Genomic DNA, 439,934 nt, shown 5'->3' on the forward strand with positions numbered 1-439,934 from the left:
TTACTGATGCACCAACATGTAAGCAGCATTTTAATGTTCTGTGTGGTGGTTGACATTTTTAACAATTTGAAATCTTTTGGTATTTTTTGGTATTTTAATCTACAGTAATGCATATTTTATGACCTGTTGGTATGCTTTGTATTTTAATCTTGATCTTCAAAGTAACTTGTAACTACATCTACTTAACAAAATGTAGAAAAGTAAAATGTACAATATTTTTTAGTGAAATGTTGTGATAGTATGAAATAGCAGAAAATGGAAATCCGCAAGTAAGGTACAAGTACCTCATAACTGTACTCAAACAAATGTACTTAGTTACTTTCTCTACTGGCTCCTCGTGATATAGATAATGATACTTGTAGTGTAGAAATATGAACCATACTTCATGTGACTCATGACTAAAATAGTGCAAAAGAGCACATAAATAGATTAGTCATAAAAGAAATTTGGAACTTGCACCATGAACTTTATTTAGCCGACTCAAATATCTCTTAAAGGGCCCACCCCAAGTTTCTCTACCCTAGATGACCTTTGTCAAGAATCTCTTGATCACATGATGTCCAGAAACACTGGCCGATAATTCCAGGCTATTCTCACCATGATGGATGAGGTCGCCCTTGTGCCCCCCTGTACCGTGTCTGCAGCCGTCTCAGAGAAAAAGAAAATGTGGCCCCTGTCCATTCTCTTCACTTCTTTCTCATGGAAATGACCGCTCCGTGCACAGACAAACACACACAGCCACACACACACTGTGAGGTGGGAACAGGTCAAGGCTGCAGTCCACAAAGGCAAAGGCTGACCAGTGAGAACTCTCTCAGCAAAGCTCTGGCCTCCTATACATCACTGGGAGAGACTGCTAATGAGAAAGCCAGGGGCCCCCGGCCAAAAGCTTTTTTTTTTCTCCTTTTCAAGGCAAGATGCCCAGAGCTATTAAAATAGCATGCTCCAACTGAATGGAGAAAGCAGATGTTCCATACTCAGGGTTAAGGGAGGTGAGAGCAGAGAGGAATGCCTTCAGAAACGCCTTAAGGGATATGTAGTTCATTGTTGATCACAGACTGTTAAACTGTTTTGCTGTTCATTAATGCCACCAAAATAAACTGTGTTCTATGTAAACATATTGTCACAGAGTTAATTGAAAGTGCCTACTTGAAGCATCAATCCAGTGATCTATTACACCATGCAAACTAAAGTGGCTACACTACTCGTAGTTTAAGTCTCCTTCATGTAGACTCACATGAGTTATCAAAGATGGAGATGGAAATCTATGCACCACAATGGATGACTGCGACTTGGAATAATGATAGTGGTTTGACATGATCTCAGCCATCAAAGGCAAGCACTACTAAGGTGTGTGTGTGTGTGTGTGAAGAAAAAGGGCAGAGCGAGCATAAGTGTGTCTATGTGTATATGAGCTTTCCTCGTGCACATCCACTCTCAGGCTCATCGAAGCTATTCCTCTTAGATGCCTCTGAGATGTTTCTTTGACTCCACCAATTTCCCCAATTGCTTTCACATTTGAGCAGACTGCTGACAGAAGCGAGCCAATGGGAAAGGTCCGTCTGACATCCTGATAAGAAGCAGCCCAGACACGAGCTGTAGGACTGCAGCAGAGGCGATCGCTCACTCCTTCCCCTCTCAGACAATACACCTCTCGTCTCCTCTCCGCTCCTCTCCATTTTTTCCAGTGTGGTCTTCTGCCTTTTGTTTTAATTCCAGTCCAATCATGAGCCGTGTTCCGCATAAGGTTTTAATTTCAAGCCTGCCGCCGGAGTCTGCCAGACTTACACGCACACATGCACAAATTCACACAAGAATGCACGTGCATACACCAAACCACTGATTTTTATGCCTGCCATACGCACACTCACTTTACAGTCACATCACAAATACACATAAACACACTTGCGTGTTACGTGGCTACATGCATATTTAATGCACGTGCTCCGTGGCTACATTTTATCATTTAAACATGTTTCCCATGAGAGAAAGTATCTCCATCCAGAATCATTAATAATCACACACATTCATAAAAGGCAGACACATCAGCAGACAAATTACATAAAAAGGATCCCAACAGGCTTTATTTTTGCTTTACTAGTCAAAACATATTCCATAGTTTATGACAGACCAGCTGAATTTATAGGATCATCAAATGAATTTTTAGCGCTCAAAATCTATTTTTTGCCTTCCTCTACGATACAAAGCCCCTCTTCAAATGCATCATCTTAACATTTAATCTTGTGGAATTAACCAAACAAACATGATCTGAGGCACAGCCAAACATCTCGTGACAGCACTGAGTACAAAAGCAGATCTCGGTTTTAAATCCTCATTCCCCAGACGCTGCATTCGAGAAAGAAGACATTTATAGTTGTGCTGTGTGATGCAGAATGACTGATGGGTTGGGGATGTCAGTATTTGAGTATTGATTATGAATACTCAATCCTCCTCCACAGTCTGGACTTTATGCATGTGAGTAATCAAAATGCAGACAGCGAGCTACTGCTGCTTCGCACAAAGTGACATTTCCAAAGGCATGACTTGACATATGCAAAAGGACCGTCATGATGATAATTCTGACAGAGGAAGGAGCCGAATGAAACCATCTCCTAACTGCACATAAAAGGAGACTGTTGCGCAGCAAGTCTCCCACTCCTGCTACTTCAAGGCAAAATTTGCAAGTGGTGGCTGTGCGCGATGGAGCTGAAACATTCATTGTGAGTTTTTCTCACTCTGATTAGCAATGTGATTGAAGTGCCTAACCATTAAATAATAGCGAAAGAGTGGCAAAACCCTGCCGAGTTGCTCATTGCTCATCTCCAAGGTCTGCAGCATTGCAATGGGAGATAAGACAGACTGCAAGTAGCTGAAGGCATCGAAGTCCAGAAGAGGAGGAGGGATCCTTTTCATTAACTTTCATTAAGACTAAAGAGTGAATTACCCTGAACAGAAGAGGTCTGACACATAAAAGCCGTTTCGTAGGGAAATATATGCACTCTTGCACTCCCCTGCACTAAAACACTTGCATACATGTACATACAAACATGGGTGCATTTTCTGTTATGCTGTTCATAAAAGCACATAGATTAGACTAGTCCTTGCATACAAATACAGTGCAGACCTTGACCACAAAATGCTCCTAATCCTCCATATACTGCTGTGCCTCTCTAGTACATAATATATTATGGGGGAAGGACAATAGCAAGAAGAAACAGTCTATGCAGCGGCTGGTAAAGGAGCATTTCTAGGGGTGGGGAAGGGGTTGTACAACCTCTGTGTTCATGTGGGGGTGTTTTTGTGTGTGCATGCATGCTTGTGTGTGAGTGCATGTGTGTGTGTATTTGCCTGTGTCCATATGTGTGTGCTGTATGGGTGGAGGGAGGCAGGGCAGAGCGGAGCGTTGCAGTGCAGTATGACAGCGTTTCTGAGCTGTGGTAATTTCCCCTGAGGCCAGCGAGCAGGTAAAGGCCAGCGAGAGAGAGAGGAGAGGGAGGGAGAGGAGAAGGCTGTAAGAGAGGGAGGAAAGCAGAGCGTGTGTGTCAGAGAATAATGAGGAATGATACAGCGGTGGCGGAAAAAGAGGCCGGCAGATGTCCAATCAAACACACACACACACATGGCATTAACAGCAATTCAAGGTTGAATCCAGTGGCTCTCATTGTCAACACATTAATGTGTCTATTTTCATTTCAAATACCTTATCTTGTTAATGAGTGTTTCTGAACTGAGTCATTGTTTTTGTAATGAATTCATCTATTAATTACAAGTGCGCCTTTTCCTGATGACCTTGCTTTATTTTGTTACAGGCTGCAGACCTTAATATTAGCATACATTAAGCCCTGCTTATCTTTCATCCCCAATAGCTAATACGTTAAATTATCACCCACCCTCCTCCTAAAAAAAAGGAAAAAAGCATCAACCACAACAGTGGTTTGTATTGCGGGGTGTGTGCATATGTGTGTGTGTTTGTGGGTGAGCACCCTCACTTATTAGCCCCTTCCCCCTCCCTACTTGCAAACTCATTACAAGGGTATAAGACCTGCGTGGATTTTATGGTGTTTTGGGAACTGACTGGTTAATCAGATTTATTGCACACTTAAGCTTAATTGATTGCCTTTATGGATTCAAATGAATAATTAAGTGCTAACAAGCCTAGTTTCTGTTTCATCATTCTGAAATGATGATAATGACCCACAGAGAGGAAAGGTGGTGGAGGTGTCAATCAAAAATTGCTAACATCACAGGATCCACTTTTCTGCCTCAGTCCTCTATTTACTATGGAAACTGATTATAATAATGCCACGTATGAGTTGTTCTACTTGCCTATCACTCAGAACATATTGTCAACCCCACCTCTAAACTCTTACTTGTAAAACCTGAAGCCAGGGATTAATTTTTCCATCTGCTGCTTTGCTCTTTATAGCCCTTCCGCTTTTATATTTGATGTTTCTATTAGAAATTAAGTCGCATCAGCTGTTATATACCTGCAGTGAAAGGACACACAGTGTATTAAGATCAAGGCGGTCCAAACAGAGACAACATATCCTGACCTTCACATGATCTTCACCAGATCAATACTATCATCAGCGCAGACGAGCGGTCACAGATTAACCCAGCCTCCTATAACCACCCCCAACCCAAACACACACACTCCCTTTCTCTCTCTCACATACACACCTGATACAGTAAGGGCCCTGGGTGTATTGATTGGATTGTACTGACTGACACATAGAACTACCACATGTGCAGACTTGCTTGTTGACTTTATTTTTCACTGGCTGGCTGTCTGGCATTGCCTAGTGGGCAGTTAAAGCCATATATTTGGGTCAGGGTAGTCCTGTTGTAGCTGTATGTGTCCCAAAACTGTAGGAACAGGACAGATGGATGCACTGCTGCTAAATATCAGCCTACCACAGCAAGAACTTTTATTAACATTTTTTTTTAAAAAAGGGACAAAATGATTTAAAGGATAACTTCAACACTTTTACACATTAAAGTATGCTTACAGGTCTTGGGGAGCACTACTGCATATGTGAAAAAGTAGAATAAAGCCATTTGTGGCTCCAGAGGAAGCTGCATGTAATCTGATAAACTGCCTCCAGTGGTGTCACTTAGTGGCTTACTTGCATTGTGGGTAATGAAGGTGCCAGGTTGTGAAAAGGAAGAAGAATGCATGGAATAAAAGAGGTGATATCTCTGGTTCCGCTGTGTCGACTTTGATCATTTGTTTTTAAACTGTCCATAATGAGTCCAACAGTGCTAGGAGTGCAATGCTAGACCAGTAGACTGCTTTTTAAAGCCTGGTGCCCTTTAAAATGAATTACTTCATACTTACACTTATAAAAACTGTGAAATGTTGTACAATAACGATGCGTCTGCATTTACATGCATGTTTGACATTAGAGAAAAGGCCACATGAATAGGCCAACATCAGAGGTTTGGCACTGCATGTCATTTTTTCACATACCTCCGCACATTCATTACATGCACACATACATTGAAACAAACCCCTGAATCTGCCTCCTCACCAGCACATTTCCACAGAATATGCACCAACGCAGAGAGCAAAACAAGCAAGTCGATATATACGTGTCTGCGAGTGGCCAGAAGGCAACTAACTCAATCCCACATCCAATGTAAATGTTGGTGGCATATCCACAGGCAAGGGCTGATATTTAGAAGTCCATTAACACAGGGTGGAGATGGGTTAATTCACTGTTTGTAGCAGGGGATCCGGAGAGGGTTTAGGGCATACAAAGAGGAGGAAGGAGGGAGATGGATGATGGGGAAAAAAGAGGAAAGAGATGGAAAGAAGGAGAGGAAAAAAGAGGGTGATATATGAGCAGAAAGAGAAAGAGAAAATATAGGAAGGCAGAGGAGGAATGCAAATAAATGTAGAGGGAGGTAGATGTGTATGTGAGGAAGGTTGGAGGGGCTGCTAGTGGTGGTGTTGATGGGTGGGGGTGGGAGGGTTGTTTTGAGCATTGCTGCCTGCTATCATCCGCCTCAGCCTGGGCGTCAGTTTGATTAATGCTGCTTTCCTCCAACTGACCTCCAAGGTCACTGGAATAGTGGGTACTCAGCCTCTCCCATTCGCTGCCGCACTGGAGGGGGGTAACGGCCGTATAATATGCGCCCCCAGAGGCTCTTTCTCTCCGTTTTTTTTCTGTTTCCTCTTTTCCTCTCTGTCTGTCCCTCATTTAAACTCCCTCTCTCATCCTCTGTCTGTCTGTCTGCCTGTCTTTTCGTCTCTCCCCTTCATCTGCCCTTCCTCTTCTCCTATGTTCCCTCTATCGCTCATCCTCATCCATCTCGTTCTCCCTCTGTCCCTGTCTACCTGACTCCCTTGCTCGCTTTCCTACCGGCGCTCTCTAATCTGAAATGCAATCAAAAGAGGCAATAATGGAATGTGTTTGAAGATGCTGGAGAGAGAAAGGGGGGGGGGGTGCAGGCCTGCAAGGGGCTATTAGAGCACCCAGTGAGGTTTAGATAAACACATACACATTACACACACACAAACACTCACACACACGCCACAAACCACAAACACCACCACTTTTTCTTCCCTCCCCTCTGTTCACAGACAGACTGCCAAGGTGAAGGCACATGAATAGAGTTGTCTTACACCAATAGACACTTGGCAGCGACACACTTCCTCTGGCTGAGAAGCCACTTATTGTGCCAGCCAGTCCTTCCTGGCAAGAAGGGAGTTACATACAGAGAGAGAGAGAGAGAGAGAGAGAGAGGTGGGGGGACTTAAGGACAGAGGGAGTTTTAAAGTGTTCCATCCTTCTTAAATATCATTTATTAGACTTGTGTATTGGTGATATACAGCCTTTCCGACTGTGAACCATTTAAAAAACTGTTATTTTTGCTGTATCATCATAGTGAGGATGTGACGGCACAAGAAACTAATTAACCTAGAGGGACAGCAAGCATGTGTGTTTTGTGTGTGTTAAGCTGTGTCGAGACCAACGTTACAGCCTCCTCATTTATGTCAGGCTCTGGCAGGTGTTTTCTGGTGGCTTAATAGTATTACAAACCAATGTGTTCTGAGAAGTGTTGAAACTGTGTATGTATCACTCCAACACAGGCTCTTATTCAGGCACTTAGTTCAATAATGAGTAGCTCAAGGTTGGATTTAAACAGGTCAGTTCATTGTGTGCATTTTCACAGAATGGCAGCTGCACTGTTGCTAATTTGTACTTTATAAAGGTATTAGAGTATCAGATACTAGCATGTTCTGAACTGAGAATAACAACTTCAGAGAGTCCCTCCATTTCAGTGCAACAGACTGAAGAATTCTTCGTTATTAGTCTATCCTGTTGCTAAAGCAAAATCAGTGTTCTGCTTACTAGATTTGAATTTGAGGTTTCTGTGTGATATATCACATAAAATATGGCCATGACCATGACCGTATGGTATCACATGGTATCACATGGTATCGTATCGTAGGTGTTCATCGGCCCACTCTTTTCTGTTGGACCAGGTCTAAATTATAGATTATAGATTTTTTGCTATTAGTACAATATTATGTCACTTTTTTACCTTAAAATATCAGCTTCAAAATAATTTTGATGGTACAGTGTCCCCCCCCCATCACTTGTTTCTGCACTATGTAACTTCAGTGAGAGGGTAGGATCACAGCGTTACATACATGTTTACATCAACATACAAGTTTTCAACACATAACATTGTTATGACCTAATGAGTTTTGTTTGTAGTCAGCACCTACATTACATCTGACAAATTGTTACAGACCTGGGATTTGTATCTATGACAGTGGTGTTGCACTCAGAAACTGTGGGGGGCACCAAATCGCACAAAAAGACAATTTCCACATAATGTTGCTTTACATGACAAGATTGTGATTCACAAAAAGACAGTTGTTATATTCTATCAATTGTGCAGATGGATATAAAATGTTTAATTGTTGGTGCAGGTTCTTGCAACAAAAAAAGTTTGGACTTATTATTATAATATTATTATTATTATTATTATATTTATGCTTTTTTGACTATTGCTGGGCTTTAATTGATGGCACATCATTCTGCTTCCAGTGTAGATGTTGCTTCTCTATTCAGGTCTGATCGGGTTGACAGCAATTGGGATTGTGTCTTCCTATTCTCAGGTCCTCTTTAGATTGAGTGTGTTTTTAAAAAAAGTTTATGCTTGTCAGGTGTTTTTCCACAATACCATTATGGTTTGGGCCGACAAGACCTATACAGTTTATCACCAAATCGTCATCTTTCTTTCAAATCGTCAACTTTCTAGGACGATATACACATTTCAGTTGCAAACTTTTGTCGTTGGTCATTTTTGTAAGGCAGGCCTAAACAAGATGGCGTCTGAAAATGTGTGCAAAGAAGCCAGTGGTGTAATCGCAGGCTGGAGAGTTAGCCCTACTGTGCTCTGTCAATTTGTCTCACACTCTGTACCCGCCATCCCCCCACCCTCTTTCCTTTTTTCTCCGTCTCTCCCTGTTCCCTTTTTCCAGTCAGCGCCTGAGCGGGAGGGACACACATACACACACACGCTCCCGAGCATCATGAATCTTTCATGCGAGCGGGCTGTATAATCCCTGAGGCGTGCTCTCCGAGACCCACACACACCCGCCTCCATCACCTTGCACCAGGAGAGGGGAAAAGAGAGAGAGAGAGAGAGAGAGAGGGAGAGACAAGCAGACAGGAGAGAGAGGGCGAGTGACAGAGAGAGACAGAAAGATAGATGGAGAGACGGGGACATGTAAAGGAAAGGAGTGGGGGGGGGGGGGGGGGTGATGGAGGAGGGGGGGCAGGGATGGGAGCAGCAAAAGACAAATTGAAGGTGTGAAGTAGGACCTGGCTGGAATTACCTTCCTTCTTTTGACCATCGAGGGAGGGATGAAAGAGGAGGAGGAAGAGATAACAATGGAGAGGTTTGCTCTCTTTCTTCTTGGCCGCTGAAGGCTGCAGTGGAAAGTCAATTGGCTTCTCATTACTAGTCCATGTCTGATAGAAGCACGCTTAACACTTTGTTCACCCCCCCCCTCAATACCAACCCACCCTGATTATTAATGGGGACAAAGTACAAATCAACCATTCAGGTTTTCAACCTTTTGAGATGGCATAAGGTTTCTTCGATCAGTCCAGATGGTAAATGGAAAACTTGCGGGGGACAATGTGATATGTTTTCATCCACCTGTTTTCTATGACACACACTGAATTTGCACATACGAAAACCTGAAAACACTTATAAGCTATGAAAAAAAGACCCTTGAGAATTTTCTTAAAAATTGCAGAAATGTTGGATGGAAATGTTGCTAAAAACTTTTCTATGACGATCTTTTTGGAGTTGGTCCAGTGTCATTTAATTAGCGAGTTCTATTTTTATACAAGGCTTAAGATGTGAAAAGATGAATGGCAAACTACATTTTTTAAAACAAACAAATATATTTTTTTAAAACAAAAAATCAATTTGCTTAAAATGACTTTCGCCTGCAGTTTATGTTGTTGTGTTTCCTGCTGCTACACACTTAAAAATAAAGGTTCAAGTTAGAACTGAAGGAACTGAATACTATACTTTACACCAATAATGTCCTCCTCACAAAATCTTCCAGTAATAAAAAGTCTATTTTTAAACCCAAATCTTGTAATCCTAAAAGGAACCAAGGAGGTGTTGCCTGAACCAAATTGCAACAGAAAACTGAAAATAATAAGTCAACTAAGTTTAAATGAAGAAGTTGACATTATATAATAGTAAGCAACCTCCTTCGTTTGTGGACTTCGTAGCAAACATTAATTATGATGTTGAAACAACACAATCGCTATACTATCCACTATTACATATGACATCACACCAAAACAATGAGCAAATAGAGGGTAAAAAGCTCCATATGATTGGGTTGGGTGCAAGCAGTTTACGATTTGTTTGCTTCAACAAACTGGATGATGGACAGTTCAAGTATTGTGTCCTTTGCACATCTGGTTTTGTACCATCCCTTTTCACCCTCCTGCCTCGGACGTGTTCAGATAAATACCACATAATAACTCCTTCAATAGACTCCCAACACAGTTGATTAGCGTCATACTGGCTTTCTTTGGTGTGTGTCTCCCCGAATGCAGGTTGCCCAGGTTAGTTGCTAATGGACTGACAATGGAGGACTCGCGGGGGATTGGACGGCACAGTTGTGGCTGCTGCTTTAATTACCTGGGACCAGTCAACACAGCAGCAGAGAAAACCTTCTCAATGGCCAGATGAGCTTATCATGTCCCCGCAACCTCACACCCCAGGCCTCTCATTTACTATGACACTGATTAACAGGGTTGTTCGGGATGAAAAGGCGGTCGTTTGAAAGTATGACTGTGAATATGTCTGAAATCATCTTGGCAGTATAAATGCATGTAAGGAGCAAACATTTTAATTATCATTTTTATTGTGTATAGAGTTCTATGTAGTCCAGACTGGGACATGTCAAGGTCTCCAACATACACACACACAATACACACACACACGCACACTGCTCATGAAGAGGCTGAATAAAGGAGAAGGGAAGCAATCACTAAACAACTTATAATTTGCGTACATGTATGTGCAGTGGGCACGTGTTTTTGACTTTTAGAGGTTGTATATTGTGCGTGTGCCATCTTAAATGCTCACGTGCCCACATTAGTGTTTTTTCACGCGTTTTTATACTTGCCCACGGTGAGCCTGTCTGTGTGCGTGTGTGAAGGTGTGTGTGTGCACCCTAAATGCATAATGTGTGTTTTCAGGGGCCAATAGGTCGACCGTTTCCCTCCTTCCAGCACCTTGCCCTCACTCCCATTACTGCTCTCTCACGGTCTCAGCCACATTTCACTATGCACTCTACGTCTGAGTGCCACCTACGAAATACAATTAAGGTGAGTTATGACCACTCCATAGGAGGGACGGGGAGGGTGGGGTGAAGTGTGCTCGTGTGTGGGTGGGTGGGTGGGTGTGTTAGGCATATATAAGGGGAGGGAGTGAGAGAATGCATCACTTTGGCAGGGCAAACAGAACCGCCAAGTGTCATATGTAGCTCAGACAGACACACAGACGCACACACAGTCAGTGCAGACATGGTCCCTTCCTCGGTGGAACGGAGCGGAGGGGGCAAGCGGGCGATGGGTTGAGATTGAGGTGGGGGCTGTGGGTGGTGGACGGTGCAGTGCCAATTTCACGCCTCCGCTCATCTCTGCCTCTTCCAGCTGCACGCTGCATGCTCTACTCTTCTCCCCGGCTCTCCTCCCCCAGCTAAGCTTTACCCCGCCAATACACACACACACAACCCCTTCTCCAATGACTGTACCTCCCCACCCCATCCAACCCTCCTCGCCCCTCCCAGCCTCCCTCCACATAGGTTGGAGTGTGACAGCACAGTGGCATGGGGGGATCTATCTCCAAATAACAACCCACAAACCACAATCGGAGCTGCCTCGGAAAGAAAAAAGAGAAACAAAGAGGCAAAACAGCAACGGTGCAAAGCAGCACGAGAGAAACCTTGTACCCCCTGTTCAATCCTTTAGCACCCACATCCAGCTCAAGATGGATGCCTCGGTGCGCTCACGCCTTACGCTTGGTGGCACAAGGACAAAAAGAGGGCACAGGAAAAAACACAACAGCTCAATTTGCATTCGTAAAGGTAACATTTGTTTATGGCGCGCGCGACACCCCTCTTAACGACCCCACCGCTGATTGAAGCAAGCGTCCTAATTAAGCATTAATTACTCAACAATAGAAGTGGCAATTTGGCGGTGGCGACGCAACGCTGACATATTCCCACCTGTGCTTATGTCAACACAGCATTATTACCATCACCGCCTGCTGTGGTTATGGCTATCTAAACAGTCATAAACGTCAGCTCGGGCATATTGTCCCACAGTTGCTATACGACTAAGCAATATGTTTTCCCTCTCTCCCTCTCTCTCTTTCTCTGATAGCTTCTTTCTTCTGGTAAACACCAGCAGACGGCACACAAGCGGTGAGTTTCTTCTCTGGTGTTAATTGGTGAAAGCAGTGGGATTTACACAGGCAGGCAGGCAGTGAGGGTTTTCCCTTTGTAGTGGCACAGTGTTTACAGTCCTGCTGCAGCGCAGGCTGGGGCCGCGTGGACGCCGCCTTTTGTTTGCAGCACATCACACAGAGACAGAAGATAAACCCTGCTGCGTTTCACATCTCACATAAATGCACATGTACACACAAATTCACACTGGCAGACACTCACAAACTCAAACACACCTGACAGAGCGAGAAGGGGGATTAGAGAGCTACTGGTGGACAGATGGGAAAGCAAATATGTGGTGTTGGGTGTTCCACCAGACATGAGGTGAACTCAGTCTTGTGTAGATACCTCATCTGGAGATATGGAGCATGTGAGTTTGTGACCACAACAGATTGGAGAGAGGAAGATTAACAAGGTGGAGAAGAAGGTGGTCAACTGGAGTGTTTCACTGGAGCATGTTTGACAGCAGCGAGCACATCAATTTGGAGATATGATGTATGTGGTTGCCCTGAGATTAGAGCTTGGAGACAGGAAAGTTGGTCACTGAGAAGGTGTGATGGTGGAAAAGTTGTGAAGCACATAAGCACGCAAGTGTAAGAGCAAAATAAAACAACATTCATTAGACACGGACATACACTGTTAACAAACACCATGTTTTAACAGTAAATTCTGACAGTAAACTACTGTTATTATACTTTTGCAATGCATGGGGGGTAATTATTTGAAATATTACAGTAAACTGCTATGAATTTGAATTCAAGCGGCATTCTGAAGCAATTGTAAAAAAAAAAAAAAAGTAAAAATGGTACATTGCAAGTTAAAACTGTTATTAGGGTAAGGCACCATACAGTAATTGAGCAGTACAGTACTGCAGTTTAACATCAAGGTACACATGCTAACATGCCAAAAGGCTAACAACATGCAAACAGGCTTACAAGTAGTCAAACAAGGTACAAATGCTAACAGGCTAACATGCAAACAAACAATATGGTCGGGTTAACATAAAAACACAGTACATTGTTGTAATATTATCATAAATGTACAATACATGTGTATAATTACAATAACTACAGATGCTTATTTACATTGAAATACTATATTCCTGTAGTAAAGCAGGTCTGGGTTGTGGTAGAAACTGTCTGATTTTCATCGATATTACTGTGTAATAATTACAGTATACTACAGGGAATTTACTGCAATTAATTATCCAGTAATTTACTGTAAAATTACAGTAACAATTTTTATAGTGTACATGCATACATCCTCTGCTACTTATATGAGTAGTATTTGCATGATACTAAAAGGTTTATTAAGTCAAATGTTACAATAGTTCCCACCTGCCCTCCTACACTGGATGTGTGAATATCAGTGAAGTCAGTAACAGGATCAACCACCTTATTCACAAAAAAGTGCACACAAGGGAAAGAAGATACCAGCAGTAAACCTAAAGGCTTACTGAACTCCCTAGAAAAAACCCAGAATTGGGATTTCACACATGAACAAACTTTGCTTTTTTCCTCCATCCCCAAAGGCATCCACTTGTGCCTGTGGGCTAACTAACCGATGGGAGAATCATCCCACTCCTGATCCGTCGTTCCCTTTGGCCCATTTCCCCCATCCCTAAATTAGTGAAATTTTCACAAAGCGGGAATGCATTAGGGAGGGATCAGGGCAAATGGCACATTATGAACACTGTCAGAAGTGGCCTATTAAAGAGGATTCAGACATTATCGACGCCTACGTATCTGGAGAACAATCTCAGTTAAGTTAATAACGTGCAATTAATCATAGGTCACTTAGTGCAAGATGGGGTATAACATGCTGCTGCGGAAGCAGGCCTAATCTGCTGTCCATCCGTCCAGAGGAAGAGAGAGATGGATGGAGGCAGGCTGGCGAACTGTAATCTAGATGGGGAGCTGGCTTCGGTTTTTGACAGCTAGCCAGATATGGAATGGCTGAGGCTAACCACTTGTCACTAGCTTACAGCTTTACTCAGCGGGCCTCTGGGACACTTCCCATTATATATTTTTTTATGATTACGATAAGCATTTTTCATGGCTTTTGAAGCAATATTGTTTTTATGTTGTTACCTTATACAGCCCTACTGGGCTACTGGATGGCATGACGTTGAGGCAGCACAGTGGTTCAGCACTGTCACCTCACAGCAAGAAGGTCTTAGGATTCATTAAAGAGGATCAAATGTGAAAACAGCCTGTCCTTGTGAAGTTTGCACACTCTCTCCAAGTTTCCTGTGGGTTTCCCAACATGTTGGGTATTAGCAACACTCCAGTCATTGCCTTTAACTGTTAGGGTTAGGTTTAAAAGCAGTGACCTTTCTTTCCTTGGTGCTGAGCTGTGACCTATGCTGCTCCTGCATTCACATGTGCCAAAAGCAGGAAAGTACTCTCCTCAAAGCTACTGTATAGCTTGAAGTAATTTACTGACATTTCTTTTTCACAGACTACTTCAACATTCAAAGAAAGACCTTGTTATTGTCGATCTTGTCTGAAGCACTCACTGTGGAGGTGGAGAGTTTTGAAGGGACTTTTATTACCCAGGCCGTGCTGTGTGTGTTCTAGTGAAGCTCTAGCAAAAGTTTATTTCTCATACTTTCCTCTCACTCATGCTCACTCATAATTGCCTGTCATTATCTGGGACCGTCAATGGATATCAGCCGGGCACATCTATCCAATAGCACAGCAACACACCTTCATTGATAGCCAATCATCTTTCTGCATTCTTTTTAAAATACGATAGTCTCCTGCCTTTAGTTAATTCATGCTGATGTTTTGCGTGTGCCCTCCACCTCCCCATCACCACCTTGTCTTCGTAGATTCACCAGCTTCATCAACTCAACATTCATCAGCCTCTGACTCAGAAGAGTCATCAACCACCACCACCAGTGTCTAGACTCTGTGGGGGGATTCTTCTTGCTGCTGCTCAGGGCAGATGCCCTTCGATCACGAAATCTCTCTATACAGTCTAAGAACCAATGACTTACTGACAAGACCCATTATCACATATCATCTGCGGTAATATCTCACATTTAATCTGCGGTAATAACATTTTTTTTAAACTTCATTCACCAGTCTCTCCTGATTGAACTAGAGCTTAGCTGATGGAATCTAAAATTGTCCATTCTGATGAAAAGACACTCAACAGGTCACTAGGCTACACACAGTGCTGGGCAGTAATGCATTACTCAGTAACAAGTTACTGTAATATGATCACTTCCCGAATTAATGAGAAGGGTAGGGATTACAATTTCCAAATCCGTAATTATATTAAAGTTACCATATTAGGTAACACTGCATTACTGCGTTGCCAGAACACTGTTTGTTTTTTATCCAAGCTAGGCTTCCCAGGTCAGGGCAGGTCGTATCGGCTAGCTTAAAAGCTGAACAATGGATGGAAGATGAGGGAGAGCGGTATACTTTCAACAGCTAGAAGTATTTGTTTATTTCATTATTTTGAGTTTGTCTCAAAGATGCAAAAAACAACTACAAAAAATACAACATGTAGGTAAAATAGCTGGAGGATCTGATAAAGCAGCACAGTAATATGAAACTTGTGAAAAAACACAGAGCTGGCATTGAGGCATCTACTGCCAGTGAAGCAGCATGCACTCTGACTGAACAACAGAAACTAGATTTCAGAGCAGGACACGGTTGTGGAGAGACGTAAAGTGGATGTAAGATGTAAAGAAGCTCCTTGCTGGGTATATCATGGAAGAGATGTTACCTACGTAAAAGTAAAATAGTAATAGAATGAGTAATTAGTGAAAAGAAACTTATTACACGTCCTAAGTAACTTACCCAACATTGGCTAAACATCACACAAGCAAAAAATCCTGAGTGTATAAAAGAAATGGAAGTAACCACTGTGATGGCACCTGTTGGTTTGTGGACTACTGTTTTTAAACTTTGGCAACCATAGAGGTAACCATATTTGCATGAAAGGGTGGAGCTAAGTTATCAGCTAACCTTGCAAGCGGTTCATCTGTAATTCACATTAACTGGGATGTTAATGGAAGCTAGTGTAAAACCCTGCTGGCCATCAGAAAAAATCCACTACGTCCACTTCTTTTCTAAAGTCTATGCAAAAAATGCATAAAAAACTCAATATAAACAAATTGCTTTTCCTACCATGATCAAACAATCTGGCCAGTAACTTCAAGATTTGAAGTTTTGTCTCAAAAATGTTGATGGACAGATGGATGCACCGGATGGATGTCTGAAGTGACCATCCACCTGACCCTCATGAGAGGTTAGGATCAGGGTTACATATTTTACAGCTGTATAAAATATCTGGTTATTCTGGCCTTCATGAATCTATCTAGCCTTAAGGGATGTTTTGATCTCAAAGAGGCTTTAACAATAAAAACAGGGAATATTGTGACAATGGAGAGGCATGTACTGTATAAGAAGGCAGACAGGTATCACAGACAGAGGATAAGGGACTTTAATCTGATATCACAACAGCACTGGAAAAGAAATAGGAATTTAATCCATCGCCCAGTGACAGGGAAGAGACAGGAGGGACAGAGAGGATGAGGGAGATGGAGAAAGTGCAAGAGAGAGGTGGAGGAAGAGAGAGGGAGCGAGGGGAGACAAGCAGTGGAAAAATTCACTTCCACAGTTGGCTGATCTAGGAAATCCTGCAATCTCGCGGCAGCCAGAAAGCAGGAGCAGATGAGCCATGTCTCTCCATCTCTCATCCTCTCTCTCTATCCATCTTCCTCCCTTCTTTTCCTCCCTCTCTCCCTCTCCAGTTGAGTTGGCTACTAGCTTTTTCTTTCTCTCTCCCTCACTCCTTTGTTCTCTCTCCTCTTGCTCGCAATCTTTTATATCGTCTTTTTCTTTCTTTCGCCTTCACTGAACTCACTCTGCCCCCCCGCCCCTTCTCTCTCTCTCTCTCTCTCTCTCTCTCTCTCTCTCTCTCTCTCTCTCTCCCTCTCTCATGATGTCCGGAGCTGTTTGACTAGTGCTCAAGCCAGACTATAGCCCCCAGTGGGCTCATCTCACACCTCCAGGCCTGGTGCCAGCCAGTCAGCCGGTGAGTGGTGTTTCAACTGACAGACAGACAGCACCCGGCGCTCTGCTGGCCCTGATCAGGATGCATACAGTTGACCGGGAGGGAGAATAGGAGGAAAGAGACACGCTGAAGTGCTGCAGGTTAATTTTCTCCCCCATTTAGATGAGCAGGGTGAGAGGAGTTTGGGTGGAAAGATAGAAGAAAAAAGTGTGTGTATAGTTTTGGTCTGCCTCATCTGCATTTAAATTGTGTGTATTGAGTCTTACAAGAAGTGTCTGCACATCGGGCTGAGTGTGTGCATGTGTGTGTGTGTGTGTTACGCCACAGAATACCAATTGCCAGTGATACAGCCAAAGCCTTTAGGCTGCCTCATTGTACTTCGCAGCAAACCACCCATCACCAGTGAAAGCCCACTTCTCTCCATAAAGACAATAAAGACAACTCTCCATGCTGGCAGAATAATAACTGAAGTGGGGGGTGTCACATATTACATAGCAGGTCAAGTATGGATGAGCGTGTGCATTGTATAATGGCAGGAGTAAACGGTGCACAACAAGGACAAATTGAGATGCTCTAACAAAGCAATTACATCTTCTAATAAAGCTGTAATTGTGTTTCATTATGGCGAGACGACATCTATTTGCATCATCTTTTATTCCCTTGCTCATCGAGTGGTGCCTGCTCGCTAACCTCTGACTGGCTCAAACAATGCTTATTATGCTTACGGTGGTGATCACACACAAACACCGGCAACACATAAATGCGCGCACACACACAGAACAAGACAATGAAGTGAGGGAAGCCTCTAGCGTCACGGCGTAGATCTCTCCATTGAGAACCTGTAATTATAGAGCCTGTCTCAAGATAAATCAATTAACGCCAACATATAGCTTTTAATTTAATCTGGAGCTAATTAAGGTGAGGAGACATGCAGGAGGGAGTGAGGGAGGGAGGGGGAGGGGGGAGGGGGGGATGGTGGTGGTGGCGGTGGAGGTAGGACGTACAGTACAGGAGGTGTGTGTATCTGCGGAGGCTGGGGGGATCGTGCCAGTCCCCGGGTTCAACCACGCACGGCAGAGATGATTGAAATGAATTCCACTGGCAATTCAGTTCGGGGATCTCCACTGTCAGCTCAGCATTACAAAACATCACCTGGAGCGGTCTGACTGACAGGTGACGCTTTAATTGAAATAATTTAGTTGCTCATTAACTTGGGCTTGAAGAGGAGAGATGAAAAAGTGTGAATGTGTGTGTGTGAAAACAGACAAAAGAGAGAAATGGAGCAATTTGGCTGGAAGGAGCTTTTTCTCAGTGGCCTGTAGATGCAAGTCAAAAGTGACACAGTCCCAAAGCTGCTGACTGAGCCTCTTATTCCACAGAAAGAAAGCAGAGAAAGCCATTCTTAGCTCTGCCAAGGCCATGCCAACAGCCTATTTCTGGGATCGCTTTATGGTAACCAAAAAGATGCATTTTTAACGACAAGACAGATTGGATGTGTGTATCTGATAAAGCTTGGACTGTGTGTGTCTGAGCGTGTGCATGTTTTATTGCAGAGAGGTCATATCTCATACATCCTCTCCCTTATCACGGCTAGAATCTCCATTGGTTGCGGTATGAAGCCCAGTGCTGACGGAAATCGCACCGGTCTTCAATTCAGCCACCATGAGACGTGGTTCCGGTCTTGCTGATTATCTGCTTTCTCCGTTCCGCCAACCCACACCGCTATCAGCTCCTACCTCTCCATCTGAGCACACTAACACTAATGCAGGCGAACCCAAAGCAGCTGTATCGAGATGGACAATCTGGACCTGTATGTGTTTGTCGGAGATGTTTAAAAGAAAAGAAAAAAAACGGAAATTCAAGTTAACACAAGATTTAAGTAAGTTTATTTAAGTCTTCTTCATGGTCCAGACTGTTATTGTTCAGGCAGTAGGGATATTTTTTTTAAAATTTCACTCCACATGAATTATTTCCTGAATAAGTACATACTTAAATGTGCAGTATGTAATTTCTGCCGCTCGGTCAAAAGCAAGTATCATGGGATCATGGGAGTTGCTGTCTTCATTGTTAAACAACCACCATTTCTAATGAGAATCTAGCTATATGAGTCAGGAAGAAATGGTAATGGACAAGGTGATGTATTAAAGCAACTCAATCACCAGAATAAATGTTGGAAAAGTATGTTTCTTCAAAACTTTACATTGTGCTCATGATCTGGTTAGGTTTAGGCACAAAAAACACTTGGTTAGGGTTTGGGACCGTGGACCATCTCAGGAGTCGGTCAAACACACTCCACATCAAATGAGCTCATTCAGTGACAATTGGTAGCTTTCTCCTCCTCTTTTTTAATCCATTTTGTAATCCCATCTCTGTTTCCAGAATTGTAAAAGCAGCCTGAAAATCCACGATGATTAGTAGCTGGCTACCAACAAAAAGACAGTGCTACTTTTAAATGTAATCAACTGGAGACAAGTGCAACATCAGTTGAAGACCCACCTTCAAGAAGGGAGCCCTGCTGTAATGGAGATGCAAATCCCTGCCGAGTCAAACTCTGTCAAACCCAGCCAGCACATGTGTACAGAAAAGGGCTACAGTGCTTCCATTGCGGTCACTGGCGGTGTGCAGTTAGCTTGGTAATGTAGAGAGTTCATGAGTAGGTGGGGGAAAGCAAGTAACCAGAATGAGCTTCTGTCTGACCCAGACTGGAAGGCATGCTTGCTGAAAGCAGCATATAGTGTGGCAGAGTTCAAAGTTGAGTTTGAAATGCATCACTACAGAAGAGTGTTTTGGCACCGTAACAGGGACTTTTCACTTTGGATCTGGATACAGCGAAGCAAGTCAGCCTTGCAGCAAATTTGTTTATCCATAGGTGACCATTACAAAAGACATCTTTTAACCTGATGGCAGGACTCAAATTGCACACAATGCAAGTTATTACTCTGTGTGTTATTGTGTATATATTTTAAACCAGGACCAAACCAGGAAGAGAGAAACGCTTTCTGGTGTATGCACTAGGTGAATAATATTTATGTGTGCGTGCCTTAATATGTCCAACATTCATCTGAAAACCTACAATTAATCTTGTGTAACCTTAAACTTGTGCACAATTAAAAATATCACCTCAGATTAATAATCGATTTGATAGAAGACATTTTGAAAGTGGCGACATAAATCAAAAATAACCGGAGAGAGAAAACAAAATAATGAGTAAAAGGAAAGAACAACTATTGAACGACAGAGAACAGTGACAGATCTCTCTACTCTCTCTCATTACTTGGCCTCAGGACACGCTGTGAGGTGACAGCACACACACACATATGCACACACACACACACACATATGCACACACACACGCACACATATGCACACACACACACACACATATGCACACACACACGCACACAGTCACACATTCACAAAAACATAAATGTACAATTGCACATTTAATCCCACACTGCTCACATTGATCTTCATCTTTCTCCTGGCTCGTCTGCCTTCACATTCAGTGAAACTTGAACTCTGGTTGGCATTAACCACTGGCAGATCATTAGGAGAGGAGACAGGAAGGGCAGGAGTTTTGAGGCGTGGTGAAAACGGACAATTTTGTCATCAATTAAGGCAAACTTTTGAGTTTTGTTCCTTTGTCACCCATGCTGTGGTTTAATTTTTTTTTTCATTTTATTTGCCAACATTTAACTCGGCAGATGATCATTTTGGGCAACGCCAGTGCCAGTAGCATACAAAGATTTGTCGACTATCTAAAATGCAACACAGAAACAGCAGAAGAATCCCATAAATAAAATACTTACAGAAAAAAAAAAAATTGTACGTGTACGCAAAGAGTTCTGACTTTTATTTTCTCGCAATTCTAACTTTTTTCTCAGAATATCGATTTTTCTCTCAGAGTTAAAGACAGAGAAAAAAGGTCAGAATTGTGGGGTAAAAAAAGGCAGAACTGCCCAAATTTTTCTAGTGGCCCTAATCCTCTTCTGTATACGAGAGTTGTTCATCCACATGTCTTAAAAAATCACTTTCTTTGGTTTAAAATGGCTGAAGTTTGGAGAGTGGCTGGAGGGAAGCAGAGTAAATCATTGCCTAGTTATTTGACTGCCAGAGCTTTCTTTCTTTTCAGGGTAATTAAAGTCATAAATGAACTCAATGGGGACATTAGTTACTTTACATATTTGGGAGAAAGAGAGAGACATGCGCATGAGAAAAGATAGATAGAGATACAGAGAGAAGGAGAAGAATTAAAACACAGAGGCAGAGTCAGATGAAAGATAAATAGAGCGATAAACCATCTGTCCATCTGAAAGTACTGCAGAGTATACATCAACCAGCTACACCGCTCTCATGTTTCCAACAAAGACATGAAACGCCTATTGTCTTTAATAGCTCTCTATATTATAATCCATATGGACACAACATATTGAAGGATTATATGTGTGTACATAGAGTACATGACCGTTCTCGCCAACGCTCTCTGCCCTGGGGGATCATAAAATGCTCATTAATTCCTTAAATTAGCTTAAACGCCCTTATTGAACGCCACCTTCATGATTATTTTTTTGCTTATTAACTATTCCCTAAGTGGGCTGCCTGGGTCCTGTCAGGTCAGAGGAGTTCTGTGTGAGAGTGTGTGTGTGTGTGTGTGTGTGTGTGTGTGTGTGTGTGTGTGTGTGTGCTGGGGGAGAGGAGAAGCCAGTGCAGAGGCAGACCTAACCCCCCCTGCCACCTCCCCTTCCCTGTCTCTCTCTCTCTCTCTCTCGCCAAGCACAGGGGCCTATCGCAGTTGCCTTGGTGACGCTGGCTGGCAGCCGATAGGAAAAAGAGGCTGGCGAATGGAAAATGTCAATTACTGCTGAAGATATGTAGATCTGAGTGAGAGACTGCAGCAGAGAGAGAGAGAGAGGGAGGGAGAGAGAGAGAGAGAGAAACAGAGTGGAAGAGGAGAAGAAGGAAAAGAGGAAGCAGGCGGGAAGAATACCAAATAAAAAAGAGGTGTGGTGGTGTCAGACTGCAGCGGGAGTGAGACAGACAGAGATAGAGAGAGACGTTGGGGGGGGAGGCTGACGGCCAAATATAGCAAGAGGTTATAGAGGAAAGTCGAGGGGAGTGGGGGGGGGGGTGAGAGAAGGGAGGGCACAAGGGTGTTAATGCAGGAGATGAGAGGCTGAATTGAACACCGGCTGCTGACAGAGAATGTCTGTCCACATCTATTATAACACCTTTCCCATTTCTGAGGAGCTGCACGCTTCTGTTCATTATTCCTCTCTTTCTCTCTGTCACTCTCTCTCTCTGTCTCTCTCCCATCCACAACTTCAGCACCTGCCTCTACCTCTAACTGGCAATTTGATTAAGCCTGGGAGATAAGGTCGCACAGGAGAGGAGAGCAGAGCGAGGGGGGTGGGGGGGTGGGACAGGACGGGGACGCTAGAGCCATTCTGGTGTAATCGCAGCATTGATCTCCTAAGCATGTGGCCAGTATAGATTATGGGACCAAGTTAGGTCCATCATGGGCTTTGGAGTCAAAGATAAATGCGCATGTGTGTGTCCGTGTGCGCCTGAATTCAGTACAGTTAATCATGCATGCATATCCTGCTTGGCGCACATGTGTCCACCCTATTTGTATGTGTGCATATTTAGCCTTTTTAGCTGGATATATGCATCTCCTCTAGATGTGTGTGCTCCTGGAATAAGCATATCCTATTTGAGTGTGTATCACTAGTGCTAAGTTGAATTAATGTGTCCCTACCCCCATTCCAATTTCCATCAGAGGTCTCTTGACCCTCCCACTCTGCAGGCATATAATGGTCCATTTGGGGTTTAGCAGCAGGCATTACCAGGGAGTATGGAGACAGTGAGCTAGACTGTATTTCCATAAGACTGGGACACAGAGGCCCTTCTATACATATATTACCCCCTTTGTGTCTGAGAGGTCTCATGTGGGGCTTGTCTACTACACCAATGCATGTGCAGAGGCAGGCGCACACCCCCCCACACACGTAAAGGCAAAAATACACAAGACAGGAAGCATATACAACCTGATGTGAAAACACACATAAATGTACCGTACACACAGGCGCTCCTATAGCAATGCTATCACACGTACATAAGCATATATATGCAAACACACATGCACACACAGATACGACAGTTATACCCACACAGCAGCCAGAGTGTGATTGACACTGATGAGCTCTGAAGGGAGTCATCCCACCTTTGCTGTCATAACACTGTCGCTGTACAGTCTTGAATGCATTTGCTTGACTTTGACGCATTAGAGGTCTGTAAAGTACTTTTATGTTTTGCTTTTAAATCCACCTTTCCCCCCAAAACACCTTGCAGGAAACTTTCCCCCATTTGTTTTTTAATTATGTTTCTCACTTTTCTAATAGAGCTTTGTTCATAGCAGACATTTCTTCTTGTCATAGCAGAAAAAGCACAGGTATAATTCATATCAATGTTGCCAGCACGTTAAATATTGCATTTGTACAATGACTTTGCCCTAAAATATGGATCCTACGTCTGCGGTACGTAGAGAGTAAGAACTTAATGGTTACTGTATGCTGAAATTCCAAGAAGGCCCGGATAATTAAGATTTTCTCATAGACAGATTTTCACAAAGTTCATAAAGTTTCTCCTTACTCAAGAACTCACAAAACTGAGCAATTTTATAAGGGAGTCTGGGGAATTTCTTTCCTGCTTCATCTTTTTGCTACACACACACACACACACAGACACAGAGACACACTATACACACACTGCACACCACACTTTCACTCTACAAATATCAGCAAACAGCTGACATTGCTCTCTGTTGACCCACTTCCGATGGTATCATCTTCAAAGGGAGAGAGGGGGAAAAAATCAAATGGAAAGGTAGGAGAAAAGGGGCGAGAAGAGATTAAATTGAGGAAAAGGGAGTAATTGACCAGTGTTTCTTTATCTGAGGGAGTGGGAGCTGCCGCTGTGTAGGTAGGTGTAGGCTGGATTGCCCCGAGGCAGAAATGCTCCCCGTTCATTTACAATTTACAGGCTGCTGCTGTTTGAAGCCAGCCACTCGTCTTCATTTGGGATTCACACACGCCTGCCTGTGGCAGATGGCTATTTCATCATCATCATCATCATCACACACACACACACACACACACACACACACACACACACACACACACACACACACACACACACATACACATACACATACACAAAAATACAGAGTAACTGGCATGCTGATGAAGTAAGGTGGCATCTGTGCATTTGTGTGTGTTTGTGTGTGTGTGCTGGTGGTTGAGGGATTCCCAAGTATCATTATTTCAGCATAATTGGCTGACAGGAGCATTTGGAGTTAATTGGTTGGCTGACAGTGTAAACCCTTGGGCCTATGGGTATTGTAGTACGGATAATGCAGACATTCTGCTTGGTCACACAGCCTGACTGAGACGATTATCTGAACGCTTGAACAAATTCATCGGTAGCTTTTTTTCTCCTTCGTGAGTTATAAGTTGTTTTGAGCTCTTCAAATATAGATCATATGCTGAATCAGAGTAAAATCAGCGTAAAAATGGAATGGAAGCTCCTGAACAAATGACAACTTTGGACGTATCTGTGGTTTGCAGAAACGTTAACTGCTTACATTAAATCCTGGCGACTGGGCTGATCTTGACTTAATTGTCTCAAAGTTTTAAGTGCTCACAACCTAGGAACCTTTTCACCTGTTTTCTGATGTGATTTCTTCGTCATGTTTCCACCTTTCCCAGTCTCTAAATATCTTTACAATCCAATCACCAGGAAATACACACAAAGGCCATAACCTGTGTTGAGGGAACACAAGGGCAACAAGGGCTGCAACTAACAATTATTTTTATTAATCTGCCAATTACTTTCACGATTGATTGATGAATCTTTTAGTCCATAAAAAGTCAAAACACTGTGAAAAATACTCATCACAATTCCCGAGAGCCCAAACTAACATCTTCAAATATGTTCATTTATCCAACCAACAGTTCAAAATCCAAAGACTTTATTTACTGTCATAAGTGACAAAGAAAAGCAGCAAATCCTTTGAATCATTAATCGCTGCACCTCTAGTGGACACTATTTTAAGGCATTACAAGCCCATAAAGGTTGAGAAACATGGTTTAAATCATTTTCTTAAATATGATTTAAGAGATTTCAGGACTGGTTTTGGCAGCCAGTTATTTGACAAATTAAAGTTTTGTAGTGCGCCTGCTCTTTGTGCAGTCCCTTGACAGAGGATTGATGTTTAAAGTGAGATATCTCAGATAGTGAGCACAGTATGTCCGGGTCAACAGCAGAGCAAATCTGCTCTCAGAAATCAAAGTAAAGAAAGTCTTGAACTGAACTGTGCCCCTGAGGCAAACTTCAACTTTGGCACAGCAGCTGCTTCTATATGAGAGATGCTGCCACCTACAGCAGAAATTTACCAAGCCTGCGCCTGGTAATGAATTCAGACCAACACAGAGCAGCAGAGAAAGAGCCTCCGGCAAATACGAACAGTGGTTCCCAAATCTGCTGCAATAAACCTCAATCATACGCTACTTAGGCTGACTGACAGACAGTCAAAACAGAGTCGTGAGTCACCAGATTAAAAGGTGAAAGAGAGTTGAAGAAGGTGAAATTGAAGAAGTCACTTATTTAGTGGGTCGTTCCACTTAAAATCCTAACAATTGTAAGAATTCCAATCACATAATATTTTCCAGCAGGTTTACGGCACTCCACAGAAGGAGCTGGACTTCCTTGGAGGCTATTACTGTGGAGAAATATGAATGTATGGAGCTGGAGCCCGTGCTTTTCTCTGAGTTTAGTCAAGAGAAACATTTTTACGACTGACCACACTCAAGTTTGTTCTGTTCACACTCCGAGAAGCGCGTGTTTATGTGCCTCGGAGACAAAAGCAATGAAAGAAAGATCGGCTGACGGAAAGGAGCAAAATTCACTTGTGATGGGTATATATGTGTGTGTGTATGTGTGCGCGCATGATTGTGCCCAGAAAAGACAGTAAATAAATCACCCTGCCCGAATGTGAGATATTACCTCAGGGCGAAACAAAAGGACAAAGCAGATGCGGCGACCAGCAAAAGGTCAAGGGGAAGCAAGGAGGAGAGGCGCTGGAAAAAAGGTCGGCTGGCACCAGTAAAAATGAGCTGAATGTGAACAAAATAAGGTGGTGGAGTCTGGAACAGCGTGTTCTCTAATCGCAGCGGAGGGACGAGGGAAGGAGGTTTACTGATGCTTGATGAGAAGAATGAATGGGTTGATGAAGGGGCTGCAATAAAAGTGTGAAGCCGTCATGTGGTTTCCATATATGTGTGTGTGTTTAATCCTTCTGAAAACCAGACTGAGCCTGAGCTTTGTGTTTCTGTGTCAGAGTTTAAAAAGAAGGTCGAGAGCTACACGGAAAAGGGCTCGTTCTTTATGACTATTACCAACGGTTAGCAACAGCCAGACAATGCCAAGACTGATAACAATAACTCCCACAACAAAGCAGTGTTACACAAATGATAATCCAGTGGACACACACAGGGCCCTAATGACATTAAATCATAAACACACCCACAAATTAATCTATCACCTTCATGTTATTCCTAACACACACACACACTCACACACACGCGACGATTAAAGTGCTAACTCGGAACATGATTTACATCATTATGATTATGACTGTCATAATTACGAACGCCGTTATCACTCTCATTATTAATAGCAATGACACTATTATTAGCCTGTCTGCTGGCGTGCTACTCAGTCTGCAGGCTAATTACTGTGTCTGACTGTCCAGGCATGGTGCCGGTCCACAGCTCCAAGGTCACAAACCTTCTCCTCCTCTCGTCAAGGGGCTCTCACACTTACTTAATTCTGCCACTCATAATCTCCTTTAATCTCGTAAATGATAGCGAAAGCGCTAATTCTCCCTCTCGCAATTTATTAGTGTGTGTTTGTGCTACCGAGACCCAGTAGTGCATTACTGTCATGGCTAATCCAATTAGTGTGGATGTATCTAGCCGGGCCTAAGGGGAAGAGGAGTGTGGAGGGATGGGGAGCAGGTAGGGGAGGCGGCGGAGGCACAGGAAGATGATGCACCCCGCTGTGGGGAGAGCGCATTAGGGAGACTCCCTTCCTGCGCCCGGTGTCTTTTTATCATCGCTGTGATGGCCTGAAAATTGGTGTGTGATCTCAGGAGAGAGAGATAGTGAAAATATGGAGCATTATTCTGTGTGTGTGTGTGTGTGTGTGTGTGTGTGTGTGTGTGTGTGTGTGTGTGTGTGTGTGTGTGTGTGTGTGTGTTATTGTTTTCACAGCTTAGGTGGTGTGATGATGAGGTCCTTATGGGGCATTTTGTTCTGGGCAATATCCTCACCTACATTGGGTGTTTTTTTGTCATTGCTGTAACAATCAGAAGACCTGAGCTGTGGTGTGAAGCTGTTTTTCAATGAACCTCGTCTGTTTGAGCATCAGACTCAGCATTTTACATGTCTGCAAACTACAGATACTTTAAATTGTGTACTTTACTAACATGGCGTCAAGTTCACCTTACAGTACATGTGCATGAGCTGACTTTCATGTTGGAAGGTGGAGGGCATGGTGGTGGCGCTGGTGCTTGGCAATACAAGTATTATTTCTTGGAGCCAACAACTTCAAACATCGCCGACAGTGCTGCCTGATTCAGTTTCATCCATGTCGCTGCCTTTGTCACTACAAACCTTTTCTCCCTATTCCAGTCTCCCCCTCTGCCTGTTTCCATCCATTGTCAGGTCTTTCACGTTAATTCGTCTTGTTACTGTATGTATTTACTGATTGTTGAAATCAGTCTTGTGATGTTGGGAAGGCAGTGTGCAATGACGCAAAATAAAAATAATTGATAATTCCCATCAAATGCATTAAAAGTAAAGTAACAAGCATGTTGTGAAAATGTAAACAGTAGAAAGGACAGATATAAGTGTTAAAATGTAGGGAGTAAATGTTCCCACGTCTGCCTAACACTAACTGATTGGTTTTTGTGCCTAAACCCAACCAACCTTGAAGTTCAAACACAAAAATTCAACAAATTTCAGCAACAAAGGACATCGCCAACATTTATCTGGTGTCATACTGGAGGATATAAATGTTTGGCGAAAAGAGACGACTTGCTCAGCAGCTTGCGTTCAGTGCATTGACAGTAACTTTCTGTATTTATTAAGGTGTAGCCTACTACAGCTGATTCCCAACGTCTTTAAAGTGTTGTAACAGGGAGATTAATTCTCCCTTTAATCCCAGTGAATACGTCCCTGAAAACTTTTTGGTATTTGACTACACCAATACAATAAGCACAAGCCTTTCCTATTATACATTTTAAAAGGAAGTTATCTGTTTGAATTAAGCAATGGTACATGAGAGGATGTACTTTACCATCATTAGCTGCACGTGCTGTCAAGCTGATTTGGGCACATTCCAAATATTTAGTTGATCAATCAAATTGCTTGGTTTGAACTACTTGTTGTATAATTGATTTTCAAATGGATTTCATGTCACCAAACATCTAAAAGTTGTTTTCTGCCGAAAGAATATAACAAGGTCCTCTTGCTGTGAGCGAAACTCAGAGCATGCTTCCAATGATGGAAGGTAAATGGAAAAAATCTAGAGAGCACAAATCAGCTGCTAAATATCCAACAGAGTCCCTCAGAAAATAATCAAATCAATAAACGTTTCAACTATGGTGTTCGTGCAGCATATAGTATTTTTTTTAATTGGATTTCCACCTGTAGATTTGTTTAATTTATTGTTTATTGTTTAATTCAAAACAAGCATTGATAAATTTGAAGATTTTGGAAAATGAATATGCAGCACTGTACAGTCAATCACAACAGGCTACAAGGCTATCACCCATAATCATCCGTTTTCAAATGCTCAGATCGTCATTAGTGAAAACTAGTGAAAAATGGCTCCCACATGCATTATAATGTTTGCAGAATGATTCACTGAATCCTGCAGTGGTTGAATAAAACTGCTTCCACTGATTACTCACATAAACACTGAGTGTTTGCAGCACTTGTGACACCAATTATAACCGAGGCTTTAATTAAAGAAGGCAGGAATCATCCGCAGGGGACAAAAAATAACAGGCTGCCTGACATCTCTCATTTCAGTAATTCTCATGTGACAGCAAATTGACAAAAAGGTGCAATATGCTGAGTCTTCATTTAGAAAATAAAGTATTGACATGTGTTTGTGTTATTAAATAGTTGTTGCACTTTTGGAACGATGCTGTAAATGAAAAGTTATAGTTTTTCTGAGGAAATGATTGTAGCAATTTACCTGTTGTTCTTTCAAAACTTTGTTCACTTCAATTTTCATTTTGTCTCGCGTACATTTTACCCGTAAAGACACACTGGGATTCAAGGGGTTCAAAACACGCACAAAACGCTTGAAAAGACATTACCACTCACTTGCCATCACTACCCATTTGTCCTCGTTACTGGTATTCTTGTCTTCCATCTTCCATGTAAAGAAGGAGGGTAAACACAGCTCTTGAGACAGTGACAAGGCAGACGAAGTGCTAAGTGAGGGAAGAATAGAACGCATTTAGTCAAGGATGTGGGATCCTTGGGAGCTCTTCACCGTCAGCGTCCAATTTTATTAATCAGTGCTATTGTCCCGGTCCCTTCACAAACATCAGGACGGGATGTTCCCTTTTGTGTTGGTGTGTGTGAGTGTGTAAGCGGGGAGCACGTATAGGCCATTGTGCATTTGTGTATTTAATAGTGCAGTTCTTCACAACTATACAGACCCATGAAAGGACGACGATACTGTCATCTTTTATTCTATGACACTTAAAATCTCGAGGGGGGGTTGGTGCCCCTGGCCACTTATATAGAGGCAAGAACAGATCTTTGAGATTATGTTATTTACACCCTTTTAAAAGCTGAAATGTCCACTGTAGCTGCTAAACTAAAAACGTTAGCAAGCACCCCGTCTGAAGCAGGTGGACAAGCTCAACCGTGCGTCAAGAGTGTGAATAACATCTTTTCGATTCAATTTGGGATCTTAGGGCTTCCAGAGACTTGGATAGCCGAAGCCGTATGGAGCCATCTATTATTTTTGTTATGCTTGTTTCTTTACATTCTAAAACAAGTCTCTAACTACTTCAGTTGTTTAGGAGAATGCTGCAAAACTGTTTTGCTGTGACGCTCCAGAAATGTTTTATGGACTATAAAACTTCACCCCTTTTTCCATCGGCATGAGGCCGAGTAGATAATGACTGAATTTTGATTTCTGGGTAAAATTATCTTGCTGTTGCAGTGATGGAACAACATTGTCTTTCATCTGGAGTTGTGTCCACCTAGTCAATGTAAGTCCAATATTCATACTCTTATTGGTCTATAACCCACTATGATCACCAGCTAGTTACTTAATCTGCCAGTCTGTGGATTGATGCTGATTGACACAGGTAGTGTACAGTGGGTTTATAGAGCTTTTTCACAATAAAAAGCAGCCTTCTGTTGCTGAAAACCACAAAAAACAAACCAAAACAGTTAAGTTGTTGGCTACAGAAATGAGCTGATGATCTCAAAACAAGTTTAATTGACACCACCTGCCTTACGGTTCCCCCTAATATAGTTTAATACCAGTACAAATGAGGGTTTAGTCAGGAATGGGACAAAAGATAAAATCTAACTTTTTACAGGATGACATCCCGGCGATGGTAGAGGAGATTGAAGCCAGGCAACATGTTTTATTCGGTGGACTAAATTGTGGGTTGACAAAGAAAGCAAAACGCAGCTTGGGAGTTGCCCTGTTTATGAAGCTCAAGCAAAGCCCACCACAGGCTTGGACATATATGCGTCCTACACTGCAATATCCCAACATAACCAGCAGACAATCACTTACATCCAGTCTAGACTTTGCTAAGAGATCAGATCATTTCCACATCAAAGTAAGGTTTTACAAATAAATACTTATATGTAAGTGCGTTTATAAATGAGAACTGAGATTTATGGACACATATCTGTAATGGACATCACAGATACTATGATCTATGTAAAGTGTACGATTTGCAGATTCTAGCAATATGTTTATCATATTTGTGTGTTTATACTTTATTGAGGGAAGAAGATGTGCGAGAGGAGTGCCATTCAAACTTTTGCTCAATAGGTAAGAATTTTGTCACCTATACAATAAATGCAACACATATTGAATGACGTAAATTCATTATTGAATATATATAAAATATAAGAGCTCCTGTCTGAACAAGAAAAAAAAAGTAATTTGTTAAGCAAACTCCATCTAAAAGGATCACAAAGTGTTTAAACTTAAGTACAGATGTCACTGTTTTCAAGAGGATTTTATCTCAAAATGTAACTTTTCAGTGTTCTCAAACTGAATTTAAAATTCCGACTTTTCTCTCCGAATTCTTGGCGTAATCATCCTAATGACACAGATAGAGTCTAGCCGCATTGAGGAAATGTGAAAGAATGCACCATGCTCTTATGCTGTTTCCTTCCTCTGATGATAAAAGGCACAGTTAGAGAGGGGTCAAGCTGTGTCTTGGCAGACAAGAGCTATTCTGAAAATCCATTAGTGACTCAATGCAGCATCATTATTGCCAGCTGCTTAAGCATACAATATCCTGACTGACTTTTTTTGTCTTCTTGGCATTTTCCTCTGAGGTGAGTCTCAAAATACCACATGAAATAGGAAAAGTAGTGAAGGAGAGCTTTCTTTAATGGAGAAAGCGGGGACATGGTATTTTAAAAGCCATTTTTATGCTTCAGCTGAAATGACATGAAGTCCTTCCATTAGCAATCATGTCCTCTTTGTGGCAGGACATTTTGGACCTTGTAGAGTATTAACCGGCACGCATACGTCTGTTTCTGGTATGCTGTAATCAGAGCCCCACAGAGAAAAATCAGATTTGACAAGTCTGAAATAGAGGGATACCAGGAGCTTGACTATTCAGTAACAGACAGAATCAGACATTTATACTGGTACACAGAATACAGAATAGGACTACGTTTCAAAATGTTTAAATGTGAAACCGCTGGATATTTTAAAGGATATCTCGGGACAGTTTCCAGCCATGTTTGTGGTGACCAAAGCAGGTTATTAAAGCCAAAATATGATCTTTTCCTAACCAAGTGTTTTTTGTAGAACTAGACCATAGCACAGAGTTGTCACAATATAAAATTGAACCCAAAGAAAAAAAAAATTGCAACATAAATAAATAACAAGTAAGAATAAAAAACAGCCCCGTTTGGGTCTCCACCACATGCTCAGGGGAAAAATTAGGCTGAATCCAAATGTCCACCCTCTAGACTTGGACTAGACTGGATGAAGCGGCGTTGGGCACTGAAGGTAAAGCTCTATAGAACTGATTGCAAGTGCAGAGTTTGGTGGGATTATCATTGTGATTAAGTGACCACTAACATCACACAATCATTCGATTAATTTTGTTAATTAAACAAACACTGAACAAGTTAAGTTCACTTTTCTCTGTCTGGAGCTGAAACACGTTGAGCAAGAGTTATTACGGACACTGAAAGAGGGAGTGAACTAGTAGAACTACTGCAACTGTTGCTGCGCACATACACAGACAGCCACATGAAGTCATTCATGACTGGTCGGAGAAGGCGCAGAGCCAGGCTGTGGGGGTCTAGACTGGTGTTCCTCTATAATGGCTCATGCTGGAGCTATTTGTTCTATGTGAGTAGAGGCTTATTAAAGGTGCACCCGGCTCCCTCAGGATCAAGTGAGATTGGTTGCGAGAGGCTAACACAAAAACACAGAAGATACAGGCTTCTGATTCTCACATACAAAGGCACCATATCAAACGCATGCACACACTAGTACACGCGGACACACAGAACCCTGTGGCACTGTCTAATCACACAGCCAGAACGTATTTCTGTGTAGTTGTCTCAAAGGAGTCTCCATGCTGGGCTTACAGTTCCCTGGTGAATGCCAACCCAGTGTGTGCATGTGTCTTGATCATGATTTGATCACAGCGGCGGGTTCTGTCACACAGAGGGAAAGTCAGTGATCAAGAAGGTACAGGACAGGTCAGGTGAGAAGAATGACTGTAGGGAGAAGAGAGATGGAGAAAGAAGAAGAAGGGGTATTAAAGCAAAGAGAAAGAAGAAGAGAATGAGAGAACAAAGGCTGGTACACTTTGTTGAGTGACAGAAAACCACCCACAGGTTAGCAGACATCTTGCTGTGAAAACTGCCAAAAAGTGGAAGTGGTCACTCACCTGCTTCAGATTCATTGTATTCATTAAGTTTGGAGAAGAATTACATAACATTTCATTAAAAATCAGAAGAACAATAGCACATATGCACATTCTCCCTGTGGAGTTGTCCACTCTCACACACAATCCCACACACACACACACACGCACACACACACACACACACACACACACACACACACACACACACACACACACACACACACACAGACACAACCTCATTTCACTGCCCTGTGACACAAAATGGGATTTTTGTATTTGAGCAGAGGGGGTCCGACGGCTACAGAGGGACACATCAAGAAGTGAGGGCTTTATAATCGCCAATGCCAGATTGGATGTCAGCTGCAGCGTAAGTGACCATCTATCACCAGCGCGCCTATCACAAGAGGCCTCTTTATAGACGGCTAGACTTCAGACGGCACAGAAAAAGCCTCCTCCCTCCGGCCCACTCCACTGCCCTGCAGGAGGGATCGCTCCACATGCACACAGAGGCCTGCATAAATGCAAACATGCACAACATACACACCTGAGATCCAGCCATAAACATTCATGCATATACAGTGGCAGAGAAGCGTCTACATACACACACACACACACAGGCGCTAATTTGCATTTCAACCCACACATGACTCCTTCTTCAGAAAACACATCACAGACAAAGCCTTGGGCCTCCTCTGAGCACTGACGCACACACAACCACACACACTGCATTTTTTGGTTTTCTACATGCAGCTCACCGTGTTGCTCTTATTCACAGCAGCAGCAGAACCACCAGTGGGCATCAGTTCAGGATGTGTGTTTAAAATTTCAGTGATAAGAAAAGTGAGTTTTACATCAAAAGCGAAAAGGTTATGTTCCATACTTTTGTTTTTCCTTTGATCCACCACTTTAGATACAGTTGAAACACTTGGAAAATTAACTTTCACTGACACTAAGAGGTGTTTTAGTTTTGACGGATGTGACAACGAAGAAAAAAGAAATGAGAAAGAGGGAACACGCTTCGATAGAAACAGTGTTTGTTTTCATCTCTGGTATCTGTTGCTAACCCATGCATGTAATTTGCTCTACAGCCTCCATTTGTACATTTGTTTCTCTCTCTCTTTCTCTCAGTTCATGTGTGATTATGTGCTAATGCATAGCCTCTGTCGGCAAGTGTCCACATGTACAATGCATGTGTGTGTGTGTGTGTTGTCTAGCAGCAGCAGCAGCAGCAGCAGCAGCGGTGGCAGTGGCAGATGCTAATCTGTGCTGAGAGTCATTATCCGTGTTTCCTGGGCCATTAGACTAATGCTAAGGGATAACACAGAGAAGTGGATGAGACCTGACGCTAACAGGGGCTAATCATCAGGACCACCTCTCACTGTGAGCCCGGCTATGACACTAAATATTCCTCAGAGGCAGGAACCTCAGGCGCCAGCAATCAGATAATTACAGGAGCCTGGAGCATTTTATTAATAAAATTTCAATAAATTGTCTCAAATATTTGAACTAGCTGAGGTGTGTGTGATTTGATTTGACACTTGAATGGCCTCAGAAGTGCTAACATCTCCTTTGTCACTGTTATTAATAATTAATAGTCTCAAATACTGATAATTTCATTGTAGATTGTCGTTTTCGGCTCTGCCAGAGTGAGTGTAGGGTTTATTGGATTTGGAAAGAAAAATCTTCAGGAATATCGAATCTTGACAAAATTGGCAAATGAGCGATCACACAAAGCCTGCCGACAGAGATACAGGTGTATTTCTTACAGCTCATCATTCCCCTAACCCCCCAAATTTCCCCTAGCAACAACCATCTCAGAATATTCCCAGCGTGTGGCGTTGGAGCGTTCTCTTTGCCAGGCATTGGCACAGCACGGCAGCTCTAATCTGCATATCACCTGATCTGACCAATGAATTGCTTCCTGTTTAATCATCTCTTTTGACCCAGCAACCAAAAGCACCCGGCGAGCTTTTGACTGCCAAACAGTAAAATAGAATACATCTGCGGGACCTCGCAAGATCAAATGTTGAAGAAAGCGCTAACGAGGCAGGTTTCAGAGCCTTTTTTACTTTTAATGAGCCCCTACCCGATGAGGGTGACCCCGCTGCTTCACAATGCAGCGGGGCTGCTGAACGCACCCCCACGGATTCATCAAGGCTACAACTCAATATTAAACAGTCACAGGTATGTATTTACCCGGGGTTAATTCACCGTCTTTCCCCCATGAGAAATAAACTAGATTGGATTGTAAAATAAAAAAAAATATGGAGAGGGAGAGGAGACAGGAGGGGTGTATCATGTAATTTACAACTGATAAAAAGAGCACTCATCCGTGCATCTACGGTATATGTGTTTATGTATGTGTGTGCGCCACCGCTGGCTTCAAACACAAACCTTAAAAACTCAAGAAATTGCTGCACCCCTGTCTTCTGTCGTCCCCCTGTCTGCATTTCAAAGCCTGGCTGGCTGACTGAGGCCCGGCCACAGAGAAAGCGAGGGGAGGGCTGCATATGATTGAACAGAGACTGAAGAAACACAGTGCACACAAATACATACATGCAGACGCACACACACTTCCCTACTGGAGGGAGCATTAGTAGGCTCCAGCACAGGGGCCCGGCTACAAAGAGACCCCACTGAGGCCGAGCAGACAAACAGAGGTGGCCCTGGGCCGAGGGAGATGATTGAACCATCCGGCGAGGGAGAGAAACTTCAAACAACCTCCAGGATGAAAAGATAAAGGGAAAAGGAAAGAAGGATGGGGAAGAGAAGGACGAGCAGGAGGCCGAAGCTCCTGTTTAGCATACGAGCCCCTTCATTAGACCTTGCACGACAGACTAGACTTATAGATGGAAGAAAGGAAGGAGGTTAGGAGAGGAGAGGAGAAAACAGGAAAGGAGACGAGATATAGGAGTGAAGGGCCCCTATTAGCGAGGTCTGTCACCTTTTGGCCTGCCTGGATCTCCTCATCTCCATAATAGGCTGACCCCCTGTGTTTCATGCTCATTAGAAAGGCAGACAGAGGGCGCCAAGCAGACACACGCCTGTCACCTCTCTGCTCCCACCGGAGACCTCGATGAGACGGAGATAAAAGAAAGATGAATGGAGAGATGGTTCGGAGTGAAAGAGAAGGTTGGGCCCCCAGGTTTGATCAGGAGAAATGAAGAAAGAAAGCTGAACTGCTTCTTTGGTGAAAAGACGAAGAGAAAAGAGGGAAAACAGAAAGAGTGGCTGTGTGGAAATAAATCTGCCTAGAAACAGTCATTTGATAGGAGTAGGGAGCGTGCAGGAGAAACAGTCTGGCTGTGTTTTGCCATTGTAAGCCAAGGATGCAGTTTCAGTCAGCAGGTGCATCCCTAAACACAATTCCATATCAACCCAGAATCAATCATGTCATCTGTCAGCTGCGCACAAGGGCATAGTTAACACTTTGTGTTTTCTCCTTCTGAATAAAATTCAAATGTATCCCTCCAGGGAAATATTAAGTGTGAATATAAACATCTAGTTCATCCTGACTTCAACTGGATCAGCTGATATACTTAAAACCTTCAGGAGGGAAAAAAAAGTTCATTGTTGTCACAAAATTGTTTCCCTCTGTTCAAATCCGCTCTCTGTCACAGCTCATGAAACCAAACAAGCTCGTAGAAAAGCGTGACGCTGTACACGAGCCAAAGTGGTTGATTGACAGGCAGCTTGGCCATTCAGCACACTAGTCGTTCGTTTGGGATCCTCCCCGGGGAGCCCTTGTTTTATTACATGCTGTCCCTGCTATTGATTTAATTCGGCGTCCGTACGCCAGACTCTCACCGGCCCAGACCCAGGGGTCAGAGGAGCAAGGTCAAGGGTGACGAGGTTGATGACCTCATCTGGCCTTTTCACTATTGGATGGTGATCAGTTACCTCACGGCTGATTGACCGCTGGGTTAAGTCGATGCTGCGTATCGCCCGCAGGGAAATCATGGCTGATGAAATCACAACTGTCCCAGAAGGAGCACAATTAAAGATGAGTGATCCTACAGGAGCTATATCAGGAATATGATAAAAGACTTTCCAAATATTTGAAATTAAAAAACAGAGCAGACGTTTCTTCTATCTGTTCAAATATTTATTAAGTACAAGACGAGGGAAAACCTTCAAGTGATCAATCCTCTGCTGCTTCTTTCCTGTCTGATGAGAAGCCTGATCTCACCTTAGATCTTTCCATCCCTCCATTATTTCTAAGTCTTTGGCTTCCATGCTTTTACTCTCTCCCTTTATTTTTTAATGTACTAATCTCCTGCCTTCTGTGCATCACTTCTCTACAGGCCTCGCTCATCCTTCAGTCTCCTCTTACGTCTTCTGACGCTCTCTTTTATACGCAAAATTGATTTTTTCTGTTCAGATTGTTAGTGTGTATTCAAATCAAACTAACACAGGAGCCTCAAGTTATCTAAAGTTTGGTAACCTTCAAATCTGTCTGAGAAAATCTTAATATGAAATCTATTGGTTTATAACCTAGAATGGCACTCAGTAGAGCGCATGCCTAGGCCAAGGCCCAACAGTCCCCTATAATTCAATTATATATAATATAATGGAGTATTTTTTACAGTGTGTTATTTCTACTTTTATGTAAGTGAACGATGTGAATACTTCCTCTACCACCAGTGACTCAGCACTGTAGGGATGCGAGGATGTAAGATGTTATTTTGGATGCTGATTTCTATTTGAATTAGAATTTGGATAATTACAAATATCCTCACATTGAAAAGCTGTCTAGCTTGATAACTTACAGTCCTATATTGATCCTGATTTATTTCGAATTGCCACAGGGGAGGTCCTGCATTTTTCTAGTAATTTCTTAGCCTGCCACCATGGCTGAAGGCACAATTTGCCCATGGTATCCCTGCAAAAAAGCATTTAAAAAAAGAAAATGTATTGATTTATTCATTTTATTTATCCTTTATTTATGCAGGGGGACCTTATGGTTTATGACAACCTTGTTTAAGATTGTTTATTTTCTCTAAAAAGGATGGTCACCAAAAGAAGATGCGTCCTATCAATGATGCAATAAAAGTGATTTCAGGATGTTAGTGTCATTTTAAGAGGTTTAAGCATATTTTGTTGATTGCTGGTTTAATATCTTTACTCGCAATTATTTTGGCCGGATAAATGTGACTTGAAACGTTTATATCGCCTCATGCCTACAGCACTGACAGATATCATGGTCCGATAAATTATGAAATAATAAGCACCTTTTCCAGAAACTTAAACTTCATCATCAGGAAATCCAACAGCAAGGATGTCACTTTAGTGAGCACGATTTCAAGTGGTAGAGATCAGAAATACCATAGCAATGAGCATTTACCAACAAATATGACAAAACAGAAAAAATACAAGTGTTGTGGACTGACACTTTAATCAAAACACAATGGGGAATCCCTCTTTCTTTCATTCCCAAGTGCAAACACATAGTGACAGGAGCCTTGTGTTTAATCAAACGTACATTTGGGGCACGCAGAAAATACACTCATAACAGGAACCAAATACAATATACTGTTGCCTTTAGGATAGAGAGAAACAGGCATTCATTATCTGCACACACATCAATTAAAATGCATCCTTGCTCTCTCTCTCTCTCTCTCACCCACACACACACACACGCACACACACTCGCGCAGTACTCAGCAATGCACACAGAGAACTAATTGAGTGGATTTCAGATTTCACTCCCTCACAACTGATACACTGGAGATCCCAAAACAAATTTATCCAGCTTTTACTCAAAGCTCTCCCTGGTGTCTCAGATGTATGCCCCCCTCCTTCACCTCTCCCTCCCTCTCTCTCTCCCTCTCTCTCACCCTCTCCATGTCTCTGTCTCTCTCTGTTGGTTAAAACCCTTTGACTCCTGGTGAGCTCGGCCATTTACACTAGCTGGCCTCACCTGTCACAGAGCCGCTGATGGAGATGGAGAGAGGAGAGGTGAAAAAAGGAAGAGTACGATAGACATATGAATGTATGTGTGTGTATGTCAACCACTGTTCTCTCTACTCATCCCCTCCGCCTCCTCCCACTCAGTCGGTTGTTTGCTTTAATTTGCCCTGCCGGCCGCGACCGTGAGCTCATAGTTTATTTTGATAAATTGAAGTGGAAGCCCTGCTAATAAATCAGGGCCTGTGATGAAGAAAAGCCTTAAATAGGATATTAAGATTTATATCAGAGACGCCGCTTGTACGCTGACAACTGCACAATTGCTCCCTCTTCTCCCTGTCTTTCTTTCTCTCAAACACACTCCCTCTGCTGCTCTCCCTCTCTCTCAAGTCAAATTGCCCATGCTTCTTTCATGGCACCAACAGGAAGATTTCTTATCAGGGCTTTGGAAGGCGAGAAAAAATGAAAAGTAAAGGAGGAAAGGGTGATTGGGGGGAGGATAAAAAGAGAGTTGGAGAGCAGAGGGGGTTCTCTGCTGCAGCTTTTGTGTTATTGGCTCAGTGGCCCGAGCGTGAATGCAACACACAGAGCTTCATTACTGGAGCGCAGGGGCTATCTGTGTGACAGGATGCAGGATGTGTGTGTGCGAGCATGTATTCGTGTGTGTTCTGCATTTGTAGCGAGATGCAAGATTGAATCTGTGTGCGTGTGCCCGCTCTTGGGAGTATGCGCATAAGTGTGTGTCTACATGTGTGTGGGTCTTCCCTTAGATCTGCGACGTGAGCACACACTCTCACAGTGACTTATTTACTCCAGAGGCGAGGCTCTAACCCCAGGTACAGAGCCCCGCACAGAGTAATTGCTTTTTTTTTCATCCCCCCGAATCACGTCTCCTCTTTGTTCCTAACCGCTCACATGCAAGAAGTGACATCTATTTGTGAGAGTGTGTCCGCATGCATATGAATAAATAAGTCTGTCCGTCTGACTGTGAGCATGTGCCTCTGCATGGATATGAGACCCAGGATGAGTTTGTGTTTGGAGGGATACTCCAACATTCTCAGATTTTCTTTGCTGTTCTGCTAAGAATTAGATTAAAAGACAATAATACTAATATTTGTGTGTTCAATACAGATATGTGATGTGCTTAGCTGAGCTTAGCACATTGACTGGAAGCAGAGGGAAACAGCTAGCCTACCTCTGAAGAAAGTTGATATTAATGCCATCCAACTCTCAGTGAGGCATTACAAGCTAATTTTCCAAAATGTTGGAATGCTCCTTTAAACTGTGTTTTCTGTGCGCTTACATCCTCTTTGAAACGATGCAGCCATTCAAATCAGCAACCACAACTATGAGTAATTACCAGTTCAGCGTCCGACCATCACTTCATTCAGTTTCAGAGAAAACGGCTCCAGTATCTGGTCTATTAGACTGTTGAGTAATGCTTTTAACTCCGTTCCCATAATTAAACCCAGTGTACAATTGAACACTCAAAGGCGGGTTACTTGCGTTGCGTAATGATTGCAATTAAGGGTCGCACACAAAGCTGGAGCTGCTTTCGGAGTCGCTACGCATGATGCTGGCAATTAATTGAAAATGCAAATACACAAGCTGATGAATGAGAAGAGTGCTGGGTCTACACTGCGTGAAAAGACTATCCGCCACACTTCAGAAGGCTGTGGGGAGGAGGGGAGACGAGGAGGAGGAGGATGCGACTTGTATTCCTTCAGAGAGGAAATCAAACCAATTGGATATGAGGCATAGCCGTGCCGCTGGGGAGAGCGTGCTGTTTGCAGAGACAGTGTGATACTGCAGACCCCAGGCACAGACACAATAAGACGCTGATTAGACAACAACAGGGTCACGGAAAAAATTGCTCTTTGAGTTCACATTTGCAAAAAAAAAAAGAATCTCATATACTTCATTTATATAAGGATCAGCGTAAGCCTCCAAATTTACCAGTTTATCAGGCAGACGCAGCCTTTCTGTGATCAGTCACACTGATGTGCTGCTGCCAAATTTTGCTCTCACTCTGCAAAGTACTTGGATATCTGAAAAGTAGCAGACAAATAAAAATAGACAGACAGTCTCAGGCACGCAGGCAGACAAACGGACGCACAAGCAGAGCCACTGTGTGCGGTTGTCTTGACAACAGAACAAGAGCAGCACCCTGGACTGTGGATGGAGAATGAGACATGAGAAGGGCTGAAGAGAAAAAAACAAAAACAAAAGCAGTGCAAACCCCATTAAATGCATCCAGCGCTCACCAAAATCAGTGCTACAACACCAAGCATTGTGGGACATTCACCTCTATTCATCTTTCCTACAGGCAAGGACACACTGGCAACATGAAGCAGTGGAGATAGCGGATTTTGCCTCAAAACTGTTCATACAGCCCATTACATTATCTACACAAATTTCACCCCAGCTGCTTTCTCCAAAATGAGCTCTGAGCAAACCAAAAAGTTGCTGTAATATCCTGATCATCAGACCACCAATAAGAACCTTCTCGAGTCTTATTAGTAACTTTTACTTCAAGCCTTGTTTTGCATCACATTGATTGTTGACAGTGTTTGTGTGTCCAATTAAACATAGACGCTAGTGAGCCGTGTTGTGACACAGCTGGCACAGGCTGGCAGGAAGAGCTGTTTTTTATAGAAGCAAAACATGGACAATTCCTAGCATACAATGGTGAACATACTAGATCAGAGATGACTATTAGTGACTTTCAGTTAGAGAAAATGTTGCTTCTCCTGGTATTAGCCAAATGGTGACCAAATGACGTTGACGGTAGACAACTGGAAGTTGATTTGCATTGAAGAGATATGCAAATCAGCAATCTTGTTTACTTCTGTTGTCATTGTAAGCCTTAACCGTAACAATGCAATATATATATAGTTAAACACAGTGGTCAGACCTATGTGACGTTTCGGCTTATTTTTATCTACTGTGTTGGTTTGCTAGCGTCTTTGACAAATCTACCAAACAGCGACATCTCACAGCTGGTCGGACTAACTGCTACATTTGGGTAAACTCAAGCTTTTACTTTCTTTAGTCTGTGGCCCAACAGTCCCCAACCTACAGTAAATAAAAGTGTTATAATTAGTTAGATATGAGAGCACCAAACATGCATCATAGAAGAATGAGATGTACACCTAGAAATAACATGATGAAAAAAGAAAATTAAAATGTATGCAAGCTTGTATGTCTCAGGCCCTAAACCTTCCACTTCTTCCACTTGTTTGCCTACTTGAATTTTTGGATGAAAACATTTCTTTTCTGCATCATCAACATGTTTACCAGTCAAATGATTTGTGATTTGAATTTAATTATCTTCTTCTTACAAATCAAGACTCGACTGGCCATGCTGTTATTTGCAAGTAATCAGATTGGATTTGTGTGTAGACATCACTGACATATCCGCAGGGGTCGCTTGGGTAACAATGGAGGCGTCAGTAACTAACCATCGCTCCTAACAATTGTGCAGTCAAGTCGTGGTGAAGAAATTCTCCATCATACCAGACCGCTGTTCAGCTGCTCTGATGTACTTACATCACTCTGGATTTGATGTTGTGGACCTTTGTAGAAATCTGATTGGAATCGCAAACCACCTTCAAATGTGGCATTTTTCTTTTAAATGTCCAGACTTAAATCACTCTGGATACAATCCAATAAACACATTCGGACTGGCAGCCTGTACGAGACTCAACTCCTAAACCACACAGCCACCACTGAGCATCTGGTGACACAATCAGATACCAGCAATCAAGTGAACACTGTCTTTGAAGCCAGCTGAACTTTCTATGGCACTTGGATGCAAGCTTTGTCAGTTTTGCTCTTCAGGGTCAGTTTTCGCTGTCTGCTCCCTCCTTTCTCTATTACAAAAAAAGAGAAAAACTGTCCCACACAATGACAAAGCTTTGTGTAAAGCTTTGCGGAATGCTTTGCAGTTTCTGTTCCCATTTTCAAAGTCATCCTTGTTATAACAAACTAATTTAACTGTGCAAAGCAAAGTGAGTTATGTTGTCCTCAGGTGCTACTGTATAGCCACAGCTTCATGAAAGCATTTACATTTCTTTTATGCTTTGGACCTGCCAGTCATAAAATAATTTCAGCGCTAGTGTTTCATGTGTTCTGAATGCAGTTTATTATTGAATATTTGAGAAAAACCTTCAAATAAAATGTAGTTGTGACATTATTTCCCCTTAAAATCTAATTTTGATCAAAACTAAACCACGGACGAACACTTTCAAAAAATGATCTGCCTCCCCTCCTGTCCTCAGCATGACATACCGCAGCATGGCTGGGCCTGGCACTGAGACCCAGACCACCTGGCTGATGCCAACTCTGATGTATGGCACTGCCTTTGCAGGAGCCCCCGGCACAGTGGCACACATGCATCGGGAGGGTACCACCAGTCTCACGAACAAAAGGTACTTAACTTTGCTGCCCCCCATCAACATCTCTATTCACCTCCTCTGTGCAGAAGGGGTGGACTCTGTCTAACGCTGGGAAGCACACATTCAAATGCATGCCCACACACACACACACACACACACACACACACACACACACACACACACACACACACAGGTGCACGTGTGTGTGTGTGTGTGTGTGCGCCTGGTGACAGATGGGGGATGAAGTTGTCAGACCGTCGCCTGGCGGTGCTGTAGGCCCTTGTCGGCTGGCTGCTGCTTGTTAACGTGTTAATTAGCCTACTTGTTCCTCCTGTTTGGTAATTACATTCAGCTTGGGCCAGGACGCTCATCAGGGGCCACTGATTGCAAGACAGCAGAGCAGGCAGGGTTAGGATGGGGACATATGGCTGAGGTGGTACATGGTGGATGCACCAAAGAGTGCAGAGTGTTAGAAACTGTCCAAGTAGAAATCCAAGATGAGAAATCACACCTGGAAGCTGACCAGTACAACCACAGGCTGATCTGTTGGCCACATGTGCAGTTGGGGGTTTAGGGACTTGCTCAAGGGCTCCTCACTGCTGGTAATGAATTTAGGACAAGTGATTACTCACCCTGCTTGGATTCATCCTGCATGTGAATCATACAGGTGACTTCCCGGTCAAATACATTACATCTTTAATGCATTTGTCCTGCAGTTGAGGAAAGCCATTGGCTTCCATTAGCGCCAACATCAACTGTGCATTAATGTATGTCAGTGTTACATTATTATTGGGTGGTAATGCAGTTTAAGCACAGATTACTTTCAAAAGTCTGCACTGCATGACATCATCGTCAATAATGTAATTAAGAGAGAAATTTATGCACACTTGATGTTCACTGTGATGGCGTCAGGAGTGTGCTGATATATTTTATGTGGAAATGAATGGATAGAATAGTGCAACAAGGAGTGTTTAACTGGTTATGAAACAGTCTCCATTAAAATGCCTCTACTGTATATGACCGACATTAGTTAACAAGACCATCACGGTATGGATGTCACACTTCCCATTAACTGTCTGTGTAATCCATTCTGGTAGCAGAGGATCACATGTCGAGAGATGGGCCATCACGTTGCCTGACCCTCATTTGCAGTTAAACTCTTGCAAACTTTAAGAAAGTCATGGGTGTTCGGTGCAATGCCTCGCCTCTGTAAACTCTTGAAAAACTATAAAACTATTTAAAATTAAGACTGCACAGCTTATTTCTCGCCTAAACCTCTTTAGAAACCCATTTTGCTGATTTGGCTGTTTTTGTAATATAAGAAAAAGTTTTGTGCCACAATGTTGTTCCAGTTAGAAATCCCGTGGCAGACGACCCAAGATTGGCATTTGTCCAATCAGATTGCACTCTCTTGCATCAAACAACGCCTCTGTGTACAAGTTCCATCAGCGAGAAGATTGATTGTTTCTGTATAATAATATTATTATCTGGGTTGGATAAATGGTAAAATTAAAACTAATTTTGATGGCGACCCTCAGAAGTGCTGATGATGAATTGAGGAGTCTCACAGTCTGAGGAAAGAACCTGCTCTGTAGTCTGGTGGTACGATGCGGCCCTAAAAATGTTTTGCCTTGTCTCACCATCATCATACTACAGTTATATATCTTACATAACCATAAATTCATTACCTCAACGTCATGCATCCTGCAAACAGCTGTGTTTAAAAAAGACAAATAGTATCAAAATGATATTTTATCTTTCTTTCAGTCGCTTTCAAAACAAATGCGCAAGGTAACCAGATTACCACATTTGTCCACAGGGGCCGCCAGAACCACAAGACATGAAAGTTCCTTGTAGCTGCTTTAAAATAGTCATATGGTTTTTAAAACAGTTAGCTGTGATGTATAGATGATTTTTTGATTGATTTTTATGGACTAAAACTTGCTTAACCACTAAGATGGTCCTTGGATGCGAATTGAATTGTGCCATTTGAGTGTAAAACAAGCAAAAGAGGTATAGAAACATACAATTTATACACTTACAATTACAACACATATAAGTTGACTATGAATATGTCTGAAGGAAGACAAAGACAAAAATAGTTTTGATTAAAGCATTAGTAGAATAGAAAAGAACACTGACATCCTCTCTTAACATTGAATGAGGTAGGCAGTGGAATAACTGAAGTGGCAGAGGGGAAAAAAATGATAGACATAATGTGTTAGAAAAAACAAGTAAAGTGTAGGAGAAGGTACATGAAATGAAGAGGCGAAAAAAGAATGGGTAGAACATGTTTTTTTAAGCACCTTGAACGGACGTCAGATAAGCGTTATGAGAGGTGGAGGTGGAGCAGTGGTAATGGGGTGTCTCCATCTTTTGCCGTTATCTCCCCCCCCCCGCCCCACAGGAAACGGCCAGTTCATTTGCGAATGAGTGTTTGACAGAGCCGATTAAGAGCAGTTTGTTTTATAGACGTGGGCTAATTGAGTTGGCTAGATTGCCGTCACTCGTTCTCTCTATATTGAAGATTACATATTTCCTTTTCATATCTTGGCGCTGCAGCCGCCCACCCATCCATCTCCATTCCTCCTTTTCTTCCGCTCCCCCTCTATCGCCATGTAAAGTGGGAAGGGGCTTTGGTCCTACGTCTAATTAGTGCTCCTCTCCATCACTCTCCCTCTGCCTTGTTCACTACTATATCCTTGCCCCAGAGACCTTGCTTCGCCTCTCCTCTCTCCGTCTCTGACCCCTCCTTCTCATTATCTCCTCCTCTTCCTCCTCCTCATCTTCCTCTTTGCACCACTCTATCTTTTCACCCTCTCCATCGCTCTGTCATTATTCACCCACCCCCTGCCTCTGTCCCTCTCTTTCTCTTCACCTCACCCTCCCCCCCACCTCCTCCACCTCTCCCTCCCTTGCTCTCCCCTTCTCAATGAGTTAATTAGGCTCATCTCTGGCACCCTCTTGCCAAAGCCTGTGCCCACAGGGCCAGCCGCAGCACTCCGCTGATGATTGGGGGGCTCTATTTTTAGAAGAAAACAGAAAGAGGAGAAGCGAAGAGCGGCAGAGAGAGACAGCTGAAGGTCATTTGGTACTTTCACTTTGAGCATATCTGTATCAGAACATGTGGAAATGCAAGACAGAGAAAAAGAGAGGGGGAGACCAAGCAAAAGCCTTACATGTTGATTTTAATCATTTAAGAAAATTCTGCTCTTGCTGTTCTCTCACTATAACAATCGACATTTAACAGAGGAAATGCATGAAAAAATGATGATTTAAGAGTTAACTTAGGTCTACAAAAACTGTTTTACACTAGATGACACATGTTGAAGCAACATCCCATTACGTGTCACCATAAATTCAACTCTCTAATGAGCCAAGCCCTTCGAGAGCTCTATATGCATACTGTAACTCCACAGACAATGTGGCACTGACGCCATGGCTCATTCCCAGGTGAGCCATCCATACTAAAAAGGCACATCTTCATGTGAGGTGCTTTGTTAAATTGCCTGAGCAACCCAGTGGAGCTACACTGTTGTAGTCGCTGTGAGGACAACAGAAGCATTCAGTGGTCTAAAAGGTGCAGTTTGCTGAAGACGTCTGTCAGCAGATGATTGTTTCTATTTATGAAATGCCCTGAATATGTTGGAAATTCACAGCAAGGATATATACCAATCCACACTCATGATCTTCCACGACTCAGTGCTGCAGGGACAGAGTGAGTCATTCCTCATACGTAGGCCATGGAGACTAGATGTATGGATGCTCTTCAATAAAGGAACAATTCTCCCTATCTGTAAAACACTTTGGGCAGAAAATATGAAGAAACTATGTTGGATGATAAAGGTATACACCATATTCTACTGCATTATTTTACATCTGCGCCAGCTGTTAAGCAAACCTCATTTGTAGGTAACGCTGCTTTCACATGCCCCCCATGGCCTTGGATATGCTCTATGCTCTAACCTCTTGAGCTGCCACTGAGCTGGAGAGCAATGTGTATGTGTGCACTGCTACAGGTGTAATCAATCATTCAATCAACCATGTGTATGTATGAAGGCTGAAAATAAGCTAAACATTTTTCTGAAAGTGAGGAGAGGAGGACTTGAACCCCTGGGATCATGAGCCCTGGGCTTTACCCACTCTGCCACAGAGCAGCAGTAATAGCAGTACTTGTAGCAACAGTAGTAGTAGCAGCACTAGTAATAATAGTAGCAGCAGTAGTAGCAGTAGAAGTACAAGTAGTAGTAGTATAAAGGTTCTAGTAGTAGTATTTTGTTTACCTCGAGCAGATGCTGAAGTTGTAGGTTGTAGAGGTACCTTTGTTTGATTGCACTGTTATTTTCATTTCCAAAACAGCTTAGCTCAATCCAACCAACAACTGGAGACATACCTTTATCAACTTGTTATGAGGCAAACCACAGAGTCACAAATGTCTCCTACTTTGCCACACACTGTCAAGCTGACTGAGGTCATACTTTCATACGACTTCACTAATACACCAGCCATCTACTGTACATTAACAAACAGGACCACTGGGCACACATGCATAATGACAAATACAGACACGAGGAATAGCAGAGACAGTGTGTGAGTCAAACCACCAGGAGTTCATTTACCCCTCTCCCTCTAATAAACAAAGCAATCACTGACAGTCAGAGACACAATTATGTGGCAATTACACAAAATAACAGATTTTCCCTCTCCACCTTCCACGCTTGTTTCACACGGGTACCCCCACAGATTACAACAACCCCCACCAGCCTCCTCCCTCTCCTGTTAACCCGCTGCGCTCCCTAAACACGCTCACATGTACTTACACAACATGTGAGCATACACGAGCACAAAAACTCACACAGATTTATGCAGGAGGTTATTCATGCAAGTGTGCGCTCACTCACACACAGGAGTCATCCCCCTTCCTCCCTCCCTCCTTCCCAGAGCTCGTCTTATTTAGCAGCCAAGTCGTCTCATGGCAACGCACTCGTCAATCTCCCCCTATGTAGCCTCGTACTAATTAACCGATTTAAATGGAAGTACGTAGTGAAGTGACACAGGGCGCTGGTTCTAGTCTCTGAATCGCCCCCTCCCTTTTGTAGAAACTCTCCAGTTACCTTATCAAACCAAGCTCTCATCTCACACTTCCTAACTTTTTTTTTTTTTTACTTATTCCTCACTCCATTTCTCCTTGTTCTCCTGTGTCCTCCAAAACGACCACTGACTTATTTGATTACAGTTATCGACCCAGACAGCCTCTTCACACAGCCAACTGGCAAGCCACCGCGCCCCCCGTGCCCACATGGCTTGTTGGCACCGCCGCTCATTTCACAACATGGTCATTATCATGGGCAGCTCCACGGGGAGGGATTACGCTAAACATGTAAATGAGAACAATGTTGAAAGTGTCATAGAGATAGAGGGAAAAGGGAGTGTCGCAGAAAGAGCTGCAGGCTGTGTCCTGATGTCAAAGCATCTGATGTTGGTAATAGTGCAAAATTACAAATTGAAGAGTCTGGGGGTGCATCTCAGGATCAAACTGAGCCAACAGCCACAGGATAATGAAGAACTGCAAAAATGAAAATTCATTTCCATAAAATGAAATAACAATATCTGTCTCAGTGACAATTTTTGTTTTATAGACGGTCCCGCCTCCAGCAGTTTCAGCCCAGGCAATATCTTTGCTTTTTGAAGAAAATGAATGAATCCCTTTTGGTTGCCATCTATTTTGAGGAAATGAAGTAGAAATCTCAACTTTTCCTATCCCACTCTAGCTCATGCAGTATGTTCCTGCAAACCATGGATATGTTGAATGTCACATCAACATTTCTATAATGCGATTTAAAGGGGCAATATGTAAGAATTGGCCACCTGTCACATTCATACTCCAAACAAATAGGGGGCAACATATAACCACGAGCTGCTGCTAATTGTAGGGATCGCTGGCTACTAAACACAGTTAGCCATGCCACTAGCGGCTGTATTAGCTGACTCTGCGCGGGTGGGAGCTCAGAGCACCAGAGAAGTGTTGGCGTTGTTCATTATCGAACTTAAGGTACAAAGTGGTTAGGGGCTAGCTGGTTAGCATGCTGACATCAACAGATATCTCTGCAACACAGTACACAGATGTCTTTGACATAATGTTAAAACTGTTAAATTTTTCACATTCTGTTGTGGTCTTAATTTTTGAATGTTTAACAAAAAATCTTAAATGATGAGCTCATATGTAGATTAACTGCAAGGATTCCACCTTGAGACCACCTTTTGCAGAGTTATTTTCTGGCCACAAAAGGGAGTGTCAGGACATTTAGCAACCATTTTTTCTTAAAACAAAAGTGGGTATTTATATCAATTGTTGGGACATTTTGCTGCTCTTTTTGTAGCAACAAATGTAGGTATTTTAACCCAAACTATGATCTTTTCCTATCCCTAACCAAGTTTTTTTTGTGCCTAAGCCTAACCAGACCTTAACCCAGGTTAGGTAAAGGTTATTACAACATGAAATCCAAGCTTAGAGATTCAACATACCTGCTGCTTGTAGAAACCAACTAACATTCATTCTGGCAACAGGGTTAACAAATCACCAGCCAAATTTAATAAGATTAATAATCTTATTAAATTATAATAATAATAAAAATAGAACAGTCTTCATGTGGAGGGTGGGGGCACAATCTGGACATGGTGCTACAATCAGTCCCAGCAGAGATGGAATTTGAGGGTTAAATGAGGTCTGATCAATGCAAGATGGGAAAGTAGATTCTCCACAATTCTCTTGTTTCAGTCTGTGAGGCATCACGGGAGGTCCACGGTTAGAGCAGGATTGTAGCTGCTGGCTCTCACAAACTGCCCTGAGGGCCTCTTTCTCTGTCCTGCTGCTCAATTACAGCCCAGAATGATAAAGCACCTCATAGTAGCCAGGCTACAGAGCTGCAGGCTCCGTGTCGGGCCCTCATCAATATTTCAGATCCTTTCCTTTATACTGTATTTACCCTTATCTGGACAATGATAGGCCACATCACACCCCCAGCCTCACTTCCCTCAGGCAGTGGGCTGTGTTAGGAAACGAGCTGTTTCACCTGAATGAGAGCAACAGCAAAACAGCACAGATGGGGTTTCACTGAAGTGTGTAAGTGTTTATGTGGTTTATGTGTTTAGGGGGAGGCAGGGTTCCAGTGTAAGCGTGAATTTAGCGACAGGTTTCAGTGTGTCCGATACGTGAGGATACAGTCCATCTCTGGGGACTTTGCTGCAGAGCCACAAACAAGTCCCTCAAGCTGTTGGGTTTGGGTTTCATTATCCTGGCTTTCGTTTTAACAATTCTTCTTCTTCTGGCTCTTTACACTCCTCTTCTTCTTCTTCTCCTGAGGCTTCTTCCTCTTCATCTTTCTTTTTTCTTCTTCTTCTTCTTTCTTCTTTTTTCCTTCTTCCTCTTCCTTCTAGTTCTTCTCCTTCTTCTTCTCTTCCTTCTTCATCTTCCTCCTTCTTCTTCCTTCTCCTTTCTTCCTCTTCTTCTTCGATGAAATCTGGAGTTCACTTCCACATCTTGGGCTCCTTGTCACATCTTCGGTCATCAAGATGATCAATGTTATTCACTTCACCTGTCAGGGGTTTTGATGTTTTTGTTGTATATACATAATATATACATAATAGGTTGTTGACAGGTATGCACTTAAATATGTATACTGTGATGAACTTATAAACAGGTAGTAAAATAAACACCATACCAATATTTGTAAGTTCATAAGTTCATTCATTCATTCATAAGTTGACAGGAAGTAACCACTGGGTCTTCCAAAACAAAATTCCTTTTATGATCCAGTAATGTTATAGTTAAGGTTTAGTTAATACTCAGGAAAAATCATTGTTTGAGTTAAAATTACAACTGTTTTTGCGTTAGGGGACTTTCTACATCCTAGCCAGAAAAATTACTTACAGCCACTTGAAACAGGTATATTTTACTATTTAGTTAACATACATGTATTTGGGGACATTTTTCAGAAATTACTAATTATGTAGTTTTTCCCGGGAAGACAGTCACTAAATAAAGAGAGTGAAAGGTTGGTAGAGGGCATTAGCCAACATAGACAAGCAAAAAATAAAAACAAAGGACCAATGAAATCGAATCAGAGTGCAGCAGTGAGGTTCAGTTTCTTAGAGTCGAAAGGAGGACCAGCTGAAGGGATGTTGTAAGGCCATTTTTCTCACAGCGATCCAATATTATCAGAACGGCCAGTCCCCCTTAGCACACACACAGACACAAACACACACACACACTTTTATACACCCTTTAAAGCCTTGTACTGTACCCCCCCTGCTGAAACCCCCTGGCTCTCCATCACGGCTCGCAGTGCCCGTTTTTCACAGCGGGTAACTAATTCCGCTTTTATCCCCAAGTAATATTGGCCTTATCGCTCGCGCCACTGCATCCATGCCGAGACTCAGCAAGCCACAGGGTGGGGGGGTGCTGATGGCGGAGGGGGTGAAGCGAGGCGAGGCAGGGCGAGGCAGGTGCTGGTGGAATGTCAGCTTGGTGGAACTGATTGCGCTTTGCAGCCACAGAGCTGTTGCTCCATTACACACACACACACACACACACACACATGCATACACACACACACACACACACACACAAATAGCGAGACAGAGAAAAAGAGAGAGTGAGGAGAAACAAACTCCCCCAGGTCCTGCTCACTCAAGCCCCTTCTTAGACCACCAATATTGCCGCTGATATTGCCTTGCCTTCAAGATTGTAACACACACACACACACACACACACACACACACACAAACAGCTCTGCATTTCCCTCAGTGCAGCCACTGCTATCGCCATCCAGCCATCTCAAGCCACCCACAACCTCTGCTCCCGCCACTGTATACACACACACACACACACACGGCAGGGAAAAGCCATTTCACATTTCGCCCACCCCTCTGCCTCTATGACTATTTTCACTTTTCCCGTCCACATTTTCTCATTCCACTCCTCAATTACAAGTGAGACCTGGAGCTCCCCTTGTGCCCCCTCCCTGTCCCGACCCACACTCCTCACCCCCTCTCACCCCCACCCAGAGGACAGGCTCCCTCTCTCGCAGTAAACAAGGTGCAGATGTCAAAGAATGGAGCCGCTTGGTAATGTGCTCCACTACTTTACCACACCATACATCACCATGTTAAGGTCTCTTGTTGTCACTTACAAACAATTGCAAGGACACACACACACACACGCACGTGAAGACAGGCTGACACACAACACTGGGGAGACTGAAAGCTAAATGTCACTAATACGTGGATTCTACACACACAATGAATTCAAATTGCCTGCTATGCTTTAACACACTACACTTCAGCATTCCCATCAAACTGGGGGCATTTCCCCTGATGCCTATCTATGCTGTTTTAATGAAGATATATAGCGCAGGTACAGTGATGACATTTTCATGGGCAGCAGACAGCTTCCATCTGTCCTGAGGCATCGCTTCATACCACGGCTGTCTGCTCAGTGATTTGGTAAGTCCATAGTTTCGGACACTACGGGACACAGGGAGTGAATAGCTTAGGGAAATGAGCTCTCTGTGCTGCCAAATGGAAAACTCTGCAAGTTGTGACCAGATGATAGTGACAAGATGATTTTAAGTTATTGTTTTCTGGCACTGAAGGATGGCATGGCCCTGGATGATTGCAAGGCAACTTAGCTCAAATAAAACCTCCGTCAGTAAGCTGTTAAAGGAGGATTCTGTTTATTACCGCTTGGGTCTTTTTTCGTAGTTTGAGAAACTAAACAGAAAGATCACTCTTGTAGAATCACATTATTTCTTGTTTAAACTTTTAAAGTGACTGTATGTCATTATTGTAGAGCAAGTGTGTTGTTTGCTACTAGCTTTCTCATTCTTCTGGCTTTTAAAAAGCCTGATTTATGGTAGAGCAATCACACTTTTGATAAATGTAGCTTGACCTTACCCTTACAATATCACTTGCACTCTCGCTCAACACTTTTCTTTCATGTTGCGCACCTGGAGAATATTGTTATGACACAGACACAGGCTTAAATATCTGATTATTGTTTCTTCAAGGAGATGGAACCATAGCTGGTGTGGGCACACATCCATGCACTGGCAGCAAAATGCAATTGTGGAGGTTTGTTGGTGCATTTGATGGTTGGTGGATGCTGGCACATGAACCATGCAATGGTAAAGGCTACTTGGATGTAAAACCAGAGAATGTTGCCAAAATGTTGTTAATAATCAATCATTGCACAGGAAAAACTAAAGCACTCTGAGTGGTCTGGAAAGCCAGAAAGACTAGGAAAGCGCTTTATAAATCCAATCCATTTCCCTTTCCATTTAACTAGGTTAAAGTTAAACCAAGATGTCTGACTGTCATCTGTGATGAGGTATTCATAATTTTGGATAAGATTTATTAAAAGCATTTTTTTGGGAAGTATATTAAAACCAAAGTTTGGGCAAGAATCCATATATTTTCTCTTAGATGTTATCCTTCCACACATCAACCCCAACCTCCTCCCTGCAGGGGGGGGGGGCATACTTGCTACAGTCTCAAGAGTTGGCCGCCAATGTTGTGTCATTTCAACCTATAGCTTCGGTTCCAAAATTGTGTTTCATCAATGAAACCAGAAGTCTGTTTCACCCTCTGCTATTCCTATGCCTTCTTATTTTTTCTTTCTCTCTGTCATACTATTCCCTCTCTCTCTCTCTAGGTGGTTGTAGCAGTGAGGGCTGGGGCTAATGGATGAGGCTGAGCACGTTGCCATGGTGCTACCTGGTGGGGAATGTTCTGCAATGGGAGGCCAAAGCCAGTAGCCGGCCAATGAAGGAACAGAGGGGAAGACGGGGGTGTTGTTTGTGGCATGTGTTTCTGTATGGAGGAGGGGTTCTCTAATTTCACAAACACATTCACACACAAGCTCAAACAAAACCTTGCAGGCATACATGCATCTAAGCAAATGCACTCACACACACGTAGACATTCACACACGCACACTTTCCATTCAGTAGAATTAAATCTCAGCGCTTCCAGAGATGGTGCAGTTGAATTATTTATGGCTGCCCGTCTGCAGGCCAGGCCGTAATAAAGTTACGGCCGAGACTAATTTGCAGTTTGATGAGGTTGGCTTTTAGTGGTGGATCCTGGGCCAACATTAAGTACATATTGTTTTTACAGATTTGATTACCTTTTTATTGTTATTGTTATTAATGCACTGGGTGTGTGCATAGGGTATAAGAGAGCACACCCCTCCTCATCTGCTCGAGACAATACGAAAACCTGACCAGAGGAGAGAGCTCAAACTGAATAAGCAGTGTGTGGGGAACCATTAAGACATATACTGGATGTAATCTCCTCACTTTAAAAATCCAATAAAAGTGGCAGCTCAACACCTTTTATAGCAACCTGGAGGCAATCTGCTTCTAAATACATAAGCCTCAGCTGTGAATCAGCTGTGAATTGGACCTGAGCCATCTGCCTGCTCGCACATATACAAACACAAACACACGCACAAGCATGCATGCACACACGCACACCTCCATAAGGGCCTACAGAAAAGTATCAGGGCTGGTACGCTGATGTTGGCACTCACAGATAGTACATTAAGGCTAGAGTGGAGAGCTTTACAGTAATGGGATGATGGTGTTGGGAATAACAGATTTGTATTCGTGATTTACCCAGGCTAAACAAAATTCAATTTTACTCAATTTTCAAAAGAACCCCACTTTGCCTGGCAAAGATGGCACACTGTAAAGCCTGTTGGTAATTTGATGGAGTGTTGTTGGGCTGTAAAATAAGGACTTTCACAAGCTATTAAAGGCTTAAAGCCTGTAAAAAATGTTATGGCAATTAAAATAGCAGAAAAGTGGGGTTATACAGCACCTTGCGGACACTCTATAACATCTAACACAGCTAAACCAGAACAAGACACAGTGCAGTCGCCCTCCCCTGGATACATGATAATCCTTTGATTAATGACACCCAGCATATTTAATGCTTAATACGTAGAACGGGAGCTGACAAGCCAAACAATTAGGTCAATTACCGGATGACATCTATGTTGTGTTGGGTTAATTACTGGAATCTTCTACGGCGGGACACATCCATTTGAGGGCCAACGGCACGTAACAGAGCACACATGCAAATGAGCTAACCTACAGTACAGGACACAGGAATATGTGATCTGTGTTTCGGATGAGGATCAGTATGTAGATGTGTATGGGTATGCTTTTGCATTTTTGTGCAGAGATAGATAAAGGGACTATTTCCTTCACAGTAATTTATCACTATTTCATAGGTTCACAGGTTGAGGTTGAATACGTATATCTGGCTCCATGCGGTCCACGTGTGACTATATTGGCCTAAACTTAATATTTATAGAGAGAAAAAGAGAGTCAGAGAGATAATTTATGAGTGCATGTATTTTCAGTATTAGTTATATCCGTCTATGGTGTGTAGTGCCGGTAGCTCCACCAGTAGGAGAGGAGAGGTCCTGGCCTTGCTCTCAGTCTGTCAGGGACTGCATTGGAAGCATATTAATTAATCAAAACCAGGACACTTGAGCCGGTCGCAACCACTTCTCGGGGCCCATCATGCTCTCTCCCTGTCCCCTCATTTCTCCCCCTCTTCCACACACACCTCCCTTGTGTGCTATATCTTAACTAGAAACACACACTCCTTTAATGCCTTGACTCATACACAGAAACAGGACACAGTCATCACGCTGCTCTGTGCGTATGAAGAGGTTGGCGTGGGAGCAAAAGACGATGGCGGGGGTCATTTCCATATTCACTTAGCAGAGTGTTGCCTTTCTCCTTTCTGCACTGTAGCGCTTTAATCAAAGCAGGCGGCGCTGCCACTGCTCCTAAATGGCCCTGGAGCGCCTTTGAAACACACTGACACCGGTGTCGCGCTGAAAAGGACATGCTTTTTATCCTCTTAAATAGCTTGTAAAAGGGCCCCATTGACTACACAAGCAGCCGACACTTTCATGCCTCCTCGCTTTTGCCTCTATTGTACTAGCAAGTGAATATGTCAACGATACTGGACTAACACGGGCACCCTGTATAACAATATCCTGTGGGTTTTTTTTTTCCAATAGACTTGGATTGTTAGTGCGTGGCAAATATTTATATTGACATCTGTGAGCTGGTCCTTTGTGCCACTTTGGGAAAAAAATGAGGCTGCTTTGATGCAACATAAAAAAATACAGTCGAAGGGTGAAACCTTATTATGGAGATGTGAAATTCAAGGACATCACTTACACAGTTTCCTTCTCAGAGTGGATACACAAACGTTGTCACAGACAGTAACGCAACACAGACATGCACCACATTCAAACCAGAATACACACTCAAACTTAATCACACACACTAACATGCACATGTGCACTGATGCTCCCCCCAGCACACACATCCCACAAGCACGGCAGTGCAGTATGAAGGCTGTCATCCATCAAGAGGTATTGCCTGTCCTCGTTAGAAAGTCCTAATCCACTTGTTTCTGCAGTCTATTCTCCTGGTAGCTGCCCGGCACTACCACTCTAATGGGCCCGGAGAGCTCACGGCACACACACACACACACACACACACACACACACACACACACACACACACACACACACACACACACACACACACACACACATATACATGACACTCTCTCTCTCTCTCTCTCTCTCTCTCTATTTTTCTTTCTTTCTCTCTCTCCTCCTCTAATGGTCTTGGAGTGCTGAAAGAAGTGGGAGAAATGTTGGGCCATTGCCTCCAAACTGTATGTGTATGTGTGTGCGTGTGTGTGTGTATGTGTGTGAGTGTGTGTGAGTGTGTGTGTGTGTGTGTGTGAGAGAGAGAGAGAGAGAGAGAGAGAGAGAGAGAGAGAGAGAGACAGACAGACAGGTACAGTACATATACCAGTTATTCTGTCACTTTTACCTGTGTTCTATTCAATTTTTTCATTTCAAAGGGGCTTTATTGGCATGAAAGTTTTACAACAATGTTGCCAAAGCATCAAAACACAACTTGTCCAAACATTCGGACAGAACATAACTGTTCTAACTGTATACGCCATGTGCCATACAGTGTACTCATTTTCATTATATGCATTTTTAGTTTATATTCAGGAAATTCATCCACTTTCTTGTCTTATACCAGTGTCAAGGTTTTGTTTTTTTGGTTTGTTGATTTCCTGTTTTATTTTGCCTCCCCAGTGTGATTTTCCCCCCACACACGTCTCACATCAGCCTCATTAGCACTGCCCTGTTCCCAGTGTCTCTCCATCTGCACCTCGTCCCCTCGTTAGTTCAGTTTGTATTTAAGCCTGTGTTGTTCCCTCACTGTTTGTTGGTTCCGTCCACGTGTCTCCTGTGCGTGTTCCCCGGTCCTCTTGTGTTCCTGATTTGTTCCTCATGGTTTTTTGGTTTGTCCTCAGTTTTGTATTTATCTGTAGTTTTTCCTTGTTTTTTTTCCCTTTCTTTTTTTACTTGCTTTTTAGATTTTTTTCACATTGGACATCAGCTCATTAAAGCTTGCTTTTTGCTTTCAACCTGCCTGCCTCTGTGTGTCTGCATTTGGGTCCTATTTTGAACTGTGACAATCAGCAGAAAATTATATACAGTTAGACTTGTGGCAAGGAACATCAATCAAATGTGCACTTTTGAATGCCAGTGCCAATTACTTCACTTCACAAACACAAAGCAAAAACTGCCTTTTTAAAGATTCAATACTTATTTTGTTTTGTCTTGTTCTATTATTCAAGATCTTTTTAAGAGCTGTCTGTCCACCAACTCATTTAAATGTTCTCCAACCAAAACAGCACCCCCCATTTTTTTTGTGCTGCGTAAAGCATCAACAGCAAAATCAAAAAATTAGACATTTGTTAAGTATGCATACCTGACCAACTGTGTGTCAGAACATTTTGCTGTGTGAACAAGCTACATACTCAAAACCTGCTGATCATTTGTATGTACAAAGAAAAAGGACCATCGCTCAAGTCCATTAAGAGGTCACATAACATATTCATACTACTGTACATTGTGATTTTATGCATCCACGTATATAAAAAAAATTCATGTCTATCTCTGAATCTACATACAGCATGCTAAAATCCTGCCTATACCATATTCAGAATTTATTACAGTGCATTTTGATGTTCTGATGCAATTATAATGCAACTTTAATTTGCCCATGATGCAGTGAATCCTTATATCTTGTAACCATCCATGGGATGTGTTATATGACTATATATATATATATATATATATATATATATATATATATATATATATATACATATAATGCCTTCCTGCAGCAGAGTGTCAGACATTTCAAGGCCTCACAGACACAACAGCACACAGTATCGACTATTTGGTTTACCCTTGTGCTGTGCTGAGAGACTTCTTAGTGCTGCTAGATTAAGTGCAGCTGTCTCTTCATCAGATGTGATTGGTGTATGAAGTACACAGTGTGTGTGTTGGTACATATAATAGGGCATGTACAGTGGCTCTGCAGGTGCTCTATAACCACAGTGTAATGCTTTATAGTTCTCCGTGCGGCTACGTGTGCGTGTCTGTTGATGTCTACGTGTGCGCGTGTGGAGGTGGTGAGCATGTTAGTGGATGTGTGTGTAATTGAGCTGGTGTAAACGCGGCCCTATCGCTTCTCTCTCTCTTTCTCTCTCTCTGTCTGTAGTCTCTCAATTAGGCGGAGAGCGGGCCCATGGGGAGCCATTGTTTGAGCAGCAGTGGAAGACAAACAAGACTGCCACTGCACGCAGCAGCTCCCTGGGCAACACTTGAGACTGCTGCAGTCATTCACTCACCAGCTCCTGAACACACACACACACACACACACACACACATATATGCAATCCTATCTCTAAAATTTGCATATACTTACGAATGCATATAGGCACAAATAAAATCACGTAAACAAACACGTACGTGCAGCAAAATTGTGATGCGCGCATGAAGGCTGCAACAAAAAAATACACACACTCACATTCATGTTAAATTCACACACAAAACATACGCACAGATACACACAAACATAGGCAGAGGATTATAACGCAGCCCTGCTCTTCTTGGTAAATGGACCAAAACCACAGATCCGTGGGGAAAAAACGAGGGCACACATGTTTACACACAAATTACACCCTGTGGGATAACTTAGCCCCGTTTCTACAACGAAAGGCCACACAGTGTTAGATGATAATGTGCACATGGATATTCCCTGATGCCAGTTTACTTATGCCTTTGTAAAGGCTGCTTTGTTGGGACAAGAGGCCGAAATGTCCAGAAAAATTGGGTTTGTCTACAAACCTGTGTCCATTTCTATGAGAACAGAAGCAACAGAAATGCTCATTGTTTCTTTTCATCGGTCTCCATTTCTCGCTCATCCTTTCATCCCTTAATCTCAGTGTTTCTCTCCAGAGAGAGAAATAGAGGATTTTCAAGTCATAAAAGTTTTATAGGAGCCGTAAAGGGTAAGCATGTACAGCCGGCCCTTCTGAACTCTCACTCCCTGCTCTTTATATCCATCTGAGATGAGAGGTGGGCAGTCAGGTAGAGAACTGCTCTGGAAATAATTTAAAAGCAAAGATTGGCCCGTTTCTTTTCAGCCTTCAGGTTGTTGTGCTGTTTTGCTGAGTGCTATTTCAAGGGTTTGGATTTTTTTCTTGCATTTTAATGCTGATTCTACCTGCCGAGAGTGTGTTTGGTGACTTGAAAGCATCCGCACTGTTAATAGAGACGAAAAGCTCATTGAAAGATAAAAACTAAATGTTTCGTTCAGCCTCAAGCCATAGACAGCACAGGTATTAGTTCATATTACAGTCTGGAGTGCAAGGATGTACTCCAGGCTTTCAGTGTCACATTAAAGCACAGGTATATTTATTGTTATGTACTATAGGGATACATGCCACGATTTCTATTGTGGGCATCTCTATCTGTCTTTCCACAAAATAAGGAAATGACTTCCACGTACAACATGGGCTCACAAATGGGAGATGACAGTTATTCAGCTGAATGGGGTGGCAGCCGGCTCTCTCCCCCTAACCTATGCGGCAAGCTGTAAAATAGCAAGCGAGTGAACAACAAGAGAAATAAATGACTTTCTGGACAAAGGCAGCAGCAAAGCAGAAAGCATTTCTCCTGAGGCTAAGAGGGAGAACGAGAAGAGAGATGGAGAGATGGAGAGATGGAGGAGGAGAGGGGAGGGAGCGGGGAGGGGATACATCACCTTGTGCAGCGCTCCATATCATTTGCATGGTTTATACTCTCCAAGGCCCCCACCATGCAAATGACTCATAAAGTAGAAATAGAGAGACTTTGGAGCTGGTGTCAGGAGTGAATTTATATATGATTGCCAGGCGGGCCCGGTGTCCTAAATCATTTTCAATTAGATGACACTTTCAATATCGAGCCGCTGATTTAGAGATATTAAAACTTCTTCTCCCTTATCCTCCACAGAGTTGAAAGCAAGCAAGCTTATCTGCCACCCTCCACTCCCCCCTCCTCCCCCCCTTTCTGCTCCCTCTTCTTCTTTTAATCCACGGTTTCTCATCTTCCTCTCCTTAAAGGTATATGTCAGGAGGATCTTTTACAGGATGGAGCCAGCTCTTCAAGGGAGGAGAGGCCCCCTCTGCATATAAAATCAGGGCAATTTGCAATTCATTTTAAATTTACCATGTCATTGTCTAGGATAGGCATATGGAGCGCTGAAACAAATAGGAAAATTTTTGCCATTTGTGAGCAATTGTCCTCAGAATTGTCAATTAGACTGCGGGGGATGTACTGTAAGTCAAGGTGGCATCCATTTACAGAAGGTGGGGGAGAAAAAGAATACATTTCGATTTATGATGACATTGCACTGAATTGCTTTTGCATTATTAACAGTAAAAGAAATACTGCTTTAAAGGGCCGCCTCTGAAAAGTTACCACACATTGTTTGTGAGCTAAAAACAACCAGCACATTTCTTGTTAAGCAGCTGAAACTTTCACTGCCTCACCCTCACAAACAACCTTTATGTGCTCCGTCTTTGCCTGCACATCATCAAGAAGAGCATCGATCCCGAATCTCTTTAAATAGTCCTCCCTCATTCTGCATTCTGCTCATGCGGCCCTCTCGACCTTTCTCCAGGCTGCCTTTCAAGCGCTCATTGTGCCGCGCTTAACGACTCCGTTGCATCTGCCTCGACTATATTGTAAACCTCACTTTGAAAGGCACCTACATTTAACCAAATGCATCAACGCGCCCCCTGCTTCATCCAACCTTTCTTCGAGGCAATAAAGCCGACTTAAATTGACAGATTGGGGTCCGTATCAAAAGCTTCACTCGCTCTCGCACTGCTGCCGTCACCTTATCGCGCCAACACTGAGCACACAGCAACCCCGACCCATTCGGAGGCAATAAAATCTATATCTTAATGGACATACACTAACAGAACGTCCCAAAGTAATGCAACCAAATGGCATCTCCACCCCTCATCGTTACAGTCTCGCATTTTGCCTAACTTATGTCTCCCTCCCCTCCTCCCTGAACCCCCTCCACCTCCACCTCCACCACCACCTCCTCCTCCACCCTTTCAGGAACAATAAAACCATGGATTAGATGGACATCTCCCATTTCTACACTTCGCTCAACATGCTGCCCTCTACCTCATCTTCCTCTTCCCTTCCTCCCCCCTCCCATCTCTGCCTGCCACTTCTCTATCTCCCTCTTCATCCCAGCACTCTTTCTCTCCCTCCCCTCCTCCTATCTGTTGTACCCCACCTCTTCGATCTCTCGCTCCATCCTATCAGCCCCCCTCCCTCCCTTCTCCTCTCACAGCTCGTGGTGTGATTGTGTGTGGGGCAGGTCGTGCTGACAGGCCTGGGCAGGGCCGATAACGCCGGGAGCTGAACAATGGGGGGAATATTGTAAAGCCTAATGGAAAGGAGCTGGAGGTGGAGGGGTTCAGGGACATAAATCAGCACGCCTGGCACTGATGGGGCTTTTCAGCAGCAATAAGGGAGGCAATACCTCTCAGAGCACCATGGCAGAGGATCGGAGAGGGTACTCACACACTCCTCCCCTTGTCTCAGATTGAGAGAAGACACATATGAAATGACCTGACGTGCTCACAAAGACGCGTTTTTATGCATACACAAACACTCATACATACACAAAAGTCTCTCTTGAAAACATATATACGTGGACATTTGGTGCAAAATGATGTATGTACAAACATCTCCTGCACACACACACACACACACACACACAGAGGAGAGAGAGACAGACACACAATCTAAAAGCACTTTCTGAAGAGCTATGTTAAGTGGGCGTTGTGTCAATCTGCGTGGGGTTGGATGGGGGTGGTTGCGAGGGGGGTCCTGGGTTGGGGGGGTGGGGGGAGGCAGCTCCCATAAGCCATTGAGAGTGATAACCGGTGGGGATGGATGAGTCACATTTTACCTTTATGGTGTTCTGCTATTCACTGTGTAAAGATAATGGACGGAGGCACTTAGTAATCAGAGGTAGAATTAAAGAGCTCCTCTCATCTCCATTCTGACTCACTACAAAGCCTTTCTTATTCCATCACTTCTTATTCTCTCCGTTTATTTTTTTTTTACCTGCCATCATTTCTAATTATCTAGAAATAAATGAATTGCTTCTGCGTTTGAAAAAAAGGTGCTGCGTGTGCTGTTTCATCCAGCCAAAATGTGAGCGAGGGCAACTACAGTGTGAAGAGCGACTATTTGTGGAGAGAAAATAGAGGTGAGTGAGTTTTTTCAAGAACACAGAGTGTGTTCAGTGTCGGTGTAGGGCGACAAAAACAGTATTTACACTTTTGGTTTCTTGGACCTGTTCGTCATATTTGTTGCAACATTTAACAAGCATACAGTACTTTACCTGTTAAACTGTCAAAGTGAGTTAAAGCAATTCAGTACTCCCAGACTTGCCTGCTCTGGCAGAAGCATTAGCTCATGGTGGCTGATGTTGACCAATTAAATCAGTTGCTTTATCCCAAAAGTAAAACGACTTAACCAAGAAATATGTGATTTCATTCGTCCTCAGTCATGTCGCCTAATTATAATCTCTTAAATAGTGACTGATTAAAGATAAACTTGAAAGAAGAGGGGAAATTAAATGTGTTATTTTCCTGTAATGGTAACAGTGATGGAAAGTTGAATAAGCTGTGCTTCCTTAATAGTCTCGCAAATTTAAAGTGAACTTTTAAAAAATGCAGCAAATAATGAAAAAAAAAGAAAAAAAGATGAAGACCACTTAAAGTATAGTTTCAACAGAAGTTGGTGGTATAGGCTACGTTATGCACGGCTGTGATAAACAGAGTAGACGACGTAAAGGTTGCAAACCGTAAAACAAAAACAGGAATATCCAGGAAGACACCAACAGCAGAAACAGTTTCTTCTTCTTCTCTTGGAGCAGAACCAGCCGATCAGTCCAATGAATTAAATGTTCCCCACATCAGAATGTGTTTGGAAAAGATGTTTGTATCTCCCATTAGGTGCATAAAAAGGTCCAATTGGTAAGAAAGTTGATTTTTGTGTCTCATTCTCAGCGTGTCAAATGCAGATGCTTTGGCATTATAGGCTGGGTTGGCCGCCATCCCAAAGCGTCAATATTTGAAGAGTTGGGAATTCTTACAGATTGGACCTTTAATTCTTTTTCAAAAATCACGTCATGTGTTGTAATTTGTAGCAAAGAGACACAGTTAGTGACACAGCACGTGATCATTCCTGCATTTGATCAATATTAAGAAAATGGAATACGCGAATCACTCATGTATAACTGTTAGCTGTTATCGCTAAGCCATTATTAGCATGTGTATTGAAATTTGAGGGGAAAGTATTTCTCACACACACACACATACACACACACATACACACACACTCATCTCACCTCTGATCTTACAATATAAAGTAAGTGTCATAAGCCATCTTTGAGCATTCATCACTGTAATTGGCTACATAACAGCAGCTGCCCAGTCTGAAACTCAGTCTACAGCAGTCAGTTTTGTTTAAGGAGCGAGTAAGAGAGAGCAAGAGAGAGAGAGAGGGAGAGAGAGAGAGAGAGAGAGAGAGAGAGAGAGAGAGTGATTAGACATCCTTCATAGGTCTTAAATCTCCATTAATCATTGCCCCACTATTCACATCCCCGACTCTGACACAGATAAGAGCTCAGTATGAAAGGGGAACTGGGAAAGACAGGAAGAGGGAGAAAAAGAGCAGTAAAGGAAAAAGGGGGAGATCACGGACTTGTTAAAAATAATAAGCTGCTACACAGCCACGTGGAGAGGCCCTGGTGAGATGGGAATTGCTGATTAAATTAGAGGCTCATTAATCAGCCCTTGACCATGACTCCCCCATTTCTCTTGTTCAGCTCGCGCCACTGACTTCCCCCATTTTTTTCTCTCTCTCGCTTTTTCTACCTCCCTCTTGCCAAGAGAGGGATCTCCTGCTGAAGGGTCAGGGTTAAGAGTCAGCAGGAGAGGGGGGATAAGAGGGGGGAAAGACCTGGCAACCCACTCTAATGATTAGCCTGGAAAAATAGCAATCTGGCATCCTGCCTCCTTGACTGCCCCCTGGTGAAAAGTGTGTACAGCCAGGGTGCGCAGTTTGGCAACACCAAAAGTCCACTACCTCACACACACACACACACGTTCTTTTTCCATCCAAACAAAGCTTTGTTGGCGGCTCGCTGAGTTTCTGCTGTGATCTGGCCGCAGATCTGGCAGCAGTGTTGGTTATCTATTTGGCTGACTTTGTTGCAGGAGGAGTGAGGAGTGAATGAGCGTTGGCTGTAGGCATGAGTAGGCAACACTGTGATGATGAAGTGGTTTTGAGAGCTGAGTGTCTGTTTCATAATGGTGGTGATTATGCTGAGGTCATTAGAACCTACGCATTACATCATGGCTGCCAGCAAAGGGGAATCCCCCCCAGGTTCACCTTAATGGAGAAAAATGTGTTTTCTGCTCATTACAAAACCAATCAATTAGTCAGTCAGCTAATCAATCAATCAGTAAATCCATCAGTTGGCGTTGTAGGAAAATGATCCCTGCTCCCCCTTAATATGGCACATGCATTATGGATGCTTTGTGTCCTCTGATGCTCTTAGTGGAGAAAACATCATGTCCTCATTATGACTCAATCAATTAGTCAGATCACAGAGCCAATCCATCAATCAGTATTTGGGTGTTTATACAGTACATGTACATTCCACAGTATGCTAATAATAACTGGCATGGCATCATTTTATAGGACATATATTTCCTCATAGTGGAATTTGTTTTTATGATGATCCAATCTCCATGTCAATGACATTCATTACAGTGAAAGAAGTATTGAGATTTTAGTAGTAATACCACCAGAATTTTACTGAAAGGCCCAATTGGTGTGAAAGTAGATTTTTGAGTCTCATCCCCAGCTAATCAAATACTGACGCTTTGGGTTTCCCAATTTGTCAAAATTGTGGTGGCAGCCGATCCTACAATGCCAAAGCGTCAGTATTTGATGAGTCGGGAATGAGACTCTAAAATCAACTCTCTTACAAATGGGACCTTTAGAAGTAAAAAAGGTAGAGAATTTTATGGGTTTATGAGTATTATGAAATCTACCATAATACTCAAGCACCCCATCATCCAAGATCACAAATATTGTATAATTATTTACATTTTCTGCTGCTTTGTATACATGTCCTTGTAAAGTTTTGTGTATTTATATAAAGGGATGGGAATTCCAAACCAACTTAGGATAAAACATGTGGTGCCACATACTTAAAACACATTGAATACATAAATAAACAAAATAAGTATCATCAACAAAATATGCTGATAGTATCTAAAATAAAAACACTAAATTAAACATTAAACAGATCAAATGGGCTTCATCAGTGATGTGTAGGCAGCATTTCAAAGTCATCGCAGTTTGAGGTGGAGGTAATTATGTAATTTAGCTTATATTTTGCCTCTAAAATCTTAATTTGTAGAGCAACTAGTAACTAAAACTATCAAATTAATGTTGTGGAGTAAAAAAGAATAATATTTGCGTCTGATATGTAGTAAAATAGGCGTATCAGAAATGAGAAATACTCATAAATGTATCATAAATGTAATCATTTCTCAAAGCTGTATTCTCCTTCACTTCGGTGCCAAAGAAACAATCTCTGAACACAACACTGACATATTCCACTATTTTTAGTTGAAATAGTGAACTTGTTTGCAAAAAGTTGCATATTTACATACTGTACATCCAGCCCATAAGGAAAATTTCGTTTACACCACTCATTTCAAGTCATGCTTCTGGCCACCGGACAAATCTAAGACTAATTAGATTGCTCTCCTAGCTCTCCTAACTCTCCTTTTTGGTCTGATCTCCCAACTTCTGAGAGAAACATCTGTCTTGATAGCTGCTAAAGGCTCCTATATGTTCACGAACTACTCGCCAACTTTGCCTATTTGCTGTGTGAGTAGGGAATGCACTGTGGGTTTTTCAGAGCCTTTAGCTAAAAAACTGCTGCCTGCTGTGTCCGGAAATGAGACAGTGATTTATTCTCAGACAGCCATTTATTCCTACTTTTCTAAGAAACAACACTAACAAAAAATGGCACATTGGAGACAACAGATATCTCTGCCAAATATAAATCTCCTTTCCATTATTGTCAGCCGGATGAGCCGTAAGACGGATGTAGCCATCCAAAAACACAAGTCTGCCTCCACTTTCCGCACCTCGCCCTGTGAGGTCCCCCCTCAGGATCACCAGATAAATTGAACAGGAGTCCTTGACATATCTGACAGCATCCTTTTCATTCCTCGGCTGCCCTATCCCTTGCTCTCCCCCACTGTCCCCTGCCCGCTCCATCCGCCACAGAGCAAGGAAGTAATAGGATCCCTGGGCTACCTGACCCCCACATATGAAAAGGGCTGCCACACAAAGCGAGGAGGGAGCGGCCACTTAAAAAGGAAATGGAACGAAGGCGCAGGAATAGAATAGGAAGGAGTGAAAGCGAGAGAAAAGCAAAGGAGGGTGATGAGGAAAGTGTGGAAAGAAAAAAAAAAACAAGTGCCCAGCCATGTGTGAAAGACATAATTGAAAATGTCAAAAGATGTAAGGAATGACAGCAATGAACTGGCTGAGCATGGCAGTGCAGTCTGTCAGTGAGCTACTACCTCGATCCTGAATAGATTCTGCCTCTCTTCTCTCCCACATATTTTCTCTCTGTGTGGCACACACACACACACACACACACACACACACACACACACACACACACACACACACACACACACAAGCACACACTTAAATAATTTGCGATACTCTCCTTTACTCATTTGATTTCATCCATCTGCTTTGTGTCTGTGTGTGACTTAACCTCTCTGGCAGGTTTCCCAGCAGCGCGTGTGGGTGTGCAGCTAAAGACCCTAATGTGTGCGTGCATGTGAGCATATGCATATAGATGGATTTGAAAGGGAAATGTGATGCCAGATCAGCACTTGACCCTGATGTCAGCTTTACTGCTTATCCTCACTTTCGCCCTTTATTCACTTCTTCGCGAGTTATCCCCCCCCCCCCCCCCATCTTTTTCATCTCTGAAGATGAAGACGAGATTTGTCGCCCACATTGGCCATAGATGATGAGCTGAACGCATGGCTTGTAATTCAGCAGATCTGCCCGCTGTCAGGTGTGTTTTATCTTATAACAGTGCAGGGTGGGGGGTCTTTGTAGGTTTTTAGATGTAGCTCACTGGAAAACACCTCTTAAAGATCTAAGCATCATCAGACAAGTGTAAAATATGCAAGAATCAGATATGAAAGGCAAAGCTTTCTTCCTAAAGAGACTTCATTTTGTTATGTTAGTCACAGTTGAAAGATTATGATAAATATATAAAAATATATAATGGCCGTAATAATATGCCAAGAAAATTGAATTTGAATCCAAAATTTCATGGAAAATGTGCAATGTAACAGTAACATTCATTAAGACAGCATGTGTCATACTGAGCAAGCCCTTTCCAAACGTGAAATATAGAGTATTGCGCCAGTAAACGTATTGCATGGAATAATATACCAAGTGTTTTGACTCTGTTAATGAAATGATGTTAATGTGCTAATACTACAAATGAGTAAAAGTCTATCCAATCACATTTAAGGTTTGGATTTCTATCACCTGCAGCGTAAAATTGGTAGTGAATTCACATCGTCAGAGTTACATAAAGAGATGTGACCATCTGATATGTAGTTCCTCAAGTCATCAAGTCAAAACAAATCCAGAATTATCGCTTCCCGTTAATATCTGCGTCGATTCTGTCTTGAAGGAGCTAATTTGCCTTGGAAGAAAAAACATTTTCTCAGCGTCATTAATTAAGGAGAAAGAGGGGGCTGCGTGGCTGTATGGAGATGTGAGGATGTAATTTGCATAGCTTGATGACACGGGTGGAAATCACTATGATACATATAGGCTTTCTGCACATTCATGAATATTCATTTATTCTGCGCGCCACCAACACAGCACATCAAAAATAGATGTGCAGGCTGGAAAATGATCTTATCAGAAAATCCATCCAGCATTCAGCTGCAGTCCTCCACCATGGAGAATGTGCTCAGTGATTTTAAGTTCATCGAGTTCAGAGTCTCGGTGTAAGCCGGTTTTACACAGGCATTTGATAAAAGAGCAAAACAGAAATGTCATGTAAGTCTTGTGTGAAAGATACCAGGACCCCCTGTTGTAAAAACATGAAACCCTGAAAGGCTCACTGCCGACCAACACGCTGTAACTCTCCCCGTCAGTGAAAAAGGCAAATACCACTGTGGCTCTGAGACAGGAGCGGACTATTTCCTGCAGCGATGTTGAAGGTGAACAAGGTAACTCATCCTTGAACACCTATAGGTGTTTCTTTTTTGTTGCCTGTGGGAATCAGTTTTACTTGTACTGTAATACTGCATTCTGAAAAGAAAGGGATTGAGGGGGAGGCAGGGAAGGGAGCAAGGGAGAGGAGGGAGAGGAGGGTAGGGAGGCAAAAATGGCTGCAGGGTCTTGGGAGTTTATTTAAGACTCAAATTAAACATCCAGAGCAAAGGCGCCAACAAAAATGAAACCTTAAATGACAAATTATTACCCCCATATTAGCAACACAGAGCACAGAGAGAAAGAGGGCAGCTTGGGAGATCTTATGCATGCCTGTATGCACTGGAGATAATGTGGTCTAATTAGCTTTATTGCTTAAATGCCTCACATTAATGGGAAACAAGAATAATATAGTACAAGTGATACATTTTTGAAGTGATGAGCTTTATGTGTCTGTGCTAAAATTAAAAATCACTTATTCCAGAAGTATCAAAATCAGGTGTCATGTGTGACGGTGCAAAGCCTGCAATGTAGTCAAAGTGTGAAGTCATTTTAAAGATATGGAAGCAACAATGAGATAAAACACAAAACATTATTCAACTAACTTGATACATTGAAAATTAATTTTACATCTTTAATAGATTCTGTATTTGGTCGTACTCACAGTATCCCCTATACTGTATAAACTGGAATGTACTGCAGAGGTTTGAACATGTGTGTATGTGGATTGATGGTATGTAAGAGACCTTTAACATAATTACCTATCACAAACTGAGAGCACGTTATTCTTACCTAACTGTGTACAATGTTCTACCTTTTAGTATAGTCTCTTCGGCTCTTGAGTTTGCACAACCCCATCCGCAGAATAAATGTTTGCCAAGTACATTTCTGCATAACCTTAAATAAGATGTTTAGGTTGATTTTTCTATTTCTCTTTTCTCACAGCACTGTGCTTAAGCTCTGTTTAGGTTTAGGCACAAAAACCACTTGGTGAGGGTGAGATAAACATCATGGTTTGGCTTTAAATATCTGTTTTGGTTTTGCTCATGGATGGAGATCCAGGTCCAACTTCCTTTGAAAAATAGCCAGTTTTAGTCGCCACAAATACGGATGGAAATGTCTCCATGCCTCCTTAAAAAAACACCCTGTCTTGTTGCCACAAACACTGCTGGAAATGTTCGCAGCTCTCCTTAAAAAAAAAAACACTTGGTTTTGTTGTCACTAAAACAAAATATCCAGTGGTGTGACTCAAACTGGGGTCACCCATTTGGCAGCCATATTGGCTTGTAATAATACACATAATGTGAATGTGATATGCCACGTTTGGTACGCATGTCAACCTTGGACGTTACTGTGGTTTGCAGAAACAATAACAGCTAACATAATATCCTGGCGACTGGGCTGGTTTGCAACATGGTCAGCAGATTCCAGCCACACTTCTAGTGAAACTATGATTCACTGAAGATGCTTGAGAAGGAAAAAAAACATTTCCAAAATCCAACTGTCAATTTGTGAATGAAAAATCAAAAGCCATTTTGATGGAGTTTCATGAATGTAGACGTGTACCACCTCTCACCTTCAATTAACTTGACAAATAGTACATTTTACTTCACATTTTTGTACAGCAGAGGATTTTAAATCTGTGCACAGACTGGATGTTTGTAAGTCTGCCAGTCTGTGCACATATTGCTTGTGAGCACAGTTGTGTCAAGTCCAGCTGCATCCAAACAACCTGTAAGTGCCTCAACACACAACACAGTGGGAAACGAGCTGGCCGGCCAGCAAGAAAGAGTGCCGACACAGCAAACAATGCCGCGACGGGGGACAGCCAGTAATGGGATAAGTGGCGGGTTGCAAATGTGTCAACTGGAGTGTGAACGCCATGTTAGGTATGCAAATGAAGAGGAGAACCTATTGGCTTGGCATGCATGGCCCATCTATTCCACAGCAGCCTGCCTCAGTGATACAGGACTTGTCAGAGGTGGCCTGTGGTGGTTATAGCCAGTTTGTGCTATAAATGATAGTTTATGGGTTATTGATTCCAACCGAAGGAAATTAATTCAGTATATCTCTCAATGTAAGTAAAGTGATAAAAATGCCCTGCTTTTTGAATGCAAGCTCTGCTGTTGCTCCGGAAGTTTTCAGAAATCTTTGCAGCATTGATGCCACTGACATGCAAGAAAATAACACACCAGCTACAGCTGTGCAATACAAAACATGACAAAATACTGTCCAAATGCACGGTTATGATGAGCAATATTGGCCTGTTTACACCACAAAGCTACACTAGTCTGCTCATTACCAGGGCAAATGACTGAATACTGTGCTTACAATTTTACACGAGAACTTATTATCTTTACTAATATATCTTATATTTTGACTTTTGTAACTTATGATGTAAGGTGTATGAACTGTGCTCCTTTGCCTGTAACCAGCTGTGTGATTTTTTATCTTTACTAATGACTGACTTGAACTTATATTTTGACCTTTTTAACCACACTACACCATGAGCAGCTTCCACGGTGAAATTGCCGTCAAGAACAGGATCTCAACACTTACAGTACACAATTCTAGTACCCAGAATATCCAGATTGTGTCATGATCCCATGTGCACATGTTGTGGGCTACTGCAGTCCACAGCTTCATCTAAATTCAGACTTACATAAAATTGGATCCCTGCTCACATCTTATTTTATTCTATTTTATGAAACTGCAGCTTCTCATAAACCACACAAAAGTGTTTGTGGATATCACAGACCTTTCCTGCTTTATTTAGAAGACACAAATGAAATAGATACAATAACATTTAGTTTATCAGGCCATATGCACATTGACTATGGCCTACACTACAATACATATGTTGATACACAGTATTTCACTTCCTCTAAATGTGACTTTAGTAACCAAATCAGTGTGTCCTCAGTGTGTTTCAGGCATATTCACACCTGTATTTACAGCTGTCCACCTATCAGAGCACCTACAGTAGGATGGACTCCAGACTGGCACCCCACATCTGCGCACTAAATTATACAGACAATTCTACAGACCATCTTGCAATGTAATCACACCAGCTGTGATGCTTGTCAACGTGTTGACATTCTGACCCATGAGAAGTACATAGTCATTACAACATTATAACATGAGTACTCAGTACTCACCCATCCTCAAGCTCTGCCTTCATTTTGATGTCAACTATGGTAAGTTTTGTGGCTGTATCATGCACGGTGGTGATGCTATCGTGCTGACATAATCTGTCCACAGACAGACAGAAAGACATATGTACACCTGACATAATACTCAAAGTTGCATCTATGTTAGTTCCCGCTATAAAAGGTGTCCAGGACCACATTAAGCCATGAAAGACACACACACACACTCACAAGGTGAAACATTACTAGCCGACACTGGCGCAGCTGGTAAATGTTACTTACTAAATTATATTAATTCAGGGTTTTTAACATTACATACTGCACCACAATCTAAAAACATGTTATCCTTACTTAACTGTTCACAATGTTCCACCTGTCAGTGCTGCATATTTGCCTCGGGGAGTTCTGCAAATATGGTCAGCAGATTTGAGCAACACTTCTAGTGCAGCAGTGATTCACTCAAGCTGCTTGAGGGGGAAAAACATTTCCAAAATCTAAATGTCAAGACTTGATTGAAAAATCAGAGGTGATATTCAAAAAGTTTCATGAATGCAGCAGTATACCATCTCCCCTTGAGTACACTTCAGCTTCTTTCAGGAGAGAAAAACTTTGTCAAAGTGAAGACTGAATCATTTACATAAAGACTCAGAGACAAGTGGTCTAACCTGTTAATCACACTGAATAATCATTCTTTTTTTTTAAATTAAAGATCACAGGTGTGGGTTGCAATTCAGAGGTCAGTAACCAGGTAATTCCTGGTTTAGACCTGCCTGTGATAGTTAATACAGGCACAGTGCTGCATGTTAGTATGTAGGAATGCCTTTCCCATGTGACATTGCTGCTGCTGTTGTTGTTGTGTGAAGCTGCTGGCTGGTATCACAGAGCAGATTAGTCAGTTGTTGGGCCAATTCAAACACATACACAAACCCTCCCTCTGCATCACTGCTCCCTCTCCTCCTCCTCTTCCTCCTCTTCCAGCACCCTTATTTATCTTTTTGATTTGGCGCCCTTACAGCCAGAGAGTTTGTTTTTCCTCTTTGTACATAAACAAACGAAAAAAGGCCGGTGGCGGTCTTAAGTGTGCAGAGGAGGGGCTGAATTTATGGTGAATGCAAAAGGCGAGAAACAAAAACACAAAAGAAAGTGAAAATGACCCGCGGCGGCGGCATGCCTTGAGCTCCTTTGAAGAAAAGTCAGGAGCTCTTAAGGTTCAGAGAGGAAGAAAAACCTGATTTCTGTTCTTCTGCATTTCTCTTTGTCCTTCCAGTCCTCCCTCCTCCTCCTCCTCCTCCTCCTCCTCCTTCTCCCCCCTCTTTTTCTAATTTTCCTGAGGACGGAGGTGCCTGCCTGCCTGGCACATGACATTGATTTCCATCAGCGCTTGGAAATAACCTCGGAGCCGTTGCCAGGGCAACCCGCATCTACCTTTTTGCATTTTTGCATATTGCCGCTGAGTTTTTCTCTCTTTTTTTTTTCTCCCTCCCCGTCTTTCTTTTTTCATCGCGTTGGCCGCGGCTCACAGAGCGACGGGATGACAAATGCTCTCAGGTAGAAAGGCGATGGCAGGGGATGGAGAGGAGAAGGAGGAGGAGGGGGTGATGGAAGAGGAGGAGAGAGCAGCGGTCGGGTGGGTGGTGTGTTGAGGAGGAGGATGGGGATGCACAGAGAGATGGATGGCTATGCCAGGCGGGAGCAGGCAGGGCCGTGGAAACTCTGGCACGTAGTATGTGTGTGTTGTGGGGGAGGGTTATTGATGTCTGCCCGTTGGGGGCCGGTGGGGGCAAGAGAGGGGGGGGGACAATAAAACACCAGAGCACTGACACCAATGGACTCCTGACTCCTAATTAACTACATAAGGACAGGCGTGGAGATTGAGAGAAAGAGGAAAGATGCACGCAGGGAGATAAAAAGAGATAGAAAAAGTAGAAACCAATCCCAGATTACATTTAGTGGGTCACAAGCATTGCAAGACGCTTCTTTCCTTCTGACACGAACCATCGTCTGTCTGTGCTGCAGGCCCATTCCAGCACTGCCACTCACAATGTAAGCCCATGGGGGGGACATCAAGTTTCTTCCTGACAGCGACAGCATGTGTGTGTCTGTCACGAGTGGCCTTCTCGCTTTGGTCATTTACAGTTCGCTGGTGTCGAGAGGGAGGCATCCTTGTTATTGTGTGGCTCCCTGCAAATTTGTATGTGCACAGGAGCATGGGGCGTGTGAATGGGTGCGTGGGGAAGGGTGGCTATCGAATCAGCGGAGTGTGTCATGAGAAATGTTGATGCACAGAGCGAGAAAGGGAGAGAGACAGAGAGAGAGAGACAGAGAGAGAGAGAGGCTACCTACCTACAACATTCCCTCAACATTTGCCTCGTGATTTCTCTTCCCCTGCCCAGTATCAACACCCCAGTCAAAGTGCAGCCAGGGGGAAAATTAATTTCTTATTACCTGATTATATTATTAGGTTTCGCTTGGAGTGTCACTTAAATATTCCACATCAGCATTTCATCAAGCAGGGGTATAGCATGGTATAGAGGAGTGTATTGTAAAGCAAGGCTGTGGGTTGAGCGGGGCAGGCCGGCAATGTGAGCCTGAATTGGGTGCTGTAATCGTCTGAGACGTGCCTCCCCATCCCAACGAATAAAGACTGGCGCTGGCAATATGCTGGCAGAAAGCAATTTGCTCGAGTGCAATTCCCTCTCTGGCGTCCACCAGACACACACACACACACACACACACACACACACACACACACACACACACACACACACACCAAAGCAGTGCAATGCCCGGCCATTCGATCCACAATGGGTTCAGGAGTGTCACTAGGGTAAAGCACTCACCTACATACACATTTTCTGTCTCTCACGTACACACACACAAACAAGACAGGGCTTTTTTCCCCCCTTCAAATAAACTCAAGCTGACTGCATTCATCCAGCCAGCCCTCAGATTTGCCTTTCATTCCCCCTCTGCTCCGACACACAGAGGATTGAAGACGTGACCAGTGCCTGAGCGCACCCTGGAAAAAAAAACGCCTCCATGCATCTCACAAACACACAAACAGATAGTGGAATTTACAGGCCATCAGATGAAGAAAATGGAAATGATATTCTGAGCATTGCAGGGGCAGCTAGCAAGGGCATATACACTGAAGAAAAAAAAGGGAAAACGAAAGAAAGATAGACATTCTGGTTGTAAATCAATCTCATGTTATATATCCCTAGCTTAGAATGTACTGATAAGTCTTGGAGGGGGTACGGTAAATAAAATTGATCATTACAAAATTCATGAGGTCCAGAAATCTTAACTTGGGTCTCTTTCCTCCTGGAGGGCAATGTTATTATTTTTTTTTCTCTCTATCCCTCGCAACAAATCTACACACTCGGTGGCTAAGACTCGAGAAAAGGGCAAATTTGCATACGTTCCATAAGGAAGAAAATCTGATCATATAAATGTAAATAAGGTGAGCTTAACTTATATTTTCCTTGAGAAAACAGTGAACTGATAACATGAGTGAGCAGAGGACGGAGGACGAGGGGTGGATGGAGTGGAGAGGGCTCCAAGGGGCTCGTGGATCAGTATATGCATTAATGTCAGGGGCTGACAGTGGGAAATTAGCTTTTCTGCACATGCTGGCGCAGGCTTGAAATGTTACTGCTGTGGACAAACAGCAGGAGGCAGTGGTGCAGCATCAGCAGCACAGATGCAAACACAGGCTTCATATGCACAATATCTATGAACCTACCACCACCTTTTTTAAAACAATAATTTGTCTAAAAAACATATTACGTGTGATGGTTTTTCATTAAGAATTACATACAGTAACCCAACAACAAAGTCAAACTGTCCTCTACAGCTGACTAAATAAACTCAGCAACTTCAACAGTACTTATTTACAAAAACCTCTTTTATGTGCAACCATACATTTCCCTACTGTGACATCCGTAATGGCACGAGTTGTCTCCGTCCTCCCTCTGTCTCTTCCTCTGTGTCCATCCTGTCCAAACAAGTACATTACATATACAATATAATGTCTCAGCCATTGCTCCTCTGTGATGTGTGTCTGGTCCATGTTCACTAACTGAGGCAGCAACATAAAACTCAATTTCATCTCGTGTTTGTGAAAAATTATAAAAATTCCAGCTGTGGACTGATCTATTTTTGTAGGTCAACCCGGAAGTTAGAATCCCGCTGGTTCTTGCGAAAAGCCTAAAGGATTTTTGAATTGGCTTTTGGGTTATCGTCAAAAATAAGCTCTGTGGCAAACACAAGGTTATGATACTTACACGTTGTGTTCAGCAAGATAATCTTCACAGATGAACACCACTTTTATAATTTTTGAAGTGTAAATTAAGGCTAGGCTATAAACAGACTACACTGCGGTCGCTTGACTTACACGTCATCATTTCTAAGCGTCTAACTACACAATTACTAGAAACGTTCTATAAATTAATCAATCTACAAGTTGTAAAGTTAAAGTACAAAATAGTTTGTAACTATAGTCCGCCTGTAAAGACAGACAAGTGAGTAGATGGGTTTCCATTTTTGGCATGATGACGTTTAATGTGCCTGAAAACGTCTGGAGTCTCATTTAGTCACTCGTTAACAACCACCGTTTTTAAGACACATAAGTGCTTCTTAATTGAATTGTGGGACATTTAATGATGTATTTTTACGAACAAAATGTGTAAATATTTTAAGCCTGTGGTAACCACAGACCTTATTTCAGGCACTGACTTTGAGACGACAGAACCAGAAGTGCAACATAAAAACTGATTTTCAGGTTTTAGGACTCATTACTACACCACTCTATTGCACTTGTAGCCTGGATTTAAAACATAAGTTGCACTAAACATTCACAGTCCAACTAAAATATCTGAATATTAAGAATTAAAAGTCAATTGCTCTTTGTAAGGGTGTACTAGCATTGTTATGTTTTTATATTATCATTAAATCAGTGGCATAAAATGGTCTTAAAATGACATATCTTTGCACACAGCGTTTGTAAAATCATGATTTTCATTTAATGTTTGTGCAAAAGCAGCAGAGAAAAGCTGCATTGTTGTCTGACCTACTGTTATTGTGTTCCAGCAACACACGATATACAGCTAACTCTGCACTTTTTGCAGGGAGCGAAACTACTTTAGCGGAATATGAATGAACGCCCTTGTCGAGTTCAACATAAGCATTTGACTGCTTTACTTTAGCTAATATACTGTATTTGGCTGCAGGGCACACAGGCTTCTCGACTGAATGTAATTGTGACAGATAAAAAGTTCATGGCTGAGAAGATACAAGACAAGCATTCTATTAGGCCGCTCCGGGACACGTTGCTCTACCTACAGAGAAAATGAAAGGACAATCTCTGTGGCTGTATGTGCTCTGCAGGCTCAGATCAGATTATTTTCCCCACCTATTGTGACTCAGAATTTGATCTTTTCATTCCTGTCCAAACAAACACTCAATCTGATTTTCCTCCTTGTATTGACATACAATACATCACATGTATGCCACAACTTGTAACAGAAACAGAGGGGCAAAAAAAGCAGGTTTGAGGGTGTCGTTTAATTCTTCCTCAGAGCAGCACAACCCACCGAGGAACAAAATGTGATTCACATTATCATGACCTCGAAGGGGGTTTCATCGCAGTGTGACTGTGAGGATGCCAACTCGGTCAATGGTGCATGAAACTGCCTCCTTTTATTGGCATGGCATTCAATCAGTTCCTCCTGGGTATATGTCCTTGGCTTTGCAGCGGGGGCCACCCATTACAGCACTCCCTGCACCTGCCCACATCTTACTACCCAATCCTTTTTAATGGTTTTCCCCCCTCGCTTCCATCCCTGCATAAATACAATCAGCCCTGTCAAGTAAGGCAGAACCACTTGCTCTCTTCCTCTATTGTTTCTGATTGATTATGCAGAGCAACCATCGCTCCATCCATCCCTCCCCATGTCTTTGAATTGCACTGGAGTTGGCTCGATGCCAGGAGATCCTCCCCCATCCTTCCTATTCCCGCCCTCTGACCTCATAGTGTGCCCACCCACCTATACATCACCCTCGTCCACCTCTGCCAGGGCGACTGTTGCCCTCAGCCATTAAACAAAGACAGAAGACATGGTGGGAAAAATATATACTTTTAACATTCAAAAAATCATACTAAAAAACAAACAAATAGAAGCGTAAATGATAAAATTGTACCATTTAGGGGTGGGAAGAATATCAAGATCAATTTAAATGCAATCACCATCCATAATCTAAATTGTGAATTTCCTAGTTTGCACCATTTAAAGCACAACATTGCATTGAGTTGTTTAAGCAAGCTCATCATCCGCCATGCCTCTGGCTACACTGCATTATTCACAATATGTCGAATTGATTGAAGAAATCTGTCTAATCAGTCATCATCACTCGTCCCAATTGTTTTGTTCATGGACGGCAGATCTGTTAGTCAATGAGGTTATAAGAAGTTTGAAAACAGAAGTAGGAGGACCTTAAATACTGCAACCTCAGTGATTCGCCTGAAAATAGATTGTGGACGCCTTCAAGATCGATCACAATCTAAAATCGTCAGATCCCCTACTAGCATTGCTCAGCCAGTCTTCAAACACTGAAGAACCAAAGCGCAACCTTGGTGAAAACTTTAAGACAAACTACTTATTTCACTAAAAAGCGGCGAAAACGTATCGTGGAAGCAATGTGTTTCCTTTCACCCTGCCCACAAGGGAACAGCCTATCTGCCATCGAGTAAAAGATGGCCACGAGAGGAACCATTTCTCATTTTATTATTCAGAAATAGGGGTTGTTGTTTTTTCCCCGCAGCCTGGCAGTGGTGGGTAGCAATACAACTGACTTGGCATGCTAAAGCACCTTGAAGGCTGATGGTGGTCTATATTTCATTGTCAATTGCTTCTGTTATCATGCAAGGCACATTCGCTCGCACTCTGCATCAGTGTGAGCTTTAACTGATGTGCCAGTCAGTCAGCCCCATTAAACCCCAAAGCAGTCCCTGGGCAGCCCTTTTGTCTTCGCTATTTGTTCCCCTCAGCAGCACTAAACAGCAGCTCGCACAACATTCACTCCAACTAAACAACCTCCGCCTCCCTGGAGAGGTATGCCTTCTCCTTTCCCACCTCCACTGGTGACTTTAATGAAATATGCAGCTGTCTTTTAATCAAAACAAGGCCAATTTGCATACGGACAGGAAGGGGGCGGCGGACCCTCCTCCCCCTCGTCTTGACCGTGCGAGAGCTGGCTGAGATCCAGGCAGACGAGCGCCCTGATGTCGCAGCGGCGGGAAGGAGATGGAGAGGAGGTAGGAGGAGGAGGAACAGGAGATGCAGGAGGTGTGGATGGGGGCGAGGGGAGGGGGCGGTGGGGTAGGAGGGGCGGGAACATGGCTAGAAACAAGCAAAATCCAAATTAAGCAAACGAACAGATGGATGTGGCACATTAGCATACATCAACAACAAAACAGGGGCGCCATGCCTGTGTCCAGGAGAGTGTTTATAGTTGGCAGGGCTCAAGGGTAAATCGGGCAGAGGATTAGAGAATTCTCGTCGTCTGTGTGTACACGTATTTGTGGTCGCTTACATAAGTTGACGATTTTAAAAGACGCTGATCATCCCAGAGAGAACAGGATGACACAAAACACAATCGTCAGCATGCACAGTTATAATAAATGCAAAGCCATTAACGAACGGCGATTAATTGCCAACAAATTACCTTGCGTCGATTACTTTGGAGGTGCTGTGCAGCGAGGCGGGGGGTGTGTGAGCTGGGCAACGGGTAGCGATCTTTTGTTTTGGGTTGTTCGCGCTGAGGACTGAGGAACAGGCAGATATAACAGAGTTCTCTCCTGTTCTGTGTGTGTCTAAGTAGCTCTAAAGGAGACTGAGGCTGACGAAAAATGTGTGTGTGCGTGTGTGTGTGTTTGGGACTGAGAGGAGCAAGACAACTAGCCACTGGTGCCACACCAGCACAGACAGGCGTTGGCTCACTCTATGATAGGCTTTCCAGCCAGATGGTGAACTGGCTGACTGGAAGTCTATCTGGTTGGCTTGTTGTCTGTCTGGCTGGCCTGGTAGCAAATTGGCTGTCTGGGTAGACGAACTCTGCCTGGTAACGACGTAGCCAGTGTAGGAACAAGGAAAGCTGTGTTTTTCAACACTGTGGGATTCTTTGTCTTCTCTCTCTCATTCCTTTTCTTAAAATCTGGCTCTGATTTTTACTTTTGCAATTTGGTATAAATTTATGCACAAAGGGATAGTACTGTATCAGCCATTACGGACTGAGACACTGTAAGACTACAATGGTGAAAAAGGAAGAATGGTGTTCTGGCATTATTCTTACATGAATGCAATACAACATGAATCACTGTTTTCCTGCCAGAAGAATCTCATAATGTGCAGCCATGGAGCAATATGGTGGAGGGTGAAGTGCAGTGATATATTAGACAGTATGATCCAGCTGAGACACATAATGTACCTGCTGTTAGATTTGGCATGGGTTTCTATATTTCTAAAGCAGCACTGTGGTGGAGGAAAGAGACGAGCCACCCTTTCCTTCCAGAAAATTAATCAGTAGAGTTACAGTGCAGCCATTCAAATTTTCTCTCATCCCATTCAAAGAGCTATAACCCTCTGTGAATTATCAGCAAGGCCCATTGTTATAAAAAACACACACACAGTCATACCTTGCCAATCTCCGACTGCCCTACCAGTGCTGTCAGTGCAGCAGACACATCATCACAGAGTCCAAAGCCCAGCCAGCCACCTGCAGACAGACCGCTCACCATCTGAGAGAAAGTGATGAAACACATTTCATCATGCTGTCAAATTTAAAGGCTCGTCAGATCTACCTCGCTTGAGCTGATATAACTTAAAATTATGCCATGTAGCCGGGTGTTGTTGAGTAGCTAATTGATTCAGACCTCCGACTGGTTCACAGTGTCCTCCTGCTGTACATTCAGCATCTGCTAATACTGCAAACTATGTTTAGAGCTTCCCAGGGGACATTTACTCTGTTCTTGGTCTTCTGTTTACATACAGTATATGTTAGAAATGAAGGCTTTGATGAGTGCTGCTGTTGATGAGTCAGTTTCCTCTTTTACTGAACTGCTGACCAGACCAATGTTGTTGCTGAAATGATTAGAAGTCATTCTGAACTACAGTCCGATGGATGCTGAGTTGCAGTTCTCAGGTGAGCTGAATGAAGGGACTGATGGATGACAGACTGACTGAACTGCTGACACCAGGTTTCAAAGAACGCTCTGGGGTGTCCAAAGGGCTCAACAAAGCCATGGTTCTCTCTTGATAATACTTTTTCCTAAATATAAAGACATAATAAATTTGACCACATGGAGGCTGCTGTGGACAATAAAAGGAAAATCTGGAACAGCAAATAGCAGCAGCCTAGACAGAGTTCTTGGTTGTGCATTTCATATGGACAGTTGAACCATCCAGTATTAAATACATTAAAAAAAATCTGCAATTAATTATGTAAATGTGATGCTCCCATGAATCTGGAGAAAGATATGGGTTCATGCAGTAGCCTATATTAAATTGGTTGGTACCTTGTAGGCAGCTAGCTAGTCGCTAAATAAGGAAGCTAGGTAACCTATAGGCAGCTAGCTACTAGTAAGGAAGGGGAGCTAAGTCAAATAGCTAATTAAGGAAGCCAGCAAGCCTTTAGGTAGCTGGCTAGAAGCTAAATAGGAAAGTTAGGTAGCATTTTGGTAGCCTAGCTGGCTAGAAGATAAATAAGAAAACTAACAAGCAGCTAGCTAGAAAATAAATGAAAAAGCTAGCTAGCTTCTAGGTAGCTGACCAGTAGCTACAAAGAGATAGCTGAACATTCAAACAGTTTAGCCTATTGCTATTTTGAAAATAAAGAGACAATAGTTTAACATGTCAATATCTATTTTAGTAATATATTTTTAAAGCCAGACTCACCTCAAATTTTCAAAACATACTACAGTATTTCACATTAACAAAACATGTGTTCATTATCTGTAAATGATACTTGAGACATCTAATGGTTGACAACTTAGCTATCAACAATTTGACAGTGTCAAAGTGTCAACTTAGTTTTCCACTTCTTACACACACTAAAAATAAAAATAACAAAACCCCAGAGCTTGGGCAGTTGCTAATTAACATCCTCTTTCATTTCATTACGTTTCTGTTTCTAAAAGCAAACTGACTTATTTATGTAGATACTAACAAAAATGTACTTTAAAAAGACTGCACCTGGGAGAACTGAAATAAGTACAGTAGGTACTGTTGCTAGTTCATAGAAACAAATGTGACTTACTGGAAGAGTTTGCACTTGACTGAACCAACATGTCAGCTCTCAGGTTTTTCATCAGGGAAAGAAAAAGCACAGGACACCAAAAACTGTCGATTCTTTATCCGATCAGGGCAGGACACAAACACAGGATGCTGCACCTTTAAGAGAAACCTTTCAAAATAAAAGTGGTCAGAAACTAGGGGAATGATGGGAATTTAAATATTTATTGTATAATCTTACAGTAGATCATTCACAATTACTTTTAATACTTTCCATGTCTGTAGTCTACTTTGCTTTTGTGGGAGGTTTTCCATTGGAGAACTCAGCTTTCCATGTCTATTCCTCATGAATAACTGATAACACTTCACCATCTGTGATGTTTATTCTCAGCTGTCACTTATTAGATATATCTAGCTAAAAGAGAGAGTTGTTGACAGGAATACATGATGTTGTGTGAGCGTATATTTCTTTTACGATCTTTTACCTAGTTTTTAATAAACCCAATGCAGGCCATGTGCTGAACTGGCTGAATAAAATACAAACTAATTCAGTTAGCGTTGCCAGGTTATCTCTCACATTTATAAACCAAAATCAAATCAAATCAAATTCAATCAAATTTTATTTATATAGCCCAAAATCACAATCACATTTCCTCAATGGGCTTTACAGTCTGTACAGTGAACGACATCCTTTGTCCTTAGACCCTCGATTCGAGTGAGGAAAAACTTGCCATGTTGATGGAAAAAAACAACCTTTTAACAGGGAAAAAAAAAGACGATGGAAGAAACCTCAGGAAGAGCCACAGAGGAGGGATCCCTCTCCCAGGACGGACAGACATGCAAAAGATGTCGTATGTACAGAAAAGAACAGCAAATCACAGTTTACAAGTTGCATTGACAGAATATCTCATACAAATTATAATATATGTAAAGTGTGTGGATCCAGGAGACGACTGAGCAGGACGAGGCATCGCCAAGTGGTGCCTGAGCCACACGACCTCCTGTCCACCATGGTGCCTTGGAAGAGGGCAGGCCACACGGGATAATTAGTAATAGACAGAGAGATAAGAGTGAAGAGGCATCAAAATGTACAGAAATACAGATAACAAATCAGTGTGTAGATGAGTTCATAGTGTCCAAAGCACCACAGAATATTGTTAGTGCCTGTCAAAATTAAGAACACATTTCCCGTAAGTCAAACATGATCGTTGTGTCTTTGATCAAAGGTTTTCTATTTGTCTTTTCTGAGGAGGTTGGAAATGCTTTTTTTCCTCCACAGTTATTTCAGTTTTTCCACAATCTGCCGTTTCGAGAAGAAGCTCTGAAAGCTGTTTGGCACTGACGGTCTCACTCTGTGCCATAAGGTAATCCATTTGGTTTCTGAACAAATCTGTGCTGGTGTCATACATTGTAAAATGCTGTGTAGAATTTGGCAGAAAATGGGGAATTCTTGGTCCCAGTAACGATACAGCTTACAAAAAAAGGCTTACAGAGAGGTTTAAATCTTTGTAGCAACTCTTACTGTCAGACTTACTGCACTATTTCATGAATTTCCATTGTAGACATTCATTGAATGAGTTGAAAATATGTTGTACCAGTGAGAAAGTACATGTCAGTTCATATGCACCACCAAATTGGTCTAGTACCTGTGCCAGCCAGTGGACCAGACGCTGTCATAGCAGTGTCACAGTTGTCATTATCACTCACCTTCATGCTTCACGATGGCTGCCTGGGAAACTGTTTAGATGGAGGTGTCAATGTTAGGTGAGTGTTCAATAGATACTGATTTTTCTCCAACTTTCATTGTCTCTCGCCTTCACATTTGTCATTTGTCTCCCCGGCGGCGGCGTCCTCAGCACAGAGGAGTTTCAAACTGATGAATCCAACACATAGAGATGGCAGGAAAAGCCACAGCAGGAGCCCCGACGTGTGAAAGGGTGACAATGACCTTCGACAAACAACACTGTCAACACATTACGATCAGCAGGATAGTTGAGAAGGAGGGTGACAGGAGGTGTAAATGAGAAGCCCTATTAGACCAGTGCTGTGTGAGCAGGGAGTGATGCCACCACAAAGCTGCAAATTGACATTTCCTCCGAGCTGGGCTTCTATTGTGAAAGTGGTGCAAAGATATATGAACGCAAACCATTTTAAGAAAAATGAGCTAATTTCTTCCTGTAGTTAAGGTGCAGGTGTCATTACATGTTCTCCACTAGGTTGTTCTTAACACAGTTGGCCATATGCAACGCATTCACTATAGTCTCTAGCAATATAATGGGATATTTTAATCCACCTATTTCTCAATCAGTAAGAACACGGTAACACTTTACAACAATCATTAATACATGGTACATTTATAGTCAATTAAACTTTCGTTAATAGTTATTTCATAGTTAACAATTAAATGCTTTATGAGCAATTCATTAAGCAATTGTGAAGGTTTACAAACATCAGTTGCAACTTTACAATAAACATTTGACACAACAAATGCCATTTCATTGTCTGTTAACAGTGAAATAACTATTAACTAAAGTTTAATTAACTGTAAATTAACCATTTATAAATGATGGCTTTTACAACGTGTTCCTGAACATTATTGAATGCCTCAACAATGTGTAAAAAACAGCCACTGTGTTACTTACCATCAAATTGTTTGATACTGTTAAAGAACTATATCCTCTGCCACCTATTTTTAAAAAGTATTACTTAAATGTCAAAGAGCTTAAGAAGTCAAACCCATTTAAGATGTTCTAAACTTACGTGTTTCGTGGCTTACTCCTTAATTAGACACACTATACCTCCATCAACATTTGAAGTAAGCACATTTGTTTCAGATGATTAAATGTTGACGAAAAAGATTTGGGTCCATCAATCATCAGAGGTGCGAGGGTCTGAGGCGACATCTAAAAGATTATATCTGAAAACACGACACACTCAAAATGCTCTGAACTAATTACTCACTGACGTGTTTTCATTTAACAACGTCAGAAGTGTTTTAAATTAATTAAGCCTCGGCTTTTTGTCGGGACTGAATTCACTTTCAACATTTCTGACGAATCAAGACAATCAACTTTAAACAATAAAAATATCAATCTTTATTCTTTGAGATAGCATATCAAAGATAAAACCTTAATCTATAATACCATAACAAATTACACAAGAACTATACAACAGTAAACAAAGTGTAACCCAATAACTTTCTCGAGACAAAATACAATAGTTCTCTTCTGGTCTTATCTCTTTTTTCTGCATGGAAAATAGTTCTGATGTGAATTAAAGAGGCAGAAAGTAATAATTTGGCTATTATTGTTAGGACTTTTAAATTTAGATGGAGATGCTATAAAATATCCCTTGAGTTTGTATGAATGCAGACATGCATCATGTTATTTGGTGGGTAGTATTTAATGTTATTGCATAAATTCTTCCTCTCAGTCAGTAACATCCCCCTATGATAAAATGCTTTCACTTGCAATATGAATGCCAACGTTCTCACCATTATCTATTGGCAGGATCAGCTGTATTAATTTATAATCACTATACAAATATAGACCACTTTTGTACTTTACCAGCAGGTAAAGTCATTTGGCACTATAGTTACAGTGCAGCCTTACCAACAGGGAACAACATACTGTATGAATGCAGGCAACAAAAAACAAGCACTGTCTACAGCTACAAGATCATCACTGTTTAAGACCTGCAACAAACCTCTGGAAGCCAACAGCTGGAATGAAAGAGTTAAACTGATTACACTTAACATACACATAAATACCTATTCATAAATCAACTCTATATACGGTATGTGCTTCTCTTTAGAACAGAAAAAAAAGACTTTTATTTGGTTTACAGTCAGAAAAGAAAATGACAAAACGGCTGCATGGGACAACATGATGCACAGATTCCTCCCATCTTACACAATAATATTAGAACATGAACAACAGCATTAAAAACACAGTAATAAATGAGCGATGTAAAATGCACGACTGTATTACACAATATTGGCATTATATGAGAAAGAGACAGGCTGGTTTGGCAAAAAAAGGGCTTCTTAAAAACATCATAACACGACGGAAAAATGACAAGAGGGCTCATTTATCCGCAAGCTGCTCCACACTGCTGCTGCTTTCTATTTCTTTTTATTATTTTGCAGTGCGGAGGTGTCGACAATATCTTGACTTCCTCCATAGTACTATAAACCTAATCTAGATATTCCTACTGAACCCTAGTTTCTATACACCACAACACAAAGCAGACCAGGCCAGTGGCACTAACAGTTATTCTTAGTTTAGAGCTAATCTAGTATCATCTGATATGCTGTTCTTCATTTTGAATTATGTCATTTCTCCTCATCTGGAACAGGTATTCTGCACACAAAAGGCTTTGTTTCCCATCATACTGATTAATTCAGATCAAAATCTTTTACAACGCTGCTGCAGTCCTGACAGTCAGCCAGTGCTCTAGAAATAAACCCAGCAGCCAGTATACATGGGGATGTACTGTATAGATTTACTTTCATGTATGCCCTGTGAACTGGTTTATTGTAAACAATCCTGAATGTAGATTGCACTGGGCAGTCAGGCAGATGGGAACAAAAACAAGGGATGTTCTGTACGGTACGAGGATCTGCATGCAGAGTTGCCGAACGAAAATAGCCCGTGGAAGGAAAATGTTTGGATCTACTCTGCATCCTGTGTCTTGTTACTTCCTGATAAATTAAAAGCTGTGGTTAGGAAGGTTTTTGGCAGCGAAAAAGTCCCTCTAGCTAACAAAAATTGGCTTCACAGCATGAGTGTGTGTTTGTGGACTCTTGTAAACAGAATACATGCGTTGTATGTATGTATGTTTTGTGCCTGGCTGTGTCCCGGTATCAGGACTCTCTACATCTCGTGGGACAGGGCTTCATGCTGAGGAGCCACTCCGTTGGGCTGCAGGGTGACGGGCTGCACCTCGGGCTGACCGTTGGCTTTTGGCTGAGCAGCAGGATGGTCAACAGGGTTTGAGTTGAAATGGATGTTGGACTCATTTAAGCGGCGGACACGATATGTCTCATAGTGGATGCTGCCTGTGATGTCTTTGATGTTCTGCATGTGTGTCCTGGAAGAAGGAAGACAATATTACTACAACAGTAACTACTGCCTATAGAAACACGTGTTCATGTGTTGTTTTGTGTTTTAGCCCAGTGGTGCCCAATGTGCATGCCATGGCATGGGCAGTATCTTTTTTAGTTTTTAATAATAATAATCATTATTTTTGTATTATTTGACAGTACATTTTTACACTTGGCTAATTAGTCAACTATGGCACTGGCTTTTTTTGATTAGGGTGAGCTAGCTGTCCGACACTGCTACGCCTCATCTGCAAGAAAAATTATTATACTCTGTGCAATTGGTGTTGAGCTCTTTAAGCATTTAAGATATATACATATTACATATATTATTTCATGTAATATTGATAGAAATTAATTCATAACATCAACATTATTTGTTTTGATAGTTTCAAATATCCTTGGTTATTTTGAGCTAAAAAGGCTGCATATGTATGCTCAAAGTTAGAGTGGGGGTGGCTCTATGAAGGAATAAAGTTTGAAAAAGCCTTTGAGAGCCATTGTTTTATCCCATAAATCAGGCATAGATTAAGACTCCTGTACTAACAAGCAACGAACAAGCTAAAATTCAATGGAAACTCCTTGTATTAAAGCCTCCAATAAAACCATCTAGCATCTAGGGAAGCACTCGACCCATCTAAAAGAATTTAATGAGGATTGATTTCAGTCGGGAAGTGAAGCTTCTTAAAGTCTCAGTGCTGTTTCACCTTTACAAAATGTGAAGTGATTCCTAATCCAGCAGTAATACCAGTTCATGCATCATAAAATCTATTAAATATACTCTGGAGTATGATTGAAGCTCACCTGATGAGGAGGTCTCGCAGGTAAGCAAACTCACAGTGTGCAATGTTCTCCACTGCAGAGAGAGAAAGGGGGAAATGTTAGTTGAATTACATAACTTGATAAACTCACACCAATGATCCCGACTTTTAAGCTTTCAAGATAAATGACATGCACAGGGAAAAGATGCCCATCACATGAAAGGGATGTTACGAGATAACTAAATATGAACCCTGTTCTATTCAGGCTCACCTGCCGTTCCTCAAAGCGCCACAGAAGGGCAGTGTTGCTCACAAGTCAACTGAAGGGCATCCTCTAACGACATCTCCAGCAATTTTCTTAAGCCAAGATAACACACTCCTCCACTTTGGAGTAATTTAATACATCTCGGCTCTCCTCTATATTGGAGAACTTTAAGTGAGACGTTTTAACAAACTCCCAGTGACAAGCTGCTGGTGCCTCCAGTCGGGCTAACACGTGTTTGAATTATAGATTATGTCAAGAATTTAAATGAAAAAAAAAAGAAGGAGGGTGCTATTTATGTAAAGCTTTGAAATCCAGAGGCAGGAAATTAAATTCTCTTTGAAAGGAGGAGACTGGAATAACTGCTGGTTGTGAGAGCGCTGATTAGTGGCGTCGAGGGAACATGTTACTAACTGGTAATAAGCTGAACTCTCTTCTCATGGAGAAGTCCCTATATACAGTACAGTATATAGATTTAAATGCATGCCTCCCCCCGCCGTGTCTAATTGTCCCCTCAACCCCTGAAAAATAAAGAGTTTCTTCTCCTCTTGTGATATAAGGAGGCTTGACTTATGGCTTCTTCTCTCCTGAGGCCGAAATCATGATTTCAGTGCCGACAGCCCAACAGCTTCCTCTCTCCTCCTTTTCCTTGTTCCCTCTCTACCACCGCTTGGCTTTACGAGAATGGGGCCATTGTTCTTTCAGCCAGACAAGACGGCATTTGTCCCACAGTCCGTGTACTTCACCTCCCTAACCCTGCCGCCGTCCTGTGGAGTTGACTTCATAATGCTTGCTGAGAGAGAGAGTAGTAGTAGTCACCTTTAAATTCTTAACACTAAAAGAAGGGCTCATGGCGCCTTATGAGAAATGTCATCTTTTCAGGGAGAACAAGCACCTTGTTTTAGCTTAGACTGTGTGTATTTCTGAGGTTGAAGTGGGACCAATATGCATCACTCGTTGTAAGTAAAATTATACAAATCTTTAGCCACCAACCCATAGCGTCGGTATACATCTTTTTACAGATTTGCTTACTGCACATTAAACTACAAGTCCCTCTGAAATGGGTGGAGTACAGATAGAAATACTGAAGTACCTCGAAATTGTTTTAAAGTACAGTACTTCAGTACATGTTTTCAGTTACTTTCCAAGAATCATTTTAAGAGTTGAACAATCCCTGACCTACTTGGAGCTACATGGATATACTGTATGTTGAGTTGCACATGTGTCTCAAATGTCTGTCAAGGTCATGTTCCTAATAAACCAACCGCACTGAATCACAGATGAAACAGGCAAGCAGTCTGGATTCTACAGTCTGACCCATTAACACATTAAAATGTTTTGCTTTTATTAAATGATTTATATTTTACAATGCATTTGTAGCACAGCCAATAAACTAGAGCTCAGTATGCACTGCAGAGGAGTGTGTTGAAGTGCATCCTGGAAAGGAGACTGTTTGTTTAACAGTGATAGTCCAGCCTGGCCCCGGCCTCCCTCAGCTGTCATTTCGTCCTCCAACGATACTTTCAATCCCCGTCCAGACAGATGTCCTGTATCACTCTCTTTTCCTTCTCTCTCTAACACATATACACACACTCACGGGTGAGGTGAGGACATTCACTTGCAAAGAACCTCCTTGGCAGTGTGAGCAGGCAGCAAAGGCCAACGAACGTAAACTGTATCAAAGTTACTATGCAAGTGTGTGTGAGGCAGTGTGTGTGTGTGTGTTTTATGTTTCTGACTGTTATCCCAGCGGACACAGAAAGTCCTTGTAAATCTCTTCATCCTGTCTCATATATCTCCCTAGTTACAGACTCAGAGAGACGTGTGTAAACAAACGCCTGGTAGTCAAACAACAGACGGTCAAACCAGCTGGCTGGATTTTAAAGCTGCAGTTTTGTAACTTTCCACATGTTACAAAAAAACCCCACCAAATTATTACAATCTGTCGTCTTGAGCTTTGCAAAGCTGTTTCACCTTGTTATTTTTGGTGCATTGTGTGAATGCCATCGACTGCAATACTGTAAATTAAAGAGTTTAGTGTGCGACCAAGCCTCACTGTGTAGATGGACATTATAATATATCCCTGTATATGAATAAAAAAACTAACTGATGCTGGCTCTGTCAGCTATATGTGAACATGGCTGATCCGTGTTTAAACCATCAGGAAACATGCATTATTCATCCTGGTGATTTATTTTATATTGTCTGCTTGGCTTGACATGTAACCAGCTGTGCTATTGTATGCACTTGTATGTATCTATGTATCTTAGGACTCGTGCATTACCCTCGATGGTGCCCCATTTTGTTTTCCTTCCCAGGATCCTCTTGCCATTCACCTGGTACTCCTGGTCACTGCCCACAACAGCAAAAGGGATCATCTCCTGTTGAGTGCACACATGCAAACACACGCACAAAGTCACTGGAGTGTAACCGGTGATTTTTTTTCCAGGTCATGCTTTGATTGTTTCCACTTGCTAGAACAAGATGCTGAAATTGACAAGCGTGGCTTTGATGATGCCCCAAATAAAAACAGAAAAGATTAGAAAAAAGTACACCTAACAAAGGCTTGAATTTAAAGCTGAAACCATTTACGATTGTTCTGTCAAGTACTGAAGCCACAGGATGATAGCCTCTATTGTTGCTGTGAACGTACCCTGATTTTGTCATTGATCATCCTGTCCTCTGCATCCTCGTCAAACTCCTTCTGAGGGTAAACATCGATTCCGTTGGCTCGCAGCTCTTCTCTAATCTGCACAAAGCCAAACAATCAAATTAGCCAAATGTACATAGTAACAGCACACACAGTTATTCTAAAAAAAAATTGGCCAACTTATTTAGTTCAATAATGGATAATTGGCCACACTAAAGAGGTCTTTTAAGTCCTGGTAATCAAATTTCAGGGAGGTTTTTCTCACAATTGCTGAATCGTTAACATCATTACACTTGGTCAAAGGTTTCCGTAATGAGAGCTGAAACAGACACTGAAGAAAAGGGAAGTCTGGTTGGCAAACAAAAACAATCAATCAGGTCCAGACACTTCATCCATCATCTCACCCTCCAGGCCGCTTGGCTCCGCAGCCAACATCGTAGCCCATCCGTCAGCTTAACACGCTAACACACTTGATGCTTGGACTGAATCCTGTTTATATCCAGGTATTTAAGTTGACTTGAATAAAGCTGCTCTGACCCACCAGTGACTTAAATAAACACTTGGTTTTGTTATATAGTCTGGTGTTGACACTTCATGGTTCCTAATATCCTTGACACAGAGGAGTTAACATAGAGGTTAACCACTCTTAGGAAAATAAAATACATCCAGACAGAGGTATGAGTTATAAAATGGCCACCCCTAAACTCTGCATGTCTTTATAATGACTGAAACTCAAACACGGCGCAGAAAAGTAGACAGACAAGCTTCTGGAAGAAATGTCCTTTTAATGAGTGAGTGTTCACTCCCACAATTACTACTCTGACAATTTCCACTTGGTCCTCGATCAAACATTTCATTGTTTATCCTTGGAAGCGCTCTCAGGCTTACATTATAGGACGCAAACCAAGTGAAATTCTGCAGAAAAGCCACATCAACTGCTGGTTCGAGGACTACACTCACAGCTGGACACACTGAGGGCAAGCATTTAATAGAAAAACCCCCTCTTATTCTGTTTGCATGAGAAGTTGCTGCAGGGAAAACGGGGGGGGGGAATGTTTGGCACAAGGTGCTTTTCGTCCATAATCTTCAGGGTCATGCAGAGCATGTGCGGCCAACCAAAACAATCCAGCTACAAGTCCCGCAGCTTCCAGTCTCTGCCAGGGACTGGTCCAATCCCTACTTTGTTCTTATTGGACCATGTTACAAGAATCAGGGGGGAAACGGTAGCCAACACACCCATTGTGCTTCTCTAGAATGAATAAAGCTGTTTGGGAAGTCTTGGAAGGAGGGATGGAGAGATAAAGGAAATGATGGAGGAAGGCAGGTGGCCGTCTGCCTCCTGTGGACTGAGAATTATCCAACAGAAACACACCCAGGACGGGACGCACGGGATGACCGTTTAAGACTCGAGCCGGGTGGAGCAGGAATCGGTTGGGGCAGGGAAAGGTGGAGGTGATGGCTGTGACATCACAGTCAAGCATTATCAGTGTAAGGAGGCTCATGTTATGTTAGGTGGCAGTGAATGAGACCACTGAGTAAAACGTAAAAGCAAAAAAAAAAAATTCTGTACATTTGCTGTCATGTAAAACTGTATTTTTGTTTACTGTAGCAGCTAAATTTTAAAGTTTAAAGGACCAGTGTGTGGGATTTAGTGGCATCTAGCCGTGAAGTTGCAAATTGCAACCAAATGAAATACCACTCCTCACCCTTCCCTACAGTGGAAAATGCACTAAGCCTGTGCTAAGTTTGTCTGTTCTGGGCTACTAGCAATATGGTGGTGCAACATGGCAGACTCTGTGGAAGAGGACCCTTGCCCTCTGTAGATTTAAAAGGCTCATTCTAAGGTAATGCAAACACTTGAAAACATAATTATGAATATTACACTCCGTTTCTGCCCTTAAATCCACCACAATGGACATACTAAAACAAGACAAAGAGTGTGGCCATGCTAACTGCTCTGTGAGAACTTTAACCTTCACAAACTTATCAAAAAGAGGGAAATTATTTGTAGAAACTGATGAATATTCATTGTTTACTAAAATGCTACTTTCTAGCTCCTTTAATTCTGGTCAAGTTTGAGAGAGGGTTTTTGGAGATCTCTCTGAACTTGGATCACTTGTACGATCACCCAGTGATTCACTGGTAATGAAGGGCCTGCCTGCTCGGCTGGCAACTGGGCAGAGCGTCGTGGAAGACCACTCAGTAAATAAATGCTTCAAATAAAGAGCTCTTAAATGTTTCCGTCTGGACTGAGCATGACTTTCGAAGTGTTACAGTTGTAGAGATCCCAGGATGGGTACAACATGGGTTTGCCCAGATGGCTTTTGTTTGTGGTGTTTGGCAGCTCTTCATATGTTAATGTTACCGACCTGTGGTTGTGGATATGCGTGCACGTGTGTTTGTGGGAGGAATCCGCTGACTGTTTGACCTACTGATGCACTCATACATTTATTTTGAGTTTTCTTTAAAGACCTGTTACAGGCTTTTGCAGGTGTGATGGGAGGGAAATGTGGCCAATTATATTAATGCCACAAGCAAAGGCAGCTCACACACAAAATATTTTCATGACATCTCTGCCATCCAAACACCCACGCACATCCACAAATACACTCTAACTCTCACCATCTGTTTAAAGTAGTCCCTCTCCTCCAGGGTGAGCGTGTCGGCCTTGGCGATGACGGGGACGATGTTGACCACCTTGCTGAGACGCCTCATGAACTCCACATCCAGAGGCCGCAGACTGGGGGAGGAAAGAGATGACAACTACAGTAAAATGTTTGAATATAACTATGTGTGTGTGTTTGGATGCACTCAGAAACCAGCAGGATGTAAACTTTATCCCACTTTATTTCTTAGTGACAGAACTGTGAACTGCTAGAGGGAGTCAGGCTTGGGGTTATCCTTTCTGTGCACCAAGGGGTCCACTATGGAAAGCTTAAGCATGTGAATCATGTAATGAAAAAGAGTAACCACTAGAGGGCAATCATTGCCTGTTCCATTACATTCAGTTCACCCTGGTTTCATGTTGACATGTTGGTTTCTTGCTGCTGTTTATTTCCTTTTCTCGCTGAAACCTATTTCTTGTTCAGTCTTGAGGTGTGATTTCACAGAACTTTGTAAGTGTTAATGCATAAAACAGTCTCATGCAGCCCAACATGTCCGAAATATTCTGCTTTCACTTAACTCCAAGCAAATTTGGAGAAAAGTCATACATTTTCAACATTTTTGTATTACATCAGTGATTTGTGACGCTGTCCTTAAATCACTCGCCACTGTTCCACACTTCTGTTCTGCTCCCGTAAGTTTCCCATTTCCCTCTGCCCTCCATGTTTTTTTTGTTTTTTTTCCCTGTCTCAACGTTGCCTCCAGTTGCTCCTCCAGACAGACACCCCTCATGCTGTCTGCTCTGCCCTCCAATTAGCCCCAGCCAAGCCTGGCCAGCCTGGTTCAAAGACCCAGGGGCAGCTGGGGGAGAGGCCTGGCTGTCTCTCCACAATGACTGACAAGCATGTCACCATGAACATATGATGAAACACAGGGGAGCGTGTGTTACATAGAGCGAGAGAGGAGAAACAGAGCTGCACAAAGGTAAAGAGAGATGACACAGTAAGCGATGCATTCAAGCAGAGACTGAAAGCACTATATTTTCATGCATTTTTCATACTGAGGGGACAACTTGCACGTGTCACATGCATGCAGAGCTGATGATCTATCTGTGTTAATATTGACTGAATATAAATTATAGAATTGCATCCATAAACTGTCTATGTACAGATACAAGAACATACAAAATGGCATGTGAGCTGTGTCACACGCAAGACTGAGCATACATGCACAGTTTCATGTGTACACATGAACATATGCTGCACAGACAGTAAATATGCATGCATGCACGCATGCACACATGTCCACGTAAATGCCAGCTTGCATTCACAAATCCTCCTCATGAGGGTGGAAAAAAGCAGTCGTGTTTACATAATTTTAGCAAGATAAGTGCTGCGGTCAAATGAGAGGTGGAGAAATGAGCCGACCACAGTGCAGATAGCTCTCCGCTCCTTCCTTATTTTCTGTAATAGAGTCAAAGTGCAGCCTGCTCTCTCTCTCATGAAGGCATGTTAAACGAGGTAACAACAAGGCTGCCTAGAGGGAAAGCAGCGTGGCGGACTCTACCATTATCAGAAATGGCTGCTGATGCCAAGACTGTGTTCTGCTTCGCTGAGCGCCGTTCATCTATCTGAAACCACAGAAGCAACTTAAAAGCAAATCGCTGACGTGCAAATTACATTAGAGCCTCGATAAATACAAGCTGCCGTTTCAAACGCTCCAGACGAAAAGACAAACGGAAGAGGAAAAAAACAGCCCATCTCCAGTGATAGAGGCCTGTAAGAGCTACTAGGGAGGTTCTGTCATAATTTTCCTGCCTGTCATTCCTGGCCTGTGGTCACATGGCAGAGGCGTCCAGAGGCTTTTGGCACTGTGTCTGTGTAATTGTTAGCAGGCCCTGATTTAAAACTTCAACAGCTTGAAATGAAAAAAAAGGGAAAATAAGCAAAAAGAGAATAACAAAGACCGGAATAAAACCCCTTTATTTTCACAACACAAATTAAAGTGTTATTATGTTGTTTATTTACGGTTGAGATCTGGTTATATGCACACACACATACTTGAAAATGTGTTTTAACATACAGTCTTCTCTATGCCAGGTCACAACAGTCAACCCCAACAGATGTCTCCTTTGTTCTCCTGCCTACAACTCTCTGGTTGGCTCTGAGGAAGACAACACTTCCTGACAGATGTTTGCTTCTTCGCTTTCAGAATGAAGTGTGTATTTTCATATATTCATGAACATGTTTGTAGGTGAGCTACTGGAGCATCCCGAGTGTTTTTATAACTTCAAGTTCTAGTGACACTGTTGTAGATTTCAGATCATCGGCCACTTGCAATAAGTTTCATCGGGTTTTGAAATAATTAATCTAATTATGATCAATAGGTCTTGAAGTAAGTGAGATGAGTCATTTTGACTAGAAATCCAACGAATATACTATAGTTTTTAAAATGTCCGGGATGACTGTGTGTGAATAAAGCCTGATTGTAGACAACGTGAGAGGATAAAGGAGCTGAGCGAGGGAAGCAACACAGATTCACAATGAAAGGGAGAGACGAGAGCAGTCTGGGTGTTGTTGAACTGGCTGGACTGAGCAGCTGTAAGCAAGAGGATACACATTCAGAGGATCCACATACGTGTAGTTATACAAGTGTTAGCATGCCCACTGCCCACTTGAGTCCATGACCCGCACTGCTTAAATGAACAGGGATGCACGCAAACACACGCATTCTCTCAAGCAGCAGCTGTGGCGACAAGAGCAGATGATGAGGGGGTCTGTCAAATAGCAGGACACACACACACATGCACTTCATCCCCCTCTCATAGAGAGAGCCTTTAAGTGGACAACTGTTGAGTTACTGGTGTGCAGAAATATGAAGCAGCAGTGGATGGAGCCGTCACAGAGATATGCGGTCAGATGGTGAGTGAATGAGTGTTTACAGTTGGTGCTTTCTGTGCTTTTATCATTATTATATTATTATCTGTACAATACTCCTATTGAGATGTGGGCATTGAGCCTTGAGCTGTGTGTCCACAGGTGTCGCTGTACCTCCTTCTTGACCCTCAGTGCACATGAGGACACTCCACTCATCACTTTTTAATAGAAACAAATGATGACTTTGAGAACCAGATTATTAACCAAACAGCGGGGGAAATGTGGTTTGTATTACGCTATTTAAATGAAGCAAACAGTCGCCACCTGGTTGTTTGAAAAGACACTTCGGTCATAACCCCAAGGCCTTTTCTTCTATTAATTTACTGTGACATATCTTGTGCCAAATGACAGCATCGTTATTGTTACAGTCCATGCAACATTGGCCTGTTGGCGTGACTTACACAGAGAACAATGTCAAACAAACAGTCTCTGACCATTGACATGTGAAATCTGTGAACCATTTGAATCCAGATTAATAATTAGGACATTTAATCAATAATCAAATCCAGAACTCTGATGCAAAGCGCAGTGACTAATCAGTAACCAGAGGACATTAAAGCCGTTATCTTCATTGCTACTTTTATCTATTATTCTATTATTTCTGCATTTCAGAGGCAGATGGCTGATGGTGCTGTTATCCTACCACAGCTGTGCCCCCACATGATTCTGTGCAAAACAGCACAAGAGGTGAGGCTACAAGAGGAAAATAAAGCAGTACTAATATGCCTGCTAGTAAGCAACTACTTTATGGTTAATATGGGTATCCTAATATGGAGAGTTAGCTATTTTATATATACGCAGGCCTATGTAAAATATTGCCAAAACTACAACGATTTCTCCCACTCAAGATAAGACCCTCTCTATGTCCTGGCAATTGTTTCCCTATCTCTCAACCTCTTTCAACTATGACAACTGCAGAGTCCAATTTCTTTGTGAAATCTGACCCTTTAAGTGATACTCTAGTGTCTCTGAGGAGAGAATGAGTTCCACATGTGGTCATTAAAGAGTGAGAGATGAAGAAGAAAAGCTGGAGGAGGACGTGGGTAAAGAGCTGTGGAGAGACAATGGGTCAGGGGAGATTCCCTGAAGGCCTGATTCGTCTCTGTAGCTGTGGGAAAAACTGTTGGAACCAGGAACAAAAAGTGTGGCACATAATACTGTTTGTGATCTTACCAGTGGCCAGTGGGAGGTATGAAATATATGCAGCAGTGCACCCTGGAGTCTGGGATCCTCTTCTTTCTGTTGATGTTGATTTCCTCCTGCAGGTAGGCTTCATACTGGTCATTGATGAACTTCATGATGGGCTGCCAGCTGACAAAGGAAACAGAGTCCAAGGTCAAAGCCTATAATTTACAGTTACTAACACCTACAGAGGCCTTCAGATAAAGTAACCTCGACTCACCAGTTTTCATTGTTGATATGATCCCCAAAGCCTGGAGTGTCGATTACTGTCAGCTTCATCCTCACTCCTTTCTCCTCAATATCTAGACAGAGGAAAGATATTCAATTACTATTTATTTTGGACACAAACAGAGAAAGAAACAAATCAGTCGTATGATAGAGAAGCAGAAAACACACGCTGAAAAATGGTAATAAAAAACATGAACATTGGCCAACCGTGACTGACGGACTTGATCTCTATGGTCTTGGGGATCCTCTCCTCCGGGTTGGGCAGCACCGACTTACGGCTCACCTTGGATTTGAACAGGGTGTTCATCAGAGTGGACTTCCCCAGGCCACTTTGCCCTGAACACGAAAACACACACACACACACACACACACACACACACACACACACACACACACACACACACACACACACACACACACACACACACACACACACACACACACACACACACACACACAGTTAGAGAAACTGGGAACACATTCACTCGTGGTTTTAGACAGTCACAAGGGCAAACTCGCTGAAGACAAGAGCCTCATTCAACTGAATCACAAAAGTTTCTTTTTTATGCCCATGACATCATTCATAATGTAGCTATGGGCTGTATAGTGAGCATGTGTGTGTGTGTATGTGCATATGTTCGTAGGACAGCTGCAGGGTCAGACAGGCAAGCTGTTGAGGCCAAGAGGCCAGATGTATAGACCACACACAACCACACACACACACACGTACGTCTAGTGTCTAAGTCTATCGTTTTAACTATTTTAAGATCCATCATTACACTCAAACCACCAGGGGATGAATTCCCTCATCTCTGGTCTGCAGTATATATAGTCTACTGTCTTTTTGATATACTGTAAAACAAACATGAAGTCAACATGGTGCTGAGGCATGCACTACAAGTCATGTCAGGCATTAGTACTTCTGTGACACATCCATTCCATATTTACATATTGTGTCACCTGAAAACTTACAGAAGAATGTGCTTTCAAAATAGATTTTGAATATTTTCCACTCAGGGACAGATCAAAGCAGTAAGACAAGTCTGCAGGGTGACAGAGAAAAATCCATTTTTTTCAACTATCACAGCCAATTTAAAAAAAAAAAAAAAAAAACGCTAACTGTGGCTAATTAGCTGCAGTTAAGTAGTTGGAAAATGTTGGTGTTACATCTCTAGCACAGGATTTTTGGACCAGAGTGCACCAGGGGCCAGCTGGTTAGCATGCTAACTTTGGTAGATATCTCTGCAACACAATACACATACGTCTTAACATTGTGAAAGTTGTTTTGTCACATTCTGTTGATAATTCTTTCTGACATATTGCACCTTTAATCTTAGTAGAAGGTTTTCAGTTTGACTTCCCTAAATTCCCTCTGCTTCAACAGCCTGGGTTAAAACGTTTGAATGAAATAAGAGTATTTTTGTGCTTAGCAACAGACATCACCAATGAGTGGGCTAATTAGCCCACTCACAAAATGACCAAAGGGCCAGAATTAGGTTGTTAAAAAGCCACAGTCAGCCCTCGATCTAAGTTAGAACGAAAGATGGATAGGGTCTCCTGAAGTAGACAACAATTAGATTGATTTTAGTGATTGTTTTGAAACGTTAAGAAACTTTCAGGAATGTTACTTTTAGTGACTGAATACCTCTTGCATCAAAGATATACACACATATACCCACACACATACACACACACACACACACACACACACACACACACACACACACACACACACACACACACACACACACACACACACACACACACACACACACACACACACACACACACACACACACACACACACACACACACACACACACACACACACACACACACGTCAGTTTAGCTCCCCTGCATATTTTTCTCCCTCTGTTGGTTCACAGCCCCTGTGGGCACCCGCTATGGCGTGTGGAGCGTTGCCAAGCTGCCAGGCCCTCTGCGACACCACGAGCGGCCTTTTCCACCACTTTCTGTCTCTGTCACACACTCACACACAGTGTACATTCAGTCTTCTCGGCCACATGCATTCATCCGCACTCCATTTTTCTTTTACACACATGCTGGGACACCCTTGCTGCCCTCTCTGCGTGGTGGAAATCAAAAGGTCAGCTGGCTGAGGGCAGGGATTACGCAAATGCATCTCATGGATGAAACCACAACAGACGGGGGCAAGACAACAGCTGCTGTAACCTTTCACGTCCTCACGAACCACTCAAGTGACAAAGGAAACTTTTTAAGCATCAACTAAGAAGTTTTAACATTTCATAAGCAGCTTGGAATCTGCATCTCACACACCTATATGATCTCATGAAACCCAGTGATTGTGAAGAGTGACATACGAGAGTCAAGAATGTAATTAACAAAAAGGATTGAGACATTTTTCTGAGAATTTTATGGACCAATCGCAAAAAGACAGGTCAATACTGGCCTCACAGTGAGTAACTCAAATGAGGTGTTAGGCAACGATCTGCAAACACATTACTTAGAGGAACTTGATACGTTGCTATGGCACTTTGAATCAAAGCTCCCTCTGGTAATCAAAAATCACTTTGTGCAGGTTTAAACGCATCATTGTTCTTTCCTGTTGTAAGCTTTTAATATATTCTACTCCAGTGTGAGAGTATTGTTTCACAAGATGGCGTTTTGTCATCTCACGACACAACTTTTATTTATCCTCCAATTGTCGGAGCACTACAAGTGGATACATGTCAGTGTTATGTGGAAATGTGCAGTTAGATTGAGTTGCTTCACTCAGGTACAAATAAACATTTACTGAGTCAAACTGTCTCACACTTTTACTGCCTTTCTGACATCTATGAATCAACATGCCCCCATGTTTGTCATGCCGTGATCGTCTCTCGTTGGAGTTGTGCTGACAACTACCATGATCCCAATATGGACAAAACATAAACACCAAGCTTCTCAACATATTCTTGTTGAGCAAACTGCATCTCAGTGTGTGATAAAACACACTTTGACATTCCTTTCTCTGTTGTTTTATATGTGCCTGCCAGCCTGCATGCATGTACCCAGGTGCATTCAAGGATAACTGTGTGTTCTCATGTGAGCGTACACAGACTTGATGGTGGCTCTCTGAGGAAGTGAGAGCTTCAGCCTGTCAGAGTAATTGCCATCATTGTGCCACTTTCTCAGGCTGACAGCCTCCTTTTATCCACTCAAGCTTGTGCGCGTCCATGTTTGTTTGTTACATCGTGGGCACGCAAAGATAAAGAGCTTGTTGAGGACGGCACCATGCTGGCTGACTCTTAACAGAACAACTGAAGTAGAACCACAAATACAAACAAATACAATTTCTTATTTCTTTGCTTTGCTCAAAGGACAGCCGAGGAGTAGTTTCATGATAAATGGAATAAAGAAAAAGGAAAAAATAAGGTGTCTTCCAGGTCAGAGAATGTGCAAAGCAAGCAGGCTGTGTATCACATTCTGTTTTCTGTGACAATGAGAATAAATCTACACTACGTTTGCACTGTAAGTTACTTATTTTGGCTTGAGGCTCATTGTAGCACTGTCAGAAAGAATTCAACTTGCTACTTGCTTTGTTCGGCATGTTGTGTTGCCGTTGCCTAAATTGAAAATGTTTTAAATTGTTAACATCTGATCTGTTTAGCTGAACTGAGTACTGAGCCAGTAACTCTTGTAAACATTTGGAAGCAATCAGAGCCTGAAGTCCTCTCGGATACATCTGTGTCAGTTTAGATTTCAGGAGTTTCTACCCAAATCTAACATGAAGGTGTAATTAAGCTCAATGTCAAGCTCAAGGTCAGGCCTACATCATAGCAACCTTTACGGTCATCTTCCAATAAAAAATATGATAAAATATCTTTCTAGATGCAATTATTTAGCATTAGCAACACATATTTACAACCTTTTACAGTCTCTTCACCCCCACATTACCTGCTCATGTCAACTTAGGTTTAATTAAGTTGTAATTAAGTTCAGGCGTGTAAAAGCACTTTGTTAAGGTAAGAGGAAGATGGTTGTTATGGTTAAGTTTGTACCTCCATCTTGAGGTCCCCACTTAGTTCTCACTGTGCTATTGTGATGCTGATTCTCGCATTGCCGCTAAACGTTGCCAGTGAAGGTCATTTGCTCTTGCAAAATAGCTGCACATGAATGTGATGTGTGGGGGACAAGGTTACGGTTAATAACATGAATAAGCCTGCACAAGCAGGAAAAGTCAAGGGGACTGAAAACGATAAAAAGGTGTAATACACAAGAATTTTAGTTGATATGTTAAAATCCTCAACAGAATGGAAAGTTATGACATCTATGTATTGTGTTACAGAGATAGCTACTGAAGATGGCATGCTAACCAGCTAGCCCTGGCCAGTCCCAGCCCAAAGCTCTCTTGCTAGCGATGTAAACACCAACATTTCCCTGTTGCTCCGAACTCACCGTCTTGACCGCTAGCTGGGTAAGAAAATGTCCCTTTAAAGAGCTGTTTTTTTTTCTTTCTTTTTAAAGTGTTGTTTCCTCTTGGTTGCAATACGTTGAATTAAATGCGTGACATCTGTGTCAGACTCACCTACAACCATGATGTTGAGTTCGAAGCCCTGTTTCATGGCCTTCCTCCTCATCTGCTCCAGGATGGCATCGATGCCCACATAGCCGAAGTCGCTGACATTGGTCTTCTCCCCCTTACCCTGTGGGGTGGGGTGCTGGGGTTTGGTGGACTCAGACATGTTGCTGTGGCTCAGATTGACCTCTGACCCTGAGAGAGAAAAGACAAGGAAATAAAAGGAGATAATAATTAAAGCTCTATGTTATGATTTCAGGGTCAATATCCGAGCATAAAGCGTACAAATTGGTAATAAAAATTTGTAGTAAGAGACTGCACGACTCAAGATATGGGTAAAATCATATTAACTGCATGTTCAGTGTGAAGACCAGAGAAGATAGTGATCTGAGCAGCTCATTTCCTGTGTGAAACAGGATACACCAGTCTTGAAATTTACATTTATGAGCAACCGCCTTCATACAAGGCAACACTAAAAGGTGATAATCTGTCAGTTACACTATCTGCCATAAACCAAACATGTGCAGATGTGCACGAACACATAAGAAGATCAACTTTCCACTCAACATTTGATAAAGAATCCTTGTTTCCCAGTGGTCCTTACCCCAGTGCACACACTCAACTGTAAAACTAACCAATAAATCATATGTGAGCAGCCGCACATCTGCTCCTTACTATTGAAGACATGTTTACTAGCAACAACCTCATGTCAGGAAAAAAATGAGATGGAAGTTGTAACCAAAGTGAATGAGCACAGCTCAGAAAGGAATTAGGAAGACAAAATGGACAGACATTGTTGGGAGAAAGCGCTGCCAACTACAAATCGTGGCTTACCTCACTTTAAGGAGGATCAGTTGCAAGAAGACGAAGGCTGTGTGCCAAGGCACCGCTGCAACGAGCGTACTAAAACACAGCTCAACTCTGCCAACACGCTAGTATGTGCTTGCAGCAGCAGAGACTCACACTCGGCTAAATGTAGGAGGAGACAACATTTCCTGTGCTATGACAGAAACCTGTGGTATCGTCTGTGTGAGGTAGTGCAGTCACAGACACTACAAACCACAGACACATATACCTGAAGCCAAATGGAGACAGCTGTCCTGAAGACTGGTATAGTATCTGGAAGTATAGTATCTATTTTTCTAAGATAGCGGAAAAAGTGACAGTTCGAATTATCAGAATCTGCAATCTTTTTGCTGGAGAACATAGAAGCTTTTGTGGTTTTCGACCTGCCTGTAACACGAGTTTGCAACATTGTTGCTGTTGGTGATGAAGCACAAACAACGGTGAAACATCTTCTGATATCTAACCTCCCTGCTCAGAGTTTTGTCTTCCTGCGCTCTTAGAGAAGACAGAAAATGTCAGATGGAGGCACAGGAGGCAGTAAGAGGTTGTAAAAGACATGTGATCTTGCTATGAGTATCAGTTTTCCGGTTTTTACTACAACTATGAGGTACAAGCACAAGAAAAAACAGCCGTTCTTTTGCTTTCTTTGACTTAGTCTTGGGGAAAGTGTTTCTAATAACCACCGTGGGCTCTTAAATTAAGGCCACAACTGAGACCTGTCTCACAGAAAAGTCAAATACACATGTACACATTCAGTGTATCCACCTCTTAATTAAACCATGTGAACGAATCAGCATGAACCCTGTGATCACGACCTTAAACACAATCTAATCCTCCTACACACTTGCACACCTTAAAGGAAACCATTACGCTTTTTATTTTTTCCCCTTGTCTTGTGTTTTATACAGGTTATTGTAATGAAAAGGATCTTGAAAGTTAAAAAGTTCTGCACCCACAGAAGCACCTCTCTCCCACAGAAAACACTGTTCCTGAAACGCCTCGTCAGTAGCCCCACCTTTGATTCTGTGACATCGCACTACATCACTCCTTTACATAATTTATGTCAAGCAGCTAGTTTGGTACATAAGAACTGGTTTAGCACAGCTGCTCGATTGTTGTTAGCAGTGCTGGGTCAGGCTTGTGTGAGCTGACCAATCAGAGCAGAGTGGGTATTCAGGAGGGGGGGCTTAAAGAGACAGGAGCTAAAATAAAGCGTTTCAGTCAGAGGGGGAATACAGTGCTGCTGCACTGGACAGAATGAGAAAACTAATGTGTTTTTTGAGCATTTAAGCATGTAAACCTATTCCAGTAGTAACCTGAAATACAATTTTTAACCTGAAAATGAGCATAATATTTCTCCTTTACACACCATAAAAAAACAAAGTCATTGTTGTGTTGATGTAACTCAAAGAGCTACAATTTTGGACCACAAGGAATGGTACTACACCTTCGAACGGCTCCACAGTATCCGTCAATCTTTCCAAACTCCAAGTCTCAGACAGTCTAATGGTTAGCTGATTAACTGTGCTGTGATTCAGCATGTGGCTTGGCTTAAACTCAACAAATCCATTGCTTAATTCTTGGGAAAATCAGAAAAATCCATCCCCCTGTGCCCATCATCAGTCAGTAAATGATCAGTATACAAGGTTTTGTTTTCGCACAGTAAGAGGCAATTTCCCTTTACCCTAGGACATTCATTTTATCCGTAAAAAAGCAGAGCAGTTGTATCCAAGCGGTAATGTGAACCTTCTGTTAATACCTCATCACGATAGGCTGGAGGTGATTTACTGCTGAATCCCTGTCCTCAAGAAACCCAGCACAGAAACACAGCGTCTTGCAAGTGATACAATAATCCTGAGACATTTCGATTGATTCATCTTCTGCCTGTGAGACGTGTTTGCAAATGTTTGCACGGTGTCACAAAGCGTCATTTGGCTAACCCTGCACTGAACTCCATTACACTTAGCCCAATTGCATCAGCAGCCTCCTGAGTGACAGGATGCAGATTAGCTCTAACGACATACTTCAGGTCTGCAGCCACAGTGCCTCCTGGGCACCATGACCGTGCCAGCCCTGGGCCATCTGCGGGCTGGCTGCTCTCTAAGAATAGACAAACAGTCAGACTCGAGCAGAAGGAAAACACACAGGCGTAGTAACAAGAACGAGCAAATGCGAGACACACACGAACAAAAAGGAAGAACAGACCGGGGGTGGCAGGAGAGCTGAAATGTTACCCAGCCTGACAACCAGCCTGCTGCTTTGATATTCACTTCTCTGTGTGTTTTCAGTGTCATCAGCACTGCTTCCCAATGATACCACTTTCATTCTCGGGGCGGAGGATGAGCTGGCCATTAGCAACTGCCTTTCACTTCTGTTTAAGATTATATTTTATGCGATGGAGTGACAGCGCTGCCATTTGCATCCACAGCAGCCTCTGAAGTGTCTCTTCATGAGTCAGATCTGCGTCTGATGCTCCACATAGAAAGCATTAATAACCTTTTCTTGATGAGTAACCTCGTTACAAATGAGCAGAGACAGCATGACTCAGATCACGACTCAGTGGCCTCAGCCGTTGAATCTCAAATGAGACAGACCCAACGGATGCATCAAAATAGAACAATGTATCAGATATGTGAGACCTCGCTGGGATAACATTTCTTGGAAGAGCTGTGTTTTACTTTACCGAAGCCAAAAAAAGCCACAGCGAGGCAGCGGGGTGCACAGTTCATTCAAATGAAAAATATGGGAATCAGACCAAGCAGGTGCATCAGCGATCCTAAGCTGACCCCTCAGTGAGAAAACAAATTAAAATATTTGGCCTGCTCTAATCTTGCTTCATCGACACAAAGTCTCCAAGCGATAACAGCTTTATTAAACTGCAAACAGATGTAATGTGCGAAGATCGCTTCCAATAAATACATTAGGCTGAGGATTTTTTTTTGCCTCGTGGCGTGCAAAAGCAGCACTTTAGGATTAGCTGATCCAAGAGCTTTGTTTAATGAACGGAGATGAGTTCAGGCTTTTGCTTTGCATGACTGGATAGATCCCATCAAAGAGATGACTCTGGTCCTTTATCGTCAAATAAGGGCACTTATGGTTGAATTTCAAGATTCCTCATTGGCATTTACATATGTATCCTCCCATTTCAGATGCTGTTTGCTCATGGTTTGCAGCGGTTAAGAACATTTGTGTTGACGTTTGTGGTGAAAAGGTCCTGTATTTCAAAGTGCCTGCATTTCACTCATGTAATACCCCCAAAAAAGGAGTTTCTGTCGTGTGCTTTATCTGCGTTATGATGGTGGTTTGATTTCCTGTTTGTTACTGAGGGCCTCACAGCAGACAAAACCACAGCATTTACATCTGCACTAGAACAATTTGTAGGCAGAGGGGCACTCCACCAAATTTAGGCATGAATGTCATTTACTCGTCACAAGGAGTACTACTGCCAGTTGTATGGTGTTTTCTGTGGCTCTGAAGGGATCTTTGCCAGATCTGAGGAATTAACCCTGACATCATCAGGGTAATCTTTTTTTTTTTTTTTTTTAAATAAAGCCTGTTTTACAAACTCGGGGCATGGAGTTTGAAAGATGTGGATATTTACCAGCTATGGAGGATTTACCTAAAAATATTACCAAGCTGCATTATGGGAATTATAGGATCCAGTGCTTTGCGACTGAAAGTCAAGATGTTTCTGCCTCTGTTGCTACAAGTTTAATACAATAATTCCTCATTCCTTATTTTAGTTTCCCTGGGGCAATTATTCATCGATGCATTGTAAAGCACCAGTTAACAGTATGCTAAAACATACCATTACTGTGTATCAGTCCCATTATTGTGTGTGGATAAGCTTTTAAATTGTTTAGACAGGACAAAAGTGATAAATGGTACAGTCTAGAAGTAAGAGAGTATTCAACAGATTTCTTGGAAAACATTACAGCAAAGTGCAGCAGAATTTATTTTTGTTAGTCCTGAATGCCAGCATAGCTCGGTGGAGACCAGAAAACACAGGCAGCCTTCTTGTCTGACCTCAACCTTCACAGGAAAGCAATACATCACGATAATATTTCAAAAACTACCTAGCATGTAAACATTTAGCTGACAGATATAGATAACCACTATCCTGAAGCATCAAACCCACTTTGTTCCTTCCTAAGACCGACCTGTAATCCAACCCTCCTGGAAAACTAACACAAAGCGATCACCCTCCATCAGATACATGTTTCTGTTTTGCTGTAACAGAGGATCCCCTTCCCACTCTAGACTCACACATAACTCAACACTCCCCTCTCAAGCCCTTCATTAAAATCCCATCAGGCACATCACATCCAACCCGAGATTTAATATTCACTGAGTGAAACTTGAATGTGCCAGAAACAAAGACTGCATTGTCTCGCAAGAAGCCTCCCAAAAACCAAAGAAACTCAGTATCCTTCCATCCAGAAACACCCTGCTTTAAATTATATGAGGAAGTACGTTTTGTATGTTATTGTTTAACTCCAGCCCTGACGGTATCAGTATGCTAAATATCCTGCAGAAGGGGAAAAAAAGCAGGAGGTGAAGGAGACAAGGAAACAGAGACTAATGGAAATCCATAAAATGATTCATGGCATGCAAAACATGCAATTAGTGCAGATGAGCCAAACTGTTTAAATGGTGTGGTTGATGACTGATGCTCTACACAAGGAACTGATCCATGTGGGAGGACTTTATAGTTGACCATAATTTCTTTTCAGTTCTGGATTCAAACAGTTAATCTCACAAGTTTCTCTATCAGTTTTATTGTGCATGCTGTACTCATTGTCTGGAAACTCCTGCTGCCCGCATGCAGGATACAGTTGCAGAAAAATGTGACCCTAACAAAAATTAACTATTGTGCAACTTCATGAAGTTCACTTTATGTCCAAGCCTTAATCATAAAGTGGGTCTGTACAAACGATCAAGACTCCTTTTGATTCGACACGTTCTGTTTGACTGTGAAATCTTGATTATTACTCTGAACAGCAAACATAAAGCACTTTGTATATCTTTATTTTTCACGTTAACAAGGTCTCTTTTGTAGTGATCCTTGTAGGTGAACAATGTACTTGTTTTTTCCCCCTGCCTTCAGTCTGTCTAAACACATGTTCGAAAGCTGTTCAGTCCCCTCCTTAGGGGGTTGTGCTCTGGGAAAAGAAGGTATCATGTCTGTTCTTCTACTAGCTCTTAAACACTGTCTTCTGCTTGAAAGCGCTGTTATTTTTTCTAAAAAACATGGTTCCCATGAGGTAAAACCCCTGAATCTCAGCTGCGGTGCAGTTCAGTTGCACACATCCCTTTCCTGAGTGTGTTTCTGTGTGTGTTTCTCCGTTACTTGTGTCTATTTTTCCTCTCTCTTTTTTAAAACCGGAGATGACATTTCCACTGGCCCTTCGATGGCTCCCCCCTAAAGAGGAAGAGACCATTAAGTTTTATGCCCGCTGCCGTCTGGATGAGATGGATGGATGGTCCAGAAAGTAGAAGGCAGCACAAGAGATGACTGACGGTCGTAAGTGTTTCATATGAATACAGGATTAACATATGCACAGTTTAACATCATCTAAAGATTTTATGGGGTAGTTTTACGAGTACGATCAGGTAAAGAATGAGAGTCTCAGATGAGAAATATACTGTGTCATCTTGGGACAAAAGCACATTATTATGTCACCACTCAATTTCAATTTAAACACATCACTACCATTCCCAGTGCTAATTGCTTATTTTCCTGATAATGAGTAATGGCACTAATACATTAAGTGGAGCACAGTGTGAGACAATGGTGGCTTACCCCCGACTGTGATACAATCTGTTATGCAGAGCAGAGTATATACTGTAGATGGCTAAAAACCACAATGCATTTCAGTGTAGGCGTGACCTGCTTTACTCAGACACAAAAGCGTTTGATGGTATAAAAGTTATATTTTACATTTTTTAAAAGGAGCAATATGTAAGAATTTTAGCTGAAAACATTCAAAAATTAACTAAAACTATCAACAGGATGTAAATAAATAGCAGTGTTGACATACAGAAGTTAGCATGCTAACCAGCTAGCCCCAGGCCATCCCAGTCTAAAGCTCCTGTGCTAGCGGTGTAAACACTAACAGCCCCCTGGTCCCGAGCTTCAAGTCCAAACTGCTAGCTGCCCAGCTAACTGAGCTAACTGAGCTAATGGCAGCTACAGTTGGCGGTCATTATCTTGAAATGCTGCCCCCTATTTGTTTTGAGAATTAATTTGAAAGGTGGCCAATTCTTCCATAGTGCACCTTTGAAAATGAGATACCAGCCTCAAAAAGCTGGCTGGTAAATAAACTCTTCTGTCATGTGAGTAAGTCATTTGACAGGATGTTTTTTTTCTATCTTCTAACATTATGGTCTGGCTTACAGACTAGAACGACATTTGCAAAAAAGACCCAACACTGAACATAAACTTGTGGACAGAGTAGGCAAATGTAATGTAACAGACATGTCATAGAAAGTGACTTGGAAGCAATCCTGCTACACTGGTGCACCATATGGGGTTGGACGCTAATTAGCAGCATTTTTCAGCTACAGTACAAACAGACCTGGTATGCTTGTCTTCAAAGAAAGACAAGACTTTGAATCATCGGTGTCCAAATCACAGGTGCACTGACGAATGAAGTATGAAAGTATTTACGTCAGCGAGTACAGTCAAAATAATGACAGCATAAGCCAAACACAGGAATAGCATCCACAAGTTTAAACCGACCAGAAGGATTTGCTACTTTGTTCTGGCAGTGCTATGAGTCACGATTTACTGTGCTCGCTAAAAATTTCATTTTCCCTTGAAAGACCTTTTCCCAGATGTACTTATAGTGTTCATGGTCTCATATTGGGGAAACCACAACTCTGGGATGTTTTTCAAAAAGCATTTCTTAAATCAGAAAGCATTTGTCAGTTTTTTCCTGGTGCGGTGACTTCAATGTCAAGTGTGCATGTTTTTTTTTAAAAGGAGCACAGGCTGCTGTCTTAAAGGGGACATATGATGCTCATTTTCTGATTCATAATTTTATTCTGGGTTATTACTAGAAAAGGTTTACATGCTTTAATGTTCAAAAAACCCATCAGTTATCTTATACTGTCCAGTGACGCAGCTCTGTTTTCCCCCTCTTTCTGAACTGCTATGTTTTGGCTCCTGTCTCTTTAAGCCCCCCCTCCCGAATACCCAGTCTGCCCTGATTGGTCAGCTCACACATGCCTGACCCAGCAACATTAACAATAAGAGAGCAGCTGTGCTAAATAATTTTTATGTGCCAAACTAGTCACTATTTTTTGAAAATGTGTGACATGGTGACGGAGTGTGATGTCACAATGTCACGGAATTGAAGGTGAGACTGACGAGGCATTTCAGGAGCAGTGTTTTCTGTGGGAGAGAGGAGTTTCTGAGGGTGCAGACTTTGACCTTTTCTAACTTTCAAGTTTACATGCACAAGAACATATATAAAACACTGAAGGAAAGGGGAAAAAACTCATTATAGGACTCCTTTAATTCTAAGCTGCGTTGTGTTTGAGGGAGATAACATGATGGTGTGTTTACAGTAGGTAGTGAGGTCAACAGAAGGGAGCTGGGAGGCTGGAGGGTGCTCCCACAGGGCTGTCATCTACATCCAAGAGGATGTCCCTCTCACTCAATCCCTCATCCGCACTTTGACACCAAACCATTAAAAATCCTGACACACTTCCCCACAACAACTCTCTGCTGTCTATAAGACATTGATGTTCAGGGAGGTCGATGACGGCTATGGCACAAACACACATCGGCACTTCAGAAAAGGTCTGAAGAATGCTACTGAACCACTTCATCTTTCCGCCTTGTCACTTGTGTCGGCCCACTGAGAACGTGACCCCTGGCCTTACGGGGAGCTAAGCAGATGGTGTTGCCTAGTGTTGAAATACAGCTCTCTACACGGGAACTTCTGCTAGGGCAGATAATGACCTGTCCCAAAACACCTTGAAAAGATTGAGAGAGTGAGAGAAAGAGCTGTGGATGGAGGGTCATTAAGGTAAAGGGCACGACCAGGGAGAGATGAGATGTGAGATAAATGCTACAATAACAGTGACGGGCTAAAAAAAACACAACATGAGTAAGCATGGTTTGGATCAATAGCTGTAAGCAGAGACTGAGAAAATGAGAAAGCAAAAGCCCAAAACAGCAGGGCGGTCATTGTGGTGCTGAGTGCAACTGTAAGAGCCTGCTGTTCTGGGCAGCTCTCAGTAAAGTGTAGGCAACTGACCACAACCCAAACATTTCTGAGAAACATGGAAGGAGGGTCCAGCTGCAGAGACATCAGCAGCTGCTGTAGGGGAACTGGTCCAGGGTAAAGGACAAACAGCATGCTGACGTAAATCACAGCCACCAAGTATGAAGTGGGGAAAGAGCTGACTGATTCAAATATTTCAGCACTGGATAGAGCGTAGCGGTTAATGAGTGGAAATGAGAAATATTGTACTGCTCTTCTCTTTTTTTCAGAGTTGCACCAGTAAGTTGTCCAGAAAACCTACCGCTAATTAGGGTTAGGGTTAGGGGTTAACCCTAACCCTAACCCTGGGAAGTAATAAAGACCAAATACTCTTAAACCAAATACGTTACTGTACTTAAGTGGATTTTTCAATATCTGTACTTTCTACTCCTTACACTTTCAAAACAGGCTTGTCACCTTCGTTTAAATGCCTTTAAGGGGAATTATTGATTATTTTTATTTTGCATACTTGAGTAAATATTGTCTGTACTTCTGCCACCTCTGCTTTACAACCAAGTGTTCAATCAAGACATATATGAATGAGCAGCCGAAAGAGTTGTATCAAGAGTTTATTCAAAGTGGGAGATACCTACGTTTCTAAACTTATTTGTAAAAAACAAAGAATTATTTGTATAATTTAGTCTGTAATCAAGTAAAGGGAATTTTATTTTTAAAGCCAAATACCACAAATCACAAGTGGCTTTACAGACTGTACAGCATATGAAATCCTCTACCTTTAGACCCTGGATACATATACATACATATATGACAAAAAAATCCCAGAAACTGGGGGAAAAAAATCAACATGAAAATTGATTCTAATGTACATAACTACGTGGGCTTTGTGCAAGCGAGATACCAAATTCTGTAAATTAAAATTTTCCTCCCAGAATAAAATAATCACTGTGAGGGATGACCCAAAATGCCATTAGGTATAATACACAGCCCACTACCCCTCCGGTGCTGGCACCTTTAACAGGAAATGGCATGTCTAACTTCCTCCCCTCTGTGGCATACATGTAGAACAGAAAACATCCTCCTACTACGAGAGTGATAGAGTACAAGATGTGTTTGTTTCCCTTTGACTAACTATCGTGGTGTAAAGACTACAAGTCAGTTTTTACTTCAATGTGCTGATGAGGGAATCCAAATCGTGTTACATTGCATAAGAACGTCATTTTTCACTTGCTGATAGAGCAAGAAAAGGAGATCTTATGAGATTATGCACACATGGAGACAATTAGCTAGAAGACAGACATACTGTACTGTAATGTGGGAAAGAATATTTTCAGACAAACAGTCTGGTTGTTTACTGTAAAACATGTGCACGCCTCTCTTCTTGGCTGCCTTCAGGGTGAATTCTTTGGTCAAAAACAAGGGCCAAAAGTGCACTCAGGAGGCCAACATGGTGGGAACAAGAGGTTAATTAACTTTCTGAAGGGAACCTGCTACCTCAGCACTTTATATCTATTTGTTTTACTGATTCAGTCCGAAACATCAAGTACCTGGTGCTGCTTTTTAAAGGAGACTTATGCTAATTTTCAGGTTCAAAATTTTATTTCAGGTTACTACTAGAACAGGTTTAGATGCTTAAGTGCTCAAAAACACATCAGTTTTTCATTCTGTCCAGTGCAGCAGCACTGTATTCCCCCTCTGTCTGAAACGCTTTGTTTTAGCTCCTGTCTCTTTAAGGCCCCCCTCCCGATTCTCATTCTCCTCTGATTGGTCAGTTAGCACATGCCTGACCATGCCCAGCACTACTGACAACAACAGAGCAGCTGTGCTAAATCAATTCTTGCCAAGCTAGCCGCTATTTTTTAAATATGTGTGATATGGTGACGTAGTGTGATGTCACAGAGGCACAGAATTAAATGTGAGACTACTGACGAGGCGTTTCAGGAGCAGTGTTTTCTGTGGGAGAGAGGAGCTTCTGTTGGAGCGGACTTTGACCTTTTTAATTTTTGAGATCTATATAACACTGAAAGAAAGGAAATAAACAAAAAAGCAGAACTGGTCTCTTTCAATATAGCTTTCATATTGTGTTTCATGTAAATGTGATATGTTGTGTTTTTAATGTACCATTTTCACATTCACAGAAAGACACATTTCTGCCTTTTAGACAGAAAAGACAATAAAAATAAAGTTTGTTTTATTTTCTATTCTAATTTTATACAGGGCTGGATCTGCCTTCGAGGAATCAGGTTTGAAACTTTCGCACCTGCAGCACAAAATGTCTAATTTCTTAAAAATTTTATATCTGACAGTACAGGACCCATAATGATATCAGTGATTCAGTCACAGCAAGACAAAATCCTTCAGTGTGAATTTATATTATGCCGCTGGTGCCAAACAATCCTAATGAAGTGTTTATCTGTGGTTGATTGAATTGCTTATTATCAGCCAGCTAATGTGATTAGCAACAAGCAAACAATGGCTGAGTGGCTTTAACTGGCGCCTTGTGTGAGGCATACTGTAATAATGCTTTATGTAAATCAGATATGAACCAGCAGTAGGAATTTGCTAAGCTCCAGCACACTGACACTGCAGGCTGACTACTGTGGGAAAATAAATCCAAATTAATTTCTTAATTCAATAAGGCTTTGTTTGTGTTGTGACGCTGTCGCAGTGACCTCGAGGGAAGCAACCAAGTGCATTTTATTCATGCAGTAGTCTGTGCAAGGTCAAATGTGTTGCTTTTCTTGTCAAATATGTGGATACGTGTGGCTGGTAGGTGAAAAGCAAGGATATCAGCAACATCTCTGATAATACCTCGACATGACTAGACTGCAAATGGAGCAGAAAGATCCAGTTGTGTTCTTTTTTTTATGTTACTTTAGTGAAGACTTGACTGGGATCTCTGGGTGCAGCATCCAACAAAGCAACTATTCAGCCACCGGGGTAGAAGTACACCATGTGATGCACTAAAAACATGGAAACAGGCAATATTTCAAAAGTTTTGCTGGCCTCCAGGGCACAAAATTATGACTAAGTGACTAAACACAACCTGATTTTCTTCCCACCAGAAGCAGCTGAGGAGAGGAGCTCTTCTAATTCCCTGTGGAAGAGCGAAACTCAAACTGAAAACATGGCCTGTTCGACTTTTCAACTCTTCCTGAACTTGGCAGCAAACTCTCTGGAGGGCAGACACAGGGGATTGTCAAAATTAAATCACGTCAAAACAGCTTGGCTGCATCAGTGCCTGGCTAATCCACTGCACTGGATCAAAGTCAGGCAGGAAACTCTTCTGTCTGATGTGACGAGAGCTGAGGCTAAAGGAGAAAACATGACTGGAGAGAGCCCTGGAGACTTTAAAAGAGTGATAGGGGCCAACCTGATTGGTCAACACTCTGTCCCATTATTGCAGATTGATTATCCATGCATGCTCCAGAGCTGAAGACACAATGAGAGGGGAGAGGGGGGAAGAAAAGGAGCAAGGAGGTGGAGTGAGGGGGGAGTGGTAGCGCTAACCCCCCAAACTTTCTCCAATGGCTGAACAATGGGAAAGCGTAGAGAGAAAAAATAGCAGAAATGAGAAAGCACAAGGCCTGCACGCTAAATTAAGGGTTTTCCACAGATCTCCTGCCAAAAAAACACTCTCCACCTCAAAACTTCATCTTTCACACAGCTCACATGAGACACCTGGCAAACTAACTTTGACACCAATCGCCTCAGAGCACCAATCCATCTCCGCCCCTTTTTTCCCCCTTTTCCCCCTTTCTACAAAATCATTCACAGCTCACAACAGTAAAGCACACGGCACAAACATAAAAAATCAACAACTCACCCAACCCTTTCCTCTCCTTCTCTCCTCTCTCTTCCTCTCCCACTCTCTCTTCCTCTCTCAATCACAGCTCCAGCTGGTGAGGCTGGACTGCTCCTGCTGCTGCTCCTGGCCACGCCCACTGCTCGGTCACATGACCGCCATCCCCAAGTGGCTGGGAAGGCATTCGGAGCAGCCACACCCCTCATTCAGAGAAACTGAATGGAGAACATTGTGGATGTAGCATGCTATCTCAAACCACGTGTGATTAAAGTAAACCCACTGGAGGAGAAGCTGTGTGTGTGTGTGTGTGTGTGTGTGTGTGTGAGTGTGTGAGTGAGAGTGTTAATGGGTTTATGGCAAAATACAGGAACATTTATTTTCATTATTATGTCAGTGTGTGAGGGGGTGAAAGTGTGTGTGCCTGTGTGTTCACACAAGACAAGAGGCAATATCCTTCTTATTTTCCTGTCCTTGTGTGTGTCCATCTGCTCTCTCCCTCCCACTGCTTTGTTTCACTTGGGAGGGTATTGGATTATGTGTGTGTGTGTGTGTGTGTGTGAGTGTGTGTGTGTGTGTGTGTGTGTGTGTGTGTGTGTGTGTGTTTGCTGAAAGCATTTGGTCATCTCCCTCTTTCAATCCTCCAGGGCTCTCTATATTTCTCTCAAACAAACACACATACAGAAAAATCAAAACTGTGGCTGACTCGTGACTAAAGGAATGACTAAAAATAAAAACATTTCTATGTTAAGACACGAAAAAAAACACTTAAAAAAACTAAAGGTGTAGTTTCATGTTTTTGAAAATATGCTCTCTTGCTGAGAGTTAGTTAAGAAGATTGATACCTTACTCTTATCTATGTGCTAAATATGAAGCTTAAGCCAGAAGGTGATTAGCTTAGCTTAGCATAAAGACTGGGAGCAGGGGGAAACAGCTAGCTTGGTCCTATCCAAAGTTTGAAGGGGCTCTGTGAAACTTCTGTGTCTCTACGCTAACGTTAGCTATTGTTGCTCTCTGTTAGCGGAGCGGAGAGGGACGCTCTTTGAGGTGAGGCACTGAAGAATGTGCATAAAGTTCCTACTTTTAAAACTCCCGGCTGCGGGTCGCACAGCAGTGCACGTCTTCGACACCTCCGCCTATGTCACGCAATTGCCGGCACATTGACGCCTTGGATTTACATAGCAATGGTGGCGGCAAAAAGTGTACCCTCCGAGGCGTCATATTGGCGGACCAAAACAGACCCCCAATTTGCCGTGGTCTGTCTAAATGCACGGACCTAGCCGCACAAAGGACAGCCAAATTGGCGGCTTGCTGTCCAGTATAAAAACGCCTATAGCCTTGTGTTGTGCTTTCTCTTTTGTTATTTTGCCCAGGAGACCTGCCACCACTCAACTCACAGATATATAAAAAATAAGCTCAAGCACCAACAACTTGAGTGGATCAAGCTGCACTGAAGTTAATATTGGCCACAAAACAGATGAGAGTGGTTCCAAAACCCAAATGTTCTCTGGAAATATGTCCTGCTCTGGTGCGCTTCCTGTTTCCCAGCTCACCCACAACAGAGAGATCTACTTCTATCACAGCCAACTCTGATTGCAAAACACTCATGTAGTCGCCAATGTGAAAAGTTTTCTAAGAATAGTTTTTATGATTAAAGAAATATTCTGGTTATAAAAGCGATTTGATTCAGACTGACTGGAAAGAGAGAGTGATTAATCTGTTCCTTTGTTGACAGGGCTAAACTTTTCTTTCCATCAGCGTGCAGACTGAAGGCCTGAGAGAGGTTTTCATAACATTCAGCAGAAAACGCTTCCTTCCTGTCAGAGATGGAGCTCACAGTTGACTGTGGTTTCACTGTGGCTATGCGGAAGTATGAATGCATCTATCTGTGTGTTCATCAGGTAATCTGTGCTGCACACTATTGGCAGAGTCATTATTGTTATCAGTTTTTCATTTACAAATCTTATGCGTCTAATGTGCGTGGAATAACTTTGCATTTAGATTGATTTTACACAATTGACATGTAAAATAGCCAGCTCTGTGAGACATGTTTTTTAATCATTTCTCTTGTGGATTGTATGAACAGTAAAAGGCGTTCACAACCTCTTGGCTTCATAATTCAAATATTTTTTACAGGTTCGGGTCAACTATCACTGATATATGGATATTGATAGATTCACTGAAGTCTAGCAGTAGACTTTCGGCAAATTCTTTTTTTCTTTAGATCATGAGTTTAAATCTCCAGTGTGGAAACAGGACAAAAAGCAAATGTTTATGCTTCCTTTTGGGCAAAAATTCGGACACATTCCCGCTGTATATCTCTTTTCAGCAAAAGAAAACATTTTCCATATATCTCTCACTAAACAATAAACAATGTTGCCAGTGAAACCCATGACCCACCAGTGTCTGAAGTTGCCATTTCCTCTTGTGGGAACCAGCGATCAAAAGAGAGGTCTGTTGTATGTTAGGATTGTTATTTTATTAGTCGTACTGAGAGCCTGAAAATCAGCTTAGAGCAAAAAATTATGGCAAATAAATTAAATGAGAGTCAGTGATTTACTGGGCACGGCAGGGGACACGCAATATGTGCCTGCTGAACATTATACCTAGTCACAACAGAACAGGCACTAATATTTAGCAGAAAACAGCCTAAAAAACCTGCTGTATCAGTGAGATATCCCACTGAAAAGTCCCTCCATGTTTTAATTACGAAAGTCAGTGTAGTCAGATCTTTTTGCAGTGAGGTCATGTGCTTACTGCTGATCTGAGAAGCTCAAATTAAGGCATCTTAGCTGTGTTTCATTATTTTCTTTCTTTTCAAACACTGGCCACATCAACGCAAACACTTGGTAGCATCAAATCATGCGGGCTGGAGAGGTAACCGAAGACTAACATGCGGTGATGACTGGCATGCCGTGGGAGCTCTGATTGGCCTCACAGGTCAGGGCTGATTGCTGAAGGCCACCAAATCAGGGCAGAGCACATATGGAGCTGATTTAAAGAGTCACCTCCATGACTCAGCGGGGCCGAGTGACTCAGTGACACAGCCTCCCTGAGAGCTAAAGGAAGGGCAGAAAGGAAGAAGAAGGATGGGGGGAGGGGGGTGGAGGAGGAGGAGGAGGAGGCAGTCGTTGGAAGAGTAAGGAGCAAGGGGGACAAGAGGAAAGAGGAAGAACATCTGGCCTGGCGTGGATATCTACTGGGAAGATAGCTGTGTCTGTTGGAGACTTCCTGTTATGTTTTATTTTGCTGTGGTTGCTCTGCTCCCCTGTGGTGCAAATGGAGACAGCATGTGTGTGACGAGTGAGGACGGTTTATCTCAACACCCCGAAGAGGCCTCCAAAATTCAACATCCCCCCTCTGGCTGAAATCACTGAACATACATTCACAGTACAGATGGATTAATCTGTGTGTATATCTTGAGCTACTTCACATGTTGACAGTAAAATACCCGACTCCTCTAGTTTTCTTCCTCAGACCTCAGCTCAGACAATTTACCTCATGGTTACAATAACTCAGGCTTGTGTTTGCTTTTTCATCAGCTCTTCACTGTTCTTACACAGTAAAAACTCTGCTGTTATTCTAATGAGGACCTCAAAGAAGATAAACTGGTCTGATTTTGTGGTCAGAGTGTTTGTTTATGGGGAAGTGTTTGCTTCACAGTGTCTTTTGGTCTGTTTTAAGCCAGCAAAGCTTTCCCAGCTGGACATTAATACTGCAACAAGGACTAAGAGAAATGAGAAAGAGAAAAAGTAGCCTTTACCACTTTCAATTCCCGAAAAAGAATTGTTTCTTTAAAGGTTTCCCACAAAATCAAAAATGTTCAGCCTTCTCTTGAACACACTGGTGTCCCACAATTGCCCGAAAAAACACTGTGAAAGTCCCCTCTTGGATGCCTCTATGGCTTGAATATAATGGAACTAGATGGCACTCGGTTTGTAGTGCTCAAAGCACCAAAACAATTCATTTTGCAAACCGAATAGCAATGTCTCTCCCCAGAAATCATGACCTGGTAACTCGAGATGGTCCACAGACCACCTTGCAGATGCCTGCATATACTCATGGAAGAGAGGCTTGTGAGCAATATATCTCAGCGGAGGAGTACGCCATCAATGTTAATGATGATAGAGTTGGTGGATGTAGTTGGGTCGAAAGAAAACAGCTCCTTCATGAAACTGCTCACAACAAGGTCTGCAGATTATCTTGGATAACTGGGTCATGATTTGTGGAAAGAGACATTGCTGTTGAGTTTTTCAAATGTATTTTCTTTAACGCTTTGAGCACCACAAGCTGAGTGCTATCCAGTTCCATCGTATTTGAGTAAAGGCAGAAAAACTCTGAAACTCACACCAAAACAATCCAGATGGATAAATAGCAGGATGGCTTAAAAGGAAAATATGCATTTTTTTTATTTTGGGGTGAACTGTCCCTTTAAAATCAAACCAAAGCAACACTCAGATGTGAAATTACTCCTTTAACTCAAGAGAACAAAACAAGGATTTTAAAAGTACAGAAAAGTATCCAGTAAGTGGATTTATTACAATAAAATGATGAGGTTTGCAATAAAGTAAAAAGAAACAATGCAGAGAAAATGTTCAACCAGCACTTTGGGATGTTTCTGTGCAGCTAAGAGAGGATACATCATGCCTCAGCCTGATTGGCCTTAATGGAAACCAGTTGTCCCTCTTGACTCTGCAGAATCTAAATCAGTCGAGCTCTCCCACAGACACAAAAGACAACCAAACAGATACTCACACTGGGTTTCCATGCCGTGGTTGTATATCTCACTGCAAATTGAAGTCATCTCTCCTGGCAGCCCTTTTCTGTCTTTTCCCACTCCCTCTTCCAGTAGATTTTCACAAGAAGAAAAAAAAGTGATAAAGCAAGAAAGCCTCTGAAGTTTTGCCTATGTGGCAGCTGCTGCTGAATTCTTTAGTTAAGCTAACTAACTACGCTTCCCGATGCACACACAGCCAACATGTACTCTCTATTTCTGATGTTCTGGCGTCAAAGCCTTCCCCAATGAACAATAAACACAGCGACTCCAAGGGATCGGCCTTCTGGGGAATCCCTGGCCCCTCGCTGCATCTGTGGGGGCGAGGGACAGGGATGACTCAACTCTGAAAACGAAGAGAAGACGGAAGGAGCTCTGTGATTAAACTCTCTGTGCGGTCGCTGCATGTCTTACAGAAAACATCTAGCCCAGTTATGATGCTAATTATCTATAATAGAAACCTTACATGTGGAGAGACAGGGAATTAGACAGCGACACAGAGAGAATCTCTGCTTTTAGAGATCATGAGCCAACATCTTTTTGAACTGCCAGGGCCTGAGAACACACTGGAGATACCTCAGTCCTCCGACAAATATTACACTTTGCTTTGCCAGTGTGCTCAAGAAGCAACTTGTCCTTTCCCCCAAATCTTCAGTTCTAAGTATGCTTCCTGTATCTGCCTCATCTTCTACTGAGTGATGTCGATGTCTGCCGTCTGCTGTTTAGCATCACAAAGCACTTCACGCCGTCAAGGCTGGAGGTGAAAGTTCACCCAAAGCTCCTCCAGGCTCCATTGCCAAGGCTTTTCTCAACAGATGATGGAATTCTGCGAAGAATCTAATTGCCCGTAAACCACAAAGCTGTAGTCAAATCCCCAAATTATCTCTGCAAACCTCAGTTATGGCATAAGATCCTGTCTCAGATCAGCTCTGTTATTGAGTGCTTTTGAATCCTGTGCCAATTATTGCAAAGTCAAGACTTGAGTATCCTTAAAAATTCAATAAAAGCTGCATGTACATTCCCAACTAAGGAACCAATCAGTCAGCCAAGCAGCACATCGGCACAAGCCTCACTTGGCTAATCTAAAACATTAATCCGCGAGGCGAGAAAGGTGTATAACAGGCAAAAGATTAGTCTCAAAAAAAGGTATGTGTTACTTCCTTTCTGCTTTGAACTGTTACCCAGTGCTATGTTAAACAGAAAATACCAAGTAGTGTTTTTCATTTTCCGTTTATCGTTACACTGTGCTGCCTGTGTGCTGAGAGCTTCCCAACTGAAATAGAGGGTTTGCACAATTAAGTTTCAAATCTACAGAGCTGACAGCCTGGAAACAGAGTAAATGGTACTGAAACTACTCTTCAGCATCACTATATCACAGCCCAGTGGAGCATGATGTTTTTGCACTTACTTGGTAACACGTCCTGCCAGAGTGAAATAGTGATTTTAATGTCACTTCAAAATGGAGGACGGTGGATTTTTAGCCTATATACTTGAATAATCTACAAAATCAGGGGAAACTCGCTGGTGCTTTTATTTCAGCTTTGCAAGATCAAATCTGAATATCTCTATTGTCTTAAGATCCATATGACAGAAAATCGTTACCTAATGGGGAACCCCACCGATTTCACACATCCGTGTCTGTTTACAGAACCTGGGGGGGGTACATGTTTGACAAAAGTTGTTTCAAGCCTTTTGTGGCTCCAGAGGGAGCATTGGCTCCCGTTGGGGCTGAAGACTGGGGTGTGGTGTTAGAAAGTAGTGAGCTCTGTAGCCCACTCCTCTGCTTAAGGCTAGCAGTTAGCAATCCCCCCCTCCTCTCTACATTACCACATGAATGTGCAGTCGTCATTGCCACACGTAGCAGCAATCAGGAGGATCCTGCTCTCTGCGCATTCACAAGCAGACAGGACCGCCTCTTTATGGAGTTCTCTGTCCTGATTGGATAAATTGGGCAGGGTTACCAGAAAATGTATGGGGAGAAGAGACATGGATTACTGACCAAACACTTTCACAGTGATTACTGCTGGAAAATAGAGCTATTTTAATATTTAATATTAATATTATTATAATTAACAATGTTACAGGAGCGCAGTGCTAGAATAGTGGCGTACCCTTTAAGCTAACAAAGGTGTAAGCAAAATAAAAGCTGCGTCTCAATTTAAGGCCTGGCCTTCCTGGACCGCGAAGGTCTATGGGGATTTTCATATATATGTCACCAGCTCCCCACATGCTTACTCTTGCGTAACGAAGCTCCGCTCCTACCACCTTGCAACCTTGACAGTATTGGGGTCCCTTGGCTTTTTTAATAATTAAATTGTTAGCTATTTGACTGACCTGAAACCCCATACTTCAATCCAAAAGTGTGTTCCTCTGCTGTTTTGCTCTGGGTGTCCACCACCATTGTCTTTTGGAAAAACTATTCCAACCTTCACCAGCCCACGGTGAATCTTGGGATATGGTGGGCTGAAAGGGATGCAACAAATGGATCCTTCACAGGAAAAGGAGGGCCGCATTTGAAGCAGCCTTCGAAATGGAACAGCCTTGTCACGCTGCTGTGGCACATTCTGTCTTCAAATGCAGCGTCTGAAAGATGTAGCCCCCGAATTGACACACAGCTAAAGTATTTATTGCTAGAATCTGCACATGTTTTGAAATTCATCTTTGTTGGATATTAGCATGGAGCATGGAGTAACAATCCTGTAACACATTTCCGATCTGCTGCAATGATCCATATGACCACAGATATTGGGAGAAAACACTTATACCAATTTAAATGAGGACAAACCTGAGACTATATCATGGTGAGTCAACAAACCAGCTTTAACCTGATGTAAAATGTTCTAAAGCTGCTACATATTGTAGAGCAGTACACACACATACAAGACTGCGCTGGTGTAACATAAGAGACAACACTGCACCCTCTTATTTTTCATTTCTCACACATGCTCACTTCAGATGGACACACACACCCTCGCACAAGAATCCCTCTGCCCACTCATCGACTCATTTCAGCAGATGGCAGGACAGTAGCGCAAATGGCCATCTGTCTGTCCACACACACCCACACACCCACACACACACACACACAAAACAATTATGTTTTTTCCAGTATGTCCTCCATTGGCCAGCAAGTGGGCCAAACATCATTAGCTGAGAATGGGGAGAAAAAACTGACCTCATATGAACCTTCTCCATTAAATCCACTAAGTGTAAATATAAACAGTTTGCAGATGATCCATCGAGAGGGACAGACTGACCAAATTCATGTATTTCACAGTGTGAATATGCCAAAATTCCAGCGTCATCACACTCAAAATTCAATTCAAAGATGAAAATGCATAAACATACAGTATATGTTTAATTTAGTTTTTACTTGAGTGAATAATTTGTGCTGCAGGTTTGTTAAATTAAGTCTTTCACAAAGTATTTAATCCTTCAATTTTCCAGGTCAGCCATATTTGATTAAGGACACTGAACAAAACACTTACTCACACTCATGCTGGCATGGTGAGTTTTTTCCATTTCAAGGCCCCACATTACTCTGGTTTCATTTCTTCATTTCCACGGCCAAGATAAGGGACATGATTTTCCCATCAGTTTCTTGGACAAAGGAGCCACGGCCGAGTCTCATATCTGGATAAACAGGAGGGAGGATTCACCCGGAGACGACCGGGTAAATGAAGATAACGTCGACTGAGACTAAACGTTATCTCCGTTCGCTTCATCAAGCTCTGATGGCCCATATCCTACTATTTGTCTTTTATCTTACGGTGATGAAAAAGGATGATAAAGGCGGTGTGTGGGTATGTGGGTGTGTGTGTGCGTGTTTGTGTGTGTGTGTCCAAAGTAAGGCTGTTGTCATGTTTCCAGTGCCATGAGAGAAAGTGTGGTGTGTGTAATTGAACATGTATGTGTGTGCTTTTTTTGTAAAAATCTAAATGAATGTGTTGCCTTCACAGCCTGCAGGAGAAAGTGAATGAAGAGGGCTGAGTTTACTGTAGTTGTGGGATTTGGCACGATGAGCACAGAGGACAAAGGTCTTTCTGCAGTGGTGGGAAACTTCTTTAACCCTCGACTTCCCCCAGATGCTCAATGTAAACTTCAACTTCCGAAAGCCTTATCTGAGGAAGAGGGGGGCTGTGGTTGTGTGTTTGTGTGTGTGTTTGAGTCTATTTATCTGGGGCAAAAGGGCTGATCCTTTCCCATTTTCTCAGCTCCTCCCTCCTCCTCCTCCTCCTCCTCCTCCTCCTCCACCGTAACATGTTCATAAAAGTAGAAAGTAGAAACCCTTTCATGTCTAATTCTTTTAATTCACACACTTCAAAGAGCTGCAAGACATTGTTTTGAACGAGTGTCCATCCCGGTGATGTATTGGAGTGTTAAAATCTTTAATAACATATGAGCGGAAAAAGGCTGACATCTGTGTGTTGGATATATTTCTGCAACAAATACGCCAGTGTGATCTCAGCTTCTGACCCCGGAGTTATTTGAATTTATAAAGCATGGTCAGAGTTTCCTTTGAAATGAAACTGCCTTTTAAAAGTAGAAAATACAGCTTTATTTCACCTGCAAGCCAAGTTCAGTGTCTGAGCAGATTTCACCTGTCCCACACTGCCTCCTGGTGGCTTGTTCAGGAAGCACACTAACAGTAAAAGTCATACTCAAGATAATTAAAAGTGACACTTGTCACTGTTATCACTGTGGGACATTTTTTAACTGAAGAGACAGACGTCTTTTAGACAGTCTGGAGGCTCTCAGACTTCAAGTGAGCAACACTGAACTCTATTTGGCAGCAAAAGTCAAAGACAGTCGGGGACAATGTGTGCCTAAGTTCTTTTGCTATGATGAGCCATGATTTTTTATGAAACATTTACATCTAGCTGAACAGAGTTGTGAATGATCTCATAGATAACAATTTTATCAATTTGATCTCATCTACAACTCTTTATGGGGCAGCAGGACATAAATGAGGGGATGTGTTGGAGGGTTAGGCGTTATACAATTTCAGGGTAACTTTTAGGTAGGGTTTTCTGTTCGGGGTTAGCATCAGCTCTCCACCGATCAAATACTCAGATTTTTTAAATTACAAATGTAGAAGTGATGCTGAAACAGTAATATTTTGGTTAACCATGTAGCTAGCGGTCGTATTAGCTGACTCCGCCCGGGCTGGGAGCTCGACACACAAGGGATTGTTGCTGTTTTTACTATTGGACCATCACCTCTTTAGGTACAATGTGTTGATGTAGATACTTTTAGTAAATTTTTAAATGTTTTAAACTAGATTTCTTACCTATTGCACCTTCAAATTAAAGACACAAAGCAAGGCGAAGCGATATGGTTAACTATTACGGGCTCATCTTTGGGGTAAGATGACTGGCTAGATAGTGACAGGCAGGCCATAATGTTATATGGTGCTTTTTCATCCTGTTTTGTTTATATGAAATGCTTTTATTATGTAATAATTGTGACGAAAAGGAACATACTTGTACAGGGATTTAAGTTTCATGCCTGTTTGGATCTTTGTTGTTTAAAATCATCTATAATTGTTATGAGTTAATGTCCGTCCTACTTTTTGACATCATGTTGGACACAAGTAGTATCCTCACTTTTATATCTCATCCCTTTTATTCATCGTCTTCTGTATCCATAAATAAAAATAATCAATCAATCAATCAGTCAATCAACTAACTGTTCACATGTGTAAAACAACAGCTTCAATAACTAGTTTTTAGTTAGTAACAAGGCTGTATCATCAGAGTATCGTTCCACCAAAGGTGATAAGAGAGATCTGCGAGTTTCAGCTCATTGCTCTAAATATTTAATATCCCTTAAAACATATGTGCTAATGTTTTTTTGTTGTTGCTGTCCTCTGACATTAATGATTGATGACATTTGATTGAATTGTTGAGGAGACGTTGTATGAGCCCTCTGGCTTCCAACCTCGCCAGCACATATCCACTGATCCTCAGTTGTTTTACCATTAATGCTTTAATTAAATGAACACATGAAGACAGAACTTCAAACTTCCTAAGACAACATCCAAATGGGATCGAGTTTTGCAGCCACATGTGCAACTAAACAATGACGTGATTCTCAGTCAGCAACAGTTCACTATCACAATCACGCAGGCAAAATCTCTCTTCCCTTTTCTTTTACCTCTCTCCCTTTTTTTTCCTGAGTAATTAGCCAACAGGTCACACTGAGTAATGGTCTGGGATCAGTCCAGAGTAATTATGCTGGGAGAGGATTGACCTCGGATATGCCTTCGCCTGAGGGTCCCTGGATGTGTGTGCATGCTTGTGTAGGTGTGTCGATGACAGACAACAAAAGTAAGAGAAAAAACATTTGAGATGAAGAAAGTGTGTTTGTGTGAGCCCTCTCCTGACCTATGGACAGGCAGAGACAAATCACCCACCGCCCTTCGCTGGGCCCTCCTCTCCACTTTCAGAAGGTCAATCCAAATAAAAGACAAATGGCTTCACTTGCTCTTACTTCCATAATGACTACAGCTCAATTAGGGAAACAAATGAACTACAAGATAATCTGTTTATTTAGGCAACGTAAGGACAAATTCCAGTTCAGCATGCAGAATCTGCTGGTTTGAATTAGGAGATCTCTTTTGTTCCTTAACATCACAACAGGAAGACAGAACACAATGGTACCACATGAAGTGATTCCTGCAGTAACACCCTTTAGACACACATGTCTTCCCCATAGCAGCAAACAGCAGTATTCATACTGTAGCCTTGATTTCCTGTCTAGTCTCTTCAGTGCTGTAAGATGGAAAGACAAATCCATCTCTGCTGTCTTAGCATCTTTGTCCTCCTCATAGCACAAGAAAACACAAAGGGAGTCGCTAATTGAGATTATCGGACGTGGCCCCAATGATAACCTCACAGTACATTCATCCCAGTGATTAATTGAGAAAATAATCAGATACATTAACCAACTAGAATTGCACTGAGTACACATACCTCTGTCAAGGCCCAACAGTCCCTTGTTGCACTCACTCATGATAGCAGCCACCTAAATGCGCCTAATTTTTCCATCATTCCCTGAAAAATGTATAAAAATGTTGAAAAACACCTCTTAACATCTCGCAATGTTAAAAAAAAGTGTGAAAAATTCCTCAATCCATCCATTTATCTGGCTCGCACCAAAAGTTAACAGGGTCTATTCTGGGCCGAGACCCATCCTCCATCCAAGATTCATGGAAATCTGTTTGTTAGTTTTTGTGTTATCCTGCACACAACTCAACCAATTAGTAAACCATGAATTAACAGTTCTTCAGTGACAAAGTTCATGAGAAGAACAAAACAAATCTGACTAATAAAGGATCTGCAGGTGAAGCAAAGTTTCTCAAATATGAAAGCTGTTCTGAAAAGCGATAAGAAATGTGTTATTTCTGACCCCAGGCGGTCTTCGCTCTTCTGTCTCGAGATGTTAGATAGAGCTCCCTCTGCAGTGTTTGATGGATTGATGAACAGCAGGCCTGCCTGTCAAGATAAGGCTCCCTGTCTGGCTGAACACGGAGGAGCAGACCAGATACCAATCAGAAAGAGTCTGGTGTCTTTAGCCCGAAGTGAACCTGATGGTCAGGCCCATTCTTTGTCATTTTCATTCAATCTAACGTCACTTATCACATCTATTTGAAGTTATAACATAAAGATTCAGCCGCTGCTTCTCCTAGCACTTAAAGCTATATCACAGTTAAACTGAGTGAGATATTACAATCTATTTTATGGCTTCACATTATACCAAATGGAAAATGGAAATATTACACATTTCTCTGCAATTGAATTGACAATTTTAGATATTTAGAGACCTCTGTGTTTGGCCTAAAATGTAAAGTTTCCAATGATGGATCAGACAAACCATCTATTAGACTAAAGTGGATACTCTACAACTGCAACCAACAATTAGTCTCATTATTGATTAATCTGATGGTTATTTTCAGTGATCCTCCAACAACTCTTTCATCTGTGTATGTGTGTCCACAGCCTTTTCCATCTGACCTTTTGCATAAACACCCCAGTGTATCTCCCTCTCTGTGATGATCAGATCAAAGTACGAAGGAAGCTGACTGACTCCGATCACATGACCCCGGAGAGAGGAAGTGCACTGCAGTGAGGTCACACAGCGAAGGGAAACAATCATGCTGACAGAACACGGAAGGAAGCGCAGGATACTCTACGCGCTTTTGTGTGTGATGTCATTTCCTCCAGGAAAAACTGAATGGGCAGGAAAGCAGCTTATCTAATAGACTCCAAAAACACAGCTGACAGCCATTTGGAAAAATATTGAAATAACATGAAATAATCTTTTATTATTTCATTTATTTACGTCACGGAATAAAATCTATTAAAATAACCTAGCATTGGACAAATCTGTGGCTGTGTTGTCAGGCTTGTTTTTTTCAGCTCTGTTGATAATGTGTTAGAACAGAGGCAGGGTGGGCCCACTCAGAGCCCCTGAGCCCTCCAGGCAGGTCACCCTTCATTTAGACCCCTATTAGGGCCTCTCTCTGTGGACAAATAAGTGGCTACCACCCCCATAACCTCAGAGAAAACCACGTAAAACCTTCAGCACTGACACAGACTAGAAATTTATAGCTGTATGAAGTAGAAACATTTTGGATACGGCATGACACACTGCAGCACAGACACACGGAGACAAAGGGACAGTGAATATACTGTGGGAACTCTGACTACAGAACATCTGCTAAATAAAGGCACGTATTTTAGCTGACAGCAAATATGAAATCTGGAATATATAAAATAAAATAGCCTAAATCAACAGAAAAAGCACAGCCATCATTACATTTCATCAAGAGGTAATTATGAAGTATTTGGCAGGGTGGTTAGTAGTGAGATGGGGACACTGATTTATCCGATCCAATCCAACACAGTTTCACCCTTTCACTGTAGTATTAAGATGATGCAAGCTAGCAGCCATTTAATTTGTGCACGTGACTAGAGGCACACATACTGTTTACAACACAAAGGTCAGCCGCAGCTACACCTACAGCGACTTAAAATAACTAATACGAAAACAATCTGACAATGTGCTTCTCTTAGCTCCTCTCTGTTTTAGAGATGCTTTATATCAAGTTTCAGTTCATTGTTGCTGTCTATTCTGCAACTTTATTCATTGGCTATTATCTGTATTACTTTTAATGTGTTGAAAAAATTAGATTATACTTCTACTTCCACTCACATTTAAATAAATGTAGTCAGGTAGTTGTGACATCCTGAGTACAGGGGTTTGTCCCATATGCTTAGCTTTACCACACCAGCCCTCAATGTGAAAAATTAACACACACATTGTACATTTAATATTTCATACTACGTATTCAAAATAAAAAAATACATAAAATCTTTCCTTCTCTGTTGAATACAGTTTTACTTCATCTGTGGTACTGATTACTATTTAACTACCATACTACTGTTCTGCTGCTGCCATGGTTAGGCTTCCCTCACATAACAAAAACCACGCCGGCTCCAGTACTGTATTATGAACAGACGTGGATTACCACAAATACAGACGTTCAGTCTGCTGTTTCTACCGACCGACAGGCCTCCAAGGACATGGTTACTTATATTACCGACAACAGACAAGCAGACATCAGGCTAATCAAACGAGCTGCTCCTGTTACTGACTTTCTTCCTTGTGAGAAATCTGATACTTGTGCTAGTCTGTTAGGAGAGGTGAAGGAGCATGAAGATGTGAAGTCAGAAGAAAAAGACCAAATTAAACTGAGTCCTGATGAAATGTAATCTGGAAAATGTGGCCTTTTTTGGTTTGAATGCAAACTAACTTACAGCCACAAGTGAAAAGTTGTCCTGACGTCCTCACATAAGAAAATGTAATTTGTTTTTATTTGAGTTTAAGATAGCCTATTACCCTCACTTTAATCTCTTTTTCCACAGATGAAACGGTCACACTAAACCGGTGTGTCTGTGCTAAAGCAATCACACAGGCTGGTGAACTTAATTGCAGCACCAAAGCACTGCTAAACTAATACAGTCAACAAGCCACCAACCTCATGATGAGATACAACGGATGTGATGGATGAACTCACAGAAAGGAGTCAAAGCACAGTAACAAATTGAGCGTGTGTCAGCTAAGCATAAGCTAATCAATTATCATCAACAACCAATACAAGAAAGCGCGCTTCTAAATAGCACCCACACCCGAGCTACACTATAGGAATACATGGCACAAACAAGAACTAACTATCCATGCACAGTAAGAAGTTACTTCTAGTTCTTGTATAGTTTATTGGAGCTAAACCACTAACAAAAATGGATGCCAAACACAACCACAAAGACAAAATGCATCATCTAATTTATCCTCTGACTAGTTAAGGTGCAACATGTAAGACTTCCTGTCGACATTCAAAACTTAAGCTGTGAACTCAATGTGAGAAAATAACAGTTTTGCTGTTATGACGTCTATGTGTTGTGTTGCAGAGGTATCTACTGAAGTTAACATGCTAACCAGCTAGCCCAAGCCCATCTCGGTCTGAAGGTCCCTGTCCAGCGGTGTAAACATCAACAGTCCCCTGGTGCTCATGACCACACGAAGATGACTGAGAAGTGAACATGTCACCAAAAGAAAGCTCGCTGATTTCAACTTTAAAGGGTTCCTCTGGAGGTTTTTTTCTTCACCTATAGTGTTTCTATTTAGCTTGTTTTCCATGAGTGGGTCCACATTTTGTTTATCTTGGTCATAAGGAACCAGTATGGACTTGAACGTGTGCATAATTTGAGACACTGCGAAGAAGAAGTTTGGTGAGTAACAGTGGATGAAAACATAACTTTTCTTTGTTTATAAGAAAGCCCCACAGGGCACCTTTCAGTTTCTTGAAGAGACAACATTTCAGATTTGTTTTCAATAATAGAGAGGAGAGGATGTAGCAGTTTGAGGTCATGACTGGGATGATTATGGGTCGAGGGGTGTATTATGATTAAACAGACTTACTGTCAGGGTTGGGGGATTTTCTTCCATGATTAGGCGAGGAGCAGCGGAAGGTGGTGACGATGGTGTTGTGGTGAGGGTTGGGGTGTTGTGGGTGGTGCACAGCTTGGTGGTGGCCGTTGTTTTCTGGAGGAGCTCTGGTGATGCTGATTTCTGGTTTACGGATGTCTCCGGGGCTGGGAGGCTCAAACTTGCGAGCGTGGTTCTGCTCAGGGGTACGGCTGAAGCCGTTGTTGTTATTGTTGCCCTCATTGCGACGAATCACTGGGGAATCAGTCGGCGTCTTGGCAAAAGTGACCTCCCTCTTATGGGCCATCTCGGGGGTCTTGGAGTGGCCTAGGACCTCAGGGCGTTTCAGGGAGCTGTTGGTGGCAAAGCGTGTGGAAGAAGGGCTGGTAGCATTATCCATCTGCTTGCTGGAAGACGAGATATCGATGGAGAGTTCCGAACGGCGCGACACAGGCTCGGGGGTCTTGGAGCCTCCTCCACCCATGATGGAGCGGGGTTGGGTATAGTTGAGGTTGTTGTTGTTGGTGGCTGGGGAAGCGGTGCCCAGGTCACGGTAGTAGATGCTGGTGGGAGACATGGCGTTACGGTGGGGGGAATTGGTCGTCCGACGGGAGCCGGGGGAAGAGTGAGATGAAGTGTCAACATCCTCCACCTCAAAGGACCTCTTCAGAGCTGCATGTAAGAGACAAACACAGAAACGTATCAGTCAGAGGGTCATCTGAATGTTGAAAAAATTAGTTGATTCACTGTATGGTCAGTGGAAAGAAAAGTAATACGCAACTATTTTATTGATTTATTTCTATCATGTGAGTCATTTTTAAAACAGAAATAACAATGATACTCTGGTTCCAGCATCTCAAGTGTTTTATGTTATTGTAAATTGAACAAAACCATGAATTGAAACAGGTAAGTACTAAGTTGGGTTATATATATATATATATATATATATATATATATATATATATATATATATATATATATATATATATATATTACTAAATCAAATAATGAAAATAATCCCCAAAAAAGTCAAAATATAGCTATGACTTAAAGTACTGTAGTGCAGGACTACTACATAAAACCAGTGGAATAAGAAGTATTAAGATACTTTACTTAAGTAAAAATGCCAATACAACAAAAAAACTACAGATTCTGCAGGAAAAATACTCTCTGCGACTGATTTATTATTATGAATAACATCATTAGGTTGTCAGCAGTTCTTGGGTGGAACCGCTAACAATTGGACAGTTGGACTTGTGAGACAATACAAGGGACCGCAACTGACGCTGCTGTTTTGTCATGTTTGGAGCCAATAATCCATAAAAATGCATTACATTTTATAAACTACTGAAAACGTGTTTTGTGTAAAATCTTAAAAGTGAAAAGCAACTAGTAACAACAGCTGTCAAATAAACGTAGCAGGGTAAAAAATACAAAGTAGCATAATATGGAAACACTCAAGCTATCTAGTACAAGTACCTCTAAATTGTACTAAAGTATTGCCCTTTAGCAAATATATGAAGTTACTTTCCACCAGTGAATAAAACAGAACGCAATATATTAAAAGCACATTGAACCACAACAAGCTCATCTTTCCCTTATTAACCATTTATTGCCCAAGATTGCTGTTTATAGAAAGTGGGGAACAATACAATAAATATTAATCAAAAAGGTCACACCAATTAACTGAGCAGTAAACAAACTGGATTGTTTTTAAAAAAACACACATTGTGAACAGGATCCAAGTAGTAAAGTGCCCGAGGTTTGAGGGTGGAGCAGCTGTAGAGCCAATTTTTGGTGTCAACACAAAGGAAACAGCATGAACAAGCAATTAAGCCAAACCTATCTAATTTCATTACATCTCTCATCACCAGCGTCAAGTTTTTCTTTCTTTAAGTTGATTCATGTGTTGCTGGATGCTACGTGTGTGGTTCACTACAAAATAAAATTCCAGGGTTTTACACGGAGCCATTTGAAGCGTTTCACGACATGTTATAATGCACGCAATCAGCCAAGAGTTGTACACTGCCAAGCGTTCAGGCAAAAAAAAAGTCCCAAGTCTCCCTGTTTGTGAGCAACATGAGCACAGAGATAGAGGCACATCCTTCCCTTCGGTTAGTTTGTGACGTGATAAAATAGCTGCACGGTCCAAGAGGAAGATACTGAGGGATGGAATCACCCCCTGGGAAAAGTGCACTGGCTCAAAGTCAGCTTGAATTTGACTCCCATCGTGGATTTGCCGTGCCAAGCCAAAGGCCAGGAGCTGGTATCATAATGACACACTAGTTGGACCAGTCCGCTCACGCATACACCCCAAAGAACATCTCCTGTTTCCTGCAATCTGAAAGGCAGTGCAGATTATTTGATATGTTTGTGGCTTGTGGTGTGTCCGCGTGTGCACGTGTCTTTATGTAACTATAGTTTTGTTCAAAGCGCTTGTAAAAGTGAGCGAGTGTGTGTTATGGGAATGTATACGTGTTTATTTTTAAGCGACTACACCCACAGGGAGGGGACCATGCCCCAGCCCCACTGCACTCCGTGTAAAGCTGAAACTCCGTCAGGGGATGCGGAGCTCAACACAATCACATCAAAGCTGTCTCCCCACACACATCGGCCAGCACCGCTAATCTAATGTACTGCTCTAAGCTGATTCATTCCAACATGGTGGACATTTGATACAATTTACCACCGACAACAATTCAGGCCGGAGCCAAAATATTATTCGTTTTTTTTGTGTGTTAGTCGGACACACCAAGGACGTTCTTGTGCTCCCCTGGAATAAATGGATCTGTGCTCACGTCTTGGAGTTTATGGTAATTTGTGTTACAAATCGCCTAAATCCCCCACCAGTCCCTGTAAACCTATTATCTAGACCTTAAATTTTGGGAAGCACAGCAGTGGGTTACAAGCAATGCACATGAGTACTTTTCATGTTCCTTTTTATAAACTGTACTTCTACACTTAGTATATAGATGGTAATCTACTTTTTACGTCTCGAGTGTAGGGAGGGAGAGCACATGTACCACTACAGCAAATGCCTTGAAGAAAAAGAAACACCACCTGTCTTTTGACCATGGTGTGCAGACGGAGAAAACCCAGAATATAAGGAAGCTTCCAGCGACAAAATGTCATGTTCATGTTACATGTTTATTAGCAGAGACATTATAAGAGAGGAGACAAACCCAGCATTTTGAATAGTCCGTATTGCCAGATATGCCGGTTGTATGACATATGTGCACGCTGTATCACAGCCAAACCTGGAAAGATATCAGCCAATCATGTTGTTGCATTGATGGGAGTGCACAGCTGAGAATCACAAGAGTTTCAACCAATTTGGTGTGGCTGCAGATGGACTTCTTTGGCAGAGGAGGCCACACTGGAAAATTTCACCATTTGTAGCCATGTTTGTGCTGACAGAAAAATGATCTTATCTTGCTCGTGGTCTGTGTTGTTTTTGAAAGCAGTTGACCTCATGTAACACCAACTTCAACATTAACATCACTTTGATATTTGCAATTAAAGGTGCAGTATGTAGGAACTTTAGTTTAAAACAATATTTTTTTAAAAATTATTAACAGAATGTGTAGAAATAACATCTGTGTGTTTTGTTGCAGAGATATTCTACTGAAGTTAGCATGCTAACGAGCTAGCCCCGAGCCGCTTTGTACCTCAAGAGGTGATAGTCTAATAGTAAACAACACTAACACTCCCTCTTTGCTCCCAGTCCATAGTAGGTCAATAGGAACATTAGCTGCACAGCTAGCAGAGCTAACTAGTGAATGGTAGCTACCGTTAGCAACAGTTAGCGGTTACTCCGGTAATATACTGCCCCCATATACTGCCATTTGTTTGGAGTATGAATTCGACACGTAAACAACTCTTACATACAGCACCTTTAATTAAAAATGTAAAAATATTAAAATGGAAAGCAACTTGTACTTTGAGTTATGTATTAATCAAGTACTTTTTCACTTTTACTTGAGTAGTAATTTTCACTTGGGTCATTTTTTATGGGAGCAACTGTACTCTATTTTCACCAATGGGAAAGTATTAAATGTCCCCTAATAAGCACAAGATGGTTTTAGTGTAACACAATAAACAGTCATTCATACCCACTTTCGCAGTCATTTTCTCACACTCCAGTTGCTCATTTTTGGAGTTCATTATCCAGTAAGGCACCATAAAACAGCTTTAAAATCCATCATTTGATTGATCTACACATAAAAAAGTATACACAATAAACTTGCAATTTGTAAGTGGGGTCCAAACCCATATTACCAGTGGACTGTATCCTTTCTACCCCTGCTTTCCTCTGTCTTGTGTTTTATGATTCCTAAGAAGTCATCCAAGGCTGTGGCTACTTTAAACTCTGGCCAGAGAGTCAGACGCTCTGCCAAAATCGGTCTGCAGATTTCACAAGGAGCCGAGAGGCTGCGATGCGCGCTTTAAGACAGTACTGTGTAGCGCTCGTTTTTAACCTCCTCTGAGAGCTCCGACACTTTAGGAAACCGTGCACACGCTTACGTCTCCTGACACTTGCTGTTGACTTTGGTTACATTTTGGGAGAGCTGTAAATGTGAGAACTAAAGCTGAACATGGCAGCGATATCAAGATGTATATTCACATGTTTCGTTTAAATAAGAGAGCTGAACCGAGACGTTGTTTTGTGATCTTAGATTAGTGTTTCTGTTCTTGGCTGCTTTGTGATTATGTCCTCAGGCGCGGTACTACAGCAGAGGACATGAGTGCTTTCCTCTCCAGCCATTTGTTTGTATTTAGAGAGAGTGCAGTCAAGGGTACATGATTTAAGAGCAGAAGTGAATTTGAATGTCTCTGTGCTTTTATGTTTTCTGGGAATATAGAGAGTGGAAAAAGGCATTCAGGGCATCGCTCACTCAGATGATCACTCAACTCCTATGTTTTTAAGGATCACGCTTCTTTCCACAGACCCGGGTATTTCTTGGTCAGCTGAAGCAAAAGGGGAAAGAGCTTTTACTTCCATCCAGGGTGTTCACTGCATGAATATCATAAGTCCGGTATAGGAACACAGAGTATTAGGAAGGGTTTTTGTGCACGAGTGTGGGACTGACAGATGGATGAAGGAGTATCGTTCCCAGTGAAACAGCATTCCCAGACTATGAGCTGGAAAACGAGAGGTCCAGTCTACCTCATTAACAGCAGCCAGGAGTCTCGTTTGTTACCTATCACCGCCCCAGTGTCTAGTATCTCACAGTGTCTCATGTGGGAAGATAATGAAGCACAGACAGTATAGTACAGGATTATTGGCGCAACAAAAACAAAGATGGAGGCAGCTGCATCCTCACTTTTGGTTCATGGTCACTTGTCCTAATACGGCCCAGGTGTTAGGACAAGCTGCTGCTTCATCATCAATGTCATCACTTTTCTCTCAAGGACATCCCGAACCAGTGAACACAAACATTTAGTATCATCTCGGAACAGATGCACTAATAGGAAATAGTTGAGAGTGAGAGGGAGGAAAAGAAACAGAGAGGAGGAGAAGGAGACTGAGAAGATAGGGAGGCAAGGAGGAGACAGTGTGAGAGGATGGAGGTTAAAACAGGTCAAGATTAGTGTACTGTGTTTACTATCGCTGATATCAGCTGGGACTGACAGTATAGACAGAGTGGGAATGCTAACGTCCAATCATGTTACAGATGAGTTGGGTGATGTGTACATACTGATGATCCTAATCATCATTTTAGGTAAATGAAATTTTAGCTACTTGTAGTTTACCTGAGTATTTCCATTTTATGTAACTTTAAGTAAATGTAGCTTATAACACTTAAATAGGAATACAGAACTTCTAGTTTATTTTTATTTTTTCATTTAATTAAAGTATCTGAATACTCCTTCCACCTCTGCTCTGTATCACTGTATGTCTCAATAGTGTGAGAATATTTTACTATATGTTTTTCATATTAAATATATGGGACGTTCAGATAAGCTCAGAAAAATTAAGACCAGGACAGCATAAAAATATACTGTACCATGATAGCATTACAATATTGAAATTCCTGAATTATTTCCAGAAAATCAATGTTAAATTGCATCTTTATAATCTCAAATAAAGGCCATGAAACCAATGTGAAGTCAATATAATCTAAATTTGCAGATAACAACATAGTAATGTCATACTCTCTGCTCCTGTACTGTATATATAACAGAAACCCTGTTTATTAATTCATTAATTCTGATAATTGATGTCAAGTTGCTGATAATGAATCTCTACACTTCCTACAGATGTGTCACAATAAAAGCCTTCCAGGAAAGTGACGCACCGCAGCCGGAGGGCTTCCAATGTGAAACAGATGTACAAAGTGATGACTTTGCGTTTACCGGCATGAACCTCAAATTAACACAGCAAACATGAGCAGATTTGAAAACATGAAGGTTTATCAGCCGAATCATGTAACACCAGCTAGCTTAAGATAAAGTAAGACATAAAGGCCTTTCTAAATAACACACCATAATCTGGGAGCTCTACTTTACAACTGTTTATCAAATCATTTGACTGATTCGACAACCTCATAAATTTGTAACTGCTTGAAGGAGAGCTCATGCACATAGAAATGCAGTTATGCAGCACAGCAACAAAAAACCCACGATACAAGTATTTTAATAAATTATCTGTACTGTACTGTACAGAGCCTTGAACTCCTAGTCCGTCTTGTAATTCTAGCCTCAGGCAATAAGTCAAGTGATCAAGACACTTACTCTCTGTCAAACACTGGTTATACAAAACCATTTTGTGCACAGTGGAGTTTATCTGATGTCAGTAGCCGCGGAATACAAGTCGATGTGGTCGAACCAGGAAAAACATCTTATTTGACAAGACAAGGCCAAACAACAGACGATTGAGTTTCACACTATGGTATTTTGCTTGGTCAGACCAAACCTTAATGCTACACTGTCAAATACACACTTCCTCTTGCTGCCCACTGATGGTGTTGGCTTTACTAATGCTGACCAGCAGCAGTGCAGCTCACTGTGTCAGATTTACCGTGTGGTTCCCTCCAGGTCTGGCCGACACCCCGTGTCCAGCACAAAGGAATTCTGGGAGTGTTTGGTAAAGATACGTGTGACAGGAAAGGTAAGTTGGTGCAGGTTTTGGGTCAAAACATTACATTTGTTTTAGTAATGTTGAAGTGGCAGATGTTTAAAAAGAGAATCTAATTCCTAATTGGAACCAAGAAGCAATTTCACCCCTGATTGGAGATTTTAAAGTGCAGACACACACGCAAAAATGCACACACACACACATGCAGAGTCATTCAGGCAGCTGTTGAATAGCTGGCCTGGTGCTAAGCTTCAGGGTTTTTAGGCCTCAACCTTTGACAGGTAAAGGCTCGTTCTGCTCCTTTGATCAAGCACTGGTTAACCATCTACTTCATGAGCCGATTGATTTACACCAGTGACGCTATGAAGACATCGGCTGCATTCCACTTAACACCTGTTAACGCAGAGCGCCTCAATAAAGTTCTGATAAAAAGCTAGCGTGGGGGAGAGAAAATTGGTCTGATTCGGAGAATATTAAACATGTGATTAATTAGAGCACGGTGACCTCAAAGCAGAAATTAAAAGTGATGTTTACTGTATGAATCACACACACTGACACATGTTTCAGCAAAAAACATTTTTCAAGGCTCTGAATCTGCCAGTGTGTGTCCATGTGCACTGATGTGTGTGATAATGAAAAAGGAGCAGGGACCAACCCTGACTGACTAAAATGTTCTGAAAACCACTGAAACGTTCATATTTGTTTCATGTCTATCAACATTTCTATAACACCCGTCACATCACATTCTGATTACATGTGTATGAGCTGGGAATCATGTCAGGAAGACGATGACAAGTGAGAGAGAAAGATTCAGTGAAATGGCTTTTACATATCAAAATCACACACATTACATATAGAAATCCAGTTCATGTAGAGCTAGTATTTAACACAGTCGCACTTACAATACCTTGCATGCTTTTTCTGCCACCTGTGGTTTCATATACTTCTTAGAACAAACAGGACCACTGAGAACTGTTAAGAAAGTGTTGTACTTATGCACGACCCACTGGAACCGACTTAATAACACACCGGCCTCCCTGCCAGCTTTAGAAACTGTACCACACACAGGCTTTCTCCCCATTTCAATGCTCATTTCCTCCCTGCGTCCATATGCCACACTGGAACGACAACATGGCACCTTTACGCAGATAATCAGTACAAAATACCTTGGATTGGACTCAAAGCTCAGTTTAGGTTGGCAAACATGAGCAGGAGCACAAAGTCTCTCTCTGTATACAAATATAAGCTCATTCTCGGCTTATTCTCTAATGACTCATACGTTCTTGTTGTTGTTATATATTGTTTTAGTGAGTAGTTGTTTTGGTGGTTTCTATCATTCACTCTCCATAATAGTCCCGCACAAGAGTCCATCCAAGAGGCATTATTACATCTTAAGTGTGTTCAACAGTTACATTGGTTTTCCCCCTCTGTGCCTGCTCCCTCCTCGGTGTGAGATACAACGCAGTGCAATGTACTGGAAAACATAATGATCGGGGATAAAACGGGGATTTACTCAGTCGACTGATGCTGTGCACCTCTCCGTTCAGCTTTTTCTGTAGATGGAAACACTATATAATGGCTCATACGGACCGGTACAATCTACGGGTGGCGTAGATTAGATCGACAATACATTACAAGAATAAACATAGGGAGGAACCTCATATTGACCTTACTCTAACTCTAACTTGCAACACTATGAGCACTGTGTATGATCTAATATTACAATCTTTAGTTAAAAAATGAAGCCCATGCCATGTCATCTGTTGATAAAATATAAATAAATGCCTGAGGATGCTTGTATGACCATGAGTTAAGGCACAATTGTTCACAGAGGGAGGGTTTTTCAGTCGATGATCCAACATGCACTTTGTTTGAAACATACTGACCCCTTAATCCTTCTCTCACTGGTGCCTAGTGAAAGCAGGAACTTGTTTCTATAGACAAAATGAGACATTTGAGGACGTCATCTAGAAAACAGTGACTGATTAATTGATTAAATGAACTAGAATGGCACTCAGTAGAGCACATACCTCCGCCAAGGCCCAACAGTCCCCTTTATCCACATCAAATTGTACTCACATTTATAGACAGCAGCCACCTACATACTAATGATTTTTTTCGTCAAGATCCATGTATTATTAACGAAAGTGTCAAAACCCTTGCAATGCTAAAAAAAGTGAAAAAAATGTCTTTATCTTTATCCGGCAAACATTAATGGGGTCAATTCTGGGCCAAGACCCATCCCTTGGTGGAGGTAATAAATGAAAACCAGCTTTGTGAACAGAAGTTGTGAGACCTGAACTAGTTGTGGTACCTGAACTAACTACCTGAAGTACATCCAGTATCCGGGATACTGTTGAGGGTTTATACTTTGTCTGGCTTCTGCTCTCAGCATCTCACAGCGAGCACCAGGCCAAAGACCAGCTGGAGCGGCCCGGTCTGACCGGAGGAGGAACAGGAAAGAAGTGTGGAAGGAAGAAACACAGAACGGCAGAGGAAGAGGAGGACAAAGGGAATTAATGCCAGCTCCACACTGGCTTAGCAAACAAAGGAGAGACACAGTTGTGAATGTTGTATGAGGGGTAAGACAGATGTTGGCTCTTAGTGCTGAGGTTTCCACTGTCTCCCTGTTAGTACTTTCAGCTGAAGGCTTTCCGGTGCTGGAACAGTGTGGTGTCAGTGCTGTGTTTGTTTCTATTATTGACGTAACTTGGGTATAATCAATAACAGACTAGAGGCTACAGGGACCTGGCTAGTGTATGTCCACCACCCTGTTTTTACCAAGTTAGAAGCGGACACACACATGCACAGTACAGTCAGAAAACATGCTGTGTAAGGTACTACACAGGCACAGATAAGGGTCAATACTGAACTTCTGACAGATGTTGCTGCTAATCATAAGCTGTCATCAAGAACATTATGAGTGAAAGAAAAGCAGAAAACAAAATTACAGACCTTCAAAATCAGAAATAATTCCCTCCAAGTGTGGATTGACTCCAGAATCTGACATTTTTTCAGCCAACTTCTTCTTCTTTCCAACTTTTAACCAGTTCCCTGTCCACAACTTTCTTAAAGCAGCAACTTATTTTCCCTGACTTCCCGCTAACTTCTCTATATCGCTGCGTTCAGATGTCAGACAGAGCGACGAGGCAAGCCTCCTCTCTTCTCCTCCCCTCCTAGAAACACACACCCCCTTCTCCCTCATGTCCTGTGTGAGTGTGTGTGTGTGTGTGTTTCCCCTTCCCCCCACACACTCATACGTGCACGCGCAAGCATTCACGCAGACAACAGACCCTGTCATTCCCCGAGACCCTTTTTTCCACCAAAGTGGCTCTCAGGTCTGATTTCCTCCCTGAGCCTCTGAGCAGCGCTGACAGTGAAAGTGGACGACATGTCACACAGTCGCTTTAACCGAGTTAACCTGCAATCAGACGAGATTCCCTTTTACAACTGCGGCTCTTCAAGTGGCCCACAGAAGGGCAGGCTGTGTTTCACTCTGTCACAGCTACAGAGGGAGAGTTTAAGTGAGAGTTTGAGGCTTCAGATTTGAGTAAACACCCTCTACAAACTGGCTGGCATGTTAATTAAAGTGCAGTTACTTCTGTAGTAGCTGCTTTCCTGTGATAGAAAAAAACGAAAGCCTTCCTGGGGAAAGTTGACATTAGGGATATACGACGGTGCCTCAGGGGAATCAGAGGGTGATTCGTGCACCAACCCGCCCTCTGTGACACAGCATTAGCAGGAAGAACATGAGAATTTGAGCCTGGTGGACACATCTGACCAGGTAATCGAGCTCTGCTGCATCTCTTCTGGGAGGGAGACCGACGACAAGTGAGCTTTTGATGTGCAGGGTTTGGTAACACTTGTCGTCCTTGAAGCTGCTGTGGCCAATTTAGAAACTGTTCTTTTTCAGGGCGATAGAGAAACACTGTTGAAAAGATGTTGATAGAATAATCTAAACTGATGAAATATCAAAGTTGGCCTCGCATTTACTCAACCACATCCAGTGTGTCCCTGTGGGATGTGCAACAGTCTGTCTTATCTGTGAATCTCCAACAGAAACAAGCAAATGGTGATGCTATCGCTGTGAGCTCTGATTGGCCGTGAGTGAGCGGCTTTTCACAGCTTCCTGTTCGGAGCCAGACATGACTGCAAATGAGATTTGTTGATGAACTGACCCTGATTCTGGGTCAGTTTCACCATTTCAACACATAAAACTAAAGCAAGGGTCACAGGAAGTTGACCATTTCCAGAAGAGATACTGTCACACATTAGATATCACAAATCACATGAAGTGAAGGCAAAAAGCTACAGCGCCCGAGCCTGGAGCTTTTATAGCTTGTAAGAATTCAGGAAAAACCCCATTTGAATGAAAAGCTCTATTCTGAGGGGCACTAATAGGATGCCGAGCCCACCCAGTGGCCCCTAACCCTAACACCTGAGAGGTCGATGGTAACACAGAACAACACTGTGAGTTTATGGTGCAGTCTGGTTGTTTCATACAATTCTTGAGAAGGTGTCTTAGGACAAAGAACAGAGTACGACCGTATACACACAGTATTGTGTACACAGTGTTTTATACTTGCCAACCTTGAGACCTCAACAATAGGGAGGAATTTTGAAAACCAATGTGAGTTTTAGGGACTTTGTTTCCTGCGTTCTGGTGACTTTTAATAGATGATAAGAACAAAATAATGATATCACTGCAAAAGCATTTTTTATGCTAAATAGTTTTAATGTTTTACTTTAAATTCTGCAGAAAATGCAGAATAACACACCCCTCTGAAACTAATATGCCCCTGTTCTTTAGAGAGTCTGTGTACGCAGCCTTGTTTATCAGCCGCCAATGGTGTTTGACATCGGCGTGACCCTCGTGATAGAAAAATAGATGCAGTAGATTTTACAAAAAGCAAACCCTTTCCTTACAAAACAGGGATTCTTCTTTTCAGGTTGTCTGAAATTTGAAAATGTTTCCTGTTTCTATGTCACTCACTGAGGAGGACGAGGAGACCCAGTAGGCTCCACTGGACTACATGCTGTATAAGAAACAAGTTGTGATAGCAAAAAGGGGGAAGAAAATGGGTGAGAACATTTTTTTTTTTAAATGGGAGAAATATAGGAGAATTGTGACCCCGGGAAAAAACTGGGAGAGGGCAATGAAAACTGGGAGTCTCCCCAGGAAAATCGGGAAGGTTGTATGCAGGTATGCAGTATTTACATTTACTGTATCCTAAAGCCATCAATCAAGAAGCTGTAGTTAGTAGGATATTTGTTCCCTTGAGACGCTTGTTGTCACATGTTGTGTAATTAAGCTTCCATCTTGCATATGCGTCACACATACTGACAGCTGTGTGCAGGCCTTTATAGTCAATGTGGTTGTTGGTTTGCATGCATGTTTATAGATACAATGCGCCTCAACAAGCATGCAATAATGCATCTGTATGTGTAATGTGCAATTTGTGTACTTTCACTTCCTGCACACATACTGTACATAACAAAGTGTGTGGCCCCTCAGTGGCCGTGCAGGCCCAAGTGGGCTGCACTGTAAGCCATATGCCGCAAGCCTCTATAGTACTCAATTAGACCGAAACACACGGTGTGTGAAATACACACCTCCCCGAGCCAGTGTGTATTTATCTAAACATGGACACACTCTGGGCAAAGCTGAGCGACAGAATGAGGGAAGGCTCCAAAACAACATCTGGAGAGGCATGTGTGTGTGTGTGTGTGTGTGTGTGTGTGTGTGTGTTTTACACTGTGACTAACATTATATGAATGTGTGTGTATATGCATGCGCTCGTGTGGTTAACTTGACTGTGGACACGGGTGTGTTTCTGTGTGTCGGTGCCCCTGAAATAGCACTGTAAACACAGGGGCCTTGGCACATTGTAGGATAAATCGGCCTAACCGAAGCCATTTAGCTCCGTATCTCTGTGGTGCTGAGGGAGCTGTGCTTGTTTTGTACCTTGTTAGCGACAATGATTACGGGTGTGAAAGTGGGTAATCTGCTTCTTACAAATACACACAATGCTGTTTAAGTGATTTCATGTTTTCATCAGTGAGGCTGTCAGATTTCATGATTCATGCTGAATTCATCTTTCTGGGATTTGTTGTTCACTTTGTAGCTTATTAAGTCCTTAAATTCACTATCTATAAATCCATAGCAATCATCTGTCTGATGATTAAGAAGTAATTTTTTCTCTGTCAATGCCGCTTTATTAGTTATACATATTCCTAACATGCAGAAAATGATTTGTTGCCCATGGTACCAAAGCAATAGTTTGTCAAATGTTACACCATTAAATACTGCACCAAGTAAACCCCTTAATTTTGTATATTCCTATGAAGTTTAAGCTTTGTTGCTCAGTCAGTTTAAGACAAGCAAGAATTCAGCACAACCACAACACCTTTTAAAGATGATCAGTTTGACCTACATATCCAGGAAATCCGACTGTTAGTGGAAGAAACTTGCTTAACGTAGCTAAATAATATGCTGCCATGGCATAAAAATAGTGTGATTAAACAGGGAAGTGAAACTGCTGCAGAAATCCAAAGAAAGAATAAAGAGAAAACATACAAACAACAGTTTCAGATCAGAAAGAACAGTGAAAGAGAGGGAAGTGTAAGAGTTCGTAGGGATCTGTAGCACATAAAGCCTTGCATTAACACAATTCAAACTATGCCACTGCTCACATACTATATGCATGTTTTCATTAATATGACAGTTCGTTGGAAAAACTATTATCCTTGACTCTTTCATGGTAGGCATTTTAAATTGGCCTAAAAGCTGTGTGGACAATTTATGCTGGCAGCAGAACGGCCGCAGTGGTTTTAAGACTTGGATGTTACTTACTGTGCAGGCAATTGAGCTCAAATGTAATTTTAAACCAGGGAACTATGATGTCTGTGATATCTTAGTCGAAGCAAACACCCAGATATCACACCAAAGTTCATCAGTAGGCATGTGGTTTCCTGTTTGTTTCTCTGACTGTGATAGATGATTCAGTTAAAGGTGAGGCTCTTCACACATCTCTATGTTTACCTATAGTGTGATTTAATGATAATACACAATACACAAAAAACATGCAGAAGGCCCTCTCTAGAGCCAGTCTTTGGTTTGTCTGTTCTGGACTTCTGTAGAAAGGTTAATTCTAAGGTAATTCACAGCAATTCTTAATTACAGGTGATTATATACTAATGAAAAACTAATGAAACCTTTAATATTTAGAATTTTTCATTAAATATTATTACTATTATTATTTAAAAAGTGCATCTTTTGCAATAAGTTCTGTAAATGTGCTACGAGATGCATTTATCAAGAGTTTACAAGGTAATAATATTATAGTATGGACAGAAATGTATCTTGTGGCCTGAACAGTAACGCTGTTCCCACACTTAGCGCCCTTCTATATTAACATTTTGACACTAGCTGATTTCCTGTTTGCACCTTGCTGAGCACAAGCACAGCTACTTGTAAACAGTCTCTTGACTGAGGAGTTCATCTGTCTCTGTTGTATCACCCCTGTCCTGACCTGTGTTTCCATCACGTTGAATAATGTCACCTGTCAGAAATCCTCCCTCAGGATTGACTGAAGGTGGGGCTTCCCAGTCAGTTTCCTGAACTCCCTGTTCTGGCTGTTTTCACGGCTCCCTCACTTATCATTACTAAATAATCATCTGAGAAACAATATGAGGTGATGCTGGGACGGGAGGTGGGAGGAGGAGAGCTGTGGGGCGTTCACTCATAGAGGATATCCTGTACACTTCTTTTATGGAACATGGTGAGCCGGGTGATTTCCTTGAGTTCCTTTGACTTCAGGATCATGTGTGTTTGTGGAAGTTTGGTTTTGTGCACGTGTGTTTTGGGGTGAGCGCATGCAGGGATTTGGGCGGATACATCAGCACTTCTAAAACTGTAGATTCACGTGTGACAAAAGGGACGGACGCTAAAGACTGTAAGATTGTGTACCTTTAAAGCTCACACACTATTAAATTAGGCTAATTTAAAAGTAATAGTTGACATTATGTGCTGCCCTTTATGCGCACAGCTTGTTCACTCACATGTGCACTGGACAGGGAGACCGAGAGGAAACAAAATGAGCTAAATGTTGGCCTTTAATAGAAAGGGTGATTCTTTATGAATTACATAAGAACATAAGCAAAAACTCAGAATGCATCCTGGCCTGGACCACTTCATGTTAAAAGACCGTGTCAAATTCAAATCAAATAGGGGACAGCATATTGCTAGAGTAACAGCTAACTGTTGTTAACTGTAGATGCCATTCGCTAGGTAGCTCAGTTAGCCGTGAAGCAAGCAGTTCTGGTGTTTATGCCACTAGAACAGGAGCTTTAGATCGGGATGGGTCAGGGTCAGCTGGTCAGCATGCTAACTTCAGTAAATGTCTTTAGACGTCATAACATCAGAACTGTTTTTCATATTCTGTTGATAATTTTTTTTTTGAATGTTTTCAACAAATAATCGTACATATTGCACCTTTAACAAATGCAAGCAGGTTTTTAATCGACTTGCTTCCCTAAGGAAGTGTACCAGTAGGCCCTTTCAAAAACTATTAAAAAGGGTTTTGACTGTCCCAGTTGTGATCCCCAAACCCAACTACTGAATTGTTGCTTTTATTGTTGTCAGTTTGATGCTCAACAGGCCACATGAATACAACAATTAATGTCATCCCAGCGGACAGAACACTGATTTTCTTCCTGTTTAACTGGCAGAACATCAAGCAACATGACACAACTTTCTTCTCTCATTTCCAGACTCCATCCTTTTGTTTTGCTTCCCCTTTGTTGTGTTTTAACGGCAGTGTGTCACCAGTTAGCCGCTACAACAAGTCAATGTGGTGACCATACGGGACCGTCGTGGCAGATGACATGTCATATTGAAGACATTATTGTAATCCCGAACAGGCTCGGGAAAAGGAAAGTAGGAGTCACTCCGAGTCAAGATGGAGGATCTATGCATCCCAACCTCAGCTACTATCATTAACAAAACACAGTCCGAAGGGATCAGGGGTGGGTGGAGTAGGGGGTGATGGTTGTAGTCAAGGGAACAGGTCCAAACAGAATGACACAGCGCAGGTTGAAAACCAGGAAGTAGCTCGGCCCATGCAGGACTTCCTCATTTGCAAGAGTTTTCTTGGTGGAAAAATAATGCTCCACCACCTCACCTCCATTCAACACATTCCCCCAGTCTTTACTAAACTCCTCCACTTCCAATGAAAGAAAAAAAAAATCCTCCGTCTGCAAAATATGAATCATCCATCCACATGGAACATTTCACAGAACTAAGGGGAAATGGTGGCAGCACTGAGGAGGACAAAATGACACTGCAACACTGCCACCAAGTGGTAATAAAAATGGCTGCACGGTGTGTCTGTATGCATCATGCAGTTCGCTGAACTCAGCCACCTTATTAACGGGCGAATTATAGGCTAATTTGCAGAGTGTTGCTCAGCTTGATGTCCAGCCTTAATCACTGTAAGATGCTAGATTAGTCTTATCCTCTCCTGCAGACTGGACACATATGGGCCTGAACAAAGGTTCCACTGAGTCTCCATCAGCACTGAACAAACCACACTTTAAAATCAATAAAGAATAAGTGATTTAAGGAAGTTTCTTTTGAGACATAGCCATGCCAAAAGCTACTGAGTATAACAGCACTGTATGCACGCTAAACATTCCTCAAAAGTGTCTGCTGTCCGTCGAAAACCAAATCATATTAGCTGACATATGAGCTGTGCCTCCGCTCCCCGCTAACTTAAAATAAACCATCTGTGTCAGTCAGAATTAATCTGACTCCTCAGCTTAAAGTCCAATCATGTGATGATGGCATGAAGGTTTAACTCCGTCCATCTATTGTCGGATCCTGGTTGTGTATGTGGGTCAGCTGTAAGTCAGCCCCCGACCCGAGACTGCCAATTACAGCACAGCGGCCACTTTGCTCTGGAAGATTATGTTTCCTGAATCTGGGGAGTCGTCTTTGACAGCCCATCACACGAGGTTGACTCTCTGTTGCTCTGCATATGGTAGCTATTCAGTAATAGTGTGCGCGCTTCACAGTGAGCTTAGCTGTGGCTGTCCAATCAATGAGAATGAGGGGAGGAATGTCTGAAAAGTCAGTTCAGACAAACACACAGACAGACAGAGGTCTCTTCCATCTGACCAAGTAAACCAAACACAGCCAGGGTGGCTTCTAGCTGCCACTGCTAAGAAGCTGCTTCCAGTCAAACAAAGAAAAGACAAAAAGAAAATCCCTCCCAAGTTTCAAAAGTAAGTTTGTAAAAAGCCAAAACTTACCGGCTATTCTGTCTCGCTCCATAACTGAACGGCTACCTCAAATAGCCACATGTAACCTCTCCTTTTTCTCTCCTCTCCCTCCTTCCCTTCCCCTTTTTTCTTCATGAAGACTTCCCCTTTCTCCTGACTCAGTCACCCTGTCCTCCTCTCTCAACCCTCCCTCTCTCCTCCCTCCTCCCTCCCTTTCCTCCCTCTGTCTCCCTCGCTCTTACTTCCTCCAACTTTTAATGTCTTCAGTCTGTCAGGATAACAAGTGAGCGAAGCCGACGTCCGCAGCCATGTGCTAGTCATATGGACTCTTTCTCTCCTATCTCTGCTTTCTCTCTCCTTCTCTCACACGTAAGATGCAGGCTTTTTCACACGGATTCATTTTTCTCCCCTTTCTTCTCTTTCTCCAATGTTTTCTATTATTCCCTCGATACCAATGCTAGTCTCCCTTTCTCTTCTCCCTCACGCACAAACACGCTCCTCAGACACTGAAGCTGTATTGTGTCTTTGATATGGATCCTAAGCCCTTTGACCACAGGTCCTAATCTGAAAATAACCTCGGACAATTATTACAGAAAAAAAAACTCAAGCAGTCCACCAGAACATCCTGCTCTATACCAGCAACACACACTCCTATCATGTTATCATAGAACTATCATGATGTAGAAACGTAAAGCCATCATCCAAACAACTGATGACTGGCTGTAAGTGGACTGAAGAGTATTCTCAACAATCCTCGTCTAAAGAAACTTCAGTTCAGGGCCCTCTTGTATAAAGTGCTTTTCAATGACCAGCTAATAATCAGTGTTACAAGATCTCGTTGACCTCCCGCACATCAGCTGAGTGTCTCTCATCCTCAGCTCTATAGAGGAAATGACTGGACATCTTGTTCATCATGTTGCTCACGGTCTGAATGCATCATTATTCAGAGAGAATTTATGTCTGCAGCAAAAACCTCAGTGTTACACACACGTCATGTTTAGACTCTGGCTCCTGACCCCCAGCTTGCTGCCCGACAAGGTCGAGGGCCCACTTAGAAACTCCCAAGAAAATACTACACACTGTCTCACACACACGCCCGTCTTTGTTTTTGTATCGAGGAGAGAAGGAGAAGCCAAAGCTCAAAAGATCACTTCCTCTTCCTTTTTCTCAGAGGGAACATCCCTCCTCAACTCACGTCTTCCAGATTTACGCTTAGCAACAACACTAGCGTTAGCAGGAAGCATAGATATGACCCAAAACGAACTGTTTGTCACAGCCACATGCATGTACAGTACTTCAGGGCTTCTGGTAGATGGGTGGAGCATCCTCAGTGATGCAGGCTTCTTCATATATATACACACACACATACAGTTTATAGAGCTCCCACTCCCCTGCAGTCCTGGGGCCTTTTCTGACATCCGTAACAGAGAAGTGAAGAGAAGCAGAGCAGAGGAGACAGATTAGGGATATTCAAGTGTAACTGCAATGGGAGCAGATTTAGCATAAAACATTGTTTATATAAACCAGTGTTTTATCTACCTCTTTTCATTTGAGGTGGAATTTGGCTATTTTAAGGTGCAGGTCAAGATCTAGTTGGTGCCTGATTATATTCATATATGTTTATAAAATCTAAGGTTTGAGTTGTGGCAATCCACCCAAGATTAGTGCATTTCAAAAGGCTAAGAGAGATAACAGCTACTCACGATGTTTTGCATTTTCGAAAAACAAAATCAGATGCCTCCTTTTATATTTGTGCAAAAATGTGGCTAAAGTACAACCATGTGCACACAGACTAAAATCTGGTGAATCAATTAAACCAGTAATGGGAGCAAAACCAGAGAAGGTCTAAAAGAGCCTTTTGGTGCTGAATCCATATGGAAAGCAGGAGATTGGTGCTGCAACAAAAGTGTGGTTATAAAAATAGAGGCCTGTCTCTTTTTGCCACTGGCTCTTTTCTGTCTCGTGATCATTTTCCGGACTTGAAAAGCTGCAGTTAATCACAGGGTCAGGGTCAGAAAAACACATGAAACACACAAATGTGCTTATGCATTTGTTGACTATGCAAAACACGCAAAACACATGTTCCCACACACACGTAAACACATGAATCCCAATGTGTTTTTGCACATATGTAGCACTGCTACTGTCTGCGATTTTTTCAAAGTTGTTGGTCAAGAAGTTTCCTTTCTCTTTCTGTGTTTTTGGTTTGAATCCAAATGGCAGCGCTGCCCCAGCACCGCCACACACGCATGGTCCCACGCATGGTCACACACACACATACACAAAACTGCACCCCAGGTCAGCCCTGCAGTGAGCTCCTCTGGCCTGAGAACAAGAGCAGTGACCCGGGCTGAAATGAAGGCCTGCTCTCACACACATACACACACACACACACACACACACACACGGTCCATATAGCCATACCAGTTTAGCACACACACACATATGTGCATTTGGATGTTGTTGATGACTTGGATGGAGGTTGGAGGACCTATACTTTCAGGGTATAGCATGGTTTATTTTATTTTATTTTCTTCTAACATTTTCTTATTTCATTCACTATTATTAATTAATTCATTTGTTATTCAAATATCCCATAACCTTCTTTGGGTAGATTATTTGCTCCAGTGCTCTGAAGCATTATCTAAAGTGACATTGACCTTTCAGTTTTATTTATTTAAATATTTTGGAATTATAACAAAAGTTTCATGAGAACCAAATAAATTTGCTCTGGCAGATGAGCCTGGTCCCCCTCCCATCAGATGTATTTCCATCTGCTCTGGTTGCATGGGGCCAGTCACAACCATTAATCTAAAATGAGGCAGGATTGATGTGATGACAGACAGGGTTGCGATGCTGATTTGAAAAGTCACACATCACATGTTTCGCTGCTCTGATTAGTTGTAGGTCTATCCAATTTTATCCAGTCTGCAGGTCCGCCCAGGCTCAAGAAACTCAGATCAAACTGTCAAACTTGGCAGTTCTGATCAAATATGAGTCATGATTCTTTTACTGTATTGCCTGTTACAATCTCAGTCAATCAATCTTCATTTGTATTGCGCCAATTCACAACAAAAGTTATCTCATGACACTTTAATTAATTTACTTAAAGAGACCCAACAGTTCCCCCAAGAGCGAGAACTTGGCGACAGTGGTGAGAAAAAACTGCCTTCCAACAGGCAGAAACCTCGAGCAGAACCTAACTCAATGGTGGGCAGCCATCTCTCTCCAAGGGTTGGGACTGGTTGGGTTGGGTTTATCATCTGTATTGTTATAACTATTCAGCTGTTGTACAAGATTGTTTGTGACCAGGTTGCATTTTTTTTTCTGCTTGCAATCAGACCAAAACAACCTCAGCTTGCATGCGTCATTTAATGCTATGTCACACATTTTGTTGCTCTGATCGGTTGTAGGTCCATCCAATTGCAGTCAACATTTTTGTCTGTATAATGGCCCTTGGGAATCATAAAATGAAATGACAGGGACCAGACTAACACACGTTATTAGCTCTGTTTTTATCAGTTTCTAAAAGTTATGTATTTTATACTGTATCTATTTAATCCTAAAATACACATATACTGTACACTATCTTTTTTACAGTCTACTTCACAAAGACTTTCCTTGTGTGTTCCTGGTGTTCACTGTTGTTTTACAGTAGATGAAGTGCTCTGAGCTTGTAAAGGACATAATTCAGACAAACACCGATGCAGAGAACAGACTAAGAGGGCCTCCCTCACTCATACCTTTCACCACCTCTGCTCTCCATCATCTCAACCTGCTGGCGAGATACAGCCTGACCCTCCCACCACACACAAACACACATACACGCTCAAACTTACACACATGCATGAACACTCGAACATCCACTTAAAACAAGACACACACAAACTCACAGGGTTATCCAAGCAGATTCCTCTCGCATGACCGTACACCCTGTAAACACACGCACACACTAAGACACACATAGCCTCTCTGTTTCTTTGACTCACGTACACATATACCAAACATGCAGCCTATATTTGCACCCGACAAGGCAGATGGTCATGAGGCACAGACGGGCACGTGCGCCTGTTCACTCATGCAAGACAAACTCAAACACAACCCAAATAAAAAGCTGTGTATCACACATTGACTAAGGGTGGATGGTGAGCCTTGGGGTGCACATTAATGTAAGCCGTCACTTCAGAGCGCGACCTATGGCTGGACGCGTGACTCAAACATGCTAAATTTAGTTATATAACAGTCGAGCAAAAAACTCACCAGCATGCCAGCCAACACTAAAGGGATGCCTGCAGGGCAGCGATGCACAATGAAGGAGAAAGAACAGTGGGGAGAAGATAAAAGATAAAAGGAGAGAAGGAGGAGCGAGCAGGGGAAGTGGTGAAAGAGGTAAATGGAGGGGAAGAAGAAAGGAAAGAAGGTGAGGAAGGAGATGAGGAAGACGAGCTGAAGCTGCTTGTGTCTTCACGGGTGAAAAACACTTACACACTACTACATACACAAAAACTAAGGTGGAATTATTAATGTGCACCGTAAGTGCCTTTGGTGTGAATAATAAAATGAATGATGACTGTATTCTATTTAGCTGCTCTAGTTTCAGTGCCCCGGCACTGTGCATGCCGGCTCAATAAACAGGTTTAAATCTAAATGGAGAGCAAATTATAACCTCACACTTGCAATTCACTTGCAAGGTTTCATTGAGAAATTCTGTAAGACGTGGCAACACTTAATTGATCATGTCATGGATTATTGCTGGGCAATAAATATCCTCTTAACTCTCCACTACAATAACTCGGTTATGTAAGATGTCAGTAATTACCATGTAAAGCAGCTCTGTTGGTTAATAATAATAATAATAATAATAATAATACATTTTATTTGTACAGCGCTTTTAAAAACTCTCAAAGACACTTTACAAGAATAGAATACATACAAGAATACATAAAATCAAGTGCATGGTGCATAAACTCAAGTGCATAGTGCGATAGAGGAGAAATATGTAGTAAAAAGAACAGTGTATGAGGATATACACTGTTCTGCTATACATACTTTTTAAGTACTGTACCTATTTCTATGTTGCTTGCAGTGCTTATACATATATATATATTACTCTTTACTGGTTTGTCTGTTCCCTGGTCCTCATGAGTTCCCTGTGTTCCTGATTTGTTCCTGGTGGGTTTCTTGTTTGTCCTCAGTTTTGTACTTCTCTTCAGTTTTTTCCATGGACTATCCCTTGCCTGTCTTTTGTTACTTGCTTTTTTGATTTTGGTATTTGGACTTTGGATTTTGGAAGCTCGCTGTTCGTTTTCATGTGGCACCACCATGTTTCTATAGTAGCCCAGAACGGACAAACTCACCACTAGATGTCCGTGAATCCTACACACTGGATCTTTAAGTCATTTGTTTCATGTGCATCAGTCTTTTTTTTTTTTACTGTGTTTGGTGTTTTCTTCCCCTTTTAATATTAACTGAACATATAGGTGAAAATAAAAGCAGCCCGAGCTGACCAATTAAAGTCCCTATCCTCTAATTTTACATTTTGAGGAGATGCTACATCGTAGCCTACTGTACAGCTGTGGGGTCTGAATGCAAAGGCTCTGTTGCTACATCATAAATCCATAAAAAAACAAATTCAAATCTGGGTTAGAGTATACAGACATGCAGCTATCAAAACACAGAAAACCATTGTAATTCACACTGGGATGGAAACACATAACCATATGTGACACACTTACAGGCATCCTTTACTACACACACACTTCACACTCTATTCCCTCAAGTCCCCAATAAAACTCCTTTTGTCCAAACATAACAGCAGAAGCTCAAGAATCCCGTGTGCAAACAGGAGATGGTGGAGGACGAAAAAGAGAAAACAGTGTGATGTGGTGCTGCTAGCCACAGTCTGATGACCTCACCAGAGCGCTACGCGGCACTCGTCTTCCCCCTGCCTCGTCTCCATCATCCCCACACACATGCAGAGAGAGTGAGACAGAGAGAGAGAAAGAGGAGCTGTCCTCCTCATTTGTGTCTGCCGCTCCTCCAGCCTACACATCCAACCTGGGGCATGTACAGGGACGACACAACCCTTCACATCACTCATCTACACAAGCCAAATTTAAAACCGTGCTCTCATGCGAACCATGAGGAAATGTAGTTTTTGTATACACAGAGAGCTCCCATCGCTTGAGCCAAAAAGACTTCACTTGAGTGCTATTCTACTGAAGTAGGGATGTACCAAATAATGGGAAACCCATCTTTTAAATAACACTGTATTTCAACGATGACAGCTATGAGGTCATGTTTTTTATGACAAGCAATCCTCTTAAAAACAAGGTACCTTCCAGAATAAGCCCAGAAGTTATTCAGACACTGTAAGAGAGTGAGTAGACATCATTATGGCAATCTGGGAGTCAGAGGATCTGATCACATCTCTATTTTCCAATCAGACTTCCCAGCCTGGCCTGATGGCAGCCACATGGCCGCATAAATGATTCCCACTGAATGGAGTGCAAGGAAGAGAAATGGACGAGAGAGCTGTCTGCTGCTGTAGTGTAAACTCGTGACTTGTTTTCTTTACTACATTGCATCAAATGTGAGAAATGAATGTCTCTTCATTGTACAGCATGTTTGATATTGTATTCCCTGTCGGTTGTGTTTGATCTCAATTTAAACCTTGAATGGTTTGCTGCTGTTTTGGCCAAATCTCCCTTGAAAAAAAAGGCCTCAATCTCAAGGGACTTCCTGGTTGATTAAAGGTTACATAAAATGTTCAAAACTATGTTCAAAACAATGCATGTCAGGTGAAAATGAAAGCCATATCGCTCAGTCTGCTTTCCATTCTTTTCTGCTGTTTTTCCATGCAGATTCAGGACTGCTGACCTGCTGGGCGAAGTGAACAAAGTGAGCCTGGAATCAATAAAAGGTATGAGTGATGGTCTGAGAATTGTAAACACACAATTTATATGCAACTTATGAATCTTTGTCTGGAAATCCTGTTTTGCTGTCGACTCATTGGGCATCTGTATACTCATTGGGCATGTACGGTTTTCCATAACGACTGGAAAGTTTTACAAATTGTTGATAAAATGAAGAAAAATCATCAAGTACCAATATATATTTACTCGCTACAACTCAGAAAGATACAGCCATTTTATATCAGGGTTATGCCAAAGTGTGTATAATTAGGATTCCCTTTATCCTACATACCATGACAGTATTGTCAGATATGTTGCAGTTAAGTTACCAAAATCAGAATGAGCAATGAATAGGAAACAAGAATGGGAATCGAGAACCGTAATCGTTGAAAACCGGTTCCAAATTGTCTGATCGATCAGAATTGTATGCCTCCAAGCTTATCAATTCCTTTAATCAATGCATGTTTTTCTGAGAATTGCGCATTGCGAAACAAACAGTAATGTGAAACTCATGCGTCAATGCAGCTGGAAACTTGCCACGAGAAGGAGTCATGGCAGAGAGGAAGAAATGGGCAGCAAGTTGTGATTTCAGTTTCTGAGCAACATGGCCTTAAATTCCAGGAATGCCAGGATGATTACACAAAGACTGTCTACAGCTAGCTCTCAGGCTACAGCCAGCTCGGAAAAAAAGACGGGAATCGATAAAGAACAGGACTGATAAGCAGAATTGATAACACCATTGGAATCAATCAAATCATCCCATCCCTAATTTTAATGCTAGCGATGACAATGCTAACATGCTGCTGTTTAGTAGGTTTAATGTTGGCCCTGTTTGCTATCTTAGTTTAGCATTTTAGCACGCTAACATTTGCTTGCTAGACAAAAAGTCAGGGGAACACCAAAGTCAGTGGACTTTGTCCTTAGTTGACACAGAATGCCAGGGCTCCCAGCACTGGTTGCACTGGTGTGACTATTTTTTTCATTATGGTGCACCAACACATAATATAGGTGCAAAATCTTGGCAATCCGGCAAGCAGACATTTTAGTGGTGGACCGACCGACTGACATCACCATCCCTTTAGCCTGGATAAAAATACAACAAAATCTGAAATGAGGCAGGGCGTATATGTCCTCCAGCGCTATGAATAATCCACAGAAAACTGAAAAAAACAACACAGTAACACTGGCCTCAATAAATACTAACAACCTATCACCCATTCTCAACCACTGAAGATGTTTCACAGCTCATAAAACTGGTAGTCAAAACAAAGTGCAGAACTCATGGCCGAAGTCATCACTGATGTTGAGTCAGCAACTGGCACGACTTCCAGTCAGCGCTGCGATGCACTCGACCAATCCACTGCAAGAACCAGAAGAAATCCTGACGATAACCAATACGTGACCCCATTACTCATGAACACACAGCACACACACACACTCACACGTTCCAGGTCACAGAAAGCCTTCTCCCTTTAACATACACATAACTCATGTAGGCTCCTCTCTTCCAGTTCTCCGACAATTTAAATCCCACTTTCGGGTCATTTGGACTGTCAGAGGCTGTAAAAGTGCAAGTAGTGCAGTCTGTCTGTCCAAGCAAAGGCTGTGGTATCACTGCTGGCTATTTCCTCCTCACCATAAGGTAATCATTAGATGTGAGAGGGAGCTGGCAGCAGGCTACATAAAACGGGATATCCTCAAAGTTCCAGATCCCACGCAGTAAAGAAGTGGTCTGTTGTAGCGATTGATAAGTATGTGGATATTGCAGATTGAGTAGAAGCCACTGTGGAAGTCTCAGCACCTTTCATCCATCCTGCAAGATTTTTTTTTAAAGAACTCCTTTTTGTGGTTTTGAGTGGCACTGAAGCAAAAATAAAAACACCCTGAAATGTTGGCTTCACAAATCCATATGAAATGAGTTAAGCTGGAACAATAACAGCCTGTCAGCGGCGCTTAGTGTTCGCTACAGTGTGTAATATACCTCATTGTGCTTTGTACTATTACAACCCACACTGCTTAACTTGTACATTAGGTAATTGAGTGAAGGTAAGCTTAGATAGAGCATGGATGAGAGGAGCCATGCTATGTGATTTGGCTGATTATCATAAGGCGAAGAACCGAGCCACATCAGCTCGAGGCCCGCTGCTTTCACCTCCATCTCGGCAAATTAGCCCGAACTGATGGAGGGATGACGCTGGAAGAAGGGAGGACGAGAAGAGAGTTCCTGTGGTTCCCTGTGGCTTCAGACCTCTGTAATCAGCATGCCAAGCTCCTGATGTCTAAATCCACAAGTCGGACCCAGACAGTCTACACATACTCTATACACACATACATATACACAGACACACGCAGACACACACAGAGCGAGCTCCTGATACATGAGCTCTACAGAGATCTCTGGTCTCTGGTCAAATGCAGGACGACTGAATGTGATTATGTATCTATGCAGTGTTACACTGAGCCATCATGTTTAATTCATTAGTATCTGAGGTTTCTGATTTCCCAATTAGATCACTGAGATTTAAAAAAAGAAAAAAATGTTGGTAGGGCTGGACTGGCAAAATGCAAAATGCTTGCATATTCACGCTTCTTAAATGTGAGAAGTTGTTGCTTTTCCTTTTTTTAAAAAAAATATTATTAAAAATGATTGTATTTGGATTTTTAGTTAGACAAATGTGACATTTGGGCTTTAGGAAACTGTGATGGGGCTGGTCAGTGTTTACCGATGTGTTGTTTTGTTTTGTTTGCCCTTGCAATTTGCGCATGGTGAATTTAACACAGCACTCGGTCTATTCTTGCTCAGGAAGTAGAGCAGTCGTCCACCAATCAGAGGTTCGATTACCCTGGCCGCTGCAGTCTGCTTGTCCTAGTATGCTTGGACAGCATACAAAACCCCAAATTGCTCCCAGCTCCTGGCTCTTCCATCAGTGTGTGAGTGCGTATGACTGGTTATCGCTCATGATGAGCAGGTGGCGCCTTGCATGGTAGCCTCTGCCACCGGTGTATGAATGTGTGTGTGAACTCTGACTTGTGTTGGTCGCTAAGACTCAAAGAGTTATATATAAATACAGTCCATTTACCATCGACTATTCTCAGTGACACTAAGTTGTCATTCATGTCTCATTTCTGCTTTCTCTTTATTAAAGATTTATGCAAGAAAAGTGTCTGTGACATTTTGGGCAACACTCTAATATAAATATATAATTGTAAAAGCTCTTATCTTATCTGTTGGATTGTTGAATTGAAAAATTGCACTAAACTGATTTCATTCGACAGAAAACATATAAACAAATAAATATTTGTTATTTCTTATACTTGATCAATAATAAAAAAAAAATACAAATGCAAAGTAACAGTGATGCTCTCATTGTGATCAGCCCGTCCTTTAATGGCATCTGCTTGTAACATCAGGTGTTTCTTTAATGAACATGCGGCAGAATCAGTCACGACTGACTGGCTGCTCATCATGATGAGCAGCAGTGACATGGCCCCTTTTCATCCTTATGTTATTCACAGGGGGGGCTTTGTTGAGCATAAACGTCATCATCCCCCATCTCTATTTATAGCCAAACTCTGACATAGTGGTAGATGATGTCATACTCTCACTCACATGAATGTGAGTATATAAGGGACCATTCAGCAGGGAGAGAGGTCTCCTTCGTGTACGCTTGCATTGTTGAAGCATGGGTCAGCATTTCAGAGCCCCAGGTTTAATCAGATAGGAATTACAGCTGTGAAGAGAGAAAAAAGTGAGAGATAAAGCCATGAGAGACAGGGCAAAATCCATGTGTCACTTCCTGTAGTGGGAGGGAAAGGATTAGGATAATAGCCGAAGGAAAGTTTATCTGAGGGGGGGGAAAGTTCAGTCCTTTCGATGAGAGAAACTTTTGTTGAATCACCGGTATCAGAAGCAGCCCTCGGGGCGAGACGGTGAGCTTTTGTACTTGGCACTTATGAAAGAAGACTGATAAAGGTAGTCTAATACTCATGGAGGCTTTCAAGCAGGGGTTTTAATGTGATAAGGATTATATGAACCGGGGAGCTTGGCAGCTTGAATCTTAGGTAGTGAATTAAGCAGACGCTCACCGATGAATGGCAGAGAAATAAAGACAGCTTTATTATCACAGGGAGTAGTAGTGAACATGGTGGCAGGCCAGGCCAATACATGACTCAGACTGAAGGGAATCTAGCTCAGCTGTCACTGAGGGCCATTGTTGAAGTGGAATAAAGAGCTGTATTGACTCCCCTCATCTGCTGCGTCTCTATGGGACCCACTGGTGTGGTTTAGTGGGAGGATGGATGACATGATGAATGCTGCAGTTTAAAGAGTCATGGCATTTTGAAGAAACCAGTTAAACCGTACTGTAGCTGGTCCCCAAAAGTCATCTGGGCTTGATTTGACACTTCACCAGAGGACTGAGTGACTGCGCTGATCTGTGACCAGTTTGACTTCAGTCTTGTATTGTAAGTTTTACAGTGATATGCAGTGAGCAGTGTCTGTAGATTAATATTAAAAGTCCATTTTAACAGTTATTGGTTTAAGTAATTTATCAGGCAGACATGCCGAACATTTTCTTGTCACAGCTTGTCAAATGTGGGATGTTTCTGTCTTTCTCAGTCACCTCAGGCTCTGGTGACTTCTGGTAAAAATGTTTCACTACTGTCTTTAGTTGAGACTATTAAAAAAACATTTAAAAATATGATCAATACATCAGTTGCTAATGAAAATCATGAAATACAGGCCAACATAGGTTAATTAACTTTTAAACACAGTGAAGAACATTACTTGATTGTTATCAAGTAATTACATGATATATTTACAAAGCAAAGCGGGGATATATGGTTGCAAAACAATATGGTATTAATGAACACATTCATCTAATATTGATTCTATCATGGAATGAGACATGTATGCAAAATCCTGATGAACTGTTGTATTAAATCAGTTGCACATAAAACTAAACCTTCAACAAGATGTTTTATCAAACCTGCAATAAGTGAGGGGGAAGCAAAAACAATTTGTGAACATAACATTGAAATATAATCGCCAATTGCTTATCTATACATTCCAACAGATACAAAGCAACATCATCATTATTTTGTGTTTGTTTCTGGCCACCTAACGGATACTAGTCTAATATTCCCTCTCTTTTAGCTCTGTTATTGGTCTCTGCCAACTCCTGAGGGAATGCTCCACTATGAACAGCGGCTAGACGCTAACTGCGTCTGTCTGCTGTTTGGTGCTGAGTGGGTAGCGTACAGCGGGCTTGTAGACCTTTTAACCTGCAAACATCTGCCTGCTGCAGCCGAAAGCAACAATATGAGAGCAGTGACAGTAAACCAAAACAGTAAAGTTGCGGGTCGATTAAACAATGAGCTGAACCTCACTATAAAGCTCAGAAAGCTACAGAGTCAGATGATAATTCTCTGTAGGTTCATTACTATGACCAGCGGGGTTGTTGTAGAAACATAGTGAATGCCTGCTCAGGCCTGTGTGAGCTGACCAATCAGAGCAGAGTGGGCTTTTTGGGTGAGGAATAGAGGAGCTGCAGCAATGGACAGTACAAAAAAATAAAATAAAATAATGTGGTTTTTTTAATAATCAAGTATTTAAACATCTTCTGGTACACACCCAAAATAAAAGTATGAACCTGAAATTGAGCATAATATGGGAACTTAAGGTTTCTGTTACAATTTGCCAAGAATGGTTCATTTGGATAATAGCTTTCTGTAAAACGCTGCTAATGATATGATCTTATCATCATGAAACAACTTCACTGAAACTCACTAAATTATTATGCTGAGCATCTTTAAGTCCTAATTGAAATATGTGTGTGGATGCAGATAGGACCTGAGTTATGAAAGTGACCTAATCTCATTAGAAACATATCCCCAGTCTACTGTGCCATAACAAAATTGAGCTAAGTCAAATATTGTAGTGTGTGGGCCAAAGTCTGCACATGTCACCCACTACATCTAATCCAGCAGGCTAAATCCTGGCCATCACCCCCTCCAGTGTGCTGCGCAGCACTGAGATGTTGAGTCACTGTAATAATTAGTCATTTGCTTGTAAAAAAGGAAGAGATGAGAATGTATCCCCAAGACATCCAGCATTGTGATAGTCAGTGTTTGTTACATGAAGTCTACTGATCTAACATGACAATCTAATAATAAATAAGTGATATATGTTGATTTAAAAACAACTCATACAGCAGTATTTGTACAGCCAAAGTGATCCTCACTGACACCACATCTGTCTGCTGCATCCACACAAGTCAACATCAAGAACGCCTCCGTGAGTTTTCATCAAACCTTCTATCAAAGATGAAAAGTCCAACAAATCCACATAACCAGCCCCCCAGCAAATGTTCACCACAAAGGAGCCTATTCAGTCTGAGGACAAGCCTGTTCTCAAAAAAATGACCCAACCATGAGAATACATAGCACAGCTGACTGGGATCTCTCAAGCGTAGGAAGACAGAAAGAAAAAGATGAGGGAGGAGGGAAAAAAAATGGTGCATTAACTCCACTGGGTCTCCCTGTTCATTCAGGGTCACATTACATGAAACTACAGAGCAACATGGGTACATCCAGTTCATTGAGCCCAACAAGCTCTGGGTCTCACCGGACCTCCCTAAATGGGAGCAAACATATTTTTGTTAGTGATCTAAGGGACAACACAAAGCTCCCAGAGTGCAATAAGGCATGAGTGACTGGAGACAGCAGAGATCTAATGCGCTCTTCTTAAAAACAACCGAAAACATCTGAAAACAGAGCTTTGAACTCTACATGCAGATAGTTTTTGGGAAGAGTTTTTCACACCGAGGTCCTTGCTCCGCTTTGACCATTTTAGCAGATAAAAGCTGCCCTCGACTGCATGTTCGCACAACTTCAAACATCCACTTTCTTCAGCATTATCACTCTGAGACAGCCCAGTCAAACTCATTTTTGCTTGGAATAAGTTTACGTAGGAGAACCGAGACTAAAATGGCCCCCGATCAAAAGCATCGTTACGTTCCATTAATTGGGTTCCCTCTCAGTTCAGCCATGAAATGCTCCGGCCTCACAGATAATTTGACACCTTAAGGTCAAGATGATGCTGCATGGAGAAACCGCTGGAGCCTCTACGAGCTTTGAGCTGAAGAGAAGAGAGTGTGGCCGCCCGGTCATGGTTTGTCTTTGCCTGGAGAGAGATCTGGCTACCAGTCAACCTAATGATCAAAGAGCGTTAAGACCTCAGAGTTAAAATCCTCAGCGATAACAGACTTTTTCTTCCAATCCTCCTGCACAGTAAATTACATCTAGACTTTCTTGGTTTTATAGGAAATGTGTGAAAAGCACTTTAACCTGAAACACCTGAAAACCTTGACCGTTGATGCTCAGTGCCAGCCTCCTCAGCAGACTGACCACCTCCTATGCCACCGATCCACCACTGGCTAAACACAACAGCAAATAGCTTGAAGGCTGTTGCAGTGCTGTGTCAGTGCAGGTGCAGCGGTGAGGATCTCCAGAGACAGACACAGACAAGTTAGTGATAAGGCTCCTCAAAATGGCCGGTCCCTCCCCTCTAAGTTTGACCTTTTCCACATTTCTGTTCCCTAAAAGGTCAAGCACTGATTCCTTTAGGCTCCATGTAGACTGCTGCCGTGTTTGTGATAGTTGCTATGCACATGGTTAATACTGGATAATCTGGGTTGTCTGACAGTACACAGTTGGATTGAGAAAATCTAATTTGGACTACAGAGATGCATCGAATCGGCTGGTTTTAGGCATGACCAGCCACGACCGGTTTGATCTTATTTGTAGAAAAAAAGCTCTGTCCAGTCACAGAGCACTTTATTTTCAGATTGAAGCGAGAGTGACAGAAAGTGCTGTAACTTGGTGCAGTTTTGAGAAAGTAAGACCTATTTAATAGTTAATGAACATAGAAATGTTTGTGTATTTTGTCATTTACAGTTCTTAAAAGAAAATCTGAATTGGCCAAAATCAAGATCTGAAAGTCCGAGTTTTAAAAAATCGGAAATCAGAATCGCAGTTTGTTTGTTGGTTGGTTTGTCAGCAGGATTACACAAAAACTGCTGAACGGATTTTCACGAAACCAGGATGGATGTTGGGTCTCGGCTCAGAATAGACCCCATTAACTTTTGACTTTTTACATTTTTGATAAAGGGACGGATCCAGGATTTTTTTTTTTTTTTTTTTTACATTTTCACTAATTTCTCAGGGAATAATGCATCTTGATAACAATACTGTTATCCTACTTACCCTACTGTTAACACAACTTTGACCATTTTCTTGGTTATCATTCAAAGACTCCCAAACTTGCAACTTACTTCCAATTTGCTTATTTAAATTTGACTTGACTTTTTTCGACTGACTTGATAATATCCGATGTGGATACGAGCTTTGTTTTGTTTGGCATGACTTCCTTCAAACACAGTGTTAAATATGTGTCTTATTTTCAACACAAGTGCCACATTTCTGTGTCTGTTTCATCTGGAGCGCTTGTATTTTTCTCCCCTGAGCCCATCCTGTGTTCCCAAATGTTGGGAGAGGGGGGAACGCACAGATGGGACCGGGGCAAAGTCAGAGAAGTGTTAGCTTACAAACATACACACATGTACGCACAAGCACACACTATAAGGTGTCACAAATGCACAACACAAAAGCGTGCACACTAACATTACTGGCAAATGTCTAAAATATCTGTTAAAGCCAGACACACACACACACACGCAGCACTGTGAGTTCATGAGGAGAGCGCAGCCTGAAGGGGCCAGTGCATCCATACAGAAGGTCAGGCTGAGAAGGACAGATGATCGTGCACATCAGAATTTAATAGCCAGGGGACCCCGAGGTGCTCCCCTGGGTGCTGTACACTCAGCCGCAAAGCAAACTTGCCCAAAAGAGCAAAGGGGCTGACTGAGAAGTGACAGAGTTTGGCAAGTTGGAAAGAGATAGAAAGACTAAAGATAAACAGAAATAAAGTTTATATAGCGAGACATTTGTTAAGCAGACATTCATCTAAACTACACAGCCACCAACAGCTTGTGCATGATTACTCTGACATGCATGTATTAGTACTTTATAAAGCCAACATACTAATTTTAAGTATTTTTCTGCAGAGTTTGATCTGACTGAATATGTTAAATGATATAGTATCTTACCGCCATATTAAGCGTATTCTTGCATACTTAAAAAAAAACAAAAAAAAAACAAAACATCTGTACCTGGAATGGGAGTCTTCTTCATGCTGTGTTTCCTGCTGGTCCACTTCTCTCAGTCGTCAGTAAAAAGCAGCGCTGTGGGTCCTCAGAGGAAACCCGGTGATGCCCGTCCAAAATCACGGAGTCGACTTTGTTGTTGCTCTCAGTTTGGCTGCACTTGTTCTTGTGCAGCGCGCTCCCGGTGCGTGATGACGCCGTGTGACTGCGGGCGGCGCAGATGCAAAAGTGCCGTGTGATCAGCTGATGTGCACTTTAGTGGTACACTGAGATTGTCGGGACCGCACGACCATGTGAAGAGAAATGATGTGAGCGAACGAGGAGGAGGGGGAGGGGGAGGAGGAGGATGGGATCCTTTGACGCGCCTTTACGCACGGATTGGAGATGGCACAGCATCTATTCGGTGCCGGGCTCCTCACTAAGGGAAAAATAATTATCGTTAAAAAATTATTATTCAGACACAATAATCAATAAGTGCTGCGTTGAAATAAAATCGATGCGATGCGCTCATCATCAGGAAGAAGACATTTGGTTACAAACCTTCATGCATGACATGATGTCATGACAGTTAATCTTATTTCTTCACACCTGGACTTATTTCTGGAAACAGACCTGGGTGACTGTGTGTAGAGGTCACACACGTTTCAATCCAAACCTGTTCAATGATTCTTCTGGAAGCTGCTGTCTGGTGTCCACATCTGGCACGTTGAAGCATGTATGTTGCAGTAAAACGACTGTCCGATGCTGCCCTCTTGTGGTAAAAAAACAAAAAAGTGAGGCCGATTCACTTAAATGGCTTTTACTCCAGAGAAGATAAGGAGAACACCTTTACCACACAATTAGGACTAACGTTGAGACACTTTTCACTTGTTATAGTAGTAAAAACAAAGGTGGAACTAATTATAATACTGATGTTTTAGCAGGGACCTGAGACTGAAGCATATGATTGCTCTAACTTAGGTTCGCCTTGAAAAAACACAGCAAATATACATATTATTAGGATTTCAAAGTTGTTGTGAAGTTTTCAGTGAAACTGTCAGCTTACGACATCCTTACAACCAATAAATAACATAGCTGAAAAGTGATGAGGTGCAGCAACAAAACTTTACTCGCCACTTGCCCGTTAAAAAGAATGGTACACAACCAAACTTGGGTGATCACATTTTGCTTGGACCACCTTGTAAACATACAATGAGGGGTTGCAACCACGTGTGATACCTGATTTTGCTCATAGGCACCAGTTCTATTGATATGTTGACTGACAGCTGGTCAGTCAGGGCTGGATGCCAACGCTCCAGTGGGACTGATTTTGTCAAATTGTAGTAGCCTGGAGGATGGAAATTAGGCTAAAACAGTCGTAACCTGGTCAAATAACAGGCTAACAGACGGTAAGAAGAGAGCAGTCGCAGCATCAGTGGGCTAAGAAAATGTTTTTTAAAGATAAACCAAAGATTGGCATCATTAGCTGAAGTAGGTAAACTGTATTTCAGATAGTTCAACTCTTCATATTCCACATAACCTGTCATCCAGTTTGACTATTGCTGCCACCTCCTGGTGTGAAGTTCGTCTCATCTCTTTCACATCATTTAAATAAGCTTGGAAATTTGGAAATTGTTTGCATTGATTTTTGTGTGTGGACCTTTTTGGGTGATTACCTACTGGAGTGTATGTTGATTTAGCTTCTCAGTCATACTAGAGTGTAATTATAATGTATTTTCATCATAAAAAACAATGAATCAAGACAAAGGCAGACTAGCAGTGGTCAAAATCAGGCAATTTAAAGCTCAGAAATTATTGGTAAACTCAGATTAAGCTCAGATGAATTAGTCATCATTAAACTCTGTCTTGTGATATGTATTCCACACACCCACACACAATGGTAAACTGTGAAGGTGAGAATACCACAGAATGGTTCATTTACATATCCATGCACATGCATATACGCACCCATATCCCAATATCCTAACTAATTTTGAGTAGTGTATATTCAGTGCATGTGCTCTCCTCGTGATCAACAGTTAGTTCTATTAAATGATTTCACATTAAATGTTGAAACTCTACTCAAACCTTTAAACTACCAAACCTTCAGTAAGCAGTATTACCATCATTGCTGTGGTGTTTCTGTAAAGCCTGTGGTTAAGTTAAACTTCCTGCCCTCTACTGAGAAACATGCGCCCAAGTCAAAAGTAAAATAAAATACATTAAAAACACAAGTAGCAATGATTGACTGAAAAAACAATTCTGGGGTTGATATGGTGTAAACGTGAGGGGGAAAAAAAATCAAAACTGACACATCAGTTAATCTGTTACTTTTATTGATATATTGAGAAAAAGAACACACCCATATGAACGCTCTGAGACCACAGATGCACAGCAAAGCTTCTGACATCGATTTAAAAGCACTTTACAAATATCAACATGAAGCACAAATGACTTATCATATACAGGGACAGTGTTGTCTTGGTTGATGTCAAGCTGTGATGACAACTCTTCCAATAAAGTGTAACCAAACATGTTATTCATTGCACCTCATTAACTTTAAATGACTAGATGGGTTAAATTAAACTAATATATTATGCGACAACTCGACACTTGGACCTGCAAACCACCCACACATACTCCCCCACCTCTCTTGTTAAGTTTTTGGTTTGTGGTCACATTTCCCCTCTAAAAGCTGGCCCCCACAACAAGTCAAAAATATCTGTCCCAGATTTAAGATTTTTCAAAAGTTACATTTGCTGCGTAGCTACAGAAGCTAATGAAACTCACCAACAGTGTTTCATGCCAAAGAAAAGTCAGTAAACTCATCGCTCCAACTTGTGATGATTTAAGCTTAATGCTCAGGTGTCTTATTAATCGTACCTAACTTTTAGTTTTAGTGCTTAGTTATGTTTGTTTGTTTACTCTGGGACAGTTTGACTGCACTCACTGCAAAATTGTTTATTCCCCACTTAAATTAATTAAGGGGGGAAAGAGCTTTTTCTTTTAAATAGTCAATAGCCAAGGCAAATAGAGGAATTTCCAGAAATGTGCTGGAAAGTGTTTTCTCTCAATGTTGTGGTAATGTTTGGATGAATATTTTAAGTGTATAAAACATCTTTAATAGTGTATGAGAACATGAAGACCTTTATTCACGCATGTATTTTATTGCTTGCAACGAAACAGTCAAATACAGCCATAAAAACGAAAGTTCAAATATGATAATTAATACAAACAACAATGAGAATAATTTGATTTGGGAGACATTTTCCCAACAATGTGTTTAGCTTTAAATTTTGTCTCATGTATGTTTTTTAAATCACTTCAAAGTTTGATCAAGCAACAGTGAAAAGAAGTAAACCAACCCCCACCGAACCAATAATATTTGATCCACAAAGCTAAGCAAAAACATATGGGCTTGGTGGTGACTGTTCTGGAGCTGCTAGAGGGCGGAGGGCGTTCCTGTTCATAACTTCATACACATTATCGTTGGAGACCCTCCGTGTTGTTCTTCTGATGCTAGCCCATTGTTTTGTCTGTTGGTAGTGAAATATCACAAAAAGTTTGCACAAATATCAGACATGTATATTTTTTATGTTATCCTTTTTTAAGACTAGCTTCAAAGAAGTTAAAGACAGATTTTTGGACGAATGTTAACAGCAGATTTCACAAACTATAATCAGTTGAAAGGAACCAACTTAACGACAACAACACTAGTTTTCCTCTGGGAGAAATGGCAGTGATTCTTTAATGCAGGTAAGAGGAGTTGGGTGTAGTCAATGTAAAGAGAATGACCCATCCATCCACTCTAACCTCGTCCCTATGTGGACTTTGTCACTCTTTCTACCACATTGGTTCTTCATTATCACCTCTGATGGTACTGCACCCTCATACATGTGTATTATTCACTTCTCCACAAGGCAAACATGTCATGGTATCCCCTAGTGATCGGCAGATCTATCACATGCTTTGCCGCAAGACTGCAACAGATACACAGTAAGCTCGGTGAAGCTGCACCCACATCCCCCAGCATTCAGTGATCTTCTACGTAAAGTCTGCCTGTGATCTTAAGATCTCAAAGGGTAAACCTCATGTTTATAGCAGTTTGGTGGTCTTGGTGTGATGTAGTGATAAACTGATAAATGTGCACATGTCGAGCAAATAATATCTGCAGAAACTGTACACGAGGTAACCACTGCTGAGGCTTGCAGAGCTACTTTAAACATTTTAGTTCATGCACAAAGTAGTGAGAAGTCTGAACTCACCCTCAGGATCAGCAGGATGAAGATCACAGTTACCAGTGTACTGATGACGCATGTGGCGATGATGACTAACTCCAGAGGTGGACTTTGGTTGGGAGGGACACAAGGCATTCCTGTGTGAAATTACAAACACGCAAACATGGGTTACACCAAAAAAAAAAAAGGTTGGACCCATTTTATAAACTGTTGACTATCATACTGTTTTAATAAAGGCACGATTTGTTTTGTGTGTAAAATCTTAATCTGCAAGTAACTGGTAAGTGAAATTTGCCAATGAAGTGATCCCCAATGAAATGCACCAGAAGTATTAAAATGAAGCATTAAAGTAGAACTTAATGTGTCATTTAAAAAGGGACTGTGAATGCACTGGACTGCGCTCCAACACACCTCTTACAATAAGTGTGTAGCCTTTGCATTTGACTCGATCATCGTTTTTGTTCATGTAGACACAGCGGTAGAATCCAGTGTCCTCCATGGTCAGGCTGCTGATGGTGATGGTGTGGTTCATCAGAGATCCAGTTGTTTCAATCCTGCTGATGAATCTGTGTCGCGGGCTGATATTGTCATTTCGTCCGTCATAGTAAAGCACCTCTTCCACTCCCTTATATTCTTGTTGATACAGATACATGCTGATAGACTCTTCAACACAGCTGGGACATCCTTCAGATGAACACTTTAAGGTGACGCTCTCTCCCACCCGTCTGTACACTGCAGTGTCCTCTGTCATAAAAGAGACAAACTGTCTGATTAGAGGGTCTAAAAACACAAGACACACAGCCATCTGCATTATTTAAACACTGACTGGATAGCATTAACATGTAAGCAGCATTTTGATATTGTATATTTAATGACTGGTTGAGGTTGGACCCATTTTACAAACTGTTGACTTTCATATTTTTTTGGATGAAGGCACCATATGTTTTGTGTGTAAAATCTTAATCTGCAAGAAACTGGTAAGTACAACCATCAAGAGAAAAAAGGTACATTTGCCTAAGAAGTGATCCCCAATGGAATGCACTACAGCAAGCATTAAAGTAGAACTTAATGTGTCATTTAAAAAGGGACCGTTTGAATGCACTGGACTGCGCTCCAACACACCTCTTACAAAAAGTGTGTAGCCTTTGCATTTGACTCGACCATTGTTTTCGTTCACGTAGACACAGCTGTAGAAACCAGTGTCCTCCATGGTCAGGCTGCTGATGGTGATGGTGTGGTTCATCAGAGATCCAGTTTTTTCAATCCTGCTGATGAATCTGTTTCGCGGGCTGATTTTGTCATTTCGTCTGTGATAGTAAAGCACCTCTTCCACTCCTTTACATTTGTGTCGATACAGATACATCCCGATGGACTCTTCAACGCTGCTGGGACATCCTTCAGATGAACACTTTAAGGTGACGCTCTCTCCCACCCATCTGTACACTGCAATGTCCTCTGTCATAAAAGAGACAAACTGTCTGATCAGAGGGTCTAAAAACACAAGACACACAGCCATCTGCATTATTTAAACACTGACTGGATAACAGAGTTTCTGGAAGCAGCAACTGAAACTGTTTTGCAGTTTCAAAGTAAACAATCATACCTGCATTGGCGGAAAGAAAGAGCAACAGTACAGACCAACAGAGCGGCATCATCTTGCAGCACTGACTTCATGCTGTCTTTGTCTCTCACACATACCCACACAGATGGCATACTGCAAACACTGCTTCCTGTACTTTTTGATGTGTGGTGATGATATGAAACCTTTGAGAGAATCACATGTATTTCAGTTATTTCCTTATGACTCATAGACATATGGCCTCAGCTGGGCTACAGTGTCATGATGTTGGAAACCAAGTTCATGAAAATGTCCAGATGGAAAAAAGGTAAAAGGCTAAACAACACATATCACGTGAGAAGAAATGATGACATGTTACAAGTTATAACTATAAATTCATTGTGTTCTACATGTCATTATACTTATGACATTATTTAAATATTTACAGAACTCTCAGGTGTTTACACAATAAATGCAACAGAAAGATGGCATATTATGGCTATTCAAGTAAATATAAGAGATTTTGAACATGAATATAGCAGCAACAACAATTTGCAATGTAAAGACATAGTGGAGTAATGGCTATTTTTATATGATTGATGCATGAACTGCAAATCTGTAGAAAGATTCCCCTTCTCATTCCCAGGTCACCAAACATTTAAACTTTGAGTTTGAAGACCTGGGAATGGGACTCAACACTCAACTATGTTTCTCCAGAATGGTTTACTATACCTTTACATATATGAGAATGAATGAAACATATCATTTAAACGTATTAAAGTATGGGCCCATATTTTGTTTTGTTTTTTATTAAAAACTGAACTAACGCATAAACGTCAATTTGTATCTGTAAGTTGGAACACTTAAGGGGCACTATGTGGTTTCAGAGAATAAATTCAAATTCAGAAATATAAATTTTTTACATAACTGATTAAACAAACTGCTCTCAGAGGAAAATAAGGTCCCCAGGACACTGTTTGAAACTAGAAAAGTGGCAGGGTCCGCCAAATATCAACAAAGTAAAACAGTATGAAATGTTGTTGTTCTTTAAGGTCAGTGTGTTTATTCAGTCATGAAAACGAAGAGTTTGTTTCTTGACTGAAAATAAAGATAAACAACCTCCTGCAAACTCTTTTTCATGCAGTTCACCTGTGCTGCTGCAACCTGACAACATGCTGTAAAGCTATTTGTCCAATACATGGCAGGACTGATATCTACAGTATTTGAGGTTTGCAAGTTCTCTATTCAGCAATATTCATCTTAAATGTGGGTCAACAAGATCTGATATCGTAAGTGATATATTTCATTCAATGATATCAAAATAACATGCCGTGAAATATGATGTCTTCCCTGTCTCTCACGGTTGCCTATATAAACCTGTAGATGTAGATTTGTTGTTTAATGCTGCTGGACTGTGGATTTCTTTGTGAAGGACTCAGATTTTCTGCGACAGCCTGGGATGTCACTTCATGCACACTCTCAGACAGACAGACAAACAGATAGATCGATAGATAACTTTATTAATCCCCCAAGGGAAATAAGTTATCGTCAAAATACAACGGCAAATATTGCAACAATAAAAAAATACTATATACATAAAACTTGAATGTTTTCCTTGGAATGTATTTGTCATGTCAATTTCTGGTTCTAGTTGTTTGCAGAGTAAGTTTGTGTGTTTATGTGGCATGCTGTGCCTCCTACAGAGAGAGCGAGAGAGGCTTTCTTGTCGATACTGTCTTGTAAACTGCCAACACACGCATAAATAAATGGAGGTGAAACTAATCTTCACAGTAATACAAGCTATTCCTAGTTATACACACAGTTCTTTGCAGTAGGAAAAGTGCTGCGACAGACCGACACTTAGCAAACAAGGAAGTTGTGATATCAGGTTTCCAGTAAGTTTGCATATTCCTGTGACATGCTGTGCCTCCTGCAGAGAGACAGTGAGAGAGTTTTTAGTCACCGGATATTATCTTAGACTGCCAATACACATAAATGTATTGAGGTGAAACTAATCTTCTCAACTATTTACTGGAAACATTAAAATCACCTCAGGCCAGGGTGTCTTGGTATTCTTTATCCATCTCCTGATGACCTCCTGCAAAAGGTTTAATACCAAAGTCTGAGTTAATCCTCATACACTTCATCTTAGAAACAGTAGTAAAACAAGTTTTATTAGTTGGACACAGTGAGTAACAATGCTGTATTTCAGGCTTACCTTTCTCTGTGTCTGGCTCAAATGTACGGACTTCCTGATGGTCACCTGGAACAAATTCAAGATTTTGTTGTGGGTTACAGTCCATGGGTTTAAAACCATCACCAAACTAAGCAAGTTCATGACCTGCACGCATAGGAAGATCCCCTGTCCGAGATCCCCTGTCCGATTCATGTGTCAGTTCCCGACACATGAATCAGATTATATTATGATTCAAAGACTGATGATTAGAAACCAAGCCCAGTTTTCCACAAGTCATGGAAAAATGTACAACCTATGTTCTGTGTAGTACATATGATTGTACTTCCCAGGACATCTTTAAAGTCAGAGGAAACCCCAGGGAACAGTTTATTATTTTATGTTAATAAAGTGACACCAAGGTAGTGCAGGGATATTGCGAAAGTTTTTGGTCAGTGATCAACATGTACTCCAACTGAATTCATGAACAAAGTTCAAAGCACGGCAGAAGGAGTACGTGCTCGAACAGGCTTGGAATGCAATCAGACCGTCTGTGATGAGTTAGCTAAGCTAAAACAAAGTAACAACTTCGAAGAACAAAGTATAACTCAGTAAAAACACAAGGGGCACAAAACCAAGAACATACCATGGGGTAAGATAGGACAACACTGCAAGACATGGGAATGAGTTAAGGTGGAACACAAGTGGACGACATGGGTGAACCATAGGGGAACACAGGACGAACTGACAAAGACTGGAGGAAGGACACAGACTATATACACACACAACTAACAAGGGGATGAGGTGCAGGTGGAGAGAGGTCGAGCAACACAGGTGAGGGAAATAAAAACACTAGGAACAGGGAAGGGGCTGATGGGCTGGAGAAGCTGAAGACACTGTAACGATGGAAAGCAGACTGGTGAGGACAGCAAGAAAACAGGAGGAAAAGCAAGGGAGGCAAGACATGATGCATGGTGGTTAAACTTCAAAATAAAACAGGAAACCACAGATGCAAAACCAGAATCATGACACTTACGCTATATTGGAAGATGTTTTTGTTCAAAGCGACTTACATTAAGTTCATTTAACTCCATATGTACAGAGCTAGATCGTTAAAAGCAACATTTTCATTAAAAGAGAGCATTCCAGCCAAATAAGAACAAAGAGTTCAGTGCTACAGTTCAAGTGCTTAGACATTCTGTCTTGAACCTTGTTCATACTCACAAATAAATACATTTAGACCAAAAGCCAAACGAGGCCCTGTGTGGATACTCACGTCGAGATCGCCTTCCAAAAAGGAACACCATCACCACCAGCAATCCTACAATCAGCGATCCGATGACCACCACAGGAGCAACTATATTAGTGATTCGAGCAGACGGCTTTCCTGGTTCCCCACCTGAATAAATGCACAACAAAGCTTTAATGTTCTAATCCTTCAAGTCATGAACAAAAAGAGGAAAGAAGTGTTTGTTAAAATGAGGTATGTAAGCATTTTGTGGAAATTCTCCCTGTAATACTGTTAGCTGCTTACATTCACTTTCTCTTTTACTCCTGCTGGGGTCTGCATTTGAACATCAGCCCTGAATGAAAACGCCAGCCTTGTAGAGAAAGTAAACAAGGTGGCAGGCAGGCAACGACAGATAAACATCAGCTAATAATGAATGACCATGAACAGCTCAGCTAGAGCGCCTAATGGGAACCTGTTGACGATTTAATATTGTGATTTAATAGTGAATCAAAATCTGTATTTCCACTATGCAGCTCAGGCGTTGACCGTCATGCATAGTTTTCTGTCTTTGTGCGGAGCATTGTTTTGAAGTTTTGAAGTCACATCAGCTTTAGAGACATGATGCAGCCTGGCTATTCATCAACTTGTGTATCAAAACAACTACAGCACAGGAAATGGCTGGCTTCAGATAAAACAAACACACAATGTAGTGATGCAGGGGACCAAAACTTCCATCTTTTCTGGAATGTATTTATATGGAGCTCCTGCTTTTTTTGTGGTTCAATGTTTTCAAGGTCAGTCTAACCTGTCAAGTTTTTTTTTCTTTTGAAGACCAACAGGCTCCTGTAGACTTTATGGTGCAGATACACCAAACTGACTTCAAAGAACTAGTACCGATGAAGGCTGACTGTTGAATCACCTCATGTTGCCTATGTCTCTGCCAAAAAGCTGCACTTAAACACAATGCAAAGCAGGGACGGATTGGCCATTGGGAGTACCGGGACTTTTCCCGGTGGGCCAATCAATAATGGGCCGATGGCTGCCCGTTTTTTATTTTTTATTTGTTCATGTATTTTTTGCTGCGCCCTGCCATGGTTACTCTCCCGGCCCAGGGGCAGAGACATGCACCGGCCCACAGAGCTCCGCTGCAGCCTGCAGACACAGCAGAGGCCCATTGGCTTGTCTGTCTAAAGAATACCTGGCCCAATGGCCCTATGATAGGCTACAGAGGCCAGGACTCCCACCCACGCATGTTCTAGACCCCCCCTCGTCCAATCACCTGTAATGACAAGCAGTCATGATGAGTGAGAGAGAGTGAGAGAAACAAAAAACACCAGCACATGAAAAAACGAGAATTACGAAATGGAGAATGTGGGTAAAAAACGGAAAGGCGGAGCTGAAAAACAAAGAGACAAGAAAAAAAAAGCTCTCGCAACTGACGCTGCTAAGCGCAAACTTCAGTTGGGCCGGTCTGGACCAAAGAGTCCAGGGCCGAATTTTTGTCCCAGTCCAGGCCTGCTGCAAAGACTACAGCCGTCGGCCAGCTAGCTCCTATGTTCTGCGCCTGTGTGAGAGGAAATTCCTCTCCATACCACCAGGAAATGGTAGTCTGTGTTCATCATTCAAAAAGGGAAACATGAAGTCTCAGGACTGTGTATTAACATAACCAAAAGAGGATTTTTGAATTGAGAATATGTCTGATTAATAGTTGCAAATAGCACTGGCAAAGAGTTGGAAGCAAAAAATAAGGAGCCATCACGCTAAATGGTAGAAATAATGGATATTAAGCTACAGGCTCTGAGGGCTTTCTCTTTCTTTTTCCGTTTCTCTACTTATTTCCATTTCTACCTTAGTTTTCACTCATTGGAAAATTCATACCTCTTTAATCTCCAAAACCAACAGCAACAACAGAAAAAGCACTACAGTTGGCATGTGGTTTAAGTCTTACTTAAGCAATCTTAAATGAAGGTGTGTTAATGTAACCGTAGTGACATCCGTGTTGCTTCAGATTTCAGGGGGAAGGATGAGCTCATGTGTAACTGTGGTGGAAATGGCTGTATGACATTTCATTGTGTGATGCAGGATTGAGCCAAAAGGCATTAAAGAACATTTACCTAAACGGCCTGATGCGTCTCGTCCCTCTGGTACTTCAAACATGGCCTCATCCTCTTTGCCTCCACTGGTGTTGAACACTGCACATTTATACTTGGAGTAAGTGGATCCTTGCAGCAGAGTCAGCTTGCTCGAGAGGTCAAACAGACCACTTTTTGTCTGCTTCACCTCCAATTCAGCGCTCTTCGTCCAATCCTCGTTCAGCTCACCAAACCAGCGAATCTGACCTTTCGGGTAGCCACCAACAGAGTTACAGACCAGGGTACCACCTGTACTTTGAGTTATTGTCTCAGGTTCAGAGATTATAGTTGGTTTGCTGTATTTGGCTACAAAGAGAAAGCAAACATGATCATAAAGCTGAACATTGCACCACAACATCAATTAAATGACACCAATAAAGTATTGCAAAATTATTACTGACTACAATATTTGACTCATTCAAGTACAATGTGTAAAAGGAAATGCAAATAATGAAGAAACTGACTACAGAAGGTATTTTTGATTTTGATTAATTGTCACAATGAAACAGAAAGCGTCAAACAGAGAGAGACAGCTGAATCTGTTTCATAGAAAATACCAATCTGCTAGTGGAGGAAAGTCCCCTGATCTCTAAACAATCTTCATTCCATCAAAGCCACAATTAAATCTTTCAGCAAGAACATTTTTCTGTGTGTAACTAGAACATATATTATGTTAACAGAAACAGGAAAGACTTTAATCGTGTTTTAGCTTTGAGGTTAGTTATAGGGATTCGCTTTGAAGACTAAAGATGGCCATCTCTCTGTGCCACATAGTTGTCAGAATGTTTCAGTGGTCAAACATGGCTGAAGGCTCTCACCTGTGACTTTAAGGCTGGTCTCGCTGGTCGTAAAACCTCTGTCTGTCATCACTGTGCATGTATAAACTCCCTGATCCTCCACAGCAGTGTCGGTGATGTGCAGGGATACATTCATGTTCTTGGTGTTCCAGGATGGTGCAGCAAACGAGTAGCCTGGCTGTTTTTTAGTTCCCCCTCGGTGAAAAACCAGTAAGGGATCGTCAACTCCCTCTTTCTTCCAACTGACTGTCCGGATTACTACGTCTGTTACCTCTTGAGAAGTTTCGACGGCACACTCCAGCAGTGACAGCTGGCCATACTGTCCCACGTTTTCAGTCTTGCATTGCACATTTACAAAGCCTGTAGAAGAAAATGTGTTTTTTGAAAAGGGATGGGTCGTTACATCAGTAGCAGGCAGAATGTCATACTTCATACTCTCAGATGAGGCAGAACTTACCAGTACTTGCATTTCCTGCAGTGATGTAGATGACAGTGAAAATGAAGATGACAATGGAGGCCATGTTCATTTACCTGAAATGACAGTTAAAATCAACAATTCTTAATGAAGAGACTGGTTGAAATATAACAAACACATACACTCACTGAGGATTTATTTCTGTGAATTAAACTACAGGGTGCAAAGGAAATCAAAGTCAAGTGCACCATGGGCACTATTGGTATTTTTGTGGCAGAGGTGCAGAGGCACCACCGGGGGCTCACTTGGGACTATTGAAATTGATAGCCAATCAAGGGCAAACGTATGTAGGCGTGCACCAATAACAATTTTCTCAACACAGAAAAATGGACAAATAATCACCAAAGACATTCAGTGTGGGATTTATCATGATTGATTTATTTTACAAAGTCTCCTAAAAGACACTGCAGTTCAATTTTGGATCAAAAGGCTTCTGAAAGGGATTCGATCACACCAGAGTCCTCATGGGAATGGCACTTCCAAAAATATTTAACATTAGTAATGTTATGTCATTTATGGCTTTGTTGACACCAGACTTAAAGCTGGGGTTGGTAATTCTGTTTAGAAACATGTTTTATTGTGTTTGTATACAATCTCTTAACATCCAGACAGCAATCAAAATATAAAATGATTTGGAAAAAAAGGAAAACAATCCATCGTCTCTGGCAGCGACAGGGCTGTAAAAACTTCGTCCAATCAATGTTAGCGGCCAAAGATATTGCTTGGACAGACCTCCTGTCCATCAATCTGTCTTTACCTGCCCACTCTGCGCTGACTCCGCCCATTACTCAATGCACGTGACCGGAGTCTACACACCGCACTGCTGGAGTTATTTACAGACAAGAATGGCAGAGAAAGTACAGCCACACTTTTCATTACAGTATGAATTACTGTAAGTCACTTTGGACAAAAGCGTCTGCTAAATGCCCTAAATGTAGCAGCTGTAACTGCAGCAGCGTGCACTGCCAAACAGAGCAAGAAAAGACCAAACTCGAGAAGGCTACAAACAAAAAGAAGTTGGATAGCTCAAGAGGTGAAACGAGAGTCAACATTGGAGTGGCTGTTCAACGATGGCGACAACTGATGGAGTCGAAGGCCTGAAAACGGATGCCATGGTAACTGTCTCTGTTGGACAGGTAATGAGCTGGTTTGTTTTGGTTGGGGGAAATGTATTATTACTCTGCATTATGTAGTCAACGGAGCTAACGTTAGCTCCTTATGTTGCTGTCGTATGTATTAGCTCATCATAACCATCATCAGCCTTGAAGTGTCAGTTCATGACAGAACCATGCCCTGATGATTACACTATTTCTGCAGTCTCTCTCTGACAGGTGAGTGTAGCTCGATGCTGATAGCAACATGGATCAGACCACTGTTATTCATGTAATACGTATCTTTGATGGATACATTTCATATAGAAATTTGTCGTCCTTTCATATCAAGTTAGTTTGCTTTATGCACATGAATGTGCTCCTTAGCAGAGATACAATACGAAAAGGAATGACATTATTTCATTAGCTGCACCAGGAAAATGCTTCAAGTACTGGTCCTAACAGTCACATGTTAGCCTACTGCTTGAGACTATTGCATATTAGTAAGACATTTTTTTAAGAAAATAGACTTTGCATTTCCATTCATGATCTGAGTTTCAGTTGACTACAGTAAAATGTGGGAAACACAGAACAATCCCTATAAATAATCGCTTGTCACCCATTACATAAGCCTCCCATCACCCACCTAACCAGACTTCTATTTTTGCTTTTTTTTTTTTTTACATAGCAACAGTCCTGTGTTGTCTTTGAGATAATCAATAACATTTGTATGCCCTATAAACACATTCAGATGTAACTTTATGTCCTGTAAACACATTTAGTTCTCCATCCTTATCCAGTTTTCTGTAATTATGATATTTTTTCAGATGATGGAACTCCTTTCTCTTAGGCCAAGTACTCCAAGGTGTACAACAAAAAGCTGCAGAGCTTGCACACACTACTGTCAAAATGCATACTAAAAATAACGAGAACGTGAAACTATGTAAATTACTCTGAAGGTGAATTTTTCTAACCCCCCCTCAAACAGTAGAATTGGTAAATATGAAATGACTACAAATGGCACAATTCTGATGTAACAGAGGCAATTTCTGTTTTTTTTCAGGAACATTTAACTAAATAAATAAATAAGCAAAGTTGTGGCGTTATAATAAATTGAAAGTAATTTCAAGGTCTTTGAAAAGCTGTATTTACTGTCAGATAAGTAATTTTACTATTCTTTCTACAGGACAATCACTGCCAAAACAGTAGAGGGTTGCGACATCAACAGCCTGACCTGTTGGCCAACACTGATCCGTGTTTATAATCAGTCGAGAAACCTCTGGATGTCCTTCCTGTATATAGTTGTTTATGCTAATTGCACTGTATATTGTCTAAACGATAAAAGGTACACTATTTTTGTAGTGTTATTTATTTACATGTGTTCCAAGAAATTAAATAAACAAGAGTTTTACCTAATTTAGTTGTTATTATTATTGCATCATGTAAAGTGTAAGAACTGTAATGGGTTGGTTGTTTATGTTGGAAATGTAAAGAAAAGGCAACTATCATTTTCAAGACTTCATTCAAACAAGGAGTAAATACAGAACGACAGATAAAAAGGTGTCAGGCAGAGTTCAGCACTCGATGTGATTGCTCCAAACGTAGTCCTTGAATTCTGGCCTGTAAAGCAACAGATGATTAGATATTTTCATGAAACAGAGCTTGACTGTCCGCAGTATACTGTGAACGCAGACACTTTCAATGGTCAATACTTTAGACATTCCTGGACAAAACTGTACAGATGTCCCAGTTTACATGACATTTATATGATTTTTTTAATTTAATCTATTCGTGCTTTTGACTTGAAGTACCAGCCCTTTATCATTATTCACATTTCTCTACTTACTTATTGTTATGCACCAAAACACAGATTCAAAATGTGGAAAACTACTGGGCAAATCATTCTGATTAGGGCACTTGGTCAACATACTGTACAAACACATATAGTTGTAGGTGGTGTTTATCAGGAAAAAAAGCTGCTGCTAGCTAACCAGCAATAAGTTACAACAGCAAAATACACTTTCAAAACAATGTCTGAATGCTAACAAAGCTAGCTTGACAGCTACCAGTGCTAGCAATGGCTATGTTGTATACGTTCAATATGATAATATTAGGTGTTTACTTACAGGCGAATGAGACATGAGGTAGCTACTTGTTGTTAGATGTTGTGGTGAAAACGGTGCGCTGACAGTCTTCTTCCCACCGCGGCTCGTGAGGACTCGGACTCCGTCGGCGGTATTCGGTTGTCGGACAGTGCGCGAGCGCAGGGGCGGAGTTTACTCCTACTGTATACTTTCAAAATGTTATTATGACTTGACGTTTTTTCCAACTCACCGACCCCAGCTTTCACTTCTTTAATGTCCAGAATGCCTTTTTGTCTTCATCAGTTCAGTTCAACTCTTGGTGTTCAGGCAGGTTGGAGATATTAAACGCCACTGTGTCTGAGCAAAGCGCTTACTCACTTCCAAGCCAGCGAGCATTAAAGCCAAGCCCTGCGTTGTTCCTGAAAAACTGACCACTTTATTTTCGTTTTAAATTATGTTCACTTGGTTGACAGCAGGCTGAAGTACGACACTAGAATTAATACAAGGACTGGTGTGTTCACATTAAAGCAAACATTCTACTTTCTTAAAAACAATACTTTTACCTCTTTACAACCTTTCAAGTATAAAAGGGGCTGCCACACATCCTGTAACTTAATATCCTCTATGACACATCAGCGAATCTGTTGTTCAGTTAATGTGAATTTATATAACATCTACGGACACATCCCACTGTAAAACATAACGATAATTTAGGCTAACTGATGGAAACTTACCGTATTCCTCAAATAATCACGGTTGGAGGGAAAAAGTAAGAGAAAGACATCGACTCCTGTTTCCTGCTTAGTTTCACTTTCGTTTCCCGACAACACTCCGCCTATTCCCATGTATTTCTGCCAGGGGCGTAGCTCTGGCACCGATCCTATCCTGAACAGTCACTCACTGTTTATTATGACAAGTCAAAATGAGTGCTGTGAAAATGTGATATACAGTGTAGACATCATCTGCATCTGATAAAGACCTGGTGGAGGTCTTCAGATATAACAAAAGTAAAATCAATCTCTGTGGCTGATGCATGTCCCTCTAACCAACTCAAATATAATGGGTCAACGTGTCAAGACCCTTGCATGTAAACTATTAATCTTATTTGACTGTTTGTGTACAGTTGTAGTTATAGTTGTAGTTTGTGTTGTTTTCAAATAAACTAAACACTCATTTTAAATAAGCTATTTTGGGAGTTATTTCAACCGTGGACCAAAGATACAAAACAAATGTAAAGCAAAAACAAGCCAAGGAACATTTTTATGAGAGTGTTTACATTCTCCGTGGCCACATAACAAAAAACAGCAAACAAACAAACCACAATTTCAACACACAGGTGCTGGACAAAAACAACAGGAAACCTTACAGAAAAATACAATTGCAGTATGTTTCATTACATTACAAAAATCCTGCAATAAAAACAGAACATAAACATTTCATCATCCATGGACTTTAAATTGTGATCTTGAAAAGATACCTAACTTTGGACCCATTAGACAGTCAGAAGTGGTCTTGGCTGAACAACAGATATTGAAACTGTCATAGACATACAGTCTACAGTGGACATAATCTGTACATCCATGCAACGCTCCTTTAAAACCAATATGAAACCATTGATTGAAAAATTAAAGGTGAAACTCAGCTCCTTGATTCTGTGGACATAGACAAGCACAAGTGAACTTTCTTTCTATATACATCAACTCCTGTAAATCTGTAGTCTGTAATTAGATTCATGAGGAACTCTTACTCAGAAAGTGGACTGTCCTTCTCTCAGTGTACAAGAGAGCTTCTCCAGGTCTTGTCTATGTATAAACATCAAAACAGAATTCATTTTTCATCTAAATGCAGAGAACAGGGGCTTATCAAACCCTAACCCTTTACATGAAGACCCCAACAATAAAAACTGAACCTGGAGTGTCTTCTTTCAGAAATATTACTTCTAGCTCCAGAAATTATTACAACAGATTTTTAAACTTGACACCTGTTGATTCTGGGTGGTTTCAGAAAAGTCTTGTGGGAATGATTAAACTAGACTGCAAATGTTTGTTGTTATTTGCTGGTGTTGTTTTTAAATGGTTAATCCTACACACTTAAACTCTCATTCAGTCACTCTGTATTAAGGTATATACACTTAGTAGGACACTACTGCCCTAGGTGGCCATTATAATAATAATAAAATTTAAACATTTTAAAATAAAAGAAACCAACAGCACATTAGTTTCCATGTAGTTAACCTGTGCTGTTATGGCCTGACAACATGCTGTAATGCCATTTGTCCAATAGATGGCAGGATTGCTATCCATTCAAGGTTTTCCAGATCTGCACTGCCAACACTCATCTTAAATCTGGGTCAACATTATCTGATATTGGAACTGATATATTTTATCTACTGATATACATGAACTGACAAGGCCAGCCTGATAATGAAAACAATTTGCAAGGAAAAGAAATTGAAGAAAAAGAAGTAGCATGAATTGAATCATTCTAACAGCAGAATAAGAAACACTATAAGCTCTTGAGTGGCACATTGCTCTGTTATCAAGTCAGCTGATCAGGAACACGATGAGCATTTACACACAATCTCAAAATTAAGTGTCTACAGGTGGTAATGTGTTATAGACAGGAGTATCAATTGTCACATCTAAGGCCAGCAAATAAATCTTGACACAAGTTGAACATTTACATTGGAAATCATTCTGTCATGTCTGTTCATGTCTGACTCTACTAACAAACAGGTCTCAGATCAGAAATCTGGATCCCAAAAGACTAAAAATGGTGTCAGCCATTTTCTGAGGACTGGTATCAGATAAGAGTTTAAATTTGGCAATGAATGTGCATACTGCTGCTAGAAGTTACATAAACAACAAAGACGGTTAGAGGAAGACAAACATGTGTTTTAGTATTTTGCAAAAGCAAGTAAGTGACAATTGAATATCATGTGACACACGGAAGTGCAACCAGAATCTAACGAGCAAACTTTATCGGTGGTCAGAAAAAGGATATGAAAAAAGCGGGGGTGGAATGTTCTCAGGACAGTGAAGGGAAACACTGGACTTTAAGTTAGACCAGTTGACTTCATTATTGATGTACTAAAACCATGAAAAGCTTCTCAGCAAAGACCCTTAAAGCAAAGGCTGGTAATACCCTACTTTTTAAAAGTTAAAGCCAACATGCATTCATCTAATAACAGTGTCAGCTGTGCGTCCAAAGCCTGATGCAGCTTATTTGTCTTTGCCAAAGACCTTCATCCAAGGTTTCCCCCAGGAAACTGGCACTGCCAACCTTTGATTTGTTCCAGACATGCTGCTCTGATTAATTGCTGTAAATAAAACACGCAATGTAATCGATCATTCGGTGTAACCAGCTGAGTTGAGACAACTAAATTTAAAATAAACCCCCCTTTCCTCTGTAACTTTTGCACAGACATCACACAAAGATCAGCTTTCTCTTTATTACTCAGAACCTAATTTATATCATTATACAAAACTAGCATTTAAGTCCCTCTATTCAGTCCTGGCAATCTGGTTTACAGGACCCTCATGTCTGGTAACCAGGAGTGTCTGTGCCCAGGGTACAGCAGAATTTCCTCCAGCAGACTCTTTGAATGAATGAATCCATAAAATTATTTTCATTATGAATCTGAAAATGGTCAGCAGGCCACTCAACTGTACATCTGGCTCGCAGACCATAAATTGAGTATTACTGGTCTGAACTGTCTGCTACTTCCTTCATATGTTTGAGTCAATCCCACCTGGTGCCACTGGTAATTACTAGGGCAACAAATGATTACTCCATGGTGTCCAGAGTGTCTTGGTATACTTTATCCATCTCTCAATGACCTCCTGCAAAAGGTTCAATACCAAAGTCTGAGTTAATCATCATGCACTTCATTTTAGAAACAGTAGTAAAACAAGTTTTATTAGTTGGACACAGTGAGTAACAATGCTATATTTCAGGCTTACCTTTCTTAGCCTCTGACTCAAATGTATGGACTTCCTGATGGTCACCTGTAACAAATTCAAGATTTTATTGTGGGTTACAGTCAGAGGAAACCCCAGGGAGCAGTTTATTATTTTATGTTAATAATGTGACACCAAGGTAGTACAGGGATATTGCGAAAGTTTTTGGTCAGTGATCAACATGTACTCGAACCTAATTTATGAACAAAGTTCAAAACACGGCAGGAGGAGTACATGCTGGAACAGGCTTGGAATGCGATCAGACCGTCTGTGGTGAGTTAGTTTAAGCTAAAACAAAGTAACAACTTTGAAGAACAAAGTACAACTCAGTAAAAACACAAGGGGCACAAAACCAAGAACATACCATAGGGTAAGATAGGACGACACTGCAAGATATGGGAATGAGTTAAGGTGGAACACAAGGAGACGACGTGGGTGAACCATAGAGGAACACAGGATGAAATGACAAAGACTGGAGGAAGGACACAGACTATATACACACACAACTAACAAGGGGATGAGGTGCAGGTGGAGAGAGGTCGAGCAACACAGGTGAGGGAAATAAACAGAAAAACACTAGGAACAGGGAAGGGGCTGATGGGCTGGAGAAGCTGAAGACACTAACGATGGAAAGCAGACTGGTGAGGACAGCAAGAAAATAGGAGAGAAAGCAAGGGAAGCAAAACATGACACATGGTGGTTAAACTTCAAAATAAAACAGGAAACCACAAATGCAAAACCAGAATCATGACACAAACACTACATTGGAAGATGTTTTTGTTCAAAGTGACTTACAATGAGTTCATTTAACTCCATACGTACACAGCTAGATGTCATTAAAAGCAACATTTCCATTGAAAGAGTGCATTCCAGCCAAATAAAGAACAAAGAGTTCAGTGCTACAGTTCAAGTGCTTAGACATTTTGTCTTGTACCTTTTTACACCTGTTATGTTCATACTCATACAAAGAAATACATTTAGACCAAAAGCCAAACGAGGCCCTGTGTGGATACTCACGTCGAGATTGCCTTTTGTAAAGGATCACCATCACCATCAGCAATACGATCAGTGATCCGATGACCACCACAGGAGCAACTATTGTGGTGACTCGAGCAGACGGCTTTCCTTCAAGTTATGAACAAAAAGAGGAAAGAAGTGTTTGTGGAAAATGAGGTATTTACAGAGTGCAGCTTTTGCACACCTTAGGGTCGACAGGTGCATAGGAGAAGACCGAAGGCCGACAAAATAAGGAAAAAGATTCCCGCATACTGTCCACTTCACTTGCGATTAAGTCTATTGACAACAACGTTTCCGTACTTAGACCTTCATCAGGTTATCTTACAAGACAATGGGGGAGGCTGTCTTAAGTAGATGGATTCGCATGGCCCAATCAGGCCACACCGCAGACAGACATCCCTCAAAATGTCATCAAACACACCTGGACCAACAAATGTACGCCACTGAATGAAAAACTTTTTCTTTAACAAAACATCATAAAAGGTAAAGTTCATTTATCAATCAATGCACGTATGTAAACAATAGAAATAGTATAACAGTATAAATGTAAATACAAAAGTAGGTTAGAGCATCAAAGAAATGTACTGTGGGAACTGGCTAGGAAAAAAAAGCACATATCAAAGATTACAGAACAGGCCAACTCATGACATCACATTAAGAAGTAAGTCATCCAGACCCGGGGAAGCATGGTCTAATATATCTCACAATAAAGTTCACACAAAACAATAGGAATTTTTCTTAGATTCACTTCTATGAATTCTGCACTATCTTCTAGAGCCTGTCCCTAAACAAATGAAAAGGACATAGAATTAGAATTAGGTAAACATACATACATATCAAGGCTTCATAGAAATAGTATTTTTACAGACATAGCCATTGTTTATATTGTTTTAATAAATTATTTAAACTTGCTAGGTGCCTCTTTCTTAACAGTGGAGTACTACTACACTACTACACTACAGTGTGACACCTACATTCACTTTCTTTTTACTCGTGCTGGGATCCGCATTTGAACATCAGCCCTGAGTGAAAACGCCGGCATTGTTGAGAAAGTAAAAAAGGTGGCAGGCAGGAAACGACAGATAAAGATCAGCTGATAATAAATGACCATGAACAGCTCAGCTAGAGTGCCTAATGGGAACCTGTTGAGGATTTTCTCCTTCAATGAGAATAAATAGTTTATCAAAAGCTGTATTTCCACTCATGTATAGTTTTCTGTCTTTGTGTGGAGCATTGTTTTGAAGTTTTGAAGTCACATCAGCTTTAGAGACATGTTGCAGCCTGGCTATTCATCAACTTGTGTATCAAAACAACTACAGCAACGGAAATGGCTGGCTTCAGATAAAACAAACACACAATGTAGTGATGCAGGGGACCAAAACTCCAGGCTCTGAGGGTTTCCCTTTCCTTTTTCCATTTCTACCTTAGTTTTCACTCATTGGAAAATTCATACCTCTTTAACCTCCAAAACCAACAACAACAACAACAGAAAAAGCACTACAGTTGGCATGTGGTTCAAGTTCCTCTTACTTAAGCAATCTTAAATGAAGGTATGTTAATGTAACCATAATGCCCCCCGTGTTGCTTCAGATTTCAGGGGGAAGGATGAGCTCATATGTAACTGTGGTGGAAATGGCTGTATGACATTTCATTGTGTGATGCAGGATTGAGCCAAAAGGCATTAAAGAACATATACCTGAATAGCCTGATGTGTCTCGTCCCTCTGGTACTTCAAACGTGGCCTCATCCTCTTTGCCTCCACTGGTGTTGAACACTGCACATTTATACTTGGAGTAAGTGGATCCTTGCAGTAGAGTCAGCTTGCTCGAGAGGTCAAACAGACCACTTTTTGTCTGCTTCACCTCCATTTCAGCGCTCTTCGTCCAATCCTCGTTCAGCTCACCAAACCAGCGAATCTGACCTTTCGGGTAGCCACCAACAGAGTTACAGACCAGGGTACCACCTGTACTTTGAGTTATCGTCTCAGGTTCAGAGATTATAGTTGGTTTGCTGTATTTGGCTACAAAGAGAAAGCAAACATGATCATAAAGCTGAACATTGCACCATGACGTCAATTAAATGACACCAATAAAGTATTGCAAAATTATTACTGACTACAATATTTGACTCGTTCTTTGGAGTAAAATATGTGGAAGGAAATGCAAATAATGGAGAAACTGACTACAGAGGGTATTTTCGATTTTGATTATTTGTCACAATGAAACAGAAAGTGTCCAACAGAGAGAGAAAGCTGAATCTGTTTCATAGAAAATACCAATCTGCTAGTGGAGGAAAGTCCCCTGATGTCTAAACAATCTTCATTCCATCAAGGCTACAATTAAATCTTTCAGCAAGAACATTTTTCTGTGTGTAACTAAAACATATAATATGTTAACAGAAACAGGAAAGACTTTAATCGTGGTTTAGCTTTGAGGTGAATTGTAGGGATCTCTCTGTGCCACATAGTTGTCAGAATGTTTCAGTGGTCAAACATGGCTGAAGGCTCTCACCTGTGACTTTAAGGCTGGTCTCGGTGGTTGTAACACCTCTGTCTGTTATCACTGTACATGTATAAACTCCCTGATCCTCCACAGCAGTGTTGGTGATGTGCAGGGATACATTCATGTTCTTGGTGTTCCAGGATAGTTCAGCAAACGAGTAGTCTGGCTGGTTTGTAGTTTCCCCTTGGTGAAAAACCAGTAAGGGATCGTCAACTCCCTCTTTCTTCCAACTGACTGCCCGGATTACTAAGTCTGTTACCTCTTGAGAAGTTTCGACAGCACACTCCAGCAGTGACAGCTGGCCATACTGTCCCACGTTTTCAGTCTTGCATTGCACATTTACAAAGCCTGTAGAAGAAAATGTGTTTTTTGAAAAGGGATGGGTCGTTACATCAGTAGCAGGCAGAATTTCATACTTCATACTCTCAGATGAGACAGAACTTACCAGTATTTGCATTTCCTGCAGTGATGTAGATGACAGTGAAAATGAAGATGACAATGGAGGCCATGTTCATTTACCTGAAATGACAGTTAAAATCAACAATTCTTAATGAAGAGACTGGTTGAAATGAACAAACACATACACTCACTGAAGATTTATTTCTGTGAATAAAACTACAGGGTGCAAAGGAAATCAAAGTCAAGTGCACCATGGGCACTATTGGTATTTTTGAGGCCAGAGGTACAGAGGCACCTGGGGCTCACTTGTATATATGGTGGGATTAGAAATAAACTTATTATTATGAATTAGGGGTCAGTGTATGAGGGACTATTGAAATTAATGGTCAATCAAAGGCAAAACACCTCTGCTTAAATGTAGGCGTGCACAGATAACAATTTTCTCAACACAAAAAAATGGACAAATAATCCCTAAAGACATTCAGTGTGGGATTTATCATGACTGATTTATTTTACAAAGTCTTCCAAAAATATCTAACAGTAGTAATGTTATGTCATATATGGCTTCGTCGATACCAGAGTTAACTTCTATAGTGTCCAGAATGCCAGATTTGTCTTCATCAGATCTGTTCAACACTTGGTGGTAAGGCAGGTTGGCGCACGCAGCTAAACTTGAAAAGAGATACAGTACGCAGTTTATTGTCACATAACATTACATCAGACATCACGTTTATTTTTCAGTTGCCCGATCAGACAGCTACATGAGATATTTATCATGCCTGAGCAAAGCGCTTACTCACTTCCAAGCCAGCGAGCATGAAAGCCAAGCCCTGCGTTGTTCCTGAAAAACTGACCACTTTATTTTCGTTTTAAATTATGTTCACTTGGTTGACAGCAGGCTGAAGTACGACACTAGAATTAATACAAGGACTGGTGTGTTCACATTAAAGCAAACATTCTACTTTCTTAAAAAAAATACTTTTACTCTTTACAAACTTTCAAGTACAAAAGGAGCTGCCACACATCCTGTAACTAAATATCCTCTATGACACATCAGCGAATCTGTTATTCAGTTAATGTGAATCTATATAACATCTACGGACACATCCCACTGTAAAAAATAACAATAATTTAGGTTAACTGATGAAAACTTACCGTATTCCTCAAATAATCACGGTGGAGGGAAAAACATCGACTCCTGATTTCTGCTTAGTTTAACATTCATTTATCTACAACAGTGTCTGTCACTGAGTCCGCTCTTTGATGGTGCGCTACCTGTAGGACAGGCAGATCCTCTTCGCATGACCGAAGTGACTGAGACAGGAGAGCGGATGTGCCGACCTGAGGACGGATCCGCCCCGGAGTCCATCGCTATCTGGGTAGCTCTGGCACTGACCCTATCCTGAACAGTCACTCTCAGTTTATTACATGATAAAGTAAAAATAAAGTGGTAGGCTTTCAAACAATTATGGAGCTCTTTTCTGACTGCATATGTGTAGGCTACATCTGTTTGTATATTGCTCGCTATATTGCTCGCTCCAGAAATTATTAAGGTAGGCTATATACGCTCAGTTGCCAGTTTATTTGGTACAAAACTAATGCAGTCAAGAATTTATAACAGGTGCATTGGCTTTAGCTCATGTACCTGATAAAGTATAATGAGTGTATATAGCCTACCTGTCCTATCCTTTTGAAAGAGTTTCTGATTCAGCTCTATGGTCAGTTTCGAGGCCATACTTAGTAATAGCCTATCGGGAGCAAAATATTCTGTAAATTTTTGTGAATTTCCAACTTAATGACTAATTTGTCTAACTTCATGTTTCATTGTGACCACAGATATCATGTTGTGCACACAACATCTTATGTTGAATAGTGACATTTTGCGTCATCTCGATTTATGTACATGCACATGGGTTATTAATGATCTGAGGAGGAAAAATCAATCAGCAAATGAGAAAGAAGAGTTCCATGGGACTATCTCAGGAATGAAAAAGGTCTGACTTACTACCATGCAGCTAACCTGTGCTGTTATGGCCTGACAACATGCTGTAATGCTATTTGTCCAATAGATGGCAGGATTGCTTTCCATTCAAGGTTTTCAAGCTCTGCACCCTACAACACTCATCATAAATCTGGGTCAACATTATCTGATATTGAAAGTGATATATTTTATCTACTGATATACATGAACTGACAAGGTCAGCCTGAAAATGAATGACAATTGAGGTGTTAAGACCCCTAATCCAGAGTCAGAGACTTCATTATTCAGCAGTAATGTTGCACGTCACCTGTTGATGCACAGAGAAAACGATTTTCAAGGAAAAGAAATTGAAGAAAAAGAAGTAGCATGAATTGAATCATTCTAACAGCAGAATAAGAAACACTATAAGCTCTTGAGTGGCACATTGCTCTGTTATCAAGTCAGCTGATCAGGAACAAGATAAGCATTTACACACAATCTCAAAATTAAGTATCTACAGGTGGTAATGTGTTATAGACAGGAGTATCAGTTGTCACATCTAAGGCCAGCAAATAAATCTTAACACAAGTTGAACATTTACATTGGAAAGCATTCTGTCATGTCTGTTTTCCTCTGAAACAGGAGGGAATGACGGTGTTGTCATGTCCAGACGTGTACAACCATTACCCAATACAAGCCACCTGACTGGTGTAATATAATCTACATGAGTGTGCAGCAAAAACAACAATGAACAAATCATTCAAAAAGATCTTTTACAGATGAGAATGTATTTTTATTAAATCAAAAACGTCACAGATCCCAGTGTATACAGTGCATGTTAATCATAAAAACACAACACAGTGTAATCAAAATGTTCGTACTGTCTGTGATTCTGTGGCACATTTCATTCAGAGCGGATGTATAAACTACATCAAAAACATAAACTCACACACACAGAATTAAAGATTTCACAGATTTATAAAAACAGTATATATATGTATATAAAACCGCATTCATAAGAGCATCTTTCACATGGTTTTTACATTTCTGAAATCAACTTTACACTCCAAACTTATATCCTGTTGTTTATCTACATGTGAAAAGTCAATGATTAACCCTGATAACTTTGCTTTAAAGAGCCAAGATTGATCATATACTTTTGAGGATGATGACATGTTTGTATTGAGCACACCTAACTCTTTGTTTTGCTTTGTTTTTAAGTACAGAACAGGATATCTAGCTATGCCCTGCTCTATTAACAAACAGGTCTATTTTTTCAAATTACAGGTATTTCAAATTACCTTAAAATGACACTGACACCAGGCTCTAGATAGGCTATTTAACTGCATTTATATATATATATATATATATATATATATATATATATATATATATATATATATATATATATATATATATATATATATATATATATATATGTATGAATTTTTACAGCCAACACACAAAGATCAGCCTTCTCTCTATTACTTAGATACGGAGCCCCAGACATGACATGGTCAAAAAAATTTTAATATTGGCCACAATATAGCTATAACGTGCGCACGAAATACTAATTCATGGCCACAAAATACTAATTCGTGGCCACAAAATACTAATTTGTGGCCATGGAATAAGTATATTGTGCGCATGAAATACTAATTAATAATATTAGTATCATTCCTGGACAGCTGGGTAAGCAAATTGAGTGCACGTTCTCCAGAAACTGCAATAGCCTACTTGATGTCCTTAAGGTGAGTGTCTTTTCTTATTCTGTTCTAGTCAATATATTGTTTTCCTGCATTTAGGCAGTTATTTAATTAGGCCTATGTTTGATACTCTGTTACAACGGGTAGCCTATCTGCTGACGTCTCACCTGACTTACAAACTGCAATGCCATCCAGGCTTTTCAGAATGTCTTTGTAGCTCATTCCCAGCCTAAAATAAAATTCAATCATACTATCCCTGTCCATCGTGTAGCTTTAGCCCCTCTACTGTCTCTACCTTAGACCTTAGAGAAGGTGCTCTCGATTTGCTTACCCAGCTCTCCAGGAATGATATTAATATAATTAATTAGTATTTCGTGCGCACATTATACCTACTTCGTGGCCAAATATTAGTTTTTTGTGGCCATGAATTAGTATTTTGTGGCCATGAATTAGTATTTCGTGTGCACGTTATAGCTATATTGTGGCCACAATTTAATTTTTTTTTTGACCATGTCATGTCTGGGGCTCCATAATACGAACCTAATTTATATCATTATACAAAACTAGCATTTAAGTCCCTCTGTTCAGTCCTGGTTATCTGGTTGCCAGCGCCCTCATGGGTGTTAACCAGGAGTGTCTGTGCCCAGGGTACAGAGGAATTTCCTCCAGCAGACTCTTTGAATGAACGAATCCATAAAATTATTTTTATTATGAATCTGAAAATGGTCAGCAGGCCACTCGACACCCCTTCTAGCTCGCAGGCCATAAATTGAGTATTACTGGTGTGAACTGTCTGCTACTTCCTTCATATGTTTGAGTCAATCCCACCTGGTGCCACTGGTAATTACTAGGGCAACAAATGATTACTCCATGGTGTCCAGGGTGTCTTGTTATACTTTATCCATCTCCTAATGACCTCCTGCAAAAGGTTCAATACCAAAGTCTGAGTTAACGATACTGTAACGATAGAAAGCAGACTGGTGAGGACACCAAGAAAACAGGAGGGAGAGCAAGGGAAGCAAAACATGACACATGGTGGTTAAACTTAAAAATAAAACAGGAAACCACAGATGCAAAACCAGAATCATGAAACATACACTACATTGGAAGACGTTTTTGTTCAAAGCGACTTACATTAAGTTCATTTAACTCCATACGTACAGAGCTAGATGTCATTAAAAGCTACATTTTCATTGAAAGAGTGCATTCCAGCCAAATAAAGAACAAAGAGTTCAGTGCTACAGTTCAAGTACTTAGACATTTTGTCTTGTACCTTTTTACACCTGTTATGTTCATACTCACTAAGAAATACATTTAGACCAAAAGCCAAACGAGGCCCTGTGTGGATACTCACGTCGATATCGCCTTCTGTAAAGGATCACAATCACCACCAGCAATACGATCAGCGATCCGATGACCACTGAAGGAACATGAATAACAAAGCTTTAATGTTCTAATCCTTCAAGTCATGAACAAAAAGAGGAAAGAAGTGTTTGTTAAAATGAGGTATGTAAGCACTTTGTGGAAATTCCCCCTGTAATACTGTTAGCTGCCTACATTCACTTTCTCTTTTACTCCTGCTGGGGTCTGCATTTGGACATCAGCCCTGAGTGAAAACGCCGGCCTTGTAGAGAAAGTAAACAAGGTGGCAGGCAGGCAACGACAGATAAAGATCAGCTGATAATGAACGACCATGAACAGCTCAGCTAGAGTGCCTAATGGGCACCTGTTGACAATTTAATATTGTGATTTAATAGTCAGTCAAAAGCTGTATTTCCAGTATGCAGCTCAGGCATTGACCGTCATGCATAGTTTTCTTTCTTTGTGTGGAGCATTGTTTTGAAGTTTTGAAGTCACATTGAGACATGATGCAGCCTGGCTATTCACTGACTTGTGTATCAAAACAACTACAGCACAGGAAATGGCTGGCTTCAGATAAAATAAACACACAATGTAGTGATGCAGGGGACCAAAACTTCCATCTTTTCTGGAATGTATGAGCTCCTGCTTTTTTTGTGGTTCAATGTTTACAAGGTCAGTCTAACCTGTCAAGTTTTTTTTTCTTTTGAAGACCAACAGGCTCCTGAAGACTTTATGGCTCAGATACACCAAACTGACTTCAAAGAACTAGTGCCGATAAAGGCTGACTGTTGCCTGTGTCTCTGCCAAAAAGCTAAAACACACTGCAAAGACTACAGCCGTCGGCCAGCTAGCTCCTATGTTCTGCGCCTGTGAGAGAGGAAATTCCTCTCCATACCTCCAGGAAGTGGTAGTCTGTGTTCATCATTCAAAAAGGGAAACATGAAGTCTCAGGACTGTGTATTAACATAACCAAAAGAGCACTTTTAATTGAGAATATATTTGATTAAAAGTTGCAAATAGCACTGGCAAAGAGGTGGAAGCAAAAAATAAGGAGCCATCACGCTAAATAGTAGAAATAATGGATATTATGCTACAGGCTCTGAGGGTTTCCCTTTCTTTTCCCGTTTCTACCTTAGTTTTCACTCATTGGAAATTCATACCTCTTTAATCTCCAAAGCCAACAACAACAACAACAGAAAAAGCACTACAGTTGGCATGTGGTTCAAGTTCCTCTTACTTAAGCAATCTTAAATGAAGGTATGTAAATGTAACCGTAGTGACATCCATGTTGCTTCAGATTTCAGGGGGAAGGAAGAGCTCATATGTAACTGTGGTGGAAATGGCTGTATGACATTTCATTGTGTGATGCAGGATTGAGCCAAAAGGCATTAAAGAACATATACCTAAACGGCCTGATGCATCTCGTCCCTCTGGTACTTCAAACGTGGCCTCATCTTCTTTGCCTCCACTGGTGTTGAACACTGCACATTTATACTTGGAGTAAGTGGATCCTTGCAGCAGAGTCAGCTTGCTCGAGAGGTTAAACAGACCAATTTTTGTCTGCTTCACCTCCATTTCAGCGCTCTTCGTCCAATCCTCGTTCAGCTCACCAAACCAGCGAATCTGACCTTTCGGGTAGCCACCAACAGAGTTACAGACTAGGGTACCACCTGTACTTTGAGTTATCTTCTCAGGTTCGGAGATTATAGTTGGTTTGCTGTATTTGGCTACAAAGAGAAAGCACACATGATCATAAAGCTGAACATTGCACCATGACGTCAATTAAATGACACCAATAAAGTAATGCAAAATTATTACTGACTACAATATTCGACATGTTCTTTGGAGTAAAATATGTGGAAGGAAATGCAAATAATGAAGAAACTGACTACAGAAGGTATTTTTGATTTTGATTATTTGTCACAATGAAACAAAGCGTCCAACAGAGAGAGACAGCTGAATCTGTTTCATAGAAAATACCAATCTGCTAGTGGAGGAAAGTCCCCTGATCTCTAAACAATCTTCATTCCATCAAAGCCACAATTAAATCTTTCAGCAAGAACATTTTTCTGTGTGTAACTAGAACATATAATATGTTAACAGAAACAGGAAAGATTTTAATCGTGTTTTAGCTTTGAGGTGAATTGTAGGGATTTGAACATCAGCCCTGAGTGAAAATGCCAACCTTGTAGAGAAAGTAAAAAAGGTGGCAGGCAGGCAACGACAGATAAAGATCAGCTGATAATAAATGACCATGAACAGCTCAGCTAGAGTGCCTAATGGGAACCTGTTGATGATTTTCTCCTTCAATTAGAATAAATAGTCAATCAAAATCTGTATTTTCCACCACCCAGCTCAGGCGTTGACTGTCATGCATAGTTTTCTGTCTTTGTGCGGAGCATTGTTTTGAAGTTTTGAAGTCACATCAGCTTTAGAGACTTGTTGCAGCCTGGCTATTCATCAACTTGTCTATCAAAACAACTACAGCACAGGAAATGGCTGGCTTCAGATAAAACAAACACACAATGTAGTGATGCAGGGGACCAAAACTTCCATCTTTTCTGGAATTTATTTATATGGAGCTCCTGCTTTTTTTGTAGTTCAATGTTTACAAGGTCAGTCTAACCTGTCAAGTTTTTTTTTTCTTTTGAAGACCAACAGGCTCCTGAAGACTTTATGGCTCAGATACACCAAATCGACTTCAAAGAACTAGTGCCAATGAAGGCTGACTGTTGATGCGCCTGTATGACAGGAAATTCCTCTCCATACCACCAGGAAGCGCTAGTCTGTGTTCATCATTCAAAAAGGAAAACATGAAGTCTCAGGACTGTGTATTAACAAAACCAAAAGAGCACTGTTAATTGAGAATATATCTGATTAAAAGTTGCAAATAGCACTGGCAAAGAGGTGGAAGCAAAAAATAAGGAGCCATTGCACTAAATGGTAGAAATAATGGATATTAAGCTACAGGCTCTGAGGGCTTTCTCTTTCTTTTTCCGTTTCTCTACTTGTTTCCATTTCTACCTTAGTTTTCACTCATTGGAAATTCATACCTCTTTAACCTCAAAAACCAACAACAACAACAACAACAACAGAAAAAGCACTACAGGTGGCATGTGGTTCAAGTTCCTCTCACTTAAGCAATCCTAAATGAAGGTGTGTGTAGGAGCCTAAATGCAGTTTTCTTGTTGATAGAATAATTTAAGTTCATTAGAAGGAATAAAGATAAGAATATTTACATTATTTACAGTTTTATACATATGGTTTGTTTATAGCAAGGCAATAAGTACATGTTTGGGTAATTTCAATATTTGTGGACAGCTAAAATTATCCTTTATAGTTTATTTGTGGTACTTTATAGTGGACAGATGTATTTTTGTTTTGTGCAGACTGCACCTTTAATGGATCACTCTCGCGAGTGTTTTGCAGGTAATGTGAATTTGTGGTCAGTCAGGACAAGCGGGGAGTGGAGCCATGTAGTTTTTTGACCTCTCTCTCGCTCTCTCTCTCTCCAGTACTTTCTCTCATTACGCGTATAGGACGCGATTTGTATTTAATTTTGTGACAATTTATTTTTTGTATTTTTCCTGCATTTTTTTAAGTAAACATTTCAAGTTTACCTACGAGTCTCTGTGGATTCTTTGGAAGTGGACAGGAGGGAGGTTGTTAAGAGCATCAGACTTAGGCTTCACCTACAGTGTGTTTATTTAACCATAGTGACATCCCTGTTGCTTCAGATTTCAGGGGGAAGGACGAGCTCATGTGTAACTGTGGTGGAAATGGCTGTATAACATTTCATTGTGTGATGCAGGATTGAGCCAAAAGGCATCAAAGAACATATACCTGAATGGTTTGATGTGTCTCGTCCTTCTGGTACTTCAAACGTGGCCTCATCCTCTTTGCCTCCACTGGTGTTGAACACTGCACATTTATACTTGGAGTAAGTGGATCCTTGCAGCAGAGTCAGCCTGCTCGAGAGGTCAAACAGACCACTTTTTGTCTGCTTCACCTCCATTTCAGCGCTCTTCGTCCATTCCTCGTTCAGCTCACCAAACCAGCGAATCTGACCTTTCGGGTAGCCACCAACAGAGTTACAGACCAGGGTACCACCTGTACTTTGAGTTATCTTCTCAGGTTCGGTGATTATATTTGGTTTGCTGTATTTGGCTGCAAAGAGAAAGCAAACATGATCATAAAGCTGAACATTGCACCACAACGTCAATTAAATGACACCAATAAATTATTGCAAAATTTTTACTGACTACAATATTTGACATGTTCTTTGGAGTACAATGTGTGGAAGGAAATGCAAATAATGAAGAAACTGACTACAGAAGGTCACTTTGATTTTGATCACTCACCTGTGACTTTAAGGCTGGTCTCGGTGGTTATAACACCTCTGTCTGTCACCACCGTACATGTATAAACTCCCTGATCCTCCACAGCAGTGTTGGTGATGTGCAGGGATACATTCATGTTCTTGCTGTTCCAGGATGGTTCAGCAAACGAGTAGCCTGGCTGTTTTGTAGTTCCCCCTCGGTGAAAAACCAGTAAGGGCTCGTCAACTCCCTCTTTCTTCCAACTGACTGCCCGGATTTCTAAGTCTGTTTCCTCTTGAGAAGTTTTGACGGCACACTCCAGCAGTGACAGCTGGCCATACTGTCCCACGTTTTCAGTCTTGCATTGCACATTTACAAAGCCTGTAGAAGAAAATGTGTTTTTTGAAAAGGGATGGGTCGTTACATCAGTAGCAGGCAGAATTTCATACTTCATACTCTCAGATGAGGCAGAACTTACCAGTATTTGCATTTCCTGCAGTGATGTAGATGACAGTGAAAATGAAGATGACAATGGAGGCCATGTTCATTTACCTGAAATGACAGTTAAAATCAACAATTCTTAATGAAGAGACTGGTTGAAATGTAACAAACACATACACTCACTGAGGATTTATTTCTGTGAGTTAAACTACAGGGTGCAAAGGAAATCAAAGTCAAGTGCACCATGGGCACTATTGGTATTTGTGTGGCCAGAGGTGCAGAGGCACCACCGGGGGCTCACTTGTATATATGGTGGGATTAGAAATAATATTATTATGCATTAGAGGTCAGTGTATGAGGGACTTTTGAAATTTATGGCCAATCAAAGGCAAAACACCTCCCCTCCCCCTGCACCGATAACAATTTTCTCAACACAGAAAAATGGACAAATAATCACTAAAGACATTCAGTGTGGGATTTATCATGATTGATTTATTTTACAAAGTCTTCAAAAAATATCTAACATTAGCTGCCACACCCTGTAACTTAACATCCTCTATGACACATCCGTAAATCTGTTAATCAGTTAATGTGAATCTATACAACATCTACGGACACATCCCACTGTCAAAAATAACGATAATTTAGGCTAACTAATGAAAACTTACCATATTCCTCAAATAATCACGGTGGAGGGAAAAACTCAGGGAAAGACATCGACTCCTGGTAGTGATGTGTCGGTCGCGAACGAAACGTTACAGACACAGCACACACAGAGAGAGAGAGAGAGAGAGAGAGAGAGAGAGAGAGAGAGAGAGAGAGAGAGAGAGAGAGAGAGAGAGAGAGAGAGAGAGAGACAACACGCTGGAAAGGTGAGAAAATGAGTGACGGCCGGAAACGCAGTAAAATTGAGTGTAGAGTATGCAAGGTTAATATCTCATATCGAGCATGCTCTACAAATAACCTGCACAGGCACGTTAGAACTGTACATCCATCAGTGCAGTTGAAATAATAAAGACAATCAAGTGAACCTGCTACTAATGAAAGTGCTAGTTTGTCTACTGCAACTGTTGCTGCTGCTGCAGTGTCTACAGCGTTATCCAGTGCAACACCAACTAGACCTACAACCCAGAGGTCTGTGAGACAGCTTGTGCAAAAGGATATGTACTTTAAAATGTATTTTTTTGTAGCACTCTATTCCATGTTGAGTATAATAATCCATATAAATAATAAACACTTGATATAGGGGAGAACGGGGTAAGACGAGCCACTGGGTAAGACGAGCCACACCCTGTATCTAGGTAACCCTAAAAAAAAGTCATCATGTGACCACCAATTAAGGAAGTGTAGTTCACATTAGTGAAGCAATGTTGGATTCAAGCACATGGAGAGAGTGGTAAGCAAACTAGAGCAAAAAAAAAAAAGATTTTTGTCATTCAAATTAAATTCACCATGTCTTTAAAGTTATGAGTCTTGTATCTTAATCAAAACAGATATGTTGTGGACATTATTACATGTTAATTTATGTCAGTGTAAGCTACAAAACAATGTCATAAACTTAGCATAATTATTGATCTGAGCTACTGTGTGAAACAGTTCTGACAAAATGGAGGTTGTGGGGTAAAATGAGCCACTGTGGTGGGGGCAAGTTGAGTCATCAGTAACCCCAAATCTGAGCCACACCGAAAGTGGTCAGAAATTGTTCAATGCATACAGACACTACACTTACACTTAAATGCATATGGACTGACACCTAGGCATGCACATACATGAAAACACACATTTTCTGCCTGTCATTGTTACAAGTTAATGTTGATGTTTAATCACTGTTACAAGTGTTACCATGTTGTTTTTATAAATGCCAAATTGCTGACTAATGTTCAAGTTAAGTCACACACAAACATGTTAAGCATATACCAAAAGCACATGTATATGTAGTCTTTCTGTAGGGAACGCAAAGATCACAGTTACTGAAAAATGTTTAGTTAACGTTGAATTAAAGTAAGAGAGTTTTTGCTTTTGTTCAATTTATGGCATTAATAAAGTTTAATATGAGATGTATCAGAATTGTTTGATTTTGTCTAATTTTTATATCAGATAGTACTACTTAGGCCTACATGGCTCATTTTATCCCTACCTTGGTAGAACTGGCTCTCTTAAAAGAGCTGGAATTCCAATCACTGACTCCTGGTTCCTGCTTACTTTTACTTTGTTCTACAACACTGTACTGCCTATTCCTGCCAGGCTAAGGGGCGTAGCTCTGGCACTGACCCTATCCTGAACAGTCACTCTCAGTTTATTACATGATCAAAAATAAAGTGGTAGGCTTTTAAACAATTATGGAGCTCTTTTCTGACTGCATGTGTAGGCTACATCTGTTTTTACATTGCTTAATGTGTCATTTATTATCCAGGTATATTTGTGAAATTTATATCTGATTTGTAGTCTATGCCACGATTTTTGTTTTTTATTCTTCTGGCGATGGTAAAAGTATCATAAAATGTCAAACAATTCAGATCTGAGAAAGAAATTGGTTAGAATAAGGGACTGGGGAATGCATTATGTCAATGATGATCCTTTGTTAGATGTATAAAGGTCTCCACAATAATTTGGGACTCACTAACAGTCCCTCATTGAAGACATTTTGACATGTCACAGTGGGAAAAGCACAGGTGTAAAAATAAATCAATAAAATGAACAGTGGCTGAATTCCATTTAGCTGCTTCAGTTTCATGGTCCTGGTATTGTTCATGTTGGCTTATATAGAAAAGAACCGTCATTAATCTTATTAGTAACACCTGTGTTTTTACTGGTGTGACAAGTCAAAATGAGTGCTGTGAAAATGTGATAAACAGTATAGACATCATCATCATCTGATAAATCTTACTTAATCAATGCATTAACCTTTGCTGTCATTTCAGATCCATTCTTCTCCGCTGATGATCCTCACACTGTTCCTGCCTTTCACAGTCACCTAATCTTGCAGAAAAGACAAAGGCATAATTGAAAACCAGAGACCTTCTTAAGACTGGGTCACACCAGCCACGACACCGGTCAATGTGCTAACCAACCGATCCATGAGTACAACTACAGGAGTACTGAATACTTGTGGGTAGTACTCAAGATGCCATTACCATGAAGACACAGTCGGTTACAGCTCGAGGTGAAAACATAACCAGCCAACATTGTTGCTGCCGGTAAACCATTTAGGTGAGCTATAGTTTCAGAGTCGTGGTGTTCTGCATGCTCATTAACCCCACATTTGTTTCTCATAACAGATTGTACATTGTCTGCTGGTCATAGCTCATTTCATATGTAGGTCGACCTGGTGGAGGTCTTTAGATATAACAAAAGTAAAATCAATCTCTGTGGCTGATGCATGTCAGTCTAACCTATTCAAATATATTGAGTAAATATGTGCAACATGTCAAGACCCATTTTTGTGTTTACAGTATCCCAGGCCACATAACAAAAACAACAAACAAACAAACAAACAAACCACAAATTCAACACACAGGTGCTGGACAAAAACAACAGGAAACCTTACAGAGAAATCCAATTGCAGTATTTTTCATTACATTACAAAAATCCTGCAAACTTTGGACCCATTAGACAGTCAGAAGTGGTCTTGGCTGAACAACAGATATTGAACCTGTCGTAGACATACAGTCTACAGTGGACATAATCTGTACATCCATGCAACGCTCCATTCAAACCAATATGAAACCATTGATTGAAAAATTAAAGGTGAAACTCAGCTCCTTGATTCTGTGGACATAGACAAGCACAAGTGAACTTTCTTTCTATATACATCAACTCCTGTAAATCTGTAGTCTGTAATTAGATTCATAATGAGGAACTCTTACTCAGAAAGTGGACTGTCCTTCTCTCAGTGTACAAGAGAGCTTCTCCAGGTCTTGTCTATGTATAAACATCAAAACAGAATTCATTTTTCATCTAAATGCAGAGAACAGGGGCTTATCAAACCCTAACCCTTTACATGAAGACCCCAACAATAAAAACTGAACCTGGAGTGTCTTCTTTCAGAAATATTACTTCTAGCTCCAGAAATTATTACAACAGATTTTTAAACTTGACACCTGTTGATTCTGGGTGGTTTCAGAAAAAGTCTTGTGGGAATGATTAAATTAGACTGCAAATGTTTGTTGTTAATTGCTGGTGTTGTTTTTAAATGGATACTTAAACTCTCATTCAGTTTTCATTTGTCTAACTTCATGTTCCTCGTGACCACAGATATCATGTTGTGCACAAAACATCTTATGTTGGATAGTGACATTTTGCGTCATCTCGATTTATGTACATGCACATGGGTTATTAATGACCTGAGGAGGAAAAATCAATCAGCAAATGAGAAAGAAGAGTTCCATGGGACTATCTCAGGAATGAAAAAGGTCCTACTTATTAATATTAATTAAACACAAATAAAAACAACCCAACAGCACATTAGTTTCCATGTAGTTAACCTATGCTGTTATGGCCTGACAACATGCTGTAATGCTATTTGTCCAATAGATGGCAGGATTGCTATCCATTCAAGGTTTTCAAGATCTGCACTGCCAACACTCATCTTAAATCTGGGTCAACATTATCTGATATTGGAACTGATATATTTTATCTACTGATATACATGAACTGACAAGGTCAGCCTGAAAATGAATGGCAATTACAGTGATAAGACCCCTAATCCAGAGTCAGAGACTTCATTATTCAGCAGTAATGTTGCACGGCACCTGTTGATGCACGGAGAAAACGATTTTCAAGGAAAAGAAATTGAAGAAAAAGAAGTAGCATGAATTGAATCATTCTAACAGCAGAATAAGAAACACTATAAGCTCTTGAGTGGCACATTGCTCTGTTATCAAGTCAGCTGATCAGGAACAAGATGAGCATTTACACACAATCTCAAAATTAGGTGTCTACAGGTGGTAATGTGTTATAGACAGGAGTATCAGTTGTCACATCTAAGGCCAGCAAATAAATCTTAACACAAGTTGAACATTTACATTGGAAATCATTCTGTCATGTCTGTTTTCCTCTGAAACAGGAGGGAATGACGTTGTTTTCGTGTCCAGACGTTTACTACCATTACCCAATACAAGCCACCTGACTGGTGTAATATAATCTACATGAGTGTGCAGCAAAAACAACAATGAACAAATCAAAACAGATCCTTTTTTACAGATGAGAATGTATTTTTATTCAATTAAAAACGTCACAGATCCCAGTGTATACAGTGCATGTTAATCATAAAAACACAACACAGAGTAATCAAAATGTTCGTACTGTCTGTGATTCTGTGGCACATTTCATTCAGAGCGGATGTATAAACTGCATCAAAAACATAAACTCACACACACAGAATTAAAGTTTTCACAGATTTACAAAAACAGTATATATATGTATATAAAATCGCATTCATAGTAGCATCTTTCACATGGTTTTTACATTTCTGAAATCAACTCTACACTTCAAACTTATATCCTGTTGTTTTTCTCCATGTGAAAAGTCAATGATTAACCCTGATAACTTTGCTTTACAGAGCCAAGATTAATCATATACTTTTGAGGATGATAAGATGTTTGTGTTGAGCACACCTTACTCTTTGTTTTGCTTTGTTTTAATGTACAGAACAGGATATTTTGTCATGCCTGGCTCTATTAACAAAAAGAAAAAAAAGTCAGAAATCTGGATCCCAAAAGACTGAAAATGGTGGCAGCCATTTTCTGAGGACTGGTATCAGATAAGAAGAATGAAACCAAAAACCCGTCTGAGCTGATGAAGATAAGAGTTTAAGGTGCATACTGCTGCCAGAAGTTACATAAACAACAAAGACGGTTAGAGGAAGACAAACATTTGTTCTAGTATTTTGCAATAGCAAGTAAGGGACAATTGAACATCATGTGACACACGGAAGTGCAACCAGAATCTATCGAGCAAACTTTCTCGGTGGTCAGAAAAAGGATATGAAAAAAGCGGGGGTGGAATGTTCTCAGGACAGTGAAGGGAAACACTGGACTTTAAGTTAGACCAGTTGACTTCATTGATGTACTAAAACCATGAAAAGCTTCTCAGCAAAGACCCTTAAAGGAAATGGCTGGTGATACCCTACTTTTTAAAAGTTTTCTACGAATCCCATTAAAAGACAAAAACCAACATGAATTCATCTCATAACAGTGTCGCCTGTGTGTCCAAAGCCTGATGCAGCTTATTTGTCTTTGCCAAAGACCTTCATCCAGGGTTTCCCCCAGGAAACTGGCACTGCCAACCTTTGATTTGTTCCAGACATGCTGCTCTGATTAATTGCTGCAAATAAAACACGCAATGTAATCGATCATTCGGTGTCACCGGATTCTGACGCATATACTCTTGTTATCAATGTAATGGCTAGATGATGGTCTAACGCAGCAAAACTCAACGACAGGAGGCAATGAGGCCAGTTCATAAATGAACATTAATATATTTATCAGATTTAGCAGAAAAAATAAACATTAAAAGGTCCATAACTCATCTTTCTTTGAAATTCTTTATTTCAAATTACCTTAAAATGACACTGACACTAGGCTCTAGATATGCTATTTTACTGCATTAAAAAAAAATTTCTTCAAAAAATCATTTTGCAATGATTCATAAACATAAACTGCTCCTATCAGGGACAGAATGAATAGCATATTGAAAATCCTCTGGTGTAAAATTCACATTTATGGGATTAAAATAATCCCCCTTTCCTCTGTAACTTTTGCACAGCCATCACACAAAGATCAGCCTTCTCTTTATTACTTAGAAGCTACTTTATATCATTATACAAAACATTTAAGTCCCTCTGTTCAGTCCTGGCAATCTGGTTTACAGCGCCCTCATGTCTGGTAACCAGGAGTGTCTGTGCCCAGGGTACAGCAGAATTTCCTTCAGCAGACTCTTTGAATGAATGAATCCATAAAATTATTTTCATTATGAATCTGAAAATGGTCAGCAGGCCACTCAACTGTATATCTGGCTCGCAGACCATAAATTGAGTATTACTGGTCTGAACTGTCTGCTACTTCCTTCATATGTTTGAGTCAATCCTACCTGGTGCCACTGGTAATTACTAGGGCAACAAATGATTACTCCTCCTTGAGTAATGTTTGCTAAAAGTGAGTGCGGTGCTGTGAAGCTTAAAAAAATAAAATAAAACCACAGGTACTTCTAAACTCTTGTTTTCTAAACAATTTACATCTTCAGCAAGATGAATGGGCCCAGATCTCTGACTTTCCTATCCTGTCTCAAGTATGACACCATACCACACCATACCATACCATACCATACCATACCATACCATACCATACCATACCATACCACACCATACCATACCATACCATACCATACCATACCATCAATGCGATTGATACACTTTACTGTCTTGGCCCTGCAAGCAAATTTGTCTTGGACTCAAATGCTGTGCACATATAGCTACCTCCACAATAAAAATAAAATAAAGAGGCAGAAAGGCAGCAGCTGCAGACAGGGTAGGAAAGTCAAAAAGTATTGAGATAGACAAGTGTCTGGTTGCTTTTAGTCTTTTCATGGGATTTGCTGACAACATAATGCTGTCTTTTAAAACCATCAAACAAACTTCCAAGTCATGTGTGAAGTGAAAAATGCAAAAATTTGTCAAATCTGAGCAACTAGCTGTAGCATTTCTCTGCCATTTCTTAAGTCTCTGCCCCTATCCCAAGAATATGATACAACGCTTTCCTTGTAATGCTGACATTATATGAGAAAAGGAAGTGAGAAGGACGGGTATTCCTGCCAAGCTGCCAAAGGCTACAGTCACTGCATGGGCTGAACAAAGACAACATTAAACAACATTTTCCCTGCACATCTTAGAGATTCACTGCCATCCTAAAATCACTATCAAGTTGGTTTGTTGTGGACGTTACAAATTGATCACAATATAGTTGATCAGAGTTTTAAGATCACAGGTCCTGCCTGTCTGTCACTTATTTAAAATCAGTTGAGGTTTTGTTTTAGATCAGACTAGATCTAAGAGTGTTGATTAAGTGACCCTTTTGGTGAATGAAGCGCTTACATTTCCTCTGGTAAATCACAGTAATACAAGTTATTTCTGGTTATACACACAGTTCTTTGCAGTAGGAAAAGTGCCGCGACAGACCAACACTTAGCAAACAAGGAAGTTGTGATATCAGGTTTCCACTAAGTTTGCATATTCCTGTGACATGCTGTGCCTCCTGCAGAGAGACAGTGAGAGAGTTTTTAGTCACCGGATATTATCTTGTAGACTGCCAACACACACAAATATATTGAAGTGAAACTAATCTTCTCAACTATTTACTGGAAACATTAAAATCACCTCAGGCCAGGGTGTCTTGGTATTCTTTATCCATCTCCTGATGACCTCCTGCAAAAGGTTTAATACCAAAGTCTGAGTTAATCCTCATACACTTCATCTTAGAAACAGTAGTAAAACAAGTTTTATTAGTTGGACACAGTGAGTAACAATGCTGTATTTCAGGCTTACCTTCCTCGGCCTCTGACTCAAATGTACGGACTTCCCGACGGTCACCTGGAACAAATTCAAGATTTTATTGTGGGTTACAGTCCGTGGGTGTAAAACCATCACCAAACTAAGCAAGTTAATGACCTGCAAGCATAGGAAGATCCCCTATGATAAGTTTCTGACACATGAATCAGATTATATTATGATTCAAAGACTGATGATTAGAAACCAAGCCCAGTTTTCCACAAGTCATGGAAAATATACAACCTATGTCCTGTGTAGTACATATGACTGTACTTCCCAGGACATCTTTAAAGTCAGAGGAAACCCCAGGGAACAGTTTATTATTTTATGTTAATAAAGTGATGCCAAGGTAGTGCAGGGATATTGCAGAAGTTTTTGGTCAGGGATCAACATGTACTCCAAAGTTCAAAACACGGTGGGAGGAGTGCATGCTCGAACAGGCTTGGAATGCAATCAGACTGTCTGTGGTGAGTTAGTTTGGTGTCATGCTGGCTGAAAAAATGCCGTCTAGGAGGCCACTGCAGATACATTCAACTATTAATCAGTAAAAGAGAGTAAAACATTTTAAAAAATCAAGCAAAAATAAATCAGCTCTGTAGAAATAGAAAAATCATTAGATAAAACCCTTATTTTCACCTCAAAAGTCTATGGAGCAGAAACAGTGTCTTTAAATGTTGACAATTGAAAATTAAACCTGAACTGAAATAAGTACATATTGGCAATGAAACATTTGTAGTGGGAAGTTCCACTGAAAAATAAATCTCAGACATTAAAACTCAATTACATTTTGATATATTTGTATTTTGGTGTTTTTCAAGTCACAGTCATCTGATTTTTTTCATATGTCTACCTTTTTTTAATGACAGTGTTTTGACATTAGAATCCGTCATTAAAACACATTAAAATGCAAAACATTATACGTCTTCTTCATTTTCCAGGGGAACATTTTCAGGTGTCAATACGTGTTTCAATGCCAGTGTTTCCTTTTTTCAGTTCAGGTTTTGTTTAGTACTGTCGATGCTGAAATTTAAGGTCACTGTCACTAAATGTTAACCCATCGTCCCAGTTAGAAAAGAACAAAAGCAGCAGTATTGGATGTCCAAAGACGGACGTACCCATAAGGGGTATTGTAGAGTGCCTCCGGGCCTCTGTAAAGAAAATGACGAATGAATGAAAAAGTCTTGTTGTGACACACTCACTGCAAACATCTAAGTCTGCTTACTTCACAAATTTGTGTGGGACATTTTTCACACCGCTGAAGGGAAAAGTTTCCGCTCTACTGTTTGAAGCTAATTAAGGCTACACTAATCCTACCTAACAATAAACGAGAGCGTACTTTCCCATCATGAATAACTGGTCTTGCAGGTGTTATTCAGGTTTTTCCACCTGCAGCTAATCTTCGCCTATTGTCTGCTTATTTCCTTGTAACGCTTTATTGTTGATAGACTACCAAATATCATAGTAGTAGAAGTACTGCTGTAATTGCATACTTTGTCAGTAATGCTACTCACTGTTGTTTATTACAGTAAAAGGGTTAGCATCACAGTTTTTAGAGTCTGTCTTAAAACAATAGTCACGTGCCTCTTCTTTGGATGTTCATATAAGTGCCGGCTACTGGTCTGATTTTTTCATAATGTTTCATTACATACACTACATTGGAAAATGTTTTTGTTCAAAGCGACTTACATTAAGTTCATTTAACTCCATACGTACAGAGCTAGAGGTCATTAAAAGCAACATTTTCATTAAAAGAGAGCATTCCAGCCAAATAAAGAACAAAGAGTTCAGTGCTACAGTTCAACATTTTGTCTTGTACCTTTTTACACCTGTTATGTTCATACTCACAAATGAATATATTTAGACCAAAAGCCAAACGAGGCCCTGTGTGGATACTCACGTCGAGATCGCCTTTTGTGAAGGATCACCATCACCACCAGCAATCCTACGATCAGCGATCCGATGACCACCACAGGAGCAACTATTGTGGAGACTGGGGCAGACGGCTTTCCTGGTTCCCCACCTGAATAAATGAATAACAAAGCTTTAATGTTCTAATCCTTCAAGTCATGAACAAAAAGAGGAAAGAAGTGTGTGTTAAAATGAGGTATGTAAGCACTTTGTGGAAATTCCCCCTGTAATACTGTTAGCTGCCTACATTCACTTTCTCTTTTACTCCTGCTGGGGTCTGCATTTGAACATCAGCCCTGAGTGAAAACGCCAGCCTTGTAGAGAAAGTAAACAAGGTGGCAGGCAGGCAACGACAGATAAAGATCAGCTGATAATGATTGACCTGTAACTGTATGTGGCAGCTGTGAGAACGCAGATAACAGCTCAGCTAGAGGGCCTAATGGGAACTTGTTGACGCTTTAATATTGTGATTTAATAGTGAATCTGTATTTTCCACAACGCAGCTCAGACGTTGACCGTCATGCATAGTTTTCTGTCTTTGTGCGGAGCATTGTTTTGAAGTTTTGAAGTCACATCAGCTTTAGAGACATGATGCAGCCTGACTATTCATCAACTTGTGTATCAAAACAACTACAGCACAGGAAATGGCTGGCTTCAGATAAAACAAACACACAATGTAGTGATGCAGGGGACCAAAACTTCCATCTTTTCTGGAATGTATTTATATGGAGCTCCTGCTTTTTTTGTGGTTCAATGTTCAAGGTCAGTCTAACCTGTCAAGTTTTTTTTTTTCTTTTGAAGACCAACAGGCTCCTGAAGACTTTATGGCTCAGATACACCAAACTGACTTCAAAGAACTAGTGCCGATGAAGGCTGACTGTTGCCTGTGTCTCTGCCAAAAAGCTAAAACACACCACGAAGACTACAGCCGTCGGCCAGCTAGCTCCTATGTTCTGCGCCTGTGTGAGAGGAAATTCCTCTCCATACCACCAGGAAGTGGTAGTCTGTGTTCATCATTCAAAAAGGGAAACATGAAGTCTCAGGACTGTGTATTAACATAACCAAAAGAGCACTTTTAATTAAGAATATATCTGATTAAAAGTTGCAAATAGCACTGGCAAAGAGGTGGAAGCGGTAAAAACAAGGAGTCATTGCACTAAATGGTAGAAATAATGGATATTAAGCTACAGGCTCTGAGGGCTTTCTCTTTCTTTTTCCATTTCTCTACTTGTTTCCATTTCTACCTTAGTTTTCACTCATTGGAAAATTCATACCTCTTTAACCTCCAAAGCCAACAACAACAACAACAGAAAAAGCACTACAGTTGGCATGTGGTTTAAGTCTTACTTAAGCAATCTTAAATGAAGGTTTATGTTAATGTAACCGTAGTGACATCCGTGTTGCTTCAGATTTCAGGGGGAAGGATGAGCTCATGTGTAACTGTGGTGGAAATGGCTGTATGACATTTCATTGTGTGATGCAGGATTGAGCCAAAAGGCATTAAAGAACATATACCTAAACGGCCTGATGCGTCTCGTCCCTCTGGTACTTCAAACATGGCCTCATCTTCTTTGCCTCCACTGGTGTTGAACACTGCACATTTATACTTGGAGTAAGTGGATCCTTGCAACAGAGTCAGCCTGCTCAAGAGGTCAAACAGACCACTTTTTGTCTGCTTCACCTCCATTTCAGCGCTCTTCGTCCATTCCTCGTTCAGCTCACCAAACCAGCGAATCTGACCTTTCGGGTAGCCACCAACAGAGTTACAGACCAGGGTACCACCTGTACTTTGAGTTATCTTCTCAGGTTCAGAGATTATAGTTGGTTTGCTGTATTTGGCTGTGAAGACAAAGCACACATGATCATAAAGCTGAACATTGCACCACAACGTCAATTAAATGACACCAATAAAGTATTGCAAAATTATTACTGACTACAATATTTGACTCGTTCTTTGGAGTACAATGTGTAAAAGGAAATGCAAATAATGAAGAAACTGACTACAGAAGGTATTTTTGATTTTGATTATTTGTCACAATGAAACAGAAAGCGTCCAACAGAGAGAGACAGCTGAATCTGTTTCATAGAAAATACCAATCTGCTAGTGGAGGAAAGTCCCCTGATCTCTAAACAATCTTCATTCCATCAAAGCCACAATTAAATCTTTCTGTGTGTCACTAGAACATATAATATGTTAACAGAAACAGGGAAGACTTTAATTGTGGTTTAGCTTTGAGGTGAATTGTAGGGATTCGCTTTGAAGACTAAAGATGGCCATCTCTCTGTGCCACATAGTTGTCAGAATGTTTCAGTGGTCAAACATGGCTGAAGGCTCTCACCTGTGACTTTAAGGCTGGTCTCGCTGGTTGTAAAACCTCTGTCTGTCACCACCGTACATGTATAAACTCCCTGAGCCTCCACAGCAGTGTTGGTGATGTGCAGGGATACATTCATGTTCCTGCTGTTCCAGGATGGTTCAGCAAACGAGTAGCCTGGCTGTTTTTTAGTTAGTTCCCCTTGGTGAAAAACCAGTAAGGGCTCGTCAACTCCCTCTTTCTTCCAACTGACTGTCCGGATTTCTAAGTCTGTTGCCTCTTGAGAAGTTTTGACGGTACACTCCAGCAGTGACAGCTGGCCATACTGTCCCACGTTTTCAGTCTTGCATTGCACATTTACAAAGCCTGTAGAAGAAAAATTTGTTTTTTGAAAAGGGATGGGTCGTTACATCAGTAGCAGGCAGAATGTCATACTTCATACTCTCAGATGAGGCAGAACTTACCAGTATTTGCATTTCCTGCAGTGATGTAGATGACAGTGAAAATGAAGATACCAATGGAGGCCATGTTCATTTACCTGAAATGACAATTTTTAATGATGACATAAGTTAAAATGTAACAAACACATACACCCATGGAGGGTTATTTCTGCGGATCGGGGGTGCAAAGGAAAGTCAGGTGCACAATGGTACTATTGTTTTTTTTTTGGCCAGAGGTGCTCAGCATCACCTGGGTCTCACTTGTTTATATGGTGGGATTACAATTATGCATTACAGTTCAGTGAATTAGGGGCTGATGAAATTAATGGCCAATAAAATTCACTTTTAGAAGACAGCACTCTCTGTCTTAAAAGAAACTAAAACTGCACTGCTCATTTATTATGTTTTGCGACATAGTTCTAGTTGCACAAACTTAACTCAGTTCGCGGTGGATCTGATGTGCGTAATCGGGGTTTTACTATGTGCATCATGCAAAAAAAATGAGCAGATGGAACCAATAATGCTGACCTCAGATGACTGTATGTGGAGTCACCAGTCAGCAGGGGACGCCTCCATCTGCTGTGGATGACAGATGCTGGTAAGAATCACAATTGTCTCGACAGTTGTTATACCATTATACTGGTAAGTATAATGACGTGAAACAAAGAAGCATAATGTGGGTGAAAAGAGTTTATGTGACTTTGGGGAGGTTTGTTTGCTCCCAGAAAAGAAAGTGACAACAGCAGAAGGCAGGTACACTGTGAGTCACGCTCTGTTAACCTGGTCTGAGCAGGCAAGCAGCAGACTTCACCAAATATAGACAATCTTAGCAGAAACATTAACCGCTAGCTTGCCAGTGATAACACTTCCTGTTGTGACAAGTCAGCAAAGTATTAAACTAGCAGAGGAGAGGAACGAACATAAGAAAAATGTCACATCATTGGTGCAGAAATGTGCTTTGCATTGCAAAGTTTCCACCTGAAACAAACACAGCCTCCACTAACATCATACAAGATTGTGACGTGAGGGGGACTAAACTGATCACAAGTCAACTGAGACGAGACCACCAGGGCTAAAAATGGTTTCCTGGCTAGTTTGTTTGAAAGCACTTACTTGCATTGGAACACATCCAGTGACACAAATAGTGAATCAACAAAGACCAAAGGCTTTGCAAAAGCTCATTAACCCATCTCAAAATGCCTGTTCTAATCTAAACCAAGGGGAAATTACTTCTACCAAAACACAAAAAGCTCTTAGAGTAGCTGCACATTAGATCTAGCATGGCAGAGAACCCAATATTCAACCTGATATTATACCTGATATAAATAATTTCAGTAAGATGGTTCCAGTTGTGTCACCAAGGACAGATTGTGTTCTTTTTAAGCATGCACTAACAGTAGTCTGTTCTTGTCATTCATTAGTCTGCTAAATAATACAATTGAGAGTTCATTTGTGGCTTTGCTCTGGTGACCACTGAACCCTCGTGATGTCCTTTTGTTTCCTTATACCCTCCAGCAATTGAAAAGAATCTCATAATCTGATCTCTAGGTCTCTGCTTTCACTTTTGCACTAATTTGCAACTTGACTTGATTTTGCCTACCAGGTGAAAACAGCATTGATAGATACCTTGCATGCACATGTGCTTTTGGGAGGGGCAGTTACGCTCATTTGGCAGACACAAAGCAGAGAAAAAAGAAGGACTATGGCTGTGAAGCTGCACGGTGAGAGTGATAAAACCATCAACTGCTCGGTTATACACTAATACAGCTTTGTTTTGTCTTTTGTTTAATGGTCTGTGTCCTGGCATTTGGCGCAGTGTCAGTCCTTTTCTTTCTTTCTTTCTTTTTGCTACCACACAGTTCCCACGATTGTAATTTGTTGTTTTTGAGAATCTGCCATTTTGTAGAAACATTATTTTTTTTCTTGTAAGTTTCCATGGTCCTTAGTTCCCCAGTTCAGTTCTCCTAAATTGGCCAAAGCTGGACAAGTTTGTTTTGTTTTCACAAGACACATCTCTTCTCCAGTGAATTTATATTACAATTGCATGCACACACACACACACACACACACACACACAAAATACAAAACAGACACTAAAGTAGATCCTAAGTGGAGACATCTGAACACTTTTGCAACTTGTGTTCAACTTGTATTCGAAATGATTCTGGTCTCCCAGCTATGATCCACAATCTCACCTCTGTGGTTGAGTTCCAAATATTCCACATATTAATCACTTGAATATAAAAAGCCATCTTTGCATGAAGGATATTTTCTGAAAAGACATTTGCATTATATTTAGATTTATTAAGAGTGACTGAGCCAGAAACCATGAGAGATTGTATCATGTCAATGATCACCTTTGCACTGAATTGCATAAAGTTATCGAAACTTATTGTATTTTATTTCTTGAGAAATGTGGCAATTGTGAGATCTTATCGGCGTCTTGTCTACAATGTTTATTCATTGGTCAAATATTATCTTAAGAAAGTTGGTGACTGCAGACTCAGGCCAGGAAGCTGCACAATACACAAAATAAAAATATAAAATAAAAATAAAAATGCATGCATTAATCTATTTGACATATAAAATGGTTTCTGATTAGTCTAAATATACGCAAGTGTTATATTGTAAGTGGTGGTCTAACATAGGGCCGGAACTACTTCAGAAACCTGTTTGACCAGCTGTCCACTAACGTTTAAAGTGTTTTAATCAAACAGATAAGGAGTCATACTGAAAGAGAAAGTCAACTTGGGAGTTTTTTTTTAATCATACATGAAGAGTTAAGGATGTGCCAAATATGAGCTAATTTCCTTTACGCTTCAAAGAGCTGGGGTTGTCTGCGATGACCCCTGTGCTCTGTTATTACTTCTCGTTGGCTTATTCTTCCCTGTTAAGAATATTTATGAAATCTTGGTTTGGTTGTGTTTATTTTTTTTGTTTTTTGGCTACTCACATGTCTCATCTCCTGCCTGAACCTTGATTTGGTTCATGACATAGCACAGCACAGTCACAGCAGCATCTTGTTATGTCCTTAATTGACTATTATCATTTCAGCCACATGGTTCAACAAGCTTTAATTTGCCATTTGGAAATGGTCACTATTACGCCAACACAAAAGGGCAAGGACAGTCCCCATCTTCCCTAAGCGACTTGAATGAATAAGCGACTTGTGTTTGAGGACACAAGTCACAAGAAATTCTTACATTACTAAACTGGACAAATAAGAAGTACACCCACAGTGTGGACAGTCATTCAAATAGTGAAAGAATTCGAGCACAATAAACATGCATTCCCAATACAACAATTAGGTCACTGCAGCTGTGTGGTGGCGGATGCCTGTCTGAAACTGTTGGACACAGTGGTGAAACATCTGTACTCCCCAAAGTACCACGCAAGGATTTAGGGTAATCCATGAATTTATCTTCCGATTGCAACACACTGAACATTACACGCCAAATCTTGCTAAACAGCTAACTAGGACTATAAGTCAATCCAACTCTGGAATTATGGATACACACCGCAATGCAGGACAGGTCACACGGTTATGGTTTTTCTCCAGTAATATTGTTTTAAACTCAGTGGTCACACAGGATGTACTCTATCAAAATTCCTGTCTCTTAAAATGACTCTGGTGGCCTGGCCTGTCTGTTCACTTCCTGTTTGGATAACACCAGTGTGTGAAGGATCTCACAGTTTTTGTGCCACGACAGTTGTTGAAGCTGATTATCTGCAAGATCAAGGAGTGCAAAGATGATACTTTGGTCCCAGCAGCAGTGGCATTTTATAGTTCACAAATCCATTATCTATCTAATCCTTTGTTTGGCGCTTAACACATTTTTTTTGAGAGTGGAGAGACAGGTGTATGACAGCTTGTCGGTTTGATACAAGCCAGTAACACGATACAGTTCTTAGTCCCGACACTTCAAACATTCTTGACAAAAATCCCTTAAATTGAAAATCTAGTTGATAACCTCAGCCACTTTTTGAAAGGGAAGGAACTATGGCACCAAAGTAAAGACAGCCTCTTGTGTTTTTTCAGTCATTCTCACTCTGTGTACAAGGAAGCAAACCCTCACCCTGCTGAGGACATTTCAGTGTTTTAAGTCAGAAAAGAAGAATATGTCAGTAAGTGTACGCAGCCCTTTAATCATGATCAAGTAACCAGACATTAACAATGTAAGTGCTGCACCACGAGACCAACAGTGATAGACGTGGAATAAATACCGAAAGTGACTCCCTGCCACAAAAGTTACAGAGAAAACACTGTCGCAGCCATCCAACCCCCGCATCAGAGAGCCCGACCAATACTTGATTTTTTGATATCGATATATCAGCCTATATACATACTGTACATATATTTTGCTATCATCCCTCAAATGTCAATCTAACACTTGACAAAGGTATGTAATGGAGGCGGGATATTTTATATTTTTCATAAATAAAAAAAAATCTTCACAAGGAATTCAAGAATATAAATGACCCAAAACATCTTTTTCCGCATTAAAGAAAATAAAAAAATATCAAATAACAAACAGACTGATAAAGATATATCAGTGATAAGCCAATATCTGCCGATAATATTGGCCAACCGATATATCGGTCAGGCTCTGAAGGGAACCAACATATTTTGCATAAGGGCTGGGCTCACCCTCCATAAATCAGGCGCTTAACATATGCCATCTGAATTGTTCCCCCCTGAAAACAGATTCACTGAATAGTTATGGCAAAACTTTATATAGACCACAAATGATGTGCTGTGCTGCACAGGAGCCTCCTTGCGACAGAGAACAAGCTTGCCACTGTAGAATATCAGCACACATCATCTGTGGTTGTTATCTCAGGGCGTACACGCTTTCCAAAATGCCTCAAGTGGTCCACTTAACTCACTTTCACTTACATACTAATTTGGGGAATCACAATACAAACAACTCCCTGCTGTTAAAGCGTGCCTCCTCTCCTGCCTGTTTTCAGTGCCAGGCTCTTATGTACCCTACTACACTACATTATGACGCATTTTCCTCCACCTGGTCGTGTTAATTCCACTTTTGTGAAGGTTGTGCTGTGTGTGAACACATGTTCAACGTCTATGTTATCTATACTCGTACCTTAACCTAGTATTTCCTTAAGGGCTATTAAGTGAGACGAGGGGGGAAAATACAAGTGTATAATAGGCAGCGTCAAGGTAAAGCTGTAGAGCACTTGAACGCGACACTGTGACCGATAGTCGAGTCACTTCCCCGTTTGTTAACAACACAGACAACTTCTATTATCAGAAATATAACATAAAAAAACACAATGCTCGAAAAGTACATTCATTAAATCATGAACATGTGTGGATTAACTTACCTGTAGCTGTTTAACGTCGGCTACCTAGTCTACCGCACCACATTATTTTGTATACACGCTCCATATGTTATCGACATCCACGCCTCACTAACAATGTGACACACCTCACCGTAAATACAACAATAATAATGTAAACACTTACCTACACGCTCCTCAGCAAGGCAGGCACACCGTGTCTCGACGGAGGAATAGTCGTTGTGCTGAGGTCTGGCCATCCACTTACTTTCACTTTCGGAATGACTACACAGACAAACACTGTTGGGCCGGCTCTATTCGTGCCAAGCAAGTCTGGCACTGACCCAAGAGTCAGCAAGCGTCAGACCCAAGACAAATGGAAGCTAATGAGAAAGTTATGTTTGAACTTTACTCTTGTTATTCTCTCTCTGTGCTGTGCATAATGCTGTAATCATTATTTTGCACCAAAAGGTACCCTTTTTTTCATAAAGGATAGGCACACATTTTTTTTAAAAAAATCTGTCTTAAAGGATAAGTTCAACCAAAACTGAAAAGTCACTCATTATCCACTCACCCTCATGCTGATGGAAGGTCAGATAATGTTTTGCGGTCAACGAAACATTTCTGGAGCTTCACAGCAAAACAGCGTGGCGGCATTCTCCTAAACAACTGAAGTAGATGGGGACTTGTTTCTAAAAACGGGGAAATAAAACATCAGAGCTCCCGACAGCTTGTCCGGTTTAATGGAAGTCTCAGGAAGCACAGAGATCCCAAGTTGATTTGAGAAGACATTATTTACGCCCTTTTTTAAAGTCTTAACTTTAGCTGCTTGGAGAAACGTGTTAGCGCACCCCATTTTAAGTGGGTACACGACCTTGAGCACATCAAGGGTGTAAATAATGTCCTCCAGAGTCAGGCTGAAACAGAGGGCGGAGTGATACTTGCTTTTGGATCACACGTTTTCCTGTAAATGCAGTCAGTAGTCAGTCCTCATTTTGTGCAATGTATTCAAAAAGTTAACTGAGGCTCATATTAAGTTTCAGCAGTCTCGGTCAAATAAAAAGTAAAAGTAAATATATTCCAAAGTGAAAATGTGTGTGTATTAGATTTGTTTTCTCTTTCTCTCTGATCTTTCCTGCAGAGGAAAATCTCTTCAGTATAACCATTCTGAGTCAGACAACACACATAGCAAATACAACCCATGGTCAAAATTGATTTTTAATGTTCATTTCCACTTGTGCCATTTCTTGAATTCAGATTTCTGTAGTGACTTACATCCAGCAACAGGGATTGGTATAGGATGCAAACAACATGTCTTGCATCATAACACACGTTAAAAATAGACACCACAGGAGTTACATTTCATATATCTGAAATGTAGATCTTCTTGAATGACAGCTGGCTGACACAGCAGTCACACACACACGTGACTCAACAAGACAGAAGCAGGAGGGAGTTTGAATTTTGGTTTAAATAATGTGACATGAAATGTACAAAAAAAGACTGTTTATATATTTCCAGTGAGCAGGATCATTAACAAATGTGTAAGGGGGTAAAACAGAGAAAAAAAGGCTGAGCTGTCATAAGGTCACTTGTCAAATCTAGGATGGGCTTACCAGAAACACTGAAGTGTCAGGACCAACAACATTCCATTGACTCGCAATGGAAAAACTAGACCTTGATGATACTGGTAGGATGCACGTGGGGAAAACCCAACCTTGTTTGATGTTGTAGCCTAACACACAAACAGGCACACTTTTATTTTAGAGTCAGTTTTTACCTATAAAAACACGGGGCACTCAAAACCGGCACTGGGGTTACAATAATCTAAGGTTTGTGACTACAATATAAAAAAGGCTTATTCCAATTCTGTTTCCTGACATGGGACCTAAGACAAATGTTTGCATCTTTCAGATCACGATGACAGTAATTTATGTGGTTCCTATTTGGCTCCTATGTGAATAATAATAATCGGTAGAAAGATTCCAACTTCATGCAACAACAATACAACAATTATCCACAAAAATAAAACAACAAACAGGTTAAAAAAAAAATAAATTTCACAGTTATGTTTCTTCTCACATTCAGAGCACACGTGCATGCAAGATGGGTCAAAACTGAACACAGTGCAAAAAAACTGCTTTTTTTCTTTGCGCATGTTCAAGAAACTGCTTGTAAGATCACCTACAGCTTGTGCTGTCGCAACAAAATTAGGGGCATCGGTTGATATGAGAAATGTGATCCTTGTACCCTTCCTGGCAGGTCAAATGCATTACAGGGGCAAAGGCAGACTTTGAACCATGTAATTAGAAATACATAAAGTGCTTCTGTCAAAACAAACAAACAATAAAAACAGTACAAAAACAGTTTTCAAAAAAGAGGTATCAAAACAATGCACTTGGGGATGTGGAGGAGACTGGTGTCTGTTGGACATCAGATTGGGTTCCTGCGGTACAGACAAATGGGTTGGGGGTCCTTGTTAAAAAAAAAAGTTAAAAAAAAAAGTTCACAGATGAGTGGATGTAAGGAAGGGGTCAGTTGGCTGGGATTCAACCCAGGATGAGGCTGGACTTGCCCCCAGGTGGATTTCTGCGGCCGGACGGAAGCCCTGCAGCGGACTCGTCAGCTGGAGGGGCCTCATCCTGATGCCCTGGAGCTGCTTCAGGCTCAGCAACACTGTTTTCTGAACACAGGCAGAGAGAAGTGACAGTTACATTTGGAAACAATTACAACAAAAGTCACTATAATTTTCCCATGAGAGCTCACTCCTCGGACGCTTGTCAGGTTCAGCTTAATTGCTGAATTGCACACCTCGCCCTGAGGGAACTCTAAACACATGCTGCAAATCTACAATTATTATTACAATCTATTATTATGTGGGACTGTCAACATCTTTCGACTTTGAGCCAGCCTCGATCATATTATCTACTACTGACAAAAATCTTTTGTTTTTTTCTTGCTTTGTTCTTTTAAATGATCACAGACTTAAGGGCCATACACACCTAACATAGCTGAAACAATAACTATAAATAGATCGTTTTGAAAGTCGTTCCAACTGCAGTAGATGTGCACACCTCTACTATAACGACAACAGTGGCAAATAATGTCGTTGGGATCACTTTCAGAGCAATTTGATCAACAATAGGGATAGACTGATTATCGGCCGGGCCGATTATCGGCGCCGATATTCGGCATTTTGAAGCATATCGGCATCGGCCTTTTTTTTAATCCGACGGCCGATAAGAGATCAATTTAAAACTGGGTTATTTTGGCTCTGATGCAGCCGCGCCTCTCTGTCTGCTGTCACTACTCTGTCTCCAGCATTGTCCCACCCACAGTACCATCTGATTGGTTACACGCTCTGGTTACACGCAGAGCCACGGCACAGGTAACAGCCAATCAGCAGTGAAAGCTGTGCATGCACAGTGCTCACGTGAGTTTCGCTACAGTCTGCTGAGCGTGTAGAGCCAAGCGGACCGGTGGCTAACGTTACGCTAATGCTAATCAGCCTTCACCTCAACGTGCTTCCCTGCAACAAAACTGGACTGAATTGAGTTGATTAGGTTTTTACTCTCTCACTCACACACACACAGACTTCTACTATCACGGACTATTTCCATATCAATATTATCAGCAACCTTGTTTCGAGTGATTAACACGCACGTCTGGAGGGACCGCGAGCGAGCAGAGCTGCCGCTTATGTTTATATAACGTTAATGGGCTCAGTCATGTTACTAGTAGTGGTTGAGTGTAGAGGACTGGGATGTTTATTACAATTTCGGGAGAGTCTGCTGCCTTAACTTACCTTCGAAACCAAGCCCAAGGAACAGCGCCGGTTCCGTTCTGGACGCTCAACAGACTGTAGTGAAACTGTACAACTCTAAAGTAACTACTGACGTTACCGTGAGGCCCAACACGTTAGCGGCAGCTGTCTGTTCCTATGATAAAAACTGATTATTAAAGAGAAGATGCTGCAGGCTATTTAGTGTTTTTAACGGTTTAATCACTTGAAACAAGGTTGCTGATAATATTGATAGGGAAATAGTCAGTGATCAAAGTAAGAAGTGTTTGTGTGTGTGTGTGAGTGAGTAAAATTCAGTTAGTTTTATTGCAGGGAAGCACGTTGAGGAGATGGCTAGAGAATAGTGTGTGTGTGTGTGTGTGTGTGTGTGTGTGTGTGTGTGTGTGTGTGTGTGTAAGCCACATGAGAAGCTGCAGAAACTGACAGCAAAGCACCGTCTGTCTGAGAGAAAACTGTAGGGCAATAATGGCTGTTTAACTACCAAGTTATTTTACTTTACCTTTTTTTGTGTTGATTGAGAGATCCCAAGCAGCAGAAAATGACATATTGTTAGATGAAGTGTGTCCTGAAGCTGTCTTTGACAGTTTCTTGTAGAGAGGAGCAGGATATTGCTGTTCAAGACTTAAGACATAATGTAACTACATCAAGGCCAATATTTTCCCTTTTACTGCAAATGAATATCGGCTCCAAATATCAGTTATCGGCCTCCTTGACTACTAATAATCGGTATCGGTATCGGCCCTGAAAAAACCATATCGGTCTATCTCTAATCAACAATAGAAAAACAGCCAGCCGATCAAAATCCATCTGAATTTACAGAGCTTACAGAGCCTGAAATCACTTGATTTTGGTGATATTTTCCTACAAAATAATGTTGCAAGAGTGCTTATAGTATTGGTTTCTGTAGCCAACCTCGTTTATTTAATTCAATTACTTTAGGAAACACTTTTTAGTTGGTCTATTCTAGTAACACAGTCTTGCTTATTTATACAACTTATTAAACGCTTATATAACGTATATTAGGCTAAATATTTGACCTGAGAAATACTGCCAAACAATCTTTGGCACTGATAGGGTCTCTGAAGTTTATTTTAATTACCTTTATAATGATGGGCAGGATAACTGATGCTGACTCAGCCAAAGTATAAATAAAATTAGTCTTTAAAAGACAGCAAGTCTCCTAACAGAGTGATCGATTCTCTAGCTCCTCTCATCTTCGAGGGATTTTATATAACCATAGCCTTCTGGCTGTTTTCTTTTTTGTTTCTCTGTGCAACATACAGCAGTAACAGGTCAGGTCATTAACATCCAGTTTCTGAACCTGCCTACACAGCTGGGACACACAGCATGTTCTCGGCGGTATTGTTCACAAAACGTTATTGTTCATCAGTGTAGATGCTCACATCGTTATCGTTAGTTATTGTTACAGTCATCGTTCTTGGTGTGGACAGTCCTTCAGAGATAGCTGTTTCTACCATTTATATTAGTCTCACTGGTATGAATTCTGCCAAAAAAGCAGTTGATACTGCATTAACTATTAGCAGAGATAGCCTTAATTTGCCAAATACATCGGATTGATCTGCATCCAACAAGACTTTTCTCTTGTAATGTGAAAAGTAAACCACACTATTTAAAAATACAGACAAGTGTGTAACATTTTTCATACTAGCTACGCCACAATACAAGAAAAATGCTGTTTGTTCATTTCCATGTCTTTTTGCTGGTGCATGCAGCTTTAACCTCTGTCTTTCTGCACAATAGCATGTATGTAGCCATCACATGCATATTTAAGATTAGTTACAGGAAATAATATCTGTCCGCAACAGTCGTCACTTCAGACAACAAAAGTGGACTGTCACTGGCTGGAAATGAGAAGCAGCTTCTGGCTTCCTCTATCTGATATCAAGGAACCAGTGATTTAAAAATTACTGAGATTACAAACTTACTTTCTTAGAAAAGCGACTGTTGTATTTGATGGTGTATTTCCTTAACTAACAGACTGCCCACAGGCACAATAATATTGATTTTGTTATATTTGGGATTAAACCATTTTGGTTTTTAGCATTAACGAACACCGTTCAAAAATATTTTGAAGGTGAAGACAGTGTGGGTGCATATGTGTATACCTACAGTATTTGTGTATGTCTAAGTGGTCGTGCATTTGTGTACAGGTACAAATAGTGTATCTAATGTATTTTTGCATATGTATGATGTTATACTGTATGTGTGATATTTATGATGATGTATCACAAATCTGTTTGTTGTAATACTGACCAGTTGATCACTGGTTTACTGTCTGTTGGGTGGAGGGTCCTCCCTATCTAGTCCGTTTATTGTCCTTCCTCCTTTCTTTTGAGTGCAGGTGTTGTACCCATTATGTTAAAATGACTACAGATATGGGGAGAAACAATACGCTAAGCACCAAGTACTATAAAACTGGGTTATCTGACCAGAAAAAACAGGTGCTTACCAATATCGCGTACAGAATTTTCTCCATCCTAAAAAATACAAGCATAAAAGAAGTAGTTAGCATTTCATTAGCCCTCACAGATTACAAAACAGGAACTTCTGTACTGCATCATGAGACTTGCTGAAGAAACGCACTTAGTTGTAATACCTGATTTCTTTGAAATTGATACACAAACTAACTTTGTGAAACATTAAAGGAAGACGAAGATAAAAAAAAAAAATACTTCAACACATTTGGACTTAAGTTGGTTCCCTATATGTCTGTCTGCTCTCAGGTTTCACTTCATTTTTTCCCCGCCATAACTCATGATCAGAGGCATGATCTTACTGTGGTTGGGGCGTCTGCAGAGTGGTTGGTAGTGGGGTTCGCTCCTCTCCTCAGGGGGGCTGACGGCTCACCACACAGCACTCCTGTGGGCTTCCCACCTGGAAAAACAATGAGATATAATGGCTTAGATAAATACACTTTCACACAGAAGGTGCAAAACAAAATCAGATGTTTTTTTTCATATTTCTACAAAAAGGAAAATGTCATGGTGAAACACAGTATGTCAAAATTTAAAAGCATTGCATTTTCTGTTTCAGTCTGGACCATGGTGGTGGAACAACTAACAATGCTAGCATGTCTAACAACAGGTATGGTTAGGGGCAGATCAAACCACATCTCAAATATACATGATTGAACAACAGTGTGAGGGTTACAGACTGAAACCTGCTCTGAGGGAAAGCTTGACCTCGATCAACATGGTGACATATGTGGCTATCACATAAACACAGGAAATATGGTTGTTATAATTGGCTCCCATCTTTAAACTCAGAGTAAACATTAGAAGCACTCACATGTCCTCCAAATACCAAACAGTGCTTCACATTACTTATCCAAGACTGCTGTGGCCTGCCACTCTCCAATTTATCTCACCACTGGAATTTCCCAGAAATTAAGATGTTGCCATAAATGGGGTATATTCTCTGCCATAATATTGGAAGTGGAAGTAAACAAGAGAAAATGAAGGGAAAGACCCTTGACATTTGCAGTCCACCGACATAATCACCCACAATAGGCCGGACTTTTCTTTGCAAGCAAGCCTCTCCTACACACTTCCTACATGTTTCCTATTTTGCTTTGGGGAAATTTCAGATTCTGACATTTTCACTCCCATTGTAAATGTCACTCTCACATTAACTCTGTTCATACTGATGTTGATTTCTAACCAAAATATGCAGTCATGTGCTGCAGTGTTGAATTATAGGCTTTGTTACTTTGCTTAACGCCTTCAATCCTCTTGGGCTTATTCTCATTACAAACTGTATCCTAGGAATACAAGCCATTGCTATTCTCAGAATAAGTAAGGCTGCTCAGAAATAGTTGGATTTTCTAATCCTGACCTGACAACAGCAAATATCTGTATATTAATACAGAGTGTCATTGTATTTCTATTATATTTCAATAAAACTCAACTACATTATACTTGTAAGAAAATACTGTGCATTTTATTTCACTAACCTTCATCTGTAGTTGGTAAACAGTAGCTTCAAGCCTCATTTGTGTAGCAATGTGAGTGTTTTGAACATAGTGGGCATACAAATGGGCAGCAGACAGGCAGATTGTGCTGCATGAGTTGTTTGAGAAGTTTACGGTTGACACAGTAAAACAGGTTTGTTGCCAACAGACCTCATAAAGCTCTTATTTTAGACAGTCCAGGTGATATCATGTCCAGAAGCCTCCCTGCGCGTTTGCAACAAAACAGATGGCCAGCTACTTTTATATACTGCAGCATATTGACATGATGTTGAAAGGGGAACTCTAACAAGGTTACAACCTTTACTACCTGAACATGGTGTTTAGTTTTAAATTCTGCCTGTTCAATATCAAATATGTAAAATAATTCTGAATCAATTATATCATTGTCCATAATACCGTTACGACTAAAGGCCCATTAATATCAGTTATTGTGAGAAGTAAAAATGAGGAAGAAGGAAGTTTCAGAGGAAGACTGTGAGTTGAAAGCTTTAATGTGCATTCAGTCTGTTACCATGGAAGGTTTCCTTAGATATGTTCCACAGGTGTGACTGTGTTTGTGACTGAGAAGATATTTTTAGAAAGACAAACAATTTTCATTTTGTTTTAGACCATTTATTCAGGCTGTTAGGCACTGCACTGTCTCAAGAAAACATCTACATCATTGTTTTAAGTTAGGAAATTAATCTAATCAAGAAATTACAGCTGTTTTAAAGGGTGCTGCTCTTTGCTTGGACTCAGATAAAACAATAAATGAGACTGGAAAACTTTTGTCCTACAATAACTTTCTTATCTTCCTGAAGGAATTTTTTTACTTCCACAACGAGCTACTTCATTATTCGATACAGACTTAGAGGTTGATAAATGTCTGCCTTGGTTACATAGATCTTTTTTATCATTATTATCATTTAACCTTTATTTCACCTGGAAGTCCCCCGGCCAATGCCCTCATCCAACTTCGGACACGCCAGTAACAGCAAAGCTACTGGGAATTATATGTTACAGTCCACCCCTCATTTGATGTGATCCTCGAAAAACCAGAAGTTTTCACATTGTTACCAAGGCTGTGGAAATTTTACCCCACCGACATAGTAAACACTTTTAACAGCTGTTCATTCATATCATAGGCTGGAGTCCTCTAAGGGCCATCAGCAGAGATGCTGTCAGAGTTGCAGCTGGCCTGTATTGTGACACCACTGACAGTGTCCATCAAAGCCGGCTGCACCCCACCAGCGCTCAACAAAGTCTGTGACTAGACCTGAGTTAGCCAACACAATGCACCCTATAATGACAGCTATTTGGATTATGGCTTTCACTACCTATCGCGTATGACATGTGAGGGAAATTCCCAAATGTCCTTTTGTTATTTTGATATGTTATTCTTGCATATGAAACTTAACAAGTATAGAAGATGTGTTAAGAGTGACAACATTGTGTCTTTGGGCCTCCCATGGTTTCTGTCCTGTGACAGTTTTATGGTTGCAGAGCATATGTGATAGAGAGGGTTGAAAAACCTAACATAGATGAGACAACAGACTCTTGTCCAAGGAGTCCAAGGAGTTCATCCTGAAGAGTATTTTTGTGACCTTTCTGTGTAACCCCTCCTGGGAATATGTGTTCTGAGAATGGTTGATATATGAAACATAAACTATGGGATGTACGTGCATGTCAAATTTATGGTCACCTGTGGAGAAAGTGGAGAAAATGGGAGTGTTATTCTAAGTGAGTCCAGATGTAACCATGTGACTGCTACAATTGTGTGTGTATAGGTTTTCTACTATAAAGGCTGAAGAAAGACTGCCTCTCTTCAGTCAACATCTATGTGCTGCCGATGTGTGACTCTTGCTTGCAAGCAATAAAAGAACTTCTAGAAAAGAAATATTGTGTCGAACTTGGTGTTTTACCAACTCTCATCTGCACGAGACAGGCGACTGGTTTTCAGTTACCACGACAGACAGAATACCTCATATTAGAGGTTTGAATCTTCACTGGCCTCATGATTTGATTACAATTCAGCTGTCAACGATTCGAATGCTTTTCAATACATAAACATTACAAAAATAAAACATTTATCCATCTGCAGTGCCTTACATGTTTATTGTAATCTACAATAATATTGTTTTCACATAGCAGCTTTAAGATAACGTTAGTTTTATGTCCACCCACAATTCAAAGTAAGGGAGCAACATCACAACGTCTGTCTCCGCATCGATGCAGATTCTTCCATGTCTGCATCGCAATGCATCTTATAATGTAGAAATTTCTACTCCTCTACCTCATATGAGAGGTAGAGCTTTCAAATACAGCAATGGCTCTGAGTATGAGCAAGACACATCTCTTGTAACAGATATTTTAGCTGAAATGGGTGCATTTGTTTGTCTTTCTGTGTGCTGCAGGGCTGTGAAAAATGGTTCTAGAAAATTGGGAACAACTTAACCAGATCAAAAATGCATACCTAGCATCACGTTTACTTCCCATTAAGTTTAATTTCCTCTTTTAATAACATTTTGCTGTGTATCATATTACATTTACGGATGTGACCCAGCACTGGGTCATAAAACATACTGCATAATTATTCCTTTTAGAAATATAAGCTACTCTTTAAATATTATAAGAAACACTGTGATCTGACAAGGACTTGGGGGAGCTCAATTCTACATGAATATTTCAGATCTCTGCAGGCTTGAGAATACCCTGATTAGTGGAGAAACGCCAGTGATCGACTATCTAATGACAGCCTGAGAGAGAAATCAATTCATCATTTGGGCACCTAAACCTATTCTGTTATGTCAAGTAGCACCACTGGAGACAAACGATGATAATCTTATGAATTCAAAGCTGTCTGAGGTTTTGAGCAGCCTGGGGAGGCAGAGGATTATTTTGGTCCAGCAGGAAGAGTGAAACCTGCAGTGAAAACTGTGTGTCTCCGATGCATATGAGAAATTAAGTAATAAGCTTTTATACTAAAACAACAAATATTTGGGGATGGGTTAGATTGTACCTGGTGGGTTGTTCCTTCGATTAGCATAGGGGTCCTCTGGCTCAGCGAAAACACTGGAGGCCATCTTGTTTTTCCGGACAGGAGGCTTCTCCTCATCTGCACCAAGTGAAATGTTGGAGCCGCCACCAGGAGGGCGCAAAACCCTGGAAAGACAGAGATATTGAACACTGTTACTGAAAGCTGGATTGTACTGGCTGATTATTCTGAAGCATCTTCTCTCGATTCTAAAGGTATTTAAAAACTAGAATCACCGCCTGACGGTTGTATGCTTCTGTGCACCGGTCAAGATGTAGTTTACATCCATGTCTGTCCATACTCATATAACATACATAGTGAAGACTTTGAAGGAATTTAATTGAGTAATAAGTGTAGTCTTTCATAAAATCATCACTATATTGACAGGTATGATTCCAGTCAATAATTTCCAGTGAGAAACATTATGTCTTCATTTAGAGACTGTTTTTACAGAGAGCTGTGCAACAACAATCACCCGAAGCTCAAAATCAGCAAAACCATTGAGCTTCTGGTGGACAACTGCTTTGTATATTAGTTTCTAAGTTCATTGAGAGAAACAAAAAACAGTCACATTCCTTGTATATGTTGACATGCTTGGGCAATTGAGCTGATACTGACAGAACATACAAATTGTAAAAAGTGGATGCTTCTTCACACAGGTTAAATCCAGCAGCACAGATGATCTCTACAATTGGTGCCCAAGATTAGTGTCACCAATTCGGTATCTGACCAAATGTTAAATATGGTCACAATCTCCCCTTATGTTCCTGAGGAGGGCGTTGAATAATAGCCAAAAAAGTGTTTTTGGAAAACATTTTACCGTCACAGTGGAGTTGACCTTAGACATTTTGGATCTAAAATGCCATCACTTCATCATTTTATCCTATTAGACATTTGTGTGAAATTTTGTCATAATTAGTGTATGAATAATTGAGTTACGGCCATAAACATGTTTTTTAACCTTGACTGCTGACCACCAAAATCTAATCAGTTCATCTATGAGTCGAAATGGATGTTTCTGCCAAATCTGAGGAAATTCCCTCCATCATTCCTGAAATATTACGTTCAAAAGGAAGTCCGTTCATAGGTACGTGCAGACGACCCAAAAACATGATGCTTCCAGCCATGGCTATAACAACGTACCTAACTGTTTTAAGTCAGACTAGGATGCACAGGAATAATCAATGGGAATGTGCCGTCCATTCACATTCCCGTATAACTGGAAAAAAATCAATGTTAACTCAGCCCGGTGGTTGTAGATGATCTTTGCACTGTAAGGGCTGCCAGACTCAAATTGGGAGGAAAGACCAGCTAGCCTCAGGAGAGATGAAAAGGTCACATCAGACATGTCATTAATGTTTCAAACTGAACCTTAAATCACTAAGGGATTACAGCGATCCCTATACTGTCCCTATGTGGACTTTATTTGTAGGTTACTGTTATTCCAGCTGTGTGGGTGAGTTTAAGTTATCATTGGTAATACCTGTGACAATGATAATATGTCATTATTACAAGTAATTCTGATATTTTGTCAACAGAAGTCATATCAACAAAGGTAGACTAAATATTAGGAACACCTGTCAGTTGAACATCACCACAAACTACAGCCGCTAAAATGACCTTAATGAAGGTAGGATTTATTTCATGGCACTAACTTAAATTAGGTGCGTTTGATAAACTAGCATGTCAGTGAATATCCTTTGGGATACTTATTGTAGTCTTTACGCTGCTTTATGTCGATATTAATTTTGTCTTTTTCTCTAAAACTGAAAGGTAAGATCATATGGTTGCATGATCTGATAAAAAATCATACTGTGATCATTTTGACACGTTATGATTGCAATATGATTCACGATTAATGGACATGATGATTCATGCATCACATCCATTTTGATTTTCATGGAAAAAACTATTAAAACCATGATGATGTGACATTTGTTGGGGTCTGCACCAAACAAATCTTACATCTGGAGAAAAAGATTAGTAGGCCAGGGCATCTCTGCAGTGCTACAGCACTTCTTTATGATGCATTTTTGTCACACAGTTTACCTTTATGGAAAAACTGCAGATTCTGCTGTTTGGTTATTGCTTTCCCATTGTGGTAAACGCACTGCTCTAATGCATTTTGTACTGTTATGCTATTATTACATTATTATCGCGTTATGATGGAATCTACCATAATGACCACATGAATTACTGAAAACATATTGATTCATTTTAAACATGCATCATCCCAGTGTTTAATATCACTTCAATAGCAGCGGGTGCGGATTCCTTTCACTGCATCACTATGATGAAAAACACACATGTAGCTCGGGTTATTGTCAGGTGTAGCCAGCTGTATCATGGCCCTCGCCTCACTGAGGCCATATGCTGGGCAGACTAGAGGTAGAGGATGTCTTTTTGTATCTCACTGATCATCTCGATAACTGATGTGAAATCCATGGGGGCCCCACCCAGCCTGAGAGACAGATTTCATAAATATTTCGTTGTCAGGCAATAAACACGAAAAAGTAATGAGGAAATGTATGCGCACGCCAAACAAGGCCTACATTTAACTCTAACGTCTGGAGCCGAGCCGCCTGGTCCGCACTCGCTAGCAAAGCAGCTTCTCCAGCTACAAAAGGGAGGGTACATGTGTGCTATGTTGCTAGCTAGCGCTGCTGAAAATGGGAATGGTCCATCCCAGCAGACAAAACGGGAAGGTGTGGTACCGAGCTGCATCCTCTCAGCGTCCTCCCTCGCTCAGCTGTAACCATTTCGAAGCGGTTACAGACAAACACTTACAGACAGGGGTCAGGGGAAAAATGTCTTATATTTACGTGAACCTATGAAGCGTTGAGGTTAACGTCAGAGGATGCTGGACTTGTTGGCTTCATGGTGGCTAACGGGTTACAGAACGACGCCTTTACCTGGAACTGCTTTTAGAACCGGGCTCCATCCCTTGATACGTCGTGGTCGTCGTCATTTTCGCACAAGAAGTCGTAGAATATTTATAAATCTGATAGGATACACGCGAATTACACTTTCATTAGCAGCACTTCACCGCCTCATCATTGTCTATCCTAGCCGGTGGCTCCCAATAATCAACCTGCCTCCAGTCCAGTCTGAGTGGATCACAGTCAAGCTGGCCAGGAGAAGATACCGCGCTTCCGGCCAATATTTCAAAATAAAATGTGTTTGCTTGCTTTTTAGTGTCATATCGAAGTTAAATCAAATCATGTATAAATTGTTTGTTTGAGGAGTTGATGATTATGGGGTAACGGGTTGTGTTTATGACCCCGTAGTTCATCAAAGGTGATTATTTAGAGTGTAATTTGAAAGCACAAACGCTGTATTTCCGGTCTCTCTGCATGTTTCTGGGTGCTTCTCTTAATACATCAACGGGTTTGATAGAGGTGCGGGTGGAGAGGGCGTTTCCACAGCCTAAGCACCGCCCACAAGCTAACAGCTCCGTCTATGATTGGTTCCTGGTACATTAATCAAGCCTGTGATTGGAGGACGTGCTTACATGACAAGCGCAATGAGGTTGACCCATAAACTATCTATCAGTTTTGTTCGTGTATTCAAACAGCTACTGTTTATTTTAATCTTATTGAAGAACACATTATTCAGAGAGGATAGTAGTGTGAAAAAGAAAAAGGTTTTGAAAATGAATTAGAATGTGTGGAATAAAAGGTCGCTACATCTGGTTCTGCTTCATCAATTTGTTCATAATGAGTCCAACACTGTTATGAGTGCAATACAAGACCAGCGGACTGGTTTTCAAACCTTGTCGCCTACATTACCCACAATGCAACTTAACCACTGAGTGATATCACTGGAGGCAATTTATCAGATTACATACAGCTTCCTCTGGAGATGGATTTTTACCACTTTTTCTTAACAGCAGTAATAGTAGTAGTATGCAGTAATACTCTCCAATACCTATAAACACACTTTGATATGTGAAGTTGGTGGAGTTACCCTTTAAGTGAGGACATTATGCTATTAGTAGATCAGTTTACTCAATGCTGCCTTATTTGAGACAAGCCATTTCTGCATTTGAGATAAATGACATTCATTCATTTGTCTTGAGCCACATCTTGTTTATAGACTCAAAGTTTGGAGTTTAGGTAAACAATAGCAGTCAGGAGACAGCTGTGCAACAGCCCATAAAACCTCCAAATACAGTGCATCCGGTAAGTATTCACAGCACTTCCCTTTTTCCACATATTGTTATGTCTCCTGAGATGTTCAATTAGGTGCCTGTCTGGGCTCTGGCTGGGCCACTCAAAGACATTCACAGAGTTGTCCCGTAGCCAGTCCTTTGTTATCTTGGCTGTGTGCTAAGGGTCGTTGTCCTGTTGGAAGATGAACCTTCCGCCCAGTCTGCGGTCCAGAGCGCTCTGGAGCAGGTTTTCATCAAGGATGTTTCTGTGCATCGCTGCATTCATCTTTCCCTCGATTCTGACTTGTCTCCCAGTTCCTGCCGCTGAAAAACATCCCCACAGCATGATGCTGCCACCACCATGCTTCACTGTAGGGATGGTATTGGCCAGGTGATGAGTGGTGCCTGGTTTCCTCCAGACTTGACGCTTGGCATTATGGCCAAAGAGTTCAATCTTTGTTTCATCAGACCAGCAAATTTTGTTTCTCATGGTCTGAGAGTCCTTCAGGTGCCTTTTGGCAAACTCCAGGGGGGCTGTCATGTGCCTTTTACTGAGGAGTGGCTTCCGTCTGGCCACTCTACCATACAGGCCTGATTTGTGGAGCGCTGTAGAGATGGTTGTCCTTCTGGAATGTCCTCCTCTCTCCACAGAGAGACACTGGAGCTCTGTCAGAGTGACCATCGGGTTCTTGGTCACCTCCCTGACTAAGGCCCTTCTCTCAATTGCTCAGTTTGGCCGAGCGGCCAGCTCTAGGAAGAGTCCTGGTGGTTCCAAACTTCTTCCATTTACAGACGATGGAGGCCACTGTGCTCATTGGGACCTTCAATGCTGCAGAAATGTTTCTGTACCCTTCCCCAGATCTATGCCTCGATACAATCCTGTCTCGGAGGTCTACAGACAATTCCTTGGCCTTCATGGCTTGGTTTGTGCTCTGACATGCACTGTCAACTGTGGGACCATTTATAGACAGGTGTGTGTCTTTCCAAATAATGTCCAATAGACTGAATTTACCACAGGTGGACTCCAATCAAGTTGTAGAAACATCTCAAGGATGATCAGTGGAAACAGGATGCACCTGAGCTCAATTTTGAGTGTCTTGGCAAAGGCTGTGAATACTTATGTACATGTGATTTTTTTGTTTTTTATTTTTAATAAATTTGCAAGGATTTCAAACAAACTTCTTTCACTTTGTCATTATGGTGTATTGTTTATAGAATTTTGAGGAAAATAATGAATTTAATCCATTTTGGAATAAGGCTGAAACATAAAGTGTGGAAAAAGTGAAGCGCTGTGAATACTTTCCGGATGCACTATGATGGGGGACATATTCAGATGTGGGTATGTTAGGCCTATTCTGCAGACGGTTACTTCCACACAACTGACCAGATGTTGACTAAAGAAAACTATCATGGTGCTACCCTTTTTCGGCAGACACGTTTTTTCTTGACTGGCTCAAAGATGTTAGCAAGATTTGTCCCTTTTTTTTTTTTTAAACACATCTCAGTGATTCTGAGCAGGCACTGAAGATGTAAAGGATGATTGAAACGTGTCAAAGGGTAAGAGAAAAAAAATATTCCTGCATAATTGCGGTTAGTGCTCTTTAAACTAAATGAAAACCATCTTAGATGGATGAAAATGAACCTTTTCATTTGTTTTGCATGTCTGGTTTTCTGTCGTAGGCTAAGAAACCAATACATTGTCTTTATTAACAGTTTACCTACTGCTTCTGATAGTATCTGCTGGTTTAATCCCCTTAAAAACCCATTAAACAAACAACAGGGACATGTGTTTAAAAAAAGACTCAATTTATTCCAATAATACATTTTCATATCAACAGATGTGAATTTAAAATGCAGGCTTACTTAACAACAATAACAAAATTCCATCTGAATCAGAACCTCAATAACATAAGTATAAAAACAAAAGGACCAAGGTGTTTTCTTCCAAAACTTCCAGAAAAAAAAGAAAAGATCATGAGAAACTTTTAATTTCTTCAGCACATTAGCTGCAGCTTACAGGTCGTCTACACGGCACAGTTCATACATGTTAACATACATATGACGGCGTTGTAATCTAGGTACACCAACTGTGCTGCTGCTGCTGCTGCTGCTGCCGCTGCCTTTGAGCATTTTGTAAGAGTATTCCACTAGATGGTATCAACACTGGTCATGAGCATTTGAAGACTGGGCATGTTCAGGGATCAAAGGGGGAGGTAGGGAGGTCTTTAGGAAACAGTCTTTAGAGAGAAGAGCCTCCGGTTTGCTGTTGGAACACATCAATCGTATCTTCATCCTCCATTTCTAGCTGTAAGAAAAAGTTCAAAATATAGTTGAGTCTGTTATAGTAGAGTAGTTGTGTGAAAGACAAAATACATGAGCATTAATCCCAGTGCTCATTCAGTATGGAGGCATGCATTGCCTGAATTTTCACATCCACAATAAAGCCTGTTCATAATATTGCCTTATCACCATATGACAGCTGTAACTCAAACTGGATGGCAGCCACTGTGACAATGACGTTTTGTTCTGCTTTATATTTTCCCTCCATTTCTTGTGACTAACTTAACACTTCCTGCATGTGCTTAACAATGACTGTATTTTTATGCGAAGGCAGTGGTAGGTCTTTACTGTGAAGCCATTTAGGAAGTGCTGACTGCAAGTGAGGGCAGCTAACGTCACCAAAGATTAGTTCAGCAGTTATCTGGAAATAGATTTAGTTTTTTTTTTGTCTTACTTGAAGTTAGCTGGAACTTTGGCTGAAGGGCAAAGTTTATTTCATTACATTTCTTGCGAAACATGATGAGACTGACTTAATGATACATATGTAATAGAAGCAAAAAGGGGGGGAAGCTTCATAGACAAAATGTAAACCCTTTCTTTTATATACCCTGTTTTATGGAGATAAAGAGGCAGCACAACTGCGCCATGGACTCTGATCTTTTGACAGTGCTGTTTCGTAAAATCTGTGCTCTATCTTTATACAACATCAGCTGTAACACATTACGTATACTTAACAAGGATGACTGACGGCACGTAAGCCCTCAGGACAGTCAAATGTACGTTTAAGAGTAACTTAACAGCACACAGATAGGCTCTGTTTACATGGAGCAACTCTGTATTTCTACAACTGTTTCACAGCTGTTTAATGGCATCAATTTAAATCCAAGTCAGATTTAGACAAAAAATTTAGACAACCATGTGCCAATAACATTTCTTCAATTTAAAAAGGTATTTTGCAATTACGAGTAACATTCGGTTTCAGAATAACTTTACACTTTCATGTGTAGCCTTACCTGCGAGGGTGTGTCTGTTTCATTGATGGGCTGACCGTCAAATCGAAATCGTATTTGTCTCATTGTCAGCCCCTGTGTGGGTGGACAGAGACATATTGTTTAAAACACAGAAGGGAGAACAATCTTTATGGGTCAAACTGACATAGGTGTGTCTATTGAAATGCAAATTAGTAATACTATTACACCCAGAATAATCTAGGTAATTATGGTCTATTCACTTCCACATTGACAACAACCTACTCATGCTACCAGCATCGCAATGAAAGTAAAGATGACTCTTTTTGAGCAGTAGCAGCAATTGTGTAGCACTCTCACCTGCCGTTCACAATAAGCTTTCATCAGTTTGCTGAGAGGAGTGTGCCTTTTGATCTTGAACTGCACCACTGAGCCATCCTGTCCTGCCACCTTCAGGTTGATGTGCTCATTGTTCTCTGTCTTCACTCCCTCCTGAATGAGAGAGAGAGGCAAAAGTACAAAAGTTTTAGGAAAGTGAAGTTGAACCCAAAAGTGATGCAAGGACACACAAGAAGATTGGTAAAAGGTTACCTGCAGAATGTGTTATGCATGTACCCCCAACTTCAATAACCCTCGGATCATAAACAGCTTTAAGATTGATCTACAGTGTGTGCTTCAAGACAGAAGTATAACTAAGCCAATCACATCATGAGTATGAATTAGGTTACCACCTTTATATGGTATATATGATACAGGACTGGTGTGCCACAGAGCACAGAGAGCAGGGCAACATTACAACTTCAGTGTTAGCGTTAGCATTAGCATTAACCAAGTCAATTGACGATAATGGCCTACAGCTTACAATAATGTCCAACGGCCTAGTCAGAGTGGAAAACACATCTTGCACTTATCCACAGTCCCTCTCATCTTTAGACACTTGGATGCGGGCTTAGTGAACATGAATAAATAGTTAACCCAAATAACATCAGTTAACAACTGACGATTTATCCACGATTCATTTGGACCCGTTATGTTGTACACCGCTGTCTCCGACGTTAGCTAATGTTACTCACTTTTCTTCGGTTCTTGTTGACGTTAGCCGAGCGTGAAACAACTAGCGTATATCACTACACGTCGCATTTGCACAGCTAACACTGATAGCGCCATTTGTGAAGCGTTGGGTTTGTTTGTAATTGATTATTTCTTTCATTCCACCCGGCTTTCGGGCTAGCCTCGTTAGCTTATTATGCTAACTACACCCACTCGGTTAGCCTGCTAGCTAACGCGGTAGCTCCGGTTTGTGCCGTTGGCTTTCTCTGTTATAATGCCACCGTTGATGAATTGGTCTCACGGGCGGCTTTTCGTGGTGTCTTCTGTACACTTATTGCACACGGATGGGGTAAACGCTACAGAGAAAAGCCCTTTAGAAAATGCGCTCCTCACCTTGGGTTTTTCGTCTGCCATGGCTGCTGCTGCTGTGCGTCCGCGCCTGTTCTGCTGCGGCTGCGCTGTCCGACGCGCCACTTTGCGTCGGCTGCGGTGCACACAGCTGCGCCAGATCAACTGAGCGCCCTGATACACACTGTACCAAAGATGGGACATGCACCCTTCCAGAGTCTATATTACAATATCCGCTTACACAGAAAAACATTTTAATAATAAGGCGTTTGAAAGATGATACCAAAGGTGTATGGCGTACGTAGGTATTTTGATATGCTTGTGCTTTTCCATTTTGTTCTAATCTGTTTTACTCCACTAGAGGAAAATGCCTTGCCTGCTACATCAGTACTGTTACTTTTGACACTTTGTTTCTTTATTAAATGCAGGACTGACTTGCATTGAAATGGAAATACAACCCAATAAAGTTGTGGTTAATGTGCTACTGCATTGATACTGGTGTTAAGACCCTGAAAAATGAGGCAAAAATATGTGAAAATTGTAATACAAATAGATCAATGTCATTCTTTATTTTCCCATGCACAGAAATAGCTTTTCAAAAAAATATACAATGACAAGTTCATTGAACAATCTAAGACAAATAAATAATTTCATAAGAAATATGTGGAGAATCTCCTATATAGCACTAATAACCCCAAAAAGACAAAAAAAAACAAAGAAGTTAGTTTTTGATGAACACATGGCAAACCTAATGCTTTAAATTAACAACCAAGTTTTTTACTATTGATATATTTTGTCAAGATTTACTCAAAGAAATCTTTTCCTAGTTTGATACAGGAAAAGCCCACACAACCTACACATTTACACCCAGGGGGGATAACCTATCCCTTTAGCTTGGTTTCCACAACATTGTCTAACTGCAGGGGCAAGGGCAAAGTTATACATGGCATTTAATTAACTTTGTCTCCTGTCTTCCAGTTGATCCTTATCCTTAAAAGATTATGTTGTGCCTGCCAAGGAATAGTGTATCATGTCTCTGGCATAAGGCTGCTGTTATATCTTGCAGGAATTACATTTATATATTAAAATGCTATCCCGAGTGCACAGCCTGACCATGTTATGTGACATGTAAGTCATCAGAATCCACCCTGCTGCTACAGAATGTAACATATTATAAAATATCTGTCTGAATATTTTGTAACATTAAAGCCTCCTAGACAGACCCCTACTGATTTGTGCCTTTCTTACTGCAATACTGATAGTGTCCATCATAAGAAGAGTAAGCAGAAGGAATACGGCTGTCGATTGCAACACAATACAGTAATTAAACAGATGTTCCTCCCCAAACCAAAATAAATAATACATTCATAATAATAAATACTGAAAGACTAAAAAGCATAACAGGAGTTTGAGTTGAAGTTTGAGTCTGAACCATTCAGCAGTAGTGATTGTGAGGCGTACTGGAAGAGGTCAACTGGCAGTAACCGAATCTTAATGAGCCAATCTGTGGCAACAGAGGGGCTCTTGTCTGCTCCAGTTTAAATTCTTTAACGTAAAATATTGTTATCATACACAGTCGGCACCAAATCATGTGAAATGCAGGTTGTGGCCACATGTTCATATGACCCTGGCTTCACAATCTCCTTCAACATGTGTGTTTGCTGTATGTTAAGACTGTCTGGCAGCCAAAAGTGCAAGTACTTTCTGATCAGTTCTGACTCAGTCCTGAGGGACTGATGTAAATATGAACATTAAAATGAGAGAAAACGGGTATAATAATAGTAAAAATATAAAAATAACTTAGCAATATTTAACATCTTCAATTAATTTCCCACATAACCGTCCATGTTCACTTTACACCATTTGTTAGTGCACCACACTGACTACCTCTGGCACTGCAGTAAAGTAAGTTGGATGTATGCTACAGGACTTTGGCTACTTCAGAGGTCCATTTCAAGCAGAAAAACTCCTTCAAGGTCCATTAAAGTTAACCTTATATACTTCAAAATTTCCTAAAAGCATTCCACTAGTGTCCTTTCCTCTTGACCTCTGAGCTGCACTGACAAACTCAGTTGTTTAAGACGCCTTGTCTCGTCTGGCAGGGCTATAGAGCCCCCCACCTGTCAGCAGGCGGAAACTCATTCACCTCCCCGACTTCAGTGTGTGACTGCTCTCCCAGCGTGAATGTCAGCTTGTATCTCATCCGGACCTTTTCCTGCAAAATAATTACACATTCACACACTCAGATTGGCAGTTTTAACTAGCTTGCTCGAGCACATAGGATTATGGGCATCGTCATTTGTCTGTGATCATTATATCCTTAAGGCATAATAGTTGGCATGTAAGACTGTAAGAAGAAGGGGAGATTGACATGACCTTGAATATAAGTAAAAATACTGCTGCAGCAAGAAAGTGCTCTATTAATTAAAATGTGACTTATTGCATTAATAAATGTATAAACACCAAGAAAAGCTCCAGGCTGAGCTCTACCTTGAGAGGATTGGCAAGCAGCATGACCTGAGTGATGGCAGCAGGGGGAAGGATTGGGTTAAAAGGAGCCAGCTCTGTGCCTGAGGGTGGTTGCAGTCTCACTTTCATCATCTGAAGAATTAGCAGAACAGACATTCGTGAGCATTAAACTGAAGCAGCAACCCATTTAAATGTCATTTCCAAGCAAATGTTTGATTTAATGAGTTGATCGTCTGCCAAAGCGAATTCTTTGAAATTAAAACGCACACCATGTAGCTTCCAGTGCAGTAACAGTGATATCACGGAGGCACAGCAAGTTTTACCTTGGGCACAGCAGCCTGCAGAACAATGTTACTGACAGGCAGTGGAGCTGTGTTAAGCATGGACGCCACCATCACAAGTACATCAGGTCTGCCTGCTGGACAGTCGGTGGCGAAATGCAGCAGAACGCGGACGCCGTTTTTGTCATATGCCGTCACAGGACACACTTGACCTTAAATGGGGTAAAACAGCAACAGCGCAATGACTCACAAATACACCACCTCTTTCTGTACTGAAATTATGTTCGAGTAAACAATAACAATGTGATTTAGGAAAATATCATGCAGTTTGCTGTTGTCACCACCAAGTGGCAGTGATGTCTAAAGTTCAGTTTTCCAATGACCAACCAGTCTCAAATAAGGAGAAAGGTGTTATTTTCTAGAAATATAGAAAAATACATAGATTAGTTCTCTAAATTACCTGCACTTATAGAGACATGACCTCTTCATCCTGGTGTTTTTTAATCGCTCTCTGTGATAATCGGCTCTACAACGAATTCTAAAAAGGTTGTGAGATTAGGCCTTTATTTCCTTAATAATAATTCCTTAATCCTAATGATATAATATGATCTAATATACAATATGATTCAAGCTATGTTCAACTTTTGAGGATATAAAGCCCATTTGTCATGTAGCATAACTATAATAAACACTACACTGTGTAATCTGTGCACAAAATATAATACGTTGTATTAGATTTGGGGGTAAATGAGGTTAAATGTCCTCTACAGTGTGTCTGCCCTGATTAAATGCTAACTGCATAGATGGACCACTTGCAAATCCTTAAGTGAAAAATAATGGACCCCAAATCAACTTAATAGTTCATTCATTTCTTAGTTGCAGGTCTACAAAATTGCAGACTTAATGTCCTTGTATGTCTCAAATACTTTTCTGTCAACCCACTCCTACATAAATTATGAAAAGCAACTAAATAAACTGTATTACTGTAAGAAAAAAGAAAAACAAACAGCCAATTTCATGGAACTCACTTGGCTTGATTGCATCCAAAGGGACAAAGACATTGGCCAGGGACACCTCTTGTCCCCTGCCTGGACTGGCCTGGCTCAGAGGGAGGATGGGGGACAGAGAGCGTAACAGAGGGCTGTCATCTGCCAGACTCTGGGCAGGTAGGGGAGTGGAGCCTCCTAGGAGCAGTGAGGTGGATGTGGTGGAGGTGACGCCAAGACTGGAAGACAGAGTAGCAGGAGCGAGCAGATCCTCACTCTTGACCTGCAGGCAGCCAAAGTCCATCCCACCGGGTGTACTGTGTGGATAATTAAAGTAGACATTACAGGCCCCATAATTCTTAAACTTTTAATGACCGACATAAACATTGATAACAATTAGATAACAGAAGCATGATGCAAAAAAACACTATCTGAAGTTTCAAAACAAACTCTGCGGGGTCAGCTTTCAAAATCATTGGTGAAATGGTTTGGCACTTCAATTCACATAAAAACAAAAACAAATCTCAAGCCGACATCTTAACGAGTGGCAGCTAGACACTTACTGCATCATGACCACTTCAAAAGATATCAGTCACAATCCTCGCATTTTGATTTAAAAGAGACAATACAAAAGGGCTCTTATGCCTTTAAATCTATTCTAAACAATATTCTAAAAAAAAAAAAAAATGTTTAGTGGCGTTCTGGGAATCAATTTGCACTTTGGAAATCAGTGTTTGGGGTGCACTTAAAATGTCATGTCACAGAAAAGAGAAATCGCTATTACGCATCTCAGAGGGCAGAGGTGCCTTTTTACTTGGGTATTTAGGCACCCACTCATGCCAATCAGGGGGATTTTTTTAAAAGGCATCATTTTCTAAAATTGCTTTAAAATACAATAAAGCATTCAAGATGATATGTGTGTTGGATTGGTGCAGATCCATTTTCCCTCCCCAATTTAACTTGTGGCAGAAGTACTACTCACTTTTTAGGACTGCCCAGATCCAGCAAGGCGAGGTCTTGCAGATTGTGAGTGAGAGAAGTTGACAGCGAGTGGGATGCTTCAGGTGAAGTTGAGACCTGCTGTGATTGAATGCTGAATGACGGAGGAAGAGCAGCTGGAAAAGTGGTTGTCAGCACTGAACTGAGTGGCTCTTGGAATGTGGATGATGTTTTTGAGACAGAGTCTGAAGAAATCAGAGGCATGGAGAACACAGGCCCAGGGAAACTCAAGGCAGAGGCGCTTGTAGATGGAGATACGGTGGAGCTAACAGGAGGTACCGTCATAGAAAGGGCATCAGGAAATAACGAAGATGAGGAGAACGCAGGAAACGAAGACGAAGTGGTGTCAAAAAGGTCCAAATCTTGAATGCAAATCTGAAAATGGATAGTAATAAAAAACACACTGTTATTACCAATATGATAATACTTGACATAGTATAAACTACTTAAATTAATCGAAGTACCTGTGAAGATGACGAATGAGTGCTCAGGTTTACACTTGTTGATTTATTTGGAGGAACGGGAACAGGTTCGTTGAGGCCTGCAAATGAACACAAATGTGTCAAAACTTCAGTTTCCTTCACAAAAAGTCCACGTGTCCTTGAAGAAATCAGTGCTATGCAAAAGAGTATTTATGGTCAAATATTAAAATGTGTTTGAGCTTACAAACAATTCACATAGACTGCTGAATGTTGTGCATCACCAACCCAAAACATCAGTATTTGACTATCTGGGAATGAGTAAAAAATCAACTCAAGTTGAAAGAGTAGAAGATCTGTTGAGTTCTATTCCACCGCTGGATTGGTCCGAGAGTCTGTGTTTGTGTTCAGTTCAACCTCTGACTTAACCCTGCACTCACCAGAGACTCTGGATAATTACCCCAGTCTCTTCTTTTTCCCTTTTCTTTCTGTCTGCTCATGAAGTGAAGTACATATCCCCTCCAGTCCGTGGTCAGCAAGGACTTACTACAATAAATTACACCCTGGCTTGAAACTGCAGACAGGTTGAGATAAGCGAGTACAGATAAATAATCTGCCCCTCTGCTCTGCCTGAGTCCTACAACATGCACAACATTTTTGCTCAAGTTGAATATTTCAACTCAAGCAAATACTCTTTGCATTGACTTTGTGTGCAATCATGCCACATGAAAAGCTTGCTTCATGTTGCGTGTGAATACAAGGGAATTATTTCCCACTAGGCACATTAACCACAGAGATTTAAATATGTTGGATTTCAGAATATTTTTTGCCAGTAAAAATCAGCTATTACTTTGCAGATATTAAAGGAAACTCTGCAAAACATGTCATATCAATGTAAACAAACAACGGAAAACAATCAACAAATTTATATTCCATGTCACCTAAAGATAACAGCTGTTCGTCCAGCAGAGAGAGTGATGCAGAGGGTGCGCCAAGGCTGGGGGACTGAGAATCAGTAGCAGCAGATCCACACAGCAGGTCAGCAGGAATAGACAGAGAGGATGTCAGGGGTTGCTGCTGTGATTGAGACACGCTCTGGTTGTCCAGACCCACCAGGTCAATCAGAATCTCTGACTGGTTTGTGCCTGTCAGAAAAACAGACGGTAAGAAAACAAAAATGTACGTCACACTGACAGTGTCCATCCATCTGTCAAACTAAGTTTAAAGGGTCGCCCAAACACACAAACAAAAACAATCACAAAAACATACAGATAGTTTTCCAATGTATCCCTAGTGGCCGAGGCATGCAGGTAGTTTTGGGTCTGTTCTTTTGTTGAGATCTTTTTTGCTGAGACCTCTGCTACATCCCAATACAGTGAGAGGAAGACAAAAAGTAACATTTAACAAGCTCAAGAGCTCCATTTGCTCAAGATAATGACAGACCTTACTGTGAACAGCTATCATGCAGAACTATGGCAATTTGCACAGTTTCTGACAAGAAACCTCTCTTTTTGCAGAATTGGAACAAACAAATCTAACTTCATATAGCCTATTTGCTTAATGCCAGTAGAGAAGAAAACAAATAAAACAAAAATAACAACAATCTTGACACACTTTGCACATAAACTGTTGGCTTTCAGTCATGTTGTTAAGTCTCAAGAGCACCTACAGGGATGGACTTGATTTCAACATGTGGTCTAGATTTGGGTTGCAGCCGGCTGAATGAGTTAATAAATGAGTTGAATCACATGCAAATGTGCAGTGCGAAGTAGGCCAAAGAAACTATAGTGCAATGTACGTGTCAAATCCAAAACATGAGGATTAAAAATAACTTTGACATTTAGTTCATTATCTAAAAAATACAGCAAAAACAAGTTCGTCCTTTCACATAAAGCTTGCTGGCTAGTCTGAAAAACATATTTTCAGTGCCCTCGCATCACACACTAGTTCCTGTTCCTACTGATGACGGATGCATGGCTTCATGTGCTACGGGAATTATTGGTAAAAAAAAAAAATTCTGACTGGGGCATTCACATGAATGCTGTTTTCATGTCCCATCAAGTCGGAACAACAACTCTGAAAGTCTGAGAAAATTTTGGTTCTCAAGTTGCCATCATATGATGCTGAAACGCGCCAGACAAAAGTAAAAACTGAGTTGATCGCCTATTAGCTTTTATCACATTTATATGGGTGCCCATTGTATATCAATGTGCTGTGATGCACAGAAAATGGAAGCCGTTATTGAAAATATTTCTGAAACTGCAAACAGCATAATTAATAGCATTCTGCTGTAAACACACAATGATGACAGACAGTTCTCTGCTCAGATCCGTTAAATGTACCTTGTCTAACTGATGATTGTGTTTGTTGTGCTTCTTCAGTCTCCCCATTGATGGTCTGTCCTTCCACAATCTTCTTATAGGAATTTATGACATGGGAGAGGTCATCACTGGCCTGCAGGATGTCTCCTGATAAGAGCATTTTAAAAAGGTTACACTCGGGAGAGATCTATAAAATCTTTCAGACGACAACAACAACAACAGCAACCAAAAGCCACATTTTTCCCCACAGTGTTTGCTGAATTTAGGAACTGTGTGTTAGTGAGCATTCTGGTCTGACAGGATGTTGGCCTTAAGTGCGCACATGACATCCCTAAATCATGACTAATCCATTTCATATTAAAATGACGACAGTGAGAGTGAGTCATGAGCATCAATAGGGCCAAATTCCAAGATTTCTTACCCAAGCTGCTGTCATTATCCTCAGTCTCAGTGGCAAGCTGAAACACTGTTTGCCTGAGCTTGTCACAATCACCATACAGCTCCTGGAAAAAGAATTTAAAAAAATAAAAAAACACACTGAATATTCATAAATTCACATCAGAGAGTCCTTGTCTTCATGTTTTAAAAATGTACTTTGTGCTGCTCAGAGTGCAATTCTTTACTTGATTAGGAAATCAGATTAAGTTCTTCTAAAACATACTTGCAAAAAACTTGTAACCTAATGAAGGACTGGTTTGTCTCAGAATGAGGGTGTTTTCATTTGTTCCCACAAGGTGAAATCCAACAGAATCAAATTACCTCCCACTGATCTGGGACCATATAGGCTAGGTGTGCACTAATGTAACTGTGTTTCCAGAAAGGTCAATAAATGCCAAAGAAATATGTAAAGTTGTTTCAAAAGGTCAACTGAGCCTCATCTGATGGAGAACGAACCTTAATGAGCTCCTTGTCTCCGTCTGTAGAGTCTTCAGGGCTGAAGTGAGCGAGCATCTCATTAAGGAGTTTGACGCTGTTGTTGACTGCCTCCAGTGTGCTTTTCTGCTTTGTCACCTTCTGTGTTCGTACCTCGTCCTGAAAAAACAAAAGAAAGTATAAACATAAGCTTTGACGTGACATATATATTATATAATTTGTATCAGGTATTCTGTCTATGCAATTTGTAAACTGTGATTTTGTTGTTCTGCTCTGTACATGCGACATCTATTGCATGTTAAGTTTTTTTTTCTCAATATGGCAAGTTTTTCCTCACTCGAATCAAGGGTCTAAGGACAGAGGATGTCGTTCACTGTACAGATTGTAAAGCCCACTGAGGCAATGTGATTGTGATTTTGGGCTATACAAATACAATTGATTTGGTCTGATTTGATTTGAGATGAAAACATTTCATTCACACCTCCTTGACCATGTTCTTGATCAGTCGATTGGCCTCTTGCAGATCTTCAGGCTTTTTGCTCTTCAGCAGCTCAGCTAATCGCTGGGGAGAGATGTGAGAACCATCAGTGAGTAAACACTCGATCTCATTTCCCACAGACTGCCAAGACACAGGCAGCAAAGCCATGCCAGCTCCCAGACCCTGGAAAAACAAACTTCATCCATAGATCAACACAAAGTAAACATGCAGTCATGACTTGTTTTGGTGCGCTGTTGTCAGTAAGGTACTGGAGCGTGGCATTCTGTTGGATGCTACGATGCAATGCTTTTAGTCACTGATGCAAGAGCAGAGGAGGGGAAGAAAGAGAGGGAGAGAAATATCTGCTTCCTCTTTTGATCCTTTAAAACCTCTCATGTACCGAGAAAATACTCCAGTCAAAAGTCACTCTCAAGAATGACAGAAACATGAAAGTATATGGATATGACAGACAGACTGTTTTAAGGATTTCATTTCTAATAAAAAGTGGGCTGCATCTATACAGAAAAACTAAAGGAACAGTTCAACATTTTGGGAAATACACTTTCTTGGTATTATTAATTACCATGTTATATCTGGTTTTGCTTGATCCCTCCAAAAACCGAAGTAAAAACAACATAGTTGTTGTTTTAAGGGGATTTATGTGCTGGATGATTTCTTGGCCGGAGGCCATGACATCGTGGAGCTACTCTGAACATCTCCTGCCTGTAGCTTCATGTTTAATGGACAGATATGAGAGTGGTATCTATTTTCTAAACCAGCTTTTAGCAAGAAAGTAAATCAGGCTGGTTCCAAAAATGTCAAACGATTCCTTTAACAGTCGGAGGGTCTGAGTGTGTCGGCTAAATACACAGGCATTCGGATATTTTGACTACAGAAGTAATAAATGGCCCCTGCACTGAAACACACATACATATTGTACTGAACACACAAAGTTTGTACTACAAGGTAGGGTTCAACAAATTTGCTATCTTAAATGATGATTACAATCTATGCCGTGCCACTGAAACAATTAATTGAAAATCTGTAACAGAGATAAAACAAGAGAAAGAGTTATGTGCAGTGAGTTGCAGTGTTCACACAAACAACATCCCAAAATAATTGTTCTCACCTTGCTCTTCTGCTCGTCATCAAACACAGGATTCTTTGGTCGTGGAGATGGTGATGGTATTAATGTGGCATCAAGAGGGACTTCTGGGTCAACTAAGACAATACCTAAATAAAAATGACAACAGGCAGCTATTCTAGTCTGGAACAGACAAGCTTACAGCCTTCAAGTTGATAAAATCACTTTAAAAGGAGTCCAAGGCAGAACACAGTAATGACTGAATATTTTTGGATGCTATCATTATGCATTCATATTGTTTAAGTGAGTTATTTATCTTATGAGCATATTTTAACAGTTTTTAGTGGTTGGTGTCTCACCCTGGGACTTGAGCATCTGATACGCTTCACAGATCTTTGCTTCGTCTGGTAGAGACACAGTCCAACTGAACAGCATTTCGATTACTTTTGCTTTGACTCTCTCTGACACTTTGTCTCCCAGATACTAAAAGACAACAGATGCACAGCTTAATATGATGACACATATCAATTCAAGTAAGCATAGTGTCATTAGAGGGGGTTTAAAGTTTTATGGTACTTACTTTGGGTGAAACTACCTTAATTAATTCATTTAAAAACCTAAATTTCCCAACTTCGTTGTGAAACCTTCGCCCACAGTTCTTCATACAAGCCTCAAGAACCTGCAAATATGAAAACAAGCCAAGATAAATCTCTTCTAATTGTACCACTTATGCTGAGGGATGTCAAAAAACAAAATTGAAAAGATTACACAACAGACCGTTAAAGCTTGTATTGCCTCCCACTCCTGAGGGGACTGAATCTTGTGCGCCAACAGTCTAACGGATATTTGTGGGCTGAAAAATATGACAGAAAGAAACAATCCAGTACAAACTAACAAACAAAAGCAATCCAGAGTCTGGATTATAATCAGTGGTGGAACATAAGTACATTTACTCAAATTTCAGTTTTTATTTTAAAGTTTTAAGAATATTTTGATGATTGTTGGAATAATATTGCGAATTGCAATTATGTTGAACATGGTAATTGGGACATTACATTTTCATGTTGTCACATGCCTAATCAAGAATTGAGATAAAAACACTCCACTTCACTTCCATTATCGGGATAATCGTGAATGTCCTCATTACAGTGACTTGAGAAAGCTTGATAACGTACCATCCTTTGATTTCATGATTCATTTTTAATTCCTACAACATGACAGGGAGATGAGGTGCCCATCATCACCTTAATTTATACAGGGGGACTGTTTGATATATTATACTGTAATTACCTCATTTAACTTTTTCACTAAGAGGATGTTCACTAACAAAAGGTGTGTGTCCTATCTGTAAGATGTAAGGTAAATGCAAGGTAACCATTTTAAGAGTTTTAAGTGTACCGCAATGATTATCAGAATAACATTGTGAATCGCAATTACTTTAGCCAGGATAATTGTGGCCGAAAATTCCCATATCGTCCCATGCCTAGTTTCTAGTCACTTTGAAGATTGATATTTTACCAGCAAAACATATAGAAATGAAATGAAAATGATATTGTTGCTTCCTTTTGGGAGTATTTATCAGCTGGTTGGGAAGGCATTTTTAAGTTCTTCTTGATGTACTGGGCTGTACACTAGAATATAAAATAAAGAGATTTATTTATAATGGAGAGGGCAGCCCGCAAGAACAGCATTCAAAGAAAAAGAGGAAGAAGTATGCCCTACTTAGAATCAGATTACTCTTGACCGGCTATAGCATAACATAACAAAGTCATGCATCTGTAATAATGATCCAATAACATGTCACACACAAGATGACACTGAGAGGTCACCTTGCTGCTTCATGAGTGTTTTACTTTTAATACTTTAAAAACATTTTTGCAGTATTTTTGCAGCGAGTTACTGCTACTTTTACTTATGTAAAATATCTGAGTACTTCTTCCACCACTGGTTATAACAGGCTTTATAATAAGCTCTGTGTGTTTACCACAATGAGGACACATATTATATTAGACGCATGTGATTCAACGTTATGGGTGAGATTGAAACAATGTGACCACCATACCCCTCTAGCTCCTTATTGACCTGGTCACAGAAGCCCATTATATATTCCCAGTCTTCCTGCCTGTTGGAGGGATTTGTGGCTTTGTCTGAAAAAGAGAAAGAAATCTTGCCAAAAGATACACGTAAAAAAAAAAGGCTATCCTGTCCCTGGACATTTGTTATACATGAACTTGGACACGATTTAAGTCAACCCCCGAGTATCAGACTCTATCCCCTCTGAGCCCAGCTTACTACAGACGATCCAGACAGTTTCTACCAGGCGTTTTCTTTTCATCTTACGTTATGACTTCTCTCTTTAAAAGCCCCCAGGCAGGATCCAATTTGTTTTTGCTGCTGAAAGACCTGTTTGAACTTGGATTAAGTTAACGCCTGGAGGTGTTTAGGAATGTCTTTAACCACAGGGAGCAAATGCAAAAGATTAAAGTGGGTCACCGGTAGAATAGAGTACTGACATGTTTGGTAAGCATTTACACATTTCGATGATGAACCCAGGACACAACTGAACCAAACATGAAAGCTGCTTTTGGCTAGCGACAGCAGCTGTCTGTGTTAGCCACTTTCTGACAACACAGACGAAATAGCACGATACTTTTCAGATGCAGCCATGTCACGAGAGTCCAAATAACGTGTCTGACACCTGCAATCATGCAGCACACAAGTGCACACCTCTGATATGAATAAACGACGTGAACGAAGACTTGTAGGGTGAACTTACTGAGCCAGGACTCCAGCGACTCTCCATCATCCGCCATGTTTGCACTCTGTGAGGCAAACAACGCGTGACTGCTGCTGCCTTCACGTGCTGTCGGACAGATGGGAGTTGCTGAGCGGTTGTTCGTGACCCACTGACGTCTTCCCTGAACTTCAACTTCTCCACTGTTGAGATGTGAAGATATGAACAATGCTATACCTTTTTATGCTAATGTCACATTTCCTTGTTGGTGATTGCTGTTTTGTTACATGTCCCCCCCCCCAACATTTTGGTGTCCCACACACAAAAGCAAGCATGATGGAGATCCCTACCTCTGCTGCTGCTGCACCAATTCACTTTTCTGGTTTGCTTGATTTCCAAAGCTAAAAACCTGTATGTTTGTATTTTATTTTCTTCAGAATATAATTTAAACAACAAAAAGGTCAATCAAGGCAGCGTATAGTGTATGTGACCACAAATACACAGGCTTTTTGGTGCGAACCTAAGGGGGCAGGGGGGATGCATACATAAAATGTTTAAATGTTAATCTTTATTGTACTCTATCTAGAAACATGTGACATGTAAGACTTTTTTCTTTAGTTACTTTTATTTAAAGGCGCTATATGTAAGAGGTGGCCACCTGTTGAATTCATACTCCAACAGAAAGGGGCAGCAGATCACCAAGGTAACTGCTAACTGCTGCTAACTTGTCCGCTCAGTTAGCCGTGCAGCTAGTTGGACCACTGGGGGAGTCTTGGTTTTTACATCGCTATCACAGGAGGTCTGGAGGGTATCAGGCTCAGGGCTAGCTGGTTAGCATGGTAACATCAGTAGAAATCTCTGCAACACAGTCATAGATGTCTTTGAAATAATGTCCATGGGTACATAACCACCAGAAGTATATATAGTAACTATTATTTGAAACAAAAGCACTTTTATTTTGCAGTAAAATAATCAGGCGTAAAGAGTGGCTCATCTTACCCCGTTCTCCCCTAAAACAACGTCGTGTGAAGACACCCACCAGCTGCAATGAATAGCAATGAATAAACACTGAACATCATTTAGACAATAACTGAGCTGGTCTCCTGCTACTTGTGATGACATGTTTTTGTCAAGCCTTGTTTCCTGACACTGCACCAATTCATCCCAGAGGCAGCTAAAAGCGTGTTCCCTCTTCCCAAGAGTCAGATGAGCTTGGCCAGACGCTATCTGTCTCAGTTTAGTCTGCTCCCCTCTGAGATCACAGGTGTGACTGCAGAGAAACAGCAGGAATCTTGATGTTGCAGTTTAGTTGACATGTATTGTAACGCTACTGGCTTTCTACAGTCCTTTCCTTGTCTTCCAGATGATGCTTCCGCTTCTTCACAGATGTCTTGCTGCCAAAGCCTGCTCTAATGCGCCCACCAGGACTCTCTGTAAGGGGGCGAGAACGACAAGATGTGGAGGTGTTTGGATTAATGCCAGTACTTCCAGACGTCATCATCAGCTTTGTCCCGAAGCAGAGCAGTCTGCGTATGATCACATTTGTCCCCACTGAGTCCATTTGAAGCTGTATCTGTCTTCACACACTCATCTGCCACATTCTGTTTCTATTACACGCTACATGTCAGCTGCAGAATCCCCTACTGTCTCTCATATTTTAGCAGAGCAGCATCTCTGTCCATCCACTCTCTTCACCTTTGTTTGGTATTCCCCACTAACATGACTCTGCTCTCCACATTCTGAGCATGGGGATATCAGGGTCAGCAGAAAGCTCCAAAGAGCATGAGCACATCATGATTTCAACACTAACACAGCTATTACAAGGCCAATTCTGACAGCTCTTGAAGCACAGACGTCCATTCTTAAACTGCTCTGGCCAGCACCTGTCGGCTTGGCCTTTAAAGGGAATCTTTGGAGAGGATGGGGTCACCTCTTGAGGTAATTCAGAGTAATTCAGAGTTTCCAGACTTCATCTACTTCAACCTCTTGAAACCACAGTGAAACGGTCAGCATTTAGGCTTGTATGTGGAGCGTTCCCACATTTTACCTTTTATTTCACATGGATACAAATCTAGCTCTTTAGTGAGAAGCATAAGATAACTATTCTTGTTTTGGTAAATGCTTTCTGTGACAGTGAGGAGACAGCACATGGTGGTGTGATCTTAAACACCACAGTGGGATTCTGTTTGCTAACAAGATGTGCTTGTCTGATTGCCAGATTGTGTGTCTAATGAGGGGGAATTAGGAGCTTTGTCAAACAGTTTTTGTAACTTTCCAAAACTGACAATCACGCCCAGTTTATGCAGCCACTAGCCAGGTGAGCTGAGGTGAGAAAGTATGAAGAATCTGAACCTCTCTTTCAACCTCTCTGTTTGTCCTTCTTCACAGCTGCTTCTGTCACTCCATGAATGCCTTTGAGTTGAAACTGTGTGTCACCTGTGTCTTCTTGGAATTTTGTATTACTGCAGGTAAGAACACTTTTTCCATCAGGTGTGGAAGTGGCTCCAAAGGGTTCTTCGCAGAGAGATAGTGTTGTGCCTTCAACCATTTGACTCTAAAGAGCACTTTTTCCTTAATGCATTTCTATTTCAGCAAATTTCAGCATAGTTACAGCAGAAACCTGAACTCCCCATCGGCACACAGTTTGAGATCCCTGCTCTACAACGTCAGAAAGATACGGTGAGCTCAGCCCAACTCCAAACTTCCAATAATGTTGAGCCTCTGGTAAAAATTGCAAGATGGAAAAGTAATCAATAATTAAAATAATGGTTTTTCGGCTTTTTTTGTAGATAGGCCTACACAATGGGGCACCACATGAGTCTGTGAATAGTTCATTGATTCGTTCTCTGTAGGGACATGGTCATGGATATCCATTCAACTGCAATACACTCAACAAGTTTTTAGATGCAGAAATTTGAAATGCAGCCACTGTTTTTTCTCTCTCTTTGTCTAAAATGAATCGCTGTTGGAGATCTTTGTCAGATCCTGACGACCCCCTGATGTGCCTGTGTGCACCCAGCTCACAAAGTATCTGCAGGATAAACAGGCTCTCTGGTCCCTTTGGCTCATCTTCGGAATCTCACAGCCTTACTCAGTATTACTCATACATATATAGATAAAACTCATTTCTAATGTAAGACTGAATGTTTACCAACCACAACAACGTCGACTGGTGATTTCACCTAGCGAGTCGGTGATCCCATCAAGATGATCACTTTGACTGTCATTATTGTTGTTTCCAATAAAAAAATAATGAAATTAGTAAACTTTAATGTAGGATTAATTTAGGATTTGGGGCAGAAAGGCAATGGTGTTGCATGGAACATAGTGTGTAAATCATTAACTCAAATTAATTTTGTTTTATTAATTTCATCAGTTCCTATCACATCTGTCAATTTTATTTCAGCATGGGGGCCCACTGGTGGCTTCGGGGGCCCTTTGCAGCCACATTGTCTGAATATAGCAAGAAACAGCCATGCACAAGCAACAGTAGTTTGTCTCAAGCATACCCAAACAGTTTTGTCCTTGTTGTTGGTATGCATAGGTGGTCTGGTGAGGTATCTAAATGTGAAAGTCACTCATGCAAATAGTACTTGAGTAAAAGTCTTTAAGTATCTGATGTTAAATGTAAGCATACATATATCTAATGTAGGCCTATGTTTATTCTGTATGCTCTGGGTTGACTGAGTACCAGCCTGGTCAATTGTTGGATCTGACATTCAGCATTTTTCTGATTATCAGAATCAGTACTTTCAAAATCCACTACTTTGGCTCTGATGCAGCATGCAGTCTGCAAATAACTAGTAACTGAAGTTATCAAATATATTTAGTGCAGTAAAAAGTACAACATTTGCCTCAAAATGTTATGGAGTGCCACTATAACGTAGCAGCAAATAAGAAATACTTGAGTAAACTACAAGTACCTCAAAATAGTTTTAGTTGTTTACTGTCTCTGTGAACGATGAACTAAATGACCCAAGGATAACAGCTCAAGGACTCTCCCAGTGCTTGGCCTCAGTGGTTAGATGAAGTTGTGGGCCTCTGCTGCGAGGCTTCCTTCCTGGGGGAGCTGATGTGCTCAAGGCTGAGTCAGGATCTCAGTCAGCGATCTGACCTACTGATATTACCCCTGATGAAACTTCTAGTACTGCTGCTGAGAAAGAGCAAGGATTAACACATACTGATGTGTGGAAACTGATGGAATTTCTGTTTAGTTGTGATTTCACTTGTTCTTCTTTAAAGTGGAAGCTTGATTGAATCTTTGTGCTATCCCCTTGAGGCTTTATTACGTGAAGTGTAGTTAGAGTAACTAGTCTGACTTGGTGGACCACCACTTTATTACAATTAACCTAATTGATGATGCACTCATTTAATCTGTATCTCACAGCTCTTCTTCCCGTGTGGCCATGTGGTGGCACTAACTGCTCAGAAAGGATCTCCAGTCTGTATTTATTATGCCTGGTCATCTTCACCATTTGGAGTGTGTGTTTCTTTTCACAGTGGTCCTCAGCACTCTATCTTTCGATGTGCATGGCGTGTGTGGTGAGGACACTTTAATGGAGTTTATTCAATTCAAGTCTAGTAGCTGAGACAGGGAAATGATAAGGGCAATCAGGCTTATAAGAAGTTTTTTTTTTTAAAGACACAATCGCAGAGGCGTTTTCTCACTCTCTTAGCTTGGGACCCACCTGAGAAAATGGGTGGTCGTGATATATTTTTAGTGTTTAGAGGGAACTTCACCGCATTTTATACACTGGAAGTGCAACCTGGGCACTTCATCATGTTTTCTCTAGCATAGGAGCATCCAAGAGGTACACTTTTGTTGCATTTTTTGAACATGGGAACACCCCCCCAGTCCACCAGTGAAAGATCCATATGTTCAGGGTTTTTTTTGCAAATAAATCACAAAACCACAGACCTCTCAAAGACGTTTTACTGTTTCTACTTTTAACCACATTACACACATTTCATTTTACAATCCATACACATCCATACCAGCTCTACGTCATCCAATATGTGATCCCATAACACCACCAACCAATTACATATAAAGCTATGCACTGCTGTGAAATAATGAAAGATATCTGTGCAGAAGACTGACTGGAGGTTTCATCCATGTGTGTGCATTAATCACACGACAAAAGATTTTTTTTCCTTCTCATAATTTGCTAACGCTGTGATCCTACCCTCTCAATGAAGTTACATAGTGCAGAAACAGGTGATACACCATTCATCCTATTACAAGACACTGTACCATCAAAATGATTTTTAAGCTGTTATTTTAAGGTAAAAAAGTTACATAATGTTGCTTTAAGTGGGACAGTAAAATTACTTTTCTGAATTCTGAACTTTCTGAATTTGAAAAATGTGTATTTAAAAAAAGCCCATTTGATTACATCCCCCAATGCACACACTCACACAAAATGTTTTTAATTCACATGCACGTATTTCTCAAGTATTTCTGTGTATTTCTTCATCAGTGAATCGTCATCTACACACACATACACACACAAAAAGAACATTTTTAGGTGAGTGCTTTCTGCATATAAGACATAATTAAAAGGTCCCGACTTCAGTGAGAAAAATCCTCCATGATTAGTTTTTAATTAAATCCAGTCTAATTCTCCCTGAATATTGCAGCATTTCATATCTCGAGAAGCATTCATGAACTCAAAATTCAAGGGTACTGGTTTGCCCTTTAAACAAGTTTGTTCTCTGAGGCAATAATGAGATGAGACGTACACAAGGAGGAGCAAATGCACCCAGTACTGATTTCACGTTAGCTGATTTTGACAATACAAAAGTTGTGCTTGTCAAATGATATTATTTGACATTTAATTTGTTTGAAAATATGAAAAACAAAGTAGTTATCACTGAAAATATGAATTTAGAAATGTAGTTTAAAAAACCCCATTACTAAGACTGATGCAGTACATTAGATAGTAACAATAAAAAAACACTTATCCAGCATCCCAAAGCAGGGTTCATGTAAACACATTACTTATTGGTCTCCTCAACTGACATCTTGGCATTATCTGTTTTTGGCAGATGTGTTCAGTGGAAGGTTTTTCAATACAATTATTGAACGTCACCAAATTCAATCAGTAGTAGATTCATCCACACAAAAGACCCTCACCTAACCCTATTTACTTCATGTTCGATCGTGCAGACTTGAGTAAAAATAGCCTGCTGTGCTCTCCTGTACTCTGCTTGCTCTGCGTTGGTGTAGCACAACTCTGTCATTCAAGACATCCTTCCTTTGCTTTTCACTTCATCAGGTTACTTTTCATCGTTGACCGGTGTCACATAATTCTGGGGGAAGATGCCGGTGTGCCCGTTGCACACTCCTGTCCACCAGTTGGCATCAATTTTATCCAGGACCTGAATGATCTCTCCACGCTTGAAACTCAGCTCACCGTTCTCCTTAGCCTCAAAGTCAAACAGCGCCTTGACTTGCATTTTCTGCTTTTGAAAGAAGATACACAGTAATATTAGGGGGCGTTTGTTGTCGTTTCTATGCTTTTGTAAATAGCTTGCTAGTTGTTAATTTTCAGAGACTGAAATTACATAGTTCAAATTGAATATCCATGATTTTTTAATGTCACAAAGAGGCAGTATAATTTCTTGTCAGTATTAATATTACAATGTAATTCTTAAAGGTTGGGACTAGTGGTAAGCTTGAACATAAGTCAGAACAGAGGCAAAGCAATGCATATGCTCCCCAGCTCCACCCTTTCTTCCATTGTCACTTCTGGCTCCAAAACAACAGAATGATGACGGGTGTGATGCCAAACTGGTGGCCACAGACATTCAAAATTACTTATAGAAGCTTTGAATGTAACAAAAAAATGTAATACATTCAGTATAACCCTAGAAAACTGTATGAGATTAAAAGTTTATCTTTAAGCCTGACAAAACAATGGCACCACATCTTTCATTTAGTCGCTGCTCTATGCTGCCGTTTCCATCGTTGCTCCCAATCTTCCTCAGCAGATGGAGTTACAAAGTTGTCTCTATCTCCTAAAAATGAAAATTTGAAGATCTACATTTCCATGACAACTTGGAAAACTCCATCTGCTGGTGAACATCTTCTAATATGATCAAAAGTTCCAGAGCAGCGTTGAAGAGTGGAAAGAGTTTGACAACTGTGTGCATGTGTTATTTACTGTCAGCCTTTCAGTGCCAGCCTCTTTCCTCTTGGTTTGTGCAGGCTCATGAGTGTGCATTTTGCGCCCTGTATTTGTGTGCATTTGTCATGTCTGACCTGCTGCATCTCCTCCATGTCGCGGAGATAGATTGTCTGGCTGCGAGATACTGAGGAGCTGCGATGATAATCTACCAGTTGGTTTAATGAGTTGAACTTTACCACCCAGAGGAAATACTTTCCTGCTCCGTCGCGCAAGACCTTAAAGTGCTGAACTTCATTGTCGTACCTGACAAGGATGAAAATGAGAGAGAGCAATGACATTTGAAAAATTGTTGTTGTTGGTAAAAACAGAATAAGATAGTAAGTAAACAAGGAAAGCTCCAAAGGGCAACTTTAGTAAAATAAGGATAAAATCTTTCCTGAAAAAATTCAAAGAATCACATCAGATTTTACTGAAGTGTGATTTTTAAAATGAACCTTTTGGGTGTGTCACATGATTCGAAGCAGGAAAACAAAGTTAAGTTTGAACCGTTGCAATACAATCATCACGCAAGCGGGAAAATGAGTGCTAAATCAGGAGCCACAGACATTTTTCACCACTATTACTTATCAACTACAATATCCTTCAACTGACCCATTTTGTATAACCAAAAGTGTAATGAAGAAGGTTCTTGTTATTACTTTCAACATAAAATAGTGTTGTGTCACTTAAAGATTTTAATATTACAAACCTTTATTTAACCTTTATTTTAAAGAGAAGGTGAGAATGAAGTCCTGGCAATTTTTCATCGTGTTACAACACTGGTGACAGCAAGAATCTGAGGTCCGAGATCAAATAAAATACACTTTTCACATTCTGTTATCGCACACACCCAGCAGAAAGTAACAGCTTGCTCTGACAAAACTTTTAAAGATCAATGATCAAGCTGTCAGACTGACAGTTGACGGACAGTAAAATTGCTTCCCCAAAGAAGTCACCTTGAACAAGGCAGTTGAGTGACAAGGCAGCGATAACAGCACTCTGTCTATGAATGACAGTCTGTGCAGGAGATAGAAATATGTGGTCAGAGGATGACCTTATCCTTATCGAATCTGTATTTTTATCTGTGTCTTAGTCTCAGTGTATTATCTCTGCATTGGTGATAAAACATTCCCTGCATTAACATCCCTTCCACACATTTAGGCTCAGTAAGCTAAATTTTACCTGGTGAATCACAGTCAGGCCAGGAAATGGGTAGGGTTGGGTTGTAAACTATGCAGCTTCTTAGCAAAAACTTCATTGTCTTTTAGTGCGAATCTGGTTAAAGGAATGATCCTGGAATTTTTCCTCACATTCTTTAGCATTGGGAGATAGGACATTTTTCCAAATTTTTCGTTAATGTCTCAAGGAATAATGTGAGGATCTTGATGAGCTGTATTTCGGTGAGTGAGTACAATTTGATGCGGATCAAAAAATCCAGATCTAGCTGATTTAAATATGTTTCATTTGATATTGCATTAGGCTTGATTAATTAAAGGGGACTGTTAGGCCTTGGCAGAGATCACAAACAGCAGCACACTCTTCTCCGCCTGGGTTGCAAAATGTAGATAAATATATTTATTCAGTGCCTATTGGAAATCAAACTCTATTTCCAAGTGTAATGTCAAAAAAATAAACTTGAAGCTTAAGCAAACACTAAGGTAAGGTTGTGCTTATGCCCGTGAGACATGGCTGAGCTGCCAGCTGCATAGATAAAAATTAAGCGTTTCTGTTGCATGAGAATGAAAAATCACATCTGACACGGTCCAGACATGGTTGTAAAACTAGACTAGGTTTGTTGATAAATAGGGAAACAAGTAAAGTGTCTACTATCTAGATCTAACATTTCTATTAGGAGTGGGCCTTGATTCGTCTATGAACCCCCACATACACTTGCATATGAACTCACACTCCACAGATCTTTTAACTAATATATGATTGAGTGATTAAGCGGCAGCAGGCTGACCAGATGGCTTAGTTTAAGTTGAAACTGACAACTTCCAACCCTTGCGTTTCCAAGTGGTAGTATTTTTGGCACCGCTGTCGCAAACAGCACCTGTTTTCATTTTCCTCAGATCAGCAATTACCAACAACACATGACAAAGCATGAGTTTATTCATAATGGAGACGTGAAAGCAGATAGAAATGGTGACAGGCTCGGGGCGCCCTGGTAACTTGCCTGGAGGAGTGTGCAACAAATATACTAAGGCTGAGTCTTCAGCAGCGGCCCTGGTTATTATCTAACCTGTGGCCATTTGCTGTCTTTCCCCCAAAGAAATGGTGCCAGCCTGACTGGATCGCAAGTCAGTCTTAATTTTCCTGGGAAATTTCAAGCCCAGTGGCGGACAAATTAGTGAAAGCGATGGGAACCAATCAAAACGCAGATGTTGTCATTATACAAAAGCCATTACATTGTGCATTTAACATGTAAGTCATAATGATACAGTAAAACAAAAAAACTATTGCCAGTTTAAAGTGGGACAGTCCTATTGATATTGCAGAGACAGAGATGCTCCATGTCTTCCCAGTTAGACTTGAAGGTAAGTTTTGATTTTAGGAAGTGACGGCATGCAAAGTTTTTCTGCAGGGCAGAACCAAAGCTGCAGATTAATCACTGCTATGAAAGATGTCTATCTGTCTCTCAAAGCCTGTGTTCAGAGCCTCACACACATAAGGACAGTGTTCCCTCTGTTTCCACTCCGTGGCTCCGATATTATTTTGTAATGGTGTGCATTTTGAAGATAAGCTGCAAGTGTATTCTTCATTTTCCTCATTGTGTTTGTGTAATTATGTTTTTTTTTTGCAGCAAAGACTGTGTACTTCAGCTAACAGAAAAGGCACTTGAGGCAATTGAAATGACAACTGACTTGACAGAGAGGGTGAAATCCCCCGGAGTGCTCTCGCTCTCTCGGATGATGAAAGCTCCGTCTTTCTGTTTGCTCAGAAATTCTTCAGCTTGGACTCGACAGATGTTCCCGTGAAACCACCTTTAAAGTCAGCAGCACAAAAAAAATTACACCTGGACAGGATCATAAACACAAAAGTCAACCATCAACAAACTGCAGAAAAAACAGAATATCTTGACTTTCACAAGGACATGATGATGTTGATTGTGTTAGCATGAAAATAAATTTGGTCCTTATGTCCAAACACTCTGACCACTGGCTTTGGGGAGTGAACTATGTGTAACTGAACTGGTAGTTTAACTAGATTTGCAAATTGTTTTTTGGTAGTTCAACTACATTCATATTTGCATAGTGATTCAAGCAGTTAAAGGTGTAATTCATAAGACATGGCCAGATTCAAAGGTAGCTCCAAAAAATATAGGGGGCAGCATATAGCAGCAAAACAAAACAAAACAAAACAAAACAAAACAAAACAAAACAAAACATAACAGCAGCTGTTCCCATTGCTTCTGCAGTGTAACTGAACCACTTTGACCAGCCCCAGCCCCCTTTTCTTTCATCCTGATCCCTGTGAAGACATGTCCAGGTAATGCATTCGGTACTGGAATATATTGGATGTCAGTTATTTATGAGTATTGATTTTAGTTACTTATTAACATTTGTTCAAAGAAGTTGCTGCACGCTATCTTAGAAGTCACCTGGCTGACCGAGTAATCCTGCTTACTGCAACATCTCCACCTGCACTCTAATTTCTGGAAGGCAGAGGCATCAAACAGATTGAGATTGTAAAAAGCTAAAGCCAAAGCTAAAATTCCTTGCACTTTCTCATTAATAGTACATATTGTGTTTTGCTTTGTTTTCTTTTTTATTATCATTTTTTGCTTATGTATGACCTGTGGAGAAGTGGGCACTTTTCTGCAATAAACTCAATTGAATAGCATTATTTGTGGGAAGGTGACTTTATTATATATTTTGTAATAATTTTGTATCACATGTACACTGTTTGTTTGAAGTTAAACAACTTGCTCTAAAGAACTTAAACAAACTAGTTTTCTCTAGGGTATCTTTGCTGTAGTTCAACTTTGCCCAGCGTTGAGTAATTAGTATCTTGCAAAGCTATGCTTTCATAACCAACACTGCAGATTAAAGGTGACAGGAAATTATTCATGAAAGCACAACACCAGTTTATAATTATCCCACAGGAAAACAATAGAGCTCATTAAATTTAGTTGAGATGATTAATAATAAATTACAAAAATAATAAATTAGGTGACTCACAAAGGTCTTATGTTAATCTAATGCTGACGTACAGTATGTGGTGGTTCTCTGGCAAAGGATGCTCAGAAAACCAAGGTCAGGTGTGTTATTCCCAAAAGTTGTGTTCACGATGCAGACTGTCTGTCTGTCAGCAGAATATCTCATAAATGACTGAAGAGGATTTAATACAATTCTGGTGGAACGTAAGGTTTTGGGCCAGGTTAGGCTGAAGGGGCAGAAATCTAGCAATGTGATTTATAGATGGTCATTTACAGTATAAAGCCTTTACATTTACAGCTCTTAACACCTTAACTCCGAGGGAAGTAAGAGAGGATTGTCTTGAAAAAACAAACAAACACATCATTATCTGACAATTTCCTGTTTTCTGTATTTCTTGCACTTCTTATTCATTGATGTTGACCTTCCTGTAGCTGCGTGTACACAACAACAGTGACTGGAGCTGCGTGTTGTTGTTCTGTGGCTGCATTCCAATTTAGGGGCTGAATTCTTTAAAAGACACAGACTGCGAAGATGTTTTAACGGAGAACCAGAAGGTCAGGCTAAACTTGCTGCTCCTGCTTTAATGCGATTCTCTAGAGATCAGCACAAAGATGCATTTAAACAGTCCTTGTAAACTCATTAAAGTGGCGCTGTGGAACTTCTGTGTTGTGCTGGAAGCAGGTCGTTAGCTTATGTTGGTGGACTCCATTTCTAAACTAACGTTAACTACTATTGCCCAGAGGCACTGAGACGAGGCACTCGAGACCGTCAAAATCAAATTCTGGTTTGAATAGGCAACCAAGAGAGATGGGGAAGGTCTAATTTTACATGTCACCTTACAATCCACTCACATATGGACAATAACACAGTGTTAAATACATGTAAATTGCCTAAAAAAAACTAATAGCTTCAACGAAGAAATGTCCAAATGTAACAGGAAGTTGCCCTCAGGTAGCTGACAAAGTGGTAGTTAAGTGCCATGACATCCTGACACATGTGAGTAAGACATTGTAATGTAAGTTAATGGTCTAATGTGAACTCTCATGGAACAACACTCATATGCACTACAGCCCTGATTCCCAAAAAGTTGGGATGCTGTGTAACACATGACACGTGCATTCATTTGCAAACAAACTGAGTTTACCGACAGCAGTTTAACAAAGTCTTCAAGAGCCTTTCATGGTAATATCCTTTATACGATCATATGTTTCACAATGTGGTGAACCTCATTCCACAGCATTCCACATCTGTCCCAGTCTTTTGTTGCCCCTGTCCCAACTTGTTTGACCGTTTTTAATTGAGTACGTCAAAAGGAATAAGCAAATTCTCACCTTCTGTTTAAATATGTTTTATATTTTTTATTTACAGTGTCACGACTTTTTGGGAATCAGGGTTGTATGAGTGGTGAGTTTCTCACTTTTGTCTCTATTGTTTGGGCCATGTACGCTGTTTCTGGTGAGCTGATGGGATTTCACTGGTCTCAATATTATGGAGGTAAGGATTGCATCCAAACTAGAAATTGCTTCAAAAATTCTTACAAACATCACTGGTGGGCTCTGACTGTGTCCACCAAATCTGGGTATGGAAAGACTGAATTTTCCTCGACCTTAATATCAAAGGTAGCCTTGAAATGTGGACTTTGAAGTGAGCAGCCCCTGAATTGAGATACAGCATGCGGTATGTGTGTTATCCTTGCAACAGACTGTCAGCCTGTCCAGAATATGTCCCCCAAAACATCTGAAGAGGAAATTCAAACTGCTTTGCATTGACCAAGAGGAATGACATTCAAAACCATAAGCAATCAAATCAAATCAGGTCAGTTTTATTTATATAGCCCAAATTCACAATCACATGCCTCAGTGGGCTTGACAATCTATACAGTGAACGACATCCTCTGTCCTTAGACCCTCAAGCAATAAAAACTAAACAATTAAGATAAAATGCCACTGTAAAAATCAGATGAAAACTAATAAAATTAATTTAAACGAGATAAAATAGAAATTGAATATACCAGAAATACACATACTTTGAAGTTGCCCTGAATGCAATCATGGAAATAATACTGCAGTAGAGAAACCAGCCTCTCAAAAGCACAGGAGAACAGCAGAGTAATTAAGATTTTAAAGTAGCTAGTACTAGATAGATAGATAGATGCTCTTAAGCTTGTCCAGAGTTTTGTGGAGGGGGTGAGAGACGTTGTCCATGATTGCCAGCAGTTTTGCCAGCATCCTGTCCTCTGATGGCACCATAAGTGTCATGCTCAAAATATTGTGACACTTATGGAATCAAGGTTTTATCATAATTGCCTCGCTCCATGGCCCGCCATGAGCTTTGTGGCCTTATTGCCACATTTCCAAGAAACTGATGAGTGTGAGAGGTTTTCTGTCAAGGATGAACAGAGGCAGTGTGGGGAATATCTAGTGCCACATTAGAGACAGACGTCCTGATGGGAGACAGCTGAGTGAATATCGTTTGACAATTGTCAGCACCTTCACCATCCTAGAGCTGAATAAAGTTGAAGATGACAGATGTGGGTCAGTCATCAGCAGTGTCTGTAGCTTCAACAAGACTAGACAAGAGTCTATAGCCATGCTAGCAACCCTGTGTACCTGGGTGCTTTGAGATAAAAGCAAACACAAATGCTACTGACAATGCTTTGTGTTAGTGCAGGAGACAATGCTACTCCTGCACTAACAAAGTAGCGACTTTCCTGTTGTTACACAACTTTACACAACTGGCCAATCAGCTGTGTTAAATCCTATTATTAACTGGATGACCATACTTTCAAAGCCCCAAACCGGGCCTCTGAAGTGTATCATTGGTTCATGCACCATAGGCGTTTTCATCACAATTATTTTAGCACTAAGCACACCTACCCAACGCACCTTTTGTCACCATGGACGCCATGTTGCCGGGCTCATGAAGAAAGGAGTAAGTGCCTTTTAGACAGAATGCGGTTTGCACTGTGCTCACCATGGCGTTCAGCGCAGGCAAGAATAGATTTCGGAGCACAGCAGTGCCGTTTTTCGTGTTCTGTCTGAAAGCCCCATAAGCCTCCCAGAACTCTGTAGAAAAGACCGACTTTATATATGGCATGATAGATAAGGCTTAGCCTATGACGCTGAGCCACACCGTTGCACTGAGTGACGTTTTTCTTCATATCTGGGGCCTCATTTATAAAGCTTGCATACCCACAAAAAGGCCATGAAATGTGTGTACGCCACTTTCTAAGCACAAATAGGGATTTATGACCCATGCGTACTTACATTCTGGAGACAAGGGGATTATTCTACACATAATGATGCATCTCACACTTGATTTCACTTAATATCAAATGGTAATTATAACACATTTCAGTTGTAAAAGACAAAAGGCCAACTCAAATCATAAATCAAGATTTGATCTGGTCTCACCATCACATTTCCCACCACTGGAGTAAAGTAGTGAGGGCTGGACTGTTTGGTAACTAACTGTTGAAATTGAAATTATCACTGCAATTACCCTTTGCAGAAATCCAAGATTACATCAGATAGCTTTAAAGAATGAATACTGTACATCACCAAGTATGATTTCAGTCATACTGTGCTGTCAGGTGCACACTGTGCACAGCATGACCGAAAGCACAGTGGTCAGTCTGATCTCTAGTAAAAATAGTCATGCGTAACGCTGCATAATAGATGCGCAGACTTTCACTGTGCTCACACTGTGAGAGGACTATGTGAATTAAATAAATACTAACATGTGTTTTATAATCTCCATCTCACCCACAAACACCTTGTTTTCTGTGCCAGAAACATTGGTTTTCCTCGTCTTCCTCTCAGTCGTGGCCATGATTCACTGTAAAGAACCATCGATCAGCAGGCTCATTTCCATGCATGACCATTCATAAGGCAATATGCATTGACCATCTATGGTTGAAGCTGGGTGTGCAGGGGGCAGGATAAGGGGCTGATCCCCTGTGCCCACATTTCCAAGTTGATTTGAGATTTATAAGGAAAGGAAGGAAAGGAAATTCTGCACTGGCAGGCGTACTCCAAGTTTTACAAATCAGAACGTATGTACATCTCCTCATTTGTACACAAACATTTTGTGTGGTTTTTCCACAGAGTTTTATAAATGAGGCCCCAGAACATGGACATTGTATTTTAATACTAGCTAATTTTACAAAAACACAATTAACTTTTGGGCTGCACATTAAAGATTTATGTCTCAGGTACAGCTTTTCAATGCCGATATTTCCCTTTTCAGCTCAAGTGTTGTTTTCAATGCCAAAATGTATTTACAATGCCAAAAAAGTCGTCCATAGACAAATCAATCAGAAAAAGAATCAATAATGAATACAATGGTCAGTTGACGCAACACTACTGTGAAATGTTAATTATCACCTTGAATAATGACTTACCCTCGTGGTTTAACTTGGACATAGTTCTTGGGAATCATGCCTTCTCTCCCGTTCTGCTCTGCTTTGAACCAGTTTTTGTCAGAATTTTCACTCAAAATCTGCAGAATTGAAAGAAAAGCAGATAAATACACTGAAAGATGCCAACGCTTATAGCTGTTTCAATTTCATCCACATATGAAGCTGTCATTCAGCTATAAAATTGCAAAATAGACATTGAAAAATAGCCTGGTCAAAAAGGAACTTTTATTCTGACGATCCATAGACATCTATTTCACTCAGGGTCCCCTGCTGGACCTTAAATCATTGCTGGGACTGAGGTGTTTTTCAGGTGAGTGTGTCTTTCAGACATGAAAGCAAAGTGAGGCTGATAGTCTGGGCTCAGAAAGTAGCCATCAGAAAGTCAGACAACCTGAACGGCTTCATCTCCAAACTCCCATCCAGAAAAGTGTTTATCTGAGTGACTGCAACTGTAATCACCCTCAAACCAACTCATAGAAGATTTTCTATTAAGGTTGGGAATGAAAGGGATGTTTTCATGCTTCAAATCAATTAAGAAATGAAATGTAGGCAGAGCCTCATTGCTTTAAGGTCCACCGAGAAATATCATATACTGTAAATAGAACCTAATATTTTGAAGCTAAAGGAGTTAAATGACGTATTCAGGACTGTATGGTTACTAGTATAAAATGCCTTCTACAAAATATAAGGAAGAAATGGTAGAATATGTATTAGAGAAGCCATATTTGCATAAATTAAATCAGTCAATGTTGTATGTCAATGCAAATTTGCTAAATGCTGATCCAAATGAGTCATTTAAACTTGGTAGGGAGTCTCTTACACAGGATGAGTGGTGTGCTTCCAGCTGTGATGCAAATTTATTAATATCAACGCTGACAGGCCTCACTGTGCATGAAAATCCAACAGTAGCAAAGATGTGAGGCATTATGTATGATTTTTATAGGCAATTTGCAGTATCCACTTCCTTTATCTGACTTAATGGTTTTTACTGGAAGCAAAACACACACAAACAAAGTGCACATCCTCCCGCAAGAGATATAAGGCTCTATCTCCTGGCCCAAAGCGGCACAGTCTTGCCCCTGGGCATGTTGGTCTTAAAATGAGGTGATGGCGAATTGCTATCTTGAGGCGGCAGAAACAGACTTCGTCATAGACCAACAATAAGCTGGTCTAAAATCAATGACACATTGTCTTTCATAACCCTCTTTCAGTCATGTTATACATTTCCATGAATGCACCAATGTCACTGTAACAAATATTGTGGCACATCTAAACAGCAAAACTAGAAGCTGTAGTTATAAACTTGACAGGACAGTGAAAACTCTCCAGAGGGAACAGGGAACTTCAGGATCTATAACGAGGGCGGCAGCTTCATGCCAAACCTTTCGATGTGTAGAAGAACGCAGAACATTAATTAACATGAAATACTAACCGATCCTGTCGGCGAGTCAGGAGTTTTAAATAATCAAGTAAGTTTATCTGCTGCTCCTCATGCGCAATTAATGGAGAAACGCACTCATCGTTCCTGCTGCTTGAGGATCGCTGCAGGTAATGGCAGCTAAGGATCACATTACTGTCCCTTAGGAAAGACAAGTGTAACTGTTTAATGGCAATGCAGCAGGTTCTGGTGCACCGGGCCCTTAAAGGGAATGGGAGATGACACTCGGATTGATTAAATTTAAGTTACGCCCAAAAACACAACCATATAAATAAGGCCCACAAACTGTATTGACAACTGGAAACACTGAAGAAGCCTTGGTGTAGCCTGTGTGCGGTTGAGTAAACAAACATTTTGTTCTACAATGGAAAGGAGGAAAACAAATTGACCTAAATACAACTGTAACTGTTCAGGCAAAGAAGATTACTGTACACACATCATTAAGGAAGAAAGAGTGCTATTTTAGGTGAGTGTTAATAAGGATTATGTATTTGTCTACTCGGAAACGCTAACACAAATCCCCCCAATTCTTTTTCCTAATCACATGTTAACTTGCCCACATATTTACTCCAAAAAAACAGGAATGCCAAAGGCTTGTACCAAGCTTATGGTATCTCCCTTCCTGTGAATAAAACATCTGCATAAGTCTGCCCCCAATTTCTGAGCAGTGCACACGGCAAATATTTTTTTAAAAAGATGCTCCGACATGGAAGAATGTAGAACTATAGAAAAAATATGTTGATTCATGTGAGTAGGAAGAGAGAAATCATAAAGTAAAAGTTGAAAGGTGTTGCATTTGCCTCTCTATTCAACTCTCTAAATTATAGTAATTGTTGCTTCCTGTGTGGTAATTACTGCCTTGAATTTATAGCCTATATCTACTATTGTCTCAGCGAGTAGCAGGTGTGTGTTTACGTGAGTGTGATATGTGCCTGCTATTTTTATAAGCTCATCTGTTTCTTGAGACATCAGCTGCTGCATTTGTGTTTGTTGCGGCTCAGCTCTGCTTCGGTCTGTCTTTGCAGCATGTAGGGTCTGTCGATTTCTGAAAAATGATTACCATCTAACTACTCACAGACTGAAAAATATTTATCACACTTAAGCTGCAAGAATGAAGCCCTTGTTTCCAAAGACTGGCTCCAAGAAATGATTAATAAATATCCCGAACTGGGTCATATCCCTTGAGCAACTGTAATGATGTGGATAAATTAATTCTGCACTGTGTGCATTTCTCCAACTTCTTATAATACATACAATAACAACCAACACACACACACACACACACACACACACACACACACACACACACACACACACACACACACACACACACACACACACACACACACACACACACACACACACACACTCTTATGGCTTGCCAGAAATGCTGACTCACTCAGTCAGTTTCTCATGTGGAAGCTCTAATGAGCTGAATGTGGTCTTTGAAGAGATGACACCCCCCAAAAAGTCTGATCAAGCTGGAAGGTTTTTATTTATCAAAACCTGACTGACACCACTGAGCCACAGTGGTTGAGCTGGATATGACTTCATGCTGCAGGGCTTTGGGACTCCATGGCTCAGAGATCGCTATGAGTTTATCTGTGTTTATGTGTGCGCATGATCTTTTGACAAATTTGTGCTGGAGAAGAAATGAGAAAAGATTCTGGATGAAGCATTAGGTATTGAGAATGTTAAAATAAGACTGCAATATGTTGCTAAAGACTATAATGATACGGCAATCACTACACAAAGTTGTTTTAAGCAGGGAGAAGTAAGTCCGTCTAACATAAAGACGCGTTTTCAGTACAAGAATGTGAGTTTCTGCCCCAAAGACTCCGAGCAGAGCTGCTGTTCCTTGCGTCAAGAGAAACCAGTTGAGGAGGTTGGAGCAAGATGCCTCCTGGGGGCCTCCTTGTAAACCCTCAGGATAACAACAGGAGGAGCTAGAAGATGTTGCTGGGGAGAGGGATGTCTTAACAAACTTGCTCAGCCTGCTGCCACCGCAACCCTGCCCCAGATAGGCATCAGAAAATGGATGATTGGTCTAAGAATAGAGGTTTTCTCATGTCCACAGTTGTAGTCACAATGCCACAGAGTGAGCTATAATGCTACCGTATCCAAAATTGGTAAAAAATGAGGCATACCATCAGAAAAAATAACTAAGTTACTGTACCAATACAGTTTGTATTGCTTTCTTTATATGTATAAAACACAATGCCTGTCAGGGGGTCCTAATGGAGTTGACAAAAAGACGTTCCACCCTAAATGTAGGTCACACATAATTATTCATGCCCTCCCCCACCTTAGTCTCTCTTTCACCTGAACAAGGAGGGAGGGAAGATGAGGGGAGTGGAGAGGATTGAGAACAGGGAGTGGAACACAGAATGGGATTTTCTAATACCCTGTAGCGTGGCTTAAAACTACTGAATATAGAAAAGGTTAAGGACGGGATTGTAGACATCAATTACTGAGACATAAATTGAAGACAGACAGATTGAAAAAAACGGCAAATTTATTCTGGACAGTGTTTAGCATCGTTGGTCTCTACGTCTGAACAAATTAAACGAATTGCCCTCTCAGTCAGTAGTGGGATACAGCAAGGTGGCCTCTTCCCTACTGTTTTCTTACAATTTGGTTGGTAACGTTGTGATGGTTTGGTTCACGGTCACACACTGTATTCCCTGAACATTGTAAGTCCACAGTAAGTAAAAGACACAGCAGTTTGGCTGTAGCTCATTAGCACACTATGTCAGTTCAGGGCTCCGCTTGGAATGAGTGCTCATTAAAAATGACTCAGTTCTTGTTTCTGAAATCCATGGCTTAGGAAAAGCAATTTTAAAATAGGTGAGGCAAATAATGAATATATATATAAATATATAAATATGTTGTGCAGCTGCTCCTGGTAAAAACATTATATTATTATTCAACCTGCGCAAACCTTTACCATAGTGTTGTCTGTTTGAAACATCTAGAAAAGTACATTTACAATGTAGAAGGAAAAACTGGGTTTGGACTGTTACTTCTTATCAGCATTAGCCCTGAGTTTTGGTATCTTTTGGTATCAGAGTCAGTATCAGCAGAGAAGGAATGTAATTGCCAAGCACACAAAGGGAGTGCATTAAGTGTTCATCAAGGAGTTCATTAAGTGTTCTTCATTTGTGTCCTGCAGATTTAAAGAGCTCTGTTTAAGGCTGTCTGGTGCTCAACAAAGAGACGATGTCTGAATCCAAACTATCCATGCACATTATCTTTAAAGCAGTGCAGAGCATCTTATCTAAGGTTAGTCTGCAGCAAAAAGGGCAGATTGTTTTGTTTGCACTACTAGCCTAACACTATTTGTTATCTGTTGATGTCGCCACACCTGCTCAGGTGCAAATATTCAGTTGCTGATACGTTTGATATCGAGTCACAGTAGTGCAGCCCCTTTTGATTTAGTAATATAAGACCATAAACTTTGTCAACAAAATAAGCATACTCTAACAAAGTAGTATAATAAAACAAAACAGAATATTTTATATATAAAAATAAAATAACAAAAATATGGGGTGTTGCCTTTGAAAATCATGTTGGAAAACTGAACCAGTGAATATCATTTTGCGCTATCCTGTTAAGCTATTTCTAAACAATCAAGCTGGGAGGATAAAAAGTAATTGAAGTGCAAATTAAATAGTCAGTCTGTGTGCGTATGCAACAACAATGCCCTTCTCTGATGTCCTCAACTCACTAATTAGACACTCACCCCGCTCAGTGGTGCCTTCACAACCATTTGTGTCTATTCAAAACGATTACACCAGAACAGAGGAAACTAGAGTGGCACTCAGTATAGCATAATCTGCCGAGGCCCAGCAGTTCCCTTTTGTTCTCACTCATACATACCAGCCACCTATTTATGCTTGATTTTTTGATCAAGATCCATGCATTATCCCCTGAGCAATTAACAAAAATGTCAATGTCATTCTGTCTCACATTGTTAAAGAAAGTGAGAAACAAATTCCTTGATCCGCACCAAAAGTTAATGGAGTCTATTCTTGGCCAAGACACATCCTCTATCTAAGTTTCATGGAGATCTGTAGTTTTTGTGTTATACTGCTGACAAACCAACCAACAAGCAAAAGAAACACATGGAAACGGGTGAAAACATAACTTCTTGGCGGACTAGATTTAACACAGAGGAGACCTATCCTTCACACTGAAAACCATTTATCGATCCACATAACTGAACACAGCTGCTGCTGACTGCTCGCTGCGGTGAGACAAGGCCTGTAATTTCATATTTGATGGTAGAGCACTCTATTAAAGTGTAAAGGCAACCTGCTGTCTCCCCCCTCCTTCCGTCTCTCCCACAGCTTCTCCCCCCTCTCGGGGGGCCTCTCATTCAAGGCTTTGTTTGTTTGTTAGGAAAGTGGGAGAAAACAAGTGTTACTGAGATTGAAAGAATAATTATCTTAAATACAGAGAGCAACAGAAAGGGAAGTGACAGGAGAATATGGTTCCAGTTACCTTTCAACCCAAAACACTGTTTCTATAACACTGGAGCATTTCCTCATGTGACAGGCTGATTAGTCTTTTTCTAAGCAAAGATCCTGATAAAACAAAGTGTTTTTGTTGGTAAATTTAATACTTACATGGTGGAACAAACAAAATGACATTGTTTTGCCAGTTTGTTAAACTTCGATCACTGGTTTGGTTTGACAAACAGGTTGGTGTACTTCAAACAGGTCCAGTCAGTTAATAGGGTCAAATCACTTAGTAGTTTTAGAAATGGACCTGCAAAATCTTTCAACCCACGTCTACTTTAAAGCATGAGTCAGAAAAACCCTGGCTGTACTGGGTTTTTATCTGTGTCCAATGTTCTGTGTCCTCAGTTTTCAGCACAAAAAAAGAGCATGCTGTGATCACTTTGATTCTGCCTCCTCTTTGTCCATTTGACAGAAAAACAGCCTCAGACTTATTAAATACATGTTGTCATTTTGCAGTTTACTCAGAATGTAATGTTTTGTTTTGCACAAAATCCAAAACTAAGCCACGTACTCCAGTTGGTAAAAATTAATTATTGCTTATAAGAAGTTGCAATATGTTATCAATATTAGGATTCATTCTCCTTCAGAGTGCTTTATCAATATGAATGTAATATGAAAGTTATGATAAAAATCTAGTTCTACGTAACGAACATCTAAACAGAAAGTGCCCCAAATGTCTAAATGTCCCACCTACCAAAACATCACAGCTGCTAGGGCTGTTAAAAACTGCCTCTTTTGAAAAAGAGTTATGAATTTACTCAGCTTTAACAGTGTGTTGGTGTGGTTTGATCAGATTTGAACGACAGTGCTGGCAACACAAGCAAACAAACTCTAAAGTGATTGGTGCACCAAAGTAAGTGACGTCACCTTTGTCCTAATAAACCTCATCCACTACAAAAAAGTCAATATCATGCACAGAGGTCTGCAGCACTGAGATTACAGAAATGGAGGGCTGCCACAAGTGAGTGAACAGAGCGGAAACTCTGTCCTTGCCCCAAGTTTGAGTGTTCCCAATTTGTAAGAATAGGTATTTGATATGACAAAAACCCCATCTGTTTCCACACTGTCAAACAAATAAATGCTCTCCTAGCTATAAATCCAGCTAGTGAAGAGAGAGCCTGCAGCTCTTCAGAAAATTATATCTTCTGGAGCACTTTGCAATCTGTGTTACAGGCTTGTGATTCACCACAAATGGTCGGCAATGTTCCTCCGGAGATCCCTCAAATCATAACTTGACATGTATTTAAGAAACAAATATGGCACAAATTTACAGTGTATAGCACTTACATGCAATCTTACAAAACATGGTTACATGACAACCTACAATCCTAACCTAAAGTTGAAAACACTTCACACTTCACACACACTCTCTCTTTGATGATTCGTTCCTTTATTCAGGCGTGTAGTAGACAGTTCTCCTGTCAACTTTACCAAAACACACAACAAATACAAATCTGACAACAAGCTTCCAACAGAAAGACGAAAGTGAAAGTGAAGTGTGTGCTCTGGCTGCTAATGCACAAGGGCGTAGGAATGAAAATATCATATTAGGAGAGAGCAAGTGACCTGCTTTGACATTAACTGATCAGCTTGTGCATTAGCAAGCCATCGAAAGGAAAGTCACTGAACTTTCAAGAGCTGAACTTTCAAAGTGAAAAGAACTGGCACTTGAATGTCCTTGCCTTTCTCACCTTTTTTCGCTCTCACCTGTGGTGAAGAAGGAGCAGAGTGGTTGAAAGTGCAGCTGTGTAGCCTGCAACCCACTTGTCTCTGGCTCGATCACACAAGCATTGATCACGATCAAAGGACAATAAAGAAACACAAGAATAACATCCCTCTGAAACTATACAGAAAGCTCAGCCGCACCCCCCTAAGAAAGGCCAGAACATGATGGAGTGCAACACACTCCTCTCGTGTAATAAGAATATCTGCTGGTGAGAATACGAAAGCTTTTGATGTCAGGGAAAGATAACACCAAAGTGAATGTAAGAAAGAGTTTCATGGAGTGTTTTTAAACCTTTGCAGAAATAGAGATGATGGGGACACTTTTCAATCAACAACTTCAGATCAATTTCAGAACCCTGTCATGACCCGAATGACTGTAAGAACTCTTCAAGTAGCACCTGCACAGATTAAAATTAACTTCTGTAAGCAATTTGTCTTACTTCCTACAGTTCTCCTCATCCTTCCCTCAGCCAATTAGCTTTTTTTCCTTGCAAGAATTTAGGCTTGATTTTTTCAACACAATTAGATCTCACTACCTACCACAGCTGTTTGGGTGTTATCAAGGAGAGCATGGTCTTAAATTCTCAAACCTAAATAAATAGATAAATAAAATCTTACAAGTATCTTACAAGAAGCAACATATGGTGATTTGATCCATAACATCAACTCCAACACAGAATTAATGTAACAGATTATACTTTTGTTGAGTTCATCTCATTAAATGTACTAAATTTAAAATGATTTATGGATATAAAGAGCCAAAACCTCATGTGTTTACAAGACACCAAAGTAAATTAGCAGCTGTAACAAAATTACAGGTTATTTGCAGCTCGGTCTTAGACAACATATTCTGCCTTCTCTCTGAAACAAACAAAATCTGCAACAAAAGACCTGAAGCACAACTCAGGTCTTTCATAATCATCCAGCATTGAAGGGAGGACATTTGAGTAATGCTCCTGAGACAGAACAGCCATACAAAAACTGAACCTCATTTTCAGTCTCGCCTTGCTCTCCCAAAAAAACAAACACAGTCTGTTCTTGTCCATTGTGGCATTAAACCTGCCACTCTCTAGGGCTAATGGAAATGTTCCTGAACATATGTCTGCACATAAGGTTATACACTGTTGCTCTTCTTTATGAGGCAAAAGTACAGATTTTTTGTTTATACCATTTATCATTTTTCTCTACACATGAGAAACATTTTGCTCCATAATCTCTTGAATATCACAGAGCAACCTGATCTGGACAATGAATGACAAATTGTTCGTATAAAATAAGAATTTTGACTCATTAGCCCAGGGATGCCCATGCAATATGTCCCAAATAAACATCTTTTTCTTCACAAAAATCTTCACAAGTCTATTCTAAGTCATTTGACATTTAATCCCATATTTCCATTAGTCCTGTAACGTTGCTTTGTGGGTTGAAGTGTGGGACATTTCTCACAAAACGACAACACTATATTGGCAACGAGCAAAAAAAAAAAAAGACTACCGAACGACTGACTGATTGCTATAGTTGCACTGAGATTTCTACCTTTCAAAGCTTTCTTTTCTGTGAGGTGTTTTTATTTCTGTTGAATCTCTCCTCCCCCTTAAGTGTCACAATTATGGTAGTAGCCCCAAACTGGAAAGTGTCTGACAACTTTAAATGTAGTTAAATGTCTGATGCTTCAAAAAGCTTTAATGATGGCATAGCAGGCACAGGCCACAGCTACATCAGCCGTATTGCAATTTATAGGCCAGATGCATCACCCTTAACTGGTGGTTATTTAAACTCACATACCTAGAACCTGGTATTTTACTCATACAATTAAAGCAGGATGAGCAGGAAGCTTTCTAACAAAAAAAGTCCTGCAGACAAAAGTGATAGCTCTGCATCATCACAGAGTTTAGACAGAAGTTTAAATGGACTTGCAGGATAGGCCTGATTGCATATGACACTGTTCACTTGTAGCAAATGAATCAGCTAAGCTTACTGTACCTACAGGAGCTACATCTTGTATAACAACATACATCCAGTGCTAGTAAGAGAACTGCCACATTCATACTCAAATAGAAAACTTATCCCACCACAACAAGTTTAAGCAAAGTAAAAGCAAGCAAGCAAAAGCACATAATAAAACCAATTAATATGGCATGGTTTCAGAGTACAGAATAGATTATAAATGACTCACCTTTAATATTGACCCACGCTTGAAACTCAGTTCATCGTCTGCTGAGGCATTAAAGTCGACAGTGGCTACAGCCTCCATTAAGAAAAAAATGCTAATACCTGTAAGATAAACCAAAATGTTGAGGAAGTTTGGACCAGTTATTCTTGTACAAACAAGACCGATATAATAGACGTTTGGTCTCCCACGCTGAACTGTTGCCGACGGAAAACTTTATGAAAAATGTAAAATAAATAAAAAACGACAAAAAGCTACTTTAAGTACTTTCTCACAGTATCCACCCCCCACACATTTGGGGGGCGGATACTGTAGTGAACATGCTGCCGCGCCCAGACAATAGGGCATTGGATGTAAATGTGACAGGTGGAGGAAGGGAAGCATGTGATTGGCGCTTGCTTCGACCAATTACAGAGCGCGCTCTCATTAATTAGCCAATGGCATAAGAGGGGACAGACACTATGTGACATGTGTGTGAGTTTTGACAGCCTTGTACAGAAGGCCCTGATAGTAGCTCAGCAGTGTCTTTTAATGTGAAATTATGAGTGATGTAACTGTTATTGTAAGGAGCTGCATTGCAGAAATCATTAATGTGGAAGAAGATGTAGGATAAAATAACGATGCGGTCACCATTCTCTTTTTTTATGACCTATAGTTTTATTTTGAAATATTACATCAGTGCTGTTTAAGACCAAAAACAATCAAAACAAAGAGAGATACAGTATATGTCTAAGCATTCTCTCAAACAAAGTAGTTTTCATAAAGCTAAAGCAAAATGGAAAAAGACAATACAGTCCTGAGAAAGAAGCAATCGATATCACCGATCTGCTTCTTTCCATCTGGGACCAATTCTTCACTGTTTGCAGTAACGAGTGTCTCCTACATTATAAAGTTTTGCCTGTATATAAACTACACTCCACTGATGATAACCGCATAACAGTGAATATTCTCCCAGACCTGACTGACCTTTGAGCATGTCCACAATACTTAAGCCTTGAGCCTTTTTTGTTGTTGTAACTTCTGAGTCACTGACTCAGTGGGAACCAGTAAATCCAACTCCCAAGTAAGCGGAAGGAAAGGGCATCTTAACCAGTAATGTTGGCAGGTTCTTGTCTCTCATATCCTTGTCCAAATATAGGACAAGTATACCGTAATTTCCTATTCAATGAAAAAACAGACTGGAACCATTTATTTCCACATGTATACGTGTATGAATCTTATATACTGTCTAAGGCAGTGATTTCCCACTAGGGGTACTTTTGCCAACCAATTATGACAGTCTGACGGCATAAGACACATCTAGGTTTTTCACAGACTTCTAACTGTAACATAAAATAGTTAATTTAAACAGTGTTCAATCAATTTCCGTCCATCTTTTAGGTTTTACTGTGAGAACATATGTCTGGCTGTTGCACTGTGCTTATAGAGCCACAAATAAAACTGTGTGACACCCGTTCAGCACAACATGACAAAGCAAATCATTGATTTGTGAAAAAGAATGAACATCGAGCGAGCTTGGAACTCATTGCACATTTGTCAGACGGCCAAAGATTCCACCCCCGGTTGACTCCAGTTTCTCTATGTGCAGACCGAAAATGGTTTGCTTGCAAATAAGCCATAACGACTTTACAAGATAAAATAAAATTAGATAATCCCTTGTTGATTGCCCAGAGGGGAAATTCAGATGTTACAGCACCACAAGGACTAAATAAGAATAAAATAGAAACTATACAAGAGCAATTGATTTAAAACTAAAAATTACAGGCAATAGCAGTACACAAGACTAGAGGTAAAAATGTTAATTAGTATTATTGAGGACTTCAGGTTATGGTGCTGTGTTGAGCAGACAAGTGCCTGATTGCTATTCAAGCAATGAAAGAAGATTTCATATCAAGACTTGGTGGGCTGCTAAATGCATTACAATGGAAATTAATCAGAACAGCTGCAAGGGCTACTTCCCTTGCTTGGACATTTTTGTAATTGCTTATTTGAAGGAATGGCAGGTTTCCACGTGGCTCCCACTAGATCCCAGCTCAGGGATCAGTGATGGCACTGAAGACTTTCAGAGTGGTGTCAGGCCTTTTTTTCCTCCTCTGTGTGCTCCTCAAAGATGATGGCTGCAGAAACAAGCCAGGTAGAGGCAATGTTTTGAAAACAGTGGGGCAAGTTTCCTAACTTCTGTTGTTTGCAGACTTACAAATTAATTAGATGATGTCTCTGAAAAGCATGCATAGTAATTTCACCACAGGTGGGTAGAACCACAGGAGGACATATTAGCACAAGTATCTACATATGAATAGGAATATCTCTCTCTTTCTTTGTCTCGCTCCCTCTCTCTCATTTGTCTGAATACCAAATAAGCACAGATGCCAGTCATTCAAAGATAATTAACCCCTCAGCTGATATAGCATTATAATGTCAATGCAGTCTGTAACCCCGACTCATGGCACTGAGTTGTCTGCTTGCAAGTCTTCCACCTTGAGATATTTCCCATCTCCATCCATCCATACTGTACATGTATACTGTACTGTCCATATCATGCGACAACAGCATGTCATCATCTACCTTCATAGTCAAACAGAGTTATCACAGACCAATCAGGTTTGGACTATGCCTTTTCTATTGCCATTGCTTCTAGTGCTTATCCAACATTTAATAGCAACTGTGCCATTTTAGCTGCTATCTTCTCATCACTGCAGAGGGTGACAATATGATCACACTTAAAGGTCCAGTGTGTAGGATTATGGGGGTGCCCCATGTGAAAAAAAACACACCATCTTGGATGCCCCAGATGGTAGATAAGACAGGTTAAAGTGTCCCGTTCCGGTGCCCTTCCTGCATGTTGGTGCACCACCATGTACAGCTGGTACCCTTTTTATTTTATTTTTTTTCGCCCCTGCCCCTCAAACCTCCTGAGTCCGCCACTGGATGCCAATAAATCCTACACACTGGACTTTTAACACCAAATCGAAAGGTATTTTTTAATCAACCTCTTATGGTTGAAAGTTTCCAGTCTGTTGCCATACTGGATTCACAAAAGTATAGACAACCTCTCCGTTACACTGACACTCGTTACAGGAAGACAGAATATACCAGTGACAGAAAAACATTAAGTGTCTACTAAAAGTTAGTTACTAGCAAAAGTTTTTAATCACATACTGCTAATGCAACCCAGCATTTCCTTCCATTGGCTTCCCAATTGGCTTTCAGTGTGAAGCAGTCAAAGGAAAAGCAGTGTATTTGTCACAGAGGTAAGCACTAACCTTGATTGTTCATTATGAAGGCATCTAGAAAACAATCATTGATCATTTCAGGCATTCCAGGCATTTTTGACAGCAGATAAGAGCAGAGGAACAAAAAAGAGCAGCCACGGTGAGCTGTGAGATGTAGAGCTGCAGGGGCCATTCTACTAACCTTAGTTAGTAACCTCAGTTAGTTAACCAGTTCCTTTAATTATAGCCCTTTTGTATAGAAGACTACAGGTAGATCATCACAGTAGTCCATGGAATAATGGGATGGGCTGATTATTGGCAAACTACTTATTTACAAAAAGTGGAAATTAAAGTAACTAGAGATCATTTTGACATGGGATCGCACCACCTGCCACACCCGTCAACATATTCACATTCTGAAACATGACTATTCAGCAGTCATTCCTGCATTATTACATGAGTACTCATCTTTGAACTCTGCCTTCATTTTGATCTCAACTACACACCTGTAAAGTTTCCTCACTGGATCTTGCACGGTTGTGAAGCCACAGAGTGTGGACATGAATGGTGTTGGATTGGAAGTGTGTTACAGTGATCCACAAGTAGAAATTAATTTGGGCCAGGGCCATAAAGGGGGACCCACCTCCCAAATTCTGGCCCTCTTGCTCATACCATGCCCATTTTCTAATTCAGCCTTCATTTTAATCTCAACAATACACCTCTCATTTTTTGTGGTTGTATCTGCAGGGGATGTAACGCTATCATGCTGCCAAAAATCTGTCCACAGACAGATGGACAGACATATAAACACCTGGCAAAATACTCAGAATCACTTCTGTGTGTATTCCTGATACAAAAGGTGTCTCATGCAAATGCATTTTGTCATTATGATGCACACATACACAGACTCAAAAACGAAAAACATATCCAGCCGACACTGTTGCAGCTGGTAAAAATTGACAAAACTGCCTTCATAATGGTCAACAGGTGGGCTTTGAAGAAACCTGATGCCCTAATGACACGCCTGCAGCCAGTGTTAACAACTATTTTCTTCTGAATGAATCGTTCTAATGAAAACTGCTAACAGTGTGTTCCACACATCATTTATATAAATGGAAAGATTTTATTTTGGAATGGTACATTGCTACAGAGTTTTTATGGAGTCTTTTTCCTGCTCTCTGAGCAGCACAAACAAAATTTCATTCACCTCCATGACATCGGTGGTTCATGGTGGCTGATAGCTCAATAACCTATAGGCACAGAGAAGCTACTTAAAGCAACATTATACAACTGTTTACCTTAAAATATCAGCTTCAAAATCAGTATGATAGAACATTGTCTTGTAATAGTGTGAATGGTGTCTCTGTCTCAGCCACTCCACCCCCTATCACTTGTTTCTGCACTATGTAACTTCAGTGAGAGGGTAGGATCGCAGCGTTACATACATGTTTACTTCAACATACAAGTTTTCAACACGTTGTCATGATGTAATGAGTTTTGCTTGTAGTTAGCACCTACGTTACATCTGACAAATTGTTACAGACCTGGGATTTGTATTTTACTAATGCCATTGGTGTGAATGAGAATTTTTTTCTTCTTTTTTTGTGAATTCATTCCACACCACTCAGTGCTTTGACTTATCTTGGATGCATGGATGTTGTTACATTTTCTGAATAGAAAGATATAGATTAGTAAGAAAATCTTTGTTTCCTTTGTGCTGCTAATTTCTACCGGATGATTCCAAAGAAAAGGCAATGAAAATGCAAAGGGACATATAGTATGTAAGTATGTATTAGTATTTAACAAGGGAATACAACATATTTGATAACCCATTAGATACTGTGAGGCAGCAGATGATGTTAACAACCAACACAGTAGGAAAGATGGATATTTATTCCTAAATATCAGCACATATCCAGGAAACAGTTATTTGGGGATTAAAAAGCACTGGATATAATCAAACTTGCAATTGTCTTTTCAGTTGCTGATGTATGGGAAAGCGGTGAAATTACAACATTTTATCAGATTTGTTTATACAACCTGCAACTCGGAACACATCACTATGACATTATACTTGATGACAGCATTTGAGCTTCTCACCCTGAGCATGATTTCAGAGGAAAATAGCCTCTGTGAGTATGGTCTGTGACATTACTTTATCACAATTAATTCTGCATTTGGACACATACTGGACACTCTTTGTGTCATTATTCCTTAGTCTGTTGCCAATGAAGAAGTCAAACAAAACTCAAATGCTAGATTAAAAAAAACTAAATGTTTATCTGCAAAGATTCTATTTCTAGTGATACAGATTTTTATCGATGCTCAAGAAGATTCCCAGTCATCAAGTATCAATGTTTTGTCAGGGCCTGTGGAAACTCATACAGACAATGTCAGTTAATGTAACAAGAGGCTTAGCTCTCCTCTTTGCTGATAATAAGGCCATTGGGAAACAGAGCAGGGATATTCTATTTAGTGTATCTTGGAGAAAATCTTGAAAGCAATTGTTCAGGTGGTTTAGTGACCTAAATGGTGCTATTATATCTTTATTATTTCTCTCGGCGGAGTCAAAACATTTTCTGTTTTTGCGAGTGTTGTTGGGTGAGAGAATATCGAGAGGGGACAAGATGAGATGGTCACATCTACGGGCAAGAATGTTATTATTTGTGTGAAATAGTTTGGAAAAGTCAGACCGGAGGGCCTGAGAGGACAGTGTGAAGACAGCAGGACATGATAAGATCTATGTTTCATTATAGACGTGTGGCTGACGGGTAATGGAAAGGGTCTCACAAATCTGTAGTGGGGCGATGTCGAACTAAAACTAGCTCCAAAAGGATAGAAGATAAATCCCCAGGAAAAAAAAGATTAAGAGCATGAAAAAGTTTTGAACCAAATGTATTTTGAAAACTCTTGGAGAATTGGGTAGAAGTCTAACAGTATGTATTAAATTTTTTGTGAAAAAGATGTTAAAGGAATCAGTCAAGGATGTAGATGTTTAGAAACCTTGGGGAGGACATTTAATGATTTATACTGATGAGGCTAGGCATACATTTAGTGGGGATGGGGCATTTATATACAGAATTAAGAACGGCCTGAGACTTCCTGACCAGATGTCGATACACACTGCTCATTTTACTGCAATCATGTGGAAACTTAGAAAGGAAAGAGTGATATGCAGCCTCTATCACATTAAATGAAGGAAAACCAAAAATGAATTAAACATATTGACAACAGCGAAAATTCATAAAGTTGATGCAAAGTAGGCTCCATGTGGAAGAAGAGGGAACAAGAAAGCAGATGAAAGAACTAAAAAGGCACTTTTAAGTGAAGCAATTCATATTTCACTCCAGTTTGGGCCACCAAAATGCCACAGCCTCATCAGGCTATGCAAATGTGGCAGAAGGAATGAGAGAATAAATAAAATGCCAGGTCATCCTATTTGGCATAGTCATGTGTGAAATGGGCTTTTAAACATTCAGGGTTTAGCACAGATAACAAGTACATGGTTATTCTGGGCTCTGGTTGATAAACATGCAGTCTGAAAGTGATGCACTTTCTTCCCCTTTGTAACAAATTGTTAGAGGAAAACAAAGGCTGCAGATGTAAGAGCATCCTTCACAACTCAGCGTTTTCAATTTGCAGACTCAGTGCCACACTGCCGGATTATAAGTGGCTTTGTATATGAGCAAAGATTGCTAAGGTCTGACAGAATAAATGAATGAAGATGATAAACATGCAATGGAATTTTGATGGGAAAAGACAAACTGAATTTTTAAAAAAATATATTTTTTCATCAAAACGTTTAAAAGTCTGTCTTTAACCATGAATTCAAAATGTCGTGATTAAACACTTCCTCACACACAAACAACACATACAATCTTACTTATGTCACTTCAGGGGAATTAACATAGACTTGCATTCATTTCCTGGAGCCTTACCCTAACCCCTGACCCTAACACTAGGTGCCTAACACCCTAACCCCGACCTTGCCCTAACCCTGATCTTGACCACTGACCGTGTTTTTTGACCCTGACTCAGAGATCAGGTATTCATCAACTTCAATAACTGCAGACCATCAGTATACAATAGGCAAAACTGACATTTTTTTATTATAAAAACATCACTTATAATAATAGCAATATTAATAAGCTTTATTTATATAGCACTTTTCTAAACAAGGTTACAAAGTGCTTCACAGAACAGAAAATTAAAAAAACAGTTAAAGCAACTGTTTAAAAAGAAGCTAAACACACCACAAGATTATTACAAAACATCCAGGGATGAAATATAGTTGAGTACAAGCAACATGATAAAACACAAAAACTAATTTAAGAATTCATAATTGCCTTTAAAAGAAGGTTTTAAGAAGATGCTAATGATGTGACCTGCAGGCAGAGGGTCCAACAGCCTGGAGGCTCTGACTGTAAAGGCCAGGTCGTGAATTGGCGCTGTACAAATAAAGCTTGATTGATTGATTGATTGATTGATTGATTGATTGATTATCACATGAGGACACAGGTTGTGCACAACATGTTTGAGATGCAGGATCTGCTAACATTGCACAGAGCACTCAGGCCTCATGCCAGCTTTCTAGCTTTGTTTACAACAGATGTCAAACTCTGCAGGATGTAATGATCCTGTGTAGGGATGATGGGACGCGCATGGACGGACACACGCACACGCACACGCACACGCACACACACACACACACACACACACACCCTACGAATCCCACGCTTTGATTCACGCCAAACTCAGAATAGAGCACTCCACTGACCTGACTTCCCAAACCAATCAACATATGAGCGCATAAATGTCTCGGGCTTCTTCAAACGCCTATTTATGACCCATCAATCTTGGCACGGTCACATCCATTTACCATGACGGGGACGTGCGAGGACTCCAAATGAGGGGCAGCGAGGCCATCTAGTGGTTCAACGTGGAAAAGACCTGTTTGGCGCCTGTCGAACAATTCAAACCTGCCAGTAATTTGCACGGTAGTCATGGATTCATTTGTCGCTAAATAGAAACACCTGTTGCTCGTTATCCACTCATCATTCTGTCTGTTGGGACAGGACACGTCAAAGCGTCATTTCATGACAAAACAAGAGGTTTTTGGGCAGTGGAAACAAATGAGCATCTTCTTAATTTGCGATCTTTATATTGCACTCTACAGTGCGTGAAGAGCTTTTTTTCCCCTTCAGTTGGAGCGCTGATTTTCTTTCTTTCTTTCTTTCTTTCTTTCTTTCTTGGGTTAAACGTCTCCAAGGAAGCGCTTTTACGCGCGCACACGCTCCCTCTTCCACGAGAGAGAGAGAGAGAGAGAGAGAGAGAGAGAGAGAGTAAAAGCTATGGGCTATTAATTACCTGATGTGGGTTTTTTTTTTTACCAGCTGGACTGACACCTGACACCACCTCGCAACTCCGCAGAAGATGCTCTCAGGGGCTCTTCAGCCGCTCACCGAGATGCGGCTGTATCATCACTGAAGGCTCAGAGCGCACAGACTGAAACTAAGTGCTTATGCTGAAATGGATTGAACTATTTAAAACAGCATATGGAAGAGGAGTAAGACTGAATTCCGGTTGCAGGCTGCTTCAGATGCATTTTACTTGGGAAGCAGACACTTCTTAACTTGGATGTACTTTGGATTTTTCGATGGATTTCTTAAACGGTTCTAATCTCTCTCTCGGAGACACTAATTCAACAACAACAGGTAGGTTGAGCAACCAGCGCATCGGTCATATAATCCAGCTAGAAGCTCATCGACCATCCTGCGTATAAGCGTCAGAACTGCATTAAACAAAAAATCAATTTAATGCAGATGTTTTCTTTTTTCCTTTCTTTTTTCCCCCCTCAATCTTAAATCATACAAACTTCAGTGTATATTGCACAGCAGGCTGCAGTGGATCCCCTTCACAGCCTGACGTGTTTGGAACATACTTAAAGCATGACCATCTTCATCACATAAATTTGACTTAAACTTTGCCACTGCTAAAAGCTAGTCCATGATATTAGTGATTAAAGCACATAATATTTGTGTAAATATTAATGACAAAGTCACTAACTGGTGTTTGGTAAGATGTTTTTAGACATTTAAATGACTTTCTGTGTTTAAAATGTGACAAAAGGTGTTCGCTTCCAACATCACAATAGTCATTACAAAGATCTTTTGCCATCCCATTTCCATTTTTCTGCTCTGCACTGCACTGATCGACACACACATGCAAGCGAATCAATAATTTCTACAATGAATCTTTACAACAGCTTAAAAGCAGATTCAGAAAACTGCTGTGCTCTGCACAGTGTGATAAGAGATCTGCCTATGCAACACTAACTAACAAACAAGTTTTGTTAATTTTAGTCTGTTGCTCTGGCAACATTGTGATATAATGACTGCATCATATGATGTGCATACTGATACATATCAGGAGCTCATTTGACAACCTGATGTTGTAAATGTACAGCACTCTTTGATGTGTTTTAATTTGTGTGCTTCTTGTCTCCAGGTGTACATGGGGCCCCTCACTGCAGTGCCATCCTCCATGTCATCTTTGGCATCATCTGTTTTCTGGGTATTATGGGCAACTGCATTGTCATCTACACAATCATGAAGAAGACCAAGTGCCGAGCCAAGCAAACTGTCCCTGACATCTTCATCTTAAATCTGTCCATAGTGGATCTCCTGTTTCTTCTTGGGATGCCATTCTTAATCCACCAGTTGCTGGGCAACGGTACCTGGCACTTTGGAGCAGCGATGTGTACGGTCATCACTGCTCTTGACTCCAACAGCCAGATTGTCAGCACTTACATCCTCACCGCAATGACCCTCGACCGCTACTTGGCTACAGTCCACCCCATCCGCTTCAACTACATCCGCACACCTTGTGTGGCAGCGCTGGTCATTGGCCTGGTGTGGGTTCTGTCCTTACTCACCATCATCCCTGTGTGGATGTACGCAGGTCTGATGCCTCTCCCAGATGGCCTGGTGGCATGTGCTCTCCTTCTGCCTGACCCAGTCACTGACATATACTGGTTTACACTTTACCAGTTCTTCTTGGCATTTGCTATCCCTCTGGCCATCATTTGTTTGGTGTTCTTCCAGATCCTCCAGCACATGTCCACCAGCGTGGCACCGCTGCCTCCACGGAGTCTGAGGGTGCGCACCAGGAAGGTGACCCGAATGGCAGTGGCTATCTGCCTGGCTTTCTTCATCTGCTGGGCCCCTTACTACATCCTTCAGCTGGTCCACCTCGGGGTGCAGAAGCCGAGCCTAGCTTTCTCCTATGCCTACAACATAGCCATTAGCATGGGCTACGCTAACAGTTGCATCAACCCTTTCCTCTACATTGTCCTAAGTGAGACCTTCAAGAGGCAGTTTCTCAGAGCTGTGCGCCCTGTTAATAGAAAGTTCCGTGTGGCTCCGAGTACCACAGATGGTGCCAGTGTGAGTGTGAGGATGATACCTGAAGGGGCTCAGCAGGAGGTGCAGGCCTCTGCGGAGATGATACCATCTAATGTGACCTCATAAGTATGTGACTGAATAAGAATCTGTGAATACAAATCAAAAGAACTTCATCAATGTGTATCTTTGCAGCTTAAAAGCGCTATGAATGGGACATAAGTGCAAGAACACACACACACACACACACACACACACACACACACACTCTCACTCTCTCTCTCTCTCTCTCTCTCTCTCTCTCTCTCTCTCTGTTTCTTCAACTTCGACCTTTTTAAAGGTAGGTAAAATATGTTCACTATTTTTCAGTCAAGACAATAGAGAATAATTGCTCTTTTGTCATTCATAACCACACAATATCACTTATCACTTATATCTTTTTAAAAATACTAACCAGCCTGCTGCTGGGGTTCTTAAACCCCACGAATTGTTAAAAATGGGAAGCTCACAGTGTATTCAGATGGGCCTATTTATTGAACCTGCTCCAATCATCACAAACCATCTGTTTAACGATATAATATGTAACGTAATGTCAACTGGATGAGCCCTTTGTGACATATTTGGTTGAGTTGTGTACTTAAGTTATCCCAAATGTTTCTAACAATGTTGAAATCCAGAGAAATCTGTAATTTTGTCTAAGGTGTGTAAATAAAAAAAAAACTTATACAGTGAACCTATCCTTTAACCATTTCAACACAGACCATTTCCCAGCAGGTCCTGGTAGACATGCTATTATCTGGTAACAAGTGGAGTAAATGTCACAAATAATTGCTGCTCAGGGTGGCATTTCAAAACAAAAATCAGAGTACATTTTCAGAGTTGCTTGAAGTCTTTGACTTTGCAATGGAGAAACATACATCAGAACTGTACACTGTACATGACTGAGGTACTGGATAATGGAAAGAAATTTGTTGAGAGCTTTAGGAAGATTTCGTGTATAAAGAGGTTTTGACAAACATTCGTATATGTTTTCGTGTCTTTCTGTGACTGTGATTTATGTAAAAATCTAACCTCAGAATAACATAAGGATGGAGAATGAGACCGGAGAGAATGTCCTTGGTCATAAGGATGCATCAGACAGCGCTGCTTACAAGAGTTAAATGGAGTTGCATATTTGTAACACATTAGCATTCTGCAGACTGAGTGTATAAGATGACTTTCATCCAGATGACAATATGACTCCTGACTATAGTGACTGGAGTCGATGGAGAGCAGAATATTTGTATTATATTTGGCACTTTGCAGGCAGGGCTAAACTGAAAGTGTCTGTTTTTACCATGGAAGGGGTGATAAATAATCAGGGATGATTAAGCAAGCTGTTCACCAAATTCATGTTTGTTTTTTGTTCCTGATGGCTGTAATGTGCAAAAACAGAATGTGCTGTCTTTTGTTATGTACTCCTTTTTCAGATGTGATTTTGGTTAATTTAGCATTTGGATATCGTCCCGCTTGTCTGATCGCTTATTTGTCTGTTATCAGGATATCTTAGAAAAAAAAACTTGTGAACAGCATTTGGTGAAATTTGTAGAAAAGTTAAGCCATGGGCGAAAGGACAAGTGCATAATTTAGTAGTATCATTGACAAAGTACAAAGCAGTTACAAAGCGGAGTTGTGAGAGACTGTGATTTTATCCAACTCCTGCACAAAAATTGGTCTTATTGGTCCGTATGGAACAATGCTTTTAGATTTAAATGACTCCACTTATTTTTCACAATCCATAAAGTTGCAGAGTTTCATCAAGGTACCTGCAGTAAGTTAAAATTGTTTTTTGTCACGCAGTGAGAGTTACTGTATCTGCAGTATCAATTCAGTTTGATTTTCAAAGCCATGAAAATTAATGAAGCGGGTGCCATTTTGTCAATAATATGATGTTAGTGTTGTTGTATTGATATTAAGTAATGCTATGTTTTGCTGTGTACAATTATTCTGATGTTTCTGAAGATTTATTCATGTAAATATAAAATATAAAGTTCAGGGTTTCTCAACCTTTTTTGGCTTGTGACCCAGCTTTCACAATCTCAGAATTGTCTTGATACCAGCGATTAGAGTTGCCAAGCTGTCATCAGAATGGCCTCCCATTATTATTCTATTTTTCAGTGGGCAGAGAAAACTCTGAATGAATCATTGACTGTATAAAAGAAGCCTTGAGTTGGCCGATGGCATTTTGGAGTTTTGAGGTCAAAAGGGACCATATTTGGATCAGAGGGTGGAGCTAGGGAGGACTCAGCCAGCCTACTTTGTTAACTATGTGCATTAATTTCTATTTCAACCTGTTACCTGTGTTAAATGGGATGCTCATTTTGGCTAGCGAAAGAAAGGGCTTGAAACAAAATATACTACCAGAAAAAAATTAACAGCTTTCAGTGTCCTTCAGAACAACCGAACGCGAGAGACATTTTTAGACATTGAAAATGTTACCATTAATTTGAACTGAAAACAGACTGAAAGGATCAAGTTCTGAGGCAAAAACAGTGACAACAAGTTCACGACCTAAAAATGTACATAGTGCCATGGCTATACATTTCTACACCGCGACTTGTCAATCACAAGGTAGCTTTGCCCTAAAGCAGGCCCTGCTTTATTGTCTGTATTAGTCTAAATGGGACTATAGTTTACTAAATTAACAGCATGCTGTATTGAAAAAGGCTTATGGTAGTGATTGGGACCAAAAACTCATCAGGAAACAGTTCACTGAGGTAATAAATCAAATGAGAAGTAGGGTCATTTTCTCATAAGCTTACAAACCACTGGACTTATTTGCGAAACCGGCGGAGTCACACCATGCCAGACAATAGAATAAAAACAAAAGCTTTACTTTTCCGACCCGGAGGCTATTTGAAGCTTTGTCTGTCTTACCAATTCCCCACAACCCCACCTCCTTATCAAACGACACACTGTAGGGTCCCAACACGAAGGATGAGAAACTCTGCTGTAACTGTTTTTTTTTTGTCTGTTATAAAGCAAATGAAAAAAAGTCTTGTGTCAAAACATCATTTTTGACTAAACATAAGTTGTGGGCCTCTCTATCTGTATATTGTGAGCATTGACAGCTTAACAAACCAATACGTGTACTGTGACACATTTTTTAATTGTGTGCAACTGTCAAACAACTGTGCGTTTGTTTGTTTTTTTGAGCTTGTGTTTTTACTCGGTGAACATTATAACTTTCTCTGACATTCAACGCATGTAAAGCATTTCCAGTCTGAGATACATGCAGCTACTGTATAGTGTAAAGGTCCTGATATATTTTGCTCGGGCTCAGGACTCATCCTGCAGATGCCTCTCATGCTCTAATAAAGATTTTAACTTCAATCTTCTTTTCTATTCTTCGTCTATTATTTGACCAATTTAATAAACAACGCACCTGTCCAGACAAAGAGAAAGTCTGCAGTGGACCTGGATATAATCTGTAAGTATGAGGCATATGATCATCAATGGATAAGCGAGGTGGAGAGAGAGAGAGAGATGGAGAGATGGAGCAAGAGAGCCACAGGAAGGCCTCATGAGGTTGTGTGGAGAAATTTAAAATCTTACAGAATTCAAAATAAGTTGTATTATTTAATCATGGACTAGAATACTGTGCCAGTTGTCCTTATTTTGCCGGGGCAGAGAGTTTGTTGGCAGGCTGACATATGAGTGGGTGATCCTGAGGCACAAGAAAACATGAGGAGAAATTAAAGTCTTGTTAAGTCTTGGCCTTGAGACAATGATCTGGCGATGAGTCACTGGAGAGCTGGAGTAGATAAACTGAAGGTGAATGAAGTGATGAGGGGCTATTGTGCAGAGCGGCTGGAGCGATGAGCTGATTGCAGAAAGACAGAGTGCACTAGGAACACAGGGACAGACACAATAGGGAAACACCAGGGGGCTAACAAACAGTCAAGTCACTATGACTTTATGTGCTTACTTCATACATGATATCTCATCAGTTAGATTGGCTCTGTAGAACTTCTGTGTTGTGCTGGAAGCCAGTTGTTAGTTTATGTTAGCTGACTTCATTCACACGTACTTCATACATAAAGTGATACTTGAGCAATTAGCTTGATTTCTGCTTATTTCAGACCCATGTAATTGTTCAGCCTCTCTGAAAGCAGAACAGTACCTCAGATATATTAAACTATTTTATAAAATCAAATTGGTCATCAGATGCAAATGTTTATATAATAAACAGAAATATAGTTAGATAAACTTTTATGTAACTGTAGTTATATATATAGAGTAGTATAGCTGTAGACTCATTATATTGCAAGATTTTGCCAGAAAATCAGTGAACATTTTAATGATCTGCTCAGTATTAAAAAAAGATTGTAACTTGCCAAATTTGTTAATTTACATTTCATTTTTAGAAAATTTAGTTTAAATTTGTATTTTCTGTTACAAATTAGTTATATGCAATGGTAATTTCTAAGAAACCGGTTTGGAAATGGTTTAAAGTTTTTTGATCTTCATGATGTATTATATCTTATGCTGCATTGTTTTGAAAATCTGTATGAGTTCTGGTATATGCATCGGTATTGTCAGTACCGGAAATATGCTGAAAAATCTCGAAGACCAACTTTTTTTAATAAGTTACAAAGTCAAATAAATATTTTGATAGCTCTCCATAAGAAAAACTAATCTTTGCACTAAAGTAAAATGGAAGAAACTTTGATAATTCATTTATTCTTTTTGGCACATGTTTTATTCATTCAGGTAAAACATGACACAACCGATCAACACCAGCATTTTGGAAATTGAGCGTACCCTTACCTTTAATACAACTTCAATTGCAGCTTATAGTGTGAAGTTCGCAAATGAGCTGTACAACCTTGGATCTCTAATGCAGGAAAGAGGCACTCTCTGAATATATTCCAGAGAGGATGAGAGTTGGACTTGCTTGATAACGTGGGCAGAGTTTCAAAATCGAGTGCAGCATCAACATCATCTGTCGGTGGCACAGGTTAGCAATTAGCATGAAAGCGAGGCAGAAAAGGTTTGCATGAATAGTGGGTCTTCAAAAATTCAACCTCCGGCAGGAATTTCATGCTCAGTTCAGGCCGATGTAAACACAAAAGAAAATAAAGAGTAGGTGAGATTTTGTAAAACATTAAGAAGGATGTTAAAAATGTGAATCCAGATCGTTTGACCGATTGACTCGAAGTCAGTGCCAAATGTTGTCCTATACTGGTTGAATGAGACACACCTGTTTTTATTGGATTTTAGTGGAATTTGTATTTTTCATGAATATTTTAATGAAAAGTCACCATTTTTCAAAAAAAAAAAAAAAAAAAAAAAAAAAAATGTGTTTTCATGAAAAATAGTGACTTTTCTTTAAAATTGTCAGGCCTGGACTAGGAAGGAGGACTCAGGAGCAGATTTAGAGCAGGCTTTTATTGCGAAATTTGATTTCTTCACTTGAACTCTTAAACAAGGTGACAAATAAATAGGCTATGAATCACAATCTAATCTGCAGGCTGAGAAAACAAGAAACGAAACTACAACTAAACTCGAGGCAAAACGACCTCAAAGCAAAAGAATAATGAAACAGAAAAACACTCCTGAAGAGGCAAAGAAAAGGGCTAAGAACTAAACTACACTGGCACATATGGCTATAAAAACTTGTAACAAAAAAATCGGAGAAAAAGGAAAAGGCTATAAACAAAACTACTCTTTCGACTGACTATGAAAACGAATGAAACAAAAGGAGGCACTCCACCGGAGGCAAACAAAAGGCTATGAATTTATCTCGAAACACACTGAAAACAATTACAAACAAAAAGTCACTCACTTAAGAGGATAAGTACTAGAAATACAAACTTGGATTCGTGGCTTTGACCAAGGCTGTGGACGAGAGCTGGGGTGCGTGACAAACACGACACTGGCACAGAACAAAGGGAGACGCAGACTATAAGACACATCAGGTGAGGGAACACAGGTGGAAACAATTAGGGATTAGGGGAGACGTCAGACTGGTGGCACATGAGGAAGGGCAAGTGACCTGAAACGAGAGGAGAGAGGACAAGACACCCCTCACCGCGGTGTGACAAAAATATTCATGAAAAATACATGTCAATTGTTTGATAGCGTCATCACAGCAGTAATTTTGTTTTCATCCTTTTGGATTGTAAACTCATTTTGACCAACTCACTAGGGAGCACCATTATGAGAGTTGGAGAGAGGATTTGACTCTTTTTTTCTGCTAATATACTTTCTGGGCATGGAGAACTGCACATGGCCTGTCTGTTAATATAACCAAGTCCTAGCTAGTGGTAGATAGGCAACAGTCAACAGTCTTATAGTATGGGTTCAAACTTTCCCTGTATCTGTTTTTTGGTACCTCAGTGTGCACACAGAGATGAAGTAAGCAACACTTTATTACTTTTGAGTTCAGCCCTGTGCCTGGAAACCCATCCAGAACTTTGCGAGGGGGTGTGTTTCATATATCTTGACATGGAGTCTGTTGACATTTCGAACAGCTGATATGCTTCTGCATCAGTTATGGTTGACCCCCCGCTGCTGCCTCATCACTACATGGGTGTAAGATCCATTTCCTGTCTCTGTGCCACTTGTCAAACTGAGAGGAGAAGTACTCTTGGAACTGAAGCAGAAGGCTCATTCATACAGCAAAGGCTTTTTTTTCTGTGAGTTTTCCCGCATCTGAATCAAGCGACTGAGGATAGAGAGTGCAGGCTGCAGCAGATAGTAAGGCCTCTTGAGGCAAATACGTATTGGGCTATATAAATAAGATGTAGTTGACCGATGAACATCCTGATCTGAATAATCCTCAACTGATGCAACCGGAACCAGCCTGTACTTGATCTATTCAACTCTGTTCCTCAGTCATTTTGTAAAAAGCCTCCACTCTAAAAATGATTGCATGGAGCAATTTTAAATGCCTGACAAAACAAAACAAAACAGAGAAGAACAGAACAGAACAGAACAAAAACCCCTGTGAACAGAGGAGGATTAAGGTAGTCATGGGCCCCTAGGCTATTTTTTATGTGGCCCTCCCCTTATGCATCATGCTCTCCCAGAAAAAATTTAATTTTGCACCATGTGTAACAGTGCAGGAGAATATTTGGCAAACATGATCCACATACACTCCAGTTAGCACACAGGTAGGTCAAATCGAATCGATGAGCTTGATTGGATGAGGTGACCCGTGTCTGCCCAATCAGTGCTGTTTTGTTTGTTTATTACCCCATGGACCAATAGAGGTCAATGAATTTTTCCATTATTGTACAAGTACCATAATTATACAAGTGTATTTAAATTTCTAAAAAATAATCTGACCAATTCAAGGACCCCTCCACAGGGGTGGAGCAGCAATTTTAAATGTGGGGGGGTTCTGGGGTAGCACATGAGCACCGCAACCACCTTTGGCCCCTGTTTCAGTCTCCAAAACTAATGCGATGCATTTCTAGATTTTCTTCACTAGGATATGCCAATAATATTGCATTCAAAATGTACATTATAGCACAACGCTCTTTAACCTAAGATACTATATATTCACAAGCAATCACATACCATGGTATTAAGAAATTAATGTATATGTCTTATTAAAGAACAAGTGTGAGTGAGTGAAATTGGCAAGAACACTGTGTTCCTCCCTCTTCTCTTGTGTTATCTCCCTCTCCTTCTCTCATGTTCTCCCCTTCTCCTTCTTTTGTGTTCTCCCCCTCTTGTCTTCTCTCCAACTTCTCTCCTGTTCTCTCCCTCATCTTCTCCATGCTCTCCTTTGTCCTGACTCCTGGACTTCCCTTCCTCAGAAACATCCTACATAAAGAACTCAGTGTTAATATTCCTGAACATGAAAGTGTTGAAATATTTTATGTAAACTCAGAACAAACAGCCTTGATTTTGATTAGGAAACATTCAATTCTTTTGTTGTTCTTTTATCTGCTTTTTATTAATTATTTTACATATATTTTGTTGTTCTAATCTGTTTTAACTAATCTTTCATCCTAGCCTTTATTGTACTCTATATTATTTTATTCCTCTTATTATTTAAGATTTTAATAGTTTTATTGCATTTCATTGTCTTCATTTCTATTCTTTTCTGGTTTCTGAGAGCAGTAACAGGGATGAGTTGATGTAGGAGATTTTCTTCATTGAAAAGAAGGTTTTAAACTCCAACAAATAGCTTTAAGTTACGTAAATGAACACCTACATGGCATTAATGCAAGAATATGAATGTACTACCATAAAATTGAACTAGTGCATTTATGGATTGAAAGCTAGCTTTCTGTTTCCCTCCTGTCACATAACTCCAATTAAATGACAACTTGACTTGAAAAAGAAGTCAATCTTCTGCTGCCTCTTCCTGTTTGGCATTCCTAACAAAAAGAACAATGATAATGTTGAATAATATCAAAATCAGTGGGTGTCTCTAGAAAACTATCTGTCAGTTACCATTAACTTTACCTGGCTTGCATTAACTTTGTTTGCCACCTGGCTTGCTTAATATTAGCGGACATGCCACAAAGCGAGACATAGTTTAGTTATTTACAGACAAAATTCTACATTATTAACTAGTTAACCGTTTCACACCTCTGCTCTGTTCGCTGTCTGCGGCAGCGAGTGACTGCAGCTCCGTGTTACATGTAAGTGTTTACTTTCCCGGGGGGCGGGACTAGTGGGTTTGGTCAAATGGCTGTGATTGGCTTGATGGCTGTCAATCAATCTAACTTGGCCAAAGGGTTTTCATGTATGGGGGACTGAGGTGCGCTCCATTTTAGTACGCTGGTACACCGCGAGGGCGGGCAAACGGTTTAATACCTTAGGAGAAAGTCGGGGGGATGAAATCACCTTGTTTTAAAAGTCCCCCACGGCTGAGACGCCACGGCCCCTCCACACGTGGGGCCCCTAGGCTGCAGCCTAGGGAAGCCTGTGCATTAATCCGCGTCTGCTTGTGAAACTTCAATAGAAAAGCACACAAGACTGGTGGTAACAGATGTGCTGACAGCAGTTTGAAACACCAGGGTTGTGAAAACTTGAGACAAACTGGAGATAAAGGGGTTACAATCATAGATCTACCCAGCTGACTGAACTAGTGAGGCGCAGCTGGCTGAATTACTGAGAGTGGTGTGGTCTTATTCCTAAACCTTTGTTATAATGACTTCACTACTGGTGACTGTTGACGTTTTGAGATATGCCCCTGAATGTTTTGTTTGTGTGAATAAAACGGTTGCAAAAATACATGTTTTCTTAATTCTACCAATGGATTGAAGGGTGTGATTCAGGTGAGCAATTACAGTGCAGACAGTACACTGTATGTGACCGATGCTGTTGTGTTATAGTGTAATATTGTGTAAAATGTTCGAGGAGTTGGTATAATGTGCTTACAAATTCAAAAGTACAGACTTTTTGAAGACTGGAAATGTACCAGAAATATTAAAGACTGCAGGTTCTTATCTCTTTTCCGACTACGCAGGTAGCCCTCAAGAATGGAAGAAGATGAGCAGGATGAGGAGAAACAGCAGGACTCCCTGAGATGAGAGCTGCCAGCATCCCCCCTCCACGACCACATCCCGAACGTCATCCCCTCCATCATCCCTGACAGCTACATCCTCTCCGCCTTTGTCACTGGCTTAATCCTCAGGACTCCCGGCAGGAGGAACACAGAGTGATGCAACTGATGACGTTATTTTCTAATAACTCTGGGATTTAACGGTGAATGGAGAATGTCTCAAAGATACAGAACATCATCATCAGCTTGCAATTTTGCAACCACGTATGAGTTTAAATAAGCCACTTGATGACTGTTGAGTCATAAGCCTTGTCCCTCTTGAGTGAACTCATTTCAGGCATCAGTGCTCTTCTTGGAAAAGAGGTTATCAATAGGATGTTAATTGTATATCAGGCAATTGCTAGTTTGGCATGTTGTTTACAATGAAGTGGGACGAAGTGACTGGAGGAGAGACTGCAGCAATGAAAAGCTTGGCCTCAAAAGTGAGCTCCCAAATAAGGTTCCACGAACAGTCCACACACTCTCTCTTGATATTACCACCATTTGTCTTCAGTACTATACTATTTTCAGGCTTAGCTCAGCCTTCACCTTTAGTTGAACTGAACAGAGCAACGTCAGCCACGATAACAAACTAATTGTGCTTGTCTCCGTCTCTGAGTGCCTGCAAGAGATGTGCTCTCCTCCCCAAGGATGTTCCGATTATTTTATAAAGAATGAAGAAAGAAAGCAAATCCTCACAGAACATATGTATTTTATGAAGAAAGAAGAATAGAGTACTACATAACAGTATCTCTACTACTGCTGGAGGAGTGTGGATGCACAGTCATATCCTTTTTTGAAGTCTTTTCGGCACCCAAGACATAAAAGAGGCGTGAAATACAGCTAGAAAATACAAACCATGGCAGGATTCTTTACAGAAGTAAATGCATACTATATACAGAAGTTGTATTTGTTAATTAAGTTGATCAAATGCTCGATCAAACTCTCTGTCCTTCACTATTGTGCCTTGTAAAGTGCTGTTCAAACCACATTTCTTACTGACGATTCACTGTCAAATGATGTCTCATTAAGCCACGTTGTGAACTGAATTGAAAGTAAATATATAAATCGACATAACCACTGTTCTGCTCGTCTGACAGAGGTAATAGAATACAGGCGTAGGTTATGAGAAGACAATGGACAAATGATGCAGCTGTGCCACGTGTCATAATTGATGGCACTTAAAAATGCGGCTCCAAGGCAGAGACTTATTTTGTCAAATGCCTGTTGGCTTGACATCTCTCTCCTCATGTGGAAGGGACTAAGACGCGAGGAGAGGAGATGAGGAAAGGAGTCAAGGATGTACAAACGAGAAATGAGAAGAGAGAAAGGACAGTTTTCAGGTACTTTACTTCTATTTTATGCTCCATCATAATTCTGTTTTGCTACATTTCAGAGGCAAATATATGTAATTCAAATTTATCCGACAGGTATAATTACTAGTTGCATATTCAAAATATAATTGATGAGATGACAGTGAAAGACTCACAGTAGATCTGTATAGTCACACAAACACTCACTCATAGTGTTTTTCCTTCTTCTTGTTTCATGATTTGATGAACAAAAGGAAACAAATCTCTTTCAAATATTGGTGACACCTCATACATTTCAGTGTATATATAGCAGAAAAAAATTAATTATTGCATCACTAAAATGTTCATATTTGTGCTTGTTTTGAGCAAAATGTATAATCAAGCAAGAAACTAAAAGGTGTTGATTGAAGACCATAGTCATAAATAATACCTTTTTTATTTATTGTACTGAAAAATAAACAATATACCATCATTTATAGGCAGAAACTGTTGTTTACAGTGAAAGCATTCTCGTCACACCCTGCAAAACATGGAATATATTGCATGTGAGTCCAGTTTAATACCTTGGTATCTTTATTCCCAAATCACTTCATCCCACAGGCCAAAGGTCAGTGACAATAAGCTTATTGATTCACTATTTCTCTCTCACACATCCACACACACTGTTCTGTCTGTGTCTATCTACAAATATATACACAGATAGTTTTTATAAAATGTAGAAAAATTACATATAAAAACATCTTTAACCCATATCTCACAAAAATTGTGTTAACACTCAACAACAGTGCTCAGTTTGGTAGAGTAAACATGGTGTGTGTGGCCACAACTGGATCGAGCCATGTAAAGAAAACCAGAAACAAACTTTGTGACAAAATGTATGATGCAACACAGACCCTCTGTGGTTCTATCTATAAATTTACATTCCACAGCAACGCATCGATTCCTCCAATTAATTGTCTTCAACGGCTACTTCCTCAGAGAGCAGCAAAGTTCAATTGAATTTGTCAGTGTTTGTCTAGGCTGACTGACTTTATACTTGATGTGGGTGGTAGCACTCAGAGGAAAATGTAATGAAAGATGGAAAAGGTGGGCTTTGTGTCTATAATGATGAAGCATGAATGATCTTGTTCATAATAAGAGATTATGGAGATGAAATTTGAATTAGCTTCTAGAGTTTCAAGGTAAGTTTTCAAATAAGTGCACAAAGCAAATTAAAAGAAATAAATTTTTCATGCAGTAAAGCACAATTTCATGATAGACACAGCTATAGAGATGGCCTAATTAATGCTGGCATTTGTTTAGTTTAATACAAAGCCATCTCAACAATATTAGTTCAGCACTCCAGAGTCAAAATTAATGAAGAAAAATCCCAACAGTAATGAGTAAGACATTCCACTATTATTGCTTGGACTTTTGAAACAGGCTCAGCTTACTGAAAACAAATGTGGTGTGTCCCTGTAAGGGTTGCGTGTGAGTCAATGCACTCGATATAGCTTTCAGTACTTAAATTCACACTTGCACAAATATTTTCACTCATTTGTCAAAGAAACAAAAATATTCTGAAACCAAAAACCCTGGAAAGCAAAAGCCTTTTCCAACAAAGCTTTAAAATTAGATTTATAGTTAGTGTGCCACTAATTAAAGCTCTGACTAATGCCTGCAACAAAATCTATTACTTGTCAACCTGACCTTTCTGGTTTGGGACATATGACACCTATAGAAAATATACATCCTGCCCTGCAAAGTGCACAACCATTAAATCATGATGCTATCTGTGCAGAGACAAGTCTTTGCAGGCACCTTCTTAAAGGGTAACTCCATCAGTTTTACACATTAACGTCTTGTGGAGTACAACTGCATATATGAAAAAGGTAAAGCTTTTTGTTGCTGCAGCGGAAGCTGCATGTAATCTGATAAATTGCTTCCAGTGATGTCAGTTAGTGGCTTAGTTGCGTTGAGTTGCACTCAATGGCATTGTGGGTAATGTAGGCGCCAGGTTTTGAAAAGGAATAAGAATATGTGGAATAAAAAAGGTGATATCTCTGGTTCTGCTGTATCCATTTTAATAATTTGTTTTCAAACGGTTCATACTGAGTCTAACAGTGTTACAGTGCAATGCTAATCCCGGAAACCGCTTTTCAAAACCTGATGCCTACATTACCCACAATGCCATTGAGTGACATCACTAGAGGAAATTTATCAGATTACATGCAACTACCTCTGCCGTCACAAAGGGATTTATAGTACTTTATTTGTTTATTTAGTTTTACAAATATGCAGTAATGGCATTACCCTTTAGTGTTGTTAAAGGGTTTTGCACAGGCAAAGGGAATCCAGAAATTTACTCTAAATTTAGCACGCTATTTTTCTTTTCTGGTCACTCATTACATTGTGGGGAATTTGGTCATTGAGTTTCTCTTAACTGGTCCATAAAATCTGACAGTGCAACCCCACTAGGATGGTTGTACATTGAGAGAAGAAACCCCCACCTCTGAATAACAAATCTGTTGTGTCATACTCTTGAAAGCAAAGTGTCTTACAGTGTCTTTGTTCATAAGACATACAAGCATGTATCCTTGGCATAAACATGAGAACATGTCGATTCAAGTGTTCAACGTGGAAATAAAGCAGTAACACAAAGAGCTATATGATGATGTGCATAGAAAAACTGGCTTCCATAATACTTCAACTCTTTCATTTTATTTTACAGGCTCCTTCCCCTTATTTCTAACTGCGACACTGTTCACTTTGAAGAAAATGCAGCATTTTCAGCAAATGGCACTTTTTTACTCCTTTTTTTTAAATCTTGGTGGATAGACCTCATGGGGTTACTTCATATTTAGACAAACAAAAGTTTAACAAAAGTTCGCCATGCTCACATTCACATGTGAATACTGGGACTTGAATTAACTTCTACTTCCACCTTTAAACAGCAGCAAAAAAACAGAGGTCACTCCAGTCTGCAGTGTGGATTTGACGTAATGATGCACAGCTCCAATTACATTCAACTGAACTCCAAGGAAAAAACAGACTTCACTTTATCATTTGTGCAAAAAAGAACTGACATTGCACAAAAGCATATCTATACTGGATGAATAGTGTTTCTAATGTATCAAGATCCGGAATAATTACAGTACAGCTGCAAACTCTAAATGGCAAAAGACTGTAGGCAGTATTGACTGCTTCTATATTTATGCAGCTGAAAAGAGAAAAACTCAGCAGACAAAGACAGAAGTGGGATATTGTAAATCTGAAATGCAAGAGGTGAGGGTCACGCAAGTCTTCCACATTTTAAAAGCTCAGTTATAAACAGGATTATCAGGGCAAATATTCCATCACACAATGCTAACTGTTCAGTCACAGCTTTTTCCAAGGGTGGCACTGTACATTTTATATTCATTCTGCACCTAACCCTGTCACTAAACTGCCTTTTTATAACAGAGATATCATTCAGTTGGAAAACCTTATTAAGCATTAGTTTTATATACTTAAAAGAATATCGTCATGTGTAAAGTGCAATTAAATCTCAGCACTGTGCAAATATCCGTGTAGGGCCATACATGTGTAGAGCCTTAAAAGGCATCATGGGAAACATTTGTGCACATATAACTTTGAAACATCACTGCAGCAGCAAATGAGGCAACCCAGCAGGCCTTTTATTCTATTACAGTATTACCAGGATTTGAAGCAGGATTACTACTACAATATCATTCACGTGAATTATGTGGCTGGGGACAACTGGGCCAGACAAATTAAGTTGATGCTCCCTGCTTTCCTCCACCAGTTACGTAAGAGAAGTGCTTTACTCCCAGTGGCTCTGGCTGAAGGTGCACAGTAGCCAAAAGACTGTAATTGTACTGTGTATTTCATACACTTCATAACCATTTAGTTGTGTAGCAAGTTCATATTGGGTAATAATGGTGACATGTTAAAGCAAAAATAACACAGTTTGTACTAAATTACAAGATACATGCTTGCATGTCCCCCTATAGTGTCCAAAATAAATCTTTAGCTCACAGGACATGAACACCATCATAATTCATCATAATACTCTAAGCTGTGAACAAAATGCACAGCAAAACCTTCATTATGCCGGATTCGCAACTGCTGCGGTACTAATCAGGTACTGATTACGGAAGACTTAAAATGCCGATATTAAATCCAATCAAACAAAGGAATAAAGTGAAATACAATATGCCTTGAAATATTCATTTCTTTTTGTATTTACTTGGTCATAAATAGATGAAAGTATTTGTCAACAAGACAACTTTCAGTTGTTTCCCATGCCACATTCGAATCAAACCCCCACACAGAAAAAAGGGGGGGAGTCGCCGCTTTGGGTGCACAGAAAGAGAAAGCATTTTTTCCATTAGCCACAGCTTCCACAGAACAACATGTGCCTCATTCTGCATTCTGAGTCAGGAGAGAAACTCTCTTGCTGTGCTGACTGCAGTCACCACCTCCATATAACCCACAGCATGATGCCTCTATATTAACTGTGTGACAGTTGAAACAGGAATCTTGAACTAAGAAAAATAAGGTGATTACACAAAAGAAAAAAACATGGAATGCATTCAGTATGAGTAATCGATGTTATATAAATATAAATATCTCTAAGGTTGGAATTTGTACTAATGTTACACTTCACAGCAGACAAATTTGTTTTCTAATTTCCCAGGTCACAATAACACCTCCGGCAACTGATTAATGTTCGAGGTCATTGTATTATAAATGCAGGTTGAACCCCAAATGAACAACAACTGCAGTTTGGGTCACATGGGGATAACTAAGTGCTTCATGAAAACACTCCCATACTTTAAATAAACATTTAACAAGGGTTGGTATTAATAAGAAACTGCAGCCTCGAAGCAGTAAGGTCAATCAAGTGGACACATTACATTCCTATAAATGAACACAATCAGTGTGTCTTCCTTGCAAGCAAACAAACCATACAAATTCAAAATCAAGTGATGAATTCCAACACTTCCACTACAGCAATAAGACACAAATGTGGATATTACGTTTGTGTGCTTGTGTGTATGTGTGTGTGTGTGTGTAAGGGATTTCGTGCTTCCAGTGCTAAACAGACAAAGTCATTGGTCTAAACTGCATATTCGTTGCTCAGGCACTTGTTTTAAGTCATAAAAACAGAATAAAAAGTGGACTTGCTCATACATGTGATGGACAGGTCATTTCATTCTGTTCTTTTCATCCCAGCATTAAGGGACCCTTCATTTTCTGCATGTCTCTCAACTCCATGGTGCAAACCACTGGAGCCAATTCATTAACTGGCAACAAAAAGGCCACCCACTGTGAGTGGAGCTCTATTGCTTTGATCTCAGAGACTGGACGTCATTCACTTCATAACAAATGAAAGGCTTAGTGTATGTGTGGGGAGGTGTTAAGTATCTCTGTGTTAGAAGCTGGACTCGGGGACTGTCCTTTTGCGTCCCAGTGAGGTTGTGCTGTAGCGAGTCCTCTGCAGAGTGCCGTAAGATGGTTTATCTGTTGTGAGGCTGCGCGATGGTGCTGGGGTTGTAGACATCCCATTACGATGCAAAGATGCTGTCCTGCGCATGCTATGCTCCGCTTTGGTGGGGATGTTGGAAGAGCTCTGGGAGCGTTTGATGTCAGTGGTGCTTCGTCCCACCTTCCCATTTGCCAGCTCATCGCCCAAATGGCCTGAGCCATTAGATTTGCCTCCCTCCACCCCAGCTCCTCCTCCTGCTGCCCCATTGGACAGCGACAGCCTGGAGAGGGTCCTTCTGCTACCTTCCTCACTTCCGCCTTTCCATGACCCACCCTCTTTGGACTTCCTTGAGTCCTTATCCTTCTTCAGGAAGTTACCTTTGAAGAAGGAGAGAAGTCCCTCGTGGCTCTTGGGCAGTTCGCCTTTCTTGGTCTTAGAGTTTCCTTCATATGTACCATGGTGTTCCCTATCAGCCCTGTCCCCTTTTTGTCTTCTCAGAGTCCCATCATGAAGGCTGGGAGTGCTGTAGCTGGGCTGAACTCCAGCACCGGAACTCCTTTTTGCCTCAGTATCCTGTGAAGCTTTGGATGAGCTTTGCTTCCTGGCATCCTTCCTCCTGGTGAGGGTGTTACTACTTGAGCTACTGCTGATATTCACAGTGCTTTCATCTCTTGTCTGGCTCTCCTTGCTGCGTCTCAAGCTGGCTGTCTTTTCTGATGGCCTCCTCTGGCCCTCCGGGACTTGTGGAGACCCCTCTCCGGGCTTACCCACACAACTGATGCTCCCGACGCTGGAAGATCGAACAGTGCTTGCAGCGCGGCCCTCAGCAGCTTCCTTGGCGCCGCGCGGTTCGCTCATCAATGTTACTATTGGGTCTTTTGTGCACCGGGGCCGTCGGCCAGATTCCAAGTACTGCACCAGCTCCACAGGGGCAGGATCTTGGACAGGTGGAGGCACTGTGTCAGGTTTCCGTCTGTCCTTTGAACCAAAGGACCAGCGCAGGGGAAGCACTTTGCTGAGGGTGTCCTTGGTTTTGCTGGGGGCTCTCATGCTCACGCTGCGTCCCTGAAGACCCCTTATAAATGGCCTGCTCTCAAAACCCCCTGACAATTAAGTAGAGAGGAAAATGTTTTTACATTTAAATGCACAATCTTTGCAAAGAATAAGCCACTGACATGATTAGGGCCAATCCTGGATTACCTTTTTCCTCTTTAGAGTCATTGTCGAGGAAGACTGGAGACTCAGGCGAGTCGGGTAAGGACAACGGGCAGGTGGTAGATGATCGAGACACCAGACTTCCTCTCTTACTGTCCCCTGTCAGCCGGATTAGCCAGTGGTCTGACATTGACGAACTTGTAGAACCTGTGAGACACACAAAGGAAAGAGAGGGATCAGAGGAGGAATATGAACCATAAAATACCAGTTTATCATTACACTCTTTTAACATTGTTGAACATGGTGGACATTTTAAATTCCATGCATTCCTTTCCTTTGTCTAAATCTAGCCCCTCTATTAACCACAACAAAACTTGACCTTCAATGATACTGTCGGAGATTTGGGTGTGTTAATCTAGTAGCATCTAGCCTTAAGCTGTTAGCCTCGAGTGATGAAGAGCGGCTATAAAGGTTTGGCAAACTCACTTTGAATTAAAGTCACAACCCCAGATATGATTTATTTTCAAACTTGTAGTCTTCACACCTAGCTGACACTGACTCAGGAGACATCACTTGAGGCTATTTATCGAATTTGCGAAGCTCTCTGTGGAGCCAGAAAAGGCTTTGTACAACATCCGTCACATTTGCAGTGGCACCAACACCTGTGAACAGACTTTGATGTGTAAAATCAGGGGACTGTCATTTCAACGAAACAGTTTAACCCAAAGGAGAAGTTCTGATGTTGATGAAGTTTATATTAACACACTGCCAACAGCGGCAGATTAATTACTCAAATGTATAAACCAGTCTAGCATTCACATTTTTATTGAAGCAAATGTACATAAATAATAATAACAGCAAGATGTACAGGAACAAATGTTAAAAATTGCAATGCAGCAGAATGGCTCCTACTGTACAATAAACTGCCTATACACTATTTGGTAGTTTAACCTACAAACTAAAGTACCGCAAAAATCTACTTAAAGGGTAATTCTGGTATTTTCAACCTGGCCCTCTATATGAATGTTTTGGTGTATAAATGATTTTAAAGTTTTAAAATCGGTCCAGCATCACAGCTGCAACATCTGCAATGTAATCCCGTAGGACAACTCGAACCGTCAAAATGATGTACACTAAAAGTGTTTGTTTTTGTTTCTCAGAGGCTGAGGTTGTTATTCAAAGTGTCTGACAACATTACAGAAACTATTCCTACGACGACAGATCTTTTTGTTAAATAATTAGATCCTTTTAGTAACCAAAAGTTACAGTCTCGCTCTGAAATCGCATGAGTTGAGTTGTATACGGTTGTTGCTTCATCTAGATTGTACAATTCAGTTCGTCTGGGACCCCTGCCCTGCATGATTTAGAGGTTTCCCTGCTCCAACACACCTGATTCAAATAAAAGTTATCAGGCTTCAGCAGAGCTTGAAGACAAACTGATTAATTCAATCAGGTGTGTTCAGGGAAACATCTAAGGCATGCAGGACAGGGGTCCCCAAGGACGAGGACTGAAGAACAATCAATTATCAGGCAAACTTTTGGATTCATTTGGATAGATTCTTGCTAGCAGTTCCTCCAAACTCCTCTCTCAAACTCTCTCCAGTGTCGTTTTCCCGTAGCAACTCGCCTCTCGCGAGATTTCAGAGTGAGACTTCTCCTCGGACGGGATTTGTGTTTCTGGTTACAAAAAGGATCTTATTATTTGACAAAAAAGTCTCTCTGTAGGAATTGTCTCCAAATTTGTTGTCAGGCACCTCAACTAGTCAATAGCAATACCAAGCACTTCTAGTGGATGTAACTTTAACAGACGGAGTTGCCTCTAAGGATTACTTTGCGGCCATTGCAGCCATGTTGCGGGTGCCAGCTGATGTGATCTCCTCGACCGTTTTCAAAATGTTTGGTAATTATGAATCATTTATACACCAAAACATGTAAATACAGGGCCCTTGTTTAAAAATACTGGAATTTGCCTTGAGTGAATATACTAGGGGATATGTTTGTTTTCTACCATCCATAAACGCCCCTCTTTTTAAATTTTTTTATTTTATTTTATACACCTTTTGCCACATAAATGTGTTATGATGACCACCACTCAGAGTTTGCTGTTTTTTTAAAGTGTGAACAGTAGAGAGGGAGACATTGCTCCTTGCTGGTTCAGACTAATGGATTTAAATGTTCCCATACCAGTGTTGCGAGCAAACATGCTTTTAACGTGAAAAATGTTTTCGTTATTTGTGCAACATGGCCTCCTTATCCCCCAAGCCCCAGCCAGTAACCTGGAATTGATGGTCTGCCAATATTGTTCCAATCCCTTAAATGCTCTGTTTATCTCCTCCATACAGAGAGGGAAGAGGGGGAAACACAAGTGTATGTGTATGTGATTCTTTTTGATTGGTTGCTGCAACTGATCAGATGGGACTGTCAAAGTAGCAGGCTGCTATGAACACAATGTCCCTAATCATAAAGTATTATGGGGAGAGAAATACAGAACATGCATGTTATTATGTCACATTGTTCCTCCATTGTTTTGACCACCACTCAGCCATTTTCAATGGTACTTCATGTTTGTTCTTTCACTCATGAAGAGTTCTGACTGATTCAAATTTTGTCTGTGACTAACCTCCTCAGGTAAAGGGGGAATGAATTATGAAAAAATAATGAAATTGGGGGTTAAGAATAGATCTTTTATCTGTTTATCTGTTTTTACATCAATATTGTTATCACATTACTTGCACACTCTATTTTTAGAAATGTAAACAGCAACAGCCCTATGGGACATTTCTGAGAAAATATATTTAAAAAAAAAAATCTGTCAATTGATTGACCTAGATGTAATACATCATTTTAGAATGCGAGCCACACTCAGCCACAAATTCAATAATGAAAGTTTTAATTAAACTAAGCCTAAAGCAGCTAATCATGCATGCAAAGACATGGCTCTGCAACACCCACACAGCTCAATTTTTAAGAGACAATGGGTGTAGTATTTTAATCATTTATTTTGTTGTAGGAAATAAAAGACAACTATCATTCGAAAGCAATCATTTTCCAGAGAAATTCAGCAGTCAACAGGCGTGTGCACTGTATTTAAAGCACCCAAAAGTTTGGTTTATTTATTTAGTATTTAGACCGTTAAATATACAAATAAGAATCAATCAAAGTCTTTTTTTTTTCAAAAGAAATCTTTGTTATTAATTTATTGCAAGTTTAATACTAACAAGTTTAAGCCCAGCTAACCTGCTTCATGAGGACGGCAAGAAAAAAGCAAGGAGAAAAAAAGAGCCCCTGGAGCCCATCGCTCACAGTCAGCAGACAAAAGTGTTTTCAAGGCATTTAAGGTCCCGTCAACTGACCACTTGGGAAACAGTGAGTGACAAATCCACCAAGTGGTGATGAAAATGCTTTAAGAGTTGACGTTGCATGAAATGATGCTCGATTGGGAATTAATGCCCTGTTTGCCTCCATCTTCCTCCATATCCTTGGTTTTATCTCTATTCTGTATGTAAGTAATAGAAGCTGTGAGGAGGGATACGAGATGACACGAACAACAAACTGCAAATAGCTCGTTAAAAACATGTCTCCCTTGAGTACTCCTGCCTTTTCCTGAGGAGATAAGTGTCTTACTATTCCAAACCTGGACTCTGGTCTGTTTCAGTGGCTCAGTGCACTTCACATTTAATCTTTCACACCTAGAGGCTGGCCATTCACTGATTTTACACAGCTGCAGTTAGCTGATATGTGAACAGTTGGCTTAAGGAAACAGGATGAAAAACATTATTAACATTACAGTGGAAGAAACATACAATCGACAGCGCTTGATATTTTAAATGTGGAGAAGATAAACAAAGTGAACTAGAGAGAGTGCATTATGTGGAGAAAATGTATTCAACTCCTGACAGCAGTTAAAAAGAGAGCTCTTTCTGACGTACACAGTAAACACACTGTACATGTCACACACGCCACACAAATACTGTACTTATTGACAAAGGTTGACAGCTTAAAGGATAAGTTTGGCCAAAAATGTATCATCTACTCACTCTCATGCCGATGGAAAGGCGGGTGAGGTTTCGTAGTCCGCCAAACATTCCTGGAGCTTCACAGCAAAACAGTGTTGCAGCATTCTGCTAAACAACTGAAGCAGACTGGGACTCGTTTCAAAACGTAAAGACAACAAACTGACAGCTTGTCTCCGAAAGGCCAGTGGTCCCATATTGATTTGAGAAGGTGGTATTTGCAACCTCGACACATGGTCGAGCTTGTGCACCCACAGCAGACTGGGTGCGCGCTAACACTATTAGCTTAGCAGCTTGTCAGTGATGATTTTGGCTTAAAAAGGAGTGTAAATATCATCTGTTCAAATCAACTTGGGATCTCGTGGCCTTCTGGAGACTTGGATTATGACGAGCTGCATGGAGCCATTTTATGTTTTTTTTTCAGTTGGTTTTTACATTTTAAAACAAGTCTCCATCTACTTCAGTTGTTTTTGAGAATGCTGCAATGCTGTTTTGCTGTGAAGCTCCAGAAATGTTTTGTGGACAAGGAAAATTCACCCAACTTTCCATCAGCATGAGGTTGAGTAGAAAATGACTAAAAGTATATTTTAGGGTGAACTTATCCTTTAATTACTGGAGACATTCTGACATTTTCAGCAGCCATACTGTGGTAACAGGTTTCAAGTTCATCTCCATGTATGTATGGTTGCTATGATTTATATGACATTTACCCTTGTAAGTAAACAGAGGACATCAGTTGCAAGACACAAGTGTATTGACAGAATGCACCAGAAGAATCTGCCTTGATGTATTGGCAGTCAATAAAGAAGCAAAGGGACGCTTTACCGATGTTGAAAGAGCTGCTTTAAGGCAGGTCATTCAAGACCTTCAGAAGGTTGATAATGTTCCACTTTTGCTGGCCTTTAGTCAAACGTACTGATTGACCATTGAGCAAAAAAGTCAATTTGCTTCACAGTACTCTGTCCTTACATAGCTTCCACAGCTCTGCAGTGCCCTCTGTAATTCCCATCCGCCGTCACATCTGATGTTTGAGGGTTATTATCAGATTGGTTATTGGATTTAGGCAGCAAACAGCAGTCAGTGCACACTAACAGGCTCAGGGCCAGACTGGAGGCTACAACACCCTATGGGACCCTGCACACAATTAATGGGGGCTTCTTAACTTTCGAAGTTGTCTCTGATGCTGAAAAAGTCAATACGAGGCTTCTACATTACTTGATGCAAAGAGTGTAGCCTGCACACTTAATCCCGTCTGGGTACGGAAGAACAGCGTGTACAAAAAGCAGACAACAGTGTCACATTAGAAAAATATAAATCATAGAGTATGAATAATAACACACCTTGCTTTGTTGCATAGATGGCTTTTTTTGGGCTCTACATGATTGTTACGGTGACAAGAAATATGTTATACTGAGGCTTTTTAGTGTGAATCCAGCAGTTGCAGAAAAAAACTGAAGGCCAGGCACTACAGACGAAAACATTGTTTTCATGCACTAGTCAATTTTGAGATTTCTGGCTGTTTTCCTTCCGTAACATTTCTTCTTTAAGATCAGTAGAAAGAAAACATCCAAGATTCACATGAAGGTGTTTGTATTAGTTCAGATTTCTGTTCTGTAAAATGTATGCAAATATGTGCTGTCTAATTTGATAATGCCCCATTTGCACATTTAAACATAACATTTCAAAAAACTTCTAATGCAAAAAAAAATCTCTTTAATGTAAGTAATCAACTGGGTAATTTGCATTATTTTATTTATAAGTCACAATTTTTACCCTTTTCACCTGTAGAGCCTTAGAGGTCCGATGTGTGGGATTTAGTGACAGTGAGCAATGTGGTTGCAAAATGCAACCAACTGAACACCCCTCGTCTCACCCTCTACTAAGGTGGCCACTAAAAATGGGAAAAATGCAAAAGACCCTCTCTCGAGCAAGAGTTTAGTTTGTCCATTCTGAGCTACTGTAGAAACATAGTGGTGCAACATGGTGGAGTCTTTGTAAGAGGAGCCACTCTCTCTGTAGATATAAAAGGTTCATTCTAAGGTAACAAAAACACAACAATTCTTAGTTTCAGGTGATTATACACTAATGAAAACCTAATTACGGATATTATATTCCTTTTTCTAATTCTGCCCTTAACTCATACTGGACCTTTAATGATTTTACACATTTGCAGTTCCCCTGCAGTCAGACAATTTAACATAACTTTCTCATGCCTCTAAGTTCTCCCCGCTGTGCATTCAAGCAGGTTTTGACATTGCTGGCTCATTATTCATGTACGCTGCAGGAGTGTCTTTTGTTAATTGTATTTTTAACCATTGAAGCCAAAACTCTTTTTCCCAATGAATGACAGCGTTCCAGGGCAAAAAGAAAAGAGAGAGTGTATGTGCCATAAAATAAAATGTATAATACCGTCTGTTACCTCATGCGTCGTTTTTCCTCCATCCTAAGGGCTCAATTGTACACTTGCAAAAGAATCATTTTAGAAAAAGAAATGAATCAGCAAGACTGATTCTGGTCCACAAGCGGAAAATGGATGTAATAATAAGCCCCCCAGAGTCTCACTTGAGCTCTCACAGTGGTCTAAAATAATACGTTTTGTTTTCGATATTTGTTGCTGAGTTTTATCACCTGATATTTAATTTACAGAGATGTGTTTTATGTGTTATGTATGAATTCTGAGAGTCAGTGTACAGTCAGGATTCTTCAGGGATTTTTATGGTCATTTTTGTGCTTCTTACACAAAGTTCTTTAAACTGGGGAACTGTGGGCCCAGTCTTTAGTGTTGGTACATGAAGGCATGATGCCATAGGTGTATCATTGCAACTCAGGAACGAAGGAACAAGGAAGGCAGTTATTCAAGATAAGGCACAGAAAACAAGCCTTTAAGAAGGCAGAAACTGTGTGTCTTATGTTTGCCCCTCTCTGTCCAGTGCGGTTAATCTATAGGAACTAGCCAATTACCTGCACACCTGGATCGATTACATTCCTGCACATGGGCACTAGGTGTCTAGGTGTTACCATGGAAGTGGAAAAAGAAAAACAAGACGTAGTTTCTGGTGCATTTTTTGATTTGGATGAACTAAACAGTATTTATTAACCATTTACAAACTCTAATAAACATCAATTGCAACTTTACAATAAACAATTGCTTAATAAATGGTTTATAAAGAATTTAATTGTTTATTGAAAGTAAAATAACAATAAAATAAAGTTGAATTAACTTTAAAAATATTAGTCATTTCATTATGTTACCCTTTTCTCAGTGCAATGTTCATAATTTTTGCGCATTTTTTTCTTCTTAGTAACTTCAGTAGTTTTTTTGTAAGGTACGCACATCCAAAAAACTTCTGCAGGTGCTGGAACAAAGAACAATCCAAAGGCGAGAATCAGACAAAAAGATATGCACGCTGCACCAACAGCTCCCTGCAATTTTAATCAGGCGGTGCTTTGATCCAACAGAGATCTTCATCAGGCATTGACAAATTACCATCACAAAGCAAGACAGCAAACATAAACACATTTATCACTCAGGGGATTGTGATCTGCATGATTGATGCTGCAATCCATTGCAAGTTATAAGTTGATAATTACGAGTTGATATTCCTGACTTCCAGTCTAAGTGCTTCCTAGTGCATCTTGTTGGGAAAACATAGATGTCTGCAGCAAAATGAGGTTTTTTAAGTCTGAATACTTTACAAGCAACTACAGCAGCTGTTTAACAGAATAGGGCCAGGGCCATATTAAATGAATGGACCCCCACCACACCCACATTTTGATTACTGGTGAACAAATCAAAATGATTCACCTGCCACATGATTACATTTATGCTCATTCATTTGACTTAGGTATTTTAGCTTATCTATTCAAATTTTGGCTTTCAAACGCATTTGGTTAGTCATGTATGTCTGTGTAAGTGTAGCTAACGTCGAGCATGTTTTTAAGAAAGAAAAATTAAGCTGTAGAGAGAAGACATAATGAAGAGTTTACGGTTGGAGAAATGACAGCAGAGGCAGTTTGGTTTGCAGTCCTTTGAGTGCAAACCACTGTATGGCACTCCCCTCTGACTTCCCAAGATACTTCTTAGCTAGTTATTTGATAGCATACCTCTGACGGAGCAACTGGCCGACCACGGAGGAATGGTGTTGCGTCTCTGGTAGAAAAGGATGTAGGCTCCTCTAGTGCATACCTCTTCCTCTTGCACCAGGTCCACGCTGCTGTCGTCGTAGCTGTACCACTGTCCATCCACCGAGTTCCTGCAGTAAGCTGGATTAGAAGGTGACAACAAGTATGAATGATGGACACCTGGAAGATACTATATATGAATGCTCAAATCAAGCAAGACTTAAAAGATGAGGCTGACATTTGATATTTAACTATTATCGACAAATCCTTCAACATCAGCCTCAAACAGGTCATCACTCCACACTTTAGAACTCTAATGCGGTCCAAAAATTTTTAAAAACGCATACAAGTATTGAAGCTTGGATTTTTTGGTGGCATTTTTCTTCACTGCAAAGAGTGTGGCCAGTTCATGGCAAAAAAGTATGGCTGCCTGACACATGCAGCTGCTCTCTGAAGAGTGATAACTCTGCAGCCAAGGTCTTTAAGAATAAAGTACACTAGCTGTGCTCATTGCAGTGAAGTACAGTTACTCAGGTATGGCTCTTTATGTGAGGTCAAAGCTTGTCATAAAGAGGCATAGACGTATGGTATCACATAAACACTATGTAAATATACTGTACATGCGACACACAGAGAGCCCTCCACTAATCACATACATAACTCATAGGAGAGGTTTTGTGTAAAGAATTGCTGCTGTCTGTTAAAATTTCCATCTGTCAGGCGATAACATATGGATGCATTATAGATGTCTTTTTCCTATTATATTTTTGGGCATTTTCACCTTCATTTGATACTGACAGAAGAGGCAGACATGATGACAAGATGAGAGGGGTATGGCATGCAAACATGCAAAAGTTCGCCAGCTGGAATGGAAATGGCGACAGGTTGAGGGCCACGTGGGATGTGTTGTGACCATTTGGCTGCCATTGTGCTCCTATGCAATATAATAACTTTCATTTTTTATTATGATGCATAATCACCCCACTGTGTCCACGTTATTAGTGCTCCAACTTCCACCTCAATGCTATAAAAGATCCAGAGACAGGGCGAGCAAGCTGCTCCTTCCCCCTCATCTCCTGCTGTCACTCTGACTCTCCTACATTCTGTATTTGCCTCAGAGCTGTGTGTCTTCAGCATCCATCCCTGCAATTACAAACCTGGTTTTGCCTCATCTGTGAGACAAGTTTGTCATCCTGCCAGCCTGAAACTCATCACCTACATATGTTCTTTCCTGTTACTTCCAAAAGCTGAAGGAATGTTTTAGTTTGAAGTCAGTGACTTTCAAACACAACTCTGGTAGGACCTCCATGCATAGGTTTTACTATAGATATTTCCTATAACTATCATCAGATATGTTTCCCTGTTGTGTCAATTATTTTGAGAAAGACTTTCCTCAAATCATTTAACTTCAATTGATTGAATTATATTACCCCTCCAGCCTCCTGAATGTGTTCGTTTCACTCTTTTTTTTCATTTCTTAATTAGCGGATCTCACTTGTTCTTCCCTACGGTTTTTCCTTAAAAATTATGTTAAGCTGAGCGAAAGGTAAACCTCATTAACCAAGTGTGCAATGTGGTCTGAAAATCCTCCAAATGCTGGCAGTCTTACCAGTTATTTGGACAGGGTTTGCAATTAGTGAAACTATGTCACAGTGGGGCCTTACTTTGCCATTTGCAATTACTACCAGACTTTACTGAGCAAGCATTTAGAGGTCATTAGGGACCCAAACAGTGGCCAAACAGACACTTTCAAACTTTTCAAGCCTTGACCTCAAGCTTAAAAAAAAAATATTTGCTGCTTGTTTCCTCCAGTGCATCAGGTGGTGGGACCGAACAGTATTTGGACAATAGAATGTGTTTGACAGGCTTTAATCACTCCAGCAGGATCCTTACTGCGACCTGACACTAAAGGGACAAAGTGTTACACATATAATGTCTTCTGCAAACTTACCAGTGATGGATACCACAGACAGTGGTATTCTGCAGGACTTAATGAGCTGACTTAATAATGAAATGGATCAAGCAAGGGATTTGCTCAAATACTGCACTGCCGTTACATTGCTTGTGATAACGAGGCTGTTCATCATCATCTCATAAAGGGACTCCACCAGTTTGTTGTTGAACTCATGATGGACAATTAAAAGATTATTAAAATCAATGCAGCAGAACCAGAGATGATTTTTTTTTGTCCATAAATTCTTCTTCCTTGTCAAAATCTGGCACCTACATTACCCACAATGCAACTCAACCTTTAACAGTTCGATCCTGGTGTGTGATGCCAAAACCAGCTAATATAGCCCGGAGCTGTTAGCCTCAAGCAGAGATCCAGAGGTCTGGTAAGTTTACTTCACACCACAAGATTTTTTTTCACTTTCAAATTTCTAGCCTTCATTACCAACCAGTGCTGACTCAAATGACATTGCTTGAGGCAATTTATCACTTTTCCCACCTTCAACATTGTTGTTCAGTCCCTTAATGTCAGACACTTCTGAAATAGTTGAAACAATAGTTTGCTTTCAATAGTTGAAAGCAACATTGCATTTTGTGCGATTTGGCACCCTCGAAAGTTTTATAATGCAACACCACTGTCGTAAATACAAATCCCAGGTCTGTAACAATTTGTCAGACGTAATGTAGGCGCTGACTACAAACAAAACTCATTACATCATAACAATGTTATGTGTTGAAAACTTGTATGTTGAAGTAAACATGTATGTAACACTGTGATCCTACCCTCTCACTGAAGTTACATAGTGCAGAAACGAGTGATAGGAAGATGGAGTGGCTGAGACAGAGACACCATTCACCCTATTACAAGACACTGTGCCATCAAAATGAGTTTGAAGCTGTTGTTTTTAGGTAAAAAAGTTACATAATGTTGTTTTAAGTCAAGATCAACTTGCCAGCTTTTACAGTCATAATGGAGAGCTGATGTGTTGTATATCATTCAGCAAATGAACTAATTACAGACTGGATATGAAATCCACAACAACTCAGTTTGGCTAAAGATAACAATAATTTTCATCAAAATATATTTCAGGATTTGTGTTAAAATGCTGGTGTAATCAATGGTCAAACATACAGAATCTATTCAGTGGTATGAAATGAAGGAGACAATGCTGCAAAGAAAGCCTTTAACAGACTGCGTTATCATATAGTAAATAAGGTATTATATCACCCAGTTCCTCACCGGTATAATGTCCTCCATGCATTCCACCATGATGGTTGCACACAGCGTAGAGGTCGTACAGATAGTCATGGGGGAGGATCATGTCGGCAGGTTGGTGGTGTTGGCCTGAGGGCTGCTTCCAGGAAGGTGGCCAGGCCCCTAAGTTCAGGTTCTTCATACTCTGACTCCTCTTAACTACGTGGGGGGCCATGTCCAAACCAGTCAGGGGGAAACGTACCAGGGTTGAAAGCTTGTTCCTCCGCTCACCCACCTGTTTCAACATTTATTATTCATAAATGCAGTACAAATATGCGCAGGCATGAAAAAGAACACACACATTTTTATGTGAGTATATGTAACAGACATGAATTTAATACTGAATTGATTAAACAGCTATCAAATTAATGTTGCAGCAAATAAAATAAAAACACGAATAAAAATGCTATGGTTTTGGAATAATATCTCGTCAAAGAATAATGTGGTAGGAAGATAAAAAAAATGTCCCTCAGTATGGATTTTCCCTTCAAATTACTCTTAACTACTGAAGACCAAGTTCCACTATGTACCTCCGGGGACCGGCTCACTATAATGATGGAGGAACTCTGCACACCCCAGCTACCACACAGACTGTGCAGATCACTGGTATCTGGAGTCCAACATAGTTACTGACTGAATTCTAATTCCAAACCTGCAAAAACTCACAGGTCAGAGGAGAGAAACGATGGTGTGGGATGGAAGCTTGCAGGCAAGTGCCTGATGTAGCTGGCTGGGCTTAGACCCATGAGCCCTGACTGGGCTCAAGGCTTAACAAGGTGCCACCTGCTTGTGAGACCACAACCAGTGAGGAGAGGCAAAGCAGTGCCAAAAAAGGTGCAGGCACAGCTGAACTTTACCTTGGCTGCAAATTGGTTTTCATTATGTGTCCTGTCATGCCTCTGAGGGACAAAGAGCCATAGCTCTGTGGGAGGAGAGTGGGAGTGGTGCCAGCTAAAGTGGGATATGTTTGCAGGTATCAGCTGTAAAATGAAAGACTTAGATAAAAGTGAGGCAAGGGATGTGAAAGGCAGTAATAAAAAAAAAAGAAAGAAAAGCACCCACATTTGCAAACACTAACAAAAAAATAAAGAAGATAACACTCTTTTTAACAGCATTTATAATAATGCAGGCAACTGTATATTACACCAAATATGATATCCCCTTGTTGTTGTGTTGGTCACTAAAGTTTGGCTACTCAAAAGAGACCAATTAAAAGCAGAACTGAAACTGCACAAGGTCAAGATATCATGACATCCAATTAACACACTGCAAAGTAAAAAGTAAAAAACATTTCAACATACTTATCATTACTCAGTTTGTTATTAACTTCAGCTAACTGCAGTATTTAAAGATTCAACATTGAACCAGTAAGAGTGTTTAACAACAATGAGCTCCAATATATCTGATGCATGGTGATGATGATATTGTGATGGAGACACAAATACTCCAAATACTTCTAAATCTCAATGCCGACTCAACACATATCAAAACAGCCCTCAATATGGCATTGTAATAATTAACTGATTATTGAGAATTAGTCAAGAATAAAACACTCACATATAAACCAGAACTGACTGTCCCAGCTGACAACACCAAAATAAACAACATCATAATAATACTAATAATATGTATTTATTTGGTCCAGAGATGCACAGCCAAACAGACCACAGGAGAGCAGCTTGAGTCACCGCAGCCACTATTTGTGGATGTTCCTAGTGTCAGCCATGTGTGGGGTTACTAATGAGTCTCCTGTTAATGCTACCGTTTGTCACAGAGAACGAGAAGCTGGTCAAAATCTGCCTATATGTCACTGTCTATAGCAGATGGACGGCTCATGTTAACACTTATGAATCACAGATTAATTTCAAGCCTTTCTCACAGTTGTTTTCTCTATGTACTGTTTTGATTCAAGCGATAATCAAGCAATTATATTTTTTGTTCTTCCCAGATGTTCCTTGAGCTGTCGCAGTACAATTTGAAGTTTAGTACATTTTTGGAGATGGGAATAGTTTTTCGAATTCCTTTATATATACTGCAGTCTGTAGAAATAGCTCACATAAGCAGTGATGGACAGCGTTAGTTTTCCAGTGGTGTGGAAACCCTGACCTCGGGTATATAGCCGAGAGGGGAAAATTCCTCATGCCCACAGTGGAGGAGGTGGCACAGTGATATGCATTTTAAGTGTGTGTGCTGGGAGGGAAGCAGCAGTAGCTGACATGCTGCAGGTAAATACCAATTAGTTCTTGTGTTTATTTATCTTCTTGCAGTGAAGCAGGAGCTCTCGCTTCCCAAACATGTCCAAAAGCAGAAAACTGGAAAAGGTTTGTGGTTAGAAATTGGCCTGGCGTTTAGTTTGTGCAGAACCCTCTCATTTATCTCACTTGCACTCAACTGCATTCATTTCTGTTCTGCCTCTCAATGAGAGTCAGAATGCATTCATCACCAGTTTGTCTATGTGTATGTATGCTCCCACACATCTAAGCAGAGGTGGAGATGAAAGACCTCTGGGATTGACTCTTGACTGTCTGCCTATAAGGTCAAAATGTTTCCGCAAAGCCCTGCAGTGGCTACATGCTGGAGGTGGATTTGATTCACACGGTAACGCTGGATGTTGACAGGCTGTTGTGACTGACACGTCTACAATAATGCACTGAGGTCAGGGGTGTCGGCTTCGATTTAAAAAAAAAAAGCGGAAAGAGGTATGTTTCAATTATTACACTTGTCACCCTCTCTGAATAAAACTGAAGTGAATATGCTAGAAGGAGGGCTAGCTGTTGAAACTAAGTATCCAGAGGAGCAGTTTTGATTGATTTTATTTTGGATGAATTTTCCACCTGGGCAAAAGTCCGCCCTGTAATTTTCATGATACTTTTCAGGCTTCAGTTCTCTTGAGGACATTTAGTTCAGGACTCATCTCACCCTCTCCTTTCTCTAAAATCTTCTCAGACTGTCATGGCCTGATTCCTTATTTGATGCAACAGTTAGTCTTCTTCAATTCGGTTCGCTAATGAATTGAATCAGTTGTTGATTATTTTGATAGACTACAGAAAGAAGAAAGAAAGGGAAAAAAAGGAAGAGCACAACAAAACATAATTGCACAAAGACCGTGGTTTAAATGATAAGGTAAGGAAACAATTGCCTTTTTAACATATAAATTTATACAACAGAAATGGAAAAACTGAAGCATTCATTTGGAGTTGCGTTTGGTAGAGCTGCATCGATTAGTCGATCAGTCAGTGGAAAGAATATCAATTGCCAGCTAACTGTACAATCGTTTCAGTTGTTTTTTGAGCAAAAATGTCACAACATTTGTCAAACAATTTGGGGCATTTGCTGCTTTTCTTGGACAATTATGATATTAAATGTCTTAATTTACTATTATTATAAATGTCCAAATTTGATTTGGTTTTGGACTGTTAGTTTGGCAAAAGAAGCAATTTGAGGATTTCACTGGGCTTCACTGGAAAATTGCAATTAGCATTTAAAAAAATATTCTTCATTCTATAAACTGAAAATGATACACAGATTCGATAATGATAATCCTTAATTACAGCCCCAGGGTTTGACTGCCTGATATTATATTCATTCTTCTTTTAGCTCTGTTGTGTTGTGGTCTGTCTCCACCAACTTGGGAAATATCTCTCTGATTAGCGGCTAAATCCTACACTATGTTCACCAATTAGCTGCTAATTTTCCCAATTTGGTGCTTGCAAGGAACTGCACAGTGTTTTTTTGTAGCTGAAAAAAATAGCTGAAAATACCCAACTCTCAACAAGGTTGCTGATACAAACTAAAACATGCTGAAACACTCTGCAGAGCTGAGGGGAACTGCAGAGTAAGGTGAGTCAGTTTTTCACTACGGATCACCCCTTTCATCACACAAAGTAATTTGATCGATTGTTGATTGAGAAATATTTGATTAATGCAGCTTTAACAGATAAAAAGTTCAACTCTAGTACTTGTCTTTACCAGGCCCAGTTGTGGCTCTCCTACCTGTCGGAAGCGCTTGAGATGGAGGATCAGTATGTCAGGGAGAGTCCACAGGCTCATCTTCACCATGCCCTGCTGAAGCTGCTTGCAGTGGGGACATTTCCAGGCGTCATCGGGGGCGAGCTGGAATCAGTTAGAAAATCAATCAATTAAATGGTAACAACATTTTAAACAAAAGTTTGGAACTGATTCCGAACACTTTCGAGTATCTCCTTAAACTCCCATGGTCTGCCAGAACTGAACATTGTAAAAAAGACGGCCTTCATGTAGAAGGCAGGACAGTCTCGAGTCCAAACTATTAACACTAATTCAAATATTTTCAGCACAAATGAGACTTTAAGCCTACTCTGGTTTTACTCAATAAGCATCAACCTCAATACGCCTGCCCTGTGTATAAAATGTGGTATACATAAGGGCATCTTGTTTTGTTGCTCCTGGGAATGCCCAAAAGAGTACTGGGAGGAGATAATTACAACTTTATCATCTGCTATAAAAGACAAGCTTCCACATTGCCAGTTAACTGTAAACTTTACAATACAAAAGAAGACGGTTATATTCTATAATATTCTATAAAATTCTATAAAATTGTGCAATGTGTGCCTTTGGAGATACTTGCAGGTTACAGCACTTTTATTAACATTTTCTTTTTCACATCTGACAGGTTATGTTAATATAAAGTGTCGGTTCATTTCTTTTTATCCACTTAGATGTGATTCTAGTTCTCTGTCAACAAGTGCGACAGCAGACTGTGCCTTTATACGATGTGTTTGGTTAGGTACTTGTGTGGGATCAATGCGAAGCGTATGTTTTTATGATTATGTACAAAATACAATAAACATACTTTTCAAAAAATGGTTAAATAAAAAGGTTTCTTTTGTGTGCATGTGACATATGGAGAATTGTTTGTAGTCTCGTGTTTGCTCTTCACACTGCTCAGAGGAACAATGGGAGACTTCACAAAAATGATTCAGTTGAACTTAAATCATTCCAGTTGTGGATATAGCCCTAAGGTTTTAGCTAAATTAACCTCAGTCTACACCTGTCTCTTGACCAGTCATGGTAAATCCTAATATTAAGTGTTGCTATGGTAACAGACAAGGCTCCAGGGACTTACTGTCCCCCTGTTCAAAACTCAACTCCTCTCTCCCAAAAGGGCTGCACATGATGTTGATTCTGTTCAATAAAATAAGATCACAAAACCAAATTGCTTTATTTAGACTCAGTGCAGGAGAGAGAAACAGGCTGTGGGCTTTTCAACCCTGTTGTCACCACCAAAGTGTTGCTTTCCTGTGCTGCCAGATTCAGTGGGCAGTGGAAACCCTGTGTTCTACTACAGGCCAGATAAGTAAAAGCGATTGTTAAAAACAGATGTCAGCAGCACTGACAAGTGTGTGAGTGTGTGTGAAAGAGCGAGAGAAAGAAAAAGATTGGACAACATCTCATTTGATTTTCTTGATTGTCTCCTTGTTTTCTCCTCACTTCCTCCTACTTCAGATGCAAAGGGGGAACATAGGGATAAAGAATTATAATCAAGTTCCATCTGAAGTGTCAGTCACTAATTATGTTTGCGGAGCTGGATCACATCCTGTATTTGGTCTTAAACTGGTCTTTTGTGTTTCCGCTTTAGAATTTGAATTTGTATAGACAATGCGATGCACTCGCAACAAGGTCACACTGTCAGCACTGTTATTTTGTCCTGATGTCTTGCATCAGTTCAAAATTGAATGCAAAATGTCAGCCTCCGCATGTCGCCTCTTAGAATTAACAAGAAACGCAATCACTCATGCAAAGCAAACTATTTACACTCAGAGTCTAGATCAGTCATTAAAATCAAACTAGTTTCTCACACGACAAAGAAAGATGGTTTACTGCCAGTTGGCCATGAACATGAAGCTGTTGCTGTTGTAGCTGGAGCACAGAAAATGTCATCGGCTTTGGTTTGCAAAGCTTGGTGGCGCTGAGTGCAACAAAAGCAGGGTCTGATTTTAATGTCACATCATACAATAAAAAGAGATGGTCAGTAAGTAAAAAGCCAGTTATACTGGCAGAGTAAAGACTAGATTCAGCGAGCACCAAGGAAGTGAAAAATTAAGTGAGCAGCTCAACAGTCTCAGTTAGGAGCCATTCAGAGAAGTATTTGATTCTGTCATTTTTAATTGGACTGTAAAATATTAAAAGGTCTCTCATCAGTAAAGACCAGTGCAGGGCTGCGTGATTTTATCATTCAAACACATGATACACATCAAGTGGAGGCTTGTATCTGTGTTTAAATGAAACCTAAAGAGGCCAATTTTGAGGAACTACATTGGCTGGTAACGTAATACCAACTCCAATGAACAGATGACCAGACTGATACCACTCCCTCGTCTGTATGGTAAACATGAAGGTATCGCTAGCAGACAGTTAGCTTACTTTAGCACAAAGACCGAAAATGAGGGGAAGCTTCTAGTAACTAGAGTCTGGCCAAGAATTAGTTCAGAACATAACCTGCTGTAAACATCACCATCGCTTCTGCATTTCCTTTTTCTACAGAGTAAACAAATCAGATTGAACTTGTGAATAAGCCTTAGAGGTGCTTATGAAGCAAATGAAGACTTCACTTCGGAAAGTGGAAAACGTGATGAGCATTTTTATTTTTATTTTTTTACATTTTATAGATGAGACTTCTATGAATAGAGATGTAGTAGATGCACAGTAAGCCTTCCCAGGGTCCATAAACCCCATGGCTCAGCTGTTTATTGCTCTCTGAAAAAATATGAAAAAGGACTCTCCTGCTGCGACAAGAGGCCATTCCAGATCTCTCATAAAAGTAACCTCTAAACAATGAAATGTCTATGTTAGTATCTACTAATGAGACACAGGCAGAGAAATATGTTTATAAGTATAAAAATCAGTATGGAGGTGGGAGGTCGAGAGACATTAATGCATCACCCTTTCTTTTCCATTCCTTTCATATAAAAAACTATCAGATGAGTGAAAGCCTGTTGAGGTCTCTCAGCGCTGAGTGAGGACTGAATTATAAATGGAGACAGGGTGAAGACTTTCTTCTGTAGCAGTTGAGAGTCACGCTTCTGCCCTCCCTCTCGCTAATTTAACATTCACGTCATATCATACTTTCTTTCTGAAAACAGCACAATGCCAATCACTAAAGGCTTTTCATCTCCCTTAAAGACGGGTGATAAATAAGTGATGTCTGGTCTTCAGGTGGAATTTGCCATCTGAGATGTTATTAACGGATAAGGCTGAGGTTACTGTGTCCCTCGCTTGTTTGCAGCCAGTCCCATTAAAAGGCCTGAATTTAAAATAACTTACTCAAACATATTGTGTGTAGACTCAGTCTGGCATAGCTTTTGTTCATGAACAGAATATGTGATTTTTCAGTTTGTGTCCGCAGGTCATAGTAGTATGAACTGACATCAGTTCCTTCTGATTTACTGTCGAGGTAACCTCAGGTTGTGTATTTTGTCAAAAGAGTTCTGACACAAAACTGCTGCATAAATTAAAAATGTAAGGAATCAATCAAGTTCTTCACATTCAAACCTTCAGTTTTTTGATGAAGCTAAATCAAATGGTAGGAGATGAGCTGCTTTTTCTTCGATCTTACCAGCAGCCTGTTGAACTACGACAGGGTAAGGAGCAGCACGGCACTTCAGCTCCCACTGCTGTGCAGCAGTCACTTATCACACAGCACTTCTCCTCCGCCTGCTCATTCCTGTCAGTAATTCGTGATGTTTTTACAGTCAATAAACTCACAATGAGCAGCATTGTACCCAAGGTGAATTTTAATTACTTTAATTAAATTAAAAGGGCATAAAAGATCTGTAGTGTCACAGAACTTACTGTATATGTCACAAGTGGTGCCGCTGTCTTCCCTTTTGTACATATCTGTGACATGGCTGTTTCAATCTCCTGTCCTCCGAGGTAACATTATCGTTATTGCTTTGTACAATTATTATATCAACGCACATTCCTGAAGTTACGCATTGTAGCACTCGTAAAATGTTTCTTCCCTCCTCATTATGTACCAAAGTTGAGTCATCCTTTCATCGGCACACAGCCTTTCTCCTTTTGTTTGCTTTTAAATAAGGTTTTTAGACATCATCACTCACTCTACTCTGTGTTCTATGTGTAGGTGGATGTATTGTACTAAGGCTACTGCTGCAAAAAATGTATTTAACCATTCCAGGATCTTAAAGGTGCACTATGTAGTAACCAAAGTCTAAACAATCTGACCTTAAAGGACAACAGAGTTTAATAGTGTTATACTTTGTTTATATTTGGCGGACCCTGCCACCTTTCTAGATTCAAACTGTTATCTGGTGACCTTATTTTCCTCTGAGAACAGCTTGTTAATTCAGTTATGGAAAAAAAAACACTTCTGAGTTTGTACTATTATCTCAATAATATTGTAAATATCTGTAAAATTGGATTTTCTTCTCTAAAACGACATAGTGTCCCTTTAAGTGAATCCAAAGTAAGATTCTTAAAAAATATACACAAATAACATGCTAAAGATCATTTTTGTGATTTCTAAGGTAATTAAAAACAAATCAGCAGCTGTCTACACATGTTGCCGATATTTAAACAAAGCTGGTCAAGCTCTGTGTCAACTCTGAGTGCTGCCAATCTCCAGGCCCCCCAAACTATTAAGTAAGCACATCATTTTAAAGGTGGGGGACTAACACTGCTTTTATAAACTGGTAAAAGATTTTACTTCTAGCTCATTTCTCTAAACCAGCCTCTAATCAACTAAGATTAGGATACAGTGTGAAGTCTAAAAACATTTGTGAATTATTGATTGTCTAACAGCATGTTTCTCCTCTTGGGCTCAGCATGCTGAAAATCCAGTTTGATTTGAACTTTGCTTTTCTGTTGCACTTTGTTTGAGCTTTTTAGTTGCTACTTTGTTTTTGGTCCTAGTGACTCATTTTTGGTTTGTCTAGATTTCTTGTGTTTTGTACTTTCAGCTTTATTTAAATAAAGCTCACTCTTGGTTCCCCTATTTCCTGCCTCCTGTGTGTTGTCTGCGTTTGGGTCCTCACCTCGTCTAACAAAGTGTAACAATTATTACTATAATACACTGAAACCCAAACTAATTATACACAATCGATGACCAGAAAAGCAACAGAAAGAATAAAAATAAATAACCTCCCCTATTCTTCATAACATAACATACAGAAAATAAAGGCGGCCTCCACGTTTTTTGTTCCCCTTTTTCTTTTTACAGATCAGATAAGAATTCAACAATATAAACAATCAGTATAGTCATCTTAACATAAATATTTCTCAAGAAGTGAATCATTTCCCATCATTTTCTTAAAGTGAATATTTATTTTACCAGCAGTAAACATGTAAGGCTGATACAATTTTCTTTACCAATTTGTCTGATAAATCACCACAAAATAAATTTTTTCCTTTGAGGAAATGCCTTTTTTGATATAATTTCTTGTCAATTTATAAAACCCATCACTGGATACTCTAAGATCTGCATTGGCGGTGTTGACTGTGTTGACAGAGTGGTGGAGAAAAAGCCTAGAAGATGTTCATAGGGCCTCTATCTGTGCCCAGCATGGCTTTATTCAATTCATCGTGCTGCATTGCCTTCATCTCTCCACAGTCAAACTCTAAAATGTTCCAAGATAAAAATCACAGCGGACTCACACCAGCCTCTCTCTATTACACTCTGGCATTGTCCTAATCTGTCCTCTTATTGGAGTTCAATCTTCCAAACACTGTCAGATATCTTCAAAATGGCAATTAAGCCAGATCCTCTGATAGCTTTTTTTGGCCTAGCAGGAGAGAACAATAATCATCTTTCTGGAACTCAAAATAACAACATTTGTGTCTTTCAATTGGCTACACTACACATTTATGGATTACATTAGCTGAGCTTTAAACCCCCACCTTACTGGATGTAACTCCAAAAGAAGTTATTATCTTGTTCTTGTTTCTTGCCCAACTCCCCCGTTGTTAACATATTCGCTTGTGTTTTTTATTCATTTTTTTTATTGCTTTCTTTTTATACTGTTGTGTAGCTGTTTTTTATGTTCCAAAAAAACAAGGTAAATATGATATTAAAAAACAACAATGGGTGGATAAAATATTCACTATTATGATATGGAGCATCAAGTCTTATCTTAGAATCACAGGGTAACACCAAGAGTCCAGCAACTAACGTATGGATGTTACAGAGGTGACATTTCATTATAATCATCAGCTTCCAGTTGTATAGATCGTAATGATATGATTTCTGTAGGGATCTTGAGTTGGGATTTAGTGAGAACTATGTTATTTTAACTGATAGAAATGATGTCATCTGCAAAAAGTACAGGTTGTATTAAGCCAGAATGATCCTTCTGTGATTAACCTTACCTAGTTCGCCTGTCAATGACCTGAATATGTTCTACTGTTGATTTGAAACACAAGGGGACATTCCTGACCAGAACACCGTAAGCCTCATTTCCACTGCATGATATGTCCTGACTCGACTCCCTTTTGGTACCAGGTACCTGTTTCTTTTTTTCTGACTTCTGAAACAAGCGCTTTCTACGGAAGAGCAGACACGCTGGCTGGCTCCCACCTTCGCTGTTCTATACTTCCCGGCACTGGCGCCATTTCTTTGTCATTGCCCTCTTCGCTCTTGCTAGAAAGAAATATTCACTGTTGATATAGAGTAAGTGTGTGGGAGTTGAGACTAGAAAGAACTACTTTGCTTATAGATTGTCTGAATACTACTGTAGAAAGGTCACCGTCACTCAGAACAGCAGGCGGTGGTGGTAAAACAATGACTGACAAGTTTTGAAGTCGTCACCACTCCTCAATCCCACATATACAGTGTGGTCACAGTGTGCAGTTGTCAGCTGAAGTTGTTGACTTTACTTGAGGCATATTTATCAGATTTTTCTTGCAGTTCCCTATGTTTTGTTTCTGTTTTTTTTTTTTTTTTTTTGACATATGCAGTATTTCTCCCCATCGCCTACAAACAGAATTTGATGTATAAAATCACTGGACTTCCTCTTTAAATGCAGCATTCATTTGCTGGTTTACTGCTGCATTCATGGCTGTTGTGTTTGTTTCTTCTTAAGCCACTGTACCTTTATTTTACAACCTACATAAATAGGTATGAGTAAAGCACAAGATCATCTGGTAGCAACAGGTGTATCAGGGTTACTTCAGCTTAAACTTTAAATGGAAAAACAAACATGGTGAACTAAGTGAATTGTAGTTCTGATCTTGCACTTTCGAATACCGCCTGATCTTTTGACACGAAAAGACTTCAGTCTCACCTGTTCCTCTTTGGTATATAGCTGGAAGCACTCATCTAAGGTACAGCTATGCTGCTGCAGGTGCTGCTGCTGCTGGTTCCTCACGCTCTCCGCGTCCTTCACCACCTCCTCCTGGATGCTGCCAAACAGACTGAAGCACAAACACAGAGACAGGATGTCTACTGTTCCTATTCAGCTTCTCAATGGGTTTTTTTTTGTTTGAATCAGTGGGGCTGCACGCTTTCGTGTTTTGACTGACATAAACTGAATCACTGTGTGTTGGATGTCTCACGTCAAAGATAAAATGACATTCAACATCAACAAGTATGTTCTGCCTTCATGTTTGTGTACATCTACATACTCCACTTGAAGTTCAATTGCTTGTGTGCATTACTTACCATTCTTTAGTCTTGTGCTCCCACTCGATGACCAGCTTCACATGGGGAGGTCCTCCGGGGCCACAGAACTTCAGGGCTCTACAATACAGCAAGAAAAGACTGTGAAAGTGGCATTTTAAATATAAACACACATTGTATGATGTAAGTTTAGTTAGTGACAGGAGAAAGTATTGCCGCAACTCCAAAAGCCTCAAAGCAGAAAACCAAGGGAAGGCCGATATCTGGGTTGCAAAAAATGATGAGCCTGCTGAGTTGAGAACGGACCTGAGACTTTTTTCTTTGAGTGTTTGTTGATGCCTTAAATCATTTAATTTCACCTTGATTCACAAATATGTGCAAATACTCACATACTGTTAGCAGCAGGATTAATCAGAGCACACTGGGCACAGACGACACCTGGCTTCACAGCATGTGTTTATATGCAAACGGCGGATGTTGATTGGTGTTGTGTTTGTATTCCAGAGCTTAGCTTCACTGCTTTCATCTCAGGAGGGGAGATAAAGCAGCATCAGTATTCAGCTGCTAGACAGCACTGATAGAGGGCTACGGTAGATTCAATAATAGCTGAATGCTGAGGGCAGTAGTCAGTTTTTTCTTCTGGGAACAAGATGGCCCACTAGTGACAGATGTTTCAAAGATCAGCATCAAGATGTGCATTCTGGATGGAGAAAGTGTTGGTGACTTTTAGCAAAGAAAGTTATAGACTTCAGTAGCTTCATTCAGCTCAAATTATTGTCTCGAACGTTTAGTGCAGAAACATGTACATGCTGAGTGTTACCACTAGATGTCAGGCAAACAGATCATGTGAACACAGCAGGGAAGGTTAAGAAGTCGCTAAAGAAAACAAGAAATGATTATAAAAAGCAACACACACCAACATCTGATGTATTATCAACTGATATTCCACTGGATGTTCCAGCAAATACTCCTCTCTCTCACCACCTTTGGATGGACTTAAGTATTACATGAGTGCTGCAATAATAATTGCATCTGGGTGAATGAGAAACCTTATCTCCGGTGGTGTCACACTACAAAATGTGAGACACACAAAGCTTACTAAAGATCTTTCTCACCATATAAATTCAACCATTTTTAAACCCTATTTTACAATAAGACTTATTGGGCCTGAAGTGTGTACCAGTAAGAAATAGTTATAACAGCATGAAATTGCTAAATCTGAATTATATTACCTTATACTGCCTTTTAATGTTGAATTAATTATTAATTAATTCTTGTTATTTAACCTTCAAAGATGTAGAAAGACGCAGGTGTCTTAAATTAGCTATTGTTCTAAAATGTTTAATAACTTTTAAACTATCCATATGCTTTACAAAACATGTAAAGTGGAGTTTCTCAGCTTTTCAGTGGTATCACATATATCTTGTTTGGGCATTGTTGGGGCTCCATCATAAATGTGAGTGTGCCAGCATGTTCTGCAGCATTGTTTCTTCAAGAAAACCCACATAGTTTCTTCCTTTGGGCCAACAGGCAATGGTTGTAGCAAGCTACTTTTGTTTTTTGTTTTTTTGGTTCAATGGATGATATATTTCTCTGAATAAAGTCACTTTTGCTTCAGTGTCCTCTGTTATGATTTAATAACATTTCTAATTACACTATGATAATTTTTAAACACATCTACATGGTCAGTAAATGAAATACGGGATTGCAGCTGTTCTGTACGGAAGCCCTAAAAGGCCATGCAGTCATACATTTTATTTCCTCCGTTTTCCCGTGATAACGAGTTAATTTCATTTGTTTTCTCGAGATCTCAAGAAAATGATCCCGTTATCTCGGGGAAAACGGCAGTTTTTATTTCGAGATAACTCGAGATCTCGAGGGAAAACGGAAGTTTTTATTTCGAGATAATAACTCGAGATCTCGAGTTATCTCCAAATAAAAACTGCCGTTTTCCCGAGATAACGCGATAATTTTCTCGAGATCTCGAGATAACGAAATTTTGTTTTCCCGAGATAACAGGATAATTTTCTCGAGATCTTGAGATAACGAAACTTTGTTTTCCCGAGATAACGATATAATTAATTAGAGAACTCGAGATAATGACTGTGATATGATAGGATATAATATAGAGATGCCCGGGACCTCGTAGCTGGTCAGCTATGGAGTTAACGACGACATCAGGCTCACTTAGATTGCGCCGCTGATATAGCTGAAGCTTTGCTAACCGTCTTTTTAGATTATGCACACTAATGTGTATATTATCCGTAATAGCAAGGCATAATGCTATTTCAGCCTGTGTCAGGCCTTGATTGAAAAAGTATGTGACGCGGTGATCGATATGCTCCTGCTCCTCTGACATTGCTACACTGAATGATGTTTCCTGCAATGATTTAATATACTACACTATCCTTTTGTTTTCTCAAGATCTCGAATTAATTATATCGTTATCTCGAGATCTCGAGAAAATTATCCCACTATCTTGGGAAAACGGCAGTTGTTATTTTGAGATAATAACTTGAGAAAACAAATGAAATTAACTCGTTATCACGGGAAAATGGAGGAAATACAATGTATGTATGCATGGCCCTTTAGGGCTTCTGTAGTTCTGAAAAACAGCTGTGATAATATTATAATAAATGTCTTGGAAAAGGTCAGATGTAGTTAAAAATGCAAATGGAACTCTCAAACATGCAAGTAAATCTTTTTCGATGAATAAAATAAAAAAAAATGAAAATAAAAATAATAAACTTCCTGAGGTTCTGTCTGAGTTCACATAAAAACACATCAAAGTTTGACTGGCATTTAAATTTAAATTCATTCATTCTCAGGGAAAATAAATGTAAGATTGGGACTTTAAATGAGCAAGACTGAATCTCTTCTTGGTCGGTTTTCCTGAATCAAATGATGTATCACACTCGATTCTGACTGCTGACTGCTGAAATATAAAACAAAATAAGAGAATCAGTCATCCAAAACATTGTTCTACGTCTTTAAAGGTTAATTCACTTAATTTTTCTGCCTATTTTTCCTGATTCAAGAAATCCAATGGATCACATTAACTGGTAGATAGCTTATTGTGTGAGCAGCGCCTAGAAACTGAATAAAATCTGATGGATGGAGCAGCAGTGGGAGCCCTGATTGGCCAGACTGCTGCCAACACATAACAGATGGTCAATTAAACACTTACAGTCTGTAATTATTCTCGTGGCACACTCCAGACATAACAAGATGAAGATAAACAGAAATTCTGAAGTAACAATGGGATTACACGCTGACCAGGCTCATGAATATAAAAATGAAATACTATCATATTAAAAACAAATTAAGTTTTTTCACTGTACTGGTGCTGGGAGGTCCGAGTGTAACTGCACATCTTGTTCTCGACCTGTGTGTTGAGTATTCTGGTGTTGAGCAGCTTTCAGGGCACAAGACCGCAGGGCACATTGACACGTGTCACATTATCCTCACAAATAATTAAGCTGTGGGCTTGTTGTGAGTTTCTGGAAAATGGGATCTACAGCCTTTCTGACCTACTTGATATTAAAGTGTCATATTGTCCTAAGCTGCCTCTATTGAATGATACCTTTACCTCTTTATATCCATTCTCTCTCCTACAGTCACTGGCCACAGTGTTTATAGAATATAGCATATATGATAATAGAGTTGTCGTAGAAAGGATGCATAATACCAAACAACTCACTATCAGCGCAATGACAAAGTGAAATATCTACTGTGTGCAGTAATGTGTTTATTTTATGCCTCCTCATCCCCTCGCCCCTCCGTCCTCCTGCCTGTGACCCGGAAATCGATCTCAGCGTGTCATATTGAAGAATGTCTTATTTAAAAGAGACGAGAACGAGAATGGAGCGAGGACAGAGGAGGCTTGCCGGAGGATGCAGAGGTGTATCCTTTGCGGAAATTTTTGTTGTTTGCACCCGTGTCCAAAAGAAGTGTAACAGATAGCTGGAGTATACAAACCATGGTGGGAGGAGGGTTCCACAAATGTTCCGGTGTATTCATAAGTTGTATAACTCAATTTAAATGATCAAATGTGCAGGTAAACGTTCTGATCTTCGCTGTTTATGTAGCATCTCGTAAGGCAATATCCCTACCACATTCCTTAAGTGACATTTCACGTTGTAATTTCTGCTACATTATGCCACGTTGTGAACTGAATTTAAAATAAATACCTATGAGTTGTCATGAACACTGTTATGCTCATCTGACAGATGATCAAGTACAGCAGTAGACTATAAAAAACAATGGATCTCATGTGATCCAAATTAATACCAGACAGCTCTTTTCCCATTTTTAGATGTAGTCACCCACAAGTCAATATGATCCACACAAGGCAACTGAATCATTCAAGTCTCTGCAAAAGAAAAGTGAGCAAACATACATAAGGAAGCTGATAACTAACCGGGCTTCTGAGGTGCTCAGAGACCTGAACTGATGTTTTTTTTCTGTAAGGGGATCAATATGTGGAGCTCCTCACTGACAGAACTTAAAATGGATGATGACTTAGATCATTTTAAACTCAAGTCGCAACACAAATCATCTCTTGCTTTCCTTTTGATCTTATGGTAATTTTATTTTTTAAAATCATTGATTTTCTGGTTTTGTTGTGTTTTCCTGCTGAGTTTTGTGTATTTCAAAAGCCAATGCAGCAGTGGGCCTTGCAAACTAGCTTCAGCTATAAATAATTCAATCCTATATACTTGTTCCTCTACAAGGAAACAATAAATAAATAAATAAATAAGGCATTGAGAAGCGTGTCTTACAAGTAATTTCCTGAAGAGAGGGCAGTAAGGGGAAGGCATCCACACAAAAGCATTAACACACAAAAACACATATACTTTAATAGAACCACAGACAGGAACACCCACACACACCCCTACTGAGTGTCTAATCCAACCTGGGAGACAATCTCATTTCCTTGCTCCTTTGTGGAAGGCCTGACCTTCATAGCAGCTCAGTAGAACAACAGCGGAGATTTATACTAAGCTCATCCTCAGCTGTGTGGCGACACCCTGATCCTCTTCATCACACAGGTAATAAAGGCCTTATCTCCACATCGTCAAACTGATATCGTTAGAGATACTTTTCTGTAATCCTCTTAAGACCGTTCGCTTCTGAAAGGAATCTTTCGCTTTTTGTCTGATGCACCCAAAACCTTGTCTGTCATGGTTCTGAATATCCATCCAGCGCATGCATTCATGTCAGTTCCGGTCTTAATTGGTATAGTCGTGGTCAAAGGTTTACACACACTTGTAAAGAACACGTATATCAATGATTTCTACAGCTCTCTTTTTCTGTGATGGAATGAGTGGAGCACATTCTACTTATTGGCTTTTCTTCACGGTTTAATTATTCCATCTTCAAGGCTACATACAGTACAACATGTACAAACCAGTGTTTCAGCATTTATATTTCTGTTCTGTAATATATGATGAACATGCTATTATTAAGGACTGACTGTGCTTCTATGCTGTCATAAATGTGTCATCGACCACACAAAGAAAAAGCACACAGTACTGACATATTGGCATGAGAGTGTGTCCATTTAGGTGTGTGTGTGTCCTACCTGTCAACTGCAGGGTGGTAGAGAGGCCTGCTGTCCTGCGGGGACAAGTAGCTATAGGATGCCGATCCCCCCACCGCTCGGATCTTAAACAGCACCCCAGCATTCTGCCGGAAGAGAGTTAACATTAGTACAGCTGTGCATTAACAGACTCGCAGTGGTGATAAAAAGATAAACTGTAGATATAATGAGAAAAGCTTGTTTATAATTAACAATCCGACAAAATGGAATTCAAAATTGATTGCTAACCAGCATGCTCAAGCAGCAAGTTGACAATCAGCGGTGTGAGGTCAGGAACGACATGGCACTTTATAAATCAATGAAGAAATGATTTTACTGCAGTGTGTTTCAAACTTTCAAAACCAACCAACCCGTGTGTGAGAATGTTTCTGCTGTAAAACTGTGAAAACATTTCTGCCCTCTAAGACAGACAAACAACACTCTGCCTTCAACTGAAGACAGCTACCTCTTATTGTCAGTATCACAGCAGCTTCCTTGAGGATAGAACAAGGTGAACGCTACAAGTACACACCCCCACGTTCTGTGCGGTAGTCTTAATCGAAAGTTCAACACCTCAAGAGAGAAATGAGATAGAGGCACTGATGCAATAAATGTCTGACAGACAACGCAGGCATCCTAATATAACAGCAACTGTGTGCTTTAAATAATTAACACATTTATGCTGCCGGTAAAACAGCTTAAAGCAGTTAATACATATAAAACCAAGGGTTTAGGCTCGATTTGTTCGGACAAACTCCTACTTAAAGCCCCGGAAAACACCATTTTCCTCAGTAACGTTAGCAATCAGTGTTTAAACAGCTTTCCCACTGAGCCCCGTCCACTTCAAATCAGTGAGAAGAGCACAGAGAAAAACACAAACATAGAAATCTCTCACAAAAAAATGTTTTGAGGGTCTTTAAATAAAGCAACATGAAGAGCGCCTCATCGTTGCCACAGAGGCCTTCCCTCAAGCAAGTCCATTATTTTCTACATGGTTACACATCAGAGTGCATCACTTATATTATCATTACTACTATTATTATACTGTTACCAAATAAAAGTTAATTAAAAAAAAAAAAAAAAGTTTTTAAAGATCAGATGTGTAGGTCAACTAAAACTCCCCAAATGATTTACAAGGACAATAATATCGTGACCTCACAGGGCAGGTCGGACCAAATATCGCTGACTAGACTGTATTTACACTGTGAACAGGAGCTTTTCCCAAATGAATTTATAAATAACAAATATACGTCTCTTTGTAGCGCAATGCAACACAACTCAACAGCACTGCCAACTGCATCCTCCTAAAAAAGATTCAACAGAAACTGACCATGAGAAGCTTCATGATGTGAGGATTCATTGCAGGACAGTTGTATTTAACTGCATTAGTGTTAGCTAGGTATACTTAACAAAATGTATTTCTGTAAACTACTTAACTGTGTTGCGTTCAAAGTGTGATAAATAAGGTGGAATTGACAATAAAAAAGAGTTTTGTTGTTGTGTTTACTTGTTATAGGCTTGGCAGCCATGGGCACTCATTAAGCAAACCACAAGTTTGAGATGTAATATGAATAGGTAGAAAAGGAAGAAAAAAGTGCCTTTGGGTGTTGTGAAGCCAAACAGGGTGCAGCGTATGCACATCCAAAAAAATTTGACAGATGCTGGATCAAAAAGAATCAGACAAAAGAGAATCAGCACACTGCACTAATAGCTTACAGCAATTTTACTTGATCGTGCCATTTCTCCGTTAAAGCTTTTGGGAGCAATTATTGCAGTAATCTTAGTCCCGATTCTTGCCTTCTGGGTATTGTAAAGCCTTTTGAATGGATTATTGATGTGAACAAGTAATTTTCAATAAGAGAAAAACTTCAATTTGAGGCTGAATCATGCAGGATCGATACAAAACATCACCCCAGCAATTAACAGCACACAACCTCCTTCAATTATATCTGGCAACTAGTTTTGCTGCCTCCTCACTCGAGTCCAGAAAAAGCATTTACAGATGGATAACTCCTCTGATGCCTCAGCAGCAAAGACAACAGGGCTGAGTTATTAGGGAGCAGATAGCTGAATCAGGTTGCTAATATGTGCATTCAGAGCAGGCCGCCGTTGGAGAATAGAAACTGCAGCAGAGCAGAAAGAGAAATAAATGAGTTGGTTAATAGGTGCCCAAGGCAGCAAGGGCTCTGTCTTTCTATACAGTTTTAATCCTACAAGCAATCATTCAGATGGCCTAATTCATCTACTGGACTCTAATGTAGAAGAACAGACAAGACACATCAGTCTAATGAGTAAACACACCAGAGTTTGGTTCACTTTTCACAATAAATGTTGGAGAACATTAAGTATCCGCGAGCTTCTACAGGATAATCCATATAAGCTGCCTTAAAGACGAGTTGTCAACTCACAATGAGGACGCAGGATGTTGGCATACTGCCCAAAACCGCTGGGTAGATGTAAATACATCCAAACTGTCTGTTTGTATCAGAGTGTGACACTACACTGCACAACCATGACAAAATACCTCAACCACAGATGATGAGAATAATTAGGTGGAACATTTTCTTATTTTTATCAGCTGTCGATCACACTGGAATTTGAGAGATTCTAAACCCTTTAAAGTTACGACTGGTCTATTTAGCTCTTGTTGCGAGAAGAAAACAAAACACAACAAAACAAACAAAAACATATGTAGCGTCTCTTTGGTCAGAGTGTTTGACTCCTGGAATCTACAACAAGCACAATTTTGAAAGTCAGATTTTCTCAAAAGTGCAAAAAGAGAATGTACCCAAAACTAAAACAATGCACTGAATGGCCTTTAGTACAACACTGACATGACTGACAGGGTGTCATTATGTTCAGGATTAAGGGACCAAACTTAATTAAGAAAGGGAAATTATGGGGGTTGCAGTAGCTCAGTACATTGGGACCTGGCTGGGGACTTGGGAAGCTGGTTTAAGTTCAAGACGAGGTTCCCTCGAGCAATTCACCAAACTCTTAACTACTTGGGGCACCTAACTGTGACAGCACTCTGGCTCTGACAGCTCTCCATACAATAATGCACTTCTTAATACATGTGTATTTGGGTCTGTGTGTATCAAATGACAACAGAGTGAAACAATTAAATATTATGAGTGTATGCCTTCTTCTTCTTCTTCTTCTTCTTCTTCTTCAAAGGCATTTGTTTTCATTCATTGATTCATTCATTTTCAAGTTTATTGTAAAAAGCAAGTGGCATAAATATTTTGCGTCCTTGATTTGGAATCCAAAAATGTTCATTTTACAGCAGCCTTTGAAGTATAAAACATTCGTTCAAGCTAAAACATTTCCCCTCTTTAATTCATCAAAGCCAATAAGTGGCAATACATGGAAGTTTTCCAACACATAAATAACAAACTCTACCTTTTATCATATTTTAAAAGCTTTCCTCTGGCTCTAAAATCCCTTGGTGATTGCTGCACAATCTAATGTGTTTACACATTTTTTTTTTTTTTTTATGTATTCATAAATTTGGCTCAGGGGGTATAGCCAGCGTCTTGTTATCGGAAGGTCGCTGGTCTGATTCCCCTGGTCTGCATGTTGAAGTGTCCTTGGGCAAGATACTGAGCCCCAAACTGCTCCTGATGTGCTGGTTGGCACCTTGCATGGCAGCCACCACCATCAGTGTATGAATGTATGTATGAATTACTGTAGGTCGCTTTGGACAAAAGCGTCTGCTAAATGCCCTAAAAATGTAAATATAAATAGAAAGAACGGATAGTTGGGCAAGGAAGTTATGTTTTCTTTTTTTTTATACCCTGAACCAAAAGTTGTATCTTGCTAAATTCACCTCTGGATGGCGCCAAAACACCACATAATGAAGCAGCAGGGATGACTGATTCCGTGGCAGCAAAGCACTCAGGCTCGCTGCCTGTCAAACAGTGAAGAACATAAACAGCATTATCATGCTTATTGTAGTTGCATTTATCACACAGTGATAACAGTAAGCTCCTAGGTTAACCTCTTATTTTTACAGCTCGTATTTGAAATTTTTCCTTTTAAAATGAAAACAAAAGACCTTAGTGGTTCTTTTAATAAAAAAAAAAAGGGATAAACATAAAGGTGCAGACGAGTTTGCCTCTGGCCAGACTGAGATAGTGATCAGTGAGGTAACAGACTGATATTTCTCTTCCTCCTCCTTTTCAGGTCTTTTCTTATAAAGCCGAGAGCCACTCGCTCTGGATAAGTCCACCTCAAATATTGCCTGTCACCATGGCGTTGCCCATGGCAACTCGACGAGCAGCTGTGGGGACAGTGTGTGTGCATGAGCATGTGTGTGTGTGTGTGTGTGTGTGTGTGTAAATATATATATATGAGAGTGGAGCTGTGGTTTCAGGGCTTGTGGTGTACAGATCACTTGAACTGGCTGTGGAGAAACATGAAGCCGAAGTGGTGATGTGCGCTTCAGGGATCATCGTAGAAGCTTGCAGTTCATGCTGAATGAAAGTAGAGGTGGATTTTAACATGCAAGACCAGCTGTCCGGAGAACAAACACTTCAGGAACGCAGGATTGATTCAGGAATTTAGCAGTAATGTGTCTACTGTAGCAGCAATAGTACACATTTTAAATAAATCCAATATAATTCAATCATCACTCATTATTCTAAAATCCTCTTTTTTTTTTACAGCGGTAAAGACGAGGATTTGTGTTACTGGGCTTTGAGTGGGAGGTGACATAATTAAATGTATGCTCAGCACATAAAATCGTTATTACTCTCCCATAAAAGGCTTTGACTGTGTGTGTGCATGTGAGTGTGTGTGAATATGATGTCCTGAGGTGAACCCTTTTCTCATACGGTTGATTTGAATGTTTTTTTAAAAATCTAAACCAGTTGCAATTTTTTTTTCTTTTTCTTATTGAACTCAGAATAGAACAACTTAATTTGAATTTCAATAATCAGGTGCAACGATTGAGTGTTCCCACAGCTGTACACAACATCAGTCTGTCTGTTTGAAAGCTTTAGGAAAAAACGCACACAACGTTCAAGAACTACAGTAGGTAAATAATAAGTGGGAGCCAGTACATTACTGTAGTCACTATGGCCCAACGTAGGAAGAGTTACTCAAACTTCAACAACAGCAGATCCAACAGTTATTCACTCAGCATGCTAAGCAGGAAATATGTTTTGTAGCTTCAGAGGAGCAACATTGGAAAAAATCCCACTTCGAAAAAAGGGTTTCAAGAAGTAATGAAAAAAAGACGTTTCTAGCTTGAATCAAGTAAAAAAAAAAAAAAAAAAGAAATCCACCAATGGAAAAAGTGAAAGTACTGTAAAAACAAATGTACTATATCTGACCAAAATGCTTTTTATTTCCCCAGGCGATTATCTCTTAAGATTAATGAGATTCTTTGACTAGAAATCAGATGAATATACTTTGTAAGATTCTGTGAAAGTAAATGGGCTCACAAGTCATTATGAAACTTAAAAAGCATGAAAAAACAAGTATCTGACAGACTTTATTAACATAAGGTTCATGTGATGTGGTTTAACCTCTGTCTTTATTTTTCAACAGCTTCAATTGTGCACAGACGATAGAAACTATTTAATTTAAACACCCAACCTTAATGAAACATCGATCAAACCTCTCGCTAACCTCTGCTCTGCACTGGTATTTTAATTTGGTCCACTGGAGTCAAAAAGGTCCAGGAAGCCTTGAGCCGAGGTCCAGGGGACAGAATAGAGTGGGTGACATGTTATTGGTTACTGGGTTTGTGGGGCATTACCTGAGCCTGAGATCCATTCAGCATCAGATAATAGAGCTTGCTGAGGATGCTCTGCTGCAACTGGTCCCAGGAGATGCTCCTGTCCTCCCGCATGAGAAATGGAGGTCCAAACCTGAGGGAGGAGAGGAGAGGAGAGGAGAGGAGAGGAGAGGAGAGATGAATAAGGAAAAGGAAAGGAGGTGAATAAAAATAGAAAATAACGACAAAGGTGCTATATTTCAAATAAAGACAGTTAATGCAATGTCTTTTACCTCCAAACTTCATTCACACATGGATTTATAAGCGTATGAGCATGAACTTTGGGTACTCAGCAGCAGAAGAGGAAGCTGAGTTTCACACCTGTCAGATAAGAACACAAGCTCCAAAGTGCACCTGGATGACTGAAGAGAAATATGAATCCATCCTTCCTTGTGTCAATAACAGGTTCACCTCATGAGTTGATCCCTGCAGGGAAATCTGAGCCCTCATTATGATTTAAGAGCACTAACAATGACACAATAAGCCCCTTAGTATCAAAGGATTACAGTCTACCCTTCAGCAAATGAATACTTCTGTTTGAGTAATGCTCTGTGTTCCAAAGCACACAATTCCTCCTGATGTGTTCAGGAACATTACAGTCACAGTTACAATTAACTGCAGTCCTTGGAGCAAACCTGAAGGAGTATCGCTGGGATGAGAAACATTAGTGCGCATCATCATGGATGTGCCATGATGTGCTAGCAGGAACTGAGCAACCCAATCAGTGTTCACCAAAGTGAAATGTTTCCAGCAGTTAAGTTTATGCCTCACAAAATTCACTTTAATGCTCAGTGAAAACGGGATAAACTGAGCTAAAACAGGCACTTGATATGCACTTTAAACAAACAGGAACAGACTTGTGTAAATAGTGGATGTGAGTCTTTAAGTCATCTACTAAAGGACAATTTTACATCACTGATTCAATTATTCAGGTATTTGCTAGACAAAAGGTCTGGTGATATATGATCATTGGCTGAATCCAGAGTCAGCAGCTTCTTTGAACCGTTTTAAAAATGTCATTAAATAAAGTAATTCTCACTACTAGGAATAATCAAACATTGTTCAAAGGTGTGCCAGAGAGTTTACCGCTTTTACTTTTAATCTTTTCATTGATACAGAGTACTTCACTGGAATCACAAGACGCTCAGCTGGACTATCTTTCCTGCTTCAGCTATGATCCTTTGTGCTGTGATGGATTAATCTTTATAGTAGCTGCAGAATAATCGCGCATTAACTTGGATCAGGTGCTTAAATCCTTGCTAACTTCTAAGCAGGCTCAGAAAAAAAAAGTGTTATCTTTTAATAGCCTTGATTCCTTTCATATTTGTGATGTTGCCTACTCATGAAGTGGATGTGATCAGGGCATGTTATTCATTTATCTCCAAAAAGAACAACACAGCTCACCTTTGAACGACAAACAAGAAACCTCTGCTTCCACTGTTTGGTCCAACTGTGTTGCTGTTGTCCATCAGCTGCATGCTTGGTGCTAAGACACTTACTGATGCTGCCTACCCTTGTTAGAGTAACATATGGCAACCAATCATACACAACTTTCCCAGGTTAAGTGCTTCTATTTGAGCATATTGTTCGACTCCCTCTCAGGTGTCCACACTGTCAGATGCCAGCTAAATGGGAGTTCAGGAGGCTCAAGCTTAATAAAAGCAAGAGTCTGTGGCATTCATGCTTGACACACAGGACAGAGTCGAACAGAATGTGCTGACATTAAGACAACATCAGATGAAGAACAGTGTAAAAGAATAAATGAAGTATTGTATTTAAGACCCCTGTGCTGCTATACAAGAACAAGCGTTAAGAAAATCTCACAAATGTCGGATTTCACATCCTCAAAAACGGTCTTATCAGATAGCTGTCTCTGCTGCTTTGTGCTAAACAGAACCTATTCACAAGATGAAGTGTTATCGCTCAATAAAGTACAAGTCCAAGGACAAGATATCGGTTCAATAAAAATGCAGCCAACAATGACAACAAATTGAAAGTGTCAAGTGTCTCACCTGACAGCCTGCTGGCCAGATCCTGCAGTGTTGCAGATGAGGAGGAGGACCTTCGTGGAGCCACCTTGGTTCAGGTATTCAGAGGAGAGGGTGCCAGATGGAGGTAACCTCTGACCATCAGATCCAGCCGAAGAGGTGTAGGGGGAGGAGGGGAGGCTGTGGTGATACCCTGAGCAGAGCAGAGGAGTGGAGAGCTGTTTAATAAAGGCTGATATGCAACGTGAAATCCAATCACACGCACATATGGTTTGGGTTTTTTTTGCCATCCAGTATTGAACAAATTTGTCCTTGTCAATGTAGTGTGAACAGCTTTACTACTTACTTTACAGCTTTTAGTATGAATACAATTTGTTATTACGTATGAAGTATTTATACATATGTACATTACATGACAAACAAAGCTAAGCTTCTTTAACGCAACTTAAAAATCAATGCAAATGGCCATTGCTTTTTGTAGCTTGTTCAGATTTCTCACTGATATGAAACTAAACTGAGGCATCTCAGTGCTGCTATTTGATGCTCGAAAAATTAGCTACAAATAACCAAAATTATGTTTGAGGATAGAATTTTACAGCAGGATGACATATTAAAGGAAAGCATAAAGTTTCATGCTTCAAAATGTGTCATGTGTCGGTCAGCACACTTTGCATCCTGTTACCCGGCTGAGCCGATATATGGCTTAACTTTGAAAGTAAAGAATTTACAATTTTTTATCCAAAATTGAAAATATCAAAAAAAAAATGTATTTGTATATGCATTTTCAAGGATTTCCAGTACCCCTGTGAACCCTGATATGAGGTTTTTTTGCTTCTATTCATTTGACTGAAATGGACCAGGGCCATAAAACAGCTCTGGGTGCCAGATAGGGAAACTGCTTTGCAAGGAGTAACGTCTAATGTGACACGTTTACACTGAAAACATTATACCAGAATTGCCCTTTGATTCTTATTTACCCCAAGGAGTTGTAAGAAGAATCACACACACACACACACACATGCACAGACACACACAGACACACACAAGCTGTGATTAATAGTGTGTAATAGCTGAAGGGATGTAGAAGGACCAACCTCTTGTCTCCCAGGAAACATAAACTTTGACATTATCAGAGAATTTAATTAAACGATGCTTGTTCGAACCGTACTGTGCAATTAATCACTGCCACCTTGCAATATCACACGTACATACATACACACACACACACACACACAGACACGCACACACAAAACAAACCAAAACACACACGCAGGAAAGCAAGTGTGAATAGATGTAAAGCTTAGATGTAACGCCTTCACAAAAGTAAGCAGACAGATTATTAAGACACACACAGACACACACACAGGAAGTGACAAGAGACAAGGACAGAGAAGGTCAATATTATTTGCTGAATGACTGGAATTTCAGTAAGTAAATACACCTTTCAGCAAAAAAACCATATCTAAATGAAGGAATAAAAGTGCCGACTGTTTAAACAAGCCGAGAAAAGATTTGATGAATATTGTTTTTTCTTAGCACACAGGTGCAACTTGATGTGACATTTTAGACAGTCAATTCATCTTCTGCCCCTTTGTCTCACCCTTGTTTTAATCATAAGTAATTTATTTCTTAGTAATTACTCTGTATTTCATGTACCCTACTGCAAAGTGTAAGTACTAAATAACTACAAAATGTAATTTCTCTTTTTCCACTCAAGGCTTCTGTTGAGCTCCAACAAAGCTCCAAATGTCTGTTGTCATATTTTATGATGTCATCACCCTGAAATATATTGAAATATCGTTGAACAAAATCCTCAATTTGAAAGTGTTTTCATGGATTAAATGAGTTCATCTTTTTTTTTTTTTAAATCAACTTTCTTAAACAGATATAACTGAACCATGGGGGGTGTCTTTGACATCTTTCTACAGTAGTTGTTGTTATGAAAGTGGTGATGTCTTGATGGCAGGTGAATACAGATACATACAATATGATGTTTTGTCTTTGTAATGACTTAAGTAATTCACTAAAATAGTGGTGGAGCCAATTGTTTTCAATTAATTTTGACTCTCAGACTTTACAACTCCCTTGAGTTATTGGAAATGTTTCGATCAAGCAGATCTGGTATCTTCAAATGATAACAGTAGTTTGCCCTAATCCCTGTTTTCAACTGTACAAAAAACTAGTTTTAAACAGAATGAGCCAAAAAACAAAACCTGCACTGCATTCATACCTTCATTTAGACTTTAAATGCCAAGGTTGTGAGTTAAAGTTACAATATGTAAGAATTTTAGGTGAAAAAAAATCTAAAAATGAACCATAATTATCAACATAATGTGAAGAGATAGCAGTTTTTACATCAGTGTTGCAAAGATATCTGCTAACATTAGCATGCCCACCAGTTAGCCCTGGCCCCATCCCTGTCCAAAGCTCCTGTGCCAACCATGTGAACACCAACACTCCTCTGTTGCTCCTAGCTCCCGATCCGGACTACTACATTCACGGCTAACCAAGCTAACTAGCTAATGGCAGCTACAGTCTTCCATATTGCACCTTTAAGCTGGGAACTATTTGGTACAGCCCTAATATGAAACCTCTTCTAAATAGTGGGAGGAGCAGAAAGGTCATGACAGTATGTAAACATATGCAGAACAGTTAGGATAGATGGCTGAATGACAGCAAATCAAACAAATCAGCCCTATTACACCAGCATTTTAGTGGGTAGTTTCGAAACCAGAAAGTTATATCCTCTGCATGGTAAGTAGTGTGATGTCACCCATATGTCGAGGGTGCGCTGGGAGAACCTCCTGCCAGACTCTCATTCTCACCTCCTCTTCCTGAGATTGACAGAGGCGGTAGGAGGTGTTAGTGACAGAGGGAGGAATGAAAAGAGGAAGGAGACCAGAGTGGATAGAAAAGCAGAGAGTTAGAAGAGGGCAGTAGGAAAGAGCAGTCAGTACTAATTTTAAAAAGTAATTCTCAAGGTGAATTAAAGAAAATGTAAAGAGACAACTAGGCGTCAGTGAATGTTCACAAAGAGGAAGAAAAGCTGTGCACCTTCTCATAAATGCATTTATTTAATGATCAATTAGCGTGATATTTAACTGTTTATAGTCGTTTTAGTGACAATGTCCCGGTCGTGGCAGGAAACTGTTTATAATCCGCTTTTTTTAATTAAAAGATAAACATTGAGACTGAAGTGAATGCAAGTGAGGGAGAAAGAGGTAAAGATACAGAAAGAGTGGGTGTAGCAGGAGAGAGACGAGATGAGAAACAGAAATGGCTCTTGAGATTGGAGGTGGTTTGTATGTCGGCGTTAATTAAACAGAAGACACTACACCTCCTCTGGCACTCGCTCTCCTCTCCTCCATTTCTTCCTTTTGTATTACCGTTTACTCCCTTTTCTCTCCGGCGCTCCATTTATCATTTATCTGTCTCCACTATCTGACTGTTTGTGCTGAATCACCCTTCAGCCTCATAAGCAGTCAGGAAGTAAAAACCCAGCAATAATTGCTACAAAGGAAGATTTTTTTTAATGTGTTTAGAAATCTGTAGTAGGAGTGGAGGAGATTTTTTTTGTGCCTGGGAGGAAACACTGTGCTCTTACTGTATATAAATATTCTATCAACTTATACTTATATCTAAACACAGGACTACAGCGAGCTTTCATACAGACCTTTGCATAGGGCTAATCAGAGACCCCTTCACTCCACATTGGATGACTTATTCTTGTGAGATATGTGAGGAAAGTGCCTGCTAACTGATGGAAGGCAGCAGAGGTTCAGTAGACCTACGACCTGGAGCTATTGAATTAGAACATTTTTAGGATGACAGTGTTACGGGGACAGTTCACCCCAAAATCAAAAATACATATTTTCCCTTTTACCAAATATAATGGAACTACATGGCACTCCGCTTGTGGTGCTCAAAGTGCACAAAAACAAAAAACAAAACAAAAACAAACAATGAAAAAACAAAGAAACCTGGCAACTCACAGCAAAACAATCTACAGTAGACAGTGGGAGGAGGGAAGTGTATGTACTTTTGATTTTGTGTTGAACTGTCCCTTTAAAGTCAATTCCAGGTTCATAATTTTATTTTGGGTTACTACTACAACAGGTTTACATGCTTTCATGCTCAAAAAACACATCAGTTTTCTCAGACTGTCCAGTGCAGCAGCACTATATTCCCCCTCTGTCTGAAACTCTCTGTTTTAGCTCCTGTCTCTTTAAGAACACCCAGTCTGCTCTGATTGGTCAGCTTACACACGCCTGACCCAGCAAATCTAACAACAGAGCAGCTGTGCTAAATCAATACTTGCGTGCCAAACTAGCTATGCATGAATTATTCAAATGTGTGACATGGTGACATACTGTAGTGTGATGTCACAAAGTCACGGAAATAATACTGACGAGGTGTTTCAGGAGCGGTGTTTTCTGTAGAAGAGGCAGGAATCCAACCACACAGTCAATTTAAGCCTTACTGTTAGTACATAGTCACACAGCATTTTGGTGTTGCACCAGAGGCAAAAATCTTTCAACACTGATGTCTTATTTTCCAAAACAGTTCTGTTTGTTTGATAGTGATGTGCAGAAATAGAAAACGAGCCATGTAACACAAAAAAGCAACAAAAAAAAACTTCAGCGAGGACTGACGCTCGTCTCAAGTGGTTTTAAGACCAAATGAGCGACCCATGTCAGTGCAATCCACACAACTCACAAAAAAAATACACAGGGGGTCGTGGGCTTCAGAGGTCCTGGCAGCAAACAGCCATCTGACCACAAATGCCCCTGTTGACAGTGGAGCACCTGAGCTTTCTGCCAGCAGCCAAATGACAGATTAGGGAGGCGGCTGGGGAGGAACTAAGTACACCTGCTGCTTCCCTCTTCTTCTCTCGTCTCGTACCTTCTTCTACCATCCCTCATCTACACTCAGCTCATCTTCCCACGGGTCTACTTTTTTTTAGTGATCCCATTATGTTAAAAGAAGACATAATAGTGTGTTTACAGTAGCCACAATACCCCGCTGCCTTCTCATACTAAGACATGATGAACAAAGTTGCAGTCATTGAATTTGCCCTTGGTATTTTGCATCTAGTTACATCATGTCTCGAGCATTAGTTCATGCTCAGTTCACACCACAGCACTGAACGTTCTGGCTGTTTACAAACTTTCTGCCCTGCTGACTGGTTCACTTGAACACAACTGAGATGTATTGCCACTTCTACTGTAGGCTTTGTTTTAACAGGCTCATTGGCAGAGGAAGCTTTCGAGTTGGCTTTTATGCACCATTTGTGTTGTTCTACATGAGGCAGCTGAGCTGTTATTTCCCGGATGATTTGAAAACACGTTCCAGAGGCAGTCGTGATGATCAGAGCAGCAAGTGTAGACATACCAAATTTCTTTCTGCCTTCATTCTCTTCAGGTTATTTTAAATGATGAAATCTACTGGAGGGCCAAGAGTTCCCCTGTGAATGTTCCTGGAATGTTTTTGCTTTTCTGCACCGACTTTGCTTTCGGGCCGCCTGTAATTGCCTTAATGGAACTGCAACAGAAGTGTACTTTGCAGGGCTGAATTTGCATGTGTGATGTCTTTGTCTCAGTGTGAGACAATTTATGTAGAAGCTCATGAGCACACATGGCAGTGTGTTTGTATGTGTAACAATCCTGCCCTCACACATAACACAGTCAGTATATTATATTACATGATGTAAGCTCACTATTGACAATATTTTCACCCCAGTGTGTTTGTTTGTTGGTTCGTCGGCAGCATTACACTGGGCCATCGAGTTTGATATCGGATTAGGCTTGATTGAATTGAAGGGGAGTGTTTGGCCTTGGTGGAGGTATGCGCTCTACTGAGTGCCGTGCTGGTAATTTTTCCGTTTTCACAGACTTTTTTAACTGTAAAAAATATGATTATATTATTATAAAAATATATATAATATTTGATATCACACAATTCTGCAGTTCCCCTCGGCTTTAAGGATGTTTACAGTGAGTTTCAACTCATTGTTTAGCTCTACCAGACTGACATCTGTATCAACTTAAAAGGTGATAATGTCTTTTTACTCATTTTCTCTACAGTATAGGTCGAAAATTGTTAATCGCATTATGTTCCATGAGCGTGCAAACTTGGAATCAGGGTTGTTAGTCCTATACATCATTTATCTATTGAATTATCTTGCTCTGGATATTCTGCCAAGAATAACGTGCGAGTGTGACTGTGGGAAGTGATTTGTCTGTTGTGCTGACCACAGAAATGACAAAACTGTGTGTGATTCTGTGTGTTTGCTTGTGCTGAAGTAATACCTTCACTGTAAGTACCTGATTGAAGGATGTGTCTGCCCAGTTAAACACCTCGGAGTAGTGTTGAAATGTCTGACTCTCCACCCTCAGTGGGTTGATGGGAACGACACAGTGGCTTAGCTTCAGCTCTGCAGTTCAGCGTGACAGGACCTGAACACTCAATAACCTGGTGGAGAGCGCTGTATTTGGAGCCACGCCATAAAGTGTGTGTGAAAGGAAGACTTAACTGCATCTATTTCAGAATGTAGATGCTTTTTTCTGTGAGTCAAATCAAAACAAATCTCTCTCCATATATAAATGACTTTTTCTACCACTTTCCCCTCAGAATTGACTCTTTTTTAACATACAAACAACACACACACAAACACTCGCACTCATTCCCTCTATTTTGGCCCAGTTGGCCTCTCTGTGTGCAGGCAACCCTCACAATCCACTCTGCTCAAATCTTGATTGACTTCTCCATTATCCCCGAAACACGTGGCTGAGCCTGGACTTTACTTTTTAAATTCAAGGGCACCAAGTGAACATCACACAAAGTTAGCACGCTAAGCTTCCCTGAGCTTCCATTCAGCGGGAAGTCTTTTTCTTTGTGCAGCATTACGCAGCTTTATCACTCTATTTATGTGCAAATTGCCTGGATTGTTGAGGGTGAAATAGGATGCTATTGTGGCACTTTGGACCTAATTGATTTTTCAGTGTTTTCCATCATGTGACCTCCTGTTGCCACTTCCTCTAAATGCGAAACCTCATTATTGTACCTGGGAGCGGCATTGATTTAAGACCTTCAACAGCGCTTACTGATGAAGTTGGGAAGGTCCGGCTCCCATACACTAAGACACACAACAGGTTATGACAGGAGAGGAATTTCCAGGATACATCAAACCCTCTACAGCAGGACTGACTACAAAATATGACATGTACTTTACTCAATACTATGCTTGGACCCCAAGCATAGTATTGTAATTGTCACACACAAGAAAAAAGTTATGTAAAGAAAGAATCAGGAGCGAGTAGTAGCCATTTAGACTTTTTATATGCCAAGAACCAAATTTAAATATCATAATACTGCATAATCATAATACTGAGTTTTCAGACACATTCATGGATAGAGATATACGTACTGGTGCACAGATGTTTCATCAGAAAAACAAGTGTTAAGTTTCCATTTTCAGTGATATTGTTATTAAAGCTTGGACCATGTAAGACTACATGATGTGGACCCAATCTGTTTTCCAGCTAATAGGGGCAGTTACAGGTCTTCTGCAGGCTTATTTTTGCATTGCAAAAAATTGGTGAGAAAAATGAATAAATAATTCAGTGTGTTCAAACTCAATCAAGGGCAGAAGTACTTACAGAGCCTATGATAGTTTGGGAACAAAAATCAGCTTAAAACCTTTCCAAAGAGCCCAAAACCATTCCTGTACTCCAAATTCAACAACAGCTTTAAATGTACTTTGGACTAGACTTTTAGGATAGTTTTACATACATTTCCAGGCATAAGAAGAGGTTAATTTTTAAGTTTTGATCGAAATGTCTCAACAACTATTGTATGATTACTGTGACATCTGGTTCAGATATCCATGTTGCTCTCAGGGTAAACTGTCACAACTTTGGTGACCGCCTGACTTCTTCTCTAGTGCTATCAGCAGGTTTAAACTTAAAATCTATCCAATATTAGGGCTTAGCAAATTATAGCATGCTAACATGTTGAACTAAGATGGTGAACCTGGTACATACATGTACCCTGCTTCACACCAGCATGTTGTCATTGTAAGCAGTTACTATGCCGATGATAGCATATATCCTTAAATGTGGTTCAGAGCAGTTATATAAATGTTTTTCACAGTATGCTGTTTATATTAGAGCTAATTTTATATTGGTCGATATACAAAGACTTGCATGATGATGATTCCTCAAATGTGGTTATCAAAATCTTTAAAACGTTTTTTTATCAGTGAATATCGGACAACGTAAGCCGATATTGATATATCTGTGTGCCAATATCAGCCTGTAATATTGGCAAACTGATACGTTGATTGGGCTCTACTTTATACAGCAATTTGTGTTTACTTTTACAGCAGTTTTTTATCTATTTATTCCGTTTTAAAGACACAGTTCTTACATTTGCACTGTCTAAGTGATTTTCTGATTTGATAATTTGCACAATCTTGCACTGTCTGTATATTGTTGCTTTATGTAGTCTTGTGCCTGTGTAGTCTTAGTAGTTTCAATGTATTCTCTTGCGTTGTTCTATGTAGCACAAAGGTCCTGGGAGAACGTTGTTTCGTTTCACTGTTTGGCTAGCTGTATATAGCTGACAGTAAAAAACAATCAACAAGAAATAGTCTCACAGAGTCACTTTCAATGCTGCAGAACATTTTGTTCAGACTGAAAATAGCACCATCTTGGAAAATAGAAAGGAATGTGTTGGTGTTGACATGATATTTCAGGGAGTAGAGGAAAATATGAAATGCAATCCTGGAGGTCTAGTTATAGCAAAACATCGCAGACTTTGATGGCTATTTCAACACCAGCAAACTGCACAGAAGCCTATTGAAGCAGGACTTTACAAATCTGATGAGCTGATTCTTTTTTCTGTTATTTCTACTAGTGCTTTTGTTGCTATTGTTAGCAGTTATTCTGGCCTTACAATCAGGTCAATCCCCCTAAATCTGAAAAGCTCTCTTGCTTGTGGAGAACACGTGTGTGTCAGCAGCAGCCTCTTTTGTATCCTCCACTACGGTAGCAGTAATATCATGCCGGCAAAAGTACAATTTTCAGGATCACAGAGGAAAAGGAGGTGGCAGGGGCGAGCAAAGAGGTGTGATGATGAACCCATCACAGTGTCATCTGCACTTGCTGCTGCATCTCCAAGTTCTGCTGTGCTGTAATTGGCCTTATTCCCGTTTCAGTCCTGCCTGTCATCATCTGCTGTTAAAGCACATTTTCAGCCCTCGTCTTTCTCTCAGTCTGAAGAGGACGCTGCATGAAGAGCATTTCTGAACAGAGTTGTGCCACTCAACCCAGTTCCAAATTGTCATGCTGGGGTGGTTTAACAGAGAGGTAAAGACAGTCTCAGGAGGACATCAGTATGTGACTGCTGTCTACTTTCAGACTGAGAAAACTAACATGCTTTGCCCAATGCTGATTGAACCTCTCTGAGAATACATTGAGGCTGAATTCCCTGTTTCAGTTGCCAGTTTATTACATGTCTCCCACCTTATGTTTTTGCACACTGTATATGTGGCTATATTTATACCTTTCAAGAAGACATGACATACAGCATGTTACCATAGATTTTCCAGTTTGTTTCTTCTTCTTATAAGACTTATTTGTTGCTATTTATTTTACAATTTCTGTTTTTATTAAGCTCCTTTTTTCTTTTGTAGCTAACTTATTATACACTGCAGACTAGAGCTGCCGTGGTGACAACATTTCCCCACAAGCTAAAAAACATGCGACAAGAACTGGTAACACCGGGCTTTTTACAAGAGAAGACACTCACTATCTGTAGAGCGTTGTTTCATTTTACCGCTAATGCAAACTGAACATTTCTTACTGATGCAGCTTCACATTAAAAGCATTTAACTGGTGAAACACCATGTGACTTTTATTATGAAGGCGGCTAGTCACAGGATATGCAATGTGCTCAGTGAGATTAGCACTTACTGCTATTGTAAAACAGTCAGGTGAAGTAACCAACTCTTAACATTTTCTGGTTTCCTATTAGCATTGGGTTTAAATTGGAAGTATTGGCAAATAGGCACTTTAGCTTTTCTCTTTGACAGCCAGTCCTCTACCATCATCTTGTCGGTCAACTTACTTTTGCTGCGTATTACGTGAAATGTGACTCCTGCTTCTTTGCTGGTGGCGCTGCTGCTGCACAGAGCAGACACCTCTGCTTTATAATTGTAGCGCTCATCGTCCGACTAAGTATTGATTTTTTTAAAAAAAAGCAAAACAACAGTGGGGGCAATGGGCAAGCAATGTAAGCGGTGTATGCCAAGACTCAGTGTAACAGTGGTAACTTCGACAAGCGTGGTAAGCCTACGGTGGACTTTCTGCTAAAAATTCTGTTCAGGGATTGAATTTTTTTTTAAAATAAAGTATTAAAACAATAATTTCATCAGCTCAACAGAATAATGAAGGTCTGCCAAAAACATTAAACATTGAGCCAGTACTCTCTCAGTGACACGTTTAATCATCTTGGGAAAAGATCTGTTCTCAGTTACAGTTACAACTGCCGAACACATCCAATTATATTAACATCACTTGATTTCAATATAATACCGAAAGGCACATTGTTACTTGAGATAAATTAGCATCTTCACATGTCATTCCAGTGACTTATGTATCATGTCTGCAAATCACAGACCTCCTCTACAGGGTTGTAATAATCATGTGGTGTGTATTTCATCATGTATGATCAACAGGCTCTAATTGAGAGTTAATAATGATATTAAGATGAAGTCAACGACTGAGAGACATGCTACCTATTCCCACATGATGCACATTTACCACCGCTGATAGATGAAAACTTGAGACAGGAATGTGCATACACATTTGTTTCATGAAGAATTATGAAGCAGAAACTAATTAAAAATTATGAATCAAAATGAAGATCATCAATGTCTGTTTCTATGGCGACATATCACATATATTTTTAGAAAAACCATACACAGGATGTCATCTGGTAAGTCGAGTACTTTTCATTACATTTCCAGTTCTACAGGCTTTCCATGCAGTCATCTGTCACTGCAGCAGCTGACTTTACTTTTCTTACAGAAGCTGCAAAAACAAACTATATGATGGACGGTAGTAATACTGTAGCTGAAGGGTTTGTTTAGTTGCAGGAAGAGACGTCTGCACTACCCGACACATGTGAGGAGGACGGAATCAAACAACTTCTCCCCAATATACAAAAACATTGATTGGGCTGGTTGGCGTTGCACGTAATCACTTCCTATTTCCTTTCGAGCATACTGTGTTTCATCTCTGCCATTTTATATGAGCGACCAAAAAGTGTAAAACATGGAAGAAATTCAAACAGTATTTATACACTGAAAACTGATTAGTCAAACCAAAATATACCACATGGCGACGCAAAATGAAAAATAAAAGCATGCTGTACTTTCCCATAAAGTGTGGGACCATGAAATCTGAAATCATGTAAAAACATTCCCTATTATAATGGCGTCTACATAGTTTCAAACAACTGTCCTCCCCACTAAGAAGAAATTATGCAGAAAAACACTGCCATGCATCATCTTTTATCTCCATAATGCCACGCTGAGGTCTCATCAGTAATGCTTGTGTAAATTTACATGCTACGCTCTCTAGAACATGACATAAATCCCACTGAATGGAGTTATGATATCCTGGAATCTGGTCTGCTGTGATCTTATGAATTATTCCGAAGGTAAGGACCATTCATCATTTTCATCAGATTACTCACAAGAAAGGAAGTCACATTTACCAGTGAGCGCTTAAGTGTGATTCATTACAAGTGTATTTCTGTGTGTGTGTGCATGTGTGTGTGTGAGTGAGTGCTCTGTGTAAGGTTTCCTCTTGAGAGGCGTGTATTTATGAGACTCTCCAGAGTCATTCTAATGGATTCATTACCTACTTGACTTACACAATGAATGTGTGTGTGTGTGTGTGTGTGTGTGTGTGTGTGTGTGCGTGGATTCAGATGTGTGTGTGTTTGCTCATGCATGCTTGTGTAAGCACGTGTGTTTCTGCAAATGTAACCGTACTGTGTCTGTGTCTGCTCCCTCTCTCTGTACTGCCACTCTGTTTTTACCGTGTGAGGTGACAATAGAAATGCCTCCTGTTGAGAAAGTGAAGAGTCTAAATTTTTCATGAGCACTTGAGTAGATTATGTGAATTATTAATGTCGATCTTCATTGGGGGTAACAAAAACCCCCATAAAGGCTTCATTCAGCAGTGGTGGTGGACAAAAGGATGACCACAACTTGCCTAACTGGCAACCCGCAGACATCGCTATTCATGACCGCACACTCACAACAGTAATATGACTCAATTAAGCCCCTTTCAGACATTAACATTGATCAATTAAAGTAATTGCTGTGTGGTTTTTAAACATTGGTCTCTGATTAGGAAAAAAAAAAGACAGAACTATAACAGATGGAGCAGGGCTGCTCTTATGATACGAAAGATCTACAGCATGGCAGAAGCTCTGCTGGAGAACAGGAGCGAGTAGAAAGTATTGCCATCAGGACACTCGCTTAGCCAGATCTATCTCCTCAGTGCTGGCTGGCTACACCGATTCTCATTCTGGTATCGGGAAAAAATGCTCTTTCTTATCTTTACCAATAACAGTTGCCCTGGATGGCGCTAAACCCAGGAGGAAGCAACAGTGTCCCTGCAAAATAGTGCCAAGCGATCTTGTTTACTGCTACAGATCGTCTAAATAGGGCCCTGGGTTGGGATAACTTGTCATTTTCAGCGTGTAGGTTGCTAGCTACAAACGGGGATTCTTGAAAAAATAACGGTGGAGGAGGAGGGTGCAGCCTGGAATAGGCACCCAATGGCAGGCTCATACCCACAGCCTAAAAGCCTTTTAGGGGGGGAAATATTCAGACGGACATTGCGGAAATATACCTTTGACCATGTCACACTCCACTGCGGATAATAGTGAATAGGAAAAATCGCATGCAGATTTTCCGTGTTGCCACATCACATTTTCACATCACACTGGTGGGAAACAGCCTTAAGTGATAAATAATAAGACTTATTTTGCCACTGATGGAGGGTTTAACCTTGGAGCTTGACTGACTGTGATTAATCTGCAGTGAGAGGATGCTTGCTTTATTACCTCAACTATAAGTTGTCTAAGCACAATTTTTTTTGGTGCAAGTTTTACACAATCCAATAGTGCCCAAGGTGCTACAGGCTTCAAACTACAGAATTTTCACTTTCAAAGTTATTTTCCATTCTACTGATTAGTTAAAGTTAAAGTGTTAGTAATTAATAATAAAGTAATTGGCATCAAAGAAAGTTGAAAATGAATATTGACCTTTAAAATAAGCTTCCTTCTAGCAGTCACAAGAAGGTTTTTCAACCAAAATTGGTTCATTCATAGTTTTGCCTTTACTAAGCAATTAAACTTATACATGGTTTCTGCAGAGTGCAACAAGTTATATTTAAGGCTTTTTCAAACCTTTTTATTACAAGATAGAACAGAATTTAATACCTGTTTCTCTTTTCTTCTCATTTAGACGTTTGCTAAAATCAACACTTGCCCATCACGAGGCAAAGAGCTTCCGAGTGACTGTAACGGTTAACATCAGTAACAGTGATGCTGCAGGCTTGATGCTGCTGATGGAAACGCTACCATCAGACTTTTAGTATAGCAGTCAACCAGCAAACACTAAAGATACTGCTTGCAGGTGGCAAGAGAAAATGTTAAGACTTTTGTAAATTCAGTGAGTTCAGTTTTTTAAGGCCTTTTGTAAGAAAAATGAATTCAACTTTTCAAGACCTTTCAAGTTATACCACTAATAGAACCCCTTTTGTGCATAAGAAATCTTAATTAGGCCTATGTGTGACATTTATTCCTCTGCAGAGGGAGGTATACAGCGCAAGACTCACATTTAAATGGCAAGTACAATACAGCCATTTAGTATTGCACTTTCATAAACTCACCAGAGACAAATTTAAAATGAAGAGTCAAAGTCAAAGCAGCAGAGCTTGTGTTATCCTGACTTTTAGTTTGCAGGGTGGATCAAGGCCCCCAAAACACTGATAGTGCACTTGAGACGATGCAGCCAAAAGTATCTTTTCATTAGAGAACACCAGTGTATTCAAACTCCACACCCCCAGTCCGAATGAATTGTATTGAGCAATGTAGGAAGAGTTAAGGTTACTGTAGTGTTTCATACAAAAACAGTTTTTCTTTCAAAAACAAGATGACGGAGTGAAGTGCATATCTCAAAGGAGCTCCAGAGAACATTAAGTCAGCCAGTGTGCTTTCAAGAGCAGCAAGTGTGTGTTTGTGTGTCATTATTCTCATCCTCATTCTCATGTCAATAGTGTATTTGGCAGTGTCTTGCACAGACTGAAAGGGTTTTTAAAAGGGCGGTGATGATGTAAGGCTGACTCAACCTCATACCTGTATCTTGGCTTTATGAGCGCAAGGAGACGGAGCTCTTCTGTCGCTGTTATCCTTCGAGACCGGAGTGACAATCTGATGACTTCTCAGAGTTCTAAATAAATTAATCATTCGTAGGAGCTCATCCCGGCGAGACGTAACTCATGCAAACTTTTTGTTTGGAACAATGCGACGCACCAGGCTGGCATTCAGAGATGGCATTTAATTTAATTTGTTTGGTATGCATGAAGAAACAGAATGAAACGAAGAATACGAAGCACATTGCCGACACTGCTCCTCTCCCCACCACCGTGATATGTCTGCCTGTGAAAAATGCTGTTAATGAAACATAAGGGCTCACTGAGACTGGGAAATGGTGTGCGAATCGGTGTGAATAAAAGTTCATCAAGAAGAGGAGGGAGGCTAGGGAAGAAAACATTTGGAAATGGGAAAAAATATCAAATGAGCGTGGAAAGTCAGTGTCGTCTTTAATGCACATCTTGTTACAGTGTTTACCTGAGTGCCCTGCGTTGGAGCCTCCGCGACCATAGAGGGGAGGAGCCTGAAAGGCATAGACGACGTCACTATCAGCAATTACCGTCAGGTCATCATCGTCTGAGAAGGAACGCTGGAAACCCGTGGAGTACAGCTCTGATAGGATGACCTGGAGAGACAGAGCAAGAGAGGGAATGTGAACTTTTGTGCCTGCAGACGCGCCTCAAGCAATCCTCGCAGAGCTGAACCAGATTTTTTTTTTTTATCTATGTGCTACAAAACTAAATTCCCCACCAAGAGGGGAAACATCTAATTGAAATTCAACTAAAAAGGAAAAAACAACAACAGTAAGAAACACTGGTACCAGAACTGACTCTCTGTGATAACTTGTACATGTAGGTCTCACAGAAATAAAGCAAGAAAGGTACTGAGGAAATAAAATTTCATATATTTGTAGTCACAGAACTCAAAGTGAACCCTAAACTTTGCTGATTTTAATCGATAGAAATATGAAGTAGCTTGTAAAAGAGATTTATCAAACGAGCACAAAATCAGACACCACAACCTGGCGACTGAAATACATCGAAACTTGAATATCTGCAAAGGGAATGAAATTAAGGATACATCTCATTTTAGAGTGTCTTAATTTCTATAACTGTCACAGAAGTGTATTTCCTAGTTGAATGTTGGAGTCAAGATCTTCAGAGCCCTGACAATAAAAGAAAGAAAGTGTATTAAATGAGGAGCCATGCTGATAATTGTGTGCCTGCAAGCATTTAAATTGCAGACTGAGAGGTGTTCTAGTTATTAGTTGTGTTTTATGACCACTGAAAACACTCATTAATATTTACTGGACGCTCATTAATGTTTACTAACGGTTGCCCCGTTAAATGAATTTAATTATATCACTTTTTACCTTAAAATATCAGCTTCAAATCACTTTGATGGTACAGTGTCTTGTAATAGGGTGAATGGTGTCTCTGTCTCAGCCACTCCGCCCACCTATCACTTGTTTCTACACTATGTAACTCCAGTGGGAGGGTAGGATCACAGCGTTACATACATGTTTACCTGAACATACAAGTTTTGCTAACGTAACATTGTTATGACGTTATGAGTTACATCTGACAAATTGTTACAGACCTGGGATTTGTATTTATGACAATGGTGTTGCACTCGGAAGCTGTAGGGGGCGCCAATTTCTACATAATGTTGCTTTAAATGGTAAGCAAGCAGTTGTTGTAAACAGACATTGTGATTGGTTCCTCGTGTTTCAGTACATTTGTAAATGCCAAATAAATGTTGCTTTAATTCTTAAATAGCAAGAAAGAGAGAAGAGATGAAAAGGATGTGAGAGAATTAATGACACAGCTGACACAGGAGCTTAACAGCTGCTTAGAAGAGGAAGACATTTAAAAGATGAATATGGTACGACTAAGAGGTTTAGTATGAAAGCCTTACGCGCACACACAACCACATGCACAGACACACACTTTTATCATACTCAAATCAAATATACTTAAAAGAAACTGGATAGGGTCTGATATGTGGCTACAGATAAAAGGAACAAAACAAGCAGCAGCCTCCTGAAGTTATGACAGACTCAGTGTGTGTGTGTATCTCCCAGCACTCCCTTTTAGGTGCCCTCAAAACAGAAATTCCCTTCTTCTATGCTTTTGCCACAGGTAAGGTAGGAATTAAAGCAAAACCAGTAACAGTGACAAAGGTGTGCGTTTTCCCCACAAATGCACCAAAACTAACCGAAGAGAGTGGGATATGCTAATTAAGCGCAGCGTCTACACCCACACACAACACGTCCTGAGCGAGAACACCTGCATGGGTGTGCAGGAGATGAGCTCAACAAGAAAATCCCCCCCTGTTAACTGAAATGAATTTCCTCATCAGGAAACCAGAGAAATGGAAATTAATCTTTGGTTGGTTTGCAAAACTATTCAACACGGAACTGAAGTTATACAAGAACGCTAAAAGCTTCCAATTCCAAAATATTTCATGTAACTGCACTAAAAATAAAAGTCACACCTAATTCATGGTCTCTCTCCGGATTTTTTGAAAAGATGCCTGACTTCATAGTTCTAAGGGGAAGACATGTAATGCATCAACACTGACATAAAGTCAAAACTTAGTTTGAGGCAGATACAGTTAAGACAGAGAAGACATCACTCATCTCATCTTCTTCTGAACTCTGAAGCTATCAGCTGCTCTCTGATGACAATTTAGCCTCTGAGGACAAAAGCCAGTGTTTCAGGGCTTCCTGTGTAGCCAGCAGGTATTCGGATTGCAGATATCTGGGACAAGACTTCCTCAACTGTGCGCTGGTCGTTGATTACAGTCCAATTATCTCATCTATCTATCTACAATCAAAGTATGAACAGATATTTGCATATAATGAGGGAGAGAGAGAGAGAGAGAGAGAGAGACAAATGGAGATAGGCTAGGAAAGGAGGTGGACAGTTAAAGCAACACCACGTAGGCAAACTTTTAAAACTTTGTTTTATATATCAACAGATAGAGGAACAGTGCACCCATGAACCATAAAAAAAGCATTTCATGGGACATTTGAGTCTTTGCTACTCTATGCAGGTTTAGTAAATCCAGCCGTCTTTATCATCTGTTGTGGAGCAGGTTAAAGATTGATGAACACACGCCTCTGGAACCTTTTCCTTTACCCTTTCTCTTGCTGCTGGCATTTCAGCTAAGTGTGTGCATTCATTCAAGTGTTACCCTGCTTTAATAGAGAATTCTGTTTCTTCTTGTTCTTATCTGTTTCACTTGAACCATATCATAGAGACCACAAAATAATGATTACCTCAACTGTGTTGTAAACTTCTAATTCAAGATTCAAGACTCAAGAGCCATTTGATGTTAAGTTCTTTGTTAGCACTGCTAGGCGTAACTACAAGTTTATGGCTTAACTTAGCAGTTTCCTACAGTTTTGGATACTTTTATTTTAATATAATAAGTTCAGTATGCATGCTCATAATGTTCTTCTCTGGTGTTTGATGTATTGTTGCCATAATCTTGAATTCCATCAACTGGCCTGACGTGCTTGTTTGAGGGTTTGGAATAATTCTGGATTCTTGTGTACAGAGATATTTTGTAAAAATGAAGGTCATGTGGAGGGCCCTGGAAATGGCTCCCCTAAATGGAAGACAGTTATTGTTCTTCTTATGAACTACAGCCATCTTTTTCCTGCTACGACAAGTCAAAATGTCTCTTAGTACATTTCAGTAGATCGTCTTTGGTTTAAACAATTTAAATGTTGTTTCAGTGTTTTTTCCTAACATGACAGGTGTCGAAATTAATTCTACAGGGGTAACTCTTGTGTCAATCCCTTTGTGTGCACATGTGTGTGTACCTGGTCCGGGGAGATGTTTCCCTCCTCTGCCACCATGGCTCTAAGACAGGACAGGGCACCAAAGAGAGGTACAGCCAGCCCCACTCGCAGGTACCTCTGGCCCTTCGTACTGAACACCAGCGTCACGCACATCGACCTGTGGAGCAAAACAGAGGAAGGGGGTGGAGGGTTGAGAAAGTGTGCATGTATGTGTTTGTGTGTGTGTTTAAGGGAGGGAGGGGTAGGAAGACAGAGAGAGGAAGGAACATGACATGCTCCAGCAAAGTGCCAAATTGTTTTGCAATTCTGATTTTGCATGTTTACATTATTACAGATTCCAAGCACACCCTGGCATGCTGAGCTATTTACATATTTGTATGCAGACACACACACACACACACACACACACACACACACACAACCGAACATCAACCGAAACCAAAAAAAGAGAGAGAATAATGCAACTGTGCAGAAATCAGGGACACCAGAGGCAACAGAAATCATGTTGTCAGTTTGTTGGAGATGTGTATTGAGCCCGGCTGAGTCTTGATGTGTTTCAGCTGCTACACAGCAAAACAAAACATTCAATAAAATGAAACTTTGAAATGCACTGCAGAGCTGTTTAATGGCTAATAAGTTTGGGGACAAGATTTCCTCTGACAATACTGTTGTACAAAATCTAATTTCATGAGCATAAACACATCTGATTTGTCCGTGTCTGACTCAATATCCGAAGTGAATTAACTATTTTCAGATTTCCTTTTTCCCTTGTGTGTGTGTGCGTGTAAATTTATGCGTGACTGGGCATGACGAATTAAACCAGTACATTGGTGACGGTCCCGCTGGAAGCTGCTGTGTGCTGGGACATGCCTGATTCACAGGATTCTGAACACCTCTTGTAAGGGTTGCAGGGATGGAAATGATGGAGGCATAGGAGGGAGATATAATAAATAAAGGATTGGATCTGTGATTGAGGATGGAGTTTGATGAGAAGATGAGAGAACAGAAAGCAGAGCAAGATTGGGGAGAGAAAAAAAAACAGAGTCAAAGAATTGAGGAAAAGAGAGCAGGGAGAGACAGAGTAAGGTCAAGACTTCTCATCTGGGATGAAGACTGTGTAATCGCTGACACCTCCACTTCCTGTTTCCCATCATGCATTATTCAGGTGAGTAATGTGTGAGCAGTGGGGTGGCTGACAGGGCAGACGGCGGAGGATCTGAGCAGCTGTTTTATTTACGCCGAGACGAGACACCGAGATGTGAAATGAAATGGGATGAGAGGTGTGGGATGGCACTCGAGAGGAACAGGAAATAGAGATGTCATCTTAAAAGCAGGGGTTTTTTTTGCCTCCCAGCCCCCCTGCTGATTTGGAGCTTTATAGTCTCTATTAAACAAACAGCAGCCTCTCACATGTTCGCACATGAAGCACCAGAGTGCACGGTGCTGTTCAGGTCATTCAAAATGATCTTGAAAAATCATGTTAGAGCCAGGATCGTCCTAACTACGATTGCTCCTAATCATGTTTTCTTGTCTTCTACGTTTTTGTCGACGAAACTTTTGTTGCAATGTTTTCACGACTTATTTGTTCCTGTTCATGCCGTGAGCTTGAACTATGTACTACTCAAGAGTCAACAGGTGTTGTATCTAAAAATAACTGACATTGCTGCGTGGAAATGGAAGCTGATCTAAAAAGTCTGTGTGTTTGCATGATGTGTTCAGGTGCTGGTTGAAATATCGTCATTCATCTCGTCATGAAATGAACGGTACCAAATGTAGAATTTTGGCCTGTTTGAAAAATTGATCGATGTATGTGACTTGTAGCAAAAAACTGAAACATACAGAACCAGAATGATCCTTTAACATGCAGCTGGTTTAGCACAGTGCTAATGTATCACGCAACAATTTCATCTTAATCAGCCGCTGCTTTTCACCCTGAAGCACCTCCTGCTGTCAGTGTATTCATTTGTGTTTTTGCATTTTAAATAGCCTGTATTTGATTTTTCTCTATTGTATTTTATATAACACTTCTTGGCATTGGTCCATGTGTTTGTTAGCTTCAAGTACACAATTTCACATCTTGTACTGTACATGATTATACAAACAGACCTGTTCAAATCACTGTATCACTGTACACACAAAGTACAGGAATCATGAACTGTACTTAATACTAGAAGGCCTGACAAAGGCTCAGTGAGACCTCCTGATTTCACTGAACAGTCTTGTTTTTGAGAAAAAAAAAACAAACTTTAGTACGAATTATGCTGTCTGACTGTGCAAGGTTAGATCAGGAAAAATACATAGTGCCACCCGCCCTTTCCCTCCGCCGCTATCTACAGCACCCAGACCTCGGTGCCACACTGCCAGCCGGACCCAAACGGCTGCGTCTCTGGGGGCCTCAGACTTTTCAGGCATTCTGCTGGGATACTGCTGCAGCAGGTTGATGCAATGAGGCCACTGTGTGTGTGGGCGCGCGTGTGTGTGTGTGTGCTGTCAGTGTGGGTCCAGCAGTGAGTCGGAACCTGAATGAATTTCCCTCTGCGCTGGACTCAGACAACTGCAGAGAGAGACCACACACTGTCAGAGGGCTCATGCTGTAAAACTGGGTTTGGGGTTATCACGGGAGAAGACATGCAGAGGATGCAGAGCAGAGACGCCTGCACGCTTGAAGATAGGAGGATTCATTGAACCTTGAATGAATGTAAACAAAATATGAAATGATATTTGTTGTTTTTTAAGATGTGTTACTGTATGCATGACTGGGCACAGAGAGAGAAGGGTGTCAAAATGAGACGAAACAATGTCGTCTTTACCAAATGTGTGCCTCGGTCACCAAAGATACCCCTCATTCAACTGATTTTAAAGGCCCTGAAAACACTCACACAGGTGTTTTTTAGTAACTCTGTCTGATTGGACTTCTGCTGAACTCGGAGGTGCGCTGTAGCTGTGATGGAGATTACTTGGGGTCACAGGACTCCATCTACTGTACCAATCAGAGAGGTGTAAGTTGTCCCTCCCAAACAGGTGCAGGTAAGCTAACAGAAAGATGTCAACAAATTTTAAGTAATTTCTTTAATTGACAGTCAGCTGTCAGTTAATCATTAATAATATATGAAATATGTTGGATGTTTTTCCATTAGAAAACTGAAAATCAGGGTGGTCTAGGAGTTAAAAGAATGGATAATGTAAACACCAAGTTACTAAAATGATAACATTTTTGACACAAAATAATGATTGCTGGTCTCCCAGTTGTCACCATTCAACAACTGGCCCAAGAATACCAGCACATATTGAGGCTCCTAAATGGCTAAATGTAATAATATCGACCTGTATTTTTCATGTTTTATTTCATTATATTTGATAAGCAAATATTTTGTAAAAAAATAAATAAAAAAATACTATTCTCTGATTGTCGGTTAATACATTTCTAATTGGTTAAATTCTTGATGGTGATTGTTCGATTAATGATCAGTGTCTCTGTTGAACTGTGTTGTGCTGGAGGGCGGCTGTTTGTTTGTTTGTTAGCTACTGTTGCTCCTTGTTAGCGGAGCTGAGAGGAGCACTGAGACGAGGAACTCAAGAACGTGTAAGTCACATCCTTTAGAAATCCAACCTGAGTCTGATTGCTGATGCCTGAAGTGCACTAGAGTCACAAAATCTGTCTCTGTCATCAAATTTTTTTAAAGAAGTCCTTCTTGTTCTCTTTTTTCATACTGTATGTCAAAGTCGCACAGTGGGACCTTGCTGACATGCAGCTTCTGGTCCGTTTAAAAATGGAAACAACACAGAAAGTGTTTGCTCAGGGACTTCTGATGGCCAACATTTATCACAATGATATGACCATGGCAAACAGCTATCGGTGTGTAGAGCATGTTTGTGCAAATGTGTGCCCACACGTGTTTGTGCAGTCCTTTTGTCAAATTTCCCTTTGAAGGGTGTGCTTTTACAGTCATCTGTTGGGATCAATGTTCTACTTATTCGTGGAGGTAAATCAATCAGATGGTCATATCCATATCATTGATATCAGATAACCTCATACGTCCAGAGTGTCGACTTCCCAGCAGCTAAGAAAGGCTTTTGCTTGACTAAACAGTTTTGCTTATACACTGAGGCCTGCAGAAGATTTAAAAAGCAGAGTATGCTTGAATATACATAACATATAGACTCGCCAGCATGATGACCATAATTGAAACAAAGCTTTGCTAGCAATATACTTTTAATTCTGCCATATGCCGTGTGTGATGCTCACCTGGTTTGTCGTAGGGGGATAGGCAGGGAGATACATAAAAATGGGTCGAAGGTGTTGCTCTGCTTAAGGCAATGAGGGCACGTCAGAGAAGACCTGGAGAAAGACACACAGAGAGAGAGAGACAGATAGCATTTTTTATTATTTTTTTTGCGATATATGACCTCAGTTCACTGCATATGATACTATGAGTTTTGATAGTCTTGAAAGAAATATCATTACATATTTTTTCACTCCCTGAAACACCCTTTTTTCCCCAATTCCATCGTGCTTCACTCAATTCACATCAGCCCGTTGAAGTCACAAAGCTTTTAAATATCACAAAGACAGCGATCATTGGAGAAGAAAGCACTTTTAACTTCACATGACTTCACACACACTGTTGGACAGATGGACTGAGAGATATCGACTTCCCTACATGCCAAATGCTCTCCTTTCCCCCTTAAATGAGGAGTAAATGCACAGTAGAAATGTACTCTTCTGGAGTAAAACCTTCATGATGGTGGACAAATGTGAATATTCCATGTGGACAATGGTGACTACTAAGCAATGAAACAGACCATCTGGACTCGCTCTGCTGTTGAGAAAAGGGCAGCAAAGCAACAGATGCGGGACGCTGTTCTGAATTTTGGCAGTAAGGCAGGTGAGATATTGCACTAAGTGAAAAAAACAAACTGTATGCTAAAGAACGTGCTGAGCTGGAGAGAAGAGGAACACCGCGAAGAAAAAAAAGCAGAGAAGAAAGGTAAAGGATGAAAGCTGTATAGGATACTAAGAGTAGAAATGGTTTGAGGAAGTGGAAACTAAAGTGGAGAGCAAAGGGACAAAGATGAGGCGAAAGACAACAAAGAGCAGGGCTCAGTGGGAGGGCAGATAAAACATGAACAGAAGGTTGGCAGCAGGACAGTCGAGTTGACGGAAACTAGAAAGCAAAGCCGCTGGAGAAGACGACACTGACAGGAACCGTCAAGGCCTTTGAGCTGATGACAGCGGAGCTGATCAGAGAGGGAGGAACCACATGAGGACAGACAAACTGGGGATCCCAACCTACAGTATGGCTTTGTAGGAATCAGATGAGAAGATCAATACCACCCTTATGTCTGTATGTTAAACAGCTGCACAAGCTGGTTAGCTTAGCTTAGCTTCAACACTAAAAAATACAATGAAATAGCTACCTAGCTCTCCTTCCTCAGCAATCATGCTAGCTTACAGGCACATACAAATCAACACAAGCTATTTGAGGGTAGCTAAAGGCTAGCTGGGGCTTCATCTAATTGGCAAAATGGGGTGCGTGGCCCATGTATCCAGAGCTTCATCCGATTGGGCAAATACTCGCAAGCTAAGGAGCTAATGTCCTTGTTCATTTCATCTTAGGCAGTGTCCTGCGATGTGTTTATAGCACATATTCATTTACATCAGCAATACTTTCCAGGTGCGTTGACCAAAGCCAAGCCAACTTTTCCCCCATTACCAATCTTTATGCTAAGCTAAGCTAATCGACTGCTGATTGTAGCTTCATATGTGATGCATAAACATGAGTGGTGTCAATCTTTTCGTTTAACTCTTAATACGTTTTTTTCATAAAGTTGAGCTATTTCTTTAACATTCAAACATATTATTACAGCTCTTTGTCATGTAACCCGAGTTTCATCAGGTAACATCTGTGTTTTCTGCTCTCAAACATTTTCAGGAAGTCCTCAATACGTCTTGTCTTCACTATAAGCACTACCAGGAATCCAAAGGATTGTGTGATGGAAACCAACTGGCGCTGACACAGTGTGGGGATGGATGAGCAAACACAATAGAACTCAGCTCTAACTACAAATCCACAGTAAGTTCCCAGTTGCGCAAGAATCCTAAAGTAAGTAATGCTTTTGCTTTTATCTCAACAAACCGTGACCGTGAACTTGCCTCAAATAACCTGTTGTCCTTCTTTAAACGTAACTGTAATCAAGCCTTTCTCCATGCAGCGATCAAGTGAAAACACCATGTTCAGCTTGTTCTAGCAGCACGTAATCCTCTCACAAAGTAGGAACATAATCCCTTCATTCACGTGAGCTCATTTAAGGTAATTGGTCAAGTTGCTGTGTTTCCTGAAGTTTGAGCCAATATAAAAGCACTGATTCGAACCATTTTCATTTTCTATATTTCTTTGAGGCAACCTGACAAACATTACCCGTTTGTCTCTATCAGAGGGGAATCTATTATCCTTTATAGGGTGATAAGCTCTAAACAGGCAGGAAGCTGCTGATGTAGCATTTTTCAACTATGGTCATTCTTTACCAGTCATATTACAGTAGTTTAAATTTGAGGGAAATAGCTTTTAAGTTGTTGAAAATCATCTTATAATATTCCTTTTGTGGTGCACCAAAAACTTCTCGGCAGTTTGCTCGATACTTTGATTACGTTGATTTTTCTTTTTGCTGTTGTTTTTATTTGATTGTCGAAGGAAAATTATTGCAATGTTTCCGCAAAATGTTTTCTTACCACCGACAGCTTTGCGTATGTGTTGCCAGCTGGTCCTTTCATCTCCCGGTGTCTCACTATCATTTCTGCCAGTTGAGCTGTATCCCAGTTTGTGGTGATGCAAACTTGTCAAATGTACAAATATGCTGGAAATAATACAACAGATTTAGAGCTCCACATTTCCTCGCCGTCAGTGTTGTAACCAGTGTGCCGTGGCAGCCAGTCACAGGTCTGCTAATGATGCCAGTTTGTACTGACAGGCATATCCACACACACAACGTTGTAGACACCCAGATCCCTGCGTTTACTTACACTAAAATTCACACCTGTGTGTGCAGGAACATCCACACACACCGAGAAACACACAGCATCGCTTAAAAAGTCTGTTGCGAGGCTGACAGTCTTTACAGTCTGCTGGAGAATATGAGATCAGTATTCCTGCAGGTGTATGTGTGTGTGTTTGTGATAGTACTGTGCGTTCAGGTGTCAACCGAAAAAGACCGCCATCCTTTAGTTTAGACCAGATACCTGGAGCTGCGTGACATACAACCACAAAGGTGCACATGCACCGCACCGCAGCAGCTGCTCTTATTTATCAGAAAGAAAGTCGAGCTGCTCAGCATCCCTCCGTTCTGCTCGGAGCTAAATAAATAACACTCCACCGGCAGCATCTCGAAACATTATGCAGTATCACGTTGCCTGATTCAAGCATTTTTCATACTGTTATTCTAAATTGGGAAGCTTTGCAGCACAATACAGCGGATGATGTAGGCGATGTGGATGATGAAATGTACGCTGCACGAAATAGGTCACGATGTTGGTATACAAAATGTACTGAACAAAAGTTTTAAGATCAATCAATTACAGTGTCTGTGATGAGCTGTTGTTGCGGGGTTTGCTAGAAATAGAATTTATTTGACAGCCTGCAGAAAAAGATTCGCTTCTCGCTAAAAACATATTTGTATTAGTGTTTTACTCCAGTCAAAAGTCTGTGTGCAAACGCAGAGAATGCAAATCTGAGGGAATGGCAAGGTAGCTTGTGAATACAGTTGTTTTTTTATTGTGTATTCCTTTTAGTTAAAACTAACTGTCACTAACTCGTAATCTAACAATGAGATATTGAATAAAATGAGTGTACATGTGTAGCAATAGATGTGCACATTTGTAAACATGTCAGATTTGACAGGGTGAAAGACTGTTTTTTGATTCACAGACCAATCAAGCAAATGTAAAAAAAGCACAAAGATAAAGCTATGTAATTTGCAGAGACTACAAACATAAACAAATGATTTATTTGCAGCTTTTGAGTCCAGATATTCACAGCTTAACGATACGCCTTAAGTTTTATTTTCTTCCAAAAGCACAGCTTTGGTCCCACAGCAACCAAACTTGAAAGTTCTTGTCAAAGAAACCTGATTGTTTAGTCGCTGCTGTCTTGACCCTATTTAAGGCGCAAACAGTCTCAGCCGACAGTGATGGATGAACGCCTGGGCTCAGGTGGAGATGCAGCCCGAAAACAAGTGAGCACGGTTTGGTGTTGGTATTTACACTTGGAGAAGACTGAACTATAAAAAAATAAGAAGAAACTGAGGTTGCTTTTAGTAAAAACTTATTTTTACTTGTTGTTAGTTAACTACCACCGCACACATTGAACTACTTACTCTTATGAGTACCTAGAAGCCAGTCAGATTCCTCCAGAGTAACCAACACTCCCCACAATTCAGTCTGTAAAAACACAGGTCAAGAATATCATGACACTTCAATCTAGTTTCGCATCTAGTGCCAAATAGCACACCCTCATACCCCTGAGACTTTGTGATCTTATCAGAAGAAACGCGTTTGACAGCCAAGAAAAGCAAAACAGGCTGTAAACAGCAGCACCAGATGCCCTGATGCTTTGGTAAGTCAAAAAATATGTGTGTGTTTGTACATTTTTACATACTGAATCCCCCCGGGCCTATTGTGAATGATGAATGGTCAAGTGTTGTGTGCAGAATGCATTTATAGCACCTGGCTAGACTGTTAAGGGCAAAGCATCAGTGCGCATTCATGAGTCAGCCTCAGATGCAAAAGTAAATATTCTGACCACCAAGGTCATGTTTCACAAGGATTGATCAATAATCAGTACTCCAGTTCTGGTGCAATGATTCCTGGGCAAATAAAATGCTGAAGTAAAATGTAACCTGCACTCTACTCTATAAATAACAAATCACTTTTGTCAACTGGTAATAGACAACTATTCAGCCTGCTCACTTGGCTGGTTTTTCCCGCAAAAATGAAGGTGACACTATGGCACACAGGAAGTGCGTCCGCCATTGTTCAACCAAAACAGGAAGGAGCTTTGTTTAAGTAGGTCACCATCCCCATGTAACTGCAGAACAACTGGAATAACTTCATTTGGTTTGCCTGTTGCTGAAACATGCAGGAGAATGTCAGAGAGTGAGGAAGTGAGTTGGAAAACTAAGAAAAACTTTAAGACATTACCTTGTCTGTGAATATTTCAGCCTGAATCATGTAGACAGATTTTTTTTTTTTTTTACCAATGAAGACAAAAACTCCCAATATCCCACTTTCTAATCACTGGACAGACAGCACAAGTGAGTGTGTGCTTGTGCTTTATAGCATACAATCAGTTAAATGATACTTTCTCACAGCAGACATTTTGACATTTGAGGAAAATCACAGGTGTAACTAATACTATTGATGCCTCTGTTCCATTTAGGTGTGCAGTGAACCACCATGCACAGTACAAGGGCCCTGAGACTGGCACGCTAACGCTTGTTATTAGTTAAACACGCCAAAGCCTGAGAACATAAGCGACTTTCAACATTAGTTAAGAAAAAAATGTGAACCTCTTGCAGCTCTAAGCGTATAGTTAATATCTAGACTGGCATGTAAAGATATTATGTTTGTTTAGTAGACTTATCTGATGTTACGGTAGTCCTCTCTCCAAGTAAGGTTGACTGCTGAGCCAAGGTCTTAAAATACCTAACTTAACCACAACTCCACAGACTGAAAGAGAGAGAGCTAGGAGAGTTCATTTTCTCCTGTTCGCCTGTCAGTCAGTCAGTCAGTCATGTGTCACTGGCTGTGGATTGGAGGGCATTCATCTCTTTCTATAGGAGAGAACGAGCGGAGACCTCCTGTCAGGGGAAATTAACTCAGCTAAAGGGGCTGTCGAGACTCACACACACACACACACACACACACACACACACACACACACACACACACACGTTAAGTGCCATACAAACCATCACTTTTATACTTTTGTGCTCCCTCTTAGGATTCAGAGACAAAATTGTGATTGCCCGTTATCAGGAAGGAGGAAACTCATATATTTGAGTTTCCTCCTTCCTGTTTAAAACTAACTGACCAAATAACAATTACTATTGCTAATAAGTAACAGAAGACAGCTGGGCACACATGGCTGCACTTTCAAAGTTGTCAGTAGTAAGGACAGAGGACTGAAAACTGACTCTTGTTTTTGTTCCTTCCAACAACGCAAGATTTCTCAAGCAGGTGGATGGACTCAAGGACGTTAACTAATCCAGCTGTGTCTCTCTCACGCACACCCAGGCACATACTCGATCTCTCTCCTCCTTTCTATCACACAGTTTCACTCTCACTCAATTGCTTCATCAGTCTGTTGTGTGGAATGCAGAGAAAGATGTTGATGCATGCATGACTGACAGGTTTTGTTGAAAAATTCAAATCAGCATTACAGTAAATATATATGAACAAATACAAATAAAAATATGAATATACATAGGTCGGGTCTCAATTCAGTCTATAGGATGGGGACGTGGACTGCTGAAGGCTTTATTAACAGATCAGTATTGGCTATCTAAAGCCTGATCCATGTCCAACCGTCTTTTTTGTCTGGTCTGCCAGCTTTTGAAAAGACCCAGTTGCACTCAGTTAAAACACTGGAACCGTCTCATGCGGTACAGCATTCAAGGTCATTTTGAGTCTTAAACAACAATTTGCAAGACCTTTTTTGATTTTTTTTATGTTTTCCTCTGTGAGCTGTTCCTTCATTTGTGTAGCATATTGCACGAGGGGCCAAAAACTTCCAATCAACACAACATCAAAACGTTGTCTTTTTAGGCTCCTGTCTCTGCCCGGACTCCATTGTCAAATAAATTCTGAATGTCAATGGTAATATTCCTGGTAAAATAAAGGCTACATAAAGAAATACATCTTCTTATTTTTCCCATTTGAAGCTACAACATACTCAAGTAACTTACAAGTATGGACGGATGTGATCCAAAGTGAGAACCTCATTAGTTTAACTTTTCTTTTACGTTTTCAAACTTGCAACATTTTAGGCACAAGCTCGTCTATAACCTTGACAGAAGCTACTGCTATGAATGACAAATAACTATCTAGTTCCTGTACATTTTCCAGTCTCCCACTTTCCAATATTCCCTCTCTCTCTCTCTCTCTCTCTCTCTCTCACACACACACACACACATACACACACACACACTGTATATCTGACATTCAGGGTGAAGCTGCAGGACACAGTGGATTTACGTGAGGTGGAACTCATTCTCCCAACAAGCGACTCCTCCATGGTATCTGCTCCAGCCTTTGTGCGTGCACTGCAGCACACACACACACACACACACACACACACACACACACACACACACACACACACACACACACACACACACACACACACACACACACAGGACTGGTGGGTCGCCACCTGTGGAAAAGTCCCAGTGTGTTTTAATGAGCCAAGAATCTGGAGGCCTGAATTTTAGGAGTTTAAGCATATAAACTTTTGTACAGTGTAAGGCCAATCCCAGGGGTTAATGCGATTCAGACAATCCATATTCACCAGGAGACACACACGCACACAGAGTAGGGAGAGGGGAGCTTGTGTGCTGGACAGAGTCAGAGTAATATGGACCAAAGTAAGTGTCGGAAACCGGTGATAAAGGTGGTAAAAGTAGCATATATATTTGTATTATTTTCCCCAACAGTTGTGAGAAGAAAATCAATATTAGTTCTACAACTAGTGATTTTTTTAAATGATAATAGATTAATTGTTGGATCTATGAGATAAACTTTTGAGAAGCTCTTTTGGGTTAGGTGAAAAATTATCTTAATGATGAATTGATATTCTTAATTTTCTTTTGATTGACTAATGGGTAAATCAACTAACGTTGCAGCTCTAAATGTCAATTGTGAGAAAGAAAATCTCTGTATATTTTACAGAGATTTAATTTTAATTACATGGCCCGACTACACTTTGAGGACCAGAATCAAATGTAGTGCGATAGTGTGTCTTGTATGGTGCATTTATTCATTTTTAGAGGTCATTTAAGGCTCCAAGTGGTAAAGAGGATTCAGATATGTACTTGCTAGTTTTTCTTAACTGTAAACTACTGTAAACTCAGAGAGAGGTGGCAAATGACTCTGCGCAGATGACTTTTGTTTTTGCGAAACAGAAAGGGAAGGGGATCAAAGAGTCCATTTGATAATGCCTACACTAACTGGCGAGCACCCACTTCAAAGTCTGGCACTGTGAAGCTCTGGGTGGTAGCAGCAGGAGGGAGAGTGGTACGTGAGGCTGGGCTCCAAGAAAGCTCTGTGGGTGGTGAAAGCGTCAAAATCAAAGTGAGAAGGTCACCGTTTGGCCATATTTTCAGGATCCACTCAGCTCTGGATTCACTCAGCGTGGAATGACCAGACGGGTGCCTCAGAGAGGTCAGCGTGAGCACATCCAAGTCTGGGTGCATCTTCCGGGAAAAGAGGAGCCCCTGCGGACCATCTTTGAAGATGAGAGAAAGTTTGCACTCTTTTTCTGAAGCGCTAAGTCTTCAAAGGATCTGGCATCAAAATATATGACTGGTGGGGAGAACATGTCATTCTGGACAGGTATCCGTTGGCTTTGTTGCATAAGTAGCTTTTAGAAGGTTTTGCTGTTTGGAGCATTAATTGTTTATGGCTCTTGATTCAGGGGGCTGAGGAAAACAATGGGATTTGCGTGCATGCTTACTTTGTTTCAATAGCTCTATAGAACTGGAGATCATAGAAACTGGGGGTTCTATCTGACAACATTTATTACACAAACTGTCCCATATCCCAAAAGTTTTCACGTTGAATCTGCGTCCAAATAAAAGCCACTGTGATAGGAAAACAGTAACCACCCTCAACTATCTTGTTTGTTCAGACAGAGACAGAGGCTGGGGCTTTCCGCACGTCTTCCAGGCCATTAAAAATAGATGCCACAAACTGAGAGTGACAAACAGAGTGGGGGGGAGGGAGGGAGGCTTTGACAAAGGCTCATTTAAACGTTGCAGCACAACGGAGTGACTGGAGCACCGACTCCCACGTCGGCAGCCCAAACCACAAGACAGCCCTGGCTCTAATCGCAAACATTTATTCAGATCAGACAACTCCACTGAACGCCTCTGAGGACCATCACTGCGAGATAAAAAAAGAATCAGGAAGGAAGAAGAGGGAAGAAAGAGAGATCAGCAGAGTGATGTAGACAGAGAGAGGAGGGAAGGCCAGAGAGAGAGGCACAGATAGATAGACACAGTGAGAGACGAAGACGCAGCCGGAAACAAAGAAACAAAAATAAGACACTGCGGGATGGAGGGCGAATGATTGCTCCCTTGTTGGTCTGCATTTAGAGGCAAAGTGACTCCAGTTCCCCAGTGATTACACCATGTAAAGAGGAAAAGAAGAGGAAAATGGGAGAGAGAAGGACGACGCAGCAGACTGAAACCAGCTCAGATTTACTAAGACCAACTAATGAGATGAGAATACAAATGCATATAGAGAATATTTACACTGAAGAAGGCCAGATGAAACCCAGACTAGAAAACAAATCCTACACCATGCGGGTATCTTTGTCTATTATTTATTAATAGAGTGAGTCACCAGAGAGAATATTGCCCCAGAGTTAGAAAAATAATCAACACTCTGTGGTTTCAATTAGAGCCTAACATGTAGTAGAGTAACCAATGCTTTATTAAGGTCTGGGGGCAAGAAACTGCTAATAAGTAATACAACACAGTCTCGATTATATTTCAAAGATAGTTCACAATGAAGACAGGAATGTAGAGTGCAGATCAACGCTGTCACATAGAACGCGAGTAAGGAAATGAAGACCGAGTGAGCTTATCGAGTACTTCATTTATTCATTAAGTTATTGAGTAACTTTAACGAACACCACTTTTCTATGATGTGATCGCTCCAAGCTTTTTTTGTGATGATGCAAAGCTTTCTTAGAGTTTTAGACTAGTTAGTCTCACAGTGGCACACGTGTGGACCAACGAGCTACATCAGGGATTTATGCTGACGAAATGACAGTCTGCTTTTGAATAATGATACAGCACATATTAAAACTAAAGGTAGTCATCAGAAAGGACAGTGCAGAAATTACACTTGTACTCAATAAATAGAAATTTGTAACATCTCCATTTTAGAGATGGTGGTATACCAATATTATGTTGGTGAAATTTGGCAGTTGCAGCAGCAAATGACAACAAGAAAAAGAGGAACTGAAAAGGAGCAGGGCAGACATCTAAACCACAATGTTATTGTGTCTATTATTTAAAAACTGGGCCAGCAATACTAGCCCAGCAGCCTGAGATATGAGAGGAATATCAGAGTATGAAGAGGCAGCTATGAAAAAGATACTGTGTGTACAAAACTGAAGGTTTTTATTCCTAAAATGTAAGAGTTTGCTCCTTTTCTCTGTTTGATATTGTTGTAAATTGACTGTCTTTGAATTCTAGATGTCGTCCGGAGAAAATGAGCAATTTAACGCGGTGACCTTGATGTCTAGGTAAATGTGACATTGGTTTCAGACTATTTTCTGACATTTTAAAGCAACTAGAAATTGGCATTTTCTGAGTGCCGCACCACTGTCATAAATACAAATCCCAGGTCTGTGACTGTTACTCAGACATAATGTAGGTGCTAACTCCAAACAAAACTCATTACATCATAACAATGTTATGTGTTAAAAAAAAACTTGTAGGTACTCTAATGAGAAAAATCACATCTGCTGCTCTTTATCTCCTTCCACTCTCTTCGTCTCTCTATATTTACACATATCTAACTCAAACCCCTCAGGTGAATCCCACAGTCCCACATTTTGAGGTTTGCGGTTACATAATAAGCTCGTTAGCTAGGACATAACAACCGGTAATGACTCATGCATAGACCAGAGAAAACAGCTGTTGTATTAAGCTGTTGGGTCACTGTGTTTTTACATAGTGATTCTGGCTTGAAAAGCAAAATAAAGGAATAAATAAATAAACGCAATGTACAGTCCCATCCTCCATTACACATTAATTCATAAGCTATCACATTGTTTAATATTCTTTAAAATGTAACAATCAAATGCCAAGACCATTAAGTTGACTTTGTTGCATTATTTATAATGAGGATTATAAAGAATTTTCAACAGATTTGGAAGACTTGACACTATACTGTATGCACCATAGAATAAAGTGTTGGAGCTTTATGTGGAGCAAACGTTGACACAATTCAGTCACACTCCTATTAAATTCTAGCAGACTGTAGGGACACACACTCTCTTTGGTCAACTGGCCACTGATGAGGCTTAAAAAGATGAAAAAACATTTCATGATGACTGAGATTGTGTCGGAAAAGAAAACAAGATTAGTCAGTTTTGTTCCAGAAGAATTGCGATGACCAGTAGATGTACTGAAAAGATGTAACAGTAAATGAGCCTGGAAGTGAAGGTTGTCCACTCTAAAGGCTGACATGCGAGCAAAACCTTCTCTCCACTTTGCCTGGTCCAATTTTATAGCCCACTGTACTTGTGTTTTGTGTTAGTGCTCAAGCTGCCTTGTCTCACAGTAGGCTTAATCTTGTAAAATAGTTTGGTTAAAAAAAGCATCAACAACAACAACACAAAAACAAGTGTGCTGTATATGTTTGTATTGTGGTTGGCAATACTATTACCATGCATTAGAACAGTTTGATTGAAGCATCCCAGAGCCTTGTTACGCTAATCAGCTAATGAATTGACAGCTAATCTGATATTGTCACATGAACACTCAGATGTATGTGTGTGTGTATGTGTGTGTGTGTGCTTGCGTGAATAGTGTGAGAGAAAATTGGGAAGATAATGAATAAGAGACGGAGAAGAGTCTTGTCTCTTCTACAGCTGACTCAGTGAATAGAATCAGTGCAAGCCGTTTTAAATTACTCAGGCTAAGGGCGTCATGGGAGACAACTCCGCAGTGACACAGTCGCAGCGTTCAATCCATCACCCGCCAATGAGAGAATGGGATAATCAGCCGAATGAATGGCTGGTTAACCTCACAGTGTAGTGGTCAATACTGTACAAGTATCACAGGCTGACCGTCTTATTGATTGGCTCGCATACATATCTGCTGTAGGTCGAGTGAGAGCGTTGCATCAAACATGACAGGGCCACTGTCCAGGATGGCTACGATTCTGTCCCTGTATTATCACTTCTGACCCATACCCCTTTTACATTGGACAAAAAAACACACTAACACCACTAAGATCAGGCTTTTGTCTTCGGGGGGAAATGGTACGATCATCATTATCATTCGCAGTTCCCAGAGTCCCAGGTGACTCTGTAGTATCGGCCCCAGCTCTGATCTGCTGGTCCCTGTTTTCCAGCATCATTTCATGACACCGTACGTGACTCACCAGAAATAAAACAAGAAGGCAAACTCTTCAGGAGCCAATCTCCTATTTTAAGAGGGTTTACCTGTGTTAAAAATACCTGCATACACATGCTATTTTTGGTGTAAAATGGTACTGGAGAACTTCTGACAAACTCCACATCCCATTTCCAGAGTATAAAATAATTTATATTTGGAGTTAACATCTTGGACTAGCACAAGATTTACTTTATTTAAGTGTTCATACTTACTTGTTCATGCTTGTTGAAAATGATGTTCAGTGTCATCCATTTGCTGCCTGAAATTTACAGTAGTTCAAATAGACATGTGACGTCGAGTGAGAAAATGAAAAAAATCTTGAAAACACCTTATTTGGTCCCAACTTCAAAGAGGTGCTGAGGGCAAACATGTTGTCTGACAATCTGACTTAAGCCCATAGCAAACCTGAGTTGAGTGCAAACTGTAAATGGGCAACCAATCTGGCTCACCAAAAGTCCATTAATTTCCCACAGAGTTGAGCACTTGGGTACTCAGTCGCCAAGTTGGTGATATCTGTCATCAGCTGTCAACAACTGATCAATTCATCCATCTCCCTTCATTCCCAACTCATGGGATTGCATTTCACGAACAGTGGTTCCACCTGAAAGCTGCAGAATGGATGAGACATCGGTCAGAATAATCCCACTAGATCTGTTGAATCCACAGTTTGTGATTCACACTAAAGTCATTAATTTGAGTGTTTTCTGTTTATGTGCATTTGAAGCCTCTCAATGCCTGGCTGTTTCTCTCTCCTTTCTGTTTTCTCTCTACCAGCAACGTTATTTGCTTTTCTTCATCAGCAGTAAGTTTCATAAAGTCGACCAAAAAACACGCCATGCGTTTTCACCTGTGATTCTGTTGTCATAACAGTAAGGTGAGCGACATGTGGAGGAAGCTTATTGTTTTGTCGTTTTTTGTGAATTGGCCCTGTCTAAATAAAGAAAAATAAACAATATTAATGTCATGTCATGTTATAAGATGGGAATAGATAAGAAAACTATTATTTATTTAATGATTCTTAATAATAATTTCCCAGAATGCAGGGAAATTAATTATAATGTATTATTTTATCAAGCAAACAGTCAAACCAGAAAATGTGCAGTTTACTACCATCTATGAAAAAGTAGTAGTAGTAGTAGTAGTAGTAGTAGTATATATGCACATACAACAAAATAGTCCCCTCATTTAATCTGCTACAGTATGCACTGAACTCCCTCAATACTTGTAAGTGTTTCTCCATAGATCAAACATTAGTGACCTATATCGCATAGTGGCTGTTACATACATCCTGTTAGCACATATGATAGTCTGGGCAAACAGAGTTCATTATGAAAGTTTGCAAGGAGAGAGTACAAGAGGGAAACTTTGCTCTATCTGTCTGGGTTGGATAGCAGTCTGTTCTCTTACATCGCACCATAAGGAGCGGTCAGCAAGTCCCTGCCAAAAAGATGAAATGTTACCTCTCCAAGGTAAAATTTTTCATTCCAAGGAAGAAGTTATCTGTACTCTGCCTTGTTATTTTTGCTGGATGTGGAAACATACTGTTCTGTCCTAGCTGCTGATGACAGTGCATCTTACACTGATACATAAAACCTATACACACAAGCATTAGACAGGGTTTGTAACAAAGTGCTGAAACAATTCTTATCAAGGTCAAATTCAGTTCAGCCTGCATATCAGTTGCTTCTTTAAAAGTTTTGGCTGTTTCCAAGTTAGTCATTTCAAAGCATCAGATTGTCCACTCACAACATTAAAGCCTGCAACAAAACAAGTCTCTCTCCCTATTTACCACCTTAGATCACGGTTACATTGCTCAGGAGTCAGGTGAAAAGTGAAGGCAAGATGTGAAGTAAATGTATGCAGCAAAGTGTGCCAACAAGGTTACTGAAAGGTCGAGAGTCAATTCCATTAGAGGGTCTATTAAACCAGAGAACCTCAGTTTCTGACTTTCCACTGTGAAGGAAGCACAGAGAGCCAGAAACCAGTACTAAAGACGAATCCCCTGAGTCCTTCACAGGTCTGTCTGACCTACTTTCTCAAGCTACTGATTCTTATCGGTAGGAGAGAAAATACACTCTCACCTGTGCTGAATACCTATTCTTTTTAATAGTATGTGCATTTCAGTCTGTTTATTCAAACACAACCTCAGGACAATCAATATAGTGCTCAGTGGAATCCAGCCTGCGTACTGCATAATTGATAAGGGACCAAAGATAGTTTCCAAAATATCGTCCTACTTCTTCCTAAGAGCTTTGGGTTATTTACTTTGACAGAAATGTTTGTCTGTTTTCTTTTGCTAAATTTATTATATCGGGATAAACCAAGGGGGACCCCAAAACAAACGCAAGAACAAACAGAAAACAAAACAACACAAAACTCAAGGCACAACACTCAGTTACAACCTAGGATATAGACTATTGATTAAACTAGACAGGAACAGTCACTGCTAAAGACACATGCAATTTGTTTTAAAATAAGAGAATAAAACACTTTTCAATAAGCCACATTGAGATGGACTGTTTAGATCTATTTGATAATCTGTCAAATTGTTACAACGTTTGTAGAATACTAAAGTCAGATAGCAAAGCTTCTTGAATTTGTGATTTTTCTGATTCAATGTATAATAGTATAATCTACCTATAATTGAAAAATACAAAGAGAAAACATTAACATCATCATTAATAAAAACAGAAAACAAGTGGTCCTACAGGAGAACCTTGAGGCACACCTTTTTGTAGACTTGGCAAATGAGTTACACCCTTGCACAACAACACATGAATTAAACCACAACAATGCATTTTGGGAAGGGCATGGTCCTTATCTAACTGAAGATAGTGATGTATGAGGTCAAAATGAAATCTTGCCCATGCTATAACCCCTGGTATCATAGGAGATGTGAGTTCAAAGCTGATCCAAGGTAATTGTCTGTCCTTAACTTATTTATTAACCTTTAAAAAAAACAAAAATAACAAGAGTTTTAAACATCTTGTATAAATTTGAATCTATCCCAGTTAGGGGCAATCATTAATAAACATGCCTGGGTCTGTTCCTACTACTGGTGTTATTTTCATCTTCCACACACAGTAAACTACTGAATGGTCTCCGAAGCCTTCTGACAAAACACCTGCTCTCCACTCACCAGCCAAATTCTATTTGGCTGTGAGAACAGTATCCAGTCAAGCAAACAGTGAGAAGTGGGGCGACTCTAGAGGGCTCATTAATTAGCTGTGTTAGATTAAGATCAGATAAAATAGTTTTATCTTTGCTGAAGGACCTATTAAACAAATTTTTGTTCAAGGCGCCCAAAATAATAAATTATTTTACTCCGACAAACAAAAAAACAATCAGCCATGTTAGAAGTAACAAAAAAATAAAAGTTTTTGAAACATCGGAGCATGCTGCTCATGTTTATGCCTCTCACCTGTACTGAGCCTGGAAATGATCCTGGACAAAACTGTGTCGGTCTCGAGGCTGCTGTGTGCTGGCTGAACTGGGATTAGAAGGATCCCCCAATGAACTGGGTCCCTGCAGAGAAACAGACACAGAAAAAGAGACAGAAAGATGACAAATAATCACTTTAGTTGATATGGTACATTTCACTTTATTTCTTAAGAGAATTATTTGCAGACAGATGCATAAATATAAGCAAATATACAAGTATACATCATCTTCACAATATTAAATAAGACATTTATTGAACAATAGTTTCCTACATGCTTTCTCATAAATGAATTAGAGCTGCCTTAGGAAATAATTTATTTTTTCAAATTAGTTGTTATCGTCTCTATTACAAATTAAGGCTGCATGCAAGAAGTGCACTGTATCCCAACTGCATTTATCCAAGTTGCCCAAGTTTATATCAGGCGTAAGTATCCTGACTGCTGCAGGGACAGATAATGCAAAACTTTCGTGAACAGGAGCCAACGAGGAAACTTCTTCACCACCTCAGCGTTTTCGCTCACTAAAAATTACTTCTTCAACAAACTGCAAGATGATCAAACAGATGTAGATAAAGACAGACTGAGAAAAAGTGAGAGAAAGAGAGATTTACACATGACAAGTTGTGTGTGTGTGTGTGGGGGGGGGGGGGAGTTTAAATGGCAGATGTTGGAAAAGTCAATAGAGATTGGTGTCAGCAATGTTTGAGATGTCAACCGCCCTCCACGTCACCGATAATGTGTGCTGAAAACACTAAATGGCTGTGATACACTCCATGCTGTGTCGGACCCAGCAGGAGGGCAAAAAAGACTTCAAAGATAAATATGAGGATAAAAGAACGAAGACGATGAATAAAAGATGGACTACGATGATGAAAACTATGACTCGAGGAAACTGAGCAACAGATTGCTGAATCGTTATGGTGGTAATGACTGATTTGACACAGGCAAGCAGTTCCAGTCTTAGTCTGCTGCTACATGGAGTTTTGCTATGGAGTCGTGCATCGTGTAAAATTGGTGACCTCTGTTAACTAATGATGAATATGGAAATTTAAGATGTAAAGCTTTTTTATCAGATAAGGAAAAAGCTGGGGCATCAGTGTGTGTGATAGTAAAGTGGTAGTCTCTGACGTGGATCCATCACCAGTATTATGTAGCGCAACTTTAGATACTCTTTTTGAGCTGAAGCAACAGTGGAACACTAATGCACCAGCTGTGTGTAAAAAGTGCACAGCAGCAACATTTCCATTTGTAGAAACAGGATTCAGGCACAGTAACAGACATCCTCTCTGCAGAGTGATGGGATGTTTGCCAAACACCATTACCAGGCAGAATTCTGGCAATTATCAATTCCCTCGGGTTTCTGGGGTCTGTGGGACATACTCCACATGTACCAATGCTACTTTTTATACTACTTGTTTCACAAAGGCCCAATCCAAATACACTCCTTGGCCCTAACACTAAATTAGCATTACTGATTTGTGCTTGCCAGTCCCCCCCTTTGACTTATTTCAACGATGAATTCCCCCCTTTTGATGTCATGTAACTCCTGAAATTTAACTGAAGTCCAGCAGTTAAGTTGCTACACTTGGTACCACTCCTCTAATATGAGTGCAGACTGGCAGGGTAGGAGCCCAGGTTGCTAATGTCAGCCTATAAAGCAACACTAGTGGTCAGGTCATGAAGCAGAGTTCGAAGCAGAGACTTTTTTTATTCGAGTACTGTGTTGATGTCTTGATTGATGCTTTTCTCTTATCTCCATCTATAAATGGCAAATGGCACTGTGATAGCACCAGGATTGCCACCGCGATGCAAATCACCACAACTGTCGACGGCATACTGGAAATGTCTGCTTGTATATGTTTTCATGAAGATCATCGGTGACAGCCGATGACGTATGAAGGTCTTCAAATTTGTCCCATTTCACAGAGGGAGATTTCAACCTTATAACTTTGTTCTGAGGGGTGAGGGGGACTCGAAAACGAGGTTTGGGGTAAAAATTGAAAATGGGATTGAGCCAAAAAGTCACCTTACATCTTTGACACTAAATGTTTGCATTGGCTGTAAATCGTGCAAATGCAGAATTGTTTAAAGGCCCTCTACACCTACACAGGTAATTTCAATTACTCAGCCGAATTACACCTCCAGCCAGCTGCTTAATCAGGTGACTGAGTGAAAACACCTGTGAGGGGCGACTATGGATGTGCAGAGGCTTTAATGTAAAAATAAATTCTGGCAGTACAGGCCTTTTTCAAAGCAGACTTTTTGACTTGTCACAGCAGGAAAAGCACGGGTGAAACTAATTTCGTTAACGACAGCTCAGTTCCATTAAGTGTCCCAGTAAGCCATGACAGTAAGCCAGCATGCTCCTAAACCAGCTCATCTAACTTTAATGTGGTTGAATATATATATGTGTGTGTTATGACAAGCTAAAATGTCTGCTATGAAAAAAAGTCTATTGAACTTGCTTATCTCTGCATTCTGTACACAACTGTCTTCACAAATGGTCGTAATTAAAGTCATTTAAGAACATCAACAGGGAGGAAGCTGGGAATTTAGAAGCAATACTTGGTGGCATAACAAAACCAAGAGTCCCTTAAAGGCTCATTCTGTGTTTTGTTTGGTGACAGATGAAAGATCAATACATTCATGTTTCTCAAGCAATCTGAGTTGGATTTTGTTTCAGCTGTAGGCAATGATTTCAATCAAGCAAGTTAACACATGAACTAAGATTTTATGGACTATGATGACCTGAAACAGATTTCTGATAAGCACTACTGTATGTAACAAATACAGTTAAAGTCCACTGAGATTAGTGAGGTCTGGCCTCTGCACTTTCTCAGGGAAAATGAGACTTCCTGTCCTGTTTCGCAACGTGTCTTTGGAAATAATGACAAATAACTTTCATGAAGCTTTGCTTTTGTTCAAACAAAATCCAATTATTACTGCATTCACTTTGAACAAAAGCTGCTTTTTGGCATCTTGTTTCTCCAAGGTTGGCCCTTTCCAGAATATATAATGAGGTAACATCACAAAGCCAAAAAGGCAGGTGTGACAGCTTGTATTTTTTCTAACTTTCTGGCCTTTTCACTGTGTTTATCTCTAGTAAGTGGACAAAAACACAAAAGAAAATCCCATTATCTTTTAAATCATTGCAAAATGTCAGGCATAATATCTATCTTTCTGAATGATTTCTAATTAGTGCTACTGTGTCTGCTGAGCAAGCAACAACAGGGCCACAGCAAGGAGCAGAAAAAGCAGATCTGCTGTGTGTTTGACAGCAGTATTTCCACATCCTCACACCTCAGCCATTTGTACAAATGATATGTGAAGATAACAATTTTGCTTATCCACCTCGACAAGGCCTTACACAGAGCAGAATTAGGCAGAATTGAGAAGAGAAATAACAGAGGGATGTGTAAACCAAATAGAAGGAGGTGCCTCTGCCACACAGCAAAACCCTAACCAGCTTATCACTTAGTTGTAATGGACAGTTTAGTGGGCCTGTGTGAGCTATAGAGATTGGAAAAGGGATTCATCTGCACCTGGGGACCAAGCGATGCAGCAGGGGCTATTTGAGCTTGACTTCAATTTCCATTTTGTGCTGGTGAGCATCAGTTTCACTCGGGGTGCAGAGAGTTGGTGGCAGAATGAAAAAAGAGAATTACCTCAAAAGTTAATCTGAAAACCTTGAGATGCAGAACTTCTCAACCTTGGATGGACAGCATATGATTGTGGGTTTTTAGAAATCTCTGTTATTGATATTTTTAATGTAATAATTGATGCCGTTTACCTGTATGTTAACTTTGTATTCTAAATTAAAACTAAACTCATCATATTTGATTTTACAGCTTGACCATTAAGCCGTATTTTTATACATGGAACAAATGACAGAGATTTCTTTCATCTTCTCAGCATAGATTTATGAATATGACACGGTCAAATGAGACAATTAAAATGTTTTATCTTAACAATAACGTTCTGTATTTAACGTGTATATCTCTCATTTTTACGACCCAAGGCGAGCTGCGACTGCCTCTCTTTCTCTTGACTTCGACCTCTTTTCTCCATCTCTTCTCTGGAGGACAATGGCGAACAATCCTCAGACCCTCAGAGACAGACTAGGTTACAAGCATCACCATGGAAACCCTGGCCTCATTCCCCCCAATCAACATGTGGGAACAGGGAACTTTTTCATCACTCAGAGCGTGGCCTAAAAATAAAGAGAGAGTCTAATCACCAGAGCCATTCATGTTTGTCTGAAGCATTTACCACAATGTCTAATGTTCATGTTGGGGTATGTTTCAGTGCATTCCTAAATGAATACACTGAAGGTAAATTCCAGTGTCTTACCTTAGAGCTCAGTCATATTGTGTTAACTATTTTGCATTCCCTCTTATATACATTTAATGTAGCCGAGGACACAAAGTGCTAACAAAGAAAGAAAGCCATTTATAATGAGAGCCTAAGTGGTGACAATGCTAATAGTAGCCTTACAACAGGGAGTACAATATGGTCAAAAGAGGGAAATGAGCAAGAGACAAAGACTTTGGCTTTGATACTTCATTCTCTATGCATTAGAAGATAAAACCTGGGCCCTCAGTTATCAAAGCATTAAGTGTGTGTAATGGGTGCACTGCCTACGATCATTCCCGACGCAAGTGTGGAGGAATTTATCCACTTGTACTTGTACTAATGAATGTGTGAAAATAAACAAAACAATTGCTTTAAACAATCTAAACATCCACAAATATTCACAAGTTGAAAGCTGCTGTATTTTCTTATTAAAATAAGTGTTAAATCTCTGTATTCCCACAGTCATCACTGTTATAGTGTCTAGCCAGTAACCAATGTTTCTTCTCTCCCTGCTCATGCAGTAAAAGAGAAAATACTTTTTCTGGTATCCCTGCCCACTTTATCCAATCAGGACATATAATTCCATCAGGAGGTTGACCTGTCTGCTCGGGGAACATGCAGGGAGCAGGATCCTCCTGCTGTGGTACCTACACCGGCAATGGCGGGACAGGGAAAGCCACTAATTCTGGCGCTGCCGGTGACGGCTTATACTACCAAACAGGCCAAGCAATGAAAAACGCTTGAAGAAAAGAAAGAGGCAAAGAGAGCTGCCTTGAAAAAAAGAAAGGGAGTTTTGCAACTGTAGTAAAGTAGAGAGGAGGGAGGGGATTACTGAGGGACAGGAAGTTAGTTTAAATGATGACAACCTACAGCAGGTTTTGTTTTTTTAGAACCTTTTCTACACAATGTTGAAAAATGAGGGCAGTGGGCTTTTCACTGCACACTTGAAAAGCCACCGTCCACCATAAGCAGGTCACAACAACCTCTCAGCCAGACCCGGAGCAAGAAGATAAAGAAGATAGTAAGAGACAGCATTGTGTGTTTATCTAACACCAGCACATACCGTATCGTATATGTACAGAAGCATACTGTGTTTACTGTAGATACGCATAGTTAAAACTCAGGGAGAGACAGACAGAGCACTGGGTATACTGTCTTTATTTAGCACCCAGGGAATAATGAATACCACCACAGCATCGTTCCAGCTCTGCTATCGTCTGCCAAAAATAGATGCGGGGGCTGGCCGCAGCAATAACAAGTGAATACTAATATTCAGAAGCACTAAGCTGTTCAATTGTCACACTGGGTGCGATCCAAAAAACTCTGATTTCTCACAGATCCAGGCCACATTCAACGGCCTCCTGTTGCTTGGGGACAAAATGACCGGCGCCGTCCACACGCCCCTGGCAGTATAATTGATTTTGCAGATTTACATATCGGACCTGGTTTTAGAGCTCTGCGTGCTTCTGCTAAAATAGCTGTATTTGCCTTGTTCTCTAGACTAAACACAGTAGTCTCAGCTGCTTTCAGAAAAGGACAGTACAGCAATGAGCAGGTACAGAGACAACTGAGGAAATATTCATGGTCTCCAAAGCATCTTTTTCTGCTTTTTCTTCAAGTAAGGGATAGCTCTATTTTACTCATGCTTTCGTCTTCAGATTCAGTTTTATTTATTTTTGTCCAAACAGCCAGGTGTCGGTCGATTATAGCAACAAAGAGCTGATCAAACACGGCGTATGAGCCAAAAGCCCGACGGACTTGTAGCAATGGGTTCAAGGAATTGGACACACATGCCTTTGAGAATAAGAAATACATTTTTTGTGATTATTTGATTGTAACTTTGATACACAGAGCCTGTTTCTATTATTACACAGGTGCTCTAAAATAAACTACATTTGCCAGCGAAGCCTTTCCTAGCATACTGAACAAGTTTCTGGGTATTTCTGGGGTGTATAAAGAGAGCTAAGGTCACTTTGAAAAGAACATTGTGTCCTCCAACTCTCTTGTTCTCTCTCTCTGTTTACTCCTGCTCGGAGCGATGGGAGGTCAAACGGGTACGTATCACCACCATCAGCAGAGCTCGACATCAATGCAATCACAGGAGCGACAAACCCACAAGGACTCATGGGTACTACTGTGTATCAGTGAGAGCATTGCGCTTTCTGCACACACTCACATGAAGGCTCACCAGAGCCTGCACACACACACTCACAAACACACACAGGCACAAGGCAGACAGACACATCAAGACATCGAGATGAGTCATGCTTCAGTCAGCTGTTTTCTTTTCCTTGAGTGTTTTATGGATTCTTATGCATGTTAAAGGTCTTGTAAGTTAAAAAGTCTGCACTAACCGAAGCTCCTCTCTCCCAATGAAAATGCTGCTCCTGAAACGCTTTGTCAGTAGTCCTGCCTTTATTTCTGTGACTTTGTGACATCACACTACACCACCATGTCACACACCTTTTGCGTAATGTACACCTTGCGACTAGTTTGGCACATAAGAATTGATTAAGCACAGCTGCTCTGTTGTTGTTGGCTCAGGCATGTGTGAGCTGACCAATCAGAGCCAACTGGGTATTTGGGGGGAGCTTCACTGCTGGATGCTACAGAGCTCACTGTGTGTGTGTGTGTGTGTGTGTGTGTGTGTGTGTGTGTGTGTGTGTGTGCGTGTGTGTCTGTGGTCAGCATTTTATGTACACAGCTAAGCTAAAAACAAGAGCAGATTGAGTCTCTGATTGTCTCGAGATCCTGCATAGCTGCATCTGCCCACCCACTGCACAGCTTTCCTGCGCTGCTGTCCTCTCATCCCTCCTCCCCATCTCTACAGGACACCACACCATGCAGGTTTTGGTAAATTCACCGAGAGACCGTCAAAAACTGTAAGCAACGCAATCTTCGAGCAAATACGAGCCTATAGGAAATACCTCAGAAAGGATTACGCATTTGAGGCATTTACACCAAGTATGCTATTTTAATCCCATCAGGGCTCCTCCACAGCACAGTGTGAGACAAGATAGCTGCCTTTGTAAAGACCTCTGCAAGTACAACTACACAGAGATGTAGAAAAATAATAAAAGAAGTGTGTCCCTCTTTTGAAAGAGTGCTACCTCAAGGGCTATACGTCTGGCATCTTCTTCCTAAAAAATATGTACTGATGGGGTCAAATCCTTTACAAATCCCATTGGTGCTTTCAGTCACCCAGTATGTCTCCATCAGCATGGAGGCGCTGGATATTTGGTTGACATAAGACAGACAGACACTCATCTTCACTGTGACCTGAGAGCTTTCTCTCCAGCTCCAAGACTTCTCTCCTCCGAGTCCTCACCTCAGTTTGGGACTCAATTCTGTGTGATCAGTGAAACATTTCTCCAGTGCAGCCACTGTAAATCTCTCTGGCCCTGCGCCTCTGGCAGACGCACAGCTTCCCTCCAGAGATCTTCACACTCCACTCCCAACATGAAAACATATGTTGTTATCAAAGAGCTGCTGATTCCCCATGGCACGCATTCATGTGAGACGTTTCTGAGGCGCTCCTCCACAGCGTGGTGGGGAGTGAGTGGGAGTTTGGCTTGCTGTGTGTTGTTGCAGATTTGGAGGTGTGTGTATATGTGTGAGTGTGTACGTGGGGGGGTTGTAGTTTCAGAGCAAGCGAAAGAATCTAAAACCACTATCACAATGGGAAAGAGTGGGTGTTTGGTGTGTGTTTGTGCGTGTGGATGGACTAGTTTGGTATAGCTACAAAACATGAAAACAACACAGCAGGAAGGCAGGTTGGCCTCGAGGTAGAGAGACTGACTAATATCCTAAAGGCTGCAGATTCCAACCATGGCGCTGACACACTGGTTTGTTTTTGCCCCAAAATAAAACAATGTGATCGTGATTATTAGTCATCAGTCAGGAGACAAAATGACCTTGATGAAATTTAATAAGAGTAAAACAGTAACAACTCGAGGCTTGAAAGTTGCCATATTGTACTTCCACTAACATAATCAAGGAGTATAGTCGGATCAAGAGAGAGAGCCGTCCCTCTCTGTCTTGGACCGAGTTAGGGGCTCACAAATTCATGATCAAACTGTCTTCACTGTGTTTTCAAAAACATATTTTAGTGTACTGTTCAGCTGTAAGACAATATTGTTTGTTACCAGCTGGCCGCCTTACTGTTTCCTGCCCAACACGCAGTATGTCACGCATCAGCGGGAGTGTCTGCTGGTCCAGTGCAGCGCAGCACATTCTGGCTGTTGTAGGTGTGAGCAAAAGGAATACCTCAGCTTGTTTTCTTTTTTTTCTCTGGTCTTGTAGAACCAATTTCAAAAATATTTGCATATTTCTACCACATAGACAGCCCAGTTTTATGCAAGGGCAGTCTTTCTACCATTTTGTATTTTGTAGTGACCAGTCTTCATGGTGGATATAAGCTTTAAAACCATTCCCGCCTATACTGATAACTACATTTTGCAATAAATGATATCATTGTCATTTAACGCCCAGACCAGAGGTCAGCAAAAATGATCAAGGTATCCACATGAAAACTAGGACCCAACGTTTTCCCAGCAGAGCACTGCATTGTAACAAGATGACCAATGTTTCTTACTTTACATGTCGTAGTGGATTGGTGTAATTGCACAGCACAGAGGTCCATCATGTTGTTGGACTTATCGCTTCTGAAATCATTATAACCACCACGAATCCAAGCTTACTAAAGCCTGCTTTCTCTGAGATGAAGGAAACTAAAGAAATTTGCAGTCACCTTTCAAGATGACAGCAGGTAAAGGTTTCATAACTCCAGAGAGAGACTTTGCCCTGTAGGCCTAGTCTGAAGCCACAGCAGCTATATAGCGTTGTTGTTTTCACTCTTGGTGTCTGTGAATTAAAATGTTAACGCTGAACAAATTTCATGTTTTAACGTCAGCTGGCTTCTGGAAAACAGCAGCTTCTACACTGCAGCTGGAGTGACCCAAAGGCACTTCTGCAAAATATCATTTTTAATAATGCTACTGTGTCAGTGTGCTAAGTGACCTGAGCTGCAGTTGGGGAGAAAAAAACTGTCTTATTGAGATTAAAAATAATGTGGAAAAAATAAATGGTGACTGAGGAAAGACGCTGATTCAGTTATCGTCTCAAAGCACATTTCTAATCAAGTGGCTGACTCAAGGGGCTTAACACGTCCACCTCTGCTGCCAGCAACTGCTCTGAGTCATCCCTACACACACATACAGCAGCATCCACACAGACATGCACACACTTACATATATTAACTCACATGTACCTATACATACTGCGCCCTTTCTCTTTCACTTTCTCTCTTATACACACAAACACAGGCATGCAGCTCCAAATGTGGATTCAGGCAGGCTCACAATTGTGTCTTTTCTTGCTTAAAAGAAACTTTAAATGATTAAATGGTTTTCGGCTTGTGGTCACGAAACAAAGCAAAACTGTGACAGCAGAGCATGAAAGAAACTTGAAAGGGTGGGAATGAATTTTGAGATGTTGCCATGGTTCTTCTCCCAAACTGTGTTTTCACCACAGTGGGGCAAAATCATTGTTGATCCTGCAGTGCAAATTCAGCCAGAGCTACCAGACATGTAATCTCACGCAGGCATACCCCTGGCTGAAATGACATGTGGTCTGGAGAAATTATGCTGATAAAACCTGGGAGTCCTGAGTTGAGTCAAGCGCAGCAGTGACTGTTTGTAGTTCTGAGAGTGAAACACAAGTTTTTCCTCGGATGCAGCACCTATGAGGGCACATTGCTATCTGTTCCAAACCAACTTGGTTTAGCATGACAATACCCAGAGGTATGTCTGAATTTTTACTTTACCTTAATTACACACATGGCAGACTCACACAGGATTAAAATCACAGAAGTCCTCCGCAATAATTACAAATTACTAGAGGTCCCAAGGTAATACTAGTCCAGTGTGAATAGGGTTTAAGAGAGTTTATTGGTTTTAACAGTTTCATCTCAAGATTCCTGCTGTATGACGAAGCTGATCACTCCAGTATGATGTCCTTGAATAGACCATATTCACACGGCGGCCATCTTCTTTTGACGCAACGCTCAGGATGGGAGGCACAAATTGTGGGGATAATGTTATTTTGGTGTTTTCCTGGTTGATCAGCAACTGAAAAGGCTCCATTTCAAGGTAATACAACATAACCCGTTAGCTGACATTAGCACTGTTTGATTATAGTGTGTTCTACTTCCAGGTTAAATAAATGTGTCCAAGATATGTGTTGATATTTCAGAAGTACTTCACACCTTTCCTATCACATCGTGCAACACTGTCATGGTAATGTTAGTTGGGAAGTGGATGCTAGTGTTAACTAATGGAACGGATGATCAAATATGTTGTTTTACCTTGAAATATGGCTTGATATCCCTCCTGATTTTCACTATCCGTTCTCTTTTCAATGGGCAGTGATACTGTATATGATACTTTGTGTTATGTCTGTAATTAGCATGTCACTTGCTTAAATTCAGCTAAACCCATAGACCATATTCACATGGCGGCCTTTTTCACTCAGGGTGGGAAGCTCAAATGTGTTGGTGCTGTGTTCTGGGGTGCACATCATATAAGTGTTGGCAATCTGACGTGACCTGAGCGTGAGGGAAAAGGCCAAGGCCGGCGTGTGAATGAGGTCTATGATGTCACAATGTCACCCAGCAGCATTAAAATGAAATGTTCATTTCAAATAAACAGCCACAAACACATTTAAATAATTGCATAATTAATTAACAGGACTGTGCAAAAAGCCTCTTTTCTCAGCTCTGCCTGTCTTATTAAGCTTGTTTGTCCTTTGGTGTCTGTGTGTGTATCGAGTGTGTTTTGTGCTGAAGTAGCCCACACTTTACGCTGCTGGTATCAGCTTGATGTTTTCGGCCTCCTGCAGGAAGAGATGACGTCTCCCACTGAGCGTGCGAATTAGGCGAGCCAATGTTGACATAGCTGTTTGGCTGCTTGAGGAGGCAGCCAGATCCACGCTTGTCTTTTAGAGAGCGTCTGCCACCAGTGCATTTGAGCAGCAGTCATATCTATACGGGACAGGTTTTAATAGAAGCGAGCATGTGTGTGTCACACACCTGAGAGTTTGTCAACACCGTCTGAGGACTGGAGATTTGTTAATTTCAGCTCACTTTCTAATTAAACAGCTTCTAAAGGGAAATCAAGCTGTGATAAAAGCCTTTCATCTTTTTCTCAAATACTGTAAGCAGTGTATGGAGGCAGGGTGGCAGAGGTTGAACGAGGTCAACGAGAAGAGACTGGAGAAATAAACCAAGCATGGATCAATAAAGACAAAAGAAATGTGAGAATAGAGGAGGAAATATTGTAAAGGACAGAGATCAGAAGAGAATTCAAAGACTACAGTGAGACAGAAGGATGCTAAGAAAACACGTGCAGCCATCAGTGTTAATTGAATTACTTAACACCACTAACACAGACTGTTGTACTCCGGTATACTAATGGCCATAAAATATAAAGTTTGGCCTGACGAGGGCACCAGAGGAAAGGTTGTTGTTGCTTGCTACATCTGAAAGGTTCATCCTCTGCATGGTGGCACATTTTAGCACATTTTGTCTCAACTTGTCAGGCTCTAAGCATGAGACAATATGAACATTTCATGTCATGATTAACCTTCCTCTGGTTGTTCCTTAGTCCATAGTATTTCCACCAGTCAATTGAAATAGATTGGAAGGTCTCGCACTAATTTGAGCAAAAAACTGGTGCGACAAATACACCGAACACCGAAGTCAGGCAGCAGTGTGGCTCTCTATATTTTGGTTCAAACCTTTACAATAGAGGATGGGCAACAAGAGTGTGGAAGAAAAGGGAGAGAGGGATAGAGACGGTGAGACACCGCCCCATATAGACCGACTGAGGGGCACACAGTTGTCCAGAGAAGGGGAGGAATGAAAGAATCGCTGTCCGTGCAGTAAAGCGGCTGACTCACCCCTATTCTTTCAGCTCCGGACGGCTGCCGCTAATTCGGCCTATTCAAAGCTGGCTTACGGTAACAAGGCAGTCTGGGAGATAACGGTGGAAACCACACAGGCATTTTAACCCCCCCCCCCTCCACCTCTCATCCTCTGCTTTCCTCTGCACTCTTACAGTCATCATGACCCCGTCTCCACTATCACTTTCCCTCTCCACAAAGACTCTCGCCTGTGCTTTTTTTCGACAAAATGATCAACTTTTGTTCACTGCTATTTCTTTTCTGTACTAGTTGACCTAAGATAAATAACTTCACCGTACCTTTCACCGATCCTAGGCCTGTCCCTATCTGAAGAGCACAGCATGTACCCACTCCATTTCATGCGGTGCCGAGTGCAGCCAGACCCGCCGCTCTCTGGCTGTTACTATGGAGATGCCAGCTGGGCCAAAACAAAGGCAGAGCAGAAACTAAGCAGCCTCAGACAAGAGCCCCTGGCAGAGCTCTGACAGCCAAATCTGGCTTGGCAGAGAGAGAGAGAGAGAGAGAGCATATCTCTCTCTTTCTCTCTCTCTCTCTCTCTTTCTCACACACACACACACACACACTCTGTGTCTCTCATCTGCTAACTAAAAGTATTTATTCAAATATTGACTTAGAGAATTAAACTAACTGACATGACTAATCAAGATGAAAGGAAGAGAATTCATTAGCCTCTAAAGGGAATGGGTCCTGAAGTTGAGGTCTGAGATGTGCCAGGGCCAGAGCCTGTGATCCAAACAGGAAGGGAAAGCAGCATTGATGATCTGGCATTCTCAGCAAGACAGGAAGAGATGTCAAACCAAAAGACTGAAATGTGATTACTGAGAGACTGGTTAATGTCCTCATAAACTCCCTGTGAGATGTAATAATAGAGACAACCAAAATCCTGGCAATTCACAATACACTTTGGAGGAGGAATCAGGCCATCAAGTCCATTACTCTTATGACCTGGTATTCTTCATACCAAGGCTAAAGATATGACTGAAAAAACTTTAGTTATAATATTTTACCAATATTTTGTATATCCTGATATGACGAGTAAATGCTAATTCATATTTAATTGATGTTTAATGAAATGAACTGTGGTTCACTAGCATGAATGCACTAAAGACAAATGACAAATATCATCATATCGTTATCATACATAGAGTAAATAATTGATAATATTCACTGTTGCCTCCACATATAATGGAGGCTCAGGGGAAATGTACTCAGTTTAAGATCATACATAAGTTTTATTTTACCTAAGCTCCACAGGATGGGCTTGTCCCCCAATAATTCATGTTGGAAATGCCAGACAGAAACAGGAGCATTTTCACATGCAATCTGGGGATGTAAACTTGTTTATCCATTTTGTACCTAAAACCAAGGGACTATGCTGGGGGACCAAACAGAATTGCCAAATGTATCAAAATACGACTTTGCCTGACTGATCCTCAGATTTTGGAAAAGTACATCCCCTCCAGATTTAAAAAATGGATGCAATCTTTGTAAGAAATAGTATCCATGATGAAGGTGAGACCTTTAAGAGGTCATGGGACCAGTTTTTTACTTGTACCATCGCTGGGACACTGTAATGATCTGGTTGTACCGCTGTGGCTGCTAAATTTTAATTTTTGTATTAAGTATGTATATTAACCATGGACCTTTGGATATCTTGCTGCCCAATAACAATACTCTGTCTGTTTGTTTGTAATCAAATACATAAAAACTTTAATTACGAAAAAAAGATAAAACCAGAAATGAAAAAGGAATGTAAAGATAATCTTCCATTTCTCTCTCTTTCTGTCTCTCGCACATGTTAAAGGTGCAGTCTGTAGGTAGATTTAGGGGTAGAAATGTACCATAACATATTTTCATTAGGGTTTAAGAATCATTGTGTTTTCACTGCCTTAGGATGAGCCCTGCCATGTTTCTACAGTAGCCCAGAAGTGAAAAACATACAGTAACACTGGCTCTAAAGAGGGCCTTTGGTGTTTTTTTGCCTTTTTAGTAGCCACTGTAGGGAAGGGTGAGACGTGTTGTTTGTAATCTGCAACCTTGCCACTAAATCCTACACAATGGAGCTTTAAAGCTTTAGCTGGTCCCTCCAATAAAAAAACACACGTTTTCTTGAAATTACCACTGTAAAATACTGTGAATTGTGCATAAAAAAGTGTTTTGTACCGTTGCCCTGCATGCAACATTTGAGTAAGTAATAATGCTGCTTTACTGTTAATGGGCTTCTGGTTTGAGCTGCACAAGGTCTTTTTATTTTTTAAACCCTTTATCTTCTTCTGCAAAATCTGCCACACTGGCATATTAACACTTAAGCCTCACTAAAACCACTACATAACCCACGCACAGTCAACCACAATCTAAAGTGTCACACTGCAAATAACAAGCTGATTAATCTAACACTCAAATCAAAATGCAAACAAAACACAACCCTGTCTTTTCCTCTTATACCAACCTTTTACACATGTTTTTTTTTTAATCATTGTTCAATGAATTGTGTGACTAAATATGAAACTAACTTGAGATAAAAATAGTTTCTTTTTCAGAACAGGCCATTCAGGACAATGATGAACAATGGAGAACAGGTGACAGGAACAGGTCAGACTGCATCGCAGATACCACTAGCGTTCTCCAGGCCTGCGGGCATCAGGAAGACGCGACCATATAAGGAAGAAAAGCTTCTATAGGGTGTGGTGGAAGCTACACTGAACAATGCACCTGCAGGAAGGACTTTGTTTACTTGAATAAGACCAACAAAAAGCATGTTCACATCTACTTCCAGTTTTCACTAGCAGGACCAGTTCTGAACACTGATCATACAGATGACAATGAGTGGGAAAAATCCCTCTGTGGATTTACGGCAGATTGGTTATTTTCCTCAACTGCCTGTCAGAATTACTTCGAGGTGACAATGCGAGCGACTAATGTGTGTTTGTAAGAAACAGTGAGTGAATTCTTCTACTATCAAGAAAGCACTTTTAATCCGTGAGACCTAAAATTTACTGTTCACCTCTTTCAGTAAGAGACAAGAAATTCAACTTTTTTGCCGACCTCTTTCTGAAAAGGCTGCTCTTTTATGCTCAGAATGTGAGAGCTCAGTTCTGCAGCATTTATAGTACACGTCTGACTTCCATTAACTTCCCATAGTCCTCAGTTCACCCTAATCTTCATTAGAAGACCTTCTCTGAAAACTCCCCTCCACTCCTTCTCCACTTTCCTCTCAGTCTAACTTTCACTTTCATCCCCCCTTCTTTCTCTCTCTCTCTCCTTCTCACTCTCTCTCCTTCTCACTCTCTCTCTCTCCTTCTCACTCTCTCTCTCTCACTTGGTATAGACAGAAGTTTATCTTTCAGATGTTCTTGAACTATTTAAGGAAGGACATCCTTTGAAACATTAATGTATTTAATTAAATGTTTCTTTGGAAATGTCATGAATATTTCATTCACGTAGTACGATCCATTAAAAGCCTTTTACATTGAATCTCCACCTGCATGTTGGTGGCAGCGTCTGTGATGCCCACCTTGAGTTACTGTACTTCGGCTGGCTGCTTGCTTGCGAGTGTTTGTGTGTGTGTGTGTGTGTGTGTGTGTACACTGGCACTGGAGCTAAGTATAGAGAAATGAAGAGAAAAAAAAACACATTTCTGATCTAAAAGGGGAGCACTGCTTGGTAAGATGGGGAGCTAAGAAAAAGAAATGAGTGAGAAAGAGAGAGCAAGCGAGGGCATCTCTGTCTGCTCCTGTCAAACATGCAAGAGAGAGTTTTAAAAGCTTATCCTGAAAACTCTTCCGTCTGCTGTCACACATGACAACGCGCACACACACTTTCACATAGAAAGGACAGCAGGAGGACGTGAAGGAAGCGCAGAGGGCAGGAGGTGATCGGGAGGATGTGCCCGCTGCCATCTCCTGAGCATGAATCAATCGCTGGGCTAATGTTGCTGCCACTTATGGATCTCCTCTGTGTAAAACTGTTTTGCCCCCTGAGAGGACATGTTTAATTTTTCATAACCTCCTGCAGCATGGCATTTCAGTCACAGCACTTCTCTGTAGGGTTGCTCTACAGTTGGGTGGAGGGTCCCTGTAGATCACTCAGCGTTACTTCTCTGCACAGTCATGCATGATTTCTGAGCTCTACCGTGGGTCAAACAGGTCTATCCAAATTTTTAGCAGTTGTTCACATGAAGGTCAACACCACTCTTACTAGAAAGATGTTTTTTCAGGTGTGTGGTGGTTTAATCAAAGTTGCTTTAACAGTAAGAATCAGACTCGTCGCATGGATAAGGAGGCTGAGATTCATCTGGCAGAATAGTCTGAAAACAACATCTCACCACTTTTGTATAAATCGATGTACTCTGGAAAGGCTGTGGATTAATTAGCTTTAAGTAAATGTCATTTCAAGAGGCTAATGAATTAAATGATTGACAGGTCTGTCTTGACTGGATGAGCATACCATTTACTGGAACATCATTGCTATTTGCTTCTAATTTTTCTGTCCACCAAGACCTGTTTCTGATAAATTTTAGGCAACTGCATAAACATGCTTAGTTTTAATCTACAAAAGTTGGTGGTAGTTTTCACCTAGTTACTGATTTGTTAAAAACTTTAAACCGATTCTACAAGTCAAAGTCTATTTACAGGTGTTAGGTGTACTTTTGCATATCCAACAAAAGTTGTACCAAAGTTTTATAAAAAACGTTTTTTTTGTGGCTCCGGACTAAGCTGTGTGAACTTTCCTTAAAGGAAGTCACTGGAGACGAGTTTTAAAAAGTTTTAAACATAAATCTGCAAGTACACAAGTTGCCATAGTGCAGTGGCGTCCCCCTATAATGAACAATTTTCTACTTTTACCTTTACTTTTTATGAACAGTTACTTTTGACAATGAATCTATTCAGGCTATTGTCGTAAACAATGTATAATATGTAAAATCTGAATAACACTAACATTGTCATCCCTGTAATATACCTTGATCTGTAACTGGATGTTGTCAATCCATTTAACCATGCTGCTGCCACTTGCACAGAGTCACTGCAACTTGCAACCGCACGAGCATCGCTAGATGGCGGTTCACTAAAATCGATCGCTTGATCCATGTAAAGGAATGCAAGGCTACATTACTGGAGTGCTCATGTAATAATCAACAAGGTGATTATTTAAAACTTTCTTGACAGGGCTGTAATTGATTCTTGATGTTTCCAGGCTTATATCTCCTGCAAACACTGAGCTTGCGCTGTAGTATGACTGTGAGAAACAGAAAAATGCCAAGTTACAATTGTGTCTCCCTGATACTTCAGAAAACACCCATTTGGAAGTGAGATTGGTGACACACAAAGAGTTCTCAGAAAAACTCAAATACAGACTTCTCTGGCTTTTCTGTCTCTGCAGGATGTGTCTTCTCATCTCTGAACAACCCCTCACAGAAAACACTCCCACCATTACTACTCTAAAAATGAACTTAGTAATGTCCTCTGGCCATTCTTCCTTCCTTGCTTCCTTTCTGGTTACCCCTCCTTGCTCTCATATTGTACTCTAACCAATGTTTCTAAAATGAGATACAATGAAAAACAGGAAAACAGCAGTGTTTCTCCCTCTGTATGCTGTAGTGAGTCTTTTGTCCACTAGCAAACCAAAAGATAGCCATCCTTCCTTCTCCCTTCCTCTTAATCTCTGGTACTGAAATATCTTACCTTTGTCTGTTTTTTTAAATTGCTTCAGTTTATTTCTGCTGAGGAAAGACAATGTGTCAGAGAGAAGTTTGGATGTAAATCAATGTGGCAGCGGCATCTGAATTTCCAAGTTTGTAAGCGAGCGGGAGCTTTTTCACAAGCGCCAACATATAGGCAGCGTGTAGATGGCATCCATTCAGAGGTGACACAAAGGAATACCAAAGAGCTGTCGGAGCTGAGCAACTTCATTCACGGGGCAAAGAAAAATGCAAAGTCAACAACATTGTTTCATCGCAATACATAAATCAGCAGAACAATCCCCAAAGAAGAAACCGAAATCTCATGTCTGACAGAGTTGCAGGCGAGGGGAGTGACAGGGGATGAGAAGGCCTACTCAGTCATTCAACCCTCACTAGCTGATAGATCGAGGCATTACGTCAGGAATAGGGCTTAAAAAAGACACTTGAGCAGCCTAAGTGAATTATGAATGAAGCCGTGGAAAGAAAGAGAAGGCAGAAATATATGTTGAGAAATATTTCAAAAAGGTTTCCATCAAAAGTCCCCCCCTCCCTTGCAAATCCTATTAGCGGGGTAGGATAGCACAGAGGGATTAGCTGACCCCGTCCACTCTGTCCAGACTGTTTCACACTGATAAAATATAGAAACTCTCAGAATCACTTCTGAAATTGACGTTGTATAGCTTACTTACACATGTTAGTTGTGTAATAAGTGCTGAAAGGAGCGTCGGTGTTGTGAGGGCCTTCAGACACCATTACAGCTACAACTCTTTTCCAACATCAAACATTTTCTGCCCATTTCTGCAACAGTAACCCTATTGCTCTGCCTCTCTGTCAGGAGGAATTTGCGGCATCTCAGAAATGTCACTTGTAGTTAAAATCGGGCTGCTGACCAGGCGCGCGGTGGTGGCAGCGGTAGGGGTTACGTTGCTTTGATGTAACCTGTGTGAGGAGAGAGCCGGAGGAGAGACGGGAGCTGAGCAGTGAAGGGTGTGGGTGACCGGATAGTGACTGAAGGCTTCATAACAGAACAGCATCACCTGGACGTGACTCAAAGACCAGGGGGAGGGAAGGAAATGTTGTCTAGTGGTCACACTTTCCCTCCATCAGTCTTTCTTTGATGCAGCCAAAGACAATGTTATATAACTTCAAATATATAGGTGAATGCCAGGACAGGACACATGATAACAGTCTGGTAGTGGCCGGACTTGACAGACATTGGGTGTCAGGAATGAAAGGGATCAGTCTCAACAACTTACTCGTTTTTGTCCATCACCTGGAAAGCCTCACAATGTTTCGACAGATAACAGACTGTTGTTCCAGTGACGTGATCCGTGACGCTGTCCTACAGTGCGTAGGGCTAGATCATGTACTTCCGAGCACAACTGTTAACATGGCGAAGCACAAGTGGAATGACCTTTAATTTCATTTCAGTACTCCTGTAACCATTTAGCTATCAACCTTTCGTCAGGAGCATTATGAGAAGACGCACTTTACTAATTCCTGCATTCACTCGCCACAATCAGAGAACCAGTGCAATTGTTTCGTGTAGAGTTAAACTTTGGTGAACTTTGACATTTGAATTCACACTGTTGACAGTGCTGATCACTGAGAAGTCCAAAAAAGATTTAACTATTTTAGCTTATTAGCTGTATAACACCATTCACTTTTATTCAACCGAATGCTTTCGCTTACAGTTATGAGACAGGAGTCAATGGTTTCAAAATGTCATTTGAATGAACTTATTATCCCGTTAGCAACCGAGCTAATTGCTTGCTTTCCTTGCTTTTCCCTGTCACTCAAATGCAAAACAGCCTTCGACATGACGCACACGAACACATCGAAGTTGGAAGGACGACTTGTGAACTAAGGAAATGGGACCATCCGAGGAGCATGTGAATGTAGCACCACACCCTGTTTCTGCCAACTGAAGGTTGACTTTCGTTTATAACACTGTCTTTAAACAATCGTTGGTGCAGTTGTGTGGAGGCTGTTCTTGGCATCTGATAGACATAACAGAAGCCATACAAGAAGGCAAGCTGTGATTGGTCACAGCAAGAATTTATGAATCAATGATCATAACGTCGAAATGTGACTAAAAAGGCAGAAATATTGTGTAGTCTGATCCTAGCATCAGTAGGTGATCAGTTAAATATAGATATTACTAATAATTTAATCTGTAGCATCCATAAAATGAAGTTTGCTTTCAAGTTCTGAATGAGTTCTGAGCTGTTTTTAAAGTCTGACAAGTGCTTCTGATTTTTTGATGATGTAAAATATTAACAACAGCTTTAATCTCCAAACATCTTTACTCCCTGGGGAAAAAATAACTTATTTAATTACTTATTAAACCTAAAATATTGATGGAACATTTGCATTTTATCTTTACCACAGTGTGTTATAGTCATTCTGCAACATCAGTTACTCACTGGAAACAATTTTACAGTTATTTTAGAGGATTTCCTGCCTCACCAAGTCATTTCTCTTAGTTCTACTCACTGTAAAGGACAACCTGTCAACAATCTTTTCACATGAGGAGAAGCAGACCCACACACTACATTTTAAACTTTATTTTCACACAAAGCACATTGATGTTTCTGACTGAAACTCCTGAGGTGGATGTGATATCAGAGCATTAGCCTACTGTCCTGATGACTGACACAGAAAATGGGAGACACCAGATCAAGGACCCGTCAGCCTCTCCCTGTCGTCCTACCTGTCAACTGATTCATCTCATTGAAGGACATTTGATCTCATCCCCGCCTCAGGAGAACATAAGCCAAAATCGCATGGAGAGCTATCAAACTCACTTTTTCTGTCCCTGTCGATAAGAGAGCTCGCTCGCTTTACCGCATACACTGACCCGATTTCAAAGTCTATGCAGCTGGCTCTGGGTCCAGGGGATTTTCCGCTCTCTTCCCTCCACAGTCGTCTCTCCTGGGGAAGAAAGGCCCCACCACTATCGACATTTAAAATGGAATAATGCATATATAATGCTTTGGCACTGGTGTTGCATTGGCAAGCCTTGTGTCCCACTGCTGTCCATAGGGTAAGATGGATGAGTTTTTAAATGCACTCGCTCTAAAACGTACTCACGGAGGGCCTGGGGCAAAATGTTCTCCCGGTGCTCATCAATGAACACTGAATTGTACGCCTCTATCTAATAACACGTAGTTTGACCGTCTCGGTTTGAGCCATTTTTCTTATCAGACATATGTACAGTATGTATATTTTATTTAACATTCCTGATATTTTGAGAACTGCTGAGGCCAGAGGGGAAAATGCAATGCAGCCGTTTTGAGTGTGATTCTGACCTTTAATATCAAGTAATCATATGCCATGGCTCGTAGGCAGCAGCCGCTATACTCTGCACTGCAACAAGTTAAAAAACACCTCTCTCACTGACAGCTATTCCCTCTTTTCTAACGTTTGCTGGAAGACAAAAGCTGCAAGTGTGGCAACATCTGAGACAATGAAGACAGCGTTAATCTGATCTTTCAGTGTTTGCCAAACAAAAAGCAGAATGTTCACTTATACATTTGAATAACTATGGTCACACATGTTGTCCATCGCAAAAAATTGATGATGACTGTGTACAAAGCTGTGACTTCACTGTGGTCTTGTATTAGCCGGCAAGGAATGCCGCTGATGTGGTGCCAGTGAGGCGAGAAGGAAACCAAGCGAGTTTAGTGAGGTCCTGTCGGAGGGAGGATTAACATTACTGAGCTGCCTTCGTGTGTGTTCAGTCTTGTGTTATGTGATTACTTGGTCGAGGCTGCTGGACTGGTCACACTGCTCGTACAGCAGGTGAGCTACATTTACAAGTTTGTAACAAACTTTGTAACAAAAAAATAAGGACCCGTCAAGGTTGACCTGTAAAGCTCAGTATTTAAATGTGTTGAAACAATGCATTTGTGCATGCAAACTTTGTTTGTCAGTTTTCACAATTGAAAAAGATACAATACAGAAGTACAGGGAAAAAACCCAAAAACACATTCGCTCTGCTTAAACCGCCTTGTTTAAAATGTTTAATAAAATAAGAATATTAATATGCTTTCCAACAGACATCGCTAATGAATAAGCTAATTAGGCCACCAACAAAATGACCAAAGGGCCGGAGTGAGGTTGTTTAAGGGCAGCATTTGGCCAATGGGCTGCCAGTTGAATAGGTATGTTCTAGATCATATATTAGCTTACTATACACTTATGTACCAGTTTATCAGGAATACACACAGTCTTTTGCAATAAATTCTAGCTTTTTGCTGCAGGCACCGCCATTTCAACAACACCTGGAAATAGCATGTCCTTGGAAAACGTTTGTGGTGCGCCTGGAGTATGCACAATCAGTTGTCATGTGTAATTAATGGAAAAAGCAATTTTGTATACATTTATTGTATACATATATATGAAAAATGTTACTACTTGTAAAAATCGCTAGAAAAATGTGATACATGGCATAAGAGAAGAGCGCACACCTGGCTGGTTTTGCCACTATGGCTGGGAGCATTTAGTTAGTGTCAAGTTGTATTACATTACATATTTTCTAATGTTTTGTCCAATTTACATAGGCATTAGTCTGAAGAGACCTTCAATGACTAGTTGTGTCTAGCCAATGGGAATACAAGTAAATCAATAAATCCATCCACCTTTTCTCTAAACCGCTAGGCCCGCGGGGGACTGGTCAACAGTTTTTCACATTTAAGATCACATGAGACAATTTACACCGTCCTGTTCACATGAATGTCTTATGACCGCAGCACCTTCACTGACACATGTTCCGATTATCATACCATGTACATTTGCGTATATACGGTACTTCTACCATAGTAGTGTTAATAAAAATGAATATGTGAAGTTGATATCAAATTCCATATCTGTCAGAACGAAATATGTTGTGATACTGTAACAAAACGGTTGTTTCAATAAACACACATACTGGTTTCATAGTGTTTAGCGTCATTCTAAATGATAATAAAAACCGTAACAATTGTGTTATGCAGTATAACATGAGATGGTTATTGTACTTAAGATTTTATACCGTACCCTATGCTCACACTCACTACACTAACAACTATGCTCCCAACTCTATAATACCTCAGGGGGGTAAAGATGCATATGTCAGTATAGAACATACATTTTTTATGTTCTCCTGAAAATCAAGGTAAAGGCTTGAGCAGGACCGACCAACCATGAATATTAGGTGCCTATTCATTATAAAAGGAAATCATTGCACTTGTTCCTTAAGAATTTCAGCACTTCACAAGAGAATAATTCATGACCGGAATAATAATGAGGTCATAAAAATGTCACATAACGTCAAGAGGCTGTCAAAACTGTGACAAAGAGGTGGGTAATGCACAGGTTAAAAAGGGATAACAATGTAGTTACTACAAAGTAAAGTGCTGGTACATAACTTGTGAGTATTTGAGGTACGTTATTGTAAAAGTTAACCAAACAGGAAGCCTCAGAAGAAATTCCATAACAACAGTATCCCCAGCAGGGTAAAAAAGTGCATGCGTCTCAACAGAAACACAGGCCAAGAAACAATCTGAGGTCTCTGGATGGATCAGGGGAAGAAGAACTGCAGGCCAAAGTGCTATTCACTAAATGTCTGTGAAATTGACAGAGACGATGTTGACACTGTTAAGTTTCTGTCAGCTCAGCATGTATCACCTGTATCATCCTGGATGCCTCTTTCCCAGGCTCCAGTGATAGACACAGCAATCAAAGTCACTTTACTGCCTTCCTCGCCCTTTACTGCTCAACTCTGCCACCACTCCATCTTACTGTCTGCCCTGCTACAGGACTTTAACTTGTAAAGGTTCTGTGGTAGGATATATAGCCTTATTTCTCTCCTTATTAATTGACTCTACCAGAGTTATATTAGGCTATGCAGAGTCAGTTTCTGGGATTTTTTTGTATCCGTTACTGGTTTGTGGTAATAAAACTTAAAGGAGACCTAAGTTACTTTCTTTGTTTCAGTGTTTTATATAGGTTCTTGTGCATGTAAACGATCTTGAAAGTTAAAAAGATCTGCGCCAAACGGAAGCGCCTCTCTCGCACAGAAAACACTGTTCGTGAAACGCCCGTCAGTAGTCCCGCCTTTAATTCCATGACTTTGTGACATCACACTATATCACACATTTGTCTAACTTATGAAAAGCTGTTAGGTTGGCATGTAGGAATTGATTTAGCACAGCTGCTCTGTTGTAGATAGCAGTGCTAGGCCAGGCATTTGTGAGTTGACCAATCAGAGGAGACTGAAAATGATCAACCTGAAAATGAGCGTAATACTATGTCTCCTTTAATGTTCACAGTCTGAGCTAATCACACAGGAGGACATAAGATAAAGGCAGATTAGTTAAAGCTTCAAGACAACCAGGATGTGATTTGTGTGTAATGAATGTGATCTCAGCCCACTGTCTGCATGACTGCAACAGAGAAATCAACGACATACAGTTTAAGTGTGTGTAAATGTGTTTTGGCCACGTCAGTTTATGAGCGTTCATGTTTTTTATGCTGCTGTTTTTGACAACGTTTCGTACACAGATGAGGTCACCCTATTTTCTAACCCCACCGAGCAGCATGTAATCTCCAGAGCTCCAAGGTTTTCACATTACATCAGCAGTATGAGCATGAGCGCACTGTGCTCCATGAATGAAATCAATTTACGGGAAGGCGGACGGGCACTTCCTTTTAGAAAATCAGACATGTTCCCTCCTGGTGTGAGAAATCCAGTGATTTTCCTCGTCTGTGCCTCATAGCAGCGGCGGAGGAAAGCCGGCTTTATGATAGCACGATTCACTGGCAGCCTAATGAGAGCCGCAGCCCTAAGCTGTTTATGTGGCATAAAGGCTGCCTCTATTAGCGCTGCTGTCAGAGAGGGGGAGCTGGGCATTGGGTGGCAGCGCAACGACTGTTGGGCTCATAACAGTATTCATTCACTAACAGGGCTGGAGGTCGTCAGCTGGCAGCGCGGCCCGGAGTGGAGGCACAACAAACTCAATGGGATGATACTGAGGAAATGTAATTAAACACAAGGGGTTCATCACAGCGGGTCCTCTTATCCTGTATTTAATGTTGTAATTACATATTTAGTTCCATACTGTATCACACTGTATATGTGAGTTCAACAGCCATAGACTAAGTCCAAGAAATCAAATGTTTGGCAAACATCAATGTCAGACACCAGCTATGATTAAAAAAAAGTCATCAACTCAGTTATAATGTGTCTGCCCTTCATTCCCTCTCAGCACATCACATCCACACCTGGCTCCTCTCCAGTGCAAGGTTGCAAGGTGAACATCCCATCAGAGACGCAGAGAGAGGCAGACAGGCAACTGATGCCTGCCACTTCAACAGCTTCTCTTTTACATCTCACAGGAAAAGAGTCACCGCACACGAAGGTTCATTTCAGACCAACGCTCAAACTGCCGGTGGAAGAAGCACAACGGCACTCAGAGCGCTGCAGTGCTGACTCATCACAGAACCAGTTCAACTGGGAACTGTGGGTTTACTGGTTCTCCTCTACTGTGGACATGAAGTGGTTTCTTTGACTAGAATTATGTAAACAATGTTGTGCTGTTGAAGCCATTTCACAGGAGGTTTGTACTATGAGCTTTGTACTGCGTACGACCGTGTATGCGACAATAAACTTGAGTTGATTTGATTTGAAATAACAAGGTCGACGATATTCTGAGAACACATTATACAACTGTATCGCAAACTGATGCACTGCTCTGATTAAACAATGGTCCCAGTGTTACAGGCAGCATGATTCTGCACCCAAAGTTGTATCACACTGGCACTCTGCTGTTGAGAAAAACTAATGTGAAATTTGATGGGTTTTTTTGCAATGTGAATGTGCCAGACTGAGCTCGACGAGGAGCAGCAGATTTCTGCAGAGTTTTGCTGCCTGTGAAAAGATGGACACAAAACTGACTATAGGAGCCAAATATGTTGTATGGGTGTCTTTGTAGTTCACACTGTGTGGGTGTGGTGTCGCTGTGCTGTCACTTAGGGGCACAGGTGTATATAGGAAGCAACGTCACTATTGTTGGCAGGTGTTTTGACCCAGAAGGGCATATGGTTTTTGACCGCTATGGCGCTAAGGAGAATTTGTTATATACTTTGGAATTGGAATAAAACCATTCACAATTATTCAATCAAGGGACTCTCATCTGGACTCTTATTCAACACAACAAACGAACAATAGCGAGTGGCGCGTCAACCAAGTTACTCCGCGATAAATGCCTCAGTAGCTTAGTAATGGACTGAGCTCCTTCAACACTGACTCTGACAAAAGAGACTGACTTAAGGCCTTTGCACAAGTCCGTTATATCTCTATGGGTTTTTTTAAATCCGTCATCTGATTACAAAAACTGTATGCACAGAAATATTGCACACTGAGTCTGATGCGTAGATTATTCTGTTCATTGCTGAAATTCCCAATATGAGACAAAACAGAGTTGTCAAGCAGTGTAGATGATTTTGTGGTTGTCTCACTTCTTAAAGAAAAAGACAATACTGGGCCCATCCAATCCTGAAAACAAGACGAGAGTTTCGACCTGTTGATAAAGGAGCTGCAGAATTATACCGATTGCTTCCAGGATGTCAGTGGGCCAGATTGATATGCTGTTAACTATCTCTTAAACATGTGGCAATTTTGGACAAAACAAACAGACTTGTTGTGCAAAGGCCTTTACAGCTGAGTGATATGTCCTTAAAATATATTACAATTTTTTGAAACTGTGTCACATTACATGATAGGCTGTATATCTTTTGAAAAGACACTTCATAAATGCAAGGACTGGGAAACAAAATCAAACATCACAACATTTTTGACCAGATACTTGATGACATTTTTTGATAAATAATAATAATAAAAAGCAGTAATGTAGATATAATGAGTAAGGTGGTAAAGGCGAGTTATTAGAACAAGTAGAACAGTCTAGTAAGTTCAGAAAAAAGCAGCCTTTAAAACCAGGAACTTTTAAACCAAACACTTACCATATCACAATAACAATGCTATTGGAGTATTGCCCAGGCCTAGACTGACTGGGAAGATTCAAAAAGAGTATAAAAACATATTCTTCTATGTTTGTTCCTGCAATCTTATTGTCTAGAGCTGATCTTTATGTATCCTACAGAGAAAACTGAACATGTTGGAGGTGACTGGGATGTCTGAGACGGCTCGGGGATTCAGACAAATCGTGTATGTGACGTGCTCACATTTAATGAGCAGCAGGGATGACAGCACTGACTTGGCTCCAACACAGTGGGTGGAGGAAGCCTCTGTTCTCGCAAACTCGTGTGGGTCAGCAAAATCTTTGTTTTTGTTAAGAAGTTGGCTGTCTAATTGAGCCAGTACCACCAGATGGTTCAAGTACTGCTAGTGACTTTTAAAGGTGGATTATCACCCTGGAAGCGCTGCTGTTTATGACTCCACTATAAAGGATAATGCAATAAAATTATCTCTGTTAATTAAAAGCTATAATTTATCCCCCTAGTCCTTCTGGTGAGGGTGTAAAATAATGAAAGTTTGTCAAGTCATTGAGAAAATTAGCATAGAAAAAAAAAACAATCTGTGCATAAGTTTTCTTTGAGCAGTGAAGTGTTACAAAGACACAGCAGCTTTGTGTGTGCTTGTGTGTGAGACAGAAAGAGATCTAATTCATCCTTGGTTAATGATGTGGACTCACCTTGGCGTTAGCTTTGGTCTTGCTGCTGCTGCTGTTGTTGTTTGGGCTGGAATTAGCATCTTCATGCACACTGTCCAAAAGCCAGAGGAGGAACTCGAGGGCGTCGTGCTGAGAGTTTCCCCGAAACTGCGAGCCGTACTTGGCCACTATGCTCTGGGGAGAGGAGAGACATCCTAATTAATCTGTCACTTTGGGTGATTCTTAAAGTCATTAAATACTGATGTCCTTCCTGACAAAATGAGGCCGTGGTGATCACATGGAACACAGGAACTCATCATTTGGAAGTGAGAATTGGTTCAGCTTGGAGCGCTCATTAAAGGGATGGGAAAAAAAGCAGGGAAGTTTCTCTCTCTTATCGTCACTTAATGCAGACTCATTTAAAAACATCTGTCAGATATTATTTGGCTATGATAAGATCATGTAATAAAGTCATTCACAATTCTCTTTGGAGAAAGAACTTTTCATGATATCTGAAAAGTCAGGCTTTTGCTACAAAAAGTGAAGAAGCAGAAGGCACTCACACTTTGGATGATGCAAGCAGCAAATTAGGCTATCCAAAAAAATAGTTATTTTCTCAGTTAATCAATTTATTATCAAGTGAAAGAGAAAATAGTGAAAAATGCTTATTATAATTATATTATATCATCTTTTATCTAACAAACAGCTTCAAACTCAAAGATATTCAATTAACTATCATGTCTGACAAACAAAAACATCAAATAGTGGCATTAGTCAGCAAATGTTTGTCATATTTGCTTGAAAAATGACTAAAACAATTACGTTTTACAACAAGTCCCCATCCACTTCAGTTGTGAAGGAGAATGCTGCAACACTGTTTTATTGTGAAGCTCCAGAAATGTTTTGTGGACCATGAAACTTCACACGACTTTCCATCTGCATGAGGGTGAGTAAATATTAACTGAATTTAAATTTTTGGGTGAACTTATCCTTTAAACAGATCTGACCAGACACCTAGAAAGTAACTGCCTTTTGTGTTTCATCCTTACTAATAATCATGAACTTATTTGGTAAATGTAAATGCATACTTAGTTTTTTTGACTATTTCGTTTCTCCCTTTTTAGTGAAGCTAGACCACTGATTTCAAGGTGAAATATGTCATGTTTCCCTTTGTGCGTGCAAGTGTGAGTTCAGAGAAAGAGCAAGAGAGAAACAAGATATCTTTGTTTTCTTGACACCACCATGTCATCACTCAGACAAATGATATAATTGCACTGAACCATAATCACTTCAATTTTAAATGGTGTTACATGCTGAAGGTCGACTGCAGTTGTCAGTTTTAAAAACATACATACAGGCCATGACAGGCTATTTATATTAAATTCAGATTAAATTGCATCGTTGAAGTCAAGCACTTCCTTTTCAAAGACATTTTCAGTAGTTTCACTTGTAGTGAAAACATCAAGGACAAGACCCTGAAACATGTCAGAATAAGGCAGATTACTCGACTGATATCAAGAAAAGACACCCAGGTCAAACTGTTGTTTCTCACTGGAGCACTGGAAACAAGTGGAATCACTTCATCTGTTTTTTATTAGACTGTGGTTGTTTAAATAATGTACTTAGATTTTCTATTTTGGGCACAAGTAAACAAAACCAGGCACATCAGTACTCCATTTGAGTGTCTAATAATGCTCTAAGAAACTGTTCTCCAAAGACATACTGTACACTTCACACCAGAGGGTGAGTCATACAGAGGATATCCGAAACCTGACAGGTGTTACTAGGAAAAAACAAAACAGCCAGACTGTCTAATTCAATTATGAGGAAGAGTTTTGAGTTTGAGTCAGACACACAAAACTAACGGCATGCATTAACACTACACTGGACTTCTCTGTCTCTGCGTCGCTCTCCGTCTCTATGTGTGACTGACAGGCTCCAGGCTCTGCTCCACACCTCATTAAAAATCACCACATCATACCTGCAGTATCCCAGTATCTAAATATAAACACTGGAGGGAGGCCCCCCCTCTAACCTGACGGAGACAGCCCACTAATAAGCTTCATCACTATGAGGAAGCACTGACGGGGGGATGGAGGGATGAGGGACAGATGGAGGGAGGGAGCGATGGAGTAGAGGGGAGGAGAGGGGTGGAGTGGAGTAGAGTAAGGGGATGTTTCAACAGACCGATGAGTGTTTTTCGGTCTCCTTGTCAGGAAGGACGACGCAGTTGTGGCTGTCGCAGAGATGAAAAGTGAGAAAATGGAAGCAGCACAGTTTCTCAAAGCTACCGATAAAATAAGAGGGGCGAAAAACAGTGAGGCAAAGAGTAAGAAGGAAAGTTAAGATGTGTCTGTGCACAGACACCTGGCGACACCAGAGGTGATGATTTCATTTTAAGTGTAATTTGCAGAATATGGCCATTATTCAAAGGTAGCTCCTAAAATATAGGGGGCAGCATATCACCAGAGTAACCGACCACTGCTGCGCTTTGCTAGCCATCTATGTTACAACTAGCTAATTTTCTGGTTAGTAGCGCACATCAAAGTAAGAGTATTTTGTGACATTGACATTTTGTGAGTTTATTTTGTTTATTTTTTACATATATTAAAGCTTGCATATACCTGCCGGGGGCAATGGTACTATCGCCTCTTGCCAGTACAAAGCGGTATAACGAGACAGGACGGGCCAGGGCTAGCTGGTTAGCACGCTAACTTCAGTAGACATCTCTGTAACACAGTACATAGGTGTCTTTGTCACAAAGTCAACACACTCTATTGATAATGTTAGTTCATTTTTTGAATGTTTTCAATTTAAATTCTGGCCATATTTTTCATATTGCTCCTTTAATTTCCGGCAGACTAGGCACTGCTGACAGAAGAAATGATCTTGATGTCTATTTGAATATACAGTGAATGTGAGATCCAGTCACAAGGGGTCACTTTAGAGGAGAAGCATTGTAATGCCAGGTGTGATCTGACATACTTAGAGCTGTCCACTTGTGATTGGATCACCCAAGACACATGTCAGTGCAGGTGTAAACACGGCCTTTGTTTGCGTGTGTGCTCATCTCTTTGATATCTGTGTGTACAGTGTTGTCTCTCAGAGAGTCACTAGTGAAATACATGCAGCCTCAAAGGCACTTAAAAAACCTTGGAAGTTGTATTCCCAGGCATCAAGTCCTTTAATTGAATTCTTGTAAAGGGAGAAAAGAAAAGAAGAAAAACAAAGCAACAAGGTGGTGAGGAAGCATAGAGAGACGGGGACGAGAATCACAGGTTAGTCGAAATGTCGAGTCCGTCTGCAAACACTAGCAGTGTTCAAAGCTGACCTGAGCATAGCTCTGGTGGGATCTTAAGTGTTTGTTGAGCAAACACTTCAGAGGCAGTCAAGGAGAGGATGAAGGTGGGCGGAGGGTCAACTTGAGGGAGCACAGAGCTTTTTGTAAGAACTATTGATCAGTCTGGATTCTCAACCCACTCTTGATTGTGCCTGACCCTTTGTGGTGGATCCATACACGATTGTTTTAAAAAAGAGGCAGAAAGCATCAAAGAATGATAAGAGAATGACAAAAGACGGCCATAAACCTGTGCAGTCTCTACAGCGGGGGTCATGACCTCCCAGCAGTCAGCAGAGGCAGGGCTGCACTCTGGAAACATCCCCTGCTTCCACACCCAGATGTCTTTTTTTAGTGTCCTGTCTCGCTACCTTTGCTTCACCTCGCACCATTACCCTTCATGCCCTCCCCACATCCATCCTCCAACAGTGTAAACAATGACGGATCAGAGTGCTGGCAGGCCAGGAATTTATAAACATACATCAAGCAAATAACCCTCCCTTCTCTCCCTAAAAAACCCATTTACACCCCCTCACCTCGTCGTCATTTGGCCTGCCAAACAAGCCTGAATGGATCCCTCGGTGGCAGACAGGGAATGATGCTGACAAATTATGACAGGGCATAGCCTTATGAAGAGCTACACACTTTTTTTTTCTCCACACACAACCCAATCCCCCCCACAGGTGTGGCTGGAATGAGGCCGAATAGAATCTGTCATTACTGGCTGCTCCATTTGGGGTTTCATTTTTCAGCGGCCCGCTGCTGCCGGCTCACCTCTGCTGTCGGAGCAGACCGGACGCGGGACAGTCATCACTTACGGCCTCCACTTATTCCACTCGCTCTCCTCCCATGCTGCGTTTCATCCACCCTCTTCCTGTCTCACACAAACACACAACCTCACTGTCCTCATTCTTCCTCTCTTTCAGTTAACTCTCTTTTTCTTTCCTCTCTATCATGTAAGAACCATTCCCTCCACTAATCAGTCCCAGCTGAGCTCCTGTCAGCGCCGCTGCCCCTGGACACAAACATGTTTCAATCACTTCAGAGGACATTGCATTGACTTGCATTCATTTCCTCAAGACTTTACTTAACCCTAACCAAATCCAACCAAACTTTCCAATAGGGGTGGAAATCTCTACAAACACAAACACAATCACAATTTGACTCGGCCTATGCGTTGCCCGGTGTGCACCGATAAGAAAAGTATTGTTTTTAGAGATTATAATGCAGAAAAAGAGGTTTGGGTAAATAAGAATCATTAAGTTTCCAAAGACGTTTTACTCTTTCAGGACTCTTTTATCTTGCCTCTGTAACATATCTTTGTGACAAGTGGTTGATAACAACATTGGATCATTGCAAAAAATGTGTGTCAGCCATATGAAACATACAAGTACAGGCGATCATAATGCTAAGAATTGGGTTCTAAATGTCCGATTATTGACTTTTCTACATCAGGACATAATCTTTCAAGAGAGAATCGCGATGTATTTAAGAATCGATTTTTCCCGACACCCCTTCTTGTCTGAACACACCGCAAAGACTCGGCTGACGGCCAACAAGCTCGTACTTTCTGCACCTGCATGAAGGAAAGTACCTCTCTGCAGATAAACAAACTTGCTATGATTAAGCAGCATTTTTTCACACCACTCTTGCAGTGCTCAATTGGCCAAAAAGCTGCCAACCAGAGCTGTCCAGTGCCAATGGTGCAAGACACACCACATCAACTAGAGCCTCAGACACTCACCGATGGCCCAGACAATGGCCAATATCCGACCACCGGCCTGGTGTGTCAGGGCCTTAATGTATAACCTTAAACCAGGTCTTCACCCAAAATTCAATGATTTAGTTATAGGGACCTGCATTTTGTCCCCAGAAGGGAAGCAAATTCTCACAACGTGCCTGTATAAACACATTTATGTCCCCACAACATGAGTAAATCCTGTCCACACACACACACAGACGGACAGATGGAGACAAGCCTTTAGCAGTGCAACACGTGTCTTTCCCTGCCTCTTCCTCTCACCGTCCTTCCAAATCTAAAGTAATTCTGCCAGCTACTTCCTGTGTCATCCTGGGCCACACTGGAATCACCTCCAGAACAATGGAGAACCAGGCAGGTATTACTGATGACTAACCTAAACGCTATATCTTGGAACCAGAACTATATTTTCTCTGTGACGCCGACCAGCTTGGAAAATCCTTCGATGAAGGTGCCAGCGAGTCAAGACTGAACAAAGCCTTTGTGTCTGCAGATGTCCCCTGCGTGGGATTTACAGGCGATCAGTAGGAAATAAGAAGGAATGAGATATGATGGAAATAATCGCCTCTGAATGGTTTACAGCCCAGAATGGGAGGATCTCCCTGGGCTCTGCTGAATCTGAGAAATTGATACTCAAAGCTGAGGCTGTAAATACGCTACTGTGTGCACAACTCAGAGTGTAGGTAGCTGTGTCTGTCACGCTCTGGAAAGCTTATATGCCATTTCCATGTGCTTCCCATCACTGAGATAAAGTAGGATAGTCTTCACAGACTGTCCTCCATGATTCTGTGATCGCAGTATCACACCCCAGAATGGTAAAGTTTGATTTATTCCCATGGCTTCGTACACTGTCTCGTTGAGGCCTGGTACATAAATCATGGCAGGTATAATGAACCAGGTGTAAAATGGTCTCATATTGTAATGCTTACACAGATACAGCACAGACACACTTCTCCTCGTGTTTCTTTATTGCCTTTTGTCACAGTGGTGTAAATATAATGGAGTGCAGCTCACTGAGTCGTGGGAATGCATGCTGCTTCCAGACAGCATATGGTGGCAGCTGGTGTAACAGTACTTATAAGTGGTCTAGCTGTGTTTTACAAGTGTGATATGAAGTGTTTTAAGAGTTATCACTTCCCCAACTGCTGAGACATAAGTCCTAGAAGTTGATAAAGTTGTGACAACACCAGTGTTACCCACTACACATGACATTTACAAGAAAGATGCTCAATATCTGTAGAGCGCTGTATTAAGTTACTGCTAAGGCAAATCGAACATTTCCAACTGCTGCAGCTTCACATTAAAAGCATTTAACTGTTGGTACACAAGTTGACTTTTATTATGAAGTAATCCCCAGAAATGCAATAGGTTGAGTATACTGTAGCTGTACTGTATACTGTGCCCCTTGGCAGTTATTGTTGACAGTGTTGGTCAGAGACTGAAAACTTTGTCTATTGCAATACTCAGCATATTGTAAAAAGTTTAAAATTGCAAAAAAATTTAGTATCGTATCATGGGGCCTCTGCTGATTCCCAGTCTAGTCGATCTTTATGCGTGTCTGTGGCCAAATATAAACACTGGATATTTTATCTATTGTTTGCTCAAAAACAGAAAATGAAATCTCCAGCTAAAATCACCCCAAAAAAAGTCGCCCATCTGCCTCACTGAAACTGCCACATTTAAACTGAAATTAGAGGCTGTCCCACTGTGCAATTTCAGCAGAGTCCAGGTGGTGCATCTCCCCACTGTTATGTGTCTGTCTTTCTACAAACATTATATACATCATCAGCACCGAGAGTGAGAATAAGAGTGGTCCTTGACGGAGAGCAGAGACAAGAAAAGACAAACAAACCATCAGTCTCGCTGGCCTGCCTAACTGTCACACCCTGCCTGCACTCCCAGAACAAACACTACTTAAAGCACCAGGCGTCATCTTCACCGTTGAGCTCCACTGGCCTCACTGAGCTCCAGCTCCTGTCAAGCGATGAAAAAATAAAAATAAAAAAAGCTGAATCCCAGCTCCTCGCTACAACTTTTTAAAGTAGTTACTGTGTTGTTAAGTCCTTTAGGTCAGGAGTGTGTAATGTGGTAGAAAACAGAGAGCTCACTCTATCGTCAACTTAAATTGATGTCGACAACTCTTGGGCCGCCCAATAAAAGGACACTTCATCCCTCCAGATTTCATCAACATCAAATGTGTAGTGAAGCAGTAACGGCAAAGTTGGAAATTTGTATTTAAATACAGCACCTCCATTCGGCTGATCCTTTTTGAGCCTCGCTGAATTTGAAAACTCGGTGTGTAGGAATTTAATGAGGGCGTGCAGGTGAGCAACTTGACAAATGAGAGAAGTGCTGAGATGAGTCAGATTGAGGTTACTGAGGTGAAGAAGAAGAAAACCCCTGTCTGAATCAAACAATTACTCCAATGAGAACGAATGCAGATTATTCGAATAACAGCGGTGTTGTGACATGGATGCAATGGAAGGGGGGAGATGCAATGCTACAGTTGGTGGCTGAATGTGATCAATAACACCTTTAAAGGATGAATGAAAGGACCAATTTGGGTTTTCTGAGGTAGATTGTATGAGATTCTTCTCCATAGTCAGTGTATTCAACTTAGTTTTTCTTAGTGAATCCAAGGGTTACCTTGGATTCACCAAAGTCACACAATAACACAAAAAAAATTACCATTCGAGGAAACGATAGACAAACAACTCCTGTGTTGTTACTGTTTTTGTCAAAGGAGTCTGGTGACATTGGAGAGAGCAATATAACAAATTAAGTTTCCTGTTGGAATGGGCTGTCTGATGTCACGTCTTCTAAATATACACTTAAACTGATACTGATGTTTTCGGGGGCCTTTTTCTAGGTGGCTAAGATACGTTTAGCTGTTGCCCCCGTCCAGAGCATGACATTGCCTGGCTTCCGTGCTCGTATACACGCTTCTCCAAACTGGGGCCATGCAGACCGCCATCTTTGAAGATACTGCACTGACTATGGTTAAGTACCTCATACAACCCCATTTGAAAAAGCACAAACTATCCCTTTAACTCCTGAGGTCATTCCAGTAAATTTGGTTGAGACTTTGTGACATCTACTGACAGGCTCACAACTCACTCACTCCTAATACTAATCCCAAAACAAAAGAAGTTAGAAAACAACTGCGAGAGCCCTCATCTGAGAGAAAAGTTTCTTTTTCCACTTCTTTGTTGGCCACTGCCTCTCTGTAACTGTACAGAGATTTGGTTGTAATGATCAGTTGTCAGATTTGTTTGTCCCTTGCTCTGATTACGGACTAGGGGGGGTCTTACAAGGATCACAGGAGGGGACGCTAGTTTTGTTTACCAGCAGTGTCTCTCCCTCCCACTCTCTCTTTCTCTCTCCTTCTGAGTGCACGCCATCGGAGGCTTCTCAGCAGGGGGGCATCCTCCTTTTCCAGGATGAATGCACTCGCTACAGTAAACATCCTCTCGTCTGCTTCACCCTGGGATGAGCAGACAGACACAAATCACTGTGTCGATGAGAGAAAGGGAGAGCGAAGGACATGTTTTTCTCTATTGTGGCCAACGAAGATGAGAGGTACAAGAGCACAACATAGGAAAGAGTGAATGCCTCTATTCGAACACAGGGCAGCATGTTCGGACAGAAAGTTCGAGGTCTAATAATCACCATTTACCTTTAGGAGCTTACCACCTTAACAGTGACTGATATCAGCCACCATTTTTCACCAAATTTTGTTATCAGTATAGCCGGCAATTCACTTGCCAGTTGACAACTTATTGGTGCAGCTCTAATATATATTTGGTACTGTGTCCTGAAAACAAGAGGAATCCCTCCCATCATGGGTTGTACTGCACACTGTCTGTCACCAGGAGCCAATTGGAATAGAGGTCCTGTCACTGAATATTAATTCACATTTCCACATTCAAGGCCTTTAACTATTACCCAGATACCCTTCAAGTCCTTTTGTTACTTCATGATTTTTCACCCATCACAAGGTTTTTATTATTTTAAATGTCTCCAGAGGCCCAAGTTAGTGAAGCTGCACGTGACAAGAGTTTAAAATCTGTTCTTTTAAATGTTGCACGCATGCAGGTGCTCAGCATTAAAGATCTGCAACACTGCGACTCCTTGTATTCTCTCACATCAGGAGAGCATCAAGCTCTTCTTCTGTGTTAATCACTACCTTTCCCTCAGAGCTTTGGACTAGACTGTGCTCCCCCTCTCTTATGCACGTTATTCATGTATTACTAACTTGTGGTTGTGGTTGAGCAGAAGCTACATTCAAAGTCCCTGTCATGAATATCAACCTTTTCCATTATAAATGATATCCCACTCATGCTGTCTCCCCATGCCTGTGTGATTGTGTGTTTTTGTGCACATGCTGCATATCCTCCTTCCCCTATAACTCCCCCAAGGCTGTTGATGCAACAGAGCAGCTACTACTCAAGTTAGTCTACTGTTAGACTGTCACCCAGAGGGAGAGCTGGTGAGGCTCTGTAGCCTTGGCTCACAACATCCACGAGTGACTGCAACAGCAGAAAGCCTCCTGTGTGAAGGTGTGTTACCACTTGTTGATTTAATTTCCTTCACAATGTCGTCTGACCACTACTATCACCTGCATGTGACAGTTTGTGTAAATAAGTAAGTAATGCTTGACTCCTCCGCACTCCACATGGCAGTCAAGGAATGCAGACAAACCACCTGAAGTACTGGATTGTTATGGCAGGTGAGTCAAGTGAAAACACTGCAGCCTGTGTGTAATCAGTAACCAGAATACTAGCCACTTGTTCAACAAACAATAAAATGTTGGATTTGCAAGGCCCCTTCCCCTGAAACACACTGAAACTCGGAAATGAGGTTGACCGTTGAACTACATTCCATCGAGTACTCACCTGGCACGTTCATTCAAGTATTTGTTATGCAAGTACGGGCTGTGATAGTTGGTAATACTGCTTACAAATCCCACAAAATACTCTTGACATACTCCTGCTGTGCTGTGCTGTGCTGCTTGCTGCGGAGTAGCAGTGGCAGGGCACAGGTTACACTAAAGCTGTTAAGATCACAAAAATAAAATCTTCAGCTGTAGTACCTGGGGAGATTCCATGAGAAGAATGTATATACTGTAAATACATCTAGCCTGAAGATAATAGTTTCTCTTTATCCTTTGCTGGATGCAGCCTTGGGCACAAATTTCCTGTTGGCCCCCCGACTATCTCGCTCTCTCTCTCTGCAAAGTGTATGCACCCTGTCGTCATCAAGAAGACAATGAGTGCAGCAGCAGACCAGTGGTGGAATGTAACTAAGTCTTTAACTCAACAACAGTGTTGTAAAAGGTGCCCAAAGGTCATACTTGAGTAAAAGTAAAGACATTGGGTCAGATCAAATACTCAGTCAGCATTCTTCTGATTGCAAATAAAATGAATTAATTGAAATTGCGCTTCTTTGTTTCTGATGCCGGATCCAATCTGCACAGTAAACACTAATTAAAGTAAAACAAATAAATGTAGTGGAGTACAAACAAAACATTAGATCAATTAATATAATATGATACTGTGCTGTAGATCAGAGTATCCAACAGTATATAAAGTAGTTAAAATGAGCTCCACCACCACCAGCGCTAACATTAAAATGATGCTTATATATATTACATAAAGTGAAAAGTTGATCATTATATCAAGATGTTTTTGACATTAACAAGATATTTGTTTCGAAACACAAACAAAAAAAAATCTTTTCTTGATATAACAATATGCTATTTATCTTGTTATAATGTCAAATGTTTCACACTACAACGTGACAACTCATTGTTATAACAAAAAGCTTCGAGTTATAACAAGATATTTTCACATTATATTATCACATTATTACATGAAACGTTTCCTGTTATTCTATTTTTATTATTCTTGCTTATATATAGTTTTTATTTTTCTGCATATTTTCTAAGACTTTTGAATGGGAGCAGCTGTAACGCAAGCAATTTCCCCTTTCTTATTCTGATTCTGATTATAACTAGAAAAGCACTCAGTAGAGTGCATACCTCCGCCAAGGCCCAACAGTTCCTGTTTGTACTCACTCATAGATACCAGCCACCTAAATACACCTGATTTATTTTCATCAACATCCATACAGTATTCCCTGAGAAATTAATGAAAATGGAAGAAAAACAACAAAAAAACCACCCTATCTTGCAATTCTAGATAGACGGAAAAAAAAACAACCTAGATCTGTCCCTTTACCCAGATCTACACCAAAAGGTAATGGGGTCTATTCTGGACCGAGACCCATCCTCCATCCAAGTTTTGTGGAAATCCGTTCAGTAGTTTTTGTGTAATTCTGCTGACAAACCAACAAACTGACACAGGCGAAAACATAATCTCCTTGGCAGAGATTATAACATTATTTATAACTTTATAAAGTGAACGTTTTTATGTTATAATAATACTAACAAGACACATAATTTGATACGTCTGTATTTTATAATGTGAAAAACATCTTGTCATGACAATAAACTTTTCATGTGAAAGTGTGATACGGATCCATTTATTTTTCTGGTGTGGCAGCACGGGACCACTCTGCCCAACAAGTAATTATATTTGAATACATTATGTTGTAAATACTTTTGTACTATTATAATCTTGAAGAAGGCCTTTTACTTGTTACACAGTATTTTTACAGAACAGTGATGCCACTTAAATAAATCATAATAAAAAGTAATAATTGTACATAAGTAAATATGACTGCTTTTTAATGACAAGAAAAAAAATCATCAATGCATTTGTCTTTTATTTTTTTCTAAAGGTTTTTGGCCCAGAGACCCAGCAGTGCTCCTGTGCTGAGACACTAGCTGGCAACAGGTTTGCTGTGCATCAATTACTTCACAGTGATTTGATTTAAAAATGCCTTGAGGCCTTATGGTTATAATTTTATTGTGCTGCTGTGGAGCACATACTCACACAACAGTGCAGTTAACCCAATCATCACAAACCAATTGAGACAAAGTTTAATAACGTGGGGGTTTCAGGGCCCTTGTTGGTCTGGGGGCCCATACATACTCTAGCATTGCTTGCGGAATACATTGTAAAACATCCAGATTGCAACATAACTTTGCAAGTAATATTTACCAAAGCATTCAAATGCATTTGTGTAACTAGCCAGAAATATTGGAAAATGTAAGAAGGACGAAACAAAACCTCTAATTTCTGATCTTGTCCTTAATGGCATGGCAGGAGACACACAAAAAAACAACACAACAAACCCCTGACATCATCAACAACCTGGCTGACAAACACCCAGTGCCCCTCTGTCCTCACCTTGAACTCCACAGACAGCTGTGGTGTGTACTCCAGCGTCCACAGCGCTCGAACCAGCGACGCCAGCTGCTCGGTCACCTCTCCCCTGGCGCTCTGCCGCTCTTCTCCCCTCACCTCCCCGTTCACCCTCCCGTGGCACAGATCCGACTTGTACTGCTCCAGCCCGAGGTACTCGGCCAGCAGGTCCGTGTTACTGAGGCACTGAACCACGGCGTTCATGAAACAGGTGTTGCCGTGGTTCTTCAGTCCCAGCACGCCGGGGGTCTTGTCGCCGTGGCACCACGACAGCCTGTCTTTCACCGAGCCGTGAGAGGAGGACAGCACCGTGGAGCTCTTCTTCACGGTTCCCTCTCTGGAGATCTGCGAGCAGTCGTCTTTGAAACCCCCGGACGCGCTCTGCCCGAAGCCGCCGTCGTCGTCCTCTGCGTCCGGAGGCTCCGCGTCGCCAAAGTGCGCCAAAGTGCCCAAAGTTTTAAGGATCCTTCCCATGAAATTCCCAAAAGATCGCAGCGATTTCCTCCTCATGAACCTCCCGGCTTTGTATTTCTTCTCTTTTCGCTTCGTCGTTTTGGGTTTCATGGCTTTTCTTACCTTGTTTTCCTTGCGGCTATCCATGGCTCTATTACTTAATAGTAGCGCGAGAGAATGAAGCAGGCTGTGGAGTCGCACCTGTCTGCCAGGCTGTCTACCCCTCCTCCTCCTCCTCCTCCTCTTTCCTTCTCTCCACTTACCGCTGAGGTGGCACCGACTCGGTGCCAATAAGGCACATGATTACTGATATTATTCCCTTGACATCCCGGTAATTTCCCAGTGCGACGTGGTCACCAGCAGTCCGCGCGTTTTGACGGGTGACAGTCTGTCCGGTAACTACACAGATGAGCTGCTTCCCTCCCTCAACATCGCAGGTTCAGTTACACTTCCTCATCGATGGCTCTCAGCGCTGGATCGTGCGCTGGCGCTCTTTGACTCTCTCACCAACACTATTCCTCCCTCCCCTCCTGTCTGTGGGGCTACAGTGAACAACTTTCTATTTGGAGGATCCTGTCTAATGCCCGCCCCTCAGACATGAATTTAATTAACCTGGATTAGATTGCTTGCAGTTTGTCACAACAGAGAGGTTGATACAATGAGCAGAAAATCTTTCTCCTGCAGTCTCACACTGCCACTGGATTGCCAAAGAACATAAAACTTGCTTTGTTTATAACTCAGGGAACAAGGAAGTTCTTGTCTTTAACAGGTGTCAAGGACTGTAGCCTCAAACTGCCCCCTGTAGGACCAATTACAGCATCACCTGTCTGACTTCTGCAGCCTCACAGGGAGTCAAAGAAGATATTACTGGCATTTGTTGACTGATCTTGGATCTAAAACTTTAACCTGGCCCGATTTCCAACCCCCAGCCCTTAAAATGATGACAAATTAACCAGTGAAAGCTTCTCAGTGATGCATTATCATCAACAGATTTGAGTATGGACTATGACCACATCTAAAACAAAGATCTCCCCGCCTTCTTGTTCTGAGAGTATGGATGCAACCATTTTCACAATAGCTTAATTAATCGTTTAGTCTAAAATGCCAAAAAAAAAAAAAAAAACATTTCATCATAATGTTGCAAACATGCACCACAGTCTGTCACGGCTGACCGCTGAGGCAAAAATGTAACATCCAGTCTTCTCATATTTACCCGAAATGGAAAATCCTCACTGAACAACTTGTGCAGACGCAATCATCAAACCAGACAGGTCAGCTTGGGTCATCCTGATATTTCAAAGCCAAAAACAAATCAACTTAAACCTCCATTGCAGTCATTTGCAGAGCCTCCAGCCAGTGGAACTCATTACCTACAGACATTAAGCAAATCAGAAGCATTTCCCTATTCAACAAAATCACTCAAACAGAAACTAATGAGCGAGATCACGCAAGCATAATAATGCATATTGGGCCCAATTATTTTGTTTGATAACCTGTACTAGTGTTGTTTAATGCATGTTTAATTATGTCATTTCTGGCTGGACTGATGGGTGTCATTGTATGATTGTCAGCTGGTATGTCTGTGCTGTAAGTGTGTGTAATATTATGTGGACAACCAGCATATGTGTCATTTACACTGCGAATGACCAGTTTTGTCCTTGTCACTTTTTAAAAGCCTATTCAGTTAAAACTGGGCTTGCACCAAGAAATGTTAACTTACAAATGAGATTAAATCAATCTTGATGTTCTTGATTTTGTCTACTCTGACCTAATACAATCCCCTTATGACAGGGCCAAAACGCATATGTTGATGACCATTTAACCATCTAAGTTCCCACCACTTTGGGAACCCTGGGAAGAATAGCAACTGCTTGTTGCAGACGCTAATGAGGATCTGAATAAACAATACACAGTAACCCCAATTTCTCGGAGCCCGAAATGACGTCTGCAGATTGCTTCTTTAGTCAAACCAACAGTCCAAAAACCCGAAGATCACACACACTATCATACATGACAAAGAAAAGCAGCAAATCCTTAAAATTAACAAGTGTGAACCAGCAAATATTTTACATTTTTGCTTGAAAAATTACTAAAAGCAATGAATCAACTATCAAAATAGTTGGCAGTAGTTGACTGAAATGTGCTCCAGACATCAAGTGGAGGTGGACAGTTACAGGCACTGTATGTGGACATGTATCTTTATTGAGGAGTATTGTCAGAGAGGTTGACCTGATTTTTGTTGTCAAGATTAGCAGTGGACATCAGGTTTTGCTTCTTGGTTTGCCCACTCCTCATATCAAAGACATCAAAGAAGGCTGAAAAATAAAATGGTTGTCAGTTGGCACAAACTGATATTTGAGATACTACCAATGGAATATCCAACACTCTGATTTAAATGTAAAATGGATGACTTCTTTTCAAAGACTTAGACACCCTTCTTTAGATATGCTGGTAAAAGACATACACATATTGTGTAAAAATGAATGATAGATGATAAATATTTGAGAAAAACAAATAATAATTGCAGGCGGCAGCTCTAACTGACAAAGGGTCTTCGCCTGCTTCTGCGTCCTGCTATGGAATACCCTGTCTACATAACATAAGCATTTACAGACACATGGACAGTATCCTATAAATAGCCTGGCTGCTGTCTTCACACTTATTAATGCCGCTGCCACTACAACACCCTGGAAGCTCCACAAAGGTAAGCAGAATGGATGTTAGAGAACCATTAAGCCAGGACACGTTTTGTGCAGGTCTGGATAGCAATGGGGCTCTGGCATCTTTTTTTGCTTTATTCTCATTCTAATCATCTGAAGCTTAATTTCACAGCTCACCAGTACTAAAGATTGAATTTAGTGGGCCAGATGTGCTGATTTATTGAAATAGATAGTCAGAGTCCTATCCAATATTCCCATAATTTCCCTGATGCTCATTTTCCAGCATTGTTAGAACAGATGGTACTCCATTGTAACCAGTAAACTAAATCTGACTTCTTGTGCTTCTTCCAGAGATGCTCTTTCTCTCTGAACCTGGGATGTTTTTGCTGATTTGGGTTTGCCATTTTACTATTTTTTTTGAGGAAGCAGGGGTGAGTTTTAAATTATTTAGATAGGCCACTTTGAACAATGGTGAGGAAAATGGGTTCAGATCAGAGACAGTCAGAGAGGCTCTCTGTTGCACGTTGCCTCCCCTCTTTAACCAGGATCCTTCAGGGGATCGCTGTTGATGGATTAGCTGACAACAGCCTTGTGCTTAAGCGGCCAAGAATCTGGGCCTCCTGCTTGCCTCTACAGCAGCAGGCAGGAGGAGAATAATATCTGTAAATGTAGTCTTTTGTATACTACAGCCTTTTTTTATATTTTGGATTTATGTGCATTGAGGAAGTTGGTGGTACAACATTCATTTCGATGTTCTAAAAAAAGTATAAAGTAGCATAGTGCAGACACTTTGATGTGAAGAATTCTTGTGACTTGAAGTTTAGTTGTGAATTCAAGTAAGTGTCTGTGGATTCCCACCTACAGTATATTCAGCCCCTGTGTGGAATCACCACTTGCTCAAGAAGTCTTCACTTTTGTAGATCCTATCTCTACTGACAAAGAAAATCTCATTTAGTCACTGATGCTTAATGAAATTAAATTTATTCCTTAGTCAGAGTGTAAATCCATTCAGTGAGATTGTTAAATTCTCAGAGGAACATCTGCTCAGAGATTGAGGAAGAATGTTGGATAAATTCTAGTTCCAGTGTGGCTTTGCGTGCATTAAGCATGTTGTATTGCGTCCGCACATCAAATTAAGAGGAAGAAGGGTGAGGGAACTTCCATCGGAGAATGGCTCCGTCTGCACTGGTGCTGATTAGGGTTCTGTTGTTGGAGCAGAGCCTGATGCTGGTGATACTGCTACCGTGAGCTATTCCTATGTGGGTTACTTCACCTCCAGTGTAGTCCCACACCTTCAGCAGCTTGTCATCTCCTCCTGTAATCAAACGAGAGAATCAGGAAAAATCCAAGAATTTATTAATGCAGTTCTTTAACTAAAGGGCACTAATGTAAACTCTATTCACAAGAAAAGACAGTCATGAACTGGGGCGTGTACAAAGATGGTATCGAGCACTCATTAACCCGAGAGATTTTGTAGATTTAGACTCATTTATTTCCAGCTGAATTACATCAATAGAAAAAATCACTAAAAGGAGGAGCACAGCAACAACAACATAACAGGCAACAGATGAGTAATGGGCCATTACCTGTCACAAAGTGTTTGCCATCCTGTGAGATGTGCATGCCATTGATGGCCCCAGACAGCGAGCCCTCCCGTTCTCTGATGACAGAGCCGTCAAACACGTCCCAGTAGGTAACCTGAGGAGGAATTTAACACACAGAAACCCTGAAATGGAGTTGCAGGTGTCATACGTAACACACATTTGCTCATCATCACGGAGTCCAAGAAGGAGGGAGATACAAACTTATGTTATGTGCCTGTGTACTGCACATATTGTGGAGTCTCTTCTCTTAAATGATCAAAAATGAATCAGAAATGACATATCTATGCTGTTGAGCTTCTGTTCTATTACAGCATCATAAACTGTAATATTTCCTATTTTGGTAATATGCAATATGTGACCCCAAACTACACTTACTGTCCCATTATTCTAACTCTGTATGGAAATGTGTAAATCAATGGTTAGATTCTATTAACCTTTTAACAGTGGTTCAATAAGTATTCAAAAAGGGGAAAATCTTGCATAACAACGCACTGATAGCACATAGCCTTGAAGTTGAAATTATGAAAATATTCAGCATAAAATGCACAACAACGTTGAGCAGTCACTTTTTTGACATTAGAGAAAGTGTTTACAAGAAGCACAAGGCCACAGGTTATTCAATCCTAGAAAAATACAGTAGTTAAATGTGATTTGGGACAAAATCAACCATTTTAAAAAGTGGTGACATGTCCGCAGTGTAAATGGCACCTATGAGTAAACGTACAAATTTAAGTTAAGTACGACAAGTTGAAGTACTCATTATGCAGTAAAGTGGTATCTATTATATCTGATGTTTTGGATTTTACTGCTGTAGATGTTTAAAATTGAGCTCATCTTAGCCACTTTATATACTGTCAGGTAGTTTAATCCACAGCACTGCATTGTATTCTATGAAGTCATCATATGTTTGTAGTGTTACTGTCCTATGAAATTCACATATCTCTAAAAAGCCAGCATTTCATGAGCTCATAATAGCAGCCTGTTTTATATATACGTTATTATAACGGCTCTGTGACTATTTCATTTTACCTCTAATCCAAGAGGGTTATTAATAATTTATTTAGGTCGAGAAGTAGGAGAATTTTCTCAACCCTTAAAGAAACACTTTGTTCTTCAGTTTATCAGAAAAATTCTAAATCACCAAATTTGGAAAAACATTTCACTGGACGAAGGAAAAAAGGGTATGGAAATTTGTAATCTGAAAAGTAACTAGTAACCAAAGCTGTCAGAGGAATGTAGTCAAGGAAAAGGTGAATTATTTGCCTCTGAGATGTACTTGAGTATAAAGTTACATAAAACAGTAATACTCAAGCAAAGTACAAGTACCTCATATTTGTACTTAAGTAGATCACTTGAGTACATTTACTCAGACTCTGCCACTGCCTCTCACATACACACCTACTGAAAACACATTTGCTGATCTAAATTAGATGTAATCATCCCCAGAGCTTTGTAGCTGTCAAAGTATCAAGTCTTACAAAAGGCAGTTGTTAGCTGAAGTTATTTATAGCGCAGGCAGCTGAAACATCAGAGAACCACACACCACCAAGGGTCCTTTCTTGTTATTTATATGACTAACCTGATTACATCTCAACAGTTAGGTACCATTAAAATAAGTCTTGTGAGTCATCCTGTATGAATGAGTATCTAATAGAAGATTTGGTGGCAATGATCTCAGTCCTTATGTGTGTTCATAAAGTCCAAATGCCATTTCAAAGTCAGCAAAACAGACTCCACTTCAACGTAAATCACAACATTTTTAAGAATAGACTCTGAGACAGGATTTCATTTTTCTTATAGTGAATGAAAGCAGAGGACATGTAATCCAACACAGACATATCAAATACTGTTGGTTATTATGTAATGAAAGAGGAACAACAGGCTCAGTAAGAAAAGAAAAATAATCTTATTTATAGTTTCAGAACTGCAGAGTGATTCTCGCCAGCCCTTACAAGCCACAGGAGCATTTCTGTGGGGTTTGTTTGATACAGCAGTATTTCTCTGACACTTATTTCCACCAAATAACTTTGCAAAACATAATTTAGGAAAAACACAGCCACAACCAGGGGGGGAAACAATTCATTATAAACACCAAATGCAAAGTTCAGAAATTCTTTTCTTATTCAACTCTCTACCAAATGACAAAAGGCTTACAGCTATACAGAATATGCAAATTAATTCAGCTGTGGCAGGTTTACAAACATGAAAGCAACATCTTTTCAACAAATAGAACTTAGAATACCACGAATAAAAGATGAAAATAATGCTTATGACCTGCTACTGTAACACCTCTCCTTCTTCTGAATGTCATCTCTTCCTTCTTGTCACAGTCATGACCTCTCTCCACTGCTTATCTAATTTCAGCAGCTTATTAGGGACTCCCACCTGTTTGAGTTGTTTTGACCCATCTGTGTTCCCTCCACCTCAGCCTGGGAAATTGGCCTACAGCCACAATACGGGCCACCAGGAAATTAATTACATTCAGCAAGAAACGTCAGGCCTACTGTTGGTAAGAAGAAAAGACCTGAGTTCAGAGGACAGGTGCCTCAGCTACAGGCAAGAACAGCATCATTAAGTCCTCACACTCACGGTCCTTTAAAAATATGCATTTAAAATGAGCCACAAAAGTTTATAGTATTATAGGGCAGCTTATTTTGTTAATAGCATGATATCTATTACACATATAGTATATGTGCCCCCAGCCCAGTCACCATGATATAATGACAGTAGTTAACGTTTCTGCAAGCCAAAGGTACATCCAAGGTTGACATTTCTACAAAACATGGCAGATGACGTTCACATTATATGCTTGTTAGTCACATTTAAATCAGGAGATGGAGGGGTTGGTAGTGTCGTTATTACAGCCAACAAGGCTGCCAAACAGCAGGCGGCAGTTTGAGTCACACCAGTAGACATTTTTAAAGACACCTGGCGACAATTCCAGATTATTTTATTTCGAAAAAAAGGGCATATTTCCAGCCACTTTGGCGGCGACCAAAAGCCAGACCATCTCCCTCCAAGATCGTGGTGACCATAACAGGTATTTTATGCCAAACCTTGATTTTTTCCTCACCCTAACCCTGTGATTTTTGTGTGCAAACCTAACCAGAGCATAAGCACAGCAATGTAACGAGAGAAATAACCTAAAGAAATGTTGCAACATAAAGAAATGTTCAGTTTGAACTTTAACTGCAGTCACCACCATCATACAATGCATCATCATCTCCCCCTGGCCCTCCAATTCGTCTCTCTTAGCCATTTTCTCTTCACGCCTCTTCTCACTTCTATTGGTTAACTTTCTGTGAATTTACTCACAGAGGCATGCTGGGATGTGTGATGTGATGAAGGCTTGGAGTGAGGAGAGGAGAGAGAGAGAGAGCAGAGTGTTGGTATTTGTTCTCCCAGACAGAGCGCCTGTGTCTTGGGATGAGCAGATGGTGGATCTGGCTGGCACTCGGGTGGCACAGGCACATCCGCAGGAAGGCACGAACACCATGGCACCCCCCCTCCGTCTACCTCCCCTCTCTCTGAATCCCTCCTTCTCACTCTCTCTCCCACATCCACAGTGCTGCGTTAATCAGCACAACTTGTCCTCACCTCTCAGAATGCATGGGAGGGCAACAATTTGGGTTCTAGTGTGTGTGGCCGGGTTCAATGGGTGTGGATCAAGTGCACAATCAAGCAAACAAGCATTTCATTCTGCCATTATGAACTTGTGACCTTTCTGCACATAAGTGGTGCAGAGTTAATCAAAATTACCCACAAAATAACAGACATAAGGGGCTGAGTGCGTTTGTCACTGTGACTAGAAGCCAACACAATGGCCTAATTATGTTGAGCTGAGAAACAAATTAGAGGCTTTTCAAACTAATCTATGGACACGCAAGTGTGTGTGTGAGATTGTGCGAGTCTTCACTGTGCTCCTCGAGGCTGATCTTACCAGAGCAGCAGGCTTTTCTCTCATGCATGCTGACAGGAGATTATAATAACAATAACAGCATAATGAGACATCTAGATTACCACTGTTGAGTGCCAGTCTCTTTGCACCCTGAGGGATATTCAATCATTACAATCATTACATTTTTTTTACTGTGAGGAATGCCTTCTGGGTTTTATGCACATGCCAATGCATAAAACAAACTAAAACAAATGTTGAAGTCAAGATAATTGCGCAGATTTCTGAGACCACATTAATGAACATGAATAAAAGTCCTCTTCCAGTCAAAGATGTGTTTTTTCTTCTTGTTCCTACGGTTGAATGTTTGAGCTTCACTGTGCGTGAAGTGACTCACTCTGAGTCACTAGAGTCACTTTCATTGCTGAAAGTGTAAAGCCCCCCATCACTTTTTTTTGCACTATGTAACTTCAGTGAGAGGGTAGGATCACAGCTATACATACATGTTACACATGACATTGTTATGACGTAATGAGTTTTGTTTGTAGGTAGCAGCTACATTATGTCTGACAAATTGTTACAGACCTGGGATTTATATGTATGACAGTGGTGTTGCACTCAGAAACTGTGGGGGGCGCCAAATCGCACAAAATGCCAATTTCCACATAATGTTGCTTTAAGTTAACATTAACTCAGAAAACCTGCCCACTGGGATTGCTTTAAAATACATTTTGCTGCAATGAGCACTAAAAGTATGAACAGTACCAAAACACACCTTTCTGTCAGTGCCACTGGTGATGATCTGGTATTCCTGTGGGTGGTAGCACACAGTCCTGAACAATGTGTTGGCGATCACCATTTGAAGACTCTCAAACCTCCTACAGCAGGAAATGATGCAGAAGAGACAGAGGATAGTAGTAATAGTATTAGTAGTAATCATAATAGTAACCCTAACCCTAGAAGCGGAACTGTCTACTCCAGTTTAATGTGATTTAAAATGTTTCATTTTCCACGCAGACAAAATAAACTAGAGCCCGACCAATACACTGTTTGGCCGATATTAGATATATCTGTATCGGCGTACATGTTGTCCGATATGGGCCGATATGAAAACTTTTGTTTATACATATCAAATTGCAGAAGAATATGCTTAGGGTAATTTATAACTATTTGATTCCCATTGAGTTTTACAATTCCAGTAGAGCAATTTTTCATTTTGCAAAAATGATCATGTGTCTAGCTGGAGCGGGTCCTGATTTAGATGCACTGAAGGCTCTTGTCTGTCTGACTAATAGTCTTTTCAAACATCAGCTTGCTAGTAACAAAACAAATCCATGCTACTCTTGATTAACACAGCCTGGAAGCCTTTAATCCACAGAATTGTTCATCGAAGAGGAGAAACGGTGAAAAAATATGACCACCGTCAGAGTTTTTAAAGGTTTTTATTCTCCTCACAGAAGAAGCCCAAGGATTAAAGGATTTGAAGCTCCTTCATGAAGAGTGCACTGGATTTCTCTTTATTCCTACTGTACCAGTCAGACACAGATGAACAGCTTCAGTATTTCTCTCTCACTACAACTCAGACCTGAAGGCAGCACTCTGTTTTTGCACTTATGTATATCATTAGTAATTATTTACAGTATTTCACTCCTATTAAAAACAAAACAAACAAATGAGAGCCCCAAAAGGAGCATTTTATGCAGTAATTACACAAGATGAAAGGTTTAAAGAAGAAACATACTGTATGTGTTTATGTATAGTGTTATAGTGTATAGCATAGTGGGTATTCAGACAGGCTACTCACACTATGTCCCAGATGATGCAGGCACCATCAGAGCTGGCAGTGACACACTCTTTGTCGTTACTCTTGACTTTGATACAAGTGACAGTGGCTTTGTGCTTTGCCATGGTCTCCAGCAGCAGGTGGCCATGTGGCTGCAGCTCCCAAACACGCACCTGCAGCAGGTGAACCCAAACTCATTCAACCTCACAGGAGATCCCTTTATACATCAGATATGACACTTGAGGAACATTCTCTGTTATCTTTGTTTCAATTATTTGCACATTCATCGATGCAAAGATCTTCAACAGAAATGGACAAACAGCTTCATTAGAATAGTCTAGACTGTGACAGGAATATGTTGTCCACTAACTCATCAAGCAGGATATCTTTCTTTCTCTGATCAGTTTGGTCCTTTTTTTTAAGTTCTGTTCAGAAATACGCAGGCTGGGTAACAGGGTCAGCTTCCTTACAAATAACTACGGAGAATAACAATTCCATTTTTAAGCCTATAACTTCTTAATTGAAAGAAATAGTGTAAGTTGTGCAACCAACTGTAGCACACAATCGCAGACATCTTGGAGGAATTAGTGGGCACTTTGACTTTCAATGGGCAAAATTCAGCGCGTTTCTTATAACTGATGACATCACTGAACATTATTTCATCAATTATATGTTTGTTTTTCATTGTTTTGTGTACTGACCGGCCCTTCTCCCCCTCCACTGATGATCCTCTTGCAGTCCCTGGTGCCAGCGATGGCCGTCACACCACTCTTGTGTGCGTAGTGAATAATGAGCATGAGCCGGCCGCTTTCTGGACCAAACACGCGAATATTACCATCATTCCAGGCTAGAAGACAGTGAAATCAATTTTAAGTCACCGAGAAGATTAATTTAATTCAGTACAGTTCAGTAGTAATTGGTAATTTTAGTGGAAGTGGGTAAATTTGCAGATGTCTCTGATTCCCACCACTGATGATGCTATGTCCGTCAGTCATGAAGTCCAGGGAATTGCAGGTCATGTTGGGTACAGTGATGCGCAGCAGCTCTTTGGGCTTGTTTATGTACCACACACGGATGTCCCCTCCAGAGCAGGTAGCAAATAATTCAGATGTTCCACTAGCAGAGAAACAGAAAAAATGAGCGATGTGGCTTTACAGTGAATGTAGGTATGACTATCTGTTGTAAAATAGTGCAAATTTAGTTAAAGACATTCAACCTAGTATCCATATTATTAATAATATGATGAAGTCAGATTCAATACATTACCCAGGTGTACAATATACCCAAAAACAAAACTGTATTTCTAAGCTTGGAATGGACTGACATGGTTGAGGCATGCTTATGTCACCCTCTAGTGAGCACAATGGGGTACTGAAGTCATGCATTATGGGAGATAAATGGGGTTTAAACTGTTTGCCTTAAAAAGCATAGAACTACTCACACCAAAGGTTTCTGAACCATCACTTGCTATGTTTATTTTAATCTTAGGAGAAATGTTTATTTGTGAGGGAAACGTAAAAACAACTGCGGCCATGCAAATAGTGAACCAGGTCTTTCTCTGCCTATCTAATGTAGATCTAAGGCAGGTCCACCAAAGTCAGGCAACACATGCTTATAGAACCTCAAACAGTCCTATACAGATGTGGAGCCTTATTACAGAACAAATCCTCATCCTCCTATTGCAGAAGCATTTCCTAAACTCATGGCTGTGTCCTATCCTATGTCAGACATTTCATCTTAATTTAAGAAATCCTAACTAGTGTAAACTTGATTCTTTAATCGGCACTCGGCCTGTCTGGATCTGTGTTTAGAATGTATACGAGACTGCCTGTATCCATGATTAAAAACCTCTGTCAGGTTCTTTGAGATTCTACATTCTACAGTCTGAGTAGCCTCTTAATTCTAATATTTCAGTGTTCATGTTGTTGGCCATCTTCACTGTCATTGTCATACAGACCTAACAGCAGTGGTGCTTGAGAACAGGGTCTATGCCAACCTAACTTAGGATTCCCAAATTGGAAAATCTTCAGTTAGGATGGTTCTGCAATAGCTAAATTCCTATAAGATAAGATACCCTTTTCAGTGCAGTTAAGAAACATGTTTCTGTCGTACTAAAAGTCGAAAATTTTATCCTGAACTGAGATAAGGTAGCATTTCGGACATAGGAAGTTTCTGCTATGAGGATTCTGAACAGGCAGCTGGCCTGGCACTGTTTGATGACTGTGTTTTTTAGAGTGGTCCTGTATAGACATTGCGCAAAATGGTTGTATTACCTCGACTGAATGTTAATCTCCAAAATGTACTGATTTTAAACAGTGCATTAGTACTTCTACCCTTTCAAAGCGACTCTTCTACAACATGATGGCGTTTGGATGGAGGATGGATATTTTTTGCCAAATTCAAAAGCTTCCATTAAAGCCATGTGCCAGTTTCTATATTCTCTCTGGTGGGTCTCAGATCAAAACCATAAAAAAACAGACTGACTGATGACTTTGACTCTTCACTCTTTCACTTGTATGTTTGCCACTTACAATAATATGGCTACATCATTGATGGCACTGTTGTGGCTGGTGGAAATGAGTTTAGCTTCGAAGTTGTCATAACTGAAACGGTACATCTGAGCAGCCTCTGTGCCAACAAAGAACTGCTGGCCCTCTCCTCTTAGAGCAATGGAAGTCACACCCTGTTCCAGCTGGACTTCCCTAATGTGGGACAAGAGGCAAAAGAGATAACAAGCACAAACGTTTTTACATCATATTGCTTCCCTAGATATTTATCCTAATGTAATGCTGTGAACTTTTTTGATGGGAATGATTCAAGTGGTACTGTTGAAGGACTCACTTAAGTGTTTTGAAGTTAGTCCTGGAGCACACAGTGAAGGTGCCAGATCCAGAGCCTACAAGCAGGTCCCCAGACTTCAGTACCCTTAGGACGCTGACACCCTGCACAGAAAAGGCATGAGCACTAGGTTTTAAGATATAATGTTATTAACACACACAGAAATATCTAGGCAGTGCTGATCAAATATAGATTAAAATGATGTTACTGTATATACTCAAATATTTTCAAAAACACATTTTAGCTGTAACCGAGAACATTTGTGAACAGGCTGCCATTTTCTCCTGCATGAAGTCCAAGAACCGCCCAAACATGCATGTATCACACATTTTGTCACCTTGATTGGTCGAAGGTCCATCTAATTGCATCAACAGGCATTATAGTTTATAACACACCTTGGAAATCAAAAATAATTTGAGAGGGACCAGACTATTTGTGAATTAATTTGCATCAGCTGAACCAAATCTATAAAACACCTGGTGACTTTACTCAAATACTGCAGCTGCCTAAATCAGTTCAAGGGTGTAGAATCAGAAAGCTCTGACACAACATGAATTAAAGAGAGTAGTTTTAATGGAAAAAGCAAGATTGAGTTCAGGACTGACAAGGTGGTACATAATGATCCATACATGACATGACATAAGCCAGTGCATATATTTTCAAAGGAGCATTCCATTGATTCAGTCGGATCTATATACGCAGCAGCATATGCAACTATGAGTCAGAATACAAGTGAGCAACAGCTGAAACAACCTTCACAGAGCTAGATTAGGAATGTAATGACTCCTACCTTGCTGTATTTTGGTTTAGCTGGACCACAGTCACTCAGAAATCCCGTCTTCAGTGTGACTTTCATGATGTCTCCACTGGTGGTGCCGCAGTAAATGAACTGGTCATCCTCTGAAATCTGTATAATGACACGAGCAACACTATCTAATATTGCTATATGAAGTGTACTATAAGTTTAAGGGCAATTCAAAATAAAAGAATCATTGTGTAATATCTTATTCTGCGGCGTGCTTGTGTTCCAACATGTGTTAGTCATGTTCACAGATGATTAGTTCTGTATCTCCCCACACATCTACTGCAACTGCACCACCAATCATTTATTGATTTTTGGCAATGGCATCATACCTCTAAACATTTCACAATCCTCTTCAGCTTGCCTATCTGACACTCTGTCGGCTTGATTTTCCCATTGAGTAGGTCCAGCTCCCAGACTCGCAATGTTCCGCTGCCCAAAAAAGACAAAGAATCATCAGAAAGACGCATTAACTAGAAGGTTCATGATAGAGAAACATTTGGAAGGTGGGTATGCCTGGAAAAAAGTCTTAAAATGATTCATTAAAATTAAATTTATTGGCAAACATTCTGAGAAATATAAAGTCTGTGTTCATGAGCTGCACTAGGCACAGACTTGGTTTACAGACTCACCTTCCAGCAGAAACAAAGATATTGTTTGTGTTGGAGTACTGCAGGGTGAGGCAGTGGCCAGCGCTGGAAGCTGAAGCCGGGCTCCCACAAATGGCCTGCTTGGTCTCTACATTCCACACCACTATGCTGAAAAAACACACAGAAATCTCCTCACATACTCAAACAGAGAATATGTACAGTTGAGAGAATTTACATACTGTACATGTGCAACTAAGGTGGGACCATTCAATGAAATTTAAAGCAAAATAGAGAATTTGAAGAATTCCACTGAAGAACTGATTTGTAGGAAATTAATGTATTTTTCAATTGTGAGAAATGTCTCTATTTGCATAAAAATGGCCTCTGCAGTAAACCCTGTCTTTACTCTTATAAACTTCTGGCCACTGCAATCTTGTTAGGATCTGGTAAGTATTATAAAAATGTCAATAAAAGGTGCAGAAGGTATCATTTTTGAGTTCTTGAAACTACTATCCTGCTTTTCCACTGATCGTGTGTATCTTTTCCCAACTCCTGTGCAACACAACATAATGTCATTATTTGGGAGGGAGCACATGTACGTGATGTTTACCTGCCATCATCCTGACCCCCAAGGGACACCAGATACTTGTCGTTGGGGGAGAAGGCCAGTGCCTCCACCTTCGCCTTGTGGAGTAGCAGCTCCGCATAAATTGTTCGCTGTGCGTAGTCCCAGATAATTATAACGGCCTTGGAACATATGTGCATATTTATTATTATTTTTTAATGACTGATACATAAATTACACATTTATTTTGCCCTTTTTTTCCTTACTGTAAAATGATTCAAGTCCAAATAAATTAAAAAAACAATGACTGCTTCCTTATAGGCTACCTTAAAGCCCATAAAGTTGACCTGTCCAGAGGCAATATACGATCCACTTTTGGACACTGAAATGCAGGATACGTTGTTTGTGTGTCCATTCAGGAACTCCTGCTTGCCATCTTCGATTCTCTTCAGGATAATTGTGCTTCCCAAAGGGTAAATCAGGTGCTCTCCGTCTGGATGGACCCTCAGACCAGAAGACACATGCCCTGATGAAACAAAGTGTAGCATAACATGAGATCTAACATGTTTTAAGATGGAAATGGACAAAGATAAACTGTTTGTGATTGTGCTGGATGGTCTCTTGTTTAAAATGGTGGATGAGCAGACAGCAGTCACAATGTGCAACCTATTACTGTTTAACAAGTAACTAATGCAACCAAGTACCCAATAGGGTTTTCTAAAGATAGTTTAGATAACACTGGTAGTTAGGTTTTGTAGTGTTCTTTGATGTAATTCATTGCAAAGGCACAGTAGCTCAAATCCCAACAAGATGCTGAAAAACTTGTAGATTAGACTACCATAATGCAAGAGAGAAAGAGAGACCTGGCAGTATCTTCCAGAGTTGATTTATTACTTATTTACAATGTTCTTAATGGCTTGGGGCCTACTCTTCTCTTTTTAAAAAAAAAAATGATTATAATTATTTTATACTCTGCAAGTTTCTTTAAAAATATATCACGCAAATAAGTAAATCAGCAACTCCCTACCCATGACTATAAGAGAAGCAGGCTCAATTTAAAACGGATTTTTTTACAACACTTCCTTTACCTGACTGCCATTCTTCCTTTGTTTTATCTTTAACACATCGTATTGTTTCTAGCATTCCTTTTCTTGCTACTTAATGCATCTTTCGTTTGTTATTCACTGAATTGCTTGGCTTGATTGTGCAATATGATTTGCACTTTTCTTAATTTGCCTGTAATTTATTTTATTATCACATTTTTACTTCATTGGGAAGCATTTTGAGCTACATTCCTGCAGGAAAACTGTTAGCCTATATGAAGTTTATTCATATATTTTTTTTTACTTCTTAAGTTCTTTTCTGACACCTCCTTATATATTTGAAAACACAGCTTTGACAATAAAAATATATAACCTAACATACACATACTAACTAGCATCATACACAAGTATTAAAAATGAGCTAACTGCTAGCTAACGTTAGCTAGTCAGAACTGAAAAGTTTGCAAGACAACTTACCGTTGAACCCAATGACAGCCTCCAGTTCAAGCTGAGGCACGCCGTGTGTTTCAATAGCCATGGCTGAGAAACTCAATTTATTATCGCTTTCTCCCGTAAAGTGTTAAAATGGGGTTGCTTTCATCAATTAATTCAAATTTTGCTGGATTAAAACAGCCCTGACGGGTTTCCATCTAACAGGCAACTAACGACAAACAAACGTCGCCTAGCAACAGCTGGGGTTCTATCGGCAACTGTCATTGGTCAGTTAACCGTCTTCGCTGCCTTCACGTGCTGTTGGAAATTTCTTATCTTCAAAGCGGTGCACGTAAAAACCTTCAGATAAACTCTTTAACTTTAACTCGACTGTTGATTTTACAGGCAGGCAACATGCATCAGAATTGTTAAGTACACAAAGACAGACGTCACACACAATAAAAACAATAGACAGTTCATTGGTGGCCGTGTTTTATATGAAATAACTTCAGAGATAACCCCACTGAGAGACTTCAAAGTTCATTTCACATTTTCATCGGTACAACTAAAGCACGATTTGAGATTATTATCTGAGTATGTATTTCAAAAGAGTAGGGGGCCCATTGTTTTGTTACTGTGCAGTTATACAGCACTATGTATAATGTATAATGAATGTATCCACAAGCAAAACAATGGATTACATAACTACACAATATATATGCCATACAGTACATATCAATATAAAATAGAGATAAAAAAAAAATGTTTAAAGGACAGACTTACTATATCAATCTTAATTTTACACAGCTGCTGCACTCTCCTCTCAAACCACTGCGCAACATCGAACTTTAATTTCTGATGACACTGCAATCAGTGATCTCACAGCAGGTGTTTCCCATTAGTGGTGCGAGGTAATGTACCTGCATAAAGAATATAGTGTAACTGCACTTTTTCTGCTCCAGCATTAATAGCATTAACAATTCTGTGAGGGTTTAATTATGAAAGAGAACTTGTTGTAAGAGTATAAAAACTGTCTATTTTTGGCCACTTTGTGTATAAGATGTGCAGAAAAAGGAAATTCCTTTAATCAAATGCAGTAAGAAAACCACTGAGCTACTGGTGTGAGCTGTACCATGCATGAATCTTAGACTGGTTTATATTTGTGCTTTCTATGGAGTTGTTACTGTGAGGTAGCAGAATACATCGGATAAAGTTCATCACCACTAGAAAGCAGAAATTTAGTCAAGACTATAGACCGAATCACAATGTTTGTTTACAATAACTTTGGGGGAGAAAACCCCTGCATCACGCATTAGCTTACATAAAATGTATTATTTCAAAGTGTATAGATCTAATTTATCTAAAATGCATGTTTGATGCTTTTATATCTCATTAATAACAACACTAACGAAAGGTTGCAGACCTAATTTACCGGTTAAGCTAAAGACTAAAGAAAATGAGCTTGAGTTTACCTAAAATTAGCAGCTACTTTGAGATGTTGCTGTAGTGTAGATACCAAAGAGGCTAGCAAAGCAAACCGATATATAAAATATAATAATATAAAACATAAAAGCAGAAATGGCAGATAGGTTGGATCACCTTGTTTTACTATATATCTTTAAACGCTACAGTTGGGTCTGAAAATGACAATAAAAATAAACAAGTTTGCCGATTTCTGAAATCTCTGCAATGCAAGTTAACAGCCAGTTTTCCACACAGAAGTGACTGTTGTTGTTAGCGCGACGGTCTATAGTCTGGTATCTCAATTAATAATAATGTTATAGAGACTTGGTCAGTATCGCATCTATTAATCAGTCTGGTTGAATCTCAAATAGATTTTCATTTTCAGGCCTTCTGGCAGGGTAACTCTACTTCGGTTGTGACAGATCTCATGGTTAATGATCAACAGGAATTCATTTCATGATATGAGATATTCTTTTACATTATTTAAAGGCAAGTTCAAATCTGTCAGGAAGAAAAGATGTAAACAGAGCTTCCACACATACAGCAGCGTGCTTAAATTTTCAGTTAATCTGTGTTCACCCAATTAACAGAAGAGAACATAACCGGAGCCCTGACTCATACTTTGTATACACACAGAGCTAGCAGCAACAGGCAACACCTCAAAATTAGTGATCGATGTAATACAAAACAAATATCATAAATCAGTAGATTTTAACTTGACTGTAGCGCCAGAAAAATTGCTTTAAGAGGAAATGTCATTTTCAACTGCTAGGATTCTCAGAGGGTCCTTCAAAACTTGATGTGTCTTTAGATGTGTCCATAGACATCTGTCTGTGTGCGTGTGTCCTCCGGTGCCTGCTTAGAGAATGGCTCCATGAAAACCTACGACCACAGGTGAGACACAGATAGGGTCTTTCGCCTGTGTGTGTCCGCTGATGTTTTGTCAGTGACTTGTACCTTGTGAACGTCGCCCCACATTCATTGCAAATATACTTCTCAGACTTAATGTGAACATTTTGTTCGTGTTCTTTCATGTTGCCCAGCTGTGAGAAGCCTTTACCACACACTGGGCAAAGATGTGGTTTCTCCCCCGAGTGCGTCAATCCGTGAATATTCAAATCCTGACGGGAATAAAATCCCTTCCCACAGATAATGCATTTGTACGGTCTTTCTCCTGTGTGGCTCCTCATGTGTCTTTTAAGTCCTTCCGAGCGGGAGAAGCAGCTCTCACACAGGGTGCATCTGAAAGGTTTCTCTCCTGTGTGTGAGCGGAAGTGTCGACGGAGCTCTGAGGCCTTGAAAAAACACATCCCGCAGTCGGCGCAGCAGTGAGGTTTTTCTGGCTGCTCCTCATGCGTCTTTTCGTGTGCTTTGCAGTGACCGGACTCGGAGAATCCTTTTCCACAGACCGAGCACGTGAAAGGCCTCTCCCCAGTGTGCATCCGTTTGTGACGGACGAGTTTATTAAGTTTGCTGAATGTCTTCATGCAGTACGAACATTGATGAGGCACCTTCGGTTTCTTTGAATGGGTGCGCTTATGTCTCTCTAACTTTGAAGGCCTGTTGAAAACTTTTCCGCAGTCAGGACAGGGGTGCTTGTTAGTCCTGTTGTGGCAATTCTGGTGTCTGAGCAGCTTCTCCTGTTGCGTGAAAGTTTTATCACAATGTTGACACTGATGAAGAGTCTTGGGCTTCCTCGTGTGTACAGGTTTATGCCTCTCTAGCTTTGATGGTCTGTCAAATACCTTGCCGCAGATGGAGCAAGGATAACACTTGTCGGATATGTTGCTCCCTGGCTGTTTGGAGTTCTCGGGCTCAGTGGCGTTTGAAGCATCATTGGAATCTGATTCTGAGATGACCTTCACAACGACTTCTCCTGGACCTGAGGACCAATCACATCCAAGAATATCTTCTGAATACTTCAATGAACAAATTGACTGGAAAGAACTCTCAGCAGAATACAATAATTACTTTTATCAGCGACTAATGTTAAACAATTATTCAATTAAACTGAGAACAAGAAAGAAACAGAAGTAAGTTCAGTGTGACAAACACCTGCAATCCACATTTAGGGTTGCAGGGATATTTTACTGAATGGACATTCAATCTTCTGCAATCTAGCAATCTTCTGCATTATGAAGAATAATAAAGAAAAATTAAAATGCAAAAAAGTATCAATACTTACTTTCCTCTGAAGATTCTGTTTTAGGGGCAGATGCAGTGTCTGGACCCATGCTGCAGCCTATTTAGATACAACACATGATCAGACACAAACAGAGGAATTGGAAGATTACATCAGTATTGGAGGGCAGTAATTTAGTGTTGGTCTTTTTAGTTATGTAATAGTTCATCATGTAAATCTGATAATGACATATTGGCTAATTCAAAACATTTTTTAAATATAAACACATAACATAGTCTTGATAGTGACTGTAGATTTGCTTTTGTTTTTGTACAGCTATAAAAAATCACCTTGTCAATGCTTTCTGGATGACAAACTATTTAGCAGTGATACTTACTTAAATTACCACAAATGTTCTATACTGCATTGTTTCCTTCCGCATTGGCTGACTGATACATCAATAGCAAATCCAAATGTTAAATGACTTAAAAAGGTATAAATACAGTTAAGTGCAAGATTTACAAGTTGAATGTGCACACTGGATATATATTTATTCTGTGAAATCCTGTTGAATTTGTTTAGAGGCCATGCAAAATTGTATCTTACACTTGGGAGATCACAGTGTACACGAGTGTCATGATTTATATGTGTACAAACATGATGATGACGTGATGAAAGAAAGAAATATATGGTCATGATTTCAACCAAGCAGGATTTAAAAGGCTCCATTTTGGGTCATTTTTCAAGCACCATCGCCTCTCGAGACAGACACAATGACTATGATCCACCCTTCACAGCTGTAAAGCTATTCATAATGCTGACTTCTGAGGGTCCAACGTGTAGCTCACAGTATTTCAAAGAGGACTGAGGGGATGAGAGTCGAACGACACTAACACTGGAAACGTAATAGACTTTAATATAAAGTAACGTTAGTGAATGCATCTCGGATTGGAAAGGAGCCAGTGCTGACTGATAAAAGACCAGATGTTGATTTTATGATGAATGTAACATCTGCAAATGGGCAGGGCAACTAAGCTTTTAGTTTTTAAAGATGAGCTTAGCACGACCCCGCTTCATGACAGATAACCCCTGACTGTTATATGGTTAACGCAAGTCATATTTTTGCTGAAGTGGCATTAAAAACTAAGGGTAGATGATTATCTGGGACACACATGCAACACAGACAGAGCTACGTAAGCTAACTAAGCTAAAGCTAACGTTGTTGTCGCGTTAACAAACAGAACCGTTTAAGACTGAGCAGGGCATATAAGATTGAGTCCCACCTCTCTAATACTCCTTAAAACCGAAGGCTGTCACATCTTTTGTCCGCAGCGTTTTTAATGTAACCTACTTCACATTTCAAGTTAGCTAGTTGCAGAAGCTTGCTAAACAGGCTACAGCAGTGAGAGTGCACACCAGCCCGTCCCCTGCATGATACATTCAGGGGCTGCACGTAAGTCCGTATTTTTACCGTTCATGCGCCCCAGAGGCTTACCTGCTTTGTGTTGTGGTATCAGAGCAGCTAATGAGAAGAAAGTACGCGTCATGTACCAACTGGGTTTTTATTAAAAATGTGCGGACTAACTTAAACAACGACTAGATACAGTTGAGTAGATACATCCAAATCATACACTGACTTACATCTCCAGACCGAAATGTAGACTATTTTTGTTTTCGACATCCTTTCACTGAGCCGCGTTAAACTTTTTTGTCTGTTATCACAAAAAATACAAACATCAACAACAAAACAAACAAACAACAAACTCGTTTTCCCAATTCAAATGTGGCCCTTAACGCTCACAATAATTCCAACAGCACAAAAACGCAGCATAGTTGGTCAGTAATGTCAGTGTCACATCATTTTTAAAAATATTTTTACTATATCTACATCTTACACAACTTACACACGTTAACAATTTCAAGATTATGAACTTACCGACAGTTAGGCTACGTAAAAATATGTTTTCAGTCTGAAACTCAGTTGCTTTTGACCGCATTACAAAGGCTATATAGTAATAAAAAAAGCATTCTATTCAAAATAAAGGT

General features: G+C 40.8%; 14 protein-coding genes and 1 long non-coding RNA gene across 24 annotated transcripts; 1 reads left to right on the forward strand and 14 right to left on the reverse strand.

Moving 5' to 3' along the window:
• Positions 1-86,646: 86,646 nt before the first annotated feature.
• septin9b (septin 9b) lies at positions 86,647-149,248 on the reverse strand. 5 transcript variants are annotated; one of them, XM_073468976.1, is made up of 11 exons: positions 149,144-149,248; positions 131,749-132,426; positions 103,122-103,307; positions 98,780-98,908; positions 98,565-98,646; positions 98,336-98,473; positions 94,245-94,362; positions 91,626-91,721; positions 91,257-91,353; positions 88,754-88,805; positions 86,647-87,939 (listed from the first exon to the last, which is right to left on the reverse strand). In XM_073468976.1, exons 1-11 carry the CDS (start codon positions 149,163-149,165, stop codon positions 87,723-87,725), a joined length of 1,815 nt encoding a protein of 604 aa, XP_073325077.1. In that variant the 5' UTR covers positions 149,166-149,248; the 3' UTR covers positions 86,647-87,722. The 5 variants fall into 5 exon arrangements, with proteins under 5 accessions (XP_073325077.1, XP_073325068.1, XP_073325100.1 ...); XM_073468967.1 differs by lacking the exon at positions 149,144-149,248 and adding an exon at positions 141,788-141,914; XM_073468999.1 differs by lacking the exons at positions 131,749-132,426; positions 149,144-149,248 and adding an exon at positions 120,747-120,893.
• Positions 149,249-167,549: 18,301 nt separating this feature from the next.
• Positions 167,550-171,227, reverse strand: LOC140998675 (uncharacterized). Its single transcript, XM_073469030.1, has 5 exons — positions 171,167-171,227; positions 170,591-170,923; positions 169,880-170,212; positions 169,496-169,605; positions 167,550-168,766 (listed from the first exon to the last, which is right to left on the reverse strand). Exons 2-5 carry the CDS (start codon positions 170,829-170,831, stop codon positions 168,629-168,631), a joined length of 822 nt encoding a protein of 273 aa, XP_073325131.1. The 5' UTR covers positions 170,832-170,923; positions 171,167-171,227; the 3' UTR covers positions 167,550-168,628.
• Positions 171,228-172,526: 1,299 nt separating this feature from the next.
• On the reverse strand, positions 172,527-181,791 carry LOC140998659 (butyrophilin subfamily 1 member A1-like). 2 transcript variants are annotated; one of them, XM_073469019.1, is made up of 8 exons: positions 181,744-181,791; positions 177,817-177,890; positions 177,381-177,719; positions 176,545-176,868; positions 174,476-174,598; positions 173,245-173,289; positions 173,077-173,124; positions 172,527-172,956 (listed from the first exon to the last, which is right to left on the reverse strand). In XM_073469019.1, the coding sequence occupies exons 2-7, from the start codon at positions 177,884-177,886 to the stop codon at positions 173,078-173,080; spliced, it is 948 nt and encodes a 315-aa protein (XP_073325120.1). In that variant the 5' UTR covers positions 177,887-177,890; positions 181,744-181,791; the 3' UTR covers positions 172,527-172,956; position 173,077. The 2 variants fall into 2 exon arrangements, with proteins under 2 accessions (XP_073325120.1, XP_073325112.1); XM_073469011.1 differs by lacking the exon at positions 181,744-181,791 and adding an exon at positions 181,052-181,089 and having other exon boundaries at positions 172,868-172,956.
• A 2,724-nt stretch (positions 181,792-184,515) lies between these two features.
• Positions 184,516-186,055, reverse strand: LOC140999925 (uncharacterized). The gene is made up of 3 exons (XR_012179502.1): positions 185,986-186,055; positions 184,972-185,016; positions 184,516-184,851 (listed from the first exon to the last, which is right to left on the reverse strand). It is a non-coding gene; the product is annotated as an uncharacterized lncRNA (long non-coding RNA).
• A 694-nt stretch (positions 186,056-186,749) lies between these two features.
• Positions 186,750-190,101, reverse strand: LOC140996476 (poliovirus receptor-like). Its single transcript, XM_073466930.1, has 5 exons — positions 190,041-190,101; positions 188,932-189,005; positions 188,496-188,834; positions 187,682-188,005; positions 186,750-186,769 (listed from the first exon to the last, which is right to left on the reverse strand). The coding sequence occupies exons 2-5, from the start codon at positions 188,999-189,001 to the stop codon at positions 186,750-186,752; spliced, it is 753 nt and encodes a 250-aa protein (XP_073323031.1). The 5' UTR covers positions 189,002-189,005; positions 190,041-190,101.
• Positions 190,102-193,047: 2,946 nt separating this feature from the next.
• On the reverse strand, positions 193,048-199,386 carry LOC140999953 (poliovirus receptor-like). Of its 2 annotated transcripts, XM_073470555.1 has the most exons (7): positions 199,342-199,386; positions 198,711-198,784; positions 198,275-198,613; positions 197,757-198,080; positions 195,317-195,640; positions 193,906-193,971; positions 193,051-193,470 (listed from the first exon to the last, which is right to left on the reverse strand). In XM_073470555.1, exons 2-7 carry the CDS (start codon positions 198,778-198,780, stop codon positions 193,460-193,462), a joined length of 1,134 nt encoding a protein of 377 aa, XP_073326656.1. In that variant the 5' UTR covers positions 198,781-198,784; positions 199,342-199,386; the 3' UTR covers positions 193,051-193,459. The 2 variants fall into 2 exon arrangements, with proteins under 2 accessions (XP_073326667.1, XP_073326656.1); XM_073470566.1 differs by lacking the exons at positions 197,757-198,080; positions 199,342-199,386 and having other exon boundaries at positions 193,048-193,470; positions 198,711-198,834.
• A 4,478-nt stretch (positions 199,387-203,864) lies between these two features.
• Positions 203,865-217,467, reverse strand: LOC140998694 (butyrophilin subfamily 1 member A1-like). 3 transcript variants are annotated; one of them, XM_073469068.1, is made up of 8 exons: positions 217,367-217,467; positions 211,903-211,976; positions 211,463-211,804; positions 210,639-210,962; positions 209,113-209,235; positions 207,213-207,257; positions 207,045-207,092; positions 203,865-206,922 (listed from the first exon to the last, which is right to left on the reverse strand). In XM_073469068.1, exons 2-7 carry the CDS (start codon positions 211,970-211,972, stop codon positions 207,046-207,048), a joined length of 951 nt encoding a protein of 316 aa, XP_073325169.1. In that variant the 5' UTR covers positions 211,973-211,976; positions 217,367-217,467; the 3' UTR covers positions 203,865-206,922; position 207,045. The 3 variants fall into 3 exon arrangements, with proteins under 3 accessions (XP_073325169.1, XP_073325161.1, XP_073325153.1); XM_073469060.1 differs by having other exon boundaries at positions 217,371-217,387; XM_073469052.1 differs by lacking the exon at positions 217,367-217,467 and adding an exon at positions 212,407-212,454.
• A 912-nt stretch (positions 217,468-218,379) lies between these two features.
• On the reverse strand, positions 218,380-231,018 carry jpt1a (Jupiter microtubule associated homolog 1a). The gene is made up of 5 exons (XM_073468028.1): positions 230,898-231,018; positions 227,971-228,113; positions 223,779-223,876; positions 223,452-223,479; positions 218,380-219,862 (listed from the first exon to the last, which is right to left on the reverse strand). The coding sequence occupies exons 1-5, from the start codon at positions 230,951-230,953 to the stop codon at positions 219,729-219,731; spliced, it is 459 nt and encodes a 152-aa protein (XP_073324129.1). The 5' UTR covers positions 230,954-231,018; the 3' UTR covers positions 218,380-219,728.
• Positions 231,019-233,924: 2,906 nt separating this feature from the next.
• sumo2a (small ubiquitin like modifier 2a) lies at positions 233,925-236,932 on the reverse strand. The gene is made up of 4 exons (XM_073463198.1): positions 236,827-236,932; positions 235,744-235,875; positions 235,429-235,500; positions 233,925-234,440 (listed from the first exon to the last, which is right to left on the reverse strand). The coding sequence occupies exons 1-4, from the start codon at positions 236,845-236,847 to the stop codon at positions 234,375-234,377; spliced, it is 291 nt and encodes a 96-aa protein (XP_073319299.1). The 5' UTR covers positions 236,848-236,932; the 3' UTR covers positions 233,925-234,374.
• A 403-nt stretch (positions 236,933-237,335) lies between these two features.
• gga3a (golgi associated, gamma adaptin ear containing, ARF binding protein 3a) lies at positions 237,336-249,549 on the reverse strand. Its single transcript, XM_073475578.1, has 17 exons — positions 249,468-249,549; positions 248,754-248,838; positions 247,469-247,544; positions 247,272-247,370; positions 247,051-247,174; positions 246,737-246,840; positions 245,611-245,691; positions 245,151-245,288; positions 244,678-244,759; positions 244,278-244,403; positions 242,877-243,080; positions 241,981-242,057; positions 241,500-241,891; positions 240,560-240,834; positions 239,574-239,743; positions 239,272-239,382; positions 237,336-238,996 (listed from the first exon to the last, which is right to left on the reverse strand). Exons 1-17 carry the CDS (start codon positions 249,502-249,504, stop codon positions 238,886-238,888), a joined length of 2,292 nt encoding a protein of 763 aa, XP_073331679.1. The 5' UTR covers positions 249,505-249,549; the 3' UTR covers positions 237,336-238,885.
• A 5,946-nt stretch (positions 249,550-255,495) lies between these two features.
• grb2a (growth factor receptor-bound protein 2a) lies at positions 255,496-275,213 on the reverse strand. Of its 2 annotated transcripts, none has more exons than XM_073474247.1 (5): positions 275,037-275,213; positions 265,157-265,254; positions 259,459-259,578; positions 256,690-256,858; positions 255,496-255,890 (listed from the first exon to the last, which is right to left on the reverse strand). In XM_073474247.1, the coding sequence occupies exons 1-5, from the start codon at positions 275,112-275,114 to the stop codon at positions 255,705-255,707; spliced, it is 651 nt and encodes a 216-aa protein (XP_073330348.1). In that variant the 5' UTR covers positions 275,115-275,213; the 3' UTR covers positions 255,496-255,704. The 2 variants fall into 2 exon arrangements, with proteins under 2 accessions (XP_073330348.1, XP_073330341.1); XM_073474240.1 differs by having other exon boundaries at positions 256,657-256,858.
• An 8,667-nt stretch (positions 275,214-283,880) lies between these two features.
• On the forward strand, positions 283,881-285,771 carry mchr1a (melanin-concentrating hormone receptor 1a). Its single transcript, XM_073467038.1, has 2 exons — positions 283,881-283,956; positions 284,750-285,771. The coding sequence occupies exons 1-2, from the start codon at positions 283,899-283,901 to the stop codon at positions 285,769-285,771; spliced, it is 1,080 nt and encodes a 359-aa protein (XP_073323139.1). The 5' UTR covers positions 283,881-283,898.
• Positions 285,772-301,792: 16,021 nt separating this feature from the next.
• On the reverse strand, positions 301,793-418,237 carry usp43a (ubiquitin specific peptidase 43a). The gene is made up of 16 exons (XM_073469088.1): positions 417,623-418,237; positions 405,256-405,408; positions 377,526-377,629; positions 361,944-362,036; positions 357,719-357,854; positions 354,364-354,511; positions 339,454-339,622; positions 337,424-337,535; positions 331,663-331,766; positions 326,121-326,198; positions 325,744-325,873; positions 318,461-318,580; positions 314,453-314,702; positions 311,245-311,403; positions 303,173-303,334; positions 301,793-303,075 (listed from the first exon to the last, which is right to left on the reverse strand). Exons 1-16 carry the CDS (start codon positions 418,235-418,237, stop codon positions 301,919-301,921), a joined length of 3,690 nt encoding a protein of 1,229 aa, XP_073325189.1. The 3' UTR covers positions 301,793-301,918.
• A 3,646-nt stretch (positions 418,238-421,883) lies between these two features.
• On the reverse strand, positions 421,884-434,408 carry cfap52 (cilia and flagella associated protein 52). The gene is made up of 14 exons (XM_073478755.1): positions 434,348-434,408; positions 433,154-433,353; positions 432,873-433,009; positions 432,305-432,430; positions 432,005-432,104; positions 431,661-431,777; positions 430,874-430,974; positions 430,564-430,734; positions 429,000-429,148; positions 428,734-428,879; positions 428,054-428,205; positions 427,025-427,127; positions 422,337-422,448; positions 421,884-422,065 (listed from the first exon to the last, which is right to left on the reverse strand). Exons 1-14 carry the CDS (start codon positions 434,406-434,408, stop codon positions 421,884-421,886), a joined length of 1,857 nt encoding a protein of 618 aa, XP_073334856.1.
• A 369-nt stretch (positions 434,409-434,777) lies between these two features.
• LOC140995757 (uncharacterized) lies at positions 434,778-439,280 on the reverse strand. The gene is made up of 3 exons (XM_073465840.1): positions 439,172-439,280; positions 437,952-438,008; positions 434,778-437,648 (listed from the first exon to the last, which is right to left on the reverse strand). The coding sequence occupies exons 2-3, from the start codon at positions 437,998-438,000 to the stop codon at positions 436,528-436,530; spliced, it is 1,170 nt and encodes a 389-aa protein (XP_073321941.1). The 5' UTR covers positions 438,001-438,008; positions 439,172-439,280; the 3' UTR covers positions 434,778-436,527.
• Positions 439,281-439,934: the final 654 nt, after the last annotated feature.

This window comes from Pagrus major, chromosome 1, assembly GCF_040436345.1.
Source record: "Pagrus major chromosome 1, Pma_NU_1.0".
Lineage (NCBI taxonomy): Eukaryota > Metazoa > Chordata > Actinopteri > Spariformes > Sparidae > Pagrus > Pagrus major.

Coding starts and splice junctions, on each gene's coding strand:
- grb2a (XM_073474240.1), bottom strand. CDS start 275,114: ATGGAGGCTGTAGCCACTGTCGACTTTAATGCCTCAGCAGACGATGAA. Junction 259,579..265,156: donor GTCCAAGTTAAACCACGAGG/GTAAGTCATTAT, acceptor CTGACTTTAAAG/GTGGTTTCACGGGAACATCT. Junction 256,859..259,458: donor GATTTCACCCTCTCTGTCAA/GTCAGTTGTCAT, acceptor CATCCTTGTCAG/GTACGACAATGAAGTTCAGC.
- jpt1a (XM_073468028.1), bottom strand. CDS start 230,953: ATGACGACGACCACGACGTATCAAGGGATGGAGCCCGGTTCTAAAAGC. Junction 223,877..227,970: donor TCGAAGGAACAACCCACCAG/GTACAATCTAAC, acceptor TTGTTTTTCCAG/GTGGGAAGCCCACAGGAGTG. Junction 223,480..223,778: donor CTGCAGACGCCCCAACCACA/GTAAGATCATGC, acceptor TGTATTTTTTAG/GATGGAGAAAATTCTGTACG.
- LOC140998659 (XM_073469019.1), bottom strand. CDS start 177,886: ATGAACATGGCCTCCATTGTCATCTTCATTTTCACTGTCATCTACATC. Junction 177,720..177,816: donor TGCAGGAAATGCAAGTACTG/GTAAGTTCTGCC, acceptor TTTCTTCTACAG/GCTTTGTAAATGTGCAATGC. Junction 173,290..174,475: donor TTTTGGAAGGCGATCTCGAC/GTGAGTATCCAC, acceptor AATTTGTTCCAG/GTGACCATCAGGAAGTCCGT.
- LOC140999953 (XM_073470555.1), bottom strand. CDS start 198,780: ATGAACATGGCCTCCATTGTCATCTTCATTTTCACTGTCATCTACATC. Junction 198,614..198,710: donor TGCAGGAAATGCAAATACTG/GTAAGTTCTGCC, acceptor TTTCTTCTACAG/GCTTTGTAAATGTGCAATGC. Junction 195,641..197,756: donor AGACACATCAAACCATTCAG/GTATATGTTCTT, acceptor TTCTCTTTGTAG/CCAAATACAGCAAACCAACT.
- sumo2a (XM_073463198.1), bottom strand. CDS start 236,847: ATGGCAGACGAAAAACCCAAG. Junction 235,501..235,743: donor AAGCTTATTGTGAACGGCAG/GTGAGAGTGCTA, acceptor CCACCCACACAG/GGGCTGACAATGAGACAAAT. Junction 234,441..235,428: donor AAACAGACACACCCTCGCAG/GTAAGGCTACAC, acceptor TTTTTCTTACAG/CTAGAAATGGAGGATGAAGA.
- LOC140995757 (XM_073465840.1), bottom strand. CDS start 438,000: ATGGGTCCAGACACTGCATCTGCCCCTAAAACAGAATCTTCAGAGGAA. Junction 437,649..437,951: donor AACAGAATCTTCAGAGGAAA/GTAAGTATTGAT, acceptor ATTGGTCCTCAG/GTCCAGGAGAAGTCGTTGTG.
- septin9b (XM_073468967.1), bottom strand. CDS start 141,842: ATGTCAGATTCTGGAGTCAATCCACACTTGGAGGGAATTATTTCTGAT. Junction 98,647..98,779: donor GATCAAGTCCGTCAGTCACG/GTTGGCCAATGT, acceptor TCCTCTGTCTAG/ATATTGAGGAGAAAGGAGTG. Junction 87,940..88,753: donor CTGCGAGACCTCCTCATCAG/GTGAGCTTCAAT, acceptor TCCTTCTTCCAG/GACACACATGCAGAACATCA.
- usp43a (XM_073469088.1), bottom strand. CDS start 418,237: ATGGATAGCCGCAAGGAAAACAAGGTAAGAAAAGCCATGAAACCCAAA. Junction 326,199..331,662: donor TACCACCCTGCAGTTGACAG/GTAGGACACACA, acceptor GCTGTATTGTAG/AGCCCTGAAGTTCTGTGGCC. Junction 311,404..314,452: donor GCATGGAGGACATTATACCG/GTGAGGAACTGG, acceptor CTTCTAATCCAG/CTTACTGCAGGAACTCGGTG.
- LOC140998675 (XM_073469030.1), bottom strand. CDS start 170,831: ATGTATCTGTATCGACACAAATGTAAAGGAGTGGAAGAGGTGCTTTAC. Junction 170,213..170,590: donor CTACACACTTTTTGTAAGAG/GTGTGTTGGAGC, acceptor CTTTTATGACAG/AGGACACTGCAGTGTACAGA. Junction 169,606..169,879: donor CTACACACTTATTGTAAGAG/GTGTGTTGGAGC, acceptor AATTTCACACAG/GAATGCCTTGTGTCCCTCCC.
- gga3a (XM_073475578.1), bottom strand. CDS start 249,504: ATGGCGGATGATGGAGAGTCGCTGGAGTCCTGGCTCA. Junction 245,289..245,610: donor TCAAGAACATGGTCAAGGAG/GTGTGAATGAAA, acceptor TTGTTTTTTCAG/GACGAGGTACGAACACAGAA. Junction 244,760..245,150: donor GAGACAAGGAGCTCATTAAG/GTTCGTTCTCCA, acceptor TTCTTTTTCCAG/GAGCTGTATGGTGATTGTGA.
- mchr1a (XM_073467038.1), top strand. CDS start 283,899: ATGGATTTCTTAAACGGTTCTAATCTCTCTCTCGGAGACACTAATTCA. Junction 283,957..284,749: donor CACTAATTCAACAACAACAG/GTAGGTTGAGCA, acceptor TCTTGTCTCCAG/GTGTACATGGGGCCCCTCAC.
- cfap52 (XM_073478755.1), bottom strand. CDS start 434,408: ATGGCTATTGAAACACACGGCGTGCCTCAGCTTGAACTGGAGGCTGTC. Junction 432,431..432,872: donor GGGGGTCAGGATGATGGCAG/GTAAACATCACG, acceptor GTGTTTTTTCAG/CATAGTGGTGTGGAATGTAG. Junction 430,975..431,660: donor CTAAACCAAAATACAGCAAG/GTAGGAGTCATT, acceptor TTTTCTGTGCAG/GGTGTCAGCGTCCTAAGGGT.
- LOC140996476 (XM_073466930.1), bottom strand. CDS start 189,001: ATGAACATGGCCTCCATTGTCATCTTCATTTTCACTGTCATCTACATC. Junction 188,835..188,931: donor TGCAGGAAATGCAAATACTG/GTAAGTTCTGTC, acceptor TTTCTTCTACAG/GCTTTGTAAATGTGCAATGC. Junction 186,770..187,681: donor AGACACATCAGGCTATTCAG/GTATATGTTCTT, acceptor TCATTTGTTTAG/GGACAGGCTCTAGAAGATAG.
- LOC140998694 (XM_073469068.1), bottom strand. CDS start 211,972: ATGAACATGGCCTCCATTGGTATCTTCATTTTCACTGTCATCTACATC. Junction 209,236..210,638: donor AGACGCATCAGGCCGTTTAG/GTATATGTTCTT, acceptor TCATTTATTCAG/GTGGGGAACCAGGAAAGCCG. Junction 207,093..207,212: donor TGAGTCAGAGGCCGAGGAAG/GTAAGCCTGAAA, acceptor AACCTTTTGCAG/GAGGTCATCAGGAGATGGAT.